Genomic DNA, 469,483 nt, shown 5'->3' on the forward strand with positions numbered 1-469,483 from the left:
CTCAGGTGTCTGGCTGGTGAGGACTCCGCTGTGGAACTCCCAGGGTCCTGGCCGGGCCTGTGCCAGGAGGTATTGCTGTGGGTACAGAGAGGGTACGTGGGGCAGCTCAGTCCCAACCAAGACTTTCCTACCTACTCACTCTTACTTCCGGGAGGAACTGTGAGGCTTGTCTTCATATGGTGGAAATCAAAGGACAGGCTATGGCCAAGGCCAACTGACCTTTAGTATTTTCACATCTTCCTGGCTTAGGGCAGACAACATGAAGATCTCCTGGAAGTGGGGCCAGCCAATCTTCTGAGGGCCTCCCACAGACTGTGTGTTTGGGCCCTTAGCTGCGGGGCCCGGGCAATGAGTGCCGGCCTGTGAGCGAACAGCCTCCCTCATCTTGAGCTTCTTGCCATTGACCACACCTTCAGTGAGGGCTGCTGTGAGCTCCAAGAGAATGGACTTCTGCTTCAGGCAATCTACCTGGGCATGGGGGATGGGCAGAGAGTGGGGAGGTAGTGAGATGGGCACCTGGGAGGAAAGTAGACCCCTCCTTCAGGTAGGTGGTGCTCACCTTGTTCATGACAAGGATGCTAGGGACTTGGGAGAACTGGGTCAGGCACTGGAGCACTTGGGGGCTGAGCTGGTTCCGAGTCCACTTGTCTGAGACGTCCACAAGAACCACAACTGGAAGTTGGCAGGGTGGGGAGGAGGACAAAGATATGACCACTCTTTCTTCACCCCCCAAAAAGACCCATGATATGGGCTCTGGCCAACCCCCACCCCCAAACTACCAGGAATGAGAGAGGCCATGACCATGTAAATCGGGCTTCAGATTCCCATCATGAGTCTAACCCATATCAGCAGATTCCATGCTCTTCCACGGATCTTCCAACAAAGAAAGCTCCAGATGGTGCCTGAGGGACAAACATAGGTCAGGAAGGGTTTTATGACTGATGTACTCCTGATGAGGAAGAGGGTTTAAGGGGGTTTTCCAGTCCCTATGACAGAATCTCCCCGCCCTCTCCTCAACACCTTTCCCTCTACATACCCATTTCCACAGCTATTACCTTTTCTGTTTAACAGGGCTGATGAGACCAGGTGTGTCAAGTAGAATCTAAAATCAGGAAAGAGAGATGCCCAGCCCCCCAGATGGAACACTTATGACTGGTGAGCGAGAGAAAGGCCATCCTTGATGTCAGGAGCCTGCCCCCACTCTTGGCCAGGCTGACTTTAGATTTTCACCCTCCAGCTTTGTTTTGGTTCTAGATGGGATCCAAGAGAAAGATGATGACTGTGAATATGTGGAAGATTAGAAAGGAGTGAAGAGGGAATGAGATCTTTCTGACTAGATGCCAGAGGTGGAAGGTAGAGAGAGAACTGCATGAGGCCTAATGGAGAAATGAACCTAAACATCATTTTCTTCATGTCTAACTGTAAGGGGGACCCTCTTAGGTTTACCCTCTGTCCTATTTGCTGGACTCCCTTTGCAGGTACCCACCACCTGAGCTTCCTTCTCTGTGATGATCCCCAGAGCTTGGCAACGAGTGGTGTGCACCTTCTTGGAGACAGGGAACACCTGCCAGAAACAAAGAAGTCCCAAGTGAAATCCCAGATCCCTCTAGAACAATCCATAAACAGAAAAGAAGTGAGAGATGAAAAGGGGGTTAAAGATTGAGCATACTTTTCGGCCCAGCAGCTGGTTGGAGAGTGTTGACTTCCCTGCATTCGGAGCACCCAGGAGGACCACTCGTAGGACCCGGGGGTTCTCGGGCATATCAGGACGATGGACCAAGAGGAGATCCTGTTCATCTGTGGGGGGGGGGGGGGGGGTAGGAGGGGAGTGAGAGGTAATGCAATATGGATCCTGTCAGGTACTCAGTCCTACCCACCCACAGAGGAAGTAAGGAATATAAGATTAGTGTACCATGTTGAAGCTGAGACCTGGCTTTGAGATTTAGTTTGCCCGTTAATTTGTTTATGTAATTTTATTAAGTTCTCTAACTTCTCTAAGCCCCTTAGTTTTCTCACATGTAAAATGGAGATAATATTAAACAACACCTACTTATAACCTTCTTTTGATGGGGCACCTGGGTGGCTCAGTCAGTTAAGAGCCCGACTCTTGGTTTCAGCTCATGATCTCACAGTTCGTGAGTTCAAGCCCTGTCAGGCTCTACACTGACAGTGCAAAGCCTGCTTGGCATTCTTTCTCTCTCCTTTCTCTGTCCCTCCCCTGCTTGCTCTCTCAAAATAAATAAACATTAAAAAAAAAAACAACAACTTTGGGGCACCTGGGTGGCTGTCAGTTAAACATCTGACTCTTGATTTTGGTTCAGGACATGATCTCACCGTCCGTGAGTTCAAGTCCAGCATCGGGCTCTGCACGGACGGCATGGAGCCTGCTTAGGTTTCTGTCTCCCTCTTTCTCAAAATAAATAAGTAAACTTAAAAAAAAAATAACCTTCTTTTGGCAATTGTGTAAAAACAATCAGCACAATGCCTGGCACTTAATATTCAATTACTGTGTGGAACTGTACTGTAGTTGTGCCTGGTAAATCTATGTACATGTATGAAAGTACATCTAGATCAGATAAAGCGAGAAATCCCTCCAGCTCTGACAGTCTCACCTTATTAAGGGTGTTATGAAGGCTCTGCAAGCTTTCTCAGTATTTCTAAGTAGGAGTCCCTTATGCATTACAATTACCAGTTTTTGTATCCAGACTCCCCACCAGACTGTAGTCTATGCTACCTGAAGATCAGAGAGTGCTGTTTCCTGGGTGTAACTCAGTCTCTTGACAAGTAAGTAGATGGGCACTAATCGGATCGAGTTTGCTTCCCAAATCCGGGCAGAGAGCCACAATTGTGCTTTGCCCATGGCCCTTCAATCTCCTGCTTTTTGTAAGCGTCTCTGATTGTGATCCTCTGGCTCCAAAAGTTTTAGAACCTGGTATTTCTCTCCTGTGAGATCCTTCACGGCTCGCCTCTCTTTGGGGACCTCGAGATCGTTTTCCATAATATAAGACCAAAGATGATATCCCCAGAGAGTTTCCCTGACTCGGAACTTTAAATGCTAAAACTGTGACAGTCCGGGACAAGCTATCTGGGCCCTTTACCTCTGTGTATGGACACGGCGGGAGGATGAGAAGTCAACGAACTGTCTGGCTGAGCGAGTCCGAGGAAGCGGTCCAAGGCTGAGCTCTGGCCATATCGGCGAGAGGCGGAGGCCAGACGGGGACCAGAGAAGGCGGCGCCCGCGAAACAAGACACGCACCTCCGCTGACAGTCCAAGAGCGAGGAGAGGCCGGTCACCCACCCCCTCGCGGCGTCTGGGCCCAACTGCCGGACCCCTAACACCGCCCGAAAAAACATAGCAGCGCGCCGCCCGGGAGCAGCCATTACAGCCGCAAGGCACTCCGGGAACTGGCCAGAAACGCACCTAAGAGTGAATAGAGCAGTGGAAAAGCGAGCACGAGAGAGCTAGATTGGCCCAGAGAGCGGAGACGCACGGGATGCCGGAGGTGGGATGAAGGAGAAACTGCTTTGGAGACTGACCGAGGCTAAGGAAAATCTGTATTTAGAGTTTGTGTAAACATGATGATTGTTTTGGACTCCTATACACAGGCTGCTTTCTTCTTCTCCTGCCAAAGTTTTGTAAAAGGTTCTTCTAGCCCTGCCTCCTGGGCGACTACATCTCCCATGAGGCCTAGAGGCAGAAATCGTTCTCTTAGCGCAAAACTTATCGCGGCTGGAGAAACTGACGCATCTAAGGAGGAAAGGTGGAAGCCGGAGCGGGTGCTGTTCCGCTGTCCCCCTAAGGGCCTTTTTGGTTTTCTCTAGCCTCAGGCTTGCAGGATCCTCTCCCAGTGCCACCCCTGGCTTGGTCTAGCGGTCGACAGCGGCCTCCACTGCCACCCAAGGAGTAGTCAGTCCGTAGGTCTGTGTTTCCGAGGAGCGGCAGACGCGATTTCCCTTCTGTAAACCTCCATAACCATCTCATCTCAGAGACCATTCCTTTCTGGAGAAAAAAGAGGGTCTGTAAAGGGAGAAGCTGCTTAGTCACCTACAATTCCCCAGATTGATTCAGTGGCCTGCAAAACTTGGTATATCTTAGCTGTTTGTGGCCTTAAGCCTTATTCATCCTTTGAAGCCTCTGGATTAAACTCTTGAAATTGAAGAGAGAGAGAGAGAGAGAGAGAGAGAGAGAGAGAGAGAGAGAGAGAGAGAGATGTTGGCGGGGATTGGGGGAATGGGGATTTACTCAGCATATGCTATGTACAGGCCATGTCCAGGTGCTGGGGATACATGAATGAAGAAAATGGACAAAAGCTTCTTATCACAGGACTTGTGTCCTGGGGACTGTGGTGGGAGGGTGGTGAGGGAGAGAGAGAGAGACATTTGTTAGTGACCTGACAGGAACTGTTTAGTATCGTGGTCTGGGTGAAAACCTAAATAGAGTGTATTGAAGAGAGAATGAGAGGTGGGGGCCCCTGGCTGGCTTAGTAAGTAGAGTGTGTGGCTCTTGGTATCAGGCTTGTGAGTTTGAACCCCAGGTTGGGTTGGGCCAGAGTTTTATTTATTTTTTTAATGTTTATTTATTTACTGTTTTTGAGAGAGAGTGTGTGTGAGCAAGAGTGAGGGAAGGGTAAAGAGGGGTGGGGAGCGAGAATCCTAAGCAGGCTCCATGTTGTCCGTGCAGAGCCTGATGCGGTGCTCGAACTCACAAATTGTGAGATCATGACCTAAGCTGAAATCAAGCTTCCTGATGGTTAATGGATGCTTAACTGACTGAGCCACCCAGGCACCCCAGGCTGTAGAGCTTTAAAAAAAAAGATATAAGATCTTTCTGAGGGAGCAGAGCAAAAGGGAATGGTAATAGAAAGGGGGGAGAGAGAAGTGGAGTTAAAGGCGTTTTTTTTTAAACAATTTTTTTTTTTTTAACATTTGTTCATTTTTGAGAGACAGAGCATGAGCAGGGAGGGAGCAGAGAGAGAGGGAGACACAGAACCCGAAGCAGGCTCCAGGCTCTGAGCTGTCAGCACAGAGCCCAACTGCCTGCCTACCTGCCTGCCTGCCCCTGCAGGGCTCGAATCCACAAACCGTGAGATCATGACCTGAGGGGAAGTCAGATGCTTAACGGACTGAGCCACCCAGGCACCCCTAAGGCTTTTCTTTTTTAAGATCAGAGATTTTTTGTTTGCTCATGGCATTGACAAGGTAGAGAGGAGAAAATTGATGATATAAGACAGAAAGGAGAGGATTGTTGGGAGGATGGTGGAAACCAGATGACTGGGCTGCTCTTTTGGGAATGGCAGTGGAGTGTCCAGAGAAGCCCTGAGTGACACAGGATTGACAGAGACTGGGCAGCCAAAAGCACTGATGGTTTGCAAATGGCGCCAGGCTCCAGCTTTCAGGCTGCCTGCTCTGTTAGTGGAAGAAATAACCTTTCTGGAACACGATATTCTGGATGTTCTTTGGGCACCCATATGCCCAAAGAACAAAATATCACTAAATATAGGACAGCTGGCAATCAGAAAAATATGAATATTCTTTCATCAACAATAAGGTGAAATGCCATTTCAACTGTAATTAGGGTGAAGGGCAACTTCAGGTTAAGCAGTGGTTGAAGAGTTTAATTAAATAAATGCAAAATCACCCAAAGAACACATACTAAGTACTACAGCACTGGCAACAGATAACACCTTGAAAGAATCCCTGGGCTATCATGAAAATATAGAGGAAATATGTCAGTCAAAGTGCCTTATTAATTCTCTTCTTTCCCAGAGATTTTCCCTCAAAGGATATTGCGGGGGAATTTTGTATTTTGTGAGATTAGGAGAGAGGTTAATCAGATGAAACAGACTGCCTAAGTTCATATGTCAGCTTGCCACTTATCAGCTGTATGAATTTGGACAAGTTATTTCAACTCTCCAAGCATCAGTTTCATCATCTGTACAATGAAGAAAATAATAACAAACACATCTTCCTAATATCATGTGTTCATTTGAATCTAGGATTTGGAACAATGTAGGATTTAGAAAAGTGTAGGCTCTTGGGGCGCCTGGGTAGCGCAGTCGGTTAAGCGTCCGACTTCAGCCAGGTCACGATCTCGCGGTCCGTGAGTTCGAGCCCCGCGTCAGGCTCTGGGCTGATGGCTCAGAGCCTGGAGCCTGTTTCCGATTCTGTGTCTCCCTCTCTCTCTGCCCCTCCCCCGTTCATGCTCTGTCTCTCTCTGTCCCAAAAATAAATAAACGTTGAAAAAAAAATTAAAAAAAAAAGTGTAGGCTCTCAATAAATATCCTTATCTTAAGGCTAATTGTTTTACCCCTTCTGGCACCTTGTTACATGAATTATTCTTTTTTTTTTTTAATTTTTTTTCCAACGTTTATTTATTTTTGGGACAGAGAGAGACAGAGCATGAACGGGGGAGGGGCAGAGAGAGAGGGAGACACAGAATCGGAAACAGGCTCCAGGCTCTGAGCCATCAGCCCAGAGCCTGACGCGGGGCTCGAACTCACGGACCGCGAGATCGTGACCTGGCTGAAGTCGGACGCTTAACCGACTGCGCCACCCAGGCGCCCCGAATTATTCTCTTTTCTATATAGACAGTTCCTCTCTGTACTGTATTCCTCTCATCAGCATTTAAAATTTTTTTAATGTTTATTTTTATTTTTGAGACAGAGAGAGACAGAGCATGAGCAGGGAAGGGGCAGAGAGAGAGGTAGACACAGAATCTGAAGCAGGCTCCAGGCTCTGAGCTGTCAGCAGAGAGCCAGACGCAGGGCTTGAACTTATCAACTGCAACATCATGACTTGAGCCAAACAAAGTCAGACCCTCAACCGACTGAGCCACCCAGGCGCCACTCCTCTCATCAGCATTTATTTTTTAAAATGCTTAATCTCAAAATAAATAAGTAAAAATAAAATAAAATGCTTAATCTCAGGTGCCTGAATGGCTCAGTTAGTTGAGCATCTGACTTTGGCTCAGGTCATGATCTCACGGTTCATGAGTTTGAGCCCTGCATCAGGCTCTGCACTGATGACAGCAGGAGCCTGCTTGGAATATTCTCTCTCCCTCTCTCTCTGCCCCTCCCCTGCTCACACTCTTTTTCTCTCTCAAAAGCAAATAAACATTTAAAAATGCCTAATCTCTTCCATCTGAAAAGCAAAAACCCCAAACTCCCCTGATCTGGAAGTCCTTTTTTTTTTCCAACGTTTTTTATTATTTTTTTTATTTTTGGGACAGAGAGAGACAGAGCATGAACGGGGGAGGAGCAGAGAGAGAGAGGGAGACACAGAATCGGGAACCGGCTCCAGGCTCTGAGCCATCAGCCCAGAGCCTGACGCGGGGCTCGAACTCACGGACCGCGAGATCGTGACCTGGCTGAAGTCGGACGCTTAACCGACTGCACCACCCAGGCGCCCCTGGAAGTCCTTTTCTAACTAGGTGTCATTGTGTGTTTCTCACTAAGATAATACAGTGAAGATGGTGGAGAGACACAGATGGATTTTAGAGATTTAAGGAGATAGCAATTGAAGGATGTGATTAAAACCCCTCAATGGCTTCCTATTACAACTAGATTCATCCAGTGTCCTTGCATACATTGAGCCCTGCTTCTACTCTCAAGGCTGCCAGCACATTAGCTTTCTTTCCATCTTTTGAATATACCAAGCTCATTTCTGCCTCAGGGCCTTTACATCTGCTACTCCTGCCTTCTCTGTTCTTCTAGATTTGGCTTCTGCCCCCTATTGAGGTCTCAACTTAAATGTCACCTCCTCATAGTATTTATCACTACCTGCAACGATCCTATTTCAAAGCCTGAAATGCTCTATGAGCCTCATTAAGAGTCTTCACAGTCTCACCAACCTCTCATGGCCCCAATCTGAACAAGTCACTCCTTTGCTTCACTGCCCTCAGAATAAAGTACAAACTAACTTGGCCGTAACTTTGCTGATCTCATCTCTCACTTTCTCTCTTTTAAAGTTTATTTTTTTAGTAATCCCTACACCCATCGTGAAGCTTGAACTCACAACCCTTAGAGCAAGAGCTACACACTCTTCCAACTGAGCCAGCCAAGCGCCTCCACCAGTCTCGTCTCTTGTCGTTCCTCTTTTTCAGCTCAACTGAAAAATTTCCAGTCCCCCAATTGCCTGGTAGTCTTTCTCACTTCCAGGTCTCCCCAGAGGCTGTTCCTTCCATGACTGGTTAAATTCTCTCTTAGGACCCTTTTTTCCCCCCTCCTGTGATAAGGCAGTTTATAATAGAGTGATTGAGCACAAAGATTGTATTTCTGGGTTTGATTCTCAGGTCCATTATTTACTGTGTGCCCCAGGGCAATGCCCCAAGGTAGGTAACTTCTCTCTTCTTCAGTTTCCTCATCTATAAAATGGGGATAATCATAGTACCCTCATAGGGTTGTTGTGATGATTAAAAGAATTCACATGTATAAAGGACTTGGAACAGTGCTTGGCACATAGTAAATGTTATTCAAGTATTTGATGTTTTTATTATATGTCCCCTACTAGACTCTAAGCTCTATGAGGACAAAGATTCCAGCAGGAGACTGACTGTGGTGATAGAGTTAGGAAAGTCCAGTTCCCAGAAGATTCAGGGTCAGCTTTGGCCTTCTTTTTAGTATTCCATTCATCAGAACATAGTGTCAATATTAATTCTTCCTCTTTTCTGGCTCTGCGATTCCCCCATGGTGCCAAATGTGCTCATTCCAAAGGGTAATATTTTTGCAAGTAATGACAACTATTCTAAGTTAGGAGCTAGCCTCTGGAATTAGTCCTGGGCCCCACCACCCTACTCTTGTCACCAGTTACATTTTACTGTATGTAGGTCGAGAGATGGGAGGCAGTTCATACACGAGGCATGCACTTTTGTGTAGATCTGCTTTTCTAGGGACAGATTACGCTAATCTATATACTTTTCCCACAGCAACATATAGGTATGTACGTAAAAGTTACATGCATCTGATGAGAAAAAAATCCTCAAACTCCTAGGTGCTAGAGCGAGTAACCTCATTTCTTAGTGACTTGAGCATTCCATTATATGCATTTTAAATTAGTAATCTGTAATTAGAAATATTAGTGACACTCCAGTTTCAGCATTCTCAAACTTTAGGGCCTATTCTTGCTTCTTTCCAAAGAAGGAAAAAATTTCCTTAGTCTTAGATTAGGACTTTAAATATTCATATCAGATCCTGGGATCAGGAGTAGCTTTTCTTTCTCCAGAAGTACAGAGAATTTAACGCCTTTCACAGAAAGAATGGAACTACTTTCCTCCTCCTCCCCCCTTCTCTTCCTTGATTTTTTTTTGCCTGACATTATATCTTGGTCCCTATCTCTGCAAACTCTGGGCTATAGAGGTAAGACTGGGCTAGAGGTGGGATGAGGGTCATGGTGATAAGGAGAGAGTTTAGTTCTGTATCTCCTCTTCCCTTCTACTGCAGTGCATTGCCCTCAGCTGTCAAATCTGTATTGCTGAATTTCCAAGACTCAACTGAGCCTAGTATTTTTTTTTTTCTTTTTAGGTTTGCTTATTTATTTTGAGAGAGAGACAGCGAGAGCAGCAGAGGGCCAGAGAGAGAATCCCAAGCAAGCTGTCAGCAAGGAGCCGGCGCTGGGCTCGAACTCATGAATAGTGAGATCATGACCAGAGCTGAGATCAAGAGTCCAGCGCTTAAGGACTGAGCCACCCAGGCGCCCCTAGCCTAGTTTCTTGTTCCACTATGCCAAGGCAGCACAGTGGTCTAGGGGCTGATGGTTGGGTCTCCATGGGCTAAAGGTCTAGTTTTTGTTTACCAGTTTGCAAAAGGGCCAGGCTCTGTAGTGAGAGCTGTAAAGTAAGAAACTATAGGCCTGCAAGTTCCTCGATGGCACATATGAGATGCCCAGAACATTTCTGTCCAATAAACAGTATGCTCTTGATAAACAGACTGAACTTTGCAGTGTCCCAAAGAAGTTTAAGTGCCGCCTTGACAAGATCCCCAGGGGCTTCTGAGCACCTCCTGGCCAGTAGTGTATTCTGGGATGTCAAAATTACCTCTTACACAATTACCTCCAACGTATTCTAGATGTGATCGTCTTTTTGAAAGAGATCCAAGTTCATTATCAGTCACCTCAGAGCACCTGCATTCGGGCCTTTAAGTGCAAGTAGGATCCAGAATCCTGGAAGTGTCATTAAGTCTATGATCGAGGTCCAAGCGTTTAGTAACCCTAGGCAAAGTAACCCAGAGGCCTTGGACCTAAGGGCGGCCATGGAAGCCTGAAAGCCTAATCGGTCCTCGAGGCCAGCGGCCATGTCCACCTGAGACTCAGGGGTGCAGAGCATCAGGCACTGGAGAAGACGCCTCGGCTCCGGCTACGCATGCGCGGGCGTCCATAGAGGGCCCCGGTAATCCAGGCTGCGCATGCGCAAGAGCGGCTCCCGGCTAGTCCCGACGGCGGCGGCGGCTACTGAGGGGCCGGGGCGTGGAGTAGCGGTGGCGGCGGCGGGCAGCAACGGAGCAGCCATGAGGGCCGGGCCCAGTCACCGACAGTGAGTGATGGTGGAAGAGGGGTGGCTTGGTGGAGGGATACCTCGACTTGGTAGGGGGGTGGGGGGTGGGCTCTGCCTGTCGGAGGCGAAGGGGCGTGGGGGAGGGACAGTTTGAGGTGATGATGGGAGAATTTGGGGCATAGGTGGCCGGATCGCCAGCGCCAGGGCTGGACCGCTTGGCGGAGGGAAGGAGGTGAGTGCGGCAGAGTGAAGGAGCCCACGGCAGGGGCAGTGTCCCGCGCTTCCCCGTTTGTCATCGTCCCTTCCCCCAGGAGCTTTCGGTCGCCTCTCCCTTTCCGCTTCTTTCAGAGAATGGTCGCGGGGGGAGGGTGGTGGAGGATGAAAGCCTTGCTGGAGCTGAAGAAGCTAACTCTGATCCAGGCAGGGAAGGCCGGTCGCCTAGAGTCATGGGCTTTTCTGGGCGGAGGATGGGAGTCAGGAGCCCTCTGTTTAAAGCTGGGAGGGGTCTAGGGAAGAAAGCTAGGGGCTTAGAGTCTGACAGGTTCGAAACCACGTCCACCATTGATAAAGCTGATAGATAACCTTGGGCAGGTCCTACTTAACCTTTCTGAACCTCTGAAAGATGTAGTGCTTCGGTGGGCTATTGCAAGCATCAATGTACGTGATTGAAATTGTGTATGAAAATTGTAAATTGTAGGTACTATACCGATGGTACTATTGTCACCAACAATATTACTGGATTTTAGACCTTACCGTTATTAGTAGAGTGATTGATTTCTTTGTCAAGGCGAAGCATATTGTTTGTAAAACCTCAATAGGCACATATGTGCGTTTTACGTAGGCACAGTAGATCATGTGCAAAAATACCAGTTTGTGATGTGACTAATTAGCCATCAGACTTGTGTAGGAAAAATACCATACTCTTGGGCATTTTTACAAATGGTGTGTAGCTCCTTACTCAAAAGGAAGAAATAAGAGAATGGAGGGCCAATCTGTTAAATGCTTTGTGAACATAGCTCACTCAGGTTCCTTGTCTTGTAACACAGTTGGTACTAATGTGCTTTATTAGGAGTCGAGAAAACTAGTTTGAGACAAGCTGGGAGGGCTGCACAAAGAGGGGTGTGCAAATACAATTTGCTATTTTTAAATTGTATAAAAGTTTTCTTTCGCGAGGGAGTCTCTGGTTGCCCCAAGGGCCGTGTCTCCGTTTTGGAGGTCAGATAAGCATACAGCAGCTTTGCAGCTCCACTTTTTGTTATGCTGCCTGTGGAACCTCCAGGGTGGAGTGTCTCTGAGAGAAAGACAGAAGCAGCTGTCCAAGAGGTGGCTGGTTCTTTTCTGAGAGGCTGAAGGAGCACTCCTGAGGCTTTGTTGTTGTTCTTGTTATTTAGGGTACACAAAGCAGAGGACAGAGTTAAACTGTGTGCTTCTAGAGAGAGAAAATGGCTTTCTAGCCACAGCTTTTGAAAGAGGTGAAACTTCTTTCAAAAGGACAGAATGAGATGGATGCTTCAGCTTTGCTGGCCCTAAAGATGAAGAGCTTGAAATAGCGAGGCCTTTTGGAAATTAGTGAGTGATTTGTCTTTCATCTGAGCAAAGGTAGGGAGTGGCTGTACTAGGTCCTTGAAGATTCACAGATAAGAACAGTGAATTATTTTATAGGAATGGGGGAAATGAACCCTAGTTGTCTTTAACTTCTCCATCTGGTAAAACGTGCTTTACCTCTTTTTCTTGGAAATATACAGTGATATATCATTTTTAATTTTTTGCTCTAGTTCCTTGGCTCTCCCAATAACTGCCCATAACCCCAATTGTTCTTTTTTTTAAAATTTTTAATGTTTATTTTTTTATTACATTTATTTATTTTTGAGAGACATAGAGCACAAGTGGGTGAGGGGCAGAGAGAGAAGGAGACACAAAATCTGAAGCAGGCTCCAGGCTCCGGGCTGTCGGTACGGAGCCCTATGTGGGGCTCAAATCCACGGACTGTGAGATCATAACCTGAGCCAAAGTTGGACACTTAACTCACTGAGCCACCCAGGTGCCTCCAACGATTGTTCTTTTTTAGAGGATAGTTTTGAAAGAAAGCGCTTGTTACTGTTGTCATAGGGCATTTACAGAATACAAATTTATTTTGTCTTTGGTCACCAGATGGAACCTGAAGTAGAGGTATAAAAGTAGAGCTGGCTTAGTTGTCCTATTTTATTTTAATAATTGGACATTTATTTTTAATTTTGTAATGTGTTTTTCCCTCTACTGAAAATTTCCATTGGTTCAAATGAGTCCCTAATGCCATTCATGTCATGTTAAAATAATAGAGGCTTGTTCAGTTGTGATGAGAATTTCCTGTCCTCTCTATTCTTTTTCCTATTTGTGGTTATTTTTATGTGGTAGATGACTTACCAAATGGAGAGTCTTCCCTTGGGAGAGACGGCGTGGTCAGTGCCTTGATTACCTGTTGTGGGAGCAGTCTATCTAAAGTGGGGATGTAAGGACTACTCATGAATCTCTGACACAGCAAGGGCTAAGAAAAAAAAAAAGGAATTAAAGGTTACTAGCTCATTTTTATTATGATAAAATGAATAATTTTTTAAAAAGATCTTTTGCTTCAGAGGAAAACTTTTTTTTTTTTAAGTTTATTTATTTGTGTGTGTGTGGGGTGGGGGGGTGGTGGTGGGGAGAGGGAGTCCCAAGCAGGCAGCACAGAGCCAGATGCAGGACTTGAACCCACGAACCTGAGATCATGACCTGAGCCAAAATCAGGAGTCAGACGCCCAACCGACTGAGCCACCCAGGTGCCCTCAGGGAAAACATTTTAAAACAGTCTACTTAAAGACAACATTATGGTGTTAAAAAAATAATAAAAAATAAAAACAAAATTATGTGTTTTTACCTTTTTTTCTTTGAATATTTGCTTATGAACAGAACCTTTGTTCCTTTAGAACCCTTTGGATCTTGCCACCCATTCCTTAACTGAAGTCTTTTGTGATCTTTTCACAGCTGCTAATAATTGAGTACAAAGGTTTTTGTTGTTTATGTTTTTGTTTTTTGTCCTTTGTTTGGTTCTTGATAGAGTGCTAAAAACTTTAAAAAAGGGCTATATGGGAAGATGTTGAAAAGTAAAAGAGAAGAGCAGATGTAACTTAGTGAATTTGTAGGTTGTTCTGATGTTTGGAGGGTAAAGGATTCAAGAATGGATATATGATTCAGAGTAGCCTCCAGAGGCCAGGTTTTGCTTACCTGTGTTTAGCACAGTACATAGTTGGCTTGGAGTAATTGCTTGTTAAATATTTGCTGAATGGAAAAAATGATAAACAATATAAAACATAATCAGCAAAGATGAGTTCAGATCTTCTGGAACTTTGTGTATCTTTGAATGAGCTTCCCTATGTTTCTTTACCTCAGTTTCTTCATCTATAATAACTGTACTTCCTGCACAGGTTGTTGTGAGGGTTAAATGTGCTTAATACATGTAAAATGTTTACAATACTACTTAATACTTAGCAAATGCTAAATAAATAACTATCCAACTAGTGTTTGTTGGGTGCACCCTCTTTTTGTGCTCAAATCTATGCTGGTCAAAGATGTTTGTCATATAGCCCCGACCCTCTCAGTTCACAGTTTGGCCTAGGAAACAGATGTATACAAAGTAATTATTATAGAATGTAATACTTTATTTCATCAGCTCTGTGTTGCTAATGATTGTAAGGCTCACAATTACTTTACATGCAAGGAAGAAAGAAGAAATGTTAAGAAAGACTGGCATGCTATCAGTTGTAAGATATATCCTATTTTCAGAGAAATGTGGAGGGGAAAGTATGTCTTACAATTGATGAAATACATTAAGCACTCTACTAGAGGGAGGTACAACTTGTGAGAGTTGATGGATGGCTGGGTACAGGTATTGTCAGTAAAGACCCTTTGCATAACAGGCATGATACACCCTCATAGATGGACGAGGAAGATAGGGCATTACAAGCAGACAGTAAAGTCTGAAAATGTGAAGGGGAGGGCATTATTGATGTGTACCACCATATCAGGACAAGCAGGAGAAGGAAATGAGCTAAGTATTTGGCAGAGTAACATTGTATAATGCAGCAGAGCAGGACAGGAAGCTTGGAACATTTTCAGAAAAGACATGAGCCTCATTCTTGAATTTCAACTCCTAAAATGTAATAGCAACTCCAAAAAGTTGATACTAATATAATAAAGTGGAAAGTGAGAGTCGTGTGAGAAGCAAAGTGGCCAGGGGAAGGGTTGAAGCTTCACAGCTGGCCAGAGTGGGGATAAGTGTGAAGTCACTGTGCTCATGGTGAGAGGTGAATGCTTTCTCAGCAGAGAAGTGTTTAGTATCTATTTCTGTCTTTTCACTGCCTATCAAGGTCTTGGTTATGTCCCTTTTAGAGCTTTGTAACTTAGAGTGAAAGGAAGTACAACTCAAGTGGAAAAATGCTCAATTTTCTTTATGAAAAATGCATTTATTTTTATTTTATTATTTATTTATTAAAATTTTTTTTAATGTTTATTTATTTTTGAGAGAGAGAGAGACAGAGCTTGAGTGGGGGAGGGGCAGAGAGAGAGGGAGACACAGAATCCGAAGCAGGCTCCTGGCTCTGAGCTGTCAGCACGGAACCTAATGTGGGGCTCGAACTCACAAACTATGAGATCATGACCTGAGCCAAAGTCGGACGCTCAACTGACTGAGCCACCCAGGCGCCCCTATTATTTATTTATTTTTAAGTATCATTTATTTAATCTCTGCTTCCAACATGGAGCTTGAACTCATGACCCTGAGATCAAGAGTCTCATGCTTTTCCAACTGAGTCAGCCAGGTACCCCTAAAAATCCATTTACTACAAGGAGGATAATAAATTACCAGAATTAAGGTTCAGTTATCAAATGATGGCTTAGTATTATAGCACTGGATTGTACTGTTTCATGGGAAAATATAGGTCATTTAAGGAGGGATTTAAAAGACTCAGTTACTAATTTTCTTTTTTTTAAATTTTTTAAGTTTATTATTATTTTTTTAGCATTTATTTATTTTTGAGAGGCACAGCGTGAGCGGGGTTGGGGCAGAGAGAGAGGGAGACACAGAATCTGAAGCAAGCTTCAGGGTCCAAGCTGTCAGCACAGAACCCGACATAGGACTTGAATCCACGAACTGTGAGATCGTGACCTGAGCCGAAGTCAGACACTTAACCAGCTGAGTCACCCAGGTGCCCCAAGACTCAGTTACTAATTTTCTGGCAACCAGCCCTGAAGCTAGTGGGAGAAAGTATGAAAAACTAGAAATAGCATAAGCACAAATTTGTCTAGTGTTTTTTCTTTTCATCAGTAAACCAAAGCTAGGTTTGACTCTCTTAAGCTTTTTGGTCTCTGGTCTCATTAGAAAATGAGTTGGTCCTTTCAGCAATCAGTCAGCAGACATTTAAGTGCCTATTGTGTGTTAGGAATTGTGCTAGGCACTGAAATTAAAATATGAATGACATAATCTTTGTAAGGAGTGCACTTTTATTTTTTTTAGCTTTTTTAATTTAGAGAGAGTGTGTTTCCATGCAAGTTGGGGAGAGGCGGAGGGCCTGAGAATTTTTTTTTTGTTAAGAATTTTAAAGTTTATTTTGAAAGAGTGAAAGATCGGGGGAGGGGCAGAGAGAGAGAGGGAGGGAATCCCAAGCAGGCTCCATACTGTCAGTATGGAGCCCGATGTGGGGCTCAGACTCAGGAACCATGAGATCATGACCTCAGCCGAGGTCAAGAGTCAGACAGCTTAACTGACTGGGCCACCCAGGTGCCCCAGGAAAGAGAGAATCTTAAGCAGGCTGCATGCTTAGTGCGGAGCTGGACACAGGGCTGGATCCCATGATCCTGGGATCATGACCTGAGCCAGAATCAAGAGTTGGATGCTCAACTGACGGAGCCACCCATGTGCCCCTGAACTTTTTTTTTTTTTTTAAAGTTTATTTATGTATTTTGAGAGAGAGAGGGAGGGAAAGAATCCCAAGCAGGCTCCAGGCTGTCAGCACAGAGCCAGATGCAGGGCTCGAACTCACTAACCGTGAGATCATGACCTGAGCTGAAACCGAGTCAGATGCTTAACTGACTGAGCCACCCAGGTGCATTCTTTTATTTTATTTTATTTTTATTTATTTTTTTAAGTAGCCTCTATGCTCGTCACTCATCATGGGATTTGAACTCATGATGCCAAGATCGAGTTGCATGCGAGACAGGCACCCCTAAAGAATGCACATTTAAAAAAAAGATTTCATTTAATTTGTTTATGTATATATTTAAAGTTTATTTTTTTAGTAATCTCTATACCCAACCTGGGGCTCAAACTCACAACCCTGAGATCAAGAGTTGCATGCTTTACCAACTAAACCATCCAGGTGCCCCAAGAGTACACATTTTGTTTTTTTAATATTATTCTTGAGAGAGAGGGGGAGAGAGTGCGTACACGTGTGTGCACATGGGGAAGGGACAGAGAGAGAAGGAGACATAGAATCCAACACAGGGTCCAGACTCTGAGCCGTCAGCACAGAGCCCGATGGCCTCGAACCCTGAACAGCAAGATGATGACATGAGCTGAAGTGGATGCTTAACCGACTGAGCTATCCAGGCACCCCAAGAATGCACATTTTAATTGGAGACTAACACAAATAATTATGAATTAGTACAGTAAGTGCAATCATAGAGATCTGTACTAAGTGCTATGGGAGCACAGGTTCTGTGTGGTGGGGTGAGGGGAAGGTTGGACAAAGCTTGCTAGAGAAAGAGTCAGTTGGGTCTTAAAGGATGAATATAATTTGGCTATCTCAACAAAAAAAGATTGGAGAGGGTAGTGTTTCAAATACAGAGAACAGCTTGCACAAGGGTAGAGAGTATATGAGTATGGACCTGTGGGCCAGTGGTTTAATGTGGCCAGATCATGGGGCATGAGGAAGAAATGGAAGGAAGTGAGGTGAAAGATGAGTTGGAGCCCAGTTGTAGATGGCCTTGGTGAGGGGTCTGAATTTTACTTTGTAAGATAAAATGCCAGGGAGTCATGGGAGAGTTTTGTTTGTTTGTTTGTTTAAGTCATGGGAGAGTTTTGAGTCAGGTAAGGAACAAGTTTGGATCACTGTTTAAGAAAAGTAACACTGTTGGCAGTATGGAAGTTAGATTTTTTTTTTTTTAATGTTTATTCATTTTTGAAAGACAGAGAGAAACAGAGCACAAGCAGGGGTGGGGTGGTGAGAAAGGGGGACACAGAATCTAAAGCAGGCTCCAGGCTCTGAGCTGTCAGCACCAGAGCCCGACGTGGGGCTCGAACTCATGAACTGCGAGATCACGACCTGAGCCGAAGTCGGTTGCTCAACCGACTGAGCCACCCAGGCGCCCCTGGAAGTTAGATTTTAAAGTGTGAAATTGGCTACGGCGGGGCGGGGGGGGGGGGTGCTAGTTGGTTATGAGACATTTGTGTGATGATCATTTGAGAGAGATTGAAGATCTCAGTTACAGTGGTAATGGTGGAATTGTAGACAGGTTAACGAGCTTTTTAGGAGAATCACCAGGAGGGTCTTATTGACTTTATGTTGAGGAGTGGGTAAGGGGGAAGGAGTTGTCAAAGATGGATTTGAAATTGCTTGCTTGGGCAAGTGGATGGTGATATTATTAACCAAGGTAAGGAATACAGGGGTGAGAGGGTGTTACATTTGAGGGACAATGATTTTGGTATATTAGATTTGAGGTGTCAGGAAAATCTAGGAGCAAATGTCCAATAAGCTTCTGGATATTGAGTCTTGAGTTTAGTAGAAAAGTTTAGAATGGAGATGCAGATCTAGAAATCATTAGGGTATAAGTGATAGTTAAAGTCAGCGTAATTATTCTGTGAGTCTGAGTTCTAGTTGCTTTATTTGTTGTTTATTCACATCATCTGGAGGGATTGGTTTTATAATAATGTGGCACCAAGTACCTCCTTGATAGTAGTTCATGCAGTGCTAAATCTTTTCCTTATTTTCCCATTATTTATTTATTTATTGAAAAAAAACTTTAAGGTTATTTATTTATTTTGAAAGAGAGTGAACCAGCAGGGGAGGGGCAGAGAGGGAGGGGGACAGAGGATCAGAAGCAGGCTCTGTGCTGACAGCAGAGAGCCCGATGTGGGGCTCAAACTCAGGAACCATGAGATCATGACCTGAGCTGAAATTGGATGCTTAATCGACTGAGCCACCAGGGTGCCCTATTTTTCCATTTTTTAAAGAAGTTTTTATTTAAGTAATCTCTTTGACCAACACAAGGCTCAAGCTCATGACCACGACGAGATCAAGAGTTGCATGTTCTACTGACTGAGCCAAGCTTCCCAGCGAACTTTTCAATAAAGAATCAGTGTGCAGGGGTGCCTGGGTGGCTCAGTCTGTTACGCATCGACTCTTGATTTCCGCTCAAGTCATGAACGCGAGGTCATGGGTTCGAGCCCCATGTCGGGCTCTGCGCTAAGTGTGGAGTGTGCTCGAAATTCTCTCCCTCTCCTTCTGCCCCTGTCCTGCTTGTGTGCATGTGCACTCTCTTTCAAAATAAGTAAACATTTTTTTTAAACATTTATTCATTTTTGAAAGATGGAGAGAGACAGAGCATGAGCAGGGGAGGGGCAGAGAGACAGATGGAGACACAGAATCTGATGCAAGCTCCAGGCTCTGAGCTGTTAGCACAGAACCTGATGCGGGGCTCGAACCCATGGACCGCGAGATCATGACCTGAGCCGAAGCTGGGCACTTAACCAACTGAGCCACCCAGGTGCCCCATTACAACATTTTTTGAAAAAAATGAATTGTGTGCATATTAGCTGTACATCTTTGTTTTCCCCTATTCTCAATGGTTTACCAGACTTAGGAAATTTGCCTTTTTAAATTTTTTAAATTATTTTTTTAGTTTTAGTTTTTTTTTTTTTTTTAAATAGTCTCCATGCCGAACATGGAGCTTGACCTCTTGACCCTGAGACCGAGAGTTGCATGCTCTACTGACTGAGCCAGCCAAGAACCCTGCAACTGCCTTGTCTAATCAGTTCTATTATAAAGATGGAGGAAAAAAGAATCTATTTCCACTGAATGCCTCTGATTGAAGCCTGAATGGTTATTATGAACTGGAACCTCAGCAGATTTGGTTTGAGGACCACAGGACAATTTTGAACCAATACCTGGTTAGTTCAGAGTTGGGATTAGGAATTCAAGTTAACTGTCTAGTTTTCTGCTACTCTGTAGCTTTTTCACCAGTTATATAAGAACTGAAAACAATGAAATAAATATACCTGATGGTAAGTGAAAAATACACATGCTGTTGTTTTCTGGAAGGACAGTTTGGTATGATTTAGGTGCTTTTTTTATAGTTCATGATTTTGAAATAAAAGCAGAGACATGTTTTATGAAAGGAAGGAATATGCAGAGTATCTGTAGTTGTTGGTTGACTTTAGCTAAACATTTTTAATATTGACATTAAACAGGATGTCTGGCTTTGACAAGAAAATCAAATACTGAGAATCACAGACATCCCTAGGGTCTCACCTTAATTCAAGGCTTAACTCCCCATACTTCTCATTTTCTCCCTCACCTTAGGGATTTATGTTAAAGAGAAGATTAATTCTGTAGATAGGTTTTCTTTTTACTTTTTTATTATGAAAATTTCAAATATATGCGAGAGTAGACATCAGTATAATGAACCCCTATCACTCCGCTACAGTAATTTTGAACTTGTGCCAATCTTGTGTTATCTATGTTTCCCCATCCACTAACCCACCTAAGTTATTTTTAAAGAAATCTCAGATTCATAAGTTAATAAATATTTCCATATATATCTCTAAAAGATAACTAAAAGAAAAATCCCACAAAATTAACAAGCATTTCTTTAAAAAAATTTTTAGTTATATATATATTTATTTGGATGGGGCTAAAGATTTTAAAGATTTTAGGGGTACCGGGGTATCTCAGTCGGTTGGGCATCTGACTTCGGCTCAGGTCATGATCTCATGGCTCCTGGGTCCAAGCCCCCTTTGTGCTGACAGCTCAGAGCCTGGAGCCTTCTTCAGATTCTGTGTCTCCCTCTCTCTTTACCCCTCTCCTGCTCACAGTGTCTCTCTCTCTCTCAAAAATACATTGAAAAAACATTGAAAAAAAGGTGGGGGTGCCTTGGTGGCTCAGTCAGTTGAGCGTCTAACTTTGGCTCAAGTCGTGATCTCATAGTTTGTGGGTTCAAGCCCTGCATCTGGTTCTGTACTGACAGCTCAGAGCCTGAAACCTGCTTTGGATTCTGTGTCTCCCTCTCTGTCTGCCCCTCCCCCACTCATGCTCTGTTTCTCAGAAGTAAATAAATGTTAAAAAAAAAACAAGAAAGAAAAAGAAAGAAAAGCAAAGGGACCAACATAACCAAAATTATTTTGAAAAAGGACAACAAAGTTGGAAGACTCCTACTACCTGATTTCAAGACTTACTGAAGAGCTATGGTAATCAAGACCGTGTGGCATTGGTGAAAGGATAGTTTGACAGATCAATGAACAGAATACAAAGTCCAGAAATAGACCCACAGTATTAAATATAGCCATTTGATTTTTGATAGAGGTACAAAGGCAAGTCAAAGGAGAAAAGATAGTCTTCTCAATGAGTTGTTGACACGATTGGATATCTAAAGTAAAAGAAAGAAAAAATGTGCCTCAAACTATACTTCATACCATTTGTAAAAATTAACTCAAAATCGATCATAGACCTAAATATAAAATGGAAAACTATAAAATACTTGGAATATTTTATACAGGAGAAACAGGAGAAAATCTTTGTTACCTTGCATTAGGTAAAGAGTTTTTAGATACAACACCAAAAACAAGATCCAAAAAAATTTTTCTTGATGAATTGGGCTTCATCAAAATTGAAAACTTTTACTCTGCAAAAGATACTTAAGTGAATGAAGAGAAGACACAGACGGGACACCCGGCTCAGTTGGTAGAGATGTGACTCTTGATCCCAGGGTTGTGAGTTTGAGCCCCATGTTGGGCATGGAGTCAACTTAAAAAAGACAAGACACAGAGTGGGAGAAAATATTTGCAAATTGTATATCAGACATACATAAACCTGTATCTAGAATGTATAAAGAGTTCAGAACTCGTCAAGAAGCAAACAGCACCATAAAAAAATGAGTGAAAGATTCGAGTGACTTCACTGGAGTAGATAGATTAATGGCAAGTAAGTGTGTGAAAATCTCAACATCTCAGTCATTAGAGAAATGCAAATTAAAAATAATGAGATATGCCATTAGAATGGCTAAAAAAACAACAAAAGAAAACTGATTAGATTATGGGCTGGCAGAGACGTGGAACAACTAGAACTTAAGGAAACACTGTGGTAGTTTCTTACTAAGTAAAACAAACATTTAACATGTGACCCAAGTATTTACCCAGTGGAGTGACAACCTAGGACATAAAAACCTGTATGTGAATATTTATAGCAGCTCTATTTATTTATTTATGTATGTATTTATTTATTTATTTATTTGTAAATGTATCTTTTTTTTTTAATATGTGTATTTTCTTTTATTTTTTTTAACGTTTTTTATTTATTTTTGAGACAGGGAGAGACAGAGCATGAATAGGGGAGGGTCAGAGGGAGGGAGACAGAATCCGAAACAGGCTCCAGGCTCTGAGCTATCAGCACAGAGCCCGACGCGGGGCTTGAACTCATGGACCGCGAGATCATGACCTGAGCCAAACTCGGCCGCTTAACCGACTGAGCCACCCAGGCGCCCCTATAAATGTATCTTTTAAAAAATATTTATTTTTGAGAGAGAGGGAGCACCAGTAGAGGAGGAGGGGAGAGAGAGACAGAATCTGAAGCAGGTTCCAGGCTTGGAGCTGTCAGCATAGAGCCTGATATGGGGCTCAAACCCATGAATTGTGGAGATCATGACCTGAGCCGAAGTCGGATGCTCAACCCACTGAACCTCCCAGGCGCTCCCATATTTATAGCAGCTTTTTATTTGTACTCAAAACTAGAAACAACCTGAATGTCCTTCATCTTTGGTATGGATTAACCAACTGTGATATATTCATATAGTGGAATACTACTCAGCAATAGAAAGGAACTATTTATATATGTAATAACATAAATGAATCTCATATGCATTATGGTAAGTGAAAGAAGCTAAACTGAAAAGGCTACTCACTATTTGATTGAATTTATATGATAGTCTAGAAAACTTAAAACTATAGGGACAGTGGAGAGCAGATTGATGATTGTCTTGCTCTAGGGGTAGGGGAATGTTTTACTACAAAGCAGTAGAATGAGGAAATTTCTGGAGGGTAATGGAACTATTCTGTACCTTGATTGTGGTTACACATCTGTATGTTTAGGAGGACTTTTAGAACTGAACACTAAAAAATAAATTTTACTGTGTAAAAATAAAAGAACAGTCTGAGGGCCCCTGGGTGGCTTAGTGGGTTGAGGGTCTGACTCTTAATCTCAGCTCAGATCTTGATCTCAGTTCAAGCCCCGCATTGGACTCCATGCTTGGTCTGAAGACTACCTTGAAAAAAAAAAAAAGTCTGGGGGTGGAAGAGGGAGACTTTAAAGAAGAATTCCAAAAATGTAATTTCCTAAATATATTTGAATTTTAACTTAATTTTATTTCTTTTTTGAATATATTTTAAGTAACATAAAAGGTACACAGTATGGGAATGTCTGGCCGGCTCAGTCAGTAGAGCATGGGACTTTTAGGGTTGTTGGGTGTAGACTTTACTTTAAAAAAAAAAAAAAGATGCATGGTGAAAAGTCTCTGAGTGACAATTTAAGATCCTTTAGAATTTATTTTAATTTGTAATGCAGTTGTGTACTCTAATTCTTTTTTTTTAATTTGTTTATTTTAACAAATAAACATCCAAGATGTAAACATGGATAAACCCCTTATCCATTTAGTCCATCCCCATACCCACAGCCCCTCCAGCAACCCTCAGTTTGTTCTCTGTATTTAAGAGTCTCTTATGTTTTGTCCCCCTCCCTGTTTTTATATTCTTTTTGCTTTCCTTCCCATATGGTCATCTGTTTTGTATCTTAAATTCCTCATATGAGTGAAGTCATATATGTCTTTTTTTTTTTTTAATGTTTGTTTATTTTTGAGACAGAGAGAGATAGAGCATGAACGGGGAAGGGTCAGAGAGAGAGGGAGACAGAATCTGAAACAGGCTCCAGGCTCTGAGCTGTCAGCACAGAGCCTGACGTGGGGCTCGAACTCACGGACCATGAGATCATGACCTGAGCCAAAGTCGGACGCTTAGCTGACTGAGCCACCCAGGCACGCCCCTATTTGTCTTTCTCTGACTGACTTACTTCGCTGAGCATAATACCCTCTAGTTCCATCCACATTGTTGCAATGTGTACTCTAATTCTTAAGACTTCAAAAATATTTTGCTGTTTATTTTCTACTTTAAGTTTGCTTATTCTCAAGCATAATGCTACTAGCTTTCTTTCCCTACTGTCTTTCTATCCTAGGACACTGCTGTGTTATCAGTATTTTTCCACTTCAGTGCATGAAAAAGTATAGGGAGAGATTTATGAAGTTAATGGGGGTATATATGAATATTATCCAAAGTCTAGCCAAGCTATTTATTCTCCCAGGGATTACTTAATGAACTGAATGAAGCTTGGACACTCGGAATATTGTGGCAGGACACACCCTTCAAATTCTTAGAAGTATTACAACTTCCAGGTTAGTGTGGATTTTTAGATTTGGTAAGACACAGAAAAACTTGGCTGTGATTTTTGGTCAGCTGGACCAGGTCCAATATTGATTAACAGCGTTCCTCCTCTGCTTGCATCCTTCCTCTTCCCTCTGCTATTGCTTTCTTGTGAGAGGCAATTTGAACTATTTGCTCGTGTTTCTGGATCATGTCTCTGCTCTTTCTTTCCACAACTACTCTGATTTTCCATCAGATCTCAAATTTCTAAGTAAGAACTTTTATTTAGATAAAGTAAGATCAGGGGCGCCTGGGTGGCTCAGTCAGTTAAGCGTCGGCTCAGGTCATGATCTCATTCATGGTTCGTGAGTTTGAGCCCTGCGTTGGGCTCTGCTGACAGCTCAGAGCCTGGAGCCTGCTTCAGATTCTGTGTCTCCCTCTCTCTCTACCCCTAACCCACTCGCACTCTGTCTCTCTCAAAAATAAATAAACTTAAAAAAATGTTTTTAGATAAAGTAAGATCATTCTTCTTAGTAGGGGGTTGTGTGGGTGACTGGTTAGGCTCCCGTGTCTCATTGGAATATTTATTTGCCTGCTCTTTGTAAATTGTTAACCCAGCTGATCTCTAGCCCTTCAATGTTATTCTCTCCCCCACCTTTCTCTCAAAGGCTATCAAGTGGAAGTTATCTTCATTTTTTTCCACACCTGCAGACTTTACTGTATTCATATGTTGGCCTTTCCTTTCTTCTTCATATTGTTAATCCCTCTGCGACCTTGTTATATCACTGTTTTTATGTTCGTATTTATTTCTTTTCCCCAATTCTTTGTCCCCACCCTACCCCCAGTTACTGCTCAGTTTCTCTCCTATTCCTAAAAGTAGTCTTTCTCCTGCTGTCTTTACTTTCTCATAGCCTATTTATTCCTCAAGCATGTAATTTGATTTTGTCCCCAACACTCCACTGAAATTGCTCTGCTCAGTGACCTAATTGTGAAACCCAGATGATGCTTTTCAGTCCTTGATTTATTTTGCCTTCTGCTTTTATTAATTTTTTTTAATTTTTAATTTTTTAATTAAAAACTTTTAAATGTTTATTTATTTTTGAAGGAGAGGGAGAGAGAGAATGACTGAGGGAGGGGCAGAGAGAGAGGGAGACAAGAATCTGAAGCAGGCTCCAGGCTCTGAGCTGTCAGCATAGAGCCCAGTGTGGGGCTCGAACCCACAAACTGTGAGATCATGACCTGAGCCAAAATCAAGAGTCGGATGTTTAACCGCCTGGGTGCCACCCAGGCACCCCTAATTTTTCAGTTTTTGCTTCTGTGCTTCTTTAAACTGTCCATGCTTCGTTTTTCTTTTCTATTTCTTTTTAGTCTCCCTTTCTTCTATCCAGTCCTTAAGTGTTAATGTTGCTGACAATTCTGTTCTTAGCCACCCTCTTCTTGTTTTATTTTTCACAGGTAATGTAATTCAAATCTCTATATTTAACTCAAATCTCTGTCTCCTGGGATCCAGACCTATATTTCCAGAATCCACCTGGACATCTTATGGGCATCTTGGAATTCATTATTTTTGCCACAAAATCTAAACCTTCTAGATTCCCTGACTGGTTGAATGCTATTAATAGCCATACAGTTGCTAAATCAAAAATATTGGATTTGACCTTGCTCCTTTCTTTTCCCTTACCACTCGTATCTGCCTGATGCCTAGATTTGATTTTAGCGTTGAAGATCTCCTAAATCTGCCTCTTTCTTTCCAACCATATTGCCGAAGTCATAGATTAGACCATTTTTATTTCTCTCTCTCTTTTTTTTAATTTTGTTGATGTTTTATTTATTTTTGAGAGAGAGAGAGACAGAGCGTGAGCAGGGGAGGGGCAGAGAGAGAGGGAGACAGAGAATCCCAAGTAGGCTCTGCACTTTCAGAGCAGAGCCCAATGTGGGACTCCGACTCATGAAACCGTGAGATCATGGCCTGAGATGAAACCAAGAGTTGGAAGCTCAACCGACTGAGACACCCAGGTGCCCTGACCATTTTTATTTCTTACTTGGTCAGTTGCAATAACCTCCTAACTGGTCTTCATGCCTCAAGTCTTACTACCCCTTCAGTTGATCCACCACATTGCCACAAGAGCAATCTTCCTAAATTGGAAGACTACTTATGCTCTTTCCCTTTAGGATTCTTTATCATTCACAGTACACTTAACACATAGATGATTGGTTCCATCTTCCTTCCTCCTTTCCTCATTACATTTTTGCTCAAGCTATTTTTTTTCCTTCCATGGACGTTTCTTCCAAAACAAGCAAACATAACCAATAATGTGGTGAATCTCCTAATTAATCTTTAGGATTTAGCTCATAGCTCATTTCTTCTGTGAGGTCTTCCTAGTTCTCAAGGCAGAATTAATCACTCCTGCTGCTGGGCTACTGTAACATTTTATTATCCTGCTAGCATTACATTTATTATTTAAGTGTTGTTTTGTTTCTTCAACTGGATTGTGAGCTCTTTGTGGGTAAGGGTAACTAAGCCTGCCAAATTTTTTGAGTTTCTAGTATGTGTAGAGCACTAGTAATACACTGCTAATCAAGATGGATAGTCTGTCCTCTTATGGAGCTTGTATTCTAGGGAGGGTAAACAGACAACAGACAACTTTTTAAAACCCAGTTATGATAAATACGATGCAGAGAATTAAAATAGACTGATGTGTTAGAGAGTGAATGGGCAGCTACTTTAGGTTAGGAGAATAGGGAATACCTTTCAGAGTATGGCAGTTAAGATCTAGGAGAATTCAGAGATTACCAGATCAAACATTCCAGTGTAGAACTAAAGAGGAATGAACTTCATATCTTGGAAGAACAGAAATAAGGCTAATGTGACTTGAATGTGGTGAGAGGGAGAGTGGTGCCAGAAGAAGGCAGAGACCAGATGGCACTGAGGTTTGAAAGCTAGGGTAATGTGTTTCCTTCAGAGGTTTTTTTTTTAATAAATTTTTTTTAAAATGTTTATTTATTTTTGAGACAGAGAGAGACAGAGCATGAACGGGGGGAGGGGCAGAGAGAGAGGGAGACACAGAATCGGAAGCAGGCTCCAGGCTCTGAGCCATCAGCCCAGAGCCCGACGCGGGGCTCGAACTCACGGACCGCGAGATCGTGACCTGGCTGAAGTCGGATGCTTAACCGACTGCGCCACCCAGGCACCCCTCCTTCAGAGGTTTTTAAGCGGGCATATGATGTGAATTGATTTGTAATTAGAATGTTCTGCTTACTGTGTGGAAATGGATTCATTGTAGGGAGATCGTGAGTAGAGGCAAGGAGACTAGTAACAAGACTTGCACTAATTTAGATGAGAATTGGTGGTGACTTGGATTGGAGTGATGGTAGAAGAGCTGTAGAGAAGTAGATTTGGAATTTCTTTTGGAAATGAAGTCATCGGGACTTGGTCAGGGATTGGCAGCAGCCAGGGGGAGTGAGGCAAAGAGGAATCATGCCTAACTTATGCATTATTGGCTGTGGAAACTAGGTAGGTGACAATATTTATTGAGATGGGTAAGATTCTGGTGGAAGGATTTTGCTTTGGTCATATCAAGTTTGAGGTGCTTGTTAGATAGCCAACTGGAGCTATAAGATAGAAAAGCCTGGAATTCCTGGGAGGAATCTGGGCTGGCATTGTAGACTTGAAATCAACATGTAGGTAGAGTTTGAAGTCATGAAATTCAATCAGGAGGTCACCTAGGAATGGATTGTGGCTAGAAAAGAGGTATGAAGGAGAAGGAGCAGCCAGTGAGGTAGGAGGAAAACCAGTGATGCTATGGAAGTCAAGTAAAAAATATGTTTCAAGGATGGAGTGGACCACTGTATTGATTATTGTCTCAGGAAAGAACAGAGAAGTACGCATGGGGTTTGGCAACCTAGTGGTTATTGGTGACCTTGACTAGAACCACTCATTGGAGTGATGGAGATAGAAGTCTGATTGTAGTGGATTAAGAAGAAAAATAAGATGAAGAAGCATTTGATCCTTTTTTTGTTTTCGTATGATGACATAGAGGTTTTGGGAACCAATTTCTGGAAACTCCTTGTGTCATTGTTATTAAATCCTTATTTATATTCAAATGTGGTTGTGTATTTTTGGTGAAGTGTTATAACAATAATTTAATGTTTTTGTACCCTCATTTTAGGTGGGTTTCTGTGTTCTAAGAACCTACTAAAACTAGGACTATGAGCAATACAGATACACTGGTTGAGTGAATGATACTGTTTTTAAGAATTAGCTTCGTGGTTTTGGAAAAGCAGACTGGCTTGACCTTGGCCTTATCATACATCAGTTTTTTCAGCTCTCAAATGAGGGTAACAGGACCAGTTTAGCTCACAGGTGGTTGTGAGGCATGACTACTAATGAAAATATTGTAAAACACTTCTGCAAGTTAAAGTGTGATATAGATGCTAAATAATAGTTCTTTATTGGGATGTTGTGAAAATTAGCAACATGCTGTCTGTTAGAGGCCGTAAGTTCCTTTTGAGAAAGGTGATATATTTTTATAAATACTATTTGAAGAAAAAATAGTTCCAGATTTGGGAAAAGATACTGCTACCCTAATTCTGGAGTGTAACAATTATGGAACCATAATGAAACAAATTTTAGTTAGAGAATATTTCCAAAAGATTTATTATATCACTTCAGAGGGTTTGTATCACAAGATTTTTTTACCATTCTTGGCTTTGTGGTTCAAATGAGGGTATGACTGCCAGCCTATGGGATTATTTAAAAAAAAAAAGTTTTTTTTTATGTTTATTTATTTTTGAGAGGTGGGGGAGGGGCAAAGGGAGAAGGAGACACAGAATCTGAAGCAGGCTCCAGGTTCTGAGCTGTCAGCACAGAGGCCGATGCGGAGCTCGAACCCACGAACTGCGAGATCATGACCTGAGCTGAGGTCGGACCCTCAATCGACCGAGCTACCCAGGTGCCCCTAGCCTATGGCAGTTATAATGCTGAATATTTAAAGGACCAGTAGGGGTGATTTATTATCTGTATTTAAAGCATCATAGCCAATTAGTAGAACCACTCACAAAAAAGCACTGAAAATGCACTTTAATTTATTTTAGATGACACCATATAGCCACTTTAATGAAAGCTTAGGTGATGGTTGCAGTTAGGCTTGGAGGAGGGACATGGTGCCATTTCAGCCAAAGCTAGCACTCCTTGTTCCACACCTGAGGTTAAATATAGAATCTGTGGCATCATTACCTATAATGCACTTAGAAAATGCTTGAAATTTGAATCTGATGAACTAAATTTTTCTCAGCCTCTAAACTGGCATTAACAATAGAAGAAACTTGGGATGTGGGTCTTTTATGTCTGAAACTGATAAGGGAAAACTGAAATGGTTAAGCAATAACGTGCTGACGTGCTTAGAACTTTACCCTGCTGACAGCTCAGTTGGGATCTTGTGTATTGTTTTTTCAGTAGGGACCTGTGTATTGCTAATTTTAGAACAAAGTAACATGAAGTTCTTAGCTTTACATAGGTTGGAATTGAATCCTTTTTTTCTGGAATTTGAGTTCTCCCACAGTTCTTTCCCTCTTTGTATCAAGGACAAGTAAAAGGCTTAGCTTTCTTTTCCTCTTTGATGGGAAGACTTTTGTCCCATCCAGGCATTATTTGCTTTTCTTTTGCATTTGGTGACTGGAAAGGGGGTCCCAGAATGGCCTGCTTCTACAGCAAGGCAGCTGAGTAAGCTTACTTTGTTAGAGATGCTTTACCTCTGTGGTTATATTTAGACTTTCTTTTATTTACTTCTATGATCTCCCTTGTTCATTGTAGGCTTGGGGATTGGCTTCAGCTGTTTTATGTTCACAGGTAAAGGTTCATCTTTTATTCTTATTTTAGTTCCTTTAGTTTGCAGTTTACCTGTATCCATTTTTTTAATAGTTTCCTTCCCAGAGTAGATGTTTCACAAAGCTTCTATTCTAAATATTTTTAGGTATGTATTACTTGGCTAAGCACCCTTATCTCCCCAACTCCCCCAGATTATTTGGGCTATAATTGACAAATAAAATTGTAAGATATTTAAAGTGTACAGTGTGATTTAGAAAAAAAATTTTTTTAACGTTTTGAGAGAGAGAGAGAGAGAGAGCAGGCATGAGCCGGGGAGGGGCAGAGAGAGGGAGAGAGAGACAGAGAGACAGAGAATCTCAAGCAGGCTTCACACCGTCAGTGCATAGCCCAGTGTGGGGCTTGATTTCCCAAACCTGAGCTGAAATCAAGAGTTACACACTTAACTGACTGAGCCCCTGTATAGTGTGATTTTAAATATCATTATCTTTTGTTTCTTTTTTTTTTTTTTTTCATTCTGAGTAGCCAAGGTTTTCTCTGAGGCTTGCAGTTGGCAGTACTATCAAGCCAAAATACCCTTAGGATTGTATGGAGAAGCACTTTCTTTTCTTTTTCTTTCTTTGGTGAGAAAAGGTGGTTTTATTAAATCGCCCGTATGGGACCCAGGGGCAAAAAGAGCTGCCTGTATGGAAAAGTCACTTTCTATTGCCTTTTTTTTTTTTAATGTTTATTTATTTATTTTGAGAGAGAGCGAGCACAAGCAGAGAAGGGAGAGAGGGAGAGGGAGAGGGAGAGAGAGAATCCTGATCAGGCTCCACGCTGCCAGCACAGAGCCCAATGTGGGGCTCAGACTTCTGAATCATGAGATTGTGACCTGAGCCAAGACCAAGAGTTAGACGCTTAACGAACTGAGCCACCCAGGTGCCCCTCTACTGGTTTTAACAATATAGAATTATATATAATATTTGACCTTACATATTTCTTCTGTGACTACCAGTTCATGCCCTTTGAAAATGTACCCTTTGGGAAAAAGAAAAAAGAAAAGAAAATTTCCCCTTTGGTTATCTTTTTCATATTGAATTGTAAAAATTCTTTGTATTTTGTGGCCATCAACTCTTTTCCATAAATGTTAGAAATTATTCTTTAAGGCTATGACTAAGAAGTGAGAAAGCAGACTATTGCATCAAATGCTTATCCAAGATGGTATTTGGTTAAAATGTTTGCCTTGGTTATTTGAGCAATAGTAAGCTTCTTTTGTCTCTCTCCTTCCAAAGATGCATAGAAAAGCTCCTTCTGTCTGAAGTAAAGTGTTGGCTCTGTGTTGGTTATAATTTGCTTTTTCTGGCTGGCAAAGCCTTCTTTTTGTTTTCTGTCTTCTGACAGATTATAGGATTGTGGGGAAACAGCGTCCAGGGCTTTTTCAGGAACTGTGCCATTTCATCTACAGGAGAAGCCATTGGCTTTGGCACTAGAAGAGAATCGGCTCTGCATTTAAAGATGCCAAATCATGCTTGATTCACAAGTTTGCCGCCTCATTTTGTGTATGTGTGTGAAACTTTTTCAAGATGCTGGCTTTTACTTTTTCTACCATGTGCCACCCTTTGAATATGAGAAATTTACCCTCAGTATGAGAAGTTAACAACTTGTTCCTTGTCTCCAACTCCCCAACCCCAACACAAACAATCCAGACATCCCAAACCATAGCAAAAGATGCAATAGTTATTTTAGGATTAGGGAAAAATACACCACACAAATGTTTCCATTCCATTCCATGGTGACTTTGAGTTCAAGTGTTAGTCTTTCCTGTGTAGGCTTGAATTATTTAGGTGTGGAAATGATTTGCTAAGCAAGATGTCTCTTTACAAAGGCCTCAGTGAAAGCTAATTGTCAGAGAATTCTATTTCCTGACTCTGGGAAACTTAATTTGTGTAAGACAGAGCACATTTAGGAACCTCTATTTTTTATCCTTGACACACTTTTCAGGGAGCTGTATAATTTATCATGATTTCAGATGAGAATTTTTATTATGTAAGCAGTCTTTTTTTTTTTTTTTAATGATTATTTTTGAGAGACAGCATGAGTGGGGAAGGGGCAGAGAGAGGGAGACAGAAGATCCAAAGTAGGCTCTGTGCTGACAGCAGAGAGCCTGATGCTGGGCTCCAACTCACGAACCCGCAAGAACATGGCCTGAGTTGAAGTCGGAAGCCTAATCTACTGAACCACCCAGACACTCCTATTAAGTAAGCAGTCTTAACTCCAGTTTTATCTGTTATCTTCATGTTTGTTTGTTTTAAGTAGGTTCCACACCCACATGGAGCCTTTTGCGGGGCTTGAACTCATGACCCTGAGGTGAAGACCTGAGCTGAGATCAAGAGTCAGACACTTAACTAAGTCACCCAGGAGCCCCAACTTTCATGTTTTTAAAACTGTGTATAATAGGGGTGCATGGCTGACTCAGTTGGAAGAACATGTAATTCTTGATCTCAGGGTTGTGAGTTTGAACCCCATGTTGGTTGTAGAGCTTACTTAAATAAACTTTTTATAAAAATTTTTAAAAATGTGTATAATAGGTCTTGAAACCTAGTCAGTTCGATATTTTAGCAAATCTTCTACACATGTTAACACTTCATTCCTCTCGTTTCTATAGATAATTGTTTAAAGTAACTTGTAGTTATATGTTATTTCCATTTAGATTAAGATGGGGAAGATAAATAGGGGAACAAGCCAGTTTGGATATGCTGGTTTTCTAGTGTGAATTATTATATGGACATGGTTTTTTTTAGTCCCTCTGCCAGAAATGCTTCCCCTTCCGTCCTTCCCAAAACCCACAGTCTTGTAAAAAAGTTGAGGTTTGGCTCTTTCTTGTAGTTTGCTTTTTTTTTTCTTTTTTTTTTAACTGTTGTGTTTTCCCTCACTGGACTAAGCACCTTAAAGACAGGGACTGTAGCTTATTCAGTTTTGATATGAGTGAATGAATGAATGAATCCAAAGATACAGTGAGTAGATTTTAAACTTCCCTCTAGTGTCCGAAAGAGAAAATACAGCCAGCTTAAAAAAAATATTTGCTACATTGACATAATAGTTAAAGGCATTGCCTCCTCATTTTTTTTTTTTAAACTTTCACACTTGTTCTTTTTCAGACCTGCTGTTCTCTTTAAGACTGGTGGATAATAAGGGTTTTGTTTTTGTTTTTGTTTTTGTTTTTAAATCAGAGTCTGTTGTGTCACATGGGTGTTTGAATTCTATAAAATGTCTCATAGCAGGTCTTTATGGGGAAAATGTGCTTTTAGTAGTTTCAGCTTCTGGGCACCTAGGTGGCTTAATCAGTTAAGAGTCTGACTCTTGATTTCAGCTCGGGTCATGATCTCAGGGTTCTAAGATTAAGCTCCACTTTGGACTCCGCTGGGTGTGGAGCCTACTTAAGATTCTCTCTCTCTTTCTACCTCTCTCTCTCTCCCTCTCCCTCTCCCTCTCTCCCTCTCCCTCTCCCTCCCTCTCTCCGCCCCCCTCTCTGCCTCTTCCCCTCCCCTGCTCAAGCTCTCTCTCTCAAAAATAAACCAAAAAAAAGTTTCAGCTTATGTTCAGGATAGATTGTTTTTATTGTTTTGTCTTTGTTATTCAGTTCTACTGAGTTGTATATATATGTATATGTATTTTAATGTTTATTTATTTTTTGAGAGAGAGAGAAAGAGACAGAGTGTGAACCAGGGAGGGCAGAGAAGGAGACACAGAATCCAAAGTAAGTTCCAGTCTCTGAGCTGTTTGCACAGAGCCTGACCCGGGGCTCAAACCCATGAACCATGAGATCATAACCTGAGTTGAAGTCGGCGCTCGACCAACTGAACCACCCACGTGCCCCTCAGTATAGTTATCGTGATTGGAATAAATTGTCAAAGGCACCTTTGACACTTTTCAGTTTTGTTTTGTTTGTTGGTGTTTGTTTTTTTGTTTTTTGGTGTTTGTTACAACATTTGGGAAATATGCGAGAGTACTTAAGAAATACTGAAGTGTGATCATACTGGATGGATATTAGTTACTTGAACTAGTTTTCAGTCTAGCTTATTGATCTTTTCTTTCTGTTTTTAAGAGCCAGTGTGTTTTTCTTTCAGCATCTTTTACTGATTATAAAAGTTAGACATGCTCTGCATAAAACGTTTAAAAACTATAGAAAATGTTAGTTCCACTACTCAGCTAATCTATTAAAATTACAAAATTAATGCATGTTGCTTACTTTTTGAAAGATCCAGTGAAACCAATATTTAAAAAGTTCTTTGTGGGGGTGGGCACGTGGATGGCTCAGTCAGTTGGGCATCCAACTTCGGCTCAGGTCATGATCTCACAGCTCGTGGGTTTGAGCCCCACATTGGGCTCTGTGCTGACAGCTCAGAGCCTGGAGTCTGCTTTGGATTCTGTGTCTCCCTCTTTCTCTGCCCCTCCCCTGTTCATGTGCGCGCGCTCTCGCTCTCTCTCTCTCTCTCTCTCAAAAATAAACATTAAAAAAATTTTAAAAACAAAAAATAAATTAAAAAAAAAAGTTCTCTGGGGCGCCTGGGTGACTCAGTCGGATAAACATCCGACTTTGGCTCAGGTCATAATCTTGCGGTTCGTGAGTTTGAGCCCTGTGTCCGGCTCTGTGGGGCTCTGTGCTGACAGCTTGGAGCCTGGAGCCTGCTTCAGATTCTGTGCCTCCTTCTTTCTCTGCTCTTCCCCCACTCATGCTCTATCCCTCTCTCTCTCAAAAATAAATAAAAACATTTTTTAAAAAATTTAAAAAAAAGTTCTGTCCTTTGTTCTCTCTTATTTTTCTAATCTTCCTCTTTGTGATAACCACAATTGACAGATTGGTATATATTATATGTTCCAGTATTTTCTTGGACCTACAGACATATATAATACTACTATGTGCTTAAAAATAGATGTGATTATTTTATAATCTGAAACTTGATATTTTAAAACTTCATTGAGACAAAATATATACAGTATAGAAAAGTGCATATAAGTGTACAACTCAGTGAATTTTCACAAATTAAACATTACCGGGATGCCTGGGTGGCTCAGTCGGGTGGGAGTCTGACTTCGGCTCAGGTCATGATCTCACAGTTCGTGGGTTCAAGCCCCACATTGGGCTCTGTGCTGACAGCTCAGAGCCTGGAGCCTGCTTTGAATTCTGTGTCTCCCTCTCTCTCTACCCCTCCCCTGCTCACACTCTGTCTGTCTGTCGGTCTGTCTGTCTCTCTCTCAAAAAAAAAAAGAAAAACATTAAAAAAAAAAATTAAACATTACCTATGTAACTAGTTCCAAGATCAAGAAACACTACCAGCCCTCTTGAAGCCCGTCCGATCAATTTGTCCATGATACTGGATAAGTAAGTAATTAGTAGTGGCAGAGTTAGAACTTGATTGTTGTATCTTGAAGATGAATGAAGAGTATTATTAATGGTTTCAACTTTGGTGGCTTTTTTGAGAACTTGGGTGATTTAAGTGATTTGGGTTATTCTTTTGCCATAAAGTTTACTGGCCTAAATATTTATTGAGGACTTTGCTATGTGTGCCTTACTGTGCATAATTGGGAAGGGAGACAAAGGCAAATGTAATACAAGTTCTGAGTTACAGTCTAAAGTAGGAAGACAAATCACATATTAGACAACAGAATAAGTATTGTATTGGGGCGCCTGGGTGGCTCAGTTGGTTGAGATTCCAGCTTCGGCTCAGGTCATGATCTTACGGTTTGTGAGTTCGAGCCCCAAGTCAGGCTCTGTGTTGACAGCTCAGAGCCTGGAGCCTGCTTTGGATTCTGTGTCTCCCTCTCTCTCTGTCCCTCCCCTGCTTGCTCGCATGCACGCTCTCTCCCTCTCTCTCAAAAGTAAACATTAAAAAAATTTTTTTTTAGGTATTAAATTGTGTAATAGTGATTCAGGAAAGGAATCATTGCTGACAGCATCAAAGAAGGCTCTACAAGGAAGGTGGAATTTGAACTTGAAGAATGGGTAGGATTTGAATGGCATGGTTATAACAGCACAAGTCATGTCATGAAAATAGAAATGGATGAACATGATAGACAGTGAGCAAACAGATTACTTTGTCTGGTGTGGGGAAACATGCTAGGGAAAGGTAGGAAGTAAGTTTGATAGTGTAAGATAGGGCCAGATTATGGAACATGTAACAGCTATAGAGTGGAAATTTGGCTAGATGACATAGGTACCAGAGAGTCACATATAGCTTAGTGCATAGGAGTATTAGATTTGGAGCCAAAATGACTCAAATTCTTCCCCCCCCCCCCAAATTCTAATACTGACTCTTCCATTTACCAGCCATATGATTTAGAGAAGATCTTCAACCTCTCTGCACCTCAGTTTCTTTATCTATAAAAATGGGGAAATTTTCATAGGCTTATTATGACAAAATAATAAATATAAATATATAGTTCTTGCCACAGGGCCTTGGCCCTAGTAAATGTGCAATAAATGTAACTTTCTGTGTTTAAAAAAAATTTTTTTTAATGTTTATTCATTTTTGAGAGACAGAGAAAGACAGGGTGTGAGTGGGGGCGGGGCACAGAGCAAGGGAGACACAGAATCCGAAGCAGGCTCCAGGCTCTGAGCTGTCAGCACATGGCTTGAACCCACAAACTGCAAGATCATGACCTGAGCTGAAGTCAGACTCTTAAACCAACTGAGCCACCCAGGCACCCCAATGTTTGTTTATTTTTAGGGGAGAGAGAGAGAGAGAGAGAGAGCACGCGCACGCGCCAAGGTGGGGGGAGGGGCAGAAAGAGAGGAAGACACAGGATTTGAAGCAGGCTCCAGGCTCTAAGCTGTCAGCACAGAGCCTGATGCGGGGCTCGATCCCAAGATCCGTGAGATCATGACCTGAGCTAAAGTCAGACACTTAACCGACTGAGCTACCATGGTGCTCCTAACTTTGTGTTTTTTAAGAACAAATACTTGAAAGCAATGGTATGCAGAATGAGGAAGACTAGAAAGAAGTTATAGTTACCGCACAGACATGTTAAGGGTCTCTGTTAGGGTTATGGTAGTAAGATAGGGTACATTTGAGGGTCGTGAAAAGAAATTGGACTTGAATTCTTTAGAAGAAAATGTTTTGGGCTTCCCCAGTGATCTTTTATTAAATAGTTGTAATTCTTCTGTGGACTGTATAGATACTTGGGCAAGGTGAATTTGACTTTTTAATTTAGTTAAGGTATTTGAAACTCCCTAAGAGTTCCACGTTTATATTATAGAAGAGGATATCAGAAATTTTATCGGAATTATCCACTTTCCAAGAACATTTGTGATAATAGTGGTGAGACTGGTATGTTTGGTTCCTTGTTTTTGATGTCTTGGCAAATTAATTGGTACATGTGTGTTCTTGGAACAATGTAAATTTTAGTTTCTAGTTTAGTCCTTAAAGAGAAAAAATTTTCCTTTATCGAGAAGGCTAGAATCTGAAGGAAGGTACTGACACAGAAGTTTCCCTTAGACATCAAGATTACCTTTATGGTTAGCTACTTTGAGCAGTAGTTTCTTATTCTTTAGTTATTTTAATATGGAAAATGCCAGGGAATTGCTAAATGATATGAATTAGAGAGCTCGTGAATTTTTGGTTTAAGTCAGGAGATGATAGGATGAGACTGGACTTACCGGCTGGCTAGCTAGCTAAGCTAGCAGACTTTAAAATCAAAAAGTTTCACATTTAGTTCTTTTCATATGAAACCTAATGAATGCTACTCTATGAAACATCAGTGAGGTTCCTCTATAAATCTGTTTTAAGCCAGTCTTTTAATTGGGGTTAGAAAGAAGAGCTGTCTTTAAAATGGGCATGTCTGTACAGCTCCTTTTCCATCTTATAAGAAGACTGAGGTTATAGATATGAAATGCTTTGAACTCCAAATTAAGAAAGGACTACTTAGGGGCGCCTGGGTGGCTCAATCGGTCAAGTGTCCCAGGTCATGATCTCATACCCTGTGAGTTCCAACCCCACATGGGGCTCTGTGCTGACAGCTCAGAGCCTGGAGCCTGCTTTGGATTCTGTCTCTCTCAAATATAAACAAACATTGAAAAAGAAAGGGCTACGTAAATTGCAAATACCTTTTGTTGTTTTTTAAAAACTATAGTACTACTTTGGGGAACTAAGTGGGATTGTAGAGTATGATGTAAATATTTAACATTAGTTGCAAGAATTCTGTGGAGAAAAATGACAATATAGGTAATAGCTTACTTTCCCTGATCCCCATTTTCTTTTTCTTTTTTCTTTCTTTTTTAAAAAGATGTTTTATGGTTTTTTTTAAGTTTATTTATTTATTTTGAGAGACAGAGCAAGTGGGGGAGGGTCAGAGAGAGTTCCAAGCAGGCTCCATGCTTCAGCACAGAGCCTGACGGAGGGCTAGAACTCACAAACCACGAGTTCATGACCTGAGCTGAAACCAAGAGTTGGACACCCAACCGACTGAGCCACCCAGTTGCCCCAATGTTTTATTTATTTTTGAGAGACAGAGCACGAGTGGGGAGGGACAGAGAGAGGGGGACAGAGGATCTGAAGTGGGTTCTGCACTGACAGCAGAGGGCCCCATGCGGGGTTCGAACTCCCCACCCGTGAGATCTCATGACCGTGAGATCATGACTTGAGCGAAATCAAGAGTTGGACACTTAACTGACTGAGCCACCCAGGTTCCCCTCTATTTTACTTTTATTTAATTTTTTAATGTTTATTTGTTTTTGAGAGACAGAGAGAGAGAGAGAGAGCCAGAACGTTAACGGGGGAGGGCAGAGAGGGAGGGAGACACAGAATCTGAAGTAGGCTCCAGGCTCTGAGCAAGCGGCGTAGAGCCTGACGTGGGGCTCGACCTCAGGAGCCATGAGATCATGACCTGAGCCAAAGTTGGACACTTAACCGACTGAGCCACCCAGGCGCCCCTATTTTTCTTAAATGAGTCCCATGCACTGCTCCACCACTACACCTAAGAAAATATTCTACAATCTTTGACATATTCCATCCCAGCTGTGTTATGCCCCTAACGTTGGCATTAGTGATTGAAGTGTTGATGCAGCCTGCCAGTTATGCAGCGACCTGGCGGTTGCTGAGAGTTTTTTCTGAGATTTGGCATATGGCTTGAACAAGACTTAGATACTTGTTGCCTGATTGTAATGAAACCTGCTAAAGGAATGGTTAGCTTGGATTTAATTGGATGTAGATGTTTTATATCTGAACTGGATTCGAGCCAACTGTGTGTTTTGGTGTGTGTGTGTGTTTGCAGGTTATTTGATGTATTCCTTCTCCTACCCCCACCAATTTCGAGATTACTACCTTCCCGATATGCCCCCTCCCCTCTTAATTTCTGCGTCACAGGAAGCAGGAGTTTCAGACAGGGTGGATTGATGTTTGCAGCTGATCTAATATGCAACCTAAATCTATCCACGGTGTGAAGTTGATTAGCCTGAGAAAAGAAGGGCGAGGCAGAGGCCCCAGGAGCATCTTTTTACTGTCGGGTGTCATCTGGTGGCTATTGCTGTGGAAGTCTGAGGCACTCTGGGAGTTATTGCCTGGATAGGGGCCACTCTAGCACCCAGGCAGAGAGTGGGCTGGGGAGCGATAGAAGGGGCGCAGCATCACTTGGCCCAGCTGTGGTATGCTTGCCTCCCGGCTTTGGGGTGGTAGTCAGGAGAGATGGGGCAGCTCTAACAAAGAGGAGCCGCGCAGGGGCCGGGGCCGCGGGTAGCTGGCCTATCCCCGGCGGCTGACCTCCCAGTGGGCCTCCCCAGTTGGCTGCTTGGCGGGTCGCTCTCCTGGCTCCCTGGCTTGCCATTGGCTGTGCGGGCAGGAGGGGGTTTGCGGAGGGCCGGGATGGAGTTGAGGGGGCGGGGCTGGCTTCCGGCAGCAAAGGGTAGCTAGCGGCTGCCGGCTGGGGGAGGGGGTGTCGGCGCACCGCGGAGTGCTGTGCTCCAAGAGCCTGGCACTCGGAGCTGCCACCTCCCCCTCCCCCAGCCAAGACAGCTGTAAGCCCCTTCTCATCCCTCCTGCCCGGGCGGGGCGAGGAGGGTTCAGCTGCCCCAGGCGGGCGGGGCGGAGCCTGGAGCCCCACCGAGCGAGCGCTGCGGAGCGATCCTCACCTCCCTTCAAGGGCTCAAGGTGTGTGTGCGTGTGCGTGTGTGTGCTTTTTCTAATGCAGCCCCGACTTCAGCCGACTTAACCTTGTGAGGAAAGGGGAAATGGAATGGGAAGTAAGAGCTCCACATCCCATCAGTTTATTTTGATTTTCTGATTCTACCCTTCATTCTTCTTTCCCTCCCATCATCTCACCCCTGCAGCAGGGTGAGGAGATTCAGGACTCTTATCTTTTTTTACTGATACATCGATGTCGGTCTCTTATGAAGTAAAATGAACAGAAGAAAAGAGGAGCTCTTTCTTGCGTGGCATCTGATGCAGTAAACCGCAAAGAACGAAAGAAAAAGGAGAAAGAGAGAGAGAGAGAAAGAAAAGAAAGAAAGAAAGAGAAAGAAAGAAAGAAAGAAAGAAAGAAAGAAAGAAAGAAAGAAAGAAAGAAAAAGAAAAAGAAGGCTAGGAATGGGTTTTTGGTACTGTACTGCATCCATGTCCATTAAGGCTGTCTTCACCATTTTCCTACTTGGGACTGCCTTATTCAGCAAAAACAATCTGAAAAAGGAGATGCTAGAGGAAAGAGGGAGCAGCCCATGTCAAACGGTGGTTAAAGGAAATCCTAATAGTTGTTAGCGATTAACTCTGTTAAAGTCTTCTCCTGAGTACCTTGCCACCTGCTTTGGTTAGTACTCAGCCCTACTGGAGAAATCTATCAAACGAGCAAACTTACCTTACTGTTACTGAAACCTAAAAGTCTTGTCTGTTTCTCCATCAGTTTATTTCTTATATCCATATGTTCAGAGAGGTTAGTTTCTGTCATGAACGACAGAACCAAACTTTAAAAAAATCCAGGTGAATTTTGTTCAATTATTTTTTAAAGTTTCCTCCCTCCCAAACTTTATGAAATTGGGTGGCTGTAGCATTAACAATTTAAATTATATTTATTTCTTTTGAGTTCTTTTACTTCTACAATTTATAGATCTCTTCTTTCTGAAGGACACAGAGCTTATCTTCAGCCAAAATCAGAAGCCTCTGTATTAAGTTTTTAATTGAGTGGAAAGTTATCAATTGAAGATAGAAAACCCAAATTTTATGTGTTAGAAACAAATGGTGTGTGTGTGTCTGTCTGTCTTTCTGTGGTGAGTGGCAGTGTTCGTGATAAACTTGCTTAATCTAACTTGGATTTTCACCAAAGGTGTTTGGACCAGATTTATCTTAATGTTGCTTAGCAAAGAACTAGAATACCAGACGGGATGAATATCAATTTTTGGCAGCATTCTTTGCTAAATATTAATTGAAATGATTGAGAGATTCTTATAATCCAGGTTCAGTTTCCACAGATTGTTCTAACTGGAATTCAGTTTTGAAGACAGAATTGATATGCTGGAGCTGTCTTATAGTTTTAATTGGATCAGTGTTTTTTCTTTGCATTGACCTATTGGATCTCTAATAAGGGGCAGTTTGTGGTGAAAGCCAAGTATTATGAGGAAGAAGTGTAATAGGATAGGCAACCATCTTAGTTGTAGAAGCTTACTAGGGATTAGGAGTTTGTCTTTCTGTTTATCTGTCTGTCTATCTATCTATCTATGTGTCTGTCTACCTTTTACATTTCAAGTAGCCTTGCTATAGAATTATACAAAAAAGGGGCACCAAGCTGGCTAAGTCAGTGGAGCATGCAACTCTTGATCTCGTGGTTGTAAGTTCGAGCCCCATGTTGGGTGTAGAGATTACTTAAAAAAAAAAATCTTTAAAAAGAATTGTGCAAAAAGTAGACTCATAGTAAACCTTTGTTAGATTTGGGTTGTCTTATTACTCATCTATCCAGTACAACTCCATAATGTTTAAATTGAAAGGCCCCAGATGTTTTTAGGTTTTTTTTTAACCTAACTTGTCCCTGAGAATGAACTATTAAAAATCATCGAAGCTTTGACAGCTAGCTATTGTGTAAAACAACGTGCACTTTGATGTCTAAGCTAGCAAACTGAGGAAGTAACAAAAAAAATATTTGGAGGCTATATTAAAGCATGTATCACTTCATCTTGATTCTACTAAAAAATAAGTTGCCGGCCCATTTGGAATCCTAGGTGGTTTTTTGTCTACCCATGAGTAGACAGTTAATATAGCTTTGTAAAGTTATATTACACTTTGTTCACTTAATATTTTTATATATCTATTTTCTTGCCTGATTTGTGTAATCAATATTTTGCATGGTACAGTGATTTCCCCAGAGAATTTCCCCCAGGAGCAAAGGCTATGTATAGAACTAATCATAGGTGTATTTACACTGATCTCCAAATATCATTTAAAGGGGCTGGAACTCCTCAAATTTGGTCCTCTGCAAGGAAACCATTATATGAAGCCATGACTTCCCATAATCTCTTAGTTATGGTGCTGCTGAAGTTAAAGTAGCTGATTTAATTTTCTTTAGCAATCTGTTTTTATCCATCCTGATTATTTCTGTGAGTCACAGCTTAGGATGTGTTAAGAAAAAGGGCCCTGTGTTCTCTCTAAAGGGAGATTCAAGCCCAATCCCCCATTCACATCAGAAGTATAAAATGATCCCCTTGAGAAGGTAAAGGAAAAGATTGGACCCTTGGCGTTGATTCTCATAATAATCAGCTTGAGTGTTGTACGGTTTGGAATTGGGAAAAGGTTGCTTAAGATGAGAAAATATTAGAAGCAAAAAGAACTGGGAACGCTGTTATGTGAGAGACGTATTTAGAGACAATGAATGCATTCATATGGAGATGTGACTGGTGGTAGTTTTTAAGCTATTCAGCTTTGTCAGGTGTCTGAGACAATATTATGTGTGTTTTTAAACCCAACCCCCTCCCCCAGGGGTTGACTCTTGGAAGCTGAATCTTTTGAGGAAGTTGTTTGCTGTAAGTCTGAATACAGAGGGTAGAGGACTTGGTAGAGTCTGTTATCTGTTCAGATAAAGACGTGGAATCGATTGTTGGTGAGTTACTGAACTCTTCCTAATGAATGGTTGCTAGGCAAAATGCATCTCAATCAGTTTAATCCACAGTAGTTTACAGGTCTGCTCTCAGTGAGGGCCAGAGCTGCCTTTCTAATGATACTGCCCTTTAAGAATCCTGTTACATTTGCATATATGTTGCTCCATGGCTCACCAGAAAAAAAGGGGGGGGCGGGGAGAGGCTAGAATGACAAATGGATCTCACTTCATCCATCTAAGAGAATTAGCTTTTGGTAACATTGGGTCAGCATTGTCATTAACTTCTCTCCTGGATCAAGTGGTGGGTAGGGTTGCTCTTCAGTAGTAGGATACCATTTTGTTTGATTATCTTTGGTTTTGTAACTAGTTAGGCAGTGAACTAATAATACATTCATTTTGGAAACAGGCCAGTGATAACACTGCCCTTGGGCCTGGATGGATGGAAAATAGGACAGAGTAAACAATTGAGGGCATAAATAATGAATCTTCCAACTGAGCCCTGGGAGAGTGAAGGAGATTATCCTCAGAGCTGTTCAATCTGTCAGTGAAAGGGGAAAAGTCCACTGAATTAATTACCCTATGTTTGATACTGCACTTATTATGGGATTGTTAGAGCTATTCAAAACAGTTGCCTTTTCTTTAGATATAAACTTTTAACCCATCTTTTTGTTGTTGTTTTTTAAACCACTCAGATTGCTCATCTTTTTAGAATCCAGGTCTTTGCTCCTTCCCCCAACTTTGTTCTATATATTAGCATTCTGTGAATACTGGACAGTCCTCCTTTTATTTTGCTGGATCTTAGAATTTTACTTAATGGGAGTTTTCATTATCTGTAAATACATATGGTGATAGAAGAAAATGGAGAAAGCCTGTGCGTGATTTTAAAGAAATTCTTTGGTACCTTTAGTACATATTATATTTTGAAATTAAACATGGAGTTGTAGGGTGTAATTATATAACAACTCACAAAAGGTTAAGACCAGCATTTCTTCAGCCCAAGAATCATTTCCAGCATTAACATAAATATTTTTACTTTTTAGATTAGTTTTCATTCAGTGAATTAAATAAGCAGTCTCTTAGTGGTCTCAGCATTTCTCTGAGGTAGAAAAAATAATGTCCTGAGAATGTCTAAATAACTTAGTGATTTGGTAGTAAAGCTAGACCCAGAGCGAAGGTCTCTGAATATTTGAATTTGTTTTTTTAAGTAAGCTCTGTGCCCAAGGTGGGGCTTGAACTTACTACCCTGAGATCAAGAGTCACATGCTCTACTGACTGAGCCAGCCAGGTGCTCTGTATTTCTAATATATTTAATTATTTTCTCTAAGAACTCCTTTGAGGATCCTTATTTGAAATGACTTGAAATTTTCCTGTTTCTGCTGTGAGAGACTGTTTTTATTTCTCTAGTCATGAAGGGAATCCAAAGACCAAGATGCCACTATCAAGAGAAGGAGGAAGGTTCAGGATGAGGTGGTAGAGGAAAAAAAGAACCGTAAAGGAAAGGCCAAACTGAAGTTTTATTATATTTGGTTCTGATGGATCTGAGGGAGGGAGCATTGAGCTGATTAGATCAAATTCAGTCATCGGCTGAGTTGTTACATCTCAACCTAGTTGAAAAGGGCAGAGGCGTCTTACCAACACATGGGCAGTACTGTAGTTAAGGATTCATTCCTGATCCAAAGAACACAGTCAGTTCTTGATTATTCATGTAGAAGGGCAAGCAGACAAAGTACAGACAGGTAAAATCCAAAGATATTCCTAGCAATAGCTTTAGTAACTTCTTCTGCTTTGTAACTGGGATTTTCTAGTGGAACAAACAGTATTAGAGATTTGTTTTCTTTCTCTGGTCATTCAAGAGACCAGTAAGATACAAGCTTGGATTAAACTTAGTTTCTTTCTTTCTTTCTTTCTTTCTTTCTTTCTTTCTTTCTTTCTTTCTTTCTTTCTTTCTTTCTTTTTTATTTTTTTAAATATTGATTTATTTTTGAGAGACAGAGCACAAGCCAGGGTGGAGTGTAGAGAGAGGGAGATACACAATCCAAAGCAGGCTCCATACTCTGAGCTGTCAGCACAGAGCCCGATGCGGGGCTCAAACTTAGGAACTGTGAGATCATGACCTGAGCCAAAATTGGACGCTTAACCAACTGAGCCACCCAGGCACCCCTAATTTTTTTTAATGTTTATTTATTTTTAAGAGAGAGAGTGTGGGAGAGGAGGGGCAGAGAGAGAGTGGGGAACACAGAATTCAAAGCAGCCTCTAGGCTCTGAGCTGGCAGTGCAGAGCCTGATGCAGGGCTCGAACTCATGACCTGTGAGATCATGACCTGAGCCAAAGTCAGATGCCTAACCAATGGAGCCATCCAGGAGCCCCCTGTTTATTTTTTAAGACTTTGGCCCTTGTCACCTAATTACACGGAGTCCTAGGGAGAATTGAGATCTTCCAAGTAGATCATAGATAAACTAGCTTTTGATACTAGCATGCCTTCTTTCTTGGCATCTTCTGGCCCCATGGTATTTGCCAGTCATTCATCATATGTGGTCAGGCCACAGATGGACAAGCCAAAGAAGTGTTATCAAAGTAAACCCCTCCTCTTAACACTGTGTATATACTCTAATGATGAGAACTGTTGGCCAAAATGAAATCCATTTAGAAGTCAGATACTAGGTTGTGATTAAAGAAGTACTATACATTATAAATTTCAAAGCTCAGGATTTCTTTAAGTGCTATTTGGTGGGGAAATGTTCTCTCTCTCTCTCTCTCTCTCTCTCTCTCTCTCTCTCTCTCTCAACTAAATATTACAGCAGATTTAAAAAGCAAGGTTTCCATGACCAGTTGCTAATTCTTTGCACTCAGCAAAGTGGTTTTGAGGATCAGTTGCTGATCTGAATGAAAATAAGATTTTATGCCACTTGCAGAATTGAAGATTTAGACATCATCCCTGTTGCTTCAGAGGAGAAGCATAAGCATTATTAGTCATAACTTAAATCTCTTCTTTCCTTCCAAAAGCTAAAGCATTTCTTCCATTGGCATTCCACTTATCACTTACTATGTAAAGGATAAAACTTAATCTATTTTGAAAGTTAAGAGGTATCAAGACTATGAGAAGTTAAAGGCAGCTCATCCCAGGTCACAGTATATCAGTGGAAAAGACACATTTCCTGGGTTCCTGAATGGGCCTTATGTATTACCTAACTGTTCAGCTGGGAGTGGTTGTACTATTGTGAAGACATTAATTTTGTAACTGTGAAGGTTCTGGTTTGCCTTTTGCTTATCTTATCCTCCCAGAAACTTTTTCATTCAACAGAAAGACCAGTCGATTAATGAAGAATCCCATATCTTGGTTTTAACCTGTCCTGCTAAGTGTTACTGTGCATTCACTAAAGTGCTTTACAAAGGATTTTAGTACTTAGGCTTCATTCAATCCCTGTGAGGTTATGGTGCAATTGGAGTGTGATAGTGTGCTAGAACATTTCCGCAGAGAGACAAGAGGAACCTTTCCTTTTAAGGAAACTCCTTTGGGGGTACCTGGGTGGCTCAGTCGGTTAAGCACCAGGCTTCTTGGTTTCCACTTGGGTCATGGTCTCACAGTTTATGATATCGAGCCCCATGCCGGACTCTTGCTGATAGTGCAGAGCCTGCTTGGAATTCTCTCTCTCTCTCCCCCCCTCTCTCTAACCCTTCCCCAAAATAAATAAATAAACTGAAAACAAATTAAAAAGAAAAAAAAAAGTCCTTTGTTTCCATGGTCCATGGCAAAATTAAGTTGGAACAAGTTGCTTTTTCAGGAAGCTGTATTTTAATTTTTGCCTCTTCTCTAAGCTAAACAAATGTCCCAAATGAAATGTATCATTCTTATCATTCATAGTACATTTTCGGGAGATTGTTCCAAGTGCACTTTGAAGTGAGAGGCTGATGCCACTTAAGCCTGCACACCAATTCTGTAATTCTTTGAAATTGTTTCCACCAACTGCCTCCATCCGCCCGTCTGTCCACATCTGCTCATCTCTGAGCTTTCCACAGCTACTTAAGAAAGAATATTGCTCAACCAGGGAAATGCTAGTCCTTAATCAAAGTCAGAGGTGTGTGTGTGTGTGTGTGTGTGTGTGTGTGCGCGCGCGTGTGCATGCACTCGTGCATGTCTGTGCAGACTTGAATTATTTTGTTGCATTATTGCTTGAAGAATATTTCTGCATCACAGAAATAAGATTTTTTTCTTCTAAACAAGTTGATGAATTGCTTTTTATTAAAAGTGCAAGTGTCAGGGTGCCTGGGTGGCTCAGTTGGTTAAGCGTCCAACTTCAGTTCAGGTCATGATCTCGTGGTTCACAAGTTCAAACCCTGTGTCAGGCTCTGTGCTGCCAGCTCAGACCCTGGACCCTGCTTCAGATTCTGTGTCCCCCTCTATCTCTTCCCCTTGCCTGCTTGCTCTGTCTCTCTGTCTCTCTCAAAAATAAGTAAAAACATTTTTAAAAAGTGCAAGTGTCTAAGAGTTAAATTTGAAATGAGAGAGGGGAAAACTATATTGGTTATAGTTTAATTGCTTAAAAAAATTCTGTTATGTAATTAAAAGCTGTATTGCTGTCTTGCACTGAAACTAGCAGATAAACCATGGAGAGAACTACAGTTTCTCAGTGAGGACCACTCTATGCTATTTAGAATGGCTATCTCTCATCCAATACTCCGCATCTTCTTATTCTGCTTTATTTTCCTTTTCGTAGCATTTATCAACTTTTGAGAGTAACTAACCTATTCATTAAATTTGTCTGACCCTCCCACTCTATACCATGTAAAAATGGAAGCATGAGTTTTTGTCTGTTTTTTTCTTTGCTGAGTCCCTCACTCCTAGAACAATGTCTTGCTACATTGTAGGCTCTCAGTAAATATTGGTATGAATTACTTGGAGAGGCACTTTTCATAGATACCTGGGGATTAGAATTGGAGTCTATGGGAAGAGTTTATTGTCTTCCTGGAGCTAGTACAAAATTGGGGATCACATTACTTGACGAGTTTAAGGAGGGAAAGAATATATGAAAAAAAAACCCTCAAGGAATTGGGGGTTATTAGCCAGGATTAGGGAAGTGACAGACTTTTTATAGTATGCAAATATGAAGGAACATTATATAAGATAGATGACCAGCTCTTATTCACCTAGAAGAGGACAAAGGAATAGGCTGGAGCTTCTGGACAATGAATATAAGACATGCAGAATTTCCTGATTTTGAAATAGACCCTGGAACAAGTGACCAAAGAGGGATGATTTGTCAGAATTGATTTTCAGCAGTGACACTGTTGGAGGCAGTGAAGAGAATGGAAAGAGCACAGAGCTAGGGGTTGTAGTCTAGGCACTTATGAGCTTTTCCTACTTTATCTCTGAAAAATGGACTGAGGATCCCTGTGCAAACTATCTCATAGGGTATTTGGGAAAAGCAAGTGAGAGAATCCATGTGAAAGCACTTAGAAAATTACAGACCTTTCTACAAAATAAGCAGTCATAATGACTTTGTAAAATAATCACCTTTGTAAGTGATTTAGAATCTTGGAATCTGGAAGTTGGTTTAATGGTCATCTATTCCAAATTCTTAGTTACTGAAAATAAATTATTTTCCATCATTCTTAAGGAATAGTCATTCCTTTTGCTTCAGCATTTCTATTAGTATGCCCACTATTGAATAAGCTCAAATTGTTGTTTATGTTAGTCTAAAATTGCCTGTCTTCAGCCTTTATTAACCTGTGTTTGAGCTCAGATATAAATCTACTAGGGGCACCTGGCTGACTGAGTTGGTGGAGCATGTGACTCTTGATCTTGGGTTTGTGAGTTTGCACCCCACGTTGGGTGTAGAGATTACCTAAAATTAAAAAAACCTGAAAGAAAGAAAGAAAGAAAGAAAGAAAAGAAAGAAAGAAAGAAAGAAAGAAAGAAAGAAAGAAAGAAAGAAAAAAGAAAAGAAAAGAAAGAAATCTACTCCCTCCTTTGTATGATGGCTCTCTTATGGCACTCTTGCTTAAGATCATCATCTCTTGCCTTGAAATCACTATAGCCACTTAACTGATTTCTGCCATTTCTTGTTTGTCTTTCACATTTTCAGCAGATTTATTTAAAATAGACATCTGAGGGGCACCTGGGTGGCTCAGTTGGTTGAGCATCTGATTTTGGCTCAGGTCATGATCTCATGGTCTGTGAGGTCGAGCCCCGCATCAGGTTCTGTGCTGACAGCTCAGAGCCTGGAGCTGCTTCGGATTCTGTGTCTCCGTCTGTCTCTGTCCCCCCTCCCCCCCCGCCCCGCCCCCCGCACTCTGTTTCTCTCTCTCAAAAAATAAATACACATTAAAAAAAAATTTTTTTTAAACAGACATCTGATCATGTTACTCTCCTTGAAACATGGGACTCCAACCCAGATTTATTCTTAATCTGTTGTTTTGTCCCTCTAGTATGAAATGTAAGGCTTTTCATAATTTGGCACATCAGGCTCAGTCTCCAGGTTTGGCACATACATCCAGCACCCAACTCTTCATACTATACCACTTGTGGTTTCCCAAACATACATTTAGTTAGGCTACTTTTCTTTATAAGTAGGCTTCACACCCAGCATGAAGCCCAATGTGGGGCTTGAACTCATGACCCTGAGATAAGGACCTGAGCTGAGATCAAGAATTGGATGCTTCAACCTACTGAGTCACCCAGGAGCCCCTAGTTATGGTAGTTTTCTAGCATAGTTGTGCATGCCTTTCATTATGCTAGTTTTCTCTGCCTAGAGTGGCTTACCCTTCTCAATCTGGTAAATTCTTGCTCGGCTTTCAGTGACCCATATTATTGTTCTCCCTTCTTTCTCACTGTTCCTTGGAAGTATTTGTTTCATTATTTTGGTTTTCAAACAACTTTATCCACTTTTTTTTTCTTTTCAAAATATAATTGACACACAGCATTGTATTAGTTTAAGGTATACAACATAATTTGGTATTTATATATACTGTGAAACATTCACTACACTAATCACATTTCTCATTTTTGTTTTCAAAAAATAGTACTGTCACAGTGCCTAGTGCATCACAGATGCTCAGAGAGCAAATGAATGAAGGATGTTCCTACTAAGTGTTCTCTTTTTCAGGTTAAGCTCTTTTTCCCTTTACTTAGCCATATTACAGTTTCTAGATCCTCTGTTTTTTTACATCTTGGCTGAGCTATTGCTAGGCTTTCCTCTATTTCCATCAGAAAGTGTATTTTAATGACTGCAGGAGTGAACTGAAACATTCTAAAATAACTTTTTTTCAACCCCCCCCCCCCCCCAATAACTTTTAACAAAAAATGTACCAAATGAGCTGGTTGTCCAGCTACTGCTTTGGGAAAGATTCTGAACGCATTAATTTCTAGCCATCTCCTTGCCAGAATAGAGCCCAAATAAAATAAGAAAAATAAGCAGAGAGGTGGCACCTGGCTGGCTCAGTTGGTAGAGTCTGCAACTCTTGATCTCAGGGCTGTGAGTTGAAGTTCATGTTGGGTGTAGAGATTACTTAAAAATAAAAAAAGAGGCAGAGAAAAAGTAAGCAGAAGTGAGCATTGTGCACCTGCTTTTCTCTTTTACTTTTTTTTTAAGGTTTTTTTTTGGGGGGGGGGGCAGAGAGAGAGAGAGTGAGGGAGGGAGAGAAAGAATTCCAAGCTGTCAGCACAGAGCCCACATGGGGCTCAATCTCACAAACCACGAGATCATGACCTGAGCCGATATCAAGGGTCAGACGCTTAACTGACTGAGCCACCTAGGCGCCTCTCTTTTCCTTTCTGTCACCTTAGCAGTGTCATCCCACGTTATAAGTCACTGTTGATATAAAGACTACAATTTTCCCATTCTGTAAAACAGAATGGCTTCCTAAGATTCCACAATAACCTTAGGGGAGTGTTAGTCCCTTAGGCTGTAGACACAGTTGAAAAGCAGAGAGTGGTACTAAACTCCAGGGGAAAGGATGCAGCTCTTATCCAGAATTGAAGGCAGATGAGTCAGGCAGCAGGGATCTATCAACTCCAAAATCCATTCAGAAGTAATTTAATCTTTGCTGTTGAAGCAGATCAACAATGCCATTTGCCTGTATAAAAAATGAGATTACCCAGGATTCTCTTAGAAGAAGATAAATTATTAGTGTAATAGTAGCTTCTGGCCTTGTATAATGTCTCTTCTTAGTACTACATGGTAGTGGCACAGGGCACATCTAGTGCATAATACAGTGTATAGAGATCAGGCCACAGTGCCTTACTTAGGGTGTTTAGGGGAAATTTAACAATTCTCAGCAACCCTCAGCCTTAATGGACTTGGTTATTGTTAAAATTCATCTTTATCAAAGGAAGCACTGGTTAATGATTTTTCTCTTGGCTCAACATGCTGGGCATTAGCTGGGATTGCTGAGTGATTTGCACTGGGGAAACCATGAGAGCAATTTCTTGTTTGTCCACAAATTATCATTAGCAGTTTCATTTGCAGATTGAAGAAGCAGGAGGAGTGGGCTGTTTGCCAGTTGCAGCTTCCCTCCGATTAGGGCGTTAGTTCAATTATGTCCAATTAACTTTTATTGCAGATAGTGGTGATAATTACTTGCAAGTCAGTTTTTTGGCTGCAGTTATCCCAAGGCTGAAGTATGAACTTGATGGATTTTAATAACCAGAATGACACATTTTACTCCCTTCCTCCACTGTAGTTATTTCTTTTTACAGACCTCTTTTAGACAGGAGATCAAAGCATTGTAAAAATTCATCTCACAATTAAAACATATTGTCCTTCTTTTGAAGAGCTGTGTAGGATCATATTTTAAAAGAAGCTATCAGGAGCAGCCTTAATGGCTTTTTATATTCTGAGATCAGACCCTTGAGTTCATTGCTCCTTATCATAAGAGAATAGAGTGAGATGGAACTAAATGTCATTCACAGCAATTTGTGCTTATTGTAAGATTATAGTAATTGTCAAGGCGAAGTTTAGTCTTCTGCTTGCCTATGGAATTCTCTTCGAAATGCAGAAGTAAACTTTTGTTTGGGGCACTTTTAAAATCAGTGGGACACTGAGGATACATTTCGTTAGTGCTATAGGAATTTTAGTATGTTTTTTAAAAAAAAAATTGGGCTATTACAAAGGTTTATTCAACAAAATAGTTCAGTATGAAAATGCACATGATCTTATTTTTATATTATAGTAAAACAGGTGCTATGGAGAGGGGACATGTAGAAGCAGTTGGTTTCTTCCGGTGAACACTCCCATTGTTTATACCCATTCCAAGGCTTCTAACACGATGGTACTATTTCCTCATATTACCACCTTCCAATATTATTCTGTTGCTCATTATTTGCCATCTCCACACACTCATTCATCACAAGATTCATAAAACGAACTCTTACAATATTCCTTGGACATGTCTGCCACCATTTAATTTTGATGATAATTTCTTGTCCATAAATTTTTTAACTTGGAAGGGTGAGCTTTGCTCATGGTATCTACCTGGAGAGCTCAAAGATGCCTCTCTAAAATATTTTTTTTATTGTAGTTGTTATTTTATTTTTATTTATTAAAAAAAAATTTTTTTTAACGTTTATTTATTTTTGAGACAGAGAGAGACAGAGCATGAACGGGGGAGGGTCAGAGAGAGGAAGACACAGAATCTGAAACAGGCTCCAGGCTCCGAGCTCTCAGCACAGAGCCCGACGCGGGGCTCGAACTCACGGACCGCGAGATCATGACCCGAACCGAAGTCGGACGCTCAACCGACTGAGCCACCCAGGCACCCCTGTAGTTGTTATTTTAATAGGAAGTTGCATACATAATATCTTTGGAAACATCCTTGCTAGGTAAAAAAAGGGATAAAAGGAATAGTTTGTCTTTATCTGAAGATGACAAACTCCCTTTGCTATTTTCCTTCAGACTTTCCCTTCAATGTTGTTTGATGGTAACCCTGAAAGTAAATGGTCTTACAAGTAAAAGCTGATCTTCTTGACATGCGAAAGACTAAAGTAGTTCCAAGCTGGGGCTATTCCTAGATCTTCAGGTAACTTACTGTTTTTTTCCATTTCAGATGTCCTTGCTCACCTTAGTGTCTTTGTTACTAGGCTCTCTTCGCAAGGGCTCGTCAGTCTCCTTAGATACTTTATGGATGTGGCTGCATAAAAGTTTTGTTGAGAATAAGTGGCCAAGGAGTGTGGCAATGCATTTTAAGAATCTGTTTTTCTTAGTGTTTGTGTGAAATAAGGGAAGAAAGTTCATGGTTCCTTGGAGAAGAGCTGTAATACAGTTGTTTCTCCTCCAAAGCTTCCCTGATCACACTAAAAAGGAAAGAAGAGGAAAGGGTGAGTGATAAACATCATCCTTGCACTACTTCAAAGCTCTTCATTGTTACCGAAAACCTTTGCTGTAGAATAACACAAGACTGCCTGCCAGCTGCTGTTGGTGTGAAAGTGGAGAAGCTGGTTGTAGTGGGTAGTTTTCAGGAAGTCTGGAGATCAAGTTTATGATGTCATTTGAAACTTTTTGTATGGTTGGAGGAAAGAATGTCATAACTCTGTTATACTCTGGAAGGTATAACAAGGATTTCCCTTAGCGCATAGAGGTTTGCAGGCAGTATTGATGAGGTTCAGGATGTGTGCTTAGAAAGAAAGGGCTTGCTTGCAAAACTCTTACTGAAACATGAACTTGGTGGAAATGTTAGTGAATGTCAGGCCTGAAAACGGAGGGTTATTAATAGCACCTTGTTCAGGATAGACATTTCTTTTGGAACCTTTCCAGAAGTGAAATTCTCCTTTTTTGTTTGTTTTTTACATTTTATTTATTTTTGGGAGACTGAGAGCACGAGAGGCTGGGGAGGGGCAGAGAGAGAGGGAGACACAGGATCAGAAGCAGGATCCAGGCTCTGAGCTTTTGGCACAGAGCCTGAGGCAGGGCTCAAACCCACAAACTGCGAGATCATGACCTGAGCTGAAGTCGGATGCTTAATTGACTGAGCCACCCAGGCGCCCCTGAAATTCTCCATCTTTAGGTTGAGAGGGTTGCATTGAATGCCACACAGTGGAAGCATTGCCAGAACAGAGTGGAGGTTGGGGGATAATTTGAAATATAGGCACTGGAGAAAATGTTATTCAGATAAGTGTTGAAAAGAAATTGGAAATTGATGAGGCAGAAAGATACAGGAAACCTATTCCAGATGGCAAGAACCCCAAATGTCAGCACTCACCAGTGTAGAGCTAAGTTACCTGTGTTAAGATGAAATGATAATAGTTACCAAGAGACCACTTTCTCCCAACTCTTCTTTATGATCTCCAGCCCCCACCCCCTTTCTAGACTTCAACACTATCTTTTTTGTTGATTTTATTTTATTGTAAACTTCATTTGTTTTGAGAGAGAGAGAACAAGCAAGAGAGGGGCAGAGAGAAAGGGAGAGATCGAGCCCTGCATCAGGCTCCACACATGACCTGAGCCGAAATCAAGAGTTGGACACTTAACTAAGCCACCTAGGCACCCCTGTTTTGTTGATTTTTTTTCTTACAAAATTTTTTAAAAATGTTTTATTTATTTTTGAGAGAGAAAAGATAGAGCATGAAGGGGGGTGGGGCAGAGAACAAGGGAGACACAGGATGTGAGACAGGCTCCAGGCTCTGAACTGTCAGCACAGAACCTAATGCGGGGCTTGAACCCGTGAACCAATCATGACTTGAGCCAAAGTCGCACGCTTAACCAACCGACTGAGCCCCCCCAGGCGCCCCTGTTTTTTGTTTCGTTTTGTTTTCCTTCAAGTAAGCCCCTTTGTACCTTGCATCCCCCCCAGGCGCCCCTGTTTTTTGTTTTGTTTTGTTTTGTTTTGTTTTCTTTCAAGTAAGCTCCTCTGTGCCTTGCATGGAGCCAAACGCAGGGACTGAACTCACAACCCTGAGATCGTGACCTGAACTGAGATCAAGATTTGGACGCTTAACTGCCTGAGCCACCCAGGCACCCCATATTTTTTGTTTTGTTTTTAAAATAAAATGTGTAGAAACTATCTTTAGATTTACAGAAAAGTTGATAGTACAAAGAATATTTTTCTTCCTTGGATCATTTGACCTGATTGCTTTATCATATCAGAATACTTTAGTCTTTATCTCAACAACAAACAAGGACACTCTCCATCCAGCATTACCACAATAAAACCATCAAAATCAGTAACATTGACACATTATTGTCATTCTCAGACCCCTCTCAGATGTTGCTATTTGTTGTTGTTGTTGTTTTGTTTTGTTTTTTAACGTTTATTTATTTTTGAGACAGAGAGAGACAGCATGAATGGGGGAGGGTCAGAGAGAGGGAGACACAGAATCTGAAACAGGCTCCAGGCTCTGAGCTGTCAGCACAGAGCCCGACACGGGGCTCAAACTCACGGACCGCGAGATCATGACCTGAGCTGAAGTCGGCCGCTTAACCGACTGAGCCACCCAGGCGCCCCGTTCTGTTTTGTCTTAAAGTTTGTTTTTGAGCAAGAGAGAGAGAGAGTTTGTGGTGATGTGTGCATGAGCAGGGGAGGGGCAGAGAGATAGGGAGGGGGGAAGGGGGGGGGAGAGAGAGAGAGAGAGAGAGAGAGAGAGAGAGAGAGAGAGAATCCCAAGCAGGCTCCACACGGTCTGTGTAGAACCAGACCAAAGGCTGGAATCCACCAACTGCGAGATCATGATGCAAGAGTTGATTGGGGGCATCTGGGTGGCTCAGTCGGTTGAGCATCCAACTTCAGCTCAGGTCATGATCTCACAGCTCATGAGTTCAAGCCCCATGTCGGGCTCTGTGCTGACAGCTCAGGGTCTGGAGACTGCTTCAGATTCTGTCTCTTCTCTCTGCCCCTCCCCCACTCATGCTCAGTCTCTCAAAAATAAATAAAACATCAAAAAAAAAAAAAAAAAAGAGTTGGTTGCTTCACTAACTGAGCCATCAAGCCACCCCAGATGTTGTTGTTTGTATGAGTAATGTGTTTCATTTCAGTAAGGATCCAGTTCAGAATCACATGTTGCATTTTTTTTTTAATGTTTATTTTTGAGAGAGAGCACGAATGGGGGAGGAGCAGAGAGAGAGGGGGACAGAGGATCTGAAGCAGGCTCTGTGCTGACATCAGTGAGCCCCATGTGGGACTTGAGCTCACAAATCGTGAGGTCATGACCTGAGCCAAGGTCAGACGCTCAATCAACTGAGCCACCTAGGCGCCCCACACATTGCATTTTTTAATTTATTTTACTTTTTTTTTTCTCTTTAAGTAAACTCTGCTCCCAACTTGGAGCTCGAATTCATAACCCTGAAATCAAGAGTCACCTGCTCTACTAACAGGCCAGCCAAGTGCCCCACACATTGCATTTATTTGTTGTATATTCTTGGTCTCCTTCAGTCTGGAACAGTTCTTCAGGCCTTTGACTTTCATGACTTTAATACTTCTGACAGTTAATTTGTAGAAAGTCCCTAAATTTAGGGTTGCCTGGTGTTTCCTCATGTTTAATTTAGGTTATATATCTTCAGCAGGAATATTACGAGTAATGCATAATTTCATTGCATAATTTCAAGAAGTGCAGAATTTTTATGTGTCCTATTACTGGTAATGTTCAATCACTTGATTAAGGTGGTGCCTGCTAGGCATTTCTAGTGTAAAGTTACTCTTTTTCCCTTTGTAATTAGTAAGTATTTTGGAAGGAGATACTTTGAAACTCTGCAAGTATCCTGTTTCTCTCCACCCTTTCAATTTATTACTTTATATATTTACATTAGTATGGACTCATGATTTTCTTTTTTTTTTAACTTTTTAAAAAATGTTTTATTTATTTTTGAGAGAGGGAGACAGAGAGAGAGAGAGAGAGAGAGAGAGAGAGAGAGATCGATCATGAGCGGGGGAGGGGCAGAGAGAGAGGGAGACACAGAATCCGAAGCAGGCTCCAGGCTCTGTCTGAGCTGTCAGCACAGAGCCCAATATGGGACTTGAACTCACAAATGGTGAAATCATGACCTGAGCCAAAGTCTGCCACTCAGCCAACTGAGCCACCAAGGGTAATTTGAGTATAGTTGATGTATAATGTTACATTAGTTTTCAGGTTATAAGAATAGTTATTCAGAGGCACCTGGGTGGCTCAGTCGGTTGAGCTTCTGACTTTGGCTCAGGTCATGATCTCATGCTCTGTGAGTTCGAGCCCTGCATCGGGGGAGCCTGCTTCGGATTCTGTGTCTCCCTCTCTCTCTGACCCTCCCCCGTTCATGCTCTGTCTCTCTCTCAAAAATAAATAAACATTAAAAACTTTTGAAAAGAAAAAAAGAATATTCAACTTCTTGATACATTATGGATTTTCTATTTTATTCAGTAGAATATAATCTTTTATCATTATTTGTTTGATGTTCAAATTATCCCAGAATTTGTGAGTATATCAGGAAAAAATTATATGTTTAATCCTAAAGATTATCAAATGATTTGCTGTCCTTTTATTTCATAAATAATTTTTTTTAATGTTTATTTTTGGGAGATAGAGAAACAGAGTGGGGGAGGGGCAGAAAGAGAAGGAGACACAGAATCCGAAACAGGCTCCAGGCTCTGAGCCTGTCAGCACAGAGTCCGACGTGGGACTCAAACCCACGAAGCGCGGGATCATGACCTGGGCCGAAGTCAGACACTTAACTGACTGAGCCACCCAGGTGCCCCACTGTCCTTTTATTTCAAAAGATTGGCTGATACTCCCCAAACTAACATCTTATGAACAGTGGTAGAAAACAAGAGTTCATAATTCTTCTATTGCTAGGACATGCTTCCTTCACTCATGTACCTATTTGTTGTTCTTTTTGGTTTCTACTGTGTAAACTTCTCTTTCAGAGGTTTCCCTCACCAGTTGAATATCCTAAAGCTTCTGTGTTCTTTGACATGTCACCGTTAGTCTTTGAGCACTTCCTTCCTTTCCTGCACAATGAGATCTTCCAGAGTCATTTCTGTGCCTCAGCCATTTCTCCAAAGAGCCTCTGTTCCTGTTAGTAGAGAGATTTGGAAACCAGGTATCTAGAAATCAGGATCTGATTTGACCGTATTGGGGCTCATTGCTGTTAGATGGTGGAGTAGTCACTGCATCCCTCTGGGGATGCTCTCACACCATAGTGGGCCCCCCACCACTTTATGGCTGCCATCCTTACTCTGTTTGGGTACCTTCTATTTCCAATCTAGTTAAAGTGATTTAACAGAGGAAAAAGGGTGAAGGTTGGTGAGGACATTCAGTTGGTGAGGGAGGCCATGGAGAGAATTTACAGAGGAGAAATTAGGAGAGTGAATGGGTACACTGAGTGAAGGAAGCAGTGTACCAGGAATAGAAGAGTTGGGTACTTTTGTTTTCTGCTCCTGTCATAGATGTTAATTTGGGTAGTGTTAGTCATATTTCTTTGAGGTATCTTTGAGATAAAGGAAAGCACATCATTTGGACATCTGTAGGATAAAACATCTATAATTTTTCCCCTGATTTATTCAATGCTAAAGTAATCTTGAGTTAAATTGCTTTGTTTGGGTGGGGCTTAATATGGTATAAGACACATATTTGACCAGTTAGAACCAGCCACACACTGATTAAAAAAACAAACAAACAAAAACAGTGCTGACTGGTTATGGAATTTTTCACAGCTACAGAAAGGAGCAAAATAATTCTGCTGATCAGTGTATGAGTTGTGTACTTTGAATCTTTGAGATGTTTAAAGGACTACTTTGTTTTTATTTTGTTTTACAAGGCAGTTCCTGGAATAAGGAAGCCTCTTAAACCTAAGTTCAGAATTTTATTTCAGTGGGCGTTTAGCTGTAAAATACTCTTCCAGCAGGAACTCTCTGTTCTCTCTCTTTTATTTTTTTTTAATGCTTATTTATTTGAGAGAGAGAGAGAGAGCCAGCGCAAGCCAGGGAGGGGCAGAGAGAGAGGGAGACACAGAATCTGAAGCAGGCCCCAGGCTCTGAGCTGTCAGCACAGAGCCCAATGTGGGGCTCAAACCCACGAACCGTGAGATCATGACCTGAGTCGAACTCAGACACATAACCGACTGAGCCACCCAGGCTCCCTGTCTCTATTCTCTCATCTTCCTGTGGATTGAACCAGTATGCCACATCATTAGCTAGTTGCAGTGGTTTGTAGGATGTAGAAGGAGGAGGTGCTCCTGTTCAGTAGGCTTTCAGTTCCTGGGTGCTTTCGAGACTTAGCAGTCTCTACTACTTTCATAGACCCTTTAGCTTCAGAAACCTGGTAATTCCTTGGGTATGTGGAGTGTGAGCCAGAAAGCTTCAGGTTATAGTGAATCTCAATGAAACAGCAAGGTAAGATCTTTCGATTTTTACTAAGGCTACAGAAGCCCTCACCCAAAATTGTTACACATCAGGATTCCTCATGGTCCTCTACTCCTGTCCTCTACTCCCACTAGCAGAGAAGAAGGGAGGGCCTAAATGAACAGAATGTATTAAGATAGCAATTATGCTTCGTTTCTCCTCTTACCTTAAAATCTGCCTACTATCAAACTAACCCTGGATGGCAATATGTTAACTATAAGTAAAACTTTGTTCCCTGTCAGCACTGAGTCTGTTAGCCTTTCTGAAACTTCACTAGATATGTAAGGCACATAAACTCAAGGTATTGTGTACAGAGAACAAGTTCTGAGAAAGTAGCAGACGAAATGAATATATAGTGGATATAGTAGATGCGTGGCATTGAAAGGTAGGAGTCCGGCTTCCCACCCCCCAACCCCGCCCAAATTTAAAACACCTGAGAAAGCAGAGGGGGTATTTCCTGTCAGAGACCTGGGTGGAGTCTATGATGCCCAACTTCCAAATGCTGTCATGGCAGTGTCCAAATGGAAGCTGACTTTGAAAAGGTATGAGTTGAAGTAGGTTCAGAGTTCGAGTTTACTTCTAACATTCAGGGAACAGCATTAGGATGGGAGGGACAGAGTTTTCTGTGCCAGGATTGTTTGAGAATGAGAGAGAACGTTAGTTAATCGTTACTTGTATTACTCTTGGATATAGTTTCCTCAGTGTAAATTCATACAACTTTTCCCTGAAAAAAAAAAAAATCTGACAAGTTGAACATAAAGTCTTTCTTGCCTTTATGCCCAGCGCATTCTTATCTTGGTTATAGTTGCTGGCTTTATAGTTCACCTGGAAAGGATTTTTCACTAAGAAATGATTGCTAAGTGTTGGGCTAGCCAACGTATACTAGAGTTCTAGTGCAGTGCTGATCTGGGACAGGCAATTCCCCAAATCCATAGGAAAGTCAATAATTACATTCACACTTAAGCAAAACCGTGGCTTAGAATTATATGTTTTTGTTGTATATAATAGTGTAAGAAGAGGGATATGATAGGTGGTCAGTAAATACTGACATGAGAGGCAGCTATGGCATAGTGCCATGTTTTTCAAATATTTTTGTCTATGTTCACAATAGGGATTGCACTCCCAATAAATACACACATATAATTGAGATAATTGAAACGAGAATCATGAAACAATAAGCATTTTTGACTGTGAATTTTTTTAATTAAAAAAAATTTTTTTTGTTAATGTTTATTTTTGAGAGAGAGAGTGTGCACAAGGTGGGAGGGGTGGGGAGACACACAGAATGTGAAGCAGGCTCCAGGCTCTGAGCTGTCAGCACAGAGCCTGATGCAGGGCTTGAACCTACAAACCGTGAGATCATGACCTGAGCTGTAGTCGGATGCTTAACCGACTGAGCCACCCAGGTGCCCCTAATTCATTGTTTTTTAAAAAAAAGACTGGTCACAGGGATGACTGGGTGGCTCAGTCGGTTAAGCATCCGACTATGGCTCAGGTCATGATCTCGTGGTTTGCGGGTTCAAACCCTGCATTGGGCTCTCTGCTGTCAGCATGGAGCCCATTTCAGATTCTCTGTCCACCCCCCCCCCCCTTCTCTGCCTCTCCCCTGCTCTCTCTCTCTGAAAAATAAATATAAAAATAAACATTTTTTAAAAATTGGGGGGCTCCTGAGGTTCAGTCGGTTAAGTGTCCGACTTCAGCTCAGGTTATGATCTCACAGTTTGTGAGTTGGAGCTCTGCCTCAGGCTGTGTGCTGCCAGCTTCGAGCCTGGAGCCTGCTTTGGATTCTGTGTCACCCTCTCTCTCACTGCCCCTCCCTGCAAGTGCTCTCTCTTTCTCAAAAATAAATAAACCTTTTTTTTTTTTAATTGGGAGGCTATGGGGCCCCTGGGTGACTCAGTTGGTTAAGTGTCCGACTTCAGCTCAGGTCATGATCTCATGCTTCATGAGTTCGAGCCCCATGTAGGGCTCTGTGCTGACAGCTCAGAGCCTGGAGTCTGCTTTACATTCTGTGTCTCCCTTTCTCCTTGCCCCTCCCCCACTTGTTTGAGTACACGTGTGCACGCTCTCTCTCTTTCTCTCAGAAATGAATAAACATTAAAGAAATTTTTCTTTAAATTGGGAAGTTCATGCTAACTTCATTAGATGAATATCCCATAATTTATGTAGCCATTTCCTTTTAGACATTAAAAATTTTTTTTTCTAAGTTTATTTGACAAACAGAGCGAGTGGGGGAGATGCAGAGAGAGAGGGACAGAGAATCCGCACTACGGGCACAGAGCCCGATGCAGGGCTCAATCCCACAAACCATGAGATCACAACCTGAGCTGAATCAAGAGTCAGAAGCCTAACCAACTGAGCCACCGGGCACTCCTACTTTTAGACATTTAGATTTGTTTCCAGTTTTTACTGGAACACCAGAGTGAAGAGAATCGTATGTAAATTTTTGTTTGCATCTGTGACTGTTCCTTAGGTTAGCTTTTATTTTTATTTTTGGCTCCATGCCCAATATGGGGCATGAACTCAAGACCCCGAGATTGAGTCACGTGCTTTACTGACTGAGCCAGATGTCCCAGTTCCTTAAGTTAGATTTTAGAAGTATGGTTACTGTATCAAAGAATATGAATATTTTGGGGCGCCTGGGTGGCTCAGTCGGTTGGGCGTCCAACTTCGGCTCAGGTCATGATCTTGTGGTCTGTGAGTTCGAGCCCTGCATCAGGCTCTGGGCTGACAGCTCAGAGCCTGGAGCCTGTTTCAGATTCTGAGTCTCCCTCTCTGACCCTCCCCTGCTCATGCTCTGTCTCTATCTGTCTCAAAAATAAATAAATGTTAAAAAAAAATTAAAAAAAAAAGGAATATGAATATTTAAGAAACTGTGCTGAGGCACCTGGATGTCTCAGTTGGTTAAGCATCAAATTCTTAATTTCAGCTCAGGTCATGACCTGGAGGTTCATGAATTTGAGCCCCACATTGGGGCTTTGGATTCTGTCTCTCACTATAGTGAGATCCTGCTTTGGATTCTCTCTCACCTTCTCCCTTCTCCTCCCCTATTTGTGTGCTCGCTCTCGCTCGCTCTCTCTCAAAATTAAAAAAAAAATTAGAAAATTAAAAACTGTTTATGCTAATTTCCAGAAAGAATGTATCTATCAATTTAAACATGTCATTTTAGTGACTCATCACTATATCCTTGACTCTGTGAGTTTTAGGTTTTTTCCAAACATTTTGCCATTTTATAAGCAAAAAATAAAATCTCATTCCATTTAATTTACATTTCTTTAATTATTAGATAGTTGTACTGTTTCTTAAAATTTTTTTTTAATGTTTGTTTTTGAGAGGGGGAGGGAGAGACCAAGCACCAGCGAGGGAGGGGCAGAGAGAGAGGAGAAGACCAAGGATCCAAAGCAGGCTTCAGGCTCTGAGCTATCAGCGCACAGCCGGAGACAGGGCTCAAACTCACGAACTGTGAGATCATGACCCGAGCCAAAGTCTGACGCTCAAGCGACTGAGCCACCTAGGTGCACTGTCTTTATATTTGTAGTTGCTTATGTTTCTCCACACAACTTTGGTGGGAGCCATGTCTTCACTCCCCTTACATGGATTCATATGTTGCTGTGGATCATGTCTTTTTCACTGCTTCTATTCATAACTCTTCAACACCTGTTCAAAATTTCATTTAAGCTATTCTTTGCAGTTTTGATAAACTACCCTCTTAAGTATTGTAAATCAATGTTATTACATAGCAAAAATTTTTTTTAATGTTTATTTATTTATTTTTAGAGACAGAGAGTAGGGGAAGGGGCAGAGAGCGAGGAGAGAGACAATCCCAAGCAGGTTCTGCCGTGGGAGCAGAGAGCTCGATTCGGGGCTTGAACTCAGAAACCATGAGTTCATGACCTGAGCTAAAATCAGGAGTCAGATGCTTAACTGACTGAGCCACCAGGTGCCCCACATAGCAAAAATATTGATATAAATGTGTCTTGAAATTTCTAAACCCAGTAGTGAGCTTTGATGAGGCACTTTAGACCCAGAAAAGAAAGACACCTCTGTACCAGGGTTAGGAAACATAGGCACACGTGGATTCAAACACTCTCACCTAGACTTGTTTCAGAATAACACCTTGTAGTTACATACCCAGAATGGAGCCAGCCAAGTGTCTTCCCTTAAGCCTCTTCAATTCCTGTCCCCCTTCAGACTTGAAAGTTGGACTATAGACTGGGCTAGAGGGCCTGCTCTCTGGTGAGGTGATTCTGGGTCACTAGAGAAATCTAGCTTCTGTTGTACCTTGTGCAGTTGAGGAGATGAGAAAGGGCATGAATAAGCAACTTGTTTAGCTGTTCTGTAAACACATGATTGCCGAAAGTTTTTAACAGCCTGCTAAATTCTTAAAATTCTTTTTCTGTGTTGTGGCTGTTGGCTCTCTAAGTTTACAGAAGCTAACTGGGGAACCGCCTTTTTTATTTTTATCATACCTGTCTGAGGTCTGACTTGTTTTGGGCTCAATCAGGGCCTATTAAAGGTCTTTCTAGACACCCTAAGACTTAAAATTGTACCCAACTTTGATACCTTTTCAACAGATTCCCTTTAAACATTTTTTTTCTTTTTTAAGTTTATTTTGAGAGTGTGTGCAGAGGAGGGGCAGAGGGAGAGAGAGAATCTTAAGCAGGCTCCATGCTCAACGCAGAACCCAACATGAGACTTGATCCCAGGACTGCAAGATCATGATCTGAGCCGGTATCAAGAGTCAGACATGTGGGGTGTCTGGGTAGCTCAGTCGGTTGAGCATCTGACTTCTGCTCACGTCATGATCTCATAGTTTGTGAGTTCAAGCCCCGCATCGGGCTCTGTGCTGACAGCTCAGAGCCTGGAGCCTGGTTCGAATTCTGTGTCTCCCTCCGTCTCTGCCCTTCTGCTGCTCATATTCTGTATTTCTCTCTGTCAAAAGTAAATAAACATTAAAAAAAAAATTTACAAAGTGACGTTCAACCCACTGAGCCACCCAGGCGCTCCAACAGATTTCCCTTTTAAAAAAACAGTTTGGGTCTTTTGCCTCAGTTTTTCCATCTAGATGTGAGATCATTGTTTCTCTGTCACTGGGCAGCTTTTCATGGACTTGTATGAGACTTGGGCTTTGAAGATTAAAAATTGCCACAAATTGTAACATATTTGCTGAATTACATCTCATCTGAATAATAATTTGAAACTTTCTGATTCAGAACCAGTTTCTACAGAAAATTGTAAAAGGTAAAAATCCAATATTTGTGTCTTATCTCAACAAAGTGGTTTCTTGTTTTCATTGTCTTGCTAGGCACAGTCTCAGGTACTTGTGAGTGAAATTCTACCCACTCTGACAGGTCTGCTTGCAGTTATGAATGTGGTTAAATGCAGAGTCAGTCTAAGATGGTTCATCTTAAGTGATTCATCCTTGATAGGCCTTTGGAAACTCAAACCTATTACATACCATAATGAAAAGTTACAAGTTCTGATTTCACTGCCTACAATAAACACAGCCTGCATTTTCACATTTTTAGGAACACTGATTTCTACTGAATGGAGATTAAAGCACAGAAATCAAGTGATACTTTTTCAATAGAGTATATAGATAAAAGTAGTAGCTGGGCTTTTTGTTTCAAGTGCCCAGGCCCCCCCCCCCCTTTTTTTTTGGTGATTGATATCTTTATGGCTTTGGAGGTGGGACACAGGTGCTCAGGAGCTCTTGGTGGGCGGCCAGCTTCCTCTTCACCTTCTCGGGCTTCTGGCTGCAGAGGATGGCACTGGCTCTGCGGATGGCAGCCGTGCACAGATCTGGGCAGTGCTTGTTCTTAAGGATCATGTGCCTGATGCTGCAGAGGCTGCCCTGGACGTTCTTGTTAATGGTGGTCCAGTCCTAGGAGGTGCGGGGTTTTCACTGGTGGGATCTCGGCCTCACGACCACCACTAGCCTCTACCGTCAGCCACCGGCTCCATGCCCAAAGTCTTGTGGTGAACTCACCGGTTGTAGCAGGAGTTGTGAGCCTTCGGGATATGGAGTTCAGTGCTGTATGTCTGCTTGTTCCTTTTGATCAGGAAGCTGGAAGCACTTCTGCAGGACCATCTGTTGCAGGTAGGCGGACGCAGCATCAGCTCCTCTCACAATGGCTGCTGGAGGTGGAAAGAGCTGCCCAGGCATTTTTAATCCCCTCTGTTCTCTCACAGAGTGAAGGTACCTGTACACGCACAGGCACAGGCACTTGTCAGCACTCGTATTATCTATATGATTCAAGGATGCAAATTCAGATAATTTCCAGAGCGTGAGATTAAAGTATATGCTGTCTTCAGGAATGTGAGCCAGTGATATTTATTCAAGATCTGTCATGTGATAATCTGGTTCCTGACTCTCTAACTTAGAAGGATAAATAAAAGACAGGTTCTGGTGTTAGGAAGCTCACACACACCTAAGTTGTAAGGTTAGAATGCCCAGGGAGAGTGGGGCGCCTGGGTGGCGCAGTCGGTTAAGCGTCCGACTTCAGCCAGGTCACGATCTCGCAGTCCGTGAGTTCGAGCCCCGCGTCGGGCTCTGGGCTGATGGCTCAGAGCCTGGAGCCTGTTTCTGATTCTGTGTCTCCCTCTCTCTCTGCCCCTCCCCCGTTCATGCTCTGTCTCTTTCTGTCCCAAAAATAAATAAACGTTGAAAAAAAAAAATGCCCAGGGAGAATACTTTCCCAGTACCTGAATAACGCATTCAAGAGAAAGCGCTGGGTCATGGATGAGTTAAATAATAAGAGGATCCAGGAAAGAGCATCCTTGCTGAAGAAAGCACTGGTAGAGAAAGTACCTTTTGGACTAGGATAGAGTGGGACCCAGGACAGGAAGATGACTTTGTGTGGCAGGCTCTGAAGGGTAGTTAGTAGGAGTCGTGTTTCCAGACACCTAAGTGGGGGTGACTTGAAAAAATAAGCCCTGGGGCTCCTGGCTAACTCAGTCCCTGGGGCATGTGACTCTTGATCTTGAGATCCTGAGAGCCCTGCACTGGTTGTAGAGATTACTTTTAAAAAAACAAATAATTTTTAAGAAGTCCAGGGGCACCTAGGTGGCTCAGTTGATTTCTGCTCAGGTCATGATCTTGTAGTTTGTGAGTTCGAGCCCCACATCGGGCTTGTGCTGACAGTGCAAAGCCTGCTTGGGATTCTCCTTCTCTCTCTACCCTGACTCATGCGCACGTGTGCTCTCTCTCTCAAAATAAACTTAAAATAAAAATAAAAAATAAAAGTGTAAGTGTTAAAAAAAAAAACAACCCAGACTGAACATTCGCCATCCCCCCACACCCTCCTAGAGTTGTGAGGTCACAATTCCAAGTGAATTTTAACTCGCTTATGGGTTAAAAATAGAGAAGAAAGATGCCTTTGAGCACTGGCTGAACTTTATTCAGGTTGGGTAATTAGCGAAAAGTAGAATTCAGCAGAAGTTCACAGTTAAATCTGGACAAAGTTACCTGTTGAATAGATTGTTTTATTGTAACAGACCATAAAGATGACTGATTTTGCAGTCTGATTTGATAAACATGTAATTTTTGCTGTCTTTTGCCCTGTTTATCCCCCAGAGCAGTAGTTTGGCGTTTCCGTTAGGTTTTAGCCTAATTTCTTGGACGCCAGGAGTAAAGGAACAGGGAGCAGTAGGATAAAATATTTTCCCCCATTATCAAAAAGTAGTCTTTTTATTTTTTTGATTTGAGGAGGAGCACACACACATGCAGGTGAGTGGGGGAGGGTCAGAGAGAGAAGGAGAGAGAGAATCTTAAGCAGGCTCCATGCCCAGCTCTATCTCAGGACAACTATGGGCTCGAGTCTGATGCTTAACTGCCTGAGCCACCCAGGTGCCCCAATAAGTAGTCTTTTTAGATAAGCCTTTAGCTCTTGGATGAGAAGGCTTTAATTAGAGATACTAAGGACTATTAATGCAGTTTCTCAGTATCATATTCTCTAAAGATGCATATACATGGGGGGTACCTGGGTGGCTGTGTTGGTTAAGTGTCTGACTCTTGATTTTGGCTTAGGTCATAATTCAACGTGTGTGAGATTGAGCCCACATCAGGCTCTTTGCTGACAGTGTGGAGCCTGCTTAGGATTCTCTCCTCCACCCCCACCCCACCCCACCCCCACTCCTGCTTCACACCTGCTCTCTCAAGACCACAATGGCAGATTCAAATTTTTGAACTACAGCGTGAATCAGTTTCTACTGGGCTAGTCAACTTTTTTTTGGGGGGGGGTTCTTTTTGAAGGTGGGGGGGTTGCAGGGAAGGGAAAGCAGGAGAGAGAATTGGCAAAGAAGTGTAGTGGGAGGCAGTGGATTGTGGGTGTTGAAACTGGGCTGGAAGTGATGGCTGTAGACCACTTCACCTTACCCCAGAGCCCCCTGAGTAAAAATAAATCCTTTGTCCAGCACTTTATCTTCTCTCCTCCTATCCCTACCTTTCAGTGGTCTTAAGCATAAACAGGGACAAGTAGCACAAACCCAGCTGAGGTTTTCTTACCTGCGCAGACCTGCCCTAAGGTAGAGGTAGTCCTTTATCAGATGCCACCTAGGAAAGCAGAGTGTGACATCACAACTCTAATGTAACTGCTGGCAGTCTTCTGACTGGGGTGGGGGTGGGGGTGGGGGGGGAGGGCAGATGAAAGTACTTTTGAGTTTTCCCAGTGGGCACAAGGGTTTTGTTCCTCGATTAGAGATAGTCTGGAAATGCTAGCACTGGTGCGAATGCCCCAGGAGAGTTTGAACACCTTTCTGGGCTTACTGTGATACCGTAGTCGCCCTGCTTAGGGAGCAGGCCAGCTGGCGGTGGGAACGCTGGCTGAGAGCGCACAGAGAGGCTTTGCCAAGGAGATCTTTTTTACTTTCTCTGTAATGTGTGCAGCTCATTTGGTCTGAGCTCTAGATTACTGCTTGATTCTGTTTAGAAGTCAGAACTTGAATTTTGAGGCCTCTTCAGGAGGTAGTGCTAGTGTTGATATCTGGCTCTCCTTGGGCTTCTGGAAGTGTCAACGGTAAACTTATATTGGGATTTGCTTTTTAGAAAAAGCCAGGTGGTAATCAGAATATGTGGGTGGTGTGAAGTTTTAAAAGAAAAGGCCTGTGCCCAGCTGCCAGCTTCCAGAGAAGTACCTTATACTGCACATCCCTTCTTTCTAGAATGGGTTGTGGAAGGGAATTGTTTCCGTCCTGTTTCATCACAACTTTCATGATTTTGCCACATTCCCTGCCTTCCCTGACGTAGCAGAATCTGATTCTTAAGTGAAAACTGGTCAAGGGGCTTGAAGACCTCCTTAGTACAGAGAGCAGTCTTTTGGAAGGGATGGCAGATAGAGCCTTGAACTCTTAAAGGGTCACAAATTAGGGCTGTACTCTTAGCAGCCTCGATAATGAGTTTTCTCGAGTTGCTGGGTGGTTCTTGTTGGGGACGTCATCATGGAGGGCCCCAAGCTCTGGTATCTTCTTCTTCCTTCACCCCCTCCTGCCCAAACGAAAAATTGATTTCCTAGGGTCTTTTTTTCTTTTTTTAAAAGTAATCTCTATACCCAACATGGAGCCTGAACTCACAACCCTGAGATCAAGAGCCACATGCTCCACTGACTGAACCAGCCAGGTGCCCTGACTCTCTTGCGTCTTTACAGAATTCACCTATTATTTTTGCTCCTTTGTTCACTGTCAGTAAATCCATTGATGTGTCTTTGCTGCAGTTGAGCAGTGTAGCTGGTTTAATTATCTCCTGTTCTTCCTATTTGGAAATCCAGAGTTGTGGTTTGAGGTACAATATGTTATGGTCAACTCTTAGGATCCACAGCACCCCCCCCCCCCCCCATCTCTTCCTGGTTGTAGGCATCAAGATTTAGTAGGTATGTCAGAGATTGCGGTGATCATGCTAGATTGGTTCTTTCCAGAAAGTACAGGGTAAGAGTGTATCTGCAGGACAGCTTAGTGAATGTGTCCTCTGTAGCTCTGTCATCACAGTACTGCTGCTGTCCAGATGGAGTACAAGGTGTGGAGGTGGAAGTGTGCTTGGCTCATTGGAGGAGCTGCAAGGAGACCACTGTGGCCGAAAGTGGAATCAGAAAGAAAGAGGGGCAGGGGAGGTTAGAAGATGAGGTCAGAGAAGGAGTAGTAACAGATCATGGAAGGCCTTATGGACCTGGTAGGATTTTGAATTTTATTCTATGTGAGATGGGAAATCATTGGAGATTTTTGAGTTGATAAGTTTTCTAATTAAACAAATAAATTACTCTGGCTGCTGTGTGGAGAGTAGATTGGGTGATAGGGGCAAGGGTGGAACAGAGAAACCATTTAGAAGGCTATTGTAGTAATCCAGGTGAGAGATGATGAGATGACAGGTGACAAGTGGAATTACAACCTGTTTCCAGGAAAGCCTGGGAGACCTAATTGAGAAAACATCACTAAAGCCCCTCATACAGCTCATTTCATAATATTAGGCTCCAGTATTTGTTAATTCCCTTCCTTTCCTTGGATTTTGCCTTCTCCTACATTAGGACCATAGGGGAGAGGTTATTAAACAGAGAACAGCATTCACAAGAGAAGGGATTGTAAACTGTACCTCAGTCATTTGACCCCGACAGAAGCCTTTTTATTTCTTGAGGCGCTGCAGTTGGCGTCCTGTGTACGTTCTGTTATCCCACCCACCGGAGACCTGAAAAGGCTGAATCTGTGCCAGAACTCTTGGACAGCTCTATTCTCATTGAAGCGTTCGATCTTCAGTTTTTTCCGCAGTTGCTATCTTAGACACAGTTTGAGCAGCCCCTTTTACAAAGTGTCTTTTTAGGTACCTGGCCTTGCAAGCTGGAGCTCTCAGATACTCCTCGTGACAGGTAGTTTCACATAGCTGAGAGGGCCCTTCAGAGAGAAAGAAAGAGGGTTTGCGGTCTTTGTTTAACACTTGAGCTTTCCCCCCAGTCCGCTTTTGTTGGGATTAAAGCTTTAACATAGCCACCTTGATTTCTGGGTTTTGCAGCTTGGGAGAGGAATTTCATGTATTCTAGCATAAGATATTTATTTGAAAAAGCTTGGTCCTTGGTACACAGGGAGCTTGCATTGCTCTTCCCTACAGAAGGCCACATCAGGTCTATTCTCTTGGGCAGGTCTTGTTGGTAGACACCACAGATGAAACCATGCCATCTTGACATAACGTCAGGATTACCTGCCTAGAGAGGGTTGCCGGCAGCCTGCTACCTCACTGATTTACTCTGGGAACAATGCAAATTGTTTTTCTTTTCTGGGGTCCAGGGAGACTAATTGTGTGGTAGACAATAGGAAAGGTAAATCCTCAGAAACTTACAAACAGAATTTGCTTTAACAGTAGTTAATTGTGTCTCCTAGGATGCTTTGCCCCTTCTTCCTAATAAAAGTAAGCTCAGATTTCTGCCATAGCCAGTTGGACTTTGGGTGTCTCTGCAACTCGTATACTGTACTGCCTCTGGAAATGTCTGACTGCCCCTGCCCCAACCAGGCCTGTAAATAGACTGAGCCAGGCCCTATTAGGGCCAGCTCTCTTCAGGAACTCTGTTCTATTTTCAGGGAGAAGTCATTTTTCCTTTCACCTCCGTTAGAATCTGCCCTAGCCTTTCTGCTCCTGCCTTAGGAGCTAGGACACAGAGGAGAGCTAGAATGTCCTGTATCTAGCTAGCAACCCCATGGGCCTATCCAAAAGCAGCAGGGAGAGGCCATCTACAGGAAATGCAAATGCCAAGAGTGCATGTAAAGCTTATGAACCGTAAAAGACTTTACCAGTACACCTTATTCTCCAGTTATTTGTGTGGTTAGGTATTTCCAGGTTTTATTTCCCCTCGTGGCCCATGTTTCTGTGCTGACTGAAACAGAATTTTAGCCATAGTAACAGGGGCAAATTGTTGCTGTGGATATATTTTCAACCAACATCCTGCTAATTAAATTGCTTATCTATCTAAACTTGGGCCTCTGCTGCTCATATCCAGTGTCCCTGGTATCTTCCTTGAGTGAGTTGCCTTGTATTCCATGACCTTGTTTTTGTGTTCATTGCAGTGTGAGTGACTGCCTCATGTTGTGTTGATGCCAGTCTGCCATGCTAGCCTGTCTACCAGGGCCAGGTGACCTGTCCTTTCAGCTTCTTCCTCACACGCAGATGAACACTGGACTTCAGAAATGTAAGTAATCTGGATCCCGGAGTAGGATGTAATCCTTATTTTGTCCCTACATTTGAGTAATCCCAGGGGAACATCAGGGGTATGTTGACTGTGAACTTTGGTACTTCCAAGATATTCTTCACAGACAGCAAGAAAGCAGCTACAAAACTTGTCCACAACGTGAACGCTTTTATAATCAGAGAGATCCTCTTAAATACTAGATTTCCCCAGTGTCTGTCATCTTAATTGTAATTGTTGCTGCTAACTATCTGTTGAGCACCAAAGCTGTAAGGGGTTTTACAGGGATAGATATATATATATATCACCTTTCAAAGGTGTTTCAGTTTGAACCCCCATGAGCAATTGAATGAAAACTCACAGTCTTGATTACTTACTGTATCTTAGAAATAAACTATTGACCCTTTTCTGTTATTTTGGACTCTGAGCATTCTCTACTATGGAAACAGCTCCCTTTGGCTTTGCTGTCTGCTGAGCCAGTGACCTCAGTTTACAAGTAAAGAAGCTTTCACCTACAGAAGGGATAGGGAGCTAGCTTTCTCAGTCTCTCTGGGTATACTCCTGCTAATAAACTTGCCCAAAAGATTGAGCTTTTGAGAACTAAAAAAAAAAAAAAAAAAGGAATCTAATAAAGTAAATTGTGCCCAACGTGGGGCTTGAACTCATGACCCTAAGATCTGGAGATCAAGGGTCACATGGTCCACTGACTGAGCTAGCCAGGTGCCCCAGATCCCTGTCTTAAACTGGCTGGAATTGGAGCGTTAGGCCTCATATCTTCCCAGTTTCCTGGCTTCTGTCCCTGCACTACAATGATGTGCAAGGAAAAGATTCTATTCCTAGCTCATTACCATGTACAGTGTCTTCAAGTATAAAAATGGCCCTAAATTTGGGATAGACCTTCCTTTCAGAGCAAAAGGGGAAATCACTGAGGCGTTTAGGCTTACCCTTTAATAGAAAAGGTGCTTCAGCACTTTACCCAAATCCTTTATGGCAGGGGTTGGTAAACTTCTTCCGTAAAGGGCCAGATAAGCAAGTATTTTAGGCTTTGGGGTCCCTGTTGCATCTACTGTTGCAGGGCAAAGGCAGCTATAGACAACACGTAAACAAATGAGTGTGGCTGTGTCCTGATGAAACTTTTTACAAAAACACAGCAGCTATATTTTATATTTTGGCCCACAGGCAGTAGTTTGCTGAACCCTGCTTGGGGAGATCATCTTCAGAAGTTAAAAATGGTCTAGCCTCTTGACTTCATTTCTTTGAAGGAGAGTAAGACCCAGAGCCTGATGAATTCTGGGATTTGGCCAACGATTCCAATTCCTGTAATGACAAGCTAAAACTAACAGTCTTCCTCCTGTAGCTGCCTAACCCAATAGGCAAGCTATGCTATGTTGTACCAGCTTTCCTCCCCATCTTTCTCTCAATAAATGATATTTGGGTGATAAAGTTGTCCGTGTTCCCTGGCCACTGAAATCTGCATGCTAACTGCATTTTGATTGGTTCTGGGGTTCCAGGGACACAACTGGATAAGGGCGTTTACTTAGAAGCATGACAGAGTAGCTCGCTGACCTTGCTTCTAAGTTCCTTCGTGTACTCAAACAGCTTTACCCAGAGATGGAGTATCAAGGGTGAGCCATTTGTGAAGAAAGGCAAATAAGCAGCTTTATCTTGGGTGCTGACTTCGGATCTACACTCCTTCCCAAAGCAGCCTCAAAGTATCTGCCAACCACTGTCCTCAAATTTGTATTCAAGAATTGCAATAACCTTCCCTGGTTTCAGGCTTGTCTGGGGAATAGCGTATTGGAATCCCTTTGTCTCACTTGATTACTATCCTTAACTACACACAAGCCTTTGCAGAGAAGAAAACCTGTTTTAAGCTGACTTGCTTTCTTTTCACCTCTCCCAAAATGTAGAAGAAAACAAATTCTGCCATATGACTTAGAGCCGTTAGCATTGAGCATTTAAGGTGAGATGGAGCATAAACTCTACCCTTTTGGAGCTGGCACCAAGACCCACTCAAAGCCCAGGCTTCTTAGCATAGAGACCTGAGAACCAGTTTTGTAGTTGTGCTCTTCTTTCCCTGCCCCTCATCCTCAGGAGGGTCTTACAAGTTGTTAGAAACACAGAGCTTGGTATTGGGTGGGGAGGGCGCGGGGATGGGGCACAGATGTTTATAGATTATTGTGCTTTATATTGTAAGAGCTCAAGGCAGGAGAGACGGGACATGTGGCTTCTTGGCCAGCTCTGTAAGTCACCTGGCTAATTGCCTTCCTCAGGCTAAACCCGCCACATGTATAGAATCACAGAATTGGTCCCTTCCGACTCCAACATTTTCTCACCTCCCCTTCCTTTTCTGTGTGTGTGGGAGAATGTAACGCATTTCCCATCCTGCCATGGGGTAGTCTGGATTAAGGAACATCTTGGCTTTGGTGGTTCTTGCATTTGATACAGGACCACAGTTGGGGTTAGGTAGATACCCTTCTAGAGCTTTTCTAGGTTTTATATTCCATGCTGTCACTTGCTTTGAGAGTTCTCAGCTGTTTTGGAACTTTACTTGGCAAAATTTCCTCTGACCCATCTTTTCCCAATTCACCAGAAAATGTGTTTTTTGGACCCCCCCCTCCACCCCCCCCCCCCACCATTAACCCCAAGCCTCTGCTTCTCCTTCCCCAGCTCACTATCAGGTATATCGTAATATTTCTGGTTGAATGGCTGAAATGACCAAAGGTTCTTGGTCCCCAAATAATCTTTTAGACAACAACTTTGACCTCCTTCATTGTAGAGTATCAGGGCCTGAGACAAACATCAGAATCACCCACTTTCACTACTACTTTCTGTGCCTGTCCGCCCCCTAGTGGAAGGCCCTGGAAATGGTGCATTGACCCAGTAACTGGATAAACCCATAGAAATCTCAGAAATTAGTTAATATTTGTTGAGTGCTTATTGTATACCAGGCAGTATTTTGAGCATTGTTATCTTTGTTCTCATTCGTTCCTCAATGATTCCATATGAGAGACTCTCATCTTTCTTTTGAGGAGAAGGAATAGAGTAGCACTTGCCAGTGTCACATTACTGTTCAACTCGGCTAGAAGTCATACTCGGGTCAGACTCCAAAGCCAGTGTTTGAAACACACTGCCTGGGCATCTCCCACCTATTGATAGTTTCCTGCCGCATATGGTACTTGCATCTTCTGACCTTCAAAATAGAATAAACAGGGAGGCCCCTGTGGGGAAGCTGGGATTCAGGGAGATTGCCCACTCTCCCCCAATCCCTGGCATAGACAGCAGTGCTTTCTGCTGCATTTAACTCCCAGACTCAAGACCAGCGGGCTTTCTTGGTCAGGTTACTTTCTCCTGTCTATGCACACACTCAACCAAACCTACTATCTTTGAATAATAACTTTCAATAGTCATGGTTTCTGTTTTCAGACCTTTTTCCTATTCATTGAATCTCTTGATCTTAGTGGTTCTATGAGGTACACCAGCAGGTATCATCCCTGTTTAATGAAGAGTGACTGGGGCGCCTGGGTGCCTCAGTCAGTTAAGCATCTGACTTTGGCTCAAGCCATGATCTCGTGGTTCGTGAGTTTGAGCCCTGCATTGGGCTCTGTGCGGACAGCTCAGAGCCTGGAGCCTGCTTCCGATTCTGTGTCTCCCTCTCTCTCTGCCGCCCTTCCCCTGCTGTTTCTTTCTCTCTCTCTCTCTCTCTCTCTCAAAAATAGATGAACATTTAAAAAAAAAATCTTCAGAAATAGGGGTGCCTGGGTGGCTCAGTCAGTTAAGCGTCCGACTTCGGTCATGATCTCATCGTTCATGATTTCGAGCCCTGCGTCAGGCTCTGTGCTGACAGCTTGGAGCCTGGAGCCTGCTTCGGATTCTGTGTCTCCCCTTCTCTCTGCCCCTCCCCAGCTCATGCTTACACTCTATCTCTGTCAAAAATAAATACTTAATAAAAAAAATTTTTTTTAATCTTCAGAAATAAAAATAAGAGATTATGAGCAATTATATGCCTATAAAATGGGTGATCTAGAAGAAATGGACAGATTCCTAGAAACATATACACTACCAAAACTGAAACAGGAAGAAATAGAAAATTTGAACAGACCCTTAACCAGTCAAGAAATCGAATTAGTAATCAAAAAATCTCCCAAAAAAAACAAGAGTCCAGGGCCAGATGGCTTTCCAGGGAATTCTACTGAACATTTAAGGAAGAGTTAACACCTAGTCTCTTGAAGCTGTTCCAAAAAATAGAAATGGAAGGAAAACTTCCAAACTCTTTCTGTGAAGCCAACATTACCTTGATTCCAAAACCAGACAGAGACCCCCCCCAAAAAGGGGAACTATAGACCAGTTTCCCTGATGAACATGGATGCAAAAATCCTCAACAATATATTAGCCAACTGGATCCAACAATACATTAAAAAAATTATTTACCACGACCAAGTGGGATTTATACCTGGGATACAGGGTTGGTTCAATATCTGCAAAACAATTAACGTGATTCATCACATCAATAAAAGAAAGGACAAGAACCATATGATCCTCTTAATAGATGCAGAGAAAGCATTTGACAAAATACAGCATCCTTTCTTGATAAAAACCCTCAAGAAAGTAGGGATAGAAGGATCATACCTTGAGATCATTAAAAGCCATGTACAAAAGACCCAACACTAATATTCTCAATGGGGAAAAACTGAGAGCTTTCCCCCTAACATCAGGAGCAAGACAGGGATGTCCACTCTTGCCACTGTTATTCAACATAGTATTGGAAGTCTTACCCTCTGCAATCAGGCAACACAAAGAACTAAAAGGCATCCAAGTCAGCCAGGAGGAGGTCAAACTTTCACTCTTCACAGATGACATGATACTCTATGTGGAAAACCCAAAAGATTCACCAAAAAACTGCTAGAACTGATCCATGAATTCAGCAAAGTTGCAGGATATAAAATCAATGCACAGAAATTGGTTGCATTCCTATACACCAACAATGAAGCAATAGAGAAATCAAGGAATGGATCCCGTTTACAATTGCAATAAAAACCATAAAATACCTAGGAATAAATCTAACCAAAGAGGTGAAAAATCTATACACTGAAAACTATAGAAAGCTTATGAAAGAAGTTGAAGACACACACACACACACACACACACACACGCGCGCGCGCGCGCGAAAAATATTCCATGCTCCTGGATAGGAAGAATAAATATTGTTAAAATGTCAATACTACCCAAAGCAATCTACACATTTTTTTTTAACATTTATTTATTTTTGAGACAGAGAGAGACAGAGCCTGCATGAGGGAGGGTCAGAAAGAGGGAGACACAGAATCTGAAACAGGCTCCAGGCTCTGAGCTGTCAGCACAGAGCCTGACGCGGGGCTCGAACTCACGGTCTGCGAGATCATGACCTGAGCCGAAGTCGGCCACTTAACCGACTGAGCCACCCAGGCGCCCCAAGCAATCTACACATTCAATGCAATCCCTATCAAAATGACACCAGCATTCTTCACAAAGCTAGAATAAACAATTCTACAATTTGTATGGAACCAGAAAAGACCCCCAAATAGCCAAAGCAATCTTGAAAAAGAAAACCAAAGCAGGGAGGCATCACAGTCCCAGACTTCAAGCTATACTACAAAGCTGTAACCACCAAGACAGTATGGTACTGGCACAAGAACAGACACTCAGATCAATGGAACAGAATAGAGAACCCAGAAATTGACCCACAAACGTATGGTCAACTAATCTTTGACAAAGCAGGAAAGAATACCCAATAGAATAAAGACAGTCTCTTCAGCAAGCAGCGCTGGGAAAACTGGACAGCGACATGCAGAACAATGAACCTGGACCCTTCTTACACCATACACAAAAATAAACTCAAAATGGATGAAAGACCTCAATATAAGACAGGAAGCCACCAAAATCCTCGAGGAGAAAGCAGGCAAAAACCTTTGATCTTGGCTGCAGCAACTTCTTACTCAACACGTCTCCGGAGGCAAGGGAAACAAAAGCAAAAATGAACTATCGGGACCTCATCAAAATAAAAATCTTCAGCACAGCAAAAGAAACAGTCAGCAAAACTAAAAGGCAACAGACAGAATGGGAGAAGATATTTGCAAACAGTGTATCAGATAAAGGGTTTGTATCCAGAATCTATAAAGAACTTATCAAACTCAGGGCGCCTGGGTGGCTCAGTCAGTTGACTGCCCGACTTTGGCTCAGGTCATGATCTCGCTGTCCATGGATTCAAGCCCCGCATTGGGCTCTGTGCTGACAGCTCAGAGCCTGGAGCCTATTTCAGATTCTGTGTCTTCTCTCGCTCTCTGCCCCTCAACCCACTCATGCTCTGCCTCTGTCTCTCTCTCAAAAATAAATAAACATTGAAAAAAAAATAACTTAAAAAAAAAAAAAAAGAACTTATCAAACTCAACACCCGAAACAGAAATAATCCAGTGAAGAAATGGGCAAAAGACATGCATAGACACTTCTTCAAGGAAGACATCCAGATAGCTAACAGACACATGAAAAAATGCTCAACATCACTTATCAGGGAAATACAAATCAAAACCACAATGAGATACCACCTCACACCTGTCAGAATGGCTAACATTAACAAGTCAGGCAACAACAGATGTTGGCGAGGATGCGGAGAAAGAGGATCTCTTTTGTATTGCTGGTGGGAATGCAAACTGGGGCAGCCACTCTGGAAAACAGTATGGAGGTGCCTCAAAAAACTAAAAATAGAACTACCCTACGACCCAGCAGTTGTACTACTAGGCATTTATCCATGGGATACAGGTGTGCTGTTTCGAAGGGACACATGCACCCTCATGTTTACAGCAGCACTATCAACAATAGCCAAAGTATGGAAAGAGCCCAAATGTCCATCAGTGGATGAAGGGATAAAGATGTGATACATACACACACACACACACACACACACACACACACAATGGAGTATTAGTTGGCAATCAAAAAGAATGAAGTCTTGCCATTTGCAACTATGTGGTTGGAACTAGAGGATATTATGCTGAGCGAAATTAGAGAGAGACAAGTATCATATGACTTCACTCATATGAGGACTTTAAGACACACAACAGATGAACCTAAGGGAAAGGAAACAAAAATGTAAAAACAGGGAGGGGGACAAAACATAAGACTTTTAAATATGGAGAACAGAGGGTTACTGGAGAGTTGTGGGAGGGGGGATGGGCCAAATGGGTAAGGGGCATTAAGGAATCTACTCCTGAAATCATTGTTGCACTATATGCCAACTAATTTATATGTAAACTTAAAAAAAATTTTTTTTTTAATCTATAAATGAAGAGTCACTGAGACAGACCCTGAGTAGTCAGATAATAAAGCCAGTACTTGAATCCGGATCTCTCTAACTTTGTTCTAACCACAGATTCCCTATTCTGTACCCTGCCTTATTCCCCATTGATGACACCTTTGGTACCAGCTATTTAAATAAGTTGCTTACAGGGGCACCTTGGCTGACTTAGTTGGTAGAGCATGTGATTCTTGATATTGGAGTTGTGAGTTTGAGGCCCACTTGGGCAAAGAGCTTACTTTAAAAAATAGTAAATAAGTTGCTTACAAAGCCATGGTATTTGTGTTAGCTGTACCCTTAATTAAGGGAAGATGTTACAGAAGAAAGCAAGCTTCCAGGGTGCCCTTGTGGGACTGAGATAAGAAAGTGTTAAGAAAACTTTTTTTTTTTTTTTTTTAAGTGCTAAGCTCAAGTCTGGTACGTGAGGTAGGTGGTGCTGTATTCCAAGAATGTAGCCAATTTTTTTGTGTCCAATATACGTATTTCATCCTTGAGATTCTTCCTTAACAAAGATACTGTAGGGCACCTGTGTGGTTCAGTTAATTAAGCATCTGACTTTGGTTCAGGACATGATCTCACAATTTGTGAGTTTGAGCCCCACTTCTGTCTCTCCCTCTCCCTTTCTCTCTCTCTGCCCCTCATGGATTTGCATGTGCTCTCACGCTCTCTCTCAAAACAAAGATACTGTAGCTTGTATCCACCCTTCCCACCCTTATTTTCTTTTGATTCTGATTCCTTTATCTGACTACTGTCATCACCATGGTCAACATCAGCAGAAACAGGGAAAAGAGAACTAAAAGAGAACCAATCCGGTGTAAGTGTCCCATTCCATACTCCTGAATCAGGCCAAGCTACCTTCTGCCTCTGCTAGGAGAAAGAAAACACCCTGAGAGTTGGTACTGACTTGGAACAAAGGAACTTGATTGTTCAGTAAGCCAGTGTACCTCTCTCTCACACCTGGTCTTCAAGGAGAAAAACCTACCACTGTGGAGGAAAGCCCAGAGGCAGACCTGTATTACCTGTCTGAACTAAAACCCAGCAGCTGTTGACTGCCATTACTCAGCTGAGCCCAGAGTTGTTCAGTTGATTTTAACCAGTCAGACACCCGAGTGCAGTGGCCGACCTAGGCAGCTTCTAATGGAATTCTGGTGTCTCGAGGGACTATGTCTCAGTGATCCCAGACTTCTGGTATTTTCTTGTCCAGGAGAATGTAACAAGGGTCAGAAAAGAGCCCCACTTTATGGAGACTGAAGCCCATTGAGGGTCAGTGGCTTGTAAGAAGCAGCAGAACTCACACTCCACTGTCAGGGCTTTGATTCTGCTCACCAGCTAGTAATACCTAGTGGATAGGAGATTTCTGGGCCTCTCTGCCTCCCTCCCCTTCTTGCCCTCAACTGTCACGGTCACATTCATCCTTTTAAGACCTTCTTCAAATCGGTCATCTAACAAACATTTGTGGACTGAGCGTCTAACCTGTACAGTTAATAAAGTAGAACTTAAACATGTGTGAGTCCTTGCTACTTCGAGGCGTGGTGCCCCTAACAGCACAGCTCTTTTCCACTCTGTACTCTTTTGCTAAGTTCTCCATTGGTGAGCATGGGACCAAATCTCACTGTGCTTTGTGGAGGTCAGCTCTCTTTTTTCCTGCCTCCAAGAGCAGCATTTTCTAAGCAGTTGCTGGCAGGCTAATCAGCAGTGCCACCAAATGAGGGCAGCTGTGCCCTCTTCCTTCTGGCACACTCTTTGCCCCCCTTCTCTTGCAGTTGATGCCCAGTGACGTGACTCAATGGGGTCTTCTTGGGCCAAGGCAGCTGAGGCCACAAGCTGGGCATTCAGTCAGCTTGTTCCCTGCTCTATCCTGGCTGCCTTCTGCAAGGGGAGGAAATAGGGTGGGAGTTAGCTAGCTGAGCCTAGGCTCCCAGCCAAGCCCCTTCCTTCTGCTTGGGCAGACTGGGTACTTACTCACGCAGCAAGCCTTTATTAGGCACCTTCTGTGTACACTTGGGAGAAACCCTACCTCAGGGAAAACAGAGCTGAGACCTTTTGCAGGAGCCTGGCATCCTTAAAGAGCTCTTGTTCTCAGAACCTTTTCCTTTTTGACTGGAGGTCCAACATCCACTGGAGCCCCCTGCTGGGTGGCCCCTGGAGATGAGAACAAAGAAACTGGTAACATTAATGAGGCGCATTGAGTGGGTACTTCCGCCATCTCCAAAGGCAGGCAGGTTTTTCCTCTTTCATTTTGGAAAGTGACAGCTGACAAGGGCCAAACAGACTGTTTTTGGCACTCAGGACTTAAAGATTCTCTGAAACCTTTCTTTTCAGTTCCCTCCCTGCTGCCCTGTCATTATTGCCACCCCCCACGAGGAAATAAATAAAGCCTTTTGATCTTCACCCAGTCAGGCCGAGGGTAAGCTGTAAACAAAAGTGAACTTGTGACATAAGGCTAGGGGAGGGATTTTGGCAGCTTATTCCTCTGCTCCTGAAAAAAAGACATCCTGTTTGCTGAGCCAGGATGCCCACCCAGTGGGTATGGTGCCCCAGCTGCCAAGGCACAAGAGAAAGCTGCTGCCTCACCGGCCACTGCAGACTGAAGGGCAGTCACTCCAGGCACCCTCTTTACCAGAGCGTCTGCCTAGAGCCTTCACTGCTGAGGCCAACAGGTAGGAACTTGGAGAGATTTCCACTTAGAGGAGCAACCTTCAGTTACTTCTGTGAGAATTGGCCAAGTTCAGGCTCTCCAAAATCCGGGACTTTGAAAGTTGCTCTGCTGTTCTGATCTTTGGTGGCCTCATTTGTAAATGAGAAGCCTGATAGTACCCACCTTCTAAAGCAGTAGCGAGGATTCACCGAGAGCCTGTCACCTGGCACAAGGCCTGGCTAGTTGTGAGCGCTGACTGAATGTTAGCAGTGCTTGTTACTTGGGGGCTCAGTGAGGCTGGGTCTAAAATGAAGACTAGGGATAACTTCGTTAACCCCTACTCCACCATAGGCCCTCAAAAGGGGTATCTAGAAGGGCTGGTTGGCTTGGCACTGATGAGCTCCCTCTCCTTCTTTGCTCTCCTTACCCTTCTCTCTCTCTAGGGGACACTACACAGAAAATGAGAGCTGCTCACTATCCTACCCCAGCCGAATTGGACGCGTATGCTAAGAAGGTCGCAAACAACCCACTGACTATAAAAATCTTCCCCAACAGTGTGAAGGTTCCCCAGCGGAAACACGTTCGTCGTACTGTGAACGGCCTCGACACATCAGCCCAGCGCTACAGCCCCTACCCGACTCAGGCAGCCACCAAGGCAGGCCTGCTTGCCATTGTCAAAGTGCCAGCCAAAAGCATACTCAAGGACTTTGACGGCACCCGAGCCCGATTGCTCCCTGAGGCCATCATGAACCCCCCAGTGGCGCCCTATGCTACTGTGGCACCCAGCACTTTAGCCCACCCCCAGGCCCAGGCTCTGGCCCGCCAGCAGGCCCTGCAGCATGCACAGACCCTGGCCCATGCCCCTCCCCAGACGCTGCAGCACCCTCAGGGTATCCCGCCACCCCAGGCGCTGTCCCACCCTCAGAGCCTCCAGCAGCCTCAGGGCCTGGGCCACCCTCAGCCCATGGCCCAAACCCAGGGCTTGGTCCACCCTCAGGCCCTGTCTCACCAGGGTCTCCAGCACCCCCCCAATCCCTTGCTGCATGGAGGCCGGAAGATGCCAGACTCAGATGCCCCCCCGAATGTGACCGTGTCTACCTCAACTATCCCCCTTTCAATGGCGGCCACCCTGCAGCACAGCCAGCCCCCGGACCTGAGCAGCATCGTGCACCAGATCAACCAGTTTTGCCAGACGAGGGCAGGCATCAGCACTACCTCAGTGTGTGAGGGCCAGATCGCCAACCCCAGCCCCATTAGTCGCAGTCTGCTCATCAATGCAAGCACCCGGGTGTCGACCCACAGCGTCCCCACGCCAATGCCTTCATGTGTGGTCAATCCCATGGAGCACACCCACGCGGCCACAGCTGCGTTGCCTGCCGCAGGCCCTGTCAACCTGCCCACGGGCATTTCTCGAGCCCCTGCTGGCTACCCTAGCGACCTCAAGCCAGTCGCCTGGAACCAGCACCAGCTGGCCCACCTACAGCAGATGTGCAGTGAGGCCGGTGGGACGCCGGCCCCTGGCCTGACAGGCAAGCACGCAGCAGGACGCGAGTTGGCAGGGCCTGGCTTTGTGGGCAAGGCCCCTGCCTACCCGCAGGAACTCTGCCTGGCACAGTCCTTCCATCTGAAGCCACCCCTGGAGAAGCCAACCCCATCCCCACCTGTCAACGGCCTGGCGGCCCCACTGGCCTACCCCAATGGTCACTACTTCCAACCCCTGTGGAACAACATTCTGCCCACTCCCAATAGCGACAGCTCGGGGTCTCAGGACCTCGCCATGCCGTTCCACGGTGGGCAGCCCACGGGTGCACCCCTTGACTGTGGGACGGCTGCTGGGGCCCACTACCGAGCAGGGGCCGGGGGCGGTCCAGTGGCAACCCAGAACAGCTTGATGCAAACAGTGGATTACCTAAGCGGGGATTTCCAGCAGGCCTGCTTTCGAGAACAGAGCCTGGCTATGCTGAGCAAGGCCCACCGAGCCCCTGGCAACCGAGCCCCTGATCCCGCAGATAGTCGAAATCTTCATATTCAGCACCCTGGGTATAGATAGGTAGCCCCGGTGCCCTCCACAAGCTACACGTCATACATCACCCTCCTAGGTTTAGACTTACTTTTGAGTAATTGGATAGTTTCAGAGTTTCGCTGCTCCAATGTGATCATTCTTAGAGGTCTAAGAAAGGGAATTTGGTGGGATCTATTTGAGGACAGCGGGGGATCCCCTGGTGCCCTCACCCTCCCCTCCACCATCACCCTCCCCCAGCAACTTCTGGGTTTATGTTAGGACCTAATCCCAACTCCAAGCTTTTGTCTCTACTGCCTATCAGTCCCTCCACCTTGACCATTTCCCCCCAGCCACCTCCTGCCTTTTCTTGCATCTCTGCCCGTTTTCCTTAGGACTGAGGTGTGGGGTAAGGAAGGGCCCTAGGTGAGGTGGCCGTAGGTACCCAGCCCCTTAAGCTAGGACTTTCCCTGTCTGCCTCTGTCTCTTTGGGACTAAGAACCCAGACTTCCCAAGTGCTCTGGAAGTTAATTCCTTCTTCACCCAAAGATCTCAAAACTGACCCAATCTTCACCTCCTCCCACCCCTCTCCATTCCTCAGGGCTTTGTTTAAATCTGGATTCCAGAGTCACTGCATTTGCCCTTGCTACATTCAAGGGCACCCTGTAGGCACTTGGCCATAGCCTTGAGACCTGGGGGAAAAATGCGTCTTTGTGTTGGTATCTTAGTTCCTGACACCCCTTTCCAGCCCTAGAGAAAGGTAGTAACTGTCCAGCACACCCAAGATCCCTTTCTCACTGTTGTCTCTCTCCCAACTCACCTGCTGCTCCCATCCCCCACACCCCTCCAAAAACACAAGCAAAACAAAATAGGATCTTGAGGAATTAGGTAGGTAAAGAAAGGATGATCACATTGGAGTTCGGAATTAAAAACACCAAAAAAAAAAAAAAAAAAAAAGTTAAAATGCATTTGGTTCTCTACACTGGCTAAGAATATTGCTCTACACTGTAAGTTTTAAATGTCCTGTTTCTGTATGAATGTAGTGTGGGTTTGAGTAGCGTTGTGTGAGCGGCCCCACAGGTACATTCACCCTCTAGTCACCTCCTTTTGCAGCCCCTCAGTATAATGAAGAAAGAAAGAAAAAAAAAAAAAAACACAAAGCCTTAAGCTCTGAATTCTTCCTTTACCAAATGAGCATGGTTCTAACAGCTGGAGGCGGACCTACATTGGAAGCAGCCCCTCCTGCCCGCGCCCATCTGTCACGTGCCCATCCTCCACCCCACGCTCAACGTGTTTCATTCCCAAGTGGCAATTAGTTGGCTAGAAATTTAAAACTTTTCTGTAACTTTAAATTTAGATCATGTTTTGTAATTTTTTGCACCCTTCTGTTAAAGTTGGGCTCTGCCTTTTTTTTTTTTTTTTTTTTAAACCAAATAAGCCCTTACCTTTCCTCTTGTCTCTGGGGAATGTGAGCTGATGTTCTTATTTAAGATTTGGGGTTTTGTTTACTATACTATCCACTGTTCTTTAGCCAGAAATTCTCTAGTGATCTGAAGCAATGTGACTGAAGACCAGTTTTTAAATTATGTGTTGGCAAGTTGCCTTATATTTAAAAAGAGAAAAAAAAAAGAAAAAGAAAAAAAAATGCCTGATTGTGTTATGCCAAATGATAGCAACATGAAGTCCTAATTTATTTTCCTGCCGTCTGTGAACACTGGTACCTCCCTGTCCCTGAGCCCTCAGGAGCACCTGCAGCTTCTGGCGCAGCGCCTTCTCCCAAGGCTTCACCGCCACCGTCTCACCCAGGGTCCCTTCCGGTTCTCACTTTCTCTGAGAGAACCCCACCGTCCCCCCTTATCCCTTGCTTGATCTCCAAACCAGATATTTTTGCTGTGAGTTTTTCCAATGCCTCTCCCCAAAAGGTGAGCTGCTATCTTAGGAAATGGGACCGGACACCAACTTGGGGGCTTTAAATCAAACCTCAAACCCTCAAATCTCTTCCTGTGTAGGGGTGCAAATCTCTGAAGCTCTCACTCCCACCCCTAGTCTGCATGGAAAAATGTACTGTGGCCCCTCTTCCCCCCCACCCCCCACTGCCCTTGCCTTTGGTGTGAGATGTTTCCTAGTTCACCCTGAGCCTCTCTCCCCCCTCTGCCAGCCACCCCCCAACCAGCAATAAGGGTCCAAGCCAGGGCCTCCTATCCACACTCCCTGCCTCCATCCCACGCTGCCCCTAGGGAATACCCCGGATTCCCTACACTGTCCACATACTGTAGCATTCATTCTCCATCTCCCTCATCTGCTCACCTGTGGTGGTTTATGGGTGTGATGGGGTTTTTAAGATTATTATAAACCAGTAAAAAGAAAAAACTCACCAGAACTTGTCCTATTCGTTGAATGCTGTGAATGTTTGAGGTGCCTTTTCTTGTAATGATTTCTGACGTGCCTGCTCTCCACGAGAGAAGCGGGTCCTCAGTTGTAGGACGCGAGCCCTTATAGTGTTGGGCCCACTCTGAAGCCTCCCAGTCTGTGATGCCAGACCAGGTGCTGCGGTGATTGGGCAGCCGGCACGTGATAGGGCCTCCCCTAGGCGGGGCGCTCGGGGCATGTTGGGACCCGTGGGAAAGTGTGGTTTACCGCCCCGCTCTACAGGCTCCATGTGCTGCCACTTTCAGTCCACGGACCGTTGAAAAACCAGGATCTGCTTTGCTGATGAGCCAGCCGAAGACTAAAACGCCCCTCCCTCCCCTTCTCCCACCTCCACCACTTTGGGATTTCTGAGGGCCTTTGACAGCTGGAGGTAATAGGTGCCGCAATCTGTGACCTGAAAAGTGGCCCCTCCGAGTACTGATGGAATCGAAAGTACAGTTCCCTTCGGAGCACGCCCTTCTCTGTAAGGTGCCCCTGCCTCCTTTACTCCTCACGCCATCCTTGTGAAAGAAAGCCTTCTACCTGGGTCCCCTACCCGCAGTCGGCCCAAGGTCCTGCAGCTAAGTAGACAGGTGAACCCAGCTCTGCCTGGCCTCTTTGGGCAGATGCGCGGGGAGACCAGCACCTCAGGTTTTGCCTAGTTCCACATAGCGATTCTGACCGTCTGCAACAGCACTGGAATGAGGTCTAGGCCTGGGTGTGGGGGCAACTCTGGGAGGCACCATCCGGCTTTCCCAGTCAGTGCGCCCCTGGAGTGGTGCAGTGACACGGTCCTGCCGGCAGAGGGAGCCCAAGCTTGACCGAGGATGTCCGGCTTCTCTTGGGAGACAGATCCCGGCCGGGTCGCCTATTACCTGCCGCAGGAGCTGAAGAGAAGGCATTTGCTGGAGCCCCTGGTAGCCGGTGGTTTTCCCTGCGGGCTTCCAGGCATCGCTGTGCCAAAGATGGCTTATCTGGAGAAGGGGCCATCTTTCCCAGCCGGCAGCCAGGGCCCCATCTCCCCCCTAGATCAGTGAATTTGACCTTTTGAAGGCTAATAAGCTGGTAGCTCCCCAGGCTGAATGTCAAGGGTCTTTCCACCTCAACCTGTGTGTGTGAGGGTGGAAAAGGCAAACACTACCAACCTTGAACCTTCTCCTTAGTAGATAATAGTTGCCATACATCGGGCCTCTTCACAGGGCCAGGCAATAAGAGTAAGGGACTTTATGCTGATTAATCGTAAAGTTTACAAGTCTAGGTAAACAGGATTACTTTCATTTTACCAATGAGAGTAACGGTGCCCCATGTAACTAAGCAACTTGGCAAAAAGCAAGCACAGCAAGGATCCAAACCCAACTCTGCTGCCATTATTGAAGGGAGCTGTATTACTAGGGATTGCTAGAGCTTAAAACCGAATTCAGGCCCTGTCCCAAACCAGCTGAAAGACTGAGAAATCAGTTCACTCCTCTATTCCTATTTCATCAGTCAAATGTGGATAATCACAGGCACTCACTGAGGACTGTATGAAAAATAAATGAACATGGATGAGAAAATCCAAATACCCTTCAAAAGGCCCTCGGCTCAGCCTAGTCCCTGGGTATGGGCTGGGCTTTGGAGTTGGATTAACATTCTGTCAAGCACGTTTTGCGCTGGGAACAAGCATCGTCTCAGTAAATCTTCACCACAGCCGACTGAGCCGTCCTTTTAGTATGGCGATAGAAGCGATTTCGTCCTGTTGTATTAAACGAATAATGCACATTCGTGCTTAGGAGTGTCTGCTACACGACAGCTATGATCATTAGACCAAGAAAGACTTGCCTGGGGGCAGAAACAGTAAGTAATCTTTGGTGGGGTATGGATCAAGGACTCCAAGCTCGTAAAATGCACCTCCCCCATTTAACCACCAGATGGCAGCGGCAGGCAACTGTCTTCCGCACAAAGCCTAGTGCAGTTCCCCCGTCGTCCGCCAGAGGGCGATCCAGCAGCGCAGAGCGGCAAGCAGCACGGCGACCTTGGCCCCGCGCCTTCCCTGTTGGGCCCGGCCTTAGGCGGCCCTAACCATCCCAGATAAGTCAGGCTGGAACCAAGTTAATAAATACAATTCAGGATTTATTAAAAACCAGGGCTCCCCTGCCGTGCCCTCCTGGCACTAAGTAAATAAATAACCAGAGGGGGCACAGCTGGGGAAAGGGGAAGAGAAATCAGATCTCAAGACAGATTCTTTGAACTACCCCTCACATCCCCACTCCCACCCCCCACTATGGCTCTTGGGACATAGCACCAGCAGGCACCTCAGTCCTGGGTAGAGTGTGGCCGGCACCAAGGCATGTCTTCCCTGCCCAGGAGAGGAGACAGGCCCTGGGATCACTTTTTCCAAGCCCTTGATGACCCCAAGACCTGCTCCCCCCAGGGGCCAGGGCTGAAGCACCAATAGGAGGCACCTGAGGGTGGTAAGGAAGAGGAGAGGGGGAACAGAACCTGGGCAGCAGAAGCAGCTGAAAGGGGGTCCGGCCCCTTCTCCAGGTTCAGCCAGTTCCTGGCTGAGGTCATGCTCCACCCCCCTTTCTCCTGGAGCCCCGCCTGCACTCAGCTGAGGATCTTTCGGGGCAATTCAACAGAGGCACGGATGAAGACCGCATCATCCCGCACGTAGTTTCGCTTGCGGATATCCTGGTGGGAGATGAACTTGGGGTAACCAAAGCCCAGAGAACTCTCATCCAGAGAGCCCCGCCAAGTGCCCGGTTTTTGGAAATTCTTCCAGTTTGGGTCAGGGTGAAAGGTCTCAGTGACATGCTGTGGCTTAGCCAGCCCGGGGTCGCTCTGATCCAGCAGGGAGAAGGTGACGCGGCGGGCAAACGGCCACTCGAGGAGATTGTCAAAGGCACCCGGCAGCACGCGAATGTAGAGCGAGAGGTGCGTGCCCTCACCGCTGCCATTGCCATTGAGGAACGCAGACACCTGCAACTTGTAGCCATACTTGTGTGTGTAGAAGGCCGGGCTGAAGCACTCCAGGTTGGGCTTAGCCTTGGCCTCCTGAAGCCGCCGTCCATAGCTGCCGATCTTCCAGATGAGCACGCCGTCACTGCCCACCGACAGCTCCTCCAGCTCTCGCCGCAGCTCCTGCAGCTCCTGCCGCTGCCGGCTCACCAGGGCGCACATCATGGCCAGGTGCGGCTTCACGCTCTCCTCCACATGCCGGGCCATCGCCAGCTTGGGGCACTGTTGGCAAAGCCCCGGGCCATGGGGGAAGGGAGAACAGTTATCAGTAGGGACATGCCCAGGGGAGACAGGGGACAGAGGGGAGCGGCGATGGGGCTGCCGGCACCCAGCTCTGACCGGGGATGGTAGAGGACACTTGGGAGGCCGCTGCCGGCCAGCAGAAGGAAGGACCGAAGGCTTCAGAGCAGCAAGGCAGGGACCAGAAAGGGCCTGGTCTACATCTGAGGCTTCAAGGACTAAGAAGGGGACAGACAGGGAAGAGGAGGGGCATCTCACCCTGTGTTTGCAGCCGGAGTCTTTGAACGGACACAGCACCAGGGCGGTGCTACAGCTCTCCTTCAGGTGGCCCGGCAGGTCCTCCCGAGCCACCGTGCCCACGCCACACTGGTTGGGGCAGGGCACGGGCAACCTTGGGCACTGGTACTGGTGGCTCTACGGCCACAGGGGCAGAGAGACAGCGGTCAATAGGCTGACCCCCACCCCCACCCCCACCCCGCCACCTGCCCCACGGCCCGCGGCTCAGGGAGGGCCTCACCTGGATGGTGTCAAAGACGAACTCCTTGGCGCAGTAGGTGCAAGGCTGGGTACGCTTGGGGCACTCAGAGGAGGCATGCTGGGCCAGCAGGCGCCGCATCATGCGGGCACCACACTTGTTCTCGCAGTACACGCTCTCTTGGGGGCATACGCCCTCGTGGCTCTAGAAACGCCAGAGAGGCCGACTGAAGGGATCCCTGGGCCACCAGGCGCCCCACTCATCCTGCGCCCTCCACCGGGCCCCACCCACCTCAAAGGCCTCCCCGCTGAAGTCGCAGCCACAAAACTCGCACTTGAGGCGCCGCTTGGGGCAGTCGTGCTGCAAGTGTGCAGGCAGGTCCCGGCGGCTCAGCTTGGTGGGGCAGCGATTGGGGCAGGGGATTACATTGAAGCTGCAGGTGTTCAGGTGGCTCTGTGGGGGAGCGAGACGGTCAGTGCCTGCCAAGAAAGGGGGAGCCCCCTCCCACCGGAGACTCACCTGTAGGTGGCGCAGCGGCCCACTCCAGCGGCAGCCCTCCTCACTGTGGATGCAGCGGATAGGCAGCCCCAACACCTGCACCTCCAGCTCCGGGTCTGGGTAGATCTGGGTAGACGGGGAGGAACCCGGCAGGGTCAGAGCCCGCTACAGTCCCCAGTTTCCACCCCCACCACCCCCAGACGGGCCAGCTCTACCTAAGAGTCGGTAACAGCCTCTCTTGAGCTATAGTCCCCTCTGTGCCGAGGGATGGAAGGCAGAGCAGGTGGTGTCTGCTCCAAAGCTGGATACCAGGGTCCCCAACATGCCTGCACGGGACACTCCCTCCTTTTGGAACAGCAGCCAATCAGCCTGCTCAGTTCCGGGCAGCCTCCGCATCCTCTGCTTCCTTCCTCTTGGTAGAGGGGTCTTGGCCCTCAGCCAGGGGCCTGGCTTGCCACCCAAAGGGGAGGGGAGCACTGCTTGCGAGCACAGAGCCGCTCTGTGCACCCCCTGGCACCCCCACAGGCTGGGCATTGTGCCTGCCCTCCAGGGCAAACACTGGCCTCATTTGCAAACTGGCCTGGTGGGAGGGAAGGGGCCACCTTTGTGGGGGCACAGGATTCCACAGGACCGGGTTGACACTGGCCCTGAGCCAACCGGCTGCCGGCAGCTCCAACCTCCACCAAGGGCAAAAGCCTGTAACTGGGGCCTCTGCCTGGCACTGTGGACTCACCTTGGCATAATCCAAAGGAAGTTGGTCCTCAGGGCATTTGAAGACTCCTTCACTGTGAAGGGGGAGGGGACAGAGTCAGGCTCCAGCTATGGGAAAGGAAAACCCAGGTCCCACCCCTCAACCAGGGCAGCCTCCCTCTCACTAGACCTGTCCTCAGCCAGAGGCCTGCAGGTACCCACTTGCCTAGCACCCCAGAAGATCCTAGCTCTTGTCCTGGAGAGAGGGTTGTGGGCCCAGTGGAGACAGACAGCTGCCTCAGACAGCATTTGGCCAACAGGTGGCACCTGGTACCCCTCCCCCCAGGAGGGCAGCTGGACTGGGAGAGGGACAGGACACCTGCCCTCCACCCTGTTAAGTTTTCAGCGGCAGGGGGTGAGTGCTGAGATGAAGTGCCAGAGCTGCCCGGCCCCCAGCAGGGATCTCGTCCCAGAACCCAGGGCAAAGGTCAGCTTGGGGCCACTTTACCCCATCCCTTCCCTCCTCCCGTGAGGGTGTGCCTCCTAAAGCAAGGAGGAGGAGAGGCTCACTCTAAGGCACTGTTCACACTCCCATCCAGTCCTGACCACCTGCTTCTGCGAAGGGGCTGCGTGTTCCCATTTTGCAGATGAAAGAACCGAGACGGGGGGGGGGGGGGGGGGGGGGGGAGCAGCAGCTGGACGTCAGTCTGACTCCCCGCCTCACACAGGTTCTACTACCCCACAGACACCAAGGAGAGGCTGGGGCGACAAAAACCGCCCAAGCAAGCACAGCCAAGACTATGGTCACCGCAGGGCACGCGCTGAAAGCTTTCTGACCCTGCACCAACAAATCCACTGACACGCCTTCTTCTACCAACATGCCCTTGCTGACCCCAGCCAGGACCAGTCACACACACCTGGCATGGCCTGAGCAGAGCGAGGGCTCACCCAGTAGGGCTGAAGGCCCTCAGGCACGGCATTCCTGGCAGGTCTGAGTCAGGTAGGTGGGAGGCAGAGATCAAGGCAGAAGCGGAAGCCACATGGCAGCCCTGTCCACGACAGAACTTTGTAGGACCTGGGCAGTCCGTGCCCCGGCTGCCCAAAGGATTTCTAGCACCCATCTCCCCTGACCCCCACTACCACCACCGGCCATGCCGCCAATACCAAGAACAATACGTGTCCAGGCACCGAAGAGGTGTGCCCGTGCCCACAGGGCAACCAGCCTTCCTGGACCAACCTGAGTAATAGCCCCGGCAGGAAGGGGGAAAGAGGGGGGTGGGCCATGGGGGAGGGGTCTGCTGGGCTGCTCCAGGAATGTGCTGATTTAGTGGTTTTGGAGACAGGGAGGGGACTAAGGCAAGTCCCCAGGCTTCAGGCAGAAGATTAGTCGGAGCAGCTTGGGGCCCCGCCAGGACAAAGGTTCTGCGGGGGCTATGGACACCCTTGCTTGTAGGATAAGGGGTGGTGGTGAGGGACAGAGCCTGCTCAACCACTTCTTTCCTTCGGGGGCCTCAGCAGCATCGCTCAAGCTCTAGGGGAGGAGGCAGTGTGGGGGGGGGGGGGGAAGCAGGGGCCAAGACTGCTCCAGGCGGTGCAGTGGAGGCCCAGGCCCAGGGGAGAAAACAGGATGGGGGGAGGGGGCTGTGGGAGAGGAAGAGGGGATTTCCGGGAGGGGGAGGGGCAGAAGCTGGGGAGAGGGACAGAGGAGGTGGAGGGAAACTGCCTGACAGCCCCCTCACAGGCAGTCGGGGTGGGTCAGCTGGGAGTGGGGGCAGGGGCTCAGCTGGCCTCATCTGGAAACCAGAGGGCCGGGGTAGGGCGCCGCGGAAGACAATGGGACTGTGTGTCTGTAGGGGAGTATGTGTGTACACTGAAGGGAGGAGGGAGGACAGAGGAGGGTGAGGGAAAAGGAGGAGGGGGCAGCACAGCAGCTCTTGCAGGAGCATATGTGAGGGCAGGAGCCGGCCCGGGCTGCGGGGAACTGAAAACAAAGGGCCTGCTGAGATTTCCGCCAGCTAGGGGCTGCGGAGGGCTGAGAGACGGAGGGGAGCAGCACTGAAGGCAGGAGCCCCAGAAGCGCTCCCTGCCTGCGCCCCTAGAACCCCTCAGCGAACAACCTCCAGACAGGCGGCAGTGGCTGACCTAGCTTTTCCCTGGGGAAAAGGGAGCACGACCTCTTCTTGGGGCACGACCTCCCCAGGAATGAGGGCTCCCTCGTCTTGCCTCCCCACACCTGACGTGAGCATTTCCCAGCAAAGGCGTTCGATTCAGGACACCGCGGGGTGCCCAGAACTCAGCAAACGCCCCACGGGCCAAGGGGCCACCTGGTTCAGTAACACTCAGGGTGCGACCCCCTCCCTAACGACTTATAGACGCCTCGCGGTATTGAAGATCCCCAGGGGCAAGGAGGGACACCCAAGGGGTTCCACTGCTTCAGGGGCGATCTGTACCGTCACAGTCCTCCCACTGTTGTGGGACCAAAAGCAGCCCGGGCTTAAAACCCAGTTAAGCCTTTAAGTAACTGTGTGATCGTGGGCAAGCCGCAGCCTTTTTTGAATCTCTCGTTTCATCATCTGTGAAATGGGAGAACAATAGCTGCCGTTCTCGAATTGTTAGAATCAGAAGAGGTTAGATGGGCGGAAACTCCGGAGGCTTAAGGTACTGCCCGGGACAGAGGGTTTTGTCCTCCTCTTCCCGTAAGGAGTCAAAGTTCAAGGATGAGGCCGCTCCGGCTTTCAGGTGAGGGGGAGGGCCGGCCACGGGTCAGGAAGGGCGTCTTCTCCCACCTCCACCCCGCAGGCTGGCACGGAATTCTTCCGAACGGGCGCGGGCGCCAGTGGGCCCCGGGCCCCTTCGGATTAGTGCTTGGGGTCCTCCCTCGGGGTCTGACGTCACCGCCACCCCGTGACGTCACGGTGGGCGCCCCTGAGGTCACGGAGCCGCGGCGCAGACAAAGGCCCGGCATGTCTCCGGCCCGGGCCCCTCCCCATGCGTCGTCCCCCCTCGCCGTCGCCACCGGCCGCTCCCCGCTACCCCCGGCCCGCACCTGAGGAACTCCTGCAGGCAGGTGTCGCAGAAGCGGTGGCCGCAGGTAGAAACCTGCACAGGCTCGCGCATGGGCTTCCCGCACAGCGGGCACAGCAGCCGCCGCTTGGGCTTCTCCAGGAACTTGTAGTCGAAGCCGGGCATGGCGGGCGGGCGGGCGGGCGGCAGGCACGGGCGAGCGGGGCCGGGCACGCGGCGGCCCCACAGCCCGCGCCTCGCTCCGGCCGCGCTCCCGGCTCCGGGCGGCGCCGACTGGCGGCCGCGGCCTGCGCCCAGCCCCCGAGCCCATGAGCCCGCCCGCCGGAAGAGGGGGTGGAGCCGCGCCCGCGCGGTCCTAGCGCCGGACACTCGCGCTCCCACCCACCTCGCGGGCTCGCGGCTTGCGGGGTGGGCGGCTGACCAGCCTCGCGCCCTCCAACCGCGTACGGGCTCCTCTCTCCCCTTCGGAAGGGAGATCGCGGCTCCGCTTCTCCCCAGGGGTGGGAGGCCCTGGAAACTGGATGGGGCGGAGGGCCCTGGCGGCCACACTGGGCCGCGCCACAATGGTTCCTTCTCCCGAGTGTATAGCTCGGTCTCGGGGGCCACGTGTCGCCTAGGGGCCCGGGACTCCAGCTTGCAGGTGCTAGGCAGCCGAAGCTTGGCAACCAGATCTGGGGAGCTCGGCTGGCGCGGGGAAGCCGTGCTGGGCGCTAGGCCAGAGGAACCTCGGCCCCAGCCTCAGGCTGCGCCTACATTCCTCCCCAGGCCCGACCGCGGCCCTGCCCAGCCCTGGGGTGTCGCCACCCCCAACCCTGAAGAGACCACATTCTAGGCAGGCAGCTGATGTTTTTATTGGCGCTATTTCCCAGTCATCTGGAAAACTGGTCTGGCCCAGCCAGCAACCCTTTCTCCCAACCTGCTTTGGGGGAAAGGCTGGGGTGTGGGGTGAGAGGCAACCTTCAGCAAGGATTAGCTCCGCAGTAGACACTTTGGTACCCTTGGCAGATGCATTTCCAGTCGACAGGGGAGGAAAGAGCTCAGAAGTTGTGCTAATCCGTGCCTCAGGTTACCGAGTCGGGGGTAGGTGGCAAGACTCCCTGCAGGGCAGGCAAAGAAGAAGCTAGGCTGCCAGAATGGCCAGTCCAGGCAGGACTGGGCTTGCCCTGCTCCAAAGTAGAGCTGCTCTCGCAGGGGGCACCAGCGATTTATTTTCTAACTGGGCTGGGGGAAAGGGCATGATCTGGATGGAGCCACAGCCACCTCCAGCTTTTTTCTGCCAAGAGTCGGGAGACCACCCTGCTTCCCAAACTTAGGTCTGGTTGTCTGGTTTCCAGGTCTAGTCAGCCTGGTCCCTGGGGACACCAACTTAAGAGAAGAGGGGTGGGGAGAGAAAAGAGAGTTGTTGGGGGAACAGGGTGGGTTGAGGTTTTCATATCCAGGGCCAAAGGAGAGTGGGCGCCTCACTAGTTCTTCTACCGGGTTAGTGACCAGCCAGGGGCTGGTGGGGACAGTCTTGCTGCAGGCATCCGCACATTTCAAGAATGTTCAGAGGAGAAGCAACAGCAGGGTGGTCCAGGTCCAGAGGTGTATCTAGGTGCCTCAGGGTGGGATTGGCTCATCCGTAACCGCTGGAAGGTATGGAAACTTGCAGCGACCCAGAGGGCAGTGCCTCAGCAAGGGATACCCACCTCCGCTCCCACTCCCACACATGGCCCTGGACTCTGGACCCTGATAGGCCAGAAACAGAGGTTCAAACTAAACTGGACTGGGGGTAGGAGGAGAAAGAAGGCCTTTGGGCCCTGGGAAGCACCGGAGCAGCCCTTCAACAAGGCCCGAGACGCAAACGCCCTTGCCCTCCCCAGGTAGGAAGCTGTTTTCCCCGGCAACTTCTGCTTTCATTTATCTGGGGGCTTTTAGTGATTTGGGCTGTGACCACTGGGGATGGGCGCAGGAGCCGGGCCCAGCTGGATTCACCCTGGTGTAGATGAAGTGGGAAAAGTTAGAACAACTCACGGCGAACGGCCAGCAGAGTGTTTCCATGGCAACAGGACACAGAAGTCACTGTGTAAGGGTGCGTCTCATCCAGCTGCACTGGCCGAGGGAGTCCAGCATCCTCATCCCTTCTTCCCAGTCGACCTCGGGCCCCTTTGCCCCAAGAGTACACTTCGCCTTCTGCCAAACAGAATCCCAAGCAGGGAAGTAGGAGGAGGACACGGCTCAGCGAGCAGCTCTCCTTCCGGATTGCTGCACGGGCCCCATCACGATGTTCAGCAACCCTGAACGTGATAACCACGGACTGCCCACACCCTACCCGCCCCCACAGTGCCCACTAATCACCTGCCCCAATGGCTACAGTGAAGGCATCCCCACAGGCCACCATCGCTGTCTTGATGTTCTGCAGGCCTCGGACTTGACAAGGTGCCCGGCTGACCCGGCGGGCATTGGTGCCCAACTGCCCATGCTGATTGCTGCCAAAAGTGTAGCAGTCACCAGAGGCTGTAGGGGAGGAAAAAGGGAAGGAAGGAAAGGGATGCCTCAAGTGAGATTCCAAGGAGGCCAGGAGAGTCCACCCGTGGCCTCCCATGCCCAGGTCCTACTCACCAGTGACGGCAGCTGAATGAGCAGTGCCCAGGTCCACACTCAGCAGGGGCTCCTGGTCCAGGGGTGCGGAACCTAGTGGTGTGAAGCTCAGGGCCTCCTCTACCTGTTGGTCGGGGGCAGGCTCCTCCCCCAGGGAGCAGTGATCCAGGCCCAGTTTGTTGAACCTGAAGGTACAGGCAAAACCCAAGTGCAGCTGACACTTCGTATAGTCTCTCCTGCTCCCAGCAATCTGGGCAAGAGCCGGTCACCAGGGCACAGATCCCACCCTGGGTTGAACCCAGCAGCACTCTCAGCGCCCCCTAGTTCTGCCCCTTGGTTGGTGGCAACGACATGTCATGTTGCCTTAGCAGCCAGGGAGGGGAAGGGGACAGGCTAGTCATCCCGGTGTACCTATTTACCTGTTACTCCCACAAGCCAGGGCTCGGCCAGGCACGGTGAGGATCATGGAGGAGTCAATGCCACATACAACCCGCTGGGCTTCCTGTCCTGGGGGTATGGATACCTGCTGGGGACAGCTGTGGGACTCCCTGGTGCCCAGTCCTAGCCGGCCTACAATAAGAAACCAGGATGGGGCTTGTTTGAGTTTTAGGGTCGGTGATGCCAGGATGAGGAGTCACAGAGAAGAGGTAACAGCGTGAGTGAAGGCTGTGCCCTCAGCCTGAAATGCCCATCCTTGGCCCCTCTGTGGTCACAATCCTACTCCTCCTCAAGACCCCGTTCAGATGCCACCTCTGTCTCCTCCAGGAAACTCCCATGCCATTCCTTGGGTTCTCACATCTCTGGACCTTGGGAGGAGCCCTCACGCTGTCTGTCCTTTTTTTTTAACGTTTATTTATTTTTGAGACAGAGCATGAATGGGGGAGGGACCGGGAGAGAGGGAGACACAGAATCGGAAACAGGCTCCAGGCTCTGAGCCATCAGCCCAGAGCCCGACGCGGGGCTCGAACTCACGGAACGTGAGATCGTGACCTGAGCTGAAGTCGGACGCTTAACCGACTGAGCCACCCAGGCGCCCCTGTCTGTCCTTTGTCATAGGGAGATGTCATCCCTTCCATTAGAATGAGTCCGCCAGGAGGACAGAAACCCCATGTAGGTCTTCTCTAGTTTCAAAGCCCAGAGGGATGTTTGACCCAGAGAGGGCCACCAGAAGTATTGACTGATGAAAGAAATCTCCCCCGTTACAACATAAGCCCCTGAAGGAAGTGACTCTTATTCAACTTGTCTCTGCACCCAGCCCAGGGGGCTCACAGATGTGCAGTAAAGTTTCATAAGTCAATAAATGAGTGGAATTGAAGAGAAAAGACGGAGAACGAGTCATGGGGTAGAAGGTGGGTATGAAGGGAACAAATCATGGCCAGGGTACTGTGAGATGCAGCCAAGAGGCTAGAATGGGGTGGAGAGCTTACCACCATCTCCGCGGCCCCACGCAAATAGTTCTCGCTCTGTGGACAGGGCCAGCACGTGAGAGGCCCCACAGGCCACCTGCACCATCTCATAGCCCAGCAGCGCCTCCACAATGGTGGGCTAGAGAGGGAGGGGAAGTGAGAGAGACTGGGCAAGGGGCCTAGACTAGCTGCCTGGCCTCAGCATCCCATGTAAGGATGAAGTTGGAAGCGGCGAATTCTCACAAGACACGGCTGTCTCTTTAACTGCCCTCCCACCCCCACTGCAACCACTGGGGAAGGCTGGCCTTTCGGTACTTCCCCTGGTACTGCCTGGGACAGGTGCAGCCTGGGAGCTAAAGGGACCTAGCTGCTGGGGATCCCCTGCCCCCAACCTGGGTGTCAGCTCTCAAATGTGGGCTCCATGCCATCTCCCCACTTCCTCTTCTCCAAGGTATGTGCAACACCCACCTGGCTGATGTCATTGAGGCTGCCATGGCCTAGGCACCCGTTACTGCCACTGCCAAAGGTCATGATGATACCTCGGTCTGGAGAGTGGGGGGTGGTGAGGAACGAGAAGGGAGAGAGAGGTTGGGCTGGTTTTCCAGATAAGCCAGTCCATGGGTTGGAGGAGCAAGAAAAAGCTGGAAGAATGGGACAGGAGGTAGAAAAGGATAGGCAGAGGTGTCTCTTCTCAGATGTGTGAGTTGGGACAGTGACAGTCTCTGAGCTTTATTTACTTTTTTTTTTTTTTTTGAAGTTTATTTTTGAGAGAAAGAGAGTGCGAGCTGGGGAGGGGCAGAGAGACAGGGAGAGAGACTCCCAAGCAGGCTCTGTGCTCTGAGCGCAGCAGCAAGGTCTGTTGCCCTGATGCAAGGCTCCATCTCCCCAGTTGTAAGATCAAGACCTGAGCCCAGATCAACAGCCGGGCGCTTAACCAACTGAGCCACAGAGGCGCCCCTCTCCTCTTTGAGCTTTTAAGATCTGAGCTTTCCAGATCCCTCTCCCTCTCTCTCTCTCTCTGTCTCTCTCTCTCTGAGCCTCCCTCAAATGAGTACAGTATACTGTAACTACTCGGCCAGGCCCTTGTGAGGGTAAAGGGGAGTTCGTGAGTAAAGAACCTGGTGCCAGATAAAGAGCAGAGAGCAGTATTAATTGAGTGTGCAGATTGCAAATGACAAAGCAATGAGGGAAGGTGCTCTGGGGGTGCCTTCCCATAGTCCCCTGAAGGACTCACCGGTCAGGCAGGCTGTGAAGAGGTCCCCGCAGGCCACATGTTTGATAGTCACGCCCGACTGGCCCTCCAGGAAACGGGAGACGAACTGGGGCTGCGGCTGCTCCACGGCCCCGGGCAGGAGCGCGCCCCCTCCGGCGCCTAGGGGCGGGGCCTGTCGGAGGCCAGGAGGGCGTGGGCGGCGCCCCGGCCGCCCCTGCTTGGCCCCTGCTTGCCTGGGCCCCCCTTGCCGTCCAGGGCCACCCCAGCCTGCTCACCTCCCAGAGGATAAGGCGCCCCGAGCGCGTGACGCCCGCCTTCTGCGTGCGCCCAGCTGCCACCTGGACCACCTCTGTGTTGAGCATCGGCAGCCGCAGCGGGGCGCTGAGCCCACCGCCCCACGCGTAGACCGCCGACAGCGGTGGCGGAATGGCCGGCCGTGCGGGTCCCCGGGGTATACCTGCGGGGACAGTGCATCAGGCCTGTTAAACTAGTGGGAATGGCTTGGTGGCCGTGGGCACCGGCCGGGGGGCTCCGACTTACCCCTGCAGCGGGCGCCTGTGGTCCTGCTCCCTGTGCTGCCGGGGGCCATGGGTGGCCCTGGGACCAGGGACTTCTCTGCCCTGTGGGTCGGGGGTGGGGGTGGAGGTTCAAGACCTGGCCCATTCCTGGCACTCCCACACGCAGGAATGGAGGACTTGCCCCGAGCTCCCTCTGCCCCAGGCTCATTGTGCTCCCATTGGGTGCTCCCCTGGGCCCAGAGTCCCCCTCCCTCCCTGCACAGGCCTCCTCATGCGGATGCTCCCCAGGTCGGTGTGGAGGTTGAGGAGGGCGCGGATGCAGAGTGGCTGTGCCATGATGTGGCTGAGTGGTGGCCGCTGTGAGGGCTCCAGGCTGAGCAGACTGAGGACGAGCTGGCGCAGCTCAGGGCTGTACCGGTCAGAGATAGGTGCAAAGGTGCCACTCATGATCTTCAGCACCAGCGCTGGCAGGTTCTGTGAAAGCATCAAGTGTGAGGTTGGCCACAGCCGGAGTCATGCTCTTGGGTGGCAGCGCCTCCCTGCCCCAGGTCTAATGGGGTGGTCATTGACCTGCACTCAGAGCGTTCAGTCTGAAGAGGGGACTCCCAGTGATACAGTTGCTGAACTCTGCTCTCAAGAACTCCTGGTAGGGGAGCTTAGCTTCAGTTATGTCCTCAGGAACCCTAGGTTGTTGGGAGAACTCAAGCCTTGCCCTTAGGAGGGTCCCTAATCTGATGGGAAGAGCTCTGCTTTCAGGAGTCCTCAGTTTAGTGGAAAGGCCCAAGCCCTCCCTCAGGAACCCATAGCCAGAGGGAAGTCACAGCCCTGCCCTGGGCTGACCTACCGGTCTGATGAGGGAAACATAACTCAGCCAAAAGAGAAGAAATAAGAGGTGGCTGGAGCCGAGGACTTCCTGAGGAGGGACAGAGATGTCCTAGTTGTCCCCATGGGGGTGCTAACTCACCGCAGCTTCAAAAGCCCTCTTGAGACTGGCCAGTTCATAGAGGACACAGCCCAGGGCCCAGATGTCACTCTTCTGGTTGTAAGGCTTGCCCTCACACAGTTCAGGGGAGATGTAGCACGGAGTGCCCACCACCTGCAGGGCGGAAGAGGATATTATTATAGCCTGAGGGTGGGGGAGGGAAGGCTCTGTTCAAGGCCCACTGGGAGACAGCTTCTTCCCAAAGCAGGCCCAAGTGCTTCTTCCTGCAGCCAGCCAGGGCCTAAGGGGCCAAGGTCTTATGGTGGGGAGAGAGTTGGGACACAGAGTGGGCCTTGGCCATCAAAACCTCCAGCACCCTTGAGTTCCCCTCCATGCCCAGGCACCGTGTAGGCCTTGCTCTTGCTGCTAAGGATCTTGGAGATGCCGAAGTCCCCGATCTTGACAACCATGCGGTGTTTGTCAAGAAGGATGTTTTGAGTCTTAAGGTCCCGGTGCAGGATGAGATGGGTGTGCACGTGATGGAGCGCGAGCAGGATCTGCACAAAGAAGTGCAGGATGGTCTCCTCCTCCAGCAGGGAGTTACAGCGTTTTTGGATGAACTCAGCCAGGGTGCCACCTGCAGCCACAAGGAACCACTTCAGATCCAGGCCTCCCCATACCTGGGACTCTCCTTTTATGAAACTAAGCCCAGAAAGGGCAAGGGCCTGCTAGCCTCACACAACTGGGATGAGAACTCTATACCTCTGACCCTCCATCAAACTCATTCTGAGGAGGGAAGCCGGCTGATCTGTGTCTGCCTGTCCCAGAGGTGAGAGGCCCTTGGAGCCAGGACGATGCAAGAAGGCTGGCCCACCTGGTGCGTATTCCATGGCAATCATGAGGGCCTTGTCCTCCAGGAAGTTCTCATAGTACTCAATGACGTTGGGGTGATTGAGTAGCTTGAGGACCTGGCACTCATTTTGGGCTGCCTGCCGCTCTTCCTTGGTCATCTGCTCCACTGGGATCTGCTTGATGATCACCAGCTTCTGGTCAGCCTTGCGCAGGCACAGGTGCACAATCCTGGGGACACAGAGTACAGGGGTGGGTACCAGCTGAGCCTCCAGCCACACATCAGGCAGGGCAGATCTGGTCACTGGATAGTACTTAAGAGAGGGGAAAGGAAACCCAGACTAAGAGATCATCTAACTAAATGCACAGAACACTGAGTTTAGGAACAGGGAGAATTGACCACAAACTCTGTGTGAGACCTTAGGCAAGTCATTTAACTTATTTGAGATTCAGTTTCACCAAAGACACAGTGAAGTTAGTCTTCACACACACGTTAGTACGTTCCACACACACCCTGGAGTTAACTGCCTGGGTTCAAATCCTGGCTCCTCCTCTTACTACTTATCTACTCTTGCATTATATGATGTTATCATCTGAAAAACAGAATCAACTTCCCTGGGTTGCTGAGAAAATGCATGTAAGGCACTTAGCACAGCGTTTGGCACATCAAAAATGCTCAATGAGTAGAAGCCATTTACACTATTATTTTCTTCCAACTCTGGTTAGTATCCATAAAAAGCAGGATTCTTGTTCTCCTTCGCAACCATATCCCCAGAGCATAGCCCAATATTTAGCACACAGGAACTCAATAAGTATCTGCTGAATGAATGGATGATATGAATGAATGATCATCTAAGTATCAAATTTATATTTGATATATCTCTCCTCTGAGCCCCAGACTAACAAATCCAACTACCTGCCTTGCATCTCTACCTAAATGGCTTGCGTGCATCCTTAATTTTAACAAAAAAATCAAAATAGAACTTTTGATTCCTGCCCCCAAAACCTTTCCTTTCTCAGTCTCTTCCATCTCAGTAAATGACACCACCACAAAGTCAGACACCCTGAAAATCATGCCAAAATCTTTCCTCCATTTCAAACAAACACATCAACAAATCCTGTTTCTACCTCCAAAATATTGTGAACTCATCCATTTCTCTCTCTGATTTCTGCTACAACCCTTGGCCAAGTCATTATTTCCTGCCTAAAATACTGCACGAGTCTTTAAAATGGTACCTTCACTTTTGTCATCCTCAAATCTAAGTTCCATACAGCAGCCCGAGTGACATTTTAAAAATGCAAATCACATCAAGACCATTCTGCTTAAACCTCTTCCCTTTACACTTCAAATAAATTCAACCCCTTTATCTCCGCCCATAAGGCCATAATCTGGTCCCTGACCTCTGTGACAATCCCATTTTATACCATTCTTTCCCTTGCCCACTACATTCCAACTTCAGTCTTTTTCTGGGTTCCTTGAATACTCTGAATTCTTTCTCACATGAGGTCCTTCCCATAGACGGTTTCCTCTGTTTGAAAAGCTCTGCCTTCACCTTCGAATTACTGGTCTTCATTCCTTAAGTCTTGGCTTTAAACCTCACCTCTCAGGGAAAATTTCCTTGACCATCCCAAATAAGTACTCCCTGGTGTATACTATGCTCGCAGCTTGTTAGTAACTGCTTTAATATCTTGTTTATTGTATTATTTCCCTACAGTCTGTAGGCTTCGAGAGAGAAAAGGCCACGCCTATTTTGGTCTTGACAGTATACTTGGCGCCAAGAGCCAGACCGGTAGAGTTGGCGCTCAGTATTCGTAGAATGAATGAATCAGGCATCAAAGAACAGAACTCTGCGGGGGCGCACAGGCTTGTAGGGGGCGTGACCTCCTTAGAGGCGGAGTCTCCCAGCAGGGACTGAGACCGGAAGTCTGGGCGGGGCTTTCCAAGTGTGCGCTCACGCCTCGGGGCGGGGCTAACCGGGCAGAGAATTCGCGGACAGAGTTGGGACTTACTTTCCCTCTCCCCGACCAGTTTCCTTCCCCAGAGCCCTGGCTCACCCGAAAGCACCTCTCCCCACCACTCGGATCCGCTCGTACTTCTCCATCTCATTTCTCAGTCACATTTCCGGAACACCTACACCCAGACGCGGCGCGTGCGCGGACCCGCCCACCCTAGGGCCACGCCCCCTACGTTGCCAGATAATTGGGGGCGGAGCAAGTGAGATTGGAGTTGGTTCAGCCCTGTATCTGTTTTGTGCTGTTTAATGGGTCTTACCAGCCCCCACCCACAGTTACTTTTTCAGGGTCCGAGGAATGGAGTGTTATGCCGTTTCTTGGCGCGGTTAGCGGTACGGTACCAGCCACTTCCCACACACATCTCGGCATCCGGCCCTCAAAAAGCTTCCTTAGAGCGGAGGGGTGCCCTGCACAACCGTGTGAGGGTGGAAAGCCAGGACCGACCTCTCAGCGCAGCACCTCTTTGCCCATTAGTGACGCTATTTCGCAAGGGGAGAGCAGATTCTCATTGGCACGCAAATGATGAACTACCAAAACTGTACCGAGAGCGTCAGCACTCTCGGTCTGTGGGGCAGGGTGCAAGGTTAGCTGAGTTTCGTGTTTGCCTAGGGAGGGACCGGGGAAACCCCAAGCTGTGCAAATTGATTCACCTAGGGTGGAGGAGACACGGTCTCCAGGCCGTCCGGACTTGTGAGCACCGCGCTCGTCAGCACTTCCAACTCCCCCCTGCACACACACGGCTTTGCCTCAGGTAATCTGCCTTCAACGCTCAACTATAGGGAGAATCTCCTTGAGAGGGGGATGAAAGGGAAGTGGACCACTATCTGAAAACATCAGAGAGAGGAGGAAAGGGAGCTGTTTGGCCGATGTGGGTTCAAAGCTTCTGCCTAAACGTAGGGGGCTGGTCAGTACGACTGTCTTGAACAGGAGTGAGTTCAATTCCTGTTGTCTCCCTGTGCCGCCTCCTCTGTGTGAGCTCCATGAAAGCTCAAAGAGCGAGAGGATGATTATTAGCTAAGGGATAGCGTCCCTATTTCTGAGTGAATGAGGAATGTGAAGAAAGGAGTGTTTATGTTCTGTCCAGCTCCACCCCTCAAAAGGGTACTCAAACCTACCCAAGTGGAAGGACCACTTGAGGGTCCCCATGAGGGGCCCTCGGTCGCTGCCTCAGGCTGCTCTTGGCTGATAAACAAAGCTGCCCTGTGACTAAAGGGGAGCACAGAGGGGAAAAGCCGCTCAACCCGGGACACTCGTGCTCTCACCTAGAAACCAATCGGGCCGTGGTTGACCCAGGAGCCCCACAGGGGTTAATATGTAACCATGGAGCTATCAGGGGAGGCAGAGCAAACACCCAAACCTCTTGGTCCCCTAAGGCTTCTAGCTTTCCCTCCCTCTCGCAGCAGCTTTTCCCGAGCTCCCCCCTCCCCTCCAGCTACACCCTTCCACTCCCTTACCGCCACCCCCAGCCCCAGGTTCTCAGCAGTTCTGGCATTAGCTCTTCGTTCCACTGGAGGCGGGAGGGGATCCCGCCCCAAGGTGGGGATAGGCTGACACCTAGTGACCGCGAGCTGCAACTGCCTCGGGCCGCTGGCCTGAAGAGTAAGGGTCACCCCAGCAGCCCCGGCAAATCCGCGGTCTTTCCTCGTCCCAGTCTCCAAGGAGCCAGGAGAAGAGAGCTGGGACTGTCTGAGGGAGGACTGTGACAGCCGCACGGCCCCGGGAGCCCAAAAGCGAGCTGGGAAGAGGGGTGGTGATAGATTAGTCGACCCTTTCCAGGCACGGAGTTGATGCGGGGCGCCATACACGCAGAAAAACTGGCCTGAAGAAGCTAGAGATCCAGTGGAAGAACAGGGTATGGGCGGAGATCATTGTCGAAGTGAGGCTCGGATCCATCTGCAGGACCAGGGCTTAAAGGACCCGGGTGTGTGACGGGCCCCGCCCCGCTCTGCCAAGATTGGAGTTGAGGGAGGAGAGAGTGTACTCTCAGTGCCCGCCCAGGAGGGGGAGCCGGTAGCCCCGGGGAAAGTAGGGACGCGGGTTAATGAGGCCAAGCGAGGGAGGCGGGGCTCCATCGGTAGTCGGGAGGCGCCAGAGAGGGGTGCCGCGGGGGTGGCGGCGCCCCCAGTAGAGCTCCTTTTCGCCCGAAGTCCGCGGGAGCCAGGCGGGGCCGGGAGACCCCGCGAAACGGCGCTCAAGCCCTCGGTGCAGCCTAGGAACCGGAGGGGCGGGAGCAAGCGGCCGGGGCGGAGCGGGGCGGGGCGGGGGCGATAGGGGGCGGAGACAGAGGCCCGCGGGGAGGGCACGGGAGGAGCGCAGGGGCCTAGAGGGCTCCACGAAATCTGTGCGAGGCTGGCGGCCGGCAGCGAGGCGGCCGGGGTGGACTGGCCCGAGAGGGAGCCCCATTCCGGGAGCAGTCCGAGGAGGCCGCCTCGAGGGCAGACAGACGGCAGGGAGGGCCAGCATGCCCCCACTGCTTCACCCCGCCCTGCCCCTGCTCCTGAGCGCCACGCTGACCTTCCGGGGGCTCCGGAGAGCGCTCTGCTGCCTGCCGCTGCCGGCGCACGTGCGCGCCGACCCCCTGCGCACCTGGCGCTGGCACAACCTGCTCGTCTCCTTCGCCCATTCCATCGTGTCTGGAATCTGGGCGCTGCTGTGGTGAGTAAAGGACTGGGGTTTTGAAGGTGGGTGGCTAGGGATCCCGCGTTACCCTCCGCATCCCTCTCGGGCAGGCCGAAGCCATGCAGTCTTACCTGATTTCCCTGTTTGGAAAACTCTCCAACTAGGAGCGGCAGAGGACCCAGGGGGAGGGGAAAAAAAATCCCATCTGGGAAACGGGAGACACCTGGGTTTCAGCCAGGCCTCTCTCCTCACTGCCCGGTCAGCCAATAGCGCGAGCTCAGATCCCTGGGGACTGGGAAGGGTAATGGGGGATTAGAGGGTCCTTAGGGATGCCGAGATGTTGAGAGCCTGCTTTCTTCGCTCCCAGTATATGGCAGACCCCGGAGTTGCTGGTGGAGATTGAGACGGCATGGTCGCTTTCTGGCTACCTGCTAGTTTGCTTCTCCGCAGGTAGGTCTTGCCCAGAAAGCATTAAGTAGGTGGGGGACGGGGAAAAGCTTGTTCAGGTCTTTTCATGACCTTTTTCTCTCTCTCTGCTAGGGTATTTCATCCACGACACGGTGGACATCGTGATTAGTCATCAAGCCCGAGCTTCTTGGGAATACCTGGTTCACCACGTCATGGTAAATGAGACGCAGGGGATATGGTGTAGGCCTGGTGCTAGCAATCTAGTCTCAGCCTTGTCTGTCTGAACCTGGGAGGTAAAGACCCATCTTTTTCTTAACCCCATTTCTAACCTGTGTCCTACATCCCATTGCTGGGACAGAGGGTTGGCACTGTTTTGTGCTTTTGGCTATTTTAGGCCAGCAATCCCTGGCCTTACCTAGTATCTCAACAAACTGATGGTATCTGGGTTCCCTAACACATTCTCTAGTATCTCAACAAACTGATGGTATCTGGGTTCCCTAACACATTCTCACCCGTGTCTTCTAGGCCATGGGTGCCTTCTTTTCAGGCATCTTTTGGAGCAGTTTTGTCGGTGGGGGAGTCCTAACATTGCTGGTGGAGGTCAGCAACATATTCCTCACCTTCCGCATGATGATGAAGATCAACAATGCCCAGCACCTTCTCCTCTACCGGGTCAACAAATATGTCAATTTGGTCATGTACTTTCTCTTCCGCCTGGCCCCTCAGGCCTACCTCACGCACTACTTCTTGCGTTATTTGGGCCAGAGGACTCTGGGCACTTTTCTGCTGGGTATCCTGCTCATGCTGGACATCATGATCCTCATCTACTTTTCCCGTCTCCTCCGCTCAGACTTCTGCCCTCAGCGTGTCCCCAGCCAGCAACACAAAGACAAGTTTTTGACTGAGTGAGAGGCACAAAGCCTACAACTTGTGGCAAGAGCAAACACAGCCAAGAACAGAGCCTCACACATATATGAAAGAATTAGCCCCAAGCCTGGGGCATCCTGGGGATAACCTCTCCACCTTTCAAGTCTGCACCTACTATTGAAAATGCTAATGAAAGCACTCCTCCGAAGTCCTTGTCCTTTCTTGGGCAAGGGGTGAGGAAAGCAGACAGACCGGTTGGACATGCTGGTTGGGTGCGGGGACAAGGTGCTATGAAAGGCAGCCATCCCACACTGCCCTGAAGTGGATGCTAATGAGAATTGTGTATTGTGTACTGGTTTCATACAAAGCCTCTTCCAGGGATAAAGGGAGGGGTTCTTGTTTTTTCTCCTACCACTATGATGGTGGCAAATCGTAGTTGTCCTAGGACAGACAACCAACCCTCATCTGGGCCACGAATATTTGAGTTCCTGTTGCTAAAATGTTAACAAGCGTGGTGAGGTACTAAAGCAGAGTGTTCCAACAGGGTAAGTAGACCAAGAGTCTTGCCCAAGCCTTGTTACTGTGGTGTGTATACACCACAGTATGGCCTTCCTGAAGCCCAACCAGAAATCGACAGAGAAACATATATGTTGAAAAAATTTATATTTAGATTTAGCCAGCTGGACTCAGTTTAGATGATCCCAATCTGAAAAACAAAAGGGGAGCTTTGTTACTGCGAGATAAAATGTGAAGATTAAGCTGGAAGGTCATGATTAAAAAGCAAAAATAAGGCAAGGAAAGGGCCTATTAAGGACAGGGGTGCAGTCATTTAAGACTAAATCAGCAAGTCAGGTTTTGGTCAGTAATGGACACATAACTTGCACTTCGGGGGTGAGTTAACAGCAAAGGAAGCTTACTTTGTTGGCAACATCCAAAGCATCATAGTCAGGAGCCAGTCGAACATATGCTTTCTTTTCTCCATCGGGCCTAGGATGAAGGAAGCTTTAGTTCCCGCTGTTCTCACAGCCCCCAAACCCTCCCTTCTTCCCCTAGTTTTTATGGCACATCAGTGGTTCCTTTGTCCATGTCAGTCTTTTCCAGCATTTGCACAGGAGGCTAGGGATGCCACCAAGCCACAAATGAAGTCAACTCCCTTTTACATGGAACACCATATAACATTTTAAAACTTAACTCCAAGTAATCTGACATAAATTTTATCTTACTCTAGGGCCTGTCTGTCTAGAGGTATAGAGATCAAGAAAATGAACACTAACTCCATACATCAAGTCCTAGAGGCAGAACTAATGTGTCCTCTAAAGTCTGTATAGATACAAAGGACTAACTACAGCAGAAATCACTCATTTCTCAAGGCTTGCAAGCTGTGAAACCTACGGACTCCATGCAGATTTCTTGGCTCACCTGATCAGAGTGTTGACCTTGGCCACATCAATGTCATAGAGTTTCTTCACGGCCTGTTTGATCTGGTGCTTGTTGGCCTTGACATCCACAATGAACACAAGAGTGTTGTTGTCTTCTATTTTCTTCATGGCCGACTCTGTAGTCAGGGGGAACTTGATGATGGCATAGTGGTCAAGCCTGGGGAAGAGGCAAAATGGTGTCATCTGGCCTGGGTCCAATAAAAGGATTAGGTCTCTTTTAGATCTCAAAGCCAGAAGAGCCCAGGTGCATCAGACAATAAAGTAGCAATCATTTTTGTCAGACTTTGGTCGCTAAACAGTGTCATCATCTGCACCCTGTAACTTAGGGACCTGGAACCTCAGCCTGGGGGACAGAACCCTGTACTCTTCTGCTTGAAGGACTTTCACCCTTTAAGTGATTAAAGAATCAGCTCTGAGTTCCAAACCCCTCCATTATTTATTTGACCTCAACATTTTGGAGGGCAAACTTCTGGAAGAAACTTGACACTTCTGAGGTTAAACAACTTACCCCTAGAGCACAAAGCTGGACTATGGGATCTTAAAACCCAGGCTAGAGTTCCAAAGAATGTTGGTGCTTCATCAGGAGATTAGCCAGACATTTCTGCTCCCTCTGGTTGGTGAAAACTGGTTTGAGGGCCATCAACTGAGAGCAACCCTTATTTACAGCCTAAGTTAAAACTACAGTGGCTTGAACACACCTACAACACAGCTTTCCCCCTGAAATTCAGAGAAACAAGTCTCCATTCACCTGGACACCTGCTTCCTGTTTTAAAGCTAGACATCAGGTCTCAACCTCTCCTCACACTAACTCCTAGGTCCAAATGGGGCAGAACCCACTCCTGCCTTTTTCTTAGGAAAGCAGTGGGAGGTAGCAATTACTACTGGTGTTTTAATCTGTGGCCCTTAAGGTCAGTTATTACCAGTAGTGTGGCAAATACTCAAAAACTCCAACCCTCCCCTCCCCCCAACTATTCCTTGAGTTTAACGAGTTGAGAGTAAATGAGAAGCTTCTATACACCGCTGCAGGCCTTCTCTGATTAATACAGATTATTAAATATCCTTAACCTAGAATCATCCCACACTGTCACCATCAAGGACTGTCCCCTACAGTAATAGGGAACTCCAAAACAAAAGCATGTATCAAAGTCCTACTATATACTCCAAGAAAGCAGACTTTAAAACCCTGACCATATGTGAAGCAATAATTAACCTAATAACCAGAAGTCACTGAGTTGTCTTAATGCCTGCCAATGTTGTCAAAATGCCTCCTCTTGTCCTTAAATAGGGCATTAACAATCTCTTCACACTATTAAGAGACGCACACTAGGTACCAACAGATATTTGACAAGGCGTGCTGTAGGTCTGGTAAATTTCCAAATTACGAATGGAGGATACCCAAGATCTTTTCATGGGAAAGGGGCAGTACTGACTTGTTTCTCCTGGGGGCGCTCTTTCGAGGATATTTGGGCTGTCTTCGGAGACGCAGTGTCTTGGGCCGTCGGAATGTAGGTGACGTACGGATCTTCTTTTTTTTATGACTGTGGACGCCTTTCAGCACTGCTTTCTTGGCCTTCAAAGCCTTTGCTTTGGCTTCGGCTTTGGGAGGGGCAGGGGCTAAAATAAATATGAAGGCACGGGATTCAGAGACCATTCACTTCCGTCCTCAAGACCCCTAGCGGGCGCTCCAAGGCACACGTGCATCAGCGGTTCCTTTGAAGACATCACAAGTCTCAGGAGGTTACAATTTTTCCATCATATGCACGGTACTGGGGCGAACTTGGAATAACTCCAGCGATACGACGAAAAAAAAAAAAAAACACCTAGCAATGATCGAATGCTTGATACTTGACAACATATACTCTAATAGTTTTAACTGTTCATAGCCCCGTCTAACACGTGGAAAAAAGGAAAACTAGGTGCGGACAACAACTCAGGTCTGGAGACATGAAACTCCGGCCTATGGATGAGTGTAGTTCCCCAAAGCCAACAGTCTGGCAGCCCCGACAGGTGGTGGCGGCCGGACTTGCCTCCCCAAACCCTGTCACGGAGCTCAGCCCATGCGGCTGGGCCCACGCGCGCCGCAGAGTGGCAGAATGCTAGAAGTAGCTCCGGAGCAGACACCCCAAGAACTAGCTCAGCCTCCATCCTCCCAGTTTGTTCACTCTGCGGGAATCCCAGGCCAACTAGCTGCGGTACCCCCAGCCCCAGCACAGACCTTCCTTCTTCGCCTTCGGCGCCATCTTCGTGAAAGGGATTTCCGAGGCTTGTTTCCAGGGGCTTATAGAGCCAAGTCTCACGGAAGAATCGCGATACTTTTCATTTAAAGCTCATTGGATAATCTATGGCGCGGAGACCGCCGGGAATGGTAGTTAGGTTTAGTTTCCTCCCCAGAGTGATTAAGCATGCTCCACCTCTTCCCTCGAAAGACACTATAGCTTCTTGGGAGTTGTAGTGTTTTGGAGACACGTGTTTATTTGCTGCTGCGGGTGGATGGTGGATGGTGCAGCCAGGTGCCGCTTGCGTTTGGTCCTGAGCGCTTTCCATCTTGAGGAAAGAGGATCGTAGTTGCAGGAGACAGTAACACTGAAAACTGAAGTGAATATAATTAGGTTGATTTGGAGAGTAAAGCGAAGTTCTAGAACGTTAGAGCAGAATTTGGTTCAAGTCCTTCAAACAATATCTGTAGAAATTTGGGTCCAGAGAGGGGATGTAGTTTATCAATAACAGTGATTTGGTGTTAGAAAAAGTCAAGGGGAGCCTAGGTGGCTGCCGGTTAAGCGTGGGACTCTTGATTTTGGCTCAGGTCATGATCTCACGGTTGGGGAGTTGGAGCCCCACATTGACAGTTGGAGCCCGCTTGGGATTTTCTCTCTGCCTCGCCCCCATGTTTGCGCTCTCGCGGGCTCTCTCTCTGTCTCAAAAATAAATAAGTAAACATTTTTTAAAAATTAAAAAAAAAAGAAAGAAAGAAAAGTTTGAGTCAGGCAGAGGGGAAGAGGAAAGTATCCGAGGAGGTAGAAGGTGGCCACATCTGCCCCTCTTTACCTGTGACAGTCAGATTTTGTGTGTTTTCCCAATAATACTCTTGAAACTCTACCAATATTCCAAACACCCAGTGTACAGATTTCTCCAGGATTTGCTAATTCTTGTGAATAATTTCATTTACAGTCCCCTCCCTTTAAGTAGTCCTCCCATCCTTGCTCCAGTCATGTTTGCATCCTCAAAATCAGTTCCTGACACAGAGCAAGTTTTAGTAAAGCTCAGGTTTGCTTCTGTGAGGGTCTGTGTCTATCCCACCTCCACCCTGACCTTTCTTTCTTCCTCCTCTCCTCTTTGGAGCCAGGGCTCCCCCTCTGACAGTGAGAATTATTGTGTGCCACACCCCTCTTTTATCCTGCAGAACTGCAGAATGGAAAAGTTGTCCTTGAGGGTTGGTTCCAATGGGACCAGAGAGAACGCCTATACCAGAGCGGAGGCCCCATGTCCCAAAGCGGTGACCTACCCAAAGGGCAGAGTTTCAGGTCTACCTACCCCTTCTTTATCTTCCATCCAGGCGTGGTCTTCAGCCTCCCCACCCGTCAATCTACACCGCTTTAAAGGAAAAGACACCAGACTTCAGACGTCTCTTTTCTCGGTGAGCATCCCATTCCGACCCTGGCATCCCCTGTGTGCTTCCCCCCACCCCATCCTATCCCAGGGCAGAAGGGCGAGCGAGGGCAGACTCTATGAGTCACGTCCTGGGCCTGGAGTTGAGGAGGGAAGCGCCGCCTCTCCTCGGGCCCCTTCTCTCCTCCTTTCCCCTCCCCGCGGGTTCCTGGCCTAGCCAGATACTGCGCAGCAATCACGGTTCTCCATCACCAGTTTGCCTGGGTAAGGGTCCCCTTGAAGCCGCAGCCCGGCACAGAGTTGCAAGGGAGAGCAACCTGGGAGACCTCGATCTGGACAGGTTCCAGCCTGCGTGGAGGCGGTCCCGGTGCCCGTGGGGCATCTGGAAGGGTAGCCAGAGCTGGGACAGCGCAGTGGGGAGGAGAGGAGGGGAGGTTGGGACAGCCCGCGAGGCCGGGAGCTGCCGGGAGAGGGGCGGGGGGCGGCCCTTCTCCAGGAATTTCCGGGGATCATGTTACAGCGCTCGCGGAGGGAGAGCTGAGTGGGACGCCAGGTCCTGCTGCGGTCTGGGACCCAAGCCCCCTCCTCCAGCAGCCCGCGGGCCTTGCAGCGCCATCCCTGAGCACACTGACCCCGTGCGGCGGGGCCGCTCCGCGCCCCCAGGCAGCTCTGTTATGGTAGGGCCGCCTGAACCCCGAGTTGTCGTCGGGTCACCGCGGCCCCGAGTCATTGTAGGAACTATCCGACCCCGAGTTATTGTGGGGTCTGCGCGGGCCCGGCCCCCTCCGGACGGGACTTCCCGCCCCCATTTGGCGGCGGAGGAGTCTCCCCGCCCCCGAGTCATCCTCGGGACCCCCCGGGCCCGGGTGATTGTGGGTTCGCCCCGGCCTCGGATGATTGTTTCATCCCCGTGGCCCGCTGTGGTCGTAGCGTCTCCGAGGCCGCGAGCTCCTGGAGGCTCCCCGTGGCCCAGAGTTATAGTCGGGACACCTCGGTCGCGGGTGATTGTCGGGTCTCCACGGGCCCGGGTCGCTGGGGCTGATCAGGCTCCAGTGCCTTCTCGGGGCTCCCCGCAAGGCCGTAGGCGAGATGAACATTCTGGCGCCGGTGCGGAGGGACCGCGTCCTGGCGGAGCTGCCCCAGGTAGGCTCCAGGGCCACGTCGGGCTTCTGGCTGCGGTGGGGTGTGGGCGGGAGGAGGCGGCACCAGATCAGTTAGCGGCTTGGGCCCAGCCCTGCCACCCGGCTAGGTCGGCTGCTTCTGGGTGGTCCCCTACCCCCGCCCAGCGCAGCTTGGCTGCGGGACATGGGCCAGGAGTGGGTGAGTCCCATTCTCTTCGATTCCTCTCAGTGCCTGAGGAAGGAGGCCGCTTTGCACGTGCACAGAGACTTCAACCCCCGCGTCACCTGCGCCTGCCAGGAGCACCGGACAGGCACCGTGGGGTGAGTTAGACACCCTTAACAAAGAAAGGAAGGCTCAGGAAACCCTGTAGTCAAAGCTAGGGTGCACAAGCACCCCTGGGGCTCCATTTCAGCTTCTCCCAGCTTCTCCCAGCTATATATGGTTATTCCCCCTTTTTATATCCATGTGTTCTCCCTTTTCTTCCCAGCAAGCTTGTGTTGAGTCCTATGAAATGGGGTGGGGTAGAAAGGTGGTAGTTCACTTCCTGAAACAGAAGGTGTGCAAGGGGGAGGTGCGGGGCTGGCGTGGTCACGAGCTCAGCTTCCCACATACCACACATTTGAGCCCTAGGGCAGGGGGATGTGCCTGGAGGGATGTGTCCCATTATGGGTAAAAGAAGGTAATACTAATAACACTTGCCAACCATTAATTGAGCATTTACTATGTGCCCGGGCAGTGTGTTGGTTACTGTTATTGTATTTTATTAAATGGAAAACACCATCACTTTTAAGCTGTATCCTGTATTTCAGAGATGTTATCAAATGTATGTGTGGAGGCTGAAGGGGACGTATGTCTCAGAATATAGGACATTGATCTTCTTTCAATTGTCACAACAACCCAATAGAATATATACTAAATCTTTACCTAACACATGTTGAAACTGAGGCTCAGAGAGTCCAAGTAACTTGTCCAAAGTCACACAGCTAGTAAATGTAAGAACTGGGATTCCAATTCATGTTTCTTTGATGCTGAAGCAGAAAACACTCCTCCCCAGCAAGTGTGTCCAGGCAAGCTGCCTGGGAGGCCCGGTGCCTATGGTAACCTCAGCCTGGGTGCTGCTAACGTTATAGATCTAGTACGGAACATTGAGACTCTCTAGGTTGCAAGGGTTAGTGCTCATTCCTCCTGCCCACCTTTGTGTCCTGCAGATTTAAGATCTCCAAAGTCATTGTGGTGGGGGACCTGTCCGTAGGGAAGACTTGTCTCATTAATAGGTAAGAAGGCACCTCTAGTTGGGCTGGTTTGGGCCGGGCAGGGTTCAGCCAGACCTAGCCAGGTGGACTGGGCTCAGGGCCAGATCATCTGGTACTCCTGCAGGTTCTGCAAAGATACTTTTGATAAGAATTACAAGGCCACCATTGGAGTGGACTTTGAGATGGAACGATTTGAGGTGTTGGGCGTCCCCTTCAGTCTGCAGCTGTGAGTGCTTTCTCCATACCTTCCAGCCATTCCTTCCCCCAGCACCTATACCCCACCTCACAGGCCCCTCCCACATACCCGTGTTTTACCCCCTGCTTCCTCCCAGCTGGGATACTGCTGGACAGGAGAGGTTCAAATGCATTGCATCAACCTATTACCGAGGGGCTCAAGGTAAGGGCGGGGGTGAGATGGGGCAGGTGGGTGTTCCTGGCCTCCAATCTAGGACTTGGGGGGATTTGGGAAATGAGCCAGTAATGTCAGCTGTTTTTGCCACTTTTCCAGCCATCATCATCGTCTTCAACCTGAATGATGTGGCCTCCCTGGAACATACCAAGTATGTAGGGATGCTGCACTGTAATGGGGGATTTGGGAAGAGAGGGTTCAGAAAAGAGGGGTGGTCAGGTATATCGGTAGTGAAGAAGAATGCATCGGGGACCAGAGAGAGGGTAATGGGCATATGAGTGACAGCAGGAGGAGCCTGTCCAGCTCACTCATCCTTGATTGTCTACCCTCTATGGCAGGCAGTGGCTAGCTGATGCACTCAAGGAGAACGACCCTTCCAGTGTGCTTCTCTTCCTCGTGGGTTCCAAGAAGGACTTGAGTGTAAGTGTGCCAGTCAGGGGGTACTTCCATTTTGGTGAGGGGCTCCTCCCCAACCCTTGCCGTCTGACTCTGCCCTTCTGTCAGACTCCTGCTCAGTATATGCTAATGGAGAAAGACGCACTCAAGGTGGCCCAAGAGATGAAGGCTGAGTACTGGGCGGTCTCATCTCTCACTGGTGAGTCAGCGGCTTCAGGTCTTTTGAAATGGCACTCCCGCCTACCTGGCCTCTCATTCCTCTACCTTCAGCTGTGCCCAGTGACCCCAGGCTTGGAACTGCCCCTAAGCACCCATTTGCTCCATGTGTCAGGTGAAAATGTCCGGGAATTCTTCTTCCGTGTGGCGGCACTGACCTTTGAGGCCAACGTGCTGGCTGAGCTGGAGAAATCGGGGGCCCGGCGCATTGGGGACGTTGTCCGTGAGTGCCTACCTGGATGAGGGTGGCAGAGAGCACGGGGAACCTCTCATCCCTGCCTCACATATTTCCCACCCTTCTTCAGGCATCAACAGTGATGACAGCAACCTTTACCTAACTGCCAACAAGAAGAAGCCCACGTGCTGCCCGTGAGCGGTAAGGGGACGGTCGAGAGACTGGCCAGCCCTGGGGCACTGTGCCACCTTGATTGCCCTAGAGCTCGACCCTGGACACTTGCACTGATTGTTTTTCCAGACCAAAGAGCTGCCCCTTCGTGGCAGTACCCCTGGAGGGGTAGCAGGGACCATGCTAGTCACTTCCTGCCCCAGACACCATGCCAAAGACTAGATGTCCTCCCTCCCCAGGGGCTCTCCGGGCTGCCCAGCAGTGGGGAGGTAGTCCCTGCTGCTTTTGCTTAGCCTGCTGGACCCCTTGAGTATGAGGATGCTTAATGATCCAAGCCTTACACTGTGCCTTATGCATTAAAATCTCTGTTGTTAGCAGTTTGGGGACTGGAGTCCTTTGTTGGGGATGAGGGATGTGGAATGGGCAGAACTGTATGACTGTCTTGGGACTGGAGCTTCCTGTGGGATTCTGGCCATACCTGACCCCTGGGCAGGGCTCAGAAAGGCTGGGAGTGGGGCGCCTGGGTGGCGCAGTCGGTTAAGCGTCCGACTTCGGCCAGGTCACGATCTCGCGGTCCGTGGGTTCGAGCCCCGCGTCGGGCTCTGGGCTGATGGCTCAGAGCCTGGAGCCTGTTTCCGATTCTGTGTCTCCCTCTCTCTCTGCCCCTCCCCCGTTCATGCTCTGTCTCTCTCTGTCCCAAAAATAAATAAACGTTGAAAAAAAAATTAAAAAAAAAAAAAAAAAGAAAGGCTGGGAGCTCAGGAACCAGATTTGGAGGGCTATCCTGGACTCTCAGTGTTTGGTTTTGAGAGCTCTTTCCTTTGGTTCCTTATCCCCACCTGAGTCCTCCTACTTGGTGCTTGTTCCCAGATTTCTTCCATTGGATACTTTCTTCTTTTTTTTTCCATCCTCTTCCTACCTTCCCTTCCTACTTCTCTGGGGGCGCCTGGGTGGCTCAGTTGGTTAAATGTCCTACTTGTGCTCAGGTCATGATCTCATGGTTCGAGCCCCACATTGCACTCTCAACTGTCAGCGTGGAGCCTGCTTAGGATCCTCTGTTCCCCCCCCCATCCCCCCCCTCAAAAATAAACATTAAGAAAATACAATAAAATAAAAAATATTTCCCTGAGGGGAACACAGTAAGGAGTGACTGAGTTTTGCATGCTCTTTGGGTTGACCAGAAGGCCCAGAGTGGGTATGGGCTTGGCTTTTACTCAGAAGATGTGTTATATAACAACTAACTATATTAATGATATAAACATAAATGTATGAGTAGTATCATTTTAAATTATTATTATTATTATTATTTTTTTATTGTTTATTTTTGAGAGAGAGACAGAGCAATAGAGTGGGAGAGGGGCAGAGAGGAGACACAGATGTGAAGTAGCCTCCAGGCTCTGAGTTGTCAGCACAGAGCCCAATGCTGGACTCAAACACACAAGCAATGAGATCATGACCTGAGCCAAAGTTAGAGGCTTAACTGACTAAGCCACCCAGGTGCCCCTCATTTTACATTTTAAAACAGGATTAAAGGGGCACCTGGGTGGCTCAGTCAGTTGCGCGTCCGACTTCAGCTCAGGTCATGATCTCATACTCTGTGAGTTCGAGCCCCGCGTCAGGCTCTGTGCTGACAGCTCAGAGCCTGGAGCCCGCTTCAGATTCTATGTCTCCCCCTCTCTCTGCCCCTCCCTTGCTCATGCTCTGTCTCTCTCTGTCTCAAAAATAAATAAAAACATTTAAAAAAATGAAAAAAAATAGGATTAAATAAGTTCAAAACAAAACAAAACAGTCTGGCTGGTTCAGTCAGTGGAGCATGCAACTCTTGACCTCAGGGTGTGAGTTCAAGCCCCATGTTGGGCCTAGAGCTTACTTAGAAAAAAGAAAAGAAAAACAGCCCATTTTTTCCCTCTTCAAAAAGAAAAAGGCATGCTCTGAGTCAGGAGGTTCCCCCATTTAAGTCCTCACTGTTCCCCTCAAAGTATTTTTTTCCATCTCTCTTCCCTAACAGGACTGTGGTCATCACCTCTTGTCTTGTGGTCTTGCCCAGAGCCTGTATGTAACTCAATGGTGTGTGTGTGTGTGTGTGTGTGTGAAGCCTGCACCGCGGAACTGCTGTGGAATGTTTGTGCTGCATAGGGTGTGGGAGCAAGGATATGGTTCAATGTTCTGGGTGATGTCTGTGAGGGGCATGTGCATGTGTGCATATGGCATTAGTCCACGTGTGATGAGTAGACTTTTTATGTATGCATAGAGCAGGTTACTGTGAATGCAGCCGGCCCTGCTCCCCCTCACAGGCAAGCCTATGGAGACACCTGAGTTTGCAGAATAAATAAAACACTACTAACACACATAAGAAGAGCTGTAAAAAAAGGGGGGGGGGGGCGCCTGGGTGACTCAGTCGGTTAGGCGTCCCACTCTACATGATCTCACAGTTTGTGAGTTCGAGGCCCGCATGGGGCTCTGTGCTGACAGCTCGGAGCCTGGAGCCTGCTTCGGATTCTGTGTCTCATTCTCTCTCTGCCTCTCCCCCAACGTGTGCTCTGTCTCTCAAAAATAAATACATGTAAAAAAAATTAAGAAGAGCTCAAAAGCCTTAACTATTTTAATAATTGTTTTGGGGGAATTGTAACCAAGATCCTGGCTCTATGTGGACATCTTTATTGGCTGGTATTGTCTCTGGGACAGGGCGCCTGTGGGGGCCAGGAGCTGGGAAGGGGCTCTGGGGTGGGGGTGGGGTGACACAAGGGGCTGGGAGCCGACATCAAGTCCTCACCTAGAGTGGTGGGCCTTGGACTCCTGTGGAGGGGCCTGAGGGCAGAGAGAGAGAGAGAGAGAGAGAGAGAGCGCGAACGCGCGTGAGTCGGAGACTATTTTCCAGAGCGGGAGGAACCTCGGTAGGCTGGGGGGAGGCGGGAGGGGCTCAAGGGCCGGGGCTGAGTTCCGAAGGGTTGGGAGGGGCTGGATTGCGACCGAAGCTTGAGGTTGAGAGAATGGCTGGGGCGGGGCTAAGAACGGGGATAGGGGCGGGGCTAAAATCTGGGGACAGGACTAAGAGCTGGGAGTAGGTCTGGAAAGAAACTAGGGATGGGACTGAGGGCTGGGCCTCAGCGGCCAAGCTAGGGTTTAGGCCTGAGAGAAAGGGGAGGTGCCAAAATTAAAGGTGGGACAAAAAGGGGCCTGGAAGAGCTGGGAGGCCCCGGATGAAGAGCGCCGTTGAAGTTTTGATTGGGCTAACACAACGCAGAACCGGGGGAAGGTGGAGGGAGGGGTTGGGCAAGCATGAGGCGGAGTTAAGTGCTGGACTGGGGTGAAGCGGAGATTGGGGTTTACGGTTGCCTCGACCAAGCTGAGGTTCAGGACTGGACTTCTGCAAGGAAGAGTCTTGTAGCGACGAAGAACTGGGCTGAGCGATGTGGGTCAGGACGACACTGACGATTGAAAGGTGGACTAAGGAAAAGGCTAAGGACAATACCAGCGCCTGGGATGAGAACAGCACTGGTAAGGAAGGGGCGGGGCAGGAGTTTGGGGGTGGGTTTCGAGCTGGGGGCGTGGCACACAAGGAGAGTGCAGAACTGGAAAGAGCCTGGAGAAGGAGGCGGGACCAGAGGCCGGGCTGGGCGGAGTTAGGGCCGGGCCTGGGGGCGGGCTCACGCCGAGCCGCGGACCAATGATTGAGGACTGGGGTGCTGAGGCTCTGGGGAACGCCTGCGGGTTCGTCTGTGCCTGTCTGGCTGGAGCCCGAGCTGCTAACACCGGTTCTGTAGGCTGGAAGGCCTTGCCTTGTCGCAGCCGGGCCCCGGCCGCTGCCTAAGAAATTCGGGGCCTGTCTGGAGCCCTTGGTCCAGCACCCACCCAGTCGCCAGGCTGGGGCAGGAGGTTTCATTGACTCTAAGGGGAGGAAGGAGTCTGGGGGTTCCACGCGTGACATCACAATCGCCTTCAGATGTGGGAGGAGCCGGAGAGGCATTTCCCAGGAGACTGTCCTGCCTTGCTCCCTCCTTCTCCCTTCTTCCTTTCTTTTCTCCCTTTCCCCCACCCTTCCTCCCCCATTCAGCTGCTTTGGTGCCCAACCTGGAACTCCGCCCCACCTGTGCCACAAGGTCAGGGGGAGTTCCTCAGCCCGCAGGACTGAGAAGATTCTGTACAAATGAGCATCACCTGTGAGTTTTGAGTTAGAACCCTGTTCTCCGGATTAATTACCTACCGAGAAAAAGACCACAAGCCTCCCTCTTCCTTTCAAGCTATCACTCTCCTCATTTCATTATGAAGCTCGCTCTGTGTCCCGCCACCATTATTTCTCCTGCAGGAGCGATGGACTGCTGCTTCAGTAGGAGCTCTCCTTCTGCCTGTGAAACTAGAGAGCAGATTGCCTTCCTCAGATCTGAGGAGAGTTACTAAACCTCACCCCTTGGCAAAAGGAGTTATGATTGTCAGGGCTTCTTGGGGGTTTGGGAAGAGTTAGTGGATCCTGTCTACAAGCTTCCTTCATGGTGACTCCGGAGACAGCAAAAACAGTGGAGTCAGATAAAGCAGAATTTGAATCCTGACACTGGCTCAGGTTCCTCTGACTCCTTCCGTCTGACCTTAGGGTGGAGGCTGGATATGGGAGGTTGTGAAGTCAGGAATGAGTAAAAACAGAGGATGAAGAATTGGCTGTGTTGGAGCTGGAAAACAGGTGCAGTAGGAAGTGACAGCTAGCAGGATGGGGTTTGGATAGGAACCCCAAGTAGACAGGGCTAAAGAGCACAGGTCATACAGAGCTCTTTCCTCTGCCATCTATTAACTTGTCTTTTTTTTTTAATGTTTTTTTTTTTTAATTTTTATTTTTGAGACAGAGAGAGACAGAGCATGGACGGGGGAGGGTCAGAGAGAGAGGGAGACACAGAATCTGAAGCAGGTTCAGGCTCTGAGCTGTCAGCACAGAGCCCAACCCGGGGCTCAAACTCACGGGCCATGAGATCATGACCTGAGCTGAAATTGGACACTTAACCGACAGAACCACCCAGGCACCCCTATTAACTTGTCTTTGAACAGGCTCCTTCCTGAGTCTCTGAGTCCCCATCCACAGACTGGATTGTGGCGGTGATTTAGAATCAAAAGCAGGGGCACCTGGGTAGCTCAGTCCGTTGAGCGTCCGACTTCAGCTCAGGTCATGATCTCAGTCTGTGAGTTCAAGCCCCTCGTCGGGCTCTGTGCTGACAGCTCAGAGCCTGGAGCCTGCTTCTGATTCTGTGTCTCCCTCTCTCTCTGCCCCTCCCCCGCTCATGCTCTGTCTCTCTCTGTCTCAAAAATAAATAAAAACATTAGAATCAAAAGCATATTCTAAAAGCCCAGCACAGTGTGTAACATTGGGAGGATGCTCATCCTGGGTTAATTCTCTTTTCCTAGAAAAGTCCCTGGCTTTGAACCCTGGGTAGAACCTCCAATGCAGTAGCTTCTTTGTGTGTGGTTCCAATAGTGGGTTTATTCTACTTTACTCATGTATTCTTAAAAAAAAAAAAAAAGACCAACCCAGTATTTACTGAGCACTTTTCAGAGGCTGATAAAATATGGGTTTGTTCTCAAGTTGCTGTGGAATAACTTGATGAAGTACCATGGCAGGGTAAAGGGTATAAGACATGTGTGACCAATTCTACTTGGATAGCTAGCTTTGTTCTTTCCAAGGTGAACAGGTGTTTCTGGGGAGTGGGAGGCAGGAGAGAAAGAATGGAGAAGGGAGGGGTGGGAGGAAGGATGGATGGGTGAGAGAAACTTGTGACTGAGGAAGGAACCAGGGGCTGGGTCCTGGGGGGCCAGTTATGTCATGATAAGGAGTTTGCACCTCATCCTGAAGGCAGTGGGATGCTGTTAAACAGAAGGAATATAGTGGGCCAGTGCCCACTATAGTGCAGGAGGCCCCTGCAGCTGTCTTAGAGATAATGAAGGTTTCAACCAACATAGAGGTAGGTATGGCGAGACTCGGATCATCAAGGTGGTATGGAGGTGAGGGAAAGAATGATCCTTAGATTCCTAGCTGGGATGCCTATTCCTCTCTGAAATGGAAGAGACAAGAGATGGTTCATGGAAGGTAGGGAGAAGATGATAGGTTCGTGTGGGACATGCCAGCCTAAGAGGTTTGGAGAACGCCCAAGAGGATATTGACCGTGTGCTCAGGAAAAGCAGGCTGGATTGGAGACCCTGATTTGTGTCATTTTATTGGTGGATGTTTATTGGCGTCCCTCTCCTCACCCCTCCCCCAGCCCCTTGAGAGCAGGGACTGTTGGGTGCCTGTTTTAATTTCTGTATCTCCAGGGGGCTGGTGGAGCTTCTCAGGAGATGTTTGAAGAGTGAATGGCTGGTGGGAGGAAAGGGGTGCTGCTGCTGTTGCCACTCTGTACTCTCTCAGATGTAAACAGGTTACCCAGCTGGGAGAGACGACACCTGCTGGCTGGCGTGGCGTCTAGCACTGATGCGTCTACCTTCTCCGAAGGTGGGTTCAGGGAATCTCTGGCCCCAGGCTTCCCCACCACCCCTCACTTGGGAACGCTGACACCCCATGGCAGGCAGGAGGGAGGGAAGTGTTTGGTCCAAAAGGGGTCCCTCAGCTGCCCTGTCCCCAGCCTCCATTCCTCACTTCTGTCAGGCAGGGAGGGCCCCTTCCTGGAGGCCACCATCACTCCCCTTTTTTTAAGTTTATTTATTTATTTTAAGACAAAGGGAGAGTGAGAGAGAGAGAGAGGGAGAGAGAGAGAATCCAAATTGGCTCTGCACTGTCAGAGCCTGACACAGGCCTCGAACCCATGAACCTTGGGATCATGACCTGAGCCTAAATCAAGAGTCAGACACAACCGACTGAGCCACCCAGGCGCTCCACCCGTCTTTGGCAAAGCACTTTATCATGCACAAATTTCTCTGACATATGTGAACAGAGTCCTCCCAACAATCCTGCAAAATTAGGGATTTCCTCCATCTCCATTTTGTGGATAAGGAAATGAAAGCTCGGAGAGGTTACTTGCCCTAGGACATCCAGCTAGTAAGTGAGGAGCCAAGACTAGTACTCAGGTCTGTCTGACTACAAGTTCAGGGCACTTGCCACTATGCTGCCTCTTGCCCCCAGTCAGCCAGCAGTGCTGAAGAAGGTGGTGGTGGTCTAAGGTCCGGCCTTACATGCCTTATTCCTCCCAGAATGGAGAAGGGGCATGGGAGAAGGACAAAGTGGTGCCATCAAGCGTGTACAGGGGACCTGGGACCTTCATAGCCTGGTGGGGGAAAGGAAAGGTGGAGGAATGTGGGGCAGAGCTCACACCAAGCTGCTGCTCCCTTATCTTCCAAGTACTTTTTTAAAATTTTATTTTTATTTTTTTAATTTTTAAATGTCTTATTTTTGAGAGAGAGAGAGAGAGAGAGAGAGAGAGAGAGAGGGAGAGAAAGCTGAGCAGGGGAGGAGCAGAGAGAGAGACAAGGGGACAGAGGATCCAAAGCAGGCTCTGTGCTGAGACCAGACAGCCCGATGTGGGGCTCGAGCCCATGAACTGTGAGATCATGACCTGAACTGGAGTTGAATGCTTAACCGACTGAGTCACCCAGGTGCCCCTCAAATAGTTTTTTAAAAAAGTTTATTTTGGGGGGCACCTGGGTGGCTCAGTCGGTTAGCTGTCTGGCTTTGGCTCAGGTCATGATCTCACTGTTCCCCAGTTCAAGCCCCACATCGGGCTCTGTGCGGACAGCTCAGAGCCTGGAGCCTGTTTCTGATTCTGTGTCTCCCTCTCTCTGCCCCTCCCCTGCTCATGCTCCGTCTCTCTCAAAAATAATAAAACATTTAAAAATAATGTTTATTTTTGAGAGAGAGATGTGTGTGCAGGAGGGGGAGGGGCAGAGAGAGGGAGAGAGAGAGACTCCCAAGCAGCCTCCATCTGCACTGTCAGCACAGAGCCCAGCTCGGGGCTTGATCTCATCAACTGTGAAATCATGACCTGAGCCGAGATCAAGAGCTGGACACTTAACTAACTGACTGAGCCACCGATGTGCCCCTCAAGTATTTTTTATTTTTTTATTTTTGAGAGAGCGAGCACACAGGGGAGGGGCAGAGAGAGAAGGGGACAGAGGATTTGAAGCTCTATGCTGACACCAAAGAGCCTGATGGGGGGTCTAACTCACAAAGTGTGAGCTGAAGTCAGACCTTAGCCGAATGAGCCACCCAGACACCCCACCTCTCAAGTACCTTTAAGGCTACTTGGATTAACACACCCCCAGGCTGGGTTAACTCCTGGCTGGTGGTCAGGGTGAGGTTTTGTCCTGTTCCACCCCTCGTAGAGGCTAAAGGCTCGGTCCTCCTGGCCTGTATGGAGGGAGTAAGCCAGCCAGAGGACCCCATACCAGCTTGTCCTGGAACTCATCAGTGCCTGCTCACTTCTTCCTCCAGGGGTGGGTGGAGCTGGAGTTCAAGGGGGACCTGCAGGAAGGTACCCTGTCCTCTGTCCTGGTACATGGAGCCACTTGCAGGCTCACCTTTTAGATGGTGGCCTGAGGGAGAGCCATTGGTAGACTGGAGCTTTAGGCGGGGTCAGAGGGGAGGTGGTGGGGGTAGAGGCTGGGAGATTCCAGTGTGTCCAGGGCTTATGTTCGCCTGGGTGAAAGATGTGGAGCTCTTCTCCAGGGCCTTCCCCAAATCCCAAATCCTCACCCCAGCGGCTTCTCCCCTGTGCCCTGGGACCTGTGCTGCCTACAAGAGGTGAAAGGGGTCAGGCTGGGGGCCGGTGTTTTAAGTCTGTGGCTCTGAGGACTGGGAGCGGGAAGAGATGGGATGGGGAATGGGACCTTGATGAGTGTGGAGCAGAGAAAGAATGGAGGGTGAGCATGTGGACAGAGAAGCGAGAAAAGTGAGGAGAGGTGTCAGGGGGAGGAGAGGCTTGGAGAAGAGGAGGGAAAGAAAGCACCAAAGTCAGGAGAGGCTGAGGAGCGGGACCTAATCTGCCTTTCACAGCAGGTCTCGGGGCTGGAGTGACTTCGGGGCTGAGGGGTAGGGGGTGGGTTTCCTGGCCTGTGCAGGGCAGGCTGGGGACTCTGAAGGGGTGTTCCTGTCTGCCATGTGGCTCCACAGTCTGCTGGCCCGAGGACCTTCCAAGACCCAGGCAGCCCGTGGAGGGCCCGGGTAGGATAGGCTCCCAGAGGAGGCAGAGAGTGGGAGAGGTGGGTGGCACAGGGCAGCAAGGGGGACTCAGTAAGACATCTTCCTGGGGGTCTGTGGGGGGTGGGGCGCGGGGCACGAGGGCAGACAGGCAGATGGGCGCAGGGGACCTGAGGGGGAAGAAAGGTACATAGTTCCCACTGGAGGGTTACCCACCTGAAGCAGAAAGCTGCCAGAGGTGGTGGGGTGGCAGCAGGTGCATTTGGTGAAGGCTTTAGATTGAGCTATGGGAGGGGAGACCCAGGGGCATGCTGCTGCCACCGCCCCGGTGTGACCCAGACTCCCACCCCCTCAGGTGAATTCAAGGACCCGGACAGGTGCTGCTGGAAACACAAACAGTGCACCGGGCACATCATCCACCCCTTCACCCCTGACTGTGGCCACCGTAGCCTGCACCTGCACTCTGTCAGCCACTGCGACTGTGATTCTAGGTAAGGGCCCTCCTTTTTGGGGGGCCCGGAGCCCAGGACAGACTCCTGGGCAGAGCCAGGCCCAAACTTCCCCTGTGTTTCCCCACTTCAGCTCTAACCTGGCACTGCCAGCCCAGCCCCGGCTTTGTAAACCTTGCTCTGCTCCAGAGCGATGGGAAGGTCTTTGGGCAGCCGGGGCTGAGCCGGGCAGAAGCCAGCTGTCCCTCAGGCTCCTCCCTCCGGGCCCCCGGGGGGTCACGGAGGCCTGGGAGCCACGCTGAGTCCTCTGTGTGGCAGGGTGAAGGACTGCTCAGAGAAGGCAAACAGCAGCAGCTCCCGAGACGTAGGCCCAACCTGCTCCCGAGATGTGGGCTCAACATGTTTAAACATCGTCCAGTCCCCTTGCTTTGAGCTCATCCCAGAGGAAGAGTGTGTGCAGCGGTTCTGGTATGGCTGGTGAGTGCCAACAGGCTGACAGGGGCGGCACTAAGGGACACCAGCCCCTCCCCCCCACTCTGACAATCTTCTCTTTCCCTGTCCCCCTCCCTCCCAGGTGCAAAAGCTATAGGCCTGTCTCTGTGGCAGTGATCCACCATCCCATCCACCATGACTGTGGGGCAGACGATCTGAATGAAGAGGAGGAGGAGGGGGAGGAAGAGGAGGAGGAAGAGGGAAGCAAGCCTCCCATCCCGACCCAGGTGGGGCCCGCCACCACACCCGCTGACACAGGCATGGGTGCAGTCACAGGCACCCCGGACTCAGCAGCTCCCATCACTATCTGGCGCTCTGAGAGCCCCACAGAGAAGTCCCAGGGCAATAAAGTGATCAAGAAGGTAAAGAAGAAAAAAGAAAAAGAGAAAGACAAGGAGGAGGAGACAGATGAGAAGGCAAAGCTGAAGAAAAAAGCCAAGAAGGGCAAACTGATTAAGAAGAAAAGCCCAGTTAAATCGGAATCTCCACCTCCAGACTTGACCCGATCAATAAGCCCAAGAGAGTTGGCCAGGATGTCAGAGTCCAGCCCAGACAGCCGGGAAGACCTGGAGAGTGAGGACAGTTACAATGACCCCAGGCGGGAGGAACCCTCCAGCGAGGATATTGTGGAGTCTTCATTGCCCAGGAAGAGAGAGAACACGGCCCAGGCTAAGAAACCCAGGGCGAAGGCCTCACCAGTCAAGAAGGTCAAGAGGAAATCTCCCCCAGCATCAAACCCCAATCTCAGTTGAGGCCAGGGCATCCAGGGTGAAGAATAAATGAGATCAAGCCTGTAGCTGACCCCCTGCTGCTATTCTCTCTCCCTCCAACCTGTCACTTCTGTGGGGAGGGTGCGGGTTCTGGACACAGCTGGAGCCGAGGGGTCAGGGGGCTGCAGGAGTTTCTGAAGGGTAATCTATCTTTCAGGAGGCAGTCCATGGGAAGGCAGGAGGGATGGCAAGGGAGGGGCACAGCCTGCTTCTCTGTAACATCCTAGGCTCAGGGCAAGAGAGGAGCACACCTGGGTGGGGTGGGAACGAGGCGTCCCATCTCCTGGGAGACTGGTCTGTGTGAAATCCACTCGGGGACAGGCAGTACTGTCTGCAGTGATAGCCCTAATAAACTGAACCTTTTAACCCACTCTGTGCCACTGTTTCTGGCCTTTCCCTCCTCTAAGTGGCCCTTAGGAGGATGCTGGTAACACCAAAGGGAACATGATCTTCCCAGCTCGTGCTCCTGCTAGGCCCTTCTAGACCTCTGTGCTGAAGGGAATAGAACTGAGTTCCTGGCAGAAGACCAGCCCTTCCCTCCCAACTCTTGCCAACAGCCGAAGAGATCTTGAATGACAGGATGAAGTCAAGACGGGAAGCTCACCAAGTGTGGGCAGCAGTGACCTTTTCTGATTTCTCTGCTGAGCCCCAAATAGAGGAAAGGGAGGGGCAGAACCTCACTTTCTTAGCACCAACTTGCAAAGCTAGGAGAGGAGGCCCTTCTGAAGGAACACAGGAGACCAGGAGTCTGGAACAAAAAGAGGCAGTGAGGCAGGGGGAAGGGGCCAGGGCCAGGGTGTTGGCCGGTCCCAAGCAGGGAAGGCGGGGCAGGGAATGGCTTCCCCCACAACATCCCAGCACTTCCCTTTCCAGGGCGTGCGGGTGTGGTAGCAGGCGAGCATGGGGCCCATCCTGGGGCAGACATACTGAACTTGTGCAGAGGTACTATCGGAGACTGAGGCTCAGCTGGCAAAAAGAGTGAGGTAAGAGGTACAGGGGCTCAAGCTGAGAAGGGCCAAATTTACTCATGGCCCTTCCTTGCTGTGCCAGAGAAGGGTAGTGGGCAAGCAGATGGGGCGGGTGTGTGAGAGCGTAGGGACAGCGGCTAACGTGTACAGAGGACTGATGAGGTCCCAGGCCTCCCCTTGGCAGAGCGCTTTCACACATTCTCTGCCTCTGCAGCTGCCCCAGGGAGGCAGATGAGGCAGGTCTCGCTAGCTTCACCATACAGAGGAGATGGCTGGCTCGAGGACAACAGGAGTTCCCTCGGTTCCCTCAGGGCACAGGGCACAGGGCTGGGAAGTGTAGCACGGCTTTCTTTGGCCCTGGGCGGTCAGATACAGAAGCTGCCTGCTGTTGAGTCACTGCCTCTCTGGTGGCCTGGAAGAACCAGGGGGAGCTGTCAGAGCTCCAAACCCAGCTTGGAAAGCCACCCTTCAAGAGCCGGAGCGTTGGAGAGAGAGGCTTTGCCAAATGCTCTGTAGAAACACTGTTTATTCAAATGACAGGCAGGAAGCGGAGGCAGCAGCAGGTGGGTGAAGGCGGCCAGGCGGGGGCTGAGCAGGTTAGCACTGCTTCCGTGTCCCCTGCAATTCTGCTTTGATAGCCACCCAAGCTGTTGGCATCTGGGTCAGAAACACCTTCCCTCCTGTCCCTCCTGCCCGAAACTGAATAAATAGCATTCCTCTCCCCACAAGAGCTGGGGGAGACTCATGTGCTGAGCTTGGTGCCCCGGGGTCACAGCCCAGAGTCAGGTGAGGGCAGAAGCTCAAAATGGCTTGTAGGGAGAATACAAAACTGTTCCACTCTCATTCTCGTCTTCCTCTTCTTCCTCCCCGCCACACTCCCTGCCCAGCCTGGTCCCAGAACAGGTGGTCGGTGAGGGCCTGGAGTGGGAGAATTGTCGCCTAGCTTACACTGAGCTCAAATTCCCAAGGCCATCCAGCTTGTCACCCATCCAGGCTGACCACCAGAGAGAACGTCAACTCACGCCACTTTATGGACAGAAAAGGCGGGACAGGGAGTGAGGCAGTGGGCGGCCGGGCTCTCCCAGCCTCAGAGGTAACCAGAGTCCTAGGAGCAGGCCCCCTACCGGTCCATCTCGTCCAGGAGCGGGGTGGCATCGCCAGCAATGGACATGGGGGTGCTTTCGATCATGGGGCTGGGAGAGGGCCGAGGTGTTAGCCTCTGCTTCTGTTTCCGCCGCTCCGCTTCCTTCTCCTGTAGCCACTGCTCTGCCATCTTCCCCCAGTCGATGGCTGCATGGCTGTTGGACCTGGGAGGGAGAAGGGGCCTCTGAGATCAGGAATCTCTGGGGCCTCACCGGAACGAAGCCTTCCCACCAAACGCTGCTGATCGTCCATCTTTACAGAAATGGACCTGTTTTTGTCACATCACCTTCTTCTGTCTTTTCCCAGAAAGTGGTCGTTCTGGAGACATTGCTTGGGTCACGGCTTTCACAAGGTCCAAGCGACCTGCTTATGTTGAACTGCTTGGCCTCTTGACAACACCTGCCCCTAATAACCTGCTCTGTGCCACAAACCGCATACTTACTTTGGCTGCTGCTGCCGTTGCCGAGAGCTGGAGGAGGGCTGGGGCTGGGCCTGGGCAGACTGTGGGGTGGTGCTGGCCTGTAGCTGGTGGTACTGTGGTGTGGTGATGGGCTGGCTTGGGGTTGTGTAGGAGTAGCTGGGGGTCATTAGTGGTGTGGCCACTGGCTGCTGGGCTGGCGTTGGGAACACCTGGAGAAGGGTGAATAGTTAAATGGGGATGGGTTTGGGGCTTATTTGGCCTTGCTATGAACTTCTGGCAAGCTGAAAACCGGGGCTCAGCACCGAGCTTTCTAGCTGACCATCTCTTGAGCAATGTGTGGTCCCAAGTGGCAGAGAGAGGCCAGCAGGATGGGACCTGGCACAACAGGGCCCGCCAGTGTGGACCACTTAAGGGTTCCAAAGATCCCAAAGGACCATGGAAAAATCAGACTTTCTCTTACTCCCTCTACCCTCAAGAGGGCCCAAAGAAAAGGAACATGTGTTGGAGACCATTCCTAAGGCTGTGGTGGCCCCATCTGTACATATGAAGCCCCGTGGGGTAGACACCGCCAGAGGGCAGTCTATGTACACAGGTTGGCAAAGGATGAATGTTCCCTTTTGCTCTTCTCCACCCTCTGCAGGGAGCCTCGTCCCCAAGCCACGTACGTGGTAAGCGCTGCTGCCCCCTCCACTGCCACCATAGCCATACTGGCTCGAGGCCCACTGGGCTGGCGTGGCATTGGGGTTCTGTCCTTGGCCTGTCACGGCTGCGATGGCACTGAACATCTGCGAGGTCATGTTCTGAGGCAGGGCATTCACAGCCCGTGTCAGATCTGTAGGCACACAGAGGTGGGAGATGGGCACGTTAGAGGTCAAAGTCTTCTAGTGCCATCCCTCCAGCTCCCAGTCTCAGACATGAGCTCACCTGCAAGGTTGATATTGGCTGGGGTGGCATTGATAGAAGCAGGTGTCCGGGTCCTACTGCTGCTACTGGGGGTGATGCCTGTAGGAAACGACCAAAGTTAGTTATGTCCCTCCAGAAACCTGTTTCTGTTTTCACCATGAAGGGGGCTGGAGGAGGTCCTGAGGTGGGTGGAAAGAAGGGAAGCTGCATCAGCAAAGTGGATGGAGGACCTCCTTGATGCTAGGAGCCTGGAGCAGGAGTGAGACAGCTTCAGTGACAGCCCGGGCCTCGTCCTTTCCACCGGTGGCTAGTGATCACCTTGATTCAGGACCTTCGTGTCCCTCTAAGCACATCCCAGAACTCAGAACAGAACTCACCTGGTACAGGATCCTGGTAGTGATCCTTAAACCATCGGAAAAGTCCGTTCACAGTAGGGAAGATTTGGCCCCGGTACCGGAATCCTTCTGGAGTCACTGTTACGTATTCTATCCTGGGATTTTGGAAGGAAACCTGTGTCAGAGACCACTTGGGGCCAGCTGTGAGAGAGCGGCCAGAACAGATCTCCACCATGTGAAGTAGCCAAAGTGGGTGCTGGGGGGAAAGGAGAGATGAAACAGCCCTGACCCTGTCAAAGGAGGCTGCACTGTGAGGAGGTGAGCACAGTCAAGGCCAGGAGTCGGCAGCCCTGGTGTGACAGGTACAGGCCATCAGAAGAAGGCCTGCTGGGGGCTGGGCCACCATCCTGGGGTGCAGTGTGATGGCAGCACACTGCAGGTGGTGGCAGGAGTTGAGGCCACAGTGTCAGGGCTGTTGTCCTGCTGTCTCCCCCTGTGCTGGAATCTGGAAATACCAGTTAAGGTGGTTAGTCTGACCTTACTCGACACTGCAGGGCAGAGAGTAGATAAGACAATGGGCTCTGGGTTCAGACCAGTTCTACTTGCAGTTTTGGCTGTCACTCACTACCTATATGACTTTATGTGAAGTCACTAAACCTGAATCTCAGCTTCACTTGAAAAACAAAGGCAACAGCACTTAAACCTACAGAACTGTGTATGAGGAATAAATGAGACAGCATGTATGAGGCACTTAGCACAACACCTAAGATAGGGTTCTGTTCAATAAAGGACAGCTGTCAATTACCAACAGACAATGACAAATATTGGAAAGTTCTCATTTATGTTAAGTTGAACCCTGCTTTCTAAATCATCTATCAAGTGTCATTAATGCTGCAACACAAGGAGTCTGCACACCTTTCTACGGGAAGCGATTGCATTGCCTCTACTTCCTCGTTTAAAGATCCCTCGTTTGCTCAACTTCCTCGTGGGACGGTGTCCAGCCAACAGCCCTGGCTGCCATCCTCTGGAAGCATGATGGTGAATCAGAAATGGCTTCTCAGAAACGACAACAATATTCTACATGTGCCCAAGACAGTGCAGGGTCTGGAGTCCAGAGCTTCTTGTCACCCAGCCACTGAGCCCAGACTAACATAGTCTATGTTGTTTATCTTGCACAGGCAGTACAGGGATACGAGCAGAAACTCACTGGCCTTGGCCACGAGCCGAAGGGAAGGTGGGGGCGTAGAGAAGACTGATACGATTATCAGTCTGGGTAACAGACAAAAGGAAAGCAGATCCCAAAAAATGAGACTTTGATTCAGAGTGAGCTCTAGAGGGATCCAGACAAAGGCATGTCTAGGAAGGCCAGCCTGTTAGCCACACATAGAAGGGAGCAGAAGGGTCAATGATAGGAAGGAGAGAAGCTCTCCTGACCCACCCCTTCAGTGCAGGCAGAAATTATTCGGCACACCACAGCAACAGTGAGCCACCTTGTGTCGAACCTCCTGGTGAGGGGGAAGCAGAGAGTGAGGAGAGACCTGTGTCCTGGCCCTCATCTTTGCCAGTCAGGTGGAGAGTGTCTGGTAATTTCCATCACTCTTTGGGAGGGAAAAACGGTGAAGGAAACTTTTCACAGGGTTGGGGAAAGTATCTTTCTTTGCTTTTTACCTCTAAATCGTCACCCTCTTTCCCCACCTCCAACCTCCAACAGGTAAGAGGGAAAAGACAGTCAAGCAGAACCAGAGAGAGTACTGCTCCGGGGGTCTCTAACTCCCCTGCTAGCCTATCCGTGGACCCCAGTGGCAGCACCTTCTCAGGACTAGTGCTCACCTGGGTTTACCCCGGGGCTGGTATCCCAGTAGGAACTTGCCGGGCAGTTCCTTGCAGGCACAGATGAAATAAGGGATGAAGGTGGGCTTCTCCTTCTTAGTTTTGATGAGCAGCTCCTCTAATTTCTGGGGGTAGAACGAGGGGGAGAGGTTGGGATAGCAGCATGCTTGGTACACAATGTCTGGCGCATACATGAGGTACACCTCCTTCACCAGCTGAACGTCCCCTACGCTGAAGGGACACCATATATCCTGAAGTGACTGGGAGATGTCATGCCTCAAAGAGCCCTGGCTCACCTTACGATCCCCACCACTGCAGTCCTGATAATACTTGTGATTCAGAAGGTCCCGGGCAAAGGATGCCATGGGCTGGACATAGCGAGCAACAATCTCATCCAAGTCTTCAAATTCCTGTGGGAATATGGTAAAGGCCCCATGTGTCACATTCAGAGCTGAGACTCCTTCATTTAATCTATTCGGAAGAGAACCCATGGGAGGGAGTGGACTTCCCAGCCCTGCTGTAGCCTCGCTCCCCTGCAAAGTCCCCTCAATTTATACATCCTGCTCAGATTTATCAGCTTACAAGGCATAAAATCCTTTAAACCATAACTTTGATTCTCCTCTCGTGCTTGGGAATAACAAGGAGCTTCATAAAATTTCCTTCTACTGAAAACGAGAAATGGTGTGTGTATGCAATCATGTGCATATGTTTTCTCCTCTTCCTCCACTGGCTCTCTATAGGTAGTCTATTTTAAAATTGGGAGGACAGAGAGAAGCAAAATACACAAAACTGTTATCAAATGACTCCTTTCATAATCAACCTCCTATTCTGTTCTACACAGCTAAAATTTATGTAATGCATATAAGTTACTAACGTCACATGAAAGTAAGCAGAAATGGCTTGTTTCTGGAAGTAGGAGAGGGGATGGGAAGCAGGAGCTGGCTCTCACCTCACTATTGATCCACAGGGTGGCTCCCAGGCTGAAGGCATTTTCCTTGCCCTCTTCCCGCACGTCCACGTGCTGGTAGATGCCATCACTGACCTTCCAGGTCACTGTCAGGTGATTCTCACCCTTGCTGCTTGGTCGGATGATCACATCACCCTGGTCCATGGTCTCCATCATCTTTTCTGCTTGCTTGAAATTTATATTATGGAAGGATGGGTGTGCGATCACTCGCTTGATGTATGCTGAGGAGGCCAAGAAAGAAGTACACATCAGGGGAGGGGACTGGGAGCCCACAGCAAAGGGACAATCTGTGGCTTTATTTCTGACCTGCTATCAAATTCTGAGACTCTTTTGCCCTCTCTGGACCTGAATTCTCTAATGTAAAGGTTTTGTGTGTGAACCTGGGTTCCTCAAGTGCTGAGAGAACGAAGCTTTAAAAGTCACAGTGTAGGGGTGCCTGGGTGGCTCAGTCCGTTAAGTGTCCGACTTCGGCTCAGGTCATGATCTCGTAGTTCCTGAGTTCAAGCCCCGCGTCGGGCTCTGTGCTGACACCTTGGAGCCTGGAGCCTATTTGGATTCTGTGTCTCCCTCTCTCTCTCTAACCCTCCCCCGTTCATGCTCTGTCTCTGTCTCAAAAATAAATAAACGTTAAAAAAAAAAAGTCACAGTGTATTAGCAAAGAACACGTGACCCAAGAAGACCCTGGCTTTCAACCCTGCCAGTGACTCCATCCATGATGTCTCTGAGGTGCAGCACCTCCAAGCCGAGCGCTCACTCCTACTGGGGTATAGCCATCAGCACATGAATCCTGCGGGGGGGCGGGGGGGCTGCCAAGACTTGGGCTGCACAAGTGGTGGCCACACTCACTGGTCCGCTGCTGCTTCCGTTTCATGTCCTCCTCCTGCTTGTGGTCTGCTGCTTCAGCGTCAAAGTCATAGTACGTGTCCTTGGGCAGTTTCCACTCGTTGTTCCTGTCCATGAGGTCTGAGGTTCGGCAGGTAAGGTCTGCGCTGAACTTCTCAATGTCAATCTTCATGATGCGGCAGTGAACGGTCATTCCCACCTAGATCCACAGAACATTTGAGCTGGAAGGGACAAAGATGATCTAGCCCGATGCCCCATTTTACATGTGAGAAAACCGAAGTCCAGGCAGAAAGATGGAGTGACTCGCCCAAAGCCAGCGAGCTAGCAAGTGGCAGGTTAGGAGTTGACAGGTGAGTCTGGTCTGCAGACCACCAGCCATGCCCCGCACAGATGCCTCTCACTCTAGACAGGAAAAACAACCGGAGCTTACTGGGATCTACCCCGCCACTGGCGCTATTCCCTTTTCCCATAAAGTTACCTAATTATTGTTCCTGGAGTAAAGGCAAAGTCTGGCTGCCCTTTTTGGAGGAGAGGCAAAACAACAGCTTTCTGTTCTTTCCCCCTGACTTGAGCCCTTCCATCTAAACACTGGCAAAAGCCAGTCACTGCATGGTTCTTTTGAAAATCTCCCTGGCTTCCTTGATTGGGAATGTTTTCCCCAATCTTCCTAAGTCCACGGTTCTCAGGGGTTCATGACACTTAGAACTAGAGAATTTGGCAGACATGGTATATCAGCCATGTCACCAACTAACTGGGTAATCCTGGAAAAGGCATTCAAATTTCTCTGAAAAAGGTTTCCTTCCCCATCAAGTTGAGAGATCAGAGACAACACATGTAAACGTCAAGTGCTGGTATCTACTGGGTACATAATAGATGGCAGCTGGCAGGAGAATACTAGAACAGAAAGGAAGCTCAGCCTTTCTGTTTCACAGCATGTAATGCTGGGCCCTGCTTCCTGCCTACAGACTAAATCACAGCCTCCCACATGGGAAGAGAGAACCCTCTCCCAAAGGGCTGGCAACCCAATGAAATAATCACAAAGAGAACAAAAGCTGCTACTCATTCACATGCCTCTCACCCTGGCTTCTTTCAGCCAGTTATAAATCCTCCTGACTCTCTCCCCACCAGCAGCCACTGGGAACCAAGCCTCACTTCTAGGGAGGCGCAGCCCAAAGTTCCGGAGAGCCCCATTTAGGCAGCTGAAAGTTGCACTAGATGTCTTAGTTTAGTCTTCCATCTACCTTCACTCGCTCCTCGGGCCGCTTTACCACTTTGTCACTGAGGAACTTGGTGGGGATGAAGCCAGTGACACCATTGTCTAGCCGTGTTTTGACACCAATGGCCTGGCCTGGGCATGAGCCGCTGTCAAAGTGGTTCCAGACCTAAAAAGTGCATCAGGAGAGGAGCTTGGTCATTAAGGTTCTGGAGATCTACGTTCAGAAAAGAGCTGCTGGGGTGCTGCAATTTATCTTGCCATAACACCTGGCAACATGGTCTGAAATACAATGAATAAGCCAACACAGATTTTGAACATCCCTAATATTATTAACTAAATTATTAATTTATATATTAATATAAAATATATTAACCTATCTGTATGTCCCTCTAGTTGCCACAGAGGCCCATCTCTCCCAATTCTGTTTTGACCTAGTGGACATAAGAAATACATAATGCCAGTCTCCCCAGAACAATCCATTTCAGGGAACCAGCTGCCCCTTGGCTTTATTATTGGGACAAATCCCACCAGCTTATTTATTGGGGAAAGTCTGGAAACGGTCTCGTGTGGAAAATGGAAAAAAAATCAAGAGAGCCTATAGATTCTTTCCAACTAGCACGTACAGGAACACCGTACCTGCCCTGTAGTAAGAAACGCACGCCCTCAGGTCTATAATCTGGTTGAGTTAGATCCCCAGAAAATAGGAAACATGGGTTAAAGGCTGAGCCATAATAGAAGGAAGCACACTGATTGTTTCTGACCAGCATATAGAGGGACTTCATGTTAGACCTGTATGTGTTCTAGCCCTCATCCCTGTTTATTTGTTTGGGAAAAGAGTGATCTAAAATAGCTGCATTCTAGACTCCGTTCTAGAGACATTCAATGGAGGAAACTCAGTGACCACAGTAACAGTGCAGCACATACCTCGCTTAGTTCAGGGAAATTGTCTTGCTGACAGAAGGGGCACTGCCACAGCCCTGTCTCATCGTTGCGGATCGCCTGGTCATAGCTCTCACCCTGTGGACGCCTGTGGGCAATGCCAGTGACGTTGCAGATGATGAGCTTTCCTGCAGGAAAGGGAGAGGACAGGGAAGGAAAGAAGAGAATGGGGACCAGGCTAAGAGAACTGGAGAGGTGTTCTTCCCACTGGCCTTTTAGTGTCAGAACATCTGGCTTATGGCATCTCTACTGATTTCCCTCACATCCTTAAGGAGATCTTCCCCTGATTTGATGACGGGGGAACATGAGGCCTATAGAAATGACTCCTTGAAGATCCTGAAGCAGCAGGTTAAGAAGCATAATTGGTCCCTGAACTCAGTTTTGACTTCTAGTTCAGGGCTGCATATATTAATAATAATCTTAAAAGCTCCCCCGGTCTTTTTTACCTACAGTATAAACCTGCCTCACTCTGCTGGAATCATCGCTTGGTTTGAACATATACAGTAAATGCACCCTTCCACCCCACAAATTCTCCTCCAGCTGAAAACCAGACCCAGCGTTTACCAATGTAGAAGGTCTCTGGTGTTTCTTTGGTTAACATATTGAAGATTTCCTCTGTGTTGGGAGAGCGGTAGGCTGTCCGGAGGTCCTTATACCGACAGCTCAGCTCCGCCCGGATGTCATACAGGGTGATGTGTTTGTCACCATAGCCCTGGGGAAGAAGCCCAACAGGAAGAGCCTTACAACCCTCCCCAACTGGAGCCATGGGGGGCTTGCAACAAAAGGAGTAGGACAGTTGTCTCCTGTCAGGGCTTCTCTTCTTTCCCATCAAGATTTACCATAGAATTTTTTCAAACTTTCTATTTATTTTTTCATTTTTATTTTTTTAGAGAAAGTGAGAGAAGGCCCACAAGCGAGGGAGAAGGGCAGAGGGAGAGAATCTCAAGCAGGCTCCACGTTCAGCATGGAGCCTGATGCAGGGCTTAATCCCACGCCCATGGGATCATGATCTGAGCCAAAATCCAGAGTTGGATGCTAAACTGACTGAACCACCCAAGTGCCCCCCCAAACTTTCTCTGTTATAACATGGAATGTTCTCAGATAAAAATGCTTCACAGAAACCCAATGTGGGAAACAGATACATGCAAAGCTACATGCAGCCTGGGCAGAGAGAAGAGAGAATCAGGTCTCCCACATTAACACCATTGGAGGTTTTCTAGAGATTTGCTGCCTGAGTCTCCTCCCAATTAAGCCACTGCGGGTGACTTCTATGCCAAGCCCCTACACTGTCACCTACCTGCCTCTCCAATTCTTCTGCAAAAGCATCAAGGTCCAGATCCTTCAGTCGCTCTGGGTTTTCCAAGATCTCTTCGAGGGCTCCTGCGGGGTTAGCGTCCTCAGCTGATTCATCATATTCCAGAGCATCCACTGCCATCTTCCTGGCCCACTCATAGGTCTCAGGGTGGACTCGGGAACCGTCAAGAACTTCAATGTATGAGTCAGTGCTGAATGAAAGGCAGAAAAGGGACAAGGATATAGAACAAGAAGCTTCTAGTAACAACCCAAATGTCCACCAATGGGGAACTGGTTAAATAAATCAGGGTACCTCCATACAATGGAATACTATACAGCCATTAAAAATAATGAGGTAGATCTATGTGTGCTGACATGGAAAGATGGCCACAATATACTGATACGTGAAAAATGCACTGCAAAACACTATGAACCGTATGATCCCATTTTTGTAGTAAATGGGTAGTTAGTAAATGCATAGCAAAAATAAAATTTAGGAACGTTGTAGTACACACCAAATTGTTATGGTAGTTATCTCTGGGGGGTGGGATTATGGGGGACTTCCACTTTCTGCACAATATTGCTATACATTGAATTTTATATAATGAACTTAAAAGAAGTCTTATATAATAAGATAAAACAAGAAGGGGGAAAAGACCTCTGACAATTTGCTGACAGCTATTTTCCCCCATAAAGCCTTCCCAGGCTGGTCTTGCCCGTGCACTCACATGGACCTATGTTATTCGTGGAGTGTTACAGCAAAGCTGGGTGGAAAATGAAGTTTTAGAACTTGAAGCCTATTTCCCCACTGATTTCCATTACTGAATGAGGAGCTATGTGCCCGTGGAAAAGATCCTCCAAAGACTGAGTTGATAACTTCTGGAGAGGAAGAGGTCAATAGTGAAGTCCAAAGTCCAAGTGAATAGAACTTTCTCTCAATAACATCATCTGAAAACATACTGAATCTCTATCCCCCTTCCTTATCTCCTCATACCCCCACACTCCTGTTCCATTGCCCCTGCTAGCCCCACCCTTATCTAGCCACGGCAAATCATAATAACAGAACATGTTTGTGTTTACTGAATGAAATCTTGTATGTTTTCTGTCCTTAATTTATAAAATAAGTTGGTTCTTTTTATGTTTTCCTCATACAAAAAAAGCTTCACATAATTGAACCGATCTTTTCCATAGGTCAGATGCTCTTGACTTAATAAAGGGTTGCTCACCTTTGCTTTAAAATATTTCCTAATTCAAATACCTTGGGCCCTTTGACAGCCCTAATCCCCTGAATCCCCAAAGCAAAGCCCAAGGGAATTCTGCCTGGCCCACCCAGGAAGAGGGCATCACCTGTCCCCCAGGGAGGCCGTGTCGATCTTGAGGAAGCCAGCACAATTCATGAAGACTTTGGGACCCATGTGGCACATGGTGACCAGCTGGGTCCGACTCTCCAGCCTGGTGTTGTTCTGCTTCAGGATCTAGGAGAGAGGTGTGGGCTTTCAGGTTTCTGGGAAACCCTCTGTCTCCATGCCTCAATATCTAACTGAGCACTATACCCTACTGTCTGCTACTTAAAAAAAAAATTTTTAGTGAACTACATTACACCTGCCAAAGATAATATAGAACTAGTGTGTAAGTTAAAAGTTAGTGATAAAACATACACCCAAGTACCTTTCACTCTTCTTAAAAAAAAGAACATTACCAGTACTTCTGAAGTTCCTTAAATCCTCCATTAACTTGACTGAAATCCTTTTTCTACCCACTGGAATAAACCACTATCCTGAGGTTTGCGTCTGGTATGCTTGCTTTCACCCATATTATTTTTTTGAAGCTTTTTAAAAAATTCATTTTGAGAGAGAGACAGAGAGAGAGGGAAAGAAAGAGAGAGAGAGCGCGAATGTGCACACATGCATGGGAACAGGGGAGGGGCAAAGAGACAGGGAGAGAAAATCCCAAGCAGGCTCCTTGCTGTCAGTGCAGAGCCCCATGCAGGGCTTAATCCCACAAACTGAGATCATGACCCGAGCCGAAATCAAGAGACGCTCAACCAACTTATCCACCCATGTACCCCTCCTTCCATCCATTTAAAAAAAAAAAATTTTTTTTTTTTAACGTTTTATTTTATTTTTGAGACAGAGAAAGACAGAGCATGGATGGGGGAGGGTTAGAGAGAGGGAGACACAGAATCCGAAGCAGGCTCCAGGCTCTGAGCTGTCAGCACAGAGCCCGACGTGGGGCTCGAACTTACAGACCAAGAGATCATGACCTGAGCCGAAGTCTGAAGCTCAACTGACTGAGTCACCCAGGCGCCCCCCGCTAAAAAATTTTTTTTTATCTTTAGTTTTGAGAGAGAGAGAGAGAGAGACAGAGACAGAAACAGAGACAGACAGAGAGACAGAGTACAAGTGGGAGAGGAACAGAGAGGAGAGAGAGGGAGACACAGAATCCAAAGCAGGCTCCAGGCTCTGAGGTGTCAGCACAGAGCCCCACGTGGGGCTCGAACTCATGGATGAGATCATAACATGAGCCAAAGTCTGACGCTTAACTGACTGAGCCACCCAGGCGCCCCTTCTTCCATCCGTTTTAAATCCTAGTTTATGGCTATCTTTTCCATGAGCCACTGTAGTATAGTAATGAAGTACAGTAGTACACATAGTAGCTGTGGCCACTTGGGTCTGAAGTCTGACTTGGACTCTTACTAGCTGGATGACTCTTACACCAGTCTCTACTTCTCTGACCTTTTGTCAAAATTATACTGGCAATTGTAAAGGCTCAGTGAAATAGAACTTTTCTTACTTACTCATTCAACCCAATCTTACCTTCAGGAGATGGGTCCCTTTTCGAGGTCCCAGACCACAGACGTACTGGATTAAGGCCTGGCTATATGGGTGGGCGATGGCACGGTTGACATCGACCCCAACCTCATTGACTCGGTTGATAAATTCACAGTATAAGGCATTGAGCAGCTCCTCTTTCACCACATGCTCCTGCCGATAAACAGCAGACAAGGATAAGGTTACTGTGCCCTTCTGCCCGCTAAGCCTGCCTGTTGAATCATACTCACTTGCAAGGGATGAAACTTGAGACACAGGATGTCTTCATCAGAGCTGCACACCTGGGCAAATTCAATCAGAGGGTCCTGGATGCGCCGGGCCAGGGAGACGGCCTGTCTCAGCACTGGAGGATAATCCCGGAACTCTGCCTAGAGTCAAACAAGGACCAGCAGGACCATTAAGTCCCCTCTGTTCCGAGAGCAAAAGGAGTTTCAAACCGTTCTGGCTTTAAGTCACTCTCTTGTCTCCTCTGGGACCCCTTTTTCCTGGGACCAATTTAATTTTCAGGGCTCTCACTCCGAAGCATGACTGGCAAAATGAAGCAACTGCACACGGGTAAGTGAACAAGTGCAGTCCTGTGCCCTCGATAACCTTCGTTTTCCTAGTAAATTTCCTAGGGACTGACAGCTCTTGCTTGCGCAGGTCTTAAGAATGGGGTTCCAGCATTACCTCCGATTTCTTGCTATTCATGTAGAGAATGGCCAACTCATTGTCAACCAGCTCCACCCCAATAGAGGACAGTTGTTGGCCCTGGTCCAGCTCATGCACAATGCGCTTCACATCTTCAATCAACATCTGGGCGTCCCTGGAGGGATGAGGGGTGTTGGTCAGGGTTCTTTCTGAAGTTTCTCAGGGATAGACAGACTCATGGCTGAGGTGGAAGTGGGGGTGGGGATGGGGGAGGAAGGGGCTTTGAAGACAAAGAGATACCCACCCCCCGCCCCGCCACCGCCCCGGGGATGGGAAATTTACCAAGGGTTTACATGCTTATTGCTCTGTTAGAGGCATATGCCAGGTTCAACAAGAAGGAATGAATGAATTTAAGCCAGGTCTAGTCCCTGGAGTTCCCCTGGAGCCCCTACCTGTTTTCTCCTGCAACTGTCACCACATGAGGCTTTTTATTCAGAAGAAATTTCTTTAGGGTTTCAATGTCTTGAGCCTGGATTGAAATAAAATTGGAACTGAATGGCTTTGAAGACAGGAAGATTTCTAACAGTTCTCTCTCCCTAAGTAGCACAAGACCTTGTAAGACCAGAGAACAATAAACTCCATAATGCATAGACACGGTCTAACTAGCGCACAAAACAAGGAGACTAAGACCTCTGGTTTGAATATTATATATCTGCTAACGTTTCCTAAAATTACTATACTTCCGGCTCATCCTTGGTCGTGATGGTCTAAACACATTGGGTCTTCCTTTCTAATTAGTAATCTCTACACCCAATGCGTGGCTTAAACTCACGACCCCAAGATCAAGAGTCACATGCTTCTCTGACTGAGCCACCCAGGTGTAAACATACTTGGGTTTTTTCTACCATAAACCACTGCTTAGCTATCAGGACTATTCTAATCTCAATTCCTTGTTATCTTTTTCTATTTTAATTGTTTTTTTTTTTTTTTTTTTTTTTTTTTTGAGAGCATGAGTGGGGGAGATGAGAGAGAGAGAGAGAGAAAGAATGGGTCTTAAAATTTTAAGCAAGTTCCATGCTCAGTGGGCAGTCCAACCCCATGACCCTGGGATCATGACCTAAGCTGAAATCAAGAGTCAGACGCTCAACCGACTGAACCACCCAGGCGCCCCGATGTTTCTTTTTAAAAAATGGTTGCGAAAAATTACTCTAGAATGCAGGTCTCTCGCAAAATTGAAAGATACCATTAGGTTAAGAAAATCAGAAGCATATACATGAGATGAATTCAAATTCCTCCTTCCTTGGAAGAAACACTGAAAGGCTAAAGCAGGGAAAAGGTTGGCTTAATGCCTCACTGGCTTTCAGCTACTGGAACAGGATGACCCAGATGCTGGGAAGAACAGAGGCTACAATGGCAGCTTCCAGAAGAACACAAGACCTAGGAATTGGCCTCCAGCCAGAAGTAAATTCTGCACCAGAACGTGAGTGCCATCTACTGCTTATGGAAGTTGAGACTTATCCCAGGACTCCAGTATTCAGCAAGCATGTGGAGATCAATCAGGGTCTTGCAAAGGATGGCGTGTAGACCATAAACACATACCCCCACAGAATTGTAAAACGCGCTTAAGATGTACACTTGGTTGCCCTATCCTAGCCGCTTGCCTTCTTTTCCCGTTCTTCCTCTCTCCATGCAGTTCGCCGTTTGGTAAAATGGGGCAGTCGAAGGAAGTCTGTCACTTCTCCTTCACCGTTGACCAGGGCGCAGAATACGGGGTGATCTCTGCCGACCAGACAAGAGCAGTGCAACAATCAGAAATAAGAGGATGTAAGTGAGAGTAGAATGAAATTAGGAAGACAGGTAAGGGGTGAGGCTGGGCAGGCACAAACAGGCAGTTACCTGGCAGAGGAGAAAGCAATGCCTAGGACGCGGATGCCCTTCCCTTGGTTCTCATCCATAAAGTCATCATCTTCCTCTACCTGTTGATCTGGCCGGTAGGGTGCCACCCTCAACCAGTTGTAGAGTTTCCGACTACAGGCCTGGGGAGAAGACACACCAGACACTATGGCCAATAGGCTCACCGAGTGTGCTAAGGGAACAGATGTGGGTACACAGGTGCACAGGCTGCGTTGACGTGTGCACGTGTTCCTAGCCCTTTGCAGGCTTACAGTGTGAAGGCATACCTTAATTGTGGAAACAGGAGAGTATACAGAGAACAGCAATATAAACAAAGAGTGTTTGGGCTGGGGTGGGAAGCCAAGAATCTCCTCAAACGGGGGGGTCTCGGAGTGACCCATGGCTTGTTTGCTAGAAAACTACTTGTAAGGAGTTCTTTCACTCTCAGCTCTAGTTTGGGGAAATCACAGGCCTAAAGACCGTGAGTCTTAACCTTTATGACATATTCTTTGGCTTCGGCCAGCAGCTTGTTCTTGAGCTCTTTGGCCATCTGCACATAGAGGAACTGCTGCAAGGCTCGCTCGATGGCCATGGTGCGCTGCCGGTTCCACTCCTGCACCTGGTGGCTGAACTCGTCTCGGTAGTAAAACTGTTTGATCTCTTCGAAATATGTCTGGTCATTGCCGTAGCTGAGGAGAAACAACACTGCAGGGTCGGGGATGGAGGAAAGATGACACTGAAATGTCCACAAACACTGTGAACCAGGGACAATGGCCTGCTCACCTCTCAAACTGTGGTTCACATTCCTGAGGGACCCCTCCCTCCAGCTGACCCTTCATCAAGCCCTCCCAGAAGGAGCCCCCACCCCAGAGCTTTGCTTACCCTTCTACCCCCTTCATATCTATGCTGATGTCAATGGTGAGCAGCCCTTCATCTTCAGCCAAGCAGATCTTGAGGAACTGGTCATCTCTCAGTTCCTTAACAGGCTTGTTCTTTAAGTACTTGAAGGAGTAAGCGTAGTGGGCCTCATCCACATCCTGTACACATTAAGAGGAATCGTCAGCTTACTGACAGGCTGGGCTTGACCCTGGGAGAAAAGACTGCCTCTCTGCTTGCCGGCAGACAGCTCAGCTGAGCATGAAAGCAAGAAACTCAGTTCAGTCGAACACAGAGCTGGGCCACGTGTTGGATCAAAGCCCTTCACCCAGCTCACCTTTCTACCTTTCTTGGTGGGGGTTATATTTAGCTTGGCTCTCTCCTGGAAGGTCTGCCTCAGCACCTGTCGGACGAGGGGCTCTCGGGCAATCTGCAGGGCTACCATGTAGCGGGCACCTTCCAGCACAGCTTCAGGTGTAGGGAACTGGCTGTGGGGAAAATGCGGCAGCTGCAGGATGACAGTGTCTTTGCCCGCGGGCCCTTCCTCCCGCCAGCCACGTGCCACAAGCCTACCTGCAAACATAATCCTTGGCCAGCTCCAAAGGCTCTGCAGGGAACTGCTCTGTCTCGTGCCGCTGGTAGCTGTCCCGCAGGTTTTCCCCAAATTGTTCAGGAGTCAGTCCAAACTTTTTGGCCAGGCCATCTAAAGCAAACAGGAGTGTGAAAGGTAAGGCAATTGCTGGGCTGACAAATCTCTTTGGTCTCCAAGTCCAGAGCAGCTATTCTGGGCACTAGACTTTAAGAGGGTCATGAATAAGCAGCACCAGGAAGTTTACAAAGAATAGTAAAAAAAACCAAAAAAACAAAAAAAAAAACCTGTCTTTAAACACCTGACAGGCTGTTATAACCCAGAAAAACAGTAATTTTCTGTGACTCCTGGGCTCAGAACTGAGGTGGAAACTACAGTTTAATAAAGAACTTCTCAAGGCTAGGATGAACTCTGTCCCTCTGATTATATGAGCTTCCCATTCCTTTGGGAAATTAGGGAGAGGCTAGACCATTACTGTGGGTGGGCGTGGGTGCTGGGGGGGCCAGTGTTCACAACTGGATTAGTGATTCGCTCAAAAAAGTCCTCTTCCTGCCCACCAGCGACCATCTGGGAACTCCCCTTGCTCAAGGCTGGAACGCCCAGGACACAACACAGCTAGCTTTTACCTAGGCCAGCACTCTGGCAAATGGTGTACATGTCTCGGCGGGAGGCCTGCTTGAGCTCTGGGCCCCTCTGCTCCTCGTCTTCTGCCTCTTCACCCTCACCTAGGAAGAAAACATGAGTCAGTGCTCTAGTTTCCAGTCACTCCCAAGGAACTACCACATGCAGGGAAGCCCTAAAGGGCACTCAGCCAAGGGCATCCTTGGGGATGGTGTGGCCATCAAGCCTCCTAGGTTTTCTGTTCCAGCACTCACCTTCCTCATCTCCCTCTTCCCTCACACGCTTCAGCTTCTTGCGGCTGGCTTTGGCAGCATTCTGCATCTTGGGGATATCACGACCATAATATAGCAAGAAATGGTTGTAGACATCTTTCAGCTCATCCATTGACTGGACATCCTTAAGCCTGGAGAAAAAGGGATGTAAAACCTCAACTGTCACTAAGGGTACACCCCAGTTCTGCTACAACAGGTCTAATTCCCAGGAGGGAAGGTCCCAACTAGAATAGGTGTCTGTATTCTTCAATTATTAGAGACACACAACAACCCCAGACGGTGACTTCCTTGAGAGCAAGGTACCTTAAAGAAGGAATATGTCAAACAAATGGTGGTTGGTGGTTGTCAGAAATGGAGATGAAAAGGGAGAGACAGATGAAGCACCACATCTCTAGCAAAGTTCAGAGTTCTTGAGATGGTCTGTCCCTCCCCCACCAGCTTCATGACACTGGCCACTAAAGTCATCTGCACCCTTCCGGCACTCCACCGATTCCAGGCTCACCAAGCTCCTTTCTGGTTATAATTTGGTTTTCCACATACCCTTATGTACAGGGAATTTTCAGATCAGCAAACGTGACTATCTTATCCTTTTCACCTTTTATACCCATATAGGTAACGAAGATGAATTTGTTTGCCAGAGAGATCACTTTTGGTGTGGTGACAAGTTGGGTTTCTAAGGGATGGGCCCTGTGCTGAGGATTTTGTAGGTTACACTGCTCCCTGGGGGCCTTTGGTCTGAGGGCGCCCTGTAATGGAATAAACCTTGCATACTTTACCTCTCCATGTCGGTGGTATCTAGAGCCCGGATGCCATCAGCCAGGGGTTTGTCAGGATCAGCAGAGATCTGCTCGTACTGATAAGCTTGCATCTTCTCAAACAGCCGTGTTAGGTTCTCTTTGCGGATCCTCAGTTGGGTCCACTAGGATAGGACAGGGCACGACTAAGGGCTGGTGTTCAGCTTTGGAGACCCAAGGCTGCTCTGTTTCTTACCAGGCGACCCCGGGAAGGGTAGCCACCTGATATGTACAGGAGGCTTGGACTTTGGTAGTAGTGGTGCCCAAGCCACACCTCAGCCTCTTAGGAGCATGGATCCATCCTACCTTTTCATCCCACTGCCACACCCTCCATAGGTCATTGATGTGCAACTCAGGCTCCACATACTCCTTACGGTAGAAAGCAATAAAAGGCACCTAGGGTGGCAAGGAGACTGCAGTCAACCAGAGTGGAGAGATCTGTAAGGAGCTCCTTTGCTAGAGGGGTAAACAGCTCCAGGAAATTCAACAGTCAGAAGCTTGGACTCCCCCACAGGCTCATCCAGGGCACGTGCTCTCCCCCACGGGGGAAGATAACGCTGCAGACAGGAAGAACAAGTGTTCTCCTGGTTACCAGAGTCTCCTTTGGTTTGCACACTCTTGAGCCAAGGGACCATGCCTGAAGACAGAAGGGGACTCCTCATCTCACAGGGCGCTACCTTTTCCCTCATCCCCTAGCTGAATTTCTAACCAAGGGACCATGACAGCTTGAGGTGCTACCTCAAAGTGTTGATTTCGCATGAAACCCAGGGCTTCTTTAATCTTCTGAATTGTGCTGGGCCCTTTACGACTGAAGCTGCTGGTTGGCTGCCCTCGGTCTAGGTAATCACAGCTTTCCTGGAGCCAGAAAAAAAAAAGAAACAGCAACAACACCGTTACTTGCTTTGTCTTACCATACATGAAACTACTCCACGTCAAAAGAGAACTCCGTCAGGAGAGTTCTAGAAAAATCTCTCATACACCTGTACACACCCATACTTGTTCTGTACTAGGCACATATAGATGTTTGGGGCATGGTAGGAGCAGGTCTTCATCTTGATGAAGTGGCTTCTGGTTCATGTCAAACATAAGGATCTTTTTTTGGGTACCTGAAGAGAAATGGTTGGTGTGGCAAAGGCATTCCTGTAGATCCAGTCAGCTTCTTCTTCTAGTTCATCATCTTCAGCCCCCTTAACTGGGATGGAGCGGAGCTGCACAGGATAAGACAATAGTGAGACTGACTTTATCCTGTAACCCCTGTAGGATAACACATACACTGCTTCCGGAAAGAAATGTGTGCTCTACAGACACATTCCAGCACCCAGAAGAGCACTGTCCTGGCACAAAGTAGACATACTTTGTGTATTTGCTAAAGAAAGAGTGCCATTTCAAGAACCATAAGCAGCAGAAGAGCCTTCTCTAAGACCTGGACTCCCTGCACTACCTGGTCAGATGGAGTTCAAAAGCCAACTTTCTATATATATTCGATATCAGATTGTTGCTAGATTGCTCCTCTGATACAACCCTTGAAGCAAAGAGGCTCAGGGCAGGTGATGACACATTGGCAGAAGGACAGAAGCTGATGCTTTCTTACCTGGAACCTCTCAGGCAGGTCAGTGGCTCGGATTTCATTGTCCTGATCTGTGAGGTGGCTGCTTTCTAGCTCGCTGGGCTCATACATCTCAAAGATGCTCCTGCGGCTCACACGTTTCTTGGTGGTCTTCTTGGGGCGCACTCGGATCTCACCCTCGGCCTCATCATCCTCATACTCATACTCTTCCTCCAGTTCTTCGTCATACTCATTGTATTTCTCAAACTCGTCATAGTCAAAGTCCACACCAAAAATCTCCTGGGCTTCCTGCAGGGCCCTGTGGGTGAGAGCAAAAGACGGTTTGGCCCAGGTTCTGATGAGAGGAGAAATGCAGCCCCAGCACATACCCTTTACTTGCCCCAAAGGAAATTGAGAAGGTTAAGAGAGAGGTAAATTTAAAAAGTAGGGGCGCCTGGGTGGCTCAGTTGGTTAAGCATCAGACTCTTGATTTCAGCTCAGGTCATGGTATCATGGTGGTGAGACTGAGCCCCGTGCTGGGCTCCATGATGGGCATGGAGCCTGCTTTAGATTCTCTCTGCCCCTCACCCACTTGCACATGCACGTGCACGCACACACATGCTCTCTCTCTGCTCTATTTAAATAAATAAATAAATAAATAAACAAACAAATAAATAAATAAGCAAGCAAGCAATCAAGCAAGCATGTTCGCTTTGGAAATAAAGGCTCAGTTGGGGGAGGTTTCTGGGAAAACTATTACTTATGAAAGATAAAAAGCCCATTGTTGGCATGTGCCAGTCTCTGGGGTCAAACCCAACAGGGCAGATAGATCCACATTGTGCTCAGTGGGTCCATCTTCTGCTAAGGTATTACAGTATTCCCTCAAGGCAAAAGCTTTCTTCCGACAAAATTATACTCAAAATGCCAATACATAAATGAATACACGTGGAGCTTCAGGTGAAGAGGGAGGCTGATGGAAGCCTACACACGTGTGGCTCCTAATCCCACAGTGGCTCTATTAATATAGACAGTTCTCAGGGCTTCTAGGAGCAGTCTGAAATTCCTGCCTAGTAAAGGTGAGTTGAGTTAGGAAGCAAAATGGTTGAGAGATGGGATGTCCCATTTTTGGCAGAAGCCTCTGATTTCTTCCTTCCTGACGGGGTCTACTCAGGCGCCCATATCACCACCCTGTACCAGCCCCAACTCACGCATCTGTGTATCCAGGAAGCTTTTTCCGCCACTTAGGTTTTTTCAGAGGCTGTCCGTCATCATCCACAATGAAGTCATCGATGTCTGGGTAGGGAAGGAAGGGATTAGTGCTCAGAGGCAAGGGATGAGCCAGGACTGAATGGCTTTAGTTCCTACTATGTGAGTGGTCAGTGAGAAGAGTAGGGAGGCTCCTAAAAACGAACTTCTGTCAAATGTTGGGGGCCCGCAGGTGAAGAATGGTTTCCCATTCTGCTCCTAAGGGCTAGGAAATCCCAACACCCACCCAAACACTGGCTTTCTTGCCTGATGCCACATACCTGATTCCTCATCATCTTCTTCCTCCTCCTCTGGAGGAGCCATGGGGGCCTCCACAGCCTCCTGCCCTTCTTCCCCTTCCCCATCCTGGAAGATTTCCTCGGCAATAGCCTCTTTTTCATGTTCCTCTTTGCCATATTCCTCCTCGTCGTCATCCTCGTCATCTGACATTTTTTTGACACGTCGGTATTTTTGCTAGGGGTGGAAAAAACCTGTCTCAACAGGGTCTGAGAGGACCGGCCTAAGGGTGCCTGCTCTCTAGTCTCACTCCCATTTTCCCCACCACAGTTCTGCTGACCAAGGGAGACGGCAAAGAACACACTAAGACATGCTCTTTCAGCACCAAGGCCCACCATTCAAACCCTGACAAGTCTTTCTGTAACAAGCGCCCAGACCTGGGATGCAAATCTAGTCTCCACAGCACAATGACACTGAGCAACTTTCTCATCCTCTATGCTTCCCACACTGTTCTGGAGGTGCCTTGTCCCCCAGAAGTCACTGAATTTCAAGAGCTTTTTCCTTCACCCCCAGGGACAAAGAATGACACTTACTCCTCTTTTGACTTTGACACCCAAATTCTCCTCAATGAGGTCAAAATCATCATCCTCCAGGCGGTCGTCAAAAGATGCTGGAGAAAACAAAGTGTTACCCATGGTGATGGAGAGGCCCCTTGTCCACTGTAACTTCCACCCCAGCCTCACCTGACTGAGGAGAGACTACTCACTGCGTTTTCTCTTCTTGTGGCCAACATCATCTTCTGAATCACCAGAGTCACTACCCTCATCCTCCTCCCCTTCATCTTCATCGTCATCATCATTGATAAAGCCTTTCAGATTGCCTTGCTCATCCTGATCATCTAGGTTCTCCTCCTCCTCCTCCTCATCTGGAAAATACACATGTTTGAGGCATGGAGTTTGGGAAATGGGCTGGGGTGGGGCAGGACCCCCTGCTTAACTGTGATTCTCCATCTGCTCTAAGCCTAATGATGTGGATGCCATGTTAACTCTTCAGCTTCATCTAAAGATGTAAAAAACATGGCCACTGAGTTTGAGCAGGAGCATCTGGAAAGGACTACCTCATTTCTATGCTCCTCATCTGTCTTTAGGCAAGATAATCTTCCTAAGTACCATGGCTTTTCAAAATCATTACTAGGAGTTTTACAGCCACCAGTAATCTTTGTTTTCCTCTTAATTTATAAGTTCAGTGGCTATATTATTTCTTTCATCCATAATTCTTTTGATAACACTTAAATTTACTTTCCTGTCTTTAAAGCCATTTCATGGTTCTACTCTGCTGAGGATCCTAATGGTTGGGTTTGGCCAGAGAAATAGGAAACTGGGCTCATAAATACCAACACTGCGGGGTCTCTAAAAGAGGAAAACATTACGCATGTATTTATTTGTTGGTTTCCTGTCTGTCCCCTCCCGCCAATGTAGACTCCATGACTGCAGGGTCTTCCTTTCACATTTCTAGCTCTAGGCGCAGGACCTGGCACATAGCAGACAGATGCTCAGTTAGGTATTTTCTATAAATGACTGAAAATTCTCAAGCTGGTACCTCATGTGTGATAACTTCTGTGCTCAGCCTGAGCCTCTCATCAGCAAGAATCCAACTATCCAAAGCTTAGCAATAGTGGGGAGAAGCTTGAGGCTGGGGCCTCCTCACCGTCATCCTCCTCCTCCACAAATTTCTTGGTGACTCGGGGCACCACTTCGCCTTCATCATTGTACTCTTCCTCTGACTCCTCGGCCTCGCTTTCCACAAAATCAGACATTTTCTCACGGCCTGCCTAAGATGCCTAGAGAAGGAAGGAAGATGGGGATAGAAAAAATGAGACACGTGACTTCACAGAGCACTTTAAACCTTTCCACAAACAGCCTTTTAGCCACGTGCCACTGCTCTGCCCCTCAATCATTTCCACCTAGGAAGGAGACAGTAAGAATCAGATGGCTTTCTCTCTTCCATTTTCCACTCTTCCCATGGTTACTCCTCTTACATGTGCCTTGAAAAAGATGACTGATTACACAGAACTTCTCTACATACAGTTGACTCGAAAACAGCAGGAGTTTGAACTGCACGGTCCACTTATAGGCTTTAAAAAAATTTCTTTTTAATGTTTTTATTTATTTTTGAGAGAGACAGAGCACAAGCAGGGGAAGGGTAGAGAGAGGGAGACACAGAATCTGAAGTAGGCTCCAGCCTCTGAGCTGTCAGCATAGAGCCAGACACGGGGCTAAAAATCCACGAGCCATGAGATCATGACCTGAGCTGAAGTCGGTGCTTACCTGACTGAGCCACCCAGGAGCCCCAGGTTTTTTCCGATAAACACAGCAGAGTACTGTAAACGGATTTTCTCTTCCATACAATTTTAACTTTTTTTTTTTTCTGGTTTACTTTAAGAATACAATATATAGTACATATACAAAATGTGTTAATTGAGGCTTTTGTAAAGTTTTCAGGGAGTCAAAAGTTATATGCAGATTTTCAACTGTGCAGGAGGCCAGTGCCCTTACCCCCTGCATTGTTCAAGGGTCAACTGTATACCAAAGAATTTTATTTCACTTATCATTTGGGAGCAGGAACGGGTGAATGACAAAAGAACTAGTGTATGGATAATTATATAGGTTGGCATATGGTAGCAGTGATGTTATATGGCTTCTCATAAGAAATTTGGGAAATGAGTGATAATGACAGGCACTTTCATGTACACTATACCTGGCTACTGGCAGAGCCAAAAGGAACATCCTTTTTAACGGATTAAACAACATTTCATGAACTTGAGCCCCCTTATGTGAGTAGTGGTTGGGAGCAGTAGTGGGGTGGAGAAAGGGTCTCTTCAGAACCATTAGAACCATAACCCTATTTTTACCATTGACCTCTGCAGCAAAAAAACACTTTGAAAGCAACTTCTGTGGCCTACAAAATAAAGGCAACATACTTAACTGCAAAGATTGCTGGGCTTAAGAGGAGAAATCAAATCCTGGTTCCACCATCTGCCAGATATGTAAACTAAGCAAATTATTCAATTTGTCTGAATATCAGCTTCTTCATCTGGAAAAGAGGAATAGCACTACCTGCCTACCTTGCACAGTAGTTGAGAATATCACATGACATGAGGGAAAGAACCTAGTTTATGGCTTCAATACATGTTAAATGAGTTTGAATTTGAAACTTGGGCCTAATTTTCCTTAGCATTCTGTAATTCTGTACCAACTGATCCCAAATTTGTCTTTTGCCTCCCCATTTTCAGACTCATCCAAAGCCTGGAAATGGCAGTGGATAACCCCAGAACCCTAACCCTAACATGGAGTTTCCTGTGTCTTGTTTGACTTTAAAGGTTTTATTTATTTTTGAGAAAGACAGAGAGCATAGCATACATGTGCAAGCAAGGGAGGCAGAGAGAGAGACAGAGAGAGGGAGAGAGAATATCCCAAGCAGATTCCACACTATCAGAGCAGAGCCTGATGCAGGGCTCGAAGTCACGAACTGTGAGATCACCACCTCAGCTGAAATCAAGAGTTGGACGTTTAACCGACTGAGCCACCGAGGCCCCCAGACCTTGTAGGACTTTAAAAAACAGCACGCATCTCACAAATCATAACATCAAGATCTTATTCTGGAATCTTGAAGCTGGCTGCTGATAAACTCAACATCACCCCTCACTTTGTCCTGAATGATGGTCCACTGTATTTGTGCCCATTTTTCCCACTTAGACCATAAGCTTCTGGAAGTTAGAGACCATATCTAACTGAAGGGCTAATGAAAACCAAGAAAACATAAATGGCAACATGAAAGGCATTACAAGGCACTTGGTGACCCTGTACCAAATAAGCTATACCTTCTAGGTGCTCTGTACAAAATAGGAACTGCTAAGTATCTATTAAATAGATTACTTACTTTTCATATTAGTGCCACCTTCCCAGTGAAACATGGCAGTGGGATGGAAGAAAAGAGGAGGCTGGCTAACAGCTACTTGAAATGCTCTGAGCTCTAGAAGGAGCCTTAAATTCTGTGGCTCTAATTCTTCTGAAAATTACCCTTACTGGTATCAGTTGATACCACAATTAACCAATGAACTCAAAAGAAATAAAATTGAAGGTACTGAGTTCTGTGTAAAGGGAGGGGCAATGATATGGTCTTATGTTCAATTTCAGGCTGAGGTTTCAGATGCCATTCTTTTCAAGTTTTAATGAATGTCTACCATGTACATACATTCTGCTGAGACATGGGGATTTGAAGAGAAAAAGAATTGTTTGTTATCAAGGAGTTGACTTCTAGTAGAAAGACACAGATATGAAAACAAATAAGGACCATAAAATAATTTTTTGTATTATATGCAGAGAGCAGGCATAGAAAGAGAACCAACCCACAACATTCACACAAAACCCAACCAAAACTAATATAGGCCTTTCCTTTAAGCAGTTAAAAAAAAAAAAAAAGTGCTCAGAGGAATAATAATCACACACCTACCAAGTTCCAGACACTTTAGAAATACCAATTAACCCCTACACTGATCTATGAGTTACAGTACACTTCTCTCTCCATTCAACAAAGGAGAAACCAGATCTCTTCAACAGAGATGAAGTCACTTGTTCAAGCTGACACAAATATCAACTGCAAGAGCTGAGATCTGGGTTAAGGTTTGTCTGTCTCCAAAGTCACAGTTGTTCTACTCTATCAGTAGATCTCTACGTGTGGTCCAGGGACCACCTCCTCCCTTATCTCATGAGTGTACAGTGAAGTTTTCTAGAGGTAATATGTGTTGTATCACAACACTGAATGCAGAAGCAGGTATGAAAATCCAGCTATATTCTATTAAGGCAGACGTTAAAAAGAATTGGTGGGAAAAAAAGTAGAACAGTGTCACTCTTTTCACTAATTTTGAAGAGTACAGTTTCCATAAAAGTATTGTTTATGTTAAAGTGTAGTGGGCTTATTTTTTCCTCCAGCTTTATTACATGATAGACATATGAAACTGTAAGTTTAAGGTGTATATTGTGTTAATATACCCCTATACAGCAAAATAATTTCTTTTGTACACTTGTTATAATTTTTAAATGAATTACTATACCCAATTTTAATTTGTAATCTGGTAAATATCAAAATATAAAAATCTCATAAACAGTGATAGATACAACTCGGATACACAAAATGTCTTTGGAGTCTTAAATCATCTTTAAGACTACAAAGGGGTCCTGGAGCACCTGGGTGGCTCAGTCGGTTAAGCAACGGACTTCAGCTCAGGTCATGATTTTTGTGGTTTGTGGGTTCGAGCCCAACCTCGGGCTCGATGCTGACGGCTTGGAACCTGGAGCCTGCTTTGGGTTCTATGTCACCTTCTTTCTCTGCCCCTCCCCCCTCACACTCTCTTTCTCAAAAATATAGAATTATATATATTTTTACTTTTGAGAGAGAGCGTGTAGGCTGGAGGAAGGGGCAGAGAGAGAGAGGGAGACAGAGGATTGGAAGTGGGCTCTGGGCTGACAACAGATGTGGGGCTTGAACTCATGAACTGCAAGATCATGACCTGAGCTGAAGTGAGATGCTTAACCGAGGCACCCAGGTGCCCCATCTCTCTCTCAAAAATAAAAAAATAAAAAAAATAAAAAGAAAGAAAAAGAAAAAAAAGGATAAAGGTGTCCTAAGATCAAAAAGTTTAAGAGCTGCTATACTATATGATTGTGACACACCCCACAGGGTGGTGATACGGAAAGTCTTACAGTTAGACTGATGCTTTTTTCCCCAAGAACTGTGTCCGTAAGGTAATTTACTTGAGTGCTGCCAAAAGTGAGTACCTAAAACTGCTAATTAAATCTGGTGCTCTAATTTTAATCTTGACATCACTACCCCCCCCCCCCCCAGCTCTGAACTAAACCATTAAAAATAGATTTGGGTACAGCAGCCCCCACACACAGCTTGCTTTAATTAGGCTATCAGACCCACAAATTCAGTCTGATGAAGTCTTAACATCTTCACATTAAATGCCAGCTCCTGCAGACCAGATGCCCTCCAGCCTACTTAACAGAGAGAAACAGACAGCCTACCTGATGAAAACAACAGCTTTCTTCTGTCCCGGGGGGCAGCTGGTGCTCTGTGCTACACACAGCTTTCCTCCTAATCCCTAGGTTAGCAATAGAGTACATGCTGTGCCATAGCTGGGGAATGCTTCCAATCTAGCTCACTGCCAAGACTTCCAGCTAAAAGATGTGTGCCAGAAGCAATCCTGACTTGCTGCAGCTTGTGGGAGCTAGATGGGCAGAAGGTGCTGCAACAGCACTGCAGGCTGAGGCTGGCAAGCAGCAACTATTCCAGAACAAAAACATTATGTATTTTTTTAAAGTTTATATACTTACATTGAGAGAGAGGAAGTGTGCACACACACGAGTGCAGGAGGGGCAGAGAGAAAAAAGGATGGAAAAAGAATCCTGAGCAGCCTCCACACTGTCAGGGCAGAGCCTGATGCGAGGATCGATCCCACAAACTGTGAGATCGTGACCAAGCCAAAACCAAGAGGTGGACACTTAACCCACTGAGCCACCCAGATGTCCCCAAAATACTATTTGCTACCATAGGATTATTATTAATATGATATCTGAGGTGGGCCCAGTGTAGTTCAGATTTTTTATTTAGTACTTGTGCTCTTGAATTTTCCCCATATTCAGACCGTAAGTTAAATCTGATACTGAAAAAGGTCTGGAAGGGCCAGGGGTAGTAAAAGGAAGTCTCTCCAGGCAGAAGCACAGCTGCAATACAAGATGTGGCTCAAAGGGAGAGGCTGGTGGTTACCATGACACTCTCAGGATGAGGAATGGAGCTAGGATCAGATTGCCACAGGGAGGCCCTTGGCAGTCCCTCCTTTTGAACAGGATGATGTTGGAGGCAATTAAAAGGAGACCAGACCAGAGCGAAGATGTCTGTTAATTCCCTCCACTGGCAGCTCAATTAACATTTACTTTTTGTAAAGGATTAAGCTCTGTGCTAGGACTTGGATATATGAAAATGGGTAAAATATGCCTTTTACCTTGGTAGAACTCACAATCTTTCTCAAAAACCTTGTAAATAAAGTTATGATAAAGCATAGTGAACATTGTATTACAGTTATACACCAGGACTATGAGAACAATATGAAGAGAGAGATCAGAGAATGCCTCAGAAAAGGTGATGCCTGAGTTGAGAGGAGTTAAGAAGATAATCTGGAAAAAGGCAACATGAATAAAGGCTTAGGTCTGAAAGGGCCTAATGGTCTGGGGAATAGCCCCACAAGTCTGATGTGGAGTTTAAACTATAAGGCAGTCTGTATGTTATGAGCAAAAGCCTAGGACTACCCAATTTGAAATTCAAAAACCTAAAAGTTTAATCAATGAAGTATACAGAGTTCACTTATGACAAGTTCTTTTTAATTCAGAACTCTTAAAAAAACCCTAATCGCATCAAATCAAGATGTTAAAATAAAAGGTTAGGGGTGCCTGGCTGGCTCAGTCAGTAGAGCATGCAACTCTTGATCTCAGGATCATGATTTCAAGCCCCATGTCGGGTGCAGAGATTATTTAAAAAATACAGAAAAGGTTAGCTCTACCTAAAATCATTTTAACATGCACACCACATTTACAGAAAATAACAGCCTCATGATCTTTTCAAATACATTGTATAAAAAGCATTATCGTTGGGGTGCCTGGGTGGCTCAGTCGGTTAAGCTAGATCTCGGCCCAGGTCGCGATATCATGTCATGGTTCCTGGGTTCAAGCCCTGTGTCAGGCTCTGCGGTGATGGTGCGGAGCTTGTTTGGGATTCTCCCTCTCTCTCTCTCTCTCTCTCTCTCTCTCTCTCTGTCTCTCTCTGCCCCTCCCCCGCTTGTTCTCTCCCCCCACCCTGCAAAATAAACTTAAAAAAAATTATGGTTAACAATGATTACTAATATTAAATAATTTAAAATATCAGTTATCTCTTTTCTTTCCACATTTCCTTGGGGAATAAGGAAAGGGCAAAAGAGGAGCAGAAACAACTGAAACATGTAACCAGAATCAGAATCCCTGCAACACAGGGAGTAAGTTACTGAGCCTTGTGCCACACACACTGGGGAACATATAGTTCCTGTCCTAGCACAGGGGCTATCAAACCACAGAGGGCCAGATCTGACACTGCAGTACAAAATCAGATACTGATAATATATAAGTGAACAGGAGTGGCCTAATCTGGCCAAGGAGCTTTAGTTTGGTGACCCCTGAGCTACAAGTACAGGATACATTGAAAGAATTAGTGACCAAGGTACCATGGGAACCTGTGAGAGTAGACTCCAACTTGGGTCTTGAGGAAATGACTTTTTTTCCTTAAGTTTATTCATTTTTGAGACACAGAGACAAAGGGTGAGCGGGAGAAGGGCAGAGAGAGGGAGACACAGAATCCAAAGCAGGCTCCAGGCTCTGAGCTGTCAGCACAGAGCCCGTCGCAGGGCTTGAACTCATGAACCGTGAGATCATGACCTGAGCTGAAGTCAGACACTTCACTGACTGAACCACCCAGGTGCCCCTAGAGGAAATGACTTTGAATAAACACCTTAAGAGTGTGGAGGAGTTAGCAAAGGGAGGAGCTGGCTTCTTTGGTGTAAGCGGTGATGATGGAGAAGGGCCCTTCCAGCACAAGGCCCAGAATGTGCTGTGGCAGGGACAGTGAAGGCCAGTTTGACTGCAGAGATGGAGAAGGGTTCATAATGAATTGGGAGTATAGTCATAAGGGCCTTGACAGGATAAGTTAAAGATTTTGGACTCTAAAAGGTGCCGGGAAGTCCCTGTAGGGTTTTAAACAGAATTGACTTAATTTACTCACTAACTCAACAAAGATTCATTTGATGGGTGCCTACTACATGTCAGGCGTGTGCAAAACAAAGTCCTTGCCCCTAGGATATCTGTATTCTGGTGTAAGAGACAAACTGCAAACAAAATAAGCCTCTTTGTAAGTACTAGGAAGGAAATACTCTCGCCTCTGAGAGGGTGAGGTTAGGCTGAGATGTCAAGAATGGGTAGGATGTGGTATGAAGAGCCAGGGGAAGAGGTTCCTGGTAGAAAAGGTGGGCAAGAACTTGGCATGTCCTAAGGCCAGTGTGACCAGAGAATGGTGAAGGCAGCAGAACGGAAGGGGGTTGAGGGGCTGCACAAGTGGGGCTATGAAGGCCAAGGAAAACCACTGGAGTGTTTTAAACAGACTTGACCTGCTATGTGGAAAATGGACAGCAGGGGTATCCGAGTGGAACCAGGGAAAACTGAGGATACTATTGTTGGAGCCCATGCAAAAGACGATAGTGGCTTGGAAGAGGGTGGTAGAAGTAGAGATGGAGAACCTAAGACAGATTGGAAATATACTTTGGAAGTAGAAGTGACAGGCCTTACTGAAAGACTTGGGGGAGGAGAGTGGTAAGGAAAAACAACAACAACAACAACAAGATAACTCTCAGAGGTCTGGCTTTGGTAACCCTGTGGATGAGAGTTAACACTTAGAGAGAGAGGGAAGACAAGGTTTGGAATGATGGGAAAACTACAACGTTCTTTTTGTTATGTTAGATTAGGGACGTCTAAGAGACATCCAAATGGAGCTATTAAACAGGAATTCTGTGTACGATTCTTGAACACAGAGAAGGCTGGGCTAGGGGTTTGAACTTGAGAGTTGCCAGCTTTCAGATGGTTATTAAAGATATGAGACTGGATCATCTAAAGGACGCATGCAGAGAATCCAGGATTAAACTCTGAAGGAAATTCAACATTTAGACAGTAGGCAGAAAGCAAAAGTGGCTAGGAAAGGAGACTGAGAAGGAGCAACCAGAGAAATGGAGACAATGCAGGAGTAAACTGTGTTGCATATTCCAGGGATTGAGGAAGATGAAAACAAAGTATCCATGAGATCCAGCAATACAGAGAACACTGGTAACCTTGACAGAAATTTCAACCAAATGGTCAGAAGAGAAGCCAAACTAGTATAACCTGAAGAATGAATAAAATTCAAGAAAGCTGATACAGGTAGAAATCTGGCTATGAAGGGAAATAAAAAACTAGGATGGTAGTTGGAGGGGGATAAGCGGGATACCAGAGCAGAATGTGTATGTGATGGGAGCAGGTTTGGTAGGATTGGGTGACTAATTTTATCCAGGAGTAATAGGAAAAATCCAAGGATTTTACACAGGATTCTGACCATGGCACCATTTATTGAGACCAAGAACACAGGATCAAGGGCAAATTTACTTGCCTCCAAAGACCATTTGTTTCCACTATACTGGGTAGGCTTCTTTTCTTGTGAAGATCTGTTGAGAAAGAACCGTGAAACATGCCCGAGCCTCTCTAGACTGCACCACTTCCAGATGTGATTAATCTCTTAATGAGGTTTAAACCTCTTAGAGTAACAATACTATGCTAATCTAATCTAGTAGCCATACAAGATTGAAAGAATATATTTGTATTGGCTGAAGGAACACTAGTGATGGAAAAGGCTCTAAATTCGGCTGATAAGGGAGTAATCATACTTTTGCAATGAATACACTGAAGACTTTAAAACCAGTAACATCTAGATAAATAGTGCAGGTATGCTTTTTTCCCCCGAATAAATTAATCAAATTCAAGACTGTTTACATTCTCCATGTTCATTAATAGCAGCGGTGTAACTTAATACTCCCTTGCTACTTCTGATATTACAGTGAATTTCCACGGACGCATTTTCAGAGAGTTTAGGCCTCCTCTTAAATAAAAATAAGTATCACTTCTTCAAACAACCTAGAAAAAGAACTGCTCCTGCTGGTTCAAGGTACTGCCTGGGGAGAAAGGCAGAAAATGGAAGAAAATGAAGTTTTCACTTAATAGCTCATTCTGATGTTTGGGGTAGGCGGTTGATGAATGCAAGCATCTATATAAAAAGTTCTAATTTTATTTTCAACAATCGGAAAAAAATACCATTTGGCATCACCCTCTAACTTGATGGTCGAGCTGCTGAAAGCTCCGTAGGTTTAACATCCCCAGAACAATAAATTCGATCACCTGATCCTGACTCAGAAGCCTTAAGTCCCTTCCATTCCCAATCTTTTGGCGTGGCCCAATTTTCACAAGCTGCGAGAGAAGGACGGAATCCCGGGAAGCCTGTTGATACAACAAGGCGACCAATTCATCGGTTCCGGGTAGCACAGGGTTGGGAAAAGCGCTGAGACTCTAGGCAACTACTCCGGTTTCCTCCTCCTTTTCCTTCATAGAGCAGTGAAGGCCGGGGGCCCCCCTTCTTCCCGCATACGGCTCCCCAATACCTCTTCCCTTACGGGACCAGGCCCTAGGAGCCTAGTTCCTCTCACCTGCCCCATTCGAGGAACACGCTTTCCAGTCCGAACTTTACCTGCCTGAAGCCCGCCGCTACTCCGGTGCGCTAAGCCCCCACCGACGAAAATGGAGTCGTCGAACCGAGACTGGGAAAAGATACTACGGACCCACCGCACGGCCCCTCCGCCGCCACCGCCGCCGCTGCTGCGTCAACGTGCTACGTCACTTCCGGCTCCCTGTCACCGGGAGTGGGCGGGCCATTTCTTGCTCTCTCCTCTCACCCGGCTCTCGAGGCTTCGTTTGGGAGGGCGCGAAAACTGGCAGAAGTGGCTCAGGAAGAAAGTGTCGCAGAGACTTGGGAACAGAGCTTGGGGATCGAAAACGTCAGGCCTGGCTTCTTCCTCAGGCCGCTCTAGCCAAAGGAACCATAAAGACTAGACTAGGGCGTCTCCGTTTCCTCCTCTCTGTGGTTCCGCCTGCAGTTTCCGCTTCCGGGGAGGGGCCTAATTTTTCTTCGAAGATTAGGGTTTCTGCGCTATAGCTAGGATGGCCGTGGTGCCGCTACTGTTGTTGGGCGGTTTGTGGAGTGCTGTGGGAGCGTCCAATCTGGCTGTCGTTACATGCGGCTCTGTAGTGAAGCTACTCAATACGCGCCACAACGTGCGACTGCACTCACACGACGTGCGATATGGGTCAGGTACTGCCACCCGGGTTCGGGTGGGCTGGGAGGGCCTGGTAGGCTCCGGAGGGGGCGGGGCCAAGAGAATATCTGAGGGGTGTGGTCTGGGAAGGTTAGGGGATCCTGGGGTAGGTTCCTGAAGTTTAGAGGCGGAGAATCGGAGAATTGGGCGTAATAATTATACTAGCTTCTGTCTGGTGTGTTACGTACCGGGCACATTGCACGGATGCTTTTTTGGATTTATGACATTCTTACGAGGTAGAGACGATTGTTATCCTCATTTTACAGATGAGGAAACAAACTCAAATAAATCACATGCTCAGAGCCTTGCAGCTAGTGAATGACAGAGACGGGGTTCGAACCAAATCTGTCCAGTTTCAAAGCTGCTTTCAGCTACTCCAGGCTGGCACTACTCAGTGCGGGAGAGACAGACATGTAGAAAATTACAGTAAGTGCTGTATCTCTGAAGTCTTGAACTCCAAGACCTCACTTTTTAACTATATTTCCTCTGTGCTGGCTATTTTGTATTTTATACTCGCTCTTCAATCCTTTTCCTTTGTCCTCTTTTTACTCAAATTTACCCTTGTAGAGAATTTAAAGCACTCATTGGAATTGGGGAGGAAATCATTTTAGAGGGCTTTTTAACGTAGGACATTAAAATGCTTAGTTGGTGGGTTCATTCAATAAAATTTTATTATGTCCCTAATATTGTTCTAGATACAGGAGATATAGTGAGCCAGTTAGCAAGTTACAGGAAAACAAAAACTGACCAAAAAAGTTCAGCTAGTGAGATGTGAGAAGCATCTAAGATGATTGCTAGATTTCTGTCTTGGATGACTGATGATATTAGCTAAGAGAAGATGGGGGCTGGTCTGTGCTCATGATTCTCAAAACTCATCTGACCAGTTAAACTAGGAAAGGAATTGAGTTGTCACTGTTGGGATGTTTTATAATCCTAGCAGCCATTCAGTGAACACCTACTATGTGCCAGCTTGTTACTTTTTAATTTGATGTAGTTTCCTAGTTTGGGTCTACTAAATCAGAATGTGGGAGAGAGGCCTGACAATAATAATGTGTAGATTTGAAAGTTTTTCAGGTGCTTCTAATGGGCAGCCAGATTTTAGAACCAGATTCAGTCTGGATCTCAAAAGAAAGATCTGTGCTGAGCCTGAGGTAGAGAGTTAAGTACATCATTGTACCACAGGGCGGGGAGTTGAAAATATTGGGAAAGTGAGATTGCTCAGGATGAACCGTGGTTCTTCTCAATCTGGTGTCAAGTTGAATCCCTTGAAGAACCTGTTGAAGCATGTATCAATGCTTTTGTCCTGACCTCCAACAAGTGTTTAAGAATAGATAAGGATAGGGGCACCTGGGTGGCTCAGCTGGTTAAGCGTCCGACTTCAGCTCAGGTCATGATCTCTCGGTTCGTGGGTTTGAGCCCCGAATCAGGCTCTGCTGACAGCTCGAATTCTCGAATTCTGTGGCTCCTTCTTTCTCTGCTCCTCCCCTGCTCACACTCTGTCTCTTTCTCTCAAAAATAAATAAACATTACAAAAATTTAAAAAAAAAAAAAAAGGACAAAGGTAGACTCTGGGTAATCCAAGATTTAAGGGTGGGAGAAAACTCTACTGGCCATACTACTCTGAACATACTCAATCCCATCTGATCTCTGAAGGATAGGAGAGGAAGTGGAGAGTTGAATGGAATATGAAAAAGTGGAAGACACCAAGTGTAGACCATGATTTAGTGAAGCCTGGCAGTGATCCAGGACAAAGAGAGCTGTAAGGCTGTACGGCAATAACCAGAAGTCAGGAGGGAGACTTGATTTTCTTTCTTTCTTTCTTCCTTCCTTCCTTCCTTCCTTCCTTCCTTCCTTCCTTCCTTTCTTTCTCACTTTCTAGATGTAACAAAGTCCATTGTGAATGGAAGAGGCAATAGTGAGAAACTGGTAGTTTGGCTACATTTACCCAGATAACTGTGGTATAAGGCATAATGTGTTAAGTGGTAAAAGGCGAGTATCGCTAGGGTACTGAAGGCAAAGCTAGGAGGAAAGGTGAGAGTAACTAGGAAAGTGTCTTGAGTACCTTAAAGAACTGAGTAATAGATGAAAGCCTAGGGAAGAGAATATTCCTGGAGTTTATAAGAGAAAGTGGTCTCTGATATAACTTTGCAGAAACTTGACAGGAAATGAAGCTTCATGGGAGGCCATGTGGTAGAGTGGTTAAGAGTGTGAGTTCTAGAGCTGGGCCATCTAGGTTCAACCCCAGCACTGTCTCTTGGTGCTGTGTGACCTTGGGTGTACCTTTCTGACAATACAGTGTAAAATGGGGATGATCGTAATGATAAGATCTACCTAAGAGAATATATGCATGTATGAAATAAGAATATTCAGGCAAAAGGTTTGGATTGGTATTTGATGTTAAGAAAGTGCTCAGTACACGTTAGCTACCTAGCAACTTTTATTGTATGTTTTCCTTTTTCTTTATAACCTTGTAGCTATGTATTTTTAACCCATAGAATTGTACCTCTTGAGGCAGCATCAACCAAATTCAGAGGACTCAAGAACACTTTTATAACATAGATCACTTACAGGAATTAAGGAGCTGCAACAACCGCTTGGATTAAAGTTGACAACAAAAGCTAATCTCCTTTTAATTGTGAAATGTGACAAAAGTAATACATTGTAACGCGATGTGACAGTAGTAAACCGTTGAATAATAGTAAATATGTTTCAATTGTATGATTAGACACCTGACAAATCCTAGGTGCTATCCAGGATATCATATATAGGTAAACAATACTCTTGCTTCAAAAAAATGAACGTAAGTGCATTTATTTAGTGCCCTTTGATGCAAATGCTTAGAGTCTTCTGACACAGTACACTGTTAATTATAATTTATCAGACAATACTATGTAAACATGTTTAGTATTTTTCACATATTTTTTAATGCTGTAGACAAAAAAATATTATCAAGCTCAGGGTTTCCTCTCTACTCCTCCAAACCTATTTTATGCACAGGGTGCATTATTGGCCTTAGGAAAGAGAGTGATTGGTTGAGCTCACCCTTTTCCTTCCTTTTTTTTTTTTTTTTTTTTTTGACTGCAGGTAGTGGGCAGCAGTCAGTGACAGGTGTAACCTCTGTGGATGACAGCAATAGTTACTGGAGGATACGGGGGAAGACCGCTACAGTGTGTGAGAGGGGAACCCCCATCAGATGTGGCCAACCCATCCGGCTGACACATGTCAACACTGGCCGAAATCTCCATAGTCACCACTTCACCTCACCTCTTTCTGGGAACCAGGTGTGGTGGCATCCTGTGCATTACTCCATTGAGTGGTCTGATATCTGGGTTCTTAGCTCTTTCTTTTTTAGGTGTAGCTGTTATTTTTGTACAGATCTGGAGAATTGGCTTTGTCTCAAAAGTGTTGAAGGACATTGTTTCTGGTCAAAGTAGAGATTGTGCATCTAGATGAAATCAAGAAATGAGGAAAGAATAGGTATATGTTAGCATATAATAAGTCACCTTGATAAATCCTGCAATAAAGAAGCCCAGTGTTGACACATGAAAAAATGCTGAACATCACTCATCATCAAGGAAATGTGAATCAAAACCACAACAAGATATCCTTTGTCAGAATGGCTACGATCAAATAAGAACAAGCGTTGGCAAGGAAGCAGAGAAAAGGGAACCCTTGTGCACCGTTGGTAGGAATGCCAACTGGTGCAGCCACTGTGGAAAATAGTATGGAGTTTCCTCAAAAAGTTAAAAATAGAAATATCGTATGATCCAGTATTTCCACTACTATTTATCTAAAGAAAATGAAAACAATAATTTGAAAAGATAGATGTACCACTATATTTATTGCAGCATTATTTGCAATAGTCCAGATATGGAAGCAACCCAAGTGTACCAACCCAAGTAGATGAGTGGGTAAGAAAGATTTGGCATAGACATATATACACAATAGACTCAGCCATACAAAAGGATGAGATCTTGCCATCTGTGACAACATGGATGGACCTAGAGGGTATTATGCTAAGTGAAATAAGTCAGAGAAAGACAAATAGCATACGATTTCACTTATATGTGGGATCTAAGAAAACAAACAAAAAGCAGAGTCAGACCTATAAATGTGGAGAACAAACTGATGGTTGTTGGAGAGGAAGGGAGTGGGGAGATGGGCAGCATGGGTGAAGGAGTGTGGGAGATAGCAAGCTTCCAGTCACAGAATGAATAAGTCCCTTTGACATGGATGAAAGCTACAGGATAGGGAATATAGTCAGTGGTATTGTAATAGCATTGTATGGTGACATGTAGTTACACACTTGGGGTGAGCATAACGATATATATAGACTTGTTGAATATACATCTGAAACTGATGTAACATTGTGTTTCCACTAAAAAAAAACAAAAGGAGAGCCTGGGTGGCTCAGTTGGTTAAATGTCTGGCTTCAGCTCAGGTCATGATCTCACAGCTTGTGAGTTTGAGCCCCACGTCGGGCTCTGTGCTGGAGCCTGCTTCTGGATTCTCTGTCTCCCTCTCTCTCTGACCCTCCCTAGCTCGCTCTGTGTCTGTCTCTGTTTCAAAAATGAATAAATGTTAAAAAAAAAAATAAAAATTAAAAAAAAACAATGTTTTCCAAACTTTGAATAAAAATTATTATTTTAAATGATGCCAACTAACCATATTAGGAAAATGAATTAGGTATTGTGCCACTTTCTTATTTTTATTTTTTAAATAATCGCTGTGCCCAGTCTGAGGCTTGAATTCATGATCCCAAGGTCAAGAGTTGCATGCTCTACTTAGTGAGCCAACCAGGTGCCCTAGTATCATGCTACTTTTTCAAGCCTTGAGCTTTTAGGAGATATGGACCCCTTAATGACTGCTTCCGTCCTACCCCCACTCTGCACATGGTTTTCCATACTAGCATCTTACATTAGGTAAATTTCATGCAGTCTATAAAGTAGTATTGATACATTGATTTTTTTAAAAATTCATTTATTTAGAGAAAGAGTGCTAGTGCCAGCAGGGAGGAGGGGCAGAAAGAGAATCCCAAATAGGCTCCACACCCTCAGCACAGAGCCCAGCTAGGGGGGTCGAACCCGTGAAATGCGAGATCATGACCTGAGCTGAAATCACGGGTGGGATGCCCAATTCGCTGAGCCACTCAGGTGCCCCTTGTTATCAACCAGAGTCCAAGGTTTATTTTGATTTCCTTAGATTTTACCTACTGTACTTTTTCTGTTCCAGGACCCCATTCAGGCTACCACATGACATTTAGTTGTCCTGTCTCATGCTACTCTTAGGTGTGATACTTTCTCAAATTCTTGTTTTTGATGACCTTGGTAGTTTTGAGGGATGCTGGTCAAGTGTATTATAGGGTGCTCCTCTAGTGAGCTCTGTCTGATCTTTTTGTCACAATAGATTAGATTTACAAAGGTTTTTGGGAGGAAGGCCACAGGAGTAAAGTGGCATTTTCTTTTTTTATTATTTTTTTAATTTATTAAAAAAAAATTTTTTTTTTCAACATTTATTTATTTTTTCGGGACAGAGAGAGACAGAGCATGAATGGGGGAGGGGCAGAGAGAGAGGGAGACACAGAATCGGAAGCAGGCTCCAGGCTCTGAGCCATCAGCCCAGAGCCCGACGCAGGGCTCGAACTCACGGACTGCGAGATCGTGACCGGGCTGAAGTTGGACGCTTAACCGACTGCGCCAGCCAGGCGCCCCATAAAGTGGCATTTTCATAACAGAGTCAAGGGTACATACGGAGCTGCATGATTATGTTGGTAATTGATTACCTTGCTGAAATAAATAGTGTTTGTCAGGTTTCTCTAGTAAAGCTATTCTTTTCTTCCTCCTTTTATATTGTGTTTTTGGAAGGAGGTCACTATGCACAACCCACACTTAAGGAATGGGAGTTCTACTCCCTTTCCCATAGAATAGAGTAGCTACAAAATTTATTTGGAATTTTTCTGCATGGGAGATTTGTCTCTTTTTACTTATTTATTCAATCATTTATTTATATCAGTATGGGCTCATGAATATTTTATACATTGAGTTATGATCCCCTAACACTGCCTTTATTTTTTGCTCAAATTGTTCCAACTTTTGCCATTGGGAGCTCTTTCATTTGTCTCCTCCGTCCATTTGACATACTCCCATTTGTGTGTGTGTGTGTGTGTGTGTGTGTGTGTGTGTGTGTGTGTGTGTGTTTTAAACTGTCCTTTCTTTCTGGCACTCAGATATTCTAGGCTCATCTTGTATATTTCTTTTTAGTTTTTTCATCTTGTATATTTCTTGCCCCAGTCCTTAGAATCAGCTATTCCTCCAAGAAGGTCTGTTTCCTTTTATCGGAGGATGATGATATTAGAAACCATGATCTTAGCTCTTACATGAGTTTGTTGCTACTGGGGTGTGTTGGATCTTTTAGGCCTTCTCACCTGACAGAGCAAAGAAACGTGTATATGTATCCATGTATTACTAAATGTTTATATGTGTAAGGACCTGTATCTGTATTATGTTAAACATGAGTTCCTACTGAATCTCCAACTATATATAATCCATTACCACTTAAGTCATTCTAGCCTCTTCTCTTTACTTATTTGTAAATTTCCACACTAACAGATAATCTGGCTCCCACCAGTGTTAGTTATTACTTGTTCAGTTCCATATGCAAGTATAGTAGAATTGTTAATTATGTGTAGTTCCTTTTGCCTTTAGTCTTACAGACTCTGTTTCCAAATGACTGTTTTATTTGTTTGTTTATTTATTTAATCTTTTATTTTTATTTATTTTTAAAGAAATATTATTTTGAGAGAGAGAGCGCAAAAGGGGGAGGGACAGAGAGAGAAAGAGGCAAAGAATCCAAAGCAGGCTCCAGGCCCTGAGCTAGCTGTCAGCACATAGCCTGATGCAGGTCATGATCTTGTGGTTCGTGAGTTTGAGCCCCGCATCGGGTTCTGTGTTGACAGCTCAGAGCCTGTAGCCTGCTTCAGATTCTTTGTCTCCCTCTTTCTCTCCCTCTCCCACACTCATGCTTTCTCTTTCTCTCTTTCTCAAAAAATGACTAAACATTAAAAAAATTAGGGGCACCTGGGTGGCTCAGTCACTTGAGCATCTGACTTCGGTTCAGGTCATGATCTTGCAGTTCGTGAGTTCAAGCCCTGCATTAGGCTCTATGCTGACAGCTCAGAGCCTGGACCCTGGTTTGGAGTCTGTGTCTTCGTCTCTGTGTCCCTGCTCCTCCCCTGCTTGTGCTCTCTCTTGCTCTCAGACATAAATAAACATTAACATTTTTTTTAAACAATTAAAGAAAAAAGGACATGCTTAACCAACTGAGCTGCCCAGATGCCCCTGTAACTTTTCTATTGCAGTAGAAATTCTGAATATTTGGCTTTAAGGGGAATGGGATTAGGAGAGAAGTGGAAGAGAGACTGCTATCACTTATTCTATTATTTCATTTAGTTCTTACAATTATTCTATAATGTGATACTGTCATCATTTTTTAGATGAGAAAATGAAGGCTCAGAGGAGTTACACAGGAAGGAATGGAGCTGGGGTTCAAGGTCTGCCAGTCTCCAGAGCCCATCCCCCTTTGTAACTTGTGTTGCTTACCAGGTCACTTAAAATGTAGTTAAGGGAATGGGGCAGGAATACTTCAAGTCAAAGAACAAGAGTAAGACTGTAATAGAAAACGTAAGGCAAGCATTGGATTTCTTGTAAAGTGTTTGGAACATAATCCTAGGGCAACTGATTTCATGTCCTTTGTGTCTTTTTATTTATTTATTTATTTTAATGTTTTTATTTATTTTTGAGACAGAGAGAGACAGAGCATGAGCAGGGGAGGGGCAGAGAGAGAGGGAGACACAGAATCCGAAGCGGGCTCCAGGCTCTGAGCTGTCAGCACAGAGCCCGACGTGGGGCTCGAACTCACACACCGCGAGATCATGACCTGAGCCGAAGTCGGACGCTCAACCGACTGAGCCACCCAGGCGCCCCACGTCTTTTTATTTTGAAATAACCCTGGAAAGCCTCTTATTTTTCACCTTGGGTAGCCTTAGTTTTCTTCCCATTCCCTCTCTGTCTCCTTTCCGAGCCTATGTGTCAGTCATGCTAATATTGCAACCCTTTGTGTCTTTCAGGAAGTGAGCGCTTTTGGTGAGGAGGGTGAAGGCGATTATCTGGATGACTGGACAGTGCTCTGTAATGGGCCCTACTGGGTGAGGGATGGTGAGGTGCGGTTCAAGCATTCTTCCACTGAAGTTCTGCTGTCTGTCACTGGAGAACAATACGGTCGACCCATTAGTGGGCAAAAAGAGGTACATGGCATGGCCCAGCCTAGCCAGAACAACTACTGGAAAACCATGGAAGGCATCTTCATGAAGCCCACTGAGTTGTTAAAGACAGAAGTTCATCACGCAGAGCTATGAGTCTGGAAGCTGTGAGCCAGTGCCACCGCACAGTGTTCATGACATTTGCTGCTGCTGCTCCACCTTGGGATCCCTGCCACAGGTTCCCCGGGCAGTGGCCTTGTCACCACTGAGATGAAGATGCATGACAGAATACAGTGGCTGTGGCTGGAAGCTTCAGCCCTTCACACTTGAATTGGTTGTTCTCCCAGACTTTGGGTCAGTTCTTTTTGAGTACAGGACTTGCTGGTGAAGGAGCACATACTTTTTGTTCGTATCGATAAAACAGAAACTGAGGGAGATACCTCTCTTAGTTGGGAAATTTTTACTCCTCAGAAGCTTGGCATCATGGATTATTGATGTGTGACTTTTCTCCTACTTTCTCCAGAATGATAAAGAATTTCATTATTAGTCATCATGTTGTCATTTATTAGGTGTGCTATTTCATAATCTGATTGATCCTTGAGTCTTACGAGAGTCACCGCTACTACTCTTGAGATGCTGGAAACCTTTGGTGTGGGCCCTTTTAAGAGCCTTATTTGCATCCAAACTTTTTCTCTGTTTCCACTTTCCGAGCACCTCAGTTTTACTAGATTTTTGACTAATTATGGCTAAAGACCCTCAAGGAATACAGCTTAATAAATAGCCAATAAAATGTTTTACTCTGAATTTGTTACTGCAGTTGAGAGAAAGGGTTAAGGGTAGTAAGAAGGAACCAATATTTATTCACTGCTAAAACTACATACCGTACTATAGTTCTTACCTCATTTAATTTTCACAGAGGTATTGTAGGGTAGATCTTAACAGTTTTACCAATGCAGAACATAAAGGTTTAGTAACTGTGTGAATTTTTTTTTTTTTAAGTTTATTTTGAGAGAGAGAGAGAGTGCAAGCAGGGTAGGGGCAGAGAGTGGGGGCGGGGGAGGGTGGGAATAACAAGCAGGCTCTGTGCTGTCAGCGCAGAGCCTGATGCAGGGCTTGAACTCAGGAACCGTGAGATCATGACCTGAGCCGAAATCAAGAGTTGGACCCTTAACCGACTGAGCCACCCAGGCGCCCCAACTGTGTGAATTCTTAAAGCTAATAATTTAGGGATAGGAATCCAGCTGTGTCTCTCTCTTTTTTTTTTTTTTTAAACTGCATTACACTTGTGTTTCACTCTTGGATGATAACTGCTTTGTTTTGGACAAATGTAGGGATATCTTTCTCTGAACGGGGGGTAGAAAACTTTCGTTCTCTGCTTACCTCATTTCTTCCTTTTTGTTTCTGGGTCAATTCTAGAAAGTTTGCTCCTAGGTCTTTCAAGCATGGTTGTGGTGAACAGAAGTGTCTGCCATCTGCTGGAATTTCAGTGACTAGCAGGTCTTTTTATTTTTAGAAACATTTTTTGGGGGGTAACTGGCTGGCTCAGTACATGGAGGGAGGGTGTGACTTGATCTCGTGGCGGTGAGTTTGAGTCCCATGTTTGTTTTTTTTTTAACGTTTATTTATTTTTGAGACAGAGACAGAGCATGAACAGGGGAGGGTCAGAGAGAGGGAGACACAGAATCTGAAATAGGCTCTAGGCTCTGAGCCGTCAGCACAGAGCCCGACATGGGGCTCAAACTCATGGACCGTGAGATCATGACCTGAGCCGAAGTCGGCTGCTTAACCGACTGAGCCACCCAGGCGCCCCTTGAGTCCCATGTTTTAAAAAGAAAGAAATACCGATTTTTTTTTCCTCCTTTGCTTTGGGGACTCAACATTAAACATTTGGGGATACCTGGTATGTGCCCATGACATTAAAAAGCTTGGTGTTTTTTACAAGGACTTGTTTCAGTAAGTTGAGACCATGAACTAGTTGGGCTCTATCTCCATCTTCTCCCCCATTTTCCCACTTCAGTTGCATTGATCATTTGAGATCTCTCCATGGTGACAGTCTGGGAAGAAAAAAGAAAGGAAATGCTAGGAATCCGCTGAATAAAGGGACAAGATGAATGAGAGTAGGGAGGTTTGTTGCAAGGAACCCCTACATGGCTTGAACAGTGTTTTCACTGAGTCATTGGGCCTTCCCTTAGGGTTAACAGAATCTACCCTGCTGGGAAGCAGATTACAAGGAAGATGGCGGAGCGGTAGAGTTTGAGAGAGAAGTATGGATTTGAAACAAATGGAGTCTGCAGAGATGTGACAGGCAAGAGGACTAAGAAACCAGTTGGAGGGGTAAAAACTATGGGCGATTCTATGTGAAAGTTGGAAATGGTGCTTTATTTGAAGTAGTGGAAAAATGTCCAAGTAAAATCTTGAAGGGTATTTATGGAGATTAGGATGAGAGAGCAAAGGGATATGAAGTACTTATTTTGAAGTCCTCAGAATTTCTTTTTTTTTTTTTTAATTTTTTTTTTCAACGTTTATTTATTTTTGGGACAGCGAGAGACAGAGCATGAACGGGGGAGGGGCAGAGAGAGAGAGAGAGAGAGAGAGAGAGAGAGAGAGAGAGAGAGAGACAGAATCGGAAACAGGCTCCAGGCTCTGAGCCATCAGCCCAGAGCCTGACGCGGGGCTGGAACTCCTGGACCGCGAGATCGTGACCTGGCTGAAGTCGGACGCTTAACCGACTGCGCCACCCAGGCGCCCCTAGAATTTCTTTAGTTTGTATTTATTGTATTATCATCACTGTATTAGAGTTGGAAGGGAATGTTGTCCAATTTCCTCATTTCACAGAGAAGGAAACAGGCAAAATAAAGTTGGTCCTGAATTATTTCTTGCAATTATGTTTGCTTCCCAGATAAAGTATTTGTTCCTCAGGGGCAAGAACAATATTCTCTATTTCTGTCATATTCCCCCAGCCCAGTGCCCAGATCGTGCTGTACAGAGAAGACACTGAAAACTTGTCCAATGAAGCTCACACAGGTCAATATGTAGTAAGTGACTAGAACAGTATTCAAATAATAAAATGAATGAAAAACTCATTCCTTGTTGGATAGAATGAGGTGGGAATTTTAACTGATGTCTTTTATTTAAAAAAAATTTAATATTCACTTTTGAGAGACAGAGTGTGAGTGGGGGAGGGGCAGAGAGAGAGGGAGACACAGAATAGAAAGCAGGCTCCAGGCTCCCAGCTCCCAGCGTAGGGCTCGAACCCATCGAGGGTGAGATCATGACCTGAGCTGAAGCTGGATGCTTAACCAACTGAGCCACCCAGGCACCCCATAACTGATGTCTTTTAGTTCTTGGTTTCCTCCTTAAGGATTTTAAGATAAGGTTCTTGAGTAAGATATGACAGCTACTTCGTAGGACCCAGGGGTATAACTTACGCAGCGCCCTCAGCCCGGGCCTTCAGTGGCCAAGCCGACTCTATGCCTCTGGAAAGTGCTTTGAAAGTGGAACTCCCGGGCCGAAATGAGACAGCGAAGTCTGTTGCCAGCCAGGGTACGGGCTCAGACTCCGGTCTCCTGCAAGCCCGCATTTCCGGGCGCGGAAGGGTGGGTCCACGGGCGGGGCCTCTGTGTCAGTCGGCGCGAGGTCCGCCCTCCCTCCTCCGGAGCCACGCCCGTACTTCGCGCAGGCAGCGGGTCGGCCCTGCCAGATCGCTGTCGCGGGGAGAAGTGGGGCAGGGAGACAGCGGGCTGGCTGGCGGGCTGTGGGGGGCGGGGTGCACGCGCTCCAACGCTTCCTTGTCCAGTGTTGTTCCTGCGCGTGCGGCTGGTCGGCCCGCGGCGGCGCAGAGCGGAGCCGGCGTGGGGAGGGGGGGCCCGGCAGGGCGGGGGCCAGAGCCAGGCCGGGCCGGGGCCGGAATGCCCCTGTTCTCCGCGCTGTTGGCCTTGCTGTTGGTTGCGCTCTGCGCCCTCTTCTTAGGCCGGTGAGGGGATCCCGGCTACAGCGGGCGGGGGCTGGGGAAGGAAAAGAGACTGAGGAGGGGGGGCGCGCTAGAAGGGCGCGCGGGAGGGGAAGGGGGCTGGGGGGGACGGTGTGCAGGCGGCGGAGGGGGAGGGCCCGAGGAGGGCCGCGGAGGGGTCGCGCGGCGAGGGGAGGGCTTGAGCGGGGGCGTAAGACCCGAGCTGGCGCCGAGGACCTGGGAGTAGGGGAGACTGAGGGAGCGGGCGAGGCCTGAGGAGATGCTGAGGCTCGAAGCTGAATAGCTTGTGTGTGTGTGTGTGTGTGTGTGTGTGTGTGTGTGTGTGTGTAGAGGGGCCCCGGCTTGGTGGTCTCTCTCTCCCTCCACACGCCCCCGAGTGTACCCTTCACCGAGTGCAGAGGGCACCTGCAGCCTCGCCCTAGGAGCCGGAACAGGTCTGGCTGCCCAGGAGAGAACGGCATTTGAGCCGGCCGGGTGTGACCCCACCGCCTTCTCTCTGACACCTGTCTAGAGGGCGGAGACATGGACTGTGTGGGGGAGTATTTGATGGCACATCTGACACAGCTGCCTGTACTTCGAATCCTATTGGGGCCTCTTCTTTCTTCATCTGGGGTTCCTAAGGGTTGGAAGGATTGCTTTCTTTGTCCCCAACTTAGGAGGTGGACTGTAGTTTGTCTGATTTCATCTGGGTGAAGGGGACACTACAGAATTAGGGTCTTGATCTTTGTGGCTGAGTGTAAGTGACAGAATGCTGTTTTGGGAGACTGGAGAGTTGCCCAGAAGATCCAGCTTTAGGACATGACCTTTTTGCAAGGCCTTCTAGGACCAGCAAGGAATGAGGAAAGCCCAAATTGGGAGAGGGTCCTGTGAACTCACAAGGATTTTTCTGCAGGTGGTTTGTAGTCCGGTTGGCCACCAAGTGGTGTCAGCGGAAGCTGCAGGCAGAGCTAAAGATCGGCTCCTTTTTTTGGATCCAGAATGTCAGCCTTAAGTTTCAACAGCACCAGCAAACAGTGGTGAGTCTTGGGCAACTCCCTGGGTATGTGTGTGGGTGGGCCCAGCTGAATTTCAACTTTTTATTACTTTTTAAAAAAATTCTGGGTGACTTTCCTGGTTAGCCCAGCCTTGGCACCCTTTTGCCAAGATGATCTTAAGAGTTAGTTTGGAAACGCTGTGATCAATGCAAGTTGTTGAGTTAAAAATCCTTATAAGGCACAGAGTGTGCAGGGTACAATAAGAAAGATACAGAAGTAAGGACAGAACAAAGATAACAGGAAATAGAAGAGCTTACTGTTCTAATTTAAGAGGGGAAACAGCAACATATCCATGAAAGAGAAATACTAACCAAGTTGAGCCAATGTCATTGTGAGGAGCAGGATACAGTGCTCGGGAGAGAAGTTGGTGGAAATGGAGTGGAAAATATTTAGTGGAAGGGCTTCCTCCTCGTAGAACTTTTCCTGTCTGTCAAGCTGCTAATGGTTTACCTGGCAGCTAATGTACAAAGCTTTCTCCCACACTGTTTTAGGAAATTGATAGCCTGTGGATTTCCAGCAAACTCCTTAGCCATGATCTGCCGTGAGTACTCTACATCCTTACTCTTCCCTTGGGGAATCTTTTGGAATTGGAGTTTGCAGAATGACATTCTACAGAGGCCTCACAACCCAAGGAGGGGTTTTGCTGATGTCTCCCTCTCCCCCTCCCCTTTAGCCTGGAAGCTGTTATTTCGTGAGACAGATACTGATACCTACTATGAGACTGTTATCCATGATTTGAGCTGTATTTCTAGGGAGGTTGAGAGAGTGAAGGTGAGTGGGGGAGGAGACTGCTAGGGAAGGGTGGACCTGATGATAGTGAGGTTTCTCTTCTGAACAGACGTTATGTGGCATTGTGCTTTGGAGAAGTGCGTATCAGGACGGATCTACAGAAGGTTTCTGGCCTGTTTGCCCCATTTTCTCAGAGCACTGGGGTGCATCAAAAGGAACTGTCCTTTAGTCCATCCTTACTGAAGATCTTCTGTCAGGTGAGATACTTCTCCCAGTTTCCCGGACTGTAGTAGGGATGGCTGGCTTTGTAGTCGTGGGTGGATTTTTCCACTCTTTTGGGAACATCATATCAAGAGCTACCTCTTATTCTTTCTCTGTTAGGAGGGAAAGGTAGTGCCTTGATATTAATCATTATTCTTCTTTGCTGCTTCTAGCTGTTCTCCATTCATGTAGATTCTATAAACATCATGGTTCTCAAGGTGGCTACTTCTGAGTCCTTGTGGCACATTCAGATCAGAGAAAGCAGCTTTCTTTTGGACAGTGATGGGAAAAGGTAACCATTGGGTAGAAGAGGGTCAGGTGGTTCCATTGTTGTCTTAAAATTGTTTTAGGGTGGGTGAATTTTCTTATTAAGGTGTCAGATTTTCATCCTGTAGATTTGAGGAGAGGTTGCGATTAGGCGCTTCTCCCTGCCTTGTTCCTTTCAGCCAGCAAAGCTTGACTGAACTTAAATGGTGAGGAAAGGGGCCAAGTACTCTAATTTTTTTTTTTTTCCTTTCCCAGGCTGAAATGTGAGGTGAGCCTAAATCAGATCAACAGCAAAGTTCTAAAGAGTGGCCAGTTGGTGAGTATGCCATCGTCATTCAGATGCCTTGTTTCCTTCTGGGTGCAAGATACGAAGGAGCTTCTGTGTTCTTATGTGGATTCTCTCAAGGTGGTGTTCCAGACCATTGCATTTTGACCCCAAACTGCCTACTTCTTAACACCTCAGAGGCTTATCCTCCCTGTAGGAGGACACCTGCCTAGCGGAGCTCTCACTGGCCCTAAAGTTGTGTCTAGAGGTGGGCATCAGCAGTCGGCAACTGAAGGTGATTGCTGTGGATATGTGGACACTCCATGCTGAACTGCATGAGGGCCTTTTCCATAGTCAGCTGCTGCGCCAGAGCCCAAGCCTAGCACCCAAACCTGTTCCTTGTTCAGGTAAAGCCCCGGCCTAATATTGGGCATTGGGTTAGCCTATTTTATGTGGAAAATGTGGCCAAAGAGGACGGGGCATTTTGGAAGACCTGAGTGTGTTCAGGATTCATTGCTCCTGTGTTATTCATTTATGTTTTCAGAGGTGACAGAGAACTTGGCTGAGCCAGCTCTGCCTGGCCTGTACCTCCTTCAGCAGCTGCCAGACCAGGTCAAAGTGAAGATGGAGATCACAAGTGTGGTGCTGTCCATGAACAGTCAAAAGAGGTGAGATCTCTCCTGGCACAGAAGTACGGAGAATGATAACTGGAGCTATATGCTGGGGTCTCTGTAACCAGCCTAGTAGCTGCACTGAGTTTGTCTGTGGGGAGAAAGGGAGTAAGAATGGCATGTATTTCTTTTTTTTTTTTTCTTTTATTTTTTAATTTATTTTTTAATGTTTATTTTTGGGAGGGAGAGAGAGACAGAGTGTGAATGGGGGAGGAGCAGAGAGAGAGACCCAGAATCTGAAGCAGGCTCCAGGCTCCAAGCTGCCAGCACAGAGCCTGATGTGGGGCTCAAACTCACGGACTGCGAGCTCATGACCTGAGCCAAAGTCAGACGCTTAACCGACCGAGCCACCCAGTCACCCCAGAATGGCACGTATTTCTGAGCCAGAGTCTGTCTCTCATCCAGGCACCTGAATTGGACACTGAAGCTGCTGCAGTTCCTGTACCACCGTGATGAGGATCAGCTGCCTCTTCGAAGCTTCACAGCAAACTCTGATATGGCACAGATGAACACTGAACTCGTACTGAAAGGTTCACGGGTGGGGATGTCGGTACTGAGAGTACCAGACACTCTTTCCCCTGTGCCCCATTTGGTCTTTTTAGTTTAATATCAGTGTAACTGGAGATGCAGAGGAGAGAACATACTGAGAGAAAATAGCCCCAATTCATGAGTTTGGGTGATAATCTGTTCACCTGCTTGCCTGCCTCTGACCCTCTCCTAGTTTTATGTTTTGTTTTCCCAGTGTTCTTCTCTGATCTGCTCTTTACCCTTACAGATGGGTTGTTGCTGTCCCAGAGCCGCCAGCGCATTGTCTGTCTCAACTCCCTCAAGGCCAGTGTGCAGGTGTGATGACTGTGATACCAAGAATCATTCCTTTCTCTACTCTCTCCCTGTATCGTTGCATTGTGAGCTAATGAGATAAAACCCAAGCCCACAGTTCTGGTATTTATTTTCAGGTGACCACCATCGACCTCCTAGCCTCCCTGGTTTTGAATACTTGCATTATTCATTACCGGCACCAGGAATTCTCTCACTGGCTGCACATGCTAGCACTGGAGACCCAAGGGTCTAGTTCATCTGTTCTTACGCAAAGAAAAAAAAGGTCAGTGTAATCTTTTTCAGCCACCATCTTACCAGGTGGATTCTCAGATTCTTTTGGTTTAAAGTGGCATATTGTGTTAAACGTGTATTTGATTACTTCAGTAGCAATTCTGTTTTATAGATCTTCCCCATTATACTAGGTTCTTTGACGGTAGGATGAGGTCCTTTTTGTTTCTATGTTCTTATTGCTCAGCATAGTGCCTTATTATACAAAATAAACAATTGTTGAACTGAACTTAAATGATCCACAGTATCTTGTCTGTCTTAGATTTTAAGGTGGTCGGTCATGTCACCTTCCATGGCTTGGAAGAAATGCCCCTTGGTTGTATTAGGTTGAATCATACGATATGCTGATGTCTATATTTGACATTCATATCTGACCTATGAAATGGCAGTCTCATGTGGTTCAACCTAGTAACTGTGGCATTCCTGCAGATTACTGTTGGGAGTAGCAGTAAACAGCAAACTGACAATTTCAGTCTTTTCATTTTCTGGTTGTTTTCCATTCTAAGAATCACAACCAAACTCACCCTGACTTTGGAGAGCTTCAGGTGTCTCCTCCATAATAGGAAGCTGGAATTCTTTCCTTACCAAACAGTGATGTCTGTCTCTTTGCAGAACCTTCCCCCAGATCCTGGCTCCCATTATCTTTAGCACTTCCATCTCCAATGTCAACGTTTCCATTCAGCTTGGTGATACACCACCCTTTGCCTTGGGATTCAATTCCATCTCTCTAGGTAAGGCTCTGGTATGGAAAAGGAGTAAGAATCTGTCCATTAGTGAAGCTGGGCCCAGTTGATGGCCACAGTGGTTCCACAGAACTCCTCTCTCCCACCTTCTTTGTTCAGATTACCAGCACCTGAGGCCACAGAGTATCCATCAGCGCGGCGTCCTAACTGTGGACCACCTCTGCTGGCGGGTGGGCAGTGACTCTCACATTCAGCGGGCACCCCACCCACCCAATATGCATGTTTGGGGTGAGGCACTTGTCCTGGACTCCTTCACACTACAGGTAGGTGGGGACTTTGGTGAACAGGAGCCCCATATAGTTTCCTTGTCCTGCCCTGCTTTAGAGCGTGGAGCCCCTTTTTGCCAGAATATGATGCATCAGGGTATTATAGAACTGTGTGTCTGCATGCTCATAATGGGGCTCCCTCTGCTTCTTTTCTAGGGCAGCTATAACCAGCCTTTGGGCCTGTCTAGCACCCAGTCAGATACCCTGTTTCTTGATTGTACCATTCGAGGACTGCAGGTAGAAGCATCAGATACCTGTGCCCAGTGTCTCTCTCGCATTTTATCCTTGATGGACATACAGTCTGGGAAGTCCGCGGTCTCTAGAGAGTCTTCATTTGGGGAATCTGTGTCACTACTGTGGAAGGTGGACTTGAAGGTGGAGGACATGAACTTGTTCACCCTTTCTGCCCTGGTTGGTAAGTGGGACAGGAAGTCTGTACCGAAGTGGGTAGTTTCTAACCTAAGCAGATTATGCTGGTTCAGTCTGTGCCTTTTCATTTAATGAAGCTGACTATGTGAATTTTTCTATTCTATTTATTTATTTAATTTTATTTTTTTAATGTTTATTTTTGGGAGAGAGAGCAAGTGCATGTGCATGTATGAGCGGGGGAGGGACAGAGAGAGAGGGAGGCACAGAATCTGAAGCAGGCTCTAGGCTCTGATCTGTCAGCACAGAACCCGACGTGGGGCTGGAGCTCACCAACTGCGAGATGGTGGCCTGAGCCGAAGTTGGATGCTTAACTGACTGAGCCACCCAGGTGCCCCATGATTATGTGAAAATTTTCTAAATTAAAGGCATGAGATACTGGAAGGTCTTACACAACTATTGGGTTTCTTGATGTTTGTTAAAGGTCTGTAGGAGATATTAAATATTAAGCAAGATTTATTTAAGAAAGGGGGTGGGGGAGAGGGAAAAATGGGTGATGGGCATTGAGGAGGGCACTTGTTGGGATGAGCACTGGGTGCTGTATGTAAGCCAATTTGACAATAAATTGTATTAAAAAAATAAAAAGTCAAATCATTATTAAAAAAAAAAAAGCCTTGAGGCACCTGGGTGGCTCAGTTGGTTAAGTGTCCAACTTAGGCTCAGGCCATGATCTCACAATATGTGAGTTCAAGCCCTGCTTCGGGCTGTCTGCTGTCAGCACAGAGCCCTCTTCTGATCCTCTGTTCCACTCTCTCTCTCCCTCTCCCTCCCCTGCTCAAAAAGAAAATAAACATTAAAAAAAAAAAGCCTTGATAGTTGATCAAGAAATTGATTTTTTTTTTTATTTCCGTGTGTGTTTAGTTCTAGAGAGTAACTGGTACGTCTCCGGGCACTTTGTAGCAGTCAGGGAGCTTCTTTGGGTCTGCCAGATTTAGGTAGGTTAATTTAGGAAAGGAAAAGTTTCCCTGAAATATGAGGAATGATCTTAGGGAGGTATGGGTAACACAGAAAGCTAGAGTGGAGGGAATAAATAAGAAAGGAGAGTGAGGGCTGCGGTGGCCATTTGAGAGCTGCGAACCGATGCTGACATGGTTTCTGGATGTTAGGTGCTTCCGAGGTCCGACTGGACACACTGACTATCCTGGGAAGTGCTGAAACCTCCACTGTGGGTGTCCAGGGACTTGTGCTTGCGCTGGTGAAGTCCGTCACAGAGAAGATGCAGCCGTGCTGCAAGGCTCCTGACATCCCCACTCCCGTGCTCAGCCTCTCCATGCTGTCCATCACCTACCACAGCAGCATCCGCTCCCTGGAGGTAATGCTTCTTTGGGGAGGTGGAGTCAGGTTGGCTTCTCCCTAGGCTTAGAGCATTTCCCAGTCTTTTGAGTCTGGTGTGAAACTCAAACTGTGAGAAATAGGACACTTTGTGTTATTCTTTTTGTCGTTGCTTGTTCTGTACATTTTTAACTCTTTATTGTGGGATGTAAAATATACACACAATTAGAACATATGAACTTGTACGTATTCATACCCAGCTTCAGTAATTGCCAGCTTAGGACCAATGTGTTTTAGCTACACTCTGCCATCCACCTCCCGCTCTGGGATTATTTTGAAGCAGACCTATACCAGACGTATAATTTCAACCGTAAACATTTCAGTGCATATCTCTGAAAAATAAGGAGCTTTTTTTTTTAAAGATCATGATCTGGTGTTACTTTCCTGAAGCACCCAGCTCATTAAAAGGCTGGAAGGGAGGGGTGCCTTGCTGACTCACTTGCTGGAGCATACATCTCTTGATCTTGAGGTTTTAAGTTCGAGCCCCACGTTGGGTGTAGAGATTACTTAAAAATAAAATCTTTAAATGTAAGTAAATAAAAATAAAAGGCTGGAATGGCTCTAAAGATGGAGGCACTGGCAAGTTTTAAGAGGCTTTCCAAGATTTTTCTCCTCAGACTATCGGGTGGACATGGAATCCTCTTAGGAGAGGTGTGGGATATCTTCCTAATTGTCAGGCTTCAGCTTCCCTTGGAAACTGAAGAGTTGCCTTTTTAGAGGCTGGAACTCAAAGGAATTTTTCTGTTCTGGAATTTAAATTTTCTCTGCTTCACTATTCAGAATTGACTTTGTTTTCCAAGCTGACAAGGACTCCCTTCTTTGAGGCATACTTTTGTGTAAATCAATCGCTGTATTGATTTGTGTGGTCAGTCTTTTTTATATTTAAGAATTAAGATGCAATCAATGCATAAAACATTTTCAAATTGATTGTTGCAGTGGTTATTATGCAGAGTGAGCCTGTTATAGAAAAATAACTCATAGACAGAAATATAAAGCCAAATGATTAACTGTCTGCTGTACATAGCTGATATCCTATGGTAGATATTAAAGAATCAACACACATGATCTCTACTCTCGGACAATTTAGAATCCAGTTGAGAATTCAAAAGTGTGAGTGCTCTTACACATAAACAAGAACCGTTAGCTCAGCACATTTGTGCTAAGGGGAACAAGGCAAGGGAGTAACTAATGAGGCTACTCAGGAAATACTTCCTAGTGGAGATGGTTCTTGACCCAGGTGTGCTTGTATAATATTCCCGGTCAGCTCTCCTATTTTGGGATATTGTAACTGACAGATTCTTTTCTCTTGTTCCCTGAAGGTTCAGTGTGGTGCAGGGCTGACCTTACTTTGGAGCCCCCCAGATCACATGTACCTGTACCAGCACGTCTTGGCTACCCTGCATTGCCGAGACCTACTAAGAGCCACTCTGTTTCCCGAGACTGTTCCACTCCTTGCACTAGAGACTCCAGAGGCTGCGTCTGAGCCAGAAGGTCATCTCCCTGAGCCATCTCCTCCAAAGCGGCTCCTAAACCTCACACTAGAGGTGAGCACAGCTAAGCTGACAGCTTTTGTAGCTGAGGACAAGTTCATTACCCTGGCTGCAGAGAGTGTATCGCTGAGCAGGCATGGGGGTTCACTGCAGGCTTACTGCCCAGAGCTGGCTGCCGGCTTTGATGGCAATAACATCTTCAACTTCAAGGAGGTGGAAGTACAGCTGCTACCTGAACTGGAGGAGATGATCCTCCACCGGAACCCCTTCCCTGTGCTGCAGACCCTCCGGAACCGTGTTTGGCTCCTGTCCCTGGGATCAGTCTCAGTGGAGTTTCCTTATCAGTACGATTTCTCTCGAACTCTGGATGAGGCTGTGGGAGTTCAGAAATGGCTGAAGGGGCTGCATCGAGGAACTCATGCTCAGGCTTCTCCAAGCCCTGCCCCACTCCCACCGGATCTACTCTTGAAGGTTCAGCACTTCTCATGGGTTTTCCTGGATGACATTTTTGAGGTGAAACTTCGTGATAACTATGAACTGATGAAGGATGAAAGTAAGGAGAGTGCCAAAAGGTTGCAGTTGCTGGATGCCAAGGTGGCTGCCCTTCGGAAGCAACATGGGGAGTTACTGCCAGCCCGCAAAATTGAGGAGCTCTATGCCTCTTTGGAACATAAAAACATTGAAATCTACATTCAGCGTTCCCGTCGTCTCTATGGCAACACACCCATGCGCCGGGCCCTGCTCACTTGGAGCCTGGCGGGGCTAGAGCTGGTAGCTCTGGCAGATGTCTCCTTCCATGGCCCTGAGCGTGTGGTAGAGCAAGTTCAAGAGCTTGATCCAGGCAGCCCTTTCCCTGCTGAGGGAGTAGATCTTGTCATTCAGTGGTGTCGTATGCTCAAGTGCAGTGTTAAGACATTTTTGGGTAAGTAGTACTTCCTTATTTGCAGAGTCTGGTGTTTGCCCTCTCAGCTCCAGGAAGCTCTTTGAGTGGATGCAGAGGAGCTCAGTTATATTGGGAACTCTGGTGGTTGTGGGATGGGTGGAGTGGGATGGGTGGGCTCCTCTTCCCTTTCTTTGTTCCTGAATTTCACCCTGAAACTGCTTGGCTAACATAAAGGGACAGCTAACACAGTCGTCTTCAGGGTTGGTGTACCCCTTGGATCTCAGTGGTATTCCCCTCACCATCTGCTCAGTGTCTCCATGCCCTTTTTCAGCTTTTCTGTCAATTGTCAGCTCTTGTTGTCTCAGTTGACTTTGTTAAATAGCTGGGTAAAAGTAGTGGTGGGGGAGAAAAATGTTTGAGAATATTGAGACAGTCCTCTGAATAGCCATTGTATATCCTCCCTGTAATAACAGTCCGGATAAGAGATTATCCCCGATACCTGTTTGAGATCCGTGACTGGAGGCTGATGGGTCGACTTGTGGGCACCGAGCAGAGTGGTCAGCCTTGCTCCCGGCGGCGTCAGATCTTGCACTTGGGGCTTCCATGGGGTAATGTGGCAGTAGAGAGGAACATGCCCCCACTCAAGTTCTACCACGACTTCCGCTGTGAGTAGAGGAAGGCAGTTGGTTTGGCTGAGGGATGTTGTGGTGGCTAGGATGGGAGATGAGCTGAGGCCCTTCTGGAGTGAAGAAAGAAGTTGTGTAACAAGCTGTACCCTTTGCCCCTCTGTCCCAGCGGAAATCTTCCAGTACACAGTGGTATGGGGCCCGTGCTGGGATCCAGCCTGGACCCTGATTAGCCAATCTGTGGACCTCTTGACCAAGCCTTCAGCTGACCCCAGCCCACCCTTGCCCTGGTGGGACAAGAGCCGTCTACTGTTTCATGGGGACTGGCACATGGACATAGAACAGGCAAATCTGCACCAGCTGGCTACTGAGGTGAGGGGTTCCAGAGGAGTTACTAGGATCGTATGGTTGGGGCCTGTGTAGCACATGGTAGGGAGAGAAAAAGGTACTGCTTTGGGAGATTTGGAGGATACTTGTATCCAGATCTCACGAAGTTGTTGGGGATGGTTATAGGACCCGTACAACACAACTGAAAATATGCACTGGGAGTGGAGCCACCTGTCTTTTCATTGGAAACCTGGTCAGTTTGTGTTCAAGGGTGACTTGGATGTCAACGTGAGAACAGCTTCTAAGTGAGTGGAGTAATGCCTCAACGGGGTGAGGGACTCAGGTTGGGGGGAGTGGGGAAGGGCCAGGGGGTTGCAAGTGACCAGGGCACTGAGGGCTGGGACTCTGTTGTGAGACAGGTATGATGACTGCTGCTTCCTTCACCTGCCTGACCTCTGCATGACACTGGACCTGCAGTGGCTGTGCCATGGGAACCCCCATGATCATCATGGTGTCACTCTGCGGGCTCCAGAGTTCCTGCCTGAGGTGCCCTTGGGCCAGCTCCATGACTCCTACCGGGCATTCCGCTCTGAGAACCTCAATCTCTCCATCAAGATGGATCTGACCCGGCACAGTGGGAGTGAGGCTTGGGTCTGGGGCAGCGGGAGGAAGGGTTGGGAGGATGGGCTTAAACACCGAGGACTTCAACTTGACCCTTGGGGGAGGGGATAAGGAAAGCAAGGGAGGATTTGGATTAGGACCTTTTCTGAGAGAGGGTTGGTGAAAACAAAGCTTAGATCTTTAAAAGGAATGGGTGTTGGGGATAGTGTGAGGTTGAATGCTGTTTGGATTTTTAAACCTCTAAAAGCTGAAGCTAGCTTTATCTCTGTGTTTTAACCACAGGTAGGAAATGTCTATCCTTTCTTTTGCAGCGATATCCCAGCCCCGGATTCTGCTATATAGTAGTACCCTGCGCTGGATGCAAAACTTCTGGGCAACTTGGACTAGTGTCACAAGGCCTATCTGTAGGGGAAAGCTCTTTAATAACCTGAAACCTAGCAAAAAGAAACTCGGCCAGCACTACAAGCAGCTTTCCTATACTGCACTCTTTCCCCAGCTACAGGTCAGGCTCTGACAGCCCTGGTGACATCTTCAGTTCTTTCCCCTTCCCTCGTTTTCGTGTTTTTTCTCATCTTAATCATCTGATGCCATTCTTTGTTCAGTGTTATGCTCTCTTGTTGCCAGGTGCATTATTGGGCCTCATTTGCCCAGCAACGGGGCATCCAGATTGAGTGCAGTCAGGGCCATGTCTTCACTAGGGGAACTCAGCGGCTTATACCTCAAGGTAAGGTCAAAGACTGCCTTCATTTTTCCTACCGTCTTTGCCCTTCACATTGCTCTTCCCTCTATGTGTCCCACACTGTTCTTCTGTACTGGTCTGCATGGGCTCTGTATGCCTCCTTTTCTCAGCGGGCACAGTGATGCGGCGTCTCATCTCTGACTGGAGTGTGACCCAGATGGTTAGTGACCTAAGTCAGGTGACTGTTCACCTGATGGCTTCACCCACTGAAGAAAATGCTGATCACTGCCTTGATCCCTTGGTAACAAAGACCCACCTACTGAGCCTGTCCTCTCTCACCTACCAACGGCACAGCAATCGCACGGCTGAGGAGGTACCGCCTGACACAGTCTCTTTGCTACCATATTTTTATCAGTAGGTGTTTTAGTCTGCTGTTACAGGGCTGCTATAACAAAACACCAAAGAATGTGTGGCTTGAACAACAGAAATTTATTCCTGACAGTTCTAGAGGCTGGAAAGTCTAAGATCAGGGGCCAACATAGTCAGATTCTGGTGAGGGCTCTCCTCCTGGCTTGTAGACAGTTGCCTTCGCTGGGTCCTCACATGGCAGGAAAAGAGAGGGAGAGAACACACTCTTTGGTGTCTCTTATAAGGGCACTAATCCCATCACAAGGGCCTCACTCTTGTGACTTCATGTAAACTTAATTACCTCCTAAAAGTCACATCTCCAAATATTATCACATTGGGGATTATGGTCTCAACATATGAATTATGGAGAGGGACACAATTCAGTCCATAGCAGTAGGTTTTAAGCAAAGTCCCGGGTAACATTTCTAACTGTATTCCAAGTATATATATCATTACTGTCTGATGAACTCACTGTTATCATTTGTATCAGCGTACCTCTTTTTGAATATTCCTTCTCTCCCTCTCCTAAAGATAGTCTCTTGCCTTTCAAGAAACAGTAAAACTTTTTTCCTAGCACCTTCTTTGGTATTTTTTATTGTTGTTTTTTCCTAATTAAGGAAAGATTTTTTATGTTGAAATTTTCTTTTTTGTTTTTTTTTTTAAAGTAGGCTTCACACCCAAGGTGGGGCTTGAACTCATGACCCGGAGATCAAGAGTCGTATACACTACCGAGTGAGCCAGCCAGGCGCGCCCCATGTGTTGAAATTTTCTAAATCATTTAAAATACAGCGGATGTAGTCAGAACGCAATCTAATGCACAAACTAAGACCACTTAGTTTTTCTTTCTCCAGGGTCTTCTTTTCTCCCCCAGAACAGATTTCTTGTTCAACAAGCTTGTTTTCTTGCCTCTGCCTTTTTGGTCCAGGAGAAATAGTGGGAATTTCCATGCTACCTTGTGGTTCTTTTCCTGTTTCTTAGGAGCTCTCTACTCGAGTTGGGGATCCTGCCTTTCATACACACCAGCTGCACTTGGTAGATTTACGGGCTTCCTGGACAACCACCAATCGGGACATTGCCTTTGGTTTATATGATGGCTATAAGAAGGCAGCTGTACTCAAACGTAATCTCTCTACGGAGGCCCTGAAGGGGTTAAAGATTGATCCCCAGATGCCAGCTAAAAAGCCAAAGCAGAGTGTACTGACCAGTGCCCCAGCCCCACCTCCTGTCAGCACTCCCAGCTTTAGTGGACAACCTGATAAGGGGTCCTCAGGAGGTAAGCTGGAGGAAATAAGACTTCATAGAGTTAGGTGTAGGATATGTGCATAGGATTGAACAAGAACTGGGAGGACTAAATCATGGCTGGTTCCATCTAGATACAGAGATGAAAACTATTCTTTTTCCATATTAGGTCACCTCTGACTTACATAGCCGTGATATAGGGGCATTTAAAGGGTGTCATCCTGTGGGAAGGAGGAGAGGATCATGAAGGAGTGATGGGGCCAGAATGGGATGAGTAAGGGAGAAAAATGATTAAAGAATTGTTACGTGGTTTGATGAATTAATTTGTTCAGTTAACAAATATTGAGTACTTAACAGGCGTAAAGCACTGTGCTGGGTTCAGTGAGAGATGTAAAACGAATGACATTCTACTTGCCTCAACAAGTTTATCATCTCTGGATGAGCTTAGTTCATTCATTTACTCCCAATCACTCATTCATTCATAGATTCGTTTTAGCTTATTGTGGGTTTATAATGTACCAGACATAACCCTAGACGTTAGGGATATAAAAATGAGGAGAAGCTCAGAAACTAATAGACAGACATGTAAATTATTATTTCATTATGAAAATGCTTTTTAAGAATGTTTAAGAAGAAAGTATTTAAATCAGCATAGGGAAATCTAGAAAAGTTTCCCAAAAAAGATCATTGAGATGGGCCTTAAAAAATAAATAAGAGTTCGGCAGGCAAGAAAAGAGGAGAGGGCATTTTAAGGAGAGGGAATAAGTATAGAGGAATGCAAGTTCGTGGTAAATTTAAGAACAAGGTGGAAAGAGATATCAAAAGAGAAATCAAAAGAGAAAAAAGTATATGGGAGTTCTTGACTGGAATGAAGGAGGGAGTGCAATCAGGGAAAGGTTTATCGAGGAAAGTAGCATTTGAGCTGGACCTTGAAGGCTGAGTATGGTTTGAACCTGTGGAAATGGGGAGGAAAGGCATTCAAGGCATCCTGAATAGGAGTAGATTTGGTAAGGCTCCGTATGTTCAAAGGAGAGCGAACAATCTGTTTCAATTGGCATAGAGAGTAACTAAGGCGAGGAGCGAGGGAAGATCCTGGAAAGGAAAGCTGCACATAGACCATCACAGGTTGACCATCACAGGTCCTTTATACAAGGCTAAGGAGTTTTTGGTCCTTATTCAGTAGACAGTGGTGAACTACTGAAAGTTTTTGAATGGGGATGTGTCATCATGAGACTTTACTTTTAGGAAGATAAATCTAGCAGTGCTGTGGAGGAGGACTGGAGGGGAAGAAACTGGAGGTGGAGAGACAGATAAGGAAACTATTATGGTGTCCCAACAACATGTAATGAGGGCCTGAACTTGGTAGAGGCAGTGGGAATGGAGATGAGGGGATGGGTAGAAATGTTATTGTACTAAGAAATTTGACAACTGGTTGGAAGAAAGAGTTAAGATAGAAAGCAATAATGACTGAGGCTTTGAGCCTGGGACTAGCATGATGGTAACAGTAATATCAGAGATAGGAGAGCCAGAGGATACTAAATACTAAACAAGTTCCGGGAGGAACAGGGTTGTTGAGTTCAGATTTGGACATGCTGAGTTTGTGGTGCAAGTAGTACATCTAGGTAATGTCTAACCAACAGCTGGAAATGAGGATCTAAAAGCTTAGTACTAGAGGTGAAGACTTTGGGAGTTTCAGCATAGAGCTAAAAGTTAATCCCAAGTAGATAATAATAGTTGCTTACTGTGTGGCAGGTACTCTGCAAAAATACTTTTATATGTTATTGCATTAAATCCCCTCAACAACCTTATGAGATAGTTATTATTATTTTACAGACAAGGGGACTGAGACACAGGTTAAAGCAAGCTGCTGAAAGTCACAATCGAGTAACTGGCAGAGATAGGATCTTAAATACAGGCAGACAAGTCTGATTCTGGATGCTGCTAACCATAACACTCTGTTAGAAAAACTCATTAGAAGAAAGAGGAAGAGAAGGGAACCCAAGGAGATACTTATTTCTAAGACATGGGAGAAGAGGATTTAGAGGCATAATCGTAGGAAGCAGTAGAGCTATGAGAACACAGTGGCACTAATGGCAAAGGAGTGGTTTCATATGGAAAGGAGTGGTCCACAAACAACATTTAAAATAATATAAAATGAAAAATATAAGGAACAAAATAAGAAGAAAGATCCTAGAGTAATCAGAGGTTGATATACCTAAGAGAAAAAAATGCTGCTATTATATAGCACTCTTGGGAATCTGTTATTTTTGTTAAAATTGAGGAAGTGAAATGACAACCCTTATTTTGCCCTCAGAGATCAAGGAGGGGAGTGTGTGGGCTGGAGTTGCAGGTTGGAGAGAGTATTTTCTAGAGAAATTGAAGGAAGATCGGTTTGGCCCTAGATGTGTTGCCCATATTCCTTTGAGATTGTGACTTTCTTCCACTTCCTATTTCTCTGCCAGGTGCCTACATGTTGCAGAAGCTGATTGAAGAGACAGACAGGTTTGTAGTGTTCACAGAAGAGGAATCAGGTGTGAGTGATCAGCTGTGTGGCATCGCCGCCTGCCAGACGGATGATATATATAACCGAAACTGCCTTATTGAGCTGGTTAATTGCCAGGTAACTTCTCTTTACCAGAGCACCCCAACATTGGGCTAGATCCTAATCATATGTGTTCACCTTCTCCCAGCGCCAAATAAGAATGGGCAGATAGAGCTCCAAACAATTATTCCTTCCACCAGGTATCCAGGATAATCCTTCCATTTCTAAAACCATAGTGTAAGCCAGAATTAGATCCAGCTGCATTCATTGATACACTCCTTTCACTGACCTTCTCATCTTCCCTGGTGGCCCTTGTGCTATGATTCTGCTCCTGTCTATGGCATAGATGGTTCTTCGTGGAGCGGAGACAGAAGGCTGTGTCATTGTGTCAGCTGCCAAAGCTCAGCTGCTGCAGTGCCAACACCATCCAGCCTGGTATGGTGACACATTGAAGCAAAAGACATCCTGGACTTGCCTACTGGATGGCATGCAGTACTTTGCCACCACTGAAAGCAGCCCCACTGAGCAGGATGGCCGACAGCTCTGGTTAGAGGTTAGTCAAATACAGGAATTGCAGGCAGTCTCTGATTTGTGGTCTGTGAGCACATAGTGCTTTTTTCTTTTTTTTTAAATCTCTTGCTGTTCTTTTTTATTGTGAGGGAAATTCTTGTTTCCCAGCACTAGAATAAAATGGGTTGGAACTTTTTTACGTTTGAGAAGATTGCTGACCTCTGCTAATAAATCATACTAATCAGCAGGCAGCCAAGAGAACAGGCAGTAAGCCTGAGAACTTTAGATAAATTCTTTATCTGCCCTTTCTCTGATTTCTCTTAAGAAGATGTTTGATTAGTTTCAGCAAAGCAGTAAGGTTGAATACAAAGACTGCTTGTCTAGGACTCAGGTTATGTGAGTTCTAATGCTACCTTTGTTGTTATAGTAGCCATGAGCCTTTGGGCGAGTCACCTTTATTTACTTTGTTTAAGTTTATCTATTTATTTTGAGAGAGAGAGATGAGAGCAGGGGAGGGGCATAGAGAGAGGGAGAGAGAATCCCAAGCAGGCTCTGCGTTGTCAGCGCTGAGCCCGATGTGGGGCTCAAACTCACAGCTCTGAGACCATGATCTGAGCTGAAATCCAGAGTCAGAGGCTTAAACTGACTGAGCCACCCCAGAGCCCCAAGTCGCCTTTATTTGTAAAATTGAGTTGATACTTCCCCCTCACAAGATTGTTGAAAGGATCAAGGGTGAGAAACTGCTTTGAAAAATACAAAGCTTCATTTAGATGGAAAATAATTACACCATTTTTAAAAAGTTATGTCAGAGGAGGTCTAAGTGTGTCAAGATAACATTTTGTTAGATGGTGGAATTATGAGCAATTGGCAGGGACTAGGCTATAGATTTTCTTTTCAGTGTAGTAAAACTGAATTTGCTCTATAATTTCTAGGATATTCTCCCAGAATAATAGGAGATCTAATAGTTATAAGATGTACCTAATACTCAGCATTGTTACTACTTAACCGGTGTGAAGTGTCCACATTGTGCAGGGCATGGTACACCCAAATGAATTACTGGATCCAGCTACATCTTTAAGGACCAATAGGATAACTTCATTTACCATTCTACTCAGTGGGGAAAAAGCTAATCCCTTTTCTGTCCTCCCTGCCTGGTGCTTCTTACTCCAACAACCTTAGGGCTCAATCTAAGCAACCTCAGGTGTAATTACACACAAGGTAGTCATTTAATCAGATGTCAAGCCAAGTAAGGGTCAAGTTATTGGTACTATGAGAGGTCATGCTGATATATTACATCTGTGATTCAGGCAAGCAGTGCTCTTTACCACTAATCTCAGGAGGTGGGCATAGAAGGTATACTCAGGCAGAGGTGGGCAGGATGAGCTATGCAAGATCTCTAGCATTTTCCGGGCCTCTGCTTCTTTTAGGCATGCCCTCTTTTACATGTGAACCCTTTTTTTCCTCAGGCTGTGATATTAGCATTAGAGTAGAATATCCTAGGGGTTTTTTTGTTTCTTTAATTGAAGTATAGTTGGCATATTAGTTTCAGGTGTACAACATAGTGACTTGACAATTACAAACATTATAAAATGCTCACCAGGGTAGTTACCATCTGTCACCATATAAAATTATTACAGTATTATTGACTATTTCCTGTACTGTACTTTTCATCTCTGAGTTATTTTATATCTGGAAGTATGTACCTTTTAATCCCCTTAATTTATTTCACCTATTCCTCCCACCCTCCTCCCCTCTGGCAACCACCAGTTCTTTATGGGTTTATTTCTGTTTTTGTTGTTTGTTTTTTAGATTCCCCATATAAGCGAAATCGTATAGGATTTATCTTTGTCTGTCTGATTTTACTTGGGATAATACCCTTAGATCCATCTGTATTGCCAAAAATGGCAAGATTTTATTCCTTTTTATGGCTAGTAGTATTCCATTGTGTATATATAAAATATGTCTTTATCCATTCATCTGTTGAAGGACATATAGGTTGCTTCTGTATTTTGGCTATTATAAATACACATAATAAGCATTAAATATAGGGCTTTTCGAATTAATGATTTCATTTTCTTCAAATAAATACCCAGAAGTGGAATTATTAGATTGTATGGTACTTCTGTTTTTAGTTTTTTGAGGAATCTCAGTATTGTTTGCCAGATGGCTGCACCAATTTACATTCCTGCTAACGTTGCACAGTTTCCCTTTTCTCATCGTCCTTGCCAACATGTGTTATTTCATTTTGATACTAGCCATTTTAGTGTGAAGTGGCTTTGATTTGTATTTCCCTGATGATTAATGAATTTGAGCATCTTTCCATGTGTCTGTTAGCCCATCTGTATGTCTTCTTTTGGAAAAATGTCTACTTGGGTCCTCTGCCCATTTTTAATTGGATTAATGTTTTTTTGGGGGTTTTTTGGTGTTGAGTTGTACGAGTTCCTTATGTATCATTTGCAAATATCTTCTCCCTTTCAGTAGATTGTCTTTTCGTTTTGCTTATGATTTCCTTCACCGAGTTTGGTGGGAGTACTTTGATTTTGCCTTTCCCATATGAAATTTTTTGTGACTTGGCAGATCTGCTTATGGTCTTCATATCACTCATTCTACTATTCACTTTGACTTCAGCTTGGCAGAGAGACTCAAAAGAATTCATTCCCTTTTCCCCATGGGCAACAGTGTCAGAGTGGTTGTCTGAAAACAGAAAACAGCAAAACCACAATTGCATGAATATCAAAGTGGGTGGGAAAGTCACTGGTTTTGATGAAATTTTTTGTGCTTGACAGGATTGACTTTTTCCTCAAAAAAATTTTTTTTATTGTGGTAAGATATAAAATTTACCATTTTAACCATTTTTTAAGTTTATTTATTTATTTTGAGACAGAGTGTGAGCAGAGGAGGGGCAGAGAGAGAGAAGGAAAGAGGGAATCCCAAGCAGGCTCTATGCTGAGCGCAGAGTTTGATGTAGGGCTTGATCTCACAACTGAGATCGTGACCTGAGCTGAAATCAAGAGTTGGATGCCACCGCTGGTTTTAACCATTTTTAAGTGTAAAGTTAAGTTTGTATTAAATACATTCAGAATGTTGTTCAACCATCACCACCATCCATTTCCCTAACTCTTCATCTTATAAAACTGAAATTATACCCATTAAACAATAACCTCCCTTCCCCTTTCCAGTCCTCAGCAACCACCATTCTACTTTCTGTCTCTCTGATTTTGGCTGTTCTTAAGTACCTTGTATAAGTGGAATCATACAGCATTTGTCTTTTTGTGACTGGTTTATTTCACTTCCTATAATCTCTTCAAGGTTTATTCGTGTTGTAGCATCTTCCTTTTTAGGATTGGATTCTGTTGTATGTACAAGAAATTGCTTATCCATTTGTCTATCAGTGGATACTTGGGTTGCTTCCATATTTTAGCTATTGTGAATAATACCATGTGAACATGGGTGTACAAATCTCTTCAAGACCTTGCTTTCAGTTCTTCTCAGTATATATCCAGAAGTGGAACTGCTAGGTCACATAGCAAAAATTCTATTTTTAATTTTTTGAGGAATTGCCATACTGTTTCCATAGTACCATTGTACCATTTGACATACCCCAACAGTGCACAAGGGTTCCAATTTCTGCACATCCTTGGCAACACTTTTTTTTTTTTTTTTGATTGTAGCCATCCTAATGGGTGTGAGGTGGGATAGGATTTTTTTTTAATGTTTATTTATTTATTTTGAGAGCACAAGTGGGGAAGGAGCAGAGAGAGAGAAGGAGACAGAATCCCAAGCAGAGCCTGATGTGAGGCTTGATCCCAAGAACTGTGAGATCATGACCTGAGCTGGTATCAAGAGTCACTTAACTGACTGAGCCACCCAGGTGCCCCCAGATAGGATATGATTTTAACCTAGCTTGCTTTTCTGGTCTCAGGCCTGCAGGCATGTAACTCATCTGGGTTTGGAGAATTTAGGTGGTGGGCCAGGAGGGAATCATGTATGTCTTCTACCCTGGGAGATCCTTCAAGCTGTTCCAGGCAGTGGAAATTTAGATAGTATTACTTGCATCATAATCATCTGTGTCCCAGTTGGCTAGGAGTTAAAGGTGCCTGTATCTCTGTCTTCAGGTAAAGAATATTGAGGAGCACCGGCAGCGTAGTCTGGACTCTGTGCAGGAGCTGATGGAGAGCGGGCAGGCAGTGGGAGGCATGGTTACCACCACCACAGGTCAGCTCTCCCTTATTCCCCATCATGTTGTTAGGTGTGCATTTTCTTACATACTCTTAAAATTAACATATGCTGGAATAGGACCATTTTGTTTTAGGCTAGGGGGAAAGCAAGTGTCTGGAGTTCCCTAAACATCACATGTGGCTGGGAGGTTCTCACAATACCTCCATTGAAAATGTCTTTCTCTTATCTCTTTCCCACCTCTTCCCAGATTGGAACCAGCCAGCTGAGGCGCAACAAGCCCAGCAAGTCCAACGGATCATTTCACGCTGTAGCTGCCGAATGTACTATATTAGTTACAGCCATGACATTGATCCTGAGCTGGCAACTCAGATTAAGCCACCTGAGGTTCATGAGAACCAGGAAAAGGAAGATCTCCTAAAGAAACAGGAAGGTATTCAGGGCTTGAAAGGCTTTTAGAAGGGAACTAGAGAATTTTTGAAAGTAGCTATTTCCTTAGTGGTTTTGAGTTAGTAGTGTTATTAGAAGTCCCACTGTGCCCTGGGCATTAACACTTTCACTTTGCTCTACATTGTGTAAGTTCTACTATAAGAGAATAAACTGGACTGTTGGAGGGAACTGGGATGAATGGATATTGTTTAATTCTAAAATAAGAAAACCTATTTCTACCCATGAGCATCTCTCACTAATACCAAATATGGGTTAGAAGATGGGGTCGATATTTAGAGAGAAACTTGAGTTTCTTACCTAGCTGCTATTATTTACCTAGGAGCTGTGGATACCTTCACCCTTATTCATCATGAGCTGGAAATCTCCACCAACCCGGCTCAGTATGCCATGATCTTAGACATCGTCAATAACCTGCTGCTCCACGTAGAACCTAAGCGGAAGGTGAGCATGGGCCCTAATAGAATGCCAGTTAACCTCATAGGAACTGACAGACCTTGTGCTTTATTTGGGGTCCAGTAAGAAAAGCCATGCTTCAAACTGAAAAAGGACCTTGTGGTGAGTACATCCTGTGTTAGTCAATAGCAGCAGTTGAAATTGTCTAGAAAAGGTCTGAGTGTTTCTGAGACTGCAGAGCTTGTTTATGTGTGGTTTTTCTTGGTCAGTTCTCTGCTGAGTCACTTTAATACCTCTAAAAACAGTAACTGGTCCCCACTATCACCTCTATCCCTACTCTGTGGCACTGGCTTATTGTGAAATCCTTATGTCTTCTGCATTGGCCTACCCTTTATGCTTGCTACTAATGGTAACAGATACAAGTAAGCTTTCCAGAAGAGGTCCCTGTTTCTCGTTCCTTTCTGTATTTCACCTTACTACAAGACATGTCTATTAAGAAGCCTTGCTCATTTTTCTTTCCATTCCTTCAGGAGCATAGTGAGAAGAAGCAGCGAGTCAGGTTCCAGCTTGAGATCTCTAGCAATCCTGAGGAACAGCGCAGCAGCATATTACACTTGCAGGAGGCTGTGCGGCAGCATGTGGCCCAAATACGGCAGCTGGAAAAGCAGATGTATTCTATCATGAAGGTAGTCACCAGGGCAGTTTGAGGAGAGGGTGTTCTCCTAGGACAAAGGAGATCTCCTCTCAGTTTCTCCTGCCTTGGCTCCCTAGTCTTTGCAGGATGACAGCAAGAATGAGAACTTGCTTGACCTGAACCAAAAGCTTCAGTTGCAGCTAAACCAGGAGAAGGCCAACCTACAGCTGGAAAGTGAAGAGCTGAATATCCTCATCAGGTGCCATAGCATCCTTTCCCTGCCCTTTTCTAGTGCCCCAGCTGGAATTGATTTCTCTTCCTTGCTTTAGATCTATTGTGCATTATCAAAGGCTGATGTAGATTTGGGCACTTCCCGAATGAGCGTTGCTGGTCTTGGCCAAGAGATTGAGAACAGGAGAGCCCCTGCTTTGGCTCCTCATTAGAGTATCTCCTGGGAAAGGAGAAAATCAGCTCAGAAAGATAGCTTTTGTGGTCCTGGTGCTATGCAGGTGAACTGAAAATAAAATATCTTGGAAGTTGGTCAGTAGGGAGCACAATTGCAGATACAATTGTAGGGGTTTATTAGTGGGCAGAGATTACTTTATTAAGAAGCACCTGGAGGGCACTTGGGTGGCTTAGTCGGTTGAGTGTCCAACTTTTGACTTTGCCTCAAGTAATAATCTCACAGTTCCTGAGTTTGAGCCCCACGTCGGGCTCTGAACTGACAGCGGGGAGCCTGCTTGGGATTCTGTCTCTCCCTCTCTCTCTCTCAAAATATACCAAAAAAACCCAAAATAAAACCTTGGAAAAAAAAAAAAGCAGCACCTTTATGGCTCCGTCAGTAGAGCATGTGACTCTTGATCTCAGGATCATGAGTTCAAGCCCTATGCTGGGTGTGGAACTTACTTTTTTTTTTTTAACATGGTTAGCATGTGGCATAGCGCATATATATATACGTGTGTGTGTGTGTGTGTACACATATATACATATATGTGTATATATATTTTTATAATTTATTGTCAAATTGGCTAACATACAGTGTGTGAAGTGTGCTCTTGGTTTTTGGGGTAGATTTCCATGGTTCACCACTTACATACAACACCCAGTGCTCATCCCAACAAGTGCCCTTCTCAATGCCCATCACCCATTTTTCCCTCCCCCCCCCCCATCCACCCTCAGTTTGTTCTCTGTATTTAAGAGTCTCTTATGGTTTGCTTCCCTCCCTCTCTGTAACTGTTTTTTTCCCTTTCCCTTCCCCCATGGTCTTCTGTTAAGTTTCTCAAGATGGGTGTGGAACTTAAGAAAAAACAACAACAACAACAACAACTGTGGAATTGAAAAATTTGAAAGATGGGATTTATTCTCCCATGGCCCAGGGTGTGAGGAGCATGAATCCAGTGAAAAAAATAGGGAATAGCTGTCCCAAAATAGGTCCATCTCTGGATTTACCTCCTGCATCATTCTAGAGCATTCTACCCCACCCCCAACCCAAATGCTGTTACCCTTATTGGCTTTGGCCCTCCTGTCCATTTATAGGTGTTTTAAGGATTTCCAATTGCAGCAGGCCAATAAGATGGAGTTGCGAAAACAACAAGAAGATGTGAGTGTGGTTCGTCGCACTGAGTTCTACTTTGCTCAGGCACGATGGCGTCTGACAGAGGAAGATGGACAGCTAGGAATTGCTGAACTAGAGCTGCAGCGGTTCCTCTACAGCAAGGTATCGGGTGTATACAGTCACATAAAGGCAGCTGTATTGAGAGACATTGACCTATCACAGGAGTCTTAACTCGGAGAAACAAAGAGGCTAATTATTATATGATTACTAATGCTGGTATTAATGGTTATTAATGATGATACATGAGCAGAGTTCCCTTTAGACATAGTTGTTTGTAATATTAAATAATACAGATATAGATGAGCTTGATCAAATGCTTCTTTCATTGAATAAGATTATCCCTAGAAATATGGCCCAGAAAGAAGTAATCTTCCAATACCAGCTTGGAATAGAATTAATTCTATACTGACATTCAGCTTTCCTGCAATAAATGGAGGAGAAGACATGATTCATTATTCCACACTCCTTCCCCCTGGGAGTTTGGAAATGAGTGAGACCATATTTGACTATCACAGTAATTGGGAAGGATTACTGGCACTTAGTGCTCTTGTTAGTAGTGTCCATGAGAAACACTGGATTAAAGGGTGAATTGACTGTATGGAGATGAAAGGGATACCAAAGGTTGGGATTAAACATATGGAGAACCTGAAAACAGGATATGTAGCAATTCTCTAGCAAGCTCCTGAGAAAGACTTATAATAGTGTGTGGGGTGGGGGTGGGGGGGAATCTGTCTTTATAGGTGAATAAGTCTGATGACACAGCAGAACATCTTCTGGAATTGGGCTGGTTCACTATGAACAACCTCCTCCCCAATGCTGTCTATAAGGCAAGTCTTATTTCCCCATTCCTGCCCCATTCTCATGCTTCCTAACACAGGGCATTTGTAATGGCCCTTCCCCATAAACCCACTAAGGGAAATACTGTGGTGATCTGAGAGGTGAAAGCTTGTCTAGCTTAGCAAGACTGTTGCTTTTCCTCTTAGTCTGCAGGGATTTGTGGGTAGATTTATCACTCTTTATCTTACAGGTAGTCCTACGGCCCCAGAGCTCCTGCCAATCTGGGCGACAGCTAGCCCTCCGCCTTTTCAGCAAAGTCCGGCCCCCTGTTGGGGGTATTTCTGTTAAGGAACACTTTGAGGTTAGTAAACAGTCCTTTGGGGACCCAGGAACAAAGGGCACTCAAAAGCTATCTGTGTGTCAATGTTACATTAGGGGTAGGTAAACTGAGGGATGATGTCTGAGCTTAATTGCTTCTTCAGCCTTTTTCCTCTTTAGGTAAATGTGGTGCCTCTCACCATCCAGCTGACACACCAGTTCTTCCATAGAATAATGGGCTTTTTCTTTCCTGGCCGAAGCGTAGAAGATGATGAGGTTGGTGATGAAGAAGATAAGTCCAAACTGGTGACTACTGGTGAGAACTTTTATGGTGGAGATCCGGAAGACTGGGGTAGCAGCCTCAGAGATAGCTGAAGCTTCAGAAAGAGGACAACAGCTGGTGTGCTTGCTTTTTCATAGGAATACCAGTGGTTAAGCCTCGGCAGCTGATTGCAACAGATGATGCAGCACCACTGGGCCCTGGGAAGGGTGTTGCACAAGGCTTAAATCGGAGTTCTGGTGTCAGAAGATCATTTCGGAAAGTACCTGAGGTACCAGACATGCCCCTAATGACAGAAAGATGGAAGAATCCTAGGGTTCTGTTTGGGTCAGCTGAAGATTTCTTCTGTTTCCTGAGTCTTTTCCAGGGATGAAAGGAGATGGAGATGTTTGGGGTTCTAAGTTTCTTCTGATGGTTTCAAGAACTCATATTCATTTCCTGCCTTTCCTAGCACCCTGTGGATGATATTGACAAGATGAAAGAGCGAGCTGCCATGAACAACTCCTTCATCTACATAAAGATTCCACAGGTTCCTCTCTGTGTCAGCTACAAGGTCTGCTCCTCCCTAGTACTTTCTAGAACAGGGTGGGAAGGGAACCAGATAAGATCAGAGATTAAAATTAGGCACGACAGTCTAAATTGTGAAGATGGTCTTTGGGTAATAATCTGCTGTTCCCTCTGCTGCCTTCAGGAGTCAGTACTGTTACAGGATGAGGTAAAGGGAAATCAGTATCTTTAGATTGCTGCTGCAGGAAAGTGCTAGACTTGGGACTCAAGTATTAGATTGGACTGTGTGTTCACTTCAGCAGCACATATATTAAAAAAGTATTAGCTTTGGACTAAAAATGGCAGCTGATCTTTTCGCTCTTCTTTTCTCTCCCCTCTCCCTCCTTCTCTTGCAGGGTGAGAAGAATAGTGTGGATTGGGGTGACCTTAACCTTGTGCTGCCCTGTCTGGAGTACCACAACAACACATGGACATGGCTAGACTTTGCCATGGCTGTCAAGAGGGACAGCCGCAAAGCCCTGGTTGCCCAGGTATCCTGCCAGAGTTCATGGCTGTTTGGTTAGCAGGGGCTGACAAACAGGTCCTGTGCTCAGGAGCATTTCATTGTAGGACATATGTAGGACAAGTAGCCTTGGCAACGGGCATGTGCATGAAGTGAGCAACTTCTATCCCTGCCCTCTCCATGACTTTGGTCAGATGTTTAAATGTTTACACTTATATATGTTAACTGCTGTTGAGTTTTAGGGAACTGAGGGCTGACGCAACTTCAGGTTTAGAATAGGTTCTAATTAGACTGTAAGCTTCTTGAAAGCAGAGATCATTTTATAATTTGAATGGCCACATTGTGCCTTCATGTAAGCTTAACAAATCTTTTTTGACTTGGTTCACAGTGATTTATTCTGCCTGTTCCACTAATATTTACCTTCCCTTTTACTCCTCTCTAACCTACCAGGTAATCAAAGAGAAGCTAAGGCTGAAGCCTGCAACAGGGTCTGAGGTCCGGGGAAAGCTAGAAACTAAATCAGATCTCAACATGCAACAGCAGGAAGAGGAGGAGAAAGCCCGACTCCTCATCGGTTTAAGTGTGGGCAACAAGAACCCTGGCAAGAAGTCCATCTTTGGCAGGCGCAAGTGATCCAGCATGCAAGAGTGGCTGCAGTACAGGATCTGACTTTGGCTCAGGCCCCAGGGACTTGTGGGGTGGGAGGCGCTTCCCCTCATCCATCAGGATTTGTGGTGGTCAGGAGCTCACAGGGTACTGTGGAGAGAGGCACTGCTCTTTTAGCAGCTGGCCTGTTCCCTGCAGAACACGGTAGATAATAATGCTGAGTTCTACCTCACACTGATCAGCAGGGCCAGAGAGGCATCAAGAGAGCAAGACCCAGGGATTGGGCCCAGGATCAGGATCTGGTTCCCTTGGGGCCAACTGAAAGGGTGGGAGGGACAGTTCTGATCAAGTGTGATAAATTTTTATAGACCTATATATAAATATATACATATATATTTCTAAGTGTAACTGCTCTCCCTCTGTGCCAGAAAGTTGAGGGGAGGATCCGCTCTCTCCCTCATTCCACTGCCTTGTATAGGAGGTATTAGGGTTCTGGGGGGAAATCAGCCCCTCCTCAACCTGTGCCAAGTTCACTTGGGAAAATGGCAATAGGAGTCAGGGCTGGCCATGGATCCCCCTGGGGCATGCCCTGGAGAATGGTAAGAAAATGACTTAAAGAGAAAAAAATCTATTTTAGTTATTAATTTTTTTTGGTGTGTTAAGTACATGGGTTCAACCTGTGTCCTTCCCTCCCCATCAACCCAAGACACATCCTCTAGCTGCCACTCTAATGAGGATGGCCTCTTCCCTCCTCCATGAAGCCCTATCACAGATACTTCCCAGCTCTGGTGTGACACTGGCCCCTTGCTGATAGGTCTCTGCACATTTTAGTTCTGGCTATAAGCTTATTCATAACTGGGGTGGGCAGATAGGATTTGAGGATGAGTGGGGTTTGGCTGCATCCACTTGCATCTCTAGTCATGAATAGCAGGGAAGAGGCGGGGCTCATGTGTAATGTAGCATCAGGGGGAGGAATCGCTTATGTAACTGGGACAACAGATTTAGCAGGTAGAGGAGGCAGAGGCTTTGGATGGGAACAGTAAGCTGTCGGCAGGGGCAACATGCCCGGGTGGTTGCTTCTCATAAGGTAGGCTGTGGGGCTCTGGCAGCCTGTTTAGGGGAGGTGAAGGGGGGACATGGGCTTGAGGCCTGGGAACTGACCAGTGAGGAGAATGTTAGTGATGCCCACTGTGGAGGTGAAACAGGAGGCTATACGGTGAAAATATCCCAACCCCATACTGAGAGGTACAGGACGAATTTCTGATGCTTCATGGAGAAAATGTCTACATACTGATTTCCTAGAGGATTTGAATCATGTCCAGGAAATCTAGGCCTTGGCCCAAAACAAGGGTAGTAGCAATTTTGCCTGGTGCTCAAAAACATATCTCTAAGGTTAAGATTTGAGGGTATGCCCTCTAAGATGGGCAGAATTTGTAATGCCTCAAGGGCAGAGGTTTAGAGTGGCTCCCTTGGTTCTCAGCAGGGTGGCAACATCCAGGGTCCCTGGGTCCGAGGCTGGAAGAGCCTCTGGTCAGGTGTGGGAACTACCAGGTCAGGTCTGGAAGAGCTGTGGGGACTACGGGGGCATCAGTGCCTACACCAGGAGCCCCTGGAGCCGACCCCGTTGCTAATAGAGAAGCCTCTGTCTGAGTGGCCAGTGCCTCAGTTCGTCAACCTTTTTCTGCCGGAGTTTCCCATTAGGCCTCTTACAGGGCATCACCAGCTGAAGGTAGGTCAGTCCCTGGAAGGGGTCTCAGTCTTGGGGAGACATCTAGAAATGGCCAGAGTTTCAATCACCCTATTCTTAATTTCTCTGTACAGATTTTAGGACTTGTGGCTAAAGGCTCCTTTGGAACAGTCTTCAAGGTGCTAGATTGTGACCAGAAAGCAGTATTTGCAGTGAAGGTAGGGACCTAGGTATTCCATATCATTCTCTAGTGTCTGCTTCTATTCTTGGTTTCAGAAAGGTTGGGAGGCATAAACAACGCATAGGAGTCATCACTCCTCTCCTTTTATAGGTGGTGTCCAAGGTAAAGGTCCTACAGAGGGACATCCTGAGGCAGTGCAAAGAGGAGGTTAGCATCCAGGTATGCACAGAGCCCAGGAATGGAGCCTAGGAAGAACTAAACCACAGATGGAGAAAGCACCTTTCCTGTCCAACTGCCCTGCTCTTCCTTATTCTGCCCCCTCCCTCTGCTTCAACCAAAGCAGATCCTGGGAAAGGTAGTTAGCAGCAGCTAATTCTAGGTCCTTCCAGGGAAACCTCTCTAGCATGTCCTGGTGTGTTCATAGTATCATGCTGGTTTTGGGATTACCAGACAGGCAGTCCCTACTATTTTGTTCACCTGAACTTAGAGGTAGGGCAGCAGCTCCCTTTCTGCACAACTAGGTTAAATCCTGACTTCTTGGCTGTCTTGATCCTCAGTGCCCTTTTTCCTCCCTAACTTCCTGTTTTTTTCATCCCTAGCGACAGATCAACCATCCTTTTGTACACGGTTTGGGGGACAGCTGGCAGGGAAAACGACACCTCTTCATTAGTGAGTGGTCTCTCTCATTTCCAAGAGTCGTCCCATTGTACTCCACCTGAGATTACCTATCCCTTTGGCTTGTTCTCCCTTGGCTGTTTCCCTTCTCTGAGTGTTTCTGTCTCCCAAAGGGAGGGAACAACATGTGGCATCAGTTTGGGCAAGAGGCCTAAAATGCCTTTGAGCCCAGGCACATTACCCCCCAGTATCACCTAGACTTCTGGTCCTTTGCAGTGTGCAGCTACTGCAGTACAGATCTGTGCTCCCTGTGGTCCTCTGTCGGCTGCTTGACTGAGGCTTCCATCCGCCTCTTTGCTGCTGAACTGGTTCTGGTGCTGTGTAAGTGAAACAGAAATGGTAATGGAAATGAGGGAAGACTTAAGGGGGAGGGGCAGAGAGAAGTGGTATTAACTCTGGAGGTCAAAGAACAGGAATAGGGATGGGATGGGAACTACCAGGGAAACTGGAAAGACAGGAGAGCTTTAGCACACCCCATTACTTGCTGTCATCCACAGGCTATCTCCATGATTTGGGCATCATCCACCGAGATGTGAAGGTAGAGTTAAGCACTTTTTCTCTGTCTGAAGTGGGGCATCAGTAAGAAGTACCAACAGATCTAAGAAGGGAGAGGGGAGATGAGGATAGCTGACCTTGGGGCCCTCAAGGGTGCTAAGGATTTGGGCAAGAGCCCTCAAAGTATAGACTTGAATGCTGAATAGGGCATCTTCCTCAGCGGACAGGTATATATGATAAAAGAAGGTTAAAAGGAAGATGAATAACCTCTCACTTGTGATTTTTCAGATGGAGAATATCCTTCTGGATGAACGAGGTAAGTCCTTTCCTTTTCCTAGCCCCAGAATTAGAGGTACTGTCAGTTTGGGAATATGTCATGGCTGACAAGGGGTGGAACAGAGTGGTGCTGTTGCCTTATCTTTCACAGGCCATGTGAAACTGACAGACTTTGGTTTGTCCCGCCACCTGCCCCAGGGAGCCCGAGCCTATACTATCTGTGGCACCCTTCAGTACATGGGTGAGACAGGGGCTAAAACTGGTAGGGAAGCATTGGCAGAGGACAGCCAATTGATGTCAGTGACACCTGTCTTTCAAATCTAGCCCCAGAGGTCCTGAGTGGAGGGCCTTACAACCATGCTGCTGACTGGTGGTCCCTGGGTGTCTTGCTTTTCTGTCTGGCAACTGGGAAGGTGAGAAGATGGTAGGGATGTTGGGCAAAGAGAGGAGCTCTGCCCTGTAGTGGGAAGAACTTAGGAAATCTTGCCTTATTCCTACTAAACAATGCTACCACTGCCCCCCACCCCCATTCCCCACCTCTTAACTCAGTTCCCAGTGGCTGCAGAGAGGGATCATGTGGCCATGTTGGCAAGTGTGACACACTATGATTCTGAGGTCCCAGCTTCTCTTAACCAGGGGCTCTCACTCCTGCTCCATGAGGTAAGAGTGAACACTACTTTCCTTCTTGACTACCAAACCATTCAATTCTCTCCTTTCCCTATTATTGAAATGAGATTTCCCCATTCCTCTAATAATTTGGTGAGTGTGTGTATGTGTGTGTGTGTGTGCGTGCGCACGTGCTCTAACTTGATCAAATACCATCCTCCCCATGCATAGTCAGTCACTTCTGAGAGAGAGGGCCAGTGCTGCTCTTACCAGGACAGTGCCTCTATTCCCACCTCTGCCCCCAATAATTTCTCCCTCTTTCAAATCCTCTTTAGGATTCTTCTTCCTGCCCTCCACAGCCCATGAACTTCTTCTTTTCCAGCTTTTCTGGTTAGCCCCTCTCCTATCTCATCTATCCTTCATGCTCTATTTGCCTTCAGCTCTTATGCCAGAATCCCCTCCACCGTCTACGTTATTTGCATCACTTCCAGGTCCACCCTTTCTTTCGGGGTGTGGCCTTTGACCCAGAGCTCCTACAGAAGCAGCCAGTGAACTTTGTCATGGAGACACAAGCTACCCAGCCCAGTCCATCGGAGTCCATGCTTTTCAAGAACTTTGACTGTAACCTGGAGTCCTACCTGGTCCATCCCAGCCTTGCTTGAGCCCCTCTACTGTAGATTGGGGCCTGAGAACCCAAGGATCTCCTCCACTGCCAACTCAGTATGACCACTTTGATGATCTTGTTTGTTTTTACTCTGTAGCCTCTTACTATTCTGTTCTTCTACTTGTTGGACCAGAGTTCAAATCTTGTGCATTCTGCTATTGGCAGCCACAATTGGCCCTACCCCTCCCTACTCCCTAATACAACTCACCTCTCAATTCAACATCTCGGATCAGTGTTGACCTTTTCCTTCGCTGCATTTCTCCAATGCTCATACCCTGAAGCTTTCAACCAGAGGCTTATTCTACTTTTCCCTTTCCTTGTTTCTCTGCCGTATTTCCTTTCTTGAGAAGTAACACTTCATGGAGTCTCAAGGTGCTGTTTATGTGTTTTATAGGTTTCTCAGAAGTAGTATGAATGTTTTTCAAAAGTCTCAAAAGCTGGCATTTTAACCCCTAAATATGTAGCTAAAACATGTGATCTGGGGGCTCAAAGCCAGTCTGTGATAAATCTAATGTTTAAAAATTTCAAAAGTGAATCTAATAGCCTAAATGTGAGGAATAAGAACTGAAATATGGATGGGTTAAATGTCTTTTCTAGGGCTAATTGGAACAGCTATTGAATTTTTTTTCCAAAACAAAGTCTCCTTGGAAGACACAAGGATTATTAAACTGAGTATTTCCCTAGATGACCTGGGATTCAGTTTCTGATGGGCAAACCAAGGGATTAAGAGGCATGACATCAGCCTTAAGATCTAAGGTTAGAGATGTACTTCAAAAACCTTTCCTTTTTTGTTTTTTAAATGTATATTTTTTAATGTTTGCTTTTGAGAGAGAGACAGAGCGTGAGCAGGGGAGGGGCAGAGAGAGAGGGAGACATAGAATCCGAAGCAGGCTCCAGGCTCTGAGCTGTCAGGACAGAGTCACATGTGGGGCTCGAACTCACAAACCGTGAGATCATGACCTGAGCCAAAGTCGGACACTTAACTGACTGAGCCACCCAGGTGCCCCTCCTTTTTATTTAAAAAAAAAAAAATGTTTATTTTTGAGAGAGAGAGAGAAGGAGAGCATGCAGGGGTGGGGCAGAGAGAGAAAGAAGAGAGAATTCCAAGTAGGCTCCACACTGTCCCTGCAGAGCCTGATGCAGGGCTCAAAGTCACAAACCAGGAGATCATGACCTGAGCCGAAATCAAGAGTTGGATACTTAACCAACTAAGCCACCCAGGCACCCTGAACCTTTTTCTTTAGTAAGGAAAGTCATCTGGACCTTTAATTTTATACATTTCTGGCATTTATAACTTGTTTTCATTTTTCTAAACTTCTCAAAACCTTCATTTAAAACAATTTTTTTTTTTAAACTCTGTTTATTGAAGTAATCTCTACACCCACTGTGGGGCTCGAACTCAACCCCAAGACCTAGAGTCACATGCCTTTCGGACCAAGCCAGCCAGGCACCCCTCAAAACCTTCATTTTATTATCCTTCAGTTATATTTGATCTCTCTTTACAAACCAAAGAGAGTCTGGAAAGTACTCTGTGTACTTGTGTTTATTAATTCTGTCCCTGGATTAAGCCAGATTTTCCCTGTATAGCTGGCATTTTATTGGCCTCTGCAGAATTGCTTTTTCTGGATTGTACTTCGGCAATCCGTAGGAAAATCCCTGTGAAATTTAATAGCTGTGGCTATTGTAAAGGGTGTTTATCATTACAATTCATAATGTTCTGTTTAAGGATGCATGGGAAAAATTTCCTCTGAATTCAGCTGTGCTTTTCCTGAATTGCTGTTTGATTTTACCTTAAAGACATTAAATATTCAACTGACTGTAATTTTTTCTTCATATCAGTGCTATGCCACTTAGAGCCTAATTTGTGGTCCATTTCCAGCAAGTGTTTAGGACTTCACATCGTATATTTTGTATGCTAGCCACATTCTTGGTTCCATCTTCCTTTCCTATCTTTATTTTCCTTATTTTCATTTTTCTGTTTTAATCTTTTTTTCTTACTGTATTATCTGCATCTTTGTAAGCCTTTTTTGGAATGAGATTGGGATATAAATGAATAAATAAATGTAACAGTAGCCCTTTTGATTATCTAATTTGTTTTTCTTCAGACATTTTTTTTTTTTTTTTAGCTTTACTACATTTTTTTTTAAGTTGTAGTGAACAGAACTGCACATTGGATAAAAACCCTGAATACTTGTAATAGGAATTAATGGTTTCTAAAGTAGTTAAGAATATTAGACTGGTGCCTGGATCCACCAATAACTATTTTAAGAGTCTTTACACAAGTTATCTTAACTTCTCTGAACTGTAGTTTCCTACATATAAAATGAGGGGGGTTATAATCACTGATTCTTAATTGTAGAGAATGGGCTTCTGAGTTCTGTGATGCTTTTTCAAAAAGCAGATGCTGATGATTTTATGATACTGTGTGTCCTGGTCCAGAGTTAATGTTCAGGTCACCCAACATTATATAGCCTCTCTGATCACAGCAGCATATTGGGTTAAGGTCTTTAGGACATGGTTAACATGTCACTAGGGTCCCTTTCTTAGGTCACATCAGATAGCTTTGAGACCATAATCATGTAAGTGCAGTTTGAATTATTTCTTATCAAGTGCCATTTTTAACATACTCTCTTCAATCAGTGGGGCACTATAACAGTGATTCTCAGGGTAGAGTGGAGGGGATGATAGAAAAATCAAAGTTTCAGAAAGTATAATTTAAAAAAGCACTGTCCTCACCCATAGTTTTGATATGCTCATCCCTGGAAGGTAGTCTTTCCTGCCACCCCTGACCCCCACTTAGAATCACTGACCTATGAATACCTTTTACTTATTCATGATAAAATTTTTTATTAGAATTTTATTTTAAAAAATTTTTAAGTTTAGTTATTTTGAGAGAGAGTACACACATGCACACCCGTGAGCAGGGGGGAAGGGCAGAGAGAATCCCATCACAAACTGTGAGATTATGATCTGTGCCAAAATCAAGAGTAGGATGCTTACTTAACCGACTGAGCCACTCAGGAGTCCCTAAAAAATATTTTTATATACAACCTGAAATCATCTTTTAAATTTAACCCTATGCTTTGATTTTTCATTACCTAGAAGAAATCAAATATACCTATCAAAGTGGATATTTTATGCTGCACTCCCTTGTATCTTTTCTAAGAATGTAAGATTATCTTTTCTAAGAATGTAACACCAATCTGTATATTCTCCTTCTAGAAAAGTGTCTTTGTAGTTCTACTCATTGTTTCTTATCTCTAAGTTTCTTTACCATGTATCGATCTGTTTATTAGTTCGTGCATTTAACAAACTGGTAATCACAATTCCTTAGTTACTTCTTTAAATTCTTCAATATAAAAATCTTGTCAAAGCTTTTTAAAAATGAAATCCTATTTAATGCATTATTAATCCCTGTTATGCTGAATTGTGTCTCCACCATACCCCCCCCCCTTTTTGCATTCATACATTGAAATCCTAACCCTCAGTACTTCAGAATGTGACTGTATTTGAAAAGTCTTTAAAGATGCAATTAAGTTAAAATGCGGTCATATGGGTTGGCCCTAATCCAATGATAGGTGTCCTTATAAAGAAGAAATTGGCGGGGGGGGGGGGGGGGTGCGCCTGGGTGGCTCAGTCGGTTAAGCGTCCGACTCTTGGTTTTGGCTCAGGCCATGATCTCACAGTTCATGAGTTCAAGTCTCATGTTGGGCTCTGTATTGACAGTGCAGAGCCTGTTTGGGATTCTGTGTCTCTGCCCCTCCCCTGCTCGCGTGTTTTCTCTCTCTCAAACATAAATAAACTTCAAAAAAGAAGAAGAAATTAGGACACAGACATACAGAGGGAAGACCATGTGAAGATACAGAGAGAAGACAGCTATCTACAAGCCAATGGGAGAGGCCTCAGAAGAAACCAACTCTACTTGGTCTACCTTTATCTCGGACTTGTAGCCTCCAGAATTGTGAGAAAATAAATTTCTGTTGTTTGAGCCACCCAGTCTGTGATACTTTGTTATAGCAACCCTAGCAAACTAATACAACCACTATGATGAGTTCTAATATATTAATCAGGACATTTTATTTACAAAAAAAGCATGCTACCTTCCTCCCTATAGTTTGGTTTTGTTTATATTCTGAGGAACATATTATTTCAGATTTCACTGGCCTGAGTTTTGCTGGTTTATGGAGCCCCACTGATTAGCAGCTGTTACACTGCCTCCTTTGTTCAGAACTCCCATCATACAGGGGCGCCTGGGTGGCTCAGTTGGTTAAGTGGCCGACTTCGTCTCAGGTCATGATCTCACAGACTGTGAGTTCGAGCCCCGCGTTGGGCTCTGTGCTGACAGCTCAGAGCCTGGAGCCTGTTTCAGATTCTGTGTCTCCCTCTTTCTGACCCTCCCTCGTTCATGCTGTCTCTCTCTGTCTCAAAAATAAATAAACGTTAAAAAAATTAAAAAAAAAAAACAAACTCCCATCATACATATCATACACATACTCCATCATATATACATACACCATTCATTGAAGCAGGGCTACTAATTCCACAGTTTCATCCTTGAGTTCACTTAGAACTGCCTGGTGCAGTTCTCAGAGTTGCTGATTTGGCTTATGTAATTGCATTTTTACAAAATAAGTAATATCTAATCCTAAAGTTAAAAACTACAAGTGTTGGGGCACCTGGCTGGCTCAGTTGGTAGAGCATGCAACTCTTGATATTGGGGCTGTGAGTTCAAGCCCCACAATGGGCATAGAGATTACCTAAAAAGAAACAAAAACCCAAGTGTTTTAAATATTTGGACCCCTACTTAATATTATATACAAAACTTAATTCCAGATACATTAAGGATTTAAATGTGATCAAAACATAAAAATTTTATAAGAACATTTGGGAGATTAGATCTACAATCTGCAGGGGCGCCTGGGTGGCTCAGTCGGTTAGGCATCCGACTTCGGCTCAGGTCACGATCTCACGGTCCGTGAGTTCGAGCCCCGCGTCAGGCTCTGTGTTGACAGCCCAGAGCCTGGAGCCCGTTTCAGATTCTGTGTCTCCCTCTCTCTCTGCCCTTCCCCTGTTCATGCTCTGTCTCTCTCTGTCTCAAAAATAAATAAACGTTAAAAAAAAAATTTAAAAAAAGATCTACAATCTGTAATGCCCCCGATTTCGAATCCGAGAGACCACCAAGGAGCCGATACCGATGCAAACGCACGAGGGTTTATTTGCAAGCTCGAGCTTGGGCCCAAGTATACCCGACACAGAGGGGCAGGGACTTGGACCCCTAGGTTAAAAGGCGTAGCAGTTTTATAGGGGCCAGTGGCCAATGAGATTGTAACACACACAGAAAGTTGCATAGTCTTGTCAGTCCACATGCAGGTGGCCAATTGAATTACAATTTACCCTACAGTAACTGAACTAAACCATCACTGGTCAGAATTGGCGCGCAAGTTTGGCGGGCAAAAGGCGGAGTTTACATTCTTTGGCGGTTAGGGGTTCTGCATTCCTATATGAGCCGGTTTCCAGTAAGGGTGTGCTCAGCGGCTTGACTAGGGTGGGGGAGTGTCTTAAGCAATAAGTAGGTCATGTGGGGGTTACACATGACATGGTGGGTGTAGCACAAAATGGAGTTAGTCTTGCCTGCTTGTCCAGGGGTAGGGGATTTTTGTTAAATTCCTTGGGTCCCACATTCCCCCCTTTTTCAGAGGATACTATGCAGGTCCCAATCATGGGTTCTGGGTTTCTGTCGAGAGAGTCAGTGGTTGGTACTGTTGCCTGAGTACCATGAGTTGAACTGTGTTGACTAGGTCCCTGACAAAAGCCACTAGTCTATTAATGAGGCAGGGCCCAAAGGTCAGAAGGAGGAGAAGGATGATCAGGGGACCGGCTAGGGAGGACAATAAGGTAGTCAGCCAGGGAGAATGATTGAACCATGATTCAAACCATCCCTGTTGCTGCTCTCGCTCTCATTTTCGCTTGGCTAATCCTTCCCTTACCTTAGCCATTGATTCTCGTACTATCTCTCTCTGAGTGGTCAGTGTAGAAAAAGCACTCTTCGTTCAGGGCAGCGCAGACTCCTCGTTGTAGAAAAACTAGGTCTAATCCCCTCCTATTTCGGAGCACCAGTTCAGACAAAGACATTAGGGATTCTTGGAGGTGGGAAATGGAGGTTTCTATGCGTTCTAGGTCCATATCAATGGCAGCTCTAAGGCTACTGTAGTGGGAGGCCTGGGTGGCTAGTGAGGCAATACCCGTCCCTGCGCCAGCCAATCCAATTCCCAGTAGGGAGGTGATGGTGATAGCGGAGATGGGCTCCCTTTTATTTCGCCCGTGGGTATCTGCGCCCTTCCACTGAAGTACCTGCTCATCTGAATGGTAGATGATTCTAGGGAGTAGCTGAGCCAGCACACAGAAGCCCCCAGTTCTGTTTATAACCTGACCATGAGCACAGGGAGTTAAACCCTCAGAACAAGCCCACCAACTGTCTTGGGGCGGTAGATAATACCCTGTATTATTTGTAGGCTGTGTAATGTTGCACAGAGCCTGGTGGTGGTGTGGAGTGCCTATACAGAGTCCCTGGCCGAACACGGACTGCAAGGTGAGGCCTTTACTACCAGGCTTTGGGTTCCACCTGCAAGCATTAGGGTCCGTGGTTGTGTTACATTGACCCATTATTGCAATACCCTCATAGAAGGGGGGGCGGACGTCATAGCACAGCCAGCAGGATCGGGTAAGATTGGGCTTAGTTGCGTTGAGGAATTTGTAAGCCTTGGACATCAGGGCCCAAAGAGGGTGCTGAGAAGGGTCGAGGGGGAGGAGAGGGGAGAGGAGAGTCGGGACTGGGGTGCCACCACCGGAGGTGTTGTGGGCAAGATTCAGAGGGTGTGCTGCAGGTGTTGCCTGAGGTTGAGGAGGTACTAGCACAGTGTTGGGACCTATCCCAAGGGTTTCCCTTGACCTTTCGGTTTCTCTAGTTGTCTGATCATGAATAGGACTCCGTTATCATACCCGCTTTGGTGAAGCCGGAGTCCCCACAGAAGTCCTACCCCCCAATTTGTTTCTTGTTTCCCGGTCTCCGTGAAGGAAATGGTGACTGGATTACAGTAAGGGCGTTCCGAGCATGAGGGGTGCGTAGTATTCAGTTGCATTTTTATGAGGCCGGATGGGTTTTGTGACAGCCAATTGCATGTCCCAGTTTGTTCGCAACCCCATGTTTTGCAGAAGTAGTCTGTCCAGCCACCGCATTTGGAGGCCTTATTATGGTCAGACTGAGAGGGGGCCGGACACACATAAAAACAGGTATCTTGGAGGGCCATCTTGGCCCTCTCGGTGCCACATCCTGGTATTCCTATTCTGCCTTGGTGCCAGGGGTCCTGACTGAATAGTTCACACAAGTCAATAGTCAGATTAGGCCACCAGGTCCCTCTAGGGTGTAGCTCGGACAGCTGGGTTACTACCTGATTAGAGCTTGGGGTGATGATTTGCCAGGTTAGATTAAGTGGTTTGGGGTTGGGTTTAGCCGCGAGGGGATACAGCGCAAGTAATATTAGCGCGGTAAGTGGGAGCGACGCAGGCTTAGCTTTAAGGGATTGTCCTTGTCGGGCTGACTCTTCCATTCCGGAACAAAGTCCTTGAGGACGGCGTGTGAATCAGCTGGCCGGACGTGGGTGTAGTGGACCCAGGGAGTTATTCCGTTGACCTCGAGAGCGGTGGGCGTGGTCAGGATCACAATGTAGGGTCTTTTCCAGCAAGGTTAGAGCGTCTGCTGTTGGTGCCTCCGCACGTACACCCAATCGCCTGGTCGATACTGATGGGGGTCAGGAGGCGGCCCGGTCTCGTAGAGGGCCCTCAGCTTAGGCCACACCCGCTCATGGGCTCTTTGTAACATTTGGAGGGAGAAAAGAAATTGTTGGTCATTGAACTCAGCAAGCACTTCGGGTTTCAAGGCAGGAATGATAGGTGGAGGTATACCAAACATGATTTCGTAGGGAGTCAGTCCCATCTTATATGGTGAGTTTCTCACCCTATATAGGGCAAAGGGGAGGAGAGTGACCCAGTCCCCGCCAGTCTCCAAGGCTAATTTAGTTAAGGTCTCTTTTAATGTCCTATTCATCCTCTCTACCTGACCTGAGCTCTGGGGTCTGTGAGCACAATGTAATTTCCAATCTGCCCCCAGTATTTGTGCTACTCCCTGTGTTACCTTAGAAATGAACCCCGGTCCATTGTCGGATCCGATCCTGGCAGGAAATCCAGACCTTGGCAGAATGTCCTCCAGCAGCTTTTTGGTCACGGTTTGCGCCGTTTTGTGCTTGGTGGGGAATGCCTCTGTCCACCCTGAAAAGGTATCTACGAAAACTAGCAAGTACTTGAACCCATACTTTCCAGGCCTTACCTCAGTGAAATCTACTTCCCAGTATGTTCCTGGGCGGTCTCCCCTGAGTTGGGTTCTGGGGTTAGACCCATGGGTGGTGGCGTTGGTTAGCTGGCATGCATGACAGCTTGCCACAATCTGCTTGATCTTTGCTCGAGAGTCTTTAATAATGATCTTAGCATGTCGTATGAGGTCTTCCATCTTTCTTGTTCCCGTAGGAGTACTCCGATGCATTTTGGATAGGACTTGTCATCCTAGTTCCTCTGGCAGGATGATGCTGGAGTCTGTGGCCCTCCACCAGCCATGCAAGCATTGGGTCATAGGCAAGCGTTTAATCCATTGTAAGTCAGTGCCAGTATAGTTGGGGGTGTCCGGCAGGGTCAGTGCCCCTGGATCGGGTAGCATGGTTGTTAAAACCTGAGTCACCAAAAGGGCTGCCTCCTTTGCTTTTGAGTCGGCTAGCCAGTTTCCCCTGGCTAGTGGTGTGTCTGCTTTTTGGTGTCCTGGACAATGGATGATAGCTAGTGCCTTGGGCAGCCAGAGGGCCCTTAGGAGTTCAAGAGTCTCTGTTTTGTTTTTAATAGTCTTTGCCTCTGCTGTCAGAAGCCCTCTCTCTCTGTAAAGGGCTCCGTGGATATGAGCGGTGGCAAAGGCGTACCTGCTGTCAGTGTAAATGTTTATTCGTTTACCTTCTCCCATGGTTAGTGCCTCGGCCAGGGCAATCAGTTCTGCCCGTTGAGCCGATGTTCCGGCTGCCAATGGCTCTGCCCAGATGATCTCCATCTCTGTGGTTATGGCTGCCCCCGCGTATCTGATTCCTTCTCTGACAAAACTGCTGCCGTCCATATACCAGGTGGCGTCCACGTTCGGCAGTGGCTGGTCCCGGAGATCAGCCCTGACTCCGTGCACCTGTGCCAAAATCTCTTGACAGTTATGCAGAGGGGGGTCCCAGTCTGAGTTAGGGAGTAGTGTTGCCGGATTCAGGGTTGTAGGTGGCTTGAATAAAATTCTGGTGGGGTTTAGCAGTAGGCTCTGATAATGGGTCAGACGAGCATTGCTGATCCAGCGGTCTGGGGGCTGTTTGAGTACCCCTTCAATAGCATGTGGGGTGGTAGCATATAGTTTTTGCCCCATGGCTATCTTGTCTGCGTCCTTGACCATAGTGGCCACCGCGGCAATAATTTTTAAGCATGGGGGCCATCCAGCGGCCACCGTGTCCAGCTTTTTAGAGAGATAAGCTATGGGTCTTTTCCAGGGACCTATGTACTGGACAAGGACCCCTTTTGCCACCCTGTCTTTCTTGTCTACATACAGGTAGAAGGGCTTGGTTAGGTCAGGCAACCCGAGAGCCGAGGCAGACAGCAAGGCCTGTTTAAGGTCATTAAAGGCCTTGTTCATGGCCTCTGTCCATTCAAAATTTTGTTGGTGCCTGGTAGCGTCATAGAGGGATCTGGCCATCTCGGCAAAACCCAGAATCCATAGTCGACAGAACCCTGCCGACCCCAGGAATTCACGTACCTGACGGACGGTTTGCAGCTGTGGGATCCTTAGGACGGTTTCCTTCTGCGTATCTGTCAACCATCTTTGTCCATCCTTTAATTTGTACCCCAGGTAGCTCACCTCTGCTCTGCAGATTTGGGCCTTTTTGGCTGAGGCCTGGTATCCTAGAGCTGCTATAGTCTGGAGTAAGTCCTTGGTGCCTCGCAGGCAAGTGTCCTGGTCCTCCGCCGCCAGCAGGGTATCATCTACATATTGCAATAAGGTCAAATGAGGGTGCTCAGAACGGAACTCACCCAAGTCTTCGTGTAAGGCCTCATCGAAGATGGTTGGTAAGTTTTTGAATCCTTGTGGTAGTCAAGTCCAGGTGAGTTGGCCATTGATGCCTTTCTCGGGGTCCGTCCATTCAAAAGCAAAAAGGTCTTGGCTCTTGGGTGCTAAAGGCAGGCTGAAAAAGGCATCTTTTTAATACCGTATACCAATTTTTGTCTGGAGGCAAGGTGGAGAGGAGGGTGTATGGGTTTGGGACCGTGGGGTGCACATCCATTACTCGCCGGTTGACTTCCCTTAAGTCCTGGACTGGCCTGTAATCGTTAGAGTGCGGTTTTCGCACCGGCAGCAAGGGAGTGTTCCATACCGATTGGCAGAGCCTTAATATGCCTGAGTCTAGTAGTCGCTGTATGTGGGGCGTGATTCCCGTTCGCACCACGAGAGGCATGGGGTATTGGCAGACCCTGACAGGGTCTGCCCCCGGTTTTAGTTCTATGTATATAGCCGGTTGGTGTCGGGCCAGCCCAATTCCCCCAGTTTCTGCCCATGCCTGAGGAAATTCCTGTAGCCAACAGTCAATGTCAGTTAATTGAACTGGGGGCGTCTGGTGGAGACGATATTCGTCTTCCAAACTCAGGACAAGCACCTGAATCGGTTGCCCTTCTTTGTCTAGGATTTTTGCCCCTCCAGGGTGGAAGCAAATTTGTGCCCCCATCTTGGTGAGCAAGTCCCGACCTAACAACGGGTAGGGACATTCAGGGATGACCATGAAGGAGTGGGATACCCGGCCCATGCCTAGGTCCACAGTTCTTCAGGTAGTCCATGAGTACTGTTTGGCCCCCGTGGCCCCTTGCACCCATGAGGTCTTGCTTGCCAATTTCTCCTGGGGTTGTAGTAAGACCGAATGTTGTGCCCCAGTGTCCACTAGAAATTCAACTGGTTGCCCCTCCACTCTGAGAGTTACCCTGGGCTCGGGGAGGGGTACCGAACCCCGACTCCCCTAGTCGTCCAGGTCCTCCATCTCCAATATCTTGGCAGGGGCCTTAGATCTTTTGTTAGGGCAGTCTTTCACCCAGTGGCCCTCTTCCTTGCAATAAGCACATTGGTTTTTGTTTAGTTTAGGGCGCTCCTGTCGGGGACCAGAGCCATCCTCCTTACCTGTTTTGAAGTCAGCTTCTTGAGGTACCTCCGTTTTTCCTGTGGGTCATCCACGGTTGTAGCCAGTAGGATCTTAGCCAGATTTCGGGTCTGCCGGTCGCTTAGTCTGTTGCTCCTCCGGGCTTTCTCTATTATTGTAAACTCTTTCTGCTACTATTATTAAGTCCTGCAGGCTCTTCTCTCCCAGCCTCTCCACTCTTTGTAATTTCCTTTTGATGTCTGGAGCAGCCTGATTAATTTTGTTTCTGGGGCTTCTGGGTTCAGAGGGGTGTACTGCCTAAAAGCCTTTGTGATTCTAAGAAGGCTGCTGGACTCTCATCCTTACCTTGTCTTACATCATATACCTTGGCCAGATTAGTAGGCTTGCGCGCGGCAGCCTTGAGACCTGCCATTAGAGTCTGGCGGTAGACCCGGAGTCTCTCCTTACCTTCAGCCGAGTTGTAGTCCCAGGTAGGGAGGGATAAGGGGAAGGCAGCGTTTATGAGATCTGGGTTTTGAGTCGGCTGTCTGTCCTCTCCCAGGACGGACTTCCGAGCTTCCACCTGTATTCGTTCTCTCTGTTCGGTGGTGAAGAGAACCTGCCAAGAGCTGCTGACAGTCATCCCAAGTAGGCTGGTGGGTAAAGAGAACAGTATCTAAAAGCCCAATTAAATCTTTTGGGTTATCGGAGAACTTTGCATTTTGAGTTCTCCAATTATATAAATCACTGGTGGAGAACGGCCAAGATAACACTGGTTGTTCTCCAGACTCGTCGGGAGGCCCCATGGCGCGGAGGGGAAGGGTGGTGGAGTCCGCCAGCCCCATATTTGAGGGTGGGGCCGCCCGGTGGGTCCGTCCACGTGTCCCTGCTGCTGGCCCACGCACAGGAATTCCTTCATCAGGGAGGGGTGATGCCCTTCCTGCAGCCCCTGGTGCTTCCAATGGAGGGGCGGAAGGGGGAGGGGGAGCCTGGTAGGGTGGCGGATGAATCAGGTCTTCTGGAGAGGAATCCTGCAAGACCGGATAAAGGGGCGTTTTGGCCTTTGTGTTCAGTCTCCTTCTCAGCTTTCCGCAGGGCTAGAATCTTGGTAGGTCCTGCTTTGGGGGGTAAGAATGGTTTTAGCCAAGAAGGGGGGTTTTCGATCATGTCCTGCCAGACCAGGATGTAGGGCACCTGGTCAGGGTGGCCGTCCAGTTTGTCCTTGAAGATTACGGCCTTGACCTGCAAAATAATAGGTAGGTGGAAAGTTCCTTCTCAGGGCCATCCCACGTCAAAGGTTGGCCATTCTGACATGCAGTAAGTCTGAAATTTCCCTTTTCTTATGTCTGTGCTCAAATTATGAGCCCTTTCCTTAACGTCCAAGAAGTGGGAGAGAATAAGAGACAGGGGGCTGGTTTGGGTCTGCCCCATTTCAATCCACACCAAGACACAAAGAGTTATGACGATTAACAAGGACACAACACAAACGTTCCAGCGCGGCCACGGAGACAAAACAGAAAGTAAAACGAAGGGCTGGCTGTCCGTAATGGCAGCCGGCCCCCTTCACAGATGAGGACTTCATCCTCCTGGCGGGGGCAAGGGACATCTCCCAAGACCTCCGGTCGACGGCTCGCCAGCACGTCCGCTTAAGCCAATGCCAACCCAAAGACAGTTTGGAATTCCTACAGGTAGAGATACAGTATAGAGCTCTCAGAAAATATGTGCGAGAAAGGTATAAGCTGAGTGCACTCACCAGACGTGGGACCCTCCGGGTGGGGTCCTGGGGGTCTCTCGAATCCCGGGACGAGCCCCCAAATGTAACGCCCCCAATTTCAAATCCGAGAGACCACCAAGGAGCCGATACCAATGCAAATGCACGAGGGTTTATTTGCAAGCTCGAGCTTGGGCCCAAGTATACCCGACACAGAGGGGCAGGGACTTGGACCCCTAGGTTAAAAGGTGTAGCAGTTTTATAGGGGCCAGTGGCCAATGAGATTGTAACACACACAGAAAGTTGCATAGTCTTGTCAGTCCACATGCAGGTGGCCAATTGAATTACAATTTACCCTATAGTAACTGTTTGAACTAGCCTATCACTCTGGTTAGAATTGGCGCGCAAGTTTGGCGGGCAAAAGGTGGGAGTTTACATTCTTTAGCGGTTAGGGGTTCTGCATTCCTATATGAGCCGGTTTCCAGTAAGGGTGTGCTCAGCGGCTTGACTAGGGTGGGGGAGTGTCTTAAGCAAAGTAGGTCATGTGCGGGTTATACATGACATGGTGGGTGTAGCACAAAATGGAGTTAGTCTTGCCTGCTTGTCCAGGGGTAGGGGATTTTTGTTAAATTCCTTGGGTCCCACACAATCAAGGGATGGGGGAGATGCCTAAACCAAGACAGAAAATGAAAGCACTATAAAAGAAAAATATATTTATGTAAAAATTTGATGAATGACTCAATCAACTATCTTTAAGACTATCAAGATAGTCTTAAAGGAAAGATAAACAACTTGACCACATAAAAGTATTATATGTATGGCCAAGGATACCATTAATAAAGTCAATGGACAGGGGCACCTGGGTGGCTCAGTTGGTTAAGTGTACAACTCCTGGTTTTGGCTCAGGTCATGAGCTCAGAGTTTGTGAGTTTGAGCCCCAAGTTGGGCTCCACGCTGACAGCATGACAATAAATCAATGGATAAAACTAAATCTAAAAAAATTTTGCAGTGCGATGACAGTTAAGGTCTATAATATAAAACTCCTACAAATTATAATAGAGAACCTATTTTTTATAAAAGGGCAAGGTATATGAAGTGACAAATCAATTAATTACATCTGTATCAGCTGAGGTAGAAGGCTGTATATAAGGACACCTGGTTGGCTCAGTTGGTAGAGCACACGACTCTTGAGAGTTCAAGCCCCACGATGGGGACAGAATTTACTTAACGAAACAACTCTATACAAGACACTGAGTGAGGGGAAAAAAAATGTCAGTGTAAGAAATAATGCCATTTTTGTGAAGAACTCAATGCCTTCTTCCCCTCCGTGTGTGTGTGTGTGTGTGTGTGTGTGTGAGAGAGAGAGAGAGAGAGAGAGAGAGAGAGAGAGAGAGAACATGAAAAAATGGGAGAGAAGTGGAGAAAAAAAAAGACACTAGAGACCCTATTCTATGAATCAATTAATTTGGGGTGGGCGGAAATGTGTGTGTAAATAAAGACATACAAAACTTCTGTGTGTATGTGTATGCATATATGTTTTTACAAAGGTGTACACACTATTGATTACCTCAGGAAGGTAGAATGGACAGGAGGGGAGGCTTTGCCTTTAATATATCTTTGCATTGCATTGTTTCACTTGCTATAAAAAAAAATCGAATACTTTTATAATTTGAAAAACACCACATTTAAGAAGTTACGCAAAACACCACCAACAAACATCCTATTTATGTTTATGTTACCTATTTATAATGGTATTTTCCCACTCATCTACCCTTCCATATCCCTCCTCATTTGCTGCTGGAAGCACCATATCATTTTGGCTACTCACCTAGCATCTGATACACCAACTACGACAAGAACTAAGCATTCCAATACACACATTTCTATAATACAAGCTTTTACCCCTCGCACTTGGTTTTGTTTTGGTTTTTCTGCCATTTTCCACCCTTGTTTTATTTGCTGAATCTTTTTGATGGAACAGAAGTACATACACCTTGGGATTCTCTCTGCTGAGTCTTGGGAAACCCCAGGCTCAAGTCTGTGTGTGCTCTTACATTGTCCTTCTTCCAGTTTTCCATTCAAGCAACTGTTCTCTGTAGTGCCTGCACACTGGGACTCTTATGTTTCTAGAGCAGTGCTGTCCAACAGAAGTACAATATAAGCTCCCATACGTCATTTTAAATTTGCTGGTAGCCACGTTAAAAAGGTAGAAAGAAACAGGTGAAATTCATTTTAATGCATTTTACTGAACCTAACAGACCTAAAATAGAATCTCAACGTGACATCAATATTAAAAAATATTTTATAATCTTTTTCTCAAAGTCTTTGAAACCCAGATTTTGTATTTTACACCTATAACACATCTCAATTTGGACTAGCCACATCTGAAATGTTCAGTAATCACATGTTGGCCACATGGTATCAGAAAACAGGGTTCTAGAGAAGCCCATCCCCTGAGGGCCCTGCAGTTCATGACAGATTAATAGTTCCTCCTCTTTGGATGATTTCCTTTTCCAATTCATTAAGACTCTCAAGAGTGTGAATAAGGCGCAGTGAGTGTTGCAAAGAACACACTTTATCATAAACTATTTATTTTGAATACCTACCGTTAGGCTGTTTCCAAAAATCAATTCCACCTTCCATAAGGAGATTTCCTACGGAGGGGACTCAGGCTGACATGAGAATATAGTACTTTATTGGTAACGCGGGTTGAAATCTCGACTCTTGCTGTTTAACTACCTGCGGGGCACTGGGCCAATTTCATTATGACTGCGTTTCTTGTCTGTAAAAGGGTGGTATTTACAGTACCTACTTCACAGGTTCCCGGGAGAATTAAAGCAGTTAATAGATAATAAAGCATTTGGAACAGTGCCAGGTACATAACAAATGTTCAATACTCGTTAGCCGTGGTTCCCGCAAACTTGTTGCAGGCCCCGAGGGAAGTCCCAAGAAAACACCAGAAACCGTGAGGAGGCTCAGTGACAGCGCGAGTGAATTCCGCCTCAGGCCACCACCGCCGCCGCAGGGCCTAGGCGCCAAGGCCCCGAGGAAGCCTGATTCCAAAACGCTCCACTCACCTCTCCCCTCCGCACTCGCGGCCGGCTCCTTCCGGTCGAGCCTGAGGCGCCAGGTAACTAAGGGAAACCTGAGGAGGGACTCCCTGAGGCCAGGCAACCGAGACAACTTTTCTTGACGGTGTGTTGGGGTGGGGGGGGGGGGGGTCTACCGGAAGCGGGAGGGACAGGATCCTCGACTCTCCAGCTGCCAGCGGTACCCTCCCCTCAGGGTGAAGCAGCCCTCCAGCCCACGCCCGAGCTGCTTGGGGGAGGCGTCGGTCAAAGGAACGAGGGCGGCCCGCGGGCCGGTGGGGGCGGGGCCGGACCAAGCCCCGCCCCCTGCCCGCCGGGCTCGAGCCCTGAGCGGACGCGTCGGGCCGACGCACCGAAGCCCCAGCAGCCAATCGGGAGGCGTGGAGCGGGTTCAAATAAAGAAGGCGGGTGAAGATGGCGTCACCTCTTGGGTCTGGGAGGTGATCGACCCCGTATTCTGTGGTGAAAATGTGGCGGGTGAAAAAACTGAACCTTAGCCTGTCGCCTTCGCCCCAGTCGGTGAGCAGGAGAGCCTCAGGGGCAGAGAGAGCTGGATCGGGGCTTCGGTGGGGGAGACGCCGGCGACGCCGACTGTCGGGGAAAGCTGGGTCCAGCCTGGGGACCGCGATGTGTGTGGAGTCTTATCGGTCCCGCAACTTCAGCGCCATTGGGGTGGAAGTCTACTCTTCCTATTGCCCCCAGGAGCTTATTAGAGAGGGAAGACCCAGCTCAGGCTTTCTCACACTCTGTTCTTTCTCAGGGAAAACCAGCTATGAGAACTCCTCTCCGAGAACTTACCCTGCAGCCTGGTGCCCTCACCAACTCTGGAAAAGGGCCCCCCGGATGCTACTCGCCGACTTCATCACTGTGCAAGCTGGGACTGCAGGTGAGATTCGACTGGGCTCTCTGCCGAGGCCGAGGGCTCAGAGGAACAGAGGGCCAAGGCTGGAACATAATTAATAACGGTAATGAAGTCTTCTACCTTAGTGACATCCATTTACAGCTATTCAGGCCAACAGAGAGGTGCCCTAGGGTGGTTAAAGGAAATCCACTGAGAACCCGGACCTCTATTTGGCTGTTAGTTTTTCTCACGTCTTCCCCCGTTAAACTTTTACCAAAGTACTGAGAAATACTATCGCTTTGATTAGTGGTTTCCCCCTAAACGTGGGCTCACTCAAGCAGAGATCAGTTGGCTGCGGTAGTGAGGCAATATTCATATCCATTCCAAGAAGTAGTCAGAACTCTTCCTGGAGTCAAGTTACCCCACTGGAAGGCAGGGTACTTGGATCATCTTCACTTAAACTAGCCCCTGGTAGAAGTGCCCTCACTGAGTTGTCCATGTGTCAAAAGTCTTGAGAGAAGTACCCATGTATAAACTGCTTTTCAGTTGCTGTAAAAACTTGCCAAAGAAGGAGATTGACCCCTCTATAAGGTTCCTTGAAGAAATTTCTTTTAGAACTTAACTGCCTGGGAAAATTGTTTTCCTGAAGACATCACTTTTTCTTTCTTTCTGATAATGAGAACTATGTAGGTTACCATATTTTCCCTTTTGCTCTGGCTTCTAAAAAGCTCAGGGTCAAATTTAATCATCAGATGTAGCTACTATTACTCTTTGAAATACGAAAATCTGCTTTCTTTTTCTTTCTTGACTATGATTTTGTATTCATTAAGTTGATCTGTCCATCTATCTTCTTTTTTATGCAGTCTGAACTATTTTTGGAAGATGGGATATAAATAAAATAGGTTAGAGGAGGAAAGAAGAAAATGTAAAAACAGAATCTTAAGCGGCTTGAATAACAGATGTATGAGGGTAGCAGCCTTTCTTGAAAACACTCTAACACCAATAGAACTTTCTGGGATGAAAGGGGTCCCTGGGTAGCTCAGTCAGTTAAGTGTCCAACTCTTGATTTCCTCTCAGGTCATGATCTCTCAGTCATGAGATCCAGCTCCATGTTGGGCCCTGTGCTGAGCCTGGAGCCTGCTTGGGATTCTCTTTTGCCCGCATGTGCTCTCTCTCTCTCTCTCTCTCTCTCTGTCTTTCAAAATAAATGTACATTAAAAAAAAAAAAAAAACTTTCTGGGACGATGGAAATGTTTGATAATCTGTGCTGTCCAATCTGGTGGCTATTAGTTATGTGGGTATTGAACACTAGTAGTTAATGTGACTGAGGAACTAAATTTTTAGTTTTATTTAATTTTAATTTACCAAATTAGATAGTATAGCTTAGACAAAAAGAAAAGTACCTAGTGGGAACTGATCTTCATAGAACTTGATAGAATGTAACCATAGCCATTTAATCACAGTAGCAGAATAGAATGGAATGGAATTTAGGCCTCCCTTCTGCTACCTCCTGATACGCTCAGCTACATAGACAAAAAGAGTTTTTCTCCCAACAAAATAACTATTTATTGCTTAAAAAAATTTTTTTTAATCTTTATTTTAGAGAGAGACAGAGAGACAGTGTGAGTAGGGGAGGGGCACAGAGAGGGAGACACAGAATCCGAAGCAGGCTCCAGGCTCTGAGCTGTCAGCACAGAGCCCAATGCAGGGCTCAAACTCACCAACCGTGAGATCATGACCTGAGCTGAAGTCAAACGCCCAACCGACTGCGCCACCCAGACACCCCACTATTTTTTGCTTTTTAAATTTTTGATTATTTAGGGGTACCTGGAGGGCTCAGTGGGTTAAGTGTCTGACTCTTGATTTCGGCTCAGGTCATGATCTCATGGTTCTTGAGATCCGGCGTTCCCGTTGGGTTCTGTTACAGCTCAGAGCCTGCTTTAGATTCTCTCTCTCCCTCTCTCTCTCTCTCTCTCTCAAAATAAACAAACATTAAAAAAAAAAGAGACAATCCTTTCTTGTTTTTTTTTTTGGCGGGGGCGGGGGGTGGGGTGCAGTACAGGGGAGGAGAGAGCAGGGGAAAGGCAGAGAAAGGAGAGAGAGAATCCCAAGCAGGCTCTATGCTGATAACCCGAGGGCAGGGCTTGAACTCCAGAACTGAACCGTGAGATCCTGACCTGAGCCGAAATAAAGAATCAGAAGCTTAACCAACTGAGCCACCCAGGTGCCCCCTTTCTTGCATCTCTTTATGTGTTATCTGTCTGTATGTGTTTATATCCACACACATCCATATATTATCATACTTTTATTTTAGAGGTAGAGTGAGCAGGGGAGAGGGGCAGAAGGAGAGAGAGAATCTTAAGCAGGTTTCCCACTCAACGCTGAGCCAACTTGGGCTTGATTTTACGAACCTGGGATCATGACCTTAGCTGAAATCAAGAGTTGAATGCTCAACCAACTGAGCTACCCAGGTGTCTCCTTAAGTGATATTTAAAAAGAATAAATAGGAACTTGATAAACACAGCAAAAACTGTAAGGTGCACTTTTGCATTCCTAAAAGTCTTTGGTTTGTTTAGTCTCTGGGCTATTTAATGCAGACTGATTTATGTTTTGTATATCCTATCTTTCTTTTTGTTGGTTTTTACCTCATATCTTTTTGACATCCCTTTTATTTTCTACTTTTCCTTTAAAACACTTTGAAAGAAAAACTTCAAAATTGAAATAAAATATATGAAAGTACATAAAACATACAACTTAACAAATTTGTATAAAGTACCCATCATAGTAACCAACCCCCAGTCAGTATTTAGGACATTGCCAGCATATCGGAAGCCCATTTTAGCTCAACCTTATTTTTTAAAGCTTCATCCACTGCTGTAAATGAGATTTCATGTAAGTCTGATTTTTTTTTTTTTTTTTTTTTTAAATAATGGGTCTTTATATCAAGCTTCTAAAATGGTTTTTATCTTCTGGGGCTCCTGGGTGGCTCAGTCCGTTAAGTGTCTGACTGACTCAGGTCATGATCTCGCAGTTTGTGGGTTTGAGCCCCACTTCGGGCTCTCTGCTGTCACCGTGGAGCCTACTTCCGATCCTCTGTCCCCTGCCCCTCCCCCACTCATTCTCTTTCTCCTTCTTTCTCTCTCCCTTTCTCTCAAAAATAAATAGACATTAAAAATATTAAAATAGTTTTATCTTCCTTATGGTTCAGAAATTTTATTTTTTCTTATCAATCTTGCTTGCAACTTGGTGAGCCATTTCAATATGCAAACTCTGGTCTTTACCTCAGAGACATTTTCTTCTAATATTTGTTAATTAGTGCCTCCTATAAGTGTTCTCTTTTTTTCATGGAACTTCTTTTCCTCGTGTGTTAGGTTTAGTGGGTTTATCTTCCAGTTCTTTTAGCTTTTCCCTAAGATATACATTTCTTTGCATTTTTGTCTTTGCTTTAAAATACTCTTCCACTTGGGCGTCTGGGTGGGCTCAGGCAGTTAAAGCCTACTCTTAGTTTCCGCTCAGGTCATGATCTTGTGGTTCGTGGATTCGAGCCCACATCAGGCTCTGTGCTGGCAGTGTGGAGCCTGTTTTGGACTCTCTGTCTCCTTCCCTCTCTGCTCCTCCCCTGCTTATGTATGCTCTCTCTCAAAATAGATAAATAAACTTTTTAAAATTATGAAAATAAAAAAGATATTTTTCCACTTGATTACCCAGGCCAGTAATTCGAGCCTCAACTCTGACCATCCTCTTTCAGTTCATTTAATGAGTTTTTTTGCTTAAAAGTTCATTTTTGTTGTTGTTGTTTATTTTATTTTATTTATTTATTTATTTTTAAAAATTTTTTAACGTTTATTTATTTTTGAGACAGAGAGAGACAGAGCATGAACGGGGGAGGGTCAGAGAGAGGGAGACACAGAATCTGAAACAGGCTCCAGGCTCCACGCTGTCAGCACAGAGCCCGACGTGGGGCTCGAACCCGTGAACTGCGAGATCATGACCTGAGCCGAAGTCCGACGCTTAAGGACGGAGCCACCCAGGCGCCCCTTTGTTGTTGTTGTTTAAAAGTAATTTTTATTATTTTCAGAAGGTCTTGGGGCATGTGAGTGGCTTAGTCGGTTAAGTGTCCGACTTTAGCTCAGGTCATCATCTCGTGTTTCGTGAGTTTGAGCCCTGCATTGGGCTCTGTGCTGACAGCTCAGAGCCTGGAGCCTGTCTTGGATTCTGTGTCTCCCTCTCTCTCTGCCCCTCCCCTGCTCATGCTCTGTCTCTCTCTCAAAAATAAACATTAAAAAAAAAAAAGTCTTTGTGTATGTGTGCTGTATTTGAATTGTCTTACCTTGTCGTCTGTTTCTTCCATCAGCTGTTTATTTTATTTTTTTGATTTTTTTTAACGTTTTTATTTATTTTTGAGACAGAGAGAGACAGAGCATGAACGGGGGAGGGGCAGAGAGAGAGGGAGACACAGAATCGGAAGCAGGCTCCAGGCTCCGAGCCAGCAGCCCACAGCCCGACGCGGGGCTGGAACTCACGGACCGCGAGATCGTGACCCGAGCTGAAGTCGGACGCTTAACCGACTGAGCCACCCAGGCGCCCCCCATCAGCTGTTTTGTTAGGGTTTACTTTACTATCTTAGGGTTTGCCCTTTCTCTGGCTATTAGATCCATTTAAGTACATTCATATTTTCTTTTTCTTGTTCATTGAGTCTCAGGTACCAGCAACCCTGCAGGTGGTAGAAGGTACAGTGGGTCTTTGTCCCTGTGAACCGGCATATGGGGGTTATCAGTCCTTTATGAGGGTACCAGCAGGAAGTCTCTCTGCTTTTCATTTTCCTCTGCTACAAAGGTTAGAGCTCTTCAAATCCCAAGGGTTGAATGGATTCAACTCCTCTGTTTAGGACACATTCAGCTCTTGGGGCCAGGGAGACTAGGTCACTAGTGCAGATTGACGTTGCCCTTTTTCCTAGGGTTTGTGGATCTCTGTGGGCCCCAGCAAGACATTACACTAACTCTGGTCCCCAGTTTTTCATCTGTTCTAGAAGAGAAAATCTTGTAGCAACTCTAGAGTCTGGCAGAGCTTACCTCAGGATTCTCTCTCAAAGGAATGGGAGGGAGGGGTTGGAGACAAGTGGGGTCACATTCAAGCTACCATCTCCCCATGATATGAATAGATTATCTCAGCCTTGTTTATACTGTAGACTGATTCACTTGGAAAAAACCTAAGATGACTTCCCAGCTTTAGTTAGGGTTTAGTTTAGGTTTAGGTTAGGGTTTCTTTAGTGAGCAGCCAGGCTTAGCCAATTTTTACCTAAGCAGAGGTAATGAAAACTCTTTGTGTTCAGACAGTATCCTATACCCGTAATTATATGTTGGGAACTAGAAATGACTGCCTTGGCCAACTACTTCTGTTTCTTTTGGCAGGAAGGCAACAACAATGCATCACCAGTGGATTTTGTCAATGCCAAGAGGACAGATTCCTCTTCAGAACAGTTCAGCCATCCCTCAAAGTGGCTAGAAGCTTGTCAGCATGAATCAGATGAGCGGCTCATAGATCTGAATCCCCAAACCAACTCTACTCCCAAAACATCTGAGGAAGCAGTAGACCCACTGGACAACAATGTGGTTAAAACCATGGTCCTCGTATCCTCTCCAGTGGGGCAACAGCAAGTTACCCTTGAGGCTCATTTAGATTCCATGACAGAGACAAACAGCTTCTCTCCAGATGAGTCTTTGAGGCCAGGAGATCTGCTAAGAGAGGGGGTGGCAGCCTGCATAGAAGACAGCTTTTCAGAAGTTGTTCCTGCTACGTCTGAGAAATGTACATTTCAGCGTCCTCCATCCCATGTCTTGGAGTATCTGCCAGATCCCTGTTCTGGGCAACAGCCACACTGCTCCAAAGAAAGCCTCAGGGATGATGGGACTGAGGCTGTGCCTGAGGACTTAGTCCCTTCGGAAAGAAATACCTTCTTGCCTTCCTCCATGCTCTGGCTCTCCCCTTCAACTGCCTTAGCAGCAGATTTCCCTGGCACTCATGTGGACCCAGGGGAGGAAATTGTAGAACACAGAGCTGTAGAGGAAAGAGAACTGAGCTTTCCCACACTCCCTGAGGAGGCTGAATTAGGAGAACAAGCACTTGTCTCAAATATGGAAGATATTCCATCCACATGCCTGACCCCAAATCCAGGAGAAATGGAATCCCAGGCTGCTCCAAGCCCAGCAGTAAAAGATGCTGGTAGGATTCTTGTCTCTGATACAGGGCCGTGGATGTCCCCACTGGCTTGGCTGGAAAAAGGTGTGAATACCTCGGTCATGCTGGAAAATCTCCGCCAGAGCTTATCCCTCCCCTCTGTGCTTCGGGACGCAGCGATTGGCACTACCCCTTACCCTACTTGCTCGGTGGGGACTTGGTTTACTCCCCCGGCAGCGCAGGAAAAAAGTACAAACACCTCCCAGACAGGCCCAGTGGACATCAAGGATGGTACTTCTGAGACAGAGCACCTCCTATGGGGGTAAGTGTCCCTGTAACTTTGTGCCTCCTGGGTTCCATTAATCTGGACCTGCCACTCCCATCCCTTTCCCTTTCTTCTCCTCATGTTCTTCTCTTGCTGCAGCAGCCATCCTCCAGATCTGACTGCCTTATCTCGACATGACCTGGAAGATAACCTGCTGAACTCTCTTGTCATTCTGGAGGTTCTCTCCCACCAGCTGCGGGACTGGAAGAGACAGCTGACTGTCCCTCACTCAGAAGTTCAGGACAGTAGCACACAGACTGACACCTCTCCCAGTGGGGTAAGAAAGTTCTTCCCAGTGGGCCCTTTTCCTTAGAATATGTATGCTGAGGATCTGGAAGATCCCTTAAAGCTGTGGGTACTCACTTTACTCCTGGGATACATCAAGACTTTCCGAGGGAATATATGCAAGGAAAATTTTAAAGGAATCAGTTTCTAGGTCTTCCTCTTCCACATGTACTTTTGACCAATTTTTTTTCTTTCCTACTTTCCCATTCTCAACTGCCCTTGCCCCCTTTACTGAAGAACAGCATATTTACTACCTATCCTGAATCTTGCATTGTCAAGGAATAGCAATCAAAGGACAATAGAAAATGTTTGTGTACATGCTGAGAAAGCAAATGACTGCAATGGTTATGTAACACCATTTTTGCATGCTTTCAGCAAAATTGAAGGAAGACTTTAATTATATTTGTGGATCATTAAAAATTTTTGATGAAAGTTTACTATGAGATTTTTGGCATGGATCTCCAAAGGAGCTCGTAGATTGGGTGACACGCCCTCCTCTCTTTCTCCATTCCTACCTCCATTCCTCCCATTATTTATGTGAAGAAGATTCTGAGTGCTTGTATCTATAAGAAAAGAAATAGGTATAGAATTGTCACTGAGCCATGTTTTATTGTAGGAATTACAGTAATCCACAGACACATGAACTAATATGGGGAAGGAAGCTATATCCATTTCATTAACAGACGATTCCCAATAAAATTTTTACTGAGTAAAATGGACTTCTGCTGTTGCAGCGATATTGATGAATAATAGACTTTAAGTATGTTACAGACTTAAGATATATTACATTAGGATAAAAGTCTGAGAGGAGTAAACATGCAATTTAAAGGAGAAGGGCTGATAAAAAATGTCTGACTGTTTAAGAAGAGTTTGTGCATGGGTGCCTGGGTGGCCTAATCGTTAAGCATCTGACTTCAGCTCAGGTCATGATCTCACGGTCGGTGAGTTTGAGTCCCTCATCGGGTGAGCTCGTGCCCGCTTCAGGTGAGCATGAGCCCTGCATCCGGTGATCACCAACCCCACTTCAGGTGAACACAAGCCCTGCTTCGGGTAAACAAAAACAAAACATGAGCCCTGTTTCAAGTGAGCCCTGCTACTCTCTCTCTCTCTCTCTCTTTCTCTGGGTGCTCACTTGCACCCTCTCTCTCTCAAAAAAAAAAAAAAAAGAAGAAGAAGAAGAAGAAGAAGAAGAAGAAGAAGAGTGTGCATTTTTTTTCAAAATATTTTTTTAAGTGTATTTATTTATTTTGAGAGAGAGAGAGAATGCATATGGGAGGAGCAGAGAGAGAGAGAGAGAGAGAGAGAGAGAGAGAGAGAGAATCCCAAGCAGGCTGCACACTGTCAGCACTGTGTCCGATGCAGGGCTCTAACTCATGAACCGCGACATCATGACTTGAGCTGAGATCAAGTGTCAGACGCTCAATTGACTGAGCCACCCAGGCGCCTGGTTGGTGCATTTTTTTAATGGCATCAAATAGGCTTTAAATCATTATGCTAGATGTAGTATACCACTGGATATATGTAAGAGTGATCTAACAGTTTTATTTCAAATTATCAGTGTTTATAATATGGTTGAAATTATAGCCTTTGTAACAATTTAAACTTAAGCGTACTCAGTCTTTCAAAATTATTCTGAGAGATCTGAGAGAAAAATAGTTTAAAGACTACTGTTCTAGAGGATTCTGGTTGTGACAGCACAGACTGAGGAAGGAAGGGAATGATGTCCAGGGAAGGAATGGAGAGCCTCAGTACTGGGGCCTTTGGGGTAATGGGTGGCTGCTGCTAAGAAGAGATGGTCTCCAGACGCCCAAAGACTTTGGGTTGAAAATATCCTCAAAATAAGACTTTACCTTTTGCCAGAATCCTGACCTTGTTCCCCATCCCTGAGTCGGCCTTGTACCCTCTTTCCCTGAAGCTTGCCAAATCCCTTTGGAGGCAACTGAAGCAGAGCCAAAGAGGGGAAGTGACAGCACCTTCAGCCATTCCCCATCACAATGCCCTGTCCTTGCCGCTTGGGTGCCCCCTTCACGCTAATCTCATCACTTGCCTGACTGCCCACCTCTGAGCACTAGTTGTACTCATAGAATACTCCGTGCCCCACTGCACAATGCAGGAAGGAATGATGACCACCTCGCTGCGGAAGGGAGTGGTGAACTCCTCAAGATTATCTCCTTAAATCCAGACTTCTGTAACATCGTGACTCAGCACTGCTGCTCTGGCAGTGGGTTTTGTCTCAGACGATGGCTGCCTTTCAGCGGTAATGACGGCTCCCTGCTTTTCTCAGAACTTGAAAGTCCTCTGCATAGCATACTAATTTTTATCTGTGCCAACACAGCGAATAGCCAGAGAATGAGAAAATAAAAATGACTAATAAATATTTGAGAAAGTTACTGGTAATCAGAGAATTGCAAATTGAAACAATGAGATGCTATTTTTGTCTAACAAAATAGTAAATAATAAAACAGATAATGCTGGCTAGTATTGTCCTGTTGTCAGTAGGATATATAAATTGGTTCAACCTTTTTTGAAAGTAAGACCCTTAAAGCATTTCAAACTTTTTGACTCAGTAGTTCTTCCTCGGATATATCCTTTTTTACTTTTTTAAAGTAATATTGTTCTTAAAAAATTTTTTTTTTAATGTTTATTTATTTTTGACAGAGAGAGAGACAGAGCATGAGCAGGGGAGGGGCAGAGACAGAGGGAGACAGAATCTGAAGCAGGTTCCAGGCTCTGCGCTGTCAGCCCAGAGCCCGATGTGGGGCCCGAACCCACAGATCGTGAGATCATGATCTGAGGTGAAGTCGGACGCTCAACCAACTGAGCCACCTAGGCGCCCCAATATTATTCTTTAAAAAAATTTTTTTTTAATGTTTATTTTTGAGATAGAGAAAGAATTAGTGGGGGAGGGGCAGAGAGTGAGGGAGACAGAGGATCTGAAGCAGGCTTCAAGCTGACAGCAGAGAGCCCAGTGTGGGGTTCGAACTCCCAAACCATGAGATGATCTGAGCTGAAGTCGGACACTTAACCGACTAAGCCACCCAGGTGCCCCCCCTTTTTTTTCAATTTTTAAAAAATGTTTATTTTTGAGAGAGAGAGAAAAAACGCAAGAGTGAGTGGGGGAGAGGCAGAGAGAGAGAGAGAGAGAGACACACACACAGAATCTGAAGCAGGCTCCAGGCTCTGAGCTGTCAGCACAGAGCCCAACACAGGGCTCCAACTCATGAACTGCCTCCCTCCCCCTGCAGTCATGGTTTTTAAAGAAAGGAAATCAGAGTTCAGATAATCTCTGAGAAGTTTCAGTGTGAGGTAAAATACCAGCAGAAGTTAAAAATGGGTGGTACTCTACTTTGATAGGTTCCCCTAGGCAGATGTCCCAGTTTCAGGCTATTCCAGTGAGGACAGTAAATAGAAAATTCAGGGCTAAATAGGGGCGCCTGGGTGGCTCAGTCGGTTGAGCATCCGATTTTGGCTCAGGTCATGATCTCACAGTTCATGGGTTTGGGCCCTGCATCGAGTTCTGTGCTGACAGCTCAGAGCCTGAAGCCTGCTTCGGGTTCTGTGTGTCCCTCTCTCTCTGCCCCTCTCCCACTCACGCTCTGTCTCTCTCTGTCACAAAAATAAATAAACATTAAAAAAAATTTTTTTAGGGGCGCCTGGGTGGCTCAGTCGGTTGAGCGTCTGACTTCAGCTCAGGTCATGATCTCACGCACCGTGAATTCGAGCCCCGCGTCGGGCTCTGTGCTGACAGCTCAGAGCCTGGAGCCCGCTTCAGATTCTGTGTCTCCCTCTCTCTCTGCCCCTCCCCTGCTCATGCTCTGTCTCTCTCTGTCTCAAAAATAAAAAAGTAAAAAGTAAAAAAATAATTTTTTTAAAGAAACTCAGGGCTAAATAACATTAGTATAATAAAGTTAAATAATAAAAGCAGGACCACACTTTCATTTTTATGTTATAATCTCAATTGTAGTTATAATCTCAAATGCAGCATTACTGTCATTCATCATACCTAAAACACCGTCAATATTAAGATATATCCCAATTTCAGTGGTGTTGTGTAAAAAGATAATCATCTTAAAATTCATTGAATATGGTAGTTTCTTTCTAAATCAGTCTGCTACTTTTTTTCTCTCTGACACCTGAGGGAAGTAATATATTCCACTTATAGCAAATCCCTATAGTAAGGAAATCTCTGGAGTTATGTGGAAACCTTTTGGGGGTGGCTGCTATACTGTTGGTAAAATTCATTGCTCCAGGGGCGCCTGCCTGGATGGCACAGTTAAGTGTGCGACTCTTGATCTCGGCTCAGATCATGATCTCATGGTTCCTGAGTTCGAGCCCTGCATTGGGCTGTGCGCTGATGACGTGGAGCCTGCTTGGGATTCTGTCTCTCCTTCTCTCTGCCCTTTCTCCTCTTGTGTTCTCTCTCTCTCTCTCTCTCTCTCTCAAAATATAATCATTGCTCCAGGTGGTAAAACTAATGGTTTCTTTTTCCATTTTATTCACTCTATATTTCCAAAATTTTACAATAAATGCATGTCATCCTTATAGTTAGAAAAAAAATAAGGTTATTTTGAAAAGGAATTTTTATGTGCCTCGATTTTTTTTTTTTTTTTTTTTACTTGGCCTCATTGAGCTGTGAGCCTTGCTCTTGCTTTTAATAGGAGAGGCTCCTGTGTCTCAGTGGGTGGGAGGGGGAATGTGGTGCTGGCTGTGTATGATGCCTATGCAGAAGGCACAACTTTGTTTCTCTGACTAGATAAGTAAGAAACCTCAGCATCTTCAGGAGAGTCAAGAGATTGGACAGGCTCTGCAGCAGGCCAGGAATGCCATGGTAAGTTTTGATTATACCATCACTGGGTCTCCTGTGAACATCAAGCATGGAAAACCCTGGGTGGTTAGCAAATGGTGATACTCAGCTATGGTAGTAAAGGGAGGTTTCCAAACCTTTGTTAAGCACATCTCCCTCCTGGGAGCTTGAAATTGGGGTCAGTGGTTTTCCTCCCCAGTGTCCCTGTTACTTCCTACTTAGTGACTTTATTTGATCTAGCCTAACCACCTTTCCCTCTACAGCAGTCATGGGTGCTGGTTTCCAAAGAGCTGATATCCTTGCTTCATCTGTCTCTGTTGCACTTAGAGGAAGATAAAACTACCGTGAGTCAGGAGGTAAGCAGCATGAATGTGAACGCAGAGGCCTCTGGTGAGACTGAAAGCCAAAAAAAGGAACTAGACACCATGTCTGAGTCTTGTCTTGTAGTCTCGGCGTGCAGAAACCTTGGTCTCCTGCTGTTTTGATGTGTTGAAGAAAGTGAAGGCAAGGCTCCAGAGCCTCAAAGCAGAAAAGGAGGAGGCGAAACACAAAGAGGAAATGGCCGTCAGAGGCAAGGATGCGGTAAGGTGTCAGGCTTTTGTTCTTGGATGTGGGAGGTGTCTTCCCCAGGGTTCCTGCAGGAACATAAATTTCGCTTGCGACACAGGTGGGTGGCCTAAGAACTGCCAGCTCTGAGGAGTAATGAACTAAACTAAACTAAATAATGGTGGAGAGTTATGGCTTTTTGCGCTTTTTCACTCCTCTGCCCACCATGTCCTCGCAACCTCTCCCCTTAATAGGCAGAGACTGTGCTAGAGGCTTTCTGTGCACGTGCCAGCCAGCGCATCAGCCAGCTGGAACAGGACATGGCTTCCTTGGGGGAATTCAGAGGCCTTTTGAAGGACACCCAGACCCAGCTGGTAATTTGAAGGCATTTTCTTTCCTGGGGTCCATACTGACATACTGGGAGGACGGCCATTATTTCCCCACTTTGTTCTTTCCAGAGGAAAGGGTCTCCATAGGCAATCCTTCTTGTGTAGGTAGGGCTTCATACTGAGCAAGAAGAGTTGGGTCAGCAGACAGCGAGTCTTACATCAAACTTACAACAGGACTGGATATCCATGCAGTTGGATGTGAGTATTTGGGGCCATCATATCACTCCTTTATGCACAGTCAGCCCTGTTGGGAGCCTTGCCTCAAATGTGCTTCCCTGACCTGCTTGCTTCCCCCGGTAGTATAAAACATGGACAGCTTTGCTGAGCCGATCTCGAAAACTCACAGAGAAACTCACAGCCAAGAGCCGGCAGATCCTGCAGGAACGTGATGCTGCAGTTGAGGAAAAACAGCAGGTACAAACCAGGAGTGGGGGACTGCTTAGGCCTAAGGCCTAGTTTCCTCCTTCTCTTCAGAAGGACTTTCTAATGAGTGGTATCGTTAGCCTCTTACACTGGACCTGTCTTTTTTTTCACTCTGGGTTTGGAAACCAGCCAGGTCCCTTCACTATAGATGGCCTTGGGCCCAGTTGTTTCCTTTGCTCTTTAGCACCTTCTTTAGCAACTTTTCTCCTCTTTCTACTTTTTCCTGAGGACCAGCCTGTTTCTGCAGTGTTGCTGCCCAGGAACAAGGTGCTTTGCTGTCCTGTCCAGAAAGAGAAGCTGGGCTGAGTCCTAGGATTCCTGATTCAGGAAAACCTGTGGGAGAAAAACGATCTTTTCTTCCTAGGTTTCCAGGGAGCTGGAACAAGTCTCTACCCATTTAGAGGAGTGCAAAGCCCAAATAGAACAACTGGAATTGGAAAACAGTCGCCTAGCAACAGGTAGGGGTGTGTGTGTGTGTGTGTGTGTGTGTGTGTGTGTGTGTGTGTGTGTATGCGCACATGTGAAAGCAGTTGTGCCCTGCTGAAGTTTGGGGTGTGGCAGTAGAGCCAGGGGGTGTGCTAGAGCACTTGTTTTCCAGCAAAAGTATGGGGAGGTTTTGGCCTGATGACTACATAGTGTCAATTAGGATACTTTTGGTTTAGATCTCCGGGCTCAGCTGCAGATTCTGGCCAGTGTGGAGAGTCAGCTAAAAGAGCTACAGAGTCAGCATGCCCATTGTACCCAGGACCTGGCCGTGAAGGATGAGTTGGTCTGCAAGCTTACCCAGAGCAATGAGGAGCAGGCTACTCAGTGAGTTCTGATCAGGCTATTGTGGCAGTAGGCGCCCAGGATATAGGACTGAAGGGGTCTAATATAAGGTCTCTGGCAGATGGCAAAAGGAAGAGGTGGCACTAAAACACATGCAGGCAGAGCTGCAGCAACAACAAGCTGTCCTGACCAAGGAGGTGCAGGACCTGAAGGAGACGCTGGAGGTAAGAAATGTGGCTTGGGGCAGGGGAACTGGTAGGAGTGTGACTTTCACCTAATGGTATTGAGGTGAGGTTTGAGACTGTGGACCGGAAAAAGCCTCTGTTCCCAGGGCTCTAAAATTTCCCACTTAGTCTCATTTTCTCCCCTCCCTCTCTTGCTCCTTGCCTGCCTTCCTTTTCCTGTGTCCCCAGTTTGCAGACCAAGAGAATCAGGTTGCTCACCTAGAGCTGGGCCAGGTTGAGTGTCAGTTGAAAACCACACTGGAAGTGCTCCGGGAGCGCAGCCTGCAGTGTGAGGGCCTCAAGGACACTGTAGAGAACCTGAAGTAAGATTTCTACCTTTTGGTGCTTCCCCTGCTAAGTGTTTATGTTTCCTGGGAACGTTTCTGGAAGCTAAAGTCTCCAAGAAGGAAGAGAGTGTCTTGTTTCCCTTTTTGAATGCAGCTCTGGGGATTTGGGAGAGGTGTTCGGAGAAGGTTGCTTGGTCTTTGGCTGTTTTCTCTGTTCCTTCCTTATTTTAGGGCTAAACTGGCTAGTACCGTAGCAGAGAACCAGGAACAAAACCTGGAGAAGACACGTCAGTATTCCCAAGAGCTAGGGGTGCTGACTGAGCGACTCCAGAGACTGACTCTCTTCTTACAGGCAAAACTAAAGGAGAAGGTAGGATCCAGGGGTTCCTTCTGTTCCCTTCCAATCATATCTTCAAACAAAGACAGTTTTATTTCTTCCTTCCCAATCTGTATATCTTTTATTTCCTTTTCTTGTCTTACTGCGTTAGCTAGAACTTCCACTATGATGTCGAAAAAGAGGGGTAGAAGGGGACATCCTTGCTTTGTACCTGATCTTAGAGGGAAAGCATGGAGTTTCTCTTCATCAAGTATGATGTTAACTATAGGCTTTTGTTTAATTAAAAAAAATTTTTTTTACATTTATTTTTGAGAGACAGAACACAAGTGGGGGAGGGGCAGAGAGACAATGAGACACAGTATCCGCAGCAGGCTCCAGCACAGAGCCCGATGTGGGGCTCAAACTCACAAATTGTGAGATCGTGACCTGAGCGAAAGTCAGATGCTGCTTAACTGACCGAGCCACCCAGGCGCCCCTAGCTATAGGCTTTTCTAGATATTCTTTATCAGGTTGAGGATGTTCCCCTCTATTCCTAGTTTACTGAGAGTTTTTCCAGTTGTATCTTTATTATATAGAATGGTCTTCCTAAAATGCTACTCTTGTTGCATCTCTGACCTTCACTGACTTTCAGTTGCCTATAAGACTTCTTCATCCTGTCACTTAAACTTTTCTTCATCTGTCTCCTGCCTCTCTGTTATGAACTCTTTACTCCAACTAGACTGCCTGTATACTACACACAGGTCCCATTTCTATTCACACCCAGGCTTGGGCTGTTACCACGTCCATTTTCCTCTGTCTTCAAACTGGAAATACCTTTTCCTTTCCTTATTTTCCTATTTCACCTTCTTTGAAATGTTCCACAATCACATGGACTCAGTAATCTCCTATTGTATTCGTCATGAACTTGCTCTCCCTTTTGCACTTGCCTTAGTTTCCCTTGGATATCTGGTCTCTTCAACTAGACTATATTTAAAGAAAGCAGAAATTTAGCCTTGCTTCTTTGACTTTCCCACAGTGCACACTAAACAATAAACTGTTGATATCTTTCCGAATAGAGACCTAGGGGCTCCTGGGGGGCTCAGTTGGTTAAGTGGCCAACTCTTGGTTTTGGCTCAGGTCATGATCTCAGGGTTCATGGGATCAAGCCCCGCATTGGGCTCTGAGCTGACAGCATGGAGCCTGCTTGGGATTCTCTTTCATTCTCTCTCTGCCCTTCCCCCGCTTCTCTCTCTCTCTCTCTCTCTCTTTCAAAATAAATAAATAAAGTTTAAAAAAAAAAAGAAGAGAGAGTTAATTAGCTTATTCAATAGTAAAAGATACACCCACGGTCCTAAAACCTGGAAGTGCTTATGATTTGACCCCAGTGTGTGCTGAGCACAGGAAATGCAAAGAATCCACAGTCTTACAGGGAAGACAGATAGGTGTAAACTTGACATCTTGACTTGTGATCATGATAGATGTCTGCATGGATGACCACTGTGGGAGTACAGAAAAAACATCAGTTCTACCTTTGACAGTTAATATGTCTTCTCAAAGCAGGTAACAATTGGGCAGTCTTCAGGTTTGGAAGTTTGAAGGCCAAGGTGGGTGGGGGATTATGTAGGAAGACCTACCAGGTAGAGGGGAACAGTCTGTTAAAGTCAGAGAGACACTGTGTGTACTTTTTTTGTGGTATCTACCTTGTAACATGACCTGGGTGAGGTGCTGGGACTACAAGTGAACAAGGCAGGGCCCTGCTCATATGGAATTTGGCAAGTTTGGGGACTGGGAAGTAGTTCTTCATAAATAGAGTATAAGAGCTACATGGGGCAAGAATGACAAGGAGGGGCACCTGGGTGGCTCAGTCGGTTCAGTGTCCAACTCTTGATTTGGCTCAGGTCATGATCTCACAGTTCATGGGATCGAGCCCCGCATGCCCTCTCCCTCTCTCTCTCAAAATAAACTTAAAAAAAAAAAAAAAAAAAAAGAATGACATGGAGACAAGGCTAGGATAGTAGGCCAGAGGCCTGAAGGCTTGAACTAATGGCAATTATAAAAGGTAGCGGAGAGGATGGACTGGATGAATTCAATACCTATTAGGGAAATAGAAATAATAGACCACTTTGGTGTAGGAGTAAGTTGCAAGAGTGAATGATTATCTCTAGATTGCTGGAAAGATGATGATACTTTCTAGAACTGAGGGTGGCAAACTTTTCCTCTAAAGTACAATATAATCTTTTTGGCTTTGTGAGCCATGTTGTCTCTGTCTTAACTATTCAACTCTGCCTTTGTAGCTCAAGAGCAGCCATAGATAGTATGTATATAAATGGGATGGTTGTATTTCAATAAAACTTTATTTACCAAAACGGGTGGCAGGCCAGATTTGAACTGCAGGCTTAATTTGCTGCCACCTCCAGCCCCCCCTCTCAGATCGTAAATACAGGAGGAGGACCAGATTTTTGGTGGGATGGGACAGGGAAAATGGTGAGCTCAGCTTTATACATCTGAATGTCAGATTAACTATGGACCATTCTGGTAGATTTTCACAGGGATTTGAGCCTTTGGGTCTGGAGATTGGGAAAATAATACAGTTGAGAGAGACAGATTGAAAGGTTATCCACATAGAAGTGGAGGTTGTGGAGTTCCCAAGGTGAGGCCACATGAGGAATGGATTAGAGTAGAAAGAAGGCCAAGGATGAACCAAAAGGACTCCCAAGAGTTTAAGGAAGGACCTATGGGTAGGTGAAATAGGAAGGTATGAGGCCTACCTGTGAAGGAGAGAGAGTCCTGTCCCAGAAGCTGAGGAAAGGACGTTTCTAAAGGAAGAACATGGTCATCGATTATCACATAGGTCAGGTAAAACAGCTGAAAGTGTCCATTGCACTTGAAAGTAAGGATGCTGTTGGTGAACCAAACAAGAATTTTGGTAGAATGGTGGGGCAGAAAAGGCTGAGTGTAGTGGGCTAAGGAGTCAGTAGATAGTGGCAATTTTAGGCAGGAAATGTAGGGTTTTTTGGGGTTTAAAAATTTTTTTTTTCAATGTTTATTTATTTTTGAGAGAGAGAGAGACAGACAGAGACAGAGCATGAGCGGGGGAGGGGCAGAGAGAGAGAGGGAGACACAGAATCTGAAGCAGGCTCCAGGCTCTGAGCTGTCATCACAGAGCCTGACGTGGGGCTCGAACCCATGAACTGTGAGATCATGACCTGAGCTGAAGTCAGACGCTTAACTGACTGAGCCACCCAGGTGCCCCAGGAAATGCAGGGTTTTGGTTTTTTTTTTTTATTTTGTTTGTTTTTCTTTTTCTTTTTTCTTAATAGAAGGGAAAGAGAAAGGGCAATTTTAAGATGGGATTTAAGGTAAGAAGGAGGTTTCTGTTTTTAGTTGTTATTGTTTTAGTGAGAGAAGTTGTTCAGGGAAAGTTGCTGAGGAGTTGAAGATAGAGAAAAAAAGGAGGAGATAGAATAACATTCCAAAGGAGACGGCTGGTGAGTACCTGGAAGTTTAGGAAATCATGAACCCCGAAGAGCAGCTGATAATTTTTCTCCTTTATCTTTAGGCTGAAGCAGAGACCCTCCCAGTAAGCACAGCCTGTGCTCCTACCCAGGAATACCCTCCACCTGCTGACAGTGCCTTCTTGGGAAACATCTTGACAGCAATGGCAGATGAAGGTTAAAGGCCCTGGAATTTAAGGGTGGGAAAGTTGTGACCTTGCCCCTGATATCTTCAGCTGTTGAAGATACCCACCAACAGACTTCTGTCTCCCTGGCTTCTATTATGGCAGACCCTTGACCGGGTCACCAGAGGAGCCTTCTACCTTGGTTGGTTTTTGTTTTAGAGCCAGAAGCAGCTCCTGTGCCCTTGCTTGGAAGTGACAAGAGCGCTTTCACCAGAGTAGCTTCAATGGTTTCCCTTCAGCCTACAGGTTAGGATGGGCTCCAGGGATCCTGCCTCATTTCTAGATCTGGTACTAATGATAAAGACTAAAGCAGTGAGAGGTGCTTTGCTCTAAAAACCTCAATTTTACATGGGCTCATTTTGTTTCTGCCTTTTGGGATCTGCAGTGTTCCGGACATTCAAATCCTATGGGTGGGGAACATGATAAGAGTTGTGGCAATGATGGCTACACACACTTCTTCCTTCCAGAGCCAAAGGGCTCTATCTCCAGCTAGGACTTGCTCTTTCAGAGACCCCAGGCATGGAGAAGAGCCTGGCAAAAATGGGTACAATGACTCTGGAGCTGCAAAGCCTGTGTTCTCTGCTGCAAGAGTCTAAAGAAGAAGCCATCAGGACTCTGCAGCGAAGGATGTGAGTGGAGGGCAGTCTTGATTAGAGAGGACAGGTCAAGTGAGATAGGTCAAGGGCCCAGCCAGTGCCTGAGAAGACAGAAATAATGCTGAATTCTTCCCTCCCCTAGTTGTGATCTGCAGGCTAGGCTACAGGCCCAGGAAGAACAACATCAGGAAGCCCAGAAGGCAAAGGAAGCAGATATAGAGAAGCTGAACCAGGCCCTGTGTTTGCGCTACAAGGTGAAGGAGGGGCCTAAAAGTGGGGCGATCAAGAACTGGGGCAGCTCTACTGGCCCAGTGGGAGCCATGGTCTCTCCAGGAATCTGGGTGGTGGGGATTTTCCAACCATTGCCCTAGTTTTGCCCTTCCTGGGGTCAGACATTTCACATGTTTGGGAATTAGCTATGGGCTGACCCATCTGCCAGGCTGACCTAGAAGTCAGGAACTCTGGCGGAACTCTCTCAACACTGAAATGTGCCTGCTTAACATAGCCCTGGAGGAAGAACTGGGGTGTTATCAATTGGTATTACTGGAGTTAAACATGGGTCCTATCTCCTGGCAAGGGCTGCCAAGAAGCCAGCTCTTCCAGTACTTCTTACCTCCCTTTCCCTCACAGAATGAAAAGGAGCTCCAGGAAGTGATAAAACAGCAGAACGAGAAGATCCTAGAGCAGATAGACAAGAGTGGCGAGCTCATAGTACGTTCAGGATGATACCTGGCCATCTGCCTTCTGTGTCATTGATAGCTAGAATCTCAAATATGGGAACTGGATCCCCTGGTCTACCCTTGGTCACTACATGGGATAAAAAGGATAGAGAGGCCCTTTGAGGGCACTGGGTACCTCTCCATTCTCATCCCCAGAGCCTTAGAGAGGAGGTCACCCAGCTCACCCGCTCACTTCGGCGTGCGGAGACAGAGACTAAGGTGCTACAAGAGACCTTAGCAGGTCAGCTGAATCCCGACTGTCAGCCTATGGCCACTAACTGGATCCAGGAGAAAGTGTGGCTCTCCCAAGAGGTGAGAGGTGACTCGGAGTTAACAAAGGAGCTGGGCACCTGGAGGGAACCCTAGGCTGTGCCTCTGCTGATCTGGACATATCTACAGGTGGACAAGCTAAGGGTGATGTTCCTGGAGATGAAAAATGAGAAGGCAAAACTCATGGTCAAGTTCCAGAGCCATGTAAGAATTCCCTTGTCATTCCAGGGCCATTTCCCACTACTACTAGCAAGTGGTCTGCCATATTTTCCTTGCCCCACAAGCTATGCTGTTCTTCTGAGTATAGGACTTAATGCAACCTATTTGCTTTCTAGAGAAACATCCTGGAGGAGAATCTTCGGCGCTCTGACAAGGAATTAAAGAAACTAGATGACATCGTTCAGCATATTTATGAGGTAAAGGAGGGAAGGAGTTGATGCAGCTAAGTCTCCTGGCACGGGGCTTGGCCCCAGGAAGTGCTGATGAGCATTGCTCTGGTTTTCAGCCGGTGCTGAGCACTGGGCCTGACTCACTGTTGCAGGCTTCCCTGTGGCTTCTGCTTTCTCCCCTCTGACTCAGTTGGTGCTCCCTGGGGCTGAGAGCCTTGGACTTGTGACCTTGAGCTGCCTTTTCTGTTTCTTTTTGCAGACTCTGCTATCCATCCCAGAGGTTGTGAGGGGTTGCAAGGAGCTACAGGGATTGCTGGAATTTCTGAGCTAAGAAACTGAAAGCTCGAATCCGTTTCACCCCTTTTTACTTACTATACTCCCTTACCCCAACATCAGGACCAACCGGCATAGAGCTAGCTATGTTTAATGCTATTTAAATAAAGTATATTTAATGTATTTCTTCAGGTTCACTGAATCTTATTTTTTGGGCATGGGAGGTGGATGAGGTCAAAGAAGCTTGTTGGCCCACTTTCCCTAGGCACCCTTCACACAACCCTCTGGCTGCATCCAGAGCCAAAGTTGGCTGCCCCTCCTCCCTTCTCTTGCTTCCTCAATATTCTAGGCACTGGACTGCTTGTTCCCTGGCTCTTAGCCTGGGGGCGGGACAGAAGAGGATTCATTCTCCTACCTTCTCCATCCCCCTCTAGGCTAGGTCTTGGTAAATAAGGGCACGAGAACAGAGAAACTCAGTTCCTACTCCCTGCGCTGGACTGCCACCCTTTGTTGGTGCCACCTTACCTCACCAGTTGTGACTGCTTAGGTGACGCTCCTTCACCAGACCAGGCTCAATCCCCAACATCCAGCACAGTGCCGGGCACACGGTGAAGGCGATTGTAGCAGAAATGAGGGCAAGGCCGTTTCTTGCCCCTGGGGCCCTATTGGCAGGGCTCCATGAGGTAGGAGGGGACAACAGCCTCGGAGAACCTGGCCGTGTAGTCACTCCACCTCGTCGCCCCGCCTCTGTGGGCGTGGCCCTGCTAGGACACCAGTCTGGGGAGGGGGCGTGGCTACGGCGGGGAGGTGCCCGCCCCTCGGGGGTGTCACGTAGCTCTGCGGCATCCGCAGCCTCATTTATCGGAGCCTGAGCTGGGAGCCACAGCTGTCGCCGACCTTAATCCGCGCTGTTCCTGTGGCTGCCGCTGCTAACTCGCTGCGGACAGGTGAGGCTGGAGCGAGGCCGGAGCTGCTCAGCATCTCCGCTTCCTCTCTATGACTCTAACTTCTGTCCTCCTTGGCCTGCTCCCAAGGGTGCCTGGATGTGCCTTCTCAACTCTCTCCTTACATCCTGTCTCCTTTCTGTCCACCCCAAACCCTGTGGTTCGGCCTCTTCCACAGCACCCCTTCCTCTCAGCCCTCAGGCCCCGACTTCAGTCTTCCTCTGCCTACCGGATTTTTTCCTTGGGGTCAGCCTCTCCCGCCCAGCCCATTTTCATCTCAGCCTGCTCCCTTTCCTGGGCTAAGTCCTTGTCCCGTTGTCTTGCCTTCTCTGCCCCCTGGTTTGGTTAGCCTGTCTCCCTATCCGCTGCCCACAGGTCTCCCCCCTGCTCCTGCATCTCTTCCTCCCTTTCTCAGGCCCTCTACTCACTCCTTTCAACCCTGATCCTCTGCTCCCATTTGGTTGCAAAGACAATCAGCTTTGAGCTATGGAAAAGAAGCGGTAACAGAAGCCTATGGCAATTTTTTGTGCCACTCCTGCTCCCCACTTGTCCCCCACTTTTCCCCCGGAAGGTGCAGGAAGAGGGGTGATAGGTACTTTTGCCTCATTCTGAAGCCTGGGAAGTAAGTGCACTTTTCCCTAGGGGCCCTGCTGAGGCTGACAAATGGCAATTGGAAAGGCCAGGACTCATGCCCTACCTCACAGGGCCAAATTCAGTAAAAGAAGGACTGGGTCTTCGTTTGGGCAGTAGTTTCACAAGAAGACCTGTAGCTTCGGGGCTGCTCACGTCCCCACCCCCACCCTGCATCTTTCCCCAGGGCTGGGAAGGGTGCCCACCAGTGACAAAAGGAGATGTGGGAACTGGGGCCCTAAGCCTGCTAGCTGTCAGAGGGATTGGTGCCACTGTGTTGCCCAGGACCTATGCCAAGGACAACTGCCTTGTTCCTAGCTCCATGCTGGTTGGGAGGTAGGGGGAGGCCATTTGGCCCATATGGCCAAGAGAGGAAGCAGAGGATGTAGTAGGTCGGGTCCAGCTTTTATATCTTGTCTCAATTCCACAGAGCTGTCACCATGCCCCACTCGTACCCAGCCCTTTCTGCTGAGCAGAAAAAGGAGTTGTCTGACATCGCCCTTCGGATTGTGGCCCCAGGCAAAGGCATTCTGGCCGCCGATGAGTCTGTAGGTAGGTGAGGGCCTGTGGCTAGGTGGGGTAGAGGTGGCCAGAGAGCCCTGGGGATGAGCTTGCTTACCCTTCTTTTGTTTGCCCCCAGGAAGCATGGCCAAGCGGCTGAGCCAAATTGGAGTGGAGAACACAGAGGAAAACCGCCGATTGTACCGCCAGGTCCTGTTCAGTGCTGATGACCGTGTGAAGAAGTGCATCGGAGGGGTGATCTTCTTCCATGAGACACTCTACCAGAAAGATGACAGTGGTGTTCCCTTCGTTCGTACCATCCAGGATAAGGGCATTGTCGTGGGCATCAAGGTGCAGCCACTGGCCCTCAATGGGGGCTGAACATGGAAATAGGTGTGTGTGAGAGAGGTGACAAGGGGAATCCTGCCTGGGTTCAGCCTTCTGCCTGTGTTTCCCCTACAGGTTGACAAGGGTGTAGTTCCTCTAGCGGGGACCAATGGAGAAACCACCACTCAAGGTACAGGATGGGTGGGCTTCAGGACCACAGGGTTGTTGGATGGTTGATGCTGGCACAGAGGGGCAGAGTGATGAGGCTGGCACTATGCCTGCAGGGCTGGATGGGCTCTCGGAACGCTGTGCCCAATACAAGAAGGATGGTGCCGACTTTGCCAAGTGGCGTTGCGTGCTGAAAATCAGTGAGCGCACACCCTCAGCACTTGCCATTCTGGAGAATGCCAACGTGCTGGCCCGCTATGCCAGCATCTGCCAGCAGGTGTGTGTATGTGTGAGGGGGGGTCAGATGGGTGCCCGGTGCCTAGTGGGGAGAGGGTTACCAGGGCTTTCTCCCCTCCTACCTATGCCCCTCCCAAGTTATTCTGCTCTTACCTGCAGAATGGAATTGTGCCTATTGTGGAACCTGAGATCCTGCCTGATGGAGACCATGACCTCAAACGCTGTCAGTATGTTACGGAGAAGGTGAGTCCACACCTGGGTACAGACACTGCAAGGACAGTCTGACGGGGGAGCCTGTTCCCCATAGTCCTTGGCTTAGATGCATGCACTTTCCCCAAGCATTCTTTTACTTCATCCAAGAACACACCTGTGAGTTTGAGCCTGTACTGTCCCTCCCAGTCATGCCCACCTTCCCCTAAACAGGGAGGGTTAAACAGGAGTCCAGAACCTTAGTAAACCTCTGATTCCCCAGGTCTTGGCTGCCGTGTACAAGGCCCTGAGTGACCATCACGTGTACCTCGAAGGGACCCTGCTCAAGCCCAACATGGTGACCCCTGGCCATGCCTGTCCCATTAAATACAGCCCAGAGGAGATCGCCATGGCAACTGTCACTGCCCTGCGTCGCACTGTGCCCCCGGCTGTTCCAGGTACCACCGTGCTTCCTAACCCATTCCTATCCCTAAGACCCATCCTCAGGTTCTTGTGGTCTTCATGGGTCCTGTACCCTGGAAAACTAGAGAGTTGACCACTTTGTCTTCTCTACTCTACCCTAGGAGTGACCTTCCTGTCTGGGGGTCAGAGTGAAGAGGAAGCATCACTCAACCTCAATGCTATCAACCGCTGCCCCCTTCCTCGGCCCTGGGCCCTCACCTTCTCCTACGGGCGTGCCCTGCAGGCCTCTGCCCTCAATGCCTGGAGAGGGCAACAAGACAATGCTGGGGCTGCCACTGAGGAGTTCATCAAGCGGGCCGAGGTTGGGAGCTAGAGGTGGTGATTGGGGGAGAGGGGTATAGCTAGGCAGGGGGCACTCAGAGGTTACAGCCTGGGCAGGGTTTGGCCCCTGTGGGCTGGGTCAGCCTGTTTACTCCCCCTGAACCCCCCTCCCGCCTGCTCTTTTGCAGGTGAATGGGCTTGCGGCCCAGGGCAAGTATGAAGGCAGTGGAGAAGATGGCGGAGCAGCGGCACAGTCCCTCTACATTGCCAACCATGCCTACTGAGTACGCATCCCATGTCACAGCCCTTGGCTTGGCCACCTGCACCCAGTTTCACCTATAGTAATGGCTAGCGCCAAACAGTCATGCAGAGCAGACATGCCTGCATCCAGCACGGAGTCATCTTCCTTTTTTGTCCTCCCCTCCCCTCTCCCATTGCTGCCACCTGGGACCATTAGATGGATGGGGTGCCCCTCACGACTGAGGGCAGAAGAAGTTGCTAGAAGCCAGAGCAGGATGCTTCGGTTTCCCCCTGCCTCTGCTAGCCCCCACAATTTCCCCATGATGTGGTAGTTTCTCCTTGGGCTTTCCTTGCCTGTCCTCTCTTCTGGGATCAGAGGATAGGACACCAGACATGACTCACACCTTGGGTACATACCACATAGCAAATAAATGGTAGCAAAACATGCTACTTTGTCTGTCTGTTTTACACATCAGATGCCTCAGACACCCACTTCTCAGTTTCTGATTTCGGCTGACTGCCTGGGCCCTCTGACTGTGGAGGACAGAGTAGGTTTTGAGTTTTACTGGGCTGGAAGTGTTGAGGGGAGGGGCACACCCAGTCACCATTCCCAGCTCAAGCTCTTGCGGGTTAATGTCCAAAGTTGGAAGGCTGCAGGTCTTTCAGGACCGCCACATCAGAGGCACTGGGCTGCGTCTGAAGGATGGAGTAAGGCGAGACTTGTGCAATTCCTGAAGGCAGCTTTTGCGAATGGCCCAAAACTGGGATAAGGGGGATGGCAGTCGCTCACTTCTGTGTGCTGAACCCTGCTGGGGCTTGACACGTTCTGCTGGGGTGGGGGTGACACTGCAGGAGGAACACCTGGGCTCCTGCCCAGCAAGGAAAAGGCCCAAGGCTCAGGACTGCCAGACGGAGCAGGGTACCTAGGAGGTTGCCAAGGGCTATTGCCCATTCCCGTTTGGGGGAGATGAGGGCACAGAGAAGGCCAATTTGAGGGTCTGGGCAAGGGAAGCCCTGGTGAGGTTTCATGCTAAACTTTGACCACTTGGCTGGGGTGTGGGGGGTACATACATCGAACACCTGGGGCCGTCTGAAGGGATGAAAAGTTGAAAGAACTTGCTAGGCATGTTCTATGTGAACTGGGCAGCCCATGCTCTGTGTAAAGTGTGCAATCAATGCTCCACCCACCAAATTATTGCAATATGGGAATGTAGGTCCAGTGTCACCTGACCTCATATTAACAGAAATAGCTAACACTTATATAGCACTTGCTATGTGCTCCCGCCAGGCCCTATTCTAATCACTTTACATTTACTAACTCATTTACTACAACACTGTATGAAGTAGATACTATTACCATCCCTATTTTAATATGAGGAAACAGGCACAGAGAGGTTAGTTAATTAACTTCTCAAGATCACTCAGGTGAGGTGGTAAAGTCAGGATTTAAACCCAAGTGATCAGGATCCGGAGTCTGTGTTCATGAATTTTCAAGAATTTTAAGTGAAGTATTCAGACTTTTACAACTTGGAAATGAACTCAAATGAATAAAAAAAAAAAAAAAAAAAAAGGCTGAATGAGCCAAATATGCTAAAAAGGTACAACTAGCTTGCTGTCTCCATATCTGAAGCTTACGGAGAGAGTGCCCAGAAGAGGAGCTCTCTGAAACGGACGATAAACAGTTATCCTGATAGGTGATATTTGGGTGCTTTCCGTGCCAGGTTCTTTACATGAATGACCTCATTTTATTTTTTAAGTAATCTCTACACCCAACGTGAGGCTCAAACTCAGGACCCCAAGATCAAGACTCACCTGCTCCACTGACGGCCAGCCAAGCGCCCCTGAATGACCTCATTTTAGTAAATATCTCCATTTTCCAGATGAGAAAACTGAGACTTAGAGCTGCCTGTGGTCGCTCAACTAGTATTTAACGCCTGCAGAGTTTGCTCTCTTAATCCCTGGGGCTAGGAGTGTGTTCCACAAGGAAACGGGGTACTAACGAAGAATCTTCCGGCAACACAGAAACCTGCACAGCCACTCCACTGGCCCTTGGTGCTTGGGTAAATTCCTTTCAAACTCGCGGCCAGGCTCCTTGCGGACCCCGCCCACCCTCTACCTCTTTCTCTCGCCTGCCCTCCCTGAGTGCCGCTTGCGATTGGCTGCGACCTCTGCCGTGGTCCCGCCCCCTCCTTGCGGGTTTCCGATTGGGGGAGGCTTTGCGTAGCTCCGCCCCTCGGCGGCTAGAGCAACTGGATGGAAGCATGGCGGCTCCCGGGGCCGCAGCTACAGACCTAGGTGCGGTGGCATTCGGGTGGGAACTGAGACTCATAGATCGCGAGCGAGGAATGCGGGCTTGGGGATTGTGGTGTGCCAGTGGTCCCGCGGACTAGGGGGTCGGGGGTCGTTTCAGACAAGATCCCTTCAGACGGGCGCGGGCCCCTGGCACAGGGATCCCTATGAAGGCGGGCGGAGAGCTTCTGAGTGAGGGTTGCTGGGGCTCGTCCGCGTCAGGTGTGGGGAGGACAACCAAGCCCACTTCCAGCGCCTCAAGTAGGTACCTCCGTGCCCCTAGAGGTGGTCCGAGGCAAGCGGGCCGCTCTCTTCTTCGCTGCCGTGGCCATCGTGCTGGGGTTGCCGCTCTGGTGGAAGACTACGGAGACCTACCGGGCCCCATTGCCTTACTCTGAGATCAGTGGGCTGAATGCCCTGCAGGTGAGACCTCTGTGGGAGAAGGCCTGGGGACAGCCCACTGGCAAGGTGGAGACTCAGCCGATGGCCCTGATGCTCCTTTCTCTAGCTGCGGCTCATGGTGCCCGTCACTGTCGTATTTACCCGAGAGTCAGTGCCGTCAGACGACCAGGAGAAGCTGCCCTTCATCGTTGTGCATGAGAGAGAGATCCCTCTGAAATGTGAGTTCTTGGGGAGTCAAGCCTGCCTTTCTGGTCTGAGCTCAGTGCAGAGATGGGTTAGGTTGGAGGAGCGTGGGTGTCCCTTAAATGTAGTTAAACATTTCTTAAAAGCCCTCTCTGAATGAACAGTTCTGAATGAACAGTGTGGTTGGTTAGAAGAAAAGCAACTTTAAATAACAGTGTTCACCGTTAGGGCAGCAATTTCATTCATGACAGTTGTGCTACCTGATGAGAAGCAGTTGATGCTCATTAGAAGATAGGAGAGGAGGTGGGATGTGGTAGAAAGAACGCAGGGTTTGGAGTCAAGTTGGAGTTGTATACAGCTCTTATTCAATTTGACATGGAACACTTTGTTGAGTGTTAGTAGGCACCTTTTGGTACCAGGAATTTCGGGATAAATAAAGAATTGATAATGGTTTTGAGAAATTCATAGTCATGTAGGGGACAAAAACACTTAGATAAAGAAATCACAGGGGATTATGTAAGAAACAGAGATCGTATTTAAAAAAGAGCCTTTAACAGCCTGGGAGGAAAAAAAGGCAGAGAAGGTTTTGAGGATGTCATTTTTAAGTCAGATTTTTAAAGGATGTGAAGGAATTCAGGGTAAATGGGGAAGGGAGGAAGGGAACAGCTTGAGCCAGATATAGCAATGGCTAATATTTGTTGTTCATTATATGCCATAAACTAGGTGAAGCACTTTACATGTGTTGTCTTATTTAATCGTCTCTCACATGATCTCCATTTTATAAATGAAAAAAAGAGAGTTAGAGATTTTCATTTGTTCACGATCACACAGCTAGCTAGTAAGAGGTGGAGCTAAGATTTAAATCCAGGCCCGACTGATTCCAGAGTTCGGGCTTTTAACCAACAACCTATACTACCTCCCGTGTAGAAGCATGGAGGGGTGAGTCAGCATGTTGGGGGAATCTGTGTGCGGTTTTACTTTTCTGGAGTGTGAAGTGAAAATTGTGAGTGACTGTATGTGTAGGCTGAGTCCAGATGGTGAAGTGCCTGTGTACCATTTACTTTCTAGCTTTTTAACCTTGGTCACCCGTGTTTCTTAAAAGTCGTATTTCATATGGCTCAGCCTAATGTAAACACACATACTTGTTGTTTCTCAAAACAAGAATTGGATCAGGCCTCACATGTTAGTTTGCAACTTTGATTGTTGTCAATTTATCATGGACATTCACATTTAGTGACATGGTATTCAATAATATGGACATATTGTGAAGGTAGTCGGGTGGAGTGGCCAAGAGTATGGAGAATTTGGTGTAAGAGAGCTGGGTTAAAGCCTTGGTTCTGCCACTTGTGTGAATTTGGGTGAGGTTGTTAACCTCTCTAACTCTTGGTTTTCTCATCTACTACATAGGAATAGTAATAGGTTGATCCATTTATTCAACCAATATTTATTATTGAGTGCCCATATCAGATACTGTTGTAGTCACTGGAGATACAGCAAACAAAGTAGACAAAATACATTGAACAGAATAGACAAAAAAAAAAAAAAAGAAGAGAACAGACAGGAAGATGAACAAATATATGTTACATGGTGGGGGGCACCTGGCTGGCTCAGTCAGTGGAGTCTGCAACTCTTGATCTCAGGGTTGTGGGTTCAAGCCCCACGTTGGGTATAGAGATTACTTAAAAAAATAAAATCTGCAATAAATAAATGTATGTATGTATGTTAGATGGTGACAGGGGGAAAATAGTTCAGGACAGGGGTATAGGGAGGTTTTCTTGGGGGATAAAGAGGTCATTGCTATTTTAGAGGGGGTGGCTAAGGATGGCATCATTTGAAAACAGGACTTTCAAGTAAAGACCCAAAGAGGTAAAGTAGTAAACTGTGTAGATACCTGGGAGAAGAGCATTTTTTGGTAGAGAGAGCAGCAAATATAAGGTCCTGTGGTAGGAGCAGAAGTGGTGCCTTTGCAGAACAGTGAGAATTCCATTATGGGGAGAGTGAGGTGAATGAGGGAAAGAGTAAGAGGAAATGAAATAAAACCAGAGCAGTGGACAGGGGGCTAGGCTCACATACAGCATTTATGCTAGATGAGAAGGGCAGCCCTTGAAAGATTTTATTTTGTTGCTTTTATTTATTTATTTATTTATTTATTTAATCAACGTGTTATTTATTTTTGAGACAGAGAGAGACAGAGCATGAACGGGGGAGGGGCAGAGAGAGAGGGAGACACAGAATGGGAAGCAGGCTGCAGGCTCTGAGCCATCAGCCCAGAGCCCGATGTGGGGCTCGAACTCACGGACCGCGAGATCGTGACCTGAGCTGAAGTTGGCCACCCAACCGACTGAGCCACCCAGGCGCCCCTTTTGTTGCTTTTAAACATAACTACCATATCACACCTAACCAAGTCCACGGTAATTCTTGAGTATCACCTAATTTCCAGTCTATATTCATATTTCCCCAATTATCTCGAAGGTGTCCTCTTAATTTTTTAAGTCAGTAAATTAAAAAAATATATTTTTATTTATTTATTTTGAGAGAGAAAGTGTGAGTGTGAGTGTGAGTGGGGGAGGGACAGATAGAGAGGGAGAGAGAATCCCAAGCAGGCTCCGCACTGTCAGTGCAGAGCCTGATGCAGGACTTGGTCCCACGAACCTCGAGATCATGACCTGAGCCGAAACCAAGAGTCAGATGCTTAACCGGCTGAGCCACCCAGATGCCCCAATAAATTTTATTTCGGGAATTTTACATGTGTGTCCTTCCAGTGCTGCAGCCGATCACCATAGTTCCTCCAAAACCAGAATCATAATCTTCAAAATAACCCATTTATTTACTTACTTATTTATTTATTTATTATTATTTTTTAAAGTATGTTTTTACTTATTTTGAGAAAGATACAGAGAGCAAGTGGGGGAGGGACAGAGAGAGGAGACAGAATCCCAAGCAGGCTCCACACCATCAGCACAGAGCCTGACGTGGGGCTCAAACACGCTAACTGTGAGATCATGAGCTGAGCTGAAATCAAGAGTCGGATGCTTAACCGACTGAGCCACCCAGGCGCCCCCAAAATAATCCTTTTAAAAAGAACTTTTGTTTAATCCACAGTTGTCACTATCAGTCAGTCTGGTTCTTTTGGTTGGACTTCTTTGATCTCCACTGGCATGTGGACCTACTTCAGAAATTCCCCACCTGTAATCTTTGGGATCCAATTTCTTTACGTTAGGGCCCTAGAAGTCAAATGGTAGGAAGTACATTGATTGCTATTTTGGCAAATGATCTAAAATTGTTATTCCTTCATTGTCTGTAATATTGAAAAGTCTTGTTACTTCCACTCTCTACTCCATGAGCCTAGGAAGAAATGTTACAGTTCTCAATGTCACCACTGCAATAAACTTGCTGCAATGGAAGCATAACCTGTGTCTTATTGTAGCCACGTTAACAATTTCTGGACACCATGAATGATAGTACCCATTTCCATCTAGAATGAGGCTTTTCACAGGTGTCCTTTTATAGTTGGTTTATTCTAATCGGGATCAACACATCACATTTTCTTACATTTCTTTTGCCTTTTTTTATTATATATCAGCTCCCCCTACCCCATCCTGATACACTTCTTTTCTTTGGTTTTTTGGAGAAACCAGGCCACTTGTTTTCTAGAAACTCTCCCATTCTGGATTTGGCAGATTGCTTTCTCCTAGTTTCATTTAACTTATTCCTCTATTATCCATATTTTTTGTAAACTGGTAGTCAGGTCAGGAGATTTGATCAAAATCAGTTCACTTTTTTAGATAAGAATACATTATAATTAGTGTGGTATACTTCCTATTGTGTTATATCAGGAAGCATAGAATGGATGGGTTTTTTTCACTTTGGGTGATACAAAGATGATTTAGTGAATTCAGATACTGTCAGCTTGATGTCTGTATTTTTTTTTTAATTTTTTCTTTTAACATTTATTCCTTTTTGCGAAACAGAGAGAGAGCATGAGTGGGGAAAGGGGAGAGAGAGAGAGAGACACAGAATCTGAAGCAGGCTCCAGGCTCTGAGCTATCAGCACAGAGCCTGACGCAGGGCTCGAACTCATGAACCGCGAGATCATGACCTGAACCGAAGTCGGATGCTCAACCGAATGAGCCACCCAGGCACTCCTCGATGTCTGTATTTTAATTCCCTGTCAACCTTCCACCTGATGGTTTTAGCATCCAATGATGCTGGCATCCATTTCATAGCAGTTGCAAAATGGCAGTTTTTATTTATTTATTTATTTATTTTAAGATTTTATTTTTAAGTAATCTATATACCCAACGTACGGCTTGAACTCACAACCCTGAGATCAAGAGTAGCATGCTCTACAACTGAGCCAGCCAGGTACCCCAAAATGGCAAATTTAAAATTCTGTAATTTCTCCTATATTATGACCTGGAATTCTTCTATAACAAAGAACTTTCACAAGAAGTTTTAGGTTCAACTTCTCAAGTTCTGGGGGCAGCGGGGGGGGGGGGGGGGCAAAAAATCCCTATGGGATTATTTTGCAGGTATAGATTAACTTGGGGAGAATTGACATCCTTAGAATACTTAGTCTTTTCTATTTCATTTAAATCTTCTTTTAGGTCCTTCAGTAAAGTCCTGGGTGTTTTTCTTATAGTTTTGTACATTTCTTCCTGGGTGTTTGTACGTTCTTTATTATGATGAGGATTGGGATTTAAAAAATACTTGCTTTTCAAATTGGACATTGCTGGTATTTCTCAGAAAGCTATTAATTCTTGTGTATATCTAGTCATAGGACTGAATTGTTACCAGTTCTGATATTTTTTTCAGTTGATTTTCTTTGATTTTCTTGGAAAATAATTATGCTATTTCAAAAAGTGGACATTTTGTTCTTTCAAGTATTCAGGTTTCATGTCTCTTTCTTCACTGGTCTTCACTTTTTTCATTGGTCAGGAACTTCAGAAAGAACAGTGCTGAATAATAGAGGAAGTAGTGGGCATCCTCATTTTATTAATGATTTTAATGGAACTACTTGAGTGTTTTGTTATTAAGTGTGCATTTTTATCAAGAATGTTCATTGGGGCACCTGAGTGGCTCATTTGGTTAAGCATCGGACTCTTGATTTGGGCTCAGGTCACGATCTCATGGTTTGTGAGATCAGGTCCTGCATTGAGCCCCACATTAGGCTCTGTGCTGACGTCACAAAGTCTGCTTGAGATTTTCTCTCTCTCTCTCTGCTCTGCCCCTGCTTGTGTGCACGCACGCACGCACGCTGGCGCATTCACGCTCTCTCTAAAAAAAACAACAACCTGAATTTGTTGCCTTATTTTGAGGCACCTATCGAAGTGATCGTATGGTTTTGCTCCTTTCACCTATTAATAGAATAAATATTGTAATAGATTTCCCTGTGGGAGAGTACTTCAGGTTGAAGGTAGTGTGTACACAGGTAGAAGCAAGAGCTGGTTAGGTGGAAGAGGTGGAGTGTCGTGTATTTGATATCATCCATGTAGAAATCGTTAGAATTGGCTGTAGCCTCTGGGACTTTCTCTGCAAATGATTTTCTTGATGTCCTGAGACACTGGACAGTGTTAGGGCTGGGAAGATGGGCAGAGGTCTGTATTTAGTCTTATCTTTTTTTTTTTTCTTCAATGTTTATTTCTTCTTGAGAGAGACAGAGAGTGAGTGGGGGAGGGGCAGAAAGAGAGGGAGACACAGAGTCCAAAGCAGGCTCCAGGCTCCAGGCTGTCAGCACAGAGCCCCATGTGGGGCTCGAACTCATGAACTGCGAGATCATGACCTGAGCTGAAGTCAGACGCTTAACCAACTAAGCCACCCAGGCACCCCTTAGTCTTCTCATCCTCTTCCTTTCCCTCTCAGACAAAATGAAAATCAAGTGCCGTTTCCAGAAGGCCTATCGGAGGGCTCTGGACCACGAGGAAGAGGCCCTGTCACTGGGCAGTATGCAAGGTACCGGAAGGAGTGATCACACTAGTTTAACACGGAGCCCTCTTTTTTCTTCTGATCTCTAAGTGTGTAGTTTCCATACCATCTTCTAACTTCCTGGGAAAGCTGGGGATGAGAGTGTGTTTCAGCCTGGGCCACTGGGGGCCAAGCCTGGCCACAATGTCAGCCATGTAGAAAGGGAGGTGGAATTGTGGCTTAGGCACTCTGTTGGGGGGCAGAGGGATAGGGCATGGTGTTTTGCTCCTGGTAGACCTTCTGCTCTTGTCCCCAGAGGCAGAAATCATGTTAGCTGAGCCGCAGGAGCAAGCAGAGGGCTCCCTGACTGTGTACGTGATCCCCGAACACTCCTCACTTCTGCCCCAGGTAGGGTGAGCAGGGAGGGTATGGCCTTGCCTTATCCCATCTGCTTGTCCTCTCCTAGGTCACTTCCTTCTTGCAGTAGTGCTGCCCGTTTCTTGCATTTGCTATAGAAAACTCTTTTCCAAATATTTTTTTAAAAGAATGCAAATAGGGTTGTTTTCATTGACTCTGGGTCTTTCTAACTCCAAGAGTTCTATATGGGTAAAGCTCCAGTGACCATTTGAAGTGGAAAAAAAACAGGATTAAAAAAAAGAAGATGGCTTGAATGGATTATGGTGGTAAAATGGGCAATGCATTGACCTTTCCACTTTATGAGCAAGAGGCTCATTGGGAGCTATGCCATGCAGTGTTTTCTTTTAAAATTTATGATGAAATATTTTTATTTATTTGTTTGTTTTAGACCACACATGAGTGGGTGAGAGGGGCAAAGGGGGAGAGGGAGGGAGAGAGGGAAGGAAGAAGAGAGGGAAAAGGAGAGGGAGAGGGAGAGGGAGAGCGAGAGAGAGAGAGAGAGAGAGAGAGAGAGAGAGAGAGAGAGAATCTCAAGCAGGCTCCATGGGGCTCTACCCCACAACCCTGGAATCATGACCTGGGCCAGGATCAATAGTTGGACGCTTAACCAACTAAGCCATTCAGGTGCCCTGAAATATTTAATTCTTATAAAAAGATGAAAGAAAATTTTAACGAACCCACCCCTGGCTTGCAAACTACAGTCTAGTAATAGTAGCTGAACCCTGTGTATTTCCATGGTTTGCCCCACTCCCTTTTATTTTAGTTCAGGGTGACCGTATTTTGTGCATGTCATTTTCTTACTTTTTCAGGTTTCAGCACATATGTCTCTATAAACAATATGTTTAAGGGGCGCCTGGGTGGCTCAGTCGGTTAAGCGTCCGACTTCGGCTCAGGTCACGATCTCACGATCCGTGAGTTCGAGCCCCGCGTCGGGCTCTGGGCTGATGGCTCAGAGCCTGGAGCCTGCTTCCGATTCTGTGCCTCCCTCTCTCTCTGCCCCTCCCCCGTTCATGCTCTGCCTCTCTCTGTCTCAAAAATAAATAAACGTTAAAAAAAAAATTTTAAACAATATGTTTAATTTTGTAAACTTTTGAGCTTTATAATAATACAGCACATGTTCTTTTGTAACTTTTGTTTCATTCAACATTTATGTTTGGTACAATCCTCCATGATAATCAAGGTGTAGTTGAATCTAATGTGTTCATTTTTAATATGTTTTATTGTATAAATATCACAATTTATCCATTCTGTGCTGATGGGCATTTGGATTGTCTCCAGTGTTTGACTCTTAGAAATAATGCCGCCTTGGGGCACCTGGGTGGCTTAGTTGGTTAAGCCTCCAACTCTTGATTACGGCTCAGGTCATGATCTTGCGGTTCGTGAGTTTGAGCCCCACATTGGGCTGTGTGCTGACAGTATGGAGCCTGTTTGGGTTTCTCCCTCTTTCTCTCTCTCTCTCTCTCTCTGCCCCCCTCTCCCTCTCCCTCTCCCTCTCCCTCTCCCTCTCCCTCTCCCTCTCCCTCTCCCTCTCCCTCTCCCTCTCCCTCTCTCCCTCCCCCTCCCCCTCCCCCTCTCCCTCTCTTTCTCTCTCTGCCCCTCCCTCTCTTGCGCTCTCTCAAAATAAATCAAAATAAACTTAAAAAATAGAAATAATGCTGCTGTGAACATTTCTGTCCTTGCCTCTTTGCCATGTGCTGTTTACTTACATCAAACTTTCCATGTGTTTGTTTATTCTGCTTTCCTTGTTCAGCATGCCGTCTCCTAGTTTTCCAGTCCACGAAGATTTAGATAATGCCTGCACTTAAGTCTGCCGGGAAGGCAAAGGTCGCAGAAATGAATGAAAACATTCATGCATGCTGATTGGTCAGAGATGCTGGGATGGTTCACTATGAATCTAAAGGGAGCAGTCAGCCTGGTGGTCAGTGGCAAAAAGCCAGATTCTCAGAGACAGGAGCCGGCACGTTCTTCTGCTTTCTTCCCTGAGCCATGGGCATTCTTTCCCTTGCTGGCCTCTCTCACAGGACATGATGAGTTACATCGGGCCCGAGAGGACAGCAGTCGTGAGAGGGATAATGCACCGCGAGGCCTTTAACATAGTCGGCCGCCGGGTGATCCAAGTAGCGCAGGCCATGTCTTTGACTGAAGATGTGCTTGCTGCGGCCCTGGCTGACCACCTTCCAGAGGACAAGTGGAGCTCTGATAAGAGGCGGCCTCTCAAGTCCAGCTTGGGTAGGGTGATGGAGCTTTGTCGTGAGAAGGGAGAGGGAAGTGAATGATGTGGGGGCATTGGGGCAGGAGGGGAATCCGCATGCCGACTCTACTCCTTTCTTCTGTGGTTTCATCTCTTAGTTGAAAGCACTCACTGTTCCTCATCCCAGTTTTGTCCTCCCTTTGGTTCCATCATGGCCACCAACCCCATTCTAGAGGAGAAACAAGTTCAGCTCAGCCAGGGGTACGACGGCCCTTGAGCCACAGAAGCCTCTGCCTTCCCTGACTCCTGTTTCTATAGGCTATGAGATCACCTTCAGTTTACTCAACCCAGACCCCAAGTCCCACGATGTCCACTGGGACATCGAGGGGGCTGTCCGGCGCTATGTGCAGCCCTTCCTGAGTGCCCTCAGCGCTGCCGGCAACTTCTCTGTGGACTCTCAGGTAAGACAGGGAGCAAGCCGAGGGGTCCTTTTCCTGTTCAAAGTCCATCCATATTTATTATTTACGTGTGTAGTCTGTTCTTCCAGCTCTTCGAGCTTGCTGATTTGCTAGGAACTTCCTGTGTGTAGATGTGGTTCTAGTGTCTACTTTCCCTCCGTGGTGTCCAGCTCAGGGACTTCTGTCAACGTTTGTTAAAAAACAACCTCCCTTATGGCTCCCTCCAGAACTGTATTCACCCAGTTGTGCCATCCTTAAGGAATTTATTTAAAAAATAAAACTTCCTGAAATATGTTAGTGTAGTAACAGTAAAGATGTGAAGAATATAGCCTTCTGTATCACACAATATCCGTTTAGGAAAAATGTGCGAGAAATTTTTATCAGGTCTTGGTAAGTGGGAGTACTTCTGAATAACTGACTTGAGTTGAGCTTGCAGACACTGAATTATGCTACTTGTTTCCCCTCCCTGTTTACGCTCTTGGAAAGCCTGGTAAAAAATGTGGTTTTCATAGCCCGTGTATAGCGTATTAACTTTTACCCTTGGCTTTATTATTTTTTTTTCCTACATCTATTTTCTCTCAGCCCTGATTTTATCTCTTATATTTTGTCCTGTGCTTATTGTATCTTTTTTAAGGCACTTCAAAACTTTTGGGACAGAGTGGAGTATGAACCAATAAACAAAGGAATGTTCTCCTTCTTTGCTTTACAGATTCTTTACTATGCAGTGTTGGGGGTAAACCCACGCTTTGACCCAGCTTCCTCTAGCTACTACTTGGCCGCACATAGCCTCCCCCATGTCATCAATCCAGTGGAGTCCCGTCTGGGTGAGCTAAGGATGAGGGCCTCTTTGCTAGGCTTGGCAGGACCCTGAAGGCTCAGTGTGGAGTTGGAGGCTGGGAGTATATGGTTCTGGTTCCCAGGTTGGGTGGTCTGAGGGCATTAAGGAAGTACTGGGCATTTAGCCTTCTTCATGAGACTCTGTTGACATCTCCCAACCCCACACTATCGTATCCAAAAACGTTTATTAAACATGACTCCCACTGCTTTCTGTAAACGAATGGATAGGCTGTGTCTCCCTCTTTGCAAGCCAGCCAGGAAAAATATGGTCACACATGTAGGAAAGATAACAGCAAAAGTACACAAAGGCAGAATTTGGATCGACAGTTCTGATTGAGGTTTGAAGCTGGGGTTCCAGTTTTTCATTTGGGGGATGGTACCTAGGAAGCATAGGTGACCACAGAGTATAATACAGACAAACCAAAGTCAGTATGTCACGGGTTGTGGGATTTCAGGCACCCAGGCTAGGCCAGTGTGGACCAAGATATGGGAAGGGCTGTGTGTGATTTCTCCCTCATTCCCTCTACCAGTGCTGAATGCAGAGATGGAAAGGCATTCCAGGCAAGGGAACTCTGAGCTTAGATGTAGAAGAGTAAGACGGATAGGCATTCAGGAAGCTCAGAGAAGCGTAGTGTCGCTGAATTGGGAGGAAGTGACCAAGACAAAGCTGGCAAGGCAGGCAGGTGCTTGATCATAAGGACCATGTTAAGTAGCTTGACTTTTACCTGGTGTGACTGGCTAGCTATTGAAGGATATTAAGAGGGAGCCGACATGAGGTCATATGTATACCTGTCTATAAAATGGGTTATAGTTATATGGGTGTGATGTGGCAGGGCCCGAGAGAGTGGTCTTAGACAAGGGGGCTAGGGACTCTGCTTCATGTGTGTGGCCCATCTCGGGAGAATGTTCAGAGGTTTCGATCACAGAAACCCCAGACTGGAGGATATTCTGGGGACTCTCAGTTGGGGGAAATGAGGCCCACTGTGAGTGACCAGCAAGTTAGAGGCTGACCTGGAACGAAGATCTAGGTCCAGCGTGTTTTGGTATTCTGACTTGCCTTCTCTTTCTACCCTAGGATCCAGTGCTGCCTCCCTTTACCCTGTGCTCAACTTTCTGCTCTACGTACCTGAGCTTGCCCACTCCCCCCTGTACATTCAGGACAAGGATGGCGCTCCAGTGGCCACCAACGCCTTCCATAGTCCCCGTTGGGGTGGCATTATGGTAACGGTCACACTCTGCAGACCCCAGAGCCCCAGCTTTAGGGACAGACACATGTTCGCTGAGACTGTTCCTTCTGTTGTTCCTCTACTGTCCTCCATGGCCCAGCCTGTGGGAGGGGCCGCACCAAGTTGGTGAGGGTGCTATGAGATTGTGCCCCTACTCTGCCGGCCCCACAGCTTCTTATTTCTGTAAGTTTTCTGTAATGTGACCCTTTGGCATGTAGCGGTTTGCACTCACTGAGGACTTTTCCGTGTGTACATCTTAGATCTTGGCCCTATTTATGGGAGTCTTGTATGAATGACAACTTCTCCTGTTAGACTGGGAGTTTCTCATAGGTAGGAACTCTTAAAATGGAATAAATATTTTTTATGGGTCTTCTGAGGGGATAATGGAGATAATTTATGAAAAGCTCCTAGTAACCAGTATTCAAAAAATATTAGCTATACCATCAGGTTTGTAATTTCTAAGGAGCACAGAATATGTCTCCCTTTTCTCTCATGGCCTCCAGAGTGTCTAGAGCAGAGTCGTTCACGGTCCTGGCGTGGTGTTCGGGCAGCCTTATTTCCCCTTGCAGGTATACAATGTGGACCCCAAAGCCTACAATGCCTCGAAGCTGCCGGTGAGGGTTGAAGTGGACATGGAGCAAGTGATGGAGGTGTTCCTGGCTCAGTTGCGGTGAGTTCCTGGCTCATCTCCCTGGGGGTGTGGCCACTGAATCTGACCCGAGTCTTCTGAGCTGACTAGAATGAAATCTCACCTGGCAGGGATACCTTGGCTGGGCCTAGAGCCCCAGGGAAACCAAGAAGGGTTTCGAAGAATCATTTTATCCTCCTCGTAAGAAGGACTAGTTGCTGACAAAAACTGTTTTAAAAAAACAGACTCCTGGGATGCCTGGGTGGCTTGGTCGGTTAAGCATCTGACTCTTGATTTCGGTTCAAGTCATGGTCTTGGTTCATGGGATCCAGCCCTGTGTCGGGCTCTGTGCTGACAGCACGGAGCCTACTTGGGATTCTCTCTCTCCCCCTCTCTCTGCCCCTCCCCTACGTGTGTCCTCTTTCTCTCTTTCGCGCTCTCTCTCAAAGTAAATAAACTTAAAAAAGAGAAAAGGAAAACAGACTCCCGAATGTCAGGTCCATAGGATGTAGATAGGGCTGCTTAAGAAAATAGCTGTTAATTCTCCTGGTAACTGATAGGCTGGTAGTGGCTGCTGGATGCCCTAGACTGAGGATTCTACGGCTGTGTCTGGGATCATTAGGAAAGAGGATTCTGATTGATTAGCAATGTCTGCCCTGGGTGCAGGATTAGAGAGGGACAACACACAGGCTTATCAGAAGTGGTCCTGGATCATCCCTTAACTAAAGGCTCAGTGGTCCCATTGGTCCAAAGAGACGGTAGACAGGGTTAGGGGATTAAACTAGGTTGGTGTTATCAGACATATTGTAGCCACGGGACCTTTTCTTCAAACAAGATCGTGGAAATCTAATCCAGAAACAGGTAAGAGCAAAAACACAGGTTTTAAAAGGGGGGCTTGTGGCTCTGTATTACTGAGTGTTGCCACTCACCCCCTGACACCCTGAGGTACTTCCCTATGACTCCTGTGGTTCTGGGTAAGATGGAAAATCTTAGTCATCATTCAAGGGATCATAGCCATCATCTACTCTCAACCCCTTTGACCTTACTTTGCTCTTCCCACAGGTTGCTCTTTGGGATTGCTCAGCCCCAGTTGCCTGTGAAATGCCTGTTTTCAGGGCCTAAGAGTGAAGGGCTAACGACCTGGGAGCTTGACCGGCTGCTCTGGGCTCGGTCAGTGGAAAACCTGGCCACAGCCACTACCACTCTCACTTCCCTGGCCCAGCTTCTGGGCAAGATCAGCAACATTGTCATCAAGGACGATGTGGCATCTGAGGTGAGTGGGCGCAGGATGGATTCTGTGCTGTAACTGGAGTGGCCAGCGAGGACCAGGGTATGGTGAAACCAGAGAGCCAGTTGAGGTCCAGGGTGTGTGTGGGCATACCGTCCTTGAGTCCCCCAGGCTTCCTCTAGAGGGCAGTGCCAGCTCCCCAGCAGGACTCCAGATGGGGTGTGAGGTTTTAGGCAGGCGCTAAGAAAATATACCATAGCCCTTTTATACTGGCCTCCATGTCCTGGGCGAACTCCAGGCAACCTGCCTGGTAGGTGGAAGACAAAGTAAGGCCCATCCTTCCTCCCACCCCAACACCTCACTGATGCCTGGGACTTAATGGTAATCCCCTGCCCCCTTCCTAGGTGTACAGGGCTGTAGCTGCAGTCCAGAAGGCGGCAGAGGAGTTAGCCTCTGGGCACCTGGCCTCTGCCTTCACTGCCAGCCAGGAAGCTGTGACGTCCTCGGAGCGTGCCTTTTTTGATCCCTCGCTCCTCCACCTCCTTTATTTCCCTGACGACCAGAAGTTTGCCATCTACATCCCGCTCTTCCTGCCTATGGCTGTGCCCATCCTCCTGTCCCTGGTCAAGATCTTCCTGGAAACCCGCAAGTCCTGGAAAAAGCCTGAGAAGATAGACTGAGTAGGACAACATCTCAGTAGGAAAGTTCCCTTTCTGGCCACAGTGGGAGTTGTTAGATTGAGAGGCACGTAAATGGGGCCTGCCACGAAGGACTTAGCTCCAGTAACCAAAGTGTAAACACTCCAAGCAGGATTAATCCTTCCCATTCCTCTGGCTGAGGCTCCCCCCCAACCCTTTGTGCCCTTGTCTAGAAGATGCATCATTGGGGGCTTCTTATCTGGCTTGAACTTGAAGGCCCTTTCCTGTGTCCCTCTGGGGCAGGGGCAGTCTGTTGTGCTTCTGTCCTGTTCCTGGAAGTCCTCCTGCACTCACAGGGAACATTAGGGGAAAGCCCTGGGTTGATTCTAGCCTCCTCCCCTCTATGCTTCTCTCTAACCCCTCAGGGAGAGCCCTAGCACTGCTCTCATGGAAAGGGCCAGGTCACCTCTGGGGCCTTCTCTCCCTTCCCTCCCTTCTGGCTGGCTATGCCTGTTGGGTATAGCCTGATGCTGTGTGTGTGGCCAAGTTTCCCTTCACCCTCTTATAGAGGTGGCTTGGTGCAGTGGGGAAAGTTCCAGATGGGATCAAGCATGCCTGAATTCCTTCTGCCCTTATCATCTGGGGAGCAGTGAATAAGCCACTTAATCTCCCTTAGCCTCAGTTTTGCATTTGTTAAAATAGCACTAATGATAGCTCCCTTACAAGGTGGTTATGAGGATTAAGTGTGATAAGCATATGAAAGTGTCTGACATATTTTATGCTCTCAATAAACATTGGTTGAATGTGAATTGGAATGATACAAAGTATGAGCATACCTTTCATTCTTCCTTTCCTTGGTGTCTAAGTAATGGTTTCCTGTAGCTGTTCCCCTGGGCTCACAGGTCCACCTTGCTTTCACCTGGCCATGTCCCCTTCCTCCCTCCCTGCCCTGGAGGACCCTGTGGTGGCTAGACACCTAGGCTGTTGTCCCTCAACATGTCCAGGGTTGCCCAGCACAGCTGTTAGTGTCTCCTGTTTTGTTTTTTTTTTCCCCCCGCAGGGGGTCTGCGAGAGAAGAGCTTGTACCAGTGTAAGCCCTCAGATACAAACTCATTCATAAATTCAGAAAAAGAATATATTAAGCCTGGGCTGCAACAGCCACTGTGCTAAGTGCTAGGTATTATAGAGAACAAAGATAGGATCTCTGCTTTCTTGGAACTGATCGTTGAGGGGGAAGAGTCAGTGAACAAGTAAAACTCCCACAATGCATTAGAAGGAAAAAACAGGCTGATCTGATAGTGACTGGGGTGGAGGGCGGGGGGGGGGGGGGGGGGCGGTCTGTAGTTTGGGTGTGAGGGAGGGCCTTTGAGCAGATGACATTTGAACTGAGACCAGAAGAGGAGGCCATCTGGGGGAAGAGCATCCCAGGCAAAGACCCTGAGTCAGAACTTTCTCGAGGGTCAGACGCACGAGCCCAAAGCCTGGAGCGCCCCGAGTAAGGAGGAGAGGTAGTCGACGTAGGCGACCCTTTAAAGTACCTATCCAAAAAACTGAATGGAGCCAAAGCCGAAGGCGAGGCCCCACCCAGCCCCGCGGGAGTAGACCCAGGTTGGTGCGCCGGCCAGCCTTACGGCAGGGGTGGGCGGGGCGAACGTCTGGCCCACCCCCGGGGGCGGGGCGGTACCTGGGCCCCCCGGCCGGGGGCGGGGCTGCGGACGCTCCCCCTTCTCTCGGCTCTAGCCGGCGCAGGCAGCCGCCGCGGCAGCAGGCAAGCGGCGGCCCTGCGAGGCCATGAAGGTGAAGAAGGGCGGCGGCGGGGCTGGGACGGGGGCGGAGTCCGCTCCAGGGGCCTCGGGCCAGAGCGTGGAGCCCAAGCCCGAGCCGCAGCTGCAGGCGGAATCCGAGTCCGGGTCCGAGTCGGAGCCGGAGGCTGGCCCGGGGCCCAGGCCGGGGCCGCTGCAGAGGAAGCAGCCGATCGGGCCGGAGGACGTGCTGGGGCTGCAGCGGATCACGGGCGGTGAGCACCGGCGAGGCAGCGCCACCCGCGGTGGGAGGGCAGGAGGGAGAGAGCACGGGAGGGGGGCCTCGCGGTGTGCCGAGCCCGGGCCCCCGCCCCCTTTCCCGCCCTCCCCCTACCTCCCCTCCCCCACCCGGGTCCCCCTCGTCTGAGTCCCCTACCCTTCTGCCTCTGAGCCTGAGATCTCCATGTCCCCTCTTCCCTTGATCTCCTTGTGCCCGCCTCTTCTCCCTTTAGACATTTATTTTCACCCTATTCCTTCCTTTCTGAGGAGGCCGTCCCCCTTTCCAAGGTGGAGGTGGGGCAGCAGCTGCAACTGTGACCCCTTCCCCGTGGAGTCTTCAGAGCCCTTTGAGGCTGTTGGTTTTTTTTTTTTTTTTTTTGCAATAATGAAGATGGGTGCTGAGTGTAGTCTTCTGTCCTCAGTCCCCACCCTGGAGGCTAGGTGGAGGCTGAGCTACAGCTTCGGTGACATTAAGACCCTCGGGTCTCCCTGATCGGTAATGCTCTCACCCTGGATCCCCCAGGAAGTCTGGGGCCATCCTCCAACCCCAGGAAAGGACCTGGGCAGGAAGCTTCAGTGGGTTGGCTCTGGTCCCTCTCAAGGGAATGAGTTAAAACCGCCCTTAGCCTGTCTTCTTTCCGGAGGCCTGGTCTCCGCTGTGGTTGAATTTCTGAGCTGGACTGCCTGGGTTGAAGCCCCAACTGTGCCAGGTAGTTGACTGTGTGACCTTGGGCAAGTAATTTCATCTCTCTGAGCATGTTCATCTATAAAATGGGGACAATGGCACCTACTTTATAGGGCTGTTGTGGAAATTAATTTTCTGATTTTGTATAGTGCCTGGCATGCTGTGCATGCTCTAGTATAATAGGGCTCTTTTATCCACAGTACTGAGGGCCCCACAAGACTGCCCCTGGCTGCTGCCTAGAGGCAGACAACTGGGCATTCAGGGCAGGGGAGGAGGTTACCATAGGCAGGGAACAACGGCTAGGAAGCCTCATGGCAGGGGCGGTGGCTGAACCTCAAAGAACAGATGGCATTTGGAGAGAGAGTGGCCCTCTACCCTAGCTTCATTTATCAGTAATCCTGCCCCAGCTCCCTCTGTGAGAGCAACTCTTGGGACCTCTCTCTGGTAGTGGGGGGCAGGTGCTGGAGTGGACCTGAGCCCTGCAGTTGCAGGAGCAGCAGAGCCCAAGGCTGCCAGACAGAGCCGGGGAGGGGACCATAATGGCAGGTCTAGGCCTGTGCATCTGGGTCCCTGGGGGACCAGCTTCTCTCTCCTCTCTGAGCCAGGCAACAACCATTCTTGGCTGGGCCCCCAGAGTGCTGAGCTGCCTTGCCCAAGCAGACACTAGTAGAGGGAGGGAGCCTGGACCAATCTGATGTTACTGCCAGTTGAGCTGTAACTGGCAACAGCAGGTTTAGAATTTAGGGTAGCTCTGGGACAGAACTTCCTTATGGGATGTTTGGAGGTCAGGTTGACCTGTCTGGGTCCTAGGTAACTTTAAAGGTTGTTTTGCAACTGTGGGGGCTTCCAGCCCGTGTACCACAATGTGTTTCCTATTTTGGACGAAGTTCATAGCCCTTAGAAATGGGGCAGCTGTGGGGGATGGGTAGGGGAAAGGGCTTCATGGGAACCCTTTTCTCTATAGAAGGTGAGAACAGGGTTCCAGGGATCTCCACCCTTTTGACCCTAATCACACAGGTCTGAGGGTTGCTCCTCCTGGATTACCAGCCCTGAATCCAGCTTAGGAAGCTATTTGTGGCAGAGGGAAAGGGGGCAGTTGTGTTCTGAGCCCTCAGCCACTCTGCCCCTTTATCTGGCCTTACCCTGGGTCCCAGGCCTCATCCTTCCCTTGGCAGAAGGGAGGGAGTAGGTGCAGTGTTTTGAGCCATGGGCATTCCATTTCTGTCATGTCCTCTAAGGGCAAAAGGGCTAATGATTCAAGGTGCAGTAGAAGAGACTGAGGGCAGACTGCAAGAACTTATTCCCACGTGAGAGAGAGGAGAGGCTCCGAAAGCAAGAGAATGTGGAGGAGAAGGAAGGGTTTTCCAGGGAGCTGGAGTTGGGCCACTAGGATCCTGCTCCCAGTTCTGCCACCTCTTCTTGTCCCTGCACCTTCTTTCCACATCTTGGGATTGGTGCTTACTTTCTGTGAAAATAAAGTGTGTATGGGGTGAGGTGGGTGTTGCCCACCTACATTCCTTCTCCTCTCTCCACACCCTGGACTGTGGTGGACAGGCCAGGGATCAGGCCCCTCCCCAAGCCCTGTGTAGCCCCTGCTGGACCCCAAGGTGCCAGGAGGCTCCTGGGAGGGCTTCCTGGAGGGGGCTGCCCCAGGATTGGGGAAGAGAGAATGACTTTACATTCACTTCCTCTTCCTGCCCCAGAGGAATTGGAGGTGGCCCAGGGGCTTGGAGGGTGATTTCCGGGCCTCTCTGGGGAGGATGTGATGCTGGGCAGGCTGACAGACCAGACCCACCACTGCTCCTTTCTATTTGCTGCCAGGGCCTCCCTGAGCACTTGCTGCTGCAAGAGAAGTGAGGGTAGGATCAGGCGCTGATATTCCTAAACTTCCTCTGGCAGGACTCACCACTCTTCCTGGTTCCTCTTTTGGGCCCGAGGACTCCCTTTACCCCCATGCACACCCCCAAATGCACCTGCCACACCCTCTTCCTGGCTTTGCTTGTACTCTTCACGATGGGGGTGGCTCAGAGCCAAGGCCGGGTAGATGACCTTTGAGGGGGTTCCCTCTCTTTGCTAAGACTTCCTCCCATTTGGAGATCAACAGGGGTTGGGGGCAAAGGTGGCCCCCTTCCCCCAATATTATAGGCTCTGGGCTTGAGTCAGCAGAGCTTTGACTAAGCTGCTTAAGGGAGCTGGGCTGATATAAGCCGCTTATGGGGAGAGGAGGGGGCTGGGAGGTGAGGAGGAGCAGGGAAGGGGTTGTCTGCCTGTCCTAGTATGACCCAGGTCAGGAAAGTCCTTGCCTAATGCACTTAGATGTAGTTCGAGAGGCAGTTATGTGGTGGAGGTTGGGGGGGGGGGGGGTGGTCCTTCAGAGTAGCACTATGTATCTCCTGAGGCAAAACTGTGTCACCCCCTTTAGAATGAGGTTCTCAAAGGCAGGGCTGTACCTTTCCTTCCGTGCTGGGGACTGCTTATTAGATTGGAGACCCATCTGGCTCAAAGTCACTGAGTTAGCCCTGGCAGAGCAGAGGCTGGAATAAAGCCCCTCAACTCCAGGATGGGAGGGACTGTGGGGGGAGGTGACCTTGTCTTCCACTCACCTTCACCCTGCTCCTCCCTGAGCTCAGAGGCTACTAGGATGGCGCTGTTTGTCTCCCATTAGATCCCAGAGACAGAGCTATCTATCCCCCACACTCTGGGTGTGCCCCCAGGGCAGGGACTCAATTCTCTCTTTCCAGAAGGCAGTGAACTAGTCTGGGGTCTCACAAAGGCTGAGCTGGTAGCGGGGGCTTCTGGACGGGTCCCTCTTTTGCTTAGCTGCCTGTCTCCCCTAGACTACCTATGCTCCCCCGAGGAGAATATCTACAAGATCGACTTCATCAGGTTCAAGATTCGAGACATGGACTCAGGCACTGTCCTCTTTGAAATCAAGAAGCCCCCAGCTTCAGGTGAGTAGGCTAGGTAGGACATAGACGGAGGGAGGAGGTGGGCAAGGGCTGTGAAGTGGGCTACCCAGGGATTCCTCAGGCCGCAGAATAGAGCTGGGGCTGGTCCTCTGCTTTTCTTTCCGGTTTTGGGGCTGGACATCTTGGGAGGATAGTACGGCCCCTTCAGTCCCTGCCAGCCTGCCCTCTGCAGGCCTTCCTGGGAACTGCAGTCCCAGAGGCCCCAGGCCTCTGTCTCCCGTGGCCCTGGGAAACCTCAGTTGAAACCGGTGACCTGATTGCTGAACTAGAAACCATCCCCCCTCCCTGTGGAATCATTTGGCCAAAGGCCTGCACCCTAAATGTGCATCAGACTCTCCTGGGGAATTTTTAAGAGTTCAGGCAGATGTGGGCCCTGGGGTGGAACCCTGGGTGGGCGTGGGCCCCAGCCTGAAGCCCACTGAGCCCCAGTCGGGGTACATTGCAGAGCGGTTGCCCATCAACCGGCGAGATCTGGACCCCAATGCTGGACGCTTTGTCCGCTACCAGTTCACACCTGCCTTCCTCCGCCTGAGGCAGGTGGGAGCCACGTAAGTCACTGGACGGCGCCGTTGGGGGGGCACTTGGAGGGGTGGGCAAAGGCTGGGGGTAAGGGTGAGGGTGGGAATGAGCCCTTCCTGAGTTCTTACTGAGCCGCTCTTTTGGGGGTGGTGTCTGTCTTGAGCCTTGCTAGCTGACTTCAAAGCCAAACTCAGACCCGCCCCCTCCGATCTCTCAGGGTGGAGTTCACAGTGGGAGATAAGCCTGTCAACAACTTCCGCATGATTGAGAGGCACTACTTTCGCAACCAGCTCCTCAAAAGTTTTGACTTCCACTTTGGCTTCTGCATCCCCAGCAGCAAGAACACCTGCGAACACATCTACGACTTCCCCCCTCTCTCTGAGGAGCTGAGTGAGTGGGCAGGGCTTTGTGGACTGAGTAGGGGCGGTGGGAGGGGCTAGAGAAACCAAAGTGGGGGGAGCGGTGGGTCCGACCCCCTTTCTCCTACCCTGGGTCACCTGTGTTTTGGCCACCATTCCCATGCCACCTGTGGGGAAACCGAGGCTCAAATGGGCTGGGGGGACTCTTTGCGGTGGTTCTGAGGTTGTTCAGCTTGTCCCCATCCCACAGTCCTGGAGCCCCTGCAGTGTCCTGGCTCAGGCTTCTGACCTTTGCCCTATCTGGCTGGGCCTCTCTTACAGTCAACGAGATGATCCGTCACCCATACGAAACACAGTCTGACAGCTTCTACTTCGTGGATGATCGGCTGGTGATGCACAACAAAGCAGACTATTCCTACAGTGGAACGCCCTGACCCCCACAACAGCCCCATACCCCGGGAGGGTCCTGGACCCTCAACTGTGACCTCCCCAACACTCACCTGTCGACCCGAGGCTTCTGCCTGAGGAGTATTTCAAGAGCCCTGGACCCTGAGTCAGCAATGGGAGGGAGGGTACTTGATGGCCCCAGTCCAGATCTCTGAAGCCCATGAGGCCTGGCGCATGGGGTGGGGTGGTAGGAGGGCTGTCCGCCTCCATGTCCAGGAAGGCCTCCTGTGAGAAGAGTAGCCAGGACTTCTGGACAGCCTCGCTGGGCCTCTTGGGCCCAAGTTTAAGAATAGTGTTCCCCTATCCAGGCTTTGACCAGGTCAGGGCAGAGACCTATTCCCTGTCCCCTGCCCACCTACAGGCCATTTAGAATTGTAAATTCACAGATTAACATCTGTCGTGGGTCGGGGAGGGTGTCTGGCTGCCAAGCTTCCCAAGGGAGTCCAGGCCCTGGCCCTAGCCCCAACCTTTACCATCAGGGGCTGAGCCACCGCCTGAGGGGTGGGAGGGACGGCCCCCCAGATTGCAGCCTGTGGTAGGGACTGGACCAACTGTATATAGTTTTCAATAAACTCTCTCCTTTTCTGTTCTTTGGCTGTGGGCCAGCGTGTGGGGGTGTGGGTGTGGTGGGGGTGGAACATTAATGTGACTCTCAATTCCTCCTGTCCCCTAGTCCTCTATGCCCTGACATCACAGCATCTAGAGTCAGCATTTACCACATGTTACAGCTGGAAAAGGTTTTTCCTTTGACAAAGATGGAGACCCAGGCCCTGAGAGGGGAAAGCTTTGGCTCAAAGTCTTAGACCACTCTGACAAAACGGGGGCTGGGACAAAAGCCCTCGACTCTAAGGTGGACGGAAGGTGTGGGGGAGGTGGTCTTGTTCTCCACCCCTTCTTCCCTCACCCAGAGCCCACTGGGACTACTAGTTCGTGTTTGTAGCCCTCATCAGAGATTCAAGGTGGACACAGGTTGGGCTAAGGTTTGGAGCCATCTCCTTGGCCTCAGCTGCCTTGGGGAGCCCCTGGCCTGGCCGCCCTACGTATAACATTGCCTCTGGCCCCCAGCACTACCCAGACCCAGAAGAGCTCTTAATTCCCTTAGTAGAGGAAACTGGGGAACTGAGATAGGTGGAGAGCTCACACCCTACTCTTCCCACCCACTAATTTAGATATGCCTGGTGACAGCCCTCTCTGGGCTGAGGCTTTAACCCTAACCCACTAAGAAGTCTAGAAGTGCTGGAATTCGACTGGTGGAGCCCTTGCTGGGACTGGGTCCTGGGCTGAATTCTGGGAATTCTATTTTTTTTTTTTTTTAAGTTTATTTATTTACTTAGCACGCTGGGGAGAGGGAGAGAGAGTCCCAAGCAGGCTCCACACTGTCAGCACAGAGCCGGCTGTGGGGCTCGAACTCATGAACCATGAGATCATGACCTGAGCCGAAATCTAGAGTTGGGCACTTAACTAACTGAGCCACCCGGGTGCCCCGAACTCTGGGAATTCTAAAATGAGTGAGACCTGGAACAAATACTTGTTTGCAGGAGTAAGATGGACCGGGCATACAGGGGAGCAAGAGTGGTCCTGCTTGGAGAGATCTCAGGAGGACACTTGGAGGAGGCAGCATTGCAGCAGGTGCTTGAATGGCTCAGCATGACTGGCCAGAAGAGGTGGGGTAAGCATTTGTGCATAGGAAGCAGCACAAAGCAAATGTTTGGAGGCAAGATTTATCCAGGGCATTTGGGAAGGTGGGTATTTATGATGTGGAAGGAAGACACAGGTGCCTTGTAGTAAAGGTGGTGAGGCTTCTCCTGAGGGAGGGGGAAGGATTAATTGGGAATGACCTGTTCAGATGATCTCCGGAAGGCTGGATCTGAAGGAGTGAGACTAACAGCCAACACATAGTGGGTGCCAGACCTCTGGCTGGGCACTTTATATGTGCTGGAATGTTCACAGTCATTTGTGAGGAAGGCACTGTTATTATGCCCACTTTACAGAAAATGCAGGCCTAGAGGGGGTAACATGCCCTGCCAATGTTGCATAGCTATTAAGTGGTGGCATCAGGAGTCCAACCTAACCCCGGCAGTCTGGCTCTGGGGTCCCTGGATGACCATGCTACGGGCAGGGGCCGCCGAGGAGGGTGTTGCAGTCATTTGACTGACCGCTGAAGGGACCCTGAATTAGATCAATATCCACAGAGATGGAGAGAGATAGGTGAAGTTGAGATTTTTAAGAGGGAATCTTTCTGGGGCTGGTGGCTGATGAGGTGGTTGGAGATAGGGAGGAGTCGAGGCTGAAGCCCTGGTCCACAGCCTGAATGTTGGGGTGGGAAGGGGTGCTGTCACTGGGCTTGGGAACCCAAGTTGGATCAGGGTGGGAGCTAGGGGGAGGTGATGAGTTCAGGTTGAGATCTGCTGTGGTGTGGGACAGCTTTCTTGAAGGAGGCGACTGGGAGGACAGAAAATTCAGGCACTGAGACCAGGAGGTGAATGCAGGCTGGAGATGGTGATCCTTGGAGGTCATTGGCCACAAGACAATTGCAGAGGCTGCAATGGTGGCTGAGCTATGGGGCGCCCAACTGGCACCACTGGTGTTTAGTGAGCAGGAGGCAGGAACGCTAAATGCCCTCCAATCAATGGAGTGCTCCATGCCAATAGTCCACACCTCCCAACTAAGGGTCACTGAATGGGAGTGTGTAACCCTAGGCAAGGCCATTGAGTGTTTGAGAACAGGGCAAAGGGAGAGGAATCCATGATGGAGAAAGGAAGAGCAGCCAGACAGGGAGGAAGAGAAGCCTCTTGTGTAGTAGGATATGTTAGAAGCTAAGGGAAGAAAGACTTTTACCAAGAAGTGAGTGGTCAGGAATTGTCAGTTGTCCCAAAAGTGAGGAAGGGGCCTGGGGTGGGGTGGGGGGTGGTTTGCAGATGAAGCTGTATAAGTATACAAAGTATTTGGAGTTGGAGGTGCTGTTGATGGGGTTAAAAAGCTACAGAGAAGCTGTAGCAAGCAAGAGGGACTTTCAGACCTACAGCTGTTAGAAAGAGGACTCTCCACCACTACCCTGGTAACAGTCTTCACTGTGCCTGCTAAGTCGATCTGGGTTGAGGTTCTGGATTGGGCTGCGGTCCTCATCCCTGACACGGGTAGCAGTTTAGCACTTACCCTGAGAGGGCCTGGAGGAGCTCAGATGAGAGAAGTCTTGGCCCCCTGCCTCCTTTTAAGCCTTCTTGTCTCTGGCACTGGTCCTGCTGCTAATGGTTCCTGGCATTTGGTTCTGCACTCGGTTCCTGGCACTTTCCCGAGGAACCTAGAGGATCCCCAGGAAGAAGAAGGAGGGAGAAGATAGGGTGGGGGTGGGTCTAGTCCTGGCTCTGATGTTGATGAGCTGTTGACCCTGCCAGGGCTGGGCCTCAGATTCCATTTCTCTGAAGTGGGCCAGAATTCTTTGTTTTGACTCTTCAGGAATGTCATGGGAACCCCATTACTGGCTTGAGCAAGAAAGCCCAAGAGACCCACCATTCATGCCGACCCAGGCTGGTCTGGGTGAAGCACGTTGGGGCTGCCAAACCCACCGCAAGGTATTAAGATGCTTCCCTTCCAGTTGGTGAAGAGTTGCTATCTCAAGTCCCTAGTGCCTTCCCTCTCCTGGCCCCTCCCCTTAAGAGCCACCCTCCATCCCTCGTCACCCTGCAACTAAAGCAAGGGTGCTTTACCTTTCTGTGTGTCACAGACCCCTTTGTTATCGTCTGCTGAAGCCTACAGACAATAAGGATTGTTTTTTGTTTTTTTTTTTATGAGTACAAAATATATGGCAATCCTAAACACAACACACTATATAATAGAAATCTATATATCTATTCTGCAATACCTGTAATATAACATGAAAACACCTGTGATTTCTAATCTGTGATTTCTCTACCTTATATGACAAAGTCACAGATTCCACTAAAGCTATTGTGGTTTGTTGTGGACATTTGTAATTGAGGGAAATACTACATTTGAGGTAGAGATGAATGAAAATGAAGGTATAATTTTTTCATCCAATTTGATAAACCCATGAATTCTAACCAGTTTTAGAACCTGTATGTTTAGCAACCCCCCTCCCCCCCGCCCCTGGGCAAAAAAAAAAAAAAAAAAAAGTTAACTCCCGGCAAACGGGGCGCTTCCAGACCCTACATCCACTCAGCTCAAATGAGTGAACGGTTCGTGTGAGGTGACCAGCAGGGGGCAGCATATGAATGGGAGTGTGCTGCTCAGCTCAGAGTAGCTACAGCCCAGGTTTAAAAGAAGGGCCAGTCTGGTTCCAAACAAAAACAAACACAAGACCCCAGATCCTGTTTGCCACCTGCCTTACTCGGGTGGTTCCCAGCTCACTAGTAGGTGTGCTAAAGGGGCCCATGGGACAAAGGTCTGAGTACCTCTGGAGATGTCCTCTGCTTACCACCTAGGATGGAAGTGTAGAGTAGGGGGATTCACCCCTTTCCTTCACAGCCAGGGCTGGGCTGGGGCAGGTGCACCGGCTGGCCATGCCTCCCCGCACTCGGCACCCTATCCTTGCCGTCCTGGACACAGGCTTAGAGCCTCTTAGGGAGGGTGCCGCTGTGGGATGGGGCTCTATTATGGTATCTCTACAGAGCTGTCCTCTGGGGCAAGCAAGTGGTGCTGCCTGGCTCCTGGAAGAAGTTTCCAAGCCTTGAGGTTCATGTATGTGCTTTTGTCTCCCACACCTATCCTGTCCCTGTTCAGTCAGAGCGTGGGGCTTCCTCTTAGGCTGTCCTTTGGTGACAGCAGCCCACCAAGGTGGCACCTGGGAGGTGAGTCTGAAGTGTGACTGAGGGGGCCCCTTACCCTCCAGAGATCACCGTCCAGGGCCAGCAGTGTGAACAGAACCAGACTGTGCTCCATTCATGTCACCTGTGGAACCCAGAGCTCCAGCCAGGGAAAGATGGTGGCAAGAAGGCACAGGCTGGATGGGGAAGTGACCCCTTCTTGTGTGAGGAGATGGGAGCGTTCGAGGAGGGAAGCGATCGCAGTAGGACGGGGTGTAGGGGGAGGGAATCCTCTTCCTCCTTGTGGGCAGGTCAGCTGCTTCCTTGCATCCTTTTGGCGGTTCTTCTGGGAAGAGGCCCCACTGTCCTGCCCTCTCATCCTCCCCAGGCTGATCAGGAAGTCCTCCTAAATGTCTCACTGTTTAGATTTGGGAACTTGACAGCAAAGAACGAGAGTCAGGGTGACAACACAAACCCAGGGCATCGACAATTAGTGAGGCCTGGCCTTTCTGTCCAGGGAGGGGAAATCCAGAAATGAAGCCTCGGGAGCCAAGACTACAAGGCATTTGCTTTATTGTTCCAGGTCAGGGGATAATGGCAGGCCATCCAGGATCTGCTTGTGCCTAACTGAGCCCAGGAAAACCTCTGGGGGTTCTTGTCACCCCCAGGCCTCCAGGGTAGGCAGAAGCTCCCACTTGGTGTGGGTTGGGCTCTCCGGTAGGGCATGGCGGGCAGCCTGGACACACCCCCTAGCTCCAGGGACATCCTGGGTCTGCCAAGCAGTCAGAGAGAGGGGAGCGTGGGTGCTCACCCCCCACCCTGCCAGCCTGCATCAGGCTTCCCTTCCCTGAAAGGAAGAGACTGCCCGGGACGGTTGGAAGTAATTAGTAAGTTGGGACCTAAACTACATGAATTTCTTACAGAAGGGGTGAGATTGTAGTGATCTGGAGGGGCCCTTCCTGCACCCAGGGCTGGGAAGAGAGGACACTTTTAAGTTTCCAAGGGCAAGGACTTTTCCAAACACTTTGTGTCAGAATTGGGCTCAGTTTGGTCCTGGGGTGGACGCTGCCCCTCCTGTGTGTCCTTCTGGGGGAGGTCGGACAGAGTGTTTACTGAGGATGGGCAGAGCCTGGCAGAGTGGGGGCTGCTACTCAGCCAGTGGGGGACCCACAGACAACTTGGGGAGAGGCCCCATCCCTACTCCTCCTTGACAGGCTGCTGGGATGAAGTTGGGAGAATAAATACAGGGGGCTTCTGGGAGAGAACATGCTAGGAGGGGCCAAGCCTGCAGAAAATGTGGACATCAGAATAGGGCTTCAGGGTGGTCTTGGGCCTGGCATGAGGACCCTGAGCCCTCAGCTCTCAGCTGCCCCAGGAATGGAGCAGCCAGGCTCTCAGTGGTGTAATTCTGATTCCTCTGGGTAGAAGGTATGTGGGTGGGTGTATGTCTGAAAGACTGTGTGTGTGTGTGTGTGTGTGTGTGTGTGTGGTGCATATGCATGTACACATTAACGCAGAAGCGCTTAAGTGGGGATGAGTGTGAGCTAAGGAGAGTGTTTTTGGTTTTTTTTTTTCCCAGACACTGGGTCTTCAGGGACCCTGAGTGAGGAGCTGGCTCGCTCAGCTGGCGGAAATGTGTGAGGGGCAGCATCGTGGGTGGTGTCTTCTTCATCCCCCGGCTGCCAGCTAACAAACAGTTGGCTTAGTGGCACAGGGGGCAGGGATGGTTTTCCTTCCTTGACCTTTAAGGTGAGCCCGACGTGGGCGGCCAGCTGGGACTTCCAGGCCACATAAAGGCTTCTGGGTGTGGCTCACGCGAGGGCCATGGGCTTGGAGCTGGGGCTGAGGTACACAGAGGGGCCAGCGGGGGCCGTGGGGGGTGTGGGCTCCAGCTCCATGAAGGCCGAGTAGAGGGTGGTGAGGTGCAGGTCACCCAAAGCCCCGGAGCCTCCACTGCCTGATGGTGCCACGTCGCCACTCCCACTGCCTGTCTCTGCCAGACAGGGCCCAGGTGGGAAGCAATGGGGTGGTGGCGGAGGTGGTGGCATTGAAGATGATGTCGGGGACGAGGTCACCAGTACCAAGGGATCAAGGGCCAAGCTGTCATCCTTCAGCTGTTCCCACAGGTTTCCTAGGTGGTGGAGAGAACAGGTGTCACTGGGAGGTGCAAAGGAGCGAGCCCTGTCTGTTCCCTTGACCCCATGGCTCTCACATGCTAAAGAGAACAGGATTGGGGTAACCTTGGCTGGGGAGCAGCCCCTTGGCACTTGCTGTGTGACCCCAGGCAGTTGCCGGAACTCTCAGATTCCTCTGCTGTAGCCTAAATGATCTCTGGGGCTCTGTTTTTTGGAGGTCAGGGGAGGGAGAGTGGAGGAGTCAAGGACTTGAGAGTTGCCTATTGGAAGGGCTGATACCTAACGCTGCGCACTCTGGAGCGAGCCTGCAGAGGGAGCCCCTGGAACTCTTCCCCCTGGCTCCTGCCCAGGCTCCCGAGGAAGGTGGTTACACAGCCAAGGCTAAGGATCTAACAACAATGCACTGCAGGACCTGATGAGGTGGCTGGGCTCGGCTCTCTGGGCCTCCTCCACTGCGGGCCCAAGGGAGAGGAGCGGAGCCGGGAACACTGACTCTGGGGAGGAGACAATGCTGCCCCCCACCTCCTCTTGGTGTTGTGTGTCCTGCGTGCGTCACCGTCACGGCAGGCCAGGGCCTGGCCTGGGTATCGGGGCTGCGGGGATGGAGGAAGGCGGCCGGACTAAACCCTGGACTGAACTTGGCTGCTTGGGTTCCAATCCTAACTCTCCTTCTTTCTAGCTAAGTGACCTTCAGTAAGTTACGTAACCTCAGCGTGCTTTTGTGAAATGGGTTTAACGGTCGCTCCTTCTTTAAAGGCCCAAATGACAGAGCACAGGTAAAGCAACTCACACGATGCCTGATTGTTACTAGGGGCTCAGATGGGTGTCTATGGGAGCCCACATGTCTACGGCTTCCTCTGAGACTCCCACTTCTGGACAGGGCTGAGGATCTAGCTGTATGTTTCTAATGAGCTTCCCAAGACCTGGGCTGTCTCCCCACAGGACTGGGAGCTCTGTGAGGGCCAGCTGTCTCCACCTGCTTGTGGATGCCCCCAACCCGGTGCGCCCAGAAGGTCTGAGGCCTGGGTCAGCACCCTCCTCCAAATGTCCTGTGGCCGGGACCAGGGCCTGGGCATGCACTGAAGTTTAGATTAGAACGGTTGGGCTTGGCCGTGAGCAGAGGTGGAGCAGGCAAGGTGGAATGGAATAGACAGAACCTCTCCGCAGACTCCTGTCCCCAAAGCTCTCCGGGACTGGCCTCGTTCTGAGGCCTTACATTCTTCCTGGGGGAAGAGCTCTTTCCTCCTTCTGTATTAAAAGATGAACTCTGAGAAAATGCAACTGCTTCTGGGGAATGTTCCGACTGTCATCTGCTCACTGTCAATATGGAATGGAACTTGGGCTCTTCCCCACCTACCCAGAGCTGAGGGTGGTTTGATGACGGGGTCAGTCGGAACATGTTCAGGGGCACCAGGAGGAGGGAGGTGGAGGCAAGGACCTTCCTCTTTGCCCCTTGGCATCCCTCGCCAGCTCGAGACTTGTCTGCTTCAACTGACCAGAAGCCTGGCAGCTCCGGGCTGCAGCCTGGAGACTTGGAGGGGATGGGCCGTGCTGCGGACGTACCTCTCCAGTCCTGTCCCACCTTCCCTTTCCCACCCCCAGCTCACCCTGGAAGTCAAAGTCGGTGAGAGAGGGGTTGATGGCATCCAGGTCAGTGCCAAGGTCTCCGTCTGGCAGCAGGGTGTCATGCATGGTCCTGGCCGGGGAAGGCTCAGCCAGCAGCTTGGCGCTGTGACTGGGCGGGGTGTTGGCAGGCAGAGGCGAGTCCTGGGGGGTGCCTGGCTGGGCCCGCAGCTCAAGGTGCCCATCTGGCTGTGGGAACAATGGCTGCGGAGGTCCAGGAGGGGCCAGGCCGGGTGAGAGGTGTGAATATGTCTGCCCGTAGCAGGAGGGCACGTGTCCTCCAAGTAGGTCCTGCAGGGGGTTCTTGCCAGGAATGGGGCCTGGGGCTGGGTGGATTGAATGCAGTGGCTGGGAGAGCCCAACTGGAGGTGCCAGGGGCCGGATGGGGCCTGAGCCTGCCAGCCCGGGGGCTGGGCAGCCCAGCAGTGGGGGGCCCAGCTTCTCCCTCTTCTCTCCAATGAGGCTGTCCAGCTCTTCTAAAAAGACCCAAGAGAGAGGGACATCATGAGACCTCCCTTTCCCCACAATCCCTCCCCAGCCTTGGAACCGCTCAGGCCCTCCCCTTACTAACAGGTTCGCTTTGCTCAACCTATTTAGCCTCCCTCCCTCCCTCTCTGTCTGCTAGTGGGTATGCCAGGCCCTCCCCCGCTCCCTTGCATTACCCATTGGCCTCCCACCTGGCTTGGCCATGCTCTTGCGGACAGCAATAGGGTCTTTCCTCTTCCACTTCTGTAGCTCTTCCTGCATCTTGTCGATTTTGGCCGGATTGAGGGCCCACAGACAGCCCTTGCGAGAGGAACTTCCTGATTTGTTCTCCACCTTCTCAAAGCACTTGTTGAGAGACAGGTTGTGGCGAACAGAATTCTTCCAGCCGTCGGGCGCCGTCTGCCGGAGCAGAGCAAGACAAGAATTCAGGCCGGGGTCAAGTAGCCAGGGCGGGGTCTGGGCTCCGGGAAACTCTTCCTGCTCCCTCTGGGCACAGAACTGCCACCCGTTTGGAGCTTGTCATCCTCCTCGGCGCTCAGCCCATGCTTGGCACCCCCTTCCGTGGTGGGCAGGAATCTTGACTGCAAACTATTTTCGCTTAAAATCTGCCTTCATCCCGCTCCCACCTCTGGCGACCCTTCAGAGGATTCTTGAAGTGATTCATAAAGGGAGGGCCCGTTCCCTATCTGGAGTTGGGTCCTCGGGCCCATGCTGGGACCCCTCTGTGGACGGGGAACTCACTACTCAGGTCTTGGATGCCAGTTTTGGAATTAGGAGGAAGCTATGGAACGTTCCTTTCCTGGGTCTGCCTCATCCCTGCTGGGGCAAACTCAGAAGCAAAGAAAGAGGGGTGAGGTTGTATTTGACTGTGTGCACACGTTGCACACATGTGGCCTGAATACCTGGGTTTTGGTGACGGAGGGAGAGAGGGAGAGATTGGCTCTGCATACGCGCATGCGAGTGTCCCTGAATATGTCTCCCTGGTGTGAGCCTTCTCTTGGGTTGGTGGGCCGCGAATTCCCTTGAGCGTAAGGATGTGTGTGTGAGAAAGTCTCTCAGGGTGTGTGGGGTTACTCATGATTGCATGCGTGTGTGGGTGTGAGTGTTCACATGAGTGTGCCCGGGGGGGGGGGCGTGCCCTGGTGGGGAGGCCAGCCCTCAGGTGAGGAGTGGGGGTGCTCGTGCCAACAGAATAAACACCCATTAGGAGGCCCGGTCATGCCACCAGTGCGGTAATTGTGCTCAGGGAGGGTTGTAAAAACCATTAGGCTGACTCAGTTGGGTGAGAGGCGGTGGCGGGGGTGCCAGTGGGCACCCCCATCCTCCCCACCTCCAGCTCTGTTCCAGCCTCTGTGACGGTCCCGGGCCCAGCAGGGGCCAACTATGGGCAGGACATCTGCTCCAGCCAGCGGGGCCCCTATGCCCTTAGTCCCTGGTCCCTTTTCCCTTTCAGCTTGCAGTTTCTGGTTAATGAGGGGCGGCCACTCCCTCCTCCCCGGCTCACTTGCCCCAGGGAGCAGCCAGGCTGAATCACGCCCAGCAGAACTGGGTCCTGATGCCAGCGTCACGGCAAGTTGCTGGCAGGAGCTGCGGGAGCCTTTGTCAGGGGCAGCTGGCCTGGGACAGGGGGCTGGTTGAGATGACCCCCAAGGATCCCAGGGTCATAAGGGAGGATTCTGGAGCCACCAGACCAGCCAGCTGGGGATTTGCCTTCAACTCCCACGACTGTCCCTACTAAGAGTCGAGGTTGTGTCGCCTGATGGGCAGAGTTAATGGGCACTGGGCCCTTTTATGGGCCCATAAATCTGTGACTTTGGGATGCCAGGACAGCCCCCACCCCAGCCACTTCCTGTTTGGAAGAGGGATGGTCAGCACTAGCAATTATGTCCAGTGGATGGACACTTCCCCGGTCCCACATCCCTGACTCATGGGGTTACAGGACACCCACCTCAGCTGCCTTGGGCATGAGTGCTATGCACCCCAGGGTCCACCTTGTTCTTGCCCAGAAACATGACCTTCAAATGGAGAGTGAGAGATAAAGGGGGCAGAGGATCTTTGAACTAATTCCTTGGGCAGGTCAGAGGGGATCCGTCAGAGTTGGAAGGAATGTATGCGCCAACTGGTCCAACCTGACCATTTTACAGATTGGGAAACTGAGGTCCAGGGAAGAAAGGGCCTGGCCCTAGATCACACAGGAGGCAGTGACAGAGCTGACTCCAGCCCTGTCCCCTCATTAAGGGCCCTGCCCAGGTCACCCTATAGGGCTGGCTTCACCACCGGGGCCCGTCCCAGCCTCACAGATGCTTTCTCTCTGAAGTCAAATGTAAACTCGGGAGTGAGGGGGTGATGCAACTGGCTAAGAACAACAACTAGAACCAAAAACAACAACAAAAAAAAAGCTGTTAGACCTCTTCACTCTTCAGCCCCATAAAACAGGGATTACACAGCTCCCAGGAAAAATAATTAAGCCAGGAAGATGAGATGCAGGGAGGGGCTGGGGGCCAGGCTGGGAGTTGGCAGGGAGGAATGGCTGAGAGGAACAGGGCAGGGCCCTCAATTCCCTCTCTCTAGCCTGGCCCCTGGAAGCCCTAGAGAAGGCCCTCCAGATCTACAGGGATTAGGAAGAGTTTGGTCTCCAGACCGATTGGGATACAGGGGCAGCCCTGGATACTGGCTTTGATGCTTCTCAAATCCCAGAGACCACTCTCCCCGCTCTTCCTTTCTCTCCCAGAATCTCTGGCAGATGACCACACTTTGCCATTCCCGGCCAGACCACTCTGGCCATCTTGCCCGCTCATTTGATGGCAAGGCAGCAAGTATAAACTTGTCTGAATATCAGCTTCTAATTATCCCCAGGCAGGACCATTGGGAAGCCAGTGAAGCCAGGGATCACCTACTGGCAGATGGAGATGAGCTCTGGACCCGGGCCTCAGCTCCTGCCTGCTGTCCGGTTAGCGGATGGGACTGTATCCCCCAGGATGTAGACCTTGGAGAAGGCATTCCTCACACACAAACTCTGGTCTCCCCTGCACCCACCCTGGAAGAAGAGGTCTATGCTGGAGGGTCTGGGGGCGGGGGGTGGGGTGGGGTGGGCAGATGTGTGAAACCAAACAGCTTGAGGCAACAACGGCTCCCCCTGCTGTGTGACATTGAGCAGGTGGATCACCCTTTCTGATGTGTTTGCCCCTCTGGAGAGAAGGACGTCTGTCCTGCCTCTACGGAGGGAGTCTGGTAGAGCCCTCAGAAGCCCCTTGAGTGGGTGACAGGACCTAGATACTGTACAGGTAAGCCACTCAGTTCCCTGGAACTCTCGAAGACTGTGAAGCCCACACCCCGCTTTCTGGCAGAACTGTAGCTGAGCCTGCCGCCCACAGGGGCAGATCTTAATCTCTCCCTGGAAGGCAATGGGTCCTGTGGTCCCAGCATCCCATGCCACCTTGGCTGGCTAGCTCTTACCCAAATTCCTTTAGCCCTACAGCAGCCTGGGGGCAGGGGTGGGGAAAGGCTCTCATTTCTTCCCAAGGTGTCTCTCCCCACTTGGGGTAGGTGGATGTTTCTGGAAGCCTGTCAGGACGGACATGTCCACTTTCCAGCAGCCTAAGGACTGACTCCAGCCTGCTGTGTAACCTTGTGTGAGTGACTTGAGCTCTCTGCTCCTTACGCGGAAGTCTGACCTTTTGACATGGAGACCAGGGGAAGCGTGGAGGAAGTGGGGCAAACCCTCTCCTGGCTTTCGTTCTAACCCTTGTTCCACCTTCCAACGGAAGCCTCTGGCTCCAGAGAGGCCTGGCCTGCCCAGGACCTGGGGATGGCGGGAATGGGGTGGATCTTGGGCTCACCTTGAAGTAAGGAAAGTGCTCCGTCATGAAATTGTAGATCTCGCTGACAGGAAGGCTCCCAGTTTTACTGTTCTTAAGGGCCATGAAGATGAGGATGCTGAAGGCAGAGAAAGCCTTGAGTTTGAACTTGGGAGCAGGCTGGGAGTCTCCCCGGCACCACCCCACCTGCCCCGGCAAGAGTGGTTGAGGGAGGAACCTGCCGCAGATTTAGGTGAGAGGCTCTATGAGGTTGGAAAGAGAAAGGGTGAGGACGCGTCCGCTGAAGCCAGGAATTACGGCTATATGAGGGTCTTGTGGAATCTTGAGAGCCCTGGGTTGTAATCCTGGCTTGGCCATTCACTAGCTATGTGACCTTGGGTGAGTGCCTTAACCTCTCTGAGCCTCAGTTTCCTCAGCTTTGAAGTAAAAAAAAATGTAATAGCTACCTCAGAGTTGTGACGATTAAGGATGATGCCTAGAACATAGAAGGCACTCATTAAATGGAAGTTGTCATTACCAGTCAGCCCTCAGCCAATTGCACACTGAATGTTGGATAGTAAGGGAGGGAACTGAGGTTCCTTGAGCCCCTGCCCCTGCAATGTGCCAGGCATATTCTCTCACTTAATCCTTCCAAAGCCCTGAATATTGCTGTCCCCGCCCCCCCCACTTTTTTTTTTTTTTAAACAGATGAATAAACAGGCTCAGAGAGGTCAGATAGCTTGCCTGAGGTTTCACATCCTCTAGAAACCCGCGGGGTATGACTTCCCTCCTCTGGCATCACCTTATACCTTGAGGATTCCATGCCTCAGCTTCTCCACTCTTCCTCTCACCCACTCCCTTCCACCACAGGGGTGCTGGGAAACATACCTGTAGGAGTAGATGGGTTTTGGGAAGAGAGGCTGGTGCCCGTCGGTGCTGGCCTGGGGTGCGATCCGCTGGTAAGGATAGTGTGAGGAGCCCAGGTATGGTATGGGGTAGCTGCCGCCACCTGGTGAGTACTGTAGAGGTCAAAGGGGGCAGAATGGTTGCCATGGTAACCAGTCTTTCCCAAGGTGGGGGTGATCCCCTCCCCGCCCCATTCATATACATCCAGAGAGGGAGCTGAAGCCAGACTCTTCTCTCCCTGGTCATGGGCTCCAATAGCAGAACGATCTGAGGGGCCTGGCGAAGGGTGTGGACATCTGAGGGGCTCTGAGGTGATCCACGTTCCCAAATTCGGGGTCTCAGAGCCCTCAAAGCTTCCCCCCCCACTCCTGGCTTCCTTCCTCTCCTGCCATCTAGGTGCTCTGGTTGCCATGGTGATGGGAGAGCAGCCTGGCGGGGCTAGAGAGTGTGAGAGCCTCCAGGCCTCCCCTGGAATTTCCCGGAACGGCTGGGCCGGAAGCAGGGTGTCCAGCCTGGGCGTTCGTTTGCTGGGCACTGCCACCTTTTATGAGTTTCAGTGGCTCTTTGAAAGGGCAGGTCATGGTGGTGGGCCGGTGGGGGTAGGAGGTGGTTTTACGGCAAAGGGAGTGGCTGCGGTGCCAGGGGTGGTGTTTTATGGGGGCCATGGGGGTGGGAGACTCTGACTCCCCCATCTGCTCCAGGCTGAAGTGCTCTTTCCAGGTCACCCGAGAGACACTTAGTGCCTGAGTCACCCTCTGTGCAGGCTCCATAAAGGCCTGGGTGCGGCCATCTTGTTGGAGGGGGGTGCGGAATGCAGAAAGCATCAAAGCAAGGCTGGGCATGGTGAGGCCATTTAAGGTCTGGCAGCCCCTGAACCATGCTGTGGCTCAGTCCTTGATGGTCTAGGCTGCCTCAGGGACACCCCCTACCCGGGGCCAGACCTTGAGCCTCAGGATGGCTTTAGCCTCTCCAGCTAGGCTCCTCATGGCAGCGAGGGTGACCCCTCATGTGCTCCCTCGGCTTCCCTCCGTCTCTTTCTTTCCCCCCACAAAGCAAGCAGTCTGACCACCTCCCCACTCACCCCCACGTGCCTGCCTTCCTGGCTTGGCCAAGATCAGGGCCAAAGCCAAAGAGCTGGGAGTAGAACCTGCTCCACAGGCAGGGCCTGTCTCAGTGCCAGGCTGCAGGTGGATGGAGCTGGGGCGCTGGGCAGTCACTTGCTCCGTCTTGCCCAGCGACTCCTGGGAGCTGCCTGGCTGCTCTGGCGCTCTTTTCTGCCTCTTTTTAAAAGCCTGCATCCCATGCCAATGTGGGACAAGTACTTGGCATCCTATACAGGTCCAAATCGCGGAGGCTGGGCAGTGGGGTGGGGAAGGGGGGGAAGGACCAAAGATGAGGGGGTCTTGGAGCCCTCCAGGTGGGAAGGCCGCCTAACTCCATACCCGGTCCCACCCTATTGAGGTGAAAGGGAAGTTTGGAGCCAAGGTTACATAGCGAGACAGTGGCTGACCCAGACGGGAGCCCATTGTTTTCTTTCTGCTCCGTCTTGTGTGTCACCCCACATAACCCTTTTCTCTCTGCCCCTGTCTTTGGCCCTCCTCCTCCCTCCCCTTTTGGTTCACATCTGGGCCCTGTCCCACGATAGGCCCCATTCGCTTTTCAGAGACTCTCAGAGGAACCCCACCTACTCCTAGAGAAGGGCAATGGCTTCCTTCCTTCCCCATGAACCCCTGTCCCCCCAGCCCCGGTGGCCTGGCCCGAGGTCCAGGGTCCTGCTGCCTCCATCTGCCCATCCAGGTGTGCACACCCACAACACATGCCTGCCCACCTCATACCACATAATATCCTGAGGCCCCAGGGAAGAAGCATGCCCACGTGTCCCTGACCCACCTGGTGGAAGGGGGGCTGGGAGGGACAGTACATGTGCTGCAAGGGGGGCTGGTAACAGTACATCCCAGGACCAGTCTCCAAAGCTGAGGGCTTGACCTTGACTTCTGATCCCTGCTGGAAGAAAAAACAGATGACCAGGCTGGGCCTTAGTTTTCTTCCTCCCGCTCTTCTGTGGCTTGAAACTTAACACAAATGCAGCCTCTACTCTGCCTCCCCCAAAGCTTATTCCTAGAGAACAAAGAGAGGACAGAGAAGGTCAGGGGTTTTCCTGAGGGAGCTCAGCAAGTTAGTGGTGGAGCTGGGGCCGGAGTCGACAGCACTTGCCACCCCCCACACCCCACCTCACTTCAGGTAAGAGGCAGAGGCTGGGCTGTCCAGAGGAGTTGGGTCACAGTGAGGGTGGGTAGGGTCAGAGACCTCCCTGGAATGGCACAAGGATACAGTGTATGAGTCCACTCATCAAGCCTGGTTTGGGGCCTGCTTGCGTTCAGAGCTGCTAGCCTCTCAGAGCGGGTCTGTGAAGGACATCTGGAAAAGGCCACTGCTCTAGGATTCCCATCGCAGAGCCATATTTAGGGGAGCACAGGAAGTGGCCAGACAGGTTGGTCCGGCTCATGACCCCAAGCTCTGTACTTCCTCCTCGGCAAAGCCTAAGGGAGCTCCAGCAGGCTCTTTGGAGGGGGCTAGTGAGTCCTCTCCACTCTATCTTCTGGCCACCCTCAACTCAAAGCAGCTGGTCTGCTTGAGCCCCATGGCACACTTTCAACCCCGGCACAGGAACCTGTCTTGAGCTGCTGCCAGTGGTGCTGGCCAGACTCTGGCTTCCCAGGGGTTGTGAGCTCCACAGGGAGCCCCCAGAGTCTAGCACAATCTCTACCCTGAGTAGGGCCAGAAAGCGTGCACAGCTAGTCCTGGAAGGCGAACCAGGCCAGGAGGAGGTGGACCACTCTTCCTGGGTTATCAGGGGCCTTGGGAGCCAGCATCTGGGCCCAGAGGGTCAAATTCAACGGTTAGCTCTTTCTGGATGTGCCCTGGGGTTGCTGATGCAGAGATAGCCATAATCATAGAATCTCAGGCCTGGAAGGGCCAAGAGCACTATGTCCAACCTCCTCATTTGGAAGATGATGGGGCTGAGCCCACTGAGGGGAAGTGACGTGTCCAAGGTCACCCAGTGAATCGACCAGCTAGCTGGTTCTCTGGGCCTGAGCTCCTCTCCACTGTGCAGGGAGTAAGGGAGTGGCCTCAAATCTCAGCCTCACAGGCCAAGAGACACCTTGGGCAAGTCACTTGGCCTCTATGGAACCTCAATTTCTTCACCTACAAAACGAGGGTAGTGAGGAGTCTTTAGAGGGTTGTTGTGAGGATTAAATGGACCACTTGAAAGAAAAGATCTGGCACAGCAAGCAGGGGCTGGCATTGAGTGGACATTTGGGAGGCAGAAGCTAACATGATGGTGTCCTCATCACGAGTTGCTGTCGTGTTCAGTGGGCCTGAGGAAAAGCCATCAAAGGGCCCCAGAACCAAGGCTCTTGACTTGACCACAGCTGGTAGGTACCCAAGCCCTTCTCTATCTTCCAAGTCTAGGAATCAGGCTTTGTTGGGGGTGGCTTGGGGATGGAATGGGAGCCTGTTAGAAAGCAAGAGGTGAGGAGAGCTGGTGGGCATCTGGAGAAGGCTCAACCCAGGCTGAGGCCACTCAGTGCTCACTATCTCAGGGATCTCCAAACCTCCCTTTAGATTTCCTCTGCCCAAGGCAACAAGCCTATAAGGCAGGTCCTCGTAACCATACTTTTCAGATGAGGACCAGAGAGGTTAAGTAACTAGCCCAAGATCATACAGCTTGTGGGTATGGCAGTGAAAGGGATATGTTGGTTGACCTTCCAAGGTGCTTTCAAGGTATTTCTATGAATATACCCAGGCCCCATTGTGGGCAAAGAATGGGGCCTGGAAAGTCCTTTGAGAAGACTTAAGCCCTCTCTCAAGACTCTATGCTGATGCTAGAAAGGAGAACATTGTGCTCCGTGGCTTATCCCCAAACCCTTTCTCTTGACGTCTGGAATGTGTTTTCCTTCTCACATTTGCATATGGGCGGGTAGGTCTGGCTGGGGATTCTTGACACTTAGGCAAACAGAGAAGTCACACACTGGAATCCTGACTCAGGAGCCTCTGGGAAGCTGCCAGCTTCCTTAGCCTGATCTCCCCCACCTTGCCCTCTCCATGCCAGGCCAGGTCAGCATCCCCTCCCCAGCTGACCTGGAGGCCAGAATGAAGCCGAGACCCCAACTTTCTGAACTTGCCGCTTCTCTGGCATAAACTGACCCTGAGTGGAAAAGTCTGGAAAGGGAAGGCGGAGTTTGATCTCAGGGCTTCTGGGAACTAGGACAGGAGTAGGTGGGATGCCCAGTGGCCACTGGTACTCACCAGGACTTGGGGGCTGTGCTCCTGGCTGGGGTAGGGGAGTCCATTGCACCAGGCCTCTGCCGAGAAGCCAGGCAGGAAGGCCTCAGCCTCCCCCACATCCACGGGGATCTCCTCGAAGGTCTCCAGTGCCCCCGGGGTCTTAAAGGAGTGTCCATCGAGGGCCAGGGCGGTCTGGGCCTCAGGGAAGACGTCTTCATGGAAATGCCGCTTGTATGGGTGGAAAGGCCCATGGCCGCCCTTGAGGAAGCGCCCAGGGCTGCTTGCTGGGCCCTCCTCAAAGCCGAAGCTGGGGAACTTGTCTGAGGGTGAGAGCCGGAAGGGGCCCGGGCCAGGGCCGGCTGGGCAGTGGACTTGCTCAGGGCCAGGTGACGCGACACTGGGACTCTGTGGGGGCAGTGAGGATGCCCTCTCTGGGGGGCCGTCGGGTACAAATGATGAGCAGCTGAAGCCGGCAAGCTTCTGGGGTGGACAGAGGGTAGAGAGCCTGTGAGTGGATTCTGGACCAGGACCCTGCCCTGTGCTAGGGTAAAGGGGTCTGTGGCTGAGCTCTGGGGGATCCCAAACGATGGAGGAGACATAGCCTGCTTTTGGAAGCCCTCGTCTGTGAGGGTACGCTGCTCTTAGATCTGAGGTGCCCTGAGTCAGATGGATATATACAGCCTTGCCCCGGGAAAGCCCCAGATGGAAGGGAGAACCAGAGGCCTCTATCGAACACTTCTGGATCTTGGAGTCACTGGGTACTCGTTCGCAGGTGGAAGGGACAAGGCAGACCCTGGGAGGGCTCTGGGGGTGGGGCCTAGGTGCCAGATACTCACGTTCTGTGGGGCAGGAGAGCCTGGAAGGCCCGGCGCCTGCATGAGGTCCCCCTGGGGCTCGCCCTCCAGTCTGGCGGGGCCGGGCAGCGTGGCGTCAGACTGTGGCGGGAGTAGCGACACCATCACCCGGTCCTGGCCTCGAAGAAAGCCGGCTGTGATGAGAGTGAGGACCAGGGTCCTGCGGTGACCGACCCCAAGTTCACCACCTCCCCACCCACCCCCTCCCTGGGCTGGGACCCTGACTCCCACCAGACATCTGGTGAGACACAGACAGATAGACAGGCGGATAAACAGACAAAGTGAGAGAACATCAGAGACAGAAAGAAGCAGATAAACGAGAGGCAGAGGAAGAAAGCACAGAGAGAAGACTGGTGGAGACGGAACAAAACACACCAGGTAGGAAACCCCCCACCCCCACAGTCCCAGGAAGGAGAGTTGGCTGCTCTGGGGCTCAGTGGCAGATGGAGACCCTGCCTCCGGCCCCTGTCTCCCCAGCGCGGGACTGGGCTAGGTGACTGTGACAAGCAGTCTCTGCTCAGTGGCTGAGCAAGCAGGTGGTCCTGAGAGAAGGGGAGCTGGAGAGAGTGGGTCAAGCCCAGGCGGAGGGTGGGAGTGACCCTCACGCTGCAGGTGACCCAGCCCTCGGTAGAGGCTGGGCCTGTGGTGCCATTTCAGGGGCTGGCATGACCCTGAAAGTGTCAAGTGCCACCGGGGACTTGAGGTGACCCGGTTGCCTGGTGGCCCTGTGAGCCTGGCATGATGCCGGGCTGTAGCCACTGGCCCAATGTGCAGTGACGGGCCAGTGCTGTTTTCTCCTACCTCCTCCAAACTGCATCTCGTACCTGTGACCTTGTGCAGGCTACTGCCCCTCCCCCCCTTTTAAAATATTTTATTTTTAAATAATCTCTACACCCAGCGTGGGGCTCGAACTCACAGCTCTGAGATCAAGAGTCACATTCTCTACAGACCGAGCCAGCCAGGTGCCCCAGGCCACCGCCCTTTCTGAGCTTTGGTTTCACCATTTGAAAAACTAGGGGCTTGTACTGGATGATAGCGGAGGGCCCTTTCTGCTCAGACCTTCTAGAATTATAGCACTTTTTCCCCGGCACAGCCCAAGAGTTTGAGAGGACTCAGTTCCAAGCCTTTCCTTGCTCGCTGTGTCAGGGAAGCTCTCTGAGCTTGAACCCCATCATTTACAAAACACGGAGGGAGGTAGGGCCTCCCGCATGGAGATGCTGTAGTAAATGAAATCACGCATAGGAAGAATTTAACAGTGCCTACCATATTGTAAGTGCTCAGTAGATGCCAGCTCTCGTTATTAATATCATTATCAGTACGGCCTTACTATTATCATCCTCAGCTCTTTGCTTTCCTTCTCCACCACCTGCAAAGGGCATTTCTTTTTGAATGTCCTCCTCTTTGCCAAGTAGTCTCCGATAAAGGCTGCCATTTGCTGAGGACCTGCTCTGGGCTGGCTGCTGCGTAAACAGTTTGGAGAATTTTCTCACTGGTTTCTCAGAACAAACTTGTCAGGAAGGTACATCATTACCCTCGCTCTACAGATACGGAAACTGAGGCTCAGAAGGGTTACCTGACTTGCCCAAATCACATAGCTAATCCTTACTAGAGTAAGGATTCGAACCCAGGGGCGCCTGGGTGGCTCAGTCGGTTAAGCGTCCAACTTTGGCTCAAGTCATGATTTGCGGTCCATGAATTCGAGCTCCGTGTCCGGCTTTGTGCTGACAGCCCAGAGCCTGGAGCCTGCTTCAGATTCTGTGTCTCCCTCTCTCTCTCTCTCTCTGCCCCTCCCCTGCTCTCTCTCTCTCTCTCTCGCAAAAATAAACATTACAAAATATTAAGGATTTGAACCCAGATCTGTTCGACTCTGGAGGCTGTACTCTTACGGTTTCATCATTTGGTGGGGGTCAGAGTGGGTGTGGGCCAAGCAACAAGAAACGTGTGAGGTTTACACTTACCCCTCCCGTCCAAGACCTCTACCAGGAAGATCAGGATAACTTCATTTCCCAGGCCATGATCTCCTGGGAACTCTGGGAGGGAGGGATGGCCCTGGTGGCCCCGTGGTGCCCAGCCTAGGGTTGGCACACCTTTGGGGAATAAACTACCTCCTTTCTTTGATTGGGGGTAATGGGGATTAGGAAGGGAGGGCACTTGCCCCAAGTCCCTCAGGGGATCAGTGACAGAGGAGGCTACTAGCTGGGGTCCAGGTGGGGGCCTGGTGGGAGGCTCTCCCTCCCCTTCAAGAGTCTCTGCCGCCCCTTCTCCGTGTCCGGGCACCCTCTCACTCGGCAATGCTAAATGTGGCGTGACCAGGGAAGCGCCGAGCTTGCCGTAACTGGACACCACAGGGGAGCAGGCATGGGGCCCAAGGTGCCGGGCAGTCCATCTCTGGCTCCGCATGACCGCAGGCCTGGCCGCTGCTCGCCGGATAGCTCTGGGACAGCTGGGGCCTGCCTGCCACGCCTGGATCTGGCCCAGAGCCGCCTTCCCAAGCTGTTCTCCAGCACCTCCAGAGGCAAGGCCCCCGGGCTCTCCCTGCCTCTCCTGCCCCCTCCCCCCGCCCCCCCCCCCCCCCAGGTCTCAGGCTTGTAACTGGTGGTGGTCACCCCCTTCTCCAGAGGCAGAATTGTGCATGGTTACGACAGCAAGGGGGGTAGATTTGGTCTGTCTGGCCTGAGTTTGAGCCCCAGTTGTGTACCTGTGTAACTCTTTGCATCTTGCTCCTCTGATAAATGGAGCACGAGGACCTACCTCACAGGGTTGCTGTCATGAAGCTTAAGAGAGACGATGCGTGTAAGATGCCCGGCACATAGAACATGCTCAAGGACCTATGTCAGATGTGGCTGTGGCCTCTGACCCCAGACCCTAGCTTCCCGATGGTCTCAAATTTAGGCCTGGCAGGCTTGGGGACATGGGCTAATGAGCCCCAGTTGGCGGCTGCCCTTGCTCTTCTGAGACATGAACCTGAGGAGGCCTCTCGGAGCCGCAGCCCGGGCCGCGCCTCCTGCTGAGGGTCCGGCCTTCCCAGGAGGAGCCCTGCGGCCACAGCTGCCTCACCCCCATCCTTATACAAGCCTCTATGTCCCCGGACATTATCTGTAGCCCTGTCTGACTTCCTGCATCTCAGACGCCCTGACTGAATGCTTTAGTTTACAGCCGTGACTTTTATACCTCCCCACCCCACCCCTCACCCTCCACCTCCAGGCCCCCAGGGACAGGATTAAAACTAAGGCGCGAGTAGAGAGCTAGAGGCCCACCCCTCTATTTGCGCGGAGGATGCAGAAGCCCTCGAATGGTCCTCGGTGTGGGGCTTCCTCTGGGTTGGTTTTATAAGTGACGACTCCCGATTCAGTGGCACCCCCTTGGTTGTCTCAGCCCAAGCTCTGTTTTACGAATAAGGAAAGGAGGCCCAGAGAAGAGGTTAGGTGACTTGCCTAAGACCACACAGTCTCTACCAACTGCATTCAAAAGGGCCCTCCTGCCTCAGGGGCTGAGCAGTGGGGCTCTGATGGGTGTATATGGGACGCTCTTGTCCAGCACAGGGAAGAGCTCGTTGTGGGGAGAGGGATGAAGCTGCCTTGGTCCCTGACCCCTCCCTGGGGTAACCAGCATTGCCCCTGAAGTTGGACGATCTGGTTCAGAAGCTCTAGAGTCAGGATGGGGTTTGAGTCCAGTAACTGTGGGACTTTGGTTGAGCCAGTTGCTTAACCTCCTTCCTTGGGCCTCAGTTTCCTCATCTGTAAAAGAGGGCTAATAATACGTACCTCTCTGGAGGATTAGATGAAATATTGCTTGTAAATCGCTTAATGCATAGTACATGCTCAATAAAGAATAGCTATTATTAATAATTAGCAGTGGGACAGAGTTAATTTAAAGCATGAGCTGGGGGTGGGGTGGGGGAAGGAGAACAGAGGGAACTCCTCTTTCCTGCCTCCCACCTAGGTCTCCATGACTTCATCCTCCTGCATTGGCAGAGGCTAAACTTCCCTCCGCTTGATTCTCCGGCCTCAGAGATCATTCCAGCTCTTCCCCTGTGGTAGAGCTAGTGCCTATAGAAACTCCCAGGGAAGGTGGGAGGCAAGGGCGTTACTCTATTGCTTTGGATCCCTCAGGAGGCTTTGCTAATGGCTCCAGTGTCCTGAGGCTTGCAACTGCATTCAGAGGGAATTTTTTTTTTTAATGTTTATTCATTTTTTGAGAAAGAGAGATGTAAGTGGAGAGGGGCAGGGAAAGAGAGAGAGAGACAGAGACAGAATCCAAAGCATGCTCCAGGCTCAGAGCTGTCAGCACAGAGCCTGACACGGGGCTCGAACCCATGAACCATGAGATCATGACCTGAACTGAAGTCGGACGCTTAACTGACTGAGCCATCCAGGCGTCCCCAGAGGCGATTTTTCACTGAAGTCTAACCTCTGTCCTATCTGCTTCTGTTCCAAGAAGCATGATGGGATGTGTATTTGCAAATATCAGCAAACCAGTGTGGGAAGTCCAGTCTGCTCTCCTCCTTTCCCAGATCCCAGGAGCTCCCCTCCCATGACCCTCTCACTTAGGGTAGGCTTCCCCACCCCACAGCTTGCCCCCTTCCTGGACTGGAGCCAGGCCTGGACTCTCAATGGTGGACTGTGCCCTGAGGTCCCTTCGACTGTGTGGACGAGCATTCTCACAACTCTATATTTATAAAGCACTCTGCGGCTTACCAAGCACTTGTATCTGTATCTGTTATCTCATTTCATTCACCTGTTGCCCTAGAGGCTAACAGGCAGTTAGGTGTGCTGGCGACACCTACTATGGGTTTGCAAGGGTCATCTGTACCCACTTCTTTCCAACTCCTGGTTCAGTCCAATGAGCCCAAATTGGCCATCGTGTAAGTATTTACCCATGGAAACCAGCAAACGCTACAAATCAGAGCCTTCTCTCTTTTTTTTTGAGAGCTGGTTGGTGAACATTGATCAGTACACCCCCAGTAGGGGAGCAAGGTCATTAACCCCATTTTTCAGAGGAGAGAATTGAGGCTCAGAGAGGGGAAATGTCTTGCCCAGTGCCACATAGCTAAAAGCTGAAAATCACATCTGATTCTCAGGCCTCCAGAGCCCCAACCACACCCCCAAACACACACACACTCCTGAGGTGCAACCCTGGCAAAACATTAGCTGAAGACCATTTCAGTATCTGGGCATTCTGTCTACCCTCTGCTCTTTGAACTACCTCTCCTCTGTCCATCACCCTTGGAGAGTAGGAGGGCACGGGTGGGGATGGAAGAAGTAGACTTGATCTTCCCTGGAGTCAAAGGGAAGTCAGAGCAGAGTCCTTGCTCCCTAACTTGAGTAAGGAACATGATGGTAAGAAATTCCCCAGGAGGGGGGTGCCTGGATGGTTCGGTTGGTTAAGTGGTTAAGCGTCTGACTCTTGATCTTGATCTTGGTTCAGGTCATGATCTCAAGGTTTGTGAGCCTGGAGCCTGCTTCGGATTCTGTGTCTCCCTCTCTCCCTGCCCCTCCCCCCGCTTGCACTCTCTTTCTCTCTCTCTCTCTCTCAAAAATAAACACTAAAAAAAAAAGAATCCCAAGCAGGGTCCACACGATCAGCGCAGAGCTGGAGGCGGGGCTCGAACCCAAGAACCGTGAGATCATAACCTCAGCCAAAGTCAGACGTTCAACCAACTGAGCCACTCAGGCATCCCCTACTTGGGATTCTGTCTCTCTTCTCTGCCCCCTCCTCAGCTCTTGCACTCTCTCTCTCTCTCTCTCAAAATAGATAAACTTAAAAAAACAAAGTAAAAAAAAGAAATTCCCCAAAAGGCATGACAAGAGGACCCACAAGGCGCATCAATGAATCATTGCTCTGTGCCCTTCCCGCAAACAGCTGGGCCCTGTGCTCCCTCTACCAAGCATCTCCCCACCTCTGAGACCCTTTTCCTAGTGCCTTAGGACTCAGCAGAAGGGGCCATTTGGGGGTGGGGGCTGGGGGACACCCTGTTTGCTGGTCGTGTGACCTTGGGCAAGTGGCATCCTCTTTCGTACCTTTGTTCCCTTATAAGTACAGTGAAAGGCTGGGACCATTTGCATCTGAAGATGCAGAGGCGGGTCCTATGGAGGTGACTACGTCCGCAGGGCCGGCACCCCTGGCCTGCCTTCAGGAGGGACCTCCCTGAGGAGATCCTCAAGGGGATCAGGAATAGCTGGGTGACTTATTATACCCCAGAAGAGTGTCATCATCCTCATTTTATAGATGAGGAAACCGGCTCAAAGAGGTTAGCCTGACTTGCCTGAGTTCCCTCGGCTACCAGATTCTGCTCCCCAGCATTCAGACACAGGTCTCAAAGCCAGTGGGCTACACGGCCGAGCCTCGGGAGCACATTAGCCTCCTCGCTCACCCCTGGAAGCCAGAGCGGCTGGTGGGGCGGGGGAGGCGGGCAACGTGGGAGGTTTCCTGGGGAGGGTCTGTCCCTGTGTCCTCTGTGGGCAGCTGAGTCACAGAAGACACCGAGGGCCCTGACTGGGCTCTCTCCACACTCCCTCCCACCGGGCAGCCTCCTACCCGCCCTTCATGAGCCAGGTGGAGATGGCGCAGTTCCGCCTTAATGGTTTCTGTCACTGGCTGCGGCAGCATGTTTTATGAGGGGCGGGCCGTGCCCAGGGCGCCTGTGGCCCCACCCGGGGCTCCGCCTGCCCGGCTGCTGGGAGGGGCCCCTGGAGCAGCTCAGTAATTACCCAGTTGGGGCTGGCACTGGAGGGCCCGGGGCCTGCTCCTGAGGCTTGAGCACCCCAGGACAGCGGGAGTCTGAGAGTGCCAACAAGGAAGAAATTTCTAGATCCTCTCATCCCGTCAAAGTTGGGGGTTCTGAAGCCAAAATTCTGGCCCCTCTGGCTCTTCGCCCTGCCTCGGGTTCAGGAAAAGTGGCAGCTGCCCCTGCCTTCAGATCTGATTCAAGTGCTTGGAGAAGCAGCTACGGGCAGAGGGGGTGGTGGGGGGGTGGGGTGGGGTGGAGTGGGGCGACAAGAGCAAGCGTGTCCCCGCTGTGAGACTTTCTTCAAGTCTGAGCCGCTGTCACCCACAGCAGAGCCATTCCTACCCCCCAAAGCAGAGCTCACCCAAAGCCATCTCAGCCATCCCCCTGCTTCTGGAAGTAGGCTGGTCCTAGAGTATCACTCGGCAGGCCCATCCTGAGAAAGTACTTGAGCCTCCTTCCGTGTCTGGGGCTGACCTGGAAGTTCTTCCAGATATCTAACCTTAATCTCCCATGTCATCTTAGCCCTCCCGCTCTGTTCTTCCTGCCATCTACCGAGGGATCCTCCAGAGGCTGTTAAATGGCAATGGACTCATCCCCTCTCCACAGCTTTGCTGTGGATGCCTGACTCCGACAGTTTCCTGCTTTCCCACTCTCCTTGGCCCTGCACCCCTTCCTTCCCACCATCCCTGGCCACCTCCCCATCTCCCCAGCCCGTCCCCAGCCCCTGCCACCCAGCTCTGGCCCCAGAGGAGCTGAATCCAAGCACTCACAGTGGGCTCTGGGCCATGGCCACCATCACGGCTTCGGGGAGTCATTGAGCCCAGCGACAAGCCAGCAGCCTCCATCGAGGTATAAATACTCCCACATGCCTGGACCAGCCCCCTGCCTGAGGGCTGGGGCGGGGCTGCCTCCCCAGGCCTGGCAGGCAGGTCACATGCCCCATAAATGCCACAGGACCACAGGCCCTTCCCAGCAGCCCTGGGGAGACCAATTGGGGCTTGACCTTTCTGGATAGATGGACAATGGATGGGTGGATGGACAGGTGGATAGACAGAAGGGTAGACGGATGGTTAGAGTGGACAGATCAAAGGATGGACAGATTGATGGATGGACTAATGACTGGATGGAAAGCTGGATAGGTGGATAGATGGACAGACAGATGGATGAATAGACAGGGGACAGATTGAACTGCCTGTGGATGTTCATTTGGTAGATGGGAAATAAGGGATGCTTGGTTTTAAGGAAATAAGAAATACTACCCCTCACGCTCCCATCCAGTCCCTTCTAAGACACACTTCCCAGGACCCCTTTTCTCCTAGAAAAGACTGGCCACCTAGTCTGAGGGATTGGCTCTGCTTGGTCTCCCTTCTCCTTGGATGCCCCTTTCCGGAGACCTCTCACCTAAATACCCCAACCCCCAAAGATCTTTTGCTCTTACTCTTGGGGATCATTGACGGACCATTTTTTCCTTCCTCCTGCCTATTCCTGAGTCCAGGCTCTGAGGCTGTGAGCCCACCTCCAGATTTTGCTCCCAGAAGCAAGGTCAGCTTGCCCTCCAAGGCTAGCAGGAGAAGAGGGAAGCAAAATTCTCAATTCTAAAACCATGAGCCCCTTAGATGGGCAATCTAGGGAGAAGATGCCCCTCGCCTCTTACCTTCCCCAGAGGTTTTTAAAAGCATGATTGGGTCTGATGGTGAGAACAGGCTCGACAAGGGACTTGTGGGTAGACAAAGTGACCCAGAACCATTGGCGGCTTGACTAGAGAGTTGGGCTCCTGGAAGGGGGGGACTTCTTGTCTGCTTAATCCCCCCTGGGGCACAGTGTGAAGAGAGCAGTGGTCTGAGGCCTTAGACACTGATTCCCAGAGAAGCAAGCTCCTTCCAATCCTCAGTCTGCCCAGCCGTGAAAGGGACCGAAGAGTGGGGGTGAGGTGTGGAGTGATGGGAGGAACAGGAGGATTTTTCACAGATTATGAAATATGGCCTTGTTTTCCCTTACAACAAGCTTCCTCCAGCCATGCCATCTGTAGGGAGGTAGAGGAATGGGCTGAGGGGTGGGACCACATTGCTTGCCTCTGAGCACCCATTAGCGCTACAGTCCTGTGTCCGGAAGTCCCACCCCCATCAGGAAGTCCCTGAGCTGAACCTGTGGTTCTCCCCCTGTGGGCTGCTTTGATAACTGGCTGCAGAGTTGATTGGCTGTGGTATGATTGGCCGCTGAGGATTTGAGCTGTGAGACCAATAGGGGTGACTGGAGCCCTGTTTTACCTCATCCCCTAGTCTGGCATTTATCATCTCATAAGCCCCATCATCCTTCTGATCAAGGACCCCAGAAGTGTCCTTTTCCCAGCTCTGCCATCAGCATCGGCTAGTGGGGAAGTGAATCTCATTTCCTCCTTTATTAAATGGGCTCATCTTTGCCCTACGTACCTCACCTGACTATCCTGGGGACAGAGTGAGAACCAGGCAATAAAAATGCCTGAAGGAAGACGAACTGACACTATCTTTTCTGGTGCTCCTGTGTCCTCCCCTCAGATTCTGGGCCCATGGGATTTCAGGAAAGGGAGGAGGGCTGAGATCTTTTCCCCTTCAACCATGTGCCCTTCCCAGGGTGTTTGTTCCCTATGGGGGTGGTCAAGAGCTCTCACACCCACATGGGGCTCTCTTCTGTCAGTGCAGAGCCTGCTTTGGATCCTCTGTCTCCCTCTTTCTCTGCCCCTCCCTGCTCACGTGCTCTCTCTTTCTCTCTCAAAAAAGAAAGAAACTTAAAAAAAAGTATAGGAGCGCCTGAATGGCTCAGTCAGTTAAATGTCCGACTTCGGCTCACGTCATGATCTCACGGTTCTTGGATTCAAGCCCTGCATCAGGCTCTCTATCAGTGGGGAGCCTGCTTTGGATCCTCTGTCTCTCCCTCTCTCTTTGCCCTTCCCTTGTTGCTCTCTCTCTCTCTCTCTCTCTCTGTCTCAAAAAATAAATAAACTTAAAAAAAAAAAAGGAGTGCTCACATCCAGTGGGTGGCCCCCTCTTTGCCTGCCCACCCTAGTGGGGGCTCAGGTTCCTGCCATCCCTTGGGCCAGGGGCCTCTTGTGCTTTGTACATATTTCCGGAAGCCCTGCTCATTATTACCAGTCTATCATTAGGGGTATTAATTCTGCCACCACTACTAATAATACAGATCTAGTACCAGACAAATACATACTGTGCAACCCCTCCCCCCAAGCCATCCTGAGCACGTGCGAGCACATACAAGGCAGACAGTAAGCTTAGTGCTTGAATTTACTGAACTGGAGTGAAAAGAGCACTGAAGGGCCCTCCCTTCCCCCTCCCCCCAAGTCCCTCTCTATTTGACAGATAAGGAAACTGAAGGGATTGTGGAAGAGATCGTTCTCTGCTCTGTAGGTACCTGGGCACCGACCCTTCCTCCAGGAACCTGGGCTGGGTGAAGCTGGCTGAGTGTCTACTTATTCCCTTGCTCATCTGAGGAGAAGGATGTGGAGAAGGGGCATGTTCTGGGGGGGTATTCCCCCAAGCCCATATAGCTCCTGGGCTCCAGCCCCCACCTTTCTCCCCTCAGCACCTCCAGATCCCCCTGGGCTTGGCTTGGCATGGTCATCCCAAAGAACTTTCTCTCCAAAACCCTTCCTGCCTCAGAGATTGGGCATACTTATGGGAAGGCCCAGAGAGGCCGAGCCTCCTCTCCAAAACCACATGCTCTGTGGGGCTCAGTGGGGGCTCCAGGAACCCCTCCCAGAAGGAGCTGGGGATGTCTCTGACAGTGGACATTTCTGCTCTGTCTCTGCTTAGATCACTCTGGTTCTGCTAAGTGGAGTCTGATAATTGGGTTTTCTGAGCATGGTGGGGTGTGTGTGTGTGTGTGTGTGTGTCCTTGAGCACATCCTATGCCTTGGCTGGTATAGTCTGGGACATGGCTATGGAATTTACAAGTGTAGGTGGAATCTCCAACTGTCTCCGGGCGATCCAGTTCTAGGGACACACCCCATTCTAGGGGTGTGTGTTTGTGTGTGTGTGTGTGTGTGTGTGTGTGTGCGCGCGCGCACGCCTGTGATGGTGCCCAAGCCGGCTGTAGTTTGTCAGAAGCAATAGTTTCAGGCTAGAGGAGCAGGGCTTGAAGCTGACTGATTATGCATCTTCCCCTGAGCATGGGGTGGAGGTTCAGGCCAGACCTCCCAGTGGGTTCTCTTGTTGCATCTCGAGGGGTGCCCACCCCCTGGAGCTGCCAGAGTAACCGTGAGAGCAAGGGTTCCCTTTTTTCTGTGACTCACAGCTGGCTCTCAAGTCAAGTTCCTTGAGCGATCACGATTCAGCTAATTCTCTCCCCGGCCCCATTCATCTGAGCTGACTAAGCAAGAGCCACAGGCAGGGTAGAGACCTGGGGACGCTCACGACAGCAGTCATTCTTAACCCCGCAGGCCTTCTTGCCTCAGCCTCTGTCCATTTCCCTGCTTTGGGCCTGGTCGTGCCTAATTGGATCGGTTACACCTGCAGCCCCCAAGAAAGGTTGCCACTGCCTCCCTTTGGGGCCCTCCGGGCATGTCTCTCCATCTTCCCCTTCCACCTGCCACCCACCTGCAGTGTGGAGAGGTCCACCTGGACATCAGACCTCAATTTGTCTTGCTGCATTTGGTCTCATTTTTTACTGTTTGGTCAACACCCGGCCTTTAAGGCCTGGATAGGATCAGGAAGTAGAGAGGGCTTCTCCAGGGATGACCCCCTCCAGTCCACTTTGTTCTAGTGGCATTGCTCTGGGCTTTTCCTCAACACTGGGAGAATGTGAAGGACACAGAAGGACGTAGTGAGGATGATGATGAGGGGGTGCTGGGCTCCGAGCGGGACCTCTGGTGTATGGAGAGATCCATTCTGGGGAAGTGGTGGTGGAAGATGGGTTTGGGGATGAGGTTGGAGGCGGGCACAGAGGTGGAGGAAGGGGCAATAAATTGGAAAGACCAAAATTATTCAGGGACGTTTGATACTTTGAAATGCACTCTCCCAGAGGTCATCTTGTCATTTCCCTGCTCCTGGGCATGTTGCCAGCCCAACCACACCCATCCCAGATCAATGGTTGTCTCTCCACTCAGGAAACCACCTCCTGTGGTCACACAGTCCAGCCAAACTCAAGTTATGATACTGAAACATGTCATGATGTCTAATGCCAATCTCTCCTGTGGCAGAAGCCGATTTCGGCTTGTTGGACTCGCTCCCTGCAGGCCGAGCAGGGATGGCGGGCTGTGACTGGGAAGGAAAAAGGGGAGGGCATACCTTTGGGACCCCTGTCCCTTGCATCCCTCTGTTATGGGGGAATCAGGGGAGGCGTGCAGAAGTGGCTCCCAGCAGCCCCACCTCATGAGAATACGGAGCTGGAAAGACCATTAGAGAGGCAGTGGACAGGGGGCCTTCCTTCCGTCCCTTCCTGTACACAAGGTCTCAGGAAATTTCAGCGTGACTTAGGAACAGTCTCTGGCTATCCGCGTGAGCCCTGTGCTGACATATTCTGCTGATACATGAAGACTCCGGCTGGGAGGAGGAAGTTAGACATCAGGAAGGATTTCCTGGCTGGGAAGGACCGACAGAGCCCAGGGGAAGAGGTGTCGCTTTCTTAGAGGGCAGATGGGACTCTCCTTGGGGGCTAAAGAAAAAGGCTCTCCCTGAGACCAGGGTGGGGGTGGGAGCTGGCACACCACAACTTCCCAGAAGGCATGCGTCTCCCGTGGGCTTTACCCTTGTCTTTAACTTTCCCAGGCCGCCTCCCTCTGTCACAAGGAATGGCAAAGGCTGTCGGTAGGGGGCCAATGTGGGCTCGGTGTGAGAGTGAGACAAAGATGGGGGCAGGGAGGGGTCCTGCCCTCCTTCCCAAGAGCAGAATTGAGAGGATTCTGGGGCTCCCCGAGCCCCTGGGAAATAAAGTCCTCTGAGAACTCCCTGGCATTCCCGGGAGAACAGGTTCCTGGCCCTGGGAGGTGAGTGAGGCGCCGGGCCTGGGGGGGCAGCATGCCTCAGCAGGCCCTGGAGCCGGGAGCTCAGCTCCGCACAGGCAGCGGCATGGGGCGGGGCCGGGCGGGGAGCTGGGAGGATGAGCGCCTCTCCCCATGGCACCGTGGCCCCTGACGATCCCGAGCTTCCCCAGTCCCAGCCTGACTGTGGCCCTGCCTGGCCCTCCACGTGAGAGAGGTCCCGGGACAGGAGGTGCTGCCCATCCCCCCCCTCACACCATCAGTTGGGGACGCCCCCCTACCGCCTGTGTCCTGGGGGTCAGAGAATGACCAACGTGGCATAAGGGCCTGAGCCAGGCCCTGCGGGGGGCGGGAGCGGGATGGGCTGGAGTGCGATGCCATCCCTCCACCACACCCTCCAGTTCAGCCCAGAGGAGCTGGTTTTCATCAGTGGGGGAAGGCCACCGTCAAGCAGAGCTGGACTCCGTGGCAGTGGAGACGTCATGACTTCGAGGGAGCTGACCAAACGTCCTCCCTCAGGATTAACAAAGTGAGGAGGGCACCCCTGCGGGCAGGGGGGATGCGTGGTATAGAGGCAGGGAGAGGGATGAAGCGACTTCCCTGGGGTGTGCCCTCTTCCCCTGGGTCCTTTCCCACTGGCCAGCTGTGCCTGGCCACGGGACGCACACAAACATACCCCCTCACACACACTTCTGGGTATAGAGAGAAGAGGCAAACACTTGTTAGAGTCCATGCTTTATCTAACTTGCTTCATCGAACAACACTTCGGGAGGACCTGGGGGACTCCCTGGGGAATGCCAGAAGCTTACCTGATGCGGGGAGGGGGTGGGGAGAAGCCCTGGGAGCCAGAGAGGGCTTCCTGCGGTCCAGCCGTTTCCCTAAGGGCCTTTGCCTCCCGGACTCCCAATTCTGGGTTTCAGGGGTCCTAGAGCTGCCTGCCTCTCCCGGGTCTGCTCCCTGGGCCCCCCGATTTCAGAAGTCTTGATGGAGAGAGGTATTCCTAGACCTCCAGGGGATTCTGCCTTGAGCTCAGCATCAGCAACCGGCCACAGCACCTGTTTGCCACCTGTCTGCTTCTCCACCAGGTGCACCACCCCCTTCCTGCACCCCAGGCCTCCCCGGAGCCCCCAGGCATCTAGACCCCAGCCCAGGCCGCCCAGAGATGTTGAGCGATTTCTTGATCAACACACCCCCTTGGCACCACCCAGCTCCCAGAGCTGGGGTCCCCCCTCTCCCCTAGAAAGCCACTAACGTCGGGAATCTGCCTCCCTGTCTTTCAGCTCTTGTTTTCCAGTTCTAGCATTGCCAAGTCCTCATTTTCTCCCAGCGCGGGGTGGCAAAGCAAAGCCTCTCCAAGCACAGAGCCACACACAAAATCCAACAAAACACCAGAATGAAAAGCCCTCCTACAGCAAGAAGGGTTGGAGTTGGACGGCCTGGGACAGGGACGAGAGGGAGGACCACGAGGGGGTCCTCCTTGGCCTCCAGGCACTCACCCTGCTTCCTGAGTCTCCCTTGAGCTGCAGTGAGAAGATGGGGAGCACCCAGGGGCTCCCAGTCTCTCCCAGGGCCCGTTAAAAAGGCAACCCCCCACCCCATGCTCTGGCCCGGCCCTGCTGGCCTCCACGGCTGACTTGGGACAGGTCTCCTCTTACCTGCTCAGTGAAGCAGGTCGGCGTGGGGGCCCGGGTCTGGGGGGCCAGGAGCTCCGTCCGCCTGTCAGTCCGTCAGCTTGGCCGTCCTGGGTCTGTGCTGACATCAGGTGAGGGGAGGCAGCTGCTGGGTGAGCCAATAATTATGATATCAGCTTCCCCTTGCCCCGAGGGGCTGCTGCCAAAACGGGGAGAAGAGCAAGGTGACTAAGAAGCTAGTTTGCTCCTTGGCTCTTGTTTGACAGGTACCGGCTCCTGTGCCCGCCCCAGCCACACCCCGGCTCCCCCCAACCCCTCCCTTCTCCTGGGCCAGCCCTGGCCCCCAATCTCTGCCAGCGGGCACGGCCTGTGGCCCGCGGAGGAGGGGGTTGTCCCGTGGCCCCCACCTGCACCCCAGAAGGGGGATGTCAGCCCTCACGGGTGGGGCACAGGCCTGTCGGGACACGCACACGTGGGCCACCACATGTATGTTCACGGCGCCTGCAAAGGGATTCCAGGGAGCCGCTCTGCGTGGCGGCCCAGGGTTCTCTGCGGCCTAATGTGGACGGGCAGGGGTTGTGACCCCTCAAGGGCCAGGTTACAAGCACAGAGGTGCAGAGAACTGTCTGTCCATGGGGTCCATCCGTCTGTCTGTCTCTCCGGTCCCTCTGATACCTTCAGGGTGTGTCCTTGTGTGGGTGGGTGTGTGTGGGTGTGTGCACCCACATGCCTCTGTGTCTGTGACTCCCTCCATGTGTCCGTGGGCACGTGAGTCTTTCCATGTGTCTGTACATTCGTCACCTGGGGCAGTGTGCCCCTGCAGCTACGTCTTCCCCCACGTCTGTGTGCAGGTCTGTCACCCTATATCCTATGTCCCTGTCCGCGTGTAGGTCATCTGGGTCTGTGCACAGGTCTGTGCTCTGGGTCAGAGGTCTGGCTCTGTGTATCTGTGTGTCGGTGCAGGTGGAGACGGGCGTCCCTTGGTTAGAGTGGAGTGCCTTGTGAGCCCTGGGAATTGGTCCCCCCCCCCCCCCCCCCCCCCCCCCGGCTCCCACCTGGACCCAGGCCCTGCAGCCTATCTCCGGCTCCCTGACAGTCCTCCCTGCTTCTGCCTGGGATCCTGCCCCACCCCCTTCTCGCTGCTTCCCTTTTCATCTTTGCCCCACCCCTGTCTCCCGTTCCTGGCCATCCTTTCCCTCCACCCTCTTCCCACTCGTCCTGGCTTCTAAACCCGGTTGTATCTCTTCCTGGAGCTGAAGGCTCCAGGGACCTAGCGGTGGGTCTGCTCCCCAGCGGGGCCTGGGGTCTGGCTTCTGGCCTAAGAGTACGGAGGGGGCAGCTCCTCACCACTTACTCTTATTCCAAGAAGGGAGGTAATGTTAACCTGGGCTGGAGGATGGTGGTGGTCATTGGGCACCGGTGCGGAGCACACGTAAACATTTCCTGACTTTCTGGTCTAGGTAGGGAATAATCATTTCAGAAAAGAGAGTACAGAGGCAGATGATAACGAACCCATCTGTGAGTGACGGTTAGCTGTGTCCTCTTCCATACCGACCACTCGGGCCTCAGTTTCCTCATCTGTTAAATTATTTACCCATAGAGTTGTTGTGAGGACTCCGGGTTATGTTTAAAGTCCCTAGCACAATCTCCGGTGTATAGTAGGTGTTCAATAAACGCGTGCCCCCCTTCTCTTCACCAGGCCCAGTGGTGCTGGGTGGGAAATTGCTGGTTTGCCCGCTTGGCTATAGGAATTGTATTCTGGGGCTAGAACAGGGGCCCTGACTCAAGCCACCTTTCTCTGGGGCTCATGTTGGCAATCAAAGCCCCGTTCCCTTAACCTGATCATCAGTGAAGTTTCGTAGTGAAGAGCAGCTGTCAAGACCTTCTAGTGTGTTTGTTAATTACTCCTATCTGATGTATGCTGGGCTGTTACTTTTAATGCTTTTTTAAATTTTTATTTTTTAAAGTTTGTTTATTTTGAGAGAGACAGAGACAGTGCAAGTGGGGGAGGGGCAGAGAGAGAGAGCAAGAGAGAGACAGAATCCCAAGGAGGCTTCATGCTGCCAGCACAGAGCCCAACATGGGGCTCAAATTCACGAACCCGTGAGATCGTGACCTGAGCCAAAATCAAGAGCCGGACACTTCATTGACTGAGTCACCCAGAGGTCCCTTAATGCTTTTTAAAAATTTATTATTTATTATTTTTTAATTTAAATGTTTATTTATTTTGAGAGAGAGAGAGAGAGCACGCATGCACGTGAGAACAGGGAGGGGCAGATGGAGGGGGAGAGAGAATCCCAAGCAGGCTCCAGCCGTCAGCACAGAGCCCGATGTGGGGCTTGAACTCACGAACTGTGAGATCATGACCTGAGCCAAAATCAAGAGTCAGATGCTTAACTGAACTGAGCCACCCAGGTGCCCCAAATTGTTAGTTTTTGACTCATGGATGTTTCCATAGTCTGGATGTTTCCAGACTATCCGTCTGGGCACAGGGAACCATGAAAGTTGTAAATTAGAGGCTGCTATGAATCAACATTATTCTGAAGGTCCTAACGAGTGCAGTAAGATAAGAAAAAGAAATAAGGGACATAAATATGAGAAGGAAAGAGGCAAAACCTTCAAAAATTACAAATGATGTGATTGTTTACTTAGGAAATCTAAGAGAATCAGCTGAAAAGCTCTTAGAACTAATGAGAGAATTTAGTAAGATACCAGAATATATGTTAAGTATAGAAAAACGAAAACTATTTCTATGCAACTAAAACAGCCAAGTGGAAAATAAAAGGAGACACAAGATCCCATTCACAATAGTAACAATAGCATACAGTACCCAGGAACAAATACAGTACCAGCAATAAGAAACAAAATTTAACCTGTAATGAGAAGATAAATCTGTCAATTAATACCAAACCCAAATGACAAAGCTGTTAGAGTTAGCAGGCAAGGACGTTAAAAAGAGTTATTATATCTGAATTCCATAGTTGCAGAAAGTTAGAGACATGGAAAATGGGGGGAAAAATCTAAATTAAACTTATAGAGATGATAATTACAATGCATCAGATGGAAGATTTACTGAATGGCGTCAACATTCATTGCAGGAGAAAATATTAGTAAATTGAAGACTTAACAATAGAAATAACCCAAAATGAAACACAGAGAACATAAGAAGTACACAAAATCACTTTGAAGAGGGGCGCCTGGGTGACTCAGTTGGTTCAGCGTCTGACTCTTGGTTTTGGCTCAGATCATGATCCCAGGGTCATGGGATTGAGTCCCACACTGGGCTCTGCACTGAGCATGGATCCTGCTTAAGATTCTCTCTCTCTCTCTCTCTCTCTCTCTCTCTCTCTCTCTCTCTCTCTCTCCCTCTCTCTCTCTCTCTCCCCCTCCCCTTTCCCCATTCGCATGCACATGCTCTCTCTCTCTCTAAAATAAAATAAAGTATAAAAAAATCTCTTTGAAGAAAATAGAACTTTATTGACAGACATAAAATAAAGCCTGAATAAATATAAAGGCAATCATGTTCCTGAATAGAAAGTTCAATATAATATTATAATGATGTCAGTTCTGCCCTAATCTATAAACTACATGTAATTCAAGTCAAGTCTAATTTTTCACCCTTTGAACCTGATGAGTTGATTCTAAACTTTGGGAAAGAGTTAATACATGAGAATAGCTTAGAGCTTTTGGAAAAGAAGACTAGTTGGGAGAACTTGCCTCCCGGATTTCAAAATGTTTGATAAGGCTTCTGTAATTAAAACAGTGTGATTTAGGGGCACCTGGATGGCTCAATCAGTTGAGCAACTGACTCTTGATTTTGGCTCTGGTCGCGATCTTGCAGTTCAGGGGATCAAGCCCTGAATCCAGCTCCAGGCTGACAGTATGGAGCCTACTTAGGATTCTCTCTCTCCCTCTCTCTCTGCCCCTCCCCAGCTCGCATGTGCTTTCTCTCAAAACAAACAAACAAACAAACAAAAAAAACAGTGTGATTTTGGTGCAAATTAACAAATAAATAAAAAACCCTATTTATTTGTTTGTTTGTTTATTTATATATATTTTAGAGAGAGTGAGAGAGAGAGAGAGTATGGGCCAGGGAAAGGGGCAGAGGGAAAGAGAGAGAGAGAGAGAGAAAGAGAGAGGAGAATCTTAAGCAGGTTCCACACTCAGCAAGGAGCCTGACTCAGGGCTCCATCCCACGGCCCTAGGATCATGACCTGAGCCAAAATCAGGAGTCAGATGCTCAACTGACTGAGCCATCCAGGCACCCCAACAAATAAATTAATGGAAGATAATAGAATTCAGAATAAATAGGTATTTGTGAGAATTCGGTATATAATAGCAAGTGTTTTAAGCAGCAGGAAAGCGTGAAAAAATTTCAATAAATGGACTTGGGATAATGGACTTTCTATTTGAAAGAAGTAAAATTAAATCCTACTTCACACTATTCATTAAAAAAAAAAATTCAGGCAGAGGGGTGCCTGGGTGGTCCATTCGGTTAAGGTCAGCTTAGGTCATGATCTCACAGTTCATGAGTTTGTGCCCCACATCAGGCTCTGTGTTGATGGTGAGGAACCTGCTTGAGATTCTGTCTCTCCTTCTCTCTGCCCCTCCCGTGCTTGTGCTTGCTTTCTCTCTCTCTCAAAATAAATAAATAAACTTAAAAAAATAAACAGTTAAAAAAAAAAAGGCAGATGAAAGACCTGACATAAAATGAAAGCCATAACCATAAATTTCAAAAATATAGAAAACATTTGAATAATTATGGAATAGAGAAGGCATTTTTAAGCACAACATCAAATCCAGAAGCCATAAAGGAATATGTTGATAAACTTGACAAGGTAAAAAGTGTAAATTTTATTAGAACAAAATATACCATAAACAAAGATAAAAGACAAAACAAAAAACAAAAAACAAAAAACCAGCCTGGAAGAAAGTGTTGCCACATATATAACAGACAAAGGATTAATATCCGTAATATATAAAGAGCTCCTCTAAACAGATAAAATGATCATAGAAAAATAGGCCAAGGACATGAGTAAGCAATTCAGAGATAAAATACAAATGGCCAATAAACAAATGAAAAGATTTTTAACTTCATTCGAAATCAAGGAAATGCAAATTAATTCAGGGGCCAAGGGTCCCAGAGGGGCTCTGATGGGATGCCGGAGACACTGTGGTTTTCACCTTCTTGCACAATGGGACTCTGCTTTTGATGGTGAGATGAATTTCTTTTTCTTCGGAGACAGGATCCACCTCTGCCCCAGGAATGGGTGCGGGCTCCCTCTTTCCTTTGGGAAGTATTACTTCCTCATTGCAGGCAGCCTGGGAGTTGCAGCTTTTTGGACTGAAAGGGGATTTGTGAGGTCTCTCTTCTCACATTCTCCACCTCCGGACAGGACCACCGTCTCCTTCTCTCGTCACACTGGCTCCTCAGAGTTCTCTCCTAGACTCAGAAAGTCTGTCTTGCTGTCTAACCTCAACTCTAGCTGCCGGGCTGTTAGCTCTGCTCCCCTTGGAAGGGACTTGTGTCTGGAGGTTTGGTGCCACACACATCAGCACCCTCATTTAGGGGCCTGTGGATGTAGCTGAGCTGGGCTGTGGCCTGGTGGGACCGTAGCTGGGTGTTCAAACAGATGGGGACCAGGGGAAACTCTTATTCTCTCTGGAGACTGGACGTCAGAATCAGTTCACGGCCTGCCGCTGAGCTCTGCCCAGGGCTGTGCTGCTTTGAGCCTGTAGCAGCCCTAACTGGGGATGGAAATCCCTGGTGCCAATGTCTGCCATGCTCCAGTCTCGGGCACGACTCTGGTGACCCCAGGGAGAAGGAAGAACATGTTTCCACCCTTGGAGGCCCCAGTGTGATGGAGGAGGGGCCCCCTCCCTGCACCCCACATCGGGACTAGCCATCTTCTGTCCGCTTCTGCTCACGTGAGCTGGACTTGTCTTCCCAACATGGGTTCCCAGGACTGAGCCTGCCACTCCCCAGGGCTTCCAAGTCTCGCTCCATTGGCATGGAAGACATTGATGAACATCTGCAGAGGAACTGAGGCTCTGAGGCCCTAGGACCCCATGTCAAAGAAGGGTTGGAGAGATCTGAGGTTAATCCGGATGGGCTTCCTGGGGGAGAGTGGGCAGCTCCTTGGCTGTGGGTGGCAGAGGAGCACCGGCCAGAGTTGTGGAGGGCGTGTGGCGGGGGCACCAGGTTGGGAGGTCTGAGCCTGTTCTGGTTGGCTGACCCTCTGGGAAATTCAGGGAGTTTCCAAGCCGAGAGCTTGGTGGGGGGGGTTCGGGAGGGAGGGACACGGCTAGAGTCCTGCTGGGTGAGCAGGACAGGCTTCTTCTGGCTAGTCTTAATCCCTCCTGCTTTAGGAGGCAAGGTTGTGAGCTGTGAGCGAGCGGGGGTGGGGAGTAATGCCAGGGTGTGTGTGTGTGTGTGTGTGTGTGTGTGTGCGCACTGGCGTCAGTGTCTCTGGAAGTACAGGTGTCCCTGTGTGTGAGCGTGCAAGCGTGCAAGTATTTACACTTCTGTGCTCATGCTCTGAGTGTGCATTAAGTCCGTGGAGCTACACTGTGATGCTGGGCGTGTCCAATGCAGGACGTATGTCCTGATGTGCATGAACACCTGCGTACTGGTGAGAACACTCAGGTCTGACACTGTGCATCCTGATCTTTCCAATCAGTCTGCTCTATCCTCTTCCCCTGACTCTGTCCCCCACCTCCCCCCGCTCCCCTCCCTGAAGTCGAGGGCTCACTTTTGACTGGCTGCCCCTAGTAAAACCTCATGGCTCTGCGATCATGACTAATGGGGCCCAGACTGGGGCGGAGGCTACATGCGGCACTCTCTTCAGGCTGGTACCCACCAGGACCTCGCCCCTCCCAGTCCTCCCCCACCCTTCACCCTGCACCCCCTGGCTCTACCACCCTCCATCCTATGCAGCTCACCCCTCCTTTTCAGGAAGTAGCCTCCCATCTGAGACTTTGGGGAGACAGAGAAGTCACGGCCTGAGCGCCCAAGGGGTCTAACCTGGATTTGAGGACCCTAACCCCCAGAGCTGCTTTTGACCTAAGGGCCAAGCCAAGATGAACCCAGAGAGGGGGGTCAACAACCCTGCTTCCACCTTCTCCATCTCCCTGACTAGTGCCCCCTTTCCACCCCGCCAGGTTTCTCTTTGGAAACTTGGCTCTGAAGGTCTTTCCTGGGCTCTCTGGCTGCCAGTTGTCCCTGAGATTGGGGCTGGCCAGCAGGAGGAGGGGTGAGGCAAACAGGACACTCACAGGGCCCTAGGGGACAGGGGAAGCAGTAGGAGATGGCTCAGAAATCTGGGCCTATGTGCTGAGCTTAAAGGTGACACCGGTTCAGGGTCGCCTGGGTGGCTCAGGTCATGATCTCACAGTCTGTGAGTTCAAGCCCCGCGTCGGGCTCTGTGCTGACAGCTCAGAGCCTGGAGTCTGCTTCGGATTCTGTGTCTCCCTCTCTCTCTGCCCCTCCCCTGCTCATGCTCTGTCTCTCTGTCTCTCTCTCAAAAATAAATAAAAACATTAAAAAAATTTTTTTTAAAAAAGGTGACACCAGTTCAGGGTCACACAGCAAGCACTCCACACCCAGCAGTCTAGAAAGGGGCTTTGAGGGCAGCGGGTCCAACTTCCTTCTGGGAGCAAGAAGCCCCCCTTCGGATGCATTCATTCACCCAACAGTCACTGGGCCAGGCCCTGTCCTGGGAACTGGGGACACAGCTGCAGGAGGCAGACTGTCCCTAGGTTGTGTCTGGCCTCACTCATCTTCTCTAGCAACAGGGAGTTCACTACCACAGAAGTTCTTGAGTCCCAGCACTGTGCAGATTCAGCTTCGGGGAGACACCCAGAGCTCCACCTCCTTACCTTTCTGGAAGCGGTGGGAGAAAGGGTGCGGGTGCCCAGGCAGAGAGGGGGCAGACCCTCGTCCCTGCGGTGCCCCATCCACCTGCCACAGCCCTAGTGTGTGCAGGAGGAGACGAGCTGCCAGGCTGCCTGTGCAAACCGGACCTGGGCCGACAGGCCCTTCCTTCAAAGGCTGGCCCAGTCCGTGCCACTTTATTGCCCAGCTAATGACGGTGATTAGGCTGACAGGTGCTCCCTGCCTCCCATCCGCCCTCCCGCCTGCTGAGAAGGGTGGTTTCTGAGCACCTGGGGGACGCCTGCCCCGAGCTCTGCCAGAACACCCACCGCCACCGACGCCTCAACTGTCAGCCTAGCCTTTGCCCACCTCATCCCCAGAGAACTCAGGTCCTCCCCTGCTGGGACTGCTGTGTGCCCTCTGTCCCCATCTGGCCCTCTCTGAGTAGGACTGAGGGGGATCTGGGTAGGTATGAAGGGAAGCTGAGAACAGTGGGTGGGGGCATGTGCCCCTGAGAAGCACACCCACCTCTTCCCCAGCTAAGGTTGGATGGTGGGTACCCAACTAGGATCCAGAAGAAAGGATAGCAGGCGGGTCTTCCTTGCAGATGAGGCTGGGGCTGCTCCTTAAGAACCTATTGCATTGTGGGTAAGCCCCTGGAAAAATCCCACCATTCTGGAGCGATTGGCCCACTCCCAGTCGAGGGATGCTGTTGCCTTGGGCCTTGGGAGTCCTGGTGTGGGTCTGGGAGAGAGCCGTGATTTATGACTGTGCTTCACGAGTGAGGAATGCCAGCCTGGGGGGCTGGGGGTGGGGGGAGGAGCACTTGCCTGACACTCCTCACTCTGCTGGGTGTCTGGCGTGTCCTGTCAGGATCTCTTGTCCCCTGGGGACAGCCATGTTCTCCCACACGCGGCAGCCCCCTCCCATCTGCACCTCGAACCTCCAGCTCCGGGAGGACTGAGTGACGGCCCAGCAGAGGGGGAATCCACAATTGCATCCTTTCTGGTTTCCCGTCTTCACAAACCAGCCCCCTCTGTCAGTGGGCATGACAGTGATGGTAAATGGCTCTTTTTTCTCCCACTGCTGCAGGAGGCAACTGGATGAGACTTTTGGAAACTTCCATCCAGATGAACCCAAGGCTTACGTGCCACTGTCCACAGTGAGAGACTTGGGACTGAAACAAAGATGAGCTTCCGGCCCCAGGAAGGGCCTAGAACGGATGGTGGGCGTGGCATCGCCCTTCCCCCCACTTCCCCCCACCTTGCCAGATGAAGGAAGACTCTGGAGTTCATGGCGGGGGGCCGGGAGCAGAGGAGCGTCGGAGGTGAGGCAGGGAGGCAGAATGATCCAGAGTGTTGCCTGGTCCTGCACTCCGAAGGCCATGCCAGTTTCGAACCTGTTCCTGTGAGTCTCACTTTCGTCCTTCTTGCTGCAGGCTGCCTTTCTGGGTGAGGGTCCCTCTTTCTGGACACCTAGCATGGGTCAGTCTGCCTTCCCTGGTCTGGTGGGACTGGTTTTTCAAGCTGGAGGAAGGGTCGGTGAGGAATTGGCAGAGGCAGACAGTTTTATGTAAATGCCCAGGGAGTGCTCTGGGAACGGGGAGGCCGGTTTCCCCAAAGACACGCAGGGACTGGCCGCTCCCAATTAGCCGGGGCTGGTGATGTCAGTGCTGCTTTCCTGGGTGGCTGCGCCCACTCCAATCGGCCTTGGCAGGGGTTCCTGGCCATTACCTTCTTCCTCGAGTGGGAGGGGTGCCGAGGGGGCCACCATACAGGACGGGGGCCAAGTCCCCTCCCACCGCACGTACTCCTCAACCTGAGGCTTGAACCATGCTGTGGACCAGCCCTGGAAAGTGTCATGAAGAACCAGCCCGGATTCTACTGAAAAAGACTTTAATGGGGCTAATATTCCAACCCTCCCCCCAAACCTGAGACGCTGGGGAGACCTCAGTGGCCGGGCTGGTCCCAGAGGCTGTTGCCATGGCAACTGCTGGTAGATGCCGCTCCCCAGGCTGCCCCAACCCCAAGTTTCAATAAATACAGTGCAAAGTCTGGGCACCCACCCAGCAGGGGAGACAAGGACCCGGAGTGCTAGAGAGGGCAGGTCGCATGGTCTGTGAGCTCACACGTGCACACACTGCGAAACATACACACCGAGGATCGTGTGCACACACAAGAAACCCCCTCTCAGGCATCCTCACGTGACACACCATCCTCACATACACACTCACATCCATCCATATATATATATACACATTATCCTCAGGTACACAGGGCGGAACACTCCCATCCCTTCCTTACAGACACGCGCGAGGTTCTGTATATATGTGCCTTTCTCTCAGGGCTTGGCCTGGAGCCCGGGTGTCCCGTCCTGGCTCAGAAGAATGAGAACAGGTGGGTCTTCCTGGTCTTGGCCAGGTGATACCCTGGTCTAGGGGCGAGGTGTTGTGGTGTTTGCCTGGTTGACCATACAGTTGGCTGTGGTGTTGGAGTAGGCCCAGGAGGGGAAGGTGTACAGGCTGAAGATGGGGAAGCTCCAGCTGTTGATGGCCAGCGTGATGACCAGCACTCCGATGATGTTGAGCAGGAATCCCGTTCGGGCCTGGTGCGAGGAGAGCCAGTCTGAGCGACCCGTTGCTGAGCCGGGCCAGTACCCAACCCTTGGTGTTCACGGGTGCTCAAGAGCTCTCTTACCAGCAACACTCTCCCCGGAAGTCTGCCTGTGGGTCTGACCCGCAGCACCAGGCAGTGCCCCCTCCCTCTTGCTTTAATCCCGATGCTAAGAAGGGAAAAGGAAGCCCTTCCTGAGCGTTGAGGGCCTTGGGCTTCGTTCGAGTCCTTCTCCCCAGGTACAGGTGCCCTAGCACCTGGGAGCCTTCCCTAAATTCCTCACCCCCTCCTCTCCCTCTCGTGTGGTTGGCAGGGTCTGAAGATGCTCCAGCTGGGGATCATGGCACAACCCTCCTGCTGTCCCCCAGCCTGCACAGGCTTTGCTCTTAACGCTGAGAATCTCAGTGGCTTTAGGCTTCTTTGTGGTCCACCAAGAAGGGAGGACAGAGCAGAAAGGAGCACTGAAGCACTCAGGTCCCACTGCTACTCACCATATCAGACACTTTGAGGCCTCCGAAAGAGAAGACTATGGCGTTGGGTGGGGTGGCCACAGGCAGCATGAAGGCCAGGGAGGCAGACAGCGTGCAGGGGAGCATGACATAGAGAGGGTGGAGGCAGATGGCCTGGGCCTGGACGGGGAGACAGTGGGCAGAACTGATCCCAGTCCCCATCCCAGAGAGGAAGAGGTGGCCCCCAATTCTCCCCCTTCCTCTCTCTGGGGGACAACCTTCCCCGCCCCCCAACAACATAGACTCTGGCCATGAACCCCACCACTTCTGCCAGAAGGCACTGGTGACCTGGGAAGGGCCCCTTGACCTCTCTGGAGGGGATGAGTGTGCGGCCCTGCCCAGCGGGGCGTGGTGAGGGGAGGGGCCCATAAAACGGATCTCAAAGGGGCTCTGGGGTGTCATCAAAGGCTGCGGGAACGCGCCACGGGAGGAAGGGGCTGGGGACGCTCCAGGGAGTAATTTCAACCTGTCACCTCAGGACTGACCAGAACAGGGGCTGGGCCCGGGAGGTGGGCGAGGCCACCAGTGAGGCCCATCAGGATACTCAAGGGGTAACGTCACCAGGGATGGAGTGAGTCAGGGGCCAGAGGGCCTTGTGGCCCGAGGTAGCTGAAAAGTCTGGGCAAGGGCGGCAGCTCAGGGGTCTTCTCCCGGAAATGAGACGAGGTGCAGACAGGTCACTCCAACCCGCAGGTGGGGCCCCTGGGTGGGGTGGGGTGGGCAGGAGGGCTGCCTGGAGGAAGTGTGTCTGCAGGACCAGCTCACCATGGAGGCCAGAATGGGCAGGAAAAGTGTGGTGGTGGCCACGTTGCTGGTGCACTCAGTGAAGGTGGCAATCAGCAGGCAGAGGATGAAGGCAATGGCCGGAGGTGGCACATTCTGTAGCGGGGTCAGCTTGTCCCCCAGCCACTCGGACAGTCCTGATTTCTGTGGCAGAGGACAGGTTCTCTGTGTGAGAGGTTGAGGTTCTCTAGAGAGACCTCTCTAGAGTCTTCAGAGTCAGGGCAGCTTGGGAAGGAAGGTAAAACCCGGGCAGAACCAGGAGGTGCCCTCAAAGTGATTTTGAAGAACATTTGGATGTAGGGAGAAGGGTCAGATGAGAAGCTAGGAAGAGGGGGCCAAAGGGCCTTCTTGGGAAACCGGGGGCCTGGTGGGAGGAAAGACCTTTAACTCCATTTACTCCCGCTCTCCCAACCTCTCTTAGGAGCTCCCCGGCCATCTTCAGCCCTCTCCCCGCCTCCTCCAGCCCAGCAGGTTGGCAGGAGAGGGAAGGGGGAAGGGCCCTTGCTATAAAGGCTGGGCAAGAGGCTGACAGAAGAATGGGGACAGTCCACAGAGTCATAAGGGCTCCAAGGTCTTTCCCTGTCCACATCTGTTATACCAGACTGTGAGTCCCAGGGAGCTGGGACTTTATCTCCTACAATGCTGCCCACCCAGCCCCCAGCACAGTGCTTGGCCCCTTGAACTAACAACCTGAGATCCAGGAGTCCCTGGCACCACTCTCCGACCCGGGGAAGCTGCCTCCTGTCTGCGCACTGAACGAGGTTAGCCAGAACACTGAGGCCCAGGGGCGCAGGTTCAGGGATTTCCCTCTTGGATGGAGGCTCTGGGGAATGAATGAGGGCCTGATCCCCAAAGCCTGGCTGGGTGTGATCATGGCGCCCCCTGGTGGCCCCAGTGGGTCAACTGTGTCCACCCAATGCTCACTACTCCCTGGTGCTAAAGCTATTGCATCCTCTGTCTGGTGGTTGCTGAGAACAGTCCCTGCCTTGCAGAGAAGCCTGCCTTCCCTTTGGCTTTGAGAACCCGAACAGGGAGAGGTGCCTGTGGCTTGTGTGTCCGTCCCCTCTCTTAGCCGGGGCTCTGACCTGCCGCTCCAGCTGCTGCAAAGACTCTACCCACGAGGAGGCTCCTTAGTGGGGATCAGGTCTCCCCCGTGTGGGATAGAAGCAGGGCACCTCTTTCCCTGTGCCAGGGTCTCCCTCAAACAGTCTGGGGGGAGGGCAGGGGTTTCTCACCTCACTGCCCTTGGCCAGGGCAAAGCCACCACCCAGAAGGAAGACGATATTCCAGGGCATCTTCTCATTCACTGTCTTCCAGTTGAGGAGGGCAGGAGGGGCCTTCAGCCTCCCTGGTTTGTCTATTTCCCAGGCAGAGGAGGATGGGTCACCAAGGGCCAGCAGGTTTTCCCTCCCCTCCACTTGGGTCTGTCTCTGGGTCCCTATCTGAGTTTAATGCACGTGGGAGAGGGACCCTCAGTTCGGCAACATCCTTACTTTGCCCCTGAGCTCCTGCACCCTTGGCAACTCATCCCCGCTTCTCTGGGCTTTTACCACTCCTGTCAAGTGTGGTTGAAGGCACATTTCATGACAGAAGGCAGAGGCTGCCCAGAGCCCCTTCCCTGCCCCAGTCCAGGTTCTTACCTGGATCCTGAGTCAGCCCTGGGATCTTGGAGGGCACCAAGAACATAATTATGCCAATGAAGATGGCCACTGTCCCATCGGACGCCATGCTGTGGGCAGGGCAAGCAGGGCAGGCTTAGTGGCTCAGGTCTGCTCAGGGTCATCGGGTGGAAAGGCGGTGGAGAGGAGCCCCCTCCCACAGACGTGCCAAGTCCTCTTGACACGTCCTCCCCACCGTGTTACCTCCTGGTCGGCACCAGGAGGTGAGCCCCAGAAGGATTCCCTGTCTCCCCCAGAATGCTCACCTTTTCCCATCCTTGTCGGGAAAGGCCAGGTTGCCCCAGCCAAGGAAAAAGCCGGGCTCCCGAGTGAACCATAGCACCACCAAGATGACAAAGAGGACAGAGACAGCCTTCTCTGCAAAGCTCATGGGGCCCAGTAGCTTGTGTTCTGTTTGGATGATGTGGAAGGCTGCCTGCTCTTGCTCCCGCTCATGTCCGCCAAAGCCAAAGTTCTTCAGGAAGCTGCAGGCAGGGGGCGGGGGGGGGGGGGCAGTTCTTGAGGGCCCCGCACCAGGCAGGGGAAGCAAGGGGTTCTGAGTGCCTGTGTTATACTGCTGAGACCACCTCAGTGTTGCCACATGAAGGCCTTGGACCCACCCAAGGTTCTGGAAGAAGAATAGAAGACTCTCAGGGCGTCACGGTTCTTAGTTAGCAGAGGCAAGGCTGGGGCTCCAGGGACAGGTCTCTCCATCTGCCCCATTGACTCCCTGTCCCTCCAGAAACTCTCTTGTGCTAAGCCATCCTTTGCTCAGAGTGGGGTGGATCTAGAGGCCTGGACCCCACGGTTCCTTTGACTCCAGATCACCCTCCCCTCTTCCAACAGCCTTTTGGGAAACCCTCCCCTCCCTCTCCTACCTGCTTCTGGGCATCCAACTCCTGCCAGCCTGAGCCCCACCAACATCACTCTTAGAGGCACAGAGGCTGCCACTCGCTCCTGTGTGCCCCTTGCTTCACTCAGGTTTATTTCTAACTTTTCTCTTGGGCAAATCTCAACTCCCCGAGGGACTGTGCGTTCCTCAATGGGAAAGACCACAATTCACACATCTTTGAATCCCCTGTGGTGCCTTGCATATGCTGGTCTCTTTGACTACACCTCGCCTTGTACCAGTGCCCAGCCTCAACCCAACCTCCTTGCACCTGCCCAAGCGAATTTTCCAAAGGACAGCAGCAATACTTAAAAACTTTCAATGTGTCGGGAGCCTGGGTGTTGAGCATTCGACTTCAGCTCAGGTCATGATCTCGTGGTGTGTGAGCTCGAGCCCCACCTTGGGCTCTGTGCTGAGAACTCGGAGCCTAGAGCCTGCTTGGGATTCTGTGTCGCCCTCTCTCTCTGCCCCTCCCCTGCTTGCATTCTGTTTCTCTCTCTCTCAAAAACAAATAAACATTAAAAAAAACCCCAAAAAACGTTCAATGTCCCTCCCCCCCCTTACTTCCCTCCCTCCCCACCACCACCTGGACAGGAAGGGCAAATAACAACTCATACCACAATACCATTCATATCACTACTCCGAGCCTGTACTTGTAACAGACATCCCAGACTCAATTCCAACTGAGCTCTAGCAAGGTCTCACATTCACAAGGTTTTCTTTTCTTTTCTTTTTAAAAAATATTTATTTATTTGGGGGAGATCACAAGTTGGGAGGCAGAGAGAGGAGGACGGAGGTTCCGAAGCGGGTTCTGTGCTGACAGGCTGACAGCAGTGAGCCTAACGTGGGGCTCGAAAGATCAAACCGGGATACTGCGAGATCATGACCTGAGCCAACCTGAAGTCGGACGCTCAACCGACTGGGCCACACAGGTGCCCCAAGGCCTCACAAGATTTTCCTCAGACTTCTAGTCACTACCAGTAACCCAGGGTTGGAAGTAAGAATAAAGCCTATTTACTACTCTTGGCCTCAAGGGCAAGGTCCAAACTGTTTATGTGGCACACAGGATCCTCCATAATCTTCCCCTGCCTACTTCTCCAGCTTCAACTCCTAATATTCCGTTTTGCTCTTTACGTTTCAACCAAACAAAACTAGAGTTTTCCCAAACACATGGTCTTTCTTGCCTCTGTACCTCTGCACAAGCTGTTCCTGCTGCCTGGAATGTCTTCACCCCATTCTCCACCTGGCTGGCTTCTAGTTCTACATGACTCACTTCGGTCAGCATGTCCTCCGGGGGCCTTCTGGCATCTCCACTATCCTGGGCCGTGTTCCTGCAGCCCCCGGACTTCCTTCTGTCACGGCCCCTGCCATACCATCACCCATTAGATGGTGAGCTCCAAGAACAGGGCCCGTGCCTAATGTCCTCTAGCATTCTCCGTGACTAATACGGGGCCAGATGTAAGTAGAGAGCAACAAATGCTTTTGTAAGTGGCCATGTTCACGGTGCACTCAAGCATTTACCAAAGGACTGTGGAGCCTTATGGGATGGATCTGGCCTGGGCATCAGGAGACCTGGTTTTCAATGTCAGCATGGACAAATCTAGTTGAATACCGCCCCTCGAGCCTCCGTTTGCTCATCTGCTAAATGGGGTCATACTCTCCATCCAGTAAGTCCCTCAAATGGGGATGCTAGGTACATAGGCCTTGGGAGGGGATTATATCCTCTGTCACAGTGGCCAGCCACCTGGTTACCCAACGGGAAGCTCCCAGAGGGTAAGGGCGGGCGCCCGGGCTTCTTTCGTTCAGTCCACCACTTACTTGAACCCCAGGAAGAGCACCTGCAGCCACAGCCAGGCAAGCAGCAGCAAGATGACCATGGTGGGGAAGGCAAAGCTGAACCAGGAGGCGAAGTTCACCACGTTGCCGTTTTCAGGGAAGAGCCTGAAGGGGGATACGGGCTGCTGCGTGACCCTGCCCGGTGACCGGCCTCCCTGGGGAAGGGCAGGTGCCCCGCCCCCCAGCCCCAGTCACTCACGAGTTGACCTGGCCTTGCAGCACCAGGTTGGGGGTGGTGCCGGTGAGCGTGGCGATGCCCCCGATGCTGGCCGAGTAGCACACACACAGGCTCATGCCCTGGCTAAAGCGGACCCGCTGCCTGTCCTTCTGTTCCTTCGGCTCTGAAGAAGCAGGCGGGACAGGGTGGACCTGCCCATTATCTGGGAACGAGGGAGAGCTTTGGTGGGGGGTGGGCGCAGGGCCACCTCTGGGGAGCATGGCCGGAGTGTTCCGCAGCCTCCGGGGGCCTTGTCAGTGGACAGCTGAGACCCAACCCCCCAGGTGAGGGGACCGGGCAGGGGTTCATCCAGGTCTGCAAGGGAGGCTCAGGCCGGGTGGGTCCTCAGACACCATGTGGCCCAATCTCTCTCTTGACAGAGGGAGATGGAGACACAGAGAATGGAAGAGGACTATTCAAACAGGACGAACGGAGCCTGGATCCCTGATGGCCCACCCAGACTCTGGCTCCCTGCCTCCCAGGGTGACCCAGCATCTTGGTTTGCCCAGGACTGAAGGGATTCTCAGAACATGGGACTTTTTTTTTTTTTTTTTACGTTTATTCATGTTTGAGAGACAGAGAGAGACAAGGATGAGTGGGGGAAGGGGCAGAGGGAGGGAGACAACAGAATCCGAAACAGTCTCCAGGCTCTGAGCTGCCAGCACAGAGCCCGACTCGAGGCTCGAGCCCATGAACTGTGAGATCATGACCTGAGCCGAAGTTGTATGTTTAACCGACTGAGCCAGCCAGGCGTCCCGGAACATGGGACTTCAAAACATTTTTTATGATTTTATTTTTTAAAAATGTTTATTATTTATTTTGAGAGAGAGAGAGAATGTGAGCAGGGGAGGAGGAGAGAGAGAGGAAGAGAGAGAATCCCAAACAGGCTCCACGCACAGTGGATCCTGACTCGGTGTGAGATCCCATGACCCTGAGCTCATGACCTGAGCCGAAATCAAGAGGTGGACGCTCAACCGACTGAGCCACCCAGGCGCCCCGTGGGACTTTTTGTTTTAAAACTAAGACAGTCTTGGGCAAACCAGGACAAGTTGGTCACTGTACATCTTGCCTCCCTTTTGTCTCCCTGGGGGCTCCAAGATGACCACCCCCATCGTGGACATCATCTCAGACCCTCCCCAAGGGCCGGGGGTGGGGGCGGGGCAGGGTCGAGCCTCATCCTTCTCACCAAGCTTGGTCACGTCCTTCTGGGGACTTGGTTCCTGGAGCTCAAAGGTGGGGTTGTCGCTGCCCTCCTCTACATCCTTGCCCGTGGGCGTCTTGTACAGCTGTTCCAGAACAGCATGTGCGATGGGCACCATCATGGCCGTGGTGGCTGTGTTGCTGATCCACATGGACAGGAAGGCCGTGACCAACATGAAGCCCAACAGCAGCCTAGGGACAGACAGACGGACACACTGGCTGGTGTTCCAGTGTCCCTGCGGGGACTGGATACCCAGCACACCACCCGCTCCAGGTTCCCCAGTCCTGTCTTGTGAGCACTCACAGGGCAGGCCGCACCCCGATGATGAGGAGCACGCGGAGGGCAATGCGTTTGTGCAGATTCCAGTGCTCCACAGCGATGGCCACGAGCAACCCCCCGACGAACAGGATGTTGGTGTCCTTAAAGTACTCGATGCACACCTGGCAGGCAGGGACAGCTGAGAGGCAGGAAGGGGTCTCCCCCTGTGCCCCTGTGCCCCTGGGCAGAAGCTACAGTCACTGACATTCCCACAAACAGGGGTTGGTCTCTGGGCTCTCGGAACCAAATGGAAATGGTCTTTGGATCATCTTCCATTTAATATTAACCAGTTCCTGTCTTCCTGCCAAACTCCTTCTTTCTCCCCTCAGGAACGAGTGCGAGGTAATCTAGCCTGATCCCAGTTCATGTTTCAAGCCATTGACTAGGAGCTAGAGAATTTAGTGCGGATTCTGGAAACTACGGCAGTGGTTCTCAAAGTGTGGTCCATAAGCTGGCATCATCACCAACCTGGAGCTTGCGAGGAATGAAATGCTCAGGCCCTGCCCCAGATCCACTGAATCAGAAACTCTGGGGGGTAGGGCCCAGCAATCTGTTTCAACCAGCCCCGAGGGTGATCCTGACGCACGCTCATGTTTCAGAGTCACTGAACCCAGAAAAGACAAGTTCTTTAGCTGACTTCCAAGGCCCCTTTTCCTGGGTGACCAGGCCTTTCCACCTCCCTGGCCTACACCTGGTCCGCTTTGAATTAGCTCTCAACACCAACCATGAACTTCTAGAACGCACGCCCCCCACTGCTCCCCTGCGTCTTCTAGCTGACTCCTCCTTTAGTGCTCCCTGACCTGCCACGCAGAGGCGAGGACCCCTCTTCCGTGTGCGCTGCCTGTGAGGAGTCTTCTTCCTTCACCAGTGTTTTAGAGCAGACCCCCTCCATACCGGGAGCCTTTCCTCTTGGGAAAGGGGGGAGGCTTACCTCAGAGGCATCCATTATGCCCATCATGGGGTACAGGATGATGGGGAAGAGGGCGGTGACAGCCAGGGGCAGAGCCTCGGTGCACCAGAAGAGCGCCATGAGGATGATGGAGTAGGCACAGTAGGCTTCCTGTGGGCGGGAGAGGGGTGGCAGAGCTGTTGCTGGGGCAGGCCTGTGTCCCGGAGTCACGTCACCTCCTGCCCCCAGAGAAAACAGGCCATTTGTAACAGCGGAGTGAGAGCGTGTGAAACCCACAGTCACTGATAACAGAGTCTAAGTCCCATTTCAAAACGGAAATAAAAAACAAAGCAAGGCACTCACCACCTTGTCTTTGACCTTGAGGAGGCTAGGCATTATGATCCAGCCGTACTGAAGAGTCTAGATTTGGGAATCAAGCCCCACTCAGCCCGAGGGCATTGCAGCGGGCCAAAGTGAGGATCCCCCGGAGGAGATGGGGCTCATCTAGAAAAGACCCGGGGCCTGGCCAGTGTAGACTCCAGCCTGGCACCTCGGCCTTCCCTGGCTTTTTCAGAGCCTGTAAGAATATATTTGTATGACGAGGTAATGCATGTTTGTTCCCTCTCCCAGAAGGTGAGCTCCGTGAGGACAGACTCCATTTTGCGGCATCTAGGTGCTTGGAGCTCAGAACCCAGCAGGCTTCAGAGCAAATTTTTTCTGAAAGACTGAATCACTGGGAAGTTTTGGAATAGTGGGAGCAAGCCTGGCCTGACCACTGCATCGCACATTTCCAGGGGGTGCCATTCACATTTATAGAAGACGTGAAAGGTTTCCCCATCCCCGACTTGTGCAGGGAGTTGGTGGGAGGGGTAAACCCTGAGACACGGTTTTGCAAGCCTTTGGGTACCAGAGGCTCTCCTTTCTCTGACAGGGCCCCCAGGTCTACAGGGGGCTGGCCTCAGACGTGGGAGGGGACCTGGAGCAGAAATGGAAGTCAGACAGTCGCCCCGGCGTCCTGGGGCCCCAGTGACATGGAAGCCTCCAGGGGAGCAGGTGTGCACATCCAAGGCTCCCCCGGGGCACCAGCTGGCTCTGTGGGCGGAGGCAAGGGGCTGTGTTCAGAAGCAAGGAGCTGCGTGCTGGGACAGTGGGCTGGGAGGCCCCTCCTCTCTGACCTGTCTCAGCTGTCCCTGGCCCTCTTGTTTTCTCCACCTGGTGCAGGCCGTCCTCACGACCCTTAGTACCTCATGCCCTTAGTACCCTAAGTTTGGGAAGGGTCCCTGGCGGTAGCCAGGGGGAAGAGGAAGCTGCTGTTTATTGAGCAACTCTTAGGAGCTGGGTGTTTTCCTACCTGTGGTTACAAGAAACTCAAACAGCCATTAAGGTGGGTGTGGTGGTCTCAGGTTATAGAGGAATTTGAGAAGGTAAGTGGCTCTTCAAGGTCACAGAACTGGGGCCGAGCACAGCAGGGAAGACCCAGGCAAGGTATCTAGATTGCAGGATTCCAAGAGCGTTTCCCCAGTGTCCCAGGGAGAGGGCACCCCTCGACTGGAACAGCATGCAGCTGCAGAGCCAGGTGATGCCAGGCTCACTTTCTCATCATGAAATTTCCACCATCTCTCCTCACCCTGGACATGAACTCTTGGGCCCCAGGGGTGGGGCCACCTTGACCTTCGCCCAGAGACCCGCCCCCCCCCCCCCCCCAGGAGGCCCGTTTTGCTGAAGCTGCTGTTCCTCAAGCACTTTCTCACTTGCAAGGATTGCAGGGGCGGTTACTCATCCTCCCCTTGGGGCTAAGGGCAGGCCAGCCCCTCTGGACCCTGGTGTCCCCCCTCCCCCAGCCCCCTGGGAATTCTCTGGCCAGAGACAAGGAGGGGGCTGGGGAAGATGATCACTGCTGATGCAAGAAGAAAGTGCTGCTAACGACAGCAGAAGCATCCCCAGGACTACTGCGTGCCAGGCTCCTCGCCCTCCATGCTTCAGAGGATTGTCGAGTTTAGTTGCTCTGGGAGGTAATGACTGTTGTTCCCATTCCACAGATGAAGAAACGAAGGCACAAATAAACGAAGTAAACGTCTCAGCGTCACACGCTAGCAAGTGAAGAAGCCAGGCCATCTGGGTCTTGAGCCTCAGCTTTTGCCTTCTACCGTGAGCTCGGTCCCTCACAGTCACAGGGTGTCCCACAGCCTCAGGTTCACTGTGACTAGTGGGGTGTATGAGGGTGATCTGGGGCTCTGAATTCAAACAACTATCTTCCAGGGGCGCCTGGGTGGCTCAGTCAACTGAGCATCTGACTCTTGGTTTCGGCTCAGGTCACATTCTCAAGGTTCATGAGTTCGAGTCCTGTGTTGGGGTCTACGCGGACAGCGCAGAGCACGCCTGGGATTCTGTCTCTCTCCCTGTCTCTCTGCCCTCCCCCTGCTCTCTCTCTCTCAAAAATAAGTAAACATTAAAAGAGAGAGAGAGAGAGAGAGAACTATCTTCCTGGGGGCCTGCCACTTCCTGTCATCAAGCTCCAGGCAAGTTCCTTCTCTTCTGAGACCACAGAGAGTTGTTAATAGTGAAGCCCTGCCCACCACGCTCCAGCGTATTCAGTCTCTGGCTCCCCTAACCCTTTACGTCTCTTCCCCTCCTCCCCCTCCTCCTCCTCATACGTCTATCTGTCTCTGGATCAAACCCCAAACCGGTTTCAAAGTTCTCTCCAGAAGCCTTCTGTGGCCCTGGTGGCCCTGGCCCTGTGTCTCCATCTTACCCTTGTGGGCAGCCTTGTCTGGATGTGGCATAATTTGCTGACCTGTTCTTCCTGGGTCATAGGATTCTTCACTGGGGCATGGAGTCCCAAGGAATTTGAAGGAAAGGTATTTCATCTTTGCGCTAACATCTAAGTTCCAAACGTAGGCGGTAAAGCCATGGTGATTGGTGATTTTGTCACAGGCCCAATCGTGGCTGCCAGCCATCGGATACGTGCACAGATCGCTTGTTGCTGTTATCTCAAAAGAGTGTTTGTATCCATCACTGGCTTTGAAATTATAGTAGTTACACCAACGCTAGAAGCTTAATGCATTAATAATCGCCTATATTTCTGAAGTGCAATGTTTTTTCATGTTTTCATTACCGTATTCCAACGTGATTGGTTTCCTTTATAATCCTATACGTTTTATTTTGTGCATTTCACTTTATTTCTTAAAGCTTCTATTTGTTTATTTTGAGAGAGACAGACAACGCGAGTGGGGAAGGGGCAGAGAGAGGGAGAGAGAGAATCCCAAGCAGTCTCGGCACTGTCAGCACAGAGCCGGAGGTGGGGCTCGAACCCACGAACCGTGAGACCATGACCTGAGCTGAAGTCAAGAGTCAGATGTTTAACCGACTGAGCCACCCAGGCGCCCCTATTTTGCGCATTTTAAAGCAATATTCTGAGAAGAGTACATAGTGTTTACTAGATAGCCAAAGGTATTCTTAACTCAGACATGGGTTAGAATCCCTGAGAGAGGTTTTCAGCCTCCTCCATTTTGACCTCAATCTGTACTTTCTAACTGATGAAATTCTTCTTTCCAGCGTATCTCTTAGCTCAGGCAAAAGACTTGAGTGGCAAAGCATCCCGTGATGAGGACCCAAACTGCCCCCTGCCCCGCCCCGCCCAGCAACAAGGAAAGCCCTGACACCAGCAAGACCTCATGTGATTGACCCCAAGAAAGTGATTGACCTGACCTTCCCTGCCCACCCGAACATACCCACCGACCTTTGTCCCACATTCTCCTTATATAAACCGGAAGTATTTTCAGCACCTGGAGACAGTCTTTGAGACGTTAGTCCACTGTCTTCCGGGTGGTGGCCTCACTGAAATTAATTCCTTTCGCAGGCCCCAGGCTCCAAGCTGTCAGCACAGAGCCTGACGCGGGGCTTGAACTCACGAACTGCAAGATCACGACCTGAGGCCAAGTCGGACGCTTAACTGGTTGAGCCGCCCAGGCGCCCCTGTCCCTCTGCCTTTGCATTTTGTCAGCAGCGAGTCACCCAACCTGGTCTGTTTGCAGCCCCAGAGCCGGGTGCTCTTGCACACCTGGGACCCAGTTACATCCCCACCCTAAGGCAAAGAACAAAAAATTTACTTAGCAGCAACTATCGGGGCTTCCCTGAATCTCCTTGGGAGTTTTCCAAACTTCTAGGTCCATCTCTGTGTGGAATTACTCTCTGGGCGGGAGCAGGGGTCTCTACTGGTCCCAGCAATGCGGTGGGAGCCAGAGTGAGGAACTGACGGAGGGTGGGGAGGTCGGGTGGGCGCTCTGCATATGTTCTCTCTCTTTTCCTCCTCTCATCTCCACAGGGCAGTGGCTCTCCCCACGCGCACTGAGAGGTGAGGAAGGAACCTGGGCTGGCCAAACTCAGCTGGCCACCTGTGGCGTGGGACCGGGACGCTCTGGCCACCGGCAGCTCCCCAGGCTGCGGCAGGCCAGGCACTGCGCATGCCTTCGTCATAGTCACAGCAGGTGCTGCTGTCCAAGGTGGCCCTCCTGGAGCTCAGATACCACCAGGGAAGAGTTTGTTTCTGGCAGCAAGAGCTTTTTCCTGCCTCAGTCACTACCTTGCGCAGAGCAGTAGGGGAGGGGTTCCCCAGATCTGTTCCTTAGCTGAGGATTTGCTCCTCTCTCAGTTCCGTCTATGGGCTCCCGAGGACGGGGAGTGAGGCTTTTCACCTCCGCGTCTCTCGCCTCTGGCTCGTTGGCTGGTGCTGGCCTGGGCGTGAAGCCCTCCTTTCCTGCTTGTGTCACCCCAACACCTGCCCCAGGAAGCATCCCGTTTGGATCCCCGTTCTCTTCAACCTCTGGGGAGTCGCTGCTACCGGGAGCCCCTCGGGGGGAAACCCTTCATCAGGCACTCATTCGACAGTTCCTCAAATATTCCATCCTCCCTGCAGCCACAGGGCCTTTGCACATAATTTCCTCTCTTCTCTCCCCACTTTGCCTAGTTGATGTCTACTTACTCTTGAGCTCTTAACTCAAGTATTCCTTTTTCAGAGATTCCTCCAAGGGTTCCAGGCTCGGTTATAGTCCCCGTTTTCACACACCTGGCCCCTGTACCTCCTGCATAGCACCCATCACAGTCTGTAATGAAGCACTTCGTTTCATGAATTTCTTGATGAACGTCAACCTTTCATCAGACTGTACTCTCTAGGGAGTACAAAGCCTAAGTCTGTTTCTGCCCACCCCACCAGGCACCTATATGGAGGGGACACACACACACTATATGGAGAATGAATATTAGGCACTAGGGATACAGACGTGAGTCAGGCCCGGCCCTGGCCTTCAGGGACTCCAAGTGCCCCCATGTGGGCTGGCCCGTGGGGCCACAGATGGGTGTGGATAGAAGAGCTAAGGCTCAGAGGGCTTCCAAACCCCAAGAATGGCAGCTCGCTTCTTTTGTAATGGGAAACACAGGTCAGAGGTCAGAAAATCTGTGTGTCCAGGCCCAGCTTTATGGCTGTGTCCTTGGGCAAGTTACTTAACCTCTCTCGGCCTTTGTCTTTTCTTTCTTTCTTTCTTTCTTTCTTTCTTTCTTTCTTTCTTTCTTTCTGCAACCAATATTGATCATTTCCAGCTGTACGCACATTTATCTCCTTATCTGCAAATGGGAATAAAAGAAACACCTACCTCGCTGGGCAATCGTAAGGATAAAGGATGTGAATGCGTAGGTATATGTCATAAAGGACCACAGATGACAGTGAGCAGATGGTGGGGTTGGCGTTGGGAGATGAACGTGCTCCTGGGCTTCTGGGGAACCAGGGTGGATGCACGAAGCACAAATGGAGATGCGACTTCCAGATAATCCAGGGCAGACTCTGGACCCGGGGTGTGGGCAAGGTGTGGGACCTGAGGGCATCACGGCCTTTACCCGTCATGGGCATAGAGCAGCCCGTGGTTGTTGGGCAGCAGAGAATGTGCCTGTAGTCTCAGAGGTATCACAACTGACTCCTCCTGCTGATTGAAGGTTAACCCAGGGAGGGGGGATGGGTTGGCACACAGCGGATCACTCCCACTGCCCCTCTGCCCCCGGTAAGTAGGGATGCCGCTGGCAGGGAGCACTCCTGGGTCTGGGGAGGGAGGTGAGGCACTAGTGCTCACCTGCCAAGCACCATGGCAAAGGAGAGATCAGAGTGGGATCCCAGAGGAGAAGGGGCCCCCTTCCCGGAGCCTCCATCTGTCTGGGCTGAGGAAGGCTCTCAGAGGGGACACTGAACAGGTACTGAGGGATGAATAGGAGTTTGGTGGGCAGGTGGGCAAATGGTGTTGAGGTGAGGGAGTAAGCAGAGAGGGAACAGAATGAGGCATAAAAGATTTCAGTGCATTCTTGGAGGAGTGTAATGCTTGGAAAAGGCCTTGTCTGCCTTGAGGGAGATCTAGGACTTTATCTGGAAGACGGGGGTAAAAAGTGGGCCCCTTAAAGGGTTTTAAGAGGAGAGAGTGACATGGTCAGGTTACGCTGATGCTACCATTTGTGATTAAAAAAAAATTTTTTTTAAATATTTCTTTATTTTTGGGAGACTGAGAGACAGAGTGCAAGCAGGGGAGGGACAGAGAGAGAGAGAGAGAGAGAGAGAGGGAGAGAGAATTTGAAGCAGGCTCCAGGTTCTGAGCTGTCAGCACAGAGCCCGACACGGGGCTCGAACCTATGAAGCGTGGGATCATGACCTGGTCTGAAGTTAGATGCTTAACCGACTGAGCCACCCAGACGCCCCAACCATTTGTGATTTTTAAAAATATGTGCACAAGTGTTTGTATATACATGGGAAAATCTCTGATTCAGAGATTCTTGCCCATTTTTTGTACCAAGTTTTCCTTGGCAGCCTGATGAAGTCTTCTAACTCCTTCTCAGAATAATGTTTTTAGGGGGGCCTGGGTGGCTCAGTCAGTTAAGCGTCCGACTCTTCATTTCAGCTCAGGATCTCATGGTTCATGGGATCGAGCCCCATGTCGGGCTCTGTGCTGACAGTGTGGGGCCTGCTTGGGATTCTCTCCCTCTTTCTCTGCCCCTCTCCTGTTTGCATGGGTGCTCTCTCGCTCTCACTCTCTCTCTCAAAATAAATAAATACATAAGCTTAAAAAATAAAAGAATAATGTTTTTAAATCTGTTAAATAAAATGCATAGAATCACAAAGGAGACCAACTGCATTGAAATACAGTGATTGCAATATGAAAGATGGGCTAGATAATGACATATGTTACTCTTTCTTAGCTAACAAGACTTTCACTGGCTAACAGCTACTGTAATTGCAAAGTCACGATTAACAAACAATATTTCAAGGTACCTGCAACAGCTGTAATGCAATGTGAAAATATCTGTGATTTCTACCGGTGGCGAAGTCAAAGACATGGTTAATACTATTGTGGTTTGTGGGGCATCTGGGTGGCTCAGTCGGTTGAGCATCTGACTTCGGCTTGGGTCATGATCTCACTGTTGGTGAGTTCGAGCCCCGAGTCGGGCTCTGTGCTGACAGCCTGGAGCCTGTTTTGGATTCTGTGTCTCCCTCTCTCTCTACCCCTCTCCAGCTTGCGCTCTGTCTCTCTCTCTCTCTAAATAAATAAATGTTAAAAACAAACACTACTGTGATTTGTTATCTACATTCATGACAGAAGTAAATTTTCTTTAGGTTATTGATGATAAAATACAGGTGTTTTTTTTTGTTTTTTTTTTTCTATCCAAGTACACAGACGTCCTGAATTTTCCCCACAGATTCCCAAGGATGAGGAGTCCCTGCTCTGGAGCATGCACACCGTGCTGGCCACTGAGACTGCCCTCAGGAAGGGCACTGGGGCGGAGAGTGGGCTGAAGACCTCTCCATTTCACTCTTTGGTACTGCTGAATTTTGTACGATGTCAGTATGCCATCTAACTACACAGATAAATCATCTAAAGATGAAAATAGGGAGCAGGGCACCTGAGCAGCTGTCGGTCGAGCGTCCGACTCTTGATTTCAGCTCAGGTCATGATCCTAGAGTGGCAGGATAGAGCCCAGCTTTGGGATTCTCTTTCCCTCTCTCTCTGCCCTGCCCTTGCTCATGCATGCACACCCTCTCTCTCAAAAAAATATAAATAAATATAAATAAAAAATTTTTAACAAAATAAGTAAAATGGGGAGCTTACACCTGCTATATTGCGGCAAATGAATTGGAAGACACAGGATGGGAGTCCGGGAGGTCCCAGGAGGCTCCAAGAGGCCGTGCTGCGTGTCCAGTGGGCAGATGGCGGGGGCTCAGAGCAGGTCATAGCAGTGAAGATAGAGGGAAAGGATGGACTCCGGAGATATTAGGAGAAGACAGGGTTTGGGTGATGGTTCATGGCTTGGGCAGAAGAAGTGGGCGGAGAAAACTATCCGGTGCTCGTCCTGGGTGTCTAGATACATGGCAGGGACCACAAGGAGGGGAGACAGGCTGAAGGGGGTTGAGGAAGGAGGTGCAGAGTGGGCTGGGGTGTATGATATTCTTTCCAGGAATAATAGGTCCGTCCATGCTACATGCCTAATCTTTTTGAGACACTGAATATACAAAGTGGACAATGGCCACTCCACATATAAAAATATGCCCTGAAACCTCTGCAGCAACCAGCCCGGCTAGCCCAACCACAACATCTCCAACAATGGCCCAAACAGTCTGGATTTGCTCAATGACCGCCAGCTTCCCTCATCTTTGTCCCCACTCTCTACCCCCACTTCCAACTCAGGACCAACCAGTGAAAGCTAAATATACATCCTTAACCCATCACACGGGACGCTCCGCGTCTGTCAGCCCCCGTCCAGCTTCCCCTGCCAACAGCCTCCAGTCAGGGCGGACCTGAAGCCTCCCCTTTTCCACTCTAAACCATTCCCACCTCCTGCCCACCTTTGAGGCTCTGCGAAAAGCAAGCGATGGTGGCTGACTCCCTTCCTATCCTTTGCCTGATCTCATTTGGGAGATCTTTGTTTATTTCTGCACCATAATGGGAATGAGTTTGTTACATCATCTTCTGTTCTAAGAGGCTGAGGGGAAACAATGGGGCTCTGAGTGTCAGAGAAGACAAACTGTTGGGGGAAGAGTCCTGACCTCACAGTCTGGGCTGGGGCCAGGTCCGCCTGAGTCCACAGAAGAGCAAAACAGCAGGCAGGAGTGCTATGAGCAAACCACTCCCACACTCCGTGGGTTTGATCCCCACCACAGCCCCAGGCCTTGCTGCTGGAAACTGTCCTGGTTAAGGTTCTACCTTGCTTTCCCACTCTTGACCTTCACCGAGCAGGTGCTGATAGGCATGGACATAATTTGGTCGTTTGGGCAAAAAGTCCAAGCCGGGGAGATTTCTCCCAGGGATTCCCCTGGACTTGGAGGCTGGGTCCTTCTAATCCTCCTCCCAGGCCCCTCAGAGACCAGAAAACCTGTCTCCAACTAGTCCCAGCACTGCTGGCGGCCACAATTTGGGATTACACCTCACAGCTCTCGTGGGGGTGACCAGCCGCACCTCTCCCTCCTACTTCATAGGTGGGAACACGGAGGCCCCCTCGTGAGGACAACAGCTCACGTGAACAGAAGTCATCTCTGGAAAAGAAGTGCCTGGGGCTAGGGGCGCTCGGGTGGCTCAGTCGGTTAAGTGTCCGACTTCGGCTCAGGTCATGATCTCCCAGTCTGTGGGTTCGAGCCCCGCAACGGGCTCTGTGCTGACAGCTCAGAGCCTGGAGCCTGCTTCGGATTCTGTGTCTCCCTCTCTCTCTGCCCTCCCCTGCTCACACTGTCTCTCTCTCTCAAAAATAAATAGAGAGAGGAAGAAAGTGCCGGGGGCTAGTTGTGTCTTCCAGGGGCTAGGAATTCAGACAAGGGGCAGACGCAGAGAACCACCCGTTACTGAGCCCTGGGTACCGGGCACTTTATGTACACGGGTTATTTCGTTTTATCTTCAGTGCAGCACCTTAGGGGGAGAGGGCTGGTGAGGTGAACAGCTGTTCATACTACAGAGTGAATTTGGACCCACATCTGTCTGACTCCCAAACCCCTGTTTTGTTCCATGGACTCTGCCTTCTTGACCGAGAGCCAGGAAGTCTCAGAAGATGGAGGTGGGCCCCAGAACTGAGGTCCAAATTCCTTGTACGGTCTTCATGCCTAGGGTGAATCATCCGAGTCCTGCTCTGTCTCTGGGATTCAGGAACAGCTTATAGTAAGGGCGTTTTAATTACACAGATTAAAAAAATTTTTTCTAACATTTTATTTATTTTTGAGAGAGAGAGAGAGAGAGAGAGAGAGAGAGAGAGAGGCAGAGTACGAGCGGGGGAAGGGCAGAGAGAGAGAGACACACAGAATCCGAAGCAGGCTCCAGGCTCTGAGCTGTCAGCACAGAGCCCGATGTGGGGCTTGAACTCACCAACCGTGAGATCATGACCTGAGCCGAAGTCAGACACTCAACTGACTGAGCCACCCAGGTGCCCCTAATTCCACAGATTTTAAACCTCACACATGCGTATACACAACGTACTGTTCGTGTATTCTAGGAGTGCAGCTGATTCAGATGAAGAAATTCTGCCCTCTGTTCTTCCTGTACATACAATCTGGATTTCAGCTAAGCTCTGTCTGGGCAAACATTGTGCCCCTAGGAGACTGTTTTTACAGATGGTCCCATCGGGTCCCGGGGCAGGGCCAGGCACCTGCGTTTTGACCCTAAAAATCTTCACTCCTTTCTCCTGGCTTTTCAGGGCTGACGACGTTGGCTGACCTCCCCCTGCCTCCCTAAGTGAGTTTATACCATCTTGTCCTCACTCTGTTCCCCATGCCACACTGGCCTTTGTTTATCCCTCCACCTTGCCAAGCTCACCCGTGGCCTTGGGCTTTTGCACCGCGTGCCCTGCCTGGACAGCTCTTCACCCAGAGCTGTGTTTGGCTGGCCTGTTACTTGCCATTCAGGTCCTAGGGTAAATATCATTGCCCCGGGAGGCCTTCCTTGACCACCTTATCCAGAGCAGCCTGTCCGTTACAGTTTTTGCAACAAGGACAGTAGATGCTTTTGTGTGTCTTCCCCCCCGCCTTCCCATCCCCCACTGTCTAAACAGTTCTTGCCGCATAGTACATGTTCCCTAATGAGGGAATGAACGCGTGAATGAATGGATGGACATAAGGTTTCTGGCTCACTGATAGGGCCTCTTTGCTGTCTGATTACAGGGTTGGGGGAGCAGTGAGGAAGCCCCAGGCCCCACTGTCCCCACACTGGTGGCTGATCTTGAGGCTAGGAAGTTTCTACTGGATTCATTAATAACCCATGTTTTGCCTTTTGGAAAAGTCACTGAAGGATTTGACCTGTCTTGCTCTGGAACGAGCATCTGCTCGTCCCACCAGAGGGTGATGAGCATTTCAAGGATTCTGTTGCTCCCCCTCGAACATACCCCACTGTTCCAGCCCCCACACCTTTGCTCCCGCAGTTGTCTCCACCTGGCCTGCCCTCTACGGATGCCTCTGTTGGAATCTCACTCAGCCTTCAAGGCCCAACTCAAACGCCACCTGCTTTGGATTCTCCCCTGACTCATTCGGAAGAATCTCCTCCCTCCTCTGAGCTCCTCAGCCTTCTGGCTGTACCTCTGGGTGAACACATGTTCCTCTACACTAATAGCAACTTGAGACAGAACCCTGTGTTCCTTCTCAGGAACCCCTAGCACAGAGCAGGCGCTCAGACATCCCTGACTACACCAGAGTGGAAGGATTGGCCGATGGCTGGCTGGATGTGAGGGTAGATGGCTTAAGAGGTGACTTACAACGAGGCCACCACCCTGTATCCCTGGACAGTCCCAGGCTGAGACCCCAAGGCCAGCTTCCAGTTTAGACTTTGCCTTTCTCTAGCTGGGGTGTTAGACAAATTCCTTGACTACCCTGGGCCTCAATTTATATGTCTATAAAATGGGATAATAGCAGTAATCTCACAGTAACTGAGAAGTTTTTGTGAGAAATAAATGCATTTGTGCTTTGAAGTGCTTGGCACAAAGACGGACACGTAAGAACTACTCCATAAATGTCAACTTTTATAATATAGACACCAGTCTGAGCCTAGTCTGGGGCCCCACCCTCCCACTTCAGGGGCCAGGGGTAAGCTTGGACACTCACTGCAGATGGCAGGGACTCAAGAGTCCTCTTGGCCCACATTCATGCCTTCATTTGGCAGATATTTGTTGAGCACCTACTGTGTGCCAGCTACTGGGGACTGGGCAAGGAAAAAAGACAAAGTCCCTGCCCTCACGGAGCCTACATTCTAGGATAGGGAGTCAGAGAATAAATAGAAAAGAAACAAATACATCAGGGGTGACTGGGTGGCTCAGTTGATTAAGTGTCTGATGCTTGGTTTCAGCTCAAGTCACGATTCTGTGGTTCATGGGTTCGAGCCCTGCATCAGGCTCCGTCCTGCCAGTGCAGAGCCTGCTTGGGATTCTCTCTCTGTCTCCTCTCTCTCTCCCTCTGTCTCCCCTGCTCATGCTCTCTCTCTCAAGATGGATAAACTTTAAATAAATAAATAAATCAGAAACAAATGTATCATTTCAGATGGCGAAAGCCCTTTAAATAAAACAATGGGGTTTCGTAATAGAGCGCACCTGGCGGCAGTCAGAGAAGGCTTTTTCTGAGGCCATGGATTTAGGTTGAAACCTAAGGAATGAGAAGCACTCATCTGGGAAAGAACATTCCAGGCGGGGAGATGAGCAATTTGAGGAGACCAGAGAAAGCTGGTGAGGCTGGAGAAGAGTGAATGAGAGGTAGGATATGAGGCTTTGGGGACCATGGGGTCTACCCTCTAAACGCTAAGAGGTTTGGGTTCTGTTTCAAGTTTGACAGGAAGCCTGTGTAAGGGCTCACACAGGGTAGTGGCTGGGTAAAGAATGGTCTGGGGAGGAACAGGGAGAGGAGAGATATGGCGGCCTGGACTGGCGTGGAGGCAGTGACAGGTGATTCCATTCAGAATGTTTCACGGAGGGGCACTAGGGTGGCTCAGTGTTAAGCATCTGACTTCGGCTCAGGTCGTGATCTCATGGTTCATGGGTTTGAGTCGCATACTGGGTGAGCTTGAGCCCCACTTCCAGAGAGCTCCGCCTCTCTCTCTCTTCTCTCTCTCTCTCTCTCTCTGCCCCTTCTAGGATTCTCTCTCTGCGCCTTGCTCACTTGTGCCCCTCTCGCTCTCTCAAAAAAAAAATAATATTTCGTGGATACCGAGTCAACAGGACCCACTGGTGCCATGTGGAAATGAAGGGAAAACAGGAATCAGGGATGGCTCTAGGGGCACCTGGCTGGCTCATTCAGTAAAGCATACAACTCTTGATCTTGGGGTTGTGCGTTCGAGCCCCATGTTGGATATGAGATTACTTAAAAATAAATTAAAAAAAATTTTTAATGTGCATTCATTTTTGAGAGATGGAGTGTGAGTGGGGAGGGGCAGAGAGAGAGGGAGGCACAGAATCTGAAGCAGGCTCCAGGCTCTGAGCTGTCAGCACGGAGCCCGACGTGGGGCTCGACCTCATGATCTGTGAGAGCATGCCTTGAGCCAAAGTTGGCGGCTTAACCGACTGAGTCACCCAGGTGCCCCGCTAAAAATAAAACCTTAAAAAAAAATAATAATAGGAATGGCATCGAAAGAGGAAGTCGAACCACTCTTGATGAGTAAGGCTGCAGGAAGAGCCAGCTGGAAAAGATGAGCAATCAGGGTTCTGTTTTGGATGTATAAAAGCATATGCTGTTTAAAAGAAAAGATTCAGGAACAAGAGTCCAATGTTAGTTGAGTAATAAGGGCTTAGAGGTTAGGGCTGGGGCTGCAGATTGGGGAGCTGTCTCCCCAGCGAAACAGCAAAAGGTCATCTAGGGGGAGAGTGAGAACAGGGAGGGAGACAGGAAAAGTGGCCAGGGAGAGGAAAGCCAGGAGGTGTCAACAAAGCCAGGCCTCGAGAACCCTCTGGAAGGTAGGGTCTTGAAGACTGGAGCTGTCTTTTTTTTTTTTTTTTTTAATGTTTATTTATTTTTGAGAGCAAGAGAGAGAGAGAATAAGTGGGTTAGGGGCAGAGAGAGAGGGAGACACAGAATCCAAAGCAGCCTCCAGGCTCCGAGCTGTCAGCACAGACCCCGACGTGGGGCTCGAACTCACAAACTGTGAGATCAAGCCCTAAGTCGAAGTTGGACGCTTAACTGACTGAGCCACCCAGGTGCCCCCGAGACTAGAGCTGTCTTTAAAAAAAAAAATTTTTTTTTTTTAGTATTTATTTATTTTTGAGAGAGACAGAATGTGAGCGGGATAGGGGCAGAGAGAGAGGGAGACACAGAATCTGAAGCAGGCTCCAGGCTTTGAGCTGTCAGCACAGGGACCAACGCGGGGCTCGAACTCACAGGCCGTGAGATCATGACCTGAGCCGGAAGTCAGACGCTTAACCAACTGAGCCACCCAGGTGCCCCTGAGACTGGAGCTGTCTTAAGGAAAGACAGGTGCGGTGCAGACAGGCTTTGAGGCCTTCTGCTGTGAGAGTCAGAGAAAGCAGGCCTTTGGAGGGGGATGTAGGATTCAAGGAGGGTTTGGTTTTTAAGGTGATAATGTAGCCTGTTTGTATGCTAATGGCAGAGCTTAGGCAGAGAGGGAGACATTGATGAGGCAGGAGAGAGAGAGGATAATTATGGGAGCAAAGTCCTTGAGAGGAGCTGGTATCCAGGGCCCCAGTGGAGGGGCTGGGCCCCATAGATAGGACCAGGAACAGTTCGTCTGAGTCAGGACATAGTCTGTGAGGCCGAGGCGGGCAGCAGGGCTGGGAGCAGCACAGGGAAGATGGGAGCTCTGACACACAGCTCTCCCACCAGGAGGCCTGGCTTCTAGTTCTGACTCAGGCTTCCCTGTGTGACGTTGGGCAAGTTGCTGGGTCTTTCTGGGCTGTACTTACCTGGGGAGCAAAATGGGAATCATGGTCCCTGTCTGTCCTTCCTCCTGCGGTTAGCACACTTGACCCAACCTGTCTGAAAACCCATCTGATGGGTCCCCAGCACAGAGATGTCACCGGCTTTGGCCCGAGATGAGAGTTGTCTCAAGGGTCAGCCAGGCCTTATCACTTACCAAGTGTCCTGGGCCCACTCCTGGGCCCCTACATCCCCAGTCCTTCACCCCTTTGGGATACCATGAACAAAAAGCCTGCCTCGATTTCCCTATCCGTAACAAAAGAAAAGAGCTCAATGGGCTGTGCTGGGATTGTGGGGTGGGGCCAGAGGCTGGATTCTGTCTGAGCCTTTTGGGAAGCAGCAGGGTGGAGAGAAGTTAGCTAGACCACACCCCCAGCTCTGCCACTTTCTAACTCTGTGACCTGCTATGAAGCTTGAGCTTCAAGGCCCTCCTGAACTGACCCTTCCCAAAGCCCCATTATTTCAGATTTATAATTGTATGTACTTTTCCTTACAAGGTGGCCCTCAAAGTGTATAATCTCCAAGCTCCATGAAACCAGGATCTGCCTTGGGATGCAGGTAAGGGACTTAACCTCACTTTTCCCATCTGTAAAATGGGACAGTCAGACCCACCTCTTAAGATGAGAGGAAGGGGGGGAGCCTGGGTGGCTCAGTCGGTTAAGCAGCCGACTTGGGCTCAGGTCACGATCTCGTGGCCCGTGAGTTCGAACCCCGCGTCGGGCTCTGTGCTGACAGCTCAGAGCCTGGAGCCTGCTTCAGATTCTGTGTCTCCCTCTCTCTCTGACCCTCCCCTGTTCATGCTCTGTCTCTCCCTGTCTCAAAAATAAATAAAATGTTAAAGATGAGAGGAAGGGAAGCCGGAGGGCGGCGGCGGCGGGGAGGGGGGCACGGAAAGATGAGTGGAAGGGTCACTCGGTGCATGGGACAGGGCATGTGGTGGGGGCTCTGATAAATGGGAGCCCAAGTTATGGCTCCTGCTGCCTGATGGAGGGCAGCAGGACCCTGTGGCACCTCTCCCGCCATCCAGGGTATGGGGTCTACGGGCCCACTGGTTGGGTCCTGTCCGTCCAGTTCCCACTCCTCTCCCTCAGCTGACTTAGCCTTTGGGATCCAGGTGAGCTCTTTCTCTTTCTACGTACACCCTTAATGGCACAAACTGCCTGAGGCCAGCTTCCTCCTACTCCCTTTCTACCCCTCTCTCCCGCCCCACTGAGCCCAGTCCAGGGCTGGGGGAGCACCCAGGAGGCAGATAACCCCATCTGCTGCCACCTGCACCCTCTTTGTGGAAGTGGCTTCCTGTCTCCCAAGGCGGTAGATTTCAAGTGCACCTGAGCAATTAACATTGGGCTACTACACTGAGTGCCAAGCAAAAGCCCCCTTTGCTCTCGTCGCCCTCAGCCTCAGGTCATAGTCTCAACTCACAGGATAGGGGGTGATGAGTGAGCTATGCTGGTCCTAAGGATGCCCAGCTCTGGCCTGGAATGCCCTCCCCCCACCCTTTTGGAGCTTGTCTGTGCCCAGAGCCCCAAGTCCTTACCTTAGTGGGGACGAGGATGGGCAGAGGCAGCAGGAAAATGGGCAGCAAGAACACAATCAGGTAGGAGCGATAGGCCCACAGGCCCTGCCAGCAGGTGGCCATGGTGGGGACCCACGAGGGCTGCTGAAGCCACTGCCTCCGAGATCCAGGGAACTAAAGGAGCAACGCAGCAGCGGGTAGGCGGCCGGCCGGGGCAAGTTTATATAAAGCCGGCTGAGTGTTAACCATTGACCCACTCTGGCAATCGGACTGTTTTTGGAGTCCAGGAGGTGAGAGTAAGGAGGAGGGACTTGCAGGAGGTATAAAGATCAGGAAGACTTTGCAAAGAAAGGGAGCAGGCAAGATCAAGGAATAAAAGCCTCAGGTTCTTCCGAGAAGTTAAGCCCAGAGTTAACCCCTTCTGGGCAGAGGGCTGCCTCGGGAGAGGCTGGAGAAGGAAGGGTGTCTGGGAAGCCCCACAGCTCGCCTCGCCTCTGCGGGGCAAAGACCCACAGCCCCCTCCCCAGCCCAGCCTCCCCTCTCTCCTTTTACTCTATATCTCCGCAGAGCAGTTTATACTGCCCCAGGGGCAGCCCTGCCCCCACAGAGGCCCTGCCCATCAGGAGTTTCCAGTCTGAGATTGAGGACAGCCAATCTGAAGCAAGCCCTCCTCCTTCCAGGTATCAAGGAAACTGCCAGTCCTGACGCTTGTTTGCTGTTTGCTGTGTGACGCTGCTTCACTGACTTAACCTCTCTGAACAACCACTTCCTTGTTCTGCTGTCATATCTTCCCATTGTGAGGCTCATCTTAGACAATCTGTGGTATGTGGATCATAAAGATTAGTTTTTTAAAGTCCTTCCTGGTTCCTCACCCCCACCCCAAACTGCCGTAGAAGACCGGCAAAGATCTCCCCATTTATACACCATCCATCCATCCATCCATCCATCCATCCATCCACTCACCAAACAAGCATTTGGCCCCAAATTATATAGTCAGTCCTGTGTTCAGTGCGAAGGATGCAGAAATTAGGATGCTGCTGGTAATAGTGTTCGTTTCACATTCAGTACAAGCTGGTCAGTGTACTATTTCATTTGCTCTGTACAAACACTATGGTTGACGTAACTATTCCACTTGATGGGTGGGACAACTGAGGTCCCAGGACACAGAGCCAGCCAGAATTCTAACACGCTTTCTGAGTGCCCTGTGGGGAAGTCCAAACCCAGTGGCACCAGGTGACAGGAGAGAATGAGGAGCTTGGGACAAGGGCTGCCGGAGAAAGTGACATGTGAGCTAAACCCGGCAAGTCGCGTCTAATGTGGTCACCAGGTGCTGAAGGGACGATCACTAGCAGAGAGAAGAGCATGCTAAGACCTGGAGGGGGGGTGTGTGTGTATAGGTGTTTGTGTAGGAGGGTGCATGTTGTGGGTTGGAAGGACTTGCTGGTTGTCTGTCTACCTAGAGCCTCAGGCTCTCTGTGCTCTCACCCTTCCCCACCCCAGAGGGCACACAGGAGATGCTCGATCCATATTTCCATGGTTCTGTTGATGATTGATGTGTGCCTGGATAAGAAGGCAGGGAGAGTGTTTCAGGATGGAAACACAGCCCGGGCAAAGATGCAGAACCATGGTGGAGTTTAGAGAACAGAAGCTTCTCTGTGGTTGGAATATGGGTTTGTGGGGGCAGGATGGAGAGCAGATGACCCCACTTGCAAGGTGTAAAACAGCATGGCCTGGGCTGTTCGCCCACGAGATACTCCTGGAGCCAGTGAGGTCTGTGTGAGAGAGACCCTCGGTGCCCTCTGCAGGGACAGCAGAGGGCTTTGGACAGAATCAGGTTGCAGGATTGCTGGGGCCGAGCTGGTGGGAAGGTACAGTAAGACAGGACAGACTGGCCTCCCCTACAGCCCTATTCAGGTTATGGCTTCTCCACTCCCACTCAGCCAACCCGCCACCTGCTTAGGGCAAGGTGAGGAGCAGTCTGGAGGCACAGGGATAGACAAAAGGTTTCAGATACTCAGGACAATACCAGAATTCAGTCTCAACCGGCAGGTGGCCTCTCCTGTGGCCTGGGGCTATGGAGGAGTCACCGAGGGAGCAGACCTGGGACTCCTGCAGAGGGAAGACATTCTGTTTGTGTATAATCTACATCCCAATTTACCCTCTCCACAGCTCTCCAGACCAAGCTGTGATTTGGGCTCAGGGCAGTGAAGTCACTCACCCAGGGTCATACAGCTTGTGAGTAACTAAGAGAGAACCCAGATTCATATTCGAGGCCGTCTGTGCTCTCTGTGATGTGGTGTTTGGAGTGGTGGGGATCTGGAGCCGACGGCCAAGAAAGAATTATTGAGACGTCTTTGGTGGAAAAAGGTGGTTTTATTAAAGCCCGGGGATAGGTCCCGCGGGCAGCAGATTATAAGCAAATTCAATTTTACCTGCCATTTCCTTCTTGCCTTTGTTCCGCACATCACTACGGAGGGGAGGGTGGTGTTGGGGCTAGAGGCTTCTGGAGATTAAGCTATTGATAAGATTGCCTTTTTCTTGTCATTTACTAAGCTATTTGTAAACGGATGGAGACTCAGTTCCTGTGATCGCTATCAGCTCAACCATTTGTTTTCTGTCCTTTCCTTTGTTCTGGGGCAGCCAGGACTACCTGAGGAATATCACCCCTGTCCCACCTGGGGTGGGGTGCTTTGCCCTCAGCCTGCCTTATGCTCCCTCATCATATCCCCCCTGCATAATTTTGACCCTTAAGTCTTTACAGTTGCTGAAGGTGGAAGGTCTCATCTTCCGCAGCTTCTTCCTGCTGAGTAGGGGTGTAGAGTTGTCCCTACCTATGGGTCAATATTGGTCAGTCGGGGAAGGTGTAGAGAAGTTACGAAGGCGGAGGCAGCTGAATCCAATGTGGACAACATGCCTGAACCTCCTGGAGGAGAAAGGATCATCTGTTAATATAAATTGAGGAAAGGAGAATGAAAAAGAAAGGTGCAACCATCAATTTTGTTTGAAGAGAAGTTTGGGATCTTCCATAGCTATAAACTTTATTCCTATAAACGAATAAGAAGGCACATTTGTTTGCTCACTGGTTTCCTGTGAAGGAGTAATAAAGAAGGCTTTATTCTAGATATATAAGCCCATGAAGAGAGCCCCTGTACTACTGCAGTGGGAGTACATAATATGACCCGGTAGGGGCCCTTCCACTCTGGGGTTAAATCCCCTTCTGTGTTAGACTTCCAATCTTTTTTTTTTTTTTTTAATTTTTTTTAATGTTTATCTATTTTTGAGAGAGAGAGAGAGAGAGAGAGAGAGAGAGCGCGCGCGCGCGCAAGCGGGGGAGGGGCAGAGAGAGAGGGAGATACAGAATCCAAAGCAAGCTCCAGGCTCTGAGCCATCAGCACAGAGCCTGATGCGGGGCTCGAACCCACAAACCGTGAGATCATGACCTGAGCCGAAGCCAGAGGCTTAACCGACTGAGGCACCCAGGTGCCCCTAGATTTTCAATCTTTTAACTAAACCAGGTCTCCTGGGTTTATATGGGGTGGGTTCCTAGTAACTGGCAGATCAGGTTTAGGGCGGATATGGTTTGTATATTTAGAGATTTATGAATTAACCCAGGCTCAAGTGAATAGTTTAATAAAGCAACACAGTCTTTATCTATTGATAGGTCTGCAGTGAGAAAAGACTTATATACAATTGTTGGGGGATCCATCCCATTTTCCCAGTTGTTTAAATAATCATATGCCCCTGGGGTCCTGTTAGTATCCCCACAGAATAACAAGCAAGGAGATTGTCCATACCCGGGCTATTGTGACAATTTTTCTGAGGTTTACCTCATGTTGTCTACCTTAGGCAAACAACAAACATGTAAAGACATTCAGAACTGAATTTAATATCCATAAAGGTGTGTTACTGACACATAATTTGTCTCTCCAGTAACCCTCATTTCCAGAGATAGCCAAATCAAGACGAGTTTGTTTGTGAAACAAATCTAATTTTAACAAACTCGGCCTAATTCTTTTTTTTTTAATTTATTTTTTAATGTTTATTTATTTTTGAGACAGAGAGAGACAGAGCATTAACGGGGGAGGGTCAGAGAGAGGGAGACACAGAATCTGAAACAGGCTCCAGGCTCTGAGCTGTCAGCACAGAGCCCAACGCAGGGCTCGAGCTCACGAACCGTGAGATCATGACCTGAGCCCGAGTCGGACGCTTAACCGACTGAGCCACCTAGGCGCCCCGACCTAATTCTTTACATAAGCTCAGCAAGAACAGCAATTGGTCGGTCCTATAGATCTTAAAATTTGCTTTGCCGGAACTTTTTATAAGGAATCTCTAGATTGAATAGTACCCTCTCCAGGCCAGGAGCCAAGGCAAGTACTTGCCACTCATGCCTGCAATGCCTGTAGAGTTTGGCAGATTCCTCTTCATGAGGTCCCTAAAGTGTCCTGAGATTCCTGCACCTGCCAGGAAGTGACATTCTTTATTCACCTGGTAAGGCTGCTGGGAACCCTGTAAGGTATCAGCCCACCATTTCCAAGGGGCTTAATGGCTCCATGTTTCATAAAGTCAACCTTAGTTCCTTAGAGCTATCTGGTCATATCTGAGTCTATGAATGTCACTCTCCAATAGGACATTCCAGTCAAAGCCTTGGTGAAGTGACCAGTATTTTCAATGGTGTCCTGTTACAAGGAGAACAGATTCTTCTTGAATTTATGCAAATAAGTGTGATTGCCAAGGGAAAACTTGTTGAGAGGTTGTGAATTTCAGAGGGTTCAGGCAGAGAGAAAAGTTAAACACTTTAGTTTGTTTAGAGAGATACTTGACCCTCTTATTGTATATCACGGGTATCTTAGTTTCCTTAATCTGGGAAGACCAAACATTAGAGAACCAGCAGTGTTTTATTTTACTTAAAAAAAAATTTTCTTTTAAATGTTTAATTACTTTTGAGAGACAGACAGAGTATGAGCGGAGGAGGGGCAGGGAGAGAGGGTCAGACACAGAATCTGAAGCAGGCTCCAGGCTCTGAGCTGTCAGCACAGAACCCGCAGGGCTGGAACTCACAAACCGTGGGATCATGACCTGAGCTGAAGCCGGGCACTTAACCAACTGAGCCACCCAGGCGCCCCGACAACCAGCAGTATTTTAAGCAAGAGTCACAAAAATATAAAAGACAAAAAGACTCAAAAAATGAGCATGGTGAAAGATCTGGTGAGAGTTCATGACGATGCAATTGACCAGCAAATGCAGTTATTTCTGTGACACATAACACTTCGATACACAGAATATCAAGTGACGACCTTATTACCAAAACACATTAAAACTTTAGGAATTGCATTTATATATATGTACAGTTAGAGGATTTGCCCAAGCAATACAACCTAAGGTTTACCATTATTTGTTTGACAGTGCTTCCGGAGTAACTTAACCTACCAGATAAAAAGGACTCAGAGACTTCATTTACAATTTAAATCTTGGGAAGTTTGTTAAAACCTTAGAAAGTTATAAAGCACATCCTAAACAGGGTTACAGATCATTAAAAATCTTAATTATTTGTTTAACAAAGGTGTCAATAAAAGATTCCAAAGGCAAATATGTAGGGTGATATAACTGTTAGCAAGACTTAGCTCCTTTAACACTGAGGGATAATTAAAATATTTTTTTAACGTTTATTTATTTTTGGGAGACAGACGGGGGGGGGGGGCAGAGAGAGAGAGAGAGAGGGAGACACAGAATCTGAAGCAGGCTCAAGGCTCTGAGCTGTCAGCAGAGTCCAACACGGGGCTTGAACCCACAAACCGCGAAATCATGACCTGAGCCAAAGTTGGACGCTTAACCGACTGAGCCACCCAGGCGCCCCAACATTGAGAAGTTTTTTTTTTTTAATTTTTTTTTAACGTTTATTTATTTTTGAGACAGAGAGAGACAGAGCATGAACGGGGGAGGGTCAGAGAGAGAGGGAGACACAGAATCTGAAACCGGCTCCAGGCTCTGAGCGGTCAGCACAGAGCCCGATGCGGGGCTCGAACTCACGGACCGCGAGATCATGACCTGAGCCAAAGTCGGCCGCTTAACTGACTGAGCCACCCAGGCGCCCCGAGAAGTTTTAACTTTAAGTGATTAAAGAGTTGATAAAGACAAAGCATAAGCTATGGTTTTCTTGGCTGTCAAAAGAGAAAAAAAAAAAAAACCTTTGCATATATTTATTTTTTTTTATCAAGAGCAGATCAACAATCCAAGAAAACTTTTTTTTAACAGACAGAAAAACAGAATGTCAATCTTATACCAGTGTAACTTTAAAAATCCACTCATTTTAACCTTAGTCCTTCCTGAGACCACAAATACAATTCCTTTTTAAGATTTTTCCATCACGAACCTTCTACAACTTTCCTTTGCATTTCGAGGTTCTCCCAAGCCATTTGTCTCCAAACGACCAATCTCATTTAGGACAAAGTTACTTTCTTTTACCTTCAACAAAAATGTATTTCTGATGGGGGAGCATGGGGCAAGATGAGGGCAAAATACAGGCTGGCACCACCCCCCACTCCCCAAGGTAGAATAAGTGTGATAGTCCTTGGACGCTCCCTGGTACCCAAGAACAAAGGAAAGGGGTTTTAAGTGCTTGCCATAGTAATGTTGGAAACTAAGGCAAATGAAAAACTAAATTCCCTTACTGCCTAAAACCCACTGACAAGTCCTTGAAACCAGCAGAGTGACCTCCCTCTAGGAGCTCAGCTGCCTCGATGATGACACTTTGCTGGGGACAAAACAGAACCTTAGCTTAACATTGTCCAACCTCGAGGATCCTGTAAGTCTACTTCCTTTATCTCAACTGCCCCAAGATCTGTGCTGGCAATCATGCTCCAAGCTTATGGGCCCGATGTCCATCTGAAGGATCTCATGACTGAGGTTTTATTAACCTAGCAACAGCTAGCCCCTCAGGGTCCTAGAAACCTTGCTTCCAAAATTCCTTAGAGACTTACTCTATCCCTGACCCCCTCCCAACCTGAGGGTATGTGATGAGTTACCTGTCAGGACCCCAGTGAAGCTCTTCCTGCCCATGGGTCCTGTCCCCGTGCTTTAATAAAAAAAATTTTTTTTTAATGCTTATTTATTTTTTGAGAGAGAGACAGTGTGAGCCGGGGAGGGGCAGAGAGAGAGAGGGAGACACAATTTGAAGCAGGCTCCAGGCTCCTAGCTGTCAGCACACAGCCCAATGCGGGGCTTGAACTCACAAGCTGTGAGATCATGACCTGAGCCGAAGTCAGACGCCCAACTGACTGAGCCACCCAGGCGCCCCTCTGTCCCTGTGCTTTAATAAAATCACCTTTATGCACCAGACATCTTCAAGAATTCTTTCTTGGTCATTGGCTCTGGACCACCCCACCATCGCCCCAAAACTTCATCATTTCCATTCTTTATAACTTTCTTACACATCTCCAACTTTTTTTTTATGTAGAATGCTTCTCTTCTTTTTATCAGTCTTAACTACATTTAGCAAAATTTTAACTCTTAGAAACCTTAGTCTCTGGTGAAAACTAAGTAGTTACCAATGGTAAACTTTTGATGGCAAATTTATGAATGAATCAAGTACTGAGCATGTTTACCAACAGATGCAAATAGCCTTAGTTTCTCTGCAACAAGATGTTAAAATCACAAACCTATGTTTAGTAATCAATGCTTTAGCACTCCATTCTATTTCAAAAGGACCTAGATGTCCAGTGAATTAAATCCCATGTATCATGCAAGCAAAGCTTTAAAGCTTCAGGTTACCAAAGACTTTGAAAGCTATCTTAACAATTACCCATGAAAACTTTGAGGCAGACAAAATTAACCATTGCTTGAAGTTATCTTTTTTGCTAACAAATGGCAACAGAGATAATATGAGCTTCTTTGACCTTCAGCAAATCTGGAGAAAATATGTTTTCATATTTAATGCTGATAACTCTAAAGACATGTCTGTCTTAATTAAGCCAACAAACTTAAATTAGTTCAAACACCGAATATGTCCCACCTGCGTCCACTTAAAAGTTAATCAATTATTCCCCATGGTCAGTGTTTACCTGGGACACAGGAAGGGAAACCTGAAGTGGGCGCTCCAAGGGGGTTGCTCTCTGCTCCTTGATATTGAGGGTGGGAAGAGGAGGAGCCAATGGTTCTGAGGCACTGAAGATGCTGTAGGAACCAGTTATGCAGGCTGCACCCAAGGTGGTGCAGAAATAGGAGGAGGGGGAGGGGAAGGCAGAAGAGGCAAGGTGCTAGCAGAAGGCCAAGAAAGAGGATTTCCAGTTCTAAACCTTGTCAGCTCAGACAGGGGAGTGGATGGCATGTTTACTTATTTTTTCTTTCTTCTTTTCCACCAAAGTAGAAATATGAAGTCCATGTCAGGCCAGAGAAGACAGGGAATTTCCCTGAAACAAAGGGAGTTTTGGCAGCTGCTCGGGAATATTCCTTAACGTTCCTGTCCTGAGTTAGACTAACCGCAGTTGGCTCCAATTGTCATAGCCATTAACCCAGGAAATGAATGAGGGAGAAGCCCTCACATCTATTAGGAGGAACAGAGAGAGAAAGTCAGTGTCCCCATTGTCAGGGATGGCCTGGGTTTCCTCAGCAACCTGAGTTCTATCAGGAGGAGGCCTAGTTAGATAATTATCATCCAATATGTCAGGAGGGAGTTTACTAGCCAAATACATTTGGGCAAACACATTCCGCAAGAAGCCCTTAGGTCCAGGTGCTGATTTAGAGCCCTGAAGACCTGGACTTAAGGTATCTCTGACCATTTGCCTTGTTTTGTGCAGAAGAGATCTGACTGTCAGATCCTACTAATGCCATGCAGTGTTACAGGAGATCAGTTCTTTCCTAAATTTTGCAATCTGAATTGTTTCCAGTGGGTTAAAAGGCATCCCAAGAGAGAGCCCTTGGGGACTGAAGAAGAAGCCCCAGTGTTTCCTAGGTTCCATTACCAAAAATCACCCCCTTTGACTCCTGGGTGGCATTCCGTGCAGGATATGTCAGAGGTTCCTGGTGTCAAAAGTGACCCAAGGCATCCCTTGAACGAAAATCAATATGGATCACCATACTACCTTACCACTGAAGACAGTCCTGCCCCAGGGGAGGTCCTGTCCTGTAAAAGGCCCTCGAGGAAGGGACACCGGCATCCCTCCACTTCCCCATTGCATCCTAGGCTAAATGGGTGCCGGGCATATGAACCGAAATACCGTACCTTGAAAGTTGTGCCATAAAAGTCTGTGCCTTAAAGAACATGCCCTGATGGTCATGCCTTGGCTTACCTAGTCTTTGAAGAGCATTCTGTGGAGGCCATGCTTTAGTGTTTTGAAGAACCTACTGTTTTTAACCCATGGAAAGGACTAGAAAAGTTTTTCAAGGTGAAATTACCCAATTTTGTAATTTAAGTAGTTAGTAGAGGATGATGAGGGAGCATGAGGCAGGCTGAGGGGCAAAGCACAAGCTAGCGCTCACCCCTACACCCCAGGTGGGATCTGTGTGATTCTTCAGACACTCCCAGGTACCCAAGAACAAAGGAAAGGGGTTCAAGTGCTTGCCATGGTAATGTGGGAAACTAAGGCAAATGAAAAACTAAATTCCTTTACTGCCTACAGCCCATTGACAAGTCCTTGAAACCGGCAGAGTGACCTCCCTCCAGGAGCTCAGCTGCCTAGATAATGACACTTTGCTGGAGGCAAAAGAGAACCTTAGCTTAACGTTGTCCAACTGTAAGGATCCTGTGAGTCTACTTCCTTTATCTTAACTGCCCCAAGATTTATGCTGGCAATTATACTCCAAGCTTATGGCCCCTCGATATGCATCTGAAGGGGCTCATGACTGAGGTTTTATTAAACGTTGATAAATGGTGTTTCCCTAGCAACACGTAGCCCCTCAGGGTCCTAGAAACCTTGCTTCCAAAATTCCTTAGAGACTTACTCTATCTCTGACCCCCTCCCAACCTGAGGGTATATAACGAGATACCCATCACAACCCCAGTGCAGCTCCTCCTGCCAATAGGTCCTGACCCCATGCTTTAATAAAATCACCTTTATGCACTAGAGACATCTTCAAGAATTCTTTCTTGGTCAACAGCTCTGGACCCCACGAATCCCTCATCACCCTAAAACTTCATCAGAGAACATTAACCAAAAAAAGTAAAGATAGAAATCCTCCATGATCTAAGCGACATTGCTTAGAATGTAGTCCTTACAGCCAACTTGATAGGAAATGGTTCTAGTTGAGTTTTAATTCAATTGTGTAATAGTTTTGGCTGGCTCTCAGTGGAGATTCCGCTGCCAGAAGCAGCTAGACAAGAAATGTGAAGGGGAACACATTAGACCAATGAGGAGGAAACCTTACACGAGTCTTAAGATTGGCAGGCATCCTGGTGACTTAGGTGTCCCGTGCCCAAGACAACTTTTATAAGGACAGAAATAAAGAGAGGGCATCAAGTTTCTGGGTCTTATTGCTATTCTGGCCAGGGTACTAACTGATGGGACTTTGGAGTGGTGGGGTTTGGAACTGATGGCCAAGAAAGAATTCTTGAGATGTCTTAGGTGCAAAAAGATGATTTTATTAAAGCACCGGGATAGGACCCCTGGGCCGAAAGAGCTGACCCGGGACTAGGAGGAGAGACTGGTTATATACCATGGAGTTGGGGGAGGTAAAGTCAAGGGGAAGTTTCCAAAGGGATTTTCATATGCTAAAGAAGACTCACAGACTACTGGACGTCTAGCTATTGCCAAGTTAAGGTTGTTTTTCCCTGTAGCAAAGCATTGACGTTAAGGCAGAAGTGTTTTACTCTGCCAGCCTCAAGTTATTTATCTGTCACCTGCAGGTTATAAGGAAATGTAATTTTATCTACCATTTCCTTCTGCCTTTGTTTTCCACATCCCTAACTTCCAGCCAAAAGGCAGGCTTTCTCCTCCAAGTAGAGTAGCGATGGACCAGAGGATTGCAGCCTGAGCGATGGAAAGTGTTCCAATAAGACCATACTCCTTAAAAAGCCCCTGAAATGAAAGTAAAGGAAGAAAAGAGAAAGTACTCACCAAGTTTGCGCCAAAGCTGAGTCCTGATGAAAAGACTCAAAGCCCCACATTGGTTGCCAAATGGTGTGGTTGTTCAGGAGTGGTGGGGGTCTGGAGCTGATGGCCAAGAAAGAATTCTCAAGAGGTCTTTGGTGCAAAGAGGTGGTTTTATTAAAGCGCAGGGACAGGACCCCTGGGCAGAAAGAGCTGCACTGGGGTTATGAAGAGTGACTAGTTATATACTATGGAGTTGGAGGAGATAAAATCAAGAGGAAGTTTCTTAAAGGGATTTCCACATGCTAAGGAAGACTCACAGATTACTGGAGGCCTAGATATTGTCAAGCTAAGGCTGTTTTTCCCTCTAGCAAAACATTAACATTAAGAGTTCCTGGAGAAATGTTATACTCTGTATTTGCCTCAAGTATTTGTCAATGGGCTGCAGGTTATAAGGAAATTTAATTTTACCTTCCATTTCCTTCTTGCCTTTGTTCCCCACATCACTATGGAGGGGAGGATGATGTTGGGGCTATAGGTTTCTGGAGATTAGGCTATTGATAAGCTTGCTTTTTCCTTGTAATTTACTAAGATATTTGTAAAGTGATAGAGACTCATGTCCTGTGATCTCTATCAGTTCAACCATTTGTTTTTTTATCCTTTTCTTTGTTCTTGGGCAGCCAGGAGTGCCAAAGGAATGTCACCCTTATTTCACCTGGGGGGCGGGGGGATGGGGAGGGTGTTGTTAGCTTGTACTTTGCCCTCAGCTTGCCTTATGCTCTCTTATCATCTGCACAGCCCTCCATGTCCTGGGCCTCTAGGACAGCACTGGGACAAAACTCAGTTATTCCAAATTAGATGGCTAGTCTTTCCCTGAGCCCCCCCCCCCCCCCCCATACCCAGGCTTCACAGTTGCAACCCCCTTTGGAGTCCTAGACTCTTGGGATCCTTGCTGACCCTCTTTGGAGAAGCAATGGCAGGTTGGTGGTATAGCATCCTCAGGAGGCAGGCCCCATCACTGATCAATTCATTTCAAAGGCAGAGTCCTAAGACTGGCAGGAAGTCTCCAGCCAACACTTACAGTATAAGAACTTTCCCCTCACGTGGCAGTCACAGCCACGGCCTCATTCTCCCAGGCCTTGTTCAGTTCTACAGTTTGCCCCACCTCTATTTCCTTCAATGAATGCTTCAATAGCTGTGTTTTTTTTTTCTTCATGGCTTCTCGTGGGCTGTAAACAACTCGTGGCAGGATGTTGTGGCTATCCTTCTTCAGTCCTCGTTGGCACCCCTCCTGTGACAGGCATTATCTCCGGGAGGAGTCCTGACCAGGAAATACCTACATTGTACTTTGACCATTGACCCTCCTGGAGAGGGCCACCTGAGAACAGCTGAGAAAGTCCAAGTGGGGCAGGAGATTGTCCCCAACTTGCAAGAACCAGCCCATCCTCAGAATCGAGAGGCAGATAGGGGTGCCTGGGTGGTGGCTTAGTCTGTTGAGTATCCAACTCTTGATTTCAGCTCAGGTCATGATCTCACGGTTTGTGGGTTCGAGCCCCATGTCAGGCTCTGCACTGACAGTGAGAAGCCAGCTTGGGATTCTCTCTCTCCCTCTCTCTCTGCCCCTCCCCCACTCATGAGCACATGCTCTCACTCTCTCTCTCTCTCAAAATAAATAAATAAACTTAAAAAAAAATCAAGAGGCAGATAACCTGGAGATAGAGCCAAGGCTGGGACAGGGCCCAAAGGTGGCTTTTAGGAAGTTCAGACCTAGACGCGTGGGCAGGTATTCAGACAAAGGCCCTCGAGGCAACTGGGATTGAGCAGGTGGGGCTTGGAACCCACAGGGACACAATCCAAGTGGTTCTGGAAGGGCGGGAAAGGCTGGACATGGCAGGGAGCACCAGGAATGATTTATAAGACCTGGAGCCGCCTGACCTAAAAGGAGAGAAGACAGGGTGTCAAATCCTTGATTGAAGAGGGCAGGGGTGTCCTCGTGGACAGAGAGAACCACAGATAGCAAGGTAAGAAGGCACACTACAGCTTGTTCAAGGGCCATGTGTCCCAGCACTGGAAATGCCCCTCCTGGGTGGCGAGCTTGCCCTGAGGCAGGAGGGAGAGGTGGAAGGGATCCTACACTAAGTCAGAGGACAGGCATCCTGCTCAGAGTTCTGAGAATCCCAGACCCAGAATCTGACTCCAGGGGCCCTTGTCTTCCACTGCCTCTCCAACCGGGTGTGTTCATCTTATCTTCTACATGTTCATATCCCCTCACAGCATTTTGCAGGCTGCTCACAAGGTGCTTAAGTGACCCTACAAGACCCCATCCCTGTGACACAGTCTGGCTTATCTGAGGATGCAGAACGGGTCCTGCTCAACCATCCAAGAAGGTCCTTGCTTCTGGCAGGATAGAAATCTACATAAGCCAAGAAGAAGTGGGAGCAGTTTATTAAAGATATGGAGAAAGTGTAGGCATAGAGTGTCAGGGAGACTCTGAAAGATAGGAGAGTGAGTCTTGTCTTTGCTTGGGGTCTGGGGTTTTTGTTGAGGATGGTGATCCCATGCACCTGTCTTCTCAGTAATTCAGGAACAAAGAGGAGTGTTTGGGTATCCTCTGTAAGTCACTTGTGCCCTGGAGCCAGGGGTCTTGACGAGTCAGTGGTCTTGGAAAACGTTCGTGATGACCTCGCCAGGTCACTCCTTAGATGTCATTTATTGCATGGAAGACTCCAGAGACATCATTCACTCCTTGGCCTTTCAAAGAAGGACAGACATTATCTGGGCGATCAGGCAGGTGTAAGGGGTGGGGGGTGCGGTGTAGGTCCTAGGAAGAATAGAAGAAGGAAAAGGAGCCATAAAAGCAGTTTTTCATGGGGTCCCTGAAGTTTCCCCGTCTCACTTGCTTTCCTCTTTGCCTCAGCTCTTTCTAGATCCTCACCCGGCCCTGCGTTTACTAAAATCTCCAGGACGTGCCTATGTTCTTGCTTCCCTTAAGCATACTCTCCCTTCCTCCCCCTCCCCATGCTACTGGTTGAATCTTATTTACTTTTCAAGTCTCAGCCTAAGACTGAACTTCCTTTGTGAACATTCGTCACCAACTGGAACAGGCCCCCTGCTAAGTGCTCTAGAAGACCTTATCACAACACATGGTTCACTGCATTTCATTCTCTCCCACCAGACTACAAGTTCTGTGAGGGCAGGGTCTGTCTGTATGACAGACCTATATACCTCTTCAGCCTCTTGAGCTAATACCCAACAAATACATGTTGAAAAAAAAAAGATGGATGGATGGGTGCATAGACTGCCCATATTATAGTTTATAAGTTTCATGCCAGAGAACCAAGCCCTCTTTCCATCATGTTATGGAGCTGGTCCCTGGATCTTTAGATAAGATAAAGGGGGCCATTGGTCAGGTAACAAGGCAAAGAAGTGAATAGGGTTTCACCACCATCAGGACTATGAAGAGGAGATAGGGAATAACCCTTCTAGATTTGGCCCTGCCCATCTACTCTGGAGTCTGAGCCTAGGCAAGAATCTAGGGAATATTCTGATGCTAATAGAGACCTGAGGTTCATTTTGATATAGTCAACCCACAAACCTTCTCCCTGCATTACTGAGCAGCAAGCCTTTCTCCTTGTCTTCCAAGTTTCCATGCCTAGCTCTTTTTAAAAATTGTAGTATCATATACATAACATAAAGTTACCATCTTAATCATTTTTATGTGTACAGTCTAGTACTGTTAAGTGTAATCACATTGTTTTGCAACCAGTCTCCAGAACTTTTTCATCTTGCAAAACTGAAACTCCACACCCATTAAGCATTAACTCCCAATTCCCCTTCCCCCAGGCCCTGGAAGCCACCATTCTACTTTCTGGTTCTATGGGTTCTACTCTTCTTCTTTTTTTTTTTTTTAGTAGGCTCCACCCCCAACATGGGGCTCCAACTCATGACTCCAAGGTCAAGAGTCACATGCTCTAGGGACGAAGCCACCCAGGCACCCATTATGGTTCTTCTCTTGACACCTCATATAAATGAAATCAAGACAAGTGAAATTTGTCTTTTCAGGTTTTTTTCAAGCACCTATCTATTTATTCATTTGTTTATTTATTTATTTGCTTGCTTGTTTATTTTGAGAGAAAGAAAGAGAATGAGCAGGGGAGGGGCAGAGAGAGGAAGAGGGAGAATCCCAGGAAGGTTCCACACTGTCAGCCCAGAGCCCGCCATGGGGCTCAGTCTCACGAACCGTGAGATCATGACCTGAGCCAAGATCAAGAGTCAAATGCTGAACCGACTGAGCCACCCAGGTGCCCCAGTATTTGTTTTTTTGTGACTGGCATATTTCACTCAGCAGAATGTTCTCTAGGTTCATGTATGTTATACCATGTGTCAGAACTCCCTTCCTTTTTAAGGCTAATATTCCATTGTATGCATATGTGTGCATATGCATATGTCCATTCATCCATGGACACTTGAGTTGCTTCCACTTTTTTGGCTATTGCGAATCACGCTGCTACAAACAAATCACTTCAAGACCTTGATTTCAATTCTTTTAGCTGTATACCCAGAGACGGGATTGCTGGGTCATATGATAATTCTAGTTCTTAGTTTTTTGATGAAATTCTATGCTGTTTTCCTTAGTGGCCGTACCATTTTACATTCCAACCAATAGCGCACAAGGGTTCCAATTTCCCCACATCCTCGCCAACACTTGTTATTTTCTGTTTTTGGGTTTTTTTTTTTTAATAGCAGCTATCTTAATGGGTGTGAGGTGATATCTCCTTGCAGTTTTAATTTGCATTTCCCTAGTGATTAGTGATGTTGAACAACTCTTCATATGCTTGTTGGCCATTTGTGCATTTTCTTTGGAGAAATGTCTATTGACCCTTTCCCCAATTTTGAATCAAGTTATTTGGTTTTTGTTGCTGTTTTGTTGATGATGAGTTGTAGGAGTCCTTTACTTATTCTGGATATTAACCCCTTATCAGATATATGGTTTGCAAATATTTTTCTTCCATTCCATAGGTTGTCTTTTCACTCTGTTGATTGTGTCCTTAGATACATATACCCAGCTCTTTTGAGGCCTGTTTTCTCATTTAAACTTTGTTTTGACATTTATTTTAACCTGATTTCACCTATCTCAGGAGGCCACAGAGCTGGGAGGAGATGGTAAGATTAATCCTAGCTTCCAATCTTTGGGTCTCTGAACCTGATCCCATCCATTCATTGTCCATCCAGTATACATTCATTCATTTATTCATTCATTCGTTCATTCAGCAAACACACAGGAGCATGGCAGTTTTTGAATCAAACAGACCTGGGTTTGAATCCTGGCTTTGTAAGCTTAGTACCTACATGACCTTGGACAGAAAAACCTCTCTGAGCTTTAGTTCTCTCTCTATAAAGCAGAAAAGAAAGTGGAAATGTAGCCAGAAGAGAACACTTGAACTTACCTTGCTGGATTGTTGGAAGAACTAGAAACACTGTGTGCAAACAGGCCAAGCGGGGTGGGCACTCAACAAATGGTAGTCACTAGGGGCGCCTGGGTGGTACAGTCAGTTGGGCAGCCGACTTCAGCTCAGGTCACGATCTCACGGTCCGTGAGTTCGAGCCCCGCGTCGGGCTCTGGGCTGATGGCTCAGAGCCTGGAGCCTGCTTCCGATTCTGTGTCTCCCTCTCTCTCTGCCCCTCCCCCGTTCATGCTCTGTCTCTCTCTGTCTCAAAAAAAAATAAACGTTAAAAAAAAAAAAAAACAAACAAACCAAATGGTAGTCACTAGTATTTCTTGGCTAGTACTGGGTGAATGCAATCCTTCTCCAGGGTCCCTTGAGTCTCAGAATCAAGGAACCAACACTCCCTTAGGGTTCAACTTCAGTTTATTTGCTCAAGAGATCATTACTTGTTGACAAATCTAAGCGGGACTCTGGCTGACCAAGCCTCTTCCCTGCTGTGACAATGACAAAGTTTCCCTCCCATCTTGTGTCCTGACCTTGAAAGCTGGGAGGTAGTGAGTGTGCTGGCGAGGAAGCGGGTTGGCTGTGTTTGTGGAAAGCGAAGACTTTTTTTTATAAAAGACCTTTCACTGGTGACAGCAGTATTTAATCAGATTGGGTGGGGAGTGGTGATAAGGTTAATAGAGCTGGTCACAGCGTTTGTTTGGATCATAGAACTCTCTGACTAGGACCTCAACTGGAAAGCTGCCCAGAAGAGGAGCGAGGCCTGATTGGTCCTCCAGGGGGAGAAACTGTGTTCCCTCCTTGTGAAAGAATCCTCAGCTTTTCAAAGCCTAGAAAGCAGCTTCCAAGAGGATGGGGTAGGAGGAGGGGCTGTGCGTTCTGGACCCAACTTCCAATCCCAGCTCTGCCCCCTCACCAGCAGTACAACTGGTGCTCGGTCTCGGTGAGTCTCAGTTGTCCCATCTGCAAAATGAGCGCAAGAGAAACCTGCCCGGAAGTGTTGGTGTGGAGTTTATGTGAGAGGACATGCGGCACACGGGAGGTCCTGAGGCAAAGACTGCCTTCCTCCTCCCTTTCCTCTTGAGCCTCTGCTTCCTGCTGGGCTCTCAAACGGGGATGGCAGGGATGGCAATGAGGATGTGGTGCACACCCTGCCTGGTTAAACATTCTCAGGACACCGGACACCGCACACCCCTACCCCTCACCGGGCAGAATAGAGACTTAACTTCTGGAATATGCCTCCCACCCCTCCCCACCCCCCCCCCCCATTTCCACTCCATGAAAACTCTCCCCATCCCAAAAGACCAGATCGCACCTGTCACCCTTGCCAGATGTCATGGCCCATCTTGATCATTGTCCCCAGAACTCCTTCTGGGATATATCGGCTGCTCTGGTTTCCTGCATAAACTGTACCTTTAGTGGTACCATTTGTGCCTGGCATGTGTCACTAGACTGTGAGAGCCTGGGGAGCAGAGCAGGGATCCGACTCGCCCACCTCTGGTACTTGTTCCGTGTGTAGCCCCACGCTCTTCTCGGAACAGAGGTCTGAAAGACGGTGATGGCTGGCAGTCAGTACGGGCCAGACAGACCAACTGGCTTCCCTTATCAAGCACCCAGATGCCAAAGCAGATGTCAAAGCAGAGCCCCTTACCATGTAATCTGCCAAGCATACAGGTCTCTCCCGAAGAGGGGCCGCCCTCTGTGTCTGTCTCCAACCTTGACGTATTCACACTCTACATGTGTGCCCTTAAGGGATCAGAAGAAGACATCCATCCTGACAGTTTCAGATCAAAGAACAGAACTGCTGGAAAGGATGCTGGAGATTATCTGGGCCAATTTTCTCATTTCATGCTGAGAAAACTGAGGCCCATGGCTTGCACACAGCCAGCACATCCCACACCGGAACTCAGGTCTCTTCCTTGATCAGTTTTACTCCACATATTCAGCCGACATTAATGAGTCCCCTCTGTGGGCCCAGATCTACCTAGCATTTTCTTTCTTTCTTTCTTTCTTTCTTTCTTTCTTTCTTTCTTTCTTTCTTTCTTCCTTCCTTCCTTCCTTCCTTCCTTCCTTCCTTCCTTCCTTCTTTTTTAAATGTTTATTTTTGAGAAAGAGAGAGAAAGAGAGAGACAGAGTGTAAGCAGGAAAGGAGCAGACAGAGAGGGAGACACAGAATCCGAAGCAGGCTCCAGGCTCTGAGCTGTCAGCACAAAGCCCGACGCGGGGTTCGAACCCACACACCGTGAGATCATGACCTGAGCCAAAGTCCAACACTTAACTGACTGAGCCACCCAGGAGCCCCAAGCTAGGATTTTCACATCTCATATTAACTTCCACCATGCTGTTTGAGGTTATATTATTATCATTGGGCAGAGGAGCAAACCTCAGGCCTCAGAAAAGGGAAATGACTGGCCCAACACCTCACAGCTAGTGAGTAGCCAAGTTAGGACTCGAATCCAGACCCTTCAACTGGATTCCCCAGCTTAGTGCCCTTTCCTCCAAGGCTGCAGTCCCTCCTTTCTGCTACTGACAGGCAGCTAGGGGAGTTGGCACCATGCCCAGCGGAAAGGGTAAAGTTTTAGGCCCATTGGAGACATTGGGTGCCACCGATGATGGCAAGGGGCCAGAACAGTGGCCTTCTGGCAGAATATGGCCCTGCTTTGCATAACATGCAAACCAGGCGTCAAAGTCCTCAGGAATGCTGCCAGACGGCTCAGGAGGGCTGCGACTGGGCCGTCCAGACGATCAGGGCTTCCTGGTAGCAGCTGGGTCCCATGTGCCCAGCCCGGCCCAGGCCTGGCTCACGTGGCTCACATCTGCTGGACATGCCCCTACGGTGCAAGCATCCTCCACACCCCGTTCTAGGGCCAACCATTTTAATTGCTTTGGGCCTTGACTTCTTGGTCTCGAACGGGATGGTGCAAATAATGATCTCTATGAAGGTCCCCCCACCCTGCCCCGAAACACCACTTCCCGGGGATCAGGGCTCCCTTCAAATACCTTTAGTCCCCCCATACGCCTCATAATAACAACAGTTGGGACTTAAGCACCTGCAATGTTCTGGAACTTAGTTACATCTTTATAACATCCCATTTTACAGATGGGAAAAATGCAGCACAGAGAAGTTAGGTCAGTTGCTCTAGCCACGCCTCTAGTAAATGGCAGAGCCGCGATTTAATTTCAGGATTATCCAACTCCAAGTCCAGGGCTCTTTCCGTGCATTGCAACATTCTTGTTATTTGCTATTCAAAGTCCTTCCTCCGTAACCTGCCTCACTTCCCTTTGCAATCCCGGTTCCATCCACACGAGCCCACTTACTGGTCACCTTTGCTTTTTTCCCCATCTCCCCAACGGCCTAAATGTACACGCTTGTGTTGGGGGGGGGGTGTGTATTTACACGTATTTTATTATACATGTTTAGATAGCATGTATTTATATATATGTGGGATCTGTGATATATATGTGTATGTATATATGTATGCACAGTGAGTATAGTGTGTCTGTATTTGTCTGGAATGTATGTGCTTATGTGAATGCATTTATAAATGTTAGCGTGTATGGTGGATAGAATGTGCTGTTAGAATGAGTGTCTACATGTATATATTCCAATGAGGGGGGGAGGATTTGACCAGCATTCCATGAAGTATCATCGCACCCAGTGAGAAAGAAAAAATTGTGACAGCTGGTGGCTGGCCTATAGGGTGACCAGTTGTCCCAATTTGCCGGTGACTCTTCTGTATAGGCTGTTTTTAGACAACAGGCTTGAGCGGTGCGATGTAGAGCAAAGCAAAAGGGCCCACAGCCACCTGGCTGAATATAAACTATCCATAAGCCTTGGGGCGCCCAGCTGGTTCAGTCAGTAGAGCATCTGACTTTTGATCCCAGGGTCATGAGTTCAAGTCCCATGTTGGGTGTGGAGCCTACTAAAAAAAAAAAAAAAAGATAATCCATGGGATGCCTGGGTGGCTCAGTCAGTTAAGCATCTGACTTCGGCTCAGATCATGATCTCGCGGTTCATGGGTTTGAGCCCCGCGTGGGGCTTTGTGCTGACGGCTCGGAGCCTGGAGCCCGCTTTGGATGCTGTGTCTCCCTCTCTCTCTGCTCCTCCCCCACTCATGCTCTGTCTCTGTCTCTCTCAAAAATAAATAAAAACACTAGAAAATTTACAAAAATCAAATTGCAGAATAAAAATTAACAACTTAATAATTAATTATATGTTGCCCCCCAAAGTAACCTGTCAGGGCAATTCAATTCAATGTGCAAAGTTTGCTTAATGTGGGATGCACATCTTACTTACTAGGGATGTCAAGTGGGACAGCAGAAATTAGGAAGTCCTGGCCCTAGGAGGGCCTTAAACTGGCCCTGTTGCTGGGGCCCCTGTGACCTTGGTTGCCATTAGAGTCAACTAGCCCACCCAAGTAGGATGAGCCAGCCTTGGGGCACCTGGGTGGCTCAGTCAGTTAAGCATCCGACTTTGGCTCAGGTCACGATCTCGTGGTTTGTGAGTAAGAGCCCTGCATCAGGCTCTGTGCTGACAGCTCAGGGCCTGGAGCCTGCTTTGGATTCTGTGTCTCCCTCTCTCTCTGTTCCTCCCCCTCTCACACTCTGCCTGTCTCTCTCTCAAAAATAAATAAACATATTTAAAAAAAAAAAAGGATGAGCCAGCCTTGTCAGACAAACATCACTGTGCTGGGCGGGACAGGACCCCAGAGGTCACTTCCTCCAGGGCCAAGTCTCCATGTTGTGTTCCCTCCAAGAGGTGACCTGCTTGTATTCCAGGGGCCCATGCAAGAATCGGGACATTCCTGGGACACACCGTCACCCCAGATTGCAGAGTCACTTTGCAGAGGCACAGGCCAGAGGCAGGGGCCACCACAGAATTCCCCGCCCAGGGCAGCTCTGGGGTGGGGTGGAGGCGGGGGGACAGGCAGTCTCTCCACCGAACAGGAAAGCGTAAGTACTGGGGAGGGGGTCTTGCCCCACAATGCCAGCCCTAAGCACGACTCCCTGACAAAGGTGTGAATGTTTTTGGACCATTTGTGGACTTGGGTTGCCACTGACTGTAGGCATTTGTGGCTCTTAAGTTGTCTTGTGGTCACATCTTGATATTCCACCTTTAGTCCTCCTTGGTCTGATCTTATTCTCGATTTTTAGCCTATGACATAACAGTCTTTTTTTCTTTTTTTCTTTTTTAAGTAGGCTTCACGCCCAGTGCAGAGCCAAACACAGGGCTTGAACTCAAGACAAAAATTCTTAACAAAAATTCTCTAAGGCTAAAGACTAGAAACAAAGGAGAGACCGTGACTGGCTATGAAGAAAAATATATGGAACATCCATAACAAACACCAGTTGCTACATAAAAGTATTTTAGTGAGGCGCCTGGGCGGCTCAGTCAGTTAAGCACCCAACTCTTGGTTTGGGCTCAGGTCATGATCTCATGCTTCATGAGTTCGAGCCCTACATTGGGCTCTGTGCTGACGGCACAAATCCTGCTTGGGATTCTCTCTCTCTCTCTCTCTCTCTCTCTCTCTCTCTCTCCTCTCGCCCTGCCCCTCCCGTGATTGTGCACAAGCATGTGTGCTCTCTCTCTCAAAATTAAAAAAGAAATTAAAAAGTATTTTAAATTCCTACAAATCACTAAGAAAAAGACCCAGCACTTTGCAGAACAAAGCAAATGACCAAAAAACATGAAAAAGATGAAATTTCAGCAATAGGCAAATAGTCAAAGAAAGCACCATTTGCCCATCAGATTGGAAAAAAAATTTTTTTTCAATATATGAAGTTTATTGTCAAATTGGTTTCCATACAACACCCAGTGCTCATCCCAAAAGGTGCCCACCTCAGTACCCATCACCCACCCTCCCCTCCCTCCCACCCCCCATCAACCCTCAGTTTGTTCTCTGTTTTTAAGAGTCTCTTATGCTTTGGCTCTCTCCCACTCTAACCTCTTTTTTTTTTTCCTTTCTGGAAAAATGTTTTAATTGTAAGAGTGAGGAGTGGGAGTATAAACTTGTACAACTTGTCTGTGGAAGTAATGTAGCAGTAACCTTCCAAATTTTAAATGCAAATCCCTTCAACTCAAGAATGTTCCTTCTAGGAAATCTATCCTACGGAATTATTCAAGCATCCAAACATTTTTGTACAAGGATATTCATTGAAACTTCAGTTTTTTAAAATGTTTATTTATTTTTGAGAGAGAGAGAGACAGAGCGAGAGTAGGGGAGGGGAAGAAAGAGAGGGAGACAGAATCTGAAGCAGGCTCCAGGCTCTGGGCTGTCAGAACAGAGCCCGATGCGGGTCTTGAACTCACGAATCAGGAGATCATGACCTGAGCTGAAGTCGAACGCTTAACTGACTGAGCCACCCAGGCGTCCCGAAACTTCATTTTTAAGAACTAATGATTACATAGGTAAATTATGAAGTAATCATACAATGACATACTTTGCAGCCATTAAAAAGAATGACCTACATGAATGAACATAGAAAAATGTTCACTGTCTACTATGAAATGAACAAAGCAAGGTGATCCTATTTTTGTAATTAAAAACAACAACAACAACAATTTTGAGTGCGTATCAACGTTCTTAAGTAGGTTGTTTTAGCAGAAAATAATTCATTAAAGGCCTTTGATAAGTCCCTGGGATGGCCAGAGGTCAGGTTCAGAGGCTCTGCCACTGGTAAGAAGACTCAAACCAGACCAGAAGACTCCTCGAGCAGAGCACGCTGTCACAATTCCTGGGCACAGGCATCACAGTTTACATCAATAACACTGAGCAGTAGTTACCAGGATCTCCTTCATGCAGTATCAGGAGGCATCTCCCAGAAATTCCTCTGGATTCTGACAGTTCTTTTTTGCTCACATTGCACAACAACCAATTTCTCCTTGGAAAACAGATTCGATGGTCTAAGCTAACATTGAAATCCCATCTTTTGCCTGATCAATTGGTGGCATAAAAGCCCACAAAGTCCAGGGGACAGTTTCACTTCCAATTCAGTGCAATCACTCTGTGTTCTCTGATGGAAGCATTTCTCCCTTCCTTTGGAAGTTTTTCAATGTTCTTTTCCCAATTTCTTAGTTTAAGACCTAGCTTAGTATAAGCCCTTTTGCTTCCCAGCATAGGCACTTAAACTTATATATTTCCCTGGGAGGGCCATGTTGGCTTTATCATATGTGTTTTAAAAGGCCTTCTGATGCCTGGGTGGCTCAGTCAGAATATGCTACTCTTACCCTTGAGGTCGTGAGTTTGAGCCCCATGTTGGGTGTAGGGATTACTTAAAAAAATTAAAAAAATAATAATTTGGGGCACCTGTCTGGCTCAGTCGGTGGATCATTTGACTCTTGATCTCGGGGTTGTGGGTTCGAGCCCCACGCTGGGTATAGATTACTTAAAGAAATCTTTTTAGAGGCACCTGGGTGTCTCAGTCGGTTGAGCATCCGACTTTGTCTCAGGTCATGATCTCGTGGTTCTTGAGTTTGAGCCCTACGTCTCCCTCCAGTTCCATCCACGTTGTTAGTAACTGCTTGTTCTAATCAATTACTGAGAGAAGGGTGAAAAACTCCAACTATGGCTGTGGTTTTATTTCTACCTTTAGTTCTTCATATTTTAATTAATTCATTCATTAATTAATAGAGAGTGGGGGAGGGACACAGAGAGAGAGAAGCAGGTTCCCTGCTGTCAGCACAGAGCTCGATTTGGGGCTTGAACTCGCCAACCTGAGCTGAAATCAAGCCCGAACCACCCAGGCACCCCTATTTATTTTTATTTCAAGTAGGAACATGGGGCTTGAACTCATGACCCCGAGATCAAGAGTCACATACTCTACTGAGGGAGCCAGCCAGGTACCCCTTATATATTTTTTTCTTCATATATTTTGAATCTGTTATTAGATACAAACATATTTTTAAAATACACTTGGAAATATTCCTATCATATTACTTTTGCAATTCCATTTTTCTTGATTTTTATTTTTATTTTTTAAAGATTTTAAGTAGGGGTGCCTGGGTGGCTCCGTTGGTTGAGCGTCTGGCTTCGGCTCAGGTCATGATCTCGCGGTCTGTGAGTTTGAGCCCCGCATTGGGCTCTGTGCTGACAGCATCAAGCCCGCTTCAGATCCTCTGCCTCCTTCTCTCCCTGCCCCTCCCCCAAGCTGTCTCTCTCTCAAAAATAAATGAACATTCTTGGGGGTGCCTGGACAGCTCAGTCAGTTAAGCATCCGACTCCTGGTTTTGGCTCAGGTTTTGATCTCACCACTCACGATTTCAAGCCTCTCATCAGGTTCTGCGCTAAACGCGCGGGGCCTGCTTGGGGATCCTCTGTCTCCCTCTCTTTCTGCCTCTCTCCTGCTTACACTCTCTGTCTCAAAAATAAATTAAACAAACAAACATTTAAAAAAATTTTTTTTTTTAACATTTATTTATTTTTGAGACAGAGAGAGACAGAGCATGAGCGGGAGAGGGTCTGAGAGAGAGGGAGACACAGAATCCGAAACAGGCTCCAGGCTCCGAGCTGTCAGCACAGAGCCCGACACGGGGCTCGAACCCATGGACCGCAAGATCATGACCTGAGCCGAAGTCGGCCGCCCAACCGACTGAGCCACCCAGGCGCCCCACAAACCAACATTTTAAAAAGAGAGAGAGAGGGGAGGAAAGAGAAGGCCCTGAGTGGGTGACTGGTGTCAAGGAGAATGGGGGAGGAGGGGTCTGGGAGGCAGAAATGGAGACACATCAGGGCAATTGAAAGGTACAGAGTAATGGAGGAAAGAGAATTAAATGTTTTTCCCTTGAGATCAAATATCCATAAAGGGTGCACAACTGAATGCCTTGCCACAGAGTGAACACACGTAAGCAGCACTCACATCAAGGGACGTTAGCAGCTCCTCCCAGTTGCCCTCAAACTGCCTCCCAGTTACCACCGCCCGCCATCTTCCTGCCAAGAGTAACCAGTGGCCTAATAGTTAATAGATTTTTTTACTGGCTCTTTGTAGACCATGTACAGTATCTGACTTCTTTCACTCAACACTACGTTGTCACATGCCCTCGTAGTTCTTGCTATTTAATATTCACTTGTGTGAATGCCCACAACTTCTCTGTCCGACTGACGAACATTTGAGTTGTTTCCAGAGAGGTTGGCTACTCAAGTCAAGACTTGATATTTATCTTCTTTTTAAAAAAATTTTTTTTTAACGTTTATTTATTTTTGAGACAGAGAGAGACAGAGCATGAACGGGGGAGGGTCAGAGAGAGGGAGACACAGAATCCGAAACAGGCTCCAGGCTCCGAGCTGTCAGCACAGAGCCCGATGCGGGGCTCGAACTCACGGACTGCGAGATTGTGACCTGAGCCGAAGTCGGCCGCTCAACCAACTGAGCCACCCAGGTGCCCCTATATTTATCTTCTTTTTCCTTTGAGCTATTCCGGTGTGGTGAGGCTGCGTTGTGGCTTCAATGTGTGCTTCCTTGGTGACGTATGAAGTTGTCCAATTATTCATATGTTTATCAGGCATTTGAATATTCTCTTTGGTGACATATTTGTTTCTACTCCTCCTTTTCTTCCTCATCTTCCTTCTTTTTCTTCTCTTTGAGGATGAGGTATAACCCACCTTCCGGACATGCCTAATACATGGGGGCTGGCGACGAGATGGGATGAATCAAAGGCTGATGGGATCTAGAGAAGAAATACTGGCAGTCAAGCCTGGAGCGGGGAAGAGGGGTTGTATGATCAAGGAAGCCTGGGAAACGAGCTGTGTGTGCTGAGAAAGAAGTTTCTGTAGAAGATCATGCGACGTGTTGATAGGCTAACATTTCGATGTGTGCACCATTCTCCCCAGTATAAAGCCCCGTGGAACCAAGAGGGCTGGTCTCTCTGACAGTTGCAACGCTCCAGGAGAGTCCTGGTGTCACGCGCTTCTTGTTTGTAGGTGACTAAACTGTGGCTTGCTGGATGTAATTGTTCATTCGTACCTTTATAGGACTGTCATTCATTACACAAATCAATCCATCAAAAAAAAAAATCTTCTGTCTTGACAGTTCTTTTTCGGGAAAGTATGCTTGCCTCATCAGCTAGGCTCACTTTCAAAATGGTTGGGGACTTTTTCTTTGAGACCAGAGGGCATTGTCATACCAGGCATGGCCACCAGGAAGCAGGCAAGAGCAGCTGGAACCGGGTCTGGAGAGTAAATCCATTAGAAGCAGGACCCACTGAGAGAAGGAAGAAGGAGGCAGCTAAGCCGGAAAACCTCCTAGGCTGTGGAGATTGGAACTACCGTGCTACTGAAGCCTGGTTCCTGGTGCTAACCGTGGAGTGGTGAGCACTGAGCCCAGGCACACTCCTTAAGTCCTAGCTTGTCCCTTGGTGGGCTTGGCTCTGAGTAGACTGGTGTCCTAGAGCCACACGGCTGCCCAGCTGCCCTCAGGACCACTTGCCACGGTGTTAAGCTACTCAGAAGAGAAACTTGGGTGGACCCTGGTGAAGCCTGACCCAAGTATCCTTTAAGCATTGCACGGAATCTTCCCCATCCTGGCTTCCTCGATCTCTAGAATTTATCCAAGTTGTAACAAAAGGCCAGCAGCATGGAGATAATCGTTTTCCCCTAACTCACCTTCTGATAACAGCATCTTGCACCCACTGGGTGCAGCCATGGAAGAATCAAGGCGCCTCCCTCCTTCCTTGTCAGGGGGCGGGCATGTGACCCAGCCAGGCCAGCAGCGGGTTTCCTGGGAAGCGGAATATTGAGAGTGATAGGAATGGGTTACGGTGACGCCCTGTAAAAGGTGTCTGATTATTCCTACTGCCCGGATTCCCAGAACTGTCCTGTGTCTTGTCCTAATTGTGACCTGGCTGTTCAGCATCCTTTTATTCTGAGAGTTTCCCTTCCAAGGACTTCAAACAAATTCATTTTAAAAAGGCACCCAGAGGGGCACCTGGGTGGCTCAGTCGGTTAAGCGTTCAACTTCAGCTCAAGTCATAATCTTGTGGTCAGTGAGTTCGAGCCTCACATCGGGCTCTGGGCTGACCACTCAGAGCCTGGAGCCTGCTTCGGATTCTGTGTCTCCCTCTTTCTCTGCCCCTCCCCCACTCACGCTCTGTATCTCTCTCTGTCTCTCTCTCAAAAAATGAATAAACATTAAAAAAAAATAGATAGCCAGAATGTATTTCTTTTTCCTTGAGACTAGAGAATGCTAAGTGACACAGATGGGCCGAATCTAACAAGGTGACATCACATGCAAGGGATACTTGTATGGGACTGACAAGGGTCCCAAACCACCTGCATGTGGGCCTGGTGGTAAAAATGGACCCAGGAGTAGAGCGTGGGATGGGAGTTGGGGGGTTCTCAGGAACAACACAGCAGAAGCCAGCAAGGCAGTGAGAATGCCCTTTCTCCCTCCAAATTATGGTTTCATTTAAGATGGCATTTATTTGGACAAGCCAAATGATGCTCATGTGGCTCCTGCAGAGTGCTCTGTCCCTGCAAGGCAGGCCACTTGGAGCACCTGGGTGGCTCAGCTGGTTAAGCATCTGACTCTTGGTTTCCACTCAGGTCATGGTTTTGGCTTAGGTCATGATATCGCGGTTCATGGGATCAAGCCCTGTGTCAGGCTCCACGCTGACAGTGTGGAGCCTGTTTGGGATTCTCTCTCCCTCTCTCTCTCTGTCCCTCCTTTGCTTGCACTGTGCTCATGAGCTTTCTCTCTCTCTCAAAATAAACAGACTTGAAAAGAAAAGTAAAGAAAAGAAAAGAGAAAAGCCACTATGGGGAAGAATCTGGAAATCCCATCAAAGGAGAAGTAGTGGAAGGAGCTGAACTCCAGGAGTTAAGCCTGGAGCCAAGAAGGCACGCAATCTTAAAATGTCACTTTTTCAGTCCTCTGACAATAATTCCTGGCTTGTTGGGCATTGCTAGGTAAGGCAAGACATACTCTCCTTTGGAAAACTAACAGTCTAGTACCCTGATGGAGTTGTGGGGGGGGGGGGGTACAGGGCTCTGTGGCAGTGCCGTCTCCGGATGGGGAGTGGACTTCTTGGAGGAGGGGATATCTAAGGTGAGTCTAGAAAGATGTGCAGGAAGGAGTCACTTCAGCAGATGGACAGGTGGGGTGGGCACGGGAGTGGGGCCTTCTAGGCAAGGGCAGTAGCTGGTTCCAGGGCTGTATGGGGAGCGGGCATGGTGTCTTTCGTGGAGTGGGGACTGAGTGTGAGGGAGTTGGCATCAGATCAGAAAAAGCCTTAGATGTCATGTCATGCCAAGGGAACCACTGAAGGTTTTTTTTTTTTTTAAGATTTTATTTATTTATTGTGTGTGAGAGAGAGGGCGTGCACACGTGTGCAGGGGAGGGACAGAGAGAGAGGGAGGGACAGAATCCCAAGCAGGCTTCATGCTATCAGTGTGGAGCCCAGCGTGGGGCTTGAACCCACAAACTGTGAGGTCATGACCGGAGCCAAAACCAAGAGTCGGATGCTGAACCGACTGAGCCACCCAGGCACCCCACCATTGAAGGTTTTAAAGAAGGAAGAAACCAAATGAAATCGACATGAAAGAAAATCACTGTGGAAAAGATCTGGAAGCTGAGCAAGACTAGAATACATGAGACAAGTCAGGAGTTGGTTGGAATAGTCTGAGGAGGGAAGGGTCTGGGCTGGTGCAGAGTGGCAGTGGGGACAGGGAAGGAATCGTTGGAAGGTTACGGGGGTGGCAGCATAAGGGGAGGAAAGGAAAAGATGAGGTCACGGAAGGCCTGTCCACCAGGTAAGACATTTAGTAATGAGGATTGGCAGGTGGTCTTCCAAAGAGCCATCCTGGCCATGGCAACAGAACCTTGGGCAGCCAAGTGCCACTTTATCAGAACAGCCAGACCGTCTGGTTGTCAGAGGCTGACACGCAGTAAGGAAACCCATAAGGGACCGCTTCACAGTTTCAAGTACCGATGTGTTAACTCCCAGTAGAAAATCAAACTTAAGAGGCACCTGTAGGTCCAGCGTCTGGTCAAGCGTCTGTCACTCACCAGGCATCTCTACCCACTCGTCAAGGACCCTGGAGGCTGGAGGGTCATCAGAGGTCACCAAGGGAGAAGGAGAATGAAGTGTGGGTATGGGTATAGGTGTGTGGGGACACTGCGAGGCTATTTATGACGACCACGAGCAACTTGCTGTGAGGACTGCTGTCCACTGATGCATCGATGATGCTTGTGAAGGGAAGGCTCACATCCACTGGATTCAATGCCTCTCGCCCTGGAGTGGGTAAGTTACCAAATTCCATCTCTCCCTTTGGTCTCCGTTTTCTGGACATCTCTCCCACCCTACTTTGGGCCACTTTTTCCTGTTGATACATCTTCCCACTACAAGCAGTGCCTTATTTCTCACACATTGTGGCAGTTAAGGATGCAAAAGGTGGGAAATAGATTTACCTGTCATATGGTGGAGTCTGTTCCTGGAACCCACAAGTGCTATAAAACCCCTATTTATTATGTAAATGTTTATGGGTATTTTCTTGTACGACTCAGTAAAAGCAGTCACAGGGGACGGTGGGGAATGAAGAGACTGTTCCGGAACAAAAGAGATTTAAGAGCCATAACATGCCCCGAAAATGCATGGTGTGGGCTTATCTGAAGTCGAATTCAAGCACAGCTGTTATAAAAAGACATTTCTTGGGAACAATTATTGAATACTCAGTATTAGATCATGTCAAAGAATTGTTAAATTTTAAATTTTTTAATGTTTATTTATTTTTGAGAGAGACAGAGAGACAGAGAGATAGACAGAGAGTGAGTGGGGAAGGGGCAGAGAGAGAGGGTTGGGGGAGACACAGAATTCAAAGCAGGCTCCAGGCTCTGAGCTGTCAGACAGCCCGATGCAGGGCTCCAACCCACAAACCGTGAGATCATGACCTGAGCTGAAGTCAGATGCTCAACTGACTGAGCCACCCAGTCGCCCAGAACTGTTCAATTTTAAGGGGTGATAATAACATGGTGCTTATGTAAGAAAATGTCTATATATTTTAGAAATGACAGAATATCATAGTGTCTGGAATTTGTTTTAAAATACTTTAGCAAAGGACAGAAATAGATGAATCTATGGCAAAATTTGATCATCGTTGAAGTTATGAGTATATGGGGGTTCGTTGCACCATTCTATTTTGTGTGTGTGCGTGTGTGCATATTTTCATAATCATAAAAAAGTTAAAGACAGATCACATAGTAACATTAAATATAAGTAGCCATAAAATTAAAGTTCCTAGGGTAATTTCTTACCACCCAACTCTTACTCTCTCACCTCACTTAAGAGACGAGAAAAATTATTTTTTAAATTTTATTTATTTTTATTTAAAATTTTTTTAAATATTTATTTTTGAGAGAGAGAGGTAGAGCACAAGCGGGAGAGGGGCAGAGAGAGAGGGAGACACAGAATCCGAAGCAGGCTCTGGGCTCTGAGCTGTCAGCACAGAGCCCAACGCGGGGCTCGAACGCTGTGAGATCATGACCTGAACTGAAGTCAGACGCTTAAGCAACTGAGCCACCCAGGTGCCTCTTATATTTTATTTTTAAGTAATCTCTATGCCCAACGTGGGGCTTGAACTCACAATCCTGAAATCAAGAGCCACACGCTCCACTGACCGAGCCAGCCAGGTGCCCCGGGACAAATTCATTTTAAAGCCTTGCTGATGCTGATTTTTCAAAAGAAATTTTGCACAAGATAGTGCTGGAGAGTCTGATGTGGGTGGGTTTTAGTGGCTTTTCTTGAAAATTTCCAAGAGGAAATTGAATATTTATTTCTTCTCTTGAGAACAGATTCTCTAATGAGCTGGCTGTCACCAACAGCTTTACAGACCTGGGAGGAGGCTGAGGGCAGGGCTGAGAAGTCTGGCTTTGGAATCAGACACATGAAGTTCCAGTCCTGACTCTGACCCTTCATAAGCCACAGGATCTTTGGTAAATCACTGAACCTCAAAAAGCCTCAGTCTCCCCCTCTATAAATGGGAATGTTGATAACCACCTTGTAAAATTTTATTAGAATGAGTTCTTTCTATGCTTGGCATATGCTAAATGCTCATGAACCATTAGCTACTGTTATTATTCTTGCTACATTTGGGTCACTGACATTTCTTTGTCATTATTAATTTTTTTTTTTTTTTGGTAATATGACTTTCTCAAAAAATATGGATACAGGAAAAAGTGGGGTTAGATTCCACTATCTAGAAGCTGGACTGCCTATATCACGTTTTCAGGTTCTCTCTCCCTCGCGGGAATCACCCGCGATTTCTCCACGCCACAGCCACCTTGCCAGAAATCGGTGTAAGATCCACGGGGAGGGATCTTACACTCCCCTTGCACTCTCGGTGGACACACTTAGAGTACATATTTGGAAAGCGATTCAAGTGCACACTTTGACAACAGAGGAAATAAAGAAACTGTAGACTTAAAAAGAGATTCAAATATACATTTTGCAAACAAGAGGAATTACAGCGCGCAAAGTACGTACCTGAAAGGAAATTCAGATACACGTTTAAAGAGAAAGTCACGGTTTTCGCTCAGTGTTGTTAACATTCAGAAGGTCTGATATCATTTGCTTGTGATTATGGGAAGCTCATCTTCCTCTCCCTGAGGATATACAAGCCCCATGTTTATACCTGTCCATTCAATAGGCTCTAAAGACACCGAGAGACCCGGGAAGAGAGGGACGTGGGGAGACACTGGCAATACCCATCACAAACTGCAGCTGCAAACAAGGTCAAGAACTAGGAATCCTGGCAGGTCCTCCCTTTCTGGGTATCTGCCTGAAGAAATGAAACCACTGTCTCAAAGAGATATCTGTACCCCTACCCTATGTTCACTGCAGTATTGTTTACAATAGCCAAGATGCGGAAGCAAGCTAAGTGTCCATCGATGGATAAACGGATGAAGAAGAGGGGCGCCCAGGTGGCCCAGGTGTCTAACTACAGCTCAGGCCATGACCTCACAATTTGTGGGTTCGAGCCCCATGTCGAGCTTTGTGCTGACAGCTTGGAGCCTGGAGCCTGATTTGGATTCTGTTTCCCTCTCCCTCTCTCTGCCCCTCCCCTGCTTGTGCATTCTCTCTCTCTCTCTCAAAAAATAGATAAATAAACATCTTGAAATCATTGTTGCACCATGCGCTAACTTGGTGTAAATTATAAAAAGTAAATAAATTAAAGAAAGAAAAAACAGATAAACACTTTTTAAAAAATGGATGAAGAAGATGTGGTATTCATATGCTATGGAATATCATCCATAAATAGGAGGGAAATCCTGCCATTTGCGACAACAGGGATGGACCTTGAGGACATTACGCTAAGCGAAATAAGTCAAACAGAGAAAAGACAAACACTGTATGATCTCACCTATATGTGGAATCTATAAAACCAAACTCACAGGGACAGAAAGTAGACTGGTGGTTGCCAAAGGCTGGGGCGTGGGAGAAATGGGTGGTTAAAGGGTACAAACTTCCAGATGATTAAGTATTTTTTATATGTTTATTTATTTTGAGAGGGAGAGAGAGAGAGTGTGTGCGCGCTAACAGAGGAAGGGCAGAGAGGGAAGGAGAATCCCAGGCAGGCTCCGCGCGGTCAGCACAGAGCCCAATGCAGGGCTTGAACTCACAAACCGTGAGATCATGACCTGAGCCGAAACCAAGAGTCGGATGCTTAACTGCCTGAGCCACCCAGGCACGCCAATGAATAAGTCTTTTTAAGATGAATAAGTTCTGGGGGCACCTGCCTGGCTCGGTCAGTGGAGGATATGACTCTTGGTCTCGGGGTTGCAAGTTCTGGCCTCATGTTGGATGGAGAGATTACTTAAAATTGGAATCTTTTTAAAAAAATAGTAAATTCTGGGATGTAATGTATAGTGTGGTGACTATAGTTAACACTGTATGATATACTTGAAAGTCGCTAAGAGAATAGATCTGGAAAGTTCTCACCGTACCCACACGAAAGGTAACTATGTGAGGAGACTGATGTGTCAACTAACCTTATTGTGCTAATCATTTTGTAATATATCAAATCATCAAATCATTTTGTAATATATCAAATCATCATGTCGTACAGCTTAAATTTACACAATGCTGTATGTCAATTATATCTCAAAGCCGGGGAAAAAAATGAGGAATCCTGCAAGAACCCTCTGTTGGCATTAATCATCTGAAGTGGTTTATCCAGGTGGGTGTTTTGATCCTTAATCCATCGTTTTTAGAGACATCCCATTTCGTTATGTTTCAGACACACCCTTGGAAAGGCAGGCCCGTCATTTCACACGCGTGTTTTTGTTTTTGTGTTTTGTTTTGCTTTGTTTTGTTTTGAGAGAGAAAGAGAGTGTGTGTGTGGGGGAAAGAAACAGAGAATCTTCAGCAGGCTCCATGGAGCCTGACTCAGGGCTTGATCTCAAGATCCTGAGATCATGACCTGAGCCCACATCAAGAGACGGATGCTCAACTGACTGAGCCGCCCAGGCACCCTTCACAGATGTTCTTTAAATTTGCCTTTGCACCCCTCACTCACCCTCAGGGCAATGAGCACTCACCTGTGGCCCAAAATGCCTTTCCAGTATCTCCATCTTTATCCGAAGCACACGGCACTGGGGTTAGCCCTGTGTTTTCCCTTTTCCGAGCCAGTCTTACAGAACAAGAGCAAATGCCAAGCAAATGTCAAAATAAGCACATAGAAAAGCTAAAAGTGGGGAAGGTACCGTGGGACAGCCTGAAGTATTGGTTTGGCAGGGCTGTGAAGGTGTCCCGGCTTAGCCCCCGACCGGTGACCCAGGAGGGTTGGAGCATAAGTAGGAAAGGGTCCGTGTGCAGACCCTGGAGGGCAGCTGGCTGCCTGGACAGGTTAACGCCGTGGAGAATTCGAGAAGGCATCTGCTGCTGTCATGCATGTAATCAGCTAGGGATGCATTTTTCGCTTTCTCGCTCCCCCTGGCTAGGTTTCAGCCTCAGCTATGCTTCTCTGAGATCACATTGGTCACTGAGATGAGGCCTGCCTGTCCCTCCCTGAGGCTCCTCAGCTGCGCCTTTGAGAGAGGAGCTGACCTCACGCCGGAGCGCGCTGTATCTTGCTTGTTACATTCTCTAAGGGTGAGCTTCTCAAGGGGCACCTCCGCTTTGTTCCTCTGTCTTAAACGTCCAGCTGATACTTAGCCCATTGTGATCCGATTTCCTTCCCTTCCCTGGAAGTTGCTAGAACTTCCAGCGTGCCCAGCACTGACCCCCTAATTGCTGACACTTCCCTAGACGTCTCTTTAGTAACCAGCACATCACCACTCTTGACTACGAATTCTCTTCTCTTGGCTTCTTCAACACTCTCTTCGGCTTCTCCTCCTCCTCCCTCTTCTTCCTCTGTCCAGTGTTCCCCACTGACGGGGGCTCTCTGTCACTTGGGTCCTCTCTGGAAGGTCTGTGCACTCCCATGGTTACATCACACAAATGCAGGTGCCCCCCAGGCCTACCCTTCATGAATCTGGGTACCGCTGCCCATGGGAGCCCCCCTCCCCCTCGATGTCACACAGGCACCTCAAACTCAGTAAGATCTGAACTCAACTCCTTACGGGCATAATCTGGTCCCTCCCGACTTCTCTGGCTTCACGCCCTCTCTCCACAGCAATACCAGATTGTGGTGGGCTCCACCCTAAGGTGGCCTTATAGCTAATTAAATCAACCTAATATGGGAGGAAGCAGAATGTTTTCAGACCCTTAGAATAGCAGCTTGGCATTGCGTCACAGTGGTCCCATCTGCTCTATGTTCAGAAAGCCTCAGTATAGAACCTACAGAAACGTTGGGATCCCATTCCCAGACAACAGCAGGGCCCCTAAAGGGGCCCCAAGCTCCATGACTTCCAGGATCAGGAGTCCTTCCTCTGAGTGAAGGTGAGTGGTGGGGCAGTGATGAACTGAAACACACAGTTCCCTCCTAGCATTACCCGGTGTATGCTCACGTGAATGTTGCCACAGTCTCTGAGTTTCCAAGAGAATCCAGAAATCTGGATTTTCACGTGAATCTTCCAACTGTGAAATGTCAGCAACAAATGCAAAATTCAAAATACACTATGTGCGCTGTTTAAGAACACTGCGTGAGTCACTCAAAACCATATCCATATCTAGCCTGTGGGTTATGGGTCTGTGAACTAGAAAGAATAGAAGGTGTGGAGGCTTTGGAGTCAGACAGACACCAACTCAAATAGTTCTCTGAGTTGTAACGAGGATGAGAGGTCATATTTGTAAAGTGGCCAGCACAGAGCAGTCCCTAAATGGAAGTCAATTGCCACTTAATCAGCACGACTGACACATCTATAAAAAGGACATGTTTACCTGGTCAGCATAGGACAATAGGGAATATGAGCACCACCAAGGAAGGGGAGACTGAGTCACAAACCCTCACAGCTCAGTAATTCCATTGCTCGTTTCCCCTGTACTGGAGATGGGCAGCTCTACACAAGCCATGTGGCCAGTCTGTGCACAACCTTCTGATTTATGCCCCAGTCTGGTTTGTGTTTAGCTCTCTGATGCACTTAGAAAAGCCTGGTGCCCCAGACCATCACAGCTGGGGTTCTGAGTCTGGAACTAGAGGGAGGACTTGGCCAAAAGACATCCTTCCTGAGAACCCCTAGACATTACCCACATTGTCATCCCCAAAACTGTGTCAGCCATGAGGAGTGCCTGCAAGGTCTCCCAGAGGTCAAGAGGCCTGGGGCCGCATCCCTTATTTGAGGATCCAGACAAATTAAAAATGAACAGTTGCCAGGATAGGTTTTTATAGTATATTTTAAACATTTCCATTTAACAAATGCACACACACACACACACACATGCACACAATAGAATACTATTTAACTGTGCAATTCATGGGTAATTAGATGACCTACCTTACCTACAGAAAGCCCTTCTTCACTTCCTCTCTGTTCTCCTGCTGACTTCTCTTCATCATTTCCTGCTTCAAATTCAGCTCCTCTGCTGAGAATCCTCTGACTTCCTCTTGAGGAACCTCTGAACTGATTTATGCCGCTGCATACTTTTATTATTGTGATTTGGGATTTGTGGTGCACCTTCCACTGGCCTGGGAACTCCTCTAGGGGGAGGGACCGGAGTAAACTCTTTTGTGAGATCGAGCCCCACGTTGGGCTTGCGCAGACAGCATGGAACCTGCTTGGGATTCTCTCTCTTTGCCCCTCCCCTGCTCGTGCTCGTGCGCGTGCGTGCTCTCTCTCTCTCTCTGTCAAAACAAATCAATAAACTTAAAAAAAGAAAGCGTTAAGGACCCCAAAAAGCTTTAAAAATAATGAGTCCAAGAGCAGGAGCTCCAAGACAGGAAGTGCTTTGGGAACTCGCTCCTGTGGGGTAAGTGGTTGGGCAGCCCTGCCCTTCTCTGGACTCTGGCCAGCATTGCTCTCTAAGACTCAGCTGATCCCCTCACCTGCAACCGCCTCACTTCTTTCTGGTGAGGTCCCTCCCCACCGTCAAGCTCAGCTCAGCAGAAACCACCATCTCTGGCACCTGGACACAGCCACACAGGGGTTTCTTCTCATTTGATCCTGACAATCACCCCAGAGGCAGATGTCATGACTTCACTCTTCACAGACAAGGAAACAGAGGCCAGAAATGCCTTCACAGATGAGAAAACGGAGGCCAAAAAGGCACTTGGCCAAAGTCTCGCAGCGAGGGAGATGTAATTGCAGCTTCCACCTCAGGGCTCCGGACACCGGTGGTTGTGACATGGCTGCCGCTTTGACTTTTAGAGCTGGCATGTGAGGAACACACTCGAAACAGGAAATGGCTTTCCCCTCAGGCTCTCTCTGCCCTTCCTCTCAATATCCGAAAGCATGAACAGCTCGTCAGGAGCTGTGGTTGGTGACTTGTGAAAAGGAAGTACCGCAGAGGTGCAGACGGATATCTGGTAGGAGACCATTCCAGGCAGAGAGAACAGCAATGCAAAAACCCTGAGGCAGGGGCCTGCTAGACAAATCGAAGGAGCTAGGAGGCCACTGTGGCTAGAGCAAAGGAGCAAAAGGGATAGTGTAGGGAAGGGATCAGTAGGGAAGGGATCAGAGAGGGCACACGGTCTTAGGGCCCTCTTGATGATGTGGCTTTCACCGAATGAAATGGAAACCACCGGAAGGTTTTGCGCAGAGCAGTGACCTGACTGTAGCTAGGTCTTAAAAGAGGTGGAAGAGAGACCTCTTTTAAGAGCACCACAGGCTTCAGCTCTGGGATGAGCTACACCCTGACCCATTCCCAGCTGAGGGGCCTTGGCATTCTGTCTCTCATTCTTGGTTCTACAGGAAATAACAATAAAATTTCAGCTGGGCACCCTTTCCTGCCTGCAGCTGACATAACTGGGCCAAACTTTTGTGTAGGCGATGGAGAGGGGAGGGAGTCAACTCCAGGGGCTTGTGTGTTTGATGTGGAATTTTCTAGACAGGTTGGTAATGGTCCCATGGGGGTGCAGGCCTCATTCGGTCCACCAGTATCTAGCCAGCACCCATCTTTTGGGAGCCTAGGACTCTTTCTGCCTCAGGGGAGGTGGGGGATGGTCAATAAGCCATCAACAAGACCATGCACAGTCATGGTAGCCAGAAATGGGTAGTCCCCACCATCCCCAAATTCAGGCCTGTGGGTCATGGCACAGAGCTTACCTCTGGAAATTCATTCTACTGCTCTATTGTCAAGGCAAGCGGCCTTTTCTGGCCCTGCTCCTCCTAGGCCTGGCCAGGCTCCTGAATGAGCAGCCTTGGAGTCCCATGGCTCCTCTCCTTTAAAGGACTTTCCACAGTTGAGCTCTTACACAGATTAGTAGGATTCTTTGAGGTCTCTCCCCACCCCACCATTCTAAGAACTACAGGGCCTGGTAAAGGCTTTGTCCGTGTCCTTCACCGCTGTGTTCTAGAGGCACCCCCGGCATGGTCCCTGACATATAAGGGGTGCTCAAGAAATAGGCTGAAAGAGTAAATGATAAAGGAGAAAGGCAGGTAATGCTTTTCCCTTTTACAGGCAATAAAACATGCCCAGACAGGAGGTATGACTGCCTTCTGGCCCAGTTCCTATAGTTGGAGCACCCAGGAGCACAGGGCCACACCCATGGTCTCCTGGGCCCTCCACAGTCTTCTCCTCTGCTCCTCCGCAGTCACTGCGGAGCCAGTCCTGAGCCCCCCAACAAGACCGGTTTCCCAAGGAAAAAACCCTAGGGCAGGAGTGGAGCAGGTAACAGCCTATTAATAACAATAACAGCACTTAGAATGTACCAGACACTCTTCTTCCACAGCAGCTCTTTGAGGCAGGTTGTATTGGCACCCTCACTTTAAAGATGAAGAAATGGGGCACAGGGAGGTAAGTGCCTGACCCAGTAGCAGAGTCTAGGTGGGGGAAGCGAGGCCGAGAGCGTGAGGCTGCACTGAGTTGCCTCTGCTGCAGCGCCGAACATCAGCATAGGCGTCAGAGGTCAAGTGTTGTTCGAGCTCTGCCTTGGGTGCCCCATGTCCTCGTTTCCTCATCTGTAGACCGTGAGCATTAATAATGGCTAGCCTATAGGGTTGTCGGAAGACCAATGCACGCAGTTTAGTACGGTGCCCAGCGCACAGGAAACGATCAATAAATGTTAATTATTGATACTTTTTGTTATTGTTAGGAGTGTTTCTGGGCCTGGAATGGAGGGCTGTAGGGCGGCATCCTTGCAGACTACAGGTGAGGTCATCCAGTGAGGCAGGGGTGCGCGGCCCCTCTCCCTCCCTTACCGGCCGGAGCAGGCGGGGCGAGAGTGAAGGGAACAGCGGCCCCGCCCCGCCAGGCTTTTTAAAAAAGGGGACGCTGGGCGCAGGCGCAGAATCGTCCAGCCATCTGTCTCGCGCCGGCCCCGACGCGCACGCGCATGGAGGGGCGCGCGAGCCCCCCGGACGAGGCCCGCGGCCGCCCCGCGGCGGCCGTGCTGTGCCGCGGCCCCGTGGAGCCGCTTATATTCCTCGCCAACTTCGCTTTGGTCCTGCAGGGCCCGCTCACCACGCAGTACTTGTGGCACCGCTTCAGTGCCGACCTCGGCTACAATGGCACCCGCGACAGGGGCAGCTGCAGCAACCACAGCGCGGACCCCATCATGAAGGTAGCGGCGCCGGAGGGGCGCGGAGCGTGGCACCGGGTGGGCCCCGGGCTGGAGCGCAGGGCAGCCGATGGGGCGGGGCCTGCGTCTGGGTCCGGGCAAGCTCTGGGGGCGGGGGGTGGGTGGGTATGGAGATTGGGTAGTGGGCGGGGCCAGAGCCTAGTTGGCGCCGGACCGACCCCTGCAGTGTGGGGGGTGCTTAAAGTTCCTCTAGGTAGAGCAAGGCCGGGAGGATTAGCAAAGGGAGTAAAAGTAAGGGACTTGGGACCGTAGTCCATTCCACTTAACCCAGCACCGGTTCTCTGAGGTTTAGGGCTCCAAAGATAGTCCCCATCCCCGTCTCTCCCAGGATGGTGACGGTTGGGAGTTGGGCAACCCAGAGTGAGGAACAGCACCCTGGTAAGATTCATGTCCCCACAGGAAGTGGAGACCCTTACCTCCCACTGGACCCTCTACATGAACCTGGGCGGCTTCCTTGTGGGGCTCTTCTCATTCACCCTGCTGGGTGCCTGGAGTGACTGTGTGGGCCGCCGTCCACTGCTGGTGCTGGCCTCACTGGGCCTGCTGCTGCAGGCCCTGGTGTCCATCTTTGTCGTGCAGCTGCAACTCCACGTCGGCTACTTTGTGCTGGGCCGCATCCTTTGCGCTCTCTTTGGGGACTTCAGTGGCCTCCTGGCTGCTGGCTTTGCCTCCGTGGCAGATGTCAGCTCCAGCCGCAGCCGCACCATGCGAATGGCCCTGCTGGAATCGTGCATCGGGGTGGCGGGGATGTTGGCGAGCCTTCTCGGGGGCCACTGGCTCCGGGCCCAGGGTTACGCCAACCCCTTCTGGCTGGCCTTGGCCTTGTTGATAGCCATGACTCTCTATGCAGCATTCTGCTTTGGTGAGACGGTGAAGGAGGCAACGCCTGCCCGGCTCTTCACGCTCCGTCACCACCGATCCATTGTCCGGCTCTACATGACTCCCGCCCCAGAGAAGTCCAGGAGGCATTTAGCCCTGTATTCCTTGGCCATCTTCATGGTGGTCACTGTGCACTTTGGGGCCCAGGACATCCTGACCCTCTATGAACTGAGCAAACCCCTCTGCTGGGACTCCAAGCTGATCGGCTACGGTTCTGCAGCTCAGCACCTCCCGTACCTCACCAGCCTGCTGGGCCTGCGGCTTCTGCAGCACTGCCTGGCTGACGCCTGGGTGGCCGAGATTGGCCTGGCCTTCAACATTCTGGGGATGGTGGTCTTTGCGTTTGCTACCATCACACCCCTCATGTTCACAGGTAAAATGCGTGGGCTTGGGGACAGTGTGTCCCAGAGGCACTGGGTGAAAACTGGGGGTCAGACACTCCCTGCCCCTGCAGGTTCAGGCCTGTGTCTGGAAACATTGTTGTGCTCCTTGCCTGCACTGGAGGACAGACGAAGAAACTTCCATAAAAATGCCATCTTTGTCAAATGGAGAAGACAGACCTTCAGTAGCCTCAGTAGTTAATCCACATTATCAACTATAAATTGTTGTTAGTAAGATGGAACAAAAGACAAAAGTATGGCTCATAGGCTAATTGCTTCACTTCTTGGCCTCCCACAGCCAGTATTTATGGTGTTCTTAAGCAAAGTCCATGCCACTAATGCCGTAATACTCACTTCTCTGATAAGAATCACAGGCCCTACCTCGGTATCTTTGGTCAGCTTCTTTGGGTTTTTTAAAAAGCCAGTCTTCTCAGACCACAGATAACAGATTCCTGCCTGCGTTAGTTCTTTTTCTTGTTCCTCTTTTTTTTTTTTTTTTCCTGGTAGGAGAGGGGTAGCTGGAAATGAGGAAGTTAACTTTTTTAAAGGAACAGATTAGGGGTGCCTGGGTGGCTCAGTCAGTTACACACTTGCCTCTTGGTTTCGGCTCAGGTCATGATCTCTCGGTTCATGAGATGGAGCTTCGTGTAGGGCTCTGCACTGACAGTGTGGAGCCTGCTTGGGATTCTCTTTCTCCCTCCCTCCCTCTCTCTCTCTCTCTCTCTCTCTCTCTCTCCCTCCCTCTCTCCCTCTCTGCCCCTCCCCAACTTGTGTGCACACATGCTCCCTCTCTCTCTCTCTCTCATACTCTCAAAATAAATAAACTTTAAAAAAATAAAATAAAGGAACAGATTAATTTTGATAGAGTCCTAAAATACGTTGTTTACAAAGTCAGCCGACCAGTAATCACCGATTTCTTAACTTGGCTGCTTGCCTGGAGAGCGAGGCCGAAGGGGACCGGGGACCTTCCTCTCCTGCCCACAGCATCTCCCCTGGCCTCAGTGCTGGGCTCAGTGCCCTCAGGGGTGCAGAGATGATGAAGGCACTGCATTGCTCTGGGGAGCCTCAGCAGAGTGGGGTTCGAGGGCCTGACACCTAAACGGGCCCTGGGTTGCCTCATAAACCCACTTTGGAGGATCTACTATCTTCTAGGAGGCAACAGTCCCACAGGGAGAGAAATCGTTATGGAAGAAGCAGTGTGAGCTTATGAGTAACAGATACAAAGGGAAAAAGAACTTGCATTTGCTGTGTATCCTCCACAAATGTTACCTCATGTACCGTTTCCTGGGGCTGCTGTAACAAATGACCACAAACTGGATGGCTTAAGACCATGGAAATTTATTCTGGCACAGTTCTGGAGGCCAGAAGTCAAGCATCAGTATCACTGGGGTCAAAATCAAGGGGGCAGCAGGGCCACGCTCCTGGCTGCTTCCAGCTCCGGAGTCTCCCGGAGGGAATCTCCCTTGCTTCTTCCAGCTTCCAGTGGCTGCTGGAGTTCCTGGCTTGTGGCCATGTCACCCTAGTCTCTGTCTTAGTGGTGACATGGTCTCTTCCTCTTCCATGTGCCTTCTCTGTTCCGTGTTACATCTCCCTCTGTTTCCCTCATCTAAGGATTCGTGTGATTGTATTTAGGGCCCAGTCTGGTAATCCTGGAAAAATCCCTTCATCTCAAGATCCGTAACTTAAACGTGTCTTCAGAGACCCATTTTCCAAATAAGGCAACATTTACAAATTTCAGGGATTCGGCCCTGAAATCTTAGGGGGCCTTCTACACCCCAGAACCATCCTGTGAGGAGGGCTTTGTTATCCTTTCACAGATAGGAGTCATGTCCAAGGCCACACAGTTAGGAAGCGATGGTGTCAGGTTTAGAACTCGGGGCCGACTCCAAAGCCCATGCTTGTTTTCTGGACCATGCCATCTCCCTTCTAAGTGCAAGATGGTTGGGTGATGCCTGCTGCGACCACAAGAGGTGTTGCGACAAGAACACAATTGGTGGGGAATCAGCATTCATTCATGAAACAGGTAGCAGGTAGGTCAAGCTTTGAGAAAGGTAGTCTCCCTTCCTCCTTGGTCTTTGTCTCCATCACCAGTAAGGAAGTCCTTCCTGTGTCCAACCTGAGTCCCACATGAGGTATGTATAGGAGTTCTGCTACATAGGGTGCTTGGGTGCTCCTCTCCCTGACTCCATTTCCTTGATGATTGTTTCTTTCTCTGCAGGGTACGGGCTCCTATTCCTGTCATTGGTTACCACACCCATCATCCGGGCCAAGCTCTCCAAGCTGGTGGGCGAGTCAGAGCAGGGTGAGTGTCAGGGTCACCCTGTATCTGGTCCCTCATACCCAGTGTTGCCTGAACTGGGCAGAGGGCAGCTGTGAGCCGGGAGGCTGTGTACCTTCCTCCCCTCCACCCAGGAGACGTTAGTAGCCGAGACAAATGCACTTGTGTCAAATTGCCTGGGATTGGCAGAGGGCCACAGTGCCTTGGATTTTCAGATCACAGGGTTGGAATTTGCAGTTCGTGGAGCCCACTTGCTCCTTCAGGTAAATCCCAAGTGCAGGATTTACTCTCCAGAACTCAGCTTTTCCAGCTGCAGAATGAATGAGATGATGTTTCACTAGGGTCAGTGTGTAAGCTTAGAGGAAGCAGACAACCTTTCGATATTTCCTTGTCCCCGAGTGACAGTTGAAGAAGCAGAGACCCAGAGGGTTAAATTGGGTCACACAAAGTCACTCAGTAAGTGGTGGAGCTGGGATGCAAACCTGGGTCTGTTTTTAAGAGCAGCAGGTCTTGGGATGTGGTTTGGGTCCTGACTCTGGTACCACTGGCTGTGAGATCTTGGGCAGGTCCCTTTCTGTCTCTGCACCCGTTCTCTCCTCTGTTACATGAGCGGTTTGCTCTTGATGACAAGGGCCTTCCAGCTCTTGACGGTCGGACAGAGTTCAAACTCAACTTCTCTTGGGTTGTTGCTTATTTTGCAAAATTTGGGTTCTGCTGGCATATCTATAAAGAATAGCCTCAGGCCTCTGGGTCCTTAGACCCTAGTCTGGAAACATCTGGCTCATGCACTTTTCCCCATCTGCCCTGGAAGGAGGATCTGGTGCCATATGTAGCCCAGTAGAGGTTTGTTTTCTTGCCTCCCAAAACCCATGTACCTTCATTCATTCACTCAGTAAGCTTTTTTTCTAGCACCTTCACTGTGCCCTGAGATGCCAAGGGGAACAGGAGAGAAGAACAGCACTTACTAACTTACTACTTCCAGGGGGCCTGTGGTGGATACTTTACGTGTGAATTTAATGTTGCCAGCAGTCTATGAAAAATAGGTATTAGCCTTATTTAACAGAAGGGGAACAGAAACCCAGAAGGATAAGCAGCTGATTCAGTGATCACACAGATAATAAGTGTTAGAACTGGGAATTAACCCAGCAATTAATCTCAAACAGGAGATGATTTCAAAAGGAGATAAACCAAAAACCACTTTATCAGGCTTTTTGGTAGAAGATATCACATGTACTTTTAATACATGGATTTAACACCAGCCATTTGTTCTGTAGTCCCATGCGCGAAGTGCTTTCTGTGCATGACCTCACTGAATCCTTACCACAACACATGATGTAGGATTTATTGTTGAGGAAGATGAGACTCAGAGAGGTTAAGTGACTTGCCCCAGGTCACACAACAGCGAGCTAGGGGTGCTAGGATTTGAATCTAGGCCTTTCAGACCTCAGTGTGTGATGTTTATTTCTTCACAGGTGCTCTCTTTTCTGCTGTGGCCTGCGTCAATGGCTTGGCCATGCTGATGGCTTCTGGCATTTTCAACTCGCTCTACCCGGCCACCCTGAACTTTATGAAGGGGTTCCCCTTCCTCCTGGGAGCTGGTCTCCTCTTCATCCCGGCCATTCTGATTGGGTAATGTAGGGCTCTGACCCATGCTCATAATGCTTTATCCCAAAGTTGTCCTCTTTCTCCTCCTCCCAACCAGAACACTCCTGGAACCATTCTGCTTGATTCTTGCCTTGCAGACAGCTGCTTTAATCATCTGAGAACCATTGCCCAAGGGCAAGGCAGAGGGGCAGCAGAGGAAGGGTCAGGCTAACACTGCTTGTTGGCAAGGCTGTGTTCTCTCCCTCAGCTCCCCCGGTCCTCCATTACCATTTTGCAGATGGAAATATGGTGGCAGAAATGTTCTAAAGGGAAGCCTGGAAGCTTCCTCAGCTAGTTATGTCTGGGCCACAGGCTAGCCTGAACTACTGACTTCCTCCCCCATAGCCATAAGAGTTGCTTTCCAGAGTCCTGTGTCTCTGTACATTGCCTTGTCTTCCTCCTCCCCACTGTGGGAGAAAGACCTATACCGGCCCACCCAATAAGGCCTTGATACATCTTGTCACATCTCTTAAGAGTTGAGGGTGTCCCCCCATGTCAAATCTGAATCCTTTCTCTGGTCTCTCACAGGGTGCTGGAAAAGGCTAATCCTCGTCCTGAATTCCAGCAGTTTCCTCAGAGCCCCTGATCTGCCTGCACCCGAGGACAGAGGGCAGTGGGAGCAAAGTGAACACTAACTAGCTGAAAGCATGCGTCTGGCTCCCAGCAACGCCAGCACCACCCCGCAAAGGGCAAGCGTCTGCCTTGGAAAAAGTGGTCAAGCTACACTGCTGTGCCAGCCTATGACGCTAATCTAGAATTGTAACCCACACAGCCCCACTCCAGGAGGCAGCGGGGGAGCCATCTGGACTGTTTACCCTTGATGCCATCAGTCGTATAGAACCCTCCAGGGGAGAGGAGAGGTCCCTAATGCAGGTGAAGCCTCAGGGACCAGTTGAAGCATGAGGGCTGGCATCTGTGCTTCCAGCCCACACTGCACAGCTCACAGGGCTCAGTTCCTGGTGTGCAGCCACCAGTCACTTCTGGGGTTGGATGCGATTCTGAGGGGAGGGGGGTGGGAGGGGCTGGGTCCCTTCTGGAAAGTGCTGCTGTCTCTGGCTGGAATCCATCCTCTGGGCTTCACAGTGCCAATCACAATAAATCCATATAATCACACTGAAGTGAACCTTCTGGCCCCCAAGGCATTGGGCTGTGGGGCTCTCTGCTTTCCTGTTCCTGGCCTGCCCACCATAGGTCAGATAGCAGCAGCCTCTGGGCTGGGCAGGAGTCCCTGAGCTGCCATGGGATTGTACTGGGCATGGCCAGCCCCCCGCCTCCCCCTCCATCTGACTGCTCATTCTCTTCCCCTGAGCTGCGGGGCAGAGGCCTGCCAGACTTGCATCAGGCTCGTGGGGAGATCCGGGCAGGAGCCCATTCCTGAGGGTCAGAGATCCAGTCCCTGAAGGCACCTGTACTGGTCGACTCGGCTGGACCAGCCCAAGCAGGGTCAGGTTTCGTCACTGCTCAGCCCTCCAGCACTCTTGTTGCCACCCATTTCAGCAGGGCCATCCTTTATCTGTAGGTCAATAGGAACCTGGAGATGTGACTCCTCGATATGATCCAGGGGCCCCAGCTTCTCAGAGAATGAGGGGCTTGTTTCTAGGGTGTTAGGAAAGCCTGGACCGGAAGCTGGAAGTCAGACTGGATTCAGTATCCAGGCACCAGCTTTGATGAGAGCTGCAAGCCCCTGCACAGACCAGAGCAGGTGGCACTTGACTGCAGGCGTGCATTGGCCACAGTGCTTGGCTCCTGCTACCCTCATTCTCTGTCCCCTGCCCCAGAAATCACAGGTGAAGCGGTGGGGATGGGGGGGGTAGGGGGGGTGGGGGGGGTGCAGAACAAAGCATGGTCAGCTGTGGCGTCTGTAGCCTGGGCCTGTTTCCAGATTCCCATCTCACCGTCTCTGTCCTTGGAAGACCAAAGCAAGGAGAGGGCCTTCCACTGACTATCCCAGCATGAGGCAGTGAGGAGGATCAGGAAGAGGCTCTGGGCTGGTCTCAGGCCTGGGCTCTACTCTGGGCACTGCCTCTGGCTTGCTTGTGATCATGAGCAAGCCCTCCTATGTAGGTCTAGATCAGCAATGCCCCAAATTATGATTGCCAGTGGACAAGTTAGGAAACACTAGATTAGATAATGTTCTGAGACCTTTCCCACCTCCTACATGCTAAAATGAGATTCCTCTTCATTGGCATGCAGTCCTTAGTCCCTGGGGAGGGGTGGGGTGAGGTGGGTAGGGACCTAGCTGATGCCCAGCCAAGTGGAAAAGCCCAACCCTGCAGACCTACGTCAGAGCAGGCTTGGGAAAGACTATTTCCCAGCCCTCTGTTTCAGGACCAGCTCCATGGGGCCAGGCCCAGGTGGAAGACGAGGTCCAGGTGCCTGTCCTGGCTGTAACCCGCGCAATGTTGGTCATGGCAGGAGAGGCAATCCACTGAACACACTGGCCTGGCTGGGGGGTCATCACCTGGGCTGCTCTGGTGGGATTGGCGGCTGGGCTCTGATTCCCCAGAGACAGGATGGGGCAGCAGTAGAGGGTGTCCAGACAGCCCGCAACCTCTCTGAATACTGCCCACAGGGCACCTCAGGACGGGGTGGGATTGATGGGGACAAAGAGACAGAAAGTTTCTCCTGGAGGGTAGTCATCCCACTGTATTGTTACTGTCTCTGCTCTGCAAAGGCAGCGTCCAGTCTGCCTCAGTCACCACCACACCCAGGGCCTGGCACTGAAGGGCACTCGTGTGGCATGAAGGCATCAAGAGCGGTGGAGGCCAGAGCTGGGGCCAGGACCCGCTAAAGACAGTGTCTCCTGCAGGAGGGGGAGTGGAAGGAACGAGTCCCAAGCCTGAAGACCTTTGACTTTCTGATGATGTGGCTCAAGAGCTACACCCGGCCAGCACCTGTGGGAGGTGGTTCTGGAAGCTGAGGCAGCCTGGTGTGAACTCACTGCCCCAGGGAGGGAAGAGGGAGGGCAGGCTATAGCTGACCCTATTAGCTGAAGCCTGGGTTTACTGGGGGGAGGGTACTTTTTTGCTCTCCTACCCTAGTGGAGACAGGGGCTGAGGGACATTCCTGCTCATTTATTTCTGTACAGCTCCTGGGTCAGCCTTTCTTGGTGCAAACCTGTCTCCCCCTGCTAGCCTCTTGGGGCAAAGGAGAAGCCAGCTGTCAGTCCGAAGCCCTGCCCAGGGCACAACCTCCAGGATGATTCTCAGGACAGGCAGTGGATGGAGCACCAGGAGGCCAGGTCTGGATCATGGGGCTGCCACTAATGATTTGGGAAATGGCACATCATTCTCTTCCTTATCTGTAAAATGGAGATAATACCGGGGAGGGTTGCTCCGGTGGTTCTGGGAAATGGCAAATATTTGTGAGGGATTTGTGTTTTAGAGCCTTGCTTAGTTCAAGTGGGTCATTCCTTGACCACCGCATCCACTCACCTGGGAATTAGTGAGAAATGCAGAAACCCAGGCCCTGCCCAGGTCTCTTGAATGCAATTTTAGCAAAATTCCCGGGGGAGATTCAACTGCACTCCTTGCCCTTCTTCAGGATCTTGCCTCTCCAACGTGTTGCTGCAGGTTCTGCCCAGGCTATTGCCGCTGCCGCAGAGTGCTGCCTCCTCCGGCCTCCCCCTGAGCATGTGGGTGGGGGAGGGGCCAGGGAAGCCAGCTGAGCCAGGCCAGTAGGAACCTGAGGCACAGCAACAAGGCTAAGTAGGGTGGCTAGCTGCCCACTGAGATGGCCTCGGCTGCCCAGGCCCAAGCTGGGGACTCCTTTGCACCATTGGGTGCAGCGAAACTGGCCGTAGCCACAGACCAGCCAGAGTGAGGGCAGGTTCAGCCCAACGCTGACCTTGGATGTGGCTAAGGGGGCTGCACCTCAGAAAGGCTGAGAGGGGACTTGGGACCAGGCCAGGCCAGCTAAGGACACTGAGTGGTTACAGGTCAAGGCCACAGGGTGGCAGGAAGTGGTGAGAGCCAGGCATGATTTAGGCGGAGAGCCATCCGCTGGACCCTCGTGCTGGCTGACTGCTGGGCCCAGGCCCTGGGTTAGCTGAGAAGGTGGGCATGGCCCTAACCCTTGTCAGAGACTGCCTGCCTTCCCCCTATGCAAGCTGGCTGCTGCTGTCAGGGCAGGACGGGGCGTAGTGTGCTGTGAACCCTCAATCTCCAGTGCCTTTCCCACACCGGAGATAGAAAACCTGGTGGCAGGGCTTGGCGGGGGGGGGGGGGGGGGGGGGTCTGACCCTTACCACCCCCAATGCCTGGCTTCCCTTCCCTTTCCAGACACTGAGGAAGCTGGGTTTGAGGTGGCCCATGAGGGTGGGGAGAGAGGGACAGTCATTTCCTGAGAAGGGCCCATGCTGAGGGAGGCCGGTTTGAGGAGCTGCTTCTTCAGGAGGGACGACGGAAATGGGGGTCACGGCAGGGCTTGGGAACGAAGGACTGGTTAAGTTGGGCCCATGGGTGCAGCACCCTCCAAACTGGTGTCAGAACCTGCAGATGAGTCCCGGGAGGAACGGCCCTGCAGGAAGCGGATGATCTTCTCTATTGTGGCCTCTTGGTACTCGTGGGACCACCTGTGGGCACAGAGGCTGGTGGGTCAGAGGGCCTGCCGGAGGGAGCTGCTGGCTGGGGGCTGGATACCCGCCCCCCCTCCTCACTTGATGCCATTGAAGGTGAGCACAGCCTGCATGTCCTCGGGCAGGTCCTGGGGCTCTGGCCACTCGAAGCCATCAATGACGGGCACAATGTTCTTGCCGTAGCTCAAAGCAGTCACGATCTCCTGAAGAAAGAAAAGAGGGGAGGCGGAAAGAGACACAGGTCCCCATCTGGGGACCTGGGAGGCCAGGAAGACGCTGGGAGGGCCAACCACCCAAGGCCAAGCCTGGGGTGGGGTGCTGGTGCTGAAGTCTACCTTGACTTCTCCCTCACTACTTGTGGTATATATTTGGTCTTTGCCCCAGATCCTTGATATAGAGCTCCTGAAACCCTGGGAATCCCCAGATGACTGGAGGATGGGTTGGGGGTGCCTAGACAGCTTCTGGATGGGGACTGGTTGCCAGGAAGACCAAGCTATGTTGAAAAGGTTGGAACTTTTAAGTACCCAACAAACATTCACACATACACACACACACACACACACACACACACACACACACACACACAGCCTAGGAGGGGAGAGGGGCAGAGATTGAGTTCACTCGCCAGTGGCCAATGACTTAATCATGCCCACATAATGAAACTCCGTAAAACCCCCCAAGGATGAGATGGGTTGGTGAACACATCTAGGTGTTGAGAGGGTGGCCTGGAGAGGGCATGGGAGCTCTGGGCCTCCCCTGCCCATGCCCGCATGCCCTGTACCTTGCCCTAGGCCTCTCTCACATTTGGATGTTCCTGAGTCGTATCCTCTACAATGAACCAGTAATAGTTGAGTCCTTTCTGAGTTCTGCATGTCATTCTAGCAAATTATTGAACTGGTCGGGGGAGGGATGTGTATGTCCCGGGAACTCCTGAATTGGTAGTCAAGTCAGACAAATGCGGGTAGCCTGGGAACCCAGGACTTTCAACTGGCATCTGAAGTGAGGGCAGACTTGTGGGGCAGAGTCCTTAACCCTCTGGAGTCTGACACTTGGCTCTGGGTAAGTCAACATCAGAATTGAACTGAATTGTGGAACACCCAGTTGGTGTTGGCAAATTGCAAGAATTGGTTTGTTGGTGTTAGAAAAAACCCACACGATTTGGTGTCAGAAGAAAAACATGACCTGCTGCAGCCAAACTGATCTGTCACCAGCCCTGGCAATTTGTACTTCTTACTTTTTTCTCAAATCCACCCATTTTTCTCTTCTTCCACCCCACCACCACTCTGCTCCAACCCCCCTCATCTTTATCCCCTGCCAGGTCTCTCCTCATCCACTCTTGCCCCCTCTAACTTGTTCTCTGCGTTGCCCTTTCACCTGGCTGCTGTTTGCAAAATGCAAATCTGATCGTGTCATCCCCTGCTTAAAACTCTTCAGGATTTTACATGGCTCTTAGAATAAAGTTCAAACTCCTTAATGTGGTCTGAAGGCCCTGTGTGGTTGACCACAGCTCACTTCTCAGACTCTACCCCTGTACTGTTTTCCCAGCCACACAGATCTTGTGGCCCCTTAGATTTGCCATCCTCCCTCCCTGCACAGGGCCTTTGCACATGCTGTTTCCTCAGTCTGGAATGCTCTTCCCTGCCCCTTCCCCTAACTAATGCCTACTCATTTTTCTGATCTGAGCTCAATCCATACTTTCCCAGGGAAGTCTTCCCTCACTTCTCTGACTAGGCCAGTTCTCCCTATTGTAGGCTCTTGTAATAGGCCCTTCAGCATATGCTACAGTTGCAAACTTAAATTAGTTAATGAGTGATTTGCTTAATACCTGTCTTCCCCACATGTCTGGTTTTTACCCATCTTACATCTCAGCATCTTTCACAAAGCCTCGCCCATAGTCAGCCCTTGCCAAATACTTAATGGATGGCTGGATGGTTGGAAGGAAGGAAGGAGGGAAGGAAGGAAGGAAGGAAGGAAGGAAGGAAGGAAGGAAGGAAGGAAAGAAAGAATAAGCAAGCAAAAGAGAGAAAGAAAGAGAAAGAGAAGAAAGAAAGAAGGAAGGAAGGAAGGCAGACTGAATGGTTAGAAGGAAGGAAGGAAGGAAGGAAGGGAAAGAAAGGAAGAAAGAAAGAAAGAAAAAAGGAAGGAAGAGGAAGGAAGGAAGAAAAATAAATAACATAGCATAGCAGTTGGGGACTGAACTCTGGAATCATCAGATGGGGGTTCACATCGAATCTCTGACACAGGCTTTGTGGCCTGAGGCAAACAACAGGCTCTCAAAGCCTCTGTTTTCTCATATATAAAATAAGGTTCAAAATAGGGTTCATGACAGTCCCTGTCTGGTGGGATGGTTGGGGATACCTGCAATGTCCCACGACAAGTGGTTAGAACAGTGCCCAGCATGCAGTGGGTGCTTAATAAATAACAGGTGTTATTATTTCCTCCTCTGTAAAGGAGAATAATAAACCTATTTCACAAGGTTGTTCTGAGGATATTACTTACTATTAATGGGTGCTCTGGTAAGTGCTTATTGAATGTTTTTCTCCTTTCAAGGGAGAACCTCAGGGATTGGCCTTTTTTGAGTGCAGTTCACTTGTGGTTTTCCATATTGATTACTCACTAAATGTGGCTTCAGGGAAAGAAATTTTAAAACCAGAGGCAATCAAGCACTAACAACAACCAAGGAAGGCTGATGGAGCCTTTGGGACTGGTCCAGTGCAAAGGCTTCCGCCACCCCGCCTGCCTCCTCCCTCCTTACAATCTGCTGGGACAAGGCTGGATGTCCAGTACCCTTGTGGAGCAGAGCCTTCCTGGGGAAAGAACCTGAGGAGCTTCCACCTTGGTTGGCTTTGGGGGAACCTCTCCATTTTATGAATGAGAAGCAGGAAGCCCAGAGAAGGGAAGGGACTTGCTCCCAAGTCACACAAATGCCCAGACCAGGAGGCGCCAGGTCTCTGAATCAAGCCTTCAAATTCCAAGTCCAGGGCTCTTTCAACCAAGCCCTCTGCCTCTCTGCTGAGGACCTGTATGAATTCAGACCCTGAAGAAATTTATTTGGGAGCCTTTAGACATTTGTTTTATCCAAAATTACACACAACTGAAGACAGCACACTGCTCATGGCACAGATTCAGAGTCTGGCCAAGAGAGGAATAATGGCTTGTTCAAGGTCACCCAGCAGGTTCAGAACGAAAACTTGATTAGAGTTGACCTGGTAAACCTGGTGGACATGTCTGCTTTTCCCAGTAATCTCAGCTCCACCTGTGTAATCTTTGATTCAATCACTCCATAAACTCAAGAGCCTACTTTGCAGCTTGCGTGGTTGTGGGCATCGGGGATATGGAGTAAACACGGCAAGGTCTGAACTCCCATGGGGCAGGCCACCTGCCACCTAAGCTGGGCCATCAACCATGATCCTCCAGGCGTCTCTTTGGCCCAACACCAAACCAAGCCCAATACTCAGCACCTAAGACATGGCTTCTGGGGCCTGACCCTCTTCCCCACCATCAGTCTGGATGCACTCTGGTGTCAGAGCCTTCTCCCAACAACCCCTGGCCTGGCGTCACTGCCCTCAGGGGATCCCTCTTCCCTGTGCTTTGAACGTGGGTCTTCTCCTGGCCTTTAGGTACTCTGCAAACTGGTTCTGTAGTTCTCATCCAGCCAGTGGTGTACTGGTCAATGTTTAACAATGAGCTCTCTGGGAGGCGGGGGGTGGGGTGGGGGGGGACAATCAACCAAATAAAACCCTGATTCGTAGTGTTTATCAACTTCCTTAGTGTCGGTGCTCCCACCGTGGCTGATTTCGAGCTACCAACACGACGTCACTGAACGTGGAGTTGGGAAGAGATGCAGACAATCATTTCTGGTGCCGGCTGAACCCAGCCCTATCCCACCACCTCCCCTCGCACCCCCTCGGATCTGTGCCATGGAACGCAGTCAGGTCCTGGGAAAGAGCGTGGGCTTTGGAGTCGGACAGATGGAGTTCAGAGCCCAGCTTTTCTGATTTCAACACCAGTGTGGTCATGGGAAAAAATATTGTACCTCTCTGAGTCTCCGTTTCTTCATCTGCAAGCAGTTACCAGTGATGCACCTTCCTCACCCCCACTTTTGTTCTTTTGCTCACGCAATTCTCCTGCCTGGGATGCCTTCTCTTCCACTCACCTAAATTCTTAAGACGCTTCTCAAATTCTGCCTCCTCCGTGAAGCCTTCCCCGGTTACTCTGGCCCTTAAGGTTTTCTCCCTTCTCCATACTCCTATGGCAAGTAGGAGGTTCACCTACCTAGCTTAGCACTGGTACCACCCTACATATGATCTGGTCGTTCTGGGCATATTTTTGTCTTCTTGGCTGTTTTAGGACAAGGGCTCCATCTCAGATGACTGCTTTATCTCTCAGCCCAGGCCCCCAGTTCCTACTCACTGATTAATTATTAATAACCTGCAGATGTGATATGGATCCATCCCTCCATTCTACAAGTATTTAATAAGTTTCTACCATGTGTCAGGCACTGAAAATACAACGGTATTAATTAAACAGTGGTAGTACTCATAATAATTGCAATAATAATTGCTACCATTATAAAGCAATTACTATAGAGCTAGGCATTCTGCTGAGCACTTCACACATTTTAGCTCTTTTAATTTTTATAACAACATCCTAGGGAGTTAGAGACTACACTTATCCCACTTTCCAGTAACAAACACGAAGCTCACTGGGATTAAGTAACTTGTCCAAGGCCAGAGCCAGCATTCAAACTCAGCTTTGTGCTCTTCATGATTCCGCTGCGTCTGGCACTAGGCTCTCTGGCCCCTCTCCCCTCACAGAGGTTATTTTTCAAAGCATTTTCATCCTTCTCACAACAATCCTACAAGGCGAAGAACACAGAGAAGTTATCCCCATTTTCTAAATGAGGAAACTGAGACTCAGAGAGCCTGAGTGACTTGCTAACGACCAATTACAGTCAGAGCTGTGGCTCCTGACTTCCGGCTGGGCCATGGAGGTTGAGGATGGACGCAGGGGAGGAGGAACGGGAGGAGGACCTTGTGCCCTGGACACAGGCCAGTGCTGGGACCACAGAGGCCAGTGCCTACCTTGTGCACCCAGTCCTTGCAGTCGTGGTCCTGCATGCACTTGTCCAATGCCCCAGCTGACAGCACCAGCACAAAGTTGCGGGCACCTATGACACTCTGGATGAGCTTGTCCTCAAACTTGCCTGCTTCCAGCTTCTCCACATCAATGAAGACACTGAAGCCGTGCAGCTGCAGGTGCACCTTCAGGAGGCTGTAAAGAGGTCCCGTGTCACTGCCTTGGCCTTGCCCCGAGGCCCCAGCCTGCCCGCCTGCCCACCCCTTCTCACCTGGCCAGCTGGGAGCCTGAGTTCCGGCGGTAGCTGATGAAGACATCTGGGATGTCCCCACTGGGCTTGCAGCCAGTGCAGGGCAGCGGGGAGTGTAGCATTTCTGAAGCAGACAAGAGACAGCTTGGTTCACCATGAGGTACATCATCCCCTGCACACCCGCCTTCTCAGCCCGGCCCAACCCCGCCCAGCCCAGGCAGGGTGGCTTGCTTCAAAAAAGGGTCACTGAGATAGCAAGATGGGCCTATGGGAAGGAGGGCTGCTAACTCTTAGTGAGCGCGTCTCAGGAGGTGGGCATTGTGTTTTAGGGACGTGGATTTGCACCTCCAGCCCTGCCCTCTCTCCGGAGCTTCAGACCTACACGGCCAGCTGCCCCCACACACGGCAAACCCAATACGTCCCAAGTCCTCCCCAGGACCCTCCCTTCCTAGTTCCCACCACAGCCAGCACCTGGGTATTGGCCTGAACCCCTACCTCTCACTCATTCATTCAACAAGTATTTGCTAAGCATTTACTGTATGCCTGGCACTATCCCTTGTGCTTGGGCTACTGCAGTGAACAGAACAGACAAGTCTTCACAACCCCTGACTCCAAGCTCTGTATCCTTCCTACTTCCCAGGGCCCCCCTGATGTCCAGGCTCCCAACTCCGCCTTCTCAGTGGTCTCCCCAAATCCACACTTACTCGGTCTAATCTGTTTGTACAGCAACCAGAGGGATTTTTCTAAAATCAGTCTGAGTGTGTCATTGCTCCCACTTAAAAAAACGTGCACGGCTCTTTTTAAAAAACGTGTAAGCTATCTTTGCAGTAGGACTTCCCTGTTTTTAAAAAATGAAATCTTAGGGTTTTATTGGACGCTGCGATGTAAAAATAATAAAGGCTTGATCTGCTTTAGTTAAATTTGCTGAATGCAAAGAATCCATCTTCATGTAATATTCGGCCCTAACACTCACAGACAGCATTTGTCTGTTTATGAAGCAGAAAGACAGAGGTTCAAATCCCAGTTCTGTTATTTTAAGGGCTTTGAGATATGTATTTGGGATTTCCCAAGGGATAACGTTGGGAAATGTATTTAAATTCTCTAAAACTTAGTTTCATCATCTTTTCAATTAACACCCTCAAGGACCATGTTCATCTTGGATTACAATGGTAGTTACACATATAAGCATTTTTCAAAACTCTTCAAATTGGACACTACTTTTTCTTTTCTTTTTTTTTTTTTTTTCAGGAAGCTCCACTCCCAGTGTGGGACCCAATGCCAGGCTTGAACTCAATGACCCTGAGATCAAGACCTGAGCTAAGATAAAGAGTTGGATGCTCAACCTACTGAGCCACCCAGGAGCCCTGAAATTGGGACACTTTTAAGTTATACCTCTTTTATTACTTCCAATTTTTTTTTTAAGTTGATTTAAAAAATTAACACCCACTGCGCAGAATGGATGTAGAGATTAATGAGAAAATATCTGTTTAAAACCTAGTACATATAACAATTGACGATAAATATCAGCTAAATAGTAAATTAGCAAATCAAAGTAGTAAGTGAAAAGGGTTGCTAGAGCCCTAGAATCCATTCTGCCCTCATGACCTCCCCAAAGCACCTCCAGAACCCATACTCTGCAGGCTGCTGGCTAGTGGCATAAGCCTCCCTCCCCATGTGACCCCCTCCTTCTTGTCTTACCTCCACATTTGCATATCTGCTCCCTCCTCCTGAGCTGCTCTTTCTGCTGCACGTCCTCCCCAATACATCCTTCAAGACCTGGTCAGACATCCTCTAAATGCCCAGACCTGGGTGGACAGCCAGCGCTTCCTCGCAGCCCCCACTGGAATCCCGGACATGCTTCCTACTGTGGTCACCGACCTGCTTATACAGCTGACTTACTTCCACCCCCCCGACTCAGCTCAGACTGGGAACTTCTTGAGGGCAAAGTGCAGCATATTGGTCTTTGCATCCTCAGAATCCAGTCTGGCACCGGGGATGTGTTCAGACCATCTACCGTGTGTCTCCCCTCACCCTGCAGGGCTGGGCTAGGCAGGGGTAGGGGCCCGGGTGGGCAGGCTGACCTCTGGCGGCCGTGAGGATGCGGGCGCGGTGCACGCCCAGGCTGATGCCGCAGTCCTCCAGGAGCTGTTGCTCAGACACGCGGTGCAGCAGGGAGCGGTCCAGGCCGCAGCTGACCAGGCCGTACGTGTACTGGCGGAAGCGCGGGTCCAGGCTGCCCAGCCAGTCGGCCAGGTTGCTGCGGTCGCACGTAGCGTAGTTGGCGAAGGTCTTGAGCTCCGTGAGCTCCCTAAAGAATCTGCACCCCGGGGGAGAAGAGGACGCTGAGGTCCTAACCTGGGACTGGCTAGTGGCGGAGGGCGACGGCTGGCAGGCAGGAGGCTCCGTACCTTTTGCGGGTGATGCCCGATTTCATGCCCAGGTCGGTCTGGAGCTCTTCCTCCGTGAGTCGCAGAAGCAGGTCACCATCTACCTGCTGCTCCTGAGGGAGGGGTCAGATGTAAGGAAGGGCTCTCCTCCTCAGCCCTTGGACCCCAAGCATAACATGCAAGGAAAGGGAACTGTAGAGGGCGATGGGTGAGGCGGATGGGACTCAGAGCCGAGTGACCCCGAAAGTGGCTGAGTACAGACTCCCATCCCCAATATGGCCCCCTGGCGCCGCGGGCATGCAGGCGGAAGAGGGGCGCGGTGGCCTCTGTGCAGGGCGCCCCTAGCGGCCGCGCGCCTTTGGGATGCGCCGCTCTACCCGGAAGCTCTCGCAGTAGTGGGAGAAGCCGATCTGCTGCAGCCACGTCTGGACCTCGGCCTCCTTCCAGCTGGCCACGCAGGGCAGAATGGGCCGCGGCACCTCCTCACCCAGCAGACGTAGCGCACGCTTCGCCAGCGCCGACGTGGTGCCGTTGGTGGAATAGGAAACCAGGCGTTTCAGGCTCTGGATGGCTCCGATGTCGCTGAATACCTAGGGAGGGATGGGGAGAGGGTGTCTTGGGTCCACCAGCTCTCCAGCCATCCCCAAACGTGCCCAGTCCCTCCCTTCCCCTCTTCTCAGCTCTGAAACTCCCATCATCTACCCTAGCCCTGCCTGCATCCAATATATCACCTAGTTCTGTGGATTCTGCCTCCTGAAGCTCTCTCAACTCTTGACCTCATGTCTCCTCTCTAACAGCTTCCATCTCCCTGGGATGAAGTCTGAGCTGTCAGTGTGGAGGCCGGGCCTGGCACAGTGTAGCCCCTGCCCACCATTCTCAGCTCAACTGCCCTTTCACAATCCCACACTTGGCTGACACCCACCCACTAAGGCTCTCCAATCTCTGGGCTCAGTCATGGCTTTCCCAGACCCTTAGTTCTTCTGGCCTGCTTGTGGGAATCCTAGTCATCCATCGGAATTCAAATTGATTAGCACCCCCTCCATGCAGCCTACTTTGATTTACCCACAGTTTGGCCCATACCTCCAATTAGGCCTTGTACTCTACATGCCACTGTTGTTAATAGATAATGCACCTTCCACTGGATGATAAGCTGACGTCATGTTTTAGTCACCTTTGGAGTCCTGTACCTGGCACATTGCAGGGTACAGAGTGGTGGCTGACGATCTCTTTACTGAACTGCATTCACTTGGCCTTGTCGGAAAGGGGGTGCCATAGCTGGTGGTCATGCCTGCTGCCCAGACCCAATCCTTGGGGCCTCACTCCCTACTTCCCTTCAAGTCCCTTCTCCCAAAGCAGAATGACCTGATTTATAAAGCCAGTCCTCCCATGGCCCACCTCTGGGGCATAGAGGGGAAAATCAGAAGCTTCTAGAACCCCAGACCCTGGAAGAGGCCTCCAAGAACCCCCCAACACAACAGTCTCTTTTTAATCTGTGGGGACACACACAGTAGGTGACAATGACCTGAGACACTCTCCTCTGAGCAGCCCAGATGACAGCTGTGGTACAGACACGATGGCCCACACTGTGCCCACAACTCCCTTACACCAGCTGTCACCAACTCCAACCCCCCCAGAGGAATGCAAAGGAGGAGAGGGGTGTTGTAGGGATAATTTTGATTCTCCAATATTTAAAAAACAAAAACACAAACTTTTGATAATTTAGCTATCAGTAGCTTCACATGCAGGATAAGAACTGCTGCGTGGTTCGCTTCCTCAGTTTTCCAGGATAAAAAAGAAGCATAGAGAGGCCCAGAAAGGGGAAGCCAGCTAGCCAAGGTCACACAGCAAGTTAAAGCAGAGGGCAAAAGCTTCAGATCAGTCCCTAGGCATAGGAAGCTCTTGGGACACAGGTGGGAGTTATCTGGTCAACGCACTGATGTTCTGCCCCGCCAAGCGCCTGTCTCTGCATTCCCTCTCCTTCCTGCACTCCAGACCCATGTGACAAAATGGCCCACTGAGGTACCCCAGCTGGTCATCGTTCATGCACTCCAAGCCCAACCTGTCCCAGTGAACTCACTTTCTTCCCCTCCCCCCCCCCCCCAGCCTCTCTCCAGTTACCCTTAATTCAGTACCAGGTGCCACCAGGCACCCAGCTATCTGTGTCCAAAGCCAGGAGTCATCCTCAGCTCTTCCCTCTCCTTCACCGCTCCCCCTCCCCCAAGTCCTAATTCTATCTCTTCAGCCCCTCTGAGATCTGTCTGCTTTTCTCTGCCTCTGCTGTCATGCCCCAGCCCACCTTCCCAACTGTCCCCATCACGGCCTCCTATCTGGCTCCCTTGCCTCTGACCTCACCCTTGCCAATTCCATCTCTACAATTGCAGCCAGGATAATCTTTGTGAAATGCTTGTTTCCTGCTGAAAATCCTTGCTTTTGCCTTCAAGGCCAGAATGACTGGTCTCTCATCCTTCTCCTTGCTTCACCTAACTCTTAACATGTACTTCAAGTCCCTGTCACTCCCTCTGGGAAGCTGGTCCAGACTCTCTCTAACCCCGGTCCTCCCCCTCACCCCACACCCACCTTAGTCTTGCCCTGGAGGCTCTTGATGGCCGCTTCAGCACAGAGGTAGAAAGCCCCGATGCACTGGGCCTCCAAGCGCGACGAATCCAGCAGCGGCACGAGGCGCTGCAGGTCGTCGGGCCCGCGTCCCTGGCTCGTGTCACTGGCATCCACCAGGCAGCGGGCGAAGCGACCGGGGTCTAGCGAGGCCACGAGCGGCTCCACGAGCGCCAGGGTGCCGGAGCGCTCCACCTCCCGCTCCACCTCCTTGTTGGTTGCCAGCACCGCCACCGCGAGGCAGGCGTGCAGCCGCAGCAGCTCGTCCTCTTTGGAGAAGGCGAGCGGGAAGAGCCACTCTGCAGCGCGCTTCTCCACCATGCGCCTCTGCGCCGCCTGGCCCCCGTGCAGCGCGCAGTTGCCCAGCGCCAGTGCGCAGTGGCGGAGCAGCGCCGGGTCCGTGCGGCGGCACCAGTACAGCACCGCGTCCAAGCCACCGGCCGCCACCAGCCGCTGGCACGTCTCTTCCGAGTGCTTGAACATGTGCTCCAAGATGCCTGCCACGCTCCGCGCCAGCTCCACCGGCTCACGCTCTTTTGCCAAATTCAGGATCACGCCCAACCCGATGCGCGCCACGCGGTCCCTGCCGAGAAAAAGTGGCACTGGGACGGTGGAGTGGCGGCGGTCCCGGGGAGGGGGTGGCTTGTCCCCTGGGGGCCACGGTCTGGTCACTTAACCTCTCTGGCCTCACTAGTGTCATATAGGACATGAGGGAGAGCATTATCCTCCCTGCCTCTGCCTTTCATCTCCTGTCTGGGGAGGAGCAGATTTCTCGGATTATAAGGATGCTCCATCCTGGCCGCCCCACCTCCTCCCTTACCACTGCCTCCTCCCCCACAGTGCATATAGCCGTTAAGGACCCTAACTCTGGAGAAGATTCCCTGGGTCCTAGTTTCTTCTAGAAAGTTGTGGGGACTTGAGTGCCTTCCTTTATCTTTCTACCTTTGTTCCTCATCTCATAAATAAAAGGAATACCTACCCCATAGGGTCATTATGAGAACGAATGTGATAATCCACGTAAAGTGCTCTGCACAGTGCCTGGCACATACGGAAGACTAACTAGACGTTAACTTGTCATCAGTTGAAGTATCACTTGAAGTACAGCACTCTTAGCCTTGCCCTCAAACCTTTCTCTTCATGCAGTGTGACTGGGGTGTATTTATTCATTCACCCAACAGATGTTCATTGAGGAGCTACTGTGTGCCAGGCTGCGCTAGAGGCTAATTAACAGTGCTTGGAACTTACACACAGCTAATATGGAGACAAACAATAAGCAGGTGAACAATGAATGAACAGGTTGATACTGATGTGGCCGTAATGCTAGCAAAACCGGGTAATGTAATGGATAGTGCATGGGTGGAGGGATATGTCTGAGGAGGTGACATCAGAGAGTTCAGTATCTGGAGACTCCTGCCTGAAAGTGTCTGGGAAAAGAGCATGACAGGCAGAGTGAACAGCAAGGACAAAAGCCCTGAGGGCTGGGGAGTTTGGCATGTTTGAGGAATAGAAAGAAGGCCAGAGAGATCTGCAATGTTTATAACCGACAAGGAAGAAAACAAAATCAGCAAGGATTCATATATAGAATATATAAATATTCACATCAACAAGAAAAAGGCAGCAACTTCAATAGGGAATGGCAAAGGATATAAATGGCAATTTATAAAAGAGAAAATCCAAAGTGTTAACAAACAAAATAATTTGTAATCCTTAGTAATCAGAGAAGTGAAAATTAAATCAGCTATCGCATGGGGGCGCTGGAGTGGCTCAGTCGATTGAGCGTCTGACTCTTGATTTCAGCTCAGGTCGTGATCCCAGGGTTGTGGGATTGAGCCCTGTGGAGCTCTGCACTGAGCCTCCTTGGGATTCTCTTGCTCTCTCCCTTTCCCCAATGCACATGCGCACACTTTCCCTCTCTCTAAAATATAAACAAACAAATAAATAAAAATCACCTATCACTTTACACCTATTGGATAGGCAAAAAGCAAAGCTGGGTAACACAGAAGGTTGATGAGGTGTGGGGCCATGAACATGCTGACGCTCTCTGGGTGGAGGTGCACACTAGGGCAGTCAACTTGGAAAACAGGCTGGGATGCACGGTGAAATTAAGGAGATATACATCCTACAAGCCAGGAATTGGAGCTCTTGAGCTTATAGCCAAAGAAAGTATCACAGTCCACAAAAGTCTGTGGAAAAGGTTCACTGCAGGATTGTTTTTGGTGGGGGAAGATGGCAGCAGGCTGGTGTCAAGCCTTGGAGAGTGGAGAGGTAACACGGGCAGGTGACCACTCTGGAGGACTATGGAGCAGTTACAAGTGACTGAACAGATGATAAAACAACAATATTAAAAACATATTAATGAGTGGGTGAAAGTAAGAAATGAAATGTGCTTTGTAACACAGCACTATTTGAGTAAACTAAAAATATATGAACACCAAACAAGAAAATACAGATTTTACCAGGATAAGGATATAAAGATATGCATTAAATATACTGAATGGGTGCCTATGGCATTAAATCAGAAAAATGGTGGGACAGGGGTACCTAGCTGGCTCAGTCAGTGGTGCATGAGACTCTTGATCTCGGGGTTGTGAGTTTGAATCCCACGTTGGGAGCAGAGATTACTTAAAAATAAAATATAGGGAAGAAAGAAAGAAAGAAAGAAAGAAAGAAAGAAAGAAAGAAAGAAAGAAAGAAAGAAAGAAAGAAAAGAAAAGAAGAAAGAAAGAAAGGAAAAGAAAGGAAAAGTAACGGAAGGAAGGAAGGAAGGAAGGAAGGAAGGAAGGAAGGAAGGAAGAAAGGTAGGTAGTGGGACATTAATGAAGAGGAGAAGGGAAGATTGTGGAGACTGTATTCTAGGCATGTATGTATACAAACGCTAGGAGGTATCTGAGAACTGGTGCACTTGGGGACCTGTCCCCACTGCAGCCACACTGAAGTGAAGCCATTTCTAGTGGCTGAGGTGGAAGTTTCAAGGTGGGAGGGAGTAGGGAGAGTGGTGGGGGCCTTCTGAACCATCTAGAGGCATTTGTGAAGTGCACATCTTGATCGAAAATGGGGAGCCACGGAAAGGCTTCAGGAAGGGGAGTGGTCTGCTCTTGCTTGGGTTGCATAGTTGCACAGGAAACTCACTCTGGCTGCTATATGGAGAAAGGATCCCAGGGAGGGAGCCTGGATGCCAGCAGGGCAGGCAGGAGAGTTGCCACACTCCAGGCAGAGGTGAGTTTTCTGTTTTCCTGACCTCCACAAATGATGTCCTCCACAAGTGACATTACCCCCAAAGATTCCAGCCATGGAGTCCTTGCCCCATGAGCACCACAATGACCACAGTGCTTGTGACTTTGTGTCCATTGCAGGTTCCAGCTGAACCCCTAACATGGCATAAGGCCAACACAACTTTGCTCAGAGGATGATCAGAGGTCATGATCCTTGATCTCTACTTTGTGCTTCCAGAACAATCTGACTACATAAACTCTGAGAATATCAGGACCAGAATGTGTCTAAGCAGTCATCTGATCCAACACCTTCATTTCCTGAGAACCATTGAAGAGAAAGTCTTGCTCAGGAACATCAATTCAGAGAGAGGACTTCATTCTGAGTCTCTTAATTCCCAGCCCTCCCCTTTCCCTATGCACTTGACACCCTCAGAGAACTTGAACTGTGTGCTTGTTGTGAGAACTATTGACTCAGATCCCAGCTTCTGCAGCCCCAGAGGCTGTGGTTCAAATCCCAGCTCCAAAGGAGGGCGGAAATTGTACACATACACAGACACACATACAAGCAGGTATATATAATATACATATGTGTGTAAATCCTTGTAAATGCACAGAATTTCTCTGGAAGGATATACTGTGCAAGAAACTTGTTTTGCTTCCTGGTTTGTCTCTAGGGAGGGGGTCTGGGTAGAAAGCGTGTATCTTTTTGTATCTTTGCACTTTTTGAATTTATATGCAATAGCTTTCTGGGTTTTGTGGGTTTTTTTTTTTTTTTTAGTTTATTTATTTATTTTGAGAGAGAGAGAGAGTGCAAGCTGGGAGGGGCAGAGAGAGAGAAAAAGAAAGAGAAAGAGAGAGAGAGAGAGAGAGAGAGAGAGAGAGAGAACCCAAGCAGGTTCCCCCTGTCAATGCAGAGCCCCATGTCGGGTTCGAACTCACAAACCGTGAGATCATGACCTGAGCTGAGATCAAGAGTCAGAGGTGTAAATGACAGCCACCCAGGCACTCCTGATTTTTTTTTTTTTTTTTTAAGACTTGTCTCCTCCCTTATTTACTGTGTATTTCTGGGAAAGCCATTTAACCTGAGTTAAGCCATTTAACCTAATTATGGTCCCCTGAAGGAGCTACACTGTAAATTGCAAAGGCTAGTAGTCACACCCTCACTGGGTGTCATGGGACCAAGTTCAAAAGTTCCTCCGCTGTTGGGTTTTTCTTGGCATTTGGGAGTGAGGGACACTGTGATGGAGGCTCCCAGGCAGTGGGTGTGGCAGCACTATGGGAAGAAGGGAATGGGAAAAGGAGTGTGTGCATTGATTGAGGAACTTTCTTTAAGAGGAGGTTGGTTGATGAAGGAAGGGCAAGATTTCATAAACTCAAATTCAGTGTATCATCTCTCAAAATTTCGAGGGTGACAGGACGTGCTAGACGCTGTCCTTGGTCCTGAAGGGCTGTCAGCACCACCACGTTGTTTCCTGAGACCAGGAGTTAGTAATTCTAAACCAGAGGAGTGGTGTTAGTTTCAACCTTTAAAAACGTCAGTGCAATTTGCATCTTGCAGCCCTCCTCTTCCTCGGGTGTTGGCTGCACCCACTCCCCAAGAGTTCTCATTATAGCTGCCACATCTCACATATCAGACCTACAGGGTACACCCGCCAACCTGTGTGCACCACATCCAGTGAGCACCCACTCCGTTTGCTAGCCCTCCAAATTCACTGATGTTAGATGGGAAATCAATGACTTTCTGAGCAAGCAGAACCCTAACTTGCTCTCCCAGCTTAACTTGCTTCATTCGTGGACTGTACTATTTCCACCATCCACAAAGTTATTTTTCATTTTTGAAAATGGCAAGGAAAGCACCTCTAACCCATGGCCTCACACTTGTGACAGCTGCATGAATTCAAAGTGACCCTTGCAAGACCCTTCTACACCTGAGAGGCCTGAGAATTCAGCATGAGACTGCTGCGTGACAGTTTGGTCTGCTCTGACATCAGATGAGAGAGAAAATGAGTGCGAGGGTCCTCATAGTCCAGGGGAGATCCCAAGAGGCAGACAAGAGAGTCGCAGCCAGGCCTCAGTTGGACCCCACCTACTGGATCTTGGCACTATGGGGGGGGGGGGGCAGAGAACACATACTCTAGCCCCTGCCTAGCTCTGCACCTGTTTCCTCTTCTCTTGCCCATTCATCCCAGTAGAAAACCTTCTGTTCCCCATTAGCAGCTGCAGAATGAGATCATGTCTGGCCTGTTACATGGGCCAAAATGAAGAGGGAGGAAGCAGCTGGTGGATTGGGGGTGGCACGAAGGGGGCAAGTAACCCTTAGGTCAGCACTCATTTCAGCAATCATTTCTCCTCCTCCTACCCCATTTCCTGAGCACTGTTTTCTCTTCCTTTCTCAGTGGCAGAGTGAAGGTAGCAAAGAAGGGCATCTGGGCCTGTGGGGAGGAGGTCTGTGGGTTTAGAGGGCACTGGCAGCTCCATGCTGAACCAGGAACAGATTCCTGTCCAACTACTCTATTCTTCCTCTCCCTGTCTCATTCCTCACGTCACCAGTCTGGGGAGTGAATCCTGGCTGCACTATTAGTTTACCTGTTGTGGCAAATCATTAAACTTTCCGAAGTCTCATTTGCCTCATTTGTGAAATGGACACGCTGATCCCCAGAGGGGGTGTAGTACAGGGATTTGCTGAGGTGAGGGAGGAAAAGGCACAGAGAGTGGCACGAGAGACCCGGGCTGTCGACCACACTTGCTGCCCCACAGCACCCCGCGCTCTCCCTTCAGCCCGTGAGCACCCTACCGGTTCTCAGCCACCAGGATCTGCTCCAGCAGGCGGGCGGCCTGCACGCGCGTCTCCAGCTCCGGCGCCTGCAGCAGTCGCAGCAGCAGGTCGAGGCCGCCGTCCAGGCGGATGGCGTCGCACAGACCCTGGGCTACTTCTCGGCCCACGGCCGGCAGCAACCAGGCCTCCTCCACTAGTTGGAAGACCTCGGCCAGGCCGGCGCCCACGGCTCGCGCGCCCCCCGCCTGCTTCAGCTCAGACAGCGCCTGCTGCAGCTCGGGCAGCGCGCGCTCCAGGGCGCTCTGAACCTCGGCGCCCGCCCCGGGCGACACCTCGCGGGGCCCGCGGCCGCCCGCGGTCCACCATGGGCCCGCACCGCCGCCCCCGTCTGGCCCCGGCACCGCTAGACGCTCAGAGCCTGGCCTTGGGCCCGACATGGTGAAGAAGCGGCACAGCTTATAGGCGGAGAGGAGCAGCGTCAGGACCATGGGCGCGGGGCTGCGGGGTACATCCCCGGTCCGGAGGGGCGGGGCCGGGCAGAGCGCCGGAACTTGGGAAGAGGACAGGAGATGGGGACCAGGTATAAGGTGCAGGAGAGAGGGATGGATAAAAGGGTATCAGGCAGGGGCGCTGGCCAGAAGTTTGGGGGAGGGGCGAGGGCGGGATCTGGAAAGGAGCTTTTGGGTAAAAGGATGCAGGCTCAGATGTAGAGGGTGGGCAGGAGGAGCCAGAAGGGGAGCGAGGGATGGACCCAGACGTCAGCAGGTCTGGGAGGCAGCAACAAGAACAAAGCGCGGCTCCAGCCAGAAGATGCTCTGCAGCAGCCCCGCCTCGGACAAGCCGCAGCAAGGGAGCTGACACTCCGCCCCTCGGTCACGTGGGACTCCTCCCTTGCCGCCTGCGTAGCCTGCACCCGAGCTTCCCCAGCCACGCCCACGCCCTGCGGAGGGGTGGGCGAGGCGACTGGGGAAGAGGGTGCAGAGCGATAGGACAGCCTCACTATCCCACAACGCACCCCCCCCCCCCCCCGCCGACCCCGTGCCCCCGACACTGCAACGAGAAGGCAACACCGTGGAGCGTGCGCCCTGCCTGAACTGTGGTCAAATCAACCATAATAACGATTCGGTACAACTCTCGAGACCCTTTAGGCCCGTTTCTCAAGCCTTGCAACATGCTTTAGGGGGTCGAGATTAGTGTTCCCATTTAACAGCTGAACCGACTGAAGCTCATAGAAAAGAGATTCCCCCAAGTCACCCACCTCTCTGGTTACGGAAGAGAAAAATGCAGTTGGAAACTCAGAATCATTTCTTCCAGGTAGTGGGAGGGTTTCAGGAAGCCTGTGGACCCCAACCCTTGGCACAAAATCAGGCGTTCTGTGCCAGGGGCGTTTTCTGGAAAGAGGGATGCTACTTCTCAAGAGAGTCTGAAAGTGCCAAGAACTAGGCTATTCTTTGCGGATGGGGAGACTGAAGGTGGAGACAGGGAGCAGTGAATGAGCAGGAGACCGAGGAATCAAATCCAGTCCAAATGGTTAATATTCACCCAATTTGCTGTGCTGTGAAGACCAGCTTGGGGAAATCAATGCACCCAAGAGGTGAACCTAAACACGAAACTCTGTTATTGTTTTTTTAAACAGAGTTTTAAAAAATTCCCCCCAGGGTGCTTACCAGCATTCCTTCAACCCCCCTTTCACTGCCCTAAATACACAACGGGTGGGTGACACACTCAGCCAGGGATGTGCCTGTTCAAACAGATCGCAGATAAACAACCATTTATGGAGAATGAAGTCGGCGCTACTCCAGGCATGAGGCATTTTGTCTGCTTTAGCTCATGTAACCCCCAACACATCATGAGGCAAGTATTAATAGTCTCACTTTACCAAAAAGAATACCAAGGCAGGCAAAACAGTTTGCCCAAGGTCACGCAGCCTCTGGGTGGCACAGTGGGCCTTCTTTCTGACCTTCAGATCCATGGTGCTAGTCCCCTTCTGACATGACACCGACCGAGCTTGGCAAGGATCCTATTCACTGTTCTCTCGGGTCCAGAGTTCCAGGAATGTGACCTTTGCAGCCACTGGGGTCTGGGGCACTGGGGGCTGGGCCAGAGACTGAGCAAATAGAGCAGCAGAGAAGGCAGCTCCTCTCCTTTGGCTCCTTCTCTCCCTGTCCCCGCTCTCCCGCATCACAGTGGAGATTGCAGGGAGCCCAGAGCCCAGTTCGCCAGCCAGGCTGGAGGCTGGAGGCCCTGCCATGGCATCCCCAAGGCCCCTACTGATACTTGCCCTGCTGGCATGGGTTGTTCTGGCTGACCAAGGTGCAAGAGGGTGTTGGTGGTCGTTTGGGTCAACGAAGGGTGGGCGAGGGCGGTCTGGGCTTGGCCGTGCCAACTGATATCCCCTCTATCTCCTCCCCACAGAGTCGTGCAAGGGCCGCTGCACAGAGGGCTTCAACGCTGACAGGAAGTGTCAGTGTGACGAGCTCTGCTCATACTACCAGAGCTGCTGTGAGGACTACGTGGCTGAGTGCAAACCCCAAGGTGCGTCCGGAGGGGCTGGATGGGCCCGGGGTCCCCTCTGCAGCTGGAGACTCACCACCACCCACTGTGCCCACAGTGACGCGTGGGGATGTATTCACTCTGCCAGAAGATGAGTACGGGGTCTACAACTACTTTGAGGAGACCAGAGACAACAGCAGTGTCCTCCCACAGCCAGAGAGCACCAGCCAGGGTCCCGACCTGCAGGCCCAGACTGAAGTGTCTCCTGACCAGGAGACCTTCGAGGAACCTTTTCTGAACCCTACACAGGGGACCCTGGGGCCTGAGACCTCTGATCAAGACATCCCTGAGTCCCCGGTGGTGGAAGAGCTATGCAGTGGGAAGCCCTTTGACGCCTTCACTGACCTCAAGAATGGCTCCCTCTTTGCCTTCCGAGGTGACTCCAGGGGCAGGTGTTGGGGGGTGGGGGTCTGCCTCTGGGACAACCCCTCCCTCACACAGACTCTCCCATTCTAGGGCAGTACTGTTATGAACTGGATGAAGAGGCAGTGAGCCCTGGGTACCCCAAGCTTATCCAAGATGTCTGGGGCATTGAGGGCCCCATTGATGCTGCCTTCACCCGCATCAACTGCCAGGGGAAGACCTACCTCTTCCAGGTGCCAGGCCCAGGGGCCGTGGGTCAGAGCCAAGGGTATCTAGACAGGGGTTGAGGGCTGCTGTGCCCAGTACTAGGGCGGGCAAGATGGCTGGATCACAGCCTGTAGTCCCTGGCTGGGGCTCTTGAGGACGGGAAAGCCCAAGGCTCCAGGTCCTGGGCAACAAGCCTAGAATTGGGACAGCTGCCTGGGGTGGGGGACTCGGCCTGTGCTCAGCCAGCCACATCCTCACTCCCCCTTCCTTCCCTACTGCTTAGGGTCATCAATACTGGCGCTTCGAGGATGGTGTTCTGGACCCAGATTACCCCCGCAACATCTCTGAAGGCTTCAAGGGCATTCCGGACAACGTGGATGCAGCCTTGGCTCTCCCTGCTCATAGCTACAGTGGCCGGGAGCGGGCCTACTTCTTCAAGGGTATTAAGGGAGTGGGTGGGGAAAAGAGCAGGCAGTGGGGCAGTCTGGGCTTTCCTCCACACTCCTCTATGGGGAGGCCTCAAATTACGTTCGGCACTCCCACTCCCCGGCCAGGAGCTCCTATCTCCAGCAGCCTTGGCGCTGGCTTTCTGGCCTCACTCATGAACCTCCCCCCATCCCATTTCCCCACTCAGGGAGACAGTACTGGGAGTATGAGTTCCAGCAGCAGCCCAGTCAGGAGGAATGTGAAGGCAGCTCCCTGTCCGCAGTGTTTGAACACTTTGCCCTGCTGCAGCGCGACAGCTGGGAGACCCTCTTTGAATTTCTCTTCGGGAACAGATTCTCTGGTATGGAGAGAGGGAGAGCAAGCCTCGCTTTCTCCTCAAGAGGGCTGGGATCTCCAGGGTAGGGACAGGGCAAGGCTGGCCGGAGGGGGCCGTGATTGCGGAGCTGGGGTTCAAAAGCTGTTTGCTCAAGCCAGACTTTGCTTCTGTTGACCTTTGGGGGGAGGTCCACCTGGACCCCACACCTTGGACTTTGCCTAGTGCAGCTGAGGGCACAGCCAGCAGGAGGAGGGCCTATGACTGAGGCAAGTGGGGAGGGATGCAGTGGAGGAAGGCTAGGGCAAAGAGCACCGAACAGAGAGTCAGAGGGCTGGGGTGCTGTGCTCTGCCATGAGCTTGCTCTGCCCTCAGGCAAGGCACGGCCCATAGTTGGGCACCAGATGAACTCTCCAGGCCCACAACGCTCTCATTAACCTCTTCCCTGCCACAGGCGGTGCTGGACAGCCCCGGCTCATCAGCCGGGACTGGCCTGGTGTACCCAGGCAAGTAGATGCGGCCATGGCCGGCCGCATCTACGTCTCAGGCTCAGCTCCCCAATCCTGGGCCAAGAAGCAGAAGTCTAGGCGGCGTAACCGTAAACGCTACCGCTCACGCCGTAACCGTGGCCGAGGCCGCAGCCAGAACCCCCACCGGCAGTCCCGTTCAGCCTGGCTGTCCTGGCTCTCCAGTGAGGAGGACAGCCTGGGCATCTACAACTATCGTGACTACGACATGGACTGGCTTGTGCCTGCCACCTGCGAGCCCATCCAAAGTGTTTACTTCTTCTCAGGAGGTGGGAGCCCGTGCCATCCCTGTAGCTGGTCTAGCTGGGGTCTTCCCTGCTGTCCCTGGTCCGCATGGGCTGAACATGGCCCTTGGGAGGTGACTCCAGAAAGCCAGGCTGGGAGTCCTAGGCTGCGTTGTGGATGTTCACTCACCCTTCCGGGAGAGACCCAGGGCTTCTTTCTCAGGGCAGGGGTGTGTGGGCAGGGCCTGGCTGGGTCTCACACACCCTCTGCTGATCTCCCTTCCAGACAAGTACTACCGAGTCAACCTTCGCACACGGCAAGTGGACACCGTGAGCCCTCCTTACCCACGCTCCATCGCCCAGTACTGGCTGGGCTGCCCAGCCCCTGGCCGCCAGTAGGAATCGGAGCCTGCACAGCTGGGCCCTCCACTGTTCCTTCCTCAACCACTTCCGCCCATCCCAATAAAGACCCCTTGGTCCTGAGTTTAAGACTGCTGTCCTGACTGGAGTGGACAGGCAGAGACCGGGATCTGCCTGGGGAAAGGAGGGGAAGCTGGGCTGTCACGAAGTCTTGGAGGAGGAGAGTGTCCTTGTGTCCAGTCCAGGTTGGGCTCAGGCTTTCTCCGTGAACCGGAAAAGCTCCGGCCTGGGGAGGGCCTCACGAGTGCTAGGCTTCCTCCTGAGCTAAGCCTACCAGCCTACCAACGTTGGCGGGAGCTTAAACAGCTCTGGTGATGACAGGAGCCACCAAGTGCCTTTCCCAGCCCTGGGCTTCCTTTGCCTCTCGGAGTTGACTAGGGTCTTGGAGGAGAGAGATGGGGCAGAGGGCAAGCGGTTCTGGTTCCGCTTTTCTGCCCCTTCTGAGCCTGCAAGGTGGTTAGCCTAGGGAACTGGTCAGCATGCTCCCCAAACCCACCCCTAGGATGAGCCTTTCTTTGAGGCCTCTGTCTTGGGTCTGGGGTCTGGGGCACTGAGGTTAGGAGTGGAAAGGGCAAGAACTCAAAGGAAATCCAAATGCACCCACTTCTCTTAGAAAAGGGACTCAAAAGACTTACAAGGATGAATACTCTGTAAACAAAACAAAACAAAACAAAACACAAACAAGCATCTTTCTTAAAACTCCTCGATTGTACCTGTGAAACCTCCTCTGATTCCTGGACTCCAAGGTTCCTGGACTCCAAGAAGCCCATCTGGGCTCTCAAGGGGCCATGGAGACAGGGCTCGGTGCAGGCAAATCTCTAAAGCAGACCCGAGGGCAAGCTGGTGGTAACATCTGCTCTCCAGCTCTGCTGAGGGCGGACTGGCTGCGGTTCATCTGCCGTCTCCCTGTCAGCCTCCTCATCCTGTCCAGCTTCACCAGCCCAGCCCCAGGCTGTGGCACAGGACTGCATCCACCGTCCCCTGGGGGAACTGGGGCACTGGGGCACTGAGGGCTCCAAGGGGGAAGGTGAAGCAGTGGGAGTGCTAGAGAGAAGGATCTCTTTGGCTTCCTTCCGGGCAAATCCTGGGAGGATTTTCACAAAGTACAGGATTTCAGACACAGACTGTGGGGTGTGGGGTGTGAGGAGAGGGGCTCAGACCAGCTTTCTTTGTGAGGCCCTGGAGGAGCAGGGGCCAGAGAAGTTTTGCCCCATCCATACTCACACAAGCCCAACACTGTCCCTGGCTTCTACTCTTCCCTCTGGGACTTCTCTGCTCCCCATCGGCTCGAGATGAAACCTCTCCCCTCCTGGAGGCGGGGCCAGCCTTCTGAGCAGGATAAAACCCCACAAGGAGGGGTGGTGTGGGCACAGCCTTGGCATGGCCCTCCGGCTCCTCATTCTCTGCCGGCTCCATGGCCAGCCCTGTGGATGCATCCTCAACAGGTGATCTGGTGGGGAAAGGGTGGGCAGGGGGTGAATGAGGGGGAAGGTGTGATGGGGAAAGGCTGAAGCAGGGGAGTGGAGTAGAGGCTTCAGGGTCAGCTGGGGGTTTTGAGGTTGGGATGGAGGCTTTTGCGGGGAGTCCCAGCTTGACCCCTACTCCGGCCCACAGGCCATGCCAGTGGGCTGGGTCCCCACCGGAGAAAGCGGACCACTTTCAGCAGAGGGCAGCTGCTGGAGTTGGAGCGGGTGTTTGCAGCCCGGCCCTACCCTGACATTGGCACCCGTGAGCACCTGGCCCGGGTCACCTGCCTTCCTGAGGCCAAGATACAGGTGAGCAGTGACCCCCTCTCAGGGTGGGGGTACTCTCACACAGCCCCTTTCCTCTGGGTATCCTGCCTCCAGGTTTTGCTTTCCCTGTACCTGGGGGAGGGTGGTTGGAGCCAGAAGAGATTCCTTTTTCCCTTACCAGGTGTGGTTCCAGAACCGCCGGGCCAAGAGAATCAAGAATACGAAGGCAGGAGGCCTAAGCCCGAGGCCAGAGCCCCCCCCAAGAGCCCGTTCTCTTCCAGACACCCTCCAGCAGTCCCGGGAGCCCCGAAAACTAGGCCAGCTCCCGCCCTCCAACAGCACTCCTCAGTGTGCCTCACTGTGTAGACATGCCTCCTGCTCAGCTCCTGGCTTGGGTCCAGGGCAGGGCCGGGCAGGGGCTAAAGCTGTAGCCCCATGGGGACCAGCTGGGGCTTCAGCGACCCACCTTTCTTCAGAACGAGCTACTCCCCAGACCTCGTTGGGCAGCCTGTCTGACCTCATCTATGCCTCAGCCATTGTCACCAACCAGGACCACTCCTAATCTAAGTCCTGAACTTGTGAGACCCCTCCTCTGGCTCTGCAGCCTACCCCCGCCCGTTAGGACTGAACACATCAGAAGTGGATCCCCTGTCCCTCCTTTTACACAAGGGAGTTCTCTTATTGGAAGGAAGTTTAGCTCAGGGATCCCTCCCCTCCATTGTCCTCCAGGCCAGCCTAGAGTCACCAGCTACCCAGCACCCTGCTCCTCCTGGGGCATATGCCCATCGCCGTGGCAGGAGGTACCTTTAGAGAGATGAGGTCAGGGCCATGTTTTCCACCTCTCACGCCAGGCCTGGCCCCAATTCTTCTCATCCCAACTGACAACTCCTCCTCCCTCTAAAGAATGGGCAGCCGTCCCTCTGTTTTAGCCCATTAGCTAACTGCTAAGTGAGTATGGTGAGGAGAGAACTGAAACTCACCCCGGATGGTGGGGAACCCACCCTTTTGTAGCCCAGGCCCCCTCTCCTGACCTACCACCACCTAGACAAATTAATCAGAACCATGGATCTGAAGAGGAAGTGACAGTAGAGTAATACAGTGGAAAGAAAAGCTCCGGGCTTATGTTGATTTAATTTTCACAAAGATCAGATTGGCTGCCCTCTGACCCGAGGCTGTGGAGACAACCTGACAGATTTAGCATGGGGCGGGGGGGGGGGGGGGGGTGTACGTGGCAACACTGGGTTTTCATATCACTGTCATCTGTAATACCAACTAATCTCCAAATAAAACCCAAACTCTATACCTTAATCTGGATTGTCGTGTGCTGCAAATGAATGGGGACAAGAGCCGTTTGCTTTTGAAATGTATCTCCATCACCTAATCCCTAAACAGGGTCAGGTTCCACACAGATACTGGGTGGGAGGTATTACCCAGGCTTCTACTGGGATTAGTTAGGGGGACAGTTAATTGAAGGGTTTAGGGCTCTGGCTGACAGACCCTAGGGAGATGGGAGCCTCTGCTGGCACCTTCTGTTCCGGCTCCTACCGATTCCAGGACACTCCAGCTGCCTTCACCTCTGGAGCTGCTTTGCTCCAGAAAAGCATAGAGGGTCTAAACTGGATTCAAATCCTGGCTCTGCTACGTAACCTCGTAAATCTCTAAAAGTCTATGAGCCTGCAAGCTGGGGCGGGGGGGGGGGGGTGGATAACGTATCTTCTCTCCATTTTGGGCATGAGAAGCAATGATGTTAAGTAACAGGCTACATGTGATGTGTGACATGCTATAAAAGCTCTCAATTCATGCAAATTGCCTCTCCCTCTCCACACAGCAGGCTATGAGAAACTGGGAAGGCCCCAAACTTCTTGTTCCTCTGGCTTCCTGCCAAGCACTCCCCTTTGGGAAGCCCTGGGCCCAGGCTGCACTGGAGAAAAGTATGGGACGGTGAGATGGAGTAAGCGGCGGAGAGCAGAGTTCCCTCCACTGCAATGAGAGCCAGAGGACAGGCCACCTGATCGCTATCTCCAACTCTGCCCTTGCAGATGAAAAACCACTTTGCACTGTGCAGATATCCTTGGCAGGAACTAGGTCTTCTACCCCTTGATCTCCAGAAGCTAGCACAGTACTTGGCTCATAAAGGAGTTCTCAGTAAGTGTTCGATGCCACAGAAGCCTGTTGGCTTCTGAGTAGGGGATTGGGATCAGGTAAGGACCCCATTCTAGTGAAAGGGGTGTGTGTGTGGAAGGACTCCAATCTCAGGATAAGAAGGCGCCCTAGGTCAGAAGCTGTTTGAGGGGGCCTGCTCTTTATCTAACATTTGGAAGTCTTCTAACCTTCCAATCCAGGTATCTGGGGGATGTGAAAGCTTAAGGCTATGTGGGTACAACAGGCTACCGGGCCCACAGAGTTCAGCACTGGTAGAGCCACGAACCCCCACAAAAATTCAGTGCATCTTCTAAACCACACTGGGTTGCCAGAAACATTATAAAATGCCACCTGCACTTCTTCTCACAGTTGACATTCCTTTTAATCGACAATAGAAATTCTAAGATTTCTCAACAAAGTGATCTATGGTGGAAGAGAAGGACCTGAACCCTCCCTCTCTCTCACGTATTGTCTGGAGAAGCTCAGACTGGCAGAAACTGGCAAACACTGTAGAGCAAATGTCTACTGAGCCAATGTTCTTTCCAAGAACAGAAGAGTACCCTGGGAGAAAACAAAAGACCACAGGAGCTCATGGTGTGAATAAATGGAAAGGAGTACACCATTAGGAGCAGACCCTGAACAATGATCAGATCTAAGGAATCTTTGGGCTTCTGTGTTGTCACAAGACTTGAGATAAGAATACAGTGGGTACCATAAATATTTATTGAATAAATAACTATCACTAATAGTTTTTAAGTACACGTATACAGACTTTATCACTATACCATTAATCTAAGTTCTTGCAAGTTTAACATTACACAGGGACTTCAGGACAACCTAACAATCTTTGGCTCCCTTTACAGAAGAAGGACCACAGCTGGTCATCTGATCTCTCTCAGCCTTTGTCTTCGGGAAGAGGGGCCTAAAACCATTCCCTCTTCCAACCTCCAGGATGGTTGTGAAGACCAAAAGCAACCACGGAAAGCAGTTACTCAACTATGCACATTTACAAACTATTTTTAGCACCCCACCCCCCACAAATATTTTAAGAACCTACATAAAAAATCCTCCATTAGGCTTATGTATAACAATATGTGTACATACTCATGTTATGTATACATATTCACATGTATGTCTCTTCGTGTTCACATATACAGTCAAGCCTGACGACAAACCATACCTACAAAGAACATCTCCCTTTATTAGCTGAGACAATCCACGGTAGGCATACTCTTCCCACCAACACACACAAGCACAAAGAGATTTTCAATTAAAATCACACATACTGTTTTGCCATCTGAATTGGTTTCATTTTTGGAGGCAGAGCAAAGGGTGATGGGGAGGTGGGAAGTTTAAGGAAGGCTGATGAGTGGCAGAGATGGGCAGAAGCATACAGAAAATGTGAAAAAGGCAAGCGGAAGAAAGAAGATGAAGACAGAAATGAAGATTCCAGAAAGGTAGCTGCCTAGCTCCCAATTTCACCATCCCATGCCAAACAGCCTTTCTCTTATTCGATGTCCTGTGATCAGTTCCTCTTCTGGCACAAACTGGAGAAAGGAAATCCTTTGTTTTCTTGGAGCCTACTGATCTAAATTACAGGTCTGCATCAAGGATGTATGCAGCAAAGGTGACCATCAATTTATGCACTTGGGCAATTTCAAGGCAGGAGTGTCTGCTTCTTGGAAGGCCTGTATTCTATTTACTCCTGATGGAAAAACCCAGCCTCAGCAGTGCCCAGGTGGACTGGAGAAGGCAGATGGGCACTGGGTTCAGGAGAAGGTACTGAAAGACCAGTTCTTTTCAGTTGTTGTCTCAGTCTCTTTTACTGCCCCTCTGGAAATTGACAGAGGATGCCCTCCCCGCCCCCTGCAGGACCAGCAGGTGGCCTTGGCTTGGCCCTCTAACCGGAGCTGAGGACGAAGAGCCTGACAGGTTGACTGAGAGTCAGTGACTGGCAGCTGGGAGCCTGGAGTCTCCCAAAATCCACTCCACACTTTGATGAGGAACCATCAAAGCTCTCCCAATTCGCCTTCCATCGCCCGCACCATGACATACAGCTCGGCCAGACCCACCACAGAGGCCACGATCAATGCAGCCAGGACCCGCTGGGGAGAGAGAGAACCAGGCTTAGGGGATGCAGGTCAGAATCCAACTCTGCAGCCTCCAGCACCTCTGAGAAGAATGGGGGGAAGGGAAGAAAAGAGGATCTGGATTCTCTTCAGGTTATTATGTACCTCCATGACTGCTGGACAGCTCAATGCTCCTCCTCTAAATGTTTGTTTAACACCTAACTTGTTCAAGGCACCTTCACATACCTTCCTCCCTCTTCCACCAATACCCCCACCTGGGGCACCCTGCCCTGCCCAGTGCCTACTTACTGAGGCCATTTCTGCGAAGATATATTGGCTTCCAAGGTAAGTGCAGACGAAGGCAGCTGCTACCGTGACAATAAAGTTGAAGATGGTGATGACCAGAGCTTTCACTGACCTCACTTTGGGGAAGAACCCAGGGAAGAAACCTTTAGGTCAGCATCCTCCATGAGGCCTGCCCTCTTATCTCAGGACTGCCCCTCCCCCATCAAGCGGGTTACCCTCTAACGGCAAGGCTGAATAGCTTAGGCTTAAACCCAGAGCACTGGGGTGGAAAAGAAGTGCCATGACCAACCCCTCCCAGGGAGAGGCTTTAGCAATCTGATTGCCTAGCAGCTCACCTTGCTTTCCGAGGTCACTAAGAGTCCCACCGTGCCTCGAATCCTGGGAAAAAGAAAATGCAAATGATTTCAAAATGGAAGCAGCTCAGAGGTGGCCCAGAGAACACCCATTTGTCAGTCTGGGCTCTGCTCTCTTTATTCCCCAACACATTAACTCTGCCTTCTCCATGGATTCTGTTGTCTGGGACTGACTGGATTCTTTTCTGGACCACAGATCAAGCATTTCAGAGGAAGGGCATAGGCTCCCAATACCCATCTACTCCTCTCCTGCTCCAGGGCAGGAGCATGCCACAGAATAATAGGGAGCCCTGTCAGAAGAAAGGCTCCAAGGCTTGTCTCCATCTCTACCACTTTTAAGAATCAGTCACCATCTGAGCCCAGAGTCTCAGTTAGGGAGTTGGGAATTAGACTGGGTTTGTAGGCAGCACAGAGCTTCGATGGTCCCTGAAGAGTATAAAAACCAAGCTTCCATGTTGTTTCTTCCCTATGTACCTCTTCCCAGCGCAGGGCTCTGCTTTCAGGGGCTACTCAGTCCAGGTACTGAAGAGCAGGCCCTTACCTGACAGGTGACGTTGTGGGTGATCCGCTTATATTCCTCGTTGGCCAGCTGTATCTTAATCTTCTCCAAACGGGCAACTAGCTCTGGGTTCTGGGGCAGAAAAATCAAATGACAAGGATATTCCCAGCTTTCTAGAAAGCAAGTCACAACCACTGGTCTCAGGGGGCAAAGCACTGCTAAGGGTGCCAAGAGATTCATGTACCAGTTCTGCCCCCACTGTTTTGGAAAATTTTTGTGGGTGGGGGGGGGAGGGGAGAGGGAGCCGGGGTGCTGGGAATCTGTTTTTCAAGCAGTCAAAGCAGAACAATATCCAGATCTCCCACCCCGGCTCTCAAGGATTTAAAAGACAAATGTCTGAGCCCAAAGACTGATTCATAAATCTGAATGTATCACGAATAAGTCCAGTTCAGCCAATACCCACTCTCACAAATATATCCCTTACATACCCGGGGAGGCTTCACAACCTCTGGGAGATAGATTTCACTGCCTTCTAGGAGCTCATGAAGGTATAGTGTGGAACCTGGAAAGAAAAGATTTCCACAAACATAATGATAAATAGAACTGAGGTCGAAGGATTAAGATCAGAGAAGGGTCTAGTCCTTCTATTCTTTCTACCAAAACAAAGTATGGCCATTCGTATCTCAATTCATCTCCAAGATCGTTTTCAATTGAGAAGAATCAAAGACAATTCCACATAAGTATCTCCTAATGCGCATACTGACTTTTGAATGTCAGCTCTCAATTATCTTGCCAATGTCACAACTAACACATAAGCCACTTACACTTGCCTTTAGATTAGGTCATGCTGCAGCCACAACAGAACTGCCCAATATAGTTTTCGGTCACAGTAATGCTAAATACTCAGAGGACAGTGTACTAGATGACCTCTATAGTCTACCTTTTGTATGTCTGGGCAAGCCATGCTAATTATGGCAAAAGACCTTACAAGCCAGTGTGGTCTTAGTCCCTCCCTTTACAGTTAAGGGAACTGAGACCCAATGAAAGGAAATGACTTCTCCAAGGGAAGTTTGTGGCAGAGCTAGGACTAGGACTCAGATGCTACTCCAGTTCAGGTCTTTGAACAGAGCTTTCCATAATCCTATGTAAAAAAAAAACAGAAACAAAACAAAAAATAAACTATCAGATTTAACTTGTTTTTGAGATGGAAAGAAATCCAGATCCCCAAACAGGACGAGCTCACTATTCTAAGTAGACCTGGTCTTCCTCAAAGATCAGGCGGCCCTAAGTAGGCCTGGTAGTTCACGAGGAGACTTTGAAGAGAAAAAAAAAAGTGCACAAGTAAATTTGGTCATCCACGAGAAATCCCCATGGAAGTTGTTAAGCCAGTGGGCTGCCCTACGGTTTATGAGGTGACTCTTGGGTTGGCTAGATGGCCGTTCGCGGGCGAAGGAGAGTGATGGATTCCCCCCCCCCCCCTCATAGCGATGACAGAGGTGGGAAAAGGCTCAGGAAGGACAAGACTCTGGAAAAACGGAGGAGAGCCGGGTTGGAGACTGGGGCTCACCCCTCTCTCTCAAGTACTGATGCAGATCTCGGATCAAGCGGAAAGAAACCAGGCGCGCGGAGCCACTGGGAAAATCACCACTCTTGGGCTTCTTCCCTAGCGCGGTCTCAAGTTCTGCCCGCAGCTTCCGGGGCAGCTGTTCTGGCTCCAGCTCCCCGCCGGGGCCCAAGGCGCGCACCAGCCGCTCGCCGGCAACCAAGCGAGACGCCATGTCCAGCGGCTTATGGTCAGGTGACCCGGGGCCGGGACTTCCGCCCATCGCGCACCGGAAGGAGCATGGAGTTCGCGGAGCGGGACGAGGCGGGGCAGAGGGCCAAGGGGGCGGGGACGCGGCGCGGGGCAGTGTGGGGCGGGGGGGCAGAACGCCTCCCGGCCGCGGGTTGGGCCCAGAGTCAGCAGCCGAGCGGGCGCTCGGGCGGGACATGGCGGGCTGTGTGGCCCGACGGGCCCTGGCCGTGGGCAGCCGCTGGTGGTCCCGCTCGCTAACCGGGGCCCGGGGGCCGAGGCCGCTCTGTGCGGCGGGTGGAGCTGGGGCCTTCCCACCAGCGGCGACCACGACGACGCGGAGGCACCTCTCGTCCCGGTGAGGGACGGAGCGCGGGGGCCGTACGTAGAACCCAGGGAGCGTGTTCTCGGTCAGCGAGGAGGCAGGAGGCCGAGCCGGCAGAGGGTGATTGGAGTTCGACTTGGGAGAGGGTCCCGGCCGGGAGCCGACCTGCCCTGGCTGGGATGTGTGCCAGGAACAGAGAAGGGAGCGCGGCCCAGAGCCCTGGGTTGCGCAGGGCTGGCTCTGAAGGGGAGCTAGCAACCCTCCCGGAACGAATCCTACCTCCCCAAATGGAGATCCCGAGCGCTGTTGTTAACGGGCAGCCCTTTAATGAAGCCCTAGGGCTTTTGACTTGAACCCCCAGCCCCGGATTGGGACAAGGCCTCCCAAAGAAAGATGCTCGAAGTGGGAAGCAGGACTCTTGAGTGTGGGCCCTGCGTGGGTTCCAGGTTTCAGCCTGACCTTGGGGAAACAGGTTCTTTCTGTGTGACTTGGGGAGGGGGTTCGGAGGCCATGAGGGTGATGTGAACATTGTCTCTAGCCATGGGACAGGCAGATCACATTGGGGCTGGAGGATCAAGTGAGAGGAAGCATAAGGTTCACATCTCCAAAATACTAAGAATAGCAGACCTTTGAAGGACCCCTAGAAAGAGCAGCCCTGTCCAGAGAGGTCACAGAACACTGACCTTTTAGTGGCTGAGATTAGACCCTGGTATTGGGGAGAGATGATCACTATTTGCAGTTTAAGACCCCTGTGAAATTTGATGTAAATCCGAACAAAAACTAGATTTAGAGACTACTAAGTGCAGTGCAGGGAGCATGGCAGGACATCTGGAGATGATGCCCTGGGAAGGGCAGGGTGAAGGCTGCAGTTTAGGGGGGTAGATAGAGATGGAATAATTACAGAACAAATATTTTTTGAGCACCTCATATACACTAGGCTCTGAGGGGAAACACAGGCTAATCAGACATAGGCATTGCTCCCAGGGAACCTACAGTCTCTAGTGGAGATAAGACACGGGCACAAATAACAGAAATGCAAGGTGGGAACGTTGGTTAAAATGCTGTGGGAGGTCAGGAGGGTGGGTCAGGGAAGAAACAGAGGCAAGGGATACAAATAATGGTGGGAGGGCATGATATGAGGAAGGCAGAGAGAGAAGAAGGGGTCTGGGTGCAGTCAGACCTAACACAGAAACTGAGGCAGGACCTAAAAGAGGGAAAGGCAGAATTTGGAGTGGTGGTTTGGCAGGACCCTTACCTGCTTCACCTGCCCCTCTGCCTGGCCCCTCTGTAAGTACCCTAGTAGCTTTTTCTGTTGCTGTAGGTACCATTACCTTCTCAGCTCTTCAGCTGCTTGTTCTTTTCCATCCTAATCAGAAACCGACCAGAGGGCAAAGTTTTGGAGACAGTTGGTGTGTTTGAGGTGCCAAAACAGAATGGAAAATACGAGACTGGGCAGGTGAGTGCCGAGCTGGGTCATCTTTCATTTTCGAGGTGCGCCCTGTTTCTGAAAGCATCAGCTTTGGTCATAGACCCAGCTGTTAACAGTTTTCCGCCTTGGTGTCTAGTGTCAGATCGGAATCACAAATTCAAGATGGGGTTTCTGTTTTCCTGGATTTGAATCCATTTCACGTGTCACTGGGTTCCCTTTCCAAGTTAGCATGGACAGAGGTAATGTGGGCCACAGCGAGGAAAGAGCCAGGTTGTTGAAGAGTCCTGTAATATAGTGGATGGTGGGAGGCCCGTGGAGGGAGCTTTTAGGAAAGGAAACTTTTGATGCTTCGTCATAGTTGAATTGATTGCAGTGTCATATAAGCTGTGGGTGTGAGGCTCTTGTTTTTGTATCAGCTTTGTGCCTGATCCACTGAGATAGATTGAGACCCTTTGTAAGTCAGGACTTTTTTTTTTTTTTTTTTTTTTTTAATTCAACTCCTCGTCCCCACCCTCCCACCCCCTTTTTTTGGTTTGCCTGCAGTGGACCAGGTGTGTATGGGAGTTGAATCAGAAAGCAATACCTTTGTGGAGTTGGCAGTCTAGAGACAAACTATGATGGGGTTGGTGGCCAAGCACTGTGCTAAGTGGAGGGGAGGTCAGGGAAGTCTTCTTAGAGATTTAAGCTACAGCCTGAAGGATCAGCAGAAGTCAGCCAGGTGAAGAGGGGGCGGGGGATAAGAGTGTCCTGAAGCTGGTGGGGGGTGGGTCACAGAGTTTAAGAGAAAGACTGGCAAGACGTCTGGTGTTGCAGCTACCTGTGCTGCTTAGCGGTCTGGGTCCCACCTGCAAGGACTTGGGGACTGCACGCTCACGGAGACCTCTCTTCCCTCCTAGCTCTTTCTTCATAGTGTTTTTGGCTACCGAGGTGTCGTCCTGTTTCCCTGGCAGGCCCGACTCTATGACCGGGATGTGGCTTCTGTGGCTCCCGAGAAGTAAGTACCCCTGTCATTGTGCCTCATGGTACCCTTAGGAGGAGGCCTGAGTCATGGCCGACATACGTAATTGGGGTCCCAGGGGTGAATCCAATATCCTCCTGGGCCATCGGAACAGTCCCAGAGTACTTCCTGGACACCATGGAGACAAAAGTGCTGAGTGCCAGGGACAGTCTTATGCCAGAGGGTCCCTTTAGGCCCTCCCAGGATGCTTTCCCAAGCTGTTCTCTGTTTGCATTATAAGTAGCCCAGAAGGTATTTGAGGGACTAATTTTCTTGATTTCTTGGCATTCAGTTAGAATCTTTCAATCTCTTTTCCCTGGAATACGTTAAAACAGAAAAGGCCCAGCTCCATTAAGTCATCAGAGACAGCCCCAGGGATGCGAGAAGAGCGGGGTACCTGGGGCTCCAGGATTGGAAGGAGGCAGCAATTTGAATTTTTCAACATGGCCCCTTTCCAAGGAGTAGCCAGAGAGTAAGACAAATGGTGACTCTGCACAGTGGGTCCCCCGTGTTCCTTTGTTACCCCCGGCTGGGCCGGGGTGTTGCTGTGCCGGTACCTGGCTTATGCCAAAGCCCCTTCCGGTCAGGCACTAGTCTGTTGAGGTGAGGAGGTAGGGAGCTAGGGCAGGCACTGCTTCTCTTTTTCTTGGGGTGATCTTAGGCTTCTTCCCCTACCCTACCCTACAGAGCAGAGAATCCTGCTGGCCATGGCTCTAAGGAGGTGAAAGGCAAAACTCACACTTACTATCAGGTGCTGATTGATGCCCGAGATTGTCCACATATAGTAAGTAAGCAAGATGGCTGGGCTGGGGGTTTCTCTCCATGGGAAAGGCCTGAGCCCGATGGGGACAGAGGGAGGGGGAAGGGTCAAATAGAGCCCAGATCAGCACTGGGCCCTGAGTTCTCAGGACTGGATAGTGACTAAGAAAATCTCTGACTCGCTTCTTGCCCTAGTCTCAGAGATCTCAGACAGAAGCTGTGACTTTCTTGGCTAACCATGATGACAGCCGGGCACTCTATGCCATCCCAGGTGAGTAGTGAGCATCTGAATGTGCCCGTCGATGAGAGGTCTGGTGTCTCTCAGCGAGAAGATGCCGATGCCTTTCTGACGTCCTTTAATCTGCTGGGAGGGATTATGGTGGCTGAGAGTGCTGGTGCCAGGCTCGTCCCACCTTGAGACAAGGCCAGGAATTGTGTTTCTTCCCAGCCTTGTTCCTCGCCTTTCCTCTGTGAGTTTCACCGTCTCTTTTCTCTCTCTGTGCCAGGCTTGGATTATGTCAGCCATGAAGACATCCTCCCCTACACCTCCACTGATCAGGTTCCCATCCAGCATGAGCTGTTTGAAAGATTTCTTCTGTATGACCAGACAAAAGGTGATCTCTCTCAAGAAAGGAAGCTGTAATGGAAGGGCCCTTTCTTCAAAGACAGTAGCACAGAAGTAACTTCAAAGCTGTATACCCACAACCTTATTCAGCCTCCCATTAGCATACCAAGTCAGGTGGATGATTGTTGTCTCTGCCTAACAGATATGGAAACTGAGGCTCAGGTGATAAGAAGGGAATCAAGGTTGCTAGTTAGAGGCAAGGTCATGGTTGCAGCAGGGTCTGAAAACTTGGGCTCCTCACTCCCAGCCCATTTCTCTTCCCACCATGTCACAGACCTCCGGGCTTATTCCTGGCGGCTCTGGGCCTTTTTCCAGCCCGTGCTTTTGTTTTATGTTTGGGTGCCTTATTTGGCTGGGTCAGAATTGGGAAGAGTTTTCTAGGAGGGGCAGTTGGAGAATGAGTGCAACACCCGGGACTCTGGCCTGGACCAACCAGTTATATCTTGCCCCAGCACCCCCTTTTGTGGCTCGGGAGACGCTACGGGCCTGGCAGGAGAAGAATCACCCCTGGCTGGAACTCTCTGATGTCCACCGGGAAACAACTGAGAACATTCGTGTCACAGTCATCCCCTTCTACATGGGCATGAGGGTATGTATGTGCCTGGCCTGGACCCCATCCCTCAGGGATAGGCCCCGGTTGCCTGTGGTGCCCCCGTGTGACTGACGGAGAGTGGGTTCTGCTTCCAAGTGCTGCACACATTAGATCAACACTAAGACCTAGAGCAGGGAGACACTCAGGTTCTGGGAAGGAGTCCTCCAGGCTGACTTTCCTTCTCTTCTGGTTCAAAGGGCATCCCGTGTATGTGTGTATGCAGAATACATATGTGCGTGTTTAAATCAGCAGAGGCTGATCTTCACACATTGTATGTAGTAGATATTTATTGGGTTATTTCTTGCCTGGTTGTGAGCCTCAAAAAGAAATGAAACACTGGCCCTGCCTTCCAGGAGGAGCTCCTGGTAGTGGGAGAGGCCAGCATAGAGCATATTGGGTATCGTAACGCTGTTGGGCTACGGAAGGGCAGAGGGGGGCAGTGGCCTGGGCCAGCAGTGGCTGTAGGGGCTGGGGCAGCAGCTGGAAGACCGGAGAGAAGGGAAGGGCCTTGTGGCTGATTTCCGTTGGCATCCAGCTCCGCTGGTGATCTTGATAGAATGAGGAGGAGGGAGGCCAGAGATCGGTCCAGGGGAAGCGGCCTCCGTTTGGGCTTGTTGGCCGTAGTTCAGCGATCACCCCACAGACATTCGCAGCATTGTTCTGCCTCCGTAACCTTCCGGGAACACGTCTACTCAGTTGGAGAGATGTTGATTGGAACGGACTTGGTCCTGCCCTCTGGGACTTAATTTTTTTTTCCCCCCCCAGGAAGCCCAGAATTCCCATGTCTACTGGGTGAGTGTTTCCCTGTGGGAGGAGAGAAGCTCAGGAGTTGTGCCCGGTGTGGGGGGCAGGGGGAGGTGGGGAGTTTGCCTCCGGGGGATACGGCTGTGTGCTGCAGGTGTCACTTTTTGTTGCCTTTTGCTCTCTTGGAATTCTGGGGGGACTGGCCCAAGGTCTGTTCTTTCTCAGATGTGAACTCTCTCCTCTCCCCCCACAGTGGCGCTACTGTATCCGCTTAGAGAACCTCGACAGCGATGTGGTGCAGCTTCGGGAGCGACACTGGAGGATATTCAGTTTGTCCGGCACCCTGGAGACAGTGCGAGGCCGAGGGGTGGTGGGCAGGGTGAGCATCATCAGGCCGGTAATGCCGGTTTGTGGTCCTGCCCGGCAGGCCTGGGGGCTGAGTGCACGCTGTCCTGTTCTGTGGCTAGGGACCAGAGGCTTTGTGTGTGAGCGCATTGGGCTGCTTTGGATGAAACCTTACAACGACCCTGTGAGATAGGTTTTCTACAGCCTGTCCCACAGATGAAGGGAAAGCAAAGCTAACTAAATAGCCCACAGTCCTGTGGCTAGTAGTAGCGGGACCTGGATTTGAATCCAAGTGAGTCTGACATCAAAGTTTGTGTAGAGTTCTTGTTGCCAGCATGGAGCCTTACTAAAAATATGAATTTGAGCACCCTTAGCTGGGGCTCCCCCCCACCCCACCCCGTCCCCAACCACTACTCCTGGTTGTCCTTCCTCTGCCTCCTTACATGCCTGCATCCTCTTTTGGCCCATGAGATCTGATTTTGCAAACCGTGCATTACCCCACCCTGTCTCCTGAGAAATAAGGCACAAGAAATGGCCAGGGGCCACATGTAACATGCATTTATCCAAGTCAGTAGGGACTTGGGAGGCAGGGTGGGATACTGAGTAAGAACAGCGCTTTGGAGTTAGATGGTCTGAATGCCAGCTGTGTGTGGTTTACTCCTCACATAACTTTGGGCCAGATATTTAACCGGAAATCTCAGTTTTTTCCTGCTAAAATGGGGATCACACCTATTACCTCCTAATTATTAGCAGATTTAAGTCAGCAGAGGTTGGCAGAGCACATGGTGCCTGGCTCTTGGGCACTCAGTGAATGGGCTCTGGAAGGGGTATTTACAGAGTAGGTCCTGTGCCTGTGATCTTTGCCCAGAGCCCACAGACGTTCGGTCTGAGGTTCTCTTTCCCAGAATCCGAATTAAAGGCCGGGGTCAGTGGCCGTGCTGTGGGAGGAGGTACTGGCAGGCAGTCATTGTGGGAAGCATGAGGGGGCATCCAGTCCTGATGAACAGTCAGCACGTGGCCCCCGGGGTACAGGAGCTTGTCTGGCCTTACCTATCTTGTCCACACCCTTACAGGAGCCAGTGCTATCCAAGGAGCAGCCTGCGTTCCAGTACAGCAGCCACGTCTCCCTGCAAGCTTCCAGCGGGCACATGTGGTAAGTACGTGCCTGGACGGGGCACCGAGACTCCACAGACACAGCTGCAGGTCAGAAAAGTGAGAGCTCAGTTTGCGGTGAATTCTGGGCCAGGTTACGTCTTGCGGTGGAGACTTCTCTGCTGTTCATTGTTGTGTGGGGCTTCTCTGATTTTTTTTTTTTTTTTTTTTTTTTAGAGAGAGAGGCACGATCCGGGGAGAGAGGTGGAAGGAGAGACGGAGGGAGGAGGGAGAGAGAGAGAGAGAGAGAGAGAGAGAGAGAGGGACAGAGAGAGAGACTCTTAAGCAGACTCCATGCTCAGCACAGAGCCCAACTCGGGGCTCAATCCCACGACTCTGGGATCATGACCTGGGCCGAAATCAAGAGTTGGACACTCAACCGATTGAGCCACCCAGGTGCCCTCCATGTCTGATTTTTTATAACTACCTGTGTTCTAGTTTCCCTGTGATTTTGTGGACTGAGGACTTGGGCCGAAGAGGTCTGGTGCTCATGTAGTTGGTTCTTTCCCTGGGTGGTTCACTCCTTAACCTGGAAGTAGAGTTGGGTAGCTCACGCAGTGTGCATCTGAGGGCCAGAATCAGGGCAGCTGTATGTTTTCTCATGTAGGGCCAGGAAGGGCCCTTGGGTTTCTGGACCAGTGTGATCCTGACACGGACCAGGCAGAAGAGAGCCCAGGCCTGCCTCATCCTGCTGTGTTCAGTTCTGGAGCTGAGGGCATAGGGCTCTCCAGATCCTTAGGGGGGGGCCTCAGCCTTCACTCCCTCTAACCCAGGTGCTCTCTGACCACAGGGGCACGTTCCGCTTCGAGAGGCCTGATGGCTCCCACTTTGATGTCCGGATCCCTCCCTTCTCTCTGGAAAGCAATAAAGATGAGAAGACACCACCCTCAGGCCTTCACTGGTAGGCCAGCTGAGGCCCAAGTGCCTAGGCTCGGCCCCTGAAGAACAGCTCTGGTCCCACAATTGCTGCAGAACTCTCTCTTTACCATGGGCCACAGTGGGTCTGTCTGTCGTTTGCACCATTTGATCGTGGGCTTTTTTGGTGGGTGGGTATAATTTTGTCCGGAAGACCCGTGTAGGACTCCTCTGAGGCTGGCTTCCCCTGGCTACACTGTGTTCCAGTAAACCTTTCCACCAGGAATTCTGTGTTCAGCTGCCACAGGGCCTGGGGTTTCCTGGCCTGTCACACGAGTTGTTTGAGACATGAGGTTTGGTCAATAAACCAGTGCACACTTGGCCACCCTCGCCATTTCTGCCCCCAGGGGTCTCAGGCTCCCTTTTTGATGCCCTGGGGGCCTTTGGTTGCTTTCCTTGCTGCCCTTCCAGGAAGCTGCCCCATCTACTAGAGTATGTATGGGTTTCCCTCCCGAAGCTGGGGGTTGGCTGGATGTTTCCCAGGGTCGCGGTGCCCCAGCCAGCAGGGTGGGGGCTAGACTGGACTCCCCTTCTTTATCCTGCCAAGTGCAGAGCAGGAGGCCAACATCGGGCTCAAGCTCTCAGCACTGGCCAGCCATGGACATCGCTGGCTTCCCTGAGCCTGGGAAGGAGGGCAGCAAGCCACATGAGTTCCCGGGAATAACAGGCTTGCCAGATGAGCACGCGTCTCTCGGGCCTCCAGCCCACCCATGCAGAAACTCAGCGAGGAGCTTTAGGTACGTATGGACGGTGACTGAGCCAAGCTACTTTCTGAGCTGCTTGCTCACACATCTCCAAGAGCCAGAGAAGAAATGTGCTGCATTTTCCCCTGAATCTTAGGATTCCTGCTTCCCTCCTACCGTAGTGATTGTCAAAGAGGTTGTTTATTCTTGAATTAATATTAAATCTCAGTTCCAGCCCTTACTAGTGTTGTCCTTAATCCTCCACCAGGGGGAGCCAGGGTTGCAGGGCCACGGAGTGCAATAGGATTGTGACGCAGGGAAAACACAAGGTGGTGAACAGAAACACGAGAACCAGGGCCATAGCACTGCGCTGACCCAGCTATAACCACCGTGAGCACAGTTGCGGGCCACTGCAGCGTAACACGATTTTATTAGAAATTAGTGTTTGTTTCCATCACCTAGGCTGAGCAACAAAGAATTGCAGTTATGTGACAAAGAAGTTCTGGGCCATTCTTTAGGCAGAGGTCAGTCAGGTAAGGAATCGAATAACACCCGGTACTGGTTACATGGGGTCACCAGCAAGTTTCCGGTTTTCTCAGAAACCGACAAGGTTTGACCTTCATTTATGCTGTTTACTTTCCCTGGGCTGCTCAGGGTTGAAAAGTACACAAAACCAAGAGCTGCTTTCTGCTTGGGCCTGAGGAACTCAAAAGAAAATTCTCCAAGCCCTTATGCCACAAAGTCTGGCTAAAGAAGCTAAAGTTACTTCAGTGATTTCAATGTTAGTATTTTTCTTAAGACCAAGGAGAGAGTTTCCATCAGTCCAGGACTACTGTGCTTTCTCAGGAAGAGACAGGTCACCACTCAGCTGAGGATGTAAATGTCAAAGCAGTAAAGAGAGGCTGCAGGACTGGGGAGGTCAAAGGACAGGCATTAAAATACCTCAGTGGGGAGCTGGGCCTTGAGCATTAGAAGGCTTCAGGAGGGTAGCAGAGGAAATAGGCCAGTGGCCTCCGGCAGGAGCATTCCAGTCTCTGTGGGAAAGCCACAAAGCCAAAGCTGGAATCTGGCCAAAGAAATGGATTTGTCTTCATCTTGTTACTCCAGTGAAGGCTGAAAGAAGTGTTTGAGCCGATGACCAGGGTGCCTTGCCTGAAAGTCTGTATTTTCAAGGCTGTGACAAGTGTAAATGCCTGGTTAGTCACAGTTCTCCAGCCCCATCATGTCATTTCAGGTCCTTGTGGGTGTCTGCTAACCTTGGCCTGGCATTTGCCCATCGGGTCAGCCACGAGCAGACCACTTAGCTATAGTGACAGCAGTCTGGAGAGATGAACCTGATAACCTGTGTTCCTTCCCAGGTGGCTGCTACCCAGTGGCTACGCTGTTTTGTTAGGCTGGCTGATCCCTCCCTGATAGCATTCTTTTGGAAAAGAATTTGGATAAGCAGCTCCCAAGGGCCAAGCCAAACAGAAGGCAGTGACCGAAAGCCCTGAGGAGGAACTTGCACCCTTGCCCAAAAGCTGGTGCTTGGCAGCTCTGTGGCCATATGACCCAACAAGAAAGAAATGAAGAAACCTTTCAAGGGACTCAGGCTGCGCACATCACCCTGCATCCAGGCTCAGCACTAGGCAGAACCACCGGCCTCGGCCGGGACACAAAACCAGGAGAACGGGGTGGGGGGCAGTGGATATATGGCCAAGCACATGCCACCCCTGCACAGGGCTGCTTGGGACGCAGAGCTCATGCTCACTGTCCTCGGATGGGCATCCAAGTACAGTGCCCACAGGCTCCACGGCCTTCCCACTGTGGCTCATGCTCCTGGCCCCTGTGGTGGCTCTTTGGCTTTCTGGTGAGTAAAGCAAAGCATGCCTTGAGGGCAAGAGAATCAAAAAGAGCAATCATGTTAGACCCTAAGAGTCAGTTATGTGACTTTAAGATGTAGGGGTAAAATGTCCTTTCTCATGGGCCTTTTTAGCACCACGGTTCCCAATTTAAACATCCTTCCTCCCTGCGGGCTCTCTGGGCCACCTGCTTGGGCAGCCCAGCAAAGCCAAAGCTAGTAAATTTTTTTTGGTGGTGGTGGTTTTTGTTTTGTTTTTATTGCTTCTCTAGCCCCTCTCTGATTCTGCAGGAAAGAGGGGGTTACGGTCAGAAAAAGATGATGTGGGTCAGGGCAGAATACAAATCTCCTGAATAAAAGTACAAAGTGCTTTAAAGAAACTGATCCCAAAGGCATCAGGAAAGGCCAAGGGCTCTGCCCTGCCCAGGGTCCTGGCACCCTCAAGGGGTAGCACAAATACCCAGTGCCCTCATTGTTACAGACTTAAAACTATTCGTTTCCTAGATAATTTTTTAAAAAACAAAATTGTGAAGCCTGTGCTTAAACACCATAAGGAAGAAGGAGCCCCACCTTCTGTGAGAAACTGGGCCTCCACAGCACCAGAACGAACCCATTCCCCATGGACCTCAACAAAGGCCTAAAGGTAGCCCCTCAGTGGAGCAAAGGGGTACTCCAAAAAGCGCCAAGGGGAATGTTTTTGTGGGAGGTGGGCTGGTCAGTCCATTGGCCCCGGGGGCAGCAGCAGCTCCCTGTCAGGAAGGGTGAGCAAAGGGTCCAGGACTTGGTCATCTTGAAGTGTTCAGGGAGCAGGGCAAAGGAAGGTGGTCCCTCTCCTGCTCAGGCCCTCTGACTTCCTGTCATGCCTCTGGGTGCTGGGACAGAAACCCAGCCAGCAGCAGCGTGGGGTGGCCAGCGGGGCAGGGTTCCACAGGAGGGGGGACAGGGTGTCCTGTGCCCTGACTCCCTGAGGGTCTCGTCAGTCGCGATGGGTAGACTGGTGGCCGAGCTGCCGGTCATCATAGGTGCTGTAGCGCTTGACGTGGATACGGCGGACACGGTCCCGCAGTTCAAAGGCCTCCTCATCTTCACTGGGGGAAGCCTGGCTGCGGCTACGGCTGGTGGCCTCCAATAAGGAGTTGTCGGGGACTCGGGGGGTCTCGTACAGTAGGACGTTGAGAGTCTCCTCATAGATTCGGGCCTCTGGGAACTCCACCTGGGATCAGGGGGTGAGAGAACCCCATGAGGTTTCCTCCACAAGAGGGAGCTGCACGTCCGGGCCCTTGGGTCTGTGCTGGCTCTACAAGGCCGCCTGACCTCTCACAAGACAGACGGCCTTCTGGCTCGTGAGGGAGGGAGGCCTCTCTGAAGATGTGAGGAGGTGCGCTCTGTGGACATCAGGGTGCCAGAGCGTGGCGCGCTGCCCGTGCCCCACCCAGTCCCAGTCCAACAGACTAGTACGTGTAGAGGGTCGGGCCTGAGCTTTGTGGTCAGACCTCGGCTTAAATATGGCCCCCCCAATTACTAGCTGCCGGGCCTCGGTTTCCACATGTGTAAAAAAATCAGGGTTCATATCTACTTCATAGTTGTGAACGTTACATGAAAGACCGGGGAGCGGATGCCCGGATGGCTCGGTCGGTTGAGCATCCGACGCGGTTTTGGCTCAGGTCATGAGCCTAGGGTCACGGGATCGAGCCCCACACCGGGCTCCACACTCATGGAACCTGCTTGAGATTCTGTCTCTCTCCCTCTGCCCCAATTCCCAACTTGTGTTCCCTCTCTATCTCTCTCTCTCTCAAAAAAAAAAAAAGGGATGGCATTCAAGGCAGCTGAATTCTAGCCTAACTTGAGCTTCCAGCCCGGCCTGTCTCACAGGTGTGGTGCGAGGGCTCAAAAAGTTCACGGAAGAGAAAGCACTTAGGAAGGTGACGGGTGTTGCTGCCACTTCCACAGTGTAACCAGCCCCCACAGAGACCTGTCCCTGAATCTTGACTCCACTGAAACGTGCACATGGGAGTCCCACTCCCAAAATGACAGGAGGAAGCAGGGCCACCTCCTATAAGCTGTCCCCCCCCCCCCTCCCCTGCCCCAACCCTCAGACCGCCCAGCTGGAGGCACTGCAGTGGCCATGCAGGTGCTATACGAGCTCGGGGTTTTGAGCCCTCACACATGTGTCCGTCCCCCACATGAGCTGCCCTCCGGGCTCAGCGAAGCCCTGCCGCCCCCCATACAAACATTCTCAGGGCAGCTACTCCCTGGGGAGGACAGCACCCGCTTGCGGCCCGGGAGAACGGGGTTCGCGGGGTCCGTGTTAACGGTCACCTGTCAAATCCCTCCCGTACCCGGCGCCATGTGGTCACTGCAGAGGCTGAGCTGAGTGACCAGGAACCCACAAGGAGCAGGGGCCGGAGGAGAGATCAGAGCAGCTGCTTCCGCCAGCCTGCACCGCTCCTCCTGGGAGCCGTCTCGTGTTTGTTCTGCTTCTGGTAAATTCACACTGTCGTTCCCATGTTTGCAGATGAGGAAGCTGAGGCTCACGTGGTTTAAACGGCTCAGACGATGTCAGAAAACTAGTAAATGGCGGAACCAGAATTCAAACCTGAACTGGGCCAACTCCAAAGACCCGGTCTTTCCCCCTGCACCATGCTGTCCCCTGCTGGTCGGCGGCCCCTGCCTCTCAGCTGACCCAGAAAAGCGCTCCCCAGCCGCTCCCCGAACTCCTGGAACTGCCCAGCACCATCACGTGCGTTTGGGGGAGACAGAGCAAACCACACTCCTTTTTTGCTCCCTGTGGTGAAAGGCACAGCTGGGGCTGCGCTGCTGTGTGTCCCGTCCCCCCCACGCAGAGGGAAGCCCGCCACACCTTGGTCTGTTTCTTCTCCGTGGCGTACACGATGGAGGTGCAGCACACCTCTGCCAGCTTGCGACCCTGGCCATAGAAGGACCAGCAGCAGATCTCATCGCCGATGACGTCCTTGAGGAAGAGCACGCGGCCGTTGAAGCGCAGGGAGAGCTTGTCAAACAGCTCGATGTTTTTCAGCAGGTGGTCGTCAGAGTTGCTGAAAAGAAGCCATGAAGGCCGGTGGGCCCAGGAATGAGGTTCTGGCACAAGAGAGGGGGCTAGCTGGGCGTCTCCTCTCTGTCCCTCCCCATCATGCACAACTGAGAAAAAGCCAAGATGCCAGAGGGAACAGGAAGAGAAAGGGTCACGGGCACCCTCTGGGTTTGGGGGCCTGTGAGGAAAAAGAGGGGAGTTGGTCTTAAGTTAAAAGCAGAGAGAAGGGCGCCTGGGTGGCTCAGTTGGTCAAGCGTCTGACTTTGGCTCAGGTCATGATCTCATGGTGCGCGAGTTTGAGCCCTGCATCGGGCTCTGCACTAACAATGCAAAGCCTGCCTGGGACTCTCTCTTGCTCTCTGCCCCTCCCCAACTTGCATGCACTCATGCGTGCGCTCTAAGTAAAAATAAACTTAAAAAAAATTCCACACATAAAAAACAAGTTAAAGCAGAAAGAACTGAAGGAGGGAGGTCTCCTCTCATTAGGCCCACAAGGAAGGAGTCTCGCTGCCATCGAGGCAGGAGGATCCCCTCCCTTGCTGTAGGGGTGATGCTGGCAACAGGCCCGTCCACAGGACTTACTGAGCCTGCGGCCTTCTGGGTCTAGCTAACTGTGGCCCAGCAGTGAAGCACAATGGCTGGCTTACGTCCTCGTCCACCTCATAAGATAATGCTGGGAAGACACCTGGCAAGCTGCCTGACGTGGCACATTGGGGTAGGGGGCTGTTCCGTGTTCATTCTCATCTATATCCTCAGCCGGGGCCCCGCGCCAGGTTCCAGACGCCTCTGCTGATTTCCCTTCTACTCTCTGTTCTTCCCTCCTGAGACCTGGGCCCTTCCCAACCCTGCCGGGAGTGCAGGCGGCTTCTCTTGGGTCTGCCGCCCCGCTGCTGGCTGGCCAGTCGTTCTAGCTACTTCTGCGGGCCTTCCCCCAGCCCCGGCGCCCACCCCCTCGGCCCCAAGATGCCCACCCTACCTGGTGTAGGAATACTTGTTGTTGCTTCTATTGTACAGCAGCTTCACCACGGGCTGGGAGGGAGGAGAGCGTGAGGGCCAGGCCAGGGTCCCATCCGCCCCTGCCCGCAGCCCTCAGAGGTGCCAGTACCTTGGTGGAGGATTCGATGAGCCTCTCTTCCTCTTTCAGGGATGTGATGATGGGGATGTTGCACACGGGCTGGTAGGAGTCCTTCTTGTCCTGGGTGACACACACAGCCGAGAATCTTTTTTGAGCTCTCTTGCTTGCCAGGCTAAGCCAGGCTTTCCCCAGGAGCCGTCAGAGCCCCTATGCCAAGGCCACCCTCTGCTTGTTGTGGAGGCATCTGGCAACAGAAACTGCCAGCCCGCAGGCAGAACCCCGTTTCCAGAAAACCTAAAATCCAGATATCAAGGCATAGAAACCGGAAGCTGGGCTTAGTCATACCGCCTGAGTCCGTCACCTTACAAATGGACCGGCTGCCAGTGTCCTTGGCCTGGGCAACACCCACCTGGTGTATCTAACTTGGTTTGGACTCACGGCACTCGTCACACAGCCTTTCGGGAACTGGACCTTAGTGTCCCCAAAGCACAGGACCAACTCCCTACCTCCTCAACCTAACGCGACCGTATCTCCGTACCTGCAGAGCAGTCTGGCACATGTTCACCAGCCCCTGAATGAGGTAATATTTTGCTTCAGCCATCAATTCCTTGATTTCCTGCCGGTTTTGCGGGAGGATGATGGTGTCATCTCGGAGGTAATTCAAAATGGTGCCGAAGTGCTTTCCGCATCGGTCTATGAGGATCCAGCCTGGGGATGCAGACAGGCCCCAGACGGTGACCCTCTGCCTCCAGGCCGCAAGCAGCAGGAGAAGGCCACCTGACAAGCCTGGTGGCGGGTGGTAAGCAGCATGCAAGCCCAGAGCCCCCACCGTAGGGTAACAGAAGCAGAACACAACCTCTAGCTCTTAGGCCTGTGGCTGTTCTTCGACCAAGAACTGACTGGCATGTGCTGTGGGGACGGAGGCCCTCCGGGCCCTGAGAGAGCCCACAGAGGCCGAAGCTCAGGATGGCTCAGGCCCGCCTCCCGGGAGCACGGAAACCCCCGGGCCCTGCTTGTCTTCCGTGTACTGCCCAGTCACTACAGCAATGGTTCCTGTGAGAATCTAGTCCTCTGTGAATAGTTAAGAAGTATGGATCTCCTCCCTGGAAAGCGGGTAAGCACACACCATTCCACGTCCGATTTCCAAGAATCGCGAAGCTCTACCGAGGACTCCAGGTGAAGGAGTCCTGTACTAGGTAACAGGAAAAGTCGATCTAGAGTCTAGTTCTGCCAGGCGTAAGCGCTGCCCCAAAGGCACTTCCTCAGGGACACTTCCTTCCCTCCTCAAGCCAGCCCAACAAGCCCCGACGCCTCACCTTCTTTGTCGGTCAGCACCTCCATGCGCCCGCTGAACATGGCCTTGAGCATGGTGTCGTGCCGGGTTAGCGCCCGCACGGTGGTGTAGTACAGGGAGCCACCCACATTGAGCTGCACGTATTTGTTGCCCAGGCTGCCTCCCTTGAAGCCGCCTAGCTTGGGCTTGGCGCCTGACGCTGGGCACAGACAGGTATCCCCTGACATCTCCCGCTGCAGGTAGATCACCACACGGCAGGAGGTCGGCTTGGAAGGCTCCGCCGTGGTGGAAGGATCACGAGTGAGCGGCCAGTAGAGGCCAGAGCCTCATACTCTCAGCACTGTGAACAGGAGATGGGAGAGGAGACAGGAGTCAGCAGAGGACAGCCCTCAGCCGAGAGGGGCCAGGAGATCCCAGGAGACCGTGCAGTCATTCTCTCCTTGACCGCTGCCTAGACCTCACAGAGGCTAAGGCCCTAGGGCAATAGCAAAAGAAGACACTCCTGCTATTGTTTCCAGTACCAGGAACCAGAGCAATCTCCCAGAGCCCACTCACCATCTCACCAGCCTCCCTGAGACTCGGCTCAGCTCTAGGCAGCAAGGAGGCCTAGCAAACCCCTGGAGTTAGTCGGAGATGCTGGAGGCACAGACTGGGCAGCAGAAGTCTGTACCCTGTGGATCCACAGTCCTATTCCAATTATTTTCTTCCCAAGGTTCCCAGGACCCAAGACTTCCCGCCAAACCTACTGGGAATCCTGCCAGCGCAGGAGATTCCCAGGAGCCAGAGGGACAGGATGCGCTTCCTTTCGAAAGATTCCAGGCTCAGAAGCAGCCTGCACCAGTGCTGACTGTGAGCGCCGCCCAGAGTCTGGCCTCAGAAAGGAAAGTAAAAGCAGCTTCAGGAGAGCCCGGAATGAGCCAGGCGGGAGGGCACCGTCCAATGTTCCTGGCAGAGGTTACTCTGGCCCCAGGGGGATTTCCTGACCTTCCCCTTTCTTGGCCCCAGCCCTGTCCCAAGTTCCTGAAATTGTCACCACTTTTCAGGAGAGAACAACGACAGGATGGCTATTTTTACTTCTTTTTCCTGAGAGGAGGCCCAGCAGCCCCATCTCTTCCTTTCGCTCTACCCACAAGACTGGGGAGAAAAGGCTCCAAAGGATCAGATGATAAATCTAAAAGCAATTAAGTGATTTGGAAACTGAAACGCTGATAGGCATTCATAGGAGGGAGGAGCGAGGAAGCAAAGGAGGGCACAGCCAGGTCACTCGTGATCTAGATTCTATATGCTTCGGTTTCCTAAGGAATCACTAAAATGCATTCACTGAAAAAAAAAAAAAGCAAACATCCACTTCATGTTTACTATGGTCTAGGTACTAATCTAGGCACTTAATATATACATTACTTCATTTAATTCATTCAGCAATAAAACAATACTGAGTGCCTACTAGGTTAAGCAGTAGGAACAGAGAGATGAAAAGATAGTGACCTTGCCTCGAAGGAGTATAAAGAAGCATCACAGTGTTAACCAGAAGAAAAACAATAAGAGTTAGCATTTATTGTGCCCCTGGTATGTGCCAGGCACTGAGGATACAGAAGACAATAAGTCATGGCCTCACGGAGCTTACATTCTAGGGGGAGGATCCAGACAATTAGCTAGAAAATGAATGCATAAGCGAGCAGTTCCAGAAGGTAAGAAATGCAATAAATAAACTAGTGACAAGAGGGTGACTAGGGATTAGTACTAATTAGTACAGGGAAAGCCTCTTTGGGAAGGCGACATTCCAGCTGAAGTCTGAAAGCGCATTCCAGACAGATGGGAGAGTAAGTGCAAAGTTTCTCAGTTAGATACAAGTTTTAGGAGCAGAAATAAGGCCAAGATGTCTAGTGCACATCTTGGCTTGATGTAAAGTCAGGTAACGCAGGGGCCAGATCATATTAAAGAGTCTGCATTTTAGGCAGGGGCGCCTGGGTGGCTCAGTGGGTAGTGTCCGACTTCGGCTCAGGTCGTGATCTCACTGCTTTTGCATTCGAGTCCTGCATTGGGCTCTGTGCTGACAGCTTGGGGGCCTGGAGCCTGCTTTGGATTCTGTGTCTCCCTCTCTCTCTGCCCCTCCCCTGCTCACACTCTGTCTGTCTCTCTCTCTCAAAAATAAACAGGAGTGCTTGGGGGGCTCAGTCGGTCGGGCTTCCCACTTGGGCTCAGGTCATGATGTCACAGTTCGTGAATTGGAGTGCCACACTGGGCTCTGTGCGGACGGCTCAGGGCCTGGAGCCTGCTTTGGATTCTGTGTCCTCTCTCTCTCTCTGCCCCTCTCCCACTTGCGCTGTCTCTCTCTCTTTCTCTCTCTCTCAAAAATGAACATTAAAAAAATTTAAAAGAAAGTAAATAAACATTAAAAAATTTAAAGAGTCTGCGTTAAAAAAATTTTTTTTTAATGTTTTTATTTATTTTTGAGACAGAGACAGACAGAGCATGAGCAGGGGAGGGCCAGAGAGAGAGGGAGACACAGAATCTGAATCAGGCTCTGGGCTCTGACTTGTCAGCACAGAGCCCGATGTGGGGCTCGAACCTGTGAACTGCGAGATCATGACTTGAGCCAAAGTTGCACGCTTAACCGACTGGGCCACCCAGGTGCCCCGAAAGAGTCTGCATTTTATATTAACTGCAACAGCAATCTATTGGACTGTTTTAAGCAGGGGAGTGATAGGATCCAAGTTACTCACACTTTGAAAAGATCACTGTGGCTGCCGTGTAGAGAATGGACTGTTAAAGAGTGCAAGAGAGCACGTGCGAAGACCAGAGGAAGCAGCAGTCTAGGCAAGACATGAAGGCCTGGACTCCACTGTTGGTCACAGAGACCGAGAAAAGGTGAAATTGCCTCGTGTAGTTATCACAACACGCAAACATTTACAGTTACACATCACCTCCTGCAAGTTCAATACAGGAGCAGTGTGCTGGCTACCCCAACTTTACTGCTCTGCTATCCAAAACAGCACTTAGCACAAGCACCTTTTAAAGTATTTAATACATGTCAGTTAGGTTGATATTGTCCCTAAAAAAGATTTAGGTAGGTCCCTAGGAAGAATGTCCGTCCAAAAAAGGGCCAGAGAGGTTGCTGTGAGAAGTTCTGAATTTCTGAGACTCACTTGCCCCAAGGATGAGATGAACCCTCACCGGCGGATTGCCCAATCAGTAAGTAACACACGAATAGTGTGAAATCACCTTCCTCCACTCACCCCAAAGGAATAAATCCACCCCTTAACAGGTTTTAGCAAGTTCCAGGTGTATTTTGTGTCTGGCCCCGATTTCCCCAGGATAAAGAAAGCGCACCTATGCTCTGCTAAAGTAAAGGAACTCAAAGGCCAGGCGGCGGCCAACGGAGCCTACAAAGCAATGGCTTTGAGCCCTGGACCACGTCAGCTCAGATGCCGCCCGCTCAGATTCTTCCCAGACCAATGGGCTCCAGGAATCTTGTGGCAGGTGACGCCCCACAAAGTAATTCCACTGAGAATGAAGTTTCCACTGATAGCCTCAGTGCTGTTCCTTCCGGACTTTGTGTGTGGATATTTGGGGATGTCTGCCTGGGGCTGAGGGCGTATCCGTCTCTCTCAGCGAGGCTGATGGGAAGCTAAGCAGAATTAAGGGCAGGAAAACAATCACGGCCATGGAAAAAGGTGGGGTCCTAAAGGAAGAAGGACCCAGAAATTCATCACACTAGGGTGGGGGCAGCCGATCTTGGGTTGAGGGGGCGGATCCAGCAGAAATCTTAGGTGTAAATCTTAGGCTTCGTCCAAAGGGTCTGGAAAGATTTGGCGAGACCCAGCCTCCCTGTGCTCTTCCCCGGCCCGCACCCCTCCTCCGCACCGAGAAACAGACCGATTCTGACACCCATCCCAGTGGAAGATGTGAGCTCTCCATCTCCCCTAAGCCGTTCCATGCCTTTTCCCCAGGACTGGGTGGGGCTCTCTGCTCCAGTCCCGGGCCCGTCCATCCTGTCCCCCAGGGCAACCTCAGCCCGGCTCTCACCGTCCGCGGGGGGCGCTTCTCCTCCTAGCTGGGTTGCAAGCCGACCCCGTGCCGCCCTGGGCTGTGGCCGCCTGCCCGCCAGCAATCCGGGGCTGTGAGCTCATATCCTTCGCCCGCGCGCGGACCCCGCCCCGAGCCGCGGCGCAACCCCGCCCGCCCAGCAGCCTCGGACTCCACGGCCGGGCATGCCCAGCACCCAATCACGGGGGGAGGGAAGGGCTCCTGGGAGTACTCCACGGAGAGCGCACAGCTACTTCCTGCGGCCTTTCCGGCGCAAAGGTCTCTGGGTCTTGTAGGCAGCCGACCCTCCTCGCGGGCCTCTGTTTCCCAGCAGGCTCTGCGGGCTGGGCGGGGTAAGTGCTTCCGCAGTCAGGTAATGACGTTGTGGGTAAACAGGTCCTGTATCCGTGGCAGCGGCTGAGTCCGGCGGGCGAGGCACCGGCTGCCGCTAACCGGGGAGAGCAGCTGCCTGTCGGAATCAGCCCGGGCCGCAGCGCGCCGCCGGTACGGGGTTGGCAGGTAGGCAGTGACTGCGGGCCGGGGGACGCGGGCGGACCCGGGGCGAGTGAATCTGACAGGCCGAAAGAAACGTGGGGACTCCGCGCGGTTCTTTGCGAGCGGTGTTACACCCAGCTTGGGCCTGGAACTTAACGCGCTGATGCTAACAACGGTCTTGTGAGGAAACTGCGGCTCAGATAAGTTCAAGGCGCTTGTGTAGTGTGGACAGCCAGCTCCACCACCCAGGTCTTCGTAACTGTGTATGTATGTCCCGTGCCCCTTCCCCCCACCCCGCCGACGGCGCCTGCAGTGCGGGGAGTGGAACTGGGGCGGAGAGTGTCGCCGCTGTCATCTTCTGGGAGCTCCATGCGGCTCTTGTGCCCGGTGTTCCTCAGATGCTCAGACACGCACGTGTGGTGGGAGTTGGAAAAGAATCTGATAGTTGGCTGGGAACCCTCACCCTACCCTCCTTCTCCGGTCCTATCCATCTCATTCAACTCTGCCCTCCAAACATCCAGTTGGCACTCAAGCCAGATACATGGAAATCTGGCCTCTTTCCTTCCCTCATCCCCAAACTCCTACGTTCATCCAGTCCTTTACTAAATGCTATCACCTCGGCTTACATAACGTCGCAAATTGGAACACTTTGCTTCAGCTCCAAGCCTTCGTTACTGTAAGAGCCTTCTCTATTTCCACATTCATTCCACAAACATTTGCTGAGTGCAAGCACTCGGTATGTGCAGGCACCGTGCTAGATGCTAGGGTTACAGTGATGAACCAAGGTAGGTGTAGCCTCCCTCTTCTGTTTCCTCCAATTCATTCTCCATCCTGGGTCACAGTGATCATTCCAAAAGGCAGATAGGACCACTCTGCTGAGAATCTGCTGGCTGCCCGCTACCCTTATGATAAAATCCGGGCTCCTGACTGCGGCTTTCAGAGCCCTCCATGAACCAGCGCTGGCCTCCCCATCTAGACTTACCCTGTTCCACACTCCCCCTGTTCACTGGGTTTTAACCACACTAGGCTTTGGGTTCTTGGAAGGCATTACATTTCTTTTAGCTTCAGGATCTTCACCCAGTGCTTTTCCTCATACTGTTGTCACAATTTGTGGTTATCTGTTTACTCTCTGTCCAGAGGTCAGGAACTGAAGCATCTTCTTCACTACTCTGTCTCCAGAGCAGGGACTCAGAAGGTGTCTCTGAATAAACGCCTCCTCTCAGGGACGGGAGTGGCAGTCGAAGCAGATTATTTGCTCCTTTGGGTTACTGGAAGCTTTCTAGAGCAGTTGGTCTGATTAATCACCTGGTAGGTGTTCAGTGCTCAGACTGTATGTGTAAATGTCTCAGAAAAAGCAGGAAGACAGACCTTTTAAAAAGCTTGATTAAAATTGAAAAATAAAAAAAGAAGTCCTTCGAGAGGCAACTATATTAAAAACAATAAAAAGCTTGATTAAAAAGGGGCGCCTGGGTGGCTCAGTCGGTTAAGCGTCCGACTTCAGCTCAGGTCACGATCTCGCGGTCCGTGAGTTCGAGCCCCGCATCGGGCTCGGGGCTGATGGCTCAGGGCCTGGAGCCTGTTTCAGATTCTGTGTCTCCCTCTCTCTGCCCCTCCCCCGTTCATGCTCTGTCTCTCTCTGTCTCAAAAATAAATAAACGTTAAAAAAAATTTTTTTTAAAGCTTGATTAAAAGGAAGCTTGGGATGATTAAAATGTTTCAAAAGGAAGATGCTAGCCTACTTCCTTCCAGTAGGCGAAAGGCTCTGGGCCACAGTCAGACAGTCTGTAGACACGCATTTGTTGGCCCACAGTGTTGGATGTGGTATTGCCTTTAAATTTTTGAATTCAGCGCTTTCCTTTAAAAGTCAGATTTCATGTATAAATCTGGATTTTTGGCTGTCTTGAAAATCAGTTCTGGTAACCGGGGGACTGAATTCTTTTTTTAACCATCGCTCCTCCTATGGTATACCTGCTCTGGAAAGTTACTCCCACAGTCACCCCATGTGGAAGAGAACTTTTCTAAGGAAGCCAGAAGGGAAACAGCTGGGGGAGGTGGGGGCAGAGGAAAGGGCAGGCACAGCACCAGGTGGTGGTAGCCTTTGGAAGACCTGGGGTCTTGGAATTGGTATAGCAGCCAATGGCTAGCCCTAAGTAGTATTGCCTCCCCTTGTAGACAGGGCGTGTCCTTTTGTTTATTTTATTTTTTAATGTTCATTTTTTCGTTTTTTTAGGGTTTTTAAAAAATGTTTATTACTTAGTTTTTTGAGAGAGTAGGGGAGAGAGTGTGCGTGAGTGGAGGAGGGGCAGAGAGAGAGGGGAGAGAGAGAATCTCGGGCAGGCTGTGCACCTGCTCAGGGCTCGATCCCACCAACTGTGAGATCATGACCGGAGTCGGATGCTTAACCGACTGAGCCACCCAGGCGCCCGTTTTGTTTTGTTTTGTTTTGTTTTGAGCCAGAATGAGGGTGCGTTTTCAGTTTCCCGGAATTGAGGCATCCTTTGGACCCAGGAGTTCAAGGTGGCCTGGGAGGGGAAAAGATATCCCTGCTGGTTCTCCTGCCCACAGAAAGAAACCCAAATGCCCTAGCTTGGCGCACACGGTCTTCCTGATCTGGCGCCAGCCGACCTCTTCAGCTACATCCTCGGTCCTTCCGTATTCTAGGCCGCTCAGTGACTTCAGGCTCGTGTCTGTGCTATTTTCCCTGATTGGAATGCCTTTCCCCAGCCTCCTTACTTGGTATGTGCTTGCTGACATGTCACTCCTTTTTGTGTTTTCTGCTGGAGAGAGACTGAACCAACTCTAGTCCTAGTTCAGGCAAGCATACAGTAGCCTGTGGCGTACATTGTGGGTAAGGTTCTTCCTCCCGGCTTCTTTTTTAACTCTGATCTTTAATTCACGCAGATTTCCTCGTTTGCTTTTGGTGTTATTCCAGTACTGTATTTGAAAAGCTTTTTCATGTCCTTTTGGGCACCTAATTGGGGATAAATATGCCATGGCTTCTCACGCTTAGTTCAAATGTGACTCCTCCGCCCCAGGCTGACCGCTGTGTTCTCCTGCGCTTGCGCGATATTTCTGTAAACGCTCTTAACACAGTGTACTTTTCAGTTTACGTGTCTGTCTTCCTCCAGCTAAACTATGCGCTCCTCCCGGGCGGGCACCATGCTCCACTCATCTTTGTACCCCCAGCATCTAGCAGTGGTGGCCTGTAGAAGGCACTCAAGAAATGTGTGTTGAATGAACGGTGCCTGTGACAAGCAGCTGGACTTTATTCTTTCCTGACCCTTGCTCCTATGACACACCTCCTCCCGGCTGCCACTCTCAGCCCTTCAGAGCAGAACTTCTCTCCTCTAGGGAAGCTGGAAGGGAAACAGGTGAGGCTCAGAGAGGTGGAGGCAGAGGGAAGGGGGAGCCTTTGGAGGAAGATCATCTGGGTTTTTGGCGTTGGTGTCTGGGGGCGGGAGCGGGGCTGGCCTGGGAGCAGGCATTTCCTTGGGTGGCTGGGAAGCGATTGGGGATTCAGCCTGGTTTCTTCACAGCTATGGCCAAGGACATCCTGGGTGAAGCGGGGCTGCACTTTGATGAGCTGAACAAGCTGCGGGTATTGGACCCTGAGGTTACCCAGCAGACCACAGAGCTCAAGGAGGAGTGCAAGGACTTTGTGGACAGTGAGTGTCATTTGGGGAGACGTGGTGCCACTCAGCTTTGAGCTTCCAACTGTGTCCCGCCCCCGCCCAGCCCCCAGCTCTTATCCCTGCCAGAGTGGAGCTGTGGCTCCCTGGAAGTGGAGCCCGGCCTTTATCGATTCCCATGTACTAACCACCTCGTCTGCCCGCCCTGTAATGCGCCCATGTGGCCCCACACAGAGCACCAAATGGAACAAATGGTGAGATGTGGAGGATGTCCCATCGTTGCTTTTCTTCTCTCTCAGAAACCTTGAACCTCACGGAAGCAGAACTGTGGCTTGGGGGTGGGAGTAGTTAGGTACTCCCGATTCTTGGAAGAAATGGTTGTCTCAGTTGCGGGATTACCATCACTTGAAGTGAAAATTGATTAACTGGAGTCTCTAGAAGTAGCTCAACAGACTCAACGAAGTCCTGTTTTAGCTGGATACCCAGGACACCTCCTGTCCCAGGAGGCAAGCACCCGAGAGCAGCGGATACAGAGCACGTGTGGTTAAAGCAGGGATTTCTGAGCCTTCTGGGCACTCCATAGTCTGCAGAGAGCTTGCCTGGTGAAAGGTAGCTTGGACTCCCTTGCCAGTCTTCCGACTGCATGCCGTCCCTCCTCCCTGGGTCCTAGTTCACTCCTCAGTAGGATGAGGTCCCCCCACACCCAAGGACGTTGAAAAAAGCGAATGGGAGATTAGCACCTGAATGCTTTGAGCTCTTTATTAGCTCTGCCCTCCGTGGGCAAACCCCTGCCCCCACCACCACCATTAACTGAAACCTAGGGCCATATCTGTGGCCAGTCAGGAGACTGTGTTCACGTCCTGAGTCCGTCCTTCTGGGGACATGCCCCTTGTGCTTCCAGTCACTCCTGGGGAGGGCAGGATGGAGTCTGTGTGGAGGATGGGCCACCGGGAGCCTCACAGACAGAGGTCAACAGTCACCGGCTGGCTCAGTTGGGACTCAAGGTCCAAGTGTGCCCTGCTCCAGCTCTGAGTGCCTGGCCGCCCTCCTCTGGGTTTAGACTAAGGGTGGAAGACTCTAGGCCCGTGCACCAGACTGCTCAGACACACATTAGCCTGGCTCTCACCACAAGGGAACACGAAGGGAGTGATGATGCAGAGAAAATAAAACATTTTGTTTTCTGTTCTTCCCCTAAAAGAAATTGGCCAGTTTCAGAAAATAGTTGGTGGTTTAATTGAGCTTGTTGACCAACTGGCAAAAGAAGCAGAAAACGAGAAGATGAAGGTAAGATGAGCGTGCCTTCTCCATCTTGGCCTGGGACACGGTTCACCAGCCTCTCCTCCTGCCCGCTGGACTTTTTCTTGCTGGGGGGGGGGGGGGGGGCGGGGGATGGGATTATTTTCTTTAAGTAAAATGGGATTCTAAGTAACAATTCCCAGTCAACTCTTTCCGCTAGTCGAACTCTTTTATGCTAGTGCACTTTGTCATCATTTCATGCTCACATCGCTGAGATGGGTGGTCTTATGCTTCTGTAAGTGAAGAAGGCATACGGGGGGGGGGGGGGTCAGTGACCCGGCAAAGGACACAGGGCTCAATGGTGCACCAGAGGGGCCACTGGCACCCGTGTGCCAGACTCCGGGGGTGGGGGGACTCGCGGATCTGCCCCTGAGCTGCGATGCAGGTCTCATCAGGTTATTCCAGAAGCTCTGGGGCTCGACGGTCTGTCCCCGGCTGGGCACTGAGACCGCCCCCGAGTGGCCCTCCCTCGGCTGAGGACTTAGGGGAAGACGGTTTTAACGAAGCCTCGACCTTCTTTCTAGGCCATTGGTGCTCGGAACTTGCTCAAATCTATAGCAAAGCAGAGGGAGGCCCAACAGCAACAACTCCGAGCCCTAATAGCAGAAAAGAAAATGCAGCTTGAAAGGTAAGAGGTGAGGGTGCAAAGAAAGTTCTTTGCTCGACTGCAATTCTATTCTTCCTTCTTGAGCGGCCACCTCTTGTCCTTATTCTTCACCATTGTCCTCTCGGGAACAGGGTCCCACTTGCCATCTGACTTGAAGACTTAAAAAAAATAAAGTCAAGTCCTGTTTAATGAGAAGGAAAAAGGACACTTGTTAATACAAAACCACCTCTAGTGGTCTGGGAGCTAGAAGGCTCCGGTAGCGAGTCCATGAAGCTGGCTAGTTCTCCTAGAGGAAAAGACCTGGAGACTTCTCACGGGTGGCCCTGGGTTGGGCTTCGCCTCTTTCTTTCTTTCTTACCCTAACTTCTGCATTATGAACTCACACCATTTCTTGGGATCGTTTAAATCGCTTACATTCTTCTCTAGAAGAATTAAGTCCACGGTTTATTTCATCCATTTTTAGGGCTTCTAACAATTTTGTTTTTCAGGTATCGGGTTGAATATGAAGCTTTGTGTAAAGTAGAAGCAGAACAAAATGAATTTATTGACCAATTTATTTTTCAGAAATGAACTGGAAATTTCATTTTATAGCAGGCCGGGCAAAAAACAAAACCCAAAAAACCTCTGTACCAATCCAGTGACTTGACCAATGACCCAAGTATGTCCTGAGAGATGGTGTGGAAAAAACGCAGCATCTCTGAAGGCAGTAAGCAAGTCTGGGGGGCTTGTTGCAAGTGTCAGCGAACATCTGCTGGGCAGTTACCCCGTGGCCACAGTGGTCCAGGCTCTCACCTCTTGGCACTCTTAGCCTGGACTGAGCAGTCTGTAAATTTTGACCCTTTTTTTTTGTAAAGTCACAAAGCTTTCAAAGGAAGAGCAATAAATTATTGTTTTCAAATGGCTTGATCTGCCTCTTTTCCTGTTGCCCCTGAAGTGTACACGGAACACCTTGTAAGGGAACCCCGGACGCTCTAGCCCCCAAGCCACGAAACGAAGCAGACAGTCGTCGGCAGCTACTTTATTGGGACCGGACACAGGTGTCAGATGGTACCCCACCAATCAGACCATTAGGACTTGTGAGCAAAACAGAGAAAAAGAGGAAGGATCAGTTACCATCTTCCATGCATTCACTGAGTTTTTGGTTTTGAGTTGGCCTTGAGTACGTATTTAGAGAAAACTAAGGAACACCAACGAAGAGCTCCTGTATTTACACAACGGACACGTCAGGCCCAGCTGCCCCTCTACTTAGAGAACAAGCCAGGAATGACGACGAAACTGTCAGGGAGGTGACGTTATCCCCCCGGAAGCACACTTCCAGAACAGGTTTGAGACACTAGACCTCAGAGCGGGACTTAGGTGGTCTGTAAAAACAGAAGACTAAGGTCTTTAAGGAGACTTAAAATCTTTTCTGGGATGACCCGTTTAAGACAGAAAGAAAACACCTTCCAGCGTAACCCATTTCTGAAAGTCAGGCCAGAGCAAACCGTTGAGCAAAACCCAAGTCTAAACCCCTTACAGGACCTTTCCCCCCACCAGAGGGGAAGGCAAAAAAAACCAGGATATCGTTTTTAATGAATATTAAAGTCACAGTTTTAAACTTAAAAATGGCCTGAAACATCCCACTCTTCATTTTGCTGATTAATGACACGCTGTAGAGAATCATGAATCGAGGGTTTGGTCACCTGTATGTTGTGGGTCAAGCGACTCGTGAACATGCCAAGCAGGCCACGTGTCTTAGAAGTTTATCCAGTTTCTGGTCTGGTCCTGCTCCTGGCGGAACTTGGGCACACAGTGAGGTGTTTGGCTCCACCTCCCTATAACCCAGCCCACACCCCCCTGTCCGTCCTCAGGTGATTGGTCCGTTGGTGCCAGTGTTCTCAGAAGGGGAGGGTCTGATGGGGCTCCTGCCAGTGTCTTGCTCTTGTGTGTTGCTGGTGTGGTTCGAACGCTACCGAAAAACATGGGTTCTGAGCAGTTTTCTGCATACCGGGTCCAACAGGAAACTGCCCTGTGGGCATCTCCCGCCGGGCCAGTGGTCATTTCTCTCATTTCTTCTTTCTTTTCTCCTCATACTTGTAGTAGGGGCTCCGCAACATGAAAAGCAGAAGCATAAGAGGGATGAGAAAGTAGGGGGCGTAGACAGATACGAGGGTTAGTCGTTCGTGGAAAGTCTTCGGTCCTTGTCCTTTGAAACCGCTGGCTTTGGAGAAATCCTCGAATAGCAATGTGGAGAGAATTGGAATTAAAGTTGTCATGGTGTGAACGGAGTAGATGATTGCAGGGGTGCGGATCCACCGGCAGCCTCCTGAAGTTGGGGGAAGAGAAAGAGGTAAGCGCTAGGTATGTCCACGACTCCAGGGGCGCCCACGCCAGTCTCCACGCTTGCTCCCTTTCCACTGAATCTACCTCTTTTCCAAGTACAAACAAATGGAAAACCCGATGTGTTCTAGTATCTCCTAATGCACAAAGCTGGGGCTCTAGCCCACCGGCTGCTAAAGCGCCAAGGGTGGGGGTTGGAATTTAATTCAGAAAAACTCTAGTGGGGTGCCTGGGTGGCTCAGTCGGTTAAGTGTCTGACTTCAGCTCAGGTCATGATCTCGGGGTTCACGAGTCTGAGCCCTCTCTGCTGTCAACACCGAGCCCACTCTGGATGCTCTATCCCACTCTCTCTCTGCCCCACGCCCACTTATGCGCGTGCTCTCTCTCTCTCTCTCTCTCAAAAACAAAAAAATTAAAAAAAAAAAAGCAAGAAAAAGAAACTCTAGGGCAGTAAAACGGCCATTACGATCTATGCCAGTCTGGCCTAAAAGGCAGGGGGAAGGGCCTGCCCACAGCATCTGTTAAATAAGTATATATACAGGTGAGAAGATCAACAGGTTCTTCGGAGATGGATTTGGGAGCTCCAGTGGGAAACTGGTTGTACGAGCTTAGTTATCATGTACATTAGTATGGCCCCCGTCTTTCTAAAAGCGTTAAGTCACACGGGAACACTGTAAGAATAAATGAGAAGTTAAGCCCTTCAGGGATTAGCCTGATGCTACCGCTGAAAAGCCAGTATCGGGCTCCCCAAATCAGAAAAATAAAAGCTAATGATAAATTCTGCAGGGGTAAAAAAAAGGCGATAAACAGGAACAAGTTCGATCTTGAAGCAGCCTCAGGTGTAGGAGAGATCTCCAGGTGACAGTCCTTCGGCTCAGCTACCCACACAGGCATCCACCTGAGCCACACTGATGTCCCTTTACAAGATCTGGCCATTCCCACCCCACCCTAGGTGACCCTCAGACTACAGGGATCACTCTCCCCTGAGATACTTCCCCCAAAGATTTCTGGGACTGGGTATCAGGGCACAAATGGGATTTTCCCCCCAGTTACCAACCTTTGAAGAAGGCATAGGCTGCTATGGGGAAGAAAGGCAGCTGCAACACGAGCTCGCAAAACAGGAAGGACTTAAACCACGCTGGGGGTTCCTGTAGCAGAGGGTCTCTGAACTCCTTGGTATACCACTTCAGCAGGTTTCTCAACTGAGGAGAGAGAACGAGCACATTGAACACAGCCACCTGGCAGGACAGGCTGGCCGCTCCAACCCCCGAAGAGTCCCTCACTGCCCAGCCCCGAGGCAGCCTAGATGGCCCCTTCCTAAAGACTCCCTAGCTCTGACCCGAATGTTCCCTCCTCCAAGCCTTCCTCAGCTCTTCCAGCCCCTCTGCTACCCGTTCGTGACTCCGGGTAACACTAGCCCTGCATGTCAGCCAACGGCTGTGAAAACCACCCTAACATTTGTCCTTTAACAGCAGCTGCACACCAAGCTCCAAGGGCCAGACTGCCTCAAATACAGAAATGAATTGAGTTTCTTTGTCTTTTTCGGGGGGGGGGGGGGGGCGTGGAATGGAAGGGAGAGAAGCTTAACCTCTTTAAGATGCACTTTCAGACAACTGAATCCCTAAATCTCAAGTTCCTCATCATTCTTAACTACTGTAGTTCTGAAGAGTTCTCTTTTAGGAGACCCACAGGACATCTGGAGAACAAACTGCCCAAACCACAAACTGTAGAGCTTCTAGGCTGTCAAGGCTTGAGGGTTAGCAGTCCCGGTTCTAGCTTGGGGCCCACCCTCCTCTGATTACACTGTTAAATCAAAAGATGCAGATCCAGGGGCGCCTGGGTGGCTCAGTCGGTTGAGTGACCACCTCTTGATTTTCCACTCAGGTCATGATCCCAGAGTTGTGGGACTGAGTCCCGCGCCAGCTCCCAGCTGAGCATGGAGCCTTCTTAAGATTCTCTCTCTCCCTCTGCCCCTCTCCCCGACTCATGTGCTCGCGTGTGCTTCCTCTCTCTGAAAAAAAAAAGATGCAGACCCATGGCTACCAGCAGAGGAAGGAAGCAGAAAGGTTGGAGGTTGCCCATTCTGTGCCTTTAAGGGCTCAAAGCGTAGGGTTCCCCCGGCATCACATGGGACTACAAAAGGTCTGTCACCGTTTACATCCTGGAGATGGCGCTGTCCTGCCACACCTGTCTCCAAAGCTAAATATATATAATATCAAGTTACAGCAAATAAAGGGAACTTCCAATGTAAGGATTTAGCTTGCAGTGGAAAAGCCATTTTTTTCCATTGCAGTATTTTTCCTGTTAATTTTTAGTCAAAAGATAAAGGCTCACCATTGTGAAACCAAGGCCTCACCGCTGAAGCTGAGCTTTAAGCAAATATCCAGAAACAAACATTCTGTTAGCATGATATTAATTTCAGAAAGGCTCTGGCTAGATTACCAGCTTATCGACTGGGTGATGTCTAATTTGTACTTGATCTGAAGTTGAAACTCACAGCAATACCCTCAGCTTCCTTCTAGGCACTCTTCAGGACGGTAAGGTGGCAGAAAAAAATTCATAAAGGTTAAGTCACTGCACCTCTCCTGGGCTCTATTTCCTCGTCTGTGGAACAAGCAACTTGAGCCAAATGTTTTTGGAGATCCTTTTTTTGCTCTCCAGATATTCTTTTAAAAATATTGGTGGGGGGGGGGGGGCGCGCCTGGGTGGCTCAGTCGGTTGGGCGGCCGACTTCGGCTCAGGTCATGATCTCGTGGTCCGTGAGTTCGAGCCCCGCGTCGGGCTCTGTGCTGACAGCTCAGAGCCTGGAGCCTGTCTCAGATTCTGTGTCTCCCTCTCTCTGACCCTCCCCCGTTCATGCTCTGTCTCTCTCTGTCTCAAAAATAAATAAACATTAAAAAAAAATTAAAAAAAAATATTGGAGGGAATGACCTGCTGTCAAGATTTACTGTAGAAATTTATTTTTTTTTATTTTTTTTTCAACGTTTATTTATTTTTGGGACAGAGAGAGACAGAGCATGAACGGGGGAGGGGCAGAGAGAGAGGGAGACACAGAATCGGAAACAGGCTCCAGGCTCTGAGCCGTCAGCCCAGAGCCTGACACGGGGCTCGAACTCCCGGACCGCGAGATCGTGACCTGGCTGAAGTTGGACACTTAACCGACTGCACCACCCAGGCGCCCCTACCGTAGAAATTTAAAAGGCATCCTGGTTTGATTTCATTTTCTGTTCCATTTGTATACAGTCTATTTCATAAATCCAGGATGACATCAGCAAAACTCAGCCAGCTCTCGTAGATCATCAATTAGGATCCTAGCGCCCGCCCACAGTCGCCTGCAAGCCGCATGCTGCCAGAAAGTACCTGGACTAAGGGCTGAGGGAAAGCAAACCGCAGGCCCCTGGTAGAGTGAAGGGCTCCGGGTGCGGGCTTTGGGCAAAGCACTCAAATCTCACTAAACTTGCTTCCCAATTATAGCACTTCCTTCACTAATGGGAAGATTAAATGAGTTAATGTACACGGTCTTTAGAACAATGGCAAGCACAGAGTAAATCTTACAATTAGTTAGTTGAACTTAACACGTATGTGGAGAAATTCAAGTTTAATCCTATTAAGAGCGCAGCATGCAACTGGTCCTTAAGAACTACTCTTATTAGGTAAGTCCCCCAAAATGGTTTATTACCTGACTCACATTTTTTGTTTTTAATTTTTATTTATTTCTGAGAGAGACAGAGTGTGAGCAGGGGAGGGGCAGAGAGAGAGAGGGAGACAGAATCCAAAGCAGACTCCAGGCTCCAAGCTGTCAGCACAGAGCCCGACGTGGGGCTTGAACTCAGGAACCACAAGATCATGACCTGAGCAGAAGTTGGACACTTAACCGACTGAGCCACCCAGACACCCCTATACCTGACACATTGGACTCCACTTACCATTGGTGTCCATTAAACTACTGACCTGGCCTATAAACAGGGATTTTTTAAAATAGATTATTTTACATTTTTAAGGCCACAATCCATTTTTTTAAGTTTATTTCTTTGATAAAGTTTATTTGAGAGAGAGCGCACATGTGCAGGCTCGTGAGTGGGAAGGCGGGGAGGGGGAGAGATAGAGAATGAGAGTATCCCTGCTTGGGATTGCAGGGCTTGAACTCACGAACCGTGAGATCATGACCTGAGCCGAAACCAAGAGCCGGTTGCTTAACTGACTGGGCCGCCCAGGCACCCCTGGCACCAGAATTTCTAAACCAGGAATTGCCACTGAACAATCCCGCACTTTTCTACCTTAGGATGAGCACAGGCCGATTTCACACCTAGACGCTCACCTTAAACAGAACCAATGCTACCCGCTGCAAACGATACTGCACAACGCCTTCCCCATCCTCTCCATGTTCCAATCCAAACTAAATTCTTTTTGTTTCAGAGTAAGAGTTTTTCCAAGTATTGACCGGTTCAAACCAAGGAAGATCAGCCCCAACCATTATGGGATCGCCACAAGCATTTTAGTTCTAGGAGGAAATTCCTTCTATTTGGGGAAGAAAAACACAACGGATGTGAAGATTGGGCATTTTTTCAAAGAGAATCTGAGAATCCCTCAAGGCTTTTGTTATTATTTTCCCCATAACCAAGCAACAAAACCATCAATCTCAACTCCAAAGCAACAAGAGTGAAGAGAGACAACAGCCCTTCCAAAATAGGATCCCCCCCGTGTCGCCAACACCTTCAAACAGCATCAGATAGAAAGCCACAGACATACACAATTTCTGGCCAGGTCCCACTGGCAATGGCCCTTGACCTTTTACAATAAGTCAACATTAAAACCGAGAAAACTTTACCAAATCAAAGAGATAAGCTGAAATGGGGTCTTTATGATGCTGGACACATTTGGACTGTATTTGGGGGTGATAAGCAAGAACCTGTGGGAACGGCATATTCAGAAGAGATCAAGAAAGCACCAGCTGTTAAGTCCGGAGTAACCTGGAGTAAATAACGTAAGTGCCCAGTATTAAAGGGACTCATCACGCCAAAGACTAAACAGGCAGCCTGCCTGAGTTTTGTTGGCCACACAGACTCTGAAAACCACAGACAAGGCTCCTTTCTTCAAGGCAACTAATGGCTGGTGCAGAACGGTGGCGACCTGCTGAGAAAGCGGGTGCTACCTGGGTCTGTGTGGCAGGCCGAGTAACAGTCCCCAAAGTTCCTAATCTCTGGAAGCTCTGAACGTAACCTTATAGGGCCAAAGAGACTTTGCAGATGTGATTAAGGTAAGGGTTTTGAGTCTTGAGACGGGAGGTTATGCTGACTACCTGGTCGGCTCTAAATGTAACCACAAGTGTCTGTATAAAAGTGGGGCAGAGGGAGACTGGATTACAGAAGAGAAGGCGGCCAAATGATGACAGAAGCAGAGACTGAAGTGATAGGGCCACAAGCCAAGGAACACTGGCAGCCACCAGACTGGAAGAGGCAAGGAACAGATACTCCCCTAGGACCTTCAAAGATTCCCCTAGGCCTGCGAGATTCATTTTCATCTTCTGACCTCCAAAACTGTAAGAGAACAAATGTTTAAAGCCATCATGTTTCTGGTAATTTGTTACAGCAGCAACGGGAAACTAATATACCCTGTATGTGTGAGCTTGTGACTCTCCTCCCAGAAACCACAAGGCCCACACAGTTTTGCATACCCCATGGTATACCCAGGGGTTCAGGGACCTCAGGTGAAGCACCCCCACCCCCACCCCCGCTCTGCAGAGAAAAAGCACCTAAAGGGAAACAGGTAGACAAGTCAGTCTTGCCCACAGTTCTGCACACAATGTGGAGAAGCACAGAACTGAGGACAGGAGCTCCCCGGGAGAAGGTTACAGGGTCCAGAGGTGAAAGGACCAGGTAAAATAAAACGGTGGCTCTGAAGAAACGAAAAGCATTAAAGCAAACTTTGGGGTAAGGAATACTCATTAACAACGAGGAAATGGGGGCTTCTCGCCTCTATTTCTAGTCAGGTGATCATTCTTACTCGAACCTAATTAAAAGGGCTGATTTGAAAAGGTGTCGTTAATTTACTTACGAGCTTTCCAAGTCTCTGGATCCTAAGACCGAAGCAATGACGATCCGTGAATGCCCTGTGTTATGGGTCTAATGCTACTTGCACTACTGCTTTGGGATTAGACGTTATTTTAAAGCTCTTTCAAAGAACACACAAATCCAACATGTGATTGAGACACTGGTTCATCCAGGCTATTTCCCTCAAATACAAGTGACCAGAGGTGGGGTGTTGCGAGCCTTACGCATACCCAGGGAAGAACTGTCTTTAAAACGACCAAAGTGTCTGCCCCAAGCAGCTTGGGATAACGGTCCGGACCATCGAAAACCCCAAGCAAGACATCGAGATGAAGGGTGAGGAGAGGCTGGGGCACGGGCAGGACCTAAGAAGGGAGGGAGGAAAGGGGGGCAGAACCCTGGCTGGGCGGCGAGCGGGGGAGGGGAGGTCTTGGGGACGCCGGGGAACGATCGCAATGCGCGGAGGGGCCCCAAACTCAGCGACCGGCCGTCTGGACCGACCGTCGCCCTCACCTCGACGGGGTAGAGTTCGCGCGGCAACACCACCTGCAGGTCCAAGAGCAGAGTGATGGGGACATGGGAGAGGAAGTAGAGGCCCAGTAGCCACTCCAGACCGCGACGGACGCCCAGAGCCCCCATTATCGGTTGGTTGCGCCGGTGAGGAGCGGATGCCGCACCAGCCCGGAAAGCCGACGTGGGAAGTGGGCCCGACCCGCGCCGCGTCCCAGGACTCCGCGCCCTGACCACCCGCCCCGCCCCCGAGAGGGCTACGTCGGCCACTCCCATTGGCTGGCTGCAAAGCCCCGGCGGGAGCGGCGCTCGCCGCAGGGCACGCCCATTGGCTCGTACAAGTATAGCGTGTAGAGGCGGTGCCACCCCAGACCATTTCCATTGGCCGTTGGGGGCGCCGCGTGGAATGGGGCGGGGTTCCTCGCTCGCCGCGTGGGACGGCTCTCGGGCTTGCGGCGTGCAGTCTGAACTGGGAGCGCCGGGGCTGACGCCCGCCGGGCCTGGCTGCAGACTGCGTGGCGCGCTGTGGTCCCTTTCACCCAGTACTCCATTCATCCAGTGCAAAGGAGTAAAGCTTACTGAGCGGCTCGTGTGTGCTGGGCCGCGGGCGCTGGTGGAAGTGGAGCCCCTAATGCAGCCCAGCTGCCGCAGACCAGGGCCGGCCCCATAGCGCGTTGTGATCCGCGCGGTGGTGCGACGTTCACGGGCCGTGGGAACACCCGCAAGGTCCCAGCCCCGCCGAACCTGAGGGGCCTGGAAGCCTTCCGAAGGCTGCCTAGGGGAGAGCCAACTTCAATTAAGCAAGAAGCACAGGGATATAGCAAGAGGATGGGCGGGTCTTGGCTGGGGCAGGGATTGGCTGTGATGAATGAGGGAGGATTTATTCATTCTGCAAATATATATATATTTTTAATTCACTTATTTACTTGGAGAGAAAGAGAGAGAGCGCGCGCGATCGTAAGTGGGACAGAGAGAATTCAAAGCAGGCTCCACACTGTCAGGGCAGAGCCGGATGCGGGGCTCGCACTCCCCGAGCTCACCAACAGCGAGATCGTGACCTGAGCCAAAGTCCGCCATTAACTGCCTAAGCCACCCAGGCGCCCCTGGTTCTGTAAATATTGATCTTTAACTGCCCGCTGGGCCCAGCCATTCACTGAATGTCCCACCGACTGGGACACAGAAGTGAACTGAAGAGAAGGTAATCGGGTTCTGGCTGCGTTGACACTGAGCAGTCTCCACAGCGTCGGGGGCAGCTGGATGAACCTGTTTGGATACGTAGATAGTGGGACATCCGCATTTGATGGCGGTGTTGAGAGCAAAGGGCCTGTCTTAAGGGTGCTCCATCCTGGGGTGGGGGGGGTGAGGAGGGGGCTGAGATACAGGTGCACAACAGGAGGGTGATGTCCCAAACATGGTGAGGAGGAGGGTCAGCTGGGTCAGAGCAACACTGAATGGCCCCTGTGGTGGCCCTGTGAGAGAGCACAGGTGTGGTGGAGGCAGGGGGCACATGACAGCAGGACAGGGAGTAAGGAGGTGGGGAGGGGAGGCAGGGAGTGTAGACCTCCGGTTAGGAAGGAGAGGAGAGAGAGGGGGCAGTGGCTGGAGGGAGATGAGCTCCAGAGATGGCCTACGTATTTCTCAGATTGACTAGAACGCTTTTCACTTACTTAGATGCTGTTTGAGGTTTCCGGGTGAGGGAGGAAGGTTGCAGGAGGGAAGAGAGCAGGAAATGTGGCTCAAGGCCCCTGAGGAGCTGGAGAGAATGGAAGGGTTAGGGTTAAGTCAGAGGAGCTCTGTGCTCCCCAGGACGGGCCCCTTGGCACTAGAACAGAGAGATTGGTGGCAGTGTAGAGGGCCCAGCTGAGGTGGGTGGCCAACGATCTGGAGGCCCGAGGCGGTGTGCTTTTCTCCAGGGTGGGGTCTCCTCAGCAAAAAGGCTGTTGAGGGTGTCTGGGTGGTTCAGGCTGTTGAGTGTCTGACTCTTGATTTCTGCTCAGGTCCTGATCCCAGAGTCATGGGATTGAGCCCTGTGTCAAGGCTCTGTGCTGATTGTGGAGCCTGCTTAAGATTTTCTCTGTTTCTCAAAAAAAAAAAAAAAATTTTTTTTTTCTCTACTTTTGCCCCTCTCCCCTGCTTATGAGCATTCTCTCTCTCTCTCTCTCTCTCTCTCTCTCTCTCTCTCTAATAAAAAAAGAAAAAAGTCTGTTGACTCCTCTAGGGCCGAGGTTCGGAAAGACATCGGTGAGGAGTGGCTCAGTCGGTGAAGCAACTGACTCTTGATCTCGGCTCAGGTCACCATCTCATGGTTTGTGAGATCGAGCCCCGCATTGGGGGCTGTGTGCTGAGAGCGCACAGAGCCCCGTTGGGTTGGGATTCTCTCTTTCCTCTCTCTTCCCCCCTCCCCCACCAAATAAACTTCAAAAAGAGTTAAAAGAAACACACTGGTGATTTTGAGACGTTGGATGAGAAGGGTGGATTGAAGAGGCGGAACATGCGTTTCAAGCTGGATGGGGAGGAAGCCCCGTGGGCCAGAGGGGCTGGCAGCCTGGGAGAAGGCGGAGAAGGGAATGAACGTGAGGCCGAGGAGGCAGTGCTGGCAGGGTGGGAATCATCGGATGAAGAGGCCAGAAGGTTGGGAAATTATGACAGGGGGGCACGATGTCCAAATTCCTGGTGTTGGGAAGAGGTTCTGTGCAGGGGGAGGTGTGGGCCGAAATGGAGAGGAGGGGAAGGTGTTTGGAGATGGAGTCAAGGGACAGAGAGCCCAAGGTGCTGGATGGATGGACGGTGAAGACCACCTGGGATGGGGGTGAGAAGGCTGGGGAGACTGTTGCCAAGGTAGAGTCAGGAAGGCACCCAGGAGGAGGTGGGTATGGGCCAAGGCATGGCTCAAACCTCAGCGGAGGTTGTGGCCTTGGGGAGCAGGGAGGCTGGTGTGTGAAAAAAAACGAACTGCCAACACGGGGGAGGGCTGTGGGGAAGCCGAGACCTTGGAGAGCGGGGAGTAAGGTGTCAGTTCCTGCAGGCGGTGAAGGCTGAGGGGTCTGGGAGGAGGGGGTCTGGGAGGAGGGGTCTGGGCTCCGGACAGGAGGGGGTGTTTACTATGGAGGATAGTCAAGAGCCGGCTGGAAGGGGAGCATAGCAGGGGAGAGAGGTGAAGGTTCCTTGTGGGGTGGCTTGAAGGCTGCCAGAACACAAAGTCCTGGCAGCCCAGGGTCTGTTGCGCAGGTGGAGCACTCCACGCGTTACTCCGGAGGGGCCTGGCAAGGTGTGCTCTGCCCCGCCCCCAAAGGTAGCTTCCAGGACAAGGCGGCCCCACTTAGGCTGTACTCCCCGCCGATTAGAACTGCTTGCTGGGGGGGGCAGGGGAGAGTGTGTGGGCGCCACCCCCCCTCCCCCCCCCCCCCCGCCCCCGGCTGGGATTTCCCCGGGAACGTGGTAAGCGTGCAGCTGCTCATGTGAGTGTTTCTCAGAAAACCTCTCGCCCAGCCAAGTTTGTTATCTGTAGATAAAGACTTTCAAGGCCAAGCACTTTCCCCGCAGGGCTCTTCGGTCCAAAAAAAAAAAAAAAAAAAAAAAAAAAAAAATCTCCGTGCAGCTGCTGTCTTCTGTTTGAAATTCCTTCAGTGGGGGGCACTGCCGCTCTAAACGGGAGGTCAGAGAAGTGGTAGGAGGCAGATGGGTCTGGGGAGGAGGGAGGACACGGCCGTCGATCAGCGGATTCCCTCACCCAAAGCAAAGAGTAAGTCAAAGAGTGGCTTAGGAAAAAAGAAAAAAAAAGGGGGTGGGGTCTTGAGCTGTCACCCTGTCTTTCTTTCTTTCTTTTTTTTTTTTTAACGTTTATTTATTTTTGGGACAGAGAGAGACAGAGCATGAACGGGGGAGGGGCAGAGAGAGAGGGAGACACAGAACCGGAAGCAGGCTCCAGGCTCCGAGCCATCAGCCCAGAGCCCGACGCGGGGCTCGAACTCACGGACCGTGAGACCGTGACCTGAGCCGAAGTCGGACGCCCAACCGACTGAGCCACCCAGGCGCCCCGTTGTCACCCTGTCTTTCTGAGTGAGCAGTGGCAGTGGTCGTCAGCACCTTCTGAAAATCACTCGTATTATTGGGCTAACAAACACCGTTAGCCCAGCAGCGCCCCCGTGGTGGTGGGAAGTGGAATTCTAGCGGGAGAGGCGCTCCGAGGAAGGGACCCCGCTGCTTTCCTTCCGACGGCAACTGTAAAGTTCTCCGCTCTCGGTTCACTTTCCCATCTACTTAAAATGCACCCACACTTCCCCCAGCCCGGCATATTTGAAGGGCCAAAGGCCTTCTCCCCTGCTGGCCTCTATTTGGTGTCACCGCTGCCGGCTCTGAGCCTGCCTGTACCACTCTCGGTGACACGTTTGTTCCTTTCGCACCAGTGTTGATCTGAGCGCATGTCTCCGCGCACCTTTGCTGCTAGGCTGTGGGTTCCATATCTTCCTTTTACTGACGCAGAGCTGGAGTCCTTGTTGAGGGGACGAGATATGAAAGCGTCCTGCCGCATGGAGATGGTCACCTGCTAACGGAAAATGATGAGACCTGGAAAGCTATTGTGGCCGTAGAGTCAGCTGATGGCTTCACGCCTCAAAACCAAAACGTCCCTTAACAGAAGATTCTGGGACGCCTGGGTGGCTCAGTTGGTTAAGCAGCCGATTCTGGTTTCCGCCTTAGGTGATGAGCTCAGTTTTGTGAGTTTGAGCCCCGCGTTGGGCTCTGTGCTGACAGGGCGGAGCCTGCTTTGGATTCTGTGTCTCTCCCTCTCTTTCCCTGCCCCTCCCCTGCTCACGTGCTGTCTCTGTCTCTCTCAAAATAAATAAACTTAAAAAAAAAAAAAACCAACTAAGATTCTACTGGTGCCAGAGGTGTAGCAAGGAGGCTGCGGAGGAGGCGGGGGGAGGTGGGGGGAGAGATTCAGAGTGATCTCTTGAGATCTGTAGGTTTCCCTGAGGCAGAAGGCATCCGGCCACCTGTTTGGAGTGATTACCTCCTTTTCAGGTCCAAGAACCTGTGAACTTGGGAGGAGGCTCAGAGCAGGTGGAGGCCAATTCACAAAGGCTTGGTTTAAAATTTGGCTATTTTGTTGTTCACAGATCTTTTTGCACTGATTTTAATTTATTTAATTTTTTTAATGTTTATTTTTGAGAGAGAGAGAGAGAGACTCAGAGGAGAGCACAAGCGGGGGCGGGGCAGAGAGGGAGGGAGACACAGAATCCCAAGGAGGCTCCGGGCTCTGAGCTGTCAGCACAGAGCCCGAACTCATGAACCGTGAGATCATGACCTGCGCCAAAGTTGGACGCTTCACCGACCGAGCCATCCAGGCTCCCTGTGATTTTGATTTTTTCAAAAAGCTATGCATTAAGGTATTATCTATCCCGATGGCTGAGTTCTTAGTACCCAGCAAACACTTTCTTTTTGCACCTTGGGGAGTGTCTCACTCACCTCACCCTAGTCCCAGCTCTGGCTGTCAGGTAGGAGTGGAGCTAAGTTTGATTTGGGGAGGAAGGGTCAGGTTACTGAGTCTAGAAAGCTAAAAGCCCATTAGGTTTGATGTCAGGGCCATAGAGAGAGACAGTGGGAGATCTTGAACAAGGCAGATAGGGATGATGTTTTAGGAAGATTCATCTGTTCCCAAATGCGCAAGGTAGACCGATGTGCGGGGAGGGCTGGAAGCAAGATCTGGAGTTTGTGTAACTAGATCATGTGTTTCCAGAAGTGTAGCAGTTAAAAAAGGAAAGAGCTGGACATATTAGGGTCAGGCTATTTTCAAGATGTGTTTCAAATACATTTGATTGTGGAAGTAAAGGGCCCATGTAACGACAGAGTTAACATTTCTCACTTGTCGAGTGCCTACTGATCCTAGAGCAGGGGTTGGCGAACTTGTGTAAGTGGCCAGACAATAAATATTTTAGGCTTTGTAGGCCATGCCACTTGTTATGTGAAAGCAACTACAGACAATACGTACGTGAGCAAATGTGGCCATGTTCCAATAAAGCCTTATTTACAAAAATAGGCATTGGGGGAAAAAAAAAAGCAGGAATTGGGCCTCGATTTGACCTGTGGTGGTTGTAGCTTACTGAATTCCTACTCTCGGCCATTGGCAGCTTCATGGTCAAAGCCAGGTGGCCATGGGTTCTAGTTAGTAAGTAGAAAGAAAGCATGGAGGGAGTACCTCCGTCGTCCCAAGGCCTCGGCCTGGGAGTGGCACACATCTCTGGAGAAAATTTTGACATAGGCCCTCATTACCACCCAGGGCCTGGGAATGTAGTCTGGTCTTGCGCCGAGGAAGGAGAGATTTCAGCTGTCCCCGAACAATGTTTGCCACAGGTTCCTTTAGGGGCAGTTTCAGAACCTTCATGGAAGGTATGTTCATGTACTCAGAGAAATTTTGATGAGTCCTTCACTACATGGCAGGACCTACTTGGGGTCTGAAAGAAAAAGCCAAGTGTAAAAGGAATGAGAAAATTAGGAAAGCAGTACTTCCTGAATACTAACAGAGTAAACAGTCGGGGCAAAGGTCATCGGTAGATGGCACTGGATGAGTTTGTTGAGGAATCAGATGTGGCCTCTCGAAGCGCCTTTCCATAGGTTGCTTCTTAATTACAAAGGGAAAGGGCACTTTTACCACGGAGAGACCTGGCAGTGACAACCTTGAGCAAATGATCAAACTTAGCATCACCCAAAATGGGACAAATGGTTACGCCTCCTGATTTGATGGAACGGGAAGTACACATCACCTCTGTAATTGTCTTTCCAAAATTGCTTAAGCTGAATCTGATCATGAGGAAACCCATCCAGCAAAATCCAGATCTTTCTGGGACATTCTACCTGACAGTTGGCTTTGCACCTTCATACGTGCCAAATGCCACGAAAGAGAAAAGCAGAAGGTCTTTCCTATTAGAGGAAACTAAAAAGACCTGATGACCAAATGCAAGACGTGATCCTGGGCTAGATCCTCAATGGGGGGGGGGAGGGGGGGCGAGGGGAAACCAGCTATAAATAAAATTTTGAGGAGAATTAGAGAAATTGAACATGTCCCGGATATTAGGTAGAACACCAATTGTTAAACTTCTTAGGTATGACAGAATTGTAGTTATTTGGGATAATGGCCTTGTTTTCTGAGATACATTAGGAGTGAAGTTTCATGGTGTTTCAGCAAAACTTAAAAAAAATTTTTTTTAATGTTTGTTTTTGAGAGAGAGAGAGAGCTAGAGAGCGAGAGCAAGTGAGCACAAGCAGGGGAGGGGCAGAGAGAAGAGGGAGACACAGAATCCGAAGCAGGCTCCAGGCTCTGAGCTGTCAGGACAGAGCCCGATGTGGGGCTCAAACTCACAAACTGTGAGATCATGACCTGAGCCAAAGTCAGATGTTTAACTGAGCCACCCAGGTGCCCCTCAGCAAAAAACTTTAAAAAATACATATATTTGTATAAATAAATATACATGTGTGTATATATATATATATATATATATACATACACACACATATTTGTGTATAGATTAATAAATGTGGTGAATCTAGACGAAGAGTATTTGGGTTTTCTTTCTTTCTTTCTTCTTTTTTTTTTTTAACATTTATTTACTTATTTTGAGAGAAAGAGAAAGTGTGAGTGGGGTGGGAGGGTGCAGAGAGAGGGAGAAAGAGAATCCCAAGCAGGCTCCACACTGTCAATGCAGAACCCGATGTGGGGCTTGAGTCCATAAACCATGAGATCATGACCTGAGCTGAAATCAAGAGTCAGATGCTTAACCGACTGAGCCACCTAGGCACCCTTATTTGGGCTTTCATCATTCAGTTGACCCCTGAACAATGAGGGGTTAGGGGTGCTGACACCCCCCCAGGCAGTTAAAAATCTGTATAACTTATAACCCCCCACCAAATTAATAGGCTGCTGTTTGACTGAAAGCCTTACCTATAACATAGTCGATTAACATGTATTTTATATGTTCTATGTATTATATACTGTATTCTTATAGAACACCTAGAGGAAAGAAAATGCTAAGAAAAATCATAAGAGAAAATACATTAATAATATTGTTTTGTAATAAATCCACGATAAGTGGACCTACACAGCTCAAACCCATATTGTTTAACAGTCAACTGTACTATTTCTTTCCACTTTTTAATAGGTTTGACATCTTTCTTTCTTTTTCTTTTTTTTTAACGTTTTATTTATTTTTGAGACAGGGAGAGACAGAGCATGAACAGGGGAGGGTCAGAGAGAGGGGGAGACACAGAATCTGAAACAGGCTCCAGGCTCTGAGCTATCAGCACAGAGCCCGACGCGGGGCTCGAACTCACGAACCGCGAGATCATGACCTGAGCCAAAGTCGGCCGCTTAACCGACTGAGCCACCCAGGCGCCCCAACTTTGACATCTTTCAAAAGAAATAGTTCTTGGCAGGACAGAGATAGCCAAGACTACCTGCCCCCCTCCAAATGAAAAAAACAAAAAACAAAAGTTTTCCTTATTAAATGGCACCAGCATTTTTTTTCAAAAAAAAAAAAAAAAAACCAGATGAACATAAGGGAAGGGAAACAAAAATAATATAAAAACAGGGAGGGGGACAAAACAGAAGAGACTCATAAATATGGAGAACAAACAGGGTTACCGGAGGGGTCGTGGGAGGGGGGATGGGCTAAATGGGTAAGGGGCATTAAGGAATGTACTCCTGAAATCATTTACAAGCATCTACGTATATGCTAATTTGGATGTAAATTTTAAAAAATAAAAAATAAAATAAAAAAAACCCCCACATAACTGGAAACTTCTCATTATTCTGTTTTGCCCTCAGGAGAATAAAAAACAGGAAAGCTTTAGGTAGAATTTTTGGATTACAATGTTTTTCCAGAGGATGTTAAACTTTATTATAAAATCCTAAGGGGAATACATAAAAAAATTCTTAGAACTAATCAGTGAGTTCAGCCAGGTTGTGGGATAAATATCAATATACAAAAATCAGGGGCGCCTGGGTGGCTCAGTCGGTTAAGTGGCTGAGTTCGCCTCAGGTTATAATCTCACAGTTTGTGGGTTTGAGCCCTGCACTGGGCTCTTTGCTGACAGCTCGGAGCCTGGAGCCTGCTTTGGATTCTGTGTGTCTCTCTCTGCCCGTCCTCTGCTTGTGCTATCTCTCAAAAATAGATAAACGTTAAAAAAATTAAAAAAATATATATACATACAAAAATCAATTGTATTATTTATTTATTTATTTATTTATTTAATTTTTGAGAGAGAGACACACAGTGAGAGAGAGAGCAAAAATCCCGAGCAGACTCCACATTCAGCATGGAGCCCGACACGGGGCTCGATCCCACAACCCTGGGATCATGACCTGAGCTGAAATCAAGAGTTGGACGCTCAACCGACTGAGCCACCCAGGCGCCCCTCGATTGTATTTTTATATATTAGCAATGAACAATCTGAAAATGAAATTAAGAAAATTCCATCAAAAGTAACTATTTGGAAATACATTTAACAAAGGAAGTGCAAGACTTGTACACTGAAAACTACGAAACCTTGAAAGAACTGAAAGAACTAAATCAATGGAGAGACATCTCATGTTCGTGGATTGAAAGATTTAATATTGTGTACATGGCAAATTCCCCAAACTGATCCACAGATTCATGCAATCCTTATCAAAATCTCATCTGGCTGCTGCAGAAATTAACAAGCTGATTCTAAAATTCATATGGAAATGCAAGGGACGCAGAAGAGCCAAAATAGTCTTGCAAAAGAATAAAGTTGGGGGACTTCACACTTCCTGATTTCAAAACTTAACTGCAAAGCTGCAGTAATCAAGACACCAGCGACGGCTATAAAGACAGACATATAGGTCAATGAAATAGAATTGAGAGTCCAGAAATGAGCCTTTAAAGTTGCAATGAATTTATTTTATATCCTTAAACTGACTTTGTGACTTAGAAAAGAGACAAAATAAGTTATCTCATGATTGAACATCCATTTCTGGGACATCACAGCTTCATCTACGTATATTTTTAATTGTGGTAAGATATGCACAAATTTTACCATTTTAAACATTTTAAGGGTACAGTTCAGGGGCAGTAAGTACATTTACATTGTTGTGCAGCCATCACCATCAGGCAGCTACATCATTTCGAAGTTCCATACCTATGATGATTAATGCTCCATTGCAAACTCACGCCCTCTCTCCCCCATCCTCCTGGTACCCAGTATACTTACCTTCTATGAGGTTGACCCTTCTAGTTACCTCACGTAAGTAGAATCATACAATATTTTTTTCTTTGGTGTCTGGCTTATTTCATGTAGCATGATGTGTTCAAGGCTCCTCTATGTATCGCATGTCAGCATTTCCTTCGTTTTAAAGTCTGAGTAACATTCCATAGTGTATATATACACACCACACTTTGTTTATCTACTCATGCTTGGATGGACATTTGGGCTGTTTCCACCTTTTGGCTATGGCGAATCAATGCTATGAATATTGGTGTTCAAGTATCTGTTTAAGTTCCTGCTCTCAGTTCTTTTATGTATATACTCAGAATTGGATTGCTGGATCAAAAAATAATTCTAATTTTAGGAACCGCCACACTTTCCCATAGCGGCTGCACCATTTTCCATTCCCATCAGCAATGCACAAGGATTCCAACTTCTCACATTCTTGCCAACATTTGCACAATATTTTTTGATAATTTTTTAATCTTTTGCTTCAAATATATTTTTGTCAGAACTTGGTAGCTGCAGATTCCCAGCTAATTCTAATTATGGAAAACATGACTACCATATGAACTGATTGGAAAGTCCTTATTGGCAAACTAAGCAGTCAAAATAGATTTATTTTCTGTTAGAAAAAGTCTGGCTTCATTTTATACATGTTTCCATAAAAAAACCTGCTCACTTCTGAATTTTAAGACAGTCAGAGCTGTGGTATGAATTTGTTGCCTGAATGAAGTAAAATTCTGCCAGTCTCAATATTTCTTACTAATGCTCTCTTTGCTTTACTTTCAAGAGGTTATCTATCTCTCAGGATTGATGTGTTATCTGGGAGCAGTGAGATGAAAAGAGGCGAGGGCTTTATACACAAAAACAGTTTCGTATTTTCCCCTTTTACTTAGCAACCAGGAGTTTTACACACAGGGCCACTGCACCACAGTAATCGTTACAGTGTAGGAAGTATGTCTTTCTTGGGTGAAGCAGAATGGGGATTGTGAAGGGCAAGGTGGAGAACACCCTGGAGAATGAGGATGGCGGAAACATATTGAAGTTGACTCCCTTAAAAATATATGTGCCTGTGTGCCTCCTGGAGCCTTCATTTATCTCCACGGGCATGTGTATTGCAGCTTAGAGAATCCCTGTCTGACTTTATTCCCCTCCCAACTAGACATTATTATTCTTGCTGTATGCAGTCGGCGTTTGCTTAGTTTTCCCCACACAGTCACCAGTTTGATCACCATTCTTGCACTGGAGATCTGCTTATTCTTCTTGAAGTACATTCTTTGGAATTTGCGGACGGTAATGATCTATTCACAGTAAACTGAATTTGTGTTATTACGAAAATATCTTTTTATGTCTTTGCACTAAATGATAGTTTGTAATTCTGGGTTAACATTTCTTTCTTCTCAAAACGTTGACTAGTCGGATCATTCTGTTGTCTTCTAGCTTCGATTGTTGCTGTTGAGTTTTCAATGCTATTCTTTTTAGGCAATTTTTTGTTACATTTAAGGTCACTTTGTCATCCTGCAGTTCCACTAGAACATGCTATCTATCCTGCTTATGATTAGTGTTTCCTAAATTCAATGATTCCCTACTGTGACAAAATCTAGGAGTATTTCAGCTATTTAATTTTGTCTATCTTCTGTTATCTTTGGGACTCCAATTTTATAGAGTCGATCTTGGTCACTCTATCCCCCAAGTCTCTTAATGTCTTTTATTATTTCCTGTGCAGATTTGTTTCTGCTGTACATTAGGTTAATGTATTCTGGGTAATCTTTCACAAGTTTTAGTTTGTTTTCTTTGACAGTGTTCAATTGGCACGGCTTAACCTATCAAATCTATTTTTACATCCAATGACTCTTTTCATTTGTGTAAGTTTATTATTTTTCAAATTTTCCTGGTCATAGTTCAGTTGACTTTGCTTTTTTTTTAAACATTTATTCATTTTTGACAGAGACAGAGTGCGAGCTGGGGGTGGGAGGGGGTGGGGAGGGCAGAGAGAGAGAGAGAGAGAGAGAGAGAGAGGGAGACACAGGATTTGCAACAGGTTCCAGGCTCTGAGCTGTCAGCAGAGTCCAACGCAGGGCTCAACCCACAAACCCTGAGATCATGACCTGAGCCGAAATCGGACATTTAACCAACTGAGCCACCCAGGCAGCTTGGCTGACTTTTACTTCTTACTTGGCTTTTTTTTTTTTTTTTTTTAAGTACGGTATCATACCTTCATTTCTCAGTATTTTATAGCATAATCATTTTTTGTTTATTTATTTTGAGAGAGAGAGGGGGGTGCAGAGAGAGGGAGAGAGACAATTCCAATTCGTGCTTTTAGTGCAGAGCTTGATGTGGGGCTCGATTTCATGAAATGGGAGATCATGCGCCAAAATCAAGAGTTGGATGCTTAACTGACTGAGCCACCCCAAAGCATATCATTCTGTATTCTGCATCCAGTACTTCCGGTATCAGATCACTTGGTTTGTAATGGTCTCTTATATATAACAACTTCTTTCCTTATGTTTTGTAATTTGGGGTTGTGAGCTCATTTTTTGGGTGTGTTTTATCTACTGGAATCTTTTGAGGCTTCCGTTAAGAATAAGGTTGTAGGAGACACATATCCTTGTGGCAGTTGATTTTTTTTTTTTTTTCCCTTTCACTGAAGGAATAGCTCTTTGAAGATCTCAGCTATATATATGTGGGATCTAAATTTTAATTTCACATCTTGCTCAAGGTCATGCGTCCTGTCTCTCATGTAGTGTTACTACCTAAGATTCTAATGTGTTTCTTTGAGTCTTAGTTTCTTCCTCTGAAAGATGGGTCTAATTAATAATAGTACCCACATTATGGGGTTGTTGTACAATTAATATTCGCAGTTCTTAGAACAGAGCCTGGTAGTCAATAAATATTAGCTACTATATAGCTAATATATATATCATATATACACTATATATATACATGTAGAGAGAGAGAGAGAGAGAGAGAGAGAGAGGTATATTACATTATATATTATATATATTTACCAGTTGGCAAATGGCCTCAGGGAAGCAATGGCTCCAGTGCCCTTTGGTTTTGGTCCTTAAAGATTTCCCTCTTTCTGTAAGTTTAGCTACTTATTGTTATATTTCATTAAGAATTCCTAGGTGTTTAATAGTGTTTTGTAGAATGTGAAATCATCTAGATTGCTGAAAATATTTTTGCTGTAAAAAGACCTGTGAACACAACTGGCTGTAAAACTCAACATCATCTGATTCTTGACAGTAAGCCAAGAGCACAGATATTAAAGATGTGGTCATTCTATTGGTCTTTATTTGCCACATGTATGATGTATATGAAGACGTGTTAATTTTTTTAAAATCTAGTTTCGAGAGAGAGAGAGAGCAGGAGAGGGGCAGAGAGACGAGAGAGAGAATCTCAAATAGGCTCTGCACTGTCCACTCTGCTCAGGCAGCATGAACCGTGAGATCATGACCTGAGCCGAAATCAAGAGTTGGCTTAACCGACTGAGCCGCGCAGGCGCCCCAAAGCATATTACTTTTTAAGGCCCCTGTTGGTAAAATGACCGAGGAAGTCTTGAATGATATAAGTTTTGGCAAACAGGACGGAATGAAAAAAAAGGCACGCAAATGAGCAGATAGGGCCACATCTGAACCTGTTGAGAGTTTGTACAACTAAATGCCTCTTGATTTTCTTAGGGTGTTTGGTGAGCTGGAAAAAATGGTTAGTTTTTTTTTTTTTTTAACATGGTTTGAATACTTGTCTTTTAAGAAAATGTGTAATAAAATTAAAATTAAAAAATGATTTAAAAAACAAGTACTACTACATATATGAGCGATGGCTTACCTGGGGGGAAATTGGGTTAGTTGGTTCTACCTTGAATTATTTGTCCTCATAGAAAAACAATGCCATGACAAAGGACAGAAACACAGATAAGGGGCAATTAATTCAAGTTATTTACTGTTCACATTCATAATAAAAAAGTGGCTCAAATTAAAAGCTTTAGCTCTGTGTGTTCATGTGGAACAAACTTCCACATAGATTACATGAAGAAGGCAAGATGCAGGATAGTATGCAGATTATCCTATCCTTCCTATAAAAACATATAAACTTTATTATGCAGAATATTTCTGGAATGACCCACAGAAGCTGGAAAGGGTGGTCTGACTCTAAGGAGAGTGATTTCCTTTTCACGATCCTTTTGTAGGTTGTACACTCTGAATGTAATACTAACACACAAAACCAATATAGTTTTTAAAAAAAAATTTTTAACATTTATTTATTTTTTGAGAGAGAGAGACACAGCATTAGCAGGGGAGAGGCAGAGAGAGAGGGAGTCACAGATTCCAAAGTGGGCTCCAGGCTCCAAGCTGTCAGCACAGAGCCTGACATGGGGCTTGAACTCACAAACCATGAGATCATGACCTGAGCTGAAGTCGGATGCTTAACCGACCGAGCCACCCAGGTGCCCCAACCAATATAGTTTTATAAAAGGAATCCATAATATTGTCTTTACAAGATTTTTCTTCTCAAGGATAAGCATTCTCAAAGACTCTAAAGTAAAGCTGTTCATTCTTAAAAACCATGATACGGTTGCTGCAATTAAGAACCGGATGAAGATAAGTTGGCTGTGAGGATGATGAGCTCTGAAAATTAGTGTTATTAAAAAGTTAAACCCATCTTTCTTTAGAGATCTTTTTTTTTTTTAATTTTTAAACTTTATTTATTTTTGAGAGAAAGAGAGCGTGAGTGGGGAGGGGCAGAGAGAGGGAGACACAGAACTAGAAGCAGGCTCCAGGCTCTGAGCTGTGAGCACAGAGCCCGACGCGGGGCTCGAACTCACAAGCGGTGAGATCATGACCTGAGGTGAGGTAGGGCGCTTAACTGACTGAGCCACCCAGGCGCCCCTAGAAATCTTAAAAAAAAAAATATTGGGGCGCCTGGGTGGCTCAGTCAGTTAAGCGTCCGACTTCAGCTCAGGTCACGATCTCACGGTCCGTGAGTTCGAGCCCCGCGTCCGGCTCTGGGCTGATGGCTCAGAGCCTGGAGCCTGCTTCCGGTTCTGTGTCTCCCTCTCTCTCTGCCCCTCCCCCGTTCATGCTCTGTGTCTCAAAAATAAATAAACGTTAAAAAAAATATATTTATTTTGAGAGAAAGTGCATGTGGGCATGAGTGGGGGAGGGGCAGGGAGGGAGAGAGAGAGAGAATCCCAAGCAGGGCCTATGCTCAGTATAGACCATGAGCTCATGATCATGAGATTATGACCTGAGGTAATATCAAGAATTGGAAGCTTAACCCACTGAGCCACCCAGGTGCCCCTCTTTATTGAGATCTTTGATTATTCCTTGAGACATGAGGAGACTGACCACTGTATCAGAGACCACTGAAGTCAGCTACATAACATAAATGTTGACTTCTTAGCAAGAAGGTCTACTTGTTAAAAGTTCTACCACCAGCAACCTGAAGACATTGGAACTTACCACTTCTTTCCAAGATTCTGGGCATTGTTCATTCACTGAAAAAGTCACTTAAAAAGTGTAGGGGAAATAATTATACACTAACAAGCTGGACAACCTAGAAAAAATGGATAAATTCCTAGAAACATACAATTTTCCAGCATTATATCATGAACAAATAGAAAATCTGAAGAGACTGATTAGTCATGAGGAGGATGAACAGTAATGAAAAATCTCCTAACAAACAAAAGTCCAGGACCAGACAGCTTCACTGGAGTTTTCTACCACACACTCAAAGAAAATGTATACCAATCTTTCTCACTCTTCCAAAAAACTGAAGAGGAGGGAAAGCTTCTAAATACATTTTAGGAGGCCGCCAATATCCTTGATGAACACAGATGCAAAAATCCTCAATGAAATATTAGCAATCCAAGTCCAACAATACATTAAAAGGATCATATACCATGACCAAGTGGAGTTTACTCCAGGGATGCAAGGATAGTTCAACAATCAATGTGATACCCACAGTAATAAAAGAAAAATCGTATGATCATCTCAATAGATGCAGAAAAAGCATCTGACAAAATTCAACATCCATTTATAATAAAAGCTCTCAACGAAGTAAGTATAGAGGGAATGTAGCTCATAAAGAAGGGTCATATGTGTGAATCTTATAGCTAACATCACACTCAATGGTTAAAAGCTAAAAGGTTTTCCTCTAAGATCAGGAACAAGACAAGGATGCATATTCTTACCACTTTTATTCAACATAGTACTAGAAGTCCTAGCCATGGCAATCAGGTAAGAAAAAGAAATGGAAGGCATCCAAATTAGAAAGGAAGGAAGAAATAAAATTGTTACCATTTGCAGATGACATGTATGTATGTATGTATGTATATGTGTGTGTATATATATGTGTGTGTGTGTGTGTGTGTGTTTATGTATGTGTGTGTATGTATATATGTGTATGTATATGTATGTATAATATATATATCCCTAAAGAATCCACCAAAAATCTATTAGCACTAATAACTTAATTCAGGACAGCTAGGATGCAAAACAATACAGATATCTGTGGCATTTTTATACACCAATAACAAGACACCAGAAAGAGAAATGAAAAACAATACTATTTACAATTGCATCAAAAAGAATAAATTACCAAGGAATAAATTTAACCAAGGAAGTGAAAGACTTATATAATGAAAACTAGAAGATGCTGAAGACAGAAATTGAAGAGGACACAAACAGATGCTAAGGGATTCTGTGCTCATGGATTGGAGAATTAATACTGTTAAAATGTCCCTAATACCCAAAACTATCTACAGATTCAATGGAATATCTATCAAAATTCCAATGGTATACTTCACAGAACTAAAACAAGTAATTCTAAAATTTGTATGGAACCACAAAAGATCCTGAATACCCAAAGCAATCTTGAGAAATAACAATAAAGCTGGAGGTACCAGGCTCCTTGATTTAAAACTATACTACAAAATTACTGTAATCAAAACAGTATGGTAATGGTACAAAAACAGACATACAGATCAATGGAACATAATTGAGAGCCCAGAAATAAACCCACACATACATAGACAATTGGTCTATGATGAAGGGG

General features: G+C 48.8%; 28 protein-coding genes, 4 long non-coding RNA genes, 4 other non-coding genes and 2 pseudogenes across 88 annotated transcripts in view; 17 read left to right on the forward strand and 21 right to left on the reverse strand.

The window, feature by feature from the left end:
- ERAL1 (Era like 12S mitochondrial rRNA chaperone 1) overlaps positions 1–3,410 on the reverse strand; it is a 4,404-nt gene extending 994 nt beyond the window's left edge. Inside the window, exons 1-8 of the mRNA XM_015081438.3 lie at positions 3,099–3,410; positions 1,670–1,797; positions 1,487–1,564; positions 1,056–1,102; positions 841–902; positions 560–672; positions 220–468; positions 1–75 (exon numbers count right to left, since the gene is read on the reverse strand). The exon at positions 1–75 is cut by the window's left edge and continues 75 nt beyond it. Coding sequence (XP_014936924.2) covers positions 1–75; positions 220–468; positions 560–672; positions 841–902; positions 1,056–1,102; positions 1,487–1,564; positions 1,670–1,797; positions 3,099–3,381 — 1,035 coding nt within the window. The 5' untranslated portion in view covers positions 3,382–3,410. The remainder of the gene's footprint in view (positions 76–219; positions 469–559; positions 673–840; positions 903–1,055; positions 1,103–1,486; positions 1,565–1,669; positions 1,798–3,098) is intronic.
- A 6,111-nt stretch (positions 3,411–9,521) lies between these two features.
- On the forward strand, positions 9,522–85,852 carry FAM222B (family with sequence similarity 222 member B). Of its 4 annotated transcripts, none has more exons than XM_027034528.2 (3): positions 9,522–10,525; positions 71,387–71,508; positions 81,917–85,852. In XM_027034528.2, exons 2-3 carry the CDS (start codon positions 71,427–71,429, stop codon positions 83,521–83,523), a joined length of 1,689 nt encoding a protein of 562 aa, XP_026890329.1. In that variant the 5' UTR covers positions 9,522–10,525; positions 71,387–71,426; the 3' UTR covers positions 83,524–85,852. The 4 variants fall into 4 exon arrangements, with proteins under 4 accessions (XP_026890329.1, XP_053068828.1, XP_014936921.2 ...); XM_053212853.1 differs by lacking the exon at positions 9,522–10,525 and adding an exon at positions 23,644–24,208; XM_015081435.3 differs by lacking the exon at positions 9,522–10,525 and adding an exon at positions 35,816–40,124.
- On the reverse strand, positions 50,665–52,512 carry LOC128313552 (small nuclear ribonucleoprotein G-like; annotated as a pseudogene).
- LOC106983230 (60S ribosomal protein L28-like) lies at positions 64,970–65,513 on the reverse strand (annotated as a pseudogene).
- Positions 85,853–87,969: 2,117 nt separating the features above from the next.
- On the reverse strand, positions 87,970–94,103 carry TRAF4 (TNF receptor associated factor 4). The gene is made up of 7 exons (XM_027034530.2): positions 93,828–94,103; positions 90,825–90,876; positions 90,113–90,217; positions 89,885–90,046; positions 89,636–89,797; positions 89,377–89,532; positions 87,970–89,100 (listed from the first exon to the last, which is right to left on the reverse strand). The coding sequence occupies exons 1-7, from the start codon at positions 93,968–93,970 to the stop codon at positions 88,468–88,470; spliced, it is 1,413 nt and encodes a 470-aa protein (XP_026890331.1). The 5' UTR covers positions 93,971–94,103; the 3' UTR covers positions 87,970–88,467.
- Positions 94,104–94,636: 533 nt separating this feature from the next.
- On the reverse strand, positions 94,637–103,490 carry NEK8 (NIMA related kinase 8). Of its 7 annotated transcripts, none has more exons than XM_027034525.2 (15): positions 103,349–103,490; positions 101,319–101,524; positions 100,849–101,081; positions 100,487–100,618; positions 99,788–99,996; positions 99,545–99,624; positions 99,280–99,461; positions 99,026–99,176; positions 98,260–98,336; positions 97,813–97,930; positions 96,805–96,955; positions 96,407–96,570; positions 96,143–96,301; positions 95,819–95,977; positions 94,637–94,902 (listed from the first exon to the last, which is right to left on the reverse strand). In XM_027034525.2, exons 1-15 carry the CDS (start codon positions 103,393–103,395, stop codon positions 94,775–94,777), a joined length of 2,196 nt encoding a protein of 731 aa, XP_026890326.1. In that variant the 5' UTR covers positions 103,396–103,490; the 3' UTR covers positions 94,637–94,774. The 7 variants fall into 7 exon arrangements, with proteins under 7 accessions (XP_026890326.1, XP_026890325.1, XP_026890322.1 ...); XM_027034524.2 differs by having other exon boundaries at positions 96,805–96,892; positions 98,260–98,432; XM_027034521.2 differs by having other exon boundaries at positions 98,260–98,432.
- TLCD1 (TLC domain containing 1) lies at positions 95,427–107,701 on the forward strand. 6 transcript variants are annotated; one of them, XM_053212863.1, is made up of 6 exons: positions 95,427–95,667; positions 103,009–103,083; positions 103,961–105,961; positions 106,293–106,375; positions 106,466–106,548; positions 106,859–107,701. In XM_053212863.1, exons 3-6 carry the CDS (start codon positions 105,768–105,770, stop codon positions 107,240–107,242), a joined length of 744 nt encoding a protein of 247 aa, XP_053068838.1. In that variant the 5' UTR covers positions 95,427–95,667; positions 103,009–103,083; positions 103,961–105,767; the 3' UTR covers positions 107,243–107,701. The 6 variants fall into 6 exon arrangements, with proteins under 6 accessions (XP_053068838.1, XP_053068837.1, XP_053068839.1 ...); XM_053212862.1 differs by lacking the exon at positions 95,427–95,667 and adding an exon at positions 103,781–103,868 and having other exon boundaries at positions 103,043–103,638; XM_053212864.1 differs by lacking the exon at positions 95,427–95,667 and having other exon boundaries at positions 103,043–103,638; positions 103,961–104,057; positions 104,958–105,961.
- Positions 107,702–107,848: 147 nt separating this feature from the next.
- RPL23A (ribosomal protein L23a) lies at positions 107,849–111,010 on the reverse strand. Its single transcript, XM_015081432.3, has 5 exons — positions 110,855–111,010; positions 110,070–110,253; positions 108,620–108,796; positions 108,118–108,187; positions 107,849–107,906 (listed from the first exon to the last, which is right to left on the reverse strand). Exons 1-5 carry the CDS (start codon positions 110,877–110,879, stop codon positions 107,892–107,894), a joined length of 471 nt encoding a protein of 156 aa, XP_014936918.1. The 5' UTR covers positions 110,880–111,010; the 3' UTR covers positions 107,849–107,891.
- Positions 108,262–108,310, reverse strand: LOC113592776 (small nucleolar RNA SNORD42). Its single transcript, XR_003412731.1, has one exon. It is a non-coding gene; the product is annotated as a small nucleolar RNA SNORD42 (small nucleolar RNA).
- Positions 108,883–108,954, reverse strand: LOC113592780 (small nucleolar RNA Z17). Its single transcript, XR_003412733.1, has one exon. It is a non-coding gene; the product is annotated as a small nucleolar RNA Z17 (small nucleolar RNA).
- Positions 110,335–110,401, reverse strand: LOC113592775 (small nucleolar RNA SNORD42). Its single transcript, XR_003412729.1, has one exon. It is a non-coding gene; the product is annotated as a small nucleolar RNA SNORD42 (small nucleolar RNA).
- Positions 111,011–112,349: 1,339 nt separating the features above from the next.
- On the forward strand, positions 112,350–116,364 carry RAB34 (RAB34, member RAS oncogene family). 5 transcript variants are annotated; one of them, XM_015081429.3, is made up of 12 exons: positions 112,363–112,509; positions 113,176–113,388; positions 113,596–113,687; positions 114,576–114,641; positions 114,745–114,846; positions 114,953–115,017; positions 115,129–115,180; positions 115,368–115,449; positions 115,534–115,624; positions 115,757–115,864; positions 115,947–116,017; positions 116,117–116,364. In XM_015081429.3, exons 2-11 carry the CDS (start codon positions 113,335–113,337, stop codon positions 116,012–116,014), a joined length of 780 nt encoding a protein of 259 aa, XP_014936915.1. In that variant the 5' UTR covers positions 112,363–112,509; positions 113,176–113,334; the 3' UTR covers positions 116,015–116,017; positions 116,117–116,364. The 5 variants fall into 5 exon arrangements, with proteins under 5 accessions (XP_014936916.1, XP_014936915.1, XP_026890320.1 ...); XM_015081430.2 differs by having other exon boundaries at positions 112,350–112,499; positions 113,299–113,388; positions 115,947–116,364; XM_027034519.2 differs by having other exon boundaries at positions 115,947–116,364.
- Positions 116,365–119,019: 2,655 nt separating this feature from the next.
- On the forward strand, positions 119,020–126,828 carry PROCA1 (protein interacting with cyclin A1). 7 transcript variants are annotated; one of them, XM_053212859.1, is made up of 6 exons: positions 119,020–119,485; positions 122,373–122,456; positions 125,067–125,117; positions 125,449–125,584; positions 125,861–126,019; positions 126,117–126,828. In XM_053212859.1, exons 1-6 carry the CDS (start codon positions 119,398–119,400, stop codon positions 126,784–126,786), a joined length of 1,188 nt encoding a protein of 395 aa, XP_053068834.1. In that variant the 5' UTR covers positions 119,020–119,397; the 3' UTR covers positions 126,787–126,828. The 7 variants fall into 7 exon arrangements, with proteins under 7 accessions (XP_053068834.1, XP_026890314.1, XP_026890316.1 ...); XM_027034513.2 differs by lacking the exon at positions 125,067–125,117 and having other exon boundaries at positions 125,861–126,010; XM_015081409.3 differs by lacking the exon at positions 125,067–125,117 and having other exon boundaries at positions 119,022–119,485.
- A 1,453-nt stretch (positions 126,829–128,281) lies between these two features.
- On the reverse strand, positions 128,282–160,740 carry SUPT6H (SPT6 homolog, histone chaperone and transcription elongation factor). Of its 3 annotated transcripts, none has more exons than XM_027034512.2 (37): positions 160,604–160,740; positions 150,904–151,036; positions 149,963–150,121; positions 149,790–149,866; positions 149,241–149,433; positions 148,923–149,007; positions 147,760–148,033; positions 147,275–147,376; positions 146,907–147,023; positions 146,475–146,564; positions 146,151–146,293; positions 145,357–145,505; positions 145,108–145,206; positions 144,466–144,595; positions 144,230–144,380; positions 143,899–144,053; positions 143,510–143,705; positions 143,020–143,159; positions 142,785–142,902; positions 141,576–141,652; positions 141,163–141,298; positions 140,724–140,861; positions 140,479–140,646; positions 139,010–139,137; positions 137,667–137,874; positions 136,934–137,081; positions 136,355–136,497; positions 135,456–135,596; positions 134,218–134,413; positions 133,354–133,592; positions 132,701–132,814; positions 132,405–132,529; positions 130,617–130,729; positions 130,261–130,338; positions 130,002–130,168; positions 129,358–129,545; positions 128,282–129,079 (listed from the first exon to the last, which is right to left on the reverse strand). In XM_027034512.2, the coding sequence occupies exons 2-37, from the start codon at positions 151,010–151,012 to the stop codon at positions 128,893–128,895; spliced, it is 5,181 nt and encodes a 1,726-aa protein (XP_026890313.1). In that variant the 5' UTR covers positions 151,013–151,036; positions 160,604–160,740; the 3' UTR covers positions 128,282–128,892. The 3 variants fall into 3 exon arrangements, with proteins under 3 accessions (XP_026890313.1, XP_026890311.1, XP_026890312.1); XM_027034510.2 differs by having other exon boundaries at positions 160,600–160,734; XM_027034511.2 differs by having other exon boundaries at positions 160,559–160,702.
- Positions 160,741–160,841: 101 nt separating this feature from the next.
- Positions 160,842–170,285, forward strand: SDF2 (stromal cell derived factor 2). 4 transcript variants are annotated; one of them, XM_027034517.2, is made up of 4 exons: positions 161,082–161,220; positions 161,491–161,650; positions 164,309–164,520; positions 169,350–170,285. In XM_027034517.2, exons 1-4 carry the CDS (start codon positions 161,212–161,214, stop codon positions 169,635–169,637), a joined length of 669 nt encoding a protein of 222 aa, XP_026890318.1. In that variant the 5' UTR covers positions 161,082–161,211; the 3' UTR covers positions 169,638–170,285. The 4 variants fall into 4 exon arrangements, with proteins under 4 accessions (XP_026890319.1, XP_014936897.1, XP_026890318.1 ...); XM_015081412.3 differs by having other exon boundaries at positions 164,309–164,505; positions 169,350–170,031; XM_027034518.2 differs by lacking the exon at positions 161,491–161,650 and having other exon boundaries at positions 160,842–161,220; positions 169,350–170,031.
- On the reverse strand, positions 164,500–173,254 carry LOC113592703 (uncharacterized). Of its 2 annotated transcripts, XR_008294452.1 has the most exons (3): positions 172,910–173,228; positions 170,862–171,535; positions 164,500–164,669 (listed from the first exon to the last, which is right to left on the reverse strand). It is a non-coding gene; the product is annotated as an uncharacterized LOC113592703 (long non-coding RNA). The 2 variants fall into 2 exon arrangements; XR_003412644.2 differs by lacking the exon at positions 164,500–164,669 and having other exon boundaries at positions 171,085–171,535; positions 172,910–173,254.
- A 33-nt stretch (positions 173,255–173,287) lies between these two features.
- BLTP2 (bridge-like lipid transfer protein family member 2) lies at positions 173,288–200,779 on the forward strand. Of its 2 annotated transcripts, XM_053212848.1 has the most exons (39): positions 173,290–173,454; positions 174,344–174,467; positions 174,977–175,026; positions 175,324–175,471; positions 175,649–175,767; positions 175,998–176,058; positions 176,225–176,414; positions 176,552–176,675; positions 177,084–177,208; positions 177,454–177,521; positions 177,635–177,780; positions 178,398–178,516; positions 178,628–178,791; positions 178,951–179,209; positions 180,327–180,532; positions 181,872–182,964; positions 183,399–183,590; positions 183,721–183,923; positions 184,065–184,183; positions 184,298–184,518; positions 184,811–185,001; positions 185,124–185,223; positions 185,349–185,551; positions 186,565–186,859; positions 189,288–189,445; positions 189,714–189,920; positions 193,993–194,092; positions 194,304–194,486; positions 194,823–194,944; positions 195,427–195,582; positions 195,668–195,789; positions 197,067–197,247; positions 197,886–197,976; positions 198,177–198,283; positions 198,421–198,556; positions 198,661–198,791; positions 198,972–199,073; positions 199,423–199,557; positions 199,980–200,779. In XM_053212848.1, exons 1-39 carry the CDS (start codon positions 173,390–173,392, stop codon positions 200,160–200,162), a joined length of 6,699 nt encoding a protein of 2,232 aa, XP_053068823.1. In that variant the 5' UTR covers positions 173,290–173,389; the 3' UTR covers positions 200,163–200,779. The 2 variants fall into 2 exon arrangements, with proteins under 2 accessions (XP_053068824.1, XP_053068823.1); XM_053212849.1 differs by lacking the exons at positions 198,661–198,791; positions 198,972–199,073; positions 199,423–199,557; positions 199,980–200,779 and having other exon boundaries at positions 173,288–173,454; positions 198,405–198,543.
- Positions 196,860–204,502, reverse strand: LOC128313553 (uncharacterized). Its single transcript, XR_008294453.1, has 2 exons — positions 202,873–204,502; positions 196,860–198,975 (listed from the first exon to the last, which is right to left on the reverse strand). It is a non-coding gene; the product is annotated as an uncharacterized LOC128313553 (long non-coding RNA).
- Positions 200,927–206,791, forward strand: RSKR (ribosomal protein S6 kinase related). Of its 3 annotated transcripts, none has more exons than XM_015081407.3 (12): positions 200,927–201,222; positions 201,616–201,864; positions 201,957–202,040; positions 202,154–202,222; positions 202,603–202,672; positions 202,895–202,999; positions 203,176–203,216; positions 203,462–203,489; positions 203,601–203,690; positions 203,774–203,862; positions 203,999–204,109; positions 204,496–206,791. In XM_015081407.3, the coding sequence occupies exons 1-12, from the start codon at positions 201,166–201,168 to the stop codon at positions 204,715–204,717; spliced, it is 1,215 nt and encodes a 404-aa protein (XP_014936893.1). In that variant the 5' UTR covers positions 200,927–201,165; the 3' UTR covers positions 204,718–206,791. The 3 variants fall into 3 exon arrangements, with proteins under 3 accessions (XP_014936893.1, XP_026890310.1, XP_053068829.1); XM_027034509.2 differs by having other exon boundaries at positions 204,547–206,791; XM_053212854.1 differs by lacking the exon at positions 203,601–203,690.
- A 3,125-nt stretch (positions 206,792–209,916) lies between these two features.
- Positions 209,917–242,839, reverse strand: LOC106983234 (uncharacterized). 4 transcript variants are annotated; one of them, XR_008294451.1, is made up of 3 exons: positions 242,602–242,839; positions 220,754–221,710; positions 209,917–212,587 (listed from the first exon to the last, which is right to left on the reverse strand). XR_008294451.1 is itself a non-coding variant. In XM_053212857.1 (2 exons), exon 1 carries the CDS (start codon positions 214,537–214,539, stop codon positions 213,331–213,333), a length of 1,209 nt encoding a protein of 402 aa, XP_053068832.1. In that variant the 5' UTR covers positions 214,540–216,237; the 3' UTR covers positions 209,917–212,587; positions 213,103–213,330. The 4 variants fall into 4 exon arrangements, 3 of the variants coding, with proteins under 3 accessions (XP_053068832.1, XP_053068831.1, XP_053068830.1); XM_053212857.1 differs by lacking the exons at positions 220,754–221,710; positions 242,602–242,839 and adding an exon at positions 213,103–216,237; XM_053212856.1 differs by lacking the exons at positions 220,754–221,710; positions 242,602–242,839 and adding an exon at positions 212,966–216,237.
- SPAG5 (sperm associated antigen 5) lies at positions 221,111–242,259 on the forward strand. Of its 3 annotated transcripts, none has more exons than XM_027034507.2 (24): positions 221,111–221,284; positions 221,526–221,651; positions 227,018–228,105; positions 228,208–228,385; positions 233,147–233,221; positions 233,464–233,553; positions 233,645–233,779; positions 233,998–234,117; positions 234,238–234,330; positions 234,433–234,546; positions 234,920–235,013; positions 235,218–235,365; positions 235,445–235,547; positions 235,737–235,870; positions 236,066–236,204; positions 239,710–239,821; positions 239,989–240,075; positions 240,338–240,458; positions 240,568–240,679; positions 241,056–241,136; positions 241,301–241,456; positions 241,544–241,618; positions 241,750–241,830; positions 242,063–242,259. In XM_027034507.2, the coding sequence occupies exons 1-24, from the start codon at positions 221,234–221,236 to the stop codon at positions 242,132–242,134; spliced, it is 3,585 nt and encodes a 1,194-aa protein (XP_026890308.1). In that variant the 5' UTR covers positions 221,111–221,233; the 3' UTR covers positions 242,135–242,259. The 3 variants fall into 3 exon arrangements, with proteins under 3 accessions (XP_026890308.1, XP_026890307.1, XP_026890306.1); XM_027034506.2 differs by having other exon boundaries at positions 221,112–221,284; positions 228,211–228,385; positions 233,461–233,553; XM_027034505.2 differs by having other exon boundaries at positions 221,113–221,284; positions 233,461–233,553.
- A 26-nt stretch (positions 242,840–242,865) lies between the features above and the next one.
- On the forward strand, positions 242,866–246,501 carry ALDOC (aldolase, fructose-bisphosphate C). The gene is made up of 9 exons (XM_015081410.3): positions 242,866–243,023; positions 244,081–244,202; positions 244,291–244,502; positions 244,614–244,668; positions 244,763–244,923; positions 245,043–245,126; positions 245,356–245,530; positions 245,657–245,856; positions 246,005–246,501. Exons 2-9 carry the CDS (start codon positions 244,091–244,093, stop codon positions 246,098–246,100), a joined length of 1,095 nt encoding a protein of 364 aa, XP_014936896.2. The 5' UTR covers positions 242,866–243,023; positions 244,081–244,090; the 3' UTR covers positions 246,101–246,501.
- Positions 246,502–248,234: 1,733 nt separating this feature from the next.
- On the forward strand, positions 248,235–263,266 carry PIGS (phosphatidylinositol glycan anchor biosynthesis class S). The gene is made up of 12 exons (XM_015081434.3): positions 248,235–248,351; positions 248,629–248,768; positions 248,854–248,965; positions 254,793–254,882; positions 255,151–255,242; positions 257,273–257,480; positions 257,761–257,903; positions 258,610–258,724; positions 259,813–259,958; positions 260,533–260,633; positions 261,654–261,864; positions 262,224–263,266. Exons 1-12 carry the CDS (start codon positions 248,318–248,320, stop codon positions 262,497–262,499), a joined length of 1,668 nt encoding a protein of 555 aa, XP_014936920.2. The 5' UTR covers positions 248,235–248,317; the 3' UTR covers positions 262,500–263,266.
- Positions 252,284–252,418, reverse strand: LOC113592784 (small nucleolar RNA SNORA1). The gene has a single exon (XR_003412737.1). It is a non-coding gene; the product is annotated as a small nucleolar RNA SNORA1 (small nucleolar RNA).
- Positions 263,267–264,167: 901 nt separating the features above from the next.
- On the forward strand, positions 264,168–270,046 carry UNC119 (unc-119 lipid binding chaperone). The gene is made up of 5 exons (XM_027034503.2): positions 264,168–264,474; positions 268,001–268,114; positions 268,578–268,680; positions 268,869–269,041; positions 269,332–270,046. Exons 1-5 carry the CDS (start codon positions 264,249–264,251, stop codon positions 269,442–269,444), a joined length of 729 nt encoding a protein of 242 aa, XP_026890304.1. The 5' UTR covers positions 264,168–264,248; the 3' UTR covers positions 269,445–270,046.
- Positions 270,047–274,776: 4,730 nt separating this feature from the next.
- FOXN1 (forkhead box N1) lies at positions 274,777–302,904 on the reverse strand. 7 transcript variants are annotated; one of them, XM_027034500.2, is made up of 9 exons: positions 302,665–302,904; positions 288,294–288,430; positions 287,479–287,937; positions 285,058–285,171; positions 283,150–283,280; positions 282,304–282,400; positions 278,656–278,863; positions 277,963–278,454; positions 274,777–276,351 (listed from the first exon to the last, which is right to left on the reverse strand). In XM_027034500.2, the coding sequence occupies exons 2-9, from the start codon at positions 288,414–288,416 to the stop codon at positions 276,032–276,034; spliced, it is 1,944 nt and encodes a 647-aa protein (XP_026890301.1). In that variant the 5' UTR covers positions 288,417–288,430; positions 302,665–302,904; the 3' UTR covers positions 274,777–276,031. The 7 variants fall into 7 exon arrangements, with proteins under 7 accessions (XP_026890301.1, XP_026890300.1, XP_026890298.1 ...); XM_027034499.2 differs by having other exon boundaries at positions 288,294–288,425; positions 302,665–302,903; XM_027034497.2 differs by having other exon boundaries at positions 288,294–288,445; positions 302,665–302,903.
- A 9,487-nt stretch (positions 302,905–312,391) lies between these two features.
- Positions 312,392–338,397, reverse strand: SLC13A2 (solute carrier family 13 member 2). Of its 2 annotated transcripts, none has more exons than XM_027034493.2 (12): positions 337,874–338,397; positions 321,468–321,596; positions 320,522–320,658; positions 320,204–320,409; positions 319,000–319,180; positions 318,783–318,905; positions 316,342–316,560; positions 316,058–316,146; positions 315,653–315,774; positions 314,400–314,561; positions 313,617–313,754; positions 312,392–313,117 (listed from the first exon to the last, which is right to left on the reverse strand). In XM_027034493.2, exons 1-12 carry the CDS (start codon positions 337,973–337,975, stop codon positions 312,947–312,949), a joined length of 1,779 nt encoding a protein of 592 aa, XP_026890294.1. In that variant the 5' UTR covers positions 337,976–338,397; the 3' UTR covers positions 312,392–312,946. The 2 variants fall into 2 exon arrangements, with proteins under 2 accessions (XP_026890294.1, XP_026890295.1); XM_027034494.2 differs by having other exon boundaries at positions 321,468–321,664; positions 337,874–338,009.
- Positions 336,221–340,445, forward strand: LOC128313387 (uncharacterized). Its single transcript, XR_008294033.1, has 3 exons — positions 336,221–336,894; positions 338,533–338,674; positions 339,020–340,445. It is a non-coding gene; the product is annotated as an uncharacterized LOC128313387 (long non-coding RNA).
- LOC113592700 (uncharacterized) lies at positions 340,206–350,532 on the reverse strand. The gene is made up of 2 exons (XR_008294031.1): positions 348,901–350,532; positions 340,206–340,775 (listed from the first exon to the last, which is right to left on the reverse strand). It is a non-coding gene; the product is annotated as an uncharacterized LOC113592700 (long non-coding RNA).
- A 26,586-nt stretch (positions 350,533–377,118) lies between these two features.
- On the forward strand, positions 377,119–383,640 carry SLC46A1 (solute carrier family 46 member 1). Its single transcript, XM_027034485.2, has 5 exons — positions 377,119–377,410; positions 377,828–378,680; positions 380,906–380,989; positions 382,438–382,594; positions 383,138–383,640. The coding sequence occupies exons 1-5, from the start codon at positions 377,183–377,185 to the stop codon at positions 383,193–383,195; spliced, it is 1,380 nt and encodes a 459-aa protein (XP_026890286.1). The 5' UTR covers positions 377,119–377,182; the 3' UTR covers positions 383,196–383,640.
- A 1,588-nt stretch (positions 383,641–385,228) lies between these two features.
- On the reverse strand, positions 385,229–409,956 carry SARM1 (sterile alpha and TIR motif containing 1). 2 transcript variants are annotated; one of them, XM_027034484.2, is made up of 9 exons: positions 409,781–409,956; positions 397,479–398,097; positions 395,279–395,491; positions 394,923–395,014; positions 394,596–394,831; positions 392,536–392,638; positions 392,270–392,459; positions 387,267–387,388; positions 385,229–387,182 (listed from the first exon to the last, which is right to left on the reverse strand). In XM_027034484.2, the coding sequence occupies exons 1-9, from the start codon at positions 409,954–409,956 to the stop codon at positions 387,053–387,055; spliced, it is 1,881 nt and encodes a 626-aa protein (XP_026890285.1). In that variant the 3' UTR covers positions 385,229–387,052. The 2 variants fall into 2 exon arrangements, with proteins under 2 accessions (XP_026890285.1, XP_026890284.1); XM_027034483.2 differs by lacking the exon at positions 409,781–409,956 and adding an exon at positions 403,521–404,754.
- VTN (vitronectin) lies at positions 405,604–408,619 on the forward strand. The gene is made up of 8 exons (XM_015081418.3): positions 405,604–405,815; positions 405,918–406,037; positions 406,114–406,431; positions 406,512–406,651; positions 406,909–407,065; positions 407,260–407,412; positions 407,840–408,181; positions 408,423–408,619. The coding sequence occupies exons 1-8, from the start codon at positions 405,752–405,754 to the stop codon at positions 408,533–408,535; spliced, it is 1,407 nt and encodes a 468-aa protein (XP_014936904.1). The 5' UTR covers positions 405,604–405,751; the 3' UTR covers positions 408,536–408,619.
- On the reverse strand, positions 409,868–417,466 carry TMEM199 (transmembrane protein 199). Of its 3 annotated transcripts, none has more exons than XM_027034489.2 (6): positions 417,226–417,465; positions 416,147–416,220; positions 415,701–415,790; positions 415,142–415,184; positions 414,810–414,922; positions 409,868–410,006 (listed from the first exon to the last, which is right to left on the reverse strand). In XM_027034489.2, exons 1-6 carry the CDS (start codon positions 417,434–417,436, stop codon positions 409,995–409,997), a joined length of 543 nt encoding a protein of 180 aa, XP_026890290.1. In that variant the 5' UTR covers positions 417,437–417,465; the 3' UTR covers positions 409,868–409,994. The 3 variants fall into 3 exon arrangements, with proteins under 3 accessions (XP_026890290.1, XP_014936889.2, XP_026890289.1); XM_015081403.3 differs by lacking the exon at positions 409,868–410,006 and adding an exon at positions 413,132–414,536; XM_027034488.2 differs by lacking the exon at positions 409,868–410,006 and adding an exon at positions 414,464–414,603 and having other exon boundaries at positions 417,226–417,466.
- SEBOX (SEBOX homeobox) lies at positions 409,888–411,495 on the forward strand. The gene is made up of 3 exons (XM_015081421.3): positions 409,888–410,001; positions 410,171–410,331; positions 410,471–411,495. The coding sequence occupies exons 1-3, from the start codon at positions 409,971–409,973 to the stop codon at positions 410,849–410,851; spliced, it is 573 nt and encodes a 190-aa protein (XP_014936907.1). The 5' UTR covers positions 409,888–409,970; the 3' UTR covers positions 410,852–411,495.
- Positions 417,467–417,562: 96 nt separating the features above from the next.
- Positions 417,563–426,257, forward strand: POLDIP2 (DNA polymerase delta interacting protein 2). Of its 2 annotated transcripts, XM_015081404.3 has the most exons (11): positions 417,566–417,808; positions 419,150–419,231; positions 420,101–420,198; positions 420,889–420,985; positions 421,156–421,231; positions 421,467–421,574; positions 422,038–422,174; positions 422,943–422,969; positions 423,175–423,300; positions 424,340–424,419; positions 425,209–426,257. In XM_015081404.3, exons 1-11 carry the CDS (start codon positions 417,648–417,650, stop codon positions 425,321–425,323), a joined length of 1,107 nt encoding a protein of 368 aa, XP_014936890.2. In that variant the 5' UTR covers positions 417,566–417,647; the 3' UTR covers positions 425,324–426,257. The 2 variants fall into 2 exon arrangements, with proteins under 2 accessions (XP_026890287.1, XP_014936890.2); XM_027034486.2 differs by lacking the exon at positions 422,943–422,969 and having other exon boundaries at positions 417,563–417,808.
- Positions 426,258–426,427: 170 nt separating this feature from the next.
- Positions 426,428–437,514, reverse strand: TNFAIP1 (TNF alpha induced protein 1). 2 transcript variants are annotated; one of them, XM_027034487.2, is made up of 7 exons: positions 437,304–437,514; positions 433,300–433,617; positions 432,522–432,691; positions 432,014–432,103; positions 431,885–431,937; positions 430,717–430,912; positions 426,428–429,069 (listed from the first exon to the last, which is right to left on the reverse strand). In XM_027034487.2, the coding sequence occupies exons 2-7, from the start codon at positions 433,502–433,504 to the stop codon at positions 428,833–428,835; spliced, it is 951 nt and encodes a 316-aa protein (XP_026890288.1). In that variant the 5' UTR covers positions 433,505–433,617; positions 437,304–437,514; the 3' UTR covers positions 426,428–428,832. The 2 variants fall into 2 exon arrangements, with proteins under 2 accessions (XP_026890288.1, XP_053068387.1); XM_053212412.1 differs by lacking the exon at positions 437,304–437,514 and adding an exon at positions 433,833–434,570.
- A 132-nt stretch (positions 437,515–437,646) lies between these two features.
- Positions 437,647–444,232, forward strand: IFT20 (intraflagellar transport 20). 3 transcript variants are annotated; one of them, XM_027034491.2, is made up of 6 exons: positions 437,647–437,822; positions 440,927–441,169; positions 441,335–441,463; positions 442,626–442,711; positions 443,248–443,351; positions 443,819–444,232. In XM_027034491.2, the coding sequence occupies exons 3-6, from the start codon at positions 441,337–441,339 to the stop codon at positions 443,898–443,900; spliced, it is 399 nt and encodes a 132-aa protein (XP_026890292.1). In that variant the 5' UTR covers positions 437,647–437,822; positions 440,927–441,169; positions 441,335–441,336; the 3' UTR covers positions 443,901–444,232. The 3 variants fall into 3 exon arrangements, with proteins under 3 accessions (XP_026890292.1, XP_053068388.1, XP_026890293.1); XM_053212413.1 differs by having other exon boundaries at positions 440,985–441,169; XM_027034492.2 differs by lacking the exon at positions 440,927–441,169 and having other exon boundaries at positions 437,648–437,822.
- Positions 444,233–444,333: 101 nt separating this feature from the next.
- Positions 444,334–452,475, reverse strand: TMEM97 (transmembrane protein 97). Its single transcript, XM_027034490.2, has 3 exons — positions 452,210–452,475; positions 446,707–446,851; positions 444,334–445,635 (listed from the first exon to the last, which is right to left on the reverse strand). Exons 1-3 carry the CDS (start codon positions 452,333–452,335, stop codon positions 445,376–445,378), a joined length of 531 nt encoding a protein of 176 aa, XP_026890291.2. The 5' UTR covers positions 452,336–452,475; the 3' UTR covers positions 444,334–445,375.
- Between the last annotated feature and the right edge of the window lie 17,008 nt (positions 452,476–469,483).

This window comes from Acinonyx jubatus, chromosome E1, assembly GCF_027475565.1.
Source record: "Acinonyx jubatus isolate Ajub_Pintada_27869175 chromosome E1, VMU_Ajub_asm_v1.0, whole genome shotgun sequence".
Lineage (NCBI taxonomy): Eukaryota > Metazoa > Chordata > Mammalia > Carnivora > Felidae > Acinonyx > Acinonyx jubatus.

Excerpts from the sequence above, each read along its gene's own strand:
- RSKR (XM_015081407.3), top strand. The coding sequence starts at position 201,166 with ATGGGAACAGTAAGCTGTCGGCAGGGGCAACATGCCCGGGTGGTTGCT. Across the intron at positions 201,865-201,956 it reads CAGGGCATCACCAGCTGAAG|ATTTTAGGACTTGTGGCTAA; the intron begins GTAGGTCAGTCC and ends TTCTCTGTACAG. Across the intron at positions 203,000-203,175 it reads TGAACTGGTTCTGGTGCTGT|GCTATCTCCATGATTTGGGC; the intron begins GTAAGTGAAACA and ends TGTCATCCACAG.
- RAB34 (XM_015081430.2), top strand. The coding sequence starts at position 112,365 with ATGAGTCACGTCCTGGGCCTGGAGTTGAGGAGGGAAGCGCCGCCTCTC. Across the intron at positions 114,847-114,952 it reads GTCCCCTTCAGTCTGCAGCT|CTGGGATACTGCTGGACAGG; the intron begins GTGAGTGCTTTC and ends GCTTCCTCCCAG. Across the intron at positions 115,625-115,756 it reads GGCGGTCTCATCTCTCACTG|GTGAAAATGTCCGGGAATTC; the intron begins GTGAGTCAGCGG and ends TCCATGTGTCAG.
- TMEM199 (XM_015081403.3), bottom strand. The coding sequence starts at position 417,436 with ATGGCGTCTCGCTTGGTTGCCGGCGAGCGGCTGGTGCGCGCCTTGGGC. Across the intron at positions 416,221-417,225 it reads TCAGTACTTGAGAGAGAGGG|GTTCCACACTATACCTTCAT; the intron begins GTGAGCCCCAGT and ends TTTTCTTTCCAG. Across the intron at positions 414,923-415,141 it reads TAGTGACCTCGGAAAGCAAG|TGAGGTCAGTGAAAGCTCTG; the intron begins GTGAGCTGCTAG and ends TCTTCCCCAAAG.
- IFT20 (XM_027034491.2), top strand. The coding sequence starts at position 441,337 with ATGGCCAAGGACATCCTGGGTGAAGCGGGGCTGCACTTTGATGAGCTG. Across the intron at positions 441,464-442,625 it reads GTGCAAGGACTTTGTGGACA|AAATTGGCCAGTTTCAGAAA; the intron begins GTGAGTGTCATT and ends TTCCCCTAAAAG. Across the intron at positions 443,352-443,818 it reads AAGAAAATGCAGCTTGAAAG|GTATCGGGTTGAATATGAAG; the intron begins GTAAGAGGTGAG and ends TTTGTTTTTCAG.
- TMEM97 (XM_027034490.2), bottom strand. The coding sequence starts at position 452,335 with ATGGGGGCTCTGGGCGTCCGTCGCGGTCTGGAGTGGCTACTGGGCCTC. Across the intron at positions 446,852-452,209 it reads GCGAACTCTACCCCGTCGAG|TTGAGAAACCTGCTGAAGTG; the intron begins GTGAGGGCGACG and ends CTCTCTCCTCAG. Across the intron at positions 445,636-446,706 it reads AGCCTATGCCTTCTTCAAAG|GAGGCTGCCGGTGGATCCGC; the intron begins GTTGGTAACTGG and ends CCCCAACTTCAG.
- SLC46A1 (XM_027034485.2), top strand. The coding sequence starts at position 377,183 with ATGGAGGGGCGCGCGAGCCCCCCGGACGAGGCCCGCGGCCGCCCCGCG. Across the intron at positions 377,411-377,827 it reads GCGCGGACCCCATCATGAAG|GAAGTGGAGACCCTTACCTC; the intron begins GTAGCGGCGCCG and ends ATGTCCCCACAG. Across the intron at positions 378,681-380,905 it reads CACACCCCTCATGTTCACAG|GGTACGGGCTCCTATTCCTG; the intron begins GTAAAATGCGTG and ends CTTTCTCTGCAG.
- PIGS (XM_015081434.3), top strand. The coding sequence starts at position 248,318 with ATGGCGGCTCCCGGGGCCGCAGCTACAGACCTAG. Across the intron at positions 254,883-255,150 it reads GTCACTGGGCAGTATGCAAG|AGGCAGAAATCATGTTAGCT; the intron begins GTACCGGAAGGA and ends TCTTGTCCCCAG. Across the intron at positions 255,243-257,272 it reads ACTCCTCACTTCTGCCCCAG|GACATGATGAGTTACATCGG; the intron begins GTAGGGTGAGCA and ends CCTCTCTCACAG.
- UNC119 (XM_027034503.2), top strand. The coding sequence starts at position 264,249 with ATGAAGGTGAAGAAGGGCGGCGGCGGGGCTGGGACGGGGGCGGAGTCC. Across the intron at positions 268,115-268,577 it reads CAAGAAGCCCCCAGCTTCAG|AGCGGTTGCCCATCAACCGG; the intron begins GTGAGTAGGCTA and ends GGTACATTGCAG. Across the intron at positions 268,681-268,868 it reads CTGAGGCAGGTGGGAGCCAC|GGTGGAGTTCACAGTGGGAG; the intron begins GTAAGTCACTGG and ends CCGATCTCTCAG.
- ALDOC (XM_015081410.3), top strand. The coding sequence starts at position 244,091 with ATGCCCCACTCGTACCCAGCCCTTTCTGCTGAGCAGAAAAAGGAGTTG. Across the intron at positions 244,203-244,290 it reads GGCCGCCGATGAGTCTGTAG|GAAGCATGGCCAAGCGGCTG; the intron begins GTAGGTGAGGGC and ends GTTTGCCCCCAG. Across the intron at positions 245,127-245,355 it reads GTCAGTATGTTACGGAGAAG|GTCTTGGCTGCCGTGTACAA; the intron begins GTGAGTCCACAC and ends CTGATTCCCCAG.
- SDF2 (XM_027034517.2), top strand. Across the intron at positions 161,651-164,308 it reads CAGACATGTAGAAAATTACA|GTAGTGGGCAGCAGTCAGTG; the intron begins GTAAGTGCTGTA and ends TTTTGACTGCAG. Across the intron at positions 164,521-169,349 it reads ACCAGGTGTGGTGGCATCCT|GAAGTGAGCGCTTTTGGTGA; the intron begins GTGCATTACTCC and ends TGTGTCTTTCAG.
- TRAF4 (XM_027034530.2), bottom strand. The coding sequence starts at position 93,970 with ATGCCCGGCTTCGACTACAAGTTCCTGGAGAAGCCCAAGCGGCGGCTG. Across the intron at positions 90,877-93,827 it reads TGCCTGCAGGAGTTCCTCAG|TGAAGGAGTCTTCAAATGCC; the intron begins GTGCGGGCCGGG and ends CCCCCTTCACAG. Across the intron at positions 89,798-89,884 it reads TCAGCGGGGAGGCCTTTGAG|AGCCACGAGGGCGTATGCCC; the intron begins GTGGGTGGGGCC and ends TGGCGTTTCTAG.
- RPL23A (XM_015081432.3), bottom strand. The coding sequence starts at position 110,879 with ATGGCGCCGAAGGCGAAGAAGGAAG. Across the intron at positions 108,797-110,069 it reads AGCGCCCCCAGGAGAAACAA|GCTTGACCACTATGCCATCA; the intron begins GTCAGTACTGCC and ends CCTCTTCCCCAG. Across the intron at positions 108,188-108,619 it reads AAGGTCAACACTCTGATCAG|GCCCGATGGAGAAAAGAAAG; the intron begins GTGAGCCAAGAA and ends CCTTCATCCTAG.
- SLC13A2 (XM_027034493.2), bottom strand. The coding sequence starts at position 337,975 with ATGGCCACCTGCTGGCAGGGCCTGTGGGCCTATCGCTCCTACCTGATT. Across the intron at positions 318,906-318,999 it reads CTGCAAGGCCAGGTCAACTC|GCTCTTCCCTGAAAACGGCA; the intron begins GTGAGTGACTGG and ends ATCCCCCTTCAG. Across the intron at positions 313,755-314,399 it reads TGCCCATTCTGGCCTCCATG|GCCCAGGCCATCTGCCTCCA; the intron begins GTGAGCTGGTCC and ends CTCCCCGTCCAG.
- SPAG5 (XM_027034505.2), top strand. The coding sequence starts at position 221,234 with ATGTGGCGGGTGAAAAAACTGAACCTTAGCCTGTCGCCTTCGCCCCAG. Across the intron at positions 233,780-233,997 it reads CCGTCAGAGGCAAGGATGCG|GCAGAGACTGTGCTAGAGGC; the intron begins GTAAGGTGTCAG and ends TCCCCTTAATAG. Across the intron at positions 235,366-235,444 it reads AATGAGGAGCAGGCTACTCA|ATGGCAAAAGGAAGAGGTGG; the intron begins GTGAGTTCTGAT and ends GGTCTCTGGCAG.
- VTN (XM_015081418.3), top strand. The coding sequence starts at position 405,752 with ATGGCATCCCCAAGGCCCCTACTGATACTTGCCCTGCTGGCATGGGTT. Across the intron at positions 406,432-406,511 it reads CTCCCTCTTTGCCTTCCGAG|GGCAGTACTGTTATGAACTG; the intron begins GTGACTCCAGGG and ends CTCCCATTCTAG. Across the intron at positions 407,413-407,839 it reads CTTCGGGAACAGATTCTCTG|GCGGTGCTGGACAGCCCCGG; the intron begins GTATGGAGAGAG and ends TCCCTGCCACAG.
- FAM222B (XM_027034528.2), top strand. The coding sequence starts at position 71,427 with ATGCTAGCCTGTCTACCAGGGCCAGGTGACCTGTCCTTTCAGCTTCTT. Across the intron at positions 71,509-81,916 it reads GAACACTGGACTTCAGAAAT|GGGACACTACACAGAAAATG; the intron begins GTAAGTAATCTG and ends CTCTCTCTCTAG.
- FOXN1 (XM_027034496.2), bottom strand. The coding sequence starts at position 295,886 with ATGGAGGCTGCTGGCTTGTCGCTGGGCTCAATGACTCCCCGAAGCCGT. Across the intron at positions 283,281-285,057 it reads CCCAGCCCCCCTTCCACCAG|TACTCACCAGGTGGCGGCAG; the intron begins GTGGGTCAGGGA and ends TGACCTCTACAG. Across the intron at positions 276,352-277,962 it reads CACCGACTTTGACTTCCAGG|GAAACCTGTGGGAACAGCTG; the intron begins GTGAGCTGGGGG and ends TCCACCACCTAG.
- TLCD1 (XM_053212863.1), top strand. The coding sequence starts at position 105,768 with ATGCCCCCACTGCTTCACCCCGCCCTGCCCCTGCTCCTGAGCGCCACG. Across the intron at positions 105,962-106,292 it reads GGAATCTGGGCGCTGCTGTG|TATATGGCAGACCCCGGAGT; the intron begins GTGAGTAAAGGA and ends CTTCGCTCCCAG. Across the intron at positions 106,549-106,858 it reads ACCTGGTTCACCACGTCATG|GCCATGGGTGCCTTCTTTTC; the intron begins GTAAATGAGACG and ends CGTGTCTTCTAG.
- SEBOX (XM_015081421.3), top strand. The coding sequence starts at position 409,971 with ATGGCCAGCCCTGTGGATGCATCCTCAACAG. Across the intron at positions 410,002-410,170 it reads TGTGGATGCATCCTCAACAG|GCCATGCCAGTGGGCTGGGT; the intron begins GTGATCTGGTGG and ends TCCGGCCCACAG. Across the intron at positions 410,332-410,470 it reads TTCCTGAGGCCAAGATACAG|GTGTGGTTCCAGAACCGCCG; the intron begins GTGAGCAGTGAC and ends TTCCCTTACCAG.
- SARM1 (XM_027034483.2), bottom strand. The coding sequence starts at position 403,990 with ATGGTCCTGACGCTGCTCCTCTCCGCCTATAAGCTGTGCCGCTTCTTC. Across the intron at positions 395,492-397,478 it reads GCCTCCAGGGCAAGACTAAG|GTATTCAGCGACATCGGAGC; the intron begins GTGGGTGTGGGG and ends ATCCCTCCCTAG. Across the intron at positions 392,460-392,535 it reads TCAGGCTCCCAGCTGGCCAG|CCTCCTGAAGGTGCACCTGC; the intron begins GTGAGAAGGGGT and ends ACCTCTTTACAG.
- BLTP2 (XM_053212848.1), top strand. The coding sequence starts at position 173,390 with ATGCCCCTGTTCTCCGCGCTGTTGGCCTTGCTGTTGGTTGCGCTCTGC. Across the intron at positions 177,522-177,634 it reads CCCTCAAGGCCAGTGTGCAG|GTGACCACCATCGACCTCCT; the intron begins GTGTGATGACTG and ends ATTTATTTTCAG. Across the intron at positions 194,093-194,303 it reads CATGGTTACCACCACCACAG|ATTGGAACCAGCCAGCTGAG; the intron begins GTCAGCTCTCCC and ends ACCTCTTCCCAG.
- SUPT6H (XM_027034512.2), bottom strand. The coding sequence starts at position 151,012 with ATGTCTGATTTTGTGGAAAGCGAGGCCGAGGAGTCAGAGGAAGAGTAC. Across the intron at positions 150,122-150,903 it reads TGTGGAGGAGGAGGATGACG|ATGAGGAGGAGGAGGAGGAG; the intron begins GTGAGGAGGCCC and ends TGTATTTTCCAG. Across the intron at positions 132,815-133,353 it reads CCCTGTGGATCAATAGTGAG|GAATTTGAAGACTTGGATGA; the intron begins GTGAGAGCCAGC and ends ATATTCCCACAG.
- POLDIP2 (XM_015081404.3), top strand. The coding sequence starts at position 417,648 with ATGGCGGGCTGTGTGGCCCGACGGGCCCTGGCCGTGGGCAGCCGCTGG. Across the intron at positions 417,809-419,149 it reads CGGAGGCACCTCTCGTCCCG|AAACCGACCAGAGGGCAAAG; the intron begins GTGAGGGACGGA and ends CATCCTAATCAG. Across the intron at positions 419,232-420,100 it reads GAAAATACGAGACTGGGCAG|CTCTTTCTTCATAGTGTTTT; the intron begins GTGAGTGCCGAG and ends CTTCCCTCCTAG.
- PROCA1 (XM_053212859.1), top strand. The coding sequence starts at position 119,398 with ATGTGGGTCAGGACGACACTGACGATTGAAAGGTGGACTAAGGAAAAG. Across the intron at positions 125,118-125,448 it reads GCAGCCCGTGGAGGGCCCGG|GTGAATTCAAGGACCCGGAC; the intron begins GTAGGATAGGCT and ends CCACCCCCTCAG. Across the intron at positions 126,020-126,116 it reads CAGCGGTTCTGGTATGGCTG|GTGCAAAAGCTATAGGCCTG; the intron begins GTGAGTGCCAAC and ends CCTCCCTCCCAG.
- NEK8 (XM_027034521.2), bottom strand. The coding sequence starts at position 103,395 with ATGGAGAAGTACGAGCGGATCCGAGTGGTGGGGAGAGGTGCTTTCGG. Across the intron at positions 100,619-100,848 it reads GCAAGAGCAAGGCCTACACG|GTGGTGGGCACTCCGTGCTA; the intron begins GTGCCTGGGCAT and ends TCCGCCCTGCAG. Across the intron at positions 95,978-96,142 it reads CACTGTAGCCATTGGGGCAG|AAGGCGAAGTGTACTCTTGG; the intron begins GTGATTAGTGGG and ends TCTGTTTGGCAG.
- TNFAIP1 (XM_027034487.2), bottom strand. The coding sequence starts at position 433,504 with ATGTCAGGGGATACCTGTCTGTGCCCAGCGTCAGGCGCCAAGCCCAAG. Across the intron at positions 430,913-431,884 it reads AACAAGTATTCCTACACCAG|CAACTCTGACGACCACCTGC; the intron begins GTAGGGTGGGCA and ends GCTTCTTTTCAG. Across the intron at positions 429,070-430,716 it reads CGGAGAAGAAACAGACCAAG|GTGGAGTTCCCAGAGGCCCG; the intron begins GTGTGGCGGGCT and ends CCCTGATCCCAG.
- LOC106983234 (XM_053212857.1), bottom strand. The coding sequence starts at position 214,539 with ATGGCCAGATCCCTCTATGACGCTACCAGGCACCAACAAAATTTTGAA.